The sequence below is a fragment of the Aythya fuligula genome, chromosome 9 (genome assembly GCF_009819795.1).
Source record: "Aythya fuligula isolate bAytFul2 chromosome 9, bAytFul2.pri, whole genome shotgun sequence".
Lineage (NCBI taxonomy): Eukaryota > Metazoa > Chordata > Aves > Anseriformes > Anatidae > Aythya > Aythya fuligula.
This window is the reverse complement of record NC_045567.1, coordinates 24,078,552-24,650,506: the sequence shown is the minus strand read 5'-3', so window position 1 is coordinate 24,650,506 and position 571,955 is coordinate 24,078,552. Positions and strand designations below refer to the sequence as shown.

Sequence of the window (571,955 nt, the reverse complement as noted above, 5' to 3'; positions counted from 1 at the left end):
GCCTCTGCATTTTCAGTGTCTATTTCTCCATATAGATGTACTTGTGTGAGACCTTAACAGTCTTAAGAGGCTAAACATTCAGTTCTCTTTGATCCCTTCAAATACATATTAATTAAAAGTCAAATAAACTACTTACAAGACAGAAGTGCAAGTTCTGTTACTGCAGAATACTGGAAAGATAAACGTATAAATTGTTCCCCTTCTGAACTTAATTTTGAGACTATTTTGTGGTGCTTAACATGCCAAGTGTGTGAAATCCTTACAGAACTTCCTTTCTCTTTCCTCCTCACCTTTCCAGTATAATAGTGCAAAGTCTGCAAAAGTCATGTGTGTCTCAGCCAAAGTACTTCCCCCACCCCTGCTCAAATTTAAATTTGGCTGTCATCAATGGTAATTAAACAAGGCTGCTCTACACCTGTTGCTGTCCTATGGTCTGTGATTGGGACAAAAGACTGAAGATCTTGCATCCTTTATTGGGGATATTAAGGAGACTTCGACTTGCCTTGTATATATGTGTCATAAGGGTGATTATACTCCTTTTGTAATTCGAGTTTGTCATAGGAGACATCAAGAGGATATGGTTAATCCTTTTGGAAGACTTATGTTCCAGACAGATTCTGGCTTCCCACTGCTTGTGCCCTGCTCCAGAGCATACAGAAATCAGGCTATTTCTCTGAAAGCTTGACAGCGCTAGATTTTTAATAAATGTTTGCCTAAAATCTCCTTGGGGAGACTACAGTTCCAAAACAAGTTGCTGCATGGTATATATCCTGCTTCCCTGTCCCTGGTGCTAAGAAGCTGTGTTTCTAAATTGTTTTGTAGACCTTTATTTTATCTAGGACAGAAAAATACACCTCCACCCCCCCCCCCCCAAGATAGTTTTCACTGCAAGTATATCAGATCCTTGTAGGAAGGTGAATGGCCAACAGAAGTTGCCAGAGACATTAAAAGAAGGCAAAAAGAAAATGTCACAAGGTACCAAGCACTGCTTTGTCTGGTGACACACGTTGCTACATGTTGTGCACAATAAATCCAAACAACTTTTCTTACCTAAATTAAACCTGTTGAATTGTATTTTACTTCAGTGTTGTGATAACTTAATTGTGGGTGCCCTCCTTCTGAACTGGAAGGGAATAGGGAGAAATCTTCTAAGTTATAGATGGAATGCAGTTCATATTTAGTTTGTCTTAATAACTGCACCGGTCTGAAGTTTGTGGTGTTGAAAGAGACTGGAGGCATGCACATGCTGCGCTGGTGTGTTCATGCTTCCCTCATCTTGGCTCACGCAGTGACTCTTTGCATCTGTTCTTCATCCTGTGAAAACCAAGCTGGCTGTATGCAAGCTGCTTATCGCGCTGGATTGAAGCTAAAGCCGGCAGTCATGTGAGTGGGGAGATTAGGGCCTGCTTATGGCAGTGGAAAAACTACTCCTGGGCTGTAACGGCCTGTCTGCACCACAGTGCATGTGTGTCGCTTAAGGGGGTACTGGTGGGTTAAGCGTCCTGTTTGGAAACTAATCTAGCTTTACGTTTCTAATCTAATTTCTGTTAGTGCATTTCTCTCTTTTACTTAAAAGGAAAAATTAAATTATATGCAACTTTCTCATCAAAAGAGACAGCAAAGAGATCAGAGTGGCCGCGTGGTGTGGAAACTGGTACTTGTGGGTCTGGAGGAGAGGGGTGGGGAACAGAAAGCCTGCGCAGGAGACTTGCAAGGGATGAGTGGGTACCAAAGAGGTCAGAGGAACAGCCAGGAGCTTTCCTTCTTAGGGACAGGGGATGTTGTGGGAAAGGTTATGGTGCCCTGGAGAGAAGGAGGGTGAGAGCCGTGTGGGAGTGCCAGGAAATTGCTAGGAAGAAGATGAGGTGCTGCAAAGCCTAGGTAACATACCTGGGAAGTGACAGAAGTGACTGGTAGTGCTAAGAAAGCAGCTTGCAGGGGGAAAACTAGGCTGGAGATGGAGGGAGGAAATGAAACATGGTTCTTGTATGAAGTAATCACTTCTAGCATTTGGACCACAGGCAACGGTGTTATTCATATAATGTCAAATTGTCTTTCTTCTTCTTCTGGCCTCAGTTTGAACTCCCTAGTTCTTGGCCAAATTAAAGAATGCAAAGAATTAAGTAAATTGCAACACTAGCAATATTTTACCTTCAAGGCAAGCTTTGGATTACTTATGGGGTTCTGTGGGATTTTGGAGATAGATATTGAGTGTTTAGAAATGGGACAGAAAACTTATCTCTTCTTTGAGTTTGTTCTTCCTGAGTGGAGGAAAGGGCTGCGAGAACATGACTTGTGAAGGCAGGGGAAAGGGAAGGCAAAGGTACAGTGGTGGGGGATTAAAACAGCGGGGATGGAGTTGGCATGAACTTGAGAATGGTATTACAATATCAGGGGTTAGAGGTAAAAGAAGTAATAAATAAAATATAGGTCAGTCTGTAGTTCCTGGCAGATTGAAAGTCCAGGATAGAGTAAAATAGGTCTGCAGAGGATGGGTTATTTTAGAAGAGATAATGCAGTGTGGCCACCTGAGAACACAGGAGAGCAAGGAAGGCATCTGAGAAGACAAAAACTAAAACAGCCACCCACCCTGGGAGATGGGAAGAACTGTGGGACAAGTGGCAGCTCATGAGGAGCAGGAGGGTAAAAATGACTGCCCTGTTGGGTCCTATTAAATAAAAAATATGGACAGAGTGCCGTATGGAATGATAAGAAAAACTGAATTTTAGAAATTTCAGCTATTTTACATTGTTTGGAATTAAAAAGACTTTCTATGTGCAATGTCTTTTCCAGTGATCCTTTTGCTGCACACCATGAATACATGCGGCAGATGATGAGAAGCTTTTCTGATCCCTTTGGACGAGATCCATTTTTCAGTATAACAGATGGCGAGGAGAGAACAGTAGATCGAAGAGTGCGCCAGGATTCTCAGGTTGCTCTGAGAGGAAATCGCAGAGTAAGTCTTTTCTTAATCTCTAAGGATTGCTACACGGAATTTACATTTACTGGTAATAGAGCTGGCTTCACATTTCCATACCTACTAAACTTGGCCCAGTGGAAACGGAGCCTCAACTGTTACACCCTTGGTCAGATTGTCTTATCACTGAGTAAAATGTGAATATATTTTTAATTAGTTAATGGCTTCTTGTTTAAGCATTTATTACTGAACACTGACAGACTTGTTAAAATTTTAATTTTGACAGAAACAAAACTGTCTATTATTGAACACTGTTCATTTAATTGTCTTCAATAAGTATTTATCAAACACTTGTTTTAATGAATATGAAGTATTAAATGTTTCTATTGTAGAAAGGCATTAAAAAATCCAAAGCCAGAGCCTTCTCTGAACATGATTTCCTTTTTATGCTAACTTCTCTCTACGAGGTACATCGATATGTTGGTGCCTGTACTCTGCACTTGAGAATCTTGTGTCTAGTTACTTATGTTGAAATTGGATTTGAGTGAAATCATAGTTCCAGCCACCTAAATAGTATCTATACAGATATGTTAAGCCCTGATTCAATCCCTTTGTTGTAACTAAAGGCTTCACATTCTCTATTTGGTCTGATTCTCTTTGGTCTCCTTGTGTACATAGCAGGTAAGTATTAAAGATCTGGGGGATTTGTGTGGAACCTGGTATTTCTGTAAACTACCAGCTGCAGTTAATAAGTGGGTAACAATGTTTTACATGAAGTAACTTTTCAACTGCCTGGGCATTCAGGACAATTATAGCTTATGCTTCTGTAACTAAGTCTTATCTCTTTTCTGTGTTTAGAAAGAATGTACATTCAGTGTTGGTTCCTTTCCTTCCACCAAGCTAAATACCTTGCTTTTGAATGATCTCTTCATTTAATGAACAATGCTTGGTTTTTAAAAAACAATTGGAAGGCAAAACATATTGCTGTTGTTATTCAAACCTAGATGTTAAGAGCCTAATAAGCACAGTTGAAACTCAGACTGTCACCTACTTGTCAAAAGGGTAACTGTCAGATTCCTTCCTCCATGCTCATACCTCACCAGTTAGTTTCAAATATAGATGTCGCTGGATCTAATTGGGGCATGGTCTTTTTCTCTGCTGAAGCAGGTTCTTATGCCTTGGTTCAGTAGATGCCAAAAAACAGATTGGACTTCTTTTTTCCTTGATACCTTAAGAGATTTCTATCCCTTATTCTTAGCAACAAGTTAAAGCATGCCATGCTTTATCTGTGGTTACGGAAGGGAACTGAAGGTGCAAGAGCACTGTTATTTTGATAAGCACAAAGGAATTCCATATGTGCTAAAATCTTTCCAGTATCTTTCAGTGTTCCTCATCTTTCACCTGAGAGGTGTAAGATGTCACAAAACTATACTGATTATTTGAGCCTCATAGTTGTCACAGACTCCTTTTATTGGCAGTTGCCTAATCTACAGCTTTTAGTATGTATTATAGAATAAGGACTCCATAAACTTTGTGACTTAATTTCTGGTGATATCCTTTGATACCTGATACTATCATGCTCTTTTCTGTCACTAATATATTAGTCTGTAAGAGTTCATGAAGTTATTCAGGAATTATATAATTCCTTCTGTTCTTACTATGAAGTGTTTAGTATTCTGCCCAACCGGCCTTTCTTTAGATAGGCTTTTATGTAACTCTCCAATCTTAGTTTCCTGGAAACACCAATTTGTTTCCTAGCATTTCATTGCTGTGTTGTGTAGGGTTATTCAATATCAGTTGGTTAAACAGGAACTGTTCTTGCTGGTGTTTTTAGCTACATCTATTTATACAGCTTCAGAAGCATGTAACTTGCTCGTGGGGGATATGTCTTCAGGTGGTTCTATATATGATGATAGACTTACTTAGACCTTCTTTGCAATGACCTTTGAAACTGCTGACAAATTAGACTTCATTTGGTTTATTGCAGGAGATGATGGTTATTTTAGAGAAATCTTTTATAAACACATGAGTCTGTAATACATAGTGCTTGTGAATGGGTCAGCTGCATTGCTTTGAATTTTAGCACTTAAACATGCTGGTCTTCTGAAATCACATAAACTTCCATTAAATGGGGCTATTGATTTGTTGTTTTTAATCAACTTTGGATTTCTATGGCATGAATAGAACAAAGTGTTTTCAGAGCAGTAGGTGATATCTGAATGACTGTGTCTTATCGTAAATAATTTTAGTACACAGATTACGTTATACAAGTGTTTTTCAACTGTTAAGGGTTTCTAGTACCTACATATGAATAAGCTTAAAAACAATAGCTGTCACAACACTTAAAACATAACTAGCGTTAAATATTTTTACTTCTCTATACCCAGAGACTGCTTCATATTACATTGTCAAGGCACTCTGAATTACCAAGGTCCTCTTGAATGTTTGTCTTTAGATGATCAGAAATGTTTAATGTCACTTGCTGTATGTGAAAATGCAAAAGGTATTTCTGCTGTGTCCCCTACTAGGTACAACAGCTAAAAGACACTGGTCCTTTTTCTTCCAGGCAACAAGCTACTCCCTCATGCCCTTTGCAGGCTTTGGTAGCATGGTCAGTATCCCAGGAGAAACAATCTTTGTGCCTCTTGCTAATACGTGCGTACTGTCAGCATAACTAAAGCATGGACAAGGGCTGGTGTTGGTGTGCTTGCAACCTGCTCTTACTGGTGCTGGGGTATGAGACACTACATAATTAAAGATTGTTTCGGATTCAGTGAAAATGCTGGGTGTAGGCTAAATATGCTGGTGTGGAGGCTGGAAAAGTTACTATTTAGCAGCTTGCTTTTCTGCTCCGTGGTGTCTGTTAGGGCTTGTTCTTGAGTGGAGTTGAATGAAATAATACCTGGAGCGGGACTCCTGCCCGAGTGCTGCCTGCGGATGACCACTAATGGCTTGCAGCATGCTTGTGGCCATGGTGCTCACCGAGACCTGTAGTGCTCGTGGCTAAGACCAGTCAGCTTCAGGAGACAATTTCTGCAGGGACTGGGCTTGGGATGGTTTAGAGCTGCAGGGTTTGGGGCCCTGAATATCCTGTAAGAGATCTGTAACACCTACCTGAGGGAAAGCAGATCTATTATTTGCATCAGAGGTTTTTGCTTCCTTTGGAGAGCTTTAAAGAGTCCTTAAGTTCAAAACCAGGAGCTTAATTAGTGGCTTTTAATTGGAGATCAGGTAAAAATAAGCATGAATATTTTTGAATGTTCAAAACTAAAAATTACTTGTTTAACTACCTCTTACAGAGGCACAGAATGATAACTTGCCCTGTGCAGGAAGTGCTTTAGCTAATCGAAGTCCTTTTGCTATTACACAGACCAGTTTTATTCCCCAGTCTGTAGTGTGAGTCTGTAGCTACAGCTGATTGCTATGTAATGTTCTTGGTTCAGTGTCCAGACTTATAACTGTAGAGAGCAGTTTTCTGGAGTTACTGATGTTTAAAGCTAGTTTAAGGCATCAAATTATTATTAATTTATAATTATAATTATTGCATAGAGCTTTTGATAGCCCTAAAGGATCCAAATTTCTTGCTGCTTGGGAGAAGACTTTCTGAACCTGAATTTTACTGAGCTTTGTGCTTATACTTCAGATTTTTGATTTTATAATACATAGTTACTTAAGTATATTTAAATCTAATTGCATATATTTCCAGTAGTTGGAAGAATGTGGGGCTTGTTTACTGTCAGTAGCACCTGGGTGATGCCGAGGGCCTGCTACGTGCAGCCCTGCACCTGCCTTCCCCTCCCTGCTCTGCAGCCTCCTGCTGAAGCTGAGCCTCCACCCAGTGCTGTGCCCGCAGCTGAGCAGTGTGCTCCAGCCTGAGCCCCTGGTGTCAGTGGCCAGGCACCATGGTGGGGACTTAGAGCAGCTCCTGAGTAAAAGTTCATGGTACAAGGGGAAAGGCATGGTGAAAATCATCTCTACCATCCCCACCTGCTGCACTGGAGAGGAGCCCAGAGGAGCATGCTCATTTGGGAGTGAATTGCGAGCTTCCCAGGTGGCTGCTTAGGATAGCCTACCCTTTTCCCTACTTTGTCTCTTTAGTATTTTTTTTATTTTTATTTTTTACCAAAGATAGCTTTCATCTGTGGAGGCAGTATATGCCATCAGCTACAGACCCTACTAATAATACAGTGTGTGTAAACCTGTCTTAACGCCCCTTGTGCAACACTGGATCTTTTGCTTTCATCTCAAAATAATGAATGTTTTGTTGGATACTTCCATAGCATCAGGTAATTAAGTTGCCATTAGGATCCTGAGTTAGGGTTCTCTGATCTTTCCTTGTTGCCAGTTTTAGCTGAGTAACCACTTTCTTCTGAAAAGGAACTGTCATCTGGGATGCGTTTTCAGTGTGATTCCATATGTATTAAGGGATTTGCATAACAAAGATAATTTGATCTTCAAGTACGTAAGGTATGGAGTTAGGTTAGAGTGCATATGGCAATAGCTCTAGCACACTAGCCACAATATGAGCTTACTCATACTTACATTCTAGCATCAGAAGTCTTCCAGTTTTGTCTTTCCAGCATCTCCAGCTTAGCAATCAAGTTCTTTGTGCTAGCTTTCATTTTTTCACTTGAGAAAATGCAGTTTGCCTTGCTTGTTTATTAATTGCGGGCTACAAAATACCCTGTTGGTCTTCTTTGCAGGAAAAAAAAAGCATGTCAAAAACAGCCTCAAATTGAAGAATCACCACACTTTGTTTTAATTTTAACTGTTGTGTTGTCTTTCAGCATGATGCAGATTTTGGGGACCCTTTTTTTGCAATGGACAGAATGATGTCAAATATGAGAAACAGCATGCTGGAGATGCAAAGAAAATTTGTAAGTTTTTTACACTTGTTTTAAAACTCTTTGTAGTAAAGAATGACAGTTACTTAAAATGTTACTCCAAAATTCCTGCTAAGAAAAAGGTTACTGCTTGGAAGCAGATAGTAAGAAAACACTGCTTCCCACGCCCACCCACAATATATAGCGGTGTTATTTCAGTGTTGTCACTGATTATTTGCCAACAACACTGCTCTAAATGTATACTTGGTTCTCTAGAGCTTCAAACTTCTCAGAGTTATCTGGTTTCTGGCTGTTGCCAGAGCTGACACCTTAAGTGAAGGAGCTGTCTGAAGTGTTACTGAATACTTAAACAACAAAACACCAAACACCTAAATGCCACCCTGCGTCTAGATCTTCCAGTGTGTTTTATTTTCAGTGCGGCTTCTTTCTTCAGTCTTTGAAGATAACACTGATATCTCTTAAGTGTTACTGAGTATATTGACTGTGTTACTCTGATCTTGTAAAATGGCTTGTTACCATCATTGCTCAAGCCCTGTTTCACCTGAACTCTTTGTTTCTTACTGTGTATTGTATGGGGTAAGACTGGCCTTACAGGTTATCTTCAGTACTAAATTAAGCCATGCCAGAACAAACTTCTGAGCGGTTGCTTGTTACTGCCCATGCTCTTCATTTGTTGACATGCTTCCTGGCATGGGGAGGCTGGTGCCCAGACAACACTAGGACAACAGTAGGAGCGTATCTAATGCCTGGGTCTGTTCTTGACAGCCTATAACTGTGGTGCCAGGACTCGAGGATTAATTTATCAGGGCTATTCCTCTTATTCGTAGTCTTAGAATGTGAGAAGTGTCTTACCCACAACATCATCTCTTCTTAATAAGAAGACTGTATTGCTTGTAGGATGAACTGTCTCTCCATCCAGATGCACACACCTTCAGCTCCTCCTCTGTGATGACATATTCCAAAATCGGGGATGAACCGCCAAAAATTTTCCAAGCCTCAGCTCAGACGCGCACAGCTCCAGGAGGTGTAAGTAGTCTTGAGCAAAAGTGTGGTGTGTAATTATCAAGTTCATCCATACCAAACCTCAGTTTTCTTCCAGTTCTGTCTGCTGGAGACAGTTACTCTTATAATTTAGAAAAATGTCTTTGTAAATGTAGTCTTTAATAAAGAATACTTATACTAATGTGCCGTTTTCTTCCTTGTTATTTGTGTATTTCTAAGTATATATCTAAATTTTATACCTGCCAAAGACTGGAAAACTTGAGTGCCAGAACAGCTAATTTCTCAAGGAGGTCTTCAGGTGTCTTGCTCTTTGCTATAAATCACTTTCTGTGCATTTAAAACTAAAACTGTCTACAGTAGAAGATAGCAAAAGGCAGTCTACTTATGCAAAACATCATTCTCTTTACTTGACTACTTTTAAATGCTTATGTAAGGCTTCATATGAAGATGCCCTTTCATTGACTTCGTCGCAGCTGTTGCATCTAATTCTGCTAAGAAATTTGAATTTGAATTTGAACCCTGAAGCAAGGTTCATGAAAGACTATATGTGAGCAGTAAAGGCCGTTCAGCATGATTGGCTGTGGGATATGTTCAAGCTCAAGCAGACACTCAGTTATCAAAAAGGTTCTAATAATATACTTATGAACACAGTGATAAGTGGTTGCCTGGGTTTCAAGCCAGTCAACATGACAACCTAGTAATTAGTTGTCCCTTCATGCTGAGAATATTGGCATCAGCTATTACTCATTCTGTTGTCACGGAGAATGTTGAAGACTTGTCTGCATGTAGTATATTTAGACTAGGCTTTTTTCCCAACAATTAATATCCAGCATGTGCGTTAGTTATGGAGCTTTAGATGTTCTTGTTTAATCTTTCTGTCTGTTGGCAGAAGGAAAATAGACTTGATCTGTGTTGTGGTATATTTCCTGCCAACATAAGAAATAAGGCAACTGGAAAAGCATGTAAAACCTAACTTTTGAAAAAGTCAGATATTAAAAAAAAAAAAAATTGAGGAAGAAAATTGATAGATTTGTTTTTAATCTTTTTGTTGTTGGAAGGACACTTACTTCCCTTTTTTTGTACAGGTTAAGGAGACAAGAAAAGCACTTAAGGATTCCGAAAGTGGACTGGAAAAAATGGCTATTGGTCATCACATTCACGATCGTGCCCATGTCATAAAAAAATCAAAGAACAGGAAGACTGGTGATGAAGAAATAAACCAAGAATTCATCAACTTGGATGAAAGTATGTCCTTTTTATGCAGTTTTCTATTGTTATACACTGATACCAATTTTGGAGTACTAGTTATAGTTCTTGACATTGCAAAAGGGGCAGTCTTGCAGAAAGTGCTAAGTCTGCAAATCAGTTCTTATACTCAATAAAAATTCAAACATTTGAGGCTAAGGTAACCAGTTAAGCATTCTGCTACAATATACAAGCAAATAGTGCCAATTATAATAGCTGTTTGTATTTGAAGGTACTTCAAACACATTTTTAACGGAATATTGCTATCTGTTGTGCATTAGTTTAAATGGCTATACTGCTCATGTTGGTAATAGAAAAGATGTATTTCAGAGATGCATGATTAAAGTGTGCAGATACTTTTTACAACAATGACTTTTCTTTTATCTTTGAAACTTAAGCCCAACAATGATTTTAGTTGTCTCAAACAGCCTAGAAAAAGTTTGCAGGTTGTGTACAAAATCATGAACAATGCTGTACAAAAACCTGCTTGTGATTAAATGTTTTTTCTATCTTGCTTGCATTGATTTAAAGATAATATTAAACTGTTTTTCAGCTGAGGCCCAGACTTTTGATGAGGAGTGGCAGAAAGAGATAACTAAGTTCAAGCCGACTAGAACCAGATACAATTTAGAAGCTCCAAAATACAGGAGTATTCAGCACATACCTAAGGAAGATGGATTAAAAAGGTAAAAATAGTTTGTTACTAGATAAAGGAAATATCAGCAAAAGTGAAAATTCAATTCTGAAGTAATCTGTTTATGAACAAACAATCCTCACTGGCAATCTGAGAGCACTCTTTTTGCTCCAGCTTTTCTGATGATGTTGCAATTAATACAAGGCAGTATTTTTATAAGTAAATCTTGAAGTTAATATTTTGACTGTGCAAATTGCTTTGATTTAACAGGCTAAAATGTTACAGCATTTTTTTCTAGAGCTGCATGCCAGTGCTCTTAGCTCAACTCTATATAGGTGTTAACATTCCCTCCCCCAGTTGTTAAACTGGGCTAGTTGCATTAAGATAAAATCCTCACTGAGGACTAGGTTAATCTGTTCTCCTGGGTAAAAGGAAAGACACCTTCTCTACAGTTGAAGAGAGAAAAACTCCTCTCTCCTGGGTTAGATTTCAAATGAGACCTCTTATAATCCTAAAATGAAGAAGTTTGTGTAGGGAGGAGTGCTTCATCTGTAAACCCAGGAACCTCTCCTGCTATCCACCAAGCTTCAGTTTTTCCTCCTACTGATGTAGTTTCAGTGGAAGGTGTAATGCCTTTATCAGTTTCATGTTTGGTAGAGAAGAAGGCTGCAGAAGGGGAATATTCCTGTTCTGTAAGCTACACAGCACTTCTGGTACCTCTTCAGTCCTAGAAGCTTACTATAAAGGCTACTTTCATTTCTTTACTTCATTTTTCAAACAAAGCTGTTTCATTCTTCCCATCAAGTGTGCGAGAGGAGGAAGCAGTTCAACCCTGTGGTAGTAACAGCACAGGTTTGGAGGGAATCTGTTCTACAAACAATGACTACACCTTTACATCAGTAATGAAAAAAATGTATTTCCCCACCCCTGTACTGTATGGTGGTTGTGATTTCTGTTGTGCTTCTCTGTTTCAGGGAGAAACCACTTGCATCTGTGGGTTCCAGGGGACCCAGAGTTTCTATGGAGAACCTCAGTGTGAAAGGAACACATGTCCCCATCAAAAGCAGCAAAAAATAAAATGTTTCCATTGTCCATTTGGATGGAGATTCTTCAAAGAAGATAATGGTGCTGCACTGCTTATGTTCATATAAGTATACACATGTATGACCAATCTGTCTTCTGTTTTAGTGTGTCTCGCTACTGTACTCTATTGACTTTTGAATGTCGTTTAAAACTTCAGATCCTAGGTTGTCATCTAGTGTCAGTAAATATGAAAAAGACACAAAACAAACCTTTCTACTAAAAAGCACTTTAATAGTTTATCAGTAATTCTGTTTAAAAATGGATGCTTTGGTTAGCAGAGTCTCCTCCACTTACAACTGCACCAGTCTCAAACTTCTTATTAAGCCTGATAATTTTGTCCCATATGGTGCAACTTACACAGAAAGTAAATTCCATTCTTACTTTGTGTGGCCGAAATAACTTGTTCTGGTGACACAGCAATCAACAGCCATTTCGGTATGCTGTAGCCACTGTATATGTAGCTTTAAATTCATACTTTAAATTGGTATAGGATCCCCAGATTTATCTTTTTTTTTAAATGAAGAGAAGTGAGAGGAGTACTAAAATAAGAAATTGTGTTTATCAGCATTCTTTCGTTCATAAGCTGCACTTAACATCTCTCATCTCCATCCCTAGCCTGTTAATCTCATATTTCTGATCCTTTGTATGTTTCCTTTGGAGGTAGCCCATTATTCTTCAGTCTTGAAGGTTCTCCATAGAAGTTTTTCACTACTCTAGAATAATATCAGTGTCCTAAGAAGCTCAGATGTAACTATCAGCTCTTAATTTGGAAGAACATGGGAGAAATGATTCAGTAATGTGCAACCATTCATTATCATTTCTTGTCCTAAAAAAATAAAATATCCCTACATGCAGGAAACCATTTCCCCCCTCAGCTGAGATGAGATCTTATTTCATGCACTGATTTAATGGATGTAAAAGGATCCTATATCTAACACTTGATCTCCCTTGACACTTTTTTCATCATCATTTGGTGAAAGGGTCTGGTTCTATAGGAAAGCAAACTGACTGAGAACAGGAAGTGTCTCTGTATTAGAAGTGTTAAGTTTGTGTGCTGTCTTGTTACTCTGAATTGATCTCATGTTGTAGAATAAATTTCTGTAGGTACAACATTCTAGCATTGGCACTAAAGTGTATATTTCAAGGCTAAAGCATAGTGTAGCCTTCAAAAAAAGTCAGTGTTAAAATTGTTTAATATTCATATGACTAAAAGAAGTAGTCTAGGTTGTATCTTTCTGCGGGTTCCTCAGATTATTTAATGTTGTGTAAAAAAAAAAAAAGTACTTTTATTGAACTGACAAAGACAATAGTTTCTCTGCTTGTTTAACAGTGGCCTTCTTTCTAGTATTAGAGCAAATACTAGTAGCAATAACTTTTTTTGCTGTTGCACTGTTCCACCAGCAGTCAAGGTAAGAGGATTTACTGTAGTAGGCAGCGTGTGTTGTAGCTCAGACGTGCACACATCCCTTCTGCTGCCAATGCTGTGGGAGCAGAAACCTCTGACAGGGAAATGGGCAGAAAGCCATGTGTAATATCACAGTAATAATACCTGTGGAGGATGTCTGCCAGAATCCTTAATCTAAGGACGCTTTTATTCTCTTCAGAAGGTAAGAGTACAGCTTAGGGCCTGATCCTTCATTCACTGAAAACAACATCAAACTTGCAATTAATGTAATTGAGAATATCAGGCCATAGAGGCATTTTTCAGGTGTCACTTAAATTTCCTAGTGATAAACAGCAGGAAACATGTTGTAACTTCAAGAGAAAACAACTGAATTTTGAGAGATGTTGCCTTTTAACAGAAGACAATTCATCTGACTGCTTATATTTTTGCCTGTGCTTTACTGGGATGGATGAACGTACGCAATTGAGAAAATGGGAACATCACGGGTTAGAAAAAAAATCTTGGTAGAAAGGGGCTAATAGTTGTCATAGACTACTTTGTTATGCAAAACAATGTTAATGTTATGCAAGAGAAATTGTTCTACATAGGAACATCTGAAACTATAGTTCTTTAATAAAGAGTTATTTATTACTTATGCTTATTGTGTGGCTTACTTTACACCACAATGATATGTGCATCAGTTTGGGCTGCTTTAAAATATTCTTCCATATGACATCAGTGGCAACACAGCAAGGGGTCTGTTTCCAGAAGAAAAACATGCATATACCACAACACAAAACAACTTTGCAGCAAGGAAACACTTGGTGTTAGGCCAAGTGTTTCTTGTATGAAAGACTAAGTTTCCCTCGTATAATCATAGTATCTCTATTCTCAAATACTTGAATAAATTTGCTATATATATATTACTTTATTGAGCTATGACTTGAGTATTAGTATGTCATCACTTCCAACTGCTAGCATATGCGTGCTCTTACCCCATGCTCAATGCGATGTAATTGCTTCTCTTTCAGGGTGGGGCTGAGGGAAGCCATGCAGGGTAACTGCATCAGCTTCACATGCTGCCTTAAGCAGGGATATTTTGTTTGTATCTGTAATGCTGACTTCATTGGAGACTTCATTGGAGCTTGCTGTTCTAATAAAGCATTAAAAAGCAGTGAATGGGCACTTGTGCTCCAAGCATCTTCCGTGTGTGTTATAAACTTGTATTGTTGTTCTTCTGCCACTGAGCCCAGCTCTTTACTTTCTAATTAGTAAACCCTATTAGTGAATATACCTGTTAATAGTAATGCTGTATTTGATACTTCAACCTGTTGCATTGTTTTTGTAAAATCTGCTAATCCTCCACTACACTTACAGTATTGCTGATACATGTTCAGACAGTGTCATTAATAAACTTCAGTAGCATAATCCTTACCATGAAGGTCACTAATTAAAATACTAAATAAGATCAAGAAGCCCTTAAAGTCCAACCCAGCAGGCCATGTCCCCTGTCCCTCAGTGGCCGTGAGGAGAGGTGCTGCTTATCACGGTCCCCTATGTGCACACATGACATGACCCCGGCCATGCTTCCCTAGTACCAGCAGCCCTTATTTTCATCTAATACGAGCCAATATCGTGTTTTGAGGGCGAGATGAATTAGATTTATTTATTTTTTTTGAGGATCTCGCCTTTACATCTCAAACCTCGGCGGCGCCCGACCCCGCATGCGCCGCGCTCCGGAAGCGCCGCGCTGAGGCGCTGAGGCGGCGGGCGGCAGCCATGCTGCGGGCACTGCGGGCCGGGGCGGCGCGGGGCCGGCGGCAGCCGCAGGTAGCGGGGAGCGGGAGGGGGGCGGCCGCCATCGCGGCGGGGACCGGGGAGAGCCCTGACAGGGCCCGGCTGAGGGGAGCGGGCCCTGCGCCGCGCCGTGACGGGGTGGGAGGGGCATTGGGGAAAAGAGGGAAAAAGTGGCAATTCTGGGAAAAAAGGGTGTCTGGCCGGGGCTGTGCTCGACCTGGAGAAGTCCCTCGTTAGGCTGAAGGCGCCCGTCTGCGGGAGGGAGGCTGGAGTCCGGCGAGGGGACAGGGATAAAGGACAACGCAGCGGCCCTGGCCTGGGGGCTGCCTGAGGGCTCTGCAGGGCTTCAGGGTGCTCAGAAAGGCCCCTGGGGGCAACTGAGAGCAGCAGGGTGACCATTTGATCCGCATTTGATCTGTGCTTCCCTAAACCAGCCACAATCCCTTTTCCAGCTTCTCCTGAACGCCTGCAGGCACTGCTCCTCAGGCATCCTCCCCAATGAGCGGATCCGCAACATCGGCATCTCGGCCCACATCGACTCGGGGAAGACCACCTTGACGGAGCGAGTCCTCTTCTACACTGGCAGGATAGCACAAATGCACGAGGTCGGTTTTTGGGGGATGCCAGGGCAGAGTGGCTCTCCGTGGGCTGTGTGTTGGGTGCCAGCGCAGCGCTGCTGGGGCTCGTTCATCTGCAGCCTACTGCATGGGGTCAGGGAGCTGTGCCTGATGCACCCGGTGGCAGGCCAAGCTAGGAGAGGAAACCTAAATTTAAATTTAAAAATAAATGGAGAAGAAGAGGATCAAATGATCCCTCATTTGCTGCAGTGTTCTCTCTCTTCCACAACACTTCAAATCATATTTTGAAACTTATTTCTGGTAAATGCACCATGGGAGATGCACGTTTCTTTTAATACTGACAGGGATGGCTGTGAGAAACTGAGAGAACATAAGGATATAGTTTTTAGATTCAGATATATTAGCTTATTAAATTAATAAAAAAAATATAAATTTATAAATAAATAATTTATAAATTAATAAAAAAGCTTATTAAATTAATAAAAAGTGAAGCCTAATTTGTGGCAGGTTTTTGATAAGCTCTTTCAGGGTGATGATCAGGAGAGTAAAACACATTAGCTTAGTAGATGAAGCTGCAAAAAAATCAAGCTTCTTTGCACTTCAGGAATTATAAATGGTTCTCTCATGTCTCCTTCTCATTGCTGTGTGAAGGATGATGCTCACTGTATGAAAGATTGCTCCTGCTCCTGTAGAATTCCCAGTAAGCTCTCTTGGACTAATTTTTTTAAATTTATTTACTGATAAGGTGAAAGGTAAGGATGGAGTTGGAGCTGTCATGGATTCAATGGAGCTAGAGCGACAACGTGGAATCACGATTCAGTCTGCAGCAACGTACACCATGTGGAAGGACACCAACATCAATATCATAGACACGCCAGGTAATGGCGGTTCCGAACGCTGTAAGGTTGCTCTTCCTTTATATATAAAAAAAACGGTGCTGTCTTTGTGCTCGTTTAGCGATTGACCTTGAGATCCTGTATGTCTGGAGACTGATTTCGTTGGATGTTGCTGTTTTTTGCAGCTGTGAGAAAACCATTACTATTTTTTATCATCTATGACTAACTTTTTGTTGGCTTTTTTTTATTGTTACTTAGGACACGTAGACTTCACAATTGAAGTAGAGAGATCTCTGAGAGTTCTTGATGGAGCTATTCTGGTTCTCTGTGCTGTTGGAGGAGTTCAGTGCCAGACAATAACTGTGAACAGGCAAATGAAACGTTACGGCGTGCCGTTTGTAACATTCATCAATAAGCTGGACAGACAGGGCTCTAGTCCAGCCAGAGCAGTCCAGCAGTTGAGGTATCTATCGCTTTAACTTACCTGTGGAATAATTCTGAACTATTCACAGAGCAGATTAATACTAAGAATATTGAAAAACATTCTCTTGTGGAGTCTGTAATCGCATTTTGGGAGATAATGCATGGCTTGAGGTTAAATGGGGAACTAGATTCAGAGCCACTTTAAAAACAGCCTTTTTAATTTTTCTTAGATACTGGTGGGAAATGTCCTGTAGCTCGCAGCAGGGCAATGACACAAGGTTGGGCAGTTTCTGCTTCAAATACCAGAAGTTCCGCGTGCCTCTTACCTGCCACCTTTCTGTGCCAAACTTTTATCTGTGAGATGCACATGTTAATGTGCAGCAAGGGAGAAGGAACTCCCATAATCAAGTAATCAATCTGAAAGCTGTCTTTTGTGCTGCCTTTTTTCCCATGGAAGTTGCTCACTCTATCTGTTGGGATATAGAAGTCAGGCAGTTACTCATGGTAAAATGCAACTAGGCATTTTTCATCAGTATTGGTAGATTTTGGCACTGTTAAAAGAACGGAATATGGTGATACAGTGTAGGAATGAGATGTTGTTTAAAGACCATCTGGAGCACATGAATGGAAGTGACTTTTTTCTTCAGCTAATCGATGTTTCCTCACTTTTTCAGATCCAAGTTAAAACACAACGCAGCTTTTGTTCAGATTCCAATCGGTCTGGAGGGAAACTTTAAAGGAGTTATAGATCTAATTGAACAAAGAGCTATATATTTTGATGGTGCATTTGGGTAAGGTTTGAAACTTGCATATTTCTTGTACTGAAGTGATTCTTTAGATGTGTAATACCTATAGTTTTTCTTCAGATATGAAGCCTGCTGTTTGGAGAGTTAGGGATGCAGCTTGTGTTAGGGCTGAGGTATCAGCTTTCAGCCCACCAGGTTACAGCAAAACGATTCTGCAGAGTCAGATTTAATGACTGGTAGCTTCAGCATGAATCTCTGGCTAACTGCGGCGGTGTGCAGGGGTGGTAGCAGTGCTTGCCACCCAGAGAGATGGGAGACTTGCTTCATAACGGAGCAGATAGTGGAGATTTGGCAGGAGCTTACTGGGATGAAGATAAGATGTGGGTGAGCTTGTTGATCAGGTTGTCCTGCATCCCTGCAAACTCCTACCGTGAGTGGGAAGAACGCTTTCCTGCTAAAGCATCAAAGCATCAAAGATAGCAAGTTAATAACCCAATTTTTTATTTATTTATTTTTTAATATCCATGCCAACAGTAAATTTTTCTTGGTCAGGCTGGTCGTCATAATGACTAGCGATTGAAAGGCTGCTTCGTGTGGTATCCCTCAGAGTGGCTGTATTATTTGTGTGTTTTTAGCCAGACTGTTCGATACGATGAAATCCCAGCGGAGTTTAGAGCAGAGGCTGCAGATCGGCGTGGGGAGTTGATCGAGTGTGTTGCTAATTCGGATGATCAACTCGGGGAGCTGTTCTTGGAAGAAAAGATTCCAACAGCTGCTGACTTAAAGGTAACTTCATGGTGTTTCTTCTTAACATCGTGTTCTTTCTGACTTATTCCCTTCTCCCTAAAACGTTTCTTGAAGTCTTGAAGAAATCCTTTGCCTGAGCTCTGTAGGGCGTCACCTCCTGCGGGTGGACTCCCAGTCCAATCCCTATTGAGGGCCCATTCCAAATTTACTTTCTGATCAGAAAGTCTGAGCTTGTGGATGCCCCTTTGAGCCATTTGCTCGGCTCTAAGGTACATCTGCTTGTTTTTGCCATTCTGTTACCTACCTGCAGTGCAGCTATTGATGTCTGTGACTTACCTTGTATTCTGTAGTGAATCAGTTGTGAGTTGCTCTAAGTCTTCCTGTGCCTAGGAAATCCTGCCTCAGTTTGTTTTTGTGTTGATGGCATCCATCGCGTAAAAGGAGCAGTACACTAGAAGGAAATCGGAATGACTTGACTTGGAGATTCCAGAGGAAACAAATCTAGGACCAAAAAAAAGAATTTAAAAGAGAAGAAAAATGAATTTCTTGAAAGATGCGGAATGCTTGTACATGATTTATTTTATGAAATACTTTAAATACCAAGTGTCAAACATGCCAACACAGAGGGAAGCACACAGAAGTAATGAAGAACACCGTTTTTCCTACATCAGCTGGTCATAGACTGAAAATTGTTTGTTCCCAGGACAGTTTGGTATCAGTTTTTTCAAGTGCATGTCCACATAACAAAACGTGGTGGGGAAGCCCAGCTGCTGCAGCTCTCCATTGTTTTGCAAGTCCTGCAGCAGTTTGTTCCTGGATGAGATCAGCTTACACTGTTCAGTGGTGGCTGAAGAGTAGACACAAACATGTTCTTGGCGATCTGCACGTCCTGTAGTGGATTGTTATGTGGATCGCAGTCCCTTCCCTAAGCACTGCAGGTGAGCAGTGACTGTGGTGTTGGCTTTAGTCAGGACAGGTATAAATGCTTGGCTACCCCAGTCAGCAAAAAACAGCCTGTACCACACACACATGGACTTAATTTTTCTGTGCTGTGAGCGTGAGGTGGCCTGAGGACACCTTAGGGCACTGCTCACCAAGTTGGCATTCACCATGCAGCCCCGCGAGTGGGTGTGTAACTGAGGGCAGCAACGCACAGCTGTTGGCACACAGCGAGTTGTTGGGTGTTGTGTCGTGACAGCCGGTAGCGTAAGGCAGCCATACCGAGGGCTGTATTGCAGGCATGAGTCCAACGTGGTTGCTTTTTACCCTTTTAGCTGTGTTATGGCCATATAGATTGAGTTAATTTGTGCTTGGTGCAGGCATTTGTGAGTATTTGCCACCACGTCTTGCTACCCTCAGAAGTTAACCTGAAAAATAATCTTCTAGTGGCTGCTGTTAACAGTTATTAATCAAAGATTGAAGCTGCCACAGGGGATAAGTTGCTTAATGTGATAAATTAATTAAAAAAAAAAAAAAAAAAGTGCTGTGTGAAGAGCCTGTAGCCATGGCAGAAGTGTTGCATGCAGACTGCTTTTCCAAGGGAGCTGCTGGTGAAGTTCAAATCGGTTTGCTTTAGAGTGGCAGCGTGTTGCACAGAGCCTCACTGGGGGCCGAAGTCTGCCTGACGTGACACTCCTCATCTCCTTTTGCTTCTCCCCGCTGGGTGCTCAGCTGTGGCTGCAGGAGCCGAGCCGAGCTGAGACGCGGTAGGAGCAGGAGCTATTTCGGTGAGTGGAGCCCGCCAGGCCAGCTGGGCTCAGGTCAGGAGTGATCAGAGTGTTACTTTAAACAGAGCCATGACATTGAAGTCCTCTTCTGAGCATTTGTCTCCTTGGCAGTGCCTGCTTGCCTTTGTGCAGTAGTCTTTTTTTCCTGGTAAGATTTGCCCTGCTCGCTTTCCTGGAAGTTGCCCACTTTATCTGGTGGGATCGGGAGGGCTGGCAGCTGCTCAGAGCTGGTGGGCACGCCAGGTCCCCCAGGGGTTATTCATTTGAATCTTCATGGCCGCTAAACTTTGATCATTTTTAACTTTGTAACAGACCTTGGGCTTGAGTTTAAAAAAAAAAAAAACAAAACACAGCCCACACACCTTGTTTTGGCTGTCTGGGTGATTACTGGTGGTGAGGAGTAGGCAGGAATCTGTATATCCCCACTCGGCTCGAGGCGTAAAAGCAAAAGGCTTTTTTTCAGAAGTACCCAAAAAATGTAGCTCTTAGTGATACAACCATCCATTTAGCTAGTCCAGTAATCAAATATTATTTTATGAAGCCTGAGCCGGTCATGTTTCAGGGCAGCCCGTCTCTCTTAGGTAAAGATAGAAATAGAACAGCAATTCTGGAGACCTGCAGGGATCAGCCCTCCACCTAGAGGAGGGACGGTACAGATGTGAATGTACCAGCACCGTGAGAGGTGACAGGCTTTGTGCAGCAAGCTATTTTTGATAGCTCCTGCTGGGATGAAAATCTGTTGCAAAACTGAATTTGCCTATTCAGCATGCATCTGCTTCCCACTTCTGAAAGCCAATTAATTACAGCTATAATGGCTCCAGCACTGCAGATGCAGGTTAATTCGTCCTAATACGTCCCCGAAGATGGATTTTCTTTCAGTGGCCAGCAGCCAAGTCTCTGCTGAAAATAATCTTTTGGTAGGAATGATGCTAAGTATCGCTCCTGGATGGCACAGTCCTAGCACACCGTGGTTGCTGCAGATCAGCTGGCTCGACATCACCCAGTTTGCTGCCGTCTGTAACGCTGCACTCAGGGAGCTGACGTGCCCCAGCTGCTCAGTAGGGCACCGGGGTACCAACAATCTCTGTAAGGAAATAAAAGGGTGCCTCCCCACCCCTAAAGAGGGTAAATTGCAGTCACGTTGCTTTATTTGAAAACACGTGGCCAAATAGAAGCACCGGGCATCAGCTCGGGGGTATTTGCAGCATTGCAGTGTGTGAGAGCAGACGTGGGCTAAAGGAGCAGAAGTGCTGATGTAGGAACTTTTTCCTTGTATTATTTTTGTGAAATCATTAAATCAACAAATCGAAGGGAACACATCTCATTCTCAGAACAATTTAAAGGAAGGATTTTCTATTTGCTCTGTCAAAGGTTTTTGTTTTTTTCCATTGTCACTTTTGGCTCGGGTAGTCCACATCGCGCTCTGGGTTAATGATAAAGATAGTTCAGCCTTCTCTCTTCAGGTTCTCTAAATAACTCCCAGCTTAGGTGATGTGATGTATCTTAGTCTGTTAAGGGGAATCCATTTCTTTCCGTTTATCAGACAGCAGGCGCTGCTTGAGTTGGAGTGAGGCCACCGTCTCCGCGGGGAGGTGGCATCCTCTAGTGGCAGGGAGGGGTGAGGCCGAGGACGCAGTCCTGGCTTCGGTAACTGGCTGGGGTTAGTTCCTTTCTGCTCACCTTTCCAAACCTTTACAGACAGCGATGGAAGCCATTCTGGAAGCTGTTGGTTCTCAATTAAGCATCGCATGACATTGCAAGGCGTGGGTGGAAACCACTGAGCAAGCAGGAGGCTGGTGTGCAGTTAGGTTTTCGTTCTCAGCCGCTTAGGAGATCCTGCAAGGATTCCACAACTTCAGCAACTGCAGATGGATGTGAATAGGTTCTTCTGCTGTGATGTCAAAGCACTCCTCATCAAAAAATGATGATTCCTTGGGCATGACACTTAACCAAATATCTCTGCACTACCAAAATTTCTCTTTCAGCAGAATTTTCCATACTTTAGAGAAGCTGAAGCGTCTCATCTTGCTTTCACAAATATCTGTGTATTGTTTCCCAGCGAACTTAAATATGGGGAATGAGAGGCCTAAGACAGACTTGAAGAATCCCAACTTTATCAATGTAGAATCAAGGAACTTTTTCTGAATATTCTGGGGTTATCATTGTAGTTCTTAAGCATTATCAATTCTAAGTTAAACTTAAGTTGTTGGAGGGTGAGGGGGGCAACTCTCTTGCTTCTCTAGAGTATCAGTGAGCAAGGTGTAGTGGGAGGCTTTTGTTGTGGGCTCCAGCAGGTAGTCAGCGTGGATGGAGGCGATGTCTGGAATGCTTCACATTTGTGCTGCATCAGACTCCCGGAGCTGTTGCAGAAGGCCAGTAATGCACTGATAATTTTTCCAGCTTGCAATCAGAAGAGCAACACTGAAAAAGTCCTTTACCCCCGTACTTGTGGGAAGCGCTTTGAAGAACAAAGGAGTACAGCCACTGCTGGATGCTGTCTTAGAATACCTCCCAAATCCTTCGGAAGTGGAGAACTATGCTATTCTTAACCAGGGGTAAGTCCATTCGTTAACCTATGCTGAGGTCTTAGAATAAGGTTTGAAAGCAGTGCAATATGTGGTGGGAAACTTCAGTGACAAAACACGCGGTCATTTACCATTTGCATTAATTAATGCAATTATCATTCTGCGCCACATTCCAAAAGTAGGAGAGCTCACCTGTCATTTCAGGGTTGCTGTTTATACTTGTACCTCTAATGCGCACTAACTGTTTTTCAAACGTAACATTTATATGCTGAGACAGCTCTTATAAATTAATGATAACCCTTGAAATCATGCCTACATTAGAGGGGAGAGCACATCTGAAATACGTTAACTGATGTTTTATTCATTCGGACGTGGCTGTTGAAGTAGATGTGCCATCACAATTAAGAAATATGAAACCTGACATCAGAGGCAGCAAGCAGCCCTTCACATTCCAGTCGTGGCTTGGGGGTGGTCATCAGGCCTTCTGAATGCCTTAGAGTTGTTCAGACACAATAAGAGCTAAGCAGAAATGATGCCAATAAATACAGTTTATGGCTTTTTCCCAGCGGTCACCTGAATTTTTGAGTCCTGGCTGCTGCTGGGCCATTTCCTACATGTTAACATCTGCCTGCTAGGGTGGGCTGAAATGCCTAATGTGGCTTGTGGGCATTGGCAGAGGAGTTCTGCAGCATCCCTTCCCTGTGCTTCTGCATCCACATTGCAGTCTTACTACAAAGCTGCGGTTGCAAAGCCTTTAAGATTGGCGTGTTCAGCTGCTTTTAGGTCAACCACTGGTACACCCATTTCCTTTTATATGCCTTCTGTACCTGCCAGTACAGAGAAGTTAACCTGTGGCATGCAAGCTGCAACTCAGTGTATATAACATGCTCTTGTTTTGTGTTTTGGTGGATAATCCCCTTGCTGGCATTTACCAAAACCTTCCTGTCTTGTATGTGCAAGAGTAGAACAACCCAGCATGTAAGGCTCTGCTATAAACCTGTGAAACCAAGGGCCCTTGGGACTTTCCAAGACTGGACTTGTGTTAGAGGAGATTGCTGTGTTTTCTTCATAACATAAACTGCATTTCAATTCTGTTTTTTTTTTTTTTAAGGGATTCTGAGGACAAAGCCAAGTTCCTGCTGAAATCCACTCGAGACAATTCCCAGCCTTTTGTAGGCCTCGCTTTTAAACTAGAGGTAAGCTGTTTAATGTTCTTATCTAATATAAAAAAAATATTAGAGAACAGTAGAAAACACAAACCCAGCTTCCAGCCATAATATACACAAATGTATCAGACATTGCCAAATTTGGAAGTCTTTAAATAGATTCTGGGCCTCAAATACTTCACAGTTTTAAAACCTGAAAGTGTTTTTTTGTTGTTGTTTGTTTGTTTGTTTGGAGGGGGAAGGTTGGCTTATTACAAATACTTTCCGAGAAAAATTCAGGGTTTTTTTAAGTTGAAAATAATGGAGCAGGAGAGAGACAAAAAGGAAAAAATACAGTTTTAACCAAATGGGTTGCTTGCTGCCCAGAGAGTAGCAGTTCACATGAAAATCTGGAGTGTGGCTGACCAAATTATTAGCTAATGTGTGCCTCTGTTGGGAAGGCTCAGCACTGGCAAAAATGGTGAAGTAAAGGAAATAGCCAGTAAATGTCAAGTTCCTTTTCAGAGTCAAGTGAAAGCTGAGACTATGCTAAACAAAGTTTTGTTTACGTATCTAGTGTGTAAACTCAAAACAGAATAATTTGTTCAGTCAGAGCAGACCATACTTCACACAGTAGTTGTCTTGACTCCCGGAAGGATTATATTTCATTTTTAATGAATTTTGATTTCAGGCCGGCCGTTTCGGGCAGTTAACTTACCTTCGAGTTTATCAGGGGATGCTGAAGAAGTCTGATTATATTTATAACACTAGGACTGGGAAGAGAGTGCGTGTCCAAAGACTTGTCCGAATGCACTCAGACAACATGGAGGTGAGTGAGGGGCAGTCCAGGCACATGGGCTGCTTTTTGAGATACTCTCACTAAACACACTTCTCGCTTTTCAGGTATCTCTGAATGATGTGATAATGTCAAATTTCTGCTTTTGTTGTTAATTCATGTTAGCCTGTAGCGTTTAATAGATGTCTACAAGAAACTGAATGATCTTCAGTGTATTATGCCCACTGAAGTGGAAGAATCTTTGCCTGGGAAGCATTATAAGATGGCTTTGAGATGACAGCTAAAGAAAGCTAGCTGTGGTATTACCCCATGTTCCATGCTTGTGGGAGAAGGGAAATAGGATTGGCAAAACATCCAGCAAAGTTTTCTTTCATGTGATTATCAAACACTATTCTTAAACTGAAAATTGATTCTCAAACTGCTGCAAATGCAACCCTTTCCTGTTTAAAATTCCTTAACTCCATAGCTGGATCATGACCGCCTGTAAAAATGTTTTGTTGCTTGCTTTGCATCCTTACATTAAAGTAAGGTAGCAACCAATCTGGGATACACTTTTTGGACATTTGTTTTGAAGAAATGGATGGGGGAAAAAAAGGAGCTTAATGTTAGGCTTTTAAACATGGTATTTATATCTCTGCTTAAAACCAAATGTAGTTTGTAATGTTAATATCTTTTTCAGTGTCCTCTAAACAGTAACTTTTTTTCTTTCTTAAGGATGTAAACGAAGTTTATGCAGGAGACATATGTGCGTTGTTTGGAATTGATTGTGCTAGTGGGGATACGTTCACTGATAAAACAAGTACTGACATCTCCATGGTGAGTATGCCTCCTCATGTACAGTAATTTACTAGGATTTTGTTGTAAAAAGTTATAATCATCTGTCATGTTTAAATATTTTTTGATGTATTCACAACTGCAAATATTTTTGTGATGATTATACCTCAGGAAGGCTGTATATGTAGAAGTGTGGTGCATTCAAGAGCTGCACATTCGTTTACAACACTTGACATCAAATCCACTATTGCAGTGTTATCAAACCGTTCAGGGCTGTCGGAAGCATTACCACATCATTTGCTGTCCATGGGTAACTGAATACTGAGAGGATGCTATTATCCCCAAACTACTGAGCTATGTATTTGTATACAGATGTAAAATATCACTTTTATTTATATGTACATTTACAAAATATGATGGGAAGCAGAGTCTTCGAAGTAGTGTGAATCCATACAGAGAACAGCTTGCCTCTAGGTAAGTCTTGGAAATGCTGTGGTTGGCAGTATGGCATTTATTAAGTCATAGCCTTGTAGCAGTCCTGAGGAGAGTTACATAATTTTGTTGCATTTACACGATGACATTAGACGCAGGTTGATACGTAAAGCAGTCATCTGTTTGTGACCCAGAGTTCTTGTGATCCACATTTTCTGGAGAAGTTGCATCACTAGGTGTAGCAACACCTGATTGCGTGATCTCTTCCTTTATCACTTGCAGGAGTCCATACACATCCCTGATCCTGTTATTTCGGTAGCTATGAAGCCTTCCAACAAGGTAAGAACCTGTGAATCAACCTTTTTCTGACCGAGTGGCCTTCCTTCTGCCGCTTTTATTGCTTTGTGCTGGTTAGCAGTCAAATATGAAATCGTGTAGACTAAGGTGAGCGTTGTTGTGAAATATTCTTTTGAAAGTACTTAAGAACATAATCACGTTATCTGAATGATGTGTTAGATAATATTACTTAACCCTAAAGAACGTGTGTTTTGAGCTAGGTAAACATAGACTTCAAATAACTGGAGAAATAAATGCAGCTCTAAGTGGGTGGCTGTTTCAGAAAATAACTTCATGAGAGTAGAAGTGCTAAGCAGTTGACAAGAAAATTTCAGGTTTCTTCGTGTGACTTCTGGACATTCAGTTAATGTTTCCTTTCAATGTGTAATTGTTTTTTAGAACGACCTTGATAAATTTTCAAAAGGCTTGAGCCGCTTTTCAAGGGAAGATCCCACCTTTAGAATCCATTTTGATGATGAGAGCAAAGAGACCATTGTCTCTGGAATGGGAGAACTGCACTTGGAAATCTATGCCCAGGTAATTTGGAAAGCAGAATCCATGGAGTCTACTTTTGACTATTTTGCCAACCAAGAATTCTCCTTCCTTTCTGGCAGAGACATGGCATTGCTATACAAAAGTTTATCTGCAGGTAGGATAATCAATGCCAGTCTTTAGGCCTGATTTTGGAATTGAGTACTTTAGGTCTCTTCATATTTGCAGGATTCTCTGCAGGTGCACAACTAAACTTAAAACCACGGTTCTCACGTGACAGCTATTTTGAGGTTTTCCTAGCAGAAAGTGACCACTAGTAGCTGCTTAGGGAAGTACTCAACTTCTTAGTCAACTTTTGAAGACTCTTCCTCTCTAGTGGTTCCACTTTGAAGGCTTATTATCTATTTAAATGAAACTTCTGTCTAGAATATTTTCACTTTTTTTTTGCTTCAAAGACATAAAAATTTTGTATTAAGCACTATACTTTGCTTTAGCAGCCTTTGCTTATAATGAATTTTCCTGTTAATTATTTCCTACAAGGAGAGAGAAATATTCTGCTTCCATTCTTTTAAAGGTATCATTCCATAATTAGAGATGATGCAGGCAGGAGGGAACAGTTACTTGCAATGATTTATTTGTTTCTTTCAAGTTGATATCTGTTCTGGATTTTAGTTTAAATACAGCAGATGTATCTGAAATGTTGAAAGGTTGAAGAAAAGCTGGCTTTTGTTTCGGAAAATTTAAACTTGAATAAATAATCACATGGTTGCTTTTCCCTGTATTGCCATGGTGTAGGTACAACTCTATTTCATTCTTTTTTTTTTTTTTTTCCTGCAGAGAATGGAAAGAGAATATGGTTGCCCTTGCACCATGGGAAAGCCAAAAGTTGCCTTTAGAGAGAACATATCTGCACCTGTGGCGTAAGTATTCTTTTAGCAACAATGGAGGGTTTTTTTGTTTGTTTTGACATAGACTTTGACTGCACAGTAGAGAAAGTGCCAGATCAAAACACAACAAAGAGGGGGAAAATGTTTGAACAAAGGTTCTTTCTTCGTACCTTGATTGTTTGTCCACCCCACCAATTTATATTCCCCCCCTTGAAATGCCCGTGGTAGCATCTGAGCTTCTCCCATTGCTGTATCAGATGCTGCAGTCGTCCTATACATGTTTTGGCTGACGGCTGTTCTGTGTTACTTCAATGCCATGCTGCGGATGCCAAAGAACTGTCATTTGCCAGGGAATAATCTCCTGTGGGTAGAAAGTAAAAATGTGAGAAGTGAGAAGGTGTTTTCTTTGAACAATACTGAACTGGCACCGACTGCTCTAACAGCCATACCTGGGCTGGCTTTAACTAGGCTGATCCTGCACCAACAGTTCAGGATAAGCAGCACAACACACACTCCTGTTGAATTGTTCAAGTTTTTAAGTTCTCCTACAGGAGCAGTGTTCACAGCTCCAGCTAGGATGCAGTTAAGCAGTCCAGGATGCTGGCAGCTTCTTCTTCCCTTTATCCCTGGCCAGTTTGCCCATAGTATTTCCCAAGAGGAGAGAGCTGTGAATGACCACTGTATTGAACCTCTGCCATTTGCGAGAAACACTGGGAAATCAGTTTAAAATTAGTCTCCCAACACAAATTAGAGAGCTGTTGTCTCCTGCCTGCATGGGGACAGATGCAGATAATGCTGAGACAGATGGGTGGTCATTGCCCTAACCTCACCCATTTCACCAGCTGGCCTGCCGGCACCAAATCTGTGAGAACCTCACCATCTGCATGTCTAAGCTGGACATCATACAGCTGGCAGTCTTCAAAACAGAAAAGCTTTTTAGAAATAAGACTTTACCTGGGACACGTTTTCATGAAGTAGGATCATGTAGTCGAATTCAAGATACTCATCACTTCTTTTCTGGAAAAATAAGATGAAAAGGGCTGAACTTAAGACTTCCCTCTTCCTTAAAAGTAGTGAATCAGTTCGCTTTGGTTATAATAAGTCTCTGATACACTTCCGATGAAACTGGCCGCTCATGTTAATGAATAAAGCAGATGTAGCTTAGTCATTATAACAAAACAATAATGTTTTGTTTGTGAACTCTAAAAATCTCATTTGAGACTGTAGATAACATTTAAAACCATGCTAATTCCTCCTTTAAAGAAGCTAGACACATCATAACTTTAGGAACTTATTTGGAAAGGGAATAGCTGATTCTACAAGGTGTCAGTTTAGCTTGAAAATTTGTGAATAAAATTGTCAATAGAGTAAGATTTCCAAGCTACTCCAAATGCTTTATAATGGGTAGGAAGTTATCAGTGTGTGAACAACAGAATACCTACTGACCTTTGGAACATTCTCTTTACATAACTACTCATCAGGCAGGAGGAACAAAATTACTAGAGAAAGATTACAGCAGGTTTAATAGTCTTCCGTCTTCCTTATCCTTAAATTCACCTGGTTTGTTAAAGAGGGCTTTAAAACCTTGCATGTGGTTAGCCCTGCTCCATCTGTGAAATACTTTAAGGTAGCCATCAGAGGGAGCAAATTGTTAACAAATCCTGCTCCCAAAATGAGTTTCTGCATTGCCTTCACACCTAAAACCTCATGAGAATTCACTGGCTGTACTGGGTGGCCAAATATTTGAGCTCTGAAAGTCTTTCTTTTCAGAAGAAAACCCAATCTAAAAATCTAAACAGGATTTCAATCTGAACATTCAATCTAAACATTTTCAATCTGAAAATCTAAACAGGAAGTCCTCTTTTTCAGATCTAGCGTACATACTAAATTTAAAGTTGACCATCACTTCGGGAATTATTCTTAACTCACAGTATATTTTCTCCAATTTGAATAGAGAAGAACTGGAAGAATCTACAGAATTCTATTCAGTTAAAACATTTTTGCTCTGATCGTAACTTTTCTGAAAATAGGTTGCCTTTCCAGGTAAAATGCCTTCAAGGCCTGTTGATGATGGCAGCTGTTGACTCAATTTGAGTAGCTGTATTAAGATTTGACAGTTGTATTTATTTCTGAGCTTAGGGTAGATTTCTGAGCTTAGCTGCTCAGGATTAACACAGTACTTGCAATCACTCAAAAAATAGTGAAAATATAAAACATTTAATCCTGAGTATTCTGTTCCCTCGCTGTCTTATGACATGTTTTCCTGAATGCAGTTTCCATATCATAAACTTAGTTGATGCATATCATGCTGATACAAGTCTAGGAGCAATGCTTCAATTGAACTGAACTATAAACATTGGGTAGAAAGCTAACCTTGAGGTAAGTGTTACAGAAATTGTTAAATGGGTCATTTAACTCTTTTTTTAAAAAAAAAAAAAAAAGCTTTTCTGCAATATGAATGTCTCAACAAAAAATTAATTTATTCTACTTCTCCCAAGTAAAAACCAGCATTACTAAGAAGTTTGGGGAAAAAAATAAAGTTGCGTGGACTTAAATCAGTATTTTCTTTCTTGATTAGCATTTGAACGAGCAAATGGATAGAGACTGGAACAGTATAAACAAAAAGCGATGTAGATTGTATTTTATTGAAGTTGAGATGCAGCCCATTGCTGCTTGTCTAGATCTTGGTACTGCAGAGATGTCAAGCAGTGTTACAGTGACTGATTGCTAGATCATGATGTAAATCAAGAATATTCCAATGCCTGTTATGCAGGTGCAGGATTACTGGCAGATCAGCCTACACTACAGATGAAAGGCAGGAAAGTAATATAAAACTGTAATCAAAGGGATGACCCCTAAGTGGAAAGGAAATTTTTATTTTAACTAAATAACCATAGAATACTGCTCTCACAGGAAAGCTGCTTCTAAAAGCAAAATTCAGGAAGAGAAGAAGTAGACTGAATAAACAGGCAGCTAAAACATAAAGCTTAAACACTGGCTTAAAAATGAACCAGACCAAGAAGTTGAAACACAGTTGAGGTTTCTTGCTTAAGAACTTTGCCTCAGCTGTACTTCAGTACATGCCACAATTGTTCAGCTCCTGAATATTTTATTTCTTGCAGGGCATTGATGGTAACTTACCACTTGCTTCACGTGCTTTATTTGGGCAAGTTGGTACTTAGTATTTTCATTTGAGTTCCTCCATATCACATAGCCAGAGGCAGCCCAGGCTAGTGCTCTGATGGGCTCCATTTCTGGGGGCACATTGCCGTAGCTGTCTGGGAAACAAAGCAAAAAATACACATTAAGTAAAATTCATGGAGTCGCAGTCATTAATGGGATGATACAGCTTAGTAGACAGGGTCTGGTGCTAAAACTCAGGGGACCTGGCTGATGTTTCTTGCTGTTACAGACCTATATGATCTTGGAATACCTGCTATACCACCCCTCTGCCCCACTTCTTCCTCTTAACACACATTCTGTAAGGCCTTCAAGGCAGGGGTTGCTCTGCAGTAAGCACAGACCAGAGTAGTGCAGTTGGGGCACCTGGTGTGCTACCAGGAACAGATAAAGAAGAGGTTAAGAGGTAGCAGAGGGTTTTCAAGGAGCAGTCACATGCAAATCACAATTCAGCAAGGAAAGTGCAGAAGCGTGTATTCAGAGAAGGGCCAACAGCCCGATCCCCCTGGTCCCAGCTCCTATGGTAGGGGCTCCCACATGGATCACGGACCACCACTGCGTTAGCTCAGGTTTGCTTCTGGCCATGGAACATGTTCTCTCACTTCTCTCTCACCCAGGTCCCTTCTTTGTACCTGGTATGTTCTCTGCCACAAGCTCGTTTTTCAGGCTCTTGATTCGATTGTAGAACAGGCTATCTGCTTCATCTGTGTTCTTAAGTTCGCCTTCAATTGAAAATTGCACATCTGGAGCAGCGTTTTTGTTGCCCAGATGATAAAGAACCTCAGCAGTGCAGTTAACAGTACTGTCCTGTTACAGAGTTAATTAAGGTATTAATACTTGATTAAATGCATGTATAATATTGGTAATTTGCACTTTAAAAATTATTTTTTTATTTTCTTAGGGTATGACCCACAGAGATTTGTGATTATTTAAGACAAGGTTACATTTGTAACAAGGTTCCATTTGTAGCATTTCTGTGAATATACTTTAAAGGCACTTTTCCTTCTGTAGAGATCTCAAATGCAGTGTCTGTGGTGCAGAATGTCACTCCTGTTACTTAGTTGGAGTCATGGGTTTGTATAACTTCCGTTTGAAATTGAATGACATTGTAATGTCTTTGTCATTTCCCTCAATTTGGTGTCACAGCAGTAAGCATCAGATACTCAGGGCTTGTATGGTGTAGGAAGTGGTGATTTCCTTTTAGTAAAAAAGGGAATCACCCTTTTCAGATTTAAAATTTGAAACACAATCCCCAGCTGTTACGGTCGGCTAGGATCAGCAGCATGAAGTTTTGGCTGTTCAGTACACATCACTAGTGCCAAATTCTGCCCAAAAGGTGTTAACGAAGTAAATCCAAACTCACTTTCTCAAAGATGTCTTCTAACACGAATTCCAGGTGGTATTTATGCCCGACACCATCAATATCCTAAATAAGGAGAAGATTAAGAATATTTATTTTGTATAATGCTGAATTTCTTTGGATTCTGGAGAAGTTTCTCCAGAAGTTACAGAAGTTACTCTGTAATATGAATACAGAGCTGGACTATTCTTTTTTTTTTTTTTTTTTCTTCCAGCTGTTGAGATTGCTCGTTCAACACGCAGGTGGCACAGAGCCTGATCAGTGCCACCTGTTCCCTTCCCAGTCTTGCATGCTGGCATCCCAGCATGGTTCTGCCCTATACCACATACTGCCTGGTTAAACTTGACACACCAATCTTACTTGGTTCCTTATACTGCACACATTTTGCACTTTGTTAGCAATTGCATTAAGTCTTTTTACAAAACCAGCTCTCCGCAGTTAATCAAGCAGGTTAGCTTTGCTACAACCCGGGTCCTAGCAGGCTTAGGGGCACATCACCCCCTCTGTGGTGAATTTTGCCTCCCTCACAGCATCAAAGAGCATCCTCCCCCTGAGTGCGTGTGCTGTGGGGGTCCTTAATTAAACACCATCTGCCTGCAGAAGGGCAGACACAGCATTAGCACCGTCAAACCAGCGTCTATTCCTCAGCCCCAGGCAGCGCTGCCTCAGGGTGCCCGCAGCCCCCTCAGGCCCCGCGGCCGGGCCTCACCTGGCGGCGGGCGCGGTTCAGGGCCCTCAGCGCCGGGCCGCGCCCGGGGGTCCCGCGGCGCCAGGCGATGAAGGCCGCGGCCAGCGCCGCCGCCCGGCCGGAGAGGCTGTGGCTGGGAGGCAGCTCCAACGCCGGGCTCGGACCCTGAGACATGGGACTGGGGGGGTTTGGGGGGCGAGGAGGGCGGCCCGGCTCGGCAGGGCTGTCCCCGGCGGCAGCAGGAAGCGGCGGTGTGGGGAGGAGCCGTCACGGAGCCCTCCTCCTCCTCCTCCTCCTTTCCCTCCCCTAACGTCCTGAAACCACACAGCCAGGTGTGATAGAGGGTTGAATGTCTCAAAAAAACGAAATCCTTCTAGTTCCCTTAAAAAAATAAAAGTATCCAACAGTTGTTTGGTGTTTTTTCCCCCCAGTCACCCTTTCCCACTACCATCAAAGTACTTGGTGGGAGGGTCCTGCGGGTTCGTGTGGAAATAAGAGCTTGTGATTCAGGCAGGCGATGAGCCTGAAGGTAATCAGCCTTTATTAGCGTTGCTTGCCATATACAGAAGTGTTTTGAGTTGTTAAATCATTGCAGGCTTGTAGGTTCCAGCTTGCAAGATGAAGAAACGCGTTGCTCCTCCTTTGAGCACTGGAATATTCTCAGCTGTTGTTTTCAGCCACACAGGTTCTAGTCTTCTTGATTAACTAAACAGAGTGAAGCAAAATGCACAACAGGAACTTCTTCCTTATGAAACCGTAGTTAGAGCACAATTTCTGTAATGAATAACATAGTGTTCTGTGGGGTTTTTGCTTGGTTTTAGGTTTGAATATACACACAAGAAACAGACTGGTGGAGCAGGCCAGTACGGCAAAGTTATAGGAGTCCTTGAGCCCCTGGATCCTGAAGACTACACGAAATTAGAATTTGAAGACAGAACTATTGGCACAAATATTCCAAAACAATTTGTGCCCGCTGTTGAAAAGGTACAAAGCGATTTGTGTATGTCTGTGGTATAAGAAATACTGATTCTTGTGGTGTTGTTTTTTTGCAGTATTCTGTTAACATTTACTATGACTGTCTTGCCCCAGGCAAGGAGACTTTTCCCATTATTTCAGTGGAAGCAGAATCAAATTTATATGTTTTTGCTTAATATCTTACATTCCTAACTTTTCCACTTAATTTAGAAGCTGCTGTTTGTTTTCTTTGGTAGTGTGTGCTTGCTCTATTTCTATAGCAGTGCCTTAGTATGAAAGCTAGGCTTGCTTTTCTGACAGTAAAACAAGCCTCCTTCTGATGATCCTGCTTTTTAATTTCCATGTTCTGCTTCCGATTGTGGCCACATAATTCTTATCCTTGATTCTGAAACATGCAACTTTTTTGTGATTTCTCTGAGACCAAATATATAGGTAACTGTAGTTAAGTTAATTTAATGCGTGAGTTACCAAGTATTTCTTTTTTTTTTTTTTTTTTCTCACCACTTCTGTGGGCTTCTTCTGTTTGTGTAACTGTATAATTTATCATATACAACTTTAATACTTCTCTGTCTTCTCATGATCTTTGAAATCATTAATCAAACTAAAAGAATTCTTTCGTTATTCCATGATGTGACACTTCAAGATTTTTTCCAAGTCCTGGAAAAAAAACACACAGTCTCAAAAGAACCTTGTTTTTCAATCCAATAGTTGAAGTATTATTTTCCACATAAAGCATTCTTTCACTCTTTGATCATACAGCCCCTTAACAAAACAAAGTCCTGAGTACGTTCCTTTTCCTTGTCTTCTATTGTATTGCATTATTTCTGTTTTTAAGGTGACCAAATTTAGTGTCTTTTATAGGCCATTGTTAATAGCAATCTTTTTAAAGCTTAATCTCAGTCTGAAAACTAACTTTAAGATGTTACTTGACAGGGATTCCGAGACGCATGTGAAAAAGGTTTAACATCTGGGCACAAGATATCTGGAGTCCGATTTGTCTTAGAAGATGGTGCACATCACATGGTGGACTCCAATGAGTTCTCTTTCATCAGAGCAGGAGAAGGAGCCCTAAAGCAAGGTATAAAACTAGTAGTCTGAATGTGTAGTCCTGCTGGCTTGTTTATTGTTGGAGCAAATTTTAATGACATCATTTCTTTAGGTTGGTTTGTTGCCTGGTATATCCATACGTATATTCAAAGTTTGGCTGGTTGTGTAGAGCAGAATATGTGCAAAAATTCATAGAAATTTTGAGGAAGGCAGACTAATCTTATAATTGTATGAAAGAGGTCCTTTTTCCTAGATTAGATTAAAGAAACACCAAAAACTTCATATTTATTGGGGTAAAAAAACGAAAACATTCTACCAAACTATCAAACGCATCAAAATGTGCTATCAAACTATGTGCCTGAGAGCACAGAGTGTATTTCATGTTCTTTTCACTCCAGCTATGGAAAATGCCACTGTGCGTATACTTGAGCCCATTATGGCAGTGGAGGTGATGGCACCCACGGAGTTCCAGGGAACAGTGATAGCTGGAATTAATCGCCGGCATGGAGTCATCACGGGGCAAGACGGCTTGGAGGGTTACTTTACTCTCTATGCTGAGGTATGTGCTGGTAGTTGCTTCCTGACCCTTTTTTCTCCTCTGTTGCCTTTTGACTCTGTTACTGGTTTTCTTACTGGCTAGAATTTTAAACATTTTGGTCAAGTTACTTAGCGGATAAGCTTATCATGAATTTTCCATTTGTGGAAGCGTATTGTGCAGTATTAGTGAACCTATTGTAAACCCATCCCGCTTCAGAGAAGCGTATTTATTACCCTAAAATCATGTGGTGTCAGAGAAAGGAATAGAACTTGATTTTGTCAAGACCGGCTGGCTGTGCTACCTTGGAGTGAAACAAATCTTTGCAGCAGTACTGATGCAGAGTTAAGGGGGATGTTTCTGGCAGCTGTCTTCCTTCAGCTGATAACTGCATTAACTGTAATAATTGCAGATAAGAGCAAAGGATTTTTCTTCACACCTTTCATATCCCTTATAAAATGTATTTGTTCTCATGTTAGAACATACAAAATGTACATCTAACAGTGGTGGTAGGTTAAATCCTCAGCAAAGCTTTAAGTAATGAGAAACCATACTGTGCATTGCTCCTGCTGCATAAACTGTATCTAGAGCTGCAGCCTTCAATGTTTCAAGTGTTGTGATCTCTTGCTAGGTGATGCAGGTTACTGAATTTGGCATACTCCAGTATCTGGTGCATTCAAACAGAGATTTGGGGGATTTTCTGCTGAATATACATTGTGAATATACATTAGTTGAAATAAGAGGTGTTTACGAAAGCAGGTAATAAAATCAGTACTGTTTACAAAGCACGCCAGATTTTTTGTATCATAATTGAGATTAGTTGGATGATAACCAAAAGTAGAAGGAAAAATACTGTGTTCCTACAAGAATAATATGCTTGGATTTTAGGTGCCGCTGAATGATATGTTTGGATACGCCACTGAGCTGCGGTCTTGCACAGAGGTAAGTACTCTACGATTTTTTTGCTAAAAGACTCTTATTTCTATGAATCAAGTGTGCTAATTTGCATCGGCATTTGCATAATACATGCTGCAGTAAAAGTGATAAAAATGGAAACAAATAAAGAATAGGAAAATAACATTGGAGCTGTTACTGTTACTTTAACTGTTTCTTAATGAACATAGCTATCACTAGCTGTGTCATATTCAGACAAAAAAATCCCTGCATACTTTGGGGAGGGAAGACATTCAGTGTTGTAAATAATACAAAGCAACAATGTCACAGAAACAATGTTCAGATACTGTTTACTTTTGTATCTTATACCTACATGCCTCAGCACATAGTGCTCCTATACTTCGCTAAGTTTTTGCTGCATGTTATTTCACAGATTTGGGTGAGGCCTACAGTTACGTAAGGCTACTTGTTTAGCATCCTAACTTTGACTATTTTCTTTCCAACTCTTCAGGGAAAGGGTGAATATACAATGGAATACAGTAAATACCAACCATGTTTGCCCAGTACTCAAGAAGAAATAATTAACAAATACCTCGAAGCAACGGGACGACTTCCTGCAAAAAAGGGCAAAGCGAAGAGCTGACTTTTTTTCCTCTTGAATACATTGAACAGTTTTTCACAATCTTCTCAAAAAGCTCGGTTGCCCAAGCCATACAAGCAGTCAATCCTGGCTGGATAAGTGCAGGCTTCAGTGGGACTTGGACTTGTAATTTCATCATAATATCCTTCCTTTGTGGTATGCTCAGAAGTCTCATCAGGAGATTACAGCTGTATTGTTCAGATGTAAATGCTGCTCGTTAACAAAATACACAAATATTATAACATTGATAATAATTTGTCTTGAAATTTGTCTCAATCCATTTTATTAAAATAATTTTATTTTTTTAATTGATAAACCATTGTTTTGTAAGTGGGTGAGTTACTATTTCTCTGTCTTTGAAAGTTTAAAATTTTTAGGTTATCAGGCTAAATATTAACTCTGGATAGATGTGGAGGATGAATTGTCATCCAATACCGTGTATTTTTCATGTAAGTGCCCCAAGCACAGATCCTTTGCTCCTGCAGTCCACTTACAGCATACAGTCCAGAGGAATGCCAGTATTTCTTCCTTATTCTCCAGAAACAATGCAAAGAGTCCCCAAAGTCGTGGCAAATTGACCAAGGTCATCTGTCAGTGCTGCTTGCTTATCACCAGATCTGCTTATCACTTACGGTACGTGGCATTTGGAAAGAGTTGACAAGAATGTACATACAAGTTAACTCTTTCCAAAACTATGAGCAATATGGTTTTATTTTATATGCTTGTTTTCTTGGCTCCTTCTCAGAAAGCCAAACAAGAGATTCCTTTTTTTAGAATCTTTCAGTCAGGAGAGCATGACGCTGATGATGCTTAGCTTGGTAATCGGTTGATGAGATCTTGCTTACTCGTAAAGAAGAGATAAAACACGCACGTTAGAAATAGGTGAGAAAAAGAAGATGCCATTTTCATTTAATTATTACCAGAAGATCCACTCTGGATTTTGTTTGCGTGCTCCTTCTTCCTGACCTACTCAGCTTAACAGCATTTTTGCAGATTTCCAGTAAACAGAGGAGGAAGTTCCAGTTCAAAACCAACTACATTCCTGGCGCAGGATCGTGGTTGATGTTTACCAGACACAGAACTGCAATGGCTGGGCTTCTTTTCCTCAGCATTCACAGAAAGACGGTGAAAATTACTAATTTTAAACTTGGAATGCGTACAGTGTCAGAGATTTGTCGGTGGCATGTAAATGCTAACTCAGTGCAGGCATGCTGTTGTATGTAAGTATGGTGTTGCTTTGGGCCAAATCCTTCTTGATTCCCTTACATCCGTAGCTTTTATTTTTGTGAAAACGTTCAGCTGGAACGAGTTTCAAGAAAAGCCCTGCAGGTTCTCTGACATTTGGAGATTTCCTTAAATAAGCAAATGTTATAGCACATTTGCCAAAGTTCAAGGATGCCTTATGCAGTGTGAATGCGATGTAAAGAAAGAAATGGGGGCTAGTTATTATTTTTGGTTATATTTATGACTTTCATGTTACGCTTTTTAGAGGCCAGTCATGATGTGAATTCTTGGCTGACAGATTCTGCCAGATGTGTGCTGGTTCTCCACAGATCTAACACAGATGCTTAGACCACAGCCTCAGGTCGCAGGCACGGTGTAGGGACAGCTGAGGCACGGTGAGGTCTGTTGAACTTAAATATGAGGGAGAAAAATCTACAGGTGGAGAGGGAAGGCTACTGGATGTGGCGGACGGTGGATGAAGGAACGGGAAGAAGCACTACCAAGAGCTTCATTTTGGAGATTTTACTTCTTCATGTGTGTTTTTGTTGTTGTTGCTTTTTGTTTGTTTTTAACTTCAATCAAATCTTAGGTAGCACTTGTAGCAACCTGATGTAGTTGAGCTCTTTGAGATATGCTGTGCTTTTTGTATGTGCGTGTGAAGAATTCAATGTGAACCAGCCTGAGCCTCAATATACGTAACGGTTGCATTGTCTTAACCAAGACTTTTGCTTCAGTACAACCTGTGTCATGTCAGGTTCTGGGCCACTGAGTGAAATCTTGGCCCTACAGAAGTTGGTAGAAATTCTGCCTTTGTATTCCAGCAGGGTTGCTACTTGCCCAGAAGTTACTACGTGCAGTTGCTTAACTGCCCTAAGTTGCATTATTTATATGGAATCAAAGTAATCCTGGTATGGCGAGTTGAATGTATGTGATCCTCTGTCTTTGCCACTGCTCTCCATACTTTGAACACAGTAAGGAAATTAAACTTGTGGTTAAGTGCATTGCTGAAGTAGAGCCCCAAAGTGCAAAACCTATGCTATTTTCATGTTTTAATTCTAAAATGTTTTTATCAGTGTTAGTTCCTTTTTAACTAAAGAAATGTTGCCATTAAAAGCTCTGATTTCATGCTTTTGAGGAGAAATGTTTTGTCAGCACAAAAGAAAACTTGAAGGATCTGTAAAATGCTGCTTCACTGAATTTATTGTAATGGCTGCTGTGTGCTGATACAAAAAGCTTGTCAGCAGAAGTATATCAGGCACTGATACACCTGTGTAAAACACCTGAATCTGGGAGGTTATCAGATCTCCCAGCCTACATCTCCCCCGGGTAGAGCCTTCACATTAACTACTGAAGGTAAGAGCAAGAATTGCATCTGTACTGCAAATACACTAAGACAACATTCTCAGTTTCCATCTGATAAACTCTGCCTTGCAGTGTTCTGGTCTGGTGACAGATGTGGCAAGACAACAAAGCGTTTTTCTTATATCAATATTTTTTGAGTTGACTTCACAAATATGAGAGAAGAAACTTTCTTTTTATGTAAGTTTACACAGCAGGGCAGAGCTGTGCATCAGCAGGACTAGGACACGGGAGGTGCTGGTTACTGGCTTCTGGGTGGCTTTGTGGGGAGAGGTTTTGCTGCCTTTACTCATCCACATCCTTTCAAAGGCCTTGCACTGGGAGGAGGTGGAAAATTGGGGTCAGCAGCATCATGAAAGAAAACCCAGCTTCCACCATGTGTAATGGCATTTGTTTTATTGGAGATAAATTAAAAATCAGCATGTATCTACCTCAAAAAAAAGTCAGCAGATATTTCTTAGTGACAGATTAACACTTTTCCTCAAGATTTTTATCCAAATATATTACTTTTGTTCACAAACCATGTTACTATAAGTAACAGTAAGTTAGTGACATAAAATCAACTTGTGTATGTTTATCTGTATACATAGTAGCAAAGTTTTAGGTAGATCTCTAGAACATGAATTTAGAGAAATTACAGAGATTCATTTTGGAACAAACAGGCTAGTGGAAGCATTCAAGCTTCCTGTAGTGAAATTCACTGTAGTGAGACTTGTATAGAAAAATTACCACAACTTCAGGCCTATTAACACAAAGGTTTTCTATTTAATATGTGCATAAAGCTGACAATCTCTTTAAAAGTTTTCTTCCCTTTCATGTGTTATTCCAGCAGCTGACCCAGATTCCATTCCAGATCCATCTTCAAGCCGATGACTGTCTGACTCACAGGTGTATTTCACTTTCAGATGGCGACCAGGAAGCCAAATGAGGCGCATGTGACACAAAATCATTTCCTGGAGAATGGATTTAAAAATATTTGTCTTTTAGTGTCTTCATACTGTTTTTCTGCTGGTGAAGGTGGGTATTATATGAATCTGCTTTCTTACCTGTGTCGGCATTTCATGGAGCAGGATGGTGTAGTCAAACTCAAGGGAATCATCTTTCCTCATCTGGACATGTATCAAAAGAAAAGAAGAACACAAGTTATATTGGTGAAGTTCAGGATCTACCCTGATTTACGTGACTGCAGCTAGCTTGCTTAGGGAGTGAGATGAACAGGGCTCACTTACGGTAGCTGGCTGGAGGAAGACAGGTTTTTGTATATGGACAGAGGGGGAATTAGGAGCACTCACCGCCTAAGAACTTTGAAGGCACTAACTGTGGTGTAGCTGTAGTCTGACATGAAACTAGGCTTACACAGATGGAAAAGAAGTGAGTTAACTGTCAAATAAATTGGAGAGTTTGGGCTGACTACTAAAGTCTCCTTTGGGAAGATGCTGTTCTATGTAACTTGGGAGTAATAATGGAACACACTGTATGTTGATCATGGATGTGTGAGAGAAACAAAGCTTGGGCAACTGCTATCTCGTGTGCTGTAGGTGTAAGGTACGTTCAGCAGAGAGCATGAATTGGACTGATGCTCCACTTAAGCTTGGCTAGAAGGGCAGATAGCACTAGGAGTGACTTAGTGTGGAGCTGATGAACTGCAGGACTAGATGTTCAAATTATCTCCTGATTAAACCTGCAGAAAGCCAACAGATCCACTCGTGCAAACAAGAAAAACCAGACTTTATCCAAATGAGTAAGTTTTTTCTGCCAAAACCTGGATTGGCAAAGTAATTTATTCTGATGGAGACACTTGTATGGGAAGCCACTGGGATTTGGGAAGAATCATCCCCCCCTGCAGTGCGTGAGGCTGCTGACAGCCGTTTTATTCTCTGCTGCTCAACAGCCTGTCAGCCTCTGCAAGGCAGACGAAGTGGAAATTCCACTTCACTTACCCACTGCTTCACAGACTTGACTTGTGACATGAAGTAACCCACTTTCTCTGTTGACTTCTCCCACATCATGTAACTGCTGCCAGCAACAGCCAAAGCCCACACTGGCTCAAAGGCAGGTTCCATATTTCCAAAGATGTCTGAAAGGCAGTAATATAAAAATGATTAATTCTGGCTGTTCCTCAGAAAAACAAACAACCACAGAGCACTTTTGCCTGGCATAGCACTCTGCCTGGGAATTGGTTCTTTTTTTCAGATGTGTTACAATCTTGGAACGGGAGGAGAATGAACTTGTGCTAAACTTACTGCAACCACAGAACTATGAGAGCATGATGGAAGTGAAAGTTTCCAAGAGACATTACTCACAGGTTCCCCCAGGGAAGTGAGGAACCCAGTGTCCACAGTAACAGGGGTCATTGCCACCTGAAGGAAAGGAGAGCAGTGCCCTCGGTTTCCAGGATGGAGAAATTGTTGGTCATTCCTTGTGAATTTCTATCCACAGCTGGGGAAGGTGTGTGCGTTGAGGCAGTTGATACTGCTTAAGGGCATTTTGCATTCACTTTGAGGTAAAATTGCATGGTCTTGTTTTTAAATCCAGAACACCCTCACAACATTGTGAGGACTCCCACTGTTGGGAAACAGTGGAGGTCTTTTTCTCCCCAGGAACTGCTGGCAAGGCAGTTGTTTTGGTAGTTAGCTCTATACTTTTAGGGTTTCACTGTGTGTTTCTGCTTTTTAAAACACACATTTGTTTGTATCCTTTAGCGTCCAAACTCTTTAATATGAAATGAAACAGTTGATTGGAGGAGCATACCTGGAATATTGCTTCCAATTATTGGTTTGGTTTGGCGCTTAAGTTTTTGATATAATCTGTTGTCCTCTTCTTGGATTTGCTTCTGGTCTTTGGTGTTTATGCACTTGATATTGACAGCAGGTGGAGACTTTTTCTTCGGATACAAGACTGTAGCAAGGCAGCTCCCAGCATTTTCCTATAAAAGTAGGAATTTAAAACTTTAACATTTTATTTACCAGCAACACATTTTTAATGAAAATCTTGGCATTAATATGTGAAGTATATACATGTATATGGACTAAGTACACACTTACAGAGGTCATAGAAAGCCTTTAGAAGGTTATCTTTTTTTCTTACAGAAAGCTAAAGAAGTTAAAACAAGGCTAAGCTGTTTTGTTTTTTTTTAATATAATAATTACAATGTAGCAGAAATGTATCAAGTCATCTTGGAAATACACTTGCAAATTCTCAAGAAATAATATCAATTGATAATGGGGACTTTAATTGTATGACACTTCTGCCTTGAAACAAAAATAATGCTTCATGTTATGTGGTACCCAGGGACATGGGTTAGTGGGTAATATTGGTGGTACAGGGACAGTTGGACAAGATGATCTTGGAGGTCTTTTCTGATCTTAATGATTCTATGATTAAATTCTAAAAATAATTTGAATTGTATAAGTGTGTAATAGAAGAAGATGCTCATAGTTAAATCACTAGCGACAACTGTGCCAGAATGAATGGAAAGAGGGTTATAATTAAAAATTATAATTAAAAACAAAGCAACAGTATTTATTCTTTGGTGTGTAGACACAACAGGAGCTACAACTGGATAACGAGGACCATACTGTGACACTGGGTTTGGATCACCACAAGGTCTGACTCAGAAGCTTGATGTGACTTAACCAAGACAGCCTTTGCAGGCAGTGCGCAAAGCAGGTGGCTGCAGTGCCTGCAAACCATGGCCCATGCTGGAAAGGTATAACCATGAAAGTAATGCCTCAGATCCATTTACAGAAGCACTTAAAGATACCTTGTTTTGAAGGAGTTGGAGTTTATGCACGCAGTAAGAGGAAACGTGGGGGACTGTAAACTTACCCTGCTTCTGTAGTCTTCGGTAGTGAACTGCAGGTAATACTTCTGACCCATTCCTGGAATGCTCTGAAAGAGAGAAGGAGAGGAGGAGTCAGCCTGCAGTGTAGTTGCAGTCCTACGCTCTGTAACTCACTGAGGTGTGCCACAAGCACAGAGGAGGGAACCTGCGGGTGCCTTGACTACCTCACGGCCTTGTAATGCCACGAAGTTGGCCAGGGGAGGGCCATGGAGCTGATCCGAACAGCAAACGCAAAGGATCTTAATAAATAACCTTTATAAAAGGATCTTAAAAACAACAATAAATAGAGCAACACCTCTGTTTGGTAGTCTGGTTTCTTTTCTAAACACAATACTCTTCAGGTAAACAGGAGGGGCATTCTGGCTGTTTGCACAATGCTGGCAGTTAGAATCCAGAGGAAATGTGCACATTTTATTTATCTAAACTTGGCCCTTTGTGTTCCATCATACTTTCTTCCACGAAGCCGTTAATAGCGTACTGTTAGCAGAGTTTCATTTACAGGGCAAGGCCATCAGCCCAGCACCTGCCTTTAGTACATACACGTTAGGCGCTGCAGATAAGAGGAAAAATTGGTTTAGCCATTTGCTCTACCTTCGTGAAATCTCCTCTTTAAAGGGAGCCAAGTTTGGAGTTGGGCCACATAATACCGTGAAGGGAATGAAAGAAACAGTGGGTAAGTTCAGACCTTTATAACTTTTTCTCTGCCCTTCTCTCCCTCCCTCACTTTGTGCGCTGGTTAAAACGTTGGCCTGATCTACTTAGTCTTAAGTCAAAATGACAGGTTTTTACATGTTAATACAGTACATTTTAATCTTACCGTAGCAAAATGGTAAAAACTAGCTGTCTGAACTGCAGGTTTATGAGAAGGATCTAATCTCATAGTTGCTGCCGTCAAGCCTAAGCCTCTAATTATTGGAAAGGTACCCTAAAGATACTATTACTGCAGATATATTTTTTCTAGCATTTTTCATTTGATGAAGTATTGGTATTTTTAAGCACAGTGACCTAGGCTTACTCCTTTTCTTATCATCAGTACTACAGATGAGAAAACCTGAAACAGAGTCAGATGGACTACAACACTCCTGAGGCAGAAGTTTAGTTCTGGATTAACAAATAATGGAGGGGGTTTCCTGCTGAACCTCTTCCTCAAGCAGCACAATACAGCAGCCAGGCTGCACGCTGGTCCTTAACAGCAGCTCTTCTATAGCTAGGTCAGATCTTTGCAGTCCAGCATATTCAGTCATTAAAAAAAAAGTGTTCAACTTTTCTTCCAAAATTACTTTACTTGCACTGCTTTCACCTGTCTTGTCTCCTAAAGAAAAAAATAATTTTTATAGCTCTGATAACTTTGAGAACAGTTACCATATTCTGACAGAATATCTCAGGAGTTTCATTTCACTTGTTTGGTATCACGTGCTAATAAAGAAAAGATACAGTGGAACTTCTTATCCAGTCTGATTCTTCTCAGCAGAAGAGAAGAAAAACTCTTCATGATTAACGGCTTGTTAAACACTTACTTTAGAAAAGAACACACCATTCTGTGCTCATGTGGTTTTGGAGCTGGTATTCTGTCTGTCTTCAACACCACCACCACAGCAGCACTGCTCACCTAGAAAGCTTTCAAGTGGCACTACACAGATAAAATACAAAGGATGTGCATAGCAGAGGACTTCTGATCTCTCACCGGGGAGATCTTACCTTTGGCATGAAATAGTTTTATTTTTTACAAATGTATTTCTAGTATCTAAGAAAAGAAAGCACTTCCACAATTACTTTCACTATTACCCTACAGTGCATTGCTATAAACCGTTGCATACTGTGAATTAAATAAGTGCTGAGGGATATTGTACATGACACAATGATGGCAGGCTGAAAGTAACCAAAGATAAAAGTGTCCAAAAGAAAAGGAAAACAAGTGAGTAATTCATTTTTCCACTGAACAGCTGGGTCACGGGATTGTTTTATTACCAGGCTCAAAATTAATGCAACTTTCATCACAGATTTCTAGTGCTGTGAAGGCCAGAGCAGCTATTTAACAGCAGTTTCATTCCAGGTCCTGACAGAAGCAGTTTGACAACGAGTTTACGCTGCTCTAACCCTCTGCTGGCACTGGAAGGGGCGATCCCTCTCACCCCTTGCAGCAATTTCCCATCTCCTCTGTGTTCCCTCACGGGGTCAGAGGGCTGACCCGACCCCACACGCTGCCACAGGGTCCTGGGGGGTCCCCACCTTGCAGCCTTCCACTGCCCCTATAAGCCAGCTCAGGTGGCTTCTCTCCTGGCTAGTGGGGTGGGAAAAGCCAACAAGGATTGCCACTTTCTCTGCCCCTCAGTATCTAGCTTTTCCTAGACAACCTACCTACCCTGCCACTGATCTCACCTTCCCCACCCTAACCTGGGGTCCTGACAGATGGAAATTCAAAGAAACCTTTTAATTGACTTTAATACCAGGACCAGAGTCCTGACATTATACTCTTTTGTGTCAAGATGAGCTTGTGAAGACAAATTTCTGTCCATAGATTAGTATTTGTATCCCAATTGAAGCAGTTGCAGTTTAGTCAAGGGGTCACCTGGCATTACCTCTGCACCTGACCTGCTGATTCACCGACCTAACTGCACAGTTACACTTTCCAGAGGCATAGAAGATTGTTTTGGGGAGCCAGTTTCTGAAAGTTTCTCTTCAGTTCTAGGATCTTCAGCTGGCACACGCTAAGGCTTCTCTTCTCAAATAATGTATTTTAAAGCATAACTGTCAACAATTCCTTGAGATGCATGCTGCTGTTTTCTGAAAGATACCCGTTTAATTAAAAAACCCTCACATTGATGAGAAGGGACAGAAAGAAAAATGCAGCCAATGGAAAGGTAGGAACCATCATATGTTTGGCACATGCCTGCTGCTTTTTGCCAGAAGAGGAAAGCACTGAAGTTTCCTTTTACCTGAACTTGAAAAATCCTTCACATCTAGCAGAGTTACCATACTGGGGACTGTCTCCACTCTTGTTTCCAATTAACACGGTTTCACTGGTCAGTGGGCTAACAATGTTTGTTTTTAAATGCAATGCTCATGATTACACTTAATAATAAAATTATCCTATTTCTGCTAGACCCAATAATACATTAGCAAATAGGTAACTAGCCTTCTTAAAAACAAACAATATCTCTGTCTCTTATATGCACATTAGATAGCACATTCCTTCCAGGAAATTCTTTTCATTTTTTACAGTGGAGGACAGGAAACAGGGAAGTGACCATGTCTGCAATGTTTCTTCTCTTGTTTTTACAGCGTATGAAGAGAAAAAAGGGAAGTAAGCTGCTTAAATTGGTTACAGCAAGCTCCTACAGCATCAAGTGCTGTGAGGAAATAATGAGGCATTTCATTTCTCCATAACGAACCAATTTCTTCTTTCCTGTATTAAAAGGCAGGTGGGCAATACTGGATGGAGAAACTCCTTTTCCCTCATTCCAGCTGAAAGTACCTCGCAAATACCCAGTTACACTGGGGTTGGAAAGAGGATCTGCACCAACCACCTCCTGATACCTGTCGGTTTAGGAGAGAAGTGCAGTGCTCCAGCAGCACACACTGCTCCCAGAGGCAGTGCTGTCGTGCTTAAAAGAGGCACAAGCACCTGTAAATGTAAATATGTATGCATGCATGCATGCACGGTACCTTGTAAAGTGCCCAGTAAATACAAAAGGGCCACCGGTACATTTCAAGAGAAGTGTCAAATATTGTAGTCAAGTCCTGTCACTGATTTCTGCAGCAAGCTCAGAGGGAGAATGAGATGTCACACCAGCACATCCATCTTCAGCATCTGCTAAGCTGTCTGTTTACCAAAGCATTTGGGAATGATGATAAGCGCAGTAAGCTCCTTACAGGCTACAGTCTCAGGTAAATCTATACCAGGACACCTCGCTGGTGTTCCCAGCCAGATAAGACGACTAATGCTATCATTCAGCCTTATCTTACACAAGGCAATACACAAAATCTGAACCGTTATGCAGTAGTTCATATTTTGTCATATTTGTGCTGAAAACCATGAAGGATAAAAAAGGTGGAAACGTTGACTTCACTGTCTCTGCCTCGGGCACAAACCCCATGCCTCAGTTTCCCCTCTCCCATCTGCGCTGTGATGCTTTGGGTCCCAGCTTGGGCCACTCAGACCTATCACGACTAGCATTTAGGGGACAGTTAAATCATTAGGCTGCTAATTAATGACCTTTGGGGCAGCTCCTCCCTCCCTGCTGGGGGAACCAGGTGCCCTGAGGGCAGCAGCAGCGCCTGAGGGGACGCGGCCGCGCCGAGCCCCCTGAGGGGAAGGGGCGGCGGGAGAGCGCCTCGGCTGCTGCCCACCGCCCCGTTCTATTATAATTATTAACATTATTTAATTTTTCGTTTCCCAGCGCCGCTTTCTGCCCTCGCAGCCCTCCAAGCGCCCCGCTGCAGGGCGCCTCCCGCCCCGCTCTCCTCAGGAGCCGCAGCCACCTCTCTTCCCCCCCCCATTCGCCGCCCCGCGGGGTGCCGGTACCTTCACGGTGGCCTTTCGGACCTGCCCCAGAGCCCGCAGCCCGCTGGGGGACGCCGCCTGGAAGTTGTATTTGTGCAGCGCCACCCGAGCCGCCCCCACGGCCAGGCGGCTGCTGGGGTCCAGCGACCGCTCCGCGCCCAGCGCCCGGGGCGGCTGGTCCCCCACAGCCGGCGGCGGGAGCTGGGCGCTGAGGAGAAGAAGGAGGAGGAGGAGGACGGGCAGAGAGGCGCCGAGCCCCTGCATGGTGCCGGCAGGCGGCGGCTGAGCACTGAGGCGGGCTCCCGGAGGGGCCGGTACTAATAGCGGGGCCCGGGCCGCCGCCTCCCGCCCTCCATTCCCCGCCCGGGAAACGCTGGGGAAGGTCCGGGCTCGGCGGCGACTCCCCTTCGCCTCAGCCCTCCCACCTGCTGCAGGGCTGAGGGGGCTGAGGGCAGCCGGGGGGGCGTAGGGCTCCCCTCAGCCCCCCCGGGTTCCCCTCAGCCCCCCGGGGCTCCCCTCAGGCTCCCCCAGCCCGAATGTCCCCTCAAGGGGTGAAGCGGCCCCCTTCTCAAGTACCATGCGTGAAACACTTCTGGTGACAGATAGCAGAGCCAATACAGGCCATTGCGCTACAAGCAGCTGTTGTCTCCTCACCGTTTTTACCCTACAACCCCCCCAAAACTAAACCTGCTCTCTCAGAGACACCCTGAAGGCGTCTCGCCAAGGCACAGCTGAAAAGTTTTGGGAATGACACACAAGAAACAGTTCCACACATCGCCATCCTGGCAGGCTCAGCCCAGGAGTTCACCCAGCCCAGTATCCTTTGGCAGTGACTACCCAGAGAAGGAAGGAAAATGAGGTGACACTTGCCAGGAATACTGTCCCAGCTTCCCACCGCTAACAACTCTGGGGTTTCCTGAGGTGCAAGAGGTATTTTGTGTGCTTGGTGTCCTGCAGAAGATTTCTCATCCACACCGGAATTGTATCCCACATCGAAAGGTTGACTTTTGGCTAACTTGCCACCTCTCCTGGTTTCACAATGCACTGCTTGACTTAATGTCATATCTGGAGTGATATGGCCGCTTTTCAGAGAGAAGTGGCATTTTTCATACGTTTTGGGTGGGGAAATGTTTATAGAAATTTGCAGAGGGAACAGGCAAATTATTTCCTTACGCGGACACTTGCCATGTTTGTCTCCAATATTCTCTGTTTAGCTAGAGGAAACCACCACATTCCAGCCTTTCCTCATTTATCTTCACTGCGATGACAACTCAGATGTTACTTTTAAAATGAAATACAAAGCATCCTTCTCCTTAGCTGACACTGGGAGCCTGAGCAGTGCCAATTGCTTCCTGATGCTGCCAGCTCGCTTCACGCACTTCGTTCCTCACAGCAGCGCTCCCGAGGTAGGACGAGCAGCAGAGAAGTCACTTGGGCAAAGGGACTGCAGGCTGCTGGCAGGCCTTGGCGAGCCACGGTGTGAAGCAGGGGTATCTGGTGAGAAATGCTGTGGTGCAAGAGGCATAACAGGGTGGGCAGGGAGGAGGTTAGGACTGCTAGGTGCCTGCTTTTCCAGCACACAGCATTAATATGCTCATGTGCCACAGCTGTTCCCATTCAAGGAAAGAAGTTAGAACCACCCTGTGCAGAGGCTTCACATTCACAGTGGGATTTTGTGGAAGTTCAGAGTCCCAAAGAAGAGGTAAAAGTTTAAAATACCTTTTGTAAATCTGGCCCTTTGTCACTAACTCTGGAAAACCTGCAAATCCCTGATGTCTCAGTGCTGAGCCTTGAGGCTTTGACCCCATCCTTAACTTTCTATGTGCTTCCTTTTCCCTCATATGTTCTCCTCCTTTTCCTGCTCTCTCTGTCAGCATCCCTGTCAGTGATACGGTTGTTTCCTTCCTCCAGAGCACAACAAAGACTGTGAGTAACTGAGATCTGGGGTCAATATGGGCAGAAAACCTGTATCACAGAGCAGGGACAAAAAGGAATTTCCATGGCAATTTCCTAAATTGTTGTAGAGATTATGTTGCTATAATTCGCTGTTGATCTAACATGACTCCACATTTAAAAACATTTTTACTTGGAAAAATAAAAGCTCAGATGCTGAGTAGGTCTAGGTCAGGGTTAGGGACATGCTCCTAAATATGTATAAACACAGGCATTTGCTGCTTTCACAAAATTTTGGAAGTGTATTTATTTAAGTCCTTACTGTAAGGGAAATTCTGGGGTCCTTAAAGGCAGAAAGTGCATCCTGTAAGAGCCAGGTCTCAAGCCCTGCTCTGCTCGTTTGCTTCAGGCTTTTTGGTTACAGTAAAAACGGAGTGTGCAATATCTGAACAGAGAGAACAGAAGCTAGTGATCCAGCTCGAAGGGGTACACGTACTCGAGTTAGCTGGAATGTGGCACAGGCAGTTGTTACTCAATAATATCTTCATACCTCTCATCCCGGTTCACTTGGTCCAGGTTAGAGAGGAGGGTGGTGGTGTAAGTTACATGTTAATAACCCCCCTCTCGCTCTCTCTTCTGTAACGAATGGTACATTATGGCAGGTTTCCCAGCATCAACGCTGTGCAGCAGTTTACATCACTCTTATGTCACGTCTGATTTGGGCCCTTCAGAAATGGAAGCGAGGGTTGTTTTGGGCAGCTGGTCTAAAAAGCATTCTGAGGTTTTCGTTTTCTTACCATCTTTTTCATACATCAAATACTTGTTTAGAGGCCAGTTATTCCTAATTTGTTTCATATTTGAAGACTATTTCTATATCCTTTGTAAGCATTTTACAACAGACCTCACTGGCTCATAATCACTAACAGATGACTGTAATGTAATACACTGAATTTGGACAAAATTCAGTTTATTTTGTTTTGCAACTTTTCTAGTTCTAACTTCAGTGTCTTGCTGTAGTTAAAAACAAGCTCTTTATGGCCCTATGGCCCTCTTATTTAATTTTAAGGGAATTATGCATAGCATTTTTTTTTATGCCACCAATAACTACATCTTGATTTTTACTCTCAATAATTAATCACAAGAGGTTATTTTCTGTGTAATGTCTTTTTTTTTTTTTTTTTTTTTTTTTTATCTTCTCCCCTGGATAAAGCTTTTAACAGTTGATCATTTAATGCATTTCTGGGCTGACTTTGCCTATGGTTAAGCTCAGACTTAAAAATATGTATGTCATTTTTAGTGTGGCTCATTTTTATCAGGGAAATTTGGTTTTAAAGGCTTCTAACTATTTGTAGGTCTCTCTGATCATAGATAAGATTTTTTTAAAAAGATGAACATATATATTGTGTCCCAAACAACAGTTTCCATTTTTGCACATCCAGGTAGCAGACTTTTCGCAATGGTTTGTGTATTTGTGACTCAGCTCAGACTGTGTTTTCCTGCAGATGTTAGTGCTTAACATTCTTGATATGTGTGTTGTATTTTTCCAAAAAGGGAGGCAATGTTAAAGCGAAGTGACACTTTCTATACTTTGAGTGAGCATATAGTAAAAAAGTCTTCTAAAAACCTGTGTCGATTGGACTAGGAGGAGGTTTGCAGTGTAACTGTAATAGTTCCATAGGGAACTAAAAAAAAAAAAAAACAAACAAGATGAGAGACGGCGGTTGAAGGTAATTCATGTCACAGCAAATATTTATTGGCTTCAAGGACTCTGACTTGTTCTCCCATTAAATTTATGGGATTGTTTTTGACCAGAACTGTTGGAGCTGGGATATGAAGGAAAGTGTAAGAACTTGAAAGCTGCTCATTACTTCAATGCAAGTTGTTTGGGTCAGTACAGGGGAATAACGCTTGAAGTGTAAGGGGTTTTGATATCTGTGTCAGTCAAGAAGGTCTAATAATCCATAATTCCTCCTAGCCAAAATATGCAAATGGATTGATGCCATCTGCTTGCATTGTTTTGTGTATTTTGTGTATTGCCTTTAAAATGTGTGCCAATACCCTCTAAAATTCAGAGTCACGAGTAAGCTCCAGAGTTTTACTTTTAACTGCTCCTGTGCTGCTGGCAAACTTCTCCGGTGAATTATCCATCAGGACTTGTGGTCTTGTTGCTCAGAGGCTCCTCTAGTTCAGAGGCTATGTCTGGTGGTGTAAATCACCTTTAATCTCCCACTGCACTCTCTTCTCCCCAGATGTTTGAAGCCATGTGGCATTTCTTGCAATCTGCTGTAGCTTCAGTGTATCAGATCAATACCTCTGACAGCCCATCAAACATTTAAATATGGAAAAACTTTGTGAGCCTAGTGAAAGAGAAGAACACAGAAATTCCCAAGCCCACTATAGGATCTTACTGTGCCAGTGGATTTTACCCACTATTTGTTTTTCCTTCCCTCAGGTTAGCAACATTTCTTCCCAAAATACGAACAGTGGTAGCAGTATAAATGTGCTAGCATCAATTCTAGCAACTGAAAGTGCATACAATTTGGATCCATTTTCCTCTTCATTTAATGGTGGTATCTCGTGTATCTGGGGAATGCAGCATAAAATTGCTTATCGTTGGGCTGCATCCTTAACTATTGCAACTGGCTATGGCAATACCATCACTGATTCTTTGGGATTTTCTTGAGGGTGTATCTCATAACAGGGCCATACCTAAACTCATCTGCGCTGGGGAATAGTCCCAAAGCTACAATGTACCACTTCTACAGTTACTATTAATTTCTTAACCTTTATAAAGGATCAAGTGTGCAGACCAATGCCACACGCCTTGCACTGCCAGCATCTGCAGAGGCTGCTCTGGGAGAGGGGTAAGCTGCCCAGCCTGTCAGCAGGAAAGGTTTGCGGGGTGTTTCCTGGCACAGACATTGCCTAGGGGTTGCTGGGCTTGAGAGAGAGGAGCTTACAGCAGATGGCTTAATCTAAGACACAAATAATGGAATCAGAAATGATCTTGTGCTAGAAAATGGGAATAAATATGAAATGACCTAAACCCAAGAAAAGTGAAAGGCTGTGTGTTACAACAAGGGAGAGTAAATGATTGCAGCTTATTACTACTATTATTCTAACATTAAAAGGGTGTATAAAACATTTTGCTAATCTGTTTAGATTTTCTTTTGATTCTGTATGGCATTAACACCCTTCAGAGAAATCTCGGTTTATAGACTGGCCCCAGCAAACACATGCCCCATGAGATACAGTCACTACAGAGACGAGCGTGAGCATAAACAATGAACAATGCTTCTTAATCACAGTTCTAAAAATGAAACGGATCTTGGGCACATGTTCAGGCCTGTTCAAAAATACATGGAAATTAAAGCAGCCATTTAAAGCCTGAAGTGTTGCTGATAGAAAAACAAACGTGACTGAGAACTCTGTGCTCCTGGTGGTCACCACAGGAGGAACTCAGCCGAAAGGCTGGGCAGAGCTGGGATGCTTGGTGGCTCTTTCTGTCCTCTCTGTGGTTCTTGCAGCCTTCCTGCCTCTCCAGATCTCCAAAAGATGGAGTCTAAAACGAAGCTTCTAAAAGCACTGCTCGTATGTAATTCCTCCTGGCAGATCTGGATGGATGCTAAGTCATGACCCCTCGCCTTACACACAGGGTTTTATTTTGTTTGAGGTTAACGTTTACCTCATAGCTGACAGCAATAAAAATCACCTCGAAACACAGGCATTTCTGACACTGTTTTATTAAAGAATCAGTGTATGTCACTGTTAAATAAGCATTGCAACAGAACAATCATTTTTGAATTGTTTAGTTGCTCAATGTTTAAACAAGGCATTAAATGTTTGCACAATAAGGGAACAACGGCTCAGTTAGTGTTTTAAGTAAGGTGGGGACAAATGAGTGAATTCTTACCCCGGATTCCTTACCACTGCATCACAAACTGTCTTCTTGCAGGTGACGTATTCAAAAAGATCCAGCAGAGGTAGGAGCTGAGAGGAAACGCATTTTTCATAGTCTTGCTCACTCTATCCTCCCTTTTCTCCTCAGGTTTGTGGCCGCTGTTCTCTGGGCACGGAGCATTTCCAGGTGTCCTCTCACCAGGAGCAGGGGGTGCCTATGTGGAAGGTCCAGCACCTGTACGGTCAGAAGGCAAAATGAGCAAAGCACTGGTGGAGGCACAGCCCGACAGTCGTCCTGAACAGACGGTGCTGAGCAGACAAAAATCCTGCCCTCATTCTTTTTTTCTTTTCCAAAGTTTCTGAAATCTCTCAGAACAAAGATGAAGCTCCCAACTAAACATTCCTCATTGAAAGGCTCCCCAGATCAGCTGGTGATTTTCACTTGAAAAGAAGTAAACTTTATCCTTAATTCTCTGGTAAGAAGAAAGATACAGTTTTGTTGCAGGGAGACATTTCAAAGATCGTTTGATTTATATGTGGAAACTTATATTCATATACTGAATTTTGAACTTATTTTTTTTTAAGATATACTCAAAGGAAAACACTCTAATTTATACTTACGTTAGTAAGTTTACTACCCATTTTTCAGCTCACGCCTATGAAATGGTGTGGTGACAATTGACACGTCCCTGGTTTTACTGTTCTTACAGTGTTCCCTGTAACACCAGGTGATTCAGTCCTGATGCAGACCCCGAATAAAAGCAGGTTTCTCATCAGGACCTTCTAAACCCATCTCACACTTGTGATTTTTGACCGGGAGGCACGTGTAGTTATCACAGATACTATTTATGCAGTGTAAAAAATAAACTGGAGCTACATTTTTACTCTGAGCGTTAGATAAATATGGAATAAAACCATAATTTTCTTTGAGAAATTCAGATATACATCACTCTATGTGCTAACGAACAGTTTGTTCTCTCAGCACTTCTCCGACTGGTCCATGGCAGTTTCCTTCCCATTGCTCCATCTAACAATAATCTCATTTCTTGGTTCTGATTAGGAATAATTCCTTCTTTGTTCCTTTCTGCATCACTGCGTTCCCAGAACTTCTACGAAAATGAACTTTTTACTCGATTAGTCATTCTGTTTTGACAAATGTGTGCTCATTTCCTCGCGTATACGTATAAAAACTGTTTGTGTTTATTTCTGCACATCATGCCGCTGGGTTTAACCAGCAGGATGATAGTGGAGTTGAAATGGAAATCTCTCTGTTAGGTTTGAGGATTAAAGAAAATATGGAGAAACAACATCGCTTACAGAGCACAGACTTCAGAGTGGCCAATGTGGTACTGCTCATGAGCATTATAGTCACTTAAACACTGTTTATACTGAAAAAAATCCAAGTCACATTTGAAAGCTATGATCTCAGCAGTGGCTTTGATCCCATAATAAGACTGAATAAAAGGCTCAACAAAAACACAGTGTGTGGAGAACAGTAGAGGAGCACTACCCAGTAATTTTCAGAGACATTAATGCCAGTTGGAGAGACTACAAGGAGAAAGCCCTCCAACTTTCAGTGCCATTAAATTTAGGAGAATGTGTGTAACCTGGCAAATCTCCAGTGATATGAGTTGAGTGCTGCAGACCTGCATCCTATCACAACAGACAGCGAACTGACCATCTGTATCCTCGGCTCTCACCACATGCCATTGTAAAAAATGTTCTTGTGCATTCAGTCAAAAATGCTCAAATCGGTATTAACGTTTGGTATTTTTCCTTTATATTAAGAGCTTCTATGAGAAACAGAGCAAATTAAAGTGAGAAATGTTTAACGTCAAGTATAGTCTAAACAGTTGTTGGAAAACTGAGCCTTTGATATATTCAAATGTTCCATATTTTATCAGATTGCTTTGGAATTCCACACCCCGGTCTCTAATTTTACACACCAGCAGATTGGCAAGTCAAGCTCTAACAATTTTATGGATCTTTACTGATACTTTACTGATGGGGAATGAGACATTAAATCAGTTTATCTGGTAACGATCAGGAGGTTAACATAGCTCAGGGGATGTTAATGCCCAGCCCCAGGACAAACCACAGAGCTGCAGTCACTCTGGCATCTCGCATAAAGGTGAAGTCACTGGGCAGCTCGTTGCACTTCTTGCATGCCCGGAGCTGAGCCGTAAAGGCACGGAGCAGTCACCAGGTTTCTCCTGCAGTTTGCTGAACACATTATTTGTCACCTGATGAAGTGTGCTTCTAGCCCCGTGTTTGTTACCATTGACTAAAAGCCACTAATTCATTAGCTAAGCTCCTTCCAGCAGGGGTTATAACGTGATCGGGGAAATTATTCTGCTGTTTCACTAAATCAAAGTGAAACGTCAGGGCTTTTGGTTTGATACCCTCCCAAGGCTTTAAGAAAACGCAATTTATGGCTGAAACCAGATTAATATTTTATATTTCACAGATGCAAATTTGACATTTTCTGTTGGAAGAGCTCTGGTTCTCCTGCTGACACGAAAGCATTAGCAATGAAAGCCTGGGATGAGGGAAGTTCTGATCAGCGTGCGATGCATAAAACAAAGCCCTCTGCCGTTTGGTTTTGGCGGGGGGCAGGGGGTTAATGCTGGTGTCTGTACTGAATCAATGTCAGCACGAGATCTGCGATGAGGGTTACAAGGTAAAGCCATCTTCAGGATGCTCTGCTACCATTTTTTTAAGAAAAGGTGCATCCACAGCTGGGGGATTTTGCTCTGCCTGGTATGACTAACCAGGTGTTTTTATAATGTGCTGAGGAATTTCTATCAACATCTCAGAGGAAAGGGCCTGCTGCCAATTTAATAGCCCGATGCAATTCCACTGGAAATGGGCAGCAGGTGTGCTGCCAGGTGGGAACGGGGCTGGGCTGCAGAGCTGTAAGGTGGTCATGGGCACAGCACCCCACCAGATGGACATGGCACAAACAGAGCTGTACTGGCAGAGCTGTAACATGCAGCTGAAGCACTGCTGTGAATCCTGTGTTTAAGATTTCCTTCCTGAATCCCTTATCCCACCCACCTGCCCCAATAATTTTTAACCAAGACTGGTAGTCTGTGCTTGGTCTGGTCCCCAAAAAACTCGAAATGATTTGAAGAAAATTAATGAGTAAACAAAGAGAGGGAGAACTTTTTCTTTCTTCTGTGTAAGATACAACTACAATTGCAGTGTTTTCCATGCAGATAGCTCAAGCACATTCTGAAATTTTCTTTTGCCTTTGTTTTAAACAGTTCTGACTGACCCTGCTTCCAAAGGTGAACGCGAAGAACAATGGCAAGAGAGCGAGTGCTGAGCGTATTTAAAGCACAATAATGGGAAGTGCTGATGACCTCCGATTTCCATTGAGTCCTTTTCCTTCCCCTGGCAAAAATTATGGCGTGTCACTGTCACTGCACGACTGGATCCTGGTGCTGTGAGCCCCTTCAGTAAGGTAATTGATATCAATATTGGAAACATTTACATTTGAGTGGTGACATCTTAAGGGCACAATGGTATCTCATCACAACAGGACTAAAATAAACCTTTTACACGTGTGCATAAGTTGCTGTTTATGAGAGACACAGTCCAGTCTTAAACAGCAGATTTCTCTCAGTAACATCTTCCAGCTAAATTTCTAACAAACACTTGGTGAGGTACTAATAATGCTCACTTCGAATAAAAACATCGCTGATTGTATACTTCCTGGATTTCTCCTCCACATTTTTGAGAAGCAGGATATTAGGTTTTAAGAAGTCTGTATGCTTTTGGCTTCTATGCAATGATAAATCTTAATTTTAATAACTGGACCTTTGTACTGACCGTGTTAAAGTATTTTCCAAAGTAATTTGATGTAACACAGCCGTGGTTTACGCTGGGTAGCTGGCTGCCAGGTCCTTCATTGCTCCTGTTTCTGTGTATTCTGCTATGCCATTTTCTGCAGGCTGTCTTTGGAAGGCTAAACATGTATTTTTAACTGTTCTAGCTTTGCCATAATGCATGAGCTGCAGACAGAGATGGGGAAAAATAAAGTGGTCCCACAGCAGCCGGGTGCTTTCAGCAGTCAGTGCTCAGCCCTGTGCAGATTGCAATTGCAAATTTGCACAGATAAAATGCAGGCAAGGCACAATGCGTTAATGGACAGAGTGGAGAATGCAAAGGATTTTATAAAGCACTTGTGAGAGCAATTTAGTTTTGCCTAGTAATTCATCACTGGAGACAGCAAAACGGGGAGGATGGTACTTTTTAGCCATGTTCCCCCATGGGCATACGTGCAATCCCCACTTTGTATTCTGACCATTTGTCAGTGCAGAAGACTTCAGATTTAGCCTCGTGTAACTCGTGCAGGGCTTCCATGCAGCCTTCTAAGTGGAGCCCAATGCCATTATGTGGTTTTGTAATATTAAATCCACGAAGTGTGACCTTGTTTAAATAAAGCTTCGGTTGTGCAAGCGCCTCATTGTGGCACTGGCGCTGCTCAGGGGACCTGACTGTAGTGACACAGTGAATTCTCAAATCTGCACGTGTTTAATTGTAGCTGAGGAATTAGGGGAAAAAAAAAAAAGACTCAGAGGAACATAGTGCATGCAAAGGTAGGAGGAAATGCCTCCCATTTGCTTTCACAAGTGAGGTTGCAAACCAGACACGCTTACTAACTTCTGTTGAAGACAAATAAAAATATTTTTCTGTATGAAACCTTGAAACTATAAAAAAATCTTTTCCTACTGGAAAAAAATTACTTTATGCTGAGATTATGCAGCTGTTATGATTTAGGTATTTCTTTTTAATGATTTATTTTCTGGCCTTCAGGATCCTAACAAACAACCTTGCGTGTTTGCAGTGAAGGCAGCAGTTTAGAAGGAGCAGAGAAAATTTGCCATTGGCTTGAAAACTTGCTACTTAGGCCTGAAGCAATTAATTGCAATAATTAGGCCACCTGAAATGGAGGGGACTTCAATAGAAATATTTCACTTATGAAAGCAGACTATTGATCTGGAGAGGACCCATTTAGAAGACCACATCAGGAAGGGAGGTCACTGAAATTAAATTAATTTGAAATGAGGTAGAGAAGGGAACAGAAATCTGCTGTTCTGAACAACAAGATACGAGGCGATGGAAGATCAGCACCAAAAGTCACAGACAGTGGGATGGGAACGGACCCGGGGAGGTCATGCAGCCCGTCCCTGGGTGAGTGACCTCCTGAGAACAAAGGCGATTGTTTACCTCAGGAAAAGCCATGGCTTTGTCAGGGCAAACATCGTAAAACTGGGACCTGTGATTTAGCACCCGATCTTAAAGCTGAGTGATTTACTTTTCACCTGTGCACTTGTCAGGGATGCCAGCGTGTCTTGGTGCTGTCAGCTGCCGGGTTGGGGCCTGCAGTAATTGTGTATTAAAAGCATTGAATCACGGAATCACAGAATTTCTAGGTTGGAAGAGACCTCCAAGATCACCTAGTCCAACCTCTGACCTAACACTAACCAGTCCTCCACTAAACCATATCACTGAGCTCTACATCTAAATGTCTTCTAAAAACCTCCAGGGATGGTGACTCCACCACTTCCCTGGGCAGCCCATCCCAATGCCTCACAACCCTTTCGGTAAAGAAATTCTTCCTAACATCCAACCTCAACCTCCCCTGATGCAACTTTAGCCCATTCCCCCTCGTCCTGTCACCAGGCATGTAGGAGAACAGACCAACCCCCACCTCGCTACAGCCTGCTTTAAGGTATCTATAGATTCCTCAGGTGTCGTGGCAGATTATTAATAGTGAGTATAAAAAATCAGTCCTGAAGGAGGAGTGTTTCCTAGTTTAACAATGCCTTCTTGCTAAATCCGTATTTGCTGAGTATTCAGTGCAGACGCAAGTGAGGAAAGCATTGCAACAGCACCAAGATTTTCTTACAGAATCAACAAATCGGCTGCGGCAGCAGGTCATTTACATCTGGATGCTGTTTGTTTTCCTACAGACCCCCTGCCCAAACTCTCACTGCAGCACTTGCTGCATCCAGCTGGGGTGGGGAGGGAGCTGAAACCTGCTGTAGGCTGCAGCTCAGGGTGCCCCCGGCCCCGGGGAGCCAATTTTGAGTCCATTTGTTGCCCCGTTTATTTTCCTGTTGGCTTCCTTGAAGCCACGTGCTGTGAGCAGTGAGTCAGCCATCAGTTCTCCCCAGGACCTCTGGGAGGCTGGTTTTGATCGCGGGGCTGCTCTCCCACATCCTGGAAGCCCTCACTCAGTGTTTGGGGCAGGTTGCTGGGCTGCACGCCGCTGCTGGACGCCTTCCACGGCCGGAGCTGGCTATCAGGACCTTATCTCCCGGGCGTAACGCTTGTGACGTTATCTGCCCGAGAAGCCCGGCGCTTCGGCTTTGTAGCAGAATGACAGTGGGCGTGAGGCTGCCGGTGGGAAATATTTCAGGGGAATAATGGCCGGAAACGTGCTGAGAGGAGCTCTGCTCTTTCGGGTTTTATAAGAAACTTTGGCCTTGCTTGTGAGGCAGAAAGTGCAGTAAGGTGGGAGCCAGGGCTAGGAGAAGGGAGAGCAGAAGCTGAAATGATGCTGTGATGGTTAGGGATGGAGACAGGACGGTCCTTTTTGGCAAATCTGTACAAGGAGTCACACTTTGGAGCAAGCTTATATCGAGGTGTTCTGTTCTGCTGTTGTTTGCATTCATGAAAAAGCAAAGTGTGGAAGCCTACACCTGGAAGTGTGTTAAATAAAGTGTGTTTCTGCTCTGCTGTATGCTCAGAGCCTCCTCTGCAGGCTCGCAGGGGTTATCGTTGTCATGAGTTTGGGATTCCTAGCTCTGCTTTACATTTCCGTGGCACAAAGTAACTCGCAGGGGCAAGTAACCAAGGCTCCCTTTGCTGCACCCAGGCTGTAGGCAGGAGCAGTTCCATGCATCTCTCCTCTGTCTCACCGCTCACCCCGGGCATTTTGATGCCACGGCTCTGCCTGGGCTGATCCACACATTCCTCGTCATGGTGGTTGCTTTGGTAATTAGCTAATTAGCAGGCTGGCAGTGGTAATAACCACCAATGTCGTTTTATTTTGAGCCTGTTCTTCACAAGGCTTGCAGCAGACAGGGATCTGTGGATGCTGTAAATGTTTTTCACGTTCTCATTCAAAATATTTTGGCATATGTAATATTTTTAATACCCATGACGGGGCTGCTCGAGCGTGCTAATACACCGAGAACAATCTGATCAGTGCTCACCAAGGAAACTAGCATAAGGCACAGGAACAGGAAACCTTTAAAGGGAAAAGAAAACTTGAAAATACAGATTCCAGGCAAAAATGAGGAATTCTGAGTAGTTTGCAGTGTGACTTTGGTGCCTGTGAACTCTGGAAAAGTTTGTCTCCTACATGGTGCAGATTTTGGACACCTTACTATTAAAGCTAGACTTTTGCTCAATGTGAATACTCACTCATTATTTGTTGTTGTTGTTCAGTAGATATTTGTTCACAAATATCTGTGTATTTGTTCGCTGTTTTAGCTAAATCTTACCCAGACGTGCAGGTCTACACCCTCAGTCCCACTGAGGTGCCTGTCAGGATCCAGCACTAAATTACTGGAGAAAATGTGACCCTGGGCAGTACAGGCTGCTCCTGGCTGCGGAGGCAATGAGGACAACACCACTTTCTATGAAACTTTATGGCACAAAAAATGCCATGGCAAAATGTTCCTTTCTTTCTTTAAAAAAGGATCCTGGCTGCTTTGTGAGATTAGCCCTGTGTCTGTTGGCAGCTTGGCTGCAAGAGGGGGAGAAGGAAGCATGAACGCCTTGGGTTTGCTGGTCCCAGCCCTCCACAGCACGTACCAGAGCACGGCTGGGATGTGAGAGCATTTGTTTGACCCCTCTCACCTCTGATGAATCTACTGGCCATCTTATTCCCTAGAAAAATCAGGTTTTAAGAAGTTATAAAACCACTAGTTGTTTCTTTTCTTCTTGTAGCGATGTAAACACTCCCATGCAGTGCGGGAAAGCCATCCAAAATAACACAGTGGTTACCGGTGCCTGGAAAGACTCCAAGGGACACATGCCCCAAATAAATTAGGAGTCAGCTCATTCACCAGCGGGTTGTGTGTAAATTGGTTGTCAGGGCAGTTGACTGGAGCTCTCAGAGACGAAGTCTGTCCCAAGGCACTTATTGTTAAGAGTGTAACTATAAGCTGGACGAAGTGTGATTTCGCACAGTTTGCCAAGGGAAGCAAACTCGCCAGGTCTTGTAGAGGGGCCAGGATGGGATGTTATGACTTGGCATCATTCTTGAAAGCAAGACTTTTATCTGTTCCCTTTCCTGAGTTCAGTTTTCTCTTTCCATGTTACTTCCCTATAATTTTATAAAGCAGTATGCTTGGCATTTGTTGGTAGATGGTAGATACTTGAAATAAGTGTCACATCACTTCACCGTGTTGTATTTTATTTGAATACGTTGTGGTTGTCGATCACATTGTAGATATGGCACATGAACTCACTGCTCAAGTTTCCAGAAAAGAAAAAAAAAAAAAAAAAAAAAAAAAAAGCCTTTGCTTTCCAGATAAGGGAAAAGAAGAAAATTTCATATTTTTTTCCTCTGCAATTTCTTCTACATTATGACTTCATCTGGTGGTTACAGTGCAGACCCTTGGCTTTTAACTGAGATCATAATAAAAGGTTGCATCTCTTGGTGTTGCGTTTGCAGGATTCGGTTCATAACTGCTATTTGTAAGACTCTCACCCAGTGCTGCGGGATGTCCTGTTATCACCACCAGCCTTTTGCAGTGGAGCTCAATATTAAAAAATCCTCCCGTGTGTTGCTGCAACAGAATTTATCCAAGAAGTTTCCCTTCTGTGAGGAACTTGAGAACTTTATTTCCTGGGGGTGTATAAGAGTATTTATGAGCCTGTAAACCTATTTTAAACTTGCAGTGCTTCAGAGATGTTCGGGTTGGATGAATTAGCAAGGCAGCACTATCAAACCCTGAGGCTCCTGGAGTAGATCTGTGGGAAATGCAAGCAGTTAGAGGCACAGAAACAGGTGGGGAAGAGGAACTAGAAGAAGCAGTGGATGTGCAGGGGAATCCCTAAGAGTGAGCTGGGTTTTGCCCAGCCTCTGTGCCAGGTGTGGTTTGCCCAGGCGGGGCAGGAAAGGAGCTGCAGCTGGTTCTGGGGAGCCTGCAGTTGTTGGGGCACCTGAGCAGGAAGGACTTTTGGCAGCCTGGGGTCAGAGAAGCCAGCACAAGCCCTGGGCTGGGAACATTCAAGAGACGAAGCAGAGTTTCCAGTACAGGTGTCTGTGCGGTGTGAGCTCTTCCTCAAGATCAGCTTCCCCTTCAGAGACTTTGGTTCTGTTAAAATAAAGCAAATGACTCATTATAGATCCGAAAGGTATCTGCATGTGTGAAGGCCAAAGAAATGTCCCAAAGCAGCTCAGCGTAGTGCGATTTGCCTCCCTCACCCCAGTGAAGTCATGGCTTACATGTATATGCCCAGTTATGGTAATTTAGGCACTGACATTGCTGGGAATTCTGTTCCTGACAATGGGGGGAGCGGTAAGGTCACAGCCCTCCCACGTCACCGTGATTCGTTTTGCGTTGTGTTGCCCTTCTGCACAGTGCTAAGAGGATGCCATAATTTAGGGTTCACCTAAACAGATGTCTATACATAAATAAAACAAGTCATAAGTGCAAGATGATACAAGCAACGCATAGTTTCTGGTGATAACCCTCTCAGAACTTTTGCTTCCGCCACGCACTTATGCTCACACACAGTCATTTCCAAAAAACCCTTTGCTCCTTTTCCCCTTCAAACGGAAGCACCCACTCTGGTGCTCGGGTTCCCACTCTGGGTCTGGGCCGGGGCCTCGGCTTTCTCCAGGCACACAGACACACACACACATCTCCAGTGTAGGTCAACAGCATGTAAGAACTGCAGGCAGAAGTATTTGTGATATATACATATTACCCATCATGGGTATATGTATATATATAACTATATATATGGATATCTTAAAGTAAAAATTAAAAAAAATTAAAGCTAGAATGTCTCTTCATTGAAACTTCGGCCTTTGGCCATTGAGGCTTTGGGACCATGTTAACTTTACCCTACATTTGCTGGTGTTGATTACCTCTGCGTGCGGCACTGCTGGTATTTCCATAGTGCCAGGAAAAGGGGTTGTTGATATATTTCAGTTAGTCACCCATACAACTTGTATTTATTCACTTGTCATTTATGTGGAAGGACGTGAATCTACCCGATTTTTTTTCCCCCTAATGCTCTGAGTAATATTTATGAAGTTGTTTGTACTTCGAAACCACAAGGTGGTGAACTCAGAGATATAAAAATGCAAAGAACGGTAATCTCTAAGGAATGAAAATGTGAAATCAAGTGTTGAGCAAGATGCTTTTAAAGGAAACAATATATTTTCTGAATTATATTGCATGTGATTTTCTTGCTGTGCAGAATAATTCCTCATTCACTCTTTGAAGGAAAGTAAAAAAGAAAGCTGTGTATTTCATCCCCTTCTCCAGCCCCTCACTTTAACAAATGCTTAGGCAGAATATCATGCCCTCATTTTATTTTTGATTATCTGTTTGTGAAATTTTCTCCTTCCCTCTCCAGGTAGATAAACTGCTGGCTTCCAGTTCTTTGCCAACGAGGAAGGAATTATGCTTTTTCTTTTTATTTGTGTAAGTGTCCTGAGTGCTTTTTGTGATTTTTCTCATGGTATCGCTTTCCTGGGGTGACGAAAGAGAGCAAAGCCTCATGCCCTCAGGGATAAAGGGGACAGGACTCAGAATTATTGGCATGGTACTGATTCTGCATTTCTTGTTTTTATTTTGAAAAGCCTCAATCCAGTAAGAATAATTAATATATGCTTGTCAAATACACGTATAGAATATTTCTTTTTTTTTTTTTTTTTTTTTTTTTTTTTTTTTAAATAAACTGCTAGGTGAAGTTATACCACACTTGGTTTTGTTGGTCTCTGCAAACAATTGTTCAGGATCACCAAATTTTGAGAACACCTGGAGTGGATAAAATATCTATGTACACTATGCTGCCTGCTAGAAGCGTTGCAGCTGGAAGAAGAACTCATCTAAGTGCTGGGGCACTGGAGCAAAGGGAAGCGTCCACCAGTCAGGAAACTGAAAATTGCTAGCAGGGAGTCTCCTGGGATAACAACAGCTGGATAAGCTCATGCATAAAGCTGGGCACTGCTTATCAGGGTGTTGTCAGGAAAGAGCCCTCGCTGTGAAGCAGGCTGTACCTAGATAAATAGATCCCAAGTGGGAGGTTGCACAGGGGAAGAGACGTTCCAAACAAACAGCCTCACAGCTCCAACATGGAACGCAGCTCCTTGGGCCTGGGGCCTAGTGGAGATGGTGAGAAGCAAATTGCATAAAGGCGAGAGGATTCGGTTCAGTGCAATGTGCGAGGAAGCAAGCCGCAGGGTCAGACATACCAACAAGGAACGAATCCCAAAGTTCAGAAGGTGATGGAGCCACGGGGTAAAGCTGTTTGCTTGGGAAGCTCTGCTTGGTGCTGGGCTGCTGTCTGGAGAGAGGAGGAGGAAAAAAACACCTTGCCCTTGGCTTGGAAACTCTCCAGAAAAGTTCAATCACTGGAGGGCAGAGGAAATGCCTGATGAGGAACGGCTTGATGTGCATAAAATACTCAGCATAGGTGGGGGGCAGGGGATGGGGGACAAGGCGGGGGGCTGAAAGGAGATCTGTATTTGGAGTACAAGTAACTAAGGGAGGCTGATAACTGAAGGCCTTGGTTTGGAAACCATGAGGATTTATGCTGCAGTTAGAACGAGGAGGTTCTCGCTGGGTACTTTGCCTGTGTTGTAGCCTGGTACCCAAGTTACCGGGCGGTGGTACTGATACACATCCACTGAAGAATGCTGTCTGTGGGGTGAGCTCTGCACATTGCACATCTACAGGGCTACGAAGGGCAGACGGGAAGGCCTGCAACAGAGTCAGCGGGAACCAGCTCCTTCCTCCTACCACTTCTGTTACCCTAAATGCTTTTGTTTCCAAAAAACGAGTGGTCAAGCCCCGGCGACAGAGAGCCTTTACGCTGCTTTCTGCTGCTCTGTGGCCAGCGGCAGTGACCGCTGTCCCTGGCAGGGGTGCGGACTTCCTCCAGCCCCGGGCGGCTGGGCAGAGCGTGGTGGCGGTGTGTTGCACTAACCTTTGAGTGCTTCAGTCAACACCAGAGCTTCCTTCCTAAGCTGCTGGGCTTAGTTATAAAGCATTTAGTGTCCATCCTGTTAGAAGAAACAGTACGCTTCTCAAAAAAAGTTAAAATGTTATGCGAATGCCTCGTTTCACTGACGGAGCATCCAATAAATGCTGTGGCTCGGTGTTTGTGTTAGAGCTTCACAGGCATCTCTGCTCGTTCAGCATTTCAACCAACTAACCAGGAGATTTTTAAGGGTTAGCACTGTTAATATATGTTGAGCAAAGTAGAAGTGTTATCTAGTAATTCAAGCATAGTCCCCCAAACCAAAATTCATATTTCCCTCCCCAGCTCTGGACACTATTTGGCTCTAGGTGCATATGGGTGTGCTAAGCAGCCTCTGATGCACTGTTTGTTGGTTTTTTTTGGCTTTGTTTCTTGTCATCCACCTTGGTTAAAGTATCCAGAGAGTAATACTAAAAGAAAGCCTACTGCAAGTGCTGAAGAAGCTGCACCTTGTGGATGACTGCTCTTACGCTCTCACTGCAGGCATTTTGCTTATGCATTATCTGAACAGGTTTTGCTCTTGGAGGTATGGCCTGATACCCACTTCCCTTAGGGAATATCCAGGGGCTTTAAATAATTTTGGGAAATCTGAAGAGCAGTTTTTCTTGATGAGCTTAGAAAAAAGAGCAATAAACCGATGACATTCGGTTCTGTGGTCTGTTGTCTGACTCAGCTGAGCCTCTTCGGCTGAGAGGGGAGGAGGTGTTTGCTTTGGCAGCATCGCTTTCTGAACTTCAGGAGGTTTCCTAGGCCAAGATCTTTGGTCTCACATGGATTGATGGTGCAAAAATGCTTCCTCAGCCTTTTTTTCCAGCTTTCTCTGATGTAAAATAGTTTACAGAAATTAGACACGTCTTAAGGAGTTTGTATGTAAGTCCAATAGCACTTGAGTGAGACAGGAAGAGCACAGGATGCAGCGAGCTTTATAATAACACATTCCTTACCACATGAGGTGATTAAAAAATGTTTGTGTGCCTGTGTATGACAGATCTTTCATAATAGGTTGCTAATGCAAAATGGAGGCAAAGCACAAGATTTTTGGTTCAAAGAATGGCTAATAGGCTAATGATGGTGAGGTAAATTTTATCATGCTAAATACACTTCCTATGTCTTTGCAATTTTGTCGTATTCTGAAGCATTTTTGCTGAGGACAGTAATAACTTAGGAGAACTAAACTGTGAAAGCTAATCATTGCTTCACGTGGGTATTTACTATCCAGGGTGTTCAGTGAACTTGATTGATCTGGGCAATGCAAAAAGGTGAGGCCACAAGCACAAGGATTTTATAGCATCTATAAAGTACTGTACACAGTTTTTGCTCAATTTTATGCTGTTAAACTAAGCATTTGGTATCATATGGCACTTTAAGTACTTTGATTTATGGTAAGACAGAAATTGCATCTGTAATAAACATTCTGAAGTATGAGGTTAAGAGTAATCTACTGTATTTATTTGTGGCATAAAGTCTCACCAGCAATGCCTTTAAGAATCATCTTAGGCTTAACTCACACTGCACATTGCAGCCACACCGTGCTCCAGCAAGGTCACATCCAAGGTGAAGACTGAAGTGAATGGGGAGAAAGGGGTGGCATGGCAAATGTTTTGTAATAGCTAATGGAAAAACACCCTTTTTCTCCTATTAAATATCCCAGATACATTAATGTAATTTCTTACTCTACTGTAAAGGGCTCTATGTTATACCTAACAAGACAAAGTACAAATCCAGTCTTGTTTAATATGAAAACATTTAAGCACACAGACATGAAAATAACCTGAGAAACCCACTGACATCTTTGAAATTAAATACCATAAAATTAAATGTATTTCAGGTTTGCAAAAATTCCCTCGAGGATGAATGAAAGCACAGAAACCCATTGTTGTACTAGAGCCTGCCATGGCCGTGTTCCATGGGAAGAATCTTCCCACCATTAAATTTACTATTTTGGTATTAAATCAATTATACTCGGTGGATCCTGTTTAAGAATAACAAATTAAGTAATACTTTTAAATGATTTAGGTAGCTTTTGAAGTATCTTATCTTAAACCTTCCATCTTTGCATATTTTTGTATGCTAGTAATAGCATGGGAGAGTGGCAATATTGCAATTGATATTGTAAGGGATGAATGACAAAGGCTTCATTGGCTTTAACTCTCCTGCACCTTTTTCATAGGAAACCATAGAATAATTCAATTCAGATAGATCCCTTGTGTCCAAAAGCAGGCAGAACAGAGGACAAGAAGAAGCAAGCCACGTTATGAAATCATGAAGTTTTCAGGATAACACAGCTTAAATAAAAAAGACAAATCCAGGATGCCTTTGTATAAATAATAAAATTAGAGAAAGATTTGACCTTTGACGTGATACGTTCTGAAATAGCCTTCTGTCTCACTGTTTTAACAGGAAAAGGAGGGATATGTTGCTGTCATTTCGTGTTTCTGTTACGTATTGGATCAGCAGTGGCATACTGAATTTCTTACGATAAGGAAAACAGACTGTAATATTACGGAGAGCTGCATAAACTAAAATGGGACAAGAACACGGGAAACCAGTAAAATCCTACCGCTCAGTTAGCAGAAAGTCACGATGATGTTCTTCGCTGCGTACTCATTTTTCCAGGAATACTTTGTCATCATACTTGGCAGAGGCAATTGCCACGGCTGTCAGAAGCTCTTAAAAACACTTTTGCAGAGTGTATTTTTTGGTCTGTAGCATACAAAACACTGCAACAAAGAACCCAGGAAGAAATCCTGACCCACACTCAGCTTTAAAGATTGCAGGATTTTTGTGTGCTTGTTGATTGATTAATCAAAGTCAAATAAACAAGAGCTGTGGTGAGGATATCTGCAGAGCCTCTGAAAGCTTTTCATTTCAGTTCTTCACATTGACGTACACAGCTGAATCCAGGCCGTAATATCATCATCCTAAATCACAAATTGCACTTTAATATGTTTACTTGCTTTGTGTTTTTGCCTGTTGCTTTGGTTATGGGGCTGGAGAGCCTTTTTGAGACTTAGGAGATACAGCCTGTTTTTCTAGATCTTCCTCTGGATATCCTTGGTGATAAAACTGATCAATAGTTACAGGAGAGTTTCTGTTGGATCCTTTAGTGAGAGTGCTGGTATCATGTCACTGCCTGTGAGTTATAGAATCACAGAATGGCTTGGGTTGGAAGGGATCTTAGAGATCACTGAACTCCAACCCCCTGATGCAGGCAGGGAGACCTTCCACTATGGATTATACATTGGGTTGATTTGAAATTAAGAGTATTATAGCTTAAACAACAAAATCACACAACAATGATAAAACATTGAAATGGCTCTTTTGTGTGTGTTGGTTGCCTCTTTCATCTTTAATCATCACTTCTATTTACTTGTGCCTTCCGAACCAACATTTAAAAATAGTTACAGGGGAAATGGCAATATATTTTTGATGATAATATTCTGGCACTTTATTTATTTATTTATTTTAAGTTTAACTTTGTAGGGTACATTGGCTTTGAACTGGCAACCATCATTTTGTGGAATAGACTGTGCAGTTCGTTTAATATTTCTGAGGGTTTTCTTCCTTGACCAACACTATAATGCTTCAGAAATTCCTGTGGTTCAGATTAAGCTCTAAATGGGGCAGAAGTTCTCAGGGAAGCAGCCACGAGCCATAAAGAAGTTGGTTCTGTTGATTCTGGCTCTGTACTTCACAATCAGCATGGCTGGGGCTCCTTTGCTCGTCTCTGGCAATGGGTCCAGCTGTCTCCTGAGGTTTCTCGGCATTTTCTTTCTGAGAATCGTGGTGGGAGGGCAGTTTGGGAATTTCAGACTTTTGCAACCATGTTTGTGTTCTGGAGGGAAAATAGAGTGTGAGAATGACCAAAAAAATATTTTCTGTGGATCAGAGAGAGCAAGAAAAGTACTGGGTGACATGACACCGGACTCCTGGAATAATGCGGATAGTTAGATAGGAAATAATTTTTTTTTCTTCCATACACAGACTTTCACTAGATATAACTTTGCTGCTCGAAGTTATCCTTTTTATGCTTGTATAGGACCTACGTACAGCTAACTATGCCCCCTGTATGGCCGCACGTTGCCCTCCAGCTCCCTCCAGCGGCCCTGAAATTGGGTTTGTTGGACGATGCTTTTGCAACGAGGCCGTGCAGTTTAAGACCAGGTTTTTAAGAGAAAACTCAAAGAACTGCACTAATTTTGAGTACTCTAGACTAGTTTAGGGTGGCTGAAAATGTGACCCAGTAATTTCTCTTTTCTAGGAAGACAGGCATTCGATAACATACTTGTCTTTTGGCAGATGTGTAGCTTTTGGAAGGCACGTACTGAGTGAAATGTAAGCAATTTATTCCCAATAGTAGTCTGCAGTAGAGCCACTACAAGCACGCTATACCAATGTGTTTTGAAAACTTACTGCTGAATGGTTACTGCTCAAATTTTTGACAGAGCAGATGGAAAGTGGGCCTCGGCTCACTGCATGTCAGGCAAAATGCAACAAATGTGAGTGCTGTTGATGTGCTCACTGTAGGCCTGCCATTAAAACCCTTTTAAATAGAAGGTAGACTATGCATGTGCCAAAAAAAAAAAAAAAATAATAATGACAAGTCCTTCCAAGAGTGTGCCTAAGACACAGTTTTATCATTGCTGAGATATCAGGGACTTTTATACAGCTGACATCCTGCTATGTTTTGCGCAGGTGACTTTTCTGATGTTCTCACACAAACCTTTATGATACAGGCTCACATGGCCCTGTCCAGTGGCGTGAGTGACCCAGGACAGAACACCCAGCAGAGAGGTAACACACGCTGTGAGGAAACACGCCAGAAAAGGTGGAAAAATAAAGAGAAGATGTGAGTTTAATGAATTTAACGGTCTCTTAGCCCAAGTAACACGCAATAGGACAAGAAGAAATGGCCTCAAGTTGTGCCAGGGGAGGCTTAGGTTGGATATTAGGAAAACATTCTTTACTGAAAGGTTTGTGAAGGGTTGTAAGTGGCTGCCCAGGACGAAGTGGGTGGTGTTTAACCCTGGGGGTGTTTAAGAGAGCTGTAGACGTGGTGCTTAGGGGCACGGTTTAGTGGTAGCCACGGCTGCTCGGTTAACACTTGGACTTGATGGCCTTAGGGGCTGTGTGAGCTCATGGTTGCAGCGCTGCCCGGGGGTCGCCATCCCCATCCCTGCGCCCCGCCTGAGGCTTCCCCATGCAGGCCGCCCGCTGCAGGCCCTGCCCGTCGCCATGGCAACCGCGGAGGAGCCCGCGCTCCGTTACCACGGCAACCGCCGCGCGGCGCCTTATGGGGGCCGCTCACGTGACGGCGCGGTCACATGACGGCGGCGCGATGGCGGAGGAGGAGCGGGCGCTGCTGGGCTCCGATGGCGGCGGCGGCGCCGCGGGGCCCGCCCGCCGCCTGTCCCCCTGCCACCCGCAGCGCCTGGCGCACCGCCTGCTCGTCCTGGCGCTCATGTGCTTCCTGGGCTTCGGTGCGGGGCTGGGCGGGTGGGGGGGAAGCCCCCGGGCAGGGCCGGTGCGGGTCGGGGCCTCCTCTCCTCTCCCCTGAGGCGTTCTCCCCCCCCTCTGAGGCCTCCCTCCCCTTCTCCCCACAGGCAGCTACTTCTGCTACGACAACCCGGCCGCCCTGCAGACGCAGGTCCAGGCGGTGAGTCCCTTGGGGGCTGTGCGGGCCCCGGGTGGTGCTCCGTGGGGTGCTGCTGGTGGGGTGCCCGGCCTGGTGCGTGGGGTGCGGGGTTAAAATAGCAGCGCTGAGCCCCTCAGAGGTGCTGGTGGCATTCATTTGCTGCGTTCTGGTTGAAAAGAGGTGGGTGATTTTCTTTTAGGAGCCCCCGAGAACGTCTTAATCTCTATGCGTTAAAACAGCGTGCATCAGTTCATTCTAAAATAGCCATTTCCAGCAGAAATCACCACCAAACATCCCCTTGTACTTTCTGATCAGAAAGTGTGCTTATTTCTAAGTACTCTTACATAGATGCATATTCTGTGACTTTGTAGTTACCTGAGGAGCAAGTTATTTACTTACCTATTTTCAAATTTTCCTCCTGTTCCTGTAGGATATGAAGGTGAACACGGCACAGTTCATGGCGCTCTATGCCTGGTATTCCTGGCCCAATGTGGTGCTTTGCTTCTTTGGAGGCTTTCTGATAGACAGAGTATTTGGAATACGGTAGGTGTGATCCCGCTGTCATTCGCGTTTAGCGGATGGGAGAGGTAAAGTGCATGAAGAACTTAACGCAGCAGAGTTCTTTCTTTTTCTTTCACACTTTCACACCACCTAGGAACTTCTGCTGGTACAACCAGTTTCTGTTCCTTTTATGTCTTCGGTAAAATAGCTTCAAAAATGCCAGTCTGCATCTCTTTCTTTTTAATGAAATTGTCAAGCTATCACATGTATTACACAGAACTTTCATTGTGCATCTGCCTTCCCTTTTTCCTTACTGTATGTCTAATACTGTGTTTTACAGGGGAGAAAAGGAATCGATCTATTCATTAAATTGTTCTATTTTTCTTACAGGTTGGGCACTATAATATTTAGTATCTTTGTTTGTGTTGGGCAGGTAAGTGCAAGTGAGAGGGCGAAGGATGATACCAGAAGCATCTCTGCTGGGAGTGGGATGGAGAAAAAAGCTTGGATGGCTTCACTGATAGTAGTGTGTACTCAGGGTGGGTCAGGATGGATTTTGTGTAGCCAGCAGGTTAATGCATAAGGCAGAGGAGTAAAATAAAAAGGAAAGAGCAGGAAGTGGATGTGGAATAGTTCTCTGGGCCCAGAAAGGGAAAATCATCTTGCTTTGAGATGGTTCTAGTTCGATTCGCGCTCCAAATTTGAAATGATAATTCTTCTTAAATGTTTATTTGACAGGTGATCTTTGCCTTGGGAGCACTGTTTAATGCTTTTTGGCTGATGGAAGCAGGCAGATTGGTATTTGGGTAAGTCTAGAGGAGCGTGCTGTGTGCCCTATCATGTAGGATCAGCTTTCTGCATCCTAGAAAGCTGCGGCTGTGTTTGCGCTCCAACAAAATCATTGGCTGTTAAGGCATCTTTGAAGTTGAGATGTGCAAAAAGCTTCAGTCTTGTTCCCATTCTAATGCAAAATTAGAAAATAAGTACGGCTTCTCAGTTGTTCTTCGTTTGGAACATCCACCTACTGATTTCAGAAATTACAAAAGTCCCCAAATAAAGACTTGGCACTCAGTAGTCTGACAAAACTGGGTTAGTCTTTCTCTAATTTTTACTTTCTCGAATAAAGGGAATTCTTAGCAACAACAAATACAAAAGGGCTGCGGTAGTGGTAAAAACGAGAGCAAATGTCATATTTGCTCCTAGTTTGGAATGTTCCACAGAACGAAAATGCTAGAAAGTCTGACTAACTCTACTGGGGGGTGGACAGTTCTTTGGGGTCTGATAAGATGCTGCTTTTGGTGTCGTTGGGGTCAGCAGCTGTGCCACGAGAAACTCCTCTGAAATACTCTCATATTGGTATTGATAGCAAGCGTTGGGCTGTTTCTTGTTATTTCCCATGTTAACGTGTTTTGTTTTATGCCTCCCTTTTTCAGAATAGGTGGAGAGTCCTTAGCGGTGGCACAGAACACGTATGCAGTCAGTTGGTTTAAAGGCAAAGAGCTAAATCTCGTGTTTGGATTACAACTCAGCATGGCCAGAATTGTAAGTTTAAAGCTGTGTAGCTCTGATTCATGGACTGTAACGGGTGTGGCTTGTCTGTGTTGCTGGTGGCTGATGTTCCAGGTGTTGTTTTATCTGTCTTTAACAGATATTTATAAATAAAGACTGTTTATCTGTCCTTACGTGTTCAGTAAGCAGTTTGACTAATGTTCCTTTTGAATTCATGTAATTGTGGCAGGCATTATTCATTACATAAGTCTGTTCTGCCTAGGGGAGCACAGTGAACATGAATATCATGGGATGGATTTACTCCAGAGTTCAACATCTTCTGGGGCACAGTGGTCACAGTACTCTTGGCATAACTCTCATGATAGGTTAGTAATAATTTTGAATTGATATCACTTGATATTTTGGGTTTCTGAATTTGAATGGTATGTGTATACGTTACTGATTTCCTACTAACTATGAAGTTAGTAAAATGCTGCGTGATTTTTCTGGCTGCAGAACTCAATTTTGTGTCTTACAGCAGTGAAATATCAAAAAAAAAAAAAATCTGAAGGGCATCAAGTCACAGATTGTGTGTAGCTGCCTGATGTGTAAAAGCAGAATTACATCTCCCTTTGGATCAGCATTCCTTTTCTTCAGAGCCACGAGTGTTAGTGTTAACGCCTTGGTGGTGTTAACAAGGCCTTGGCTTTGGTTCTGTTATTGCAAGGCGCAGATAAGGACTGACTGAGTGGGAGTGGTGGTAATATTTGTGGAATAAATACAGTTGGTGTTTGTACTGCAGTTCCAAACAGGTGCCTCCTCTGGTAGACTTCAATATTTACACCTTATTCTGAGCTGCACAGCTTGTTGAGTCTTGTACATAAACTGGTGTTAACCTAACTGAGCTTGCATTAGATATGTGAAGATATGTTACCCTGTGTGTCTAAAAGCCCAATTACTGCTTTGTTCAACAGCTAACTGTGTTGTCTTACCTTCTTGCAGGTGGCATAACGTGTCTCTTCTCACTGGGTTGTGCGCTAATCCTCGCTTATCTGGACAAGAGAGCAGAGAAACTCCTTTGCAAAGAGCAAGGGAAAACGGGTGAGTGCTGTGGGCAAACGTGCCTTGGACTTGATTCTTTTATTCTAGAGCAGATCTCTGTGGTTGTTCAATGTTTTATTTGTGGAGCTTGTGGAAAACCTTCCAGTTCACACCAGTTTGGACCAGTACTCTGTTTTGTTGAAATCGGTCTTCTTTCCTTCAGTGGGTGTGCAGAAACATGCCGCTCTCTTCCACCAGTATGGTGTTTTGAGTTCTCTGCGTGGAAGAACTTAGCCCAATTGAAAATACACTTGGTTCTCAAGTTCTGTTTGAGTATATAGCGTGACGTTTCAGGCACTAATTTCACAAGCTGATCAAGCTGTTCTTTCAAGGAAGTGTTTATATTTAATTCTACTGCACAAGACAGCTTTAAAAAAAACTTTGGAGAACTTGTACATCCGGCTTAATGGAGGAGATAGAGTTCTCCACTTTGGTGCTGTTGATCTAGAACCTGTATTCTTAGCTTCTACTCACTGTGTGAACTTCATACAAGAATGTGGATAGTGGCAGGATCATAATACTTCAGTAGTGACTCTCGGTCACCTGAATGTCTATTCAGTGTGTATGAATTTCAGATATGTTTGTGCTGACTGAAACAATATTGTCTTTTGCCTCCGTTCCAGGTGAAGTGATTAAGCTGACTGATGTGAAGGACTTCTCTTTGTCACTGTGGCTTATATTTTTAATCTGTGTCTGTTATTACGGAGCGGTCTTTCCTTTCATCGGTCTTGGGAAGTAAGCACCTTGCATAGTGCAGCTCTTTTTCCCCTTGAGTTTGGCCAGGGTTTCACTAGTTGTAATGTGGTTTATAAGGTAGGAGGTGCGGCTGATGATTAAAAAATGCAGATGGCTACGGGACCGCTGGTCTCCTAGTAAGTCTGTGCTGCACACAACTCTTACACTTTCCTTATCTGCTGGGCTTTGTGGGAAATACCATTCGTTTGTGTAGGTGAGTTGTCAGAACTCAAAAGCATAACATGTGTTCCATTGCCAAATTAAAACTCTATTTAGATTGAACCATGACACAAGATTTGGTGCAGAAAGTTGTGGACAGTTGTTGTATAGGATTCCTCCAATGCTCATACACCATCGAATTTGAGTTGGGGGCTTAAACATAGTTACAGCTTTGGACTAAAGCTCTTTTGCTGCTAATTTTAATTTATCAAGCTGAAGCTTGAAGCATTTGTGTGTAGACTTTTTTCTCTGAACCGTGTGACTTGATGCAAGAACTCAATTGGAATTTGAATATAATTAGAAGCAGACCTTGTGAGCTTCATGCGTATTTTATGTTGTAAAGTGGAAAGTCTGAGATTACTTGGAGGTGTTTTAATGGCCAGCAATGTAGGTGCCTATTTTTCATTTGTGCATTTATTCCAAAACCTCTTACTGCTAATGTCTCATTACTGTGTTATGTATTGGTTATGTATTTTGAATGTTTTCTGCAAAATGCAATGTAAATAGTCCTTTGACAAAAATCTTGAGACTCTGAGTCATCTAAATGAGATCTCTTTTGGAGTGTTTGATAATTATTCTTGTATGCATCGTTCTAAGTTTGTACTTCTTTACTTCTAGGGTTTTCTTTATTGAGAAATTCCGATTTTCATCTCAAGAAGCAAGTGCAATTGACAGGTATATTTTGGTTAGTTTAATGAGTAGATGCCCTACTACCGTGCTTTAGGAGTGTATGTGTATCTGTATTTTGCTTCAGTGGATAGATAGAGTTGGCATGGGCTGAGAAATAATTGGGAGACATTTGCTTAAGTAAAGATGTCTTAGATATGCTGGTTGAGGGATCTGAAAGAAAAAGTTCTATCTGAAGTGTATTACTGTGGAATTTAGTGATTTCCTTCAGAGTAGATGGAAACAGTTTAATAGCACTGATAAGTAAATTTTCCTTGTTTTGAAGAAGTATTTGGGATCTGGCAAAACACTTGATGGTGTGTGATTCCAAAAGTTCTAAGTATGTTGCTGTTTCCTTCATGGATGATGAATGTCTTCGTGGCCTGAGACGTTTGGGGAGTTTTGAGTTCTGGAATCTATTTTTCTTTGTGTGTGTGGATTTTATGGTTTGAAGTTACAACGGAATTTTTTTTTCTTTTTTTTACTCTTTTATAGCATTGTGTATATTATATCGGCACCCATGTCCCCTGTCTTTGGATTCCTGGTGGATAAAATTGGGAAGAATATCATCTGGGTTCTATGTGCTGTAGTAACTACGCTTGCTGCTCATATTATGTTGGCGTTCACCTTCTGGAACCCCTGGATAGCAATGGTAACCAGTGTCTCAAAGAGACTTTGATAGCTAAATCTGGCAAAATAAGAATTTTTGCTGCTGATTAATTATTCTGTATGTTTTGTGTCTTCTGACTGCATAGATAGTGTTAAAACCTATTTAAATATTCCCTTGTTATGTTGGTGTAGTTTTGAAGCTATTAATGTCATAAGTAGGCCACTTCTAATGGTTTTAAACTGTCTCTAGCATGCTATATTTGATAACTGTAAACTTGAATAAAAGCTTTTGTTGTGAGCTTCCTCTTCCTGGGGCCTGAGAAATAGATTATGAAATTAGGTTTACAAAGTTGAATGCAGTGCCCACCAGTGTTTCCACTTCTGGAAAGAGTTCTCTCTTCTTCTAAATATGCATATTTATTTAGAAGAACATAGCAAAAACAAGTTACTTTTGCTCTTCCTTTCTGTTTTTGGAGAAGGGGAAAACTAATACATGCATTTATTAGAACCGTACAGCAAAAACACATTTCATCCAGCATCTTGTCATTTATTTATTTCACCAGTGTTTACTAGGAGTGGCCTACTCCTTGCTTGCCTGTGCCCTGTGGCCCATGGTGGCCTTTGTTGTTCCAGAACATCAGCTGGGAACTGCTTATGGCTTGTAAGTACTGAGATCTGTTATGTTGCTCTACAGTGATGACATCCCTGTACTGTGGAACCACTTAATACCAAGTAGTTGTAACAAGTTAAAGGTTGCTGGTTCTGTTCAAGTTCAGTCTGGGAAGAGTTCTTCTGTAGTTTCAGTGGGTGGTTGCAGCAGATGCACAGTAACTTCTGCGAAAACAGAGTTGTGGCTCTGCCTAACATATGGAGAGAAGTTAATCTTGCTGTTCGATAAAAATAAAATATTGATTGTTCTTTAAAAGGCTTTTACACAGTGGTAATCCTTTGTTTTTGTTAGCATGCAGTCTATCCAGAATCTCGGTCTGGCAATTATTTCTATAGCAGCTGGGGTGATTCTGGACACAAGAGGATACTTGTTTCTTGAGGTCTTCTTCAGCGCTTGTGTTTGCTGTAAGTAGTGAAAACACTGAAAATAGATTCTGTGCGTTGAGGAGACTTTGGCTTCTCTACATATTTTCTGTAACATGCTAAGTAACTCCTTTGTGTCTGTGCAGTTGGATAGACATTTTCAGCTGAAGCAATGTTGAAAGAGACTTGTACCTAGTGAAGTATTTTGTGTTTTATTCTGAAGTGACTTTGTGAATAGCGTGGATGTTTGGAAAAAATGCAGAGTGAGTGAAAGGGTAGGTGAATGATGCTCTTAAAGCCTGTGTTTGTATCAGGGTTCTCTATTAATATGAAGAAAAAAACTTTCTCTGAGTTACCATGCTGCTTGTGAGCATAGCAGAATTTTCAAAAGTGATAAAAATGCTGCTGCAAAAAGCTCCCTTTCATTACAATTGTCATGAAAAAAAATCTTAATTGTTGCTCGGTCGGATGTTAAAGCTGCTTTTATGTTATTGCAGTAAACTTTCTGTCAGCTAAAACTTCTTTATTTTATTTTTTAGTGTCACTGATAGCTGTAGTCATGCTGTATTTTGTGAATCATCTCACAGGTAAGTTAAGTGCTTTTAGTGTCTCTTGATGCTTGTTTTTCATAGGAATTCATGAAGTTACTAAGATGAAGCGTTTACAGTTGGCGGTGTACAGCTGGGTGTCAAATGCTATAGCACATGGATTTGATGCTATCCCTTGGATAAGGCTTGTCCTCATCAAATGTGTTTCCTTGGTGCTGTAGTGTGAACCTTGCTGATTAGCAGGGTGAAGTACCTACCCCTCCAGCTAACTTGAACAAATGTGTAGGATATCATGCAGATAAGCAGTTTAGAAAAAGCTATTTTTGTGTGTAAACTGCTTGATTGTATGTATCTGCAAAACTTGGTAGACTTTCCTTCAAGTAGTGGTCTTTCTCAGCTACTTCTTGAAGCTGTAACCACTGGAAGATCTAGAGGGGTTACCTTAGTTTGTTTCTTTCCAAGTTGCTTTTGCTTTCTCTAATTTTATGGGGAAGTGTGATGAGTTGTAGAGAAACTTCGTTGTTACTCAGCAAAAACCTGAGTCAGGCTTGAGAGCTTAGTGTAGTTCCTGATTTTTGCTTGCTTATTTGATTATGAGGAAGTTGCTTTCTTCTATTTACATCATTTTTTGTGAAAATGACTTATCTCTTCTGTCAAATGCTCTGAGAATTTCTGTAATGAGGTATAATATCAAAGATACAGAATTAATAAAATAAATAAATTGATTTTTAAAGCTTCAAAGTAGTTACGTCATCTGTTGCAGGTGGTGATCTTAACTGGTCTGCAAGGAAAAGGCAAAAACTGCAAAAAGTAGCTGCAACTGAGTAAGTATAAAGAACAGCGTCCTTACAAAATGTTGAACCTCAAGTAATTAAGTAGATTACTGGCAGACCTACAAGAGACTTAAGTTCAGACATTTGTATTGAAAATCACTTTCTTTCCTTCAAGGTAGTAGGATTTCATACTCTTACCTCTTGTGAATAATTAAAGGAAGTAACAATTAACCAGGTCTCCCTTCCTGGCACTCTTGCTTACAATTTCTCCTCATTAATTTCAGTAACCGTCCAACTGAGCAGAATAGAGGTGTAGTTTTTAAAAGTTTGTATCATTTATTTTAAAACTTGCCATTTTACATGGTGTGTTCTTGACGGAGTCAGCAAGAAACATTACTTGGGTTTAATGTCAAGTGATGCATGGACTAATTTTTTAAGTCACATTAAAAACTAGATCCCTCTTCAGGAGAAACCCTACTCTGGTCCCTTCCTGTTCAGCTTGCTTCTTTTGCTGTCTTATGTAGAAGTCTTAACCCAACATGTCTCTGAAAACTGTAGTGTCAAGCTCAGTTTGTGGTCACATCTGTGCCATAAATGCTGGCTGCGGTGAAAAGCTTTTCCGTGACAAATGTTAATATGGAACCCAGCCACAGCTTTCAGGATAACTTCTGTGGAATTTGAGCTGCTTGCATATGAGCAACGTGGAATTTCTTTGACATATGTCCTGTTCTGACCTAATTCAGCTCAGTGAGTCCCTTCAGATCCTGAAGTTTGTTTGCATGTAATGTTGTTGAAATGCTTTACCTCTTTTAATAGGTAACTACACTTTACCTGCAGATACTGTGCTTCTCACAGCTTGTATCTAAGTTCTTTCCAGATAAATACCTTGATACTAAAGACACTTTACATATGTACGTCATGGACTTTTATAAAATTTTGCATATGATGATACTTAATATATATTAAAAAACAACAACAACAACAAAAAACACAACAGCCTGTCAACAAAGTCTTGCCTGGTGACTTGTGGTGGCATGTAACACTTTCTTGATTGTTGTTCTGGTTTGTTATATATCAGTCATGAGGAACACTGAAGGAAACAAAAGCTTTCCAGAGCTGGTGAGCAGGCAGACTTAATTGTGATGAGTATCATCCTTGAGGCAAAACATCACAGCCATTTTTTTAAAACAAATGAAAGAACAAAAGAACCTACATTGTGCTCGGGAACAAAGGAGACCTGTGTCCAAATAGAGCCGCTTCTCAATCTGCCCTGACCATGTGCATAACACTGCCAGAATTTACTGTGAAAGATGTCTTAGAGTATGCTGTGGGATATAGTGCCTTAGAGTAATATTTTCAGTAATTTTTATTACAATGTTTTTTGCAGAAAAGAAAGTTGATTAGCAAATATCATCCAGAAGTGGGGAGCATTTGATCAGCATCATGTCAACTTGAAGAATTTGTGTTGCTTAGTTTGGTGGTCAGCACTGGACAATAGTTCTCTTTCAAAAGATTAACACTGAGAATTTTACAGAAAATGGTTAAGTTTTATGCTTTGTAACTAATTTTAACTAATGCCAACTCATCTCTTAACACTTGAACAAAATCGGTTTACAGTGTTTTACACTGTTTCAGCTGTGTCATTGGAGAGGGCACTCTGCAGCCCAGGACAAACACATTCATCTTTAAAATAAAGACTAGCATAAAGCGTCTATGTACAGCACTGTACCATGTTGGTGTGGGTGGAGACTTCTTAACAGCATTTTATGTACTGGAATAAGGTTCACTGCCTTCCTTAGAAGTGGGTCACTGTTACTGCCTTTGTCACTGTCTTAATGCAAACCGCTGTCTTAAGCTAAACATGTTCAGAGCTTTGTTCAGTCCTGTTTCCCTTTCAGGTTGTGTAGGAAATGACTGACCGACGATGGTCTGGTCAAATATCGACTCTTTTGTAGGTGACTGCTGTCAATTCTGAAGACTGCTGAGCGGTCTTTTACTTGCCTTTTTGACAATTGATTCTTTTTGTATTGTAATCTTATATTTTAAGGAGTGAAGAAGACCTGTTTAATAAAGGGATATTCAATTGTTTTTACAAAAGCTCATTGAGCATGTTGTAATCTGTGGAAATCAAAAGATTTATCTTTCTACTGAAGTCTTGCAATCTAAATAAAAGGAAACTGCAGAAAATAGCCTCTCTCTTTCTTTACACTTAGTGTAATTCATTCACAGCTTTCTTCTAATTTAATATCCAAAATTCATCTACAAGCATTAGAAGCGTTTTTATTTATAGGAAATAAAACCACTGTACGCAAGATAGTTGCTGGGTTTGCACTCTTCAGTGCAAGTCTCTTAAATGAATTTTCTTTTCCAGAGCTGAAGAACAAGAGAGACTCAGACGTCAAAATGAAGATGACTTGGCTAAATTACGGCCAAAAGCTGATGACTTTAGTTTCAGGAATAAATACCTCTCCAAACTAGGCGCTCAGGTATTAGTAACAAAGTAGGGTTTTTAATAGTAATGAGTAGAAGTCTAAAATGGCTGTTTCAAAACCTTGGTTTGTTGTTTCAAATAGCCAGCACATTAACCTCTGAGTAGAATGCTTAATGTATGCTTGTTCACAGAAACAGTCTCACTAATGGTAGTTAAAAATGTAATGAGGAAAATGGAATTGAATCAGACCAAATAAGCTGAGGAGCATGCCTCTCATGATGCATGTTTTTAATCTTATTTTTTACAGCTACCAGACAATTATTCTTCCTATTTATCGACAATGGCACACAGAAGCGTGTTGAAATAACATCTTGCCCTACTTGCAAAAGCAGAAACACATTGAAGTTCCTGTACACACAACTTTGTTTCCAGTACTGAGAACTAACGCTGCAGAAGCAGAATCATGCACCACATTTTTCTGCAAGCATAGACCCTATTTTTAAAGTATTTGGCTTAAGCTCCCCTCTGCACCTTGAGGTAAATAACACAGATACTGAGGAAGAATCACCTGGCTGTTTATTTGAACCCGTGAGCATGTGCTACACCACCCTAAAATACTCAGTGAGTAGCTCAACTCAACAGCTAAGACTTGATCTCCTCTCAGTATACAACCATGGCTGAAGTGTGGAAGCTTTGCTGCGGTAACCAAGTTGCTGTGAAATGAGTCGATGCAGTCATGGAATATTTAACTTCTCAAGTTGGACAACTTTATTGCCATATTGAAAGCAATCTGTTTCATTTTTATTGTAGAAAATGTGAGGGAAGACTACCTCTTATTTTTGGACTAAGCAACTATTTCTGAAGAGACTGAACTATACAATTCTAATGCTTCTATTCAAAAAGTACGAGCCATGGAATTTAATATTAGATCACAGACTTAGCAATAACCTCATGTAAGTCGTCATTAACATGAAAATTGATGTGTTTAAGAGCTTGCCACTGAAAACTGTGGAAAGAGTTCTGGCACTCTGCAAAAATGTTCTTACATTTCATCATGAAAATTACGCTTTTTCCGTAATTTCTGTGGAAGGCTTGTTCCTGAACAGAGCTAGTTTCTAGTAACTCCTGCGGAGTGCTTTATCAGATTCTTTTGTTTTTGTTAACCATAAAGCCTCACTTATGTAATTGGACATAAGTTCTTACACTAAACTAATCGTACTCTAAAAGGGAAGAGCATCTGGCTTTCTTGAGCACTGGCTGCACTGAGCGAAGAGCTGCTGTATGAGTAGATGATGAGGTGCACAGAGGTGAGCGAGCTTTTCTTGGCTGACTTCAGGCAGTTCTTGTGTGCCCCAGTGCTTAAGAAATTTATATAAGTTGCTTGACTGGAGAGAAAATATTTTGTTAGAATAAAAAATTATATTTATATTACTTTGCCTGCAGTAACTTAACCCTTCTGCAACTCATTGTTTTGATTTTATTTTATTTTTTAAAGATATGACGAAGTGGAGATTTCTTTCATGTTCTGAAAAGGCTAACAGGTTTGTGAAAGACTAAGCAAGGACTATTTTGATTACTATTAATGTATTCTGAAGAGCAATCTAGGAAAACAAAGTGGCAGATTGAGCTTACTTCTGAACTGGAGCAGTACGCTGACCTGTGAGAACTCTTATTGGTGCTTTCTGTGCTCCCTTAGAGAACCAAACACTATCTTGGTTGATTTTTGTTTGTAGACTTGTGAATTATGGGTCTCTTTTAATAAAAGCTTCAAATGGATGTTGGCTCTTGTATTGTTCTTACTGTTTTGTGATGTGTTGTTGACCTTGGAGGTAGTTGAGATTTACTTTTTTTTTTTTTAAACAAGTACAATTTCTGCTTTCCCCTGAGAAATACTTAGATGAAGCGTCTCTTTGAGGATCCAAGGGAAAAATTTCCCCCCGGTTCCTTTGCTGTTGGGTGGATGCATTTGTCCTTCTCGGGAAGGGAAGAAATTAGATATTGTTCTACTGCTCTTCCTCACTTCCTTCAGCTAGCTGCTTCTGCTAGTCAGATCTCTGCTCCCGGTCTAGCACTAACACGTTATGATTACAGACAACTTCTGCTGTTCCCCATGGATCAGCATTTCATGCAGGACAGCAATGAGGAACTTAATGTCTTGTTGAGACTTTCAGTTCCTAAATTCTCTGTACTCTTGAGCATCTTGCTGAAGTACTGCGGTGCACTTCTATATGTGGTGTTACACCCATGTCAGCTCAGCTCCAAACACCCCAGCCTTTCCTTCCTGAGGATCTTTCATCTCACTAATTTTTTATTATTTTTTTTACCTTGTTTTTCCATTTGTGGCTGTGGAGCATGGGAGCTGTCTGGCTTTTGTTCCTTTGTCACCCATTCCCCTAATAAATGGAGCCTTCTTCTCACTGCTGTGTTGGTGCTTCAAATTTCTGATGCATAATTTTGGATTCAGGTTGACCATCAAACAGAAAAGGGGAAAATGGATTTTTGAAATCAGAAGTGAAGTTTCTTTTTTTTGTCTTCTGTACAGTTCTAGTGCTGGGTGACTTTTCCAAGCCTCGCACCCAGTCAAGCAGATGGCATCTGCAGCTGGGATGTGCTTCTTCAGTAAGGGGTGAGTCTTATTGGGGTGCCTGTCCCCTTTGTGTTCATGGCAGGCCTGGCAAGGGGGCCAGCCTGATGCAGCCTCAGCTCCAAGATGAGCCTGGCTTGGTTAGTTTGACCAGAAAGAAAGTAGAGGAGGGAGTTCAGACAAATTTTGGGGCTCACCAGTGGCCTCCAGATTTTGTAAAATAAACTCTCAGCAGCATCCTGCTGCACGTAGCTGATGATGAGCAAGGGCAAAGAGAAGAGGCAGAGCAGGTCTGCCACGGGCAGGTTCACCAGGTAGATGGTGGAGCAGGCTGTGGATGGGGTTTGCTCATCCTCTGAGTATAGGGGAGATGGAGCTGGACCAGGAGAAGGGAGGGAAGATGTGAGCAGTGTAGTCTATCCAACAAACTCTCCCCTCTTCTGGGGTACTTGTCACTAGAGGTCACTGCTGCAACATCAACATACAAGGAAGGTTTTCTGCACTTCCTAGTGCAGAAAAAAAAAAAAAAAAAAAAAAAAAAAGTCTTACTTCAAGGCTGCAATTGCTGCTTTTCTGTGACTGACTTACCTGATTCTGGAGGCTGCTTTCAAAAGGCAGATGCTAATACCAATAGTCCTCAGCAGGAAGAGGTCACTCATTTCTTCTCATGCAAGTAAAATAGGGTAGGGTAGTAAAGTGACCAAACTATACACACATGCATGCACACACATATGCATATATATTTAAGCTGAATTGCAGAATGACTGAGGTTGGGAGGCACCTCTGGAGATCATCTAGTCCAATCCCTGCATTTATAACTGTGTATGCTTAATTTCCTAAAATACTCGCATGTTTAAGGCCCCCGCCTCAGACTGTTGCAGTTTGCTGCCCTGACTCCATTACAACTGTCTTTGGTTGAGCTTCTGCCCAGGATGTAAATGACTGAAGCTGCTGCCATTCCTCCAGACATGAATGCAGTGAGTGTGGTGGCTGTTGTGTTTTCTGTTTGGTGGATGGGCCAAACCATGGTCTTCATCCAAAAACTGGAGCTCTTGACTGGCAACGTTAGCATCCTCAGCAAAAATCCTTTTGACCCCAACCTGATGTGTTTTGTGTAACCTGAATGTTGCATAAAACAATATAGATTTAAGTCTCTAGCTGAAGTGATCCCTGCCTTGTTGTCTGCTATATATATAAACTTATTTAAAACAACTATATCCAAAAAGCCCCCAAAAGGAAGGAGTGATCAAAAAAAGTCCCTGTATTCTACAGGTTAAGACCTAAATCGTGTCCTCCATAGAGAACAGTGCTGCAAACTTGGTGATTTCCTATATGGGTGTATATTTGAGCAGGGTGAGCACTTCTAATCCCTTTTCCAATCAGGACATGGTATACCCATCACAAAGATCTCTTGACTTCTCTAATTTCCCATTATTAAGAGCTCATTTTGGTGGCACAGCCTTGTTGGATTGCAGCAGTTTAGGGGTTTCTGAGTGGTTCTGGGATGCGTATTGTCACATTGGGCTGGAGGAGTGCTGCTGGAGAGGTTCCAGTTGGGCTGTGAAAGCAGACCTGACCTGCAATGGAAAGCCTGCTTACCCATCCGAGGTCATCCGTGCATTTAGGATTGAGTCTTTTTGTTCTGCACGCAGAAGGTGGGGCCTTGCAGCAAACGGAAGAAAATAGTTCCTGTTCTGTTTCCTCCAAACAAGCAAATTTTACTCTTTCTGGTATCTTTAATTTTTATATAGTGTCTGCAGATCTGAAAATATCAGGATGTTCCTCAAATTATTAAAATCAATTTTACTATAGTATCATAATTAATTGACTTGTTTACATGTTTGCAAAGCTCTGTCTGTAGATATGAAACAGCTGTTAATGTCAATAATTCAGAGAGAGTGGAGTTGGCATCCTGCATTTCTCTTGTCAGCTGGAATGATGATTGAACATAACTGGCCACTTCAAATTAAGGTAAGTGAAGTAACTGCCTTATGGCATCCTGGGTGAAATGGGTCACATATGGCCATTGCAAATTGCTGAAAAAATCTCAGATGTCACTTATGGGAAATTGGTTAACCTACTTAATACTGAAGACTTACGGCCATTTTTATATTCTACTTTAGTCACAGAGCTAGTCAACGTCTTACAGATTGTCTTTACAATTTTGGGGGATATTTTATATTTTTAGATACATTTTTTTTAACAGAGTAGCAATGAAAACATATCAGCTTATGTCTGTTGCTCAAGATGAAGTCTGTTGGGGAAATCTCTCTTAAAACGCTTACATGGTGCCTCTTCTATACTGGACTGGTTTGTATGGTTACTGCGCGATCTCTTCTGGCCACTATTTTAGGGTGAAACAACCTGCTAGCCAGATATGGAAACCAGCTTGTTCATCTCTGCTGATGCTTCAGTGCAGCCTGGCTGACTTGGGGTGCCCCTCATTTACCAGTGTGCTGGCCTGCAATTCAGACTTACCTTGAATGAGGTCGAGAATAAAACTTGAGTTATCAAAAACTGTATTGCTTATAAAAAGAGCCCCCAAAAGCAGATTTTCCAGTCTCTGTATATAAAATTCACTTAAAATAGTTTTTAGTGAGACTAGAGGTGATATCCCAGTGTATGAAATCTGTCAGAAATGATTGATACACACATAAGAAGCTGAGTGAAAATTGAAGTAAAGATACGGCATTGCCAGGCTTCATTTAAATACAAAAGCTATGCATTTAGATTGATTTATTTTTATGCCAATAGGTTCTGACATAAATATAGTGATATATAATGTATTGACTATAATGTCAACATTATTCTAAAGCTGACTCAAGGAAAAATATCTCATTGTTAGTGCTGTAATATAATGCTTTGTTCTGCTGAAGGGGAAGGCCTATAGAAGTATGATCAAAACAGCCTCTTTCTTAAGACCCTTTGTAATGCCTCTTAAAATGACCTCAGGTTTTGCTAGTCCTTGCGTCCGCACTTCACGGCATGTTGGCCGTTAGGTTGGTCATTAGTATTTAATGCTCGTCCCGGCTTTGTAATGAGCACTGTGCACTTTGTACTGGTTAAACTAATGGGTTACAAGCCTGTGAGCTGTGTGCTCTTGCCCTAAGCCCATACTAAGATGTCAAATGATCTTATTTGAAATTTGAATTGAGGCCTGTATGCTCTTTTTTTTTTTTAAAAAAAAAAAAAAAAAACAAAAAAAAAAAAAAACAACTTGTTTTTGAACTAACCTTGCTAAGGATGGAGCAATTACTGGATGTTTTGGGGTGAAAAGACTGAGTGAACAGTCTAACGGAAATGGGATTCACCCTTTTTCTTCAGTGCTTCTGTCCTTCACCTTCTGTTATGAATTCTGTATGTCAAATCTCTGGATATTTAGTGAAGCAATGTGACCTTTGGGACCAGGGCAATTGATGTTGGCTGTGGCCATTGGAAATCAGTGGACACTGCAGCCTTGCAGCAGGGCTGCCATTCCCTCTCTGTCAGCCCCAGCGTGAACTTTCCTGCTCACTTCAGACTTAGATCCAGTGCTTCCACGTCCTTTATCCGCTCTGAAGGTGTTCCTCATGTTGAGTATCCTCTGTTTCTTAGCTTACATTAGTCTGCAGAAGTTATGCCGAACCGCACCATGTTAACTCAAGTCCCCCTTTGCAATTTTTACAAGCTTTCACCCCTTTTCACACCACTAAGCATCTCTCTTGTAACAAACGAACATGTGTAATGTCTGAAGTGTCCGTGGCTCCTTGCTCAGCAGTGAGCAAGAGGCAGGGCCTGTCCCCACAGCTCTGTTTGTTGTCCCCATGGCCTGGTGACACTGGGCTTGTCTGAGGTGGCCTCCAGGCCCCGACGCACACCAGCGGCTCCAGGAGCGGCCAGTGAAGGCCCCACTTGACCAACAAACACTTCTGTGGGTCGCCATGAGGCAAATTCACCTCAGTGTGTGCCTAAGGGGGCTTTGGGGTGGCCGCAGGACTGCTCCCCACTGCTGCCCCAGGCCCTGGCTGTGCAGGGAGCCCTCGTGGTGGGACAGGTCTGCATCAACCTTTGAACAACGCATTGGTAGTAGCACATATACGACCACCACCATGAGTACAACAACATCAGTGTCACTCCCATAACGCTGTACATTTTGGTACACCAGGTCCAGTGACGTTTCTGTTCATGTATGAAATGTTTTTGAAGTGTGAGATGGAGGGTGCTATAGATAGATTTAAGTTTTTCCGTTTGTATGATTTTTTTTTTTTACTTTCTCATTTTCTCCTGCATTTTTCTACTTTCGTTTTGTACAGGCTGCTGATATAAAGAGTTTATTCATGAGGTTAACCTAATTACTGTCTTCAGAAACAAAGCCTGTTTCTACAGTGAATATCCTTTTGAAATCCATCATCTGAATATTGCCTAATAAAGTTAGCAAATGGCCTCCAAATGAACCAAAATGACTCAGTATCTCGTCTAGCAAAGAATGTATTATGGTTTTTCTGATACTGACAGAAATGTTTAAAATTCTCATTGCATTGCTTTGCTGCTGGATTAATATGCATTTCTCTGTCTTGAGATGAAAAACACTGTCTAGATTTAATGCAACACTTACGAAATTGCTGATGTGAGTCTCAGTTAAAGCTATTTTATATACACACTGGAGAGCGTACGGGAGACAACTGGAAAGTTCACTTTGAGGAGCTCCAACATTTGTAATCAGTAACTAAAATACATTCGTGGAGTTGCAAGACTAAAAGGCACGAATTTAAGTGCCTTCATCTATTTTCTGTGCTCGGCACAAAGGTGATACATTTTTCATGTAAGCAAAGCTCCTTGGAGCACAGGGTGCTCTGGGGAGGTGATTAAGGAGGATGGAGATGTGCTGGCTGATGGAGCTGGGGCCCGAGCACACACTGTCAGCATGTCGCGACATATAAAAGCTCGTTTTAGCCTCTCCTGTTGCTTGTCTCAAGACAAATATTCCTTACTTTATTCTTTGTGTTCTTTTGGGGGAGAAACAATTTTTTATTTTTATTTTTATTTTTCTCAAAAGGCCATCATGTCTACTAAGTGCATTCTGGGACAGCGGCATTTAAATGTAACTTTCCTCCTCTGGAGCAAAACCCCAGGTAATCCTGCTAAAAAGAGAGTAACTGGCAGCCTTTGATGTTCTCACTGCTGACTGCCTGCTTGACTCCTGCAGGCATTCATGGGAAAGACTGGGGTGGCCTTTATGCTGTTCTTAATTTTCCATTTATACCTGGACTGGAACTTTTATAAATAATTTAACTTAATTATTACATATCTTTCTATCTTGGAAAATATCAGTTTACAGGAAAACATGACAGAAAGCATACTGAAGAGCTGCCTTGTTCCACTGACTACGAGAATCCAGCATGAAGCAGTGATGGACGTTTGGTGTGCCCAAAAGAAAATCATTATTTCAGTTACTTCTTAAATAGCTCTCTGGTTGGGAAAGAGTATCTGAATTAATGGTAGCTTGGACATCATTATATATTAATGGGCTCCAACTGATTTATTTTTTCTGGCAGTTATCCATTTGCACAATGTATTATGCCTGACTGATCCATTTCCCCTGCTATTGAGTGGTAGATTGTGGATTAGTACCTCGAGCCAACGCCAGTCTGCATGGGAACGTAATAGGATCTTGCATCGTTTTTAATGGTGAGTTATGGGCTGTCACACAGAATATCTGGACACACTTAATAACTTTCTGACGACAACTGTAACAGACGTAATGGTAAGTATGTGTTGTCACTGAGCTGCTGGAGAGGCAGGCTCCTGCTTGCCAGGTGCTATTACACTGGACTGAATTGCCTTTGTAGATACTTCTGTAGTTACAAACTTTTTCCCAGCTCCAGTAGTGCTTAAATAAAAAATTGATCCCATGGAATTATATTGCTGAATATTAAAGTCGGTATTTATTTGCAAGAGTCACTTTGGGGTGCCTAATTTGTCCGCGAGAGCAAGGTTTTTTGCTCAGGCTGCAAAATGGTGCAATAAAAATCAGTGATTGATGTTTATTATCAGATTAAATGGTTTAGCTGTGGGGATCAAAGTTATAAATTACAGCACTCCCCAAGCTGTGATTGGCCACTAGAGATCTTTCTAAGCGCCAGCGTTTTTTAATGAGATCGTATATTTTCAAGCCTCTAACAGTATCAACTTTTGTAGTTTATTGAAACTGTGTTTAAAATAACAGCTTACGGGGTGTCAAAAATATTGGATGTGTTTTGTATTTGCTTGGTCCAACATCCTGGGGGGAAAAGCCATTGCTTTGAAAATGGTGGTTTTGATTCCCCAGCGAACATTGCAGTTCAGTCTGGGGACCTAAAGGAGCATGAGGGCTGTAGCATTTATTTAGTTTGGGTTTTGGTCATTTCGTTTAGAACTTGGGGCTGAATCTGCTCTGGGTCTTTGGTTGGATTGAAGTTTAATGGCCAGCTTTTTCCCTCTTGGGAGTTTGGCCACAGTGAGAGAGGGATTTTCCTCCACTGTTCATCAGTGTAGAGGAAACTGGAGGCTGCTCCACATGGGAGAAGAAGGCAAACACCCCAATATTGTTTGCTTATTGCTGATGGGACATGACCCTGAATGTCAAAAGCCTAATATTCAAGTTAGAGGCATTCCAGGAAGGGCACACTGAAATAATTGTGTGAATGCTCTTAAATTCTCTGCCTGAAAACTACCAGTCAAAGCATAGCTCAAATTTAGTCTGCCATTACATAAGACTAAATTATATTTTGTTACTTGCTAAGGAGATTTATAATTGGGGTAAAATCTTAACTGTGCAACCATTAATCTCACGAACAGCACTGCAGCATCAAAAGCAAGACATTGTCTTCCTGTCCCCAGGACGTTCTTTGTCAGAAAATCATTTGTTTAACTCAAAGGAGGCCTTTTTCTCTTTTATGTTAAAAAGTTGGTCTTTTTTTCTTTTTCCTGCTGGCTGCATTTACTCCTGGGAGACTCTGATTAAGCAGCTGGCTTCAGAAGAGTGTGCGCTGCGTGGCCCTTTTGGGGGAGAAGTCACGGGGGTGCTGGTGGCACCACAAAGCAGCTCTCATCTGTCTGTCCTCCTGTGCCGGCATGCTGAGTGCTCTCAGGGAAAACTCATGGCTTTCCAAAGGTGAGAAGATGTTTTTTATGGTGATGTACAAGCATGAACCGACTGGTTAGCAGCCAGTTGTGTCTCGAGATTCCCCTCATTTTATCGATGTGGCAAGGGCTCGCCCCAAACCCCTCTCAGGAGCAGGGGGTTCCCATTTCTGCACCCTGCTGGGTGCGCACCGTCTTCAGCTCTGCTGGGAGGACACTGCTGAACGAAGCAATGCTTGCTGTAATTATGGCAGCTTCATATGTCCTTTATTGAGTCACGTTGGTCTGCCTTATTTTTAATTCACTTTTAAAGGCCAAAATGAGTGGAGGGGACCTGCAATAGCTGCAGCAGATGATGGTGCAGCCTGGATCTGTGCTTAGCGGTGGCGGCACTGCCGTGGGGCTTTCATGGCAGCCATCCCTCCCTCCATGCGAGCAGCGGCCTTTTCTGCTGTAATTGCACCTTTACCTTGCAAGCCTTAGTGGAAAATAATTAAATTTCATGAAAGCTTCGAGCCCCTGAGGGCATCAATTAAATGTAATAATGGTTTCTGCAGCTTTTAAGCAAATATGTAGTTTTTTTTTTTTAAAGAAAGAAAAAAGAAATGAGATGAAGTCTTTTGCACAGCGTGGAGCTGAAGACTTGATTTCCACGTTCTTAACCCCTTGCTCTGAGCACCACTTCAGCAAAAGGTCAGGCGTAGCTGTTTACACCCAGGAAGCAGAGGCAGGACGGATCCTCAGGGTTTCCTGGAGCTACCAAGCGATGCCCGTTGCTTTACAGTGTTCGGCTGGGATAAGCCTTGAGCTACTGCTGCTGGAAGGGAACTGCTTGGTTATCAGCAGCATGGGTTGCTTTACGGAGCAGTCGAGGAGCAGCACGCACCTTCTGCAAGGTTGTCTCAGACGGAAATAAAGCACCGAAATTATCCTAATAAATTATAATAATTGTGCCTGGCAGCATGCAGTAATTTAAAATAGATTAATCTAACAAGCCTTAAATATGAATAAATAATAAACATCTTCATGCATTGGGAATCTTATTCGGCTTAATCCTGAATGAATATTAATTACGCCTGTAAACCCAATGCGAAAATCGATCCGTGCGGAGGAGGCACAAGGTGCTCAGTGCACCGAATTGGCCGGAGCCCAGCTCAACCTTCTCACCATCCATTAAACCAGATTACAGCGCTGCGAGGCTCCGTCACCGGCTGCCTTGTGATGAGCAGCAGGCTTCAGAGCGGGGGCTGCAGCCTCGCGTTTTATGTCCAGTTTGGCATTTGGGTTCCTGGCGGGGATGAGAGGTGCTGCATCTGACATCCCCCTGGCGTGGGGACCTGCTGGAGGTGGCTGGCTGTCACACTCCTTGCCTGGTCTGCATCAGATCACGTTTTCCTTTCCTCCCAGGCCTTTGGGTTGAGCCTCCCATCACATCTCTGCACGGACAGGTGCCCCAGGAGGATTCCTTGCCTGGCAAGACGAACCCTGGGGCTGTGGTGATGGGTGGGGAGGAGACGTGATGTGTGCCGTGTGTTTGTGCCTCTCGCGTGGCACCTGGTGCACCCGTAGAGCACCGTTTCCACCAGAGTAAAGCTGCAGAGCTGTTGGGTTTTGTCTGAACATATGGAGGATGGATGAAGAGGAACATCTGCACCATCTGCTGCAGGGAGAGCTGCCTTTCAGCCCCTCGCCTCGCCGCCTAGCTGTTGTTTTGGATGACGTCCTTCCTTCCCTCCCATCATCGCCGGGCTCCCAGGGCCAAGCCCACCTTCTGCAAAACGCTTTGCTTCCTGCTGGGGCTTCCTCGTTTGGGGTTTCCTCTGCCTCCTTTTCTCTGCTGGGTTTGGGGCTCTCTGCTCATTTGGGGTTTCCTCTGCACCATACTCTGCTGGTACAGGTGCTCCCGCAGAAAGGGGAGCTGTGGAGGAGAGGGATGAGCCCCAGGTGGTGGGCCTGGCCTCCATCCACAAACCTCACACCATTGAGTCCCTTGCTGTAAGGTGCTGGGGTGTTTTAAGGCCTACCATAAAATAAGCTGTAGCCTAGCAAAAGCTTGCGATGGGATCAGCTGTGGTCTGCAGCCTTTAAATCTGCCTTGATCTTTGCACATGGAAGCAATTCGCCGCCGTCGTAACGCGCCTGAGCTGCGCAGATACGGTGCCTGCAAGAGGCTGCTGGTATCTGCAGGGCTCAGGGAGGGGAGGGGAGGGAGGGAGGAGGAAAGAGAACCCTGAGCGCCATGGCAGCCATCACCAGGCAGGGATTTAGTCTGAAAATAAGGCTAAAAATGCTGAATAACAGTTTGAAGAACCTGAGAATGTCGTAAAGTGGGAAGCTGCAAAAATAACCAGTGATCAGTAGCTCCCTAGGTGTTATAGAGCATCCTGAACTCACCTGGACGGTGCCTTGGTGAACCCAAGTATGCCTGGAAAGCCAGAACCCCATTGAGAGCATTGAGTCAGTGGCAAAAAGCCAAAAAACTTGGGCAGCTCATGCAGGTGCCACAGTATTTGCATGGCTTGGGGATGTGGGGCAAACAGGTCACAGCATGTGTGGAACACGGGACATCTTAAACACTAATAGTGCAGCTCGTCTTCACCCAGGTATTTCTGCAAATACCTAAAATCTGACAGTTCCCATAAAAGAAAATTCATGATCTCTATACTACCCTGAAGCCCACCAGCTGTTTTTTGGGGTGTACAGCTCGCTGCTGGGGGGACATGGCTGAGCCCAGAGCTGGCTTTCACCCTGGCATCATGCACACTGCCTGCATGAGGGCTCGGCAGGAATAAACAGCAGCAACATGACCTCACTGGGTTTTTTAAGGGCGTTTTTATATAGATCCATGTGCGAGGACCTTGCAGAGGCTGCACTCGGCTGGGTGCCTCAGAGGGAACACAGTGTTATGAGTTCGACCTGTCTGGAGCAGCAGTTTCAGCGCCTTGCTGCGAGGCAGGATTTAAATCTGCTGCCGTACTGCATCGATCCCAGGTAATTGCTTTAATAGTGGCCCCAGTGTAGGCAGTGAATGGGTTGCTGTCACTCAACTAATGAAATTACACGTGCTGCTGAAGGAATTTACCCTGCTGCCCGGCGTTGGCTCCCCGGCCCGAGGATGCTGCGTGCATCTCCCGGGAGAAGAGGATTGAGGGGAGATGGGGGCAGAGGCTGGGCAAACAAATGATTTAAGACAGCAGGGCAGCTGCTTCTGTTGGGCAGGATGATGGCAAACTCTTGCTTGTACTGTAGGCTATAATTCCAGCAAGTCTCGGCCATCTGTTGCCTTTTTGCTGCCTGCCTCCTGCTGTTGCTCCTCTTTGGTGTCCCCCTTACAGAGCCCTGCCTGTACAAGCACATTGCTCCTGGTGGGAAACAGGTTTGGGAATCCTGCAAACTCTTCTGGGAGCCTTGCAGATAGCTTTACCCCTCAGCAGAAAGCAAACAAGGAAGACCTCAGCACAAAAAGACTGTCACACCACCCCAGCATCTCTCAGCATCACCAACGCCTTGTAATGAAGGAGTGATTTCCAGTACAGCACTAACTGTCAAAATGTGTACTTTTGGGTCCTAAATACTCAGTAATCTGGGTCCCTGAACAGTTAGCAAAATTCACCATGTCTCTATCAAGTATGGAAAGTATATTTAAAGTGTATATACATATTTTTCTACAGCATGGTAGCTTCATACAGTTTGATCTCCTGCATGCAGCCTGTTTGCACGTGATTTAGTACAATATTTATGGCATTTCTCGTTGGTGTAAGTAGCTGAAGTAGTGCTGGCGATCCTTGTCATTATTATTAACGCCAGAAGTAATGATTCTGTCCACCAAGCTGCGGGTTTCCAGCGGGCAGATACCTAGTTAATATAATGTATTTGACCTTCACGCTCGGTGGGGTGAGCTCCGATGGTCTGTGTGTGGTGTAATTGCTTTTTGATTATTACTCACAAACCCTGGTATTGTTTAATGGACAGATGAGTATCTTGCTTGGGAGCTGGGGCTCACGGCCACATCGTGGGGTTTTGTCCGTCGCGAAATCACCATAGTAACATCGCAGGGGAAGCCGTGTGCCTGATAGCTCCGTCCTGTGCTGAAATATCCGGGCTGGCTGATATTTGTCTTCTTTTTCCCCCCATATCATCTCCAAGACCCCTGGAGGCCCCAGCAGGTCGTGCCCCTGGTTTGGCACAGCTGTGGTTTTTCCATGGGTGTGGGTGCAGCAAGAAGCAGTTGTCCATCTAGATGGTGTCTTTGAAGGCAACCTTGTTTTCCTCCCATTTCTTTCAAGGAGATGGAGGAATTGAGTTCCCCAGCAAATCCGCGTGTTCTGGGTGGGATTTGGGTGTTTGGGGCGCTGCGGGGTGGCACCACCCATTAAAGCACCCATTATGGGAAACGAGAGCGAGCTTCTGTTCAATAACTCACAGATATGTTAAACTCTGCGAGCCTGAAAACAGTAATTGGGTTGCCAGTGTGTGTTTAAACAAGGGATAAATTACATGTGATTTTGGCAAGCAATTTCACCCCTGCTGGTGCAGGAGCTCATTACAAAGGGAGGCAGGATCACCAGCCAAGATTTCTGGCTTCCTTTCTCTTTCCAGCACGACTTTATGCCGTTGTGTTATCGTCTTGGGCTGCTATCAGCACGTATCGTGCCCTGACTGCCACAGGCGATAAAACATTTGACAGTTTTCCGCTTCCCTGTTAAATAAAGCTGCAGAATGGTAAATTCCGTGGGGTAGCGGGGTGCTCTGCCCAAATCTCTTGGTGATGGGCAGGGGAGAGGCGAGAAGAAACCAGGGGCAGTTCTCTGGGCTGCGTTGGACTTGAAACTTCCCTGTCCTATGCAGAAAAAGCTACTGGCAGCCGTGAGCCCTGAACTGTTAGGAGCCCGTCTGCAGAGCTGACGTTGGCACAGCTGGTGGTTTTGCTTCGGCTCCTGATTAATCAGCGGCAGATCTGATCCTGCCCTGCTCCTCGTGGGGAGCAGCTGTGAAAATCCTCTCCTCCTGCAGCAGCTGGCGCCGATTCCTGCTGGGTGCTGAGACCAGGCCAGGGCTGCCCGAGGGGGCAGAGCCAGCCCCTGCCACAGCAAGCCCCTGGGCCAGGTAGGAATGACTCGACACCAGCCCAAAAATCACAGAAAAACATCCTACTTCTCTTCCTTTTTTTTTTTTTCTTCTTTTTTTTCTTTTCTTTTTTTTTCCTTTTTCTTTATTTTATTCTTTATTTTTTCGTCCCAGTGCTCTGGGTTTCTTGCGTTAGTGAGTTCTGCCTCAGAAACACACTGAAAGAAATGGACTTAGCATAAGGTGTTCAAAGCGGGGTTTAAGGATCCTGCAGGAAAGTGAACTGCGTGTGATTTCATTCCCAGGTCACATTAAGTGCAATTACATTTATGTGGCTCAGAATCAGTTTCCTTAAATATCTCGGCTATATATTTAACTTCCCAATGAAGTGGCTTATGCTGTAAATATTGAGGCCATCCGGTGTGATTAAATATTAAAAATGACATTTAAAGAAAGCCCCAGCTGCAGTGCGAGCTGAGCTCGCCTGGCTTTTGGCAAAGTGCAAGCTGAGAGCTGAGCTCTGTGTCTGGTTGCTGGTGCTTGTTTTGGGGGAAAAAGTGAGAAATCCCCCGGAAAATCCCACCCAGGGACTGGGGTGGGCAGCAGAGGATGAGGGCAACAGGTCCTGATCTTGGATGGCTTCTCAGTTCTGCCTGGCTCAGCCAGCACCTGGCCAAACATGCCCAGCATCACAGAGCAGACCCTGAGAGCAGTCCCGGGGAGGGAAGGGGCTGCGGGGCTGTGTCAGGGCTTCCACGGGGAGAGAAGCTTCCGAGCAGGAATTTGGGGAGAATGTACCTTACCCCAACACCAAGTCCTTCTGTAGGCAATGGGAACCCTGTGCAGATCAGAATTAAATCTCCTGACAGATACAGCTCGGGTTTCGAAATTCCAGTTGTGCCATCCCATTAAACTCCACTCCTGGGAGAAATGCAGACAGAAGGAGCTGGAGGAGAGCCAGGGGGAGGTCCACGGGAGTTCCTGTGCGTCTGTGCATCGTGTGTGCAGGACACTGCCCAAACGGGGGGTCTCGAGCAGGGGCAGGAGGGAGGTGGGGTGGCTCCAGACATCATTGTCTGCTGCGCCCTAAATCCAGCCGGGGCCTCCCTGGGGAGCAAGAGGCGAGCAGAGGCACCAGGAGAGCACTGCTCAGCACCGTCCGGTGACACCGAGCATAACTTCCTTAATTATCCCCCCTGACAGGGCTTGCCGCTCGTCAGTCGTGAAATAAAGTAGTATTAAAAGTCAGAGATTTATGGGATCTGCGCGCCCATGGGAAGGCTGTAATTTCAGGGCATTGATTTAAAGGGGGATAAATCCCGAGGGAAAAATAAATAGAGTGGATGTCAGGTTTAAGATTGCAGGTGACATGCATTTTATTTGCTTGGGATTTTTTTTCCCTGACGAGCACACAGCCATCATTTGCCTTAAGTGGAAGCCGTCCCCGTAGGCTGCCTGCTGGGGGCCAGCCGCTGACTGCCTCTGCTCCTGGCGACCCGAAGAGACCCAAAGCAGCTGCCACCATCACACAAACCAGGTACTGAAGGTCCAAATACCCAACACAGATAAAATGCTGAAATAAAATTGTCTAATTGGTTCTATATTTACAAACCACGGGAGAGAATAAGGACGTTGCTTCCCCTCCGTGTGGGTGGTGGCATTCAGTAGAGCTGTGCATTATCCAGATGTGCTCCTCCTCTGATGGATTCCCATCATGAACAGTCATGAAGAATGACTTCAGCTGATCAGCAGGTGACTTGGGTGCCGCTTGGGTGTCTCCATCAGAGGTCTTGGGAGAGACTTGGGTGAGAACTCAAGCATTTGAGGTCAGCGGGAGCTTTTGGGTAAGTTCCCACCGGTGCCCGACTGCTCTCCAGCTGAGAGCAAGCACGTGCTAAAATATGCCTGCCCACAGCTCCTGGTGTTTCTTCAGTCTTTTATTTCCAGTCTCTTTTAAAAATTCATCTTGCCATACATGAATATAGTGAGTGCTTTTTAAAAAAAAAATATGTATAATTTTTATTGTATTCCAAATGATCTTTAGATCTGCAGGCTTTTTATGGTCTTGTCCCCCTCTCCCACGCCCTGCGTTGGGGCTGTGTAGGTGCTGGAGTCACACTGAGCCCTCCTGCCTGAACCAGAGTGACAGCAGTGATGCTCCCTGAGGCTCCCGCAGCTCCTGAGACCCACTGAGGTGCCAGCCCCGTCCTTTCAGGGCTCTGCCAGGTCTGCTCACAGCCCCCAGGCCCACATAAAGGGGATTCAAGACCCCCACACTAGGGGCTTGCTGGTGAGTTGTCCCTGGTGGCAAACGAGCTGAGCGTATAGGTGTGCAAACCCCCTTCTGCAGGGGATTCCCCACACAGAAGAGGTGGCTCCAGCCACACCGCTGCTCTTGGCACTGTTTTGGGTCAAATTCCTTCCGTTTGCACACATTGGTTTGAAAACTTGGTAGAAAGTTGTGTTAACAAGGTTCAGTTTTCTAGGACTGTGGTGTGAGGACAGATGTTTGTGGCCAATTTCTGAGCTTCCCAGGGAGGAGACATCACGAAGGTGTGTGGGCACTCCCGGGGAAATGCCAGGAGGCAGAGATTTTCCACACATTTCCTTCTGTGGAGCAAAATAGGGTTTCCTTGCTTCTGATCTGCGTGGTCTGCAGAAGGAAATCTGGTCACCAGCTTTAGCAGGGACTTTCTCCTGCCCTGCTCCCCGCTTCCACTCCTTGGGACCACCGAGGGTGGCAGTTCCTTGTGCCTGCCTCCCTCCCTGCCACCTGCTGAGCATGAGCAAGGTGGGAAGTGTCAGATTTATTTTAACAAACACAGTTCAGTAAATGTTTCTGGTAATGCTGTGTGGTTTTTCTTTCTTCTTCTTTTTTTTTTTTTTCTTTCTTTTTTTTTTTTTTTTTTTTTTTCTTGTAAGGGTCTATAATACTGCAGAATCTCCTGGGGTTTTTAATGCAGTTTAAAAACAAAACTGAGCGGGATAATAGCATTTAAAATAATCCCAACACTGCTATTTAACGTGTGAAGTTGCCTCTGGCTTTGTTCCAGTATAAATCTACCTGGCTATTAAATCTGCCGTGACTGATGCCGTCCTCATTTTTCAAGGATGCATTAAGGGAGCTGTGATTGAAAGATGACACACAAATTACGTGGTGTTGCTGCTGAGATGGCTCTGATTACAGCTGCCTTGTACATCTCCTGTAAATTCCTGCGCTCGCCGTGTTATTTCCCTGCAAGGGTTTGTAAGTATTAAATTAATTCGGCAGTGTGGGGCTGTAAGGAAGAAGATGTTCGCGTGCCACGAGAAGCTGCAAGCGCCACCGCATTGGAGCTTCATCTGCCCCTTGGAAACCTGGGTCCTGTGCTGGGAAATCCACAGCCTGTCAGAGGCTGAAGGAAAGGACCTCATTCAGGGCCCAGCTGGGGGGCTGTTGACCGAACCCAAGGGAATGTGCTAGGGCAGAAATGGATCTGATTTAGTTTAAGTTCATTTTTCCGTCTGTGGTTTCCCTGAAAATTTAGGGTTTATCCAGAGCACTCTGCAGAGGCTGAATATTTTCATGTACGTGCACTCGTGCCTCATTTGTTGGCTTCTTCTTTGGAGCTTCTTCCCTTTGATATCTAGGACATGGGGTGGCACCAGGGTGTTTTTAAAATAAGATGCACATGACGCTGGTCACTCTGATATTAATGAACAGTTTTCCAGCAAACACTGGGATCGTCGCGGCTTTTTCAGGAGGCTGACATCAAGTAACAGGTGAAGGTCAGAGCCGCGTAATTGAAAACTAGAACGTGAGCACAGCATCTGGTTTGCTCTCTGCTGCAGTGCGAGACTTCACCTCTACCTCGCTAAATAGCTCTTAAGAGAGATTATCATTAAAATCTGGCAGCAACTCAACTGGAGTACATCTGTGCGCTGTAAAATAAAATTGTATTTAATGGCAGAACAGTTGGACCAGCTGACGGCCCCGCACACGGGTTAAAACCGGAGGAAACCTGTAGAAGCAGTATTAAATAAAGGCAATTTTGGGTACAAAGCATAAATAAGAGGGGAAAGAGCCCCTTCAGGTGGTTCCCACCCGTTTCCCACCTCTGCCTCCACCCAAGGAGCAGGACCTGCCCTACATTGTGAGAACCTGAGCAGGGGGAAGGAGGAGGCTTTTTCTGGGTGGATTCAAAGCTTTTCCTGTAGTACCCAAATAGAACCACAGGATTGATGTGACCGCTGAGAAAGGGACTGTCCGGCTGCATCCACACCTGAGGCAAAACTGCTTTTGTCACACCCAGGACTGGCTGGCTTGTCCTAAGCTACATGGTTTTATGTGGTGTGAAAAATGGAATGCTTTTAATGAGATAGCAGCATGGGTTATTAACTGGCCTACATGCGAGTAACACGCGTGCCACTGCCTCTGCACATCTTATTTAGCTGAAATTCTTCTTACAATTAGAAAATTCGCAGTAGCAATAATTTCTGTAATTGCTGGGCCCGGAGTCCGTAATTAAATTGATTCAATGAATTATTATTGTGCGAGCAGAATTACTGTGTGATTAAGAACATAAATTAATTTTTGTGTTGGTGATAATGCCAAAACTTGTGTGTTTGGAGTCAACAACATTTGGGTTTAAAATTTCAGAGCTGTTGGCTTCTGAACTGTGTGCGTAGAGGAAAGGGAAAGCACTTGACATGGGCTCTCCTTGTAGTCTATGCCATATTGCTGTCTTTCCCCTATTCTTCATCTTCCATTTTTCATAAATGGAATAAAAAGGGAACAAGCAGTAAACGTTTGAACAGAAAACAGCAGAAGACAGTTGTTCAGTCTACATTTTCACTAAATAAAGATTTTTTTTTGTCTTTTTAGATAATGCAGATTTTTTTTTCTGTAAGTAATATTTTTCCAGTCATCTCAAGTGTATTAAATACATTCCAAGTAGTTACCTAAATAATGGCAATCTGCAGAAGCTAACATGCTTGCGACTATTTTTTCCAGCAGAAATAACCCCAAATTTTGTGGATGCTGAAAGTTATGAACCTGATGTGTGCAATGAGGCAGCATGCTGTATTTTAGGTACGCGCTCATTTAGTAGCTGAGAAGAAGAAATGAGGGATGAAGAGTGCTGCTTTTGAATAAATATTATTCCATTTCCCTCACTGACTCCTGACCTACTGCAAAATTTCTCTTTATGACGATTGGGTCATTAATTATGTGTAAAAATAAGATCCCGTTACACGTCCCATCTTTAGCGAAGAAACCCGGGACTGCATGAGTTTTACCCTATTAAAAATGCATGCTTTTTAGCTTCTTGCTTCGGCACCTTGTCAGCTGCTGTTGAGCTGCCGTGGGAAGGGGAGGGACGGCTCTGTCGGGTGTCGGGCTGGAAACGCCTCGGCTTCGCGGGGGTTCTCTGAAGGGAGGCTCTGCAGCGCTAATCGCTTTGGAAGGAAAGATTGAACGCTCCTCAGCTGGGAGGAAAAAATATAAATACAGCTATCGGAGCAACCACATTTCTGATGAGAGAGGCTTTAAGGCCCCTTGGAGGCGAGAGATCCGAGTCACGATAGGGCACACCTCGCCTCTGAAATTAATTGATGGGCAAACGAGAGGGAACGCTAATGGCGGTGGAGTCCTTGGTGTGACATATGGTTGCTGAATTCCTGGGAAACGTGCAGCACTGTCTTGGCAGAGAGCTGCCGAAAAGCCGAAAGGATTAGATTCGGAGAGAAAGACGAGATAAGAGCGATTAGGTGGCTGAGGAGCCTGGCGGAGGGGGTAATTGCTCACTGTAATTGAGGGGGAAGATCAAAAGAACTTGACACGAATGCTTGACTTAAAACAGTGGGTAGAATTATGAGACTTGAGGAAAAGTATTAATTAGGGGGAAGATTCTGTCTGTTTTGTCGCTGGAATAAGTCATTTAGACATTTAGCTAGTCCAAAAACCTTCTGTGCTTTATCCTATAGACAGGTAACACAGCATCCCTCCAGTCAGACGTGGGGGCACGGTGCCAGGCACCCCCTGCCCCACGATAGTTCGTGTAGATGCAGCTTGGGAAAGACCAGGTCCAACCGCATTATTCTTTGAAATGGCACTTCCTCAGTGCCACCAGGTTTTCCCTCAGATACAGCCCCAAATGCAGAGCTTCCAGTGCTTATCGTCTTTTTGTGTGAAGATCCTGTTTGAAGGTAGATCTCTTTAGACATTTTGCCTCTGCAGTTTAAGAACTTGATGTAAAAAGTTGCTGCCTTGGAGCATGTCCTTGTGCCCGACAGCACATCTCCTCCTCCATAGGTTTGGGCCACAACTGAATGTGCTCCTGTGACTCAGTGCAGAGGGAAGGAGATGGCACCAGGGCACCCAACCTTCAGACGTCCTCCCAGCTCTGAGCCGAAGCTTTCCTAAGAAGAAGGAGTGAGAAACTTGGTGAGATGCACCTGCATCCTATACACGTGTACATGTGCATGTATGTACACACACGCCTAGAAACCAAGACAAAGACTGTGTACATATGTATATGCGTGATTATAGATAAATATAAAATAAAGTAATTCTTGAAAATGACTTTGACAGTCTTGTGTTCCTTCTTCTCCCCTCCTGCCCCATTCCTCCGCTCAGCCCTTCCCCTGCTGTGGCGCTGTGCTTGGGGCTGGGTGATCAGCAGCTGCACAGGACTCCTTCTGCAGGTGAAAATCAAGGGAAAACGCAGCTTTTTGTATCCCCGGGGAGAATTAATGCCCATTGTTCAGAAGACAAAGGCGGATCAGTAGATTTGCTATGATGAGGGCATTAGAGACCATAGCTTGACTTTGGGTGCTGATTACAAAGGGGGCCTCCCCCCCTCCCCTTCTGCAGAGCACAAGGCACAGCTAGGCTCACGAGAGAAGCAGGAGATGGCCACGGAGGTGTTTTTAACAAGTGGGTTTGGGAAGTCTCTGCATCTTCACCGCTGGCTTAAGAATCGTGAATTTAAACAAATTTGATTCTAGCTCAGTCTACTGCTGATACATGCTGCAGTTCAGGTCTTTTGCATTTCAGTTTATAAAGCCCTATTTAGCACACTACAGTCAAGCTGTCGTCAGTCAGCCACAGATTTATTGTTCAAACCACAGTTCATCACACGTCTTACTTCCTTCCAGACACTTCCAGGTTTGTGCATGAATCTTTATCGGTCCCCGTAACGAGGGCTGCGAGGGTTTGCAGAAATGAGGACTGGTTCACCTTGGCATTGATGAAATGTCAGTAGCAATAAATGCCTCGCTTGCTTCACGGTGGAGGAGAGCTCGTTTCCCTAATGAGCTAAGATACAAATGTAATAAAGAAGCTATCACAATTTTCTTTGATACATGAATTAACGTGTTATTTAACATTGCTTCTGTACATTATCACCCACGGTGATTTATGCTCTGAAGCATCCACAAGCACATTTATTCAAGCCCTTCCCAGTCCCCAGCTATCTTCTCCTACAAGAGGCTATTTTTTAAATACTGAGTCTTCCATTTAACTTCTGTCAATATCTGGTGTAACTATAAATTGCCCCTTATTTGGCTGATAACATTCTATTCTATATGGTACTTGAATCATGCAGCAAATTATGAAAACAAGTAAGTATTGCCATAGCTGTTGGGTGGTGTTGTTCTTCTGAGTTTGACTTTGGACTGTTTCATATATAATTTTGTGAGGGGTTGTTCGATAATACAGGCACAGGAGGCAAGTCTGATGGAGAGATGATAAAACAGTGAAAATTACAAAAATAAAATAAAACCCAGAGCTCTGTAAAGAACAAGTGGTTGTGTAGAGAAAGGGCAGATTCTTCACAGGAGCTGGTAGAAAAACAAGAACCCAGTGGCATACAGTTAGCATTTTAAAATAAACATGGAAACCTATAGGTTACATTTTAGGGACAGGTTTTATTCAAACTGCTGCTGAGTGGAGAATTTGTTCAATAAAGTGGCCCAAATCCTGACAAGGGTGAGGCTGAAGAAGGCACAGCTGCAGATCCCCATCCACGTCAACAGCACTGGCATCACCTTCAGCTCACTGCGATGTTTCCTCGGGGTCTGCAAGTGCAGCCTGGCTGCACGGCCCCGCACCCTGCCCACACGATGTGCAACGGCACGCTTGTGCTTTGGACTACCAGCTTTAACTACTACTGATGGGGGTTATTACCATCTAAAATAGCAATAGGATTAATTAGGGGCTTCTCTGGGGGCCTATTGCTATATGCTGCTGTGGTTGAAGTGTCCTGCTGGGAGCTCCTGTTCCCCACTGTGTCATTTTCCCTGGTGTGCCCAGGAGCAGGTGCTGAGTGCGGCTTGCTGCAGATGGTGGTGGAGGTGGTGGCTCTTCCCCAAACACGGCATTGAAATTGAATCAGAAAAGATGTTATCATGGCTCAAAAAAACATCAGTATTTTTCTAAATTAGAACTGGTATGGTGAGCTTTCCCCAGGTGACATTTAATTCACACAAACTATAATGAATCCAAAGTTTGCTCACCTGTTACTCCAAAACACAAGGTGTCATGCATTAGGTTTGGCTTCACTCTGATTTTATTAACGAATTCGTTAGTAAATAGTAAGCACAGTGGTGAGCCTCACCTGTACCTTGTGAGGCTGTAGCCCTGGGCTTTGATGGAGGGGAACCAGGACGAGACCTTCATGAACACCTCAGTGGAGGTGCTCTGAGTTCTGCTGGTTTTTGACTTAACACCTCTGGACTTGCACTGCTCAGGGTATGGGGTTACAGGGGGGAAGGACGGGGAAGGGGCTGGTGCCATGGTCCATGCTCTGCTGTATGCTGCAGGACCCCAACCTCATGGGGCTAGAGGAGGACAGCAAAATACCTGCATCCTGAGGCAGGTGCAGAGCAGAATACCTGCACGCTGAAATGAAGATTTATTTTTTAGCCCGTCACGTAGCGTGTAGTAACAGACTGCCTCTAGGAAAAACCATCGGTGCTGTGATGTGAAAGCCGTCTCTCGCGCTAATCCAGGCTGATCCATATGGATTAACATATTGATTCCAGCCTTAGATAAAGGAGAGCCTCTTGCAGGGGTGAGGGGTGTGAAGAGGCGCGCAGAAACGGGTGGTGCAGAGGTCTTTGTTCGGTTTGCTGAAACTCATCTTGGGCTTTCTTGCATAATCCGGCATTATGCGATTTCATTAAAAAGAAAAGTTGAGTATCTCTGAGGGTGGTTCCTATAATTACCAAATTTCTTTGAAAACTCAGTTAAGAAGCCATCTGGCCTAGGGATTTTATTGACCTGTCACTAGCTAACTATGTTGAAAACTTAATCTTTTATGATTATCATTAATAACTGCATGGTGTTTTGACAAAAACTTTTTTGTCTTCAAGTGTTGCCGTCTTTAAATTTCAAGAAGTAATGAGAGGAATGTTTTTACAAAATTAGAAATGTCCTCTTAAGAGTGAAATCCAATAGGTTTCACGTATAATTGAGATGCGCAGCAGTGAGGAAATGTGGAGGTCTGGTTTTAGAGCCTAGCACGGCTGCCACGTGAAGGGCTTGGATCTGCTGCGCTTTCCCATAAAAATATGGGGGCAGCGGGAGCGGGGTGGGTGTTTTCTGTGCCTGGGAGAGGTCCTGCTTTCAGCTTCAGCTCCTGGATAAGGGAAGCTGCCTAGCCAGGCTGGTGGGCTCTGTCCTCAGCCTCCAGGACCCTTCCAGGGTCACCTTGGGACAGCTCCACTTCCCTGCTCGCTCCACTGGCGCTGATGGTTTGACATCCCATGGAGAGTTCCTCCTTACGCTTGCCATTAATTAAAGGATATTGTGCCAGCATTCTCGAGCGTAAGCCAATTAAAATAATTATATTCAGGTGGGCATTAGGGCATATCACTTTTGTTGTGAGGGCTGCCTGCTGCTGGCTGTGCTTCCTGAAGCATCTCTGAGCATCTCATGGTGCCAGGACCAGCTCCTTCTCCCCTGAGACCCCCTCTGGGTGGCTCACAGGGGACTTCCCATGGCAGTGTTGTGGATCAGACAGTCTCACCACTGGTTGCTCCTCACACACTGATCATTTTTGCGGCACTAGGGGTATGCAGTTGCAGATAACAATCCCTGTAGGCCCAAGGGCTGCTCAACAGGGAAGACTTTCAGGTCGGGTGCTTCACAAACAGGTGGAGCATGGCGAATTATTATCTTTGGTAAGGATTCTGAGAAAAAAGGTTTCCATCCCACCTAGCCTTAACAAGTATTGAGCAAGGCTGGACTGCACACAGCAGCCCTTTTCCCTGCTCTCCCATTTACCTTGCTCACCAAGTAGTGAACGCCTTGCCAAAATCTGACAGACACCTCTATGGAACCGACAATTCATCACAAGAAAGCATTGCGCCCATTGCCCATCATTTGGTAACCCTGTGCTGCCTCATATCCCATTGTCTAGGCATTCTTCCCCCTTCCCAATCCTCTCTGGGGAAGTCTCACGAGTGTTTGAGGCCAACCGGGGCCCAAGCTCTTTCCCTTCATGTCTAAATACACGCGATGCACTCAGAATTCCTCACTGAAATATGGGAAATCCTCAGTTTGCCAGATGCAGAATCAGGTGCTGAGTTCTGGGCTTGTTTTAGGATACACTGGGTTAAAAAAATGTTTACCAATTAATGATCTGTTATCCACTGAAGTCCTTTAATGTGGATTGCTATTATCAAAGAAGTGCTATTTTATCTGGGTTTACAGTTAGCCTTCCTCCACTGGCTCCTTAGTGCAGCTAATTTAGCAAAATTGCATTTAAATGAGTCCCTGATGAGAGACCCGGAGTTCACATTTTTCTTTTAATAGACATGTTAGTCTTCCTGCGTGCTGAAATCCCACAAATGGCCCTTCACTCCTCACCAGCGAGGCAGCTATTGTGTGTCAGCCGGCACGCTGTGTGCCTGGCCTCACCCCGGGGAATTGCCCAGCAGTCGTGGCATTTCTTTGAGCTGAAAGACAGCGTTTAAAATTGGGTAATTTATATTTATATAGTGGTTGGTGTCCTTTATCAGAGAAGCTTTTCTTTCAGCAAAGTTCGTTTCAAAAAGAAATAAAAAATAATAATTCAATACAAATAAGACTATCTCTCTTCAGGCCAAGGGCTCTGAAAGTTAAATTGTTTAAATCTGGGGGCTTGCTGGGACATCACACAGTCCTGTGAAGTCCCATGAATTCTGTGTGAAATGTTTCTTGCTGCTAAATGCAGTGGAGCTCCCTGCTGCAGGGTTGCAGCATCCCGGAGCTGCTCCAGGCAGGGCAATTAGTGGCGAGCTAAGGTTTTATGTTGTTTAGACCGATGCAATATTTTAAATTTTATAAATCAGGAGAGACCGCTTATCTTATTCCCCAGGCACTGCTAACAACTAATTAAAAACCATAATTAACAGGAGTGAAGCCACCAGAAGATGTGAGGCAGAGGGAGGGCTGCTCCCAGCCACAGGGAAGGGCACCTGGGGGCTCTTCGAGGAGGGGCTAATAAATAAAGTCAGCACGGTGACCTCTGTTGGCTGTTTGCTCTCCAGCATGAAGTTTTAGTATCAAAGTTAGACAATTATTTTTTTCCAGATCGATTTTGGCTCAAAATTCAGCAAGGATGGTGGGCTTAGTTCAGAGTGCTAAAGCAATAGAGCTGATGGGCTGGTGTTCCTCATGCAGGATAGTTACAGAAGTGTACAGCGATGTCTACTCTCAGTTATTTAAGGGTTTTGTCTCCCAGCAGCAGCCAGAAGCCCTCCAGTAGTGCTCCAGTGGCTGCTGCCTATGGGCTTGAGTCTTCAGGTACCCTTGCAAGGGTCTGGTGCAGGCATTTTAGAGAATTTAACCGGTGTCGGTAGGAACCAGGAGGGCATTTTGGAGTCTTCCATTCTTTCTTGGGACTGACAAATGCAGTGTCTGGATTTGATGTAAGCTCTGTGGGAATCAGCGGGGATGGCACTTAAAACGAGCAAGGGCATCTCGCTGAGCGGCCGGCGGGAAGACAAATGCTTGCAGAGCGCTTCCACTTGTTTCCTTGTGCAGTGCAAGGACTTTCAAAATAAATATTTTTGAGATAAATGAGCTTGTAAAACGCATCGTTCACTCAATGTAGCGTTCCACGCTGCTTTGAGAAGCCTCTCAAATGAAAGAGCACTGTAAAGCTTTACATAGAGCAGGATTCACAAGCAAATCGGAGGGATGGAAGCATTGCTGAAATGGGTCTTCGGCAGGTGACTTAATTACAAATGGCCACTAATAAAAGGGGATGGGAATGACAGTGCTGACTTTAAAGAGAAATTACTGTGACTATTATTTCTGCTGCTTTTCCTAGCCAGGCTGGGCTTTGCACCATACTGCCCTGAGGCTGTAAGGGGCTTTTGTGCTACAAATGTGTTGGTTTTGCAATGGAGGTGTTGAAAAAGTACCATTATTTCAAAAACTGGTTAAACTGTGGTTGAACCAACAAATACATAGCAAACCAAACCAGCAATAGTGCCATGGGAAATGACTTCTAAATTAGTTGTGGTGTTAGAAGAATAATTAAGCAGTATTTACTTACAATTATATCCAATAACTTTTTAATGCTGTGATTAATTAAATTCTAAGATTTCCTCATAGTCTCTGCATATATTACAGATGGAAATTAATTTTCTCCAGCAACTCATTAAGGTCCTGAAATGCTGTGGATTCCTTTTAATCAGTAATTCTTTGCTTTGCATTGTAAATCTTTACGTGTGCATCAATCAGCCCGAGCTCCCAAACCGAGCCACGGGGAGCTGCAAATTAGGGCTGGAGCCACTTACCTTTGCTTTTAGAAACTAAATTCTAGCTCTGTGTTACCAGCTGTGGTTCTTCAGAAAATAATGCCCCTTCCTGCTTTAGGCAATAGAATCTTTTAGAACATTGGGGTTTAGTAAGCTGAAGGGAGGATGGAGGGGGATTTCATGCCACCAAAATGCAGGCACTGAAGGTAGCTGCTGATGGAGATGGGAGCACGCAAAGTCCAGGTACTCCCCTCTCCAAAAACCAGCATTTGCCAGGTGTTTCTATGTGAATTTGTTTCATTTCAAATTAACCATTTAATCATAAAAGCTTATTCAAATACACAATACTTCTATTTCATGCATTCATACATGACACAGGAGAAATCTTTTTTCATCCAGGCAAGGCAACCTGAGGCAAAACCTAGGGTTTGAAAGCAGCGAGTAGGAGAGCTAGGGCTCTGCATACCAGAAGAGGAGTTTCACTGCATGTGCCCCAGGACAAGGGGTGATCCCCACGGCTGCCAGAGCAGCGCCTTCCTCAAACATCCTCCTCCCATCTGCTGAAATGAATGCCTGACACCGGGGATGTCTCCAAGAAGCAAAGCTGGATGGTGCGGTAACAGAAGAGAGCATGGAAACCCATGCAGTAACACCAGAAAATGATGACATGCCACGATGACACCGGTGTCTTCTGCAGGTCCCTGTGCACTCTAGGAATCTGCGTTCTCCAGGCTTAAAATGAAACTTGCAGTTCTGAAAGGAATTGCAGATTCAGACTGATACCCTGGTGTGGTGCTGCCAAAGCAAGCCAGATACAAGGCCCTTTTTGTTGGATAAATATGTCTGGAAGCGACTGAGCGCGGGCGGGATGAGAGAACTTCTGCTTAGCAAAATATTTGAATTAGAGAGGCAGTTCAGTAATTGCATTTTTAACTATATTAAAGCCTGTTCCTTGAAACCTGATGAAGGCTGTTGGAGCCGTCCAGTAGCTTTTGTTTGGCTGTGTTATCCAGGAGTTGAAATCACAAACAGATACGGTAATAAGAGATTGCTGAAAATTTTCAGCAAGTGCTTCCTGGCTAATTAGCTCCCCAGAGGGATGGGATTGGAGCGGACAGAGCCAGCTTTGCTCTTCTTTTCCATTGGCATTCTAGGAGTGTGTAGCTGAAAATCTCCAGCCATAGCTGATCTCCATAAAAGATTAATATGCTATTTATAGGATACGTTTTCTTTAGTACACAATAAGCACATTTTAGCCAGCCTTTCAAGGCTTTTAAAACCAGATTACATTGAAAGTCTGCTTGTTAGGTCCTGTGCTGGCTAAAACCATGGAGTAATTCCCCACGTAGCCTTACAGCCTTGGGAAGATGCATCAACAGAGCATACAGGACACGAGTCCACTCTCCTCCTGCTTCCTGGTGGCAGGAACAGACCCCACAGGTCCCCATTCACCAGCAGGGAACCAGGGGCCCAGGAGGAGCTGCAAATCCCGTGGGTGGCCCAGCAAAGCAGGGTGAGATGTGTCCAGCTCCTGCCCGAGACCTAGAGACTGCGGGCACACGGTGGTCCCTTGGGATCCACAGGGGACAGGGATGCCAGGAAGAGGGTAGGGAGCAGGTTCTGCCTCTGATGGACCTGGTATCTTCATAGAAAGAGGTCCTCCTTCCCTCATCGTACCTAGCCTTCTTTAACCTATATGAACTGGCAGTTAACTTTAATATCTGATAAAAATTGGATAATAAAAATCAGATCTTTTTCTATTGAGGTATTATTATCTTACAGATAGAGCAATTCAGCTTATTAATTATTTGAAGGAACCCAAAGCTTCTTTCCTTTGAGAAGAAGAAAGTCCTCTTGTCCTTTCCTCTGCAACTGTGTCTGGGAAAGATTTTGTACAATTTGCCACCATAGGTGCTGTGTAGCTGTGTTTTGCCCAGTTCAGGTCTCACGGGTGGAAGGAGAAGCAACAGGCGACATCAGGTGCCTACAGATGTTTGGGGCTGGGGCCCAGGGACAAGCTTGCTTCCACGTGGAGCCCCAGCTGCCCAGGTTTGTCACGGCAGGGCCATGAGGAAGTCACTTGCCTTCTCTGTCCACATACTGGCACGTGAGGGGGCTCAGCCGGGGTGCAGCATCGCTATCTACTTTGTTCTTTCTTTCTTCTTCTGAATTGTTTTTATTTTTGTTTCTGTTCCAAAACGCAAAAAGGTGATTATGAACAAAAGCTCAGAAAACCAGTGAAATGCAAATCCTTGTGACAGAGTGCATAATGCTAGGCAAAGCTGTCTTGCCCAGTTTTTGACAGCATGGGAGAAGTGCAAAAGACATTTTCCTTGTTTCTCTCAGTGATATTGCTCTCTGCTTTAGTCATTAGTGAGACTGCTCGGACTGGGGAGGTGGAGGCTGTCAGTCGGCTGTGAGGGAAGGAAGGGCACTTCATGAAGGGTCTGGGGGCAGAAATCCAAAGCCCAGGGAAGAAATCTCACATAAAGAATGTGTAACACAGACCTTAACGCAGTTTCAGGCCAAGGTGCTTTGAGTTCTGTCTTTGCTGTGAGGAAAATAATTGTGTGTCCAGCTAAATGACATGCTGGAGCTGTGAGCTGGGGTGGTGTGGTTGTGGGGGGACACCGGCAAAGATAAGCAATGTGCACAGTGCACTGCCAGGCAGCAAATACAACAACAACAACAAATAATACTCACATGGCATTAGTTTGGAGCAAAACATGCTTCATCAGCCTGGCAACTTTCATTATCTATTGGTAATGATCTCTCTTTGGTCCCATGGAGACAAAGGAGAAATTAATACATATATATACTGAACACGTTATACATTTCAGACTTTCAGTGCTATATGTAATTCAGACAGACTCCAGATCATGAAAATCCCTTGTGTAGCTAATGCACCCACACCTCTCTGCTGGCACAGCACCACGGAGCGTGCAGCCCTGATGGGTTGTGACAGCTTCAGCATCCTCCCCGTCGGAAAAGTCCGTGTTTCCTTTCACACGCCAAAATAGTTGTCAGAACTAGGCGTGCTAATGCACAAACACTGCAACAGGGAGCAGTGCTGGGGACAGGATATTTGCAAAATATTTCTTCCTCCTGCTCGTCGCGAGGTGGTGCTGGGTTAGCAGGGCTGGGGGTCAGTGCGCATCAGGCACTGCGTGTGGAAAGGCCTCGTGGGGCCTCGCTGTGCCACGGCAGCACAAGGCATCTGCAGAGGCAGGGAGCCGGCAAAATAAGATGTATGATCCTTCCCTTCCTGGGTCTCCCAGGCATCGCTTCCTCTGTGCAATCGGAGCTTTCATCCATCTTTGCAGCCCTGATGCTTTGTCTTAGTTTTGGCTGAGGTTACTTGCAGATGGTGGCGCTGGCTCCTCGGTTGTCGTGTTGGTCGTTAGAGTGGTGCAAATCAATCAGGGCTGAAGGTCCTGCTTTACTCCCAGCATCTGCAAGGTACCCACATGCCTGTGCCCAGGGGAGCAGACAGCCCAGCTACCCTCTCTGAACTCTGCCCTGTGCTCTGATGGAGGTGCAACGTTTCCCAGGTTTCAGCCATCCCTTCCTCCCATCGACGCTCCGTACCCATTTCCTGCACTGTGTAGAAAAACCCACGAGACCCATCTTCAAAGTGGAATTTGCCAATGGTTTTAGACAGAGCACCCAGCACCAAACTGGCCGTGGTGGTATGTGGACTGTCCAAATCACTGCTTTGGCCATGTGGCTGGACCAAGTGCTTCATGTTCTGAAATGCTTGATCATTCCTACCTTGTTAGGCTAATGATGCTATTAGCACCAGCCTATCCACCCACAGAAACGCCCTTATTCCCTGGGGAAAAGTGCCCATGGGCAACGCAAGCCAGACAGCAAGCTTTCGGGGAGCTTATCTAGCAGAGATGAGCCCAACACAGCACCACACTGACATGAAGGATGTCACTGCTTCTGTGTATCCAAAAATAGGAGGCAAATACTTTGCTCTTTGTCTTTGAGATCTTCTGTTTTCCTCGCTACTGCCTTCTGTGTCACTAATGAATTCATGTTTGTTTGTTACTGTTTGATTTTCTTCCCACAGAGGACTGATTTATTAATAGGAAGAAAACAAGCAATAGAGAATCCCTCCAGTTATTTAGCCTAGCTTGACTTCTTACTCTTCTTTGTTAGCTAAATTAAAGGCAATCCAAATCTACAGGAACCTTACTTCTAATTTTGAGAGCTGTAATTATTAGTAGCTATATTTACCAAGACACTGTCTGAACTTGTAACCAGATTTTAAATTAGTGCATTATCAGTGCAAGGAATAAAAGAAGCTGAATTTGGCTCTGCAGTTTAACCCACACTGCGTGGCGCCTCTTTTCCCTTTTCATGCCAAGGAACTGTTTATTTACAATTTTTTTATGAGTTGACATTCATTTTGCATACATGCCTGCAAAATATCTAAACACAGCAGGCTGTGCATTCCTGAGACGTTTGGAGGCTGGGGTTCAGAGAGAAACACCAAACTTACCCATTTTCATGAATAATACAGTTTTTTACATTTTCTGCAGGTCCAGGTGTACACATCAGGTGATCTTGGTTACCTCTGTCTTATGGAGTCTTCTGACTTGTGTATGAAAAACTTGTGACTAGCAGTATTTCTTGTTATTGCAGCTATGGACTTGGGTGTTCTGGTTTTATTGGCTTAAAAAGCATAAATATTTGGACAAGCTCAGTTTCAATGTGCTGACACTTTTGCCATGTGCTTGAAAACATGTGAATTATCTTTATAAAATGGATTTTAGCTTCCTGGTACTACTGAAAACCCTGAAAACAAATTTGCTTCAGTTCCTAAACAGCGCTATGAAACACTGTGAATCCACCTGGAGACAGAAAAGGAATTTGAGTTACCTCTGTGCCAGACGTAATAACCTTCACAGCAAATAGCTGACGGAATTGCCTGTTTGAAGTTTGTGCTGGCATCCTGGCTTGTAGATATATAATATGTATATATTATATATATTTGTGTGTGTGCGTGCACCTAGCATGCTGGTTAATTCCTGATCCAGCATTGTTCCTGGATGAGCACTATAAAACGAGCTGAGCTGCAACCTGCACATCTTTGCAGAACGATTACAGCAGGATCCAGACCCATCTGTAAATCCGAGTTTCCCTTCATTTCCATGGCTATACGTCTCTGAATGACAGCGAATTCATTCCTGCGCTGGAGAGTTGCCAGAAGTTTCTCATCTCGCTGTCTGTGGGCTGCTCGCTTGCTCGCGCTCTGGCTCTTTTTTTTTTTTTTTTCTTTGAGGTTTTCTGATGCCTATAGAGTGAGCTCAACTCCAAGGTTTGCAGCTTCGCTCTCGTCTGCTATTCTGTACAAGCCAGCCTGGGCGCTGCTACAGTCGGGAGTACTGCGTGAACGTCAGATTTCTCTCTCATTTCCCTGCAGGTGACTCAGAAACTTCACAATGCGTCTGGTAATGTATTTCATTTTCTAAATAAATACCGAAGCATTTCTCTTGTGCAGCTTTGTGAGCTTTCGGATAGACGAGTTTCCTTAGAACTAATTAAATGAAGCGATGTCGGGGGGTGGAGGATGCCTACTGGGACATGGATGCTGTTTGTTTTACTTGCCAGCCAGAGATGTACAGACAGATTTCCTCGAGGAATCTTAAATCAAGCAGCACTTTTTCCTTTAGATAAGGTGGCTTGAACAAATACAGATTAGCAGATGCAGTTCATAACGTGCACGGAGCTGCAGTAAGTTTATGAGGGAAACTGAAATTTAAGACTGTATTATGTTGCAAGCTCAGAAATGAGAGCATCATCTTCATGTGATAACGATTTATAACGGTGCTCGGAAAAATGCCTGGGGTTTTGGAGGGCAGTGGTCATGCTGCTGTTGCAGAATTCCTCTAGGTTTAACTGCCCTTTTATTTTTGCTCTGCAATTATTGGAAAAAAATGTGGCTATGGTTCATGGGGTAACCCTACAGGGCTTTTAAGCCTCGGTATTCAGCAGGCATTTCAGCTATTCTAACTACGAGCCTTGGAATAGTAAGCAGATCAATGTAGGGCTCCTGTAGCCCAGAGTTCAGCTTCAGCTGTTTGTCAACATGTAAAACCTCACGGATTTTGCCGTGTGCAGTACAGACAGACTGCTAGATTCGTATGAAGTCATCCAGGAAACGCTGTGCGGACCAATCCTGGCTATGACAGTGGTCAAAGAAATGAAGTAATTAATCTTTGATTGATTTTTTTTTTTTTTGGCATTCCTAAGACAGTAGTCGTAACAGGCAAAGATTTATTTCAAGAGGGCTACTTTATGCATTTAACATCAGAGCTCTTTTTAGATCAGATTCTGGTTTTCTTCCTTTAGCAATACTTCCCCCAAGACCGGCTTACACCTGGTGCAAAACTATACATCATTTCACTACAACGCAGAAATAGCCCATGAGGCTTTTTCATTTTCTTCTCTCTACAAGCAGACCACTTAAATGTTGTATGCATCATTAAAAAGCTATCCATCAGAATGCAATGCATGGAAACGAATACATGTAAACACCACAGGGTAACAAATAAAACAAGGTGCTATTAACTCTGCAGAGAGATAGTAGATGGAGAGATTTCTGAGACAACCCATCGGAGTTAAAGCCGCCTGTGGATAGTAGCACAGGCATTTCATCACGGGGCCTGGAGGCAGCAGGTGAGGCTGCATCCTGCCCGGGGGACACCTCCCCGCGTGGCATCCTCTGCTCCTCGTAATTCAGTGGAAGAGGAGGAGGAGGAGGAGGTTTAGCATGTTGGTATTGATGTATCTGACATGGCACAGAAGATATGGCTCTTAGCTCTAGTGTGGGTGGATGTAAATAAGCAAATATTGAATTATAATCCCTACAAAGCTAAAATTAATCTGAGCTTTTATGTTTTCCAGGTCAACTTGTCAGACAATGTAAACTAATTTGCCAAATTGCACAGGAAAAAAAGAATGCATTAGGAATATCTAATTTACCTGAAGCTGAATATATTTTGATTCCCTTTATTGCCTGCTTCAAGTTTTTCAGCCTTTTGATAGGCTTGATGAGTTCTATAGGCAGTCTTACAAATGACAAAAGTACATAAATAATTTACCTTAGTAGCAAGATGCTGGAATTCACTCGATGTTCACAAAGCAGCACTGTAAAGCCTCAAATATGGTGCCAAATACTTTTTTTGCCTGCTTGCACTATGCATTTAAAAGTACAGATGTTAAATGTGACCCTCACTTGCTTTAAAGCCCTGCCCTCCTAAAACTCCAGGTTTGTGTCACTTAAGGGTCCTGCAGGTTCTTACTCCTGTGGTTCATGGATTCATGTAACCTTAGTAAGTCCCAGGGGACAATCTGTAAACCCATGGGTTAGATGCTCTCTTTGTGTTTAAAAGTTTGTGTGGACCTGAAACACAGACATGTGACCAAATTCAAGGAAAATGTGTGTGTACTTGCAGCAATTTTCCTCAATGCCAAGGAAAACAAAAGGCATTCTTTGTTGGTGTGCTCTTTGAAGGTGACGTTGTATTGTTTCAAAATGCCTGTAGCTGTCACACAGACCTGCAGCAGAGCCTACACTTCCCTGTAAAAGCGGCATTCAACATGTGGAGAGCCTGGGCTGCAGCTGGCAGCGGTGTGTGTGGCAGTGGAGCAGAGCAGTGCATCCCCAGGGCCCTGCCTGATGCTGCCCACCATCACCATGCTGTGCAGCAGCACCACATCTCGTCATCTCCTGGCCTTGTCTGAGAGCCCCTAAGGGCTCAGTGCCCACCTGAAGGCAGCTTCATACATACTTTTATCCAAGTTCAAATATGCTCCTGTGCAACAGGTTTGCATGGCCAGACATAACGTTCACATTTCTCACAGAACAATGCTGTCAGGATTTTAACCAGGCTTTGGTTGGGGGACAGATGAGGTGGGCCCTGATGCCTCTGAATCTGGCAGAGGTTAAATGTGGGGATGTTTTCTCTTGGTACGGTTGGGTTCTTCAAAGAGTACATGGTGGGGTGTTTTTTTGAGGAAAAGCAGTGTTAGGGGAGAGACCTGCTGGGCATCTCTGTAAGAAAGACAGAGTCAATTGGACTTAGAGGATACTTCATTTAGAGGTATGTCAATTAAGTGAAGACAGATGTAACCTAAACCAGTCCTCAGGAAAGCTGTGAGCAGTGATAAAATGGTGTTGGTGGAACCAGGCTAATGTGATTTGGTTTGTACAGAGGAGCCGAAACGGGCCATTAAATCAGACTGGCCCATCTAGACGGAGCTGTTGGGAGGCAAAAGGGAAAGAAGCTCCCAGCCACGGGCCCGGGCGGTTTGTGCCCTGTGTGTACAGACACCCTGAAGCAGCAGGCCTCAAGGTGGTGTGGCTGCCTTTGGAGACGGTGTTTCTCTTTCAGCATCCACCTCAGCTTCAGGCAGTCCTCCTGCCAGCAACCATAGCTCAGAGGAGCTGTTTTTGGGAAGAAACAGAGTGAAATACATACAGCTTAGCTAAACAGGGAAGGGCAGGGAACAAAAACCACTCAGCAGTCTGAAACTGTTCAGTTTTTGAGGAAGGGAGAGGAATTATTTATCATATTATGAAGAGACATAATGAAAAAGATGATAAAGGCATAGTTATGCTGAACAGAGGAAAACTTTCCTGCTGTAGGGTCTTTTTTTATGGTATGCAAAATACCCTCTGCAGGGAGGCAAATGAAACTTTACTGCCTTAGCACTGAAAAAGAGCTGTGACAAGCTCTGTCCCCGAATGAATGTGGCACATATTGGATCAGGCAACTCAACTCATTTTTAAAATCTCTATTACCATTCCATGGCAAAAGAAATTTGTAGTAAAACCTGAAGTTATTTTCAGAATTCAATGAGGTGTTTAAATAGGGCTATTAAATTATAAGTGTTTAAAACACCTATAAAATGTAGGCGTTCAACAGAACTGTTAAATGCAAAGCGTAGTTGAGGTGCATTTCAACACCAGCAATGCCATCCAACCTTCCGGATAAGAAATCAGACTGATAAAATCAGGAGTACATGGCAAAGTTCTCCCATAATTCTCTCACAGGTCAGCAAATACTGTATTTGGATGTGGAAATCGGTGCAATCAGCCCTCCATGCCCAACTTTAACTGACAGATCTGAACACAGCTGAGTTATTTAAATGTGGAGGTGTTCCCAGGAAAGTGCTCCCAAGCCTTCTGCCTGTCCAAGGGGTGGCCACATGGTTGCCAGTCACTTTAGGGAGTTACCAGAATGTATTTGTGCAAACACTTTGTATGACCAGCACAAGTCACAGCAGTGTGAGCCCACCACTCCCCCCAGGAAGAGATTATGCTGAACTTTCTCCTAGACAAACAGCACAGGAGCAAGAGGAAGCCAAACCCATCCAGTGTATTGAAGCAAGGTTTAGTTTTGCAGCAATCCTGACTTCACCTCCCGAGGGTTTATGAAATACCCTCCCCTACCTCAGTGCATAGAGCCAGAACTAAGCGAGATTTCTGTTGTAATCACTGCTGCTGTACCTGCCCTGGCTGTAACGAGCCCCAACTGGGCTGCAGGAACCTGGCAGTGGGGTGGGACCTGCTGCTGCTTCCTTCCCTGCCTGGCCCCTGGTGAGAGCTGGTGGCTCCAGGAGCTGGGCTGGGCAGCTTTCTCCTGCTGCTGCTGGATGCTGAGGGTGTCCTTTGTCTTCTGTGTTGTTGTTGCAGCACCAGAGTGGAGGTGGGGGGAAAAAGAGGTAAGAACCCCCTCTTGGTGGGGCTGGGGGAGCTGCACACAATTGCTGGGGAGGGGGTCTCCTGTTTTTTCCAGTTTGCGCCTTAAAATGTGTCTGGGCAAAGGAGAGGAGATGAGTGCTTTTTTTCCAGCACTCCCTGCCTCTGTGGGTCCAAGGACTTGGTGTGCTGCTGCATTTACCCCATGGCTCTCTGGCGAGCAGCCTTCCTCCCCAGGCTGCGGTGGCAATGGGAAAGGTGCTGAGGCTGGGCAGGACCTGCCCAGGCAAACCGGAGAGCTGAAGCAGGGGATTTGGTTCCCTCTGTAGCTCCAGGGCAAGCTGTTTTTCAGTTCTTGCACCAAAGATATGCTGGGTAGTGCTGTGCCTTGTGGAAAGCTGCAGGGGTTACCTGCAGTCAACTTAATTGCAGATAAACTAATACTTTTTGTAAGCTGCTCTGCAGTAACGTTTGAGGGAGATATGATATGGTGTAGCGCTGTAAAGCCTGATATTAATTTTTAATAATCTTTGGATATGCTTTTGATGGATGCCCTCTGTAGAATATTAGTCCTTGTCCTTCAAAGCCCCAGCTTTCTTGCTGGATAAGCTGTACCGAAGCATACGTCCTGTTCCAGGTGCTTGCAATCAGCTCATACTTGTTAGGAAGTAAATGGCAAGGGCTGTGCGGCTCATGTGCAGAGGCATCTGTGGTTACAGCTGGTCAGGATGGAGGCTTCTGGTTATTGAAAACAGAAGTTGTTCCTACTCTGATAGGAGCGTTTTGATAAGCTCCTAAGGAAAAGTAAAATCAGTTCATAAGAGACTGAAAGATACTTTTTTCTTTTAAGGATATTTTTTCCCCTTTGTAGCCTTTTCTGTACTTGTTTTGCTAGCTAGACCACAAACACCTTTATACAATGATAAATGATAAAATATGTCCAAAAATGCAGATTCATCCAACTATTAGCTCTCAGAATGACCAGAGATGAAGAAAATCTTTTTGGAATGACTGTTCCCTCCTCCCTTCCCCCAACAAGTTCTGCTGTGCGCTCACCCACATTAGTGAGCCCTAAGTCTGGTATGTTAATTTAGTGCATCTTGCTTATTCTTGATGAGCATGAAACAAATTAGGGCATGTTAACATCTACTGCAGCGCTGCCTCAGGTTGCCTCTTGGCAGATATCCCTGCATCAATTTCTGCCGCACCGAAGGTAGCTGAGATTGATCTTTCTCTTGCCATCCTGGGCATAATCCCAGAAACATTAGGCTTGGAAATCTTTCAGCAGAAATGACTGGTGATTACGCTCGCTGCCTGCCAATGCAGCCCTCACCAGGAAGTGGCGAGGGTGACGGTCACACCTCGACAAATGGCCTGGTGGTCTGAATTCGTGTCGGTTGGGAAACAGGCTATTTGTGTGCGTGCAGCAAGCCCAGCAGCTCCTGTGGTTTCCGTTCCTCATCAGTGCACTGTTCTCTGGGTTGATCACTTCTGAAATAACCAACATTGACCACTGCTGAACAACCAACAGCTGCTGCGGTGGCACCTGAGCACCAGTCAGGCCCTCCTGTGGAGGGGCTCGAGGGCTGACCACTTGGCTTTTTGCTGGTTGCACAACCTAGGATATTGCAGGCTTTACTATTTAACCCAGGAAAGAAATTACTGTCATAAAATATCAAGGAAAAAAAAAATCTTGGATGTTAGCTCAGTGGTAATACACGGTGGTGGTGCATCATAAGCTGTAAAGCAGTGAAAGAGAATCAAGGCAATTTTCTTTGTGGGCTGTTCCCATTACCAACCTGTTGGTACCCACTGTGAGTATGAGGGTGTCCCTGTGTCGCCAGCTGTAGGGCTTCTCTTCCCCTTTTTGTTCTCATGTCCTTCTCCAGGACGAAGCTGCAGCTGCAAAGGTCACCAGCCGTCAGATGCTACGAGTCAGCGTTGTTATCCTTGGAAGAAAATTGCATCACTTAAGCTAATTACCAAATGGCATTTCTCCTCTGAAAAATTGCATACCTGGGCTCTCTAGGAACACAGAGTGCAAAGCTTTGAAAGCGAAGTCATTCCGAAGGCTTTTTGAGCAATGAGATTTTGTTAACCCGCTTCCCAAGGCACGATCGAGTGTAGCTGAATAATGGCCCTACAGGCGCGACCTTCCCTCACGAACGCCAGCCCTCGTGCATTTAGTATTTCATTAAGCAGGTTTGTGCAGCAGCTAATGTAAAGTCATTGCTCAAGGAAGCGCTGAAGTTGCTGCCTGGGAGGGTGAGCTAATCTCTGCTCCCACTTTCAGGCTGGGGGGGCCTGTGGGAGCTGACGGGCAAAGAAGCCCTTTACATTTCTCAGCCTCGTGGAAAGAACTAAATAAAAATGTTTGGGTTTCAGGGGAAGTTTTACAGGTTGTTGGGAGTGCTGGATGCTCTGCAGGTGCCTGTCAGAGGTGCCAGGAGGAGCAGTTTTTGGTGCTTGTGTGTTAGCGTTGTTTTATGATTATTTTTTTTCCTTTCTTTGAGAGGGTGGGTGAAAGGACTGCTCACCTTTTCACATGTCCCAGCATTCATATCTCACATAAATTCTTGCATAAGCCTGGCTGCTAACAGCAGTGGTATAACCCAGTAAAGTTTGGTTCCGTTTCTGAGGACTTCCAGGATATTTTAAAGCCAGATCCAAAATTCATAATTCGTCCAATTCTTTCATGTGACACTTCCAATTAGTACATCATTAATAAAATAAATCTCCCCTTATCAGTTCAAATAAACGAATTCTGAATGCAGCAGTAAGTAAGTAAAATAAATAATGTAACCACAGCTCTTATTGTGCAAGCCAGGAGGTTGTCCCCAGGTCTCTGGTGTGAATCTCAAAGGCAGGTTTCAGAGTAGCTTTATGCCATCTCAAAACAAACAAACAAAAAATTGCAGCAAATGATGGAGAGGGAAGCTTGGCTAAAATCACACACTGCAGATCTGCAGGGCTTTGTGCTTCAGACTTGCTCACAGGGTTGGATTAGATATTGTTGATGTGACTTCTTGCTTCACACTTTTAATGAAAAATATATTTCTGTCCTTCTTTGTTTGCAGAGGATAGCTTATAAACATGAAGTCCAAAGGCTCAAAAGCCCACAGTCAAATAAAACACCAATATTTACTGCTGGTTAGAATCTTTTTTTTTAATTGAGTTTCATGACATTTGGTGTTTTGCTTTATAGGTTTTAAATGATAATATATTATATTTGAAATATCTTGCAAATTACTAAAACTGTATAAGATTGTATAAGTTAATCATAAATTTATAAACTGCCTTTTGAAAAACATTGATTTTCTTTTTCTAATATAAAACTATATCTTCTGTTTTGAGAGATTTCTTCCCATCTCAAATTACTTGAAGGTTAAGGAACGAAGAAATAGAAAGTAAAATTGGAATCTTTTGATGTCAGTTTTCCTCTATTTTTATCTTTCTCCTTGCTCTTTTCTCTCCTTACCATTCCAAGATTTTCATGCAATTACTGAGGATGGCATTTCTCATCCTTAGTTAAAAACGAGCTCACCATCTATTACATTTTATACAACTGCTATATCGTCTAACCATCTAGATTTACCAGATATTAGGTACATTTTACTGGCAGTGTGCAGTCTTCAGGAGGAAATTAAAAACACACACACAAAAAAAAAAAAAAACACTGTTCCTCTTATTTTCCTTTTGTTGCATCCCAGGAGTCTGGCTCTTGCTGGAGCTGCAGGCTCGGGGTGCTGCGTGGCCATTGTGCAGCCTGTGCCCACTGCTGAGCCCTGCCTCCTCCCAACGAGGAGCTCCAGGCCCACTGGGTGGGAGTGTGCCTTCTGCTTGCACTTGAACTTGCTGCTTGTGCTGCAGTGAATGCCAGTGTCCTGCCCTGACCGTCACTTACCTACAGTCCCTGCGATGCCCCTTCTGATGGGGGCAGCTCCAGCGCTTCCTCTTGGCAGGAGCAGCTTTCTCCAGAGCTTGGCCATTGTGGTGATTGCCAGGGTGCTGGATCTCTGTGAGCCATTCTGGATCCAATATTCCTGCTGCAGGAGTGTTGCCTTCAGATGCAACAGTGATGTGAGGGATCTGGGCTGGTGTCCTCCTCCTTCCCTCCCCACCTGGCAGGGCCCTGGCTGCGGCGCTGTGTAGGACAGAGGTGCTCTCAGGTTTAGTTCTGATTTTATTTTTTTGTATCCCTCAGGTCACAATGCAAGTAACTAAGAATCAAACAAGGTTTGCAAATAAATCTGATTATATCCTCCAGTTTCTTTTGTGTTTCATTTGTTAACAGTGAGTTTAATCTGGCCTTAAGTTCACTCAATTTCAGTGTTCTTTATGGTCTCCATTAGGTTTGACTGATTGCTGTTACCATCTGCAGATCTTGCCCCGTTGCTCATCTGCTTTCTCTGTATCAATAATAGAAGTAGTATCATGTGAGCCCAAGCTGTGAAAGTTTTGCTCATTTTATTCCTGAATGCTCCACATGTAAGTCCTGATATTCAAGCAGGGAATTTGTTTTCACGCTATCAGCTCAACTACCCCTTAACTACCTCCATTATATCCCTTTATCAGAATGTTATTTACATGTATTAAAACCCTATTGGACTGTTTTTCTAAGCTAGTTTCTTTAAAAAAAAAAAAAAGAGAAAAACATTAACCAGCTACTTTCAGACGTATATAGGCACTTTGGAAAAACTTTCCATTAATACTTTAAACCATTCGTATTTAACCTATTTTAAAGTGTTTTACTTGCTCATATCTGAATAAATGAACAGTTCTTTAAGCAAGCTTTTGTTTAAGATCAAATCTGCAATTTGGGCTTCTATGGAAATACATTTTTGCAGGATGAGAGTTATTCCAGGTGATTCTGCTTTTTCTCTCTGTGGCAAATAGTCTTGATTCTGGTAAAAGGCTACTGGATTTTAGGCATATCTTCTCTCAAAGAATTTATTTTCCTTGAGCAAAAGCTTGTTGCGGGAGGGTAATTTGGTACCAGCAGCGCTCCTGGAAGGACAAGTTTTGATTTATATGGAAATAAAAGTGGCAGAGCAATGTTATTTCCCGCCTTAGGAAGCATCTCCCCTGCCGTTCTGTCCTCGTGCTGAATGAGGCTGCTCCTGCTGGTTCTTGCTGCAGACACCGAAATGCTCAGAACCCCGATATCCTGGCCCTTCTGTACCAAATCAAATGCTCGAGTTGCTGTGGAGTTGTGCTTCATGTCGAAAACACGTTATTGTTGCTGTCTGGTCTATACAATGCTCATCTGGATTTTAGGTGTGTAAATGTGATGCACAAAATATGTGGGATCTCACTGTGTAAGAAAGCTTTTTTAAAAAAAAAAAAAAAAAAAAAGTCAAGTGATGAACAGAAACCCAAAAGCTTCTCATTCTCTCTGTTCTCGTTGAGTTTAATGCTGATTTTTCTGTTAACCTTCCCAGTAACAGGCTAAGGCAAATACTGAGAGCATTGGAAATTCCCATCAGAGTACTTAATATAATACTAAGGAAGATGTCAGTGTCACAGGAAAAATTAAGTATATCTTTTTTGGGGCTTAATTCCTGTGGTAAATCTGACATCCTGTTGTAAATCTCACAGTGGCTGAGTGATTCCCTGGCTTTCGTAGATCCATATGTGACCATCAGGTCTGTCTGGCATGCCCTACCTGTCTTTGTGAGGCTGAAGGCAGGCCGTGTGGGTCGGCTCCTCTCCCAGAGATGGAAGTCAGCCTTGCTGCCTGTGTAGACAGTGGGATTTTGCTGCTTAAGTTCTGCTGGTGATTTTCAAATGTAACCCAAATAGCTGAAGCCAACCATCCTCTTGTGTTGCTGTGTCTGGCTCAGAAAAGCTTTTGGATGGCCCATGGTGCCTTTGTTACTGCTTGTTTACCACCTTCACTCCTTGAGGGGGATGCATGTGCCCCCAGAGCCAGACTGGAGACTTGCTAATGGGGGTGCCCATGGGTGCTGGGGCAGCGTGGTGGTGGGTGGGTGGGTGGCAGAAGCCCTAGCTGGCATTGGGATCATGAGGGGAGCAACACTGAGGCCTCAAATTCTGCTTCTGCTCAGGAGAAGACAGTACGATGTTGCTCTGACCACTTTTTGGTTTGTGTTTCAGCAAACTTTTAGTTTGGTGTCAAACTCCTCATCCCTCTGATCCCAGGAAAATGGGGTCTGCCTGTGCATGTAAACAAAAAGCTGCACTGGGTAATGTTAAACTGGGATGTCCAAATTGAAATGTCTGTCTCAGGCATAACAATCGGTCTTAAATTATCCATTTAAAAACATGCAGCCATAACTTTGCCTGCTGCTAATTGAAAACGATTCTCTGTGGAGGCCTTAGTTAAATGCAGCATCGCAGGAAGCATGTGGATATGAGATACGACTAATTGTAAAGTGATTGTGACTTTGGGCAAACTTATCCTCTTGTGAAGCCCGAAAGAAAGGTAACATCATCTCTTGCTTAGTACGAAGAGCACCAGCAAATTGATGTCACTGAAGCAGGGAATTTAATGGCTGTTCTGCAAATTAAAGGCTACATTCTCCTTACGTTTATGATGTGAAGTAGCGTTCCTGAGTGGAGCGGTGTAATTAAAAGTAAAACAGAGGCCTGAGGATGATGGATGTGACCCGCGGCGCTTGCACGCTGAGAAGTCTGTGTGATTTTTTTCCCAGCAGAAGGTAAATGGGAGATTCATCATCAGGACAGCAAACATATCCAGGCGGGGGTGGGGGATGCAATCACGTATCGACCTGTCACTCTAAGAAGCCTATGAATATTCTTACACACATTTTAATTTAAAATATTGGTTTTATTGTCAGTCGTGAAACTTCAGGTTCACTTCATAAGCAAAGCAGTGAGTTCAGTGATAGATGTGCCCTGTCAGGCTGGGAGGTGTTCTCTGCGGGAAGATGAAGTGGCCTAAGACACTGAGTGCTAGTGGAGCCTGTCACAACCCCAAAAATAACAGCATTAAGTAATTTAGCGTCTTACATTTATAATTGAGTATGACTTAGCCAGTGATCTCTGACAGTGTAAATGGTATTGTACTACAGGAGCTCAAACCAGTGGACAAGATTAATGGTCATATAATGGGAAGAGACGTCTGAAAACACTTCCTTCCTACAGGAATTAAGAAGCATTAATTTAGACATAAAAAGTATAAATGTTTGAAGACATTGGCTTCCTAGGAGTGATAACATGTATAATAACAGCACTTTTCAAGTTTATTACTGTTTTCAGTATCACAGATGGCTGCAAATTGTAGGGCTCTCTCCTATTGTGTCTTTCCCCTCTGCCAAATTAACAAAAGAATGTTAAATCTTGGCTACCCTTAGTATAGTGCATATGTTAACTATGGAAATTGCTTCATTGTGCTGCTAAATTGAAGGAAGCAAGACAAGATGTGGGGAAATGTGTGTGTTTCAGTTGGTACTGGGTATTATTTTGGGATTCAGACTTATGTTCTGCACATAGTGGGGCTCTTTGGCAATGAGTACATTTGCATTTCATGTTTGCCAGCACATTTCTGTTTTGAGTGCTTTCATGTTTCAGTTGCTACTGGGTATATTTCGGGACAGAAACTTATGTTCTCTATAAACTGGAGCTCTCTAGAAGGTGAATAACTTCATATTTGGCAGTAAGTTCCTGTTTTGAGTGATTTCATCCCAACTGGCCATGCAGACACACATTTTTCTGATCAATGTGTTGCTTTGAATTATAAAGAGGAGATTGCCCTGATCTCAGTCTGGCTTCTGCTGATGGGGGAAGCAGAGTACGAACAAGTCCTGCAGATAAAGCAGGGCTATAATATGCTGGAGGTTACGGCTGGCACGGCCCTATTGCACTTGTTGCAGATCTTGGAAAGTGTGTAGGCGAGACAAGGGTCTGCAGACAGATGAAGAGCAATATCCTAGCTAATGGGCCTGAATGCTACAGGGGAATCTTGCCTTCTGAGCTTGTCTCAATGATAGCACTTGTGTGAAGGTCACTCCAGTCATGTTCTGGAAATCCTAGTGTAATGTGTGTTTTTCTGGATGCTCAGTTTATGACCCTGGGGTCTGAGGACTCCCAGTTGCATCTCAAGTCTGAAATCCACAGGTACACCTGAATGTTCTCCAGTTCTCTCTCCTTCCCTCCCCAACACAGACGGCTTACCATAAATGAAGGGAAAACTTTGCTCTTGCTCTCACCTTTTGAATGACTCTGAGAAAAGGCAATTTCTTCCCTAGAATGGGTAATGAAATGCACTGATGATATTGTGATGAGCATATAGGAAAGATCAGAAAGAGGAGAAATGATTCAGAGCGAGGTTTGAACTGTGTGTTCAAAGATGTTGGTTCCCTCACCAAATAATAAGGTGAAAACAAGCTGTGGAATAGTTTTGTCTGTAATGGAACAAAACAACTTCTTTTTTTTTTGGTGGAATAGTTCCTATTTTCAATGACTCCATCCTATGAAATAGGGTGGGGAGGAAGAACTGGGTTCTGTTGTGTAGTTTTGTGGGTTTTTTTGTTTTGTTTTGTTTTTTAAATCAGAAATGTGTGAGGGGGCTGAGCATTTGGGTTAGGCTACTTTGATTCAGGCATTTAATTTCAATAACTTTTAGTTCTGACATTTAGCCTGACATCAGTTTTGTGCTATATGTATAAGGTCTGAGAACTTTCAACTTATCCCAGTTTTCCAGGGAGGTGTGCAAGTCACATCTCTGCTAGTTAATTAAAAATATCTCTGGATATTTGTAATTTCTTCCAAGTAGACCTGCCTCTGCTATGGGGAAGTGGTTCCTACTTCTCCCTGCCCCTGGGCTCAGAAAAGGAGACCCATGCGAGAGTGTCGCCACTTTGCTCTACACTGCTTTAATGTCACTTTTGTGCAGCTTAAGTTGTCCTACTAAAAGTCTGGAATCATGTGTTTAGCACTTCCTTTTTGCTCATTTTAGGCTCAGTGGGAATAATTGCAATAACTTTGTCCAATTTCTTGCAGAGTGAGCAATTGGGCTTTCTTGCAGCCAGTCGCCTTTAGTGTTCAACAAAACGTAACTCTATTTTTACTTATTTTGCACCTAAACCATTGTGAGTTTTGACTTGTCAATCGCAGGGACATTTTCATACCTGTGCCCATGGGTGCATTGCACAAGTCTGAGCAAATACATTGGTCCTGACACAGATCTCCTTTCAAACCCCATCTGCAATGGGAGTCTGACCTCCTGAAGATCCTAATGGCTCTCTGAGATTTTTCTTAGTTTATTTGGAGCTGCAGGAGCATGATTTTCCAAATAAAGACTGAAGTGCTATTCAAAACCTTAGACAAACAGGTTTCAATGACAACATATTTGCAGGGAGGTATATTGCATTTTCTTGAAAGCCAATAAACAGAGCTCTAAATGGTAAAGCTGTTTAAATAATAAAGAATTAATTACATTTTGTGTTGGGATAGAAGGGAAGAAAATAACCAGTGTTAAATTGTATTCTTTTCAGCCTGCTTGGAACATTATCTAGTTTGTATTTTTGCTTGGGAGGAAATCCAACTGTGTAACCAGAGGATTTCCTTGACCTTCTTGCACCCAAGCAGCCGTGCAGCTATGTCTGCTAATGGAGTTCACTTTAACACTTAACGTTGCTGCTTGGAGCACATTTGGATATGAATTATGGCCACCAAGAGATCTCCTTCTGACTCAGCTCCTCCGCCTGCAGAGCTGCCCCGTGTGCTCCCTGAGGCCACCTGCGATCCATCCCCATGCCTGGGCACCGCCGAGACCTCGGGGAGAGCAGCATGGGGAGCTGGAAGGAAAACCTGTGGTGTGTTGTCATGTAATTTATGCTAGTAAGCAGATTTAAATTATGTAAATTACTGTCTGCACTGAATCTGCCATCTGGAAAAAGTTATGCATACAAAAATCTGTCGGGGCAACGCAAGGGACAGAGTATCATTGGAAAGGGAGAGGGTTTGATGGAACAAAACCAACCTGCTCCGGGAAAATTTATTCACCTGCTACAGTCCAGTGGTAAAGCTATTCTTCTGTAATAGCCTGTTTAATTTAGTGGGACTGAAACAATTGTTTGAACCTACTTTGCAGTTTGAAGACCTCCTTGTTATCAGGACCAGAGCGATGATGGTTAGCATGCAAAAGAGCAGCAGGGGCCGAGCTGGTGTAGCTGGAGCTGGGGGTGCACGGGGCTGGTCAGCACCAGGAGGGCTGATAGCAGAGCTGGGGCAATGAGGGCTGGCTTAAAAATTTGGGGGGAGGGCATGAGGCTGAGGGTGGGTTCTGTGGCCATTCTGTGCATAACAATTCCCTAAAATAAAATAAAATAAAATAGAATTACAGGGATAGAAGGCTGCAGCATTTGTTTTCTCCAGGTACATCAGCCATCCTGGTATCTGGAAAGTGAGAGCAGATGCTTTGGGTCAGAAGAATCCAGTCACAAGAGCTCCAATGAGCTGGAGGAGCATGCATCATGGGCTTGCATCACCCAGTGGCATATGTAATACGTTTTCTGGGCAATACATCCCTTTATGAGCAGTTATTGCCTTATCTTTGCTCCCAGCAGGTCCCAGGGTAAGAGCGTGGTCCCAGGTATGAGAGCATGTCATAGAAATCAGTGCTAGTGGGGGAATAAGGACTTGTAAGGCCGCCTGCTGAGGGAGAGTTTTTGTTCTTAACATAGGCACAAATAGCAATGCCTCTTGTTTTTTTTTCAGCAAACCCACTAATATGTTTCAACTGGGCTACTTTTGTGTGACTTCAGTGTGAGGCAGCAGCAGGCTCTCGGTGATGTGTCATTCATTACAAGAGCAGCACAGCACGTGTATTAGTAATATTCCGTAAAGCAGAGCAGTAATTACAGGATGCTTTGTCAAATTTTATTATCTTCTACTACAAAGTGCGGTGTGCACGGTTACAGGAACTTAGAGAGGCTCCTCGGTGGCTGCACGCCTGTTAGCTCGGTAGGCACGGCGTTTAATTTAAAAAAATAACAGTTGGAGGCTGTCAGCGATGCGCCCATAAAAAGTGCGCCAGCTTCTGCTGCAATGCAGAAGGGAAACAAATGGTTCCCATTTAGACTTGGCATACCGTAACCCTACAGAGCTGGCTTTACCATGATAAACTATTGTCATTGGGTTGTATTCCCACAAGCCATTACCACAGCCTATTTAAAAAGCATAACGCGATCTCATGTATTTCTAATTATTTGGAAGATGAAGGGATAAATGCTTCCTAGCGCTATTTTTTGCTTACCGTTCTCAAGCTTGCGGAGCAGCACTGAGGGCTTTGCTTCATCCCATTGCCGTTTATTAAACTGCTTTTTAATGAAATGGGTCAGCAATATTTGTGAGACACCGAGCTTTTACCTTGGGCTGCCAAGTCTGTGTTGATAGCTGTGGATGGCCGAGCAGCAGCAGCACTTTTCAGGCAGTGATGCTGGTTAAATTGAGGGCTTCAAAGCTCGGAGGAGGGCCGTGGCAGCTCGGTGCTTTAGCAGGCTCGCTCTTCACAGCGTACGCTCGCTTCTTTGAGGATTAGCTTGTATGTTGCTGAGCTAATGGACTGGCAAAGTTGGGTCTGTCTTCTGAGGCCAGCACTGTGAGGAGGGCTTTGAAGAGCGTGTCGGCAGAGCGGCAGTGGCAGGGATAAGAAGGGAGGGCATGCGTCGCCCCGTGCCGCACGCTGAGAGTCACTCCCAGCTCCTCCAGATCCTGGGCATGACGTAGCTGGACAGGGAAGGACTGGAGGGATAAATCAGTCTTGTGGGGAGGTGGCCTGGCTGATAATGCAGGCTTGGATTCCCTGGTTCGTCTCTGATCCTTTGAAGAGACCAGCAGCAGCACACTCTGCTGCTAATTACTCTCCACTGTGCATTTTGTGCTTACAATGGGGCATTTCCTACTGGATCCCATCCCAACATCTCCATGCAGGGAGGTCTGTAGTCCTTGCAGGCAGCCCTAGAAGGAGGCTGGCTGTGCCTGTACCCGAGCTCCCATGGGAGAGCCTGGCTGGGAGGGGTGCTGCAGCGCATCCCCCTTGCAGGGCACACCACCCCGCTCATAGCTCTGCTCTCCCCATTGGGGTGGCTCACCCTGACACCCCTATCGCAGCTGTTGGAGGTCAATGAAATAGAAAATGAGGTCAAAATAATGAGAGCTGTAAGGATAACCAGCGTCCAGAGCCAGATGGATGGATGCGGTGGGTCCTCTCTGTCTTGGAGCCACCTCGTTAAGCTTTGGTACCTTCCTACCAGTGTCTTCTTCAAGGGGTTGTGTTCTCCACTGCCGACTTGGAGATGTCATTTCTGTATGTTCTGCCAAATAGGAGATGAAAATAAACAATCAGCGCTGCTTTGTGCCCTTACAAATCCACTTTACAGAACTGCTATGAACAGTTTACTTGGTGATTTGGTGTAAGACCCAGCAGCCTGTTCTTCCAGCTGGGTCAGTGTCTGGATCCTAGCCAGGCGAGGGTCTTAGAGGTGCTTTGCTGGATTTATGAATGCATTTTCCAACCTTATCCCACCAGGTCCTTCTATTTAAATATAAGGGTAGAAAAGCTTGTTCTACCAGTGGGAAGAATCAGGGCCAGCAGAAAGCTCCTCCATCTGCACCGTGGGCAGGGCTGTCACTCCAGGGTGTCGCACAGTGCCTGTGCTACAAACGTTCAGGTTCTGAAAATGTGCAACAGCCGAATTATGATGGCAAGGAAAGTGATGGCTCTACCATAGATACAATAAGTATTGATTAAATATATCACGCTGCTTCTCTGTCTGGTGAAATTAGAAAGGGAAACCATACGATTTAAATAGAAATCCATTTACTTTCTCAATAGGTTTTACTGCCTCTGTGCTAAATTTAGTGATAATTAAGTTCTCTGTGCTTGTAACAACGCACTTCCTTCTCCTGGTAGCTCTTTCCCAGTGGTCAGTTCTTCTGCTGAAGCACAAGTGTTTCTCAGCACCGCGTAGCACTGTAACAGGCAATAGTTCATGTTATTCTGCAGTATGGGGACTAGAGTCTGGAACATATGATCCAAGCGAAACCTCTTCTTTTTATTTTTTTAAGCATTAGATTTCTCAAGTAGGCGAGAAAAGCTTCATTTTCTTCATTTTCTTCTAAGTACCCAACATTATTTTGGATGTAATATTTATAATGCAAATTCAAATATTTGTATAGCTCTTTGTATTCTGCCCTGAAAGCAGAATTCCTTAAATTATAAGGGATCCATGCTGATTTGGACAGGAACCTTGACTGATGGCAGCCAGGTTTCCTTTTGGTATTTCACACTTAAAATGTAATTTCACCAAGTAAATCTCCTCTTCTCCATTGCGGTTGGCCCTTTTGGGGCAGAAAAGGGCTTGTCTCTGCTCATAGATGAGCACAGCAGTTTTTATTTAGCCCTTAGGAGTCCACGAGCCCCCTTGTAAGGGAGCATCAGAGCATTGGGCTGGCTCAGGGGCTGTTCCTGGCTCCTCAGGAGGGGTTGGGGTGGGAGCATCTCCCTGTTACCTCCCCAGCCCCAAAGGGTGCTGGTGAGGCTTGGCTGAATTTGTTTGGGTTGCGTTTGTGCAGCTTTGGGGTCACAGTTGTATTTTGGATGTTGCCTTCCTCTGCTTATAAAGATGGATTGCCTACCAAGGGAATGCTCTAAGATCCAGCAAACCTTACCTCTGAGAGCCATTTGATACAGCTCTCCTTAAGTCCTAGGCTTAGGTTTTCTGGCTTGTGGTTGCCTGTAATGCTTTACCAAAAAGCCTGATGGAGAACTACATGTTTAAAATTCACCTGGTGTTTATCCCTTTCACACCAAGAGCTCAGCAGGGGAGGCATCCTTTGCGCAGCCGGTCCCCTTGTATGTGCAGAACTGCCCCAGCACCGAAGCAATGTTTGCAGCCTTTCAGATGGTGAGCATTGGCTGGCTCTGAGAGATTACATGGCATTATTGATCTGACCTTTCTTTTCCATCGCAAAAGTTTATCTACTTGTAAGGAGTTTTCTGCAGAAGTAGTGATTTGACCTTTACCGCTTTCCACAATCCACGATAAATGGAGCAGATGAACACCCAGTGCCAACATTTGCTTTTTTTAAAACCTGAATCTCCCAGTTTTGACAGATATATCCTGTTAATACCGCAGTTTCCAGAGAGATAACCGTAGCATTAAGGCAGCATCTTCAACTTAACATTTATATAACATTTCACTATAGGTTCCACCCTCACCCCACCATACACACACATGCACAGGCTGAATCTGGAGGGATGCGACTCCTCCTGACCGTTTGAACTTTTCTGCAGCTTTTGAGTCAATAAAGTTCACTTCTGTGACCTTATTGTAGCTTGGCAGTGGTTCTTTGTTATGATAGTGGTATTTCTTACATCCTCGTAGCATTAAACTTGGCGCAAATGGGACATTTCACTTGTAGGTTCAGCTGTGAAAGATCTTTGGTGTAATAGGCTAACTTCAAAAATTGGAGGCAGTATAAAAGCACCTTGAAAAGAAGATATATAATCAGGCGGGTTCTTTCATGTGTGAACTGAAGGGCTCTATCTTGCTTTCTGATGACAGGAAATTTCAAACTTCTGGTGAATTGATTTTTTGTCCTTTCTGTCACTTAGCTGGGGGAAAGGTGCAGGCATTTAAAAGCAAAGTTTCTTGCTGTGCTCTGCCTGGCTGAAGTTCAGTCATGCAGTTCTGCTACTGGGAACCCAAAGCAGAGGCTACCATGTCCTACCTGGCAGAGACCTGTGCAGCGATGCTGGAAAGTGGGCAAACAGATTTCCGTGTTGTCAGTAAGTATTTGGCTTTTCTTTCACCTGGAAGAATTATTGTAGCACGAGAAAGGGTGGCTCTGGAGCAAGGCGACACTGGTATTTTCCAATATAGCTAAGAGCTAGCACTGGTGATGCTGTCCCTGGGGGTTTTCAGTGAGAGAAGAGAGGTGAGGAGGTATTTTTGGAGGTTTGTAGAGTTGTTTTTGTTGGCTTTTTTTTTTTTTTTTTTTTTTTTGAAGCCATCCAAAACCTGAAATTACCGTTATCGCAGTGTGCAAGCTGCAGCTGTATTGCGTCTTTCACAGCAGAGTGAAATGGCAGTCCCAGCTGCACAGAGTGTCTCAAAGCAAACCCTTATGAATGTCCCCTGGACTATCTGGCTTTGCACACTGCATCAAAGACTCCAGTCTTTCTTCTTCTCATTGACCACCTAGGCTTCTTTTAGAGTACAAATTTATAGGCTCATTAGTGGAAATGGAGACTACGTGTCCTGCCTGCCTGACTGACATGCTAATGATGCTCAGGTGTCTTTCTGCTGATGCTCATCACTTAGTGAAAGAGATGGAAAGTATTTACAAGGATGTTAAATTGGGGCGTGTTTCTTTTTGTCTTTGCACTTTCTCAGAAAGCATGTTCACTGTGGTCTTCTGCTTGCCATGAGGGAAGTGTTGCTTGGAGCAGTGGTGGGGCCTGGGGAAGGATGAGGAAGGCCTGGATGCCCTCCAGCAGGTGCTTGAGAGTTACCCAGGGCAGTTTTAGTCTCAGAACAGCTCCCGTGCCTCTAACTTGGGGACTTAACAGACCTATGGCTTAGGTGCCAATTCTCTTCCCTGAAATAGTGATAGACTTCAATGTTAAAATGGATGAGCTGTTCTTACCTTTCCTAGCTGACGCCCTCTGGGGCTGTTTAATATGTGAAGTTTTTTGTTTGTTAACACTGTGATTTGATTTCCCCCCCCCCCTTTTTTTTTTTTTCTCCTTCTTTTAATCTGATTTAGTGATGTTTGAGAGATGGCTTATTAATTTCCTGTCCTGTTTAATCTGCATTCCAAAGCTTCCTGGGAATGTACGTTTGCAGAAAACTGAAAGAATGAGAAGGGCCCTTATGTACATTCCAGCTGCAAAAATGCAGCCACAAGTCTCAAATAAGGAGTGCAGAATCAACTAATTAAATCAGGATAATATTGTATAATGGGGTCAGCATAGACTGACCATGTTTTCCTGAATTAGCTGAAGATTCTGCAGGTCATGAGGTCACCTTTGCATTCCCCAGTAAATAAATTCAGTGGACCGAGATGGGATACTGAGGCAGCAGGCCTGAAGGACAGGCTTTTTGCTCTGCGACTGCAGAACTGAAATTCCCTGGTATGTCTCAGCTGGGATTATTTGCTATTAGGTTCTTGGCCAAGCAGCAGCAAGGGCAGTTTTATCTCTCAGGGAAAGCTTTCACCTGCTTAAAAACTTGAAGCAGTTATAAACTCGTCGTGCTTGGGGCTCCCACAAAGGCAGGCTTTTGTAGCTCTGCTGGCATTGCAACTTCTGGCTAGGCAGGGGCACAAGAGAGCCCCAGACAGGTTTCATTGATGCACTTGTACAGAAATACAACATTGAGGCTCTGAGCTCTGTGCTTGTCAGGGTAGAAAGACCTTGAGGAAGAGCTTTTCCTAGGGATGGAGCAGCTACAGAAATTTAATGAGATGCTGGAGGAGCGTTCCTGCCAGCTCTGGGTCAGCCCAAGTGAAGATAGATAAAACTCCTGCAAGCTGAGGAGCAGGGTTAGGGGGCCTAGAGACTTTTGAAGAGAAGACTATTTTAGTCTGCCTCCAGTGATCGTGACCTGTTTAACCTCACTCTTGTTCTTCAGAGTGATAAGCCTGCAAAGTCAAAACAAAATTGCTATGAAGACAATCGTATTTCAACATCCCATTAAACATCAGTACATGTTTTTGTATTACTTGAAAACACATGAACAATTAAGGGTTGGTATGAATTCTTAACACGTGTGGCCAAGGCTTAGGGATCTGTACACTTAAAGGAACTTGCTTTGTGCTAATACCAGGACTGGTGTGATATTAGACAAGTTGTTCTGGAGTTTTCTTAAATCCAGACAACTCACAGTGCCTCTGGCCCTGTCATTTCAAAATCTTAGTGAATCCTACCTCAAAAAAAAAAAAAAATAATTGACAGAAAAGTCCAAAAGGAGCTGCGCTGCTGCAGGAAGCCCTGCACCAGCCCTGGGTGCTGGGGAATGGGTTGGGTGGTTGGAGCCCCATGGTGAATCAGGGCTTTGGAGAAAGGATTCAGTGTCTTGCTGTTGTGAGTTTTTCTTCCTTTTTATTTATTTATTTATTTATTTTTGACTGGAAACTCTGAGCTGAAGTGGAAAAAAATCTTTGTACAACGTGTAAAAAAGCCAAGTGATTTTTTTTCTTTTTAATCAAGCGGAGCAAAACGAACAAAACCCCTGTGGCTCTATCAGATTGACATTGTCTAAAGCCATAAATATCTACAGCTCCATCACCTGCTGCTTTTCAGTAGGTGCTTTTCAGGCCCCAAGCTGCATTTCAGCACTGCAGGGGTGCTAAGCCTTACGCCAGCCAAATGATGGCCTAAAGACTTGCTTTGTGCCGGAGGGTTTATTTCCACCCCCCTCCTCTCCCTGCTGCTCTCACCTAAAATGAGGTCTGGATGGGTGGATTTATTTCAAGAAGGCCACAGAAGAGTTGATTTTTTATTATTGCTTACACACACGCACACACACTTGGTGCTGGCTAATCTGCTAAGCATGCTGATTTATACAAGATGTGTTAAAAGATTCGCTGGAATCTTCTTAGTACTGTACACCTACATAGCTAGGAAAATAATTGCAGCACAAATAGCAGTCCTTCTCGAGCCACTGCTCTATTTTGATATTGTTTCCAAATGTGTGATGACAAATGGTGCATTATAGTGTGTTGCAGTTTGATATGGCATAAACTGCATGCCACGACCCTGACTTAGCAGTGCAGGGTCTTAGATTATTAAAACCCCAATACTCTTGTCCGGGGTGATGTGTAGGAATGTACAAAAGGAAGACATCTCCAGGGAAAAAGAAAGTCTGTATGCTTCCTCATGGCCTGTGGATTTTTCCTCTGAGCCCAGAGGCTGACAAGATCTGCAGCCCCTTTTGGGTGTAATTTATCCTCCAACATGACCGAGCAGTTGAGCCGGTTCATGTCTAGACTCAGCCTCTCCCCGTTGTGCCCTGAGGTTTTTCTCTCTGTGCCTCCCTCAGCCCCAGGGCCTCCTGCAGACCCACGGTGCTTCTTGCTGCTTCCCTCTGCAGCTGCTTGTCCCTCAGAGCTTGGGCTCCTTTTCTCTGGGGACAGGCAAAATATTGCAATATTATCAGTACACGTTTCTCAGTAAGCACTGAAGCAAAACAGGATATTAGAAGTCAAAACAAAAAAATCGTTTTTGCTCTAAGTCAGGATAAAATATCAACACCAAAATGAAGAATTGCGTTGCAAGATATCAACAACTTCCAAGTGCACTTCAACTCCTGCCTCAAGCAAGCTGCAAGATTAAGCTCAAACTTGTTTTTAAATATTGGTTTTTAGTTTCTTTGGGGGCTGTTCTGTAGGTACAAGGCTGTTTCCTGATGTTAGAACTATAGGAAAAGTACAAATCCTTAGACAACATTATAAGTTTCTAGAACAGTTTATTGCAATATGAAGAATAATAATTTGGGGAGGGTGAGGGGGGAGGAGAGGGGATTCAGACCAGAACAAGAGCTTTTCAGTAAGAATTTTGGCTTGCACTTACAGGTCTAGGTGCAGGTCTGGATGTATGTACAGTACAAACACATGCACAGATGTGGTACAAATGTGTGTTATGTTTGGGCATAAAATCCAGAAACTGAAAGACATTTCTTACCAGGCTCTTTCCCTCTCTGAGGGGGGAAAAATAACCCTGCAATACGATGTGATGACACTAGTAAAAAGTTATTGTGATAGTGGATCAACCAGGTTGGTATTGATTTGGTGATAAGTGACAGGATGTGTTTTCCTATCATGCTTAGCCTGGTCTTGAATCTTGAGTTATGATACTGGGATCTCAAGTGTAGCTTTCCTTTCTGTTTGCTGTGCATACCTCTCATCTTCTGACTGCATAGAATTTCCATTTTCATAGGCAAAATCCAATTCATTCTCCTTTTAAAAATGGAGAGTTGTGGGGTTTGTGATGTTTTTTACCCAGGTTTGAAGTGTAATATGTAAAACTGGAATATGCTTACTATTTAAGGTCCAAATGATTAAGAAATACTTTTACCCAGGTGTTTGAAGTCTACATTTCTGTTATTCTTCAAACATTTCTCTTAAATGCTGAGTGGAACAGATACTCAGATCAATGAATGATGAATAATGAAGCAAGATAGCCTATCTCCCTTTGGAGTTCTGAATTAAAATAAGCATGATTATCTAGTTGTAAACCTGCAATTAGGAAGTATCAGCGTATTAAATGGTACTAGGTGACAAACTAGATATTCTTCTTTCCTTTGAACCTCTTTCATAAAAATGTACATGTCTAATTAGAATCTAATTTCTCTGCAAGTCTGTCCTGAGAAATGGGCTTTTACTTCAAGATTAGGTCAATAAGTAGGCCTAATTATCACTTTGAAGTTTCAGCATTGGGTGATAAAGTGACACTAAGCTTTGAAAAATAAGTTGCTGTTATCTGAAAATTTATTTACTGCCTTATCACCTGTCAATGCACTACCTATTTTACCTGAACTTTTAACATCTTTCCATGACTTCCTGGAAAAAAAGAGGTGACAAAGGTTCCCAAGGGTGCTGTGTTATTCAGGTTAGTAAATGTGTTTGATTGTGAGGAGTGGCCAAATGAGTCTGTGAACCTGTCTGGGCATTAAATTTGCAGACAAAGTCTGTTATGGAGAATGTAGATAGATGCATGCCTTGGGGGAAAATCTACTTCACATATGAAATGTTTAGCACTAAGATTAGTGTATAAAATGATTAGTGAAATGACACTATAGCTGTAGTAGATAGCTCTCTGAAATGTTAACTCAATACTTGGTAGAAGCAAGAAAGGCAAAGCTAATACTAGTAATTATTAGGAAAAAGAGGAGAAAACATGATGTCGTGATGTTGATGTATGCAGTGGAGCCCGTGTCCCAGTAGGACAGGGCAGAACCAGAAACACTTTAGAAGAAGGCAGCAAACACGATCCCATTGTGAATACATTCATCTTCCTCCAAATTAATAAAGAATAACTTTTGACCAAAGATAACCATGTGTGTGCTGGTCACACTTTCCCCAGAAATCCCCAGAAGGAGGCAGTCAGCTCCATAGCTCAGAGCCTGCCTCTTTCTGGGCAGCAATGAAGGTTCAGATTTTTGGAGGTGAGACATTCTGGGCCCATGTGAAGGTGTTACTTTATTTAAATGAAATCAGTCAATAAAACATTCAGAGAATGAGTTTTTCCTGTTAGCAATTATAACTGTAAATATGAAGAATGAAATTGTTTGGATGATTTGTGCGGTGTCAGTTTGCTCAGTATTAAGACTTATTAATAGGGAAGTGGAGATAAGGCAGCTCTGGTAATCCAAATGATAAATTATTAAAATTCCCATTTGAAAACAAGGATCAGTATTTGGAGTTACACTAGTGTGCTAGGGAAACTCCCCTTGCAAAACATCCTTCAGTGCAGTATAGCTGTCTCAGGCATGTGTAGAAGCAAAGGCAAGTCAACCAAACTCTTGAAGCCAAGGATCTTCAAGTTCACAAGCCATGGCACAAGCAACCATCACCTCTGTGGTACTCATCCCAGTTTGTGAATTTAACTGTTGGGAAGTATTGTTTGGTTTAGTGGAGTCCTAATGTGGCCTGGCCATTGAGCTGCCCCCATTGTGTTAGCCAGCTTAGCAGCAGTAGAGGCTACCTATGGCCCCCCTCCTCTGCCCTCCTGAAGATCCGACCTCTAAGATAGGCAGCAAGTCCCAGAAAATAATACCTTAAACCACTGCAAATTGTTTTTGTGGGCACACAGAGGATGTAGAGCTGTGCGGGAACTGATGGGCTATGGAAACCTTCCTTTTTAACAGACCCTTTTGTACGAAAAATCAGAAATTCCTATTGCGCATCATACGCATCTGAATGAGAACACATCCCATAAGGTGGTTCAGATTTATCAACCTCATAAATATTCACCATGACAACCCAGTTTCTAGAGTTACAAGAAACTGTGAATTCATTTTGGGAATTAGTGTTGGTTATTATAATTTCAGTTTGGGGCCCAAGTATGTAAATAACTTCTACAGAATTCTGATGCTGGTTATTTGTGTCTTGTCCTTACACAGTACCAGTTATGCCAGCCAAAAGAAGCGAAGGGTTTCTGCTAACACTGACCGAGTGCCACTTTTAACAGGGGTAAATTGTTACTGAAATTAATATATATTTTATTATTTATTTTTTTTTTCCCAAAGATCTGATCTGAGAAACACAAAGTGAGTAAATTGGAATCCTTCTTTTTCCATAGTGTTAGAGAGCAGACCTTGATAACTGGTCTTTCTAAAGGTGAAATTCTATTTAAAAGTTACCTGCATTTGGGATTCTTGTTTATGAGCACACTCTGTCCACATTAAATTTCTTTAAGGTACTGTATTCACACAAGTCCAAAGGGAAAGCAGTCCATGTGATGCCAGAACAATGCTTGAAACTATTTAAATCCGTATTTTTTCACTTTGCAATGAAGGCTGCTAGAGTTCATAAATTACTTCTGTCTTCTGAATGCATCTGCTTCCTGGTGGCAAAGTCTAAATTAACACAAAACTTAATTTGTATAAAGATATTTCTAGTTAGATGGAAGCTCTCCTTCCTCATTATGTTGCAAAAGAAGAGGGGGGAGGAAAAATTCTTTTTCCAATCTGCGTTTACAACCTTTACCATGTGCTGGCCTTAAATGTTCTTGGGTCTATTTTTTCCATATGAGAGAAATCCTCTTTTCCATTAGAAGCGCTTTGGACCTTGATTAGTTTCATTATTTAAAAGTGGACAGAGATGGGCTGGGTTTCCAGCCAGAAGGACATTTGTGGGCTCTTCAGCTCATGGCCAAAGTGGCCAGAGTGCTTGATATCCAAGTCCATCATTTGGTGTTTGGCCAAGAGGTTCAGGAGTTATAGGGCTGTGGACTGGACTGATGCACAGGTGCATGAACACAGACAGTGTAGTCATTATATCAGGGATACTCCCTTTAAAAAAAAAATAAATAAGCAGCAACAAAAGTTATTGTTCAACAGTTGTTTTTCATATGTTTTTTCAATACACAGATTTTCTACATATACAAGTGCACACGCCCTGTCTACAAAACTGTGCTTGAAAATACGTGGGTATAATCTTTTCCTTTCCTCTCGTTTCGTTTTATTAAGGTTCAGAGGAGGACATGCAATTTGTCACAATAGACATAATGTGAAGTTCAGGATTTACTTGTGAGCAGCCCTGTTTTTTTTTCTACCCAACCAGAAGGGCCCTGGGGGTCCCACGGAGAGGCATAGCATTGTGCCTCTCTGTGTAACGTGGAGCATGAATCATTGGTTTAAGCTCACACTTGGGTGTTATTTCTGATGATGATTTTAATCTGCTGTATTTGCGTAAAGCACAGGTCAAGGGAGGAAACGTGCTTTTAATGAACTGCTTAATAAAAAAGGGCTTCTGCTTTCTGCCATGAACTAAATTTTAATTCAGAATTGCAGTGTATTTTGGAGGGCTATTTATATTAATACTTATTATGCGGCAAAATGAACGCAGATAAATGGATGAAATTAGTCTGCCTTGCTGTCCTGTAAGTACTCTTAATGCAAGGGCCAATTCTGCTGCCAGCTCCAGCAAACCTCCCTGGCTGCTCAGCACCCTTGTGCCTGCAGCATGGTGCCATCTCCTCCCGGGCACCCACGTGTTTGGGTGGTACCAGCTGCTGGAAGGACTCAGGTAGCCCTTGCTACTCTTTATTTCTCCAAACCCAGCCTAACTAGTGCACCTAGAGGAAGGAACATGTGGCATTTCTTTTGAAAAGCAGTAGTGGTGTTGTTTACTTTGAGGATCAACCCACTGTACCTGGATTAATGTGGTGCTGGTACCAATGTCAGAGTTAGAGACTCAGGAAAAAGACAAACAAACAATATCATTATGTGTCACATTCAAATTAAATGCCAGAAATTCTTTTTGATGTAACTTTCTCTGTGGTGTGTTGGGTTTTGGGGTTTTCTTTGTTTGTTCTCATCCTAACACCTTAGGAGACGCTATCTTGCAAACAGCTTTAAATATTTGGGAAAAGAGGGACTGGCATTACAAATGTGGTTATGGTTTCCATGTATTAATTTTCTTCTTAATTTGCTGATATAATTAATTATCTGCAGCCCTCTGTAGCTGTCATGTAGTCCATAACACTGATTTTTACATCCAAAGTAATTAGGAATGTGGGGGGGGGGAATGTTGTGGATTTATTTTTCTAACCTAAGATGACCTTTTAGGTACTGGAATTGCACTACATTCATGGTTACTTGCTTTCCTATCAAGGGCAGCCTATCTAGCTCATTTTTGTTTGATTATCATCTCTTATTGTGTTTAAAAATTGGCTGCATAGCTGAAGACTGACCATGAAGGGCATGTCCCTCAGTTTCCAACATGTGGTGATGTGACACGCGACCTCAGCACCCACAGAATGGGCTGTCACTGGTTGATGTCTACCCAAACCCCCTAGAACCAGGTGAATATTGGTTTTATTGCAAGTAAATGATGTATCGTGGAAAAATTACTTGATGAGTGCATTTGGTTCTCCTTCCCAGGATCTGGGGCTGGCAGCAAGTGCAGCAGGGAGCTGGGTAGTGCTGGGCCCACAGCTAGCTGCAAAGCCTCGGTCCTGCTGTGCTGGTGTGGAGGGTGAGGCACAGGTCTTGTTCCCCAAAGAGAGAGAGCTTGCAGAAAAATGTAACAAACATTTAAAAGTCATAATGGATAAAGGGTCCCGAATATGTGAATACCGCTCATGAGCATTGCCTAGGAAACCCACAGTGGTTCTTGCTGTGCAGTGTGGGTTCTTGCTCTGGGTAACGTGGTGACACTTAGTGCTTAGGTTTTTCTCTATGTGGCTAAATCCAACAACAGATATTAAAATGGAGGAGATGTGCTGTCTCTGAAACCTAGCATCAAAGAGGAACGACTGTCTTAATTTGGAGGTAAAAGTCCCACAGGCTGGAAGTTCCTTGGGAGGTAAAGGGCAGCAGCCTGGGCACAGCAGCACTGGGGAGCAGCAGCTGAATTCTAGAAGGGGTATGGAAATGATCCTTGACTTCATCTGTAAATAAAGACCCAACAGCCTCTTTTCCAAAGCATAGCTGAAAAATATCCAAAGGCATATCTGCAATTTAGAAACCCAGCATATGCCACAATGTCTCGGCAACGGATCTGGGCAGTAGAATCCTATTTCTATAGACATTACATAAAAGTAGCCATAGCAATGCTAATTTGTGGGTTGTCTAGGGAGCAAACACAGATCGTCAGAACAAGACTAATCTCACTTTGTGTTTTTTTTCTAATAAAAAGGAAGAACACTAAATAATTAACATAAACAAATGAAAACTAATTTGCCAATTTTTAATTTTTACCCAATTGCATGATCCATGTTAATGAATAATTTACAAATCAGAAATGAATATAAAATTAAACTATTTCTCTGGGGTCTGCTGTATATGTTATCTGAACATCCTATCTGACTGTTCGTTTATACAAAAAAAGAGTGAAAAATAACCCCAGAGAAAACAGTATTCAGCATGAACCAGGCTGTAATAAAAAGAGCTGCAGACTCCAGAGGTTTTACTATTTCCTCATAGACCTGGGATCATTTGTCTGAGGCTGTTTTTGAATTATTCATATAAACTGTGGCTCTTTGCTTTCAGAGATTGAATGTGACTGGCTTCTATCATATGGTTTCACATGCTGCTTTTTTGTTTGCATTTAAGTTTTTTATAGGGTGCCCTTTATACAAAGGCTCTGCTGGATGCTGCAGGATTCTATCAGCCACGCATTAAACATTAAGAGCCTGCATTGTGGTTAATACTGAGGGTTTCACACAGCAAATAAGGCATCTGGTGGGAGGGTGAGCCAAGGAAACAAGGGAATGTAATAACTGAAGAGCTAATAAACCTTGGAAATAATGGATAATAATAATAACCAATGGAAATTATTATAATGGAAATAATAATAACCGATGCCATAGTTCTGCTTTGACTTTGGACTACTACCACCAAGAAAAAAGTATTTATTATTTTTGTTCCAAATGCTGTGTTGACTTTACAAATCTTCTGCATCTCGATGCCATAGACCTACATAGGGCTAAACGGGCATTAGATTGACACTACAGAGATGCAGTGCTTTAACTTTCCTACCCCTGCACGCAGCTAATCAAGTCTGAGGGTTTCAAAGAGGGAAAGGAATGTCTTTCTGGACCTATCAGAGCTCCTTAGATCCTGAAATACAGGAGCTGATTGCTCTCTTCGTAATTAGAATGGCGTACTTTGGAGGTAGCTGTCTGGTCTAGATGACTATACAAAGCTGTACATTTTTCTTCCCGCATCTTAGGTGGAAGGCTTTCTTCTCCTTGTTCTAATAAAACTGAAAATTTCAGTGTCCAAATATCTTGCTGGTCAGGTCAAAAACAAGGCTGATCTATGGGGTGTTATTTTTTAGAAGGGAAAGAATTTCCTTTGAATCTCTTTTATCATCAATAGTTCAAAAAAAAGTTTTCCAAATGCTTCTTTAACTTCCCATTAACCATCAAATAGCATCCTGTGTGAAGCATTATGGCCTTATTGTCATGAGACGAGAAGTATTCAAAACTGGCAGCAAGCTTAAGCTACTCATCTGCACTTCACTTGCCTGGTGTCAGGCACACAGAAATCTGTCCTGTCTTTCAATTTTCAACTGTCTACAAACTCTGTCAGTTGTTGAGATGAGAATGGAAAAATAAACCAAGGAATAATAACAAAGCATAGGGTGTTACCATCTCTAAGAGATCTCAGAAGAGTAAATGACAAAAAGAAAACTCTTGCCTATAGTTCGATTCATGTGGTGTACAGTCACAATTCACCCTGCAGGTGAAGACTGCATCTTGGACAAAATCTCTGTGTTCCAGGCTGACAGGTACATGTTACAGCAGCATCCTCTAGAAGGTGGACCTCAGCAAACAGCTCAAACTGCTGCTGAGCTGGTAGGGATGTCCTGGGCTTGCTACTTTGGAGTGCTATTATAAGTGACATTCTCGTTGTGGCTGGGACACGTACCTGACTTGTAGTGGATGGGGAAAAAGCACATGAATCCTTTTCTGAACCTGAGAGGATTAATTGGTCACCGTGCACTGGACCCCGATATAGCAAATCACTGAACACAGCTGAAGCAAGATAAAATGTTGACATTTATCCTAACATCATGATGCAAAGATGTTGGAAGTGAACTATCCAAGGGCTTAATATCCTTTGTTAGAAACACAGCAGTAGTACAACAACCAGCTCTTAAACAGCTTGTAAATGCGAGTATAGTGATGTCTTTAAACAGTAATGTCCGGTTACAAAAGTTATGAGGAAATCTTCTTCTCTCGGTTCTAGGAAATGTCCTTTTTTGATGCTTTTCAAAGAATCATAGGCCTGTTGAGAAAAACATCTGTGCATGATTGCAACTACTCAAGTATTTTATCATTGCGTGTAACTGCAATAAAATCTTTGGAGTGAGAAAAATCCTGCCGATGCTATCTCCCTCTCGATAAGCTCCAGTTGTGAGAAGCAGAGGGAAGCATTTTGCTGGGCGGGAGGAGAAGGGGGCTCCTCTAACCTGAGAATGAGTTTCATTGGCTTCTCCCTGTTGATGGGTATCAGGATAGAAGCATAACTTCTGCAAAAGCACTTGCAGTTTATGGTAGCCAGCTATTTCATTGCCACTAATCAGATTTGTAAAGTGCCATCCTGATGTTTATCTGCTCCAGGTGAAAGGCATTGCTGCAGCACACGGGATGCAGTTGCTAAGCAACTGCCTTCAATTAAAACATCTTCGTAGATATCTGCAGTATACAAGAAATTAGATTTAACTCCTCAGGAGCTCAGGCAGGAACAACCCTTGAACCTAGAAGGAACTGTCATGGATCCCTCCTCCTTTACTCTGGCAGTTGCTGTTATATCACCAATAATGCAGAGCTTGGGAGTGTTTTATTTATCCCCAGGCTAACAGTGTGGCTCCTGCACATACTTATCATTAAGTATTTTCAGAATTGCAGGCACCTGTCTAAAATCAGGTGGCTCTGAAGAGGGAGTGGTGCTGGAGCCAACCTCTGACTTTAGGACTTGTTTTGTCCTGGGAAGCACGGCTATCAGCAGGCTCACCCCCAACCTCAAAACAGAGCTCAAATCCAAGAGTGCTCATTTTAAATCGGCTCTGAATAGATGAACTTTTAAAAACAGATTCAAGCCTGGATTTTGACAGGTGTTTGTGCGAGCTGCTCCCACGTGGAGCCCATTGCTGTGGGTCAGGGCTTGAGCTGCCAGGCTCCCTGACACCTCCTGTGCTGCAGTGGGAATGTGATGTATTGTCACAGCCAAACGATGACAAACTCACACAGACAGGCTGCTTTGGTGCTCCAGCATTCGCTGATACACCCCTTCACCTAAAATCTTGGAATCACAGCATCCTGCAGGCCACAGACTCCTGGGGCTTCCTCCTAAAAGCAGCACAAGGCCATTTGTTGGGAAGCCCTGGCAGTTTTAGTGTGCCTCCCAAAGCTGGAGCAGAAATACGAGAGGGTTTCTGTTACAAGCTAGGGACAGTTGCTGCCTGCTTTTGTGGTGGCTGAAATTCCCCAGCTGGTTTCTTGTTTGTGGAAGACAAAACAATGGAAAGCACTTGGGAAGGTGACGTGCTGCTGCAGGGTGAGGAGGGGTGGAAACACAAGGGTGAGAGACCTTTTACATGGGGAAACTCAACATTTTTAAGCTCTGGAAGTCCAGTTTTCTGATCTCCAAAATGCTCAGATACCTAAATTGTTTTGAAAACTAACAGGATCTGAGTGTTTTTTCTTGTAGCCCATGAAAATCTTACCTGAGCTGCCTGAAGATCCCAGGCAGGACCGTGGGACTGTTGTGGGAAACGTTTCATGGTGTTTGTGTGATACCTGGGTTAAAGCAGTCTCCAAAAAGGAGCTGATGTTTCATACTTCTGCATGCTGGATTTTAGAGACTGATACTAGGAAGCCTAAGTACAGAAACAGGCAAACATTTGTTTCATTATATGTTCACAAGGTCTAGTGCTTTCACCTTTTCCATTATTTTGAAGCGCCAAATGCTTGCAATCATCCTGCACCATGACAGAATATAATTTGAATGCTTCATAGCAGAAGAAATTTAGCATAAGCAGTGAAGTAACTAAATCCTAGCTTTTTAAATGAATGAAGTTTATACGCCTTTTGCCTGCTCTTGGTACTTGTTCTGTGTTGCTATTCAGAGAAGAAAAAGGGCCCTGTGGTTTTCTCAGCTGCTGACCAGAGTACCCCACAATTTGCAACTATATTTAACATAATAAAAATTAAATGTAAATATAAATTAAACATAATTGCAGGAAATCAGGCTGATTTTGATGGGTATCCTTGCTCTGAAACCTGCTATGTTCAGTGATTTTTTTCAGGATTCATTTAGCTATAGCCAGCGTGCTGAAAACACAGCTGAGGAGTTCTGTAATTTGCCTCTGAGACTTCTCTGTGGCTATCTTTTTAATGGGATTGTAAATTATATGCACTTTATAAGGGGACTACAGTAGACTGAACAATTGTGTTAATGACTCTTATCAAGTGATTAACTGGGAAGGCAGGGTGTAGAAGATTAGATTATTTCACCTGTGAGACTGCCAGGGGAGCATCTTTATTACTTGTCTAATTAGCTTGGTACCATTTTACAGTGGCTCCCAGTAGTGCTGCAAAAGTTAGAGGGATTTCTGCTGCCATCCCTTTCTGAAATCGCAGTGCGGCCATTTCAGGCACGCTGGGGTGAAATGCTGGGGCATAAAAAATAAAAAAATCTTTTGGAGGAGCTTAAAAGAATCACTTAGCAAGGTGCTCTGTGTATGTGAAGCCTCATACAGGTGGTGACCGTTTTATCAGAGTGGGGCTCCTACCTTGATGAATTTGCCACCCAGAGCAAAATGTACGGCATACAGCAAGCTGGATGCAGGAGGGGAGAAATATAATCTCTGCTAAATCAACCTGATCAGTTTGAGAAGTTGGTTTTAACTCAACTCTAAAATGCTGTTAGTGCTGGGATCCAAGAAGGACCACGGGGTTCGTGTTAGCCCAGACAGCCCTTTTGCTAATCTTCTTCCTGATTTAATTGACCTGTGCATCTCTCTTAGCATAATTACGCCCATCCTTAAAAATGAATATGGTGCAGATTTACTTCTTGAGAGTGTTGAGAAAGCTTTAAGGAACTTGCAGTTAGATCTGCTCAGAAAAATGTGGATCTTTGTTACCGCCTGTCTGCTGGGATGTAAGGTCTGGGGGATGGTTGGGCTGATGTGGGTGCTGTCCTGCTGGAGATATTTGCCTTTGGAGGACTTCTCTCCTGTTGAAGTTGTAATGATCTTTATGGCTGAGCAGTTGCTGGATATTAAATATAAAACACTTTCTACTTGTGTTAGAAAATACTGTCTTGTATGATCAAGAGGTGCGGGGAATGGACAGGAAGGTAGTGCAGGGATGGAGGCTGACATAACTTGTGTCTGCTGCCTCTAGCGAGCACAGCTCAGCTGGCAAATTAATACGTGCATTGCTGCCTTCTTAGCACGTTTGCAGAGTTATAAGCATCAGAATGAGTGAGTAGTTTCATTATTATCAGCGTGGAAAAGCTATTTCTCATGTTGAAGACAAACAGGAGTGTGTGTAGTGGAAATTACAATACACATAAAGATTAAGACCCTCATCAAAACTGCTCGCTCTGTAGCTCGTTGTGGGGGAGGAAATGTGTTTCTGTGGGTGCACAGGGTCCTCCATGAACCTAAAATCTGTAGCTCCAGCTGCTCTTCTCTGGGTCCTCAATTAGAGGCTTCAAGTGGCCTCCTCCTGTCCAGGATTGTGTCCCTATGTGTGCCATGTCACAGGGCAAAGCTTCCTGGCATTAAACCCCATACGTGAAACCCCATAGGCATGTCCTACAAGCACAGGCTGTGAGGGTGGTGGTGTGGGGGCCGTTGGTAGGTGCTGCCACAGCGCAGCGTCACAGGTATCGGTGCACCCTTTCCTAAAAGCATCGCCTTTGGTTATGGACCAAATGCATCCTGCTTGGCCTAAATGAGACTTTCAGAGCTGTGAGAAGTAAAAAGGCATTTCTGCAATAGACGTGTGGTTTTTGCACAGCAACCTCCTGATTGCTAACCTAGTTCATCAGTCTTCACTTTTGTGGAAATTAGTAGACAGAACCACATGCTGAAAAGCTGAAAATTGGATTAATATCTTTCTCTTCGGTTTTAAAACAGTCATCTGTTGTTGTCATTAGAAGTAATAGGCTCACGAGCTATAAAAAGAGCTGCTTGCTTTTTCTGGGGGAAACGAAACCTCCGCTGGGAGTTCGGGAGATGGATTTGTCATGTCAGATTTTCCCCCTGCCTTCCCCTTCCTGGCATGCTCAAATCCACCCCGCCCTGGTTGTAGTCTCATCACACATCTCTCAAAATTAAGCTGGACCAGCTGTAACTTGTGATGAAACCCTTCACAGGTGACGGGGTGCTGGATGGTGGGGAGTTCTTCCAGGGGGTTGGCTGCAGATTGGTGTTCTTCATTTGTAAAGTAACTCACTTTGAAAAATCCCCTTCCTACAGCACACCAGTTGCTGTCTTGGCCAGCTCCAGCTCCGTGGAGGTTGTCACGGTAGCAAAGGCAAAGAGTAGTGGACAACATATGCACAGGTTATTTGCTTAAGAATAACTGCAGCTGATGAGGCTTTGCACTGCCACATCAGGTCTCCTAAAATGGGGTTAAAATCCTAGAAGGGGTTATAGCATCTCCTCCTTCCATAAATGAACGATGCAGTGCATGCTGCTGCTGGCAAGGCAGCTGCCATTTCTGAGTCCAAAGCTTTCTGGACTTCAGCGAGAAATCAGCTTTCTCGCCATGCAACTGGAATCCCAGTGTGTATATTTGTGTGCATGTATATAATATATACACATACTTATATTTTTGGCTTAACACATGGCCTCTCAGATGCCTTCCTTGCAGGGTCTCCTGTAGCAGTCGTGTTGTTCCCGACGTTTCCCTCGCTGTTCAGCCTGGCTGCAGTTTCAGAAGCGCTGCAGCTGCAGAAAAGCCAGGATGTCAAGAGGCTTCCTTCTCGTTAGGTGGTTCTGCCTGCAAAAGTTAAAAGCTTGTGTATTTTGAGGCAGAAGTGGTGCCGTTGAAAGCCTTGACCACAGTGACTGCATCAGAAAGAAGAGGCTTTTTTAAAAGGAATCTAACCTGGCTTCTTAATGGTGTTCATCCTTGTGCAAGGTTTTCAGAGCTGCTGCAACTATGAAATAATGCTCTGTAGCCATGATTCAATAGATTACTCTTCCTGAGGGCAGATCTGAAGGAAGGAAAAAAAAAATAATAATAAAAAACACACACAGCAATTTATTGATATCACAGAAAGTGGAGAAGAGCTCCACAGGTCATCCTGTGAGTGCTCCTGTCCCCTGGGACATATCACCAGCTTCACTTCATTTCCCTTCTGGCCTTTTACCATCAGAGGAATTAATTTATCAGCTGGCCTGGGCATCCTTGTATAGCCAGGATCATAGCAAAAGGACTAGGCACCAGCTTAGTTCAAATGTCTGAAGGCCAAGACTTTCAGCAGTTTGTTCTCTGTGCTGAGTTTACATTTAGTTGATGCAGTTTCCTTTTGAGCCCTATCTTGATTAGATGACAGTGAGGAGACAGCATCATGACTTACAAGATAGGGAAGAGAAACAATCAGGTAGCATGCCCATGGGGTATAAAAGGGAAGAAGGGGGGTTGCATGAAGAAAGTGAAAATATCACCAATTCGTGTATTATGTGATGGAAGTGTCCTGTGGAATATGAGGCAATCACATCCCATGGGAACTCTAAACAGAAACGAGTAAAACTGACAAATGGTGCAGCGTGGAGCTTACTAGAGCAGCCAGGTTACCGTTCTGCCAAAGGTAAAACTTTTCCAACTCTGCCTCGTTGGGTTTTCAGTGAAATCCTGTAAAGAGCAGTCTGGGAATAATCAGAAATGGTGGGGAATTCTGGTTGTGATTTTATTTTATTTTTTCTCTGTGGGACAGTCTTACAAGAATTTCTAATTGAAAGGATCCCAGACTTGCACCCCTAGCTCCATCCTGAAGCCCTGTGGGTAACCTCAGAAGCCAGTCCGGGAGCAGTTCAGATCAGCATGGTGCTTGCAGAGTCCTTGGACAAGAAGTCCCTGAGGCAGAAGGTTTCTTGGTGCTGGCATTGTAGGCAATGCCCCACTGCTGTATGTGTGGAGACGTCATATATATGATGGCAAGGGTATGGGATCCGACCTGGTCGCCCACGCTGCGGCTCTCTGTACCAGCTAACCCACTTCAGCAAGGCTAATTCATATTTTGTTTCAAAATCTGAATGCACAACTTGTTTAAGTGGGTTTAGGTAACTCTGTTAATGGCATGATTTTTTTTAATGGGGTCTGGTAAATTGCTCTGACAGCTGTGGATCGCAGGGCCCCTGTAGCTATGTTAATCTCGTGCAGTTAATGTACTTTTCTTGCATATTCATAGCTAAAATATTCAAGGTCCCTATTAGGTTGCCTAGTAGGGTTTCCCCCTCCCAGCCCCAACATACAAAAGCCCCTATCATCTGATGTGTCTTTTGTTCTGAGATATGGAGCTGTTGCCACCATCTGACATTTAATTACTGACTTCACCAGATGCTCAGCGTACTCAGGGCATTGCATTAGCTTTTATGCTCCAGCCTCTAGATGGGATGCAGAAGGCTCCACATGTCCCTGAAACGTGGGCATTAACGCAAATCTGTGATGTGTGCCCAAACGGGGGCTCTTTGTGCCTCTGATATAGCCCCACTCTGGCACACGGGTGTCACCAGAGATGCTGCCCTGGGGACAAGCACCCCGATGCGTACTGAGAGGCAGCAGCAGCTTTAGGTGGCTGCTCATGAAATCCAGCACATCTCCCATGGGAGCAGCTCCTCCACACCAGCCCAGAGAAAAGTTGAGTAAAAGCCTTCACCACAAATGATCCTGATCTTCCTGTCCTCTTTACACTTGTATCACGCTTAGAGGCTTAATTAAGATGCTGTTTGACAGACCCTGTCAGACTGAAACACGGACTCCGCATCATTTAAAGCAGGGGTCATCATCTTCCATGGGAAAAGTGAGCAAAACATATTTCCGGATTTTTTCTGGGGTGTTAGAGAAGCAGCTGAGGCTGCTGCTTCTGTGCTGGACTGGGCTGTGAACAGCAAAGGGATTGGAGCTGGTGCTGAGCACAGCTTTGGTGAGGTTGTATGGAGATTCTGCAGTAAGGAAGCAAATAACATGTTTTTTGTTTGTTTGTTTGTTTTTTGTTTTTTTTTTGTTTGTTTGTTTGTTTGTTTGTTTGTTTTTGGCTATTAGCTCAGGTCTAATCCAGCTTCTCTCCTCCCAGCCTGAGCGTGGGGAGCAGCACAGATGAGCAGCACATGGGTATTTCATGGAGAGAAAGGAGCAGAGAGCCGGGGATGCTCCTGGAGCAGGTAGAGCGGCTGCCTTGGTTCCCAGCTCCCCATGCCAGGGCGAGGGGCAGCAGCAGAGGGGATTTCTTTGTTCTGTGCCTGCCTCTGATGACCACGGGAGAGGCAAATGGCAGGAGGTGACAGTATTTACGCCTATAAACTGGCTTCCTGATAGGTGAGGGGAAGGGGCACCAGGTGGCCTTGCTCGGGGGACAGATGCTGCCCAGCTTCTGGTGCTGGCACCTGCCAGCATTTAGCTCTCTCCTACCAGCCGTGTCATGCTGGGAGAGGAACTACCAGTGGGTGAGTGCTGTGGGGAAGTCACAGATGTGCTTTAAAATGCTGTGGAGCGATGGGATGGGGTGCTGAGCTCACTGGCAGGAGCAGCTGTGAGAGCACTGATGCTCCTCGCTGGTATTTGTGAATTAAGGTCTCTGCGTAGCGAGGCAGGCTGGTTACATGTTCTCCTTCGTGGTCCTGGTTGGGCTGTGCCTGGTGGGTACTGTGCCTCCTGGGGGAGGAAGGAATGTGTCTGAATAACCTCAGTCTAAAATAACCATTGGATGAAATTTCAATTAAAATTTGGAAGCACATCAGTGAAATAGAGAGCTACCCAAAGCTGACATGTTTGAATAATTGCTGTACTTGCCCTTAATTATAAAAAGGAAAAACAAACCTTTTCTGCTGCTATTTTTGGGCTGTGGTTCTACTAAAATGGGAGCTTTCTGCTCCAATCTCCATCTCTCTGACCTCTCGGGAAGCACCACTGTACCTTGGCTCGGCAACGATGGACAGACCTCTTAGGCAGAGATGCTCAAACAATAGCACGCGTGTCCAAAAAGGATTTTGAAAATTAATTTTTAATATGTGGCCTCTGCCCTGATTTCTCTGCGCTAGTATAAACCCGCGAGTATAAATAGCTCCACTGATCTGAACGGATATTTTGGGGGCACAGCAACAACAAAGCCTCGTTGCCTGCTGTTCGAGGTAAATATGTATCCAGGCGTGATTTAATGTCTGCACATTTCTTTTCTTAGACGTTACGCTAACATAACAGCTTTTGTGAAGCATACTTCTCCAAAAGGAATTTAGGGACTGGTGCATTTAGATTGTTTGAATATTTATTTCCCAAAGGAGCCCATGGCCTAGAAACATCCAGGAAACGCGTTCCTTCCTTGGCGGCCTTGCGCACCAGTCACCGCTCTTTGCCTTGGCCGAGCGGGAAAGGGGAGCCCGGAGCACGGCAGCAGCAGGATTTGCAAACTGCCAGCACCAGGGGGCCTCCGTGGTACTTGTTGTCCATGGGCTCCTGGGCTTTATGGGTTCAGCACCTCCCAAACCCACTTTTGTGCTCCTTGGCATCTGGTCTGGCCCCAAGCACCCCGCATCTGCTGTCTCCATGGCTAGTCAAACGTGAGATGACTTCAACGTGTGAGGATCGACAAGGAGCAAAGTGTGGCAGAACCATTTTGCTCTACCTGTAAGCTCTAGCAGCAAAGCCCAGGCAGGTTTTTATAGCATGAAGATGGTGCTGGGGTAGCTCGGTGCTGCTCAGGACGGCTCCTCTGTGCCAGGTACTCCCTGGTGCGAGACTGCAGATCGAGCACCGTGGGCTCTTTTGCCCCATAGGGTTACGGGCTTCACCATCACAATGTCATTGAGAGAGCCTGGGTTCCTAAAATTGCACATCTACAGGCTGAAAAATAATTAATGCATAAACAGAAATACATATTAAAGGCTAGAAAAGCCATTTTAGTTTGCTCTCCAAACCAGCTTTGCACTTCGGGCTTTCACTGCTTTCTCCTCCTGAGGTGCCCACGTCTGTCTGCAGCTCCCCGAGTGCCACTAATGTCTGCATCCAACTGGAGTGGGAAAACGAAAGCCGCAGTAAATTTTACAGTATGTTTACATTTTAACAAGTTTTATAGAGGCAGTGTAATTCATGGCGTGCTCCAACAGCAGTATGGATCTCTTCCAGTTCAATTTTCCGAAGTCCGAGCTTGCAGCTGGGTCGCTCCTGGCGAAACGTGTGCGGTGCCGATTTGGGGCCGTGAGCCCCCAGCAGCAGCCGCCGTCCCCACAGCCACCGGGTGCCACACCGGGCCCCAGGGCACGGCATTGGCCCAGCTTTGTGCGGACTGGCTTCGTAAACTTGGCTGCGAGGAGCAACAATCAATACTTCGTGTTTAATGACGCAAAACTGAAATTAGTATGGATTTTATGTCTCCTTCTCTTCCCAATTATGCAAACGCTACCGTGCCTCTTTTGTCGCTGCCTTATGCTACGGCTTTTATACAGACTGTCTGGTGATGTTTAATTGAAAGGCTGAATAGTCAAAAATGTCACAACCAATTTTAGTTTTTACTTTTTTTGTTCAGTCTTCACCCTTAGGTTAATAGAAAATGATGTCAAACACAAGAAATGATTTATGTAAGTCGTGCAGGTTTCGTCACCCAGGGCTATATATAAAGTCAATTGCAAATTGTTTTCACATTCTAAATTACCTTCCATAGCTCTGGGATACACTGAAAAAAATGACCAGTGGAATAATAAGGGAGAGTAAAAGGTTATCTTCTGAACTGAACTCTGCTTCAAAGAAAATAATTTTGGAAGTTGTTTATTTTTAATATGTCAGAAGAGGAAGTTCCTCAGAGCAGGCAAAAAATAAATAAATATATATATTTTAAAAAAGGAAGGCAAAAATGAAAAGTTTCACATCTGGATCATTTCCAGTGGTGGATTATCGGGAAGCAGCCAGGCCCCCTGAACCACGCGTGGTGCTTTATCAGCTTCAGCGTGTCAACAGGACGGCGCTGCAATTAGAGGCCCAGAGGGCCAAAGACTGAGGCAAAGACGGAGGAGAAATCTGACTTGTCAGCTTGACAAATCTAGGTTATGCATAAAACATATTTTGCAGTAATAGCCCGTCCAAGGCTGAGGGAATGAAAGTTGCATTAGGAGTAAATCAGCTACCAACTGTGATCTCGTTTCATGTCGAATGGCGCAGAACCTTGTACAAGATTAAAAAGCACCAGGTAAAATTTCTCTGTTTCACAAAATCAGCTGTATTTGAGAAAGCAGGCAGTAGTGCTGGCTGATCTGCTGGGCCCCTAGAGACAGCAATGGTCTCATTGGAAGCAAAAATGTTGGATTCATCCCCGGGTCAGATGAGCTATACAAGGTGAAAATACGCTCATTTTTTCCTTTTCATATGCCCAGCCTCCCTAAGAATCCCACTTCTGCCTGCAAGCTGTTGGTCTCCTGGCATCATTTTAACACAGCTAAAAAGCCGCAGTGCTGTTCCTTGGAAATTCTTGAGTGATACATTTCTTTTATGTATTATGACCAGGGCAGAGATGCACCTTTATGAGTAAATTGGGTGGGAATGGAGCAGGCAGCCCCCTCCACCCGTGGCTTTGGGAGCAAGCCAAGCCAGCGCTGCAGAAAGCAGCTCTGCCACGTGGCCTGGCGTTCCCCGTCCTGCTGTGAGCCACTTTGGTGGCCCACAGGTGTGTTTCAGTAACAGGAAAACAATTTAATATGGAATAGAGTCTGCTTTTAGAATTCTGCGTTTGTGCCTGCTTTCTTTAAAAACCATGGTTATTTATTTGTAATTATTTTTATTGCATTTCATCAGTAATTACCACATTTTTTCAATTTTAGGTCAATTACAGATCTCCCCCACCCCTCAATTCCTACCCCTTCTGAACAGCAAAGCCCTGCCAGACAGACACAACTTAGTTTTTTAAGCCCTAAGTCTGTGCTGAAATTCATGGGGGGATTTGTGCTGGCCCCATAGCCTGGACGCAGGGAACCCCAGCTATGCAGCTCAGTCAGTGGCAGCTCTTCTGTTGAAACAGGATCTGATGCAAATAGCCTGGTAAAGATATCAGGCTGTAAATCTCAGCTGGTGACACTCTTAATTATGCAATTGAATACAGTTTGATTGCAGAACAAAGAGAAGTGCCTGTCAGTAAGCTGGTGCTTGCTTGCCTCTTACCAAGACCATCTCCTCCCAAATCAGAGCAGCCACACACCTAACACGTGGAAGAACACTTTCCTCTTTCTCCCTGCCTGTTGTCTTTGTAGGTCTGATATTTTCTTTCAAAGTTAGTGCTGGATGTACTGATAAATGCCTTGGTTTCTGCGTAGCTGGTTTGGATTCGTGGCTTGGGAAGCTCGCCCTGCAGACATCACCTGAGGGAACACGGCGGTGGGAGCTCGAGGGAGAATCTCTGGTGTCAGCCAAGGGCACCCCACAGGCACATTGAAACATTTTTTTCTCTTCTTGTAGGAAGAACTCAAAAGGCTCCAGAACACCCTGGAACAGGTCAACGATGGCAAATACTTGCTTCAAAGGTAACTGTGTGATTTCTGCCATATCTTGCACGTGGTAAAGTGAAATGATTTCCATAAGGCAACACGCCCTCTCTGAGGTCTGTTTGCTGTAATTATTTTTCACTAGGTAATATACTGAATATTCAAGATTTTGCATCTATTCCATAAACAATTCTTATTTTTAGTTACAGGAGGATAATTTCTGAAAACTGTTGCTGATTGAGTGATGTAATTAAGTGTCCAGTAAAGTCTCAAAAAAACTCCACAGGTTGGGGTCTAATCTTACAAATTTCCATGCAAAGGCCTTTCATTCATGTTGCCAGTCCCATCCAAAGCAGCGCCCCAAGGTGTTTGATTTTTATCTCCTAGCATTTTAAAATTGCTTTCTCAAAACAGTTTGCAGCACTGATTCCTTGGTCATCATTTATTACAAAGAATTTTTTCTTCATATTCTTGTATGGCTTTTGCTGATGTAATTCATTTGCTACCAGCATTACCATTGTTACCTTCCATTTTACTCTCCAGCTTTCTGAATGTAGCCCAAGGGATACAAGTTAATTTAGCAAGAATATCCACTATATTTGCCAGTGTTTTTATTTGCAGCAGCAGCTTCTTTGCTGGGTGTGCCTGTCTCTGGAGCTGGCATCTGGAGGGTTTAGTGCAGAAATCTGCAAGGACTCAGGGAGGCTTCAATCTGGAAAGTGGGTCCAAATTCCTACTTTTTGTTAACAGCCAAGTGGAGCTGGACACGGGGACCCAGATGCCTTTCCCCAAAGACAGCAACACTTTAAAATAAGCAGCTCTTGTATGGGCTTGTCAAATTTTCTGAATTAATTCACAGTGATTGCAAAAGCGTCATGCTGAGATGCATTAAACCCATTTTCTTTTCTTTTTCATAGCCATCAGCTTGCCATGGATGAAGAAAATAATATTGAAAAGTATCACATCAACTTACAGCCCTTGGAATCAAAAGTGAAAATGTAAGTGACCAAGAATGGGGTTTCTGCATTTAAATGCAGCCGGGTTTGTCAGATTCCTAAACCTCAGAACCCAGATTGTGTCCATCCCAGATTTCTGTGTAACTCTAAGTATATAAAAGCATCAGTTCAGGAAGGTGGTTAAGCTCCTGGCTGTAAAGCAAGGCAGCAGCTAGCACTCAGCCACGGCGCACACCTGACAGTAAGAAACTCCTCCAGCTTCCCAAGTGCCATCATTTTATCCTTTGTAAAACATTCCCTGTGGTTTTGATAGTTTATCATAGGGTCAGTTATTCTAAAAGGCTTGTCTGTGCTGGGTCAGGACAGGTGGCAATACCAGGGATATAAATTAGCACATACCCAGGTGTCCATCAAAGCTCTCTGCTTCTGCTGCTGGTCTTCCCAGCAGAAAGCTGGAAACAAGGCTGCACTTGCCTCAACAAAATGAATGCCTTTATGCTGAAGCCCCAGAGTATTCAGTGGCAAAATTTGGAGACATCAGGCCCAGGTGTAGTGCTGCACAGAGCTGCATGCCTTGCTGCAGCGCATGCTGAAGTTCACTTCCAGTTGAAAACTACAGCTAACTTGCTGTAAAGGTGGTTAAAATATTAATGCTGTGTTAAAATATTTAAAGGACAAGAAGTTTCAAATTAAGATCCAGCCAGTGTCTTTTAGTCATGCCAATTTAAGGCTGATGAAAGAACAGATTTTCAGAGAGCTTTTGGGAGGGGTAGCTACACCTTATTCTCATGCTTTAAAATGGAAAGTGCGTGTAAATACTGCTTGATTATATTTTGCAGTGGAACATGGAGCTGAGACAATGCAAAGTATAAATGCTTGAGGTGTGAAGATGTGGTTTCTTTAAAAAGCTTTGGCTGGTTGCCCAGGGAGGTGGTAGAGTCACAGTCCTTTGGGGTGTTCAAGAAAAGGCTGGACGTGGTGCTTGGGGACAGGGTTTAGTGGGAGACATTGGTGGTAGGGGGACGGTTGGACCAGATGATCTTGGAGGGCTTTTCCAACCCTAATGACTGACTGTGATTCTGTGATCCCGCACTGCCACCTGCTGAGCCTGGCCGCGGCTCCCTGCTGGCCCAGGCACTCGGGAGGTGGCCAGAGCAGTGAACGGGGCAGGTTTGGGGTCCCCAGCTACTGCAGGAGGGAGCCGGTTGTGAAAGATGCTGAAGTTCCAACCAGGGCTGTGTTGCAGTGCTGAAAGCTGGTGTAAATAAAAGATTTTGAAAGCTGTTCACTCTTTTAAGCAAGTCGTTTCCTTTTTCTTTGTTTGCAAGGTGTAAGAGAATTGCTGAGCTAAGCATAGACTCAGATTTAAATCACTTCTGTGAGTTTAAGGATTTGAAATAAAGACTTGCTTCCACTTAACAAGTATCTCAAGATCTGCTAGTAGTGGCTAACAAAGGGTAGCTGTGTGTCATAATTTCCCAAATATGAAAACAAAGTGCACAAAAATAAAACCACCAAAACCACCTCTTGGGTTGAGAATATGTATTTTAAATTGATCTCGCTGCTGCGTTCCCCCCTAATGCTGTGCTTGGTGCTCGCCCCAGCATCCAGCGAGCATGGCGTGAATACCTGCAGCGCCAGGACCTGCACCACGAGCAGCTGGACAAGCGCAGCCCCTCGCCGCCCTCCCTGTCCTCGGACAAGATGAGCAGGTCCATCAGCATGAACACCTTTTCCGACAGCAGCACACCGGTGAGTGCTGCGTCTGGGCGCGTCTTCCTATTTGCTCCTTTTTCCTGGGCTCCTGGGCTTTGGGTAAATGAAAGCTGAATTGTTGGCTAAGCATTCAGAAGGGACTTTTACAGCAATAGTAGTGTCTCAAATGAACGTGGAAGTGATGTGACTCTTTCAGGCACAGTTGAATGTGTGACCATGCTTTGGGCTTGTGTAACTGGGAGATAGATCTCAGCAATATGTGGCAAGTTGTTTTTCCAGCAAATCAACATAGTTTCTGACATTGTTTTGTTTTTACTAAAAGAGATATAGAGAAGTTGCTCTAGGGGTTAAAAATTAAACTTGTTTTTGGAAGAAATACACCACCTAGCACATTGGGTGGCAACTGGCTGCAGGCTGTAGTTCTCTTAATACAGTGACTCTAAACTGGAAATCCAAATATAAAGCCAATTTTTGAACATATTATGTGGCTTTGTGACTGTCCCAGGAGGGGGATTTTCAAGTCAATAAATCAGCAGAGAGATATAGACTCTATAAATGTTGCTTTCAGCTTTGAGACAGAATACATCAGTTTTGAGGAAGCTGTGGACCAGAGTGCAGAAAATAATTCAATAATTTCATAAAAACACAAGAGATAAAATTTGCCACGGTGTGTGTTAGACAAATAAATAAAAGAAGATAGATGGCACCATTTGGATGGGCTGTGCAGGATGGATGTGAGCGGGGGTGCTTTGGGTCCTTGCTACGAGTGCATGGTGGTCAGTTACGTGAAGCTTTGTTGGCAGTCACAGGGCAGTGCTTGATGGCTTCCAAATTCACAAAAAGTCTCGAAACCATTGCTAGCGGGGTTCTGAGAGAAGCTGAAGCCTCTGCACAAGGAGGTGGTCATTGGTAGTTTAACTCTGCCTCCACTTTCTGAGTTACCCAGTTTAAAACTGAAGCTAGGCGAACTGTTTCCAGCTGCCATTGTTTTTGTGATTTCGCAGTTAGGTGGGCTGCACTGGATTTGAAAACATTTGCTGAAATATTACTGAGCATTGCTTTATTTTTAGATGCCTCGTGTTCATAGCTGGAGGCGGGGATGATAAACTATGTCTCAATATTGGGCTATGCGCTGATGTCTCTTGTATTAAACGGGCTGAGCTGCTGTAATGAGAGAAATAGATGTGGGTTTTGCTTTTCTCTGCCGCTGGAGCGGCTCGGCCACCACAAGAGGTCCCTCAAACCCAGCGCAGGAGCCTCGTGGAAGCTTTCAGGGCTTCTCCATCCGCAGCCGCCTTTGGCGAACTGTGTTTTCGATGCTTTCAGGTCTTTCAGGAAAATGAGTACATCAGGAAGGTACATATTTGTCTGAAAAACGCAGCTGGAACACTAGCGTTGCTGCTTAGTTGGCACTAACACAGTTATCCTCTCACTTCTGCATCACACCCATTTAATGCAAAGGCAGACGGCGATATTGTTTTACACTTTTCCAGCACTGAGTGCCAATAACCTTTGAAAAATCAGGGACCATTGCTGAAGGCCAAGGAAACCCAGTCCATTTAGCGTGTCCTTGACTATTGTAATTCCTGAGGCTTTTTGTCAGCCCAGGTATTGACACTGTCAGGTTTCGGGCAGGGCAGGCATAAGGCCAGAACAAAGCAGGGACAACTAACCTTGAGCTGTTGAAATGTGGATGGGAGAGTAATTGATTGTCTTACCCAAATAAAAAGACTTGGCCTGAATTAAATGCTCCATTTGGACAGTGAGTTATGTTTTTTGCTCTAGCATAAGGTAAACTGAGGAAGGAGAAAGAAACTTCTGAGCAGAAAAACAACTGCTGGACCTGTCTGTAATTCTGCACTCTCTTGAAGTTTCATGTTTAGAAAATCTGAGCTGGAAGCAGGTGAGCAGAGTGAGGAAATTACCAATCCATTTGCCAAGTCCTCAATTTGGCCTACATTCCCGAACAAGGACTTTGAGAAACGGGGCAAACTCATTACAGCTCCATTTCTTTTGCATAAGCAGTGTTGCTGATGCACTAAGAAATATTCTTATGGTTAGGTTTTTTTTTGTGTAAAAGTGCGCTGTGCTGAGCGGTATGGAGCCTCCTAAGCAAATATTGGGAGGAGGGAGAAAGTCAAAATGAAACCTGGACCCTCTGGGGAGGTTTTCCTTCTCTTTTCTAGAAAGGCAAAAAGCAACTATGCCAAAACTAACATGCCAAAATATGTTAGCAATAAGCAGTTATACAGATGGGAGAGAGAAATTTATGAAGTATTTTGAGAAACCACTGTCACAACAGAGCCACTTAATTCAGCTGAAATCTAATCCTGGTTTTCCATTTCCATTCTCACCACAAGCCTCCCAGTGCTCTGTTTGCTGGGTCCTCAGCTGTATTTTCAGTGGCAAAAAAAGTAGTCATCTACTTGAATAATGAAAACCAGGAAGGATCTCGTGTCCATAAAATAAGAAATTGTTATCCTATGGGCTAACAAATGCAAATTACTGCAGCAGGGTGGGTATTGAAGCTGTGCACACCAAATGTCTGTTTGTATCAGAACGTGGGACCAGAAGTTGTGGCGAGGTAAAATTTGCAACGCTGGCCTGAGCCTTGGCAGATGCAGTGCGGGCGCGCTGGGCATTGCTGATATGCTGACATTAATTCATTCGTAATCATAAAAACTCTGTGAGATACCACAACTTCCATGTTAGCAGTTTTCATATGATGGGAGATAGCTGGCAAGTGGGCTTTGTGTCTTGCCACTGTGAGTTGCCAGCCCTGTAATCAATCCATTATGTATGGACTGATTCATCAATCTCTAATGTATGTGGCTTCAAAAAGTTGTAGTTTAGCGCTGCTGGCTGTGGTTACCACATTTCAGCCCAGGCAGACAACCTAATTGTGTGTGTCTAAGATTCAGAAGCTTGATAAATCATTAATTATGATATCATTGAATTGATGTGCTTGAACTTGTTTTGGTTCAGCTAGCTGCCTCCACAGTTGCAGTAAACGTATTTACAGATGAAATAGTTTAAGAAACAGGAAGATTAGTACTACTTTTCTGGGATGTAGTGACTGAAAGAGCAAAATTAATGATTACTATTATGAAAAATTACTTTGGGAGTATATATATGTCATTTTTTTAGCTTAAGTACACTAGATATGATCTAATAATTTGTCACTAAAATAATTTTTCTTTGAGACTCAAATCCAGTCTACACATATGTCTGTTAAAACTTAACATGCGTTCATCTGCCGTGACTCAGGGATGTAATGCAAGACATAATAAAACAGGGCACAATGAAAGGCAGTAACAATCCCCTATCGGATATGTAGGAAAAAGAATAAAACAGTGTACTTAGTGATCAAACCTACAACCGGGTAAAATGATTCTAACCCAAAAGTATCAGTACTTACATGTGGCTGAGACTGGGCAGGAAATGGTGAACTTAAATATCAAAGGCATAGACAATTTTCTACTATTTGGTCATGCAAGCTACCATAAACCACTGAAAGACAAACGGATGCCTTCTGTGTCATTGCTTATAACTGCCACTACAACATTTTTATAGCCATTGTAGAGTTTATGAAGTCTAGAATTTCACTTTTTAGTATTTTGGAGATAAACCTAAGAGGATAAAGATCTGTGAGCATTCACTGTGTGATTTCATCTCATGTTTCAAATAAATTGATTCTCTTTTTAAATGTCAGGCCAAATTACCTAAGTGTCTGCTAACCTGCTCTTATGTGGCTTTGACTCTGCTGATTTCACCCATAATTTATACCAATTATATATTAGTAAAGTCCTACCTGATACATGAACAGATCTCTCTCTCTCTCTTTTTTTTTTTTTTTTTCTTTCCATTTGGCTTGCTCCTTTGTCATAAACTACGTTGGCCAGCCACAGCAGGACTATTGCAAAGGCCGTCACTGTCTTAAAACATGTTCGCATGTTCATGTGCTCAGTGAAAGCACTGTTAGCTCCCTAGACTCCTGCCAGAATGCTTACTAACCTCTTAATACAAGAACCTTTCAGGTAGATCAAATTATCAGGTAATGGGTCATGCTTTCTGTGTACAAATGGATAAATCATTCTTGACATTGGCGAAAAAAAGTGATGAGGCCAACTCAGAGTGTTTGTGCTGTGGTACACAGTGTTCCCTTGGGCTTGCCACCCAGCAGAGAACAGATATAATGGGCAGAATGACAGAGAAAGGACACGGCTTGAGTGGTGAGAAGGGAAACACTTTTCCTCTTAGGCTACTGCTTTGTAGGCCACAAAGAAGGGATTTGCCGATGATGTGTATGTAGTACACAGTGCAGGCAGTTTTCTTACTGTTGGAAAAGATCTGTTGTCAATCGCTTGTTAGATTATTGTATCAGGAGTACAAAAGAAGTAACTGTACAATCTTCAGTTGCTTCTGTTCCCCTTTTGCATTTTATTTTTAATAAAATAAATAGAAGCATCAAAACTAATAGATTTGAAAATAATGTTCTTTATTTCTTTATTTCTTATTACTGTGTAGAAAGGAAGCAAAACTTACCCTCCTGTGTGGTGTGTGGCTACGTTTCTGCTTTTTTCCCCACAAAAATAAACTGTATATATAGTTACTAAGAAAAAATGATGAAAATGATGGTGCCAGATATGTCTCCATGAGCATGTGGCTGTGGTTATGATCTGTTTTTGTGATATCATCGTGTCTCTTCAAACGTTACAGTCTCAAAGACATAATCTGTGAAAGCCACAGAAAACCTGATAATCCTCAACAGATAAGCGAAAGCTGGTGTGAGACATGCCTGCATCCAGACTTCTTAGGGAGTTGCTGTGAGATTAAGATTTTTTTCTTAATTCTTCGCTCAGCACCACGGACAGCGGCCCCGTCCCTTCCATCCTGGAGCTCGCCCTCCCATGTCACATTCCTAAAGACATTCCTGAGGATGGAAATTATAGATTCTGTAGTATAGTCATTTCTTACCAGAGCACAGTGCTTTTGTAGGCTGCTGTGTATTACAAAATTGTCTTAGAGGTATAAGCACGTGAAACTTGCTTTTCCAAATGTGACCATATGGTTATTTTTCTAGGCTTTTTCCACAGGTTGAAGTCACAGATAGTAATTTCCAAGGTTTTTCTCCCTCTCCCCAAGCTAGAGTAGCTGCAAATGCAACATAAAACAAATCCACATGTCTTATATATTCATATCTTATAGATATTCAAACACCATCTGACATGGTCCTGGGCTACCTGCCCCACATAGCCCTGCTTGAGCGTGGGGTGGGACCAGGTGACTTACAGAGGTGCCTTCCAACCTCAGCCTTTCTGAGCCAGTAAGATAATGGGAATGAAATAGACTTGGAGCATAATATTGAATCAAAGATAATACAGACGACTGCAAACAAATGTTTGCAACTCATTTTATTCATAATTAAGTTTCTTATCTGTCTGAATTTCTTATCTTGTAGCTTTGGGAATTTGGGCTGTAATAAAAAAAAAAACATTTCCACTTAGTAAGAATTAGCAGCTAATTTATTAAGCCTATTGTTGGAGGAGTAAGGGATCATTTGTAAAATAAAAAGACACAGGTGTTTGATTTCTGTATAAAAGTTTGTTAATATTATTTTAATACTCGTGCACGTGCAGATTTGCTAGGTTCTACCACTTATCTTGTGCGTACATCATTTTATATACTACAGACTTGGAATAGTAAACTTTTTGTGCAGATTTACTAGTAAAATCTGTAACTACTTACTGTGGGCAGAATTTAAGTGACTATTTTTCATTAAATCATAAAATTTACAATGTGCAAGTACTCACAATGTGTGGGCGGGTATCTCTCCAGAAATTCAGCAGTTCAGAACATTTTCTTCATAACTTCCAAACTTCTGTAGATGGAACAAAGAAAAAAAAAAAAAACAGCTAGACTGTTACCACATGCTGATCACTGAAAATTATTTAACTCTTTTATAGCAGTTAGCTTCCCTTTTAGCTATTTTATCAGCCTATTATTTTAGCTATTTTATCATGCCACATTTAAAACCTGAGTCTCACTTGGACTATATATATTCCCTTGTTTTAGTACTGGTTACCTTTGGTGATCTGGGATTGCAGCGTAGCCTGAGAGTTCAGAAATATGAAGTTTTGTAGAAAGAAAAAAAAAAAAAGTCTTGCACAGTGCCATGCATTTTCAAATTTAATTTGCTCTATTAGAAGTTGTCGCCCTTGTGGCTTAGGAAAAAAGTGTCCTGAACAATTTATAACATCATATATTTATAAATCGTGTCACCTTTATCTAAAGTGATCTTGGCTTTGTATACTGCAATGCAGTGCTATTTAGAAGCAAGAAAAAGGTCTAAAGTAAAACCTAGCCTCCACTCCCAGCAGCCTTAAAACTCCTCTTGACTTAACGTAGCCAGAGTCCAGCCCCCAGGGCCTGTATCTGGAAGATGGATGTAGGGATCTTTTTACTTTAAAATTGCATATATATTTAAACCAAAATCCTTCTGGAATTTAACATACAAGATTGAAGAGATTATTTCAGTTCATGAATTCATGCTTTTTTCTCACACTGATGGAAAATCGTACATCATCCTGTCTGACATAATTTTAAACAAGGCATTTTCGAAAGAAAGCTGCCTTCGATCAAAATAGTGCTTTTGAGATTTAAAAGAAAGGACTTGCAGTAGTGATATTTCTACCCTGAACTTTCTGATGTGGTTTGGACCCTCTGGCCTGTAGACAGATTGTCTCATTGCTCCCATTTATAGTGTGGATTGCTTGAGTGTTCATTTCACTCATTTTGGAGGCTAAAAATATTTTTGTGTGTTGCAGACTTTCATGTGTCCTGCTATATCCCGTCTGAAAGGAATTTGCAACATACTGTAGTTAAAACAGTAGCTTAAAAGGGGGAAGTGGCAAACCCAGATGCCACCGTGTTCTTGCTTGCACAAAAGCCATAACAGATGTTACACAAACTGAATGGTCCTCTCAGCTCTGTTGCTGACTCCCCTAGTTGTCCAGCACAGCTGTGGCTGTGCTATCCTGCTCCTTAGTGTCTTCCTGAATTTTAATTACTGCTCCAATGCAGGACTTGTACCCTGACATGACGACACAAATCATGGAGCTTTGTAGTTTTTACTAGATAGATCAGTACAGGCTCCTGAGCTTAGGGTCCCTTGGATGCTTTGAAGCTCTGCTCTAATAACTGACTGAAGATGGTGCAACAAGGAAGAGGCCAGGTTAATCAAATCTGGTCTTTGGGACTTTCTTCCACGTTTACAGAAATTAACTGCTTTTTCTTAGCCACACCTCATTCCTCCACCTCCCATTTTTCCTCCCTTTCTGTTATTCCCTACCTCAGTCTCTGCTTTCTACAGCTGTGCAGTAACCCCATGCTACATCCACCCTCTGTGTGAAACTCAATGTTTTCTATCTTAATTTAACTATAGCACAGGAACTAAATAGTCCTTTCACCACAAGTTCTCCCTCTTGATTGAAATGGTGACCCTCAGCTGATGCTTTCCCCCTAATTGTTTTTACTGTGGAGTCTTTTCTGTTCTGTTCCTTCCATCTGCTTAAGCAATACATACCGATCCTGCCCTTGTATCCTGCTCAAAAATAAATAAGAGGGTACGCTGTAATGCATTAATAAATACACGGACATAATTAGAGTTCCACATTAGTAACCAAAAATCATTCTGAATTTCCTCGTCTAACTGAAGTCAGTGACTTTCCTCAGGCGTATGCTGAAACTGGTTACAGAAGCACATTTTACACATGTAGAAGTGATGAGAAGACAGCAGAGGTGAAGGGGAATATCAAGTTATTTAAGCAAGTGCAATCCTAACAAGCAATGCCTTGTGTTTACAAAGATAGGCATAAAAGGAAAGGGAGCATTATTATGGAGAGCAGTGTCTCGTGTCTATAAGGCTGGCGTTGTGAATCTGAGAGCAGCAAGAGAGAAAAGGAGCTGTCTTTGATAAACATTTACAAAGTGATTTCTGTAGAATGTAAGAATGCAAATCTTTGCATTTGCTGTTGAATAACATAGATGGAAATGTAATTAAAGATCAGGAAGACAAATCCAGCACTGAAAAGAAAAGGGATTAATTAGAAATCAAATATTTGATGATTTTGTGAGAATCATTAGTGCTGGTGTGGGCTATAAGATAACATTTGAAATTAAGTGAACATGGAAACCAATGTTATTTTCAATTCCTTTAATTTGCTTCAGATAATTTTAGCCCTGAATGCAAGAGAGTCTACACGATGCTTCTGGCCTAACATGACATTTATCTTTTGAACGGGCATTTTATGGAGAAATAGCTCCTGCCACGTGTTGGTTTATATATGTGTACACACAAAGTCATTCCAGATTGTTATATGTACATCTAATGCTCTTACAAGTAATTTCCCCTGGGGCTTTTTAATGCTCTGATACAAAAGGACCGTCTCAATCTGTTTCTGCTGGTGGTAGCAGAATGCCAATAGATTTCTTTTTCTTTGTGTGTGTATATTGAATGTTGACTATTGATGTGGTTAGTCAATTTGATACATTTCAGTTTAGTAGCAGCAAAATCAATTCAAAAATGATCTCAGCTGATGACAAAATGTCTAACAAGACATTTCTGTACTACGCTTCTTCAGGAATATTCAGCAGGGGCGTGCTGCTTGAGAGAATTAAAACCTGTCCCAGTGTACTGGCTGGCTTTGGTGTGACATCTAACAACAAGTTTACCATGTTTGGTATTGGTGCGTTTTAAAAATAGCAAGTTTATTTTAGAACTTGGCACTTCAGAAAGTAAGGCTGAATGCTTCATGTATGTTTTCTATGCCAAAGAATTAGAGAAAAATGCTAACTACAGTATCTGATTTATCTCCACTTATAATACTTATTATAAACTTTCTGAGAGCTGGGTACCCTGGGTGTCAGTGGCAGTTCAGGAGCCAGGCAAGGACGAGGAGGGAATACAACAGAACATGCTAACCCCAGCTCTGAGGATGTGCTGGGGCAGAAGAGGCCCTGCCAAACCCCAGCCAGAGTGCCCTGGCCCTTCCCACACCTTGCAGCACAGGAGATAGACCAGCCAGATCAATTCCCACAGACAAAACTTTAAGTAACAGGCAATGCTGTCATGATTAGCAGGACCAGAAGGAATTAAATATATAAAATACATGTAATACAAACTTATTAATATGTAGGGAGAAGCCTGTTGGAATAGTCAGAGACAGATCTACATTATATTAGTGGCTATATCAACACTGAAATGTGGCAGCATCACTTTAATGGTGTCTATTAAAAAAGAAGAGCGTATCTTTCCAAGTGAATTCAGCTTATAACCTCCCAAAGTAGAGAGTAGTTATTTCTGCTCATAAAATAAATCTTAGATGAAATATACTGGGCAGGTGTATTTTTACCTGAATAAATACCAACGATGTTAGCTGTTTCTATCACTGTCACAAAATTAAGCAACCAAATAGCAAACACTGTCCTGGTCTTCAGGAGATTCTAAATCTATCTCAGTAACTGCATTTTTTGAGCCAGCTTTACTGCTTACGCATACGAAATAACTTCTTAGGGTCAGCTAAAGTTCATTAGTAAGACGTATATGACATTTTGGGAGGAGGAATGTGCTGAACGGTTCTGCCAAAGGAATATATTTAAGGAAAAAGCCCTTATTTTCTTAGGTAATTTCTCTGCAAGCAGTGAATTATTTCCCACTGGAAGGAAAGCCATTGTAATGTTAGCAGGGACAAACTCAGCGCAGCGGAGAAGTGCCTCATTGCCGGTGATTCATTTCCCATCTGCTCCGCGCACTGCAGAGGTAAGCCCAGGCCAGAAGGGTGCTGATTTCGGGGAGATGTGGCAGCTCTGCCAACTGCTGAGCAGCTCAGCATGCCTCCAGCTTCACGGCCCAAATGTGGCTGTGCTACATTCATGACAAGTGGCACAGAGAGCAGCAGAGGTGATCGGCTGGCCCCAGCCCAGCCTAACTGAGCACAGATTGACTTTGTAGGAACAACGTTTTAGGAGCTCTCAGTGCTTTTGAAAAGGTCTTAATTTTAACATTAAGATGATGCATAAACTTTCCATGCAGGAATTACCCAATCTTAGTCATAACTTGAATTCGTTAAGTGTAAATTGCTATTTGGTTGGTTGACCTCTTAATGTTATCTATCCATTTTTCCGTTGGTCAAATTCCAAGAACAAATTACTTTATAAAATCAGCTTGATCCAGACTGTCTGTCAGTTTTTCTATTAAAAATGATCATACATTATTCCTCTGTGCCACTAATGTGCAGCAGAGAATCATTTCAAAAATGAGTTCTTGCACAACTGGGTGCCAATAGTAATAGGCTTGTGAGCAGAGCCTTTCTGAGGTAATAACTTTTTACTTAAATGGATTAAGGTACAATTTTCTGATGTATTTGGTCATTGTTTTGTTTGAGAAGTGATATTGTGGATATAGGATATGAAATTATCACCTAATTTCCTTGGTTCGCTAACACTTGTCATGGATATGCTGTCACAGATGACGTGGCTTTCAATAGGATAAATTTTGGCTCCATCCCCTCCACCCCATACATACAGCCACTATGCCATGTACACCATGCAGTTCCCCAGCGTGGAAAGCAGCAGCATGTAGGGGTAATGGGGGCACAGGGGGCTGTGACATTTTGTTGATGATGGCCAAGTGACCTAAAACCATACTCAGGCTGATGGCACAAGCTCTTGGTTTCCTCCAAAAGGCAGGAAACTTTAGGGGTGTCTTCTGATATTTTAGATTTCATTCTGCCCTTTTGGGGTGGTTTTATCTTTTTTAGCATCTTACCCTTTCGCTTGGATCCCATCCTGCACATTGCTGTTCGCAGAGGCCTATGTTGCCTGCTGGGTTAGCCATGCCAGCTCTCAGCCCACCTGCCTGTCAGACAGCTCTTACACAGGGCAGGCCTGGATCTCTCTAATTGTCCCTTGTTAGGGACATTTAATTAAACAACGTTCCTCCTGTTGGACCAGGGCATTTGCAGGGGCAGCAAAACTGAGCAGTTAACATCAGGAGATACATGGGTACAAGGTATGTAAAGAGACATAGCTAAACTCTAGAATATTGCTATATATATTATATTTGACATTTTACTGCTCTGTCTAATAATGCATTCCTCACATCTTGTGCAGCAGTCATGTTACTTCATTATTTCAGAATTTAGAAGCTTTTGTTTTTCAAACGAAGACCCATGTTTCCAGTTCCTCATTATGGTGCTGGTTTAATTGCATTATTCCTCTCATTGTGAGATTGAATATGGCCATTCAGCTCAAAAAATGCTGCTACAATAATGTAAATGGTTGAGCTTTGGTCTTTCCAAGGTATTTAAAATTCTATTGCTGTTCCCATAAGCCACAGACAGTGGGTTATTTTTCATGGACAGACAGTACATCCTTCTCTTGGGGCTTTTACAGACAGACTGTATAAAATGATAACGCAATGAATGGGGCACCTGCCATATTCTATCAGCTGCCTAAATCAGATGTTTCAGACAGAAATTCAATACAGTAGAATACGTTTCAAATAGATTTTCAGGTATAAGGTATAACAAGGAATTTCAGGAGTGTTCTTGATACATTTGCACCAAGATAACTCTAAAGACATTTATGTTGTTTCAATAAAGATGTAGTTAAGATGCTTTCAAACCATCTTCAAAATAATAAAATGACTTTGGTCATAAAATGACTCTGAGGAGCTAAGAAGAATATCATATTATTGTATTTGACTATGATAGTGTCCAGAAGTCTTAGATATTGTGCTGCCTGTTGGATAAAATATTACCATTTTAGTGAGGAGTAAAAGGAGTATATTGTTCTAAAGAGCACTTTGGGGATGGAAAGGAAATTAAGGTTTTGCATGCAGGAATAAAACCCTTCTTTGTAATTTTATTTTTAAGTAAAATAAGTGCAATGGTGAACTATAAGTAGATCAACATGTGGTAATACTTTACATGCTAACTTCATGGTATATTTCTACAATGCAGAGATGTTTGTTCTAACTTGTAAGAAGTTGCTGCCCACGTTTCTGGTAATTCAGCAGCCCAGAGTGCTCATTATTTACATTGTCTGCTGTAAACTAATTTCCAAACTTGGAGTGAAAATCCAAAGACTGAATCTTGAAGCCAAATTTCAGAAACAGCTTTCCTACCTGTAAGGAAAGTGAAGTGCAGCATGGAGATGCTATGGAGAAGTTAGAGGTTTTCCTCTGGAACTGTATTTGGCATCATGCAGAGTGGTGCAAATGATGACCATGACTTCTCTACCAAAGACAGGCAAAATGCTGTAGACAGCATCAGTGGAAATCCTGGTGTGGCTTCTTGCCCTCTTGGTGCCCATTGTGTTGTTTCTCTTCCTGATGGTAAGATATTTTCTATACTTTGTTCTGAGATCATTTTAATTTTTGAGTGAGTACTTCATGAGGTTGAGTTACCTTGGTTGTTAGGAGACTCTTGATTTCTGTCTGTCCTTTTCCACTTCATAACATTCTTGAGTTTGACAAAAAACACCACCACCAACAACAAACAGACCTTCATTGAGACATAAATCTTCTTTAAGACAGCATGATAGGAACCAGTGAGGCTCAGAAAAACTTAGATTTTGCACATACAAACCACTCACAGTTCATGTTTTCCTTTTCCATCCAATATTTTTAATCCAAATGTACTTAGTTGCTAATTATATCTGCAGTAACTTCTTTAGTCTCTTCTAATGAAGCAGATCCTTTTGTGATCCTTAACCTTAATGAGAGGAAACTTTGCAGCTGGTACTTTGAGCGCTACTGGTGATCTTTCCTTCAGGAGAAACTCTTGATCCCTTCTAGGAAAAGCTTTTGAGGGCACAAATCACCTGCAAATGCAAGCTTGAATCATCATGTTATTAGACATCCCCAAACCAAACTTGAAGCAGTAAAAAAATCCCAAAGTTTCTTAACTGACTTCCCAGAAGGAGGATTAATGATCCAGAAAATTAAGAATATTCACATTTTGTCAATGAAGAGATACTTTAATTTTAAATGTTCATACTTCATTTCCCTCGCAGCCTTTGGCATAACCACAGAGCTTTGTTGCTGAGTACTGTCTGTGGTATCGCTGTCCTTTCAGCCGTCCTTGTCTTTGGGAGTGTATTTCTGCCATGCCTCCCCATGCCATGGGCCTGGCTCTCACTTGGACAGAAAGGCATTGTTTCATGTGTTAGGAGGCACACACAGCACAAGAGTTGAGTTTCTGTGTAGTCATCCCAAAGCAATCGGAGGCTGTTACTGCATCACTCTCACTGAAAAGTAAATATATAAATAAATAAATAAAAATGCCAGCCTCACTGGCTTTCAATGCATTCATTTTCTAGTATCACTGAAGGGCATTGTTTGGGTCTTCTACAGCATCACTGTCTTTTGTCTTAAGCATTTGCTGTACAGTGAAACTCTTGGGTGATCAAATAGTTGACGTCAGCCACGTGAAATGTGCTGGGAATTGGTGGGATCTCTTTCTGGATGCTTGAGCTTCACTGCACGTAACGTGTTATTGCATCAGCACGAGCAGAGCGCTGTACTGAGAGAGGTGGGTTGGCAGGGAGTGCTCACTCAGGACATGCCAGAATTAATCACGTCTGGGCAGGCTTGTTTCGGCCTGGATGTCTTGGTTTATTCTCAACTATGGCTCTTCAAAGAGGGATTTCTATAAATATTCTTACCATTATCCTTTTGTGCAAGGCTAGACTCAATAGGTGGTGGGGTTAAAATTAATTTGTATCATAATCTCATGTTTTTCTTCTGTTTCCCTCCTTGATTGGGACTAAAAAGGAACTTGAATGTAAGTCTGACACCACATCTGTTGTTTTATTCTGTATAGGGTGTAGTTTAGCGTGTGCCCTCGTCACTGAGCAGCAAAGTCAGCAGGGATACACGATATTTCCAACTCTCTCAGTGCTTTTACTGCAGTGCTGTTGACTGGGTATTATGGATTGATTGCTCTCTGAAAGTGAACTCTTACTGTGCTGGCTCTGTGGCTCCTCCTGTGTGTTTTAAACATGCTGTCAGCTGTCCCCTCGGGCCCCAAACCACCACACTCATCTGAGTTCAGGCGTTTGTATTAACCAGGGCATCCCTAAGGAGCTGGGAGGGTGTCTCTGCGTGTTTATCTCCTTTGGTAAATAACAACTTGTGCCCGAGATAAGTCTAATTTCTGTGGAACTTCATTTAAAGCATGAAAATGCATGAGTTTTTGAGAATTAACCTTGATGTAACGAGTTGGAAAATGTAGCTGTATTTTAATAGAATTATTTATAGCTGAAAAGTAATTTGTGATTGCATGAGCAAGATGTTTTCCTATTCCATATAACCTGCATGGAGATGTGCAAAACACAAACAAACTTTATTTTTTGCATTTTCTTCCTCCTTTTCTTAGGAAGTTGGCACATAATCATATAACCATAGAAAGGATTAGGTAAATGTGCATATTAGAAGAAAGAAAATAAGCTTTGCATTAAGATTCCTAGTTTCTGTGACAGAAACAAACACGACCTTTTTGTCAGAGTAAGCTCTGAACAGAACCAGTGTGAATGACGTTCCCAGGCAGCGCTGCAACGCCTCTGTTATTTACCTTGCTGCCTTGTGGCCTTTTCACCACTGTTACAATCATCGTACTCATATCACTGTTGGCTAAAAAGGTGTGATAGCAAGCTTCTGCCCGAGCTAAGCTTCACTCCTCCCCAAAATGGGACCAGGCCTGGTCACCTGCCTCAATACGAGTGGGGTACACGTGCTGGAGTGGCACAGGGGTCCCCTGGAAATACAGTATTTAGAGTCTACTGCTGTGACTTAGGGTAATAACAGATTAAATGTTAGCTTGCAAAGATGTGTCTGTGAAAATTTAGGGTTAATTCAATAGATTAACTACCAGGGGAAAAAATGACACTGTGCACTGACTTGCCCCACTAATTTGGCAAGCCTAAATTGCAAATAATCAGCGCTGGAGGTAGGACTGAGCATACAAATAGCAGTGAACAGTGGCACATCAGTACATTTTTCAGCCTCTCTTCATTGATTTCTTATAGGTTTAAAACCCCAAAATCTTATAGATATAGAATATCTAGCCAGACATTTCAGTGCAAGACAGAGAAGGGAGTGTTTTTTCTGAAAGAGTTCTGAAATAGTCAGAAAAGAGCGAAGTCATTTGTTTGCAGCAGTAGGGTTCCTCAGCTTATACAATTGCGAGGAAGTTATCTATTTGGAAATAATGTAAAGAGTTTACATTTCATAGTTTTTCTTTATTGCAGAAATATTTTATGCAAATATTCAGGGTAGAAAGATGTTGCCAGATGGAAATGCAATAGTTGTGGAACTCTTCCTGGCGCTTTTGACAGAATATATAATGCCGAATGGCTTTATGCTAATGCCTTGCTCTGGAATTCATATTTTATAGCTACTTTGAAATGCAAATTTAAAAAGTTTTGAAACTGAAAACCTTGCCCTCTAAGAAATACAGTAGTACGCAAAGCAGTACTGAGCTGTGCTGGCTCCCAAGTATTGTCACGGCAGTGTGTAAGGGGATGATCTTCATGGTAAGAAATGGGAGCTGGAAATCCTAAATGCCACCTGCCCTGCAGGGATTTTCTGCTTTGCTGGGTGAGTGCCACAGGAAGCTATCAAGCTTTGGAAAAGCATCACTTCTTTCCAAGGGGGCTGCTGAATATTAAGGATCCAAGAGATATGTAAATACCACTAAATTAATGGGTCAGGTAATTAGCGATGCCCTGATCATAAAACTGCCAAGATGGGCACGTGGTGTATGCTTGCAGTGATCAGGCTTATAGGATCGAGGTCTCAGGTATCAACTAACCTTAGATATAGTATTGCAGTGGCAAGTATCAAGATATTGAAGATCTGTTTTCCTACCTGTTATATCTTATGTGAATTACTGCTAAGGTGAAGTTTTGGGCAGAGTCATAGGAAGAAATAACAGCTGCAGGAAAGCTAAAAGGCAACAGCATTTTACCCACTCACAGCCCAGTTCCATTCCCACATCTTAGCAATCTCCTGCTCACTTATAAAACACTAATTCCTCGATGCATGTGGTCAGATCTGTTTAAGAATTATTTACGCCCTAACATAAAAACTTCTCAAGCTAGCTTGAGTTTATGTGGTGACTGCAGCGAGTTTCCCTGTAACCTAATGGTACTTAATCCTGGCCAATTCTCAAGCCTGTATTTACCAGAGCAGCAAAGGGATTTGTAGCCTCTCCAGCATTTATTGCATCCTGGCCCCTTGCTGCAGCACTGGCACCAGTTCTGGCAAGGTAATAAGCTTCAATTCCCGGTGTTTAAAAAAAAAAAAAATTATTATAATCCAAAAAGTGGAAATCTACACATGCCATCCCGCTGAGCAAAGTAGAGTCTGAAGTATGCTGAGGGTGATCCAAAACTTGAGAGTTTTTGGACTGGCTTTCAGCCACAGCAATAAATTGCAATTCATAATCTGCTAATATAGTGCCAAATCATGGCTGGGTTCTCAGTTTAATTTATAAAGCAACTATTTCAGTGATGTGTAAGGGGTATTTTACATGCTGGAAGCATTAATGCTCATTGTGTGCATGATTTGCTGTTTCAGTATGGTGCAGTCAATTCATTCCCCTTCAATGAGCATGTAGAATTAAGAGCTGACAGAAATGAAAGTGTGTAAAAGTGGGAGGAGCCTTCTAATATTCACCCATATTGCTGCACAGATTTTCCAATTACTTCTTTAAAACTGTTTTGCTGGAGTTGAAGTTGTGAACTCCATGGGCCAGAAGTAGAAATTGTACAAATTACTTCAAAGCAGAAACACGATATATGAGGAAATATGTTCTGTATTTATATTTTATTGAAGTCTTAAAAGCTGAAGTCACATTTAAGTTGGTTCATTGCAATTTTTTTAAATGGAATATAACTAATGTATTATCTGCCAATCTGCAGATGAGGAGAGGAAAGGACTCACAGCATCCTTAGCTGCTGAACCAGTTATTCGTCACACCAAAAGTCTTAGGACAAAGTCAAAATTCCCATTAATTCTTAAACAGCTCAGAAAGCAATGGAAGAAAAGCCCCACCTGGTCATTTCACGGGGAAGTGGTGATTTTTCAAATTATTTTTCATAGCAGAACCATAATTTTACACATCTGACCAACCTCAGCTAATCAGGAACGAATCGTGATGCATTCGACACATTTGAGGTAAATTAGGGATCACCATCTGGCAGACAGATTCCCTTAAAATTGTTCTCCTTTTTTAATTAAAATATGCTTTAATTAAAAGCAGACATGTCAAGAAGTGCTGTGCGTCAATTACTTTAGTGACAACAGTTTCCATTTCTGGAGGGGCACATGCACTAGGAAAGGATTTTTTGGGGGTAATATTGTATGAGATCAGGACAAGCATGGGAATAGCCTACTTCCCCTAATCTTATGGCACATTAGCATAATACGTAATATAATCAGTGATCGTTTACCAGAACCCAAACTAAACAGGACATTAGGGATATTACCAATCAGAAATTGTAACTCTGTGTTTTGCTATCTTGATCTCAAGTGCATGAGACTAAAAGTGAGGGGGATGGATTCCCAGAGCTCCAAATGGCTTTAAAGGGTGTAGTGTGTGTGGAAATGTGCTTTGGACACAAACTATGACCAAAATTATTAAGACTGTGTGACATTCCTAGCAACCAAATGTGATTTTTTTACACATTCCATTAATCATCCACATGCACAGTGGCTGCCCACGCAAATAAGAGCTGTACATGGAGATGAGGCAGGGATGTATGTACGTTCTGACATGCATCGTTTTCAGAAAATTTTCTGTTAGGTCTGAAGCTCTGCAGCAACATCCCCATTTCAGGCTGGCACGGGATGCTCCGTACCAACTGCAGGGAGGGTGCATAAATGTGTGAATGTGTTTCTACAAACATCAGGATTATGCTATTTTTTTTAAATAGTGTATAAATTATTCTTCAACAAACCACAGAAGAGTGACCTCATCTCATCGAAACATTAATGTTTGTGCTCTCCTGCTGTGTTTTATGGCTGACTGCAGTAGGCTCTAGGACACAGTGGGGCTCGTGTAATGCCATCCTCCCAGCTTTGGTCACTGTGGTGATGCCCAAGCAGCTAAGCTCAATGCACTTTCAGATGTGCCATTGTCATCTTTATCTCAGCCCACCAGCTGTGAGTTTCCCACGTTTTCTGTGCTGTGGTCATCACAGTGTTAATTAACCCTTCATCTCTCAGAGCAGGGAGAAGATAACGCAAAGGGCAACCTGAGGCTGTTGGGAAGGGAGGCTGCCCACTTGCTGATGTGTTTAAGGCAAGTGCTGTATGCCTTGAGCAATTAGCAGTTTATTTCAGCAGTTCCTTTTGAGAAAGAAAGCTTAAAATATCCTTAGTTGAATTAACAACCTTATTTATTGTTGGTGGCACCAGAGTCCCGAAATAAGATGACCTAGATATCATAGCCTGGATGCAAATTTTTGAGAGCTGGCAATAGGATTTATTCATTCACCAAATGCCGATTTATAGCCTTTGGAAAAAACATAACAGAAAATATTAAAATCCAATTTGTTCATCAAGTATCCTGGTGCAAACAACTGATCTACTGGTGAGAGAGGGGGGGGATTAGGGATGTTAAAAGCGGAGCTATTACAGTTTAATCTTCCTCACTAGCTGAAAAGGTTTGAACGTGGAGTTATATTTATTTAAATGTCCCTCAGAGCTCAGATACCTTCCCTGTTCCTCCTTGTGCAAATAGTATTCCATCTTCTCATTTTAGGAGAGTGAAGCTAATAAAAAGAAATAATTTTAGAAATATTCTCTGTTTTAAAATATTTTCTTACTTAATTACTTGGGGTCTTCAGAGTAACAAGGTATTTAAATACTCATGAGAAACTTTACGTATTCAATTTACTTCATACCTGTTGTTCTGAAAGCATTTTACGTATAGATACAGAAAGGGTTTGTGGAGCTCTCTTTTCTTTAACACACTTGCATTTCTCTCCCTGATGCATTAATGTATGAGGGTGTCTGCCTTGTTTCTTGTTTGTCAGGCAGATCTGCAGTACTGTTGTAGTAGGTCCTCCGCCTGCATGGCAGTGGCATCTTTTCACTTGCGGATGATTCTTCTTGTACCTTTCATAATTCTCCAACATTTCTGCATGGATCAGAGGTAAGGAGGTGGCATTTCTAAACTCTGAGGAGTTTAAGAAAATCAATGATTTATCACCAGTGGTTCTTTGATGTTGGCATGCTCAGAGTTCTTTGCATTTTCTCTTAAAAGACAAAAAGGGCAAAGGTATTTTCACAAAAGTATCAGACCCTTTTTTCCTTTCTTTCATAAAGTTCTGAAATATAGGGCATGAATCAGTGGCATTGGAAACCAATGAAGATATCTGTCTTGTTGAGCAGGCTGACGAGATGACTCAGACAGCAAGAAATAGTTATATCAGAACAGAGTGAACAAAAGGCATCCATCTTGTCATTATTACTCAAGAAAGTGATATTATGTGTCATCAGATTATGCTTTCTGAAGAGCTCTGAAATTCATTTAGCAGACGCAGGCCTTGGAAACTTGGAAACCACCTTTGGAGCCCATTTCTCATCCCTCTTTCCTCACTCCGTTAGGGCTCGCCTCGTCCTCTACCTCTGCACAAATTTCTTCCCTCCCTGCACCCCTCGTGCACAAGTGAATTGTCAGGGGGAAAAGAGCCACTGCATCCCTTGAGAGAGGTACAGGAAAGAGTCTGAGTCTGCCCCACTAGTGGATTTTCGCTTAATACCTGAATGCAGCCCACAGTGTGACAGGTAAAACCGCATGGAAATTGTTAAAAAACATGAGGAGAAAAATACTGTTTTCAGAGCTGACAGCACAATGCTACTACTCAGTTACCAGAAAGTCAGTTTGATAGCCAAAATTGAAGTGTGCAGGAGAAGCAGAAATTGATGGGCGTCAGGGAGGCTGGGGTTTTAACCTGCTAGAATACCTTCATTGCATGAAGATTTTTTATGTTTTCTTTGGATCATGTCCAAAAATATTCCACTTTTTTCATTGTGATTGGTGATTTTACAGTTGAAAAGTTTTGGTTTTAGTATATAAATACTAAAGATATAACACATTTAAAAAAAAAAAAAAATATGGCTCTGTTGTCCTTTCAGTAACCCAAAATGTCTTCTGCAAGCGCAAAGAAAAAAAAAACAAAAAACTGCAAATCAAGAAAACCTGTATGAAATTGAGATTAATAGGAACAACACATGAGCAGAAGAGGTTTAAGTGATTCAGGTGAGAAAATCCCCTCGTTACAGGCTGGAGAAACTAGCCGGGGTGGTCAGCATGGAGCTTTCCCAGTGCCTGGCAGTGGGATGGTGTTGGACCAGGGCTTGGGATGAGTTCTGGGATGTGCTCCCCTCCAGCATCCTCCTGCCTCTGTAACACGGAGATCTTTCAGAGCAAGCTGACCTTGCCTGGTGGCTGGCAGGCAGCTAGACGTCCCACATTTAAGTAGCTAAATTAAATGATGTCAAAGCCCTTCTGTGTGCAGCTTGGTAACTGGGACAAAGAAACCAGAATTGGAAATTGTAGCTCCTGCAGCTTTTAAAATGTTTGCTACGCTCAGCAAACTGAAAAAGCTGAATTAAACTAATAAATAAATAAAAAACAGCTGGTTTCAGTGATCAGCAAACTGGACAAGGGTATGGCCATGGTGTGGAGGTGGGGAAGGTGCAGTGAACCTCTCTGATCCTAGACATGAAACCTAGAAAAATGTTTCCACAATGATACTAAAATCTTAATAACCTGTCAAACGTGCTGTTCAGAAGACATTTGGAATGAAAAATAGCTCAAAGATTTCCAGCTGAACAATGCACAGTTCATTATACATCCATCAAAAGCCAAACTGAAAGTTAATTTAGCTCAAGTCGCTCTGCTGATGAAAGCCAGAGCCTACCTTTTAATGTCAGAGGCGAAAACTGGTGGCTTCAGCTGCGACTTCCTCCTCGCTGCCCTGTGTACAAGGAGTGTAGCAGTGATTATGCTAAGTTCAGGGAGAGAGAAGTCTGGCTGGGAGTGACGAAGTGCTGGAAGGTGCTGCTGTTTCTAGAAATAACTGCTACCTAAATGCACAGATGATGGAGGGGGAGAAACAAGAAAGGAGAGAAAAGCTCTGTGAACTGCTCTGTTAACTGCTTCATGGACCTGACAGGTTTAGCTTCAGAATCACACTCCTCAGGCACCCCTCAGGCAATCCTTTTGGACAACCTCATTAGCAAAAATTGATCCTCTAAAATATAGAACTGACACTAAACAGAAGAGAAATGCGGGAAGAAGTCGGCAGCCATCGGGAATGGCATTGATACAGTGGTTCTGCTGCATGCCCATGATGCTGGCTCAACCTTCCCAGCAGCACAAGCCCCATGAGCAGGGCAGCCAAAATTTGTGCTGTGTGTGACCAGGGGGGTTGGTCCCAGGTGTTTCAGGCTGGGCATCCTTCTTGTGGGTGCTTTTGGAGGTGCTTCCAACTATCAGGCGAACGGGGTTGCCTCTGAGGATGGAAAATCCATGCCCTTCCCTCTTGTTACATTTGCAAAGTCTCTCGAGCTTTGCATTTCTGCCTGGTGTCATGGTGTTTTACTTGCAAGTCGTTCCTTTGGTTTGGGAAAGCTGGTGTGGTCATGGAAATATTCTTGCTTTTCCTTAGAAGTGGCGTGTTTGTTTATAACAGGGACTTCTTAGCAGACCTGCTATTAAAGGAAACAGAAATTTTAGATCCAATTCAAAGACGGTTTTAGTGAGAAAACTAAGAAGAGAAGCAGACACACTCCTTGGTTATCCCATTAAGGGCAGCGGCAGATCTCTGAATGCTTCAGTGCCGTAAGCCCCAAAGATAACTTCTGCAAAGGGAATCTTTAGCAAGGCGGCACGGACAAACCGGTGACTTACCTTTTTGTGTAATTAAAAGCTGCTATCTCTAAAGTCTTTGGCAGAGAATAAATTAGGTGGGGACCTAGGAGAGGAAAGAGCCATTACACTTTAAACAGGAGGCTACATTTCTGAAGTGCACAAGTAGTTAATTAGGATGTGGAAGCTAATCTAACAAAACAGGGGAAGATTAAATGAAGGTGCTTCAGCTGCGGATGAAGCCAGGAAATTTGAACTCCTGAAAAAGTACAAATAAAATATTAACGCTGAGGTTGCATTCGCCACCCGCAGCCTCACCGTGCCCAGGGGGAAAATATCCAGAGCAGGGCTTCCTCCTTCCTTCCTGCTTTTCCCTCGCCAGCTTCCAATTTTCTTTTCCCCAGATTGTTGCTCTTTGTTTGTACACATGGGACACGGAGATAGCTAAACTTACGATGAAATCTCCTATTAGAGTGCTTGTAGATATGGTGCAAATTAAGGGTTTGTGCTACGCGTTGCGTGTGAATGATCCTGCCTTCTGAATAGAGCCTGCCTTGGGCTCTTGCTTTATAATAAAGATATTGGAGTAAGAAGCTGATTTAGTTCCAGCGCACAGTATTAGGTACAGTACACGCTATATTTCAAGAGATAAACTACAGCTAGTGATGACTCATCCCCACTGCAGCAGTAATTATAGTTCAGCCAGAAAAGATGTAACAGAATTAATTCAGGAATGTTTAGCCTGAAGGCATCTGACAGCATTTAGAAAACGTGTGAAATGTATTTTCTTTGGGCAGCGTTTTTAGCATGAAGGCTTTTTGCAGATTGGCTAATCTGTGTGGAATGACCTAAAAAAAAAAAAATAAAAAAGGTTTCCCACCTACCCAGCCCCAAACCAACTCTTTTTTTCTGCTTTTAATGGCATTTGCCATCCTCTGACCACGAGCATGAGCAGCAGCCCAGGGCGGGTTGTCTGCAGCCCCTGATACAACTAAGTGTTTTATGGGCACAATTAAGTGTCTAATATCTACAGAAGCCTTACCTCTGTGCTATGTATTTTTGTGCTAGATACTTCCCTGTTTCCTACATAAATTAGTTGGTGACTGTCTTAGCTTTGCTTTTCAGTAGGATCTTAATTACACAATAGACGGAGCACAAAGCCTTGTCTCGGTGGCCTCCCGACAATGGAAATCGGTGATAAAATGCATTAAAGCCTTCACTGGTATTGTTTACACATTTACAGCAGCGGTTGTGGTCTCCAGTGATAGAAAAGGCAATAAATAAAAGCTGTTAGGATTGTTCTTTTCATTATCATATGATTTTATAGCCGTTGGTGCCTTAACCATCCATGCATAAAATTGACTGATATCACTCGTAATTACTGGAAATAACTACTCTTAATTCTCCCGACCGGTAGTTAAAGCTTTATCTGACTCAGGGAGCCCACCAAGATGGGAAAAAAGAAGCCAGAAGGAGCCTGCAAGTGTGCAGGTGACGGCAGCAGGCAGGCGGGTGGGTGTGAGCCCAGGCACACTGCAGAGGGAAGCGGGGGCACGGGCAGAGCCCCCTGCATCACACACAGTCTGACGCTCAGGGCTTGGGGCTTGCTAGGTCTGCCTGGAAAAGCAGTGGAGGATTTGGTTTTTAATGAAAAAAAAATAGTTTTCTAGGAAGAAAGCTATTTTCTATGCATAGTTTCCATTTTCTGTTGAAAAAAATCAGGAATTGCATTTTTTTTTCCTAGGCTTTTTAAAGAAAATTTAGGAGTACAAATAAACCCCATCATCATCAGCTTTTCACCAGCCTTCCCAAAGAAGTCTCCTTGCCTTGTACTTGGAGTAATTGCATTTGCGGTTCTTTCTGAAGTAAAACGTTGAGATGTTTTCACCCTGACACCATCCCAGTTCAAGTCAGGACCATACGCTGAAATGAGGGTGAAGCTTCCATCAATTCCCTGGCAGACCATAACTCTTTGTCATTGCAGATTCATCCTTGGATCTGTTTTATGGCTGATGAAGAAGGTCTGATCATTCTAATTCATTGATTTGTTTCTACCTTATCTGTGACTTTGATATAATCATCGTAGCTTTCCATCCTGATAAAACTGCAATGAATTAGCCAGATAATAAAATTGCTTAAATGCAGATTTATTTATTTAATCTATTTAACCATGCTCCCTGCTGCCTTATTCCTCCCTGCAGAAGTATATTCCCAAGGAACATTGCATATGTATAAGATACACCAGAAAGGAGACTTAAATCTGCAAAGCTATGTAAAGTGTATTTTAGTTTTACCTTTCACACAGTCAATCACGCCTGAAAGTGCAGAAATTGTTATAGACCAGCCAGAGATAGACAGTGTCTTTTTTTTTTTTCTTTGCTGCTTTAAAGTCCTCTCAGTTATACAGTATTTTATGAAAAAGTGATGTCTCGCTAGTCAACATAAGGAATGTGGAGACATACTTTAAAGAGTTTACTTTAACAGTTATGCATTTAAATTGTTCCATTAGAGTGGACGTGCTTTCCCCTCCGCCGATAAAAATCAGTCTTAAGAGAGCAATGTAGGCTCTTCAAGGAATTATTTTTGCTATTTCAAAGCGTAATCTGATACCCATTTTATGAAAACAATGATTTTATACAAATGAAGCAGTCTTCAGTTTAACCTTTCTGGCCACATATTTGTTTTCTGTGATTGCCATGTGATGTTATCATCTATTATTACAGATTTACTGAATAAATGAGTTAGCAGCAACTTGATCAGGCCCTGAAGGCACCGTATGGATCCAGACTTCTCGATTACCCGCCCCTCGTTGCTCTCTACCAGCCAGCAGCAGTCACCAGGGTGCAAATAGTTATTCTGAGCATTGAAAAATAGAGGTGGGATATACAACATTCTCCTGCAATGGCTTTTGTCCATATAAGAAAATAACAGGAGCTGAAATAGGAGAAGGCAGCTATTTAATACGTGTAGTATTCAGTTCTGCTTCCATTTCTAACGAATTTAAGAGAAATTTAAAGTTGGGATATTAAAAACCTCTCACAATAATTCATATGATCATAAAGATATCGATACCTCAGAAATACCTCTACAGAAGTCTGAAGCAAGACTCATTACAGGGAAAGGTGATATTTGCAGGACTCTGAAGTAAATCTCTGATGCCAGATACAGACTCTATTCACTGTGTCCTCCATAGGACCCAAAATCTTCTGGGCTGCTTGGTGGGTAGCAGCTGGAAGACAGCTCTAGAACTCTTATTTCTGTAAAAAAGAACAGGGGAGAAAAACAGTTGATATTTCTAATTACCACTTATAAATATATTAAAATAGATTAAAACAGTTACAGACAGGATCCAGTATTTAAAAGGAAATAAATCAAACCTGCATACTTTGTATTTGCTCAGTGACAGCTAGAGCCTGCCACGGCATTTCAAGTCAGCTAGCTCAGTCATGCACAGTCCTGAATCCAGACTTTGATGGTCCCACTTCTTTGCCTTGATGTTATTCACAGCAATCAGTGTGAAAGCGATGTGCAAAGCCAGCTAGACCTTCAAAAAATTGTTAGTGTAAAACTCCATAGAGAAACCTGTAAATTAAGGAGGAGATCAAAGTAAGATATGGCAAAATAAGGAGAAGCACATATTTTTGATCGTGTTTTTCACCGGGTTTTAATTTGAGTCAGTGGTCGGGACCTCATGTGCCCAGCCAGCATCAGGGGCAGTAGCATTGGGGCATTCCAGGCACACACAGGACACAGCCTGCATGCATGGAGACGTGTGCTCACATCCCTGCAATCTTCCCAACAATTCCCCTTATCCCCCAGTTCTCAGAGGAATTTGTAAACCATTTAAAACCGTCAGTGCGTGCGAAGGAGTTCATGCAGCATCAGCCAGCACATGTTTTAAGAAATAGGTGTCTGAGCTTGTTCATGCCCTGGAGAAGCATATTTCTGCAGAGCTAAGGAAACAGTACCTGATTCTTCAGACTTTGGGGCTCCAGCAACCTGAAGAATGCTAATTATGTCTCTAACTGCTGCTGATCCAGAAAGTGATCTAATTGAAGGTCCCTTTTTGAACCTCGTGCTCCCTGTGTGCCTGGCAGTGCCAGCTTTCAGACAGCATCCTGGTAGGCACCTCTTGTCTTAAATCAAATGAAGGCAAACCTGTAAGCTGCCACTTTACAAAGCTTCCCAGGAGGTTTGCTCCAGATTCGGCAGCCTTTTTTTGGAAAGCTGCTGTTTGTGGAGGTGGAAAGCAAAGCAACCTTTCCCAGGGAAGCCGCTGCAGTGCTCAGGCCCCAGATACCCTCTGCTGCCTCTTGGGGCTGGCTGGCCCTGGCTGGTGCGATGGGTGGCCTGCTGTCTTCTGGCTGTCCCCATCGGTGTTCAACATGGCATGTGGCTTTCCTGCATTCATCTACGTAGCCTGTTGGCATTGTTACTCTTTGATTTATCTTCATTTTCTCTTTCTACCTAAGAAGCTATTTGGAAAATAGATTTATTTTTAAGTATCTATGTCTTTTGATTTGTAGTTCTAATTACAAATAACAGCTTGATGTGTCACATTAAAATGATCATCCTGACAAGTAAATCACAAGGTTCAAATACCAAAGATCTTTCTCTCCAAGAACAGCATTTTCTGGGAAAGAAAGTGTAGAATTACATTGAATGATCATTTTCATTGCTGTGAGAAGTACGGCAGCATCTTCTGTGCTCTCCCAGTAATGTAGTCACGCGGCAAATAGCACTGACTTCACTGCTGGCACTCTCTCCATGATTTAACATCATTCAACATCAGCCCAAGCATTGAATGTTTTGGATTTCTATTTTATTTTATTTTATCTTATTTTAGAAGAAGAACTCTCTCTCTTTTGAGATGAGGTACCAGGAAATGTGCTGACCTTCAATTAAGAAGGTTTAAGACAGGGCAGCGTTGATAACTTTTGTTGGCCAGCTAAGCTGAAAAATAAAACACAGTCTTGTCTGACAGGGATGACATAGTTAAGAAGCTGCAAGTCAGAGCACATGGCCATGCTTTAACATGACTTGAAAACAAAAAATTCATAATCAAAAACCAACTAGTTTTGAAAAATTTGCTCTTGTTCTGTGCCAGCATGGACCTTTCAGGGTTTTCCATGCATGGGAAGAAAAGAGGGGGAGAGTCTGAGACCCTCAGGGGCTGAGAGTAGGAGCCAGTCGGGACTGGGGACACACGTGTGGGGTCTACGACTCAAAGACATCGTTGTGCTACTCACCGTGGTGGCTGCTGTGACTCTGTGATATTTCCTCTTTACACAGCCTCTGCAAGAGCAACCTCCTACATTTTGGCCTTGGAGTTTATTTTAGCTGAACAGGTCTCCTTCCCCACTTGAACAGTAAGCTCCCTGAGTTTATCTTTTAATTATACTCGCCGAATGGTGGTGGTTTTCTTCGCAGAAATATGAACCCCAATGCAGACAATGTGTTACCCGGCGTAAAGGCCTGCCTCAGAAGCAAGGCACACTTTGCTGGCTTTTAAAGCACTTAATTTGAATCTTTTGAGATACCGGCCAGAGGAGAAATAATTTCCTATAATCTGACTCAATTTCCATAAGAGCCAGGTTTACTGAAGCATCCCATGCTGGGGGGAGGCATGCAGCCAGCCCAGCCAAGCAGAGGAAAGGCAAATTCCTCCTCCTGCATGATAAGGGCCTCCTAAGGGTGCTCCCCAAGGGACAGCATCTGCCAGCGGGGGAAAATGAAGAAACTAAATGCCACACGCTTTTAAATAAACTGGGTAGTATTTCTGAGGAGGTTAGCTGGTGTTAGCACTGCGATACTGGCACTGCGTTAAGTAGTGGATGTCTCAGGACGTGTCCCAAAAGACCTTCCCTCTCTGCAGTGGGGACCTAGGCATTCCCAGCAGCTCGGTGCTATCCAGTTTTATCACCTCAGCCTTTGGAGCAATGAATGCTTGCCTAATTCAGCAAATAACTCTGGGCAGAGCCACTAAACAGGAGGCTATAATTTAGGCAGTGCTGTTTATACAGCATTTTGCCAAGGATCGACCCAAACCTGGTTATACAGCAGCCATTACCAATTGCAGCTTGCAGATGAATGAGAAGGCAAAATTTAAAGGCTTCAGTGGGGCTGTTGTGCATGGTGCCTTCTCACTGCCAAATACCAGGTCTCAGCAATCTCCCCCCAGCAGCAGCAGCAAGCCAACAACTCAGAGGCAAGCCCCCAGCCTGCCCTGTGCTCAGCCAAGGAGTGTCGTAGTGAGTGTTTTGATTGTGAAAAAGAAAAGGGAAAAAAAAAAAAAAAGGGAGAGAGAAAAAAAGCATGTATGAAGAGTTATGACTTTTTGGTTGCCATCTACCTTTGATTTCCAGACTAATTTGTTTCTGGGGGTTATGAGTTTCACTTAGATGGAGGATATGCTCTAAATCAATCTGATGGTTTTGCCAAGATCTTTATTTAAAACCTTACCCCTTAAATTACACAGCAGTTACCTGACAGAAAGATGATTGAATTAATGAGGGATTATTACAATATTCTTGATTTGAAAAATTAGAAAACAACACCTCCCTCTGTCCTCGGGAGAGCTGGCTGTTTCATTAACAATTAATAGAAAAAATTGACACCGTGAGAGCTGCAGATCATGCTTACTGTGAGCAATATAAAATAGAGAGTGTTAGTCTCAAATATATTTAAAGTAGTTTCCCCTGAACCTGCCAGCTCTCATTTGAAAAGGTTCTGTGTCTGCCTGCTATTTTGTCAGGCAGTGTATGGAGAAATGGAAACCAGCAAAGTAAATTGCTCTTTTTTTCCCCCCCTGGTGATAAAAAAGTCATTACCGTGAAGATCATTTATCTCTCTGAACAGATATTGTATTGTTTGTAGAGTTTCTTTCCACATAACTTTCCCGGGTAGGGCTGTGGCACTTAGGGTAATCCCAGATACTCCACTCTCAGCTGTTATTTATCGTTTCAATGATAGCCATCATTTTACTGAAGCCAACTTGAAACTGGCTTCCTCCATGGGAAGCTCGAGCGATGTGAGCATCAGGCTCCCAGCCCACTTCAACCCAGGAGAGCTGGGCTGTGCATTCACTGCTCCATCACCCCTGCGTATCCACCACCCACTCAGCTGGCCCTGTGCCTCCAGGGTCAAATCCATGGGGGGAAGTGGGACCAGGGGGTCTCACCGGCGCCAGATGATGTCTGTGGAAGATGCTCTTGCCTCTACCACCCATCAGAGCTACAAATTCTGTAGAGTCTGGCTTAGGGAAGAAAGCAATATACTCCAGATTTTAATATTTTTCACTATATTTAGTGTGTGTATGTATATATATATATATGTGAGCCTTTTTTATTAAAAAGAAAGAAATAGATATTACGTGTTGTTTGGTGCCTTGCATTTTGTGTTTGCCCCTGAGGATGTGATAACTCCATGACGGTGAATCCTGACTCAGGAATGGAGGCTTGTTGGAGGACTGCTATTTTCGGTCAGGCACTAAGGCTTGTTATTGATAGCATAAGAAAAAAGAAAAAAAAAAGTAAAAAAAAAAAAAAAAAGAGAGAGAGAGAAAAAGAGAAAAAGGAGACAAAAGGGAGAAAAGTCCTGTGGCTGTGAAAAAGATGAGAAGTCACTGATCAGCTGCGTCACTATTTTGGAGGTGTTATCTGATGTCTCTGGGCTCCATGCTGTGATCAGACGTCTGCGAGCAGACAGGGACAACTCGCCTCATATCTCCTGGACATCATGTCCATGCCTGAGCACAGGCAGGTGATAGGTGCTATCATGAATCGCTTTGTGCTTTCTTTTTTTAACATTTTATCTATTCTGCTATGCAGATAAATTCTAGTATCTGTCAGAGGAGTATTTATTGGCACAGATGTGCTGCCCACAGGCAGCTGCACTATGCACCCAGGCAAGGGCCGTGGCTGCAGTTCTTCATAAAGAAAAATCCCTTGATCTGAAGCCCTTGATCTGTGTGAAAGCTGGACTGGTAGAAGGTTTTGATGCAGGATAGCTATCCTGGGAAATTTGTAAAGGTGCTGGCCCGTATTTGCATTATTCCTTTTTAATAACAAGCACAGTAGAATATATTTTGACTCAACCTTGCCATCATAACCACCACAAATTGTAACGATGGTGTATGTGCCTTGTCCTTGCTGCAAGCACATTTGCACTGCCTGTTCCAGCAGCAGAAGGAAGCAGTTCCATCAGGTCTCCAGATCCACCTGCTTTTTAACAGGGAAGGCACAAAAATGCCTGGAATTGATTTTTCTCTTCATTACTGCAAAGAGAAAGGGCTCAGCAGAGTTTCTGTGGAGAAGGGAAGGAAATTTCTTTCAGAAGTATCTCCAAATCTGTGAATAAAATGTTCTGTCATATCAGCAAATAGTGCTACCTGTTTATGGGAAAGACTTCTGCTTCGGCTCTGAAGGATTTAAAAATATTTTCAAGCCACAGCTTTTACACTTGCTGCAAATTATTAAATTTCCATGGCCTGTGACAGTGCATTTGATCAGCGTGTTTGATGTCTGACCATAAAAGTGGCAGTCAAGGATTTTTCCAAGGGAATTTCTCATGTTGGTGCACGGGTGCAGCAGTACCTGGGCACAGCGTATCGGTACCCACCTGGTCCACCTGAGATGTTTCCTTCAATCTGAACAAGAATAGGAATCGCTCAGTCAGCACGTCCTGCACATGTGCACGCTGTTAATGAGCAAAGGACCCTGCCTGGAATAAAAAAGGCTCACGATTAAAATAAAAGATTTGTCAGACCCTTGGGGACACCGTGCCAGAGGAACAGGTCCTGGGGGTCACCAGTCTCTGAGGGGTGGGAGGACACTGGGAGGAGGTGGGAGCTGCTCTGCTCTGGCTAGGAGGGCTTTGGGAGAAGTGGGGGGCAAGGGGAGAAATGGGGGATGAGGGGAGAAGTGAGGGGCAAGGGGAAAAACTGGGGGTGAGGGGAGAATTTGGGGGCAAGGGGCTTGTGCTTCAGCCCAGGAGCACTGCTCCTCTGCAGCAGCTGTCCCTCTGCCTGAGCTCACTTTGCATTCAAGCCAGCAGATCAATTAAAAAGTCACAGGCTGCTTTTCTGCTATTCACATTCATTAAAATTAGGCTACTCCGTTCCTATCGTATTAATCTTTAAGGGAGTAAATCGATGCTGTATTTTCACTTGGGCGTGATGTCTGGTAGGCTGAGCATTCGTGCTGCGTGCCCTGCACCGGCTGTGCTCACCTCTCCGGGAGGTACCTTATATCTGAGGGCCGGGGGCTGTAAGTGCCTCCCCATGTTATTCATTTCTTTTTAATACACGTATAAACACACAAACAGAGTTGTTAACATGTGAAATGCAGAGCAGATGAAATCACGTTTCAATTTCATCTGCCTCAAAAAAAACAAACTCAAACCCGCCGCCCTCGCGTGCTCTGTTGCTGCGTTTTCCCTCGGAAGCTGCCGCCAGCCCAACGCGCATTTTTCAGAGCTTCCCTTCCCACCGGCCTCCCTCCGGGAGCAGAAGCACCACGTCCCAGCATCGCTGCCTTTCTGCTGAACATGTCAGCAGGCAGACGGAGCCCCCGTGTGCATCCCTGGTGGGCTCACAGGGACGGCAGCAGTGGGAGCCCCCAGTGCTCCCAGTGCTCCCCATGAGGCAGCCGCTGGCTTCCCAGGCTGCTGCACCGCTGAGCTGTGGACCCAGAGACCCTGCCTCAGAGCTGCCAGCTGCCGGGATTTGTACTTTACTGGCTGCAATGCCTTCGGAAATTTTCCTTTGGAGTATATATTTACCCGGAATTCTCTTCTGTCTCTGAAAAAAGATTAACTCGTTAAGGGTTTGCAGCGAATGCCACTAGATGCCCAGCTCTGAGAAGCAGATGAGGTGGGTGACAATGCTGGCTGGACTTTTGGGGTGGAGGGTGGGGGGAGCTCTGCTGTGCCTGGTTACAGTATCGTGGTTGCTGGTTTCTCCTAAAATGCTGCAGAAAGGCTGTTTGCCTTCATGTCCTTGTACCAGCGAGAGCATCCCTGCCCTGGTGCACTGTGCAGGGCCTGGAGGGAGGGCAGGCCCAGCCCCCGGGGCTGCGGTCCCTTCTGCCACACCTGCAGCTTGTAATCACACACCTAATTGCCTTTAATTAATCCCACCACCTTCAGTAATAGCATGGAAATAGTAAATAGGGAAGCGGAGTGCGGGTTGAACCCAAAGCTGTGACGGGGTGCAATGGGTCTGTGCCACATGGGCTGGTGCAGGAGCCCGCTGGCTTTAGGGGGCCAGCTGAGGGGTGAAGGAGGTGGTCATCAGCTGGGGCAAAAGCGATGGGATGATGGGGATGGGACCAGCTTCTCTCTGGGGTGTGCTGGAGGATGGATTGCCCTGGGGGAGCTGGATGGCAGAGGAAGGCTGCAGGATTCACCTGTCAGCATACCTGCAGGCATCTGGAGATGCGAGGCAGGGCTTGGTGTTTGTATTTAAATCACCCTCCCTGCTGGGCTTGTGTTCCAAGCCTCAGTTCCCGTTTCTCCTCTTGTTTTAAAGAAGCATCTCCTATGAGGCTTTCAGATCCTGAGTGTGGCAGTGCAGGTCCTCACCTCGTGCTACCTAGGGGTTAAGGGAGGAGCAGTAAGGCACCAGAGCTGGGCCTGAAAAGCAGAGGCCTGAGGGATGAGGCTGTACTGGGGAAACTGGTTTCATGACACAGGGTTGTATTTGCACATCCAAAAGGCATAAAGCAGCTGTTCTACCAAAATCTGTTTGTTTATGCTCTGAAAATGCCTTTTTCACAATGACAGCTGGAGACTAAAGCAGCATGGGCTTCAGTATTTCAGGGGTTTGGGGCACTGTGAGCCTGCACGTTGCTTTGCCGAGTCACTTGCCTTTCTCACAGTTGTAACGAAGACAACTAAGTCTGTTTTCCCTTTTTGTTGTTGCTCACAGTATGACGGGAGCATTTTAACCATCCCTGCAAACTAGCTCTTCAATCACATTTATTGTTCCCCGATGTTCCCGACAGCATCCCAAGGCTCGCAGCTGCCCCGCACGTTCAGTCCCTGGCGTGCAGCGGGGCTGGGCAATGCCTGCATTAGAGCTTGGTGGTTTAATTACTGCTGTTACAGGTTATGGCCCAGGAACTGCTCATCAAAAAATGGTAATGAAATGCGTGTTTTTTTTCCTGCTTTTACTATTTTTCACTCCGTATTATGCAACTCTTCATTATTTCCAGGTTTTTTTGGAATGACACAGGGTTTGACGACAAACAATTGTTGCAAACTTAAGAGGTGCAGGAGCTAGGATGAGGAAATCCGACCTGGATTATCCCTCAGGCTCTTAAGAAGGGATGTTTTCAGAACAGAAGGGTGTGACTCAGCACTAGTTGAATATACAAGTTTTATTGTTATTACTTTATTTTAGAAGCAAGCCAGGAATGAACTTTATAAGTGCACAAATTCTTGGAGCTTTTGCTGTGTACACAGTGAAAATATACTCTAACAGGTACTGTAAATCTCCAGAGCAGATCAATATTATTTTGAAATCCAGTGTCTTTGATGCATTGCCATGTGATCGCGTGAATGTTCCCCACAATACTGATGCGCAGGCATATCTAGGTCGGGCGTTGCTCCTACTGGAGTTGATGAAAAATGAACCATTGACTTTGGAGGTGTAGAGATAGTCTCACACAGACCACAGCAGATGTTATTTAAGATGCTTTGCAGTGACGAGCATATGTAGAGTTGACGGTGCAATGCTGCAGAAAATGTCTGCTCTGTAGTAAAAAGCCCCAGTAATATATCTAGTGAGGGAAATAATGTAAGAACTTTTCTGGGAAATTACTATAAGAATTTATAGGCCCAAATATAGTTTGTACATCAGTGTTTAAACAATGGGAGTTACAATACGGGCTGAACAAGATGCGCAGCTTCACATGGTAAAGAGATAAAATAAGCAATGCTAAACAGGCTGCTGCTGTTAAAAGATCTTTGCTGTTCATTAAATTATCTGATGCTCCCATCTACTGTTTTAGGATCAATGGTATTTCTGGACTGCATTTGTGCAGCCATTAGATCTTTGTTGCTGCATTTCCTGTGAATGAAATTCATACGTGTGCCACGTCAACACCATTCTGCAGGCTGCTGCTCCTGCCGCCCAGCAGCTTGGATGAACCCAGCAGCAGAAGCCTTTGCTAACTCCTGGGTTTTTGTTTCGCTAAGCCCATCTGTTCAGCTGGTGTGCAGATACAGGACCAGTGCTTGGGCATGGTGTGTCCATGTGTGTTTACTTTCGTTGCTTTCATTTTATATACATAAATGAAAGTAACACTAGGGTCATCCCAAGAGTTTGTGCGTTCAGGTTGGAGCTCTTGCTACTGAGAGTTTGGCCATCCTGCTGGCACCAAATCTGTGTGCTCTGCAGCCCTGCTCTCCAACTTGCTCCTCGCTGCAAATGCAGACAGCACGTTGAGATCAGAGCTGCCCCTCTGTCGTAGACCAAAGCAATTTTTGGGGTGATGCTGATCTTGCCTCTGGGATGCCCTTTGGGAAATGTAGGGCAGCTTCCCCAACACAAAACTTCCATCACTTTGGGGATGATGATCATGGCAATACCAGCCCCAGGAGCTGGCATTGTCATGATTATCTGATTCAACTTTTTTGTTTGTTTTTGTGTTTGTGTGTGTGTTTTGTGTTTTTTTTTCCTCTTTCTCTCTTTTTTTTTTTTTTTTTTTTTTCCTGAATATAAAGGAATTTGGTAAATAGCTTTTTGTCTGTAATCGCTGAAAAGCAAGCGGTGCGCATCTCTGGTCATAACCTTTACTCGGTGTAAGCCTCCTGCACCCCTGCAAGGCAGGAAATGGCACACCATTAAAACAGGTCCTCGTGGAAGTGGGGGGAGCGCGGTGCCCTCCAGCCCCAAAGCATTTAAGTGAGGTGATAAAACACCAGATCGAGCCGTGGCCTCCTGACATCGTGTAACCGCTCGGCATTTACTTGCAGTATCTGTTCCATTACTGCCTGTTGCTAATGTTGGGTTTATTAGGTTAGGGACCTTAAAGGGAAACCAGATTATGTTAGTCTGTCTGGGGGAGCTGAAGGTTTGTAGGGTTTTCTTTTTTTTTTTCTTTGTTCTTTTTTTCTTAATGCACTCCTCTGTCTCTTCCTCCTAAGCATTGAATTTCATTTGACTTTCAGGGGCACCAGCCTGGCTTTCCTAGGTCTGTGTAATTCCACAAAATGGGAGCAGTGCTGGAGCTCTGCCTTGCTGGCTGTGACCAGACCCTGGTGTGCCAGTGGGAAAATCCAGGAGAGCAGCAGGCAGCGAGGTTCCCCTGGTGTCACCCCGTGAATCTGGAGGAAGGTGCCCAAGTGCATTGTGCCTAAAATACCCACTGAGGAGGCAAAGGTGGGTGCAGGAGAGGCAGCTTGAAAAGGACCTTGGCTAAAGCTACCTAATAAATGGTTAAATTTCAACTATTTAACCAAAAAAAAATGCCATGTAATGGCATCCTAATGGCTGTAGGATTCCAGTTCCTTAATTCTGGCTGCACAGTGTTTGTTTAATGTGGAAATGATTCACACATAGAATATATTCCCAGGTTTTATAGCAGATAGCCAAATATCAATCAGAAAATAACTGAAATTACTGATTGACCTGTTCCATGATTTATTTTTTTTTCCCATATATCAGGAAAAAGTTTCACGTAGCCAATTTTTGTATTCAGTATTAGCCCACCCAGCCTTTTTGGCCCCAGAATGTGGCAATGTTTAGTATAAAGGGAATAAAGCTTTCTCAGTGCACTTCTTCAAAACCTTTGGTGTCCAGGTATATGGACTAGAAAGCGTTGAGTGCTGTGAGTACCTGTGCAGCCCACAGGTGACAATTCGAGCCAGAGCTGGCACGGCTCCGTATCTGCCCAGTCCCATCAATGGCACACACACGGTTTGTTTTTGTTGTTTTTCCTCCAGAGCTGTTAGTAATAAAGAACGATCACAGCAATTTTTGTTACTACCGAGTCGTGCTGGGCTTTTATTAGGGACTTTTATTAGGGATAAATCACTGGTGCGGTGGCAGTGCTTCCCATAGCGGCTGGCGTTTTGGTGGAGGGCTCCAGGGAGCTGGGGCTGGGGCTGCAGAGCAGCCTGGGCACATCCCTGGTATCTGTTATCACCTGTACCCTCCCTGGGGTCCCCTCATGTACAGCAGTCCCTGGGCAGAGGCTGCCAGGTGAGGGCTGAGCATTGCGACATTGCCACAAGGTCTGATCTCAGCACCTGCTTTTTTTTTTTTTTAATTTATTTTTAGATACAGCAGGTCTTGATAAAGTAATTAGCAGCAGAGCTGTCACAGGCAGGCTGTTCTTGGTGCTGCTAGGGCTCTTCTTGAATTAAAAAAAAAAAAAAAAAGGCAATTTGGGGCCCAACCACATATCTCAAGGGTCCTTTTTTTGTACACATTTATTGCAGTAGCTCGGCAATTATGAATTTGGGCAACATTTTAATTGCATTCCCTTCTCTGTAAGCAGCGGTGTAGAATAAGCCATAACACTGATTAATTTTACAGTTTGATTAAACTGTGAAAAAGCAACGTTTTATTTTAATCAGGCTACACGTGCACTTACATATGTTCCCATGGACCCTCAACAACCCAAATGGGGGGAGCACGCACTGCAGGTCCACCTGTGAGCATCCTTCACTTAGGCGAGGCTGATTGCAGGCTCTGCGGTGTGCCCACAGGCACGTGCTCACCCCTGCAACAGAATTACGCCTCCAGAGAGAAGGAACAACATCTCCTGCACGTTGAAATCCCTCACGCCACACCGGCGGATGGATGTGCCCCCGAGGAAATAAGCAGCGGTTCCAGCAGTTCAACGCCTGTTTTAAATTAGATCTACGTAAGCAGATCAAGCAATTAGCTTAGCCTGCAGCTTCTCTGATGTTGGCATTTTCTCACTTGCCTCTTAAAAATTTGTGCAGATAATGATACCAAAAGCATGGGGGAAGCAAACCGGAGGCAATTAGTTTGTGTCGGCGTATGGTGGGGGTGGCACGCGAGGGCCTGGTGCTGTTGTGGGGCTGAGCCTCGGGGAGCAATGGCTCAGGTCAGCCAAAAGGACTGAAGTCTTAATGGGCTGTTTAACGTTTGTCCTAAAAATAAACTGCAAACCCCACCCTGCCCGGCTAATAAGGGTGAGATGCTGCAGGACTGGGTACGGTCGAATTTCCACCGGCTTTGCCAGAGCTGGCTGGTTCGGGCTATTAAAGCCATCTGTTTGCAGCTACGCCTTTATCAGGGTCTCTTCTCATGGGTTCCCTGTTAAAAAGGTTCTCGCTGAGCTTCTGGCCCTCCACCACCCCACTCCTGTGTGCCAGAGCAGCCCCAGGGGAGCACATCACACCCCATGGGGATGGCATCGCTTTGACCCGAGCCATTAATGCGGCCCCAGCACTCGTGAACAGAAAGCCTAGCTTTGCTTTGTCAGTGCTGCTGAGTGATGCTGCCTAAAAAATGCAAATTAACATATTTGCTGACTTACTTTTTATAGCTGAATTGAGCTCGCTGATTACCTGAGCTCACTGGCAAATTAAATATGAATATTTATTTGACTGAGCTAAGAATAGGCTGTTGTAACATTAGGGCAGGAGGGAATATGCATTTACGGTAAGTATTCTTTTGTCTCCTGTGTCTTACAACATGATTATCATTTAGTAAAATAGAATTATCCCATTGATTAGATTTGCATCATCTAAAACCAGGTGGCTTTTTTTTTTTTTTTCTGGCTAAGTAACCTGATAAATATAAACTAGGTTTTAGAATAAAATAGCTTCAGGATCAGAACTGTATTGCCTTTAAATATTCAGCACTCCTCCAGGCTCAAGCAGAACATAATCTCACCTGCACAAAGTCTTTAATGCCGTGCATTCAAATATTATTTTGTCATTCACTGGATATTGTGAAGTAGAGTAGGGTTTTGGTGTTGTTTTATGTTTTAAGTTGCTCTGTTTTGATCACTGAACAGAAAAATGGTGTGAAAAAGGGGTTTAATGACAAGCTGGGCATCAGTGGCCAGGATCTGTGCAAAAGCAGTCATTTGTTTGCACCAAACTGAAAATGAAGTTAACCTTTTATGCCACCTGATTTCTTTTCATTTGCAAAAGGAAGCCTAACGAGCCGACCTGGGCTTGCCCCGCTTTCTAAAAATTAGCAGACACAGTCGTGTTTCTCAGTGCTATGAATTCTGTAGAAATTAAAATCTCTCTCCCTCATACAAAGCAAAACAACAAGGAGTTCATCAGAAACAGGAATGGCGAGCTTAGATACCTCTATGCAAGCGGTTGCTGAACTTTTCCCTCTTTCCATTAAAACTTATGCAAGCGTTGATACAAATCCTCCAAATACTTTTCCAATGAAGTGTTTGTAAAATGGCCTTTGTCACTTTATTTATTTATTTATTTTTTGTGCAGTGATAAAGAAATTTTTAAATAACAAAAAAAATCAGAAGTTTTTGTGGTGGTCATAGTTTGGTGGTTTTTCTTTTTTTTTTTTTTTTTTTTCAAATTCTATTTGATTTTTAGTGGTTTTGGCTAACAACCTAGAGTAAAAATCTCTGCTTTCTGCCCTTTCCCCTCACAACTACCACGTGCACGTGCACTGGTACAGTTCTGTAGGAAAGCAGCCCTGCTGGGTGCCACAGGGAAGGTTATGGGCAGCTGCTGTTGGAATGCCACAGCAGTTGAATTTAGATGGATTTTCTTTACCTAAACTTGTAAGAAAAATCAACCAGGTGGAAAATAAGTCTTTCATAAGCAGGGCATTTGCTATTACAAACATAAGACAGCAACGTTGTGTTGGCGTCTTTTAAAAATTGGCTAAAGAGCTGAATTAAAATGGTAATTATGGTAAGAAGTGATACCTGAAGCAGGGTAGATAATTTTCTGAAGGTTTTGGTGTAATCGTACCGCTCTGAATCGGCTCAGGGCAGCCTTGGCTCAACCACTGGGAGCATCAAGGCAACACCGGCTGCCAGGCAGGTGAACGAGTGCTTAAAAACAAGATGGGAAATAGATCTTGTGTAAACATTTACGTTTTAATTTTCTTTTAATTCCGTGAGGCCTGTTACATGTTTATCAAGGCATGTAACAGCTTTGTGTTAACAGCGCAACAATGCATCGTTAGGCGTACGCCAGCTGCTCGCGCTCTGGTTCCTCTTCCTGATGGCCCTCACCCGTTCCTGTCGAGGGAAACAAATGTGTGTTTCCCTTCAATAACCAGCACCAGTGCTGCAACACAGGCAGCAACAACAGGAAGGCCTGGACACGTTTCTTGACAAAGCACAGCTCGTTAGGTGAGCGCACTGAGGGCTGGGCAGAGGGAACGAGGTCCCCAGCCAGCAGTGCTGCTGTGTCTGATGGTGAGGTTGTGGTCTTGCACATCCCAGCGCCACAGTAAGTACTTTAAATTTGGGTGAATGCTCTGAGGAGCACAAAACCATATTTTTATGTTAACGTCCCTCTTTGAGACTTTGCCCATACAAATACTGTTCCTGTGGGCAGGTGCAGAGAGGCAAACAGGGCCTGAGGTCTTGCCAGGAGCTAACGTGGGAGGTTTCGTTGGAGGGTTTCTGAGGGAGTCCTCACTCTGTTTGGTGCCCTACTCTGCCTGTTGAAAGGAGGGACCAAACCCACCAATTTAAGGCACCATTGAGTGCTGATGCTAAACTAACAGGAGGGAAAAATTACCTCGATGTCATGGTGTTCGTCTCACTTGGATTTAGCTGAGACACCGGGTGTCAGGCAATGTTTCAGGCCATGGGCAGGGCAGACACTGCTCCAGAGGGCTTTGTTCCCCTCAAGTGGGCACCAGTGGGGTGGGATGGGTCACCTCCTCCTGCTGAGCACAAAAGGAACTGTGTGACTGGCTTAAATTGGTCATTAATGCTTATATTAATGATGATAGCAAGAACATCATCATTACTCACTGATCAGCTAAGGCTAGTTCAGCAGGAGCTTCGTGTCGTGTTGTATTTCTCTATTGTTTTCCTTTATTTTGGTGGATGGATGAAGTTTGTTATCATTGTCTCACCAGGTCGCCTCGAGCCCTCAAACCTTCCAGCAGGGGCTCCTGGCTCCGTGCAGCCGATGACGTGACACATTTTTTCCAATTCTTGTGTCGTGCGGGAGCTGTGGGAAGGGCGGAGAGAGAAATGAAAACTCAGAAGGGATGGCAGATGGGGAGAACTGTGGCGCAGCAATAAAACTGTGTATTTGTTCAGCTGGAGGCACATGCACATCAGCCCTTGCTGTTGGATTTCTCTGCTTTGTTTTAGTGTAACCCAACGTGGGGTTATTCACAGGAGTGGCGTTTGGGCCAGATACTTCACTGCTCATACCAAGCGTGCAATTCAGCAGTTGGTATTTGTTTGCCACGGAGTAAATAACGATCCGCAAAACCGTATAATGTTATCTATAAAAGCATTTTAATTAAGCTTAACCTCCCTATAAAACAGACGTAGCATTAAACACAGGTGGACAGGGTGAAAGTCTGCATTGCTGGCAGTAATCGTGCAGCGCTCCTGGGCTTGTGCAGCACTCGCTCTGAAACTTCAGTCACCTTTCCCTTAAACTTGCCATTGATTTAAAGAACTCCTGTTATTACCTGACAAGCTTCCTCATTCTCTGCATTTATTTTGATTTTGTACAGCTTTCAGCCATGCCTTTATTGCTGCTGAGGGGTAAAATATCTGTTATAGCCAGAACCATAAATCTGCCTCTACCCGAGGACTGTATCCCTGTGACCATAGATCACTTCGGTTATTGCCAAAAAGTGCCATCATATCACATTGCAAATTAGGGGATGGGAAGACAGGGCTTTGCTGATTATGCCTATTATGTGTGTCTGAGGGAAATACTTTACTCCCCCAACTAAGAGGAGACAGTTATAAAAAGTTCAGGGAAAAAAACAGGAATTAATGGGCAGTGGTGGCTCTCTCCACAGTTGTATCTGAAGAAGAGAACAAAAAAGCCGATTTTGGCAGCCCTTGGAGATCTTTAGTGAGCCAAAAGGGTAATTGATGGGGTGCTGGGACCTTCCTGTCCTCTACATTGCATCCCCTGGCCAAAAATAGCTGTGTGATGCTCAGCTGGGCTGGGGCACTGGCCCAATGCGGGTCTCAAACGCTAACAAACAAACAAAAACCAGCCCCAAAAGTGCAATGGCAAAAGAGCTGAGTGTCGGAGGAGGCTGAGCTCCTCAGGGTGCCCTTGGGCTGCCCAACGTGTGCCTGGCAGGGTGGTGGCAGACAGGGAGGGACCCCTCAGCATCCCCGTCTGTGCAAGGGACGGGGCCATTACTGACGGCTGCGAACCCACCCCATCCTTGGGGTCCTGCTTCTCTCCCTGGAACATTAGCAAAGTAAAGAAATATGAATAAATTAAACATAACATCAATTATTTACCGATCCGAAGCGTTTCTTCCTGCTTTTTCAGAGCCCAGCATCCCTCTCAACACCCTGTGCAGCACGGCTCTGTTTTATTTTTTAAATTATCTAACGTTTCTTTCAATTTTTAATTCTCCCACCATTTAATAATTAATGATCTTACTTTTGCTTTAATATTTTTTCAAGCAGCACTGCAGGCCCTGGAGAGACCTCAGACAGGTCCCTTTATTTTCATTCTTATTTTATTTGGGGATTTCTCTCCCAGTCTTTACCTTCTTTACCACCACCATCCCACATCTATTCTGACTTTTACTTCTTTCTTTTTAACGTTTTTAAGATCCTTTCACCCCATTTTTTTCCTGTTGGCTCCTTGAGCGTGGCTCTCACTCTTGCTTTGCTTGGTGGGGCTTCCCACTAGCTGTCTGTGCTGGAGACACTTTGTAGCCAGACTATTTTCATGATATTTGCATATTTTCAACAGCAGATGGACCTAGAATGCCAAATTATGTGTTGGTGGTTTTAATTTTTTTTAGTGTAGCTTATTTCTCTTTGATTGGGATACATTTTGATCCTTGAAAATGAAAAATTCTCTCCTGGATGGCTTTATCCCCACCCTTTCTTAAAACCTTCGAGGAATCTTGGCTTGGTTTGGTTTGGGATTTCTTTTCTTGCTCGGCCAGGTTGTTACACGTAGGGCAGGGTCTGGGTGCCAGCGCTGTGTGAGCACCAATAACTCAAACCACGTGCATCTGAGGGAAAGGAGACACCCACCGTCCTGCACAGCAAATGCTCTCTAGAAATCTTCAGGCAGGGAATAGAGCATGGCAATTTGGCTTTTGGAAAGCAGTTTTCTTGTTCATTTTTAACACTGCTGGACCAGGACCAGAAAACCCGACCATGGGCCAGGAGAAATCCTAAGCAGATGAGCCCGGGCACTTCACAGTGTGAGGTACCACCACTCAACCACGGTAGGAGTGGACTTGATTCATAAATTCAAATTACAGCAGTTTACATACCAGCTAGCATGGAATTGCCCTTTAATACTTTTACATCCTAATGCTGTTACAAAGGACAAAGAATTATTGGGATCTTCCTCAAACGTCTCCTTTGATGAAGGAAATGTGAGCTGGGAGTGCTCGGCGTTAATTCGGGAGGGCTGATAGAGGTGGCTTACTGTAAGCTCGGCTTCTGCTGGCAAAGAAGATATTTCAAAGCCCCAAGCAACACAAAGACATGAAAATGAAGTGACACGGACATTCTGAAAACAGCTGGAGAACAGCTCAGAGAAAGAAGACATGGCTTTACACGTTAAATCTTCCTGGGCCTGGAAACGCTTAACCCCAGCGCATCTGTGTTCAGCATCCCGGGTGCCCTCAGCACTTCTCCTGCTGTCAGACAGGTGGGGTTGCTAGCAGAGGGTTGCATTTTTTGGGGACAGCCCCTGGTCAGAGCCTTAGCAGGATGCCTGACTTCGTCTGCCCAGAGGGATGCATGTGGGGGCTTGGCGGTGCCACAGAGCAGGGATGGAGTGGGCTGGAAACCCCTGGCTCTGCCCAGTGCCTCTGAGCAGCCTCCAGAGCTTGTCCCTGCATCTTTCTTCCTTTCTTTTTCTCCTTTTTAACCCCCAGCCAGCACTGTGCATGATGTAGGCAGGCTCGTCACCCCCATGGTGGAGGAGGTGGCCGTAGCCTATCCCTCACAGCCACCCTTACGGTGCGTTGGGGGCAGCAGCATGGCACCGAGCACCCCCAAAGCACCGGGTCACTGTCTATTGGTGACCCGAAAACCTTTCAGCTCCTGCAGGTGGCCAGGCAGCGTGGGAACACATCGGAAGGCTTCGTATCCCGGATGTAGGCTGCACTTTTGGGCTCTGTGCAGCTGGAGGTGAGGTTGCATATTCACACGCACACCTTCACTGGGCAAATTTGAAAGACTCCACAGCCAGCCTGCCCCTGGGTGGTGAGTTACAGCAAGCCCGGAATAAATGGAAGCAGGCAAACGGAGACTGCAATAAATGCTAATGCATTTTAACCTGCTCTGCTACCTACCTGCCAATTAAATGTCATGATGCGCTTGTAACAAGGAAATAAAACACGGAGGCACGAGAAAGGTCGGACACAGACAAGCACTGACCTAAGCATTATGAGTAAATTGTGCATCTTTCATTATAAAATTATTATGACTGGATTCTGAAAGCCTGGAGTGGATGAGGAAGCCTGCTAACATCAAAAACTCCGGGGAGAGGCGTAATGACTGGTCCTAATTACACAGCTAGGCGTGAGCTGGGAGAGCAGACTGAAATGGCAACATTTTCGGTAAATAAAAATGTCAGTGGGATTTAATTAAAACAGAAGGAACTGCATGAAACCTGTGAACTTTGGGTAGCCGGTGGCTGCCGCCTGGGCCACGTGTGACGGGGAGGCTGGGGAGGCAGCAAGAGCAGAAATTTTGTCTTTTGGGCCGTGCCGGCACTGCCACCTCAGCACTTTTAAAGGTGACTGGATGAAATATGCATGCGGATTCCTTCAGGGCAAGCCGGCCACGCTATCAATTTATGCCAGGTCAATTTAGCGGAGCCTTTGGATTAAAGGAACCTGAAATATGATGCAGGTTTCCTTCGGCGATCAGCCCCTGAGCGATGGCATGGGGTCTGGGCTTGCATTTCCCAAAGTGGGTGGACGGGGGCACCCAGGGGTGCGGGCAGCACCCAGTGCCCCAGCAGGGCAGCCCCCGGGCTTTGCCCTGTGTGTTTAATGCTCCGTGTCCCCTGTGGTGTTGGGGACGTGCCATGCTCAGCTAAGGAGCTGCTGGCTGTTCTGGTGCGAGGCTCATCCATTTTGGGTCCGTTTTTGATGAGGTCCCACCACGGGGGGCTGTGTTTCGAGGCCTGGAAATGAGCTTCCTCGGAGGCACCTCTGACATGTGGAGCCCTGCAAGGCTTTGTCACTTCTCGGGCTCAAATACAGCAGGTCAGGCACCAAAACGCTGCGTGTTTTATCCTGTTTGTGTGCTGAACTTGTGGCACATTATGAGCCATTCATTAATTTTCCCTCAGAGCACCAAGTGAGTCAGGCACAAACTGTTCCTTCCCAGCCAGGGGGACGGGAGGTCAGGAGCAGGAGAAACATTTTCCAAAGTGCACGTGGCCGGCGGGCAGGGCCCGGCTCCTCCGTGCATCCCCTTCCATCGCCGGATGGAAATCAGGAGCAGCTCCCAGCCCTGCGGTTGGAAATTGCCTCCTGGTTCACAACCAGTGATTGCTGAGAGCCCACTGAAATCTGAGCAACGTTTTCCCAGAGCTTTAGATCAGGGCTTTGGTTGCTGCTCGAGGCTGCCTCAAAGTGTGCGCTTGCACTTTCAGCTGCTCTGGACATTTTTGTAAATATTTACAGTATTTGAATCTTCTTTTTAAAAAAATAAAAACCTGCAGCACACCAAGACCTGTCCCGCTGACTTCTGCGTGTTGCTCAGGCTCCCCAGGATAGGCTGATTTTTGAGATTTGTTCTGAGACAACTGCATTTCTTCTTCCTCTCTTCTGAAATGAACTGAATGAAAAGCCCTCATCCCAGCTGGCAGAAATGAATGATTAACCTCAGACCCACCTTAGGGGCAGCAAGCTGAATAGCTCAGGTTCCCAGTGCATTTCTCTTACGAAGCCAGGTGTGGCTGCTGTGTAAAATGGATAAAGCAGGGAATGAGAGCGGAAGGGGTGAGTGCATCCATCCCCATCTCTCCTCACCCGGAGCTGCAGCAGCCAGCACGGGGCACTGGGGGCCAGGCAGAGCCCAGCCTCCTCCCGTACACCCAGCCCAGGCTCCTTGCTAAGCACAGAAAATAATTTAAGGAAGAATGAAAGCAGGGATGCCAGGCTGTGCTTTTATTGGCAGGAGCTCCCTGCAGCTGAGATGCCTTTTAGCTCTTCAGAGAACGGGACAGGCGATCCCGATCTGCCTGCCCAGACCCGATCACTGGGAGCTGCGGGAAGCAGCAGCCCCCCGTTGGCACGCTAATTGCTGGATCTGGCTTTAATTTAATTAGTGGGGACAGCCAAGCCTCCTGACTGAGGGGACAGCACTCAGCTGCTCCTGCAAGCCTGGCCTGGGACCCACATTGGAGCGGTGAGCATCTTCAGGGCTGTTCTGCTCATCCCAAAACAAAATCTCCTCCCGGGATAGGAGTAAATCACTGGGGAAAACCTTGTGGGCAGCTCCTGGTGTGAGCAGCAGGGACACCCCTGTGGAGCACAGCCAGCCCTGCCACCCCTCTTTTTCATGCCTTTGAACGTTGGGTCTGTGATTTGCCACCAGCTCTGCTTAAAAGGAGGCAACCAAGCTGCTCTGCAGCACCCGGCACAGCTACCTTGTCCTCCCTTTATTCTCCTGGAAGCCTACCCTGCTTTCCATCACCAGAGCGGCTTGCAGGCTCGGGAAGTGCTGCCAAAAGAGTGAAATCCAAACATGTTTTGCACTGCTTTAGATAGAACCAGCCAGCACAGTCCCTGCTCGCGGAGCTGTTAAAGTGGTATTTCCCACAAGGAAGGACGTGCATCGGGACGGGGACGGGTTTTCTATTAGGTGCATCAGATTAATGCTAATTAATATACCCACGGCTGCGTTATTTTTAAAGAAGGGGGTCGTGGAGGAGAGAAGATAAAAGACGAGAAGATGAAAAGTCATGACATATTAATGATTCAAACCGTATGCCGGGGCTGGCAGAACAGAAAGTATTATGAATAATTCAGACGAGACAGGATTTTCCTTGCAAGGTCGGTGAACGTAACAGGGCTGGATTTGGGAGGCTCGGCTCGTGCTCTCCGGCACTGCCCAGCGAGCTCCCTCCGTCCACAGGCTGCCGAGGAGCAAAGCCCCCACAGGGGCTCACCGTGGAGTCCCCCCACAGCTGCTGGGAAGAGTTAAGGCTGCGTCTCGGTGCCAAATGCATTAAGGGCTGCTTTGGAGCCCAGGTCCCGCGGGAACGGGCAGGACGAGGAGGCAGCGATGCCGTAGGCAGCCGGCGAGAGACCGGGATTTCTCTGAAAATGGCTTGAAGGAGGAGGGCTGCTTTGGAAGATGCACGTGAGTACCCTGCCTGGCAGATGCCTCTGCATTCCTGCTGCTCCTTCTCTTCTCCTAGAAATGTAGTTGGGGAGACAAATCCTGTAAATAACGTGCAAATGGTCTGAATGCCTGGGTCCAAATAGTGCTGTAAGCCGGGAGGGGTCAGCAAAGTCGGGACAGGAGCCCATTTGTTATACAGAGGGTGTGGGTGCAAAAACCTTTGCCCCATGTGAAGGCACTTCTCCAACAGAGATGTACTCAGGCAAACCTGCCAGGGCCTCGAGGGAGAGCCGAACTCAGCCTAAGGTGATATGATCTTGAGGTCTCTTCCAACCTAGAAATTCTGTGATTCTGTGATTCTGTGATTTTTAACCTCATCTGGTCTACTGATAAATTTTACATGGGCTTTATTTCATAACGGGTCCATCAAGGACACGCGGCCTGCAACCAGCCCCTGTGTCTGGCAGCCGAGGCTGCGTGCAGCAAATTAACTCCAGCTCAGCTTTTGAGTTGTGGTCATCTGTGAGTGTGAGGGAGACCCTTGGGGCATCTCACTGCCTCGCAGGAGCCTTTTGGTGCTTGGGTACCTCATTGTGATGGATTCTGCGTGTGCCCAGCACGTCAGTGGAAGCAGGGAGAAGTGAGGGCAGAGGAGAAACCAGGGGGTGAGGGGTTGAGCAACGAGTCCTGCCCAGGAAAGGGGGCTCCCAGGCAAGCACTGGGGGTGCTGGGCACCCCACCTGGGTCTGCTTCCAACAGGTTTTGACTTCAAGGTGTGATTCATCTCCTTTCAGCGGGGTATCAATGCTAAGGGCTCTTAAATGTAAAATGAAGTTTTGCCTTTGGTGTCCCGGAGGGGCTGCAGGTCCCAGCCGTGCGGTGAGGTCTGTCTGGGGGCAGAGTTGTGCTTCCTTGGCTGTTTGTGGCTTCTTCTCTCCCAAGCTGCTTTAAAACAGAAAAAGGGAGGCGCACAAAGAGGCGGCCTGCAGTTCCCAGTGACCTTCCCATTTATTCTAAGCACTGTGTCCCTTTGGAGACGTGCACAATTTTGTCTGGCAGCACAGCAGAAAGTGGCGTTTGTGCCTACCAAAGCGATTCCCTGCTTAACCTCACCGCTCGCTGCCTTTTATCCTGAGTATGCTCTCAGTATTTATGGGCTTTCTCTGTTAAATGGGAGAGCTGTGAAGTGTGCTAAAACTTCTTAATGAGTTTCCTAAGGATGGCAAATGCTCACGCTGCCCGGGCCAGGGGTGGGATGGGAGCTGCCCTGGCTGGAGCTGGGGTGTGGGTGCTGCAGGGCTGCGATCGGGGCAGGAGGACAGACCCCACAGCTCCTCCCTGCTCCTCCTGTGCACGCCCGGGGGAAGCTTCTCGCCTTTCCACGGTGTGAAAACCGTTGAGAAATACCAAGCTGGAGACGTGAAAAATGCCACTTCCAATTTAGATGTCCTGATGGAGCAGAAGCAGCGCTTGGGGGGTACTTTGTGGAGCGTGGTACACGATGACCAGGGAAGGGACTCAGATTTGGGGGCAGAAGGAGAGCGGGGCAGTGCGAGCAGTGGTGCTGGGAGCTGTGCTGACTCAGTTCTGCTGCCAAGGCGTTTTCTCCTCTGGGTTATTTGAGGGCCCTGGGTTATTTTAGGACCCTTCCTTTCTCCCAGCCCCAGCAGCCATGCGCTAAGCTCCCTCAATCCCCGTTTCTTCCCGTAATTAATAAACCCCCAGCGAGGCTGAGCTGCCGGCGCTAATTGGAGCGCAGCGCGGGCAGCGTGGGGCTGCTAAGAGGATTACTCACTTTCTGTGCTGCTGGGTTCCCGTGTCAGTGGGAAAACCTCAAGCACTGGGTCAGCAGCGGGGCAGAGCACAGCACAGCAGCCCCGTCCCCCCTGCTTCCTCCTTTCTTTGGCTCATTCAGTGCCTTCCCCGCTCCTGAGGCTCTATTTTACCTCCTCAGTACCCATTTTGTGTAGGCCATGCCAGTCAGCTCCAGGATTTTCTTCCAGAGACGGTAGGACCAGGCTTTATAGCACTGCGAGGGACCTCGTGCCCTAGCTGCACTAACCACGGAGCAGTGCGGGTGTTGATACCCCGCTTTCTTGCAGCACAGTCAAAAATACCCAAGCCGCCTACCTTGCCGCTCGGGAACAGCTGAGGATGGAGTTTGTGCCTCGCTAGGCTTCTGCAAAACAAACAGAGCTCTCAGGAGCTGGCTCCCATCTATCACTCCTGTAACGGAGCTGCCACACTGGGTGTGTTGATGATTAAGGCATTTAAACAGGCACACTTGGTTTATTCAAGATGTTGTCTTGGAGCACCCGCAGGAGCACGAAGCCGCACCCTGTCTGCTGCTCGTCTCGGACGTGGTGTCACCCCAATGGCACCACCTGAAATTTTGGGGCACGGGCCACCAAGAGCTGCCCACCACTTCTGATATTTCTCCAGGCGTTTGCTGCACACACGCGTGCCGCTCTGCACTGCTGCCTTGCCGAGCCCAAATCCTCCGCCTCGTTTTTCAGTCTGCGGCTTGAAGCCTTGCTGGGAATTGGATCAGGGAGCGGCGCCGCCAGCGGTGACATCTCTCTCCATCACTCTGCGAGCTTTTCTCCTCCACCATGTCGCAGGCTCAGGGCTGGGAACACCAGGAGCTTATGCTGATGGTTATCCTCTTTGCAGCCAGGCTCTCCAGGTGCCGGTGGTCCTGCCTGCTCGCCACGAGGGGTTTGGGGGCTCGCATCCCTGCCAGCCCCTCCTGAACACTGCTTGTCCTCCCTGCACCTCAACAGGCTTTGTCTCAGGCTTTACCTAGAGCTGGAGGGGATCTGCTCGCCCACCCTGCTGCCTGCCAGGTCTGCAGCCCGAAATCCTGGATATTATCCGTGCCCACCGGTAACTCAGCCGTGAAATATTTGCCGTGCTGTTGCTCCGTGACAGCCCGGGTGGGCGCCGCTCCGTCCTGCTGCTGCTGAGGAGCAGTCGGCAGCTGGCAGTGATGCTGCTTTTGCACGAAGCTTTGCCTAAGTGGGTTACTGTCGGAGATTAGCTGGAAATACCTCTGTTGAAATAGCGCATGGATTAGAAATAGACCTTTTCTCTGCGGTAATAGGTCATGGCAATTTGCTTTCTATTTTTTGCTGTCCTGCTCTGGCATTTGTGCGCTGATTTGAGCGCACGCCTGACCCGCAGCTTGGGCAACAAGAGAGCTCAGACACGGCTCTGCAGGTCTTTTCAACGCCCGATTTGCCATGTGGAAAAAAAAAAAAACACACCACCACCACTAATAAAAGCATATTTTTCAGTCCCTGAAAGCCACGGAAGTTCAGGCTGTGGGGACAGAGGTGGCAGCTGGCTCTGCCCGCAGCACCCGGCCTCTGTGCGGGGCCCCTGGAGAGCACAGGGGGTGTCCCAGAGAGCAGCGCAGCCAGGAGGGCTTTCCTCCCAGGGTATGGCTTTAGGATGAGTCTGCTCCCGTTAACGAGGTGCTGCAGTAATTGTTTGCTTGCTTCGTCACTTCAATTTGGAGCACGCGGATGTTAAGTAAGGCTTCTTGAGGAGAGGAAAATGATTCTCCCTGAGAGTTACAATCCTACAGAGAAAAACAAATTCATCAGGATGCATTTTGTAAAAACAATTAACAATAATTTCACTTGACCCCAATAGCACTAAATGAGATTATGGAAAGCTGAAAAAAATGTGCTCACTGTTCAATAATGTAATTATATTCAGTACCTGCACTTTTCCCTTTTCCAGGAGGCTGCAGAGAAAATCCGGCCCCCGCCACGCTCCTGCTGCTACCTCCCTTGTGGCACGGGCACCCAGCGGGGAGGGCTGCTGCAGCCCCTCCAGCTGCCCTGCACCGACAGGGATGCTCCTGGGCACTGTGTCTTTGGGCACTGCTTGCCCTGGGCCAGAAAGCAGGCGGAGGATCCCCAGCAGTGTCCCCGTGTCCCTGCAGCCTCACGCTGAGCGTTTCTGGGTGAGGGTTTTGGGGCTGGAATGGGGACGTTCACCCTGTGTTTCTCCATGGCCACCTGCAACAGGCTCGGGGATGCAGCAGGAGTTTCCAAGGGCTACAAATTATTAAACAACGGTGATAAATAATAAATAGCAAGTAAAGGACATCGCAGAAGCAGACCTTGGCCATTCCCACACCTGCACAGCAGGGAGGCAGCTCCGGGCACACAGAGCTCAGCATGGGGCACACCATGGCATGGCACAGCCCCTGCAGAAGCACCAGGCATTTTTGGTGCTGGAAAAGCTCCAAAGCAGGACCATTTTCAGGAGCAAAGCTGCACTTGGAGGCCCCAGCCCAGCACTCGAAGGCAATCAGCTAAAAAGAGCAGTGACTGATGTAACCAAGGCAAGACAAAGCACATACAGTTGCTTTCAGGCTAATATGTAGATTTATGCAGAAAACAAATATAAAGAGCTGCATCTGTTGCAAGCGAAGGATAATTCATCATCAGGGAAGAGGTTTTGTTTCCTCGCAGCTACATGTGCTGTAGTTACATATTTTATTTTCCTTGTTGTTTTTTTTTTTTTGTACCATGATGGTTTTTTTTTTTTTTGGCTTTTTTGAAGTTTTGTTCCTTATTTGGAATACAGATTGGTAACAAAATACTTCCCGGAGAGGGCTGAGCGGATTCCTAATGTGGTAAATCAGCCGTCCCTGGCCCTTGACTCTCCGGTACGCTCTGCAGTCCCCGGCAGGTCCAAGGCTGGCAGGCAGCCTGCGGGCAGCTGCACGCCGATGGTAGATAAAGCTGGCGTGGCCCTGCTGCATTTGCAGGGTGGTTATTAGTCCCTTGGGACCCCCAGGATGAAGGAGGGAGAGGTTTTGAGCTGTCCCACAGATTTTGGAAAGCAATTTGGGGGCAATGGGCACCGGGCAGGCGCTGCAAGGAACAGCTCGGGCTGCCCGTGGAGCTGCCGTGCCCACGCGCTGCTCCAGCAGGCTGCACGGAGCACATCATAAATCATCAGAGGAAAGCAAAGCAGCAGGCTGTGCCCCTGTGAGCCTGAACTGCATCGAAATGTACGCCGGTGCGTAAAGACGCGGAGGCAAAGGAGTAACAAAAGGTAACTGCCCTTGGCCACACGCTGGGAATCAGCAGCGGTGGTAGGTTCAGAGCATGAGGTGCTCCCTGGGCTGAGCTCACCAGCAGTGCCTGACAGCCTCGGGAATATCCTAAACTTTTTTTTCCTCGAACTGTGGCCTGCATCCATCAGTGGGCGAGTTCTCCAAGCATCTCGCCTCGTTCTGCCCGAGGAGTGCAACCTCCCGTCAGCCAGAAGGACACCTCCCAAGAAATTCCCAGGTGCTGGCTCCTGCTCCCAACGTTGTGTCCTTGAGCTTAGCCAGCTGGGCTGGAGGCAGCTGAGGGACCCGAGCACTGTCCTCCCTCTCCTCCGCAACGCCACCAGCCCCCAGCTTTGTGACCTCTGTGACCAGCAGAGCTGATGGAGGCAGCAGCCTCAGCTCCTCGCCCACACATCATTAAGGGGCCGGTTCCTCCCCATTCCCCTGCCCTCTGCTCCCCATGCGCAGAGAGGAGCAGGGCAGGGTGGGTTTTGTCACAGCGCTGACCTTCGGCACTAAGTAACCTCCTCCGCGCATGCTGGGATTCGTGAGTTAATAGGTTTAGGGCGACTCCAGAAATATCAAGATGTGGCGGTGCTGCTGTGGAGTCATGCAGAACTATTTCAGCTATTTCCTCAGCTGCATTCCTTACCAACGTGCCTGCGAAACCAGTTTAGGAAATGGCATTTTTTTTCTATGGCCTTGGTGATTACACCGAATTCCAGAGGTCCTTGCGGAGATAAGGGGGATCCCTCCTGACCTCGCTTTGTGCTTACCGAGTGCATTTGCTCTGAGTGCTCTGCTGGCTCCTTGTGACTGCCCAGACGGGGGGAAACAGCCCCAGCAGGAGGAAAAACAGAGGAAAGGGGAATTCACAACCTCGCCGAGTTTCCATTAACCCTGGCAATGTGTCCTTGCTGGAAAAATATGTGACAGCAGGCACAGTCCTGGCTCCGTTGCATGAGGAGGAAGAAGAGGAGGAAGAGGAGAGATCATGTTTTCCAAGGTACCAGGCACATCTGCATCACCCATCCCGGTTCCCCAGGCCACTAGGTGCTGTGTGCCAGGCCTGGGGACAGTGGAGGTGTCACCTCCAGGCGATGGGCAGGGCTGGAGTGGGCAGTGGGAGGTGGGCATCACACCAAAGGATGAAGGGAAAGGGGGCAGCAGAGCCACGCTCCTCGCCTGCAGAGGAGAGGGCACAAGCAGAGCACTCTGGAGGCAGCACTGCTACTGGGCTGCTAATAAGGTAATTGCAGCCCATTTAGTCCTTGAAGGGTATTTTTTTTGGTAATTGCCTTTAATGCTGTATTTGCTTTCTACTGATTTCAGCATAATTTCACTTTGACTGTATTCAGGTGGTAATCCCTGCCTTGCCGAAGCGGTGATAAAACCTCTGGTGTGTGTATCAGCACATTTCCCACTGGCTGGGAATAAAATTAGTCATCGTGACTGGCTGCTTTGGCGTCCTGAATGACAAGTCTCAGGGGTTTCAGCAGTTTTCTCTTCTGCCCTATTAAAATGGCCAAGAAGTAATTTTAATTGAAGGGGATTTGTTCCTCCCTCCTTTCCTCCTTCATAAGCCACCAGGAGCTGGAAGGTGCGGTAGGTGCTTCTGAAAGCAGAGGTGTGCCTTTTTATTTCCTTCCCCACCGTTATCTTTTTGAGAATTCCCCAAAGGGGAGAAGGGGAATTTGCCACTGGGCTTGGCCAGGGATGCATAAGAAAGGAGTCAAATAAGAAACTTAAGAGAGGCTCTTTCAAAATCTTCCTGGTCAATCTACAGTTGGCCTTTGGCTCACCCTCCTGCCTGCAGCTCATTATTTAGAGGGAAACCACTTGGGCACCATTTTTTACACTCTCTGTGGGCCTGTTGTGTGGCCGTACCACCAGCCTGGTGGTGCCTGCAGAGCCAGCTCCGTGCTCTCCCTCCCCTCCACCTCTCCTCCTGCCGGCAGAGGAGCCGTAATAAGACCACAGTCACTTAGGCTCTAGCTGCCGGGTGTGATTTCCTCCTCTTCGTTACCCCTCCCTCCTTATCTCTGCTCTAAATTAAGCAAAGGATTAATTTGCTAAATTTAAATGTTTAAACCTGCCAACCTGGATGGAAACATCCCCAGGTGCTTCCTGCAGCCACTGGAGCGAGGTGCCCCACGCACTGCCTCTGTCCTCTGCCTGGCATGTGCCATGCCACACGCTGTTCATTTTTAAGTGGGAACAGCATTATTTTGTGCTTTGGTGTTGCAGGCAGGTGGGTGGGTGATTACCGGAGCTGCAGGAAGGCATGGGGCTGCCCAGGAAATATGAAGTAATGCAGCAACCCTGTGCTCCTCGACGAGCAAAATCGTCGGGGCTGTGGCACGTGGTAGGGCTCACCCGACTGCAGCATGTTATTGGTGGTTTCTAGAGGAGATGGCCTTTGGTGATTGAATAAGCAGTAGTAAAACAGGAAAAAAAAAAAAAAGTCTGAAATACCAAATGCAATGTAACCTTATACCAGGTGAGGTGAATCAGCAGCACACAAGGGCATTTGGCTGCTCGAGCTCCTGAAAGTTCATGAAGGTGTGAGGGGTCATGAGCAGCTGACAGAGGGCAGGGCACCTCTCTCCTGGATGTACCCGGAGATGTGTTGCAGCTATCACTTCAGTGTGAACGATATGTTCCTTTCCCAGCAGCATTCAGCCTTAAATTTGACCTTTTCCATTCCTGTGCCTACTCTGGTGTCTGTGGAAATCATCTGGAGCTGCTAGCTCGGTCATAGCTGGGACTGAGCACCCCCTGCACAAACAGGACAGCGCCCGACACCACCAGGCATGGGGCTGGGAGCCCTGCAGCACACGGGATGAAGCCCCAAATCCCAGATCCTGTTAGCTGGTGGTGGGACCTCAGGAGGTCCTGAAGGGCTGGCCTGTGCAGGAGTTTGCTGAATCCCTCAAAGAGAGCCCGAGCGGTACCTCCCTGTGCTGGGCGGGCTGCGGGGGATTAATCAAGCAAACGACACTAATAGGAAACAGCAGCAGATGTCAAGCATGTGCTGCTCCTATATATAATTTGGCCTTAAAACACAGATTTCTGAGTTCCTGTTTGATTTCGCAGTACTGGAAGGTGTCTGTCACCATGGTATCTGCCTGCTCCTCCCGGCGCACCAAGCATGGTGCTTTTCCCTCAAAAACGGTGCAAACAAGCCGTGGGAAGGGGCCGGAGGGGTGGGACAGTGCCACTTGGCTTTCCATCGGAGCTGGAAGTTGGATGGGTTTTAAGGAACGACCAGGACTGCTCTCTGGACAGTCCTTTTCCTTTTTCTTGAAAGGAAATACAAAAATTGCTGGTGCTCAGAGGAAGCGGGGCGTTCCTGTCAGGGCAGGGCAGCGCCATTTCCCTGGCAAGGCCCCACCTGCATGGTAACAAGGGGCAACTCTGCCCCTGCCCAAATTTAAGGCAATCACAATCCAAAAGCATTGGGTTAAGATGTCGGGTGAATGTTTGGGAGCTTTGGGAGGGGATGGGATTGCTGAGGTGAAAGAAAGAGCTGCTGCAGAGCCATTCCTGCCTCTGGGTCTGGGCGTACAGGCCCCAAGGGGCTGCCTGGGCCTTCACTGTCCCTGCCTCCCTCCTTCCCCTCCCTAACAGCTTCTGCAGGTTAGCGTGAGAAAGAATAGTGCCAAAACGGTAAAATGAAGTAAATTTAATAGCTTATGATAATAAGCAAGCTGCCTTTTAAATTGGCCCTGCATTCATTCAGGGGAAGTAGTAAGGACTCTATTTTTGTGATATATTTCTGTTTCAGAATCAACCCAACCAGCCTTGTTTGTATTAAAACCTCCTTTGCACTGAATAAAATAACTGTAAAGCACATTCTTTCATCTAGAAGGGCTTGTGTTCACACCCTCCACCCCTTAAAATTCATAGGAATTTCAAGCCGTTCATCGCTTTGGAGAAGCAACTTATTTGATGTAGGCTTGTAAAGGAGAAGAAATTACATGTGTGTTGTGAATAACAATAACCAGCTTCTTCTGAAGGGTCAAGTGGAAATATAGCCCCCATCTGTAATTAGGAATGCAGAGGGCCTACTTTACAAGGGTAAAACAACTGCATCTGTCTGCAGAGAAAGTGGAAGAAAAAATTAAAAAAAAAAGAGAAACTTAGACAATCATCAAGCACATGTGTTCTGATTAACCTAAAGAGGGAATGCCCATGCTTGAAGGAAGACCTGGGTGTGGGTTGGCAGGGACAGGGGACAAGGAACTGTTCCCCACAAGCCAAAGGGTGAGACCCCATTTTGTCAGGGGCTGCTTTTCTTCAGGTACTGGACACGTTTTCCTCTCATGTTTGTCTTTTTTTTTTTTTTTTTTTTTTTTTCTCCTTTCACCCACACTTAGCTGGTTTCATTTAGAATGAGACACCTGGGGTTCTACCAAGGGCTTGGTGTCCCTGGGACACTCCAGCGGCTGCTGGAGGTGTTCACCTTACACTGCTGTGCCCGTGGCGACTTTTTGGCATGAAACCTGAATTCACTGGAAGTGCAAAGGGAACTCAGGTGACCACAGAAAGGACTGTGAGCATCCACAGAGTCCTGCCTGGACAGGCAGTGCCCCGAAAAGTCAGTGTGCCTTGCGGCAGGGGAGCTCCCTCCTCTTCCACGCGATGTTAGCCTTACACTTGTCGCAGGAAAGAAAAGAAATCTTCCTAATCAATCACGCGCGCCGTGAGATCCTATAAATAAAGCTTTCCGCAGCCTGTGACTACCAGACTGGAACCGATCAGGCTGCTCCCCCGCCTTGCAATACAGAAATACGCTCAAATACAGAAATACGCCCCACAAAATATGTCAAACACAACCCCCCCAGCCACAGAGCTGTGCAACTGGGACAGATTTTTGCACTGCGATCCATTTCCAGGATGGAGGCTTAACTCTTGCTCCCTCCTGCCATTCACTGGGATTATTTTTACTAGTGCACTTTGCACAGTCACTGATTTTATGGGTCCCATGGCAGGTGCCAGCAGCCAGGGCAGGGAGGCAGGACGGGGTGGGATGGGGGAAGCAGCCCTGGCCACGGCTGCTCTCGGTTAGCTGGAGTGTGCCAGGATTTACTCCATGCTGGAGCCTGGATAGCACCTGGTGATGTCCAGAGAGATCCTGTCTTTGTGACCAAGCTTTCACTGGTCACTGAGCTGTGTCTGGGACCCAGGGTCTCCCACACCACCAGGTGCAGGTGTTTCCGTCTGCCCAGGAGAGCTCACAGGGTAGGTTTGTCACAGCCAGTATCTATTTCTGGGACCTCTGCCTCACTTGTCCCCTGTCACCAGAGGGATGGGAGAACAACAGGACCCCAAAATCGGCCGAGCCCATACAATCCCCTAAGCACGGCCACCTCCTTGTGTTGCAGATCATTGCCGCTAATAAAGGGGAGGTGGTGGCTGTGTCTGAGCTGTGGAGACATGGATCTGAGATCTCTATGCTGACACTGTTCGCCCACTGATAGTGTGTCCTGACCTCAGCAAGCTCCCCCCAGCATTTGTCATCTAAATCTAAATCCCATCATCTAAAACCGAGTATGTCAGTGCAAGCTCTGGGACCAGCCTGTGGGCGATGCTCCTGGGACCTCCGCATTGGCCCCGCTTTGTGCAAGGCAATCGCCCAACGCCTCCCCCGGCTGCTCCGGGAGAGGTTTGTCATCTGCTGGGGATGAGTAGCTGCACAGCAACAAGTTCAAAAGTCAAAGGACTTAAGCAGCTGCAGATGTTCTCCTGCTTCCCCTCTTCCCTTTATGCTGCTCGGAAGAACCAGCAGGGCTGTGCCAGGCCCCCCGTGTGCGAGCAGGGCACGTGGAGCTGGCACAAGGAGCTGCGGGCACTGCCACCAGCTCTGCCAAGCCAGACATCCACCCTGGCCCTGTTTGTCTGTCCCATGTCACACGCATCGGTGTCAGGCACTACCTTCCCAATCCCACGCAGGGTGGCATTTTAAAACCCCATGCAGTCACAGGGATGTGTGTCTCACTTAGATCCCCATCCTTCTGTCAAAAAACAAACTCCAAATGCAATTGAATGACCGAATTTTAGAACTGAAACCGCGATTAAGGCGGGCTGCCGGCTCTCCCTGCACCAGCCCCTGTGGCTGTGAGAAGTTTGGTGTCCCTGTCACCCAGCACCCGGCAGGACGCAGCTCCCCGGAGCCGATTTCGGGATGGGGATGGGGGCACCTGCGGGTGGGACACCCCTTCAGCCCCCCCGAACGTACACGGGGAGGATCCTGCTTTCGGAGCAGGGCTGTTCAGAGGTCCCTCGAGCTGTTTTTTTAAAAGGGGAGGGGGAAGAAAGCTCCTGTCCTCCTCCCTCACCCCCTCCCCGGCCGCCCTCGGGGCCCGGCAGCCGCCGGGGGCGCTGCGATCGCGGGGCCGGCGCCGCCTCCCGGCCGCCCCGCGGCGGCGTTGGGGCGGCTCGGCGGAGGCTCCGGTGCTCGGGGGCAGCCTCCCCCCACCCCCCCCCCAAAAAAAAAAAACAAAAACAAATCCCGGCTTCTTTCCTTCTCCCCCCACCCCACCCCGGTGGCCTCGGGTCGGGGCCGGGCATCCCTGACGCGGAGCCTCTCGCTTCTCCCCGGCAGGACCCCCGCGAGGATGGCATGGATTTAGGGAGCGACGCCGGCAGCAGCCGCTCCAGCTCCGAGTCCAACTCGAGCAAAGTGACGCCGTGCTCCGACTGCAAGTCCTCGCCGTCCCCCAGCAGCCTGGACCTGGCGGCGCTGGGCGACTCGGAGGAGGAGGAAGAGGAGGAGGAGGAGGAAGAAGAGGAAGAAGAAGAGGAGGAGGAGGAGGAGGACGGGGGCTCCCTGCCCTCCCCGCCGCCTCCCTGCCGCTCCGCCGATGCCCTCCGCCGCTCCTCGCCCGCTCCCCGCAGCGGCTCCCCCGGCTCCTTGAAGCGCCCCCCCCCCGGCGCCCCCCAGCCCGGAGCCCCCCGGCCGCGGCCGCACCAGCGCCCCCCGCCGCTGCCCCCCCCCCAGCAGCAACGGGGGGGAGCCGGGGGGGGAGCGGCGGGGCCGGGAGGGGGGCGCCGGGGGGCTCGGAAAGGCTCCGGGGGGCTCCGGGGGAACGGGGCGCAACCCCCCCGGGACCCGCAGCCCCCGGCCATGGACTGGGCGGCCCTGGAAAGGCACCTGGCGGGGCTGCAGTGCCGGGAGCAGGAGAGGGGGCAGCGGGCGAGCCCCGCTTCGGTGAGTGGGGCTCGGGGGTCTGGGGGAGGGTTTGGGGGGGTTTGGGGGAGCCGGCGAGAAGCCCCCCCCCCGCGGCCGCGGTGGCAGCGGGGAGCTGGGAGCGAGCCCCGGCGCCCACGCCCCGCAGCCCGGGCTCGGTTCCGCCGGGGTTGCCTCGGTCCCCGGGCATCCTGTGCAGTCATCTGGCCCCCGAGAGCTGGGGGGGGTTTTCCCCTGGCCACTAATTTCAGAAAAATCCGGGCGGGTGCTGGCAGGGATGAAGGATCTCCCGAAGCAGAAGGAGAGCTGCCGTGCGGGGCTCTCCTTCCAAGGCTGAATGGGGTGGCCTCGGTGCTCAGAGGAGCCTAGACAGGTAACCTCCTTCATTCCTGCCATTCATGCAGCTTTCTTTTTTCTTTAAAAAAAAAAAAAGTGCTTTTCTTGTGGCTCCGAGGCTTTCCTCTGCAGCGCTATCAGATAAACTCCTGCTGCCCCGGCTGCCGGAAGCAGCAGCGCTGCTGGAAACTCTTTGCCTCCGGTTACGCTTTGCGAGGTGAGGTCTCACCTAAGGAATCTCGCCCCTAAAGCTTTGCCTGGGCTCACCCCGCCGAGCCGGGGTGTGTGGCCGTGCCGTGGGGCCCAGCACTCGGTGCTGTGCCCACAGAAGGTCTCCTTCCCTGCTGTCAGCCCAGGTGGAAACCCCCCTGTCCTCGGTCTTCCACCCAAACCCCAAACAGAGTTCTTGGAGCTCCAGGAACAACAGCTCGTGTGGGTTGTGGTGCTGGGGTGCTCTTGCTCCCCTCTGTCCAGGCACGCTCCTGTCCCACAGGAGCCCGGGATGCTCCTGGAGGCTTTGGGACTGGGATCCAGCCTCACCCAGGATGGGAGGAGGAGGAATCCGAGCTCTGCTGCTCTGATTTCCCCATGGGAGAGGTGCATTTTGTCTCCACCAAAGTCCTCTGGGGAGGAACACGTGGCCGGGTGGCACCTCCTAGTCCCACAGACCTCCCATGGCACGGGTTTGGAGTGATAGCAGATGTCAGAGGTGACACTGGGACGGAGGGATGCGATGCCTTAAAGGCTCGCTGCAATCAGCTTGAAGAGAAAATCTTTCTGATAGTTTGTTTTTATTCGTGACCCTGACATTTTCCTAAGGTTCGGCGTCTCGCTATTTATAACAAAACGCTGTCTGGCCTGCTGGAAACCCCAGCGTTTGTCAGCATGGAAACCGCGAGGTGAACCTAGGCAGTAAGACGATGGGCTGGTTGGCTCCAACTGCGAGACAAATATGTTTGAAAAAGGGAAAAAAGAGAAATTTCAGTGCTAAGGCCTTGCTCGGTGTATTATGGAACAAGCTTGTCAACAGGGACGAGGTGGGGAACTGCTGCTGCTGGGAGTGGAAGCGTGTCTTCGGCTGGTAATGTTAACAGGAGTCCAGCGTGGATGTTTTATTGAGAAAAACAAAATCCTGAGCAACTGTGAAACTGGAGAGGAGTTGTTTCTCTGCGGGTGGTTACCTCTCGTTGGGTTTCATGGTGCTCTGTGGGGAGGCTGTGCCCTGCTGCAGCCTGGTCCCACCGTGCCACCGTCGGACGTGCGGTTGTTGCGGGGTGCTGGGGAGGGTGCCAGGCTGCACTTCGCGGCTTCACGGCTCTGCCGTGTCTCCTTTGTGATGTTTTTGAGAATGAGACTTTAAAAAAAAGCACTTGAAAGCTGCCGGTTCTGTTACAAGGGGCGAGCGTTTCCCGTCCCTAGCTGGGTGAGGTGGAAGGGAAGGAAGGCCGGGTGGAGCTCGCGGCGCCGTGCTGCAGCGGGGCCGGGTGGATGTGCATCCTTCCCGGCGTCCCAGGGGATGGTTTCTTTTGGGATGGGCCCCGCAGCCGTGTTCAGGCCACCTGCAAGCCTGGTCTGATGTGCCGGGTCACGCTGCGTTAGACGGCTGGACCTTGGTGTGCTGGAGGAGAAATCCCCTCAGTTCTCAAAGGGGGTTGAAGGTTGGTGACACGCTCAGACCGACCTCATCAGGCATCTGCAGGAAGCCCACTGCCGGGGTTTCTCTCCCTGCCCACCTCCTGCCTGTATCAGAAGCAGTCACAAAGGTGCCGTGCCAAGATTTATGGCTCTTCGGGGCCGCGGAGGTGCGCAGGAAGCAATGCCTCGTGCTCGCAGTTCCACTGCTGCTTCTAATGAAGTCAAAATGAGCATTAATGGCTTTCATTTTCTTCCCATTGCATCTCCGAGGATGGTAATTACAATCAATGGCATGTGTTTTCTGAAAAAATAATATCTGCACGTTCCGTAGTCAATTAAAAAAACCCTCGCAAGGCAGGAGGTGGTTCAGCCAGCTTGTCTCCCTAACGGGGCTTTAGCACTGAGATGACCCGGAGCTGCATGGCCCTGCCGAGCGAATGGTGCTGCCCACAGACAGGTTCCTTGCAGGCAGTGGGGATAAAAGCTTGTCCCTGCAGCCTCCAGGACTTGTGCACGGGTGGGAGTGTGTCAGAGTCTGTATTTTCCCTTCTCATCGCTGGCATGTTCCTACGTACGCTGCCGAGACAGACAGATGCCAGATACCCGGTACCTTTGGCAGTATATATAACACGTCGTGCCTCAGCACGGTCTGCCCAGGCTTGTACCTCGCCCTCGGGCGTGTGGGCTCCTGCTTTCTGCAGAACATGCTCGCTGTGTTGGGAAGTTAAATTTGTTTCCTTCTGAATCACTTGGCTCTCCAGGCTGGCGTGATTTAGAGGAGATGGGCGCAGTGCTTCTGCTCTGCTCCAAGGAGCGGTTAACCGTGGCCTGCTGCCCATGGAGACGAATTCAAAGTATATATCATGGTCCAGGATTAAATCTTGAAATGATTTAATAGTTGGCCAGGGCAGGGTCTGGCTCTGGTGGAGTGTCTGGCTGTCGGTCACGGGCTGGGGTCAAACGGGAGCTGCGGTGCTGCTCGCTGCAGAGCTCTGCTGCCTGCGTGCTTCATCGCCGGCATTTAGGGAGCAAATGTTTGCTTGGCAAGATTGGCAGTGGTTTCTTCTCACTTAAAATAAGTAAGAGCTGCTTGATGGAGCTCACTTAAAGTGTTAGGCTCTCCGTCCCTCGGTGACGTGCGATGCTGGCTGAGAGCAGGGAGCAACCGGCAGGGCTGCGATGCCCGGCAGGCATCTTCCCCCGACGAGAACTGTCAGCGCCTTAACTTCTGACACACTCATTTTCCAAATCAAACTTGTGGCTTGCAAGAAATTGCATTTCTGTCATTCCTGCGCTGTAGGAGCGCTGCCAGACCTCCTGTCCCCACCTGACAGCAGTCGTATCGGGGCTCTTCCATTTACCGGCTTTGACCATTTAACTCCTACGGCGACTGGAGAGAGGAACATGACTGTTTGGGTGAGAGAGGTGCTCCGAGGTCAGGACATTTGTTTCGGGGCCCAGCTGACGAGGCAGGCACACCCTTCAGACAGAGGTGTAGCTCGGCCAGGCAGCAGGCTGGCCGTGTGCGGTGTCCCCGCGGGGTGACGTGCCGCAGCGAGGCTGCGCGTGGCGGCCGCCTCCGCATCCAACCGGCAGCGTACTTTGGCCGCCTTCCACCCAGCTCAAAGGTTAGGTGAGGCTGGCAAGATATTAATGGTTCTGCCAAAGCGTGCCATGTCATTAAGCTAAGGAAACAGCTGCAGGTACTCTGAAGGGCTTGTTTCGTGAGCAGCGTCGGTAATTACATGGACGGGGGAGATGTGTATGTGCTGCTCATGAGACCCGTCCGGGCAAAATGACCACAATTAATAATCCTGGGCAAAAACTCCATCTCCGTCACTGCCGCAAAGCCTTTCATTAGAGAAAGTGCTAAATACATGGGGTGACAGCATGCGGATTTCTTTTTGATGAATGATTCTCCTTTATCTGAGTATTAATATTATGGTAACTACTGTGTTATGGACACCAGCAAGCTGGCGTTGCTCCCTGGCCGTTTGGTAAGTGACTGCTTTATACGTTATGCAGAAATCATCAAAATGAGCTGAGGAGCGGGGTGATTGAAATGCTGACAGCAGCGAAGGCAGCAGCAAACCCTCTGCCATGTGCTTGTGTGCGATGCTGAAGAGCGCCCTTCGTGATGCTGCCTGTTGTAAGGTTGATGAGTATGTTTTAAGCATATTTGGGGTATTTGGTATAAGCAGCAAACTCTGAAGGTTTCTAAACAGAGAATTAAGCTTTTATGCAAGTCAAAATCTGGATTGCCTTAGGGGGTTTTGCCAGTGTAACCCCGAGACAGAGCCATTCTGCCGCAGGAGCCATGTCCCCTGCCCTCCAGCACCTCCACCACTGCCCTGGATTTCCACTTACACAGAAGTGGCACCTGGGGTTGAAACAGCAGCAGGCAGTAGGAACACTTGATAGGATAATAATTATGTACTTAGGCATCTTTTTTCTTGCATATTGGGTGTGCTAAGGGAACAGGTTAGCGGCTTTCAGCTCTCAGAGTTGGCCTGTGCTGTGTAAAACCCGTTATTTTACTGCTGAAGGACGAAGTTACTGCAGGGCCGGTGCTTACCCGGGGCTGGTGCGTGTGTAATCATGGTGTATGGGAAGAGAGAATTATAGGCGGAGTGTATTAACAGGCATATAAAGACCAAGTATTTATTCAGTGCAACTCAAAACACGTTTCGGATCTGCGGAGGAGTGCTCCAAAGCCAGGCGAGCTGCAGGCTGGGCCTCATTGCCAGGGCCACTGCTGACAAAGCATTGAGCCCAAGGCTCAGGAGTACAAATACAGAGCCCACCAGCCCCTCAGACTTGTGTGGAAATGTGGCAAAAGGGAATTAAATAACCATGGTGAGCGGGAGGGCCGATGTCTGAGCCGGCAGAGGCTGTGGGAGCTGCATGGGTAGGGCACAGGGCGGCCTCTGCCCTTCTTGTGTTCCAGCACCCATCCCACAGCAGCCTCCTCGCTTGTTTTCCAAAGTTTGTGCCCAAACTGGAAGGAGGGCGAGGGCTGGGGGCTGCCAGCAGAAGGCCAGGCCTGGTGCAGGGCAGGGAGCCCGGCGCCTGTCCCCTGCTGAGGCGGGCAGCTTCATGGCGCTTCCACCACAACCTGGTCTGATGAACGGTGTCTGGGAGAGGTTAGCACTGCTCTGTCTCTCCCAGTAGCAAAAAGGGCCCTTCTACTTTCCACATAACCTACTGCCAGTGAGGGAGAGGCTTTGGTGGCTGTGCCATTGAGCACCCAGCCAGGAGCAAGGGGCGAGTGTGCTGCCTGCAGTGCAGGCCGGAGGATGGACGGCAGAGCAAAGCACCACACTGTTCAGAGAAGTGTCCCGTCACAGCCGTCCCACATGATTTATTCTCTGTGTGGGCACACATGCACGCAGCTCTTGCCCTTATCTGCACACAAGCACACGCTGTTTTCTCCCTCTTGGCAATGAACTTTTCTCCTCTGTCCTCGCTGCGATGAGGAAGGCGGCCCAGCGCCGGCTGCCTTATGAAGGACGCTTGGGGTTTGCCTCTCGTCCTAAGAAAGCAAAGGATAAACAGAAAGCAAGGATGGGCTCCCCTGCGCTGTGTGATCTGTTTTGTAAACACTAATATGTGAAACAAATCATTTTCCAGTATTTTGGCTAAGCACATAAAATAAGCTTTCAGAGCGCCCAAGCGCTTTGTGTTCAGAAGGCTGTGCAACTCCCCCTGCTGAAGCAAAAGGATTTCTTTCTTGCCTTAAGAAACTTGTGTTTGGCAACTAGTTTAACAAACAAACAAGGAGGTTTTGCCATGCAAATCGCCCTTCCTCAGGGCCTGCAGTTGGAAATTGCTGCTCAGCCACACATGGTGTCTGCACCCAGGTCTTTTAGGCTGTGCAGAGCCAGCCATCGATGCCCACTGCCAACGCAGAGGGGCAGGGGCTGCTTTGAGTATTAAATTTAAATGAAATTGTCATTTTTTCAGACAGCACGATATGTTTTAGAGGTTACTTTTAAATACGACGTGCTTCTAGGAATGCTGCTTTCACAGTACCCAGTGCTCCACGTCCTGCGAACCTAGCAGTGCTAAAGAGTTCTGCTGAAAACGTATTTGATCAGGAAAAAAAAAAAAAAAAAACAGACTTTATTTCTTCTTTTCAAAAAGAAAGGCTTTTGTTAGGGTATATGTGCTTCCACGGTGCGGTTATGGAAGTCAGCTACAGCTGGCTCTGGAAGGAAGTCTGCTATCCCAGTTTCTCCCCGTGCCTCTGTATAGATATTTATTTCCTACAGCAAGCAGCTGCTCGGGATAATCACATAATCTGGTCAGTTCAGTGATTTCCAGCATGTGCCAGTGTGGACAGTGGGTTTCTATGGCTGCAGGCTGTTACAGTAAGGTCACCCAAGCCAGGCGGAGCAGCCACAAGTAGCACAGAGGAATAATGCTTCTGAGCAGCGGCTCCAATTTCTCCAGCAGTGGAGCTTGGTACATTTTGGCTGTTAATTGTCGGATAATTCCACTTTTGCATGAGAAGCGTCCTGAGATATAACTGAAATAAACCAGGGCCAGCTTTGGAAATACTTCTTCCAGCTAACCTTTATCCCAAATCAATCCTAATTCTGTAAGCAAAGCGTTAATGGCTTTGGTGGAAATGAGCTCCCATGTTGCGTTACCTGAGCTGCAGTTGTTGCCTGAGATGGAAACACTCCGTAATAGCTGCTGTCTTCAAGGGTTTCCAGCTTTTTCAAGTACTTGTATCATTTTTGTCCACTTTGTCTTTCCCTGTCACGCCTGTGGAGTCATTTGCGTCACAGCAGTAGTAGATCTTATTTATATCACCAATTTTGGTTTCCTGCTCAGTGATCTATAGATCTCCTTCAAATGAGAAAATTGCACTAAAGCCATTTATTCCAACCTGTCCGTGCTTTGTTAAAATGAAATCCAAGCGTTCACTTGAGCTGGAGGAAATAACTGCAATTCAAATAGGATGGGGAAGGGGAAGTGTGGGGATGAGATGTAATTCTCTCGGTTAGTAGGTGGCAATGCAAAACAGAGAGAGAGAGAGGGAGAACTATATTAAAGTGCTTAATTCTCTCTGCATACAAGAGCTGGTAGTATGTACAGTCCGTAGAGGATTGAAATGCTTTTAGTGAGTTATTAAAAATTTAATCTAAACTTTTTATTTAATGTAACTCCTGTATCGGATTTATTAAAGAGGGACTTGGGGAAATACCAGGATTCTGTACCTGGGTCATGTGTGGCCATCGTGTTTCCTGTTTTCCGTGCCTGATAGGAATTTGATGATAAACTGATCTTCGTGGTTTAAAAACAAGTAATCTGTGAATCATGTTTCCTTGCTGAGTGCTCTACGCCTTGCATAGAGACGTTAATAGTCAATGCCTAATAGCTTGGCGTGCAGGCTGACACAAGCTGGCTGGCCTGTTCTTTCTTCTGCTGCTTCCTCATCTTTTATTTCTCAGGCTGAAAACTGCAAAACCAACTTCTAGCTGTGACTTGCAAAGATGAAAGAGGCCTTTTTTATGGGGAAGACCTTTTATGGGGAGGATTGGGTGTTTTTTTTTTTCTGGATTAGGAAAATGAGGAGCTGCTCGAGCCCATTTAGTTACAGGGCTGCACAGCTGGGTGTGGGAGCTGTGTGGCAGTGACACTGCAGAGGGGTGAGCACGAGTGACTGGCAGAGGACTGGTGGAAGTTTTCACCTGGACCTTGTGAAATAGGATTTTCTGTAGGGTGAAGGCTTTGTGCTCCAGTCTTAAGTGCTGTTTGACACCAACCTTCCCCTGGGCAGACAGCTCTAACAAAAAGATTGATGTCATGCTGCAGCAAAGCAGAGAAAAGAGGAATGTTAAAGTGCTCGAGAAAAGACAGATGCAAATGTGCGCCCTTCTCCTGCAGGGCAGCCGGCAGCTCGGCCAACTGAGCACAGAGGTGCGAGCCCTGGTGCTTGCACGGTGGTGCTGGGCTCCTAACTTCAGTATCTCCCAGCTCGTCACTTATGGAGGCTGACCTGGAGCTATTTAAGGACAAGATGCTGTCCCTGCAGAGCTACCCTGCAGCTCCAGGGTCGCTCCCAGCTCCCATCTTCTCCATCAGTTTGTTCGCAGTCCCTCCTACCTTGTTAGCTGCACATTTGAATACTAATGAAATGGGTTTGGACGTAGAATTAGCTGAAGGTTCATAACACTGAAATTACTGATATTAATAATAGATGCTGGAGAGCCTCTGCGGCACCAGAAGGAGAGCTTCAAGGAGGTGGCCACTGGGTTTGTGGCCGTGGTGGCATGCGTGGAGGTCTCCTAGGAGCTGGGACAGCTGGGTGGCCATGTCCCTGCCATGGGCACCCCTCCGTGGCTTGCAGAGCTCTCGTTGCACATCCTGGTCCCGATGCAGAGCCTTCTGGAGCGGAGGATTTATAATATAAACTTAGTGCTGATGTTGTCTGTAGGACATGACATACTGCTTACGGTATGCCTGCTAATTACTCTTATGTTTGCATTTCTCACCAAACAAAACTGGATCCGAGCCTGGAGCTGTCCGAAATCTGGATCAGCCCCTGCCCTCCCGCAGTGCCGGAGGGACAGGATTTCAGCTGTGAGACAGGGGCAGCTGGCTTGAACTAGTAACTAGCTTCATGGGAAGTTTTTTCCTTGATGAAGTAATGTGTCTGGATGAAACCTAGTGAATGAAAATATCCAAGAGCACATGTTTTGTGGGGAGCTAACACCCGCTGGTAAAGTGAACTTGCCCGAGTGCAGGCAACCAGAAACACCCAGCACTTTGGCCATGCTGCTGCCGCTACCCACTTTGCAGCAGAGCTGCTCTCCCTGAGCACTGGGGACTGATGCTTGCCTGCCCCCAGGGCCATTTATTTTGTAACTTCAGGTTGTCCTTACTTTGCCGTAGCAGCCAGCATTATCATTGCCTTCTCTTTTTCCTCCCACAGCTCAGGTACTTGCCCAAGAGCATTGTCAGCCGTCCCCCCTCTCCCCCATCAAAATGAAAACCAAGCTGTGCCACCAGCTTCAGGCCAGGCCTGGCGCCTGCTCTGTGCCCGAGCTGGTGACACGCTCTGGGGACAGGTCCCTGCTGCCCTGGGGACATTTTGCTGGACGATCCCAAAAACCCACGCCTGCAGAGGGGCTGCCCCGTAGCCGGGGGTGGTTTGCAGAGCCCCCAGCCTGGTGCAAGCTGCGATGGGCGATGTAGCTCCTGCCTGGTTGGTGCACATGAAAATGCCATTGCTTGGCCTTCTGCTCATGGCCCGTGGCTCCTGTCAGGAGTGATAGGAAGGAAGCTACATGGCACGATGACAACCTCCTGCCCTGACGTTTTCTTCCCGTGAACAGCTTTTTCCCCCATTCCTTTGACACAGGTAGCTTGGTGAAACACAGAAATGCAGCCTGTCATTTCTCCGTAGAGGGAGTCTGAGCCATAGGAACAGCTTCTGATAAAGGCATATCAATAGTCGTGCTGCTGGCTGATTGCTGCGGGGCTCCAAAGGCTTTGGAAAAACACGGGTTTGTTTGCAAAAGGTGTGCACATGGGTTCCTCTGGAAAAGGGGGCTGGGGAAAGGAACGCTGCCTGCGGCTCCTCTCCTGCTTGGGGCAGCCCCCAGACAGGCAGCAGCCGGCCCCTGCCCGGAGCAGAACAGCAATTTTCTGGGTTTTGGCCCAGGAACAAGGAGCTGCTGCCTGCCAGCGCCAGGCACGTTTCCTTCCCTCCAGCTGAGCGTCACCAGGGGAGGCCGCAGGGACGGGGCTGTCACCTGTGTCCCCTGCGGGCACGGCCCTGCTGGCTTTGGGCCTGGTCAGGTGGAGCCGGGCAGGCCGGGACTGCTTCTGGGCCTGCAATTAGTGCCCTAATTGCACTAATGGGGGGAGGAGAAAGGGGCCAGGTGGCTCGCATGGCTTGAAGGGGTTAACCCAGATCACTGGTGTGAGGTTATCGATCCACCCCTCGGCTTCAGGAGGGAGGAAATGCCACACGGAGGAAATACCTCGTGTCACACCTGGCCCTAAAAACCCGCAGGCAGTGATGCTGTGTGCTTTGTCAGAGCTGCGGGCTCCCAGAGCTCAGCCTCCTGGCAGGAGAAGCCCACGGCCAAGCGGGGGAGTGAAAACTGGGAGCTGGGAGGCGAGGAGCATCCTTCTCTTGCTCTTATATGGAGCTGCCTCGCCGCCGGCTGTGACTCCCTCTCTCCATGACTAACGAGGCTCAGCTGGGATCCACCCTTGCTTATCCTGTTATTTTTAGAGCTTTCCGTCCTCACGCTTGGCGTGCCGGCCCTGTCGGCAGCTCTCACGGCAGGGCACGCTGCGCTTTCGGCCCTCTTGTGCCTGCCTGCAAGTCCTGCATGGGGAGCTGGGGTGCCAGGCCGGGCAGGGTGCTGCTGGTGGAGCTGCTGCTAACGGTGGCATTTCAGGACGTGCCCCTCTCCTAAATGGGATCCCGAGATTTAGTTTGCTTTCTCAAGCCTTTGCAGCCGTTTTCTGAAGGATTGCAAATGTGAAACAGACGGCAAGAGCCAGGCTCCGAGGGCTGAGATCTGGGTTTGCTCCCACACAGCAATTACAGACTTCCAGAAATCCTTGATCTCAACAGTTCAGGGGGGGTGAAGCTCTGTGAGGGCTAATTAATTTTTGCAGAGGTGTGTGCATAGCATAAATAGACCCTCAAAAATAAAAATAAAAATAGATTTCCGCCAGGCTTTGTCAGCAGGAGCTGAGTTACAGACACTGAACTTCAAAACGGGGCGAGAAATCCCCGCCTGTTTATTGGTGTCGTGCCCGTGACTCAGACGAGGGCCGTCCTGGCACGCTCCTGCTTGTGTTCAGGAAGCAGTCAGAGGGCACTGCTCTTATCTGCTTGTCCTCGTGCCCCGTGTTTATAGGATCTGGCTGGGTTTGAAAAAGAAACTTTTAATTTCCGAGTGACTTGGTAGCATGGTCTGTGTACTTCTTCAGCCTCTAAGTCCCCGTTCTGGGTTTTTGCCACCTGCTTGGCAATTCGAGTGAGTTCCCATATAAAGCCAGCCCCTACCCGAGCCTCCCAGACGCTCCCTGCTGGAAAGCAGGAGGGGAATGGAATGGGACAGGCAGGCTCAAGGCAATTGATACCGGAATGATCCCAGAATAATCCCAGAACAGTGCTGGTGCCACCCACACATGCTGCCCTCATGGTCCCCTGGGCTCAGGGCCTTCACTGATAATTGATTTTTGTTATCAGACGAACACAGCTACACCCTGCAGCATGCAGCACGTCGCAGACAAATTAATTGCCTGTGGGTGTAAACGCAGGTTATACGTGTGTCTGTGCTCCTGCATGGCCACACTGGAGTTTCAGGGACGTTGTCACAATTTAAAGGCTTTAATCCCGAATTTGCTCATGGCTGCCCTGGTGCCCGCATCCCCAGGCCGCTGAAGGGCTGCTGGGCGCAGAGCTCGGGGTGTGGGGTTTGGTTTTCTGCACCTGACTCATGAACATCTCCACGTAACTCCTCGTGTCCCCATTTGGGGAAGCTGTTCTTCATCATCTCAGAGGAAATCTCTCTTCCTCTTCCCCTTCCTCTCACACCATTATTTTTTTTTTGCTCTTTTCTCATCATCTTTGGAAAATGCTCCAACTCCTCTCCCAGCATTGCATTAAAATGCACATTTTAGTGCAGAAAATGGGCTTTGCTGAGCAAAAACCTGTGTGAGAGCTGTAAATGCCCCCCATTTTCCCCTACTCCTTCTTGCCATCCACCTGGAGATTAGGAAAGCCCATTTATTTTGCCTCCCTACCACTCCCCACCTATGGGCAGGACTAATTTAGCCTTGTTTTGTTGGAAATGGAGCAGCAGGGCACGAAAGGGGCAAACTATGATCTTTGGTCAGTGAAGTCATGTAATTGTCTGCAGAGGGTGCAGAGAGTGCCTTGTGCTTGGTGCTGCCCTGCATTTGTGCTGCGGGCGAGGTTTAATTTTGGTTTGGGTGAGATGAAGTAGAAATGAGGTGCCAGGACTGGGGCTTGTGGCAGCTGGTCCCGAAAAGCAGCTTTCCAATGTGCATCAGGTCTACATCGTGTGCCTCTGCGGGTACCAGGCCAAAAGCACTGAAAGTTATTTGTAGCTGATGAAATTCATCACAGATCCTCTCTCAAAGAAATAGCGCTGTGAAGCAAGGTGGATTGTAGGATTTTAAATTATTTATATTAATACAAAACCTTACAGCTTTATATCGTTCTGTTGGAAAGCTCGTGCTCGCCTTAGCATTTTGCATAATGTGAGTATTGCATTTCCGAAGGAACAGCTTATTCTTAAGAACATAAATAAAATTGCAGGGAGGCAGCAATAGCTTTTCTGTTGCTATCTCACCGCACTCATTAGCAATGAGAATGGAGAAATGGTTCTCCATTCATTAGCAGTAAATAACTGGTGGGATATCATACCTACTAATCATCGGGCCATTTGTAAATTCTCTATTAAGCACGTGCGAGCCAGCTTATGAATTGCACAATTGAAATCTAAGCTCATGCAGCTGTATCAGCGCATCTTCCCAGATCAGCTCCATGGCAAAGTCTGATTGTTTGCGGCACAGTTCCTCACTTTTGGAGCACCAGAAAGTTGTAGACACTTGGGTGGCTGAAATTAATTGCTGTAATTCACCGTAAAGCATTCACCATCCTGTGCGCCGGGGGGATCATAATGGGAGAGTGAAGTTGCTGCAGCCTTCTGCTCTGTGCTTTGTGGGAACAGAAAGTTGTGGTTGGGTCGTGTAAAGCCACAGGTGCTGTCTGGGGGGACACGTAGAAAGTTTTCCGCGTAAATCTCTTACCTCTGAAAATGTCCCACAAGAAAGTTATGATTGCAAGACGTGCATCATAACTTCTACATCAAAATAAGAACACAACAGAGGTTTTTGTGAAGCACCACAACACAACAGCACCTTTCCTGGTGCTGTTAATTCCCCACTCGTACAAATTCCAAAAGAATAGAAATTCACTGAAGAATTTGTTTTTTTTTTTTCCCTGTAATTTCCCGATAAAGTCATATTGGGTCTTCTAAGAGGAAGAAGAAGAGTTTTGTTCTGATATTTTATTCCACAAGTTTTTATCCAAAATATTTATCTTGGGCACCCCTGTGCTTTGGGAGGATTTGTAAAGCTTCTTGCTGTAAAAGACTGCAGAAACGTCAGTGGAAATGAAAAGTCCATGGAAGAGGGACAGGCATTGTCTGGATTTTTAAATCACCTGAGGATTACCTCCCCATAAGGAGGAGTAACATGTCCAAAATGATGGAAAACAGCTCAGCATCATCTTCCCTGAATAAAGAAGCAGTGGTCTAAAGCATTACACATGAATGTAATCCAAACCAATATTCCCTTTTCCAAGGAGATTTCTAGTATTAACCGATTAAAAAAAATAATCTTTTTTTTTTTTTTTCCTTCTTCTTGCTAGATTTAAACCCTGGAGAAGCTTTAGCTTGGCTTAAAGAGGAGCTAAATCCATAACTCCCAGTAAATCATCAGCAAATGGAGATGAAATCCCGTGATGCCATATGGGATTCCCAGTTGTGTGAAGGCTGGGCCGAGCCCATCCTATAGGAGCTCTATGGGGTTTTCATTGGGGCAAAGCAACCCCGGCGCTGGCCCTGGCTCGGTGCAGGAGCGGTGCTCACGGGGTCTCAGCATGTGGTGTGGGGCAGGCATAAAAATAGCTGCGTGGGGCAGTGGGAAATTCTGAATACAGAAGGAAAGGGCTGGCTGCGGCTTCCTGTGAGGTACCCACATTTCTTCACTTCCTTCCCATGGTGGTGAGAACACACAGTCAGGAGTGCTCGGCTTTCCTGTGCGGGTGTAGTCATATTGCAGGGTCTGCTCCCCGTGGGGGAATGGCTTTGGGAGCACTGGGAGCCTGTGTGCGCTGCCCGGCTCTGTTACTGATGGCCTAGGGCTGACCATGGGCAGCTCCAGGCCCGTGCGTGCCCCAAGGGACCAGGGCATGGTGATTAAGTGATGCCTTACTGTAAGGTTAAGTGTAAGAAAAATCCTAAAAGATGTGCGCAGAGTCAGAAATTACACATTTTCCCCCAGAACTGGGGACACCGGGTGTTTTCTCCTTCTGTAGGGGGGATAGGCAATGAAGCCCTAACGTTTAACCATGGGGAGCTGTCCCCTCTAAGCACAGGCATCTCCCCACACCCCAAACCCTCTGCAGAAGAAGCCTTGGTAGGAAACCCAAAAGCAGATGGCGTAAAATGCCCCCAAGCTTCTCTCCCCAGCTTGTAGGGCCACTGGGGGTCTTGGGGTATTTGGGGTCTTCCCACTGGGTTGTGCGTCTGCAGAGGGCAGTGGTGCTCAGTGCTCCCAGGGACATCGTGCCACACTGACCCGCCTGGACGGCCGCCAGGAAGCTTTCCCTCCGTTTAATCAGGCCTTGCATTAATTATTACCTACCCGCCTGACTCGTTGGCAATGACAAACCCCTGGGCTAAGGCCGAGGTCTGGCCCTGTCCGTGTGCTCCCCGTGAGGGCGTTGTGGGCCTGGAGGAAAAGCAAACCGGGCTCTCTTCAAAACTTACTCACAGTATGGTTTTTTTCTTTCGGATTTGTTGAAGCAAGGCCCCAAGAACGAGAGCTGCCGACGCTGTGGCTCGCCTGTGTCCTGGCCATTTGGGGTACTCGTCTTTCATTTTTAAACCTATCCCAAGAGACAGAGCTTCCGTAGCTCTTTTCTTTTATTAGCACCTTCCACACGTGGTGAAGTTGCTGATGGGGTGCGTGTGCTCCTGTGCTGACTTTTCCCAGAGGATTTGGGGCTCGTGACTGGGTTGAACCCTGCTGTAGTGGGTGGGAGCAGAGGAGTTGGGGTCTCCTCTCCATCCACATCGCCAAAATGCACAGGGACCAGGGCACTCCATCCACCCACCCCTGCTCCAGCATCTCCGGCCTGGCTGCAAGGAGAGCCAGGGCAGGGCCCTTTCCCTACAAAGGCCGATTTTTCTGGAGGCCCATCTGCTACGGGGAGTCAAACCCCAGACGCGCTGTGAGCAAGTGCAGCGTTTCTGCAGTCATTTCCATTTCTAACTTGGCTGCGGGACGGCCGGGCGATGGCTGGCACCACAGCACGAGGACGAGGACGAGGGGAGGCCCTGGGGTGCCCCCAGCTGCCGGCCACAGCAGCTCAGGGCCTGGGTCGTGGTGCCCTGTGGGTTCTGGCGGCATTTTGGGATGGGCACGGGGTGGGCTCGGGACCTGCTGTGCCCTAGGCCTTGTGCTGGGGCTCTCAGGGTACCCAGCACCCCGGGAAGCAAGCGGCGAAGCCAAACTGTGATAATACCCATGGGTGATCCCGCTGCAGGTGCAGGGATGGGAGAACACCCTTTTGCTTCCCCATTTTCCCCCCTTTTCTCCTGTCAGAGCAGAAAACCAAGCGGCTCGGATCCCTCCACCTGGGCAGCGTGGCCAAGCCCCCGGCCCTATTTTATTTGGGGTGGTGATGGGTGGGGGGGGGGGGATCTGAGGAGGGCAGCGCCTTGAGGACACCGGGGGTGCCCTGGGGACCCCCTCACAGCCACTTCTGCCTAAGGGGGGGACACAGGAGGCGAGAAATGCCCGGTCCCCCCCCGTGCCCCCCATCGCCAAGAGGCGGGGGCAGCGCCAGCGGGGGCGTAGCTTTGCGCAGGGCCCCCCCCCATCCACCCGGCGCTCCCGGTGGGGAGCTTTAATTCCTTTTTTTTCCCCCATTTTCGCCTCCCCCCATCCCCCCCCCATCTCCCGGCGGGCTCGCTCTTTGTGTGGGAGGGAAGGAGCCGGCGGCTGGCGCTGGGCCCGGCGGTCCCCCCCCCCCCTCTTTTTATTCCCCTCCTATCCATCCCCCCCCACAACCCCTCCCCGAGCCCGGCAGAGCCGCGGCCGGCGCTGCGCAGGCGGGGCCGGGCGGCAGCGTCCATCTTCCCCGCGGGATGCTCCGAGATGGTCCTGCAGGAGAACGGCCCCTACCAGGTCGGGGAGGGGGTCCCGAGCCTCGAGGGGGGGGATTTGGGGGGGTCCCGAGGGGAACAGGGGCCTAGCTTGGCGGGGGGACACGGGGAGGTGCGGGGGAGAACAGCCGGAGGGATGGGGAAGGGGATAGGGAGGGGGGGGCTGCGCCTTCCTGCAGGTTTTTTGGGGTGTGTTTGGGGCGCAGAGGTGCGGGGGGGGGTCCGGGATGGGCGCTGCGGCCCCGCTGCGCTCCCCCCCCACCTCCCTGCAGCGCAGCGCCCCCGGCCAAATACAGCCCCTTTCTCCCCAAATGCAGGTGCCCCCTCCCCAAATGCAGGTGCCCCCCCCTCCCCAAATACAGGACACTCCCCCCCCATGCCAAACGCAGGTGCTGCGGGTTAGGGCCCTCCGCAGGGAGCTGCCCCCCCCCCAGCTCTGTGCCCACCCCGGGGTGGTGCTGGGGACCCGGCCTGGTGGTGCCCAGCACCAGCAGCAGCCCCCAGAAAAATGGGGGTGGCCCGGGGGGGGGCAAGGATCCCTGCCCTGACCCCCAAAAAGGCCCATCCCGGTCCCGGGGGGGGTTTAACAGCAGAGGTGGGGGCGCAGCAGCAGTGGTGGTGCGTGCCGAGCATCCTTTGGGTGGGGAGAGGGGCCCTGGGTGCTGCTGCAGCTCCGCAGCCCCTGGAATAGAGGGTGGGTGCTGCGGGGGGTGCACCTGCCCGGGGAATGGCATTTTGGGGGCTCGATCGCCTGGGGAGGTTGTTGCCCCCCCCCAAATATCCGTGTGCTGCGGTGCTGGGAGAGGAACGCGTGCGGACGTGCGGTGGGGTGCGTGCTGCAGGGCGCCCTGCGGGCACTGCCGGCCACCAGAGATGGGCCCCGAGGGACGAGGCTCTGGCCAGGGCAGCAGCACAGCCTCGGGTTCCCCTCAGCTGCATTTAACCCGATTTCAGCCCATTTCTCATGTAAAATGCCAAATCCATCACGAAGGGGAAAGATATCTCTGCGAGTGTGTGTATACATTGGGAGAAAAGGGTTCAGAAGCTGTTGCAGTGCGTGTTTTCACCGTAACAAACGCCGCTGGGAATGGATTTCCCTTTTTAGCTCCTTTGGAAAAAAAAAAAATATAATAATAATAATAATCCCGTTGATTCATTCCCCGCTCGAGGGGCTCTGGTTTTGCTGCAGCTCCGAGCCTGTTGCTCTCGTACCTCGGTCAATGGTGCCATTGTTTCTGCACGGCGGATGTTTGCCCAGCACGCTGAGATTCCCGGCTGCATCGCCGGTCCCGGGGGAGCCGGTGCCTGGTGCCCGGTGCTCAGTGCCTGGCATCCAGAGGCCCGGTGCCGGCCTGTTCGGCTTCCCTGCGTGCTGCTGCCCCGGTTTTGTGCCGCGGCAGCAGGGCTGCGTTGGATCTGTTTTAATCTCCGCTTGTTTACGAGCCGCTTTCTCTCCTCCGGAACGATAAATCCGAGAGTGGAAGCAGGCAGAAAGAATGCAGAGCTCGCGGAAACGGTCCTTTGAACGTAATCTGTCCCCAAACACTGCAAAGAGACAGAGAAACCCTGCCCCCCCCCGAGGCCCGTTAACCTACAGGCCAAGTTTTAATCCCGCTGCGGCTGATGATCCCGGGTTTGGGCTCGAAGCGGGGGCAGAAACGATGGGATTTTGGCGGCCGCCCTGGGCGCTGCGGGGGGAGGAGGGTGGCGGTGTGTAGCTGCGCTCCCCGCATCCCTGCCCACACGCCTTTCCGGAGCTGCTTGGGATTTCTGGGAGCTGCAAAACAAATAGAGGAACGAGCCGGCGCGCTGGGAGAAGCCGAGGACATGTTTGGATTAGAGGAATTCAGCTGAAAAGCTCCGACCTGAGCACGGCCGGGAGTAGAGCCCGCACCAGGAGGGTGCTGGGCTGGTTGGGGTTAGGGACCTGCTTTCTTCGAGCTCAGCCTGGTTGCCCCATGGCCAGGAGGCCCCAGGAGGCCCCAGCACCTTTCCTGGGCCACTGCCCGGTGCCAGCAGGTGGCCGCTGCCTTTCCATCCCTGGGGGCCGTGGCTGGCAGTGCCAGCCCCCATCCAGCTGCACGCTCAGGTCCTGGTGTGCCCACAGGGCCACCACCGCCTCAACCAACAGGGATTTTCTAAAATCTGATGTAAAAAACACCCCGTACAGACCTCTGCGGGGTGGCTAAATGAGGACACGCAGCCTGAAGGCCACAAATAAACTGAGTATTAGAAAAAAAAAAAAAAAAAAGGATAAAAGTAATTTCCTCTTAGCTATTTCTTTCCCTGTTGTACTCTTTAATTTTCCCCTGCCAAAGATTTTGTAATTTTGTTCAGGGCTCCATTTCTCCTACAATTTGACAAGGATGGTGCCAGCTCCTGCATGTTAGGTGAGGTTCAGTGAGGTCCTGAGCTCGCACAGAAGGAAAGCACAGCGTGCAGATCCAGATGCTAACACCGAAATGAAGGTGAAGTCGTTTGCTGTTGTCCTAATGTGTGCTTGAGCAGCGCTGCGCTGGCTTGCAGCCTTAGCTGGCGTTTCAGCTTGCCTTGTGAGCGCATATTTTCAGCATTGCCCAAGGGGTGCAGCGTTGCAGGCCACAAAACCTGGCTCCCCAGGCTGTTGCTGGCCTCATCCCTGCTTCTTCGCCTTTTGGCAAAATGCTGGGTGTGCTAACACTCAGGTGGGCGTCCCTCCGCTCGCAGAGCTGTGTTTTAACAAATCCCTGCAGTGCAGGGGCACGGCAGGTTGAGGGGACGCCTCCTAGGAGATTTATTCAGACCTCTACGACAAGATAAATGTTCCGTGACGTGGTGCTGGTGAGGTTTCTGTGAATGATCCACCACAAAAATATCTCTGGGGAGGGTGCACAAGCGGCCGGTGCTGTCCGTGTGCAGACCGCCAGGTGGAGGCCGGCTTCAGATCCCAGCACGGCCTTTCTGGGGAGAGCTTTGAGTGTTTTTCATTGAAATTCACTGGGAATTGGGGGTTTGTATCCAGTAACTCGGTAACCGGCGCTGTTTGGAGGCTGATGGTGAGCAGCGAGGGGCTGGAGGCGTTTCTCCGAGCCTCCCCCAGCAGAGGAGGCTGACGCGTGCCAGCAGTGTTTAGGAGCTTTTTATTGACCCAAACAAACGTTCCGTGTGCGTGGCCTGGTTAAATTTAGATCCTCGCGTGCTCGTGAGCAATCGGCATGTTTAAACCACGAAGCAGCCCGTTTCCTTCCCTCGCCTGAGCCGACTGGAAGGCTGCCTACCCCGGATGGGCTCATCCTCACCACGGGGGCACCAGCAGCACCCAGAATCACCCAGAATCACCCAGAATCACCCAAAAACACCCAGCACCGTGGCACTGGCCGGGGCTTCATGCTCCTTTTTGTCGCAGCCCCGAGCCGACCCGCTCCGTCCGTGCCCTCTGTAAGTTTTCCTTTTGTGCTATAAAAAGCCAAGCGGCCTCAGGTGGTTCTGGCAGCTTCTCCCCAGCGCTCCCATCGCGCGGCGCTGAGTGGAGGAGCGGCCGCTGTAACCATGGAGCTGCCTCGCAGCTGATGCAATCTGACGTCTGCTTCCCCGTACCCAGGAGGGCTCGGCAGCAACAAGATGCCCAAGCCGTGCCCACCTTGCAGCACGGCCCCGTGCCGCTGCTGCTTGTGTTCCTGTGAGCCCACGGGTGCTGTGGGTGCCTCTCAAAAGGACGCTGGTTGCCAAAGGGATGGTTGTGGGGCCGGTGCTGCGCATCCCTGCTGGCCTTCGGCATCACCTGGGCTGGCTCCCCGTGCTGGGACACCCAGCAAATGTCCCCATTTTGGGGCTGAGCTCTCTCCGGAGCTCAGGGTGACTTTATCTCTGGTCGTGGGCACCCCAACGGCACCACAGGCTGTGGGATCCCAGCCGCAAGCCCTTCCCCTCCCTTGCACGCTGCCTCCCCTCTCTGGGAGCTCCCAGGCCGATGGTGTCTGCAGAACCCCCAAAAAAAACCCTTTTCTTGAAAAAAACAAGGGCCGGGGCGTACCGGCGCGGTGCCGTAGGCCTCATTGTGCTCCGAACAAAGGTGCTCGGAGAAACCAAGGCGTTATCAGAGCGGACGTCAGTCAGGGTCCCCATTGTCGGGAGGGGAAGTTAATTTTAGGAGCAGCGGGAAATGGCACCGTGAGTCAGCGGCGGGGGGGCAAAAATAATGAAATGCCCGGATGGCAGCAGCTCCCAGCCGAGGCAAGGAGCTAGAAATCACCATCCTGGGAAAATAACTGGATTAAACAATCCTGCCTGTTTATTATCTTTTTCCTGCCACTCTCAGGGCAGAGTTAAGGCACAATCCGTGTGTCACCGCGGAGGTGAACTCCGCACCGTGTGCGTTTGGGGTGGGATGAAGTCAGTCGGGCTTGGCTCCACCATTTCGGCCGCGGGGCTGTTGCAGCTCTGGGTCCGACAGCCCCACAGCTGGGTCCCAGCAGAAACCAGCACCTCTACGCCACGTTTTAGGGCTCGCTGGGCAAACAGGACGTGAGGTCCATCCTCCGAAGGCTCCCCTATATTAACCGCGTGTCCGGAGCTGCGCTCGCACGTCCCGCTTCCGTCCAGCTCCCGCGGGGCGGGTGGCGAGCCCAGGCTGCTGGGGCTCCGCTCGCTAACCCCTAGAAACCTTTTTTTTCCACCCAAAAGAACCGCTTTGGGCCGGGAACACACTGCTGGGATCTCCCTGCTGCTGTCGAGGGACCCACGCAGCACCGGCCCGGCTCTGACATAAGACACCGGGATTTTTCCTGCCCTTGCGCAGCCGGCGAGGGCTCGGGGCTATTTTTACCCGGCGCTGCCAGTGGCTGGAGCGAGCCCTCGGCTTTCTTTCCTCCGCCGGCTCCCGCTAATCAGCCCCGGCCGCTGCCTTTGACTTTATTAGGGCAAGCTGCAGGCAGGGAGGCGGCGAGGCCCCGGCGAGCGAGGCCCCGTTGCCGGTGAGCGGGGTGCCCGGGGCCACGCTGCCATGTCCCCGCGGCACGGCGGGGAGCGGCGGGGAGCGCCCGGCAGCCGGGGCCATGAGCGGGGCCGGTGATGGAATGGCTGACATCATCGGGCAGGCATCCGCGCGGGACGTGGAGGGGAATTATAAAAAGGTAGGGGACAGAAAGGAGCCTTTTGTCCGCGCGCTGCGAGCGGCCCCCTGCTGCCAAGCGCCCTGCGCTGGGCACGGGGCTGCGGGCACAGGGATTGGGAATGGGGCTTGGGCACAAAGCTGTGGGCATGGGGTTTGGGAATGGGGCTTGGGAATGGGGCTTGGGAATAGGGCTTGGGAATGGGGTTTGGGCACGGGGTTGCAGGCACAGGGTTTGGGCATGGGTTTGGGCGTGAGACTGTGGGCATGGGGTTTGGGGATGGAGCTGTGGGCATGGGGTTTGGGCATGAAGTTGTAAGCCTGGGGCTTGAATATGGAGCTCCAGGCATGGGGTTTGGGCACAGAGCTGTCGTGCACAGGGCTATGGGACACGGGGCTGCAGGCACAGAGCTTCACAGTGCAAGGAGCGCAGAGCTGGGCTGCGTGTGACATGCTGATTTCATGTGCTCGCTGATGCCCTGTCCCCGGTTTGATGTGCTGCTTGGCAAAACTCCCCCTCCTCTGCGTGTCCTCGTCACGGCTTCTCCCTAAAAGACATTTCCAAACCCCTCCTCATGCCACGAGACCTGTAATTTTTAAGGCACCGTGCCACGTGGCTTGAGAGAATACGAAGGGTTGACCTTATTTTGTATTTTACGGCACATGCATCCATCAAAACAAGTGTTGTGCAATTATAATTTCTGTTGGTAAATCCAATCATAGCCTTTGTACTTCACGGAGATAAAAAAAGGCTGCGTACGGGCCTGGGACTTTAAATATAGTAATTGTCCATGTCTGGTAATGACAGACCCTGGCAAAAAATAGCGTCCGTGGCGTGGCTGTGCCTGGTGCTCCCGTGGGGACCAGGCAGCCCCGGGCTGGTGGGGCCATGTCCTCTGATGTCCCCTGATGTCCCCCAGCTTCACAAACCCCATAGGTTTTAACCCCTCGCTCGGACAGGGCTGGCACTGCCCTGCAGGCTCTTGGTCCTGCCTGAATATTTACAGCATTCATCAGCCTGGTATTTGCTGCGTGGCTCTTTCCTTCCAAACATTTTGGGCAGGGTATTAACAAGCCGTGCCTCTGCTCGTCCCTGGCTCATACCGATCAGCCCAGCCCCAGAAACGTCCCTGCTGAAGGTGGATGGTCCCGAAGTGCGGTGGTGGAGCCCGGCAAAGTGCTGCTACACCTGAATCGGGGATAAATATTTCATGTGCACTCTCGGCTTGCTATTTTGGGCGACGGCTGCAAGGAGTGAAGGCCGCTAAGTAAGCCAGCCAAGCGGGGTGGACGAACAGAGCGGCCCCTCAAGGGACATAAATAATACAGCGTGGGGATATGGGGCGGGCTGCTCTTCCCAGAAAACACAGAAATCCTGTTAGGATCGCCTCGATGCGCCCCAAAGGACTGGGCTTGTGTGGGAAGCAGGCACATGTTGGACAAGATTCGGGGTCTTGGCCAAAGATGGGATTTTCATGGTGCCTCCACGCTTAAATCAAGATGGGCGTACACGGGGAGGTAGGGATGAATGGCTCTGCGAGCTGAGAGTTGGAAATTCCCGTGCTCACCGATTGCTGTGTATGTGCAGGAGAAAATACATTCAAAAATGGGTCAGGAAGAGATAAAATGGGTCAGGCAGCCATAGCGGTGTAACGCTAATGAACGGGGCAGCACTCGGCACTCGCCACCTTTGTGCCCATCCCGTGCACCGGAGGAGCTGCAGGAGGCAGCAGGGTGCTGGGACAGAAACGGGCACGGGCAGAAAGCAGCAGAAAACATCAACCCAACAACTTTTTTTAAAAAAAATGATGTTTTATTATTATTATTTTTTCCCCACTGGCTGTCCTGAGGACGGGAGGTGTTTGCTGCTGGTGCCGACGAGCTCTCTCCAAGGAACGGGGACGGCCTCGCCGCGATGTGTCGGGGCAGGCGCACGTGGAGCAGAGCGGAGCGGTGATTAAGAGCACAAATTGCTCTGCACAATCAGCAAACAGCGGAGAGAAAATTGCAGTAGGCGTGCAAACAGCAATAATTGCAGCGTGCGGGGTGGAGGAGCAGCGTCTGGCAGCCTCAGCTCCTCCCGGCGAGATGCCTTCCTCTCGTGGGGGCTGCACCTTTCTTGGAAACGCTCCCACCTGGTTTGGGGACCTCCTCCACCAGCATGGGGAAGCAGGAATCCCACCTTGTCCTGTAAAAATCACAGGCTAACAGAGCAGCCTTCAGCAATACGACTGAACCCCCTTTTGGAAATGCGTGTGGTTTTCATTTCCGTGTCAAAATGCGTATTTAAATAACACGGTTTTATATTTTCCTTGCTAGTACCTTTACATTTTACTCAATACATTATTTTTTATATACAAAGTGTGTTTGATAGTCAAAAAAAAAAAAAAAAAACACCTGCAATTTTCCTTCTCAATTTCCAGTTTTCAGTGCTCAGCTCAGGATGTATAATGCAGCTGGTGGGTAATTTATCTAAAGCATAAAGTTCAGCTCCCTCAGGCATATTATATTTCTTAGTAACTGTTCCCTATTTTATAATAACAAATAGGGCTCTCGATTTCTTTATGGTCATTATCCTGTGTCTGTTTTATAAAATGGGAGACGCCGAGTTCGGTACTGGGAATACTGTTATTTAGGATCCTCAATAACGGCCTGGCGGAGAAAACAAATTGCACATTGATTAAATGTACAGATGTCAAACGGGGAGCAGCTGCAGCCTCGTCGGGACACGGGGCGAAATTATGAAAGGTCTGGAGAGAGAGAGCACCGTCTGAAGGGGGAAAATGCGTGAGAGTGGTCCGCAGCTCTGTGTGTTTTAAGGCAAAACAGCGAGTTTGGGGATGGGATGGGATGGGATGGGATGGGATGGGATGGGATGGGATGGGATGGGATGGGATGGGATGGGATGGGATGGGATGGGATGGGATGGGGTCCTCTATCCAGCAGCAGCCCGTGGAGGTGCCTCTGGCTCCCGGTGTCTGGGCGAGATGGGAAAGCCTGGGCATGGAAAAGAGGCAGATGGGAGGGTAAGGGCGAGGATTGCCTCAGTGGCAGAAGGGAGGAGGAGTATCCGTGCTTTCATGAAATATTAACGTGCCTTGGGGACGTACCCGGGGATACATCTGGCACTCGGAAGCAGCTGAGCTCAGAGCCGGGTCGCCAGTAACCTCTTTTTGAAGGAGGAGGCTGCCCAGTCTACATTTATTTACCAGTATTGCTTTCAGCCCTGCTCGCGCGTGGCCGGGGGCCGCGATGGGCAGCACGAGGGACACACATGGGCAGCCCCCACCCTGCCCTTACCCCACGGAAAGGTCTGGTTTCCCTGCGGTACGTCTTGTTGCTTCGTCTCTCCTTGGTTGCTCCTCCAAATAGCGGCCTCTCTCCCCAGATCCCCAAGGGGTGGAAGGCTGCCAGGCCGGGAGCATCTTCACTAAACAGTGGCTTGCATGGGAAAAAAAAGAAAAAAAAATAATCATTTGAGGGTGTTTGCCTTATGTTTTTCAAGTGTTGTCTCTGATCTATTTTTACTTTAATCTCTGTGCTGCTACCACCAGCAGGGCTGGCTGTGTTTCCTCGAAATGCAGATCAAGGCCTTGCCTACTGAAAGTTTAAAAAACAGAATAAAAAAAATAATATCTAGGCGGTCTAGGTTGTGACTTCTATGAACAGGAGCTGAACTTGGAAAATTCAGTACCCCTTGATGCCAGGAGGGTTACTTTTAATATTTTTGAGTTATTTGTAGTGGTGAAAAAGGAGTTAGGTTACAAATGAAGCGTGTGTTTTGGTAAGGGATTGGCAATGTAACGGCAGCAGTCAGCACCAGAGTTACATTAAAGGATTAGCTATTTGTAGCTAATGATATACATTTCGTTATATGTCACTCCCTTCTGTCAGATATAGATACTTTATTTTAGTTAGGTGAAATATGGGAGGTACGTCTATATGGGCAGCATGGATTGAAGTCTGTGTTGGGTATCCAGGGAAGTTGTTCTGTGTTACTCTGAAATGCAATGTTTCAGGGCTTCCAAATGTTCCTTCTGCCAATTATTTGCCTTCTTTTAAGAAGTTGTAGCCAGCATGGGCGCATAATCCATTACCAACAGCCAGCGGTGTGGTAGTGCTGTTAATTTGGGTCTGGATCTGTGATTCTCACTTATTGCACGCCGATTACTTCCACATTCATCGATGGGTGATTCCTTGTAAATCATTTTGTAGCCTGACTTTATCCCAAATACACACACATATGAATGCATTTTTAAAGCCATGGATAATTTGATGGCAACGGTTAAAAACCCACCTGCAGGTCGGTTGCCCAGAGGGCTGTGTAAGGTGCCTCTGGGGGAAGTGGAGGCACTGCTGGTGCCAACACGGCCTCGGTGGCTGTGTGTACCCCTAGATCTCAGCAGATATATGTGCAGACGTGCATCAGGAAGGCTCCTTGGGTGCTGAGCCCCCTTGTGCACGGGCCTGGCCACGGTGCCGGGGACTTCACCGCCTGCCTGACACCTCCCTGCGCTCCTTCCCTCGCAGGCGCAGAAGAATGAGCGCGAGTCCATCAGGCAGAAGTTGGCACTGGGCAGCTTCTTCGACGATGGCCCGGGACTGTACACCAGCTGCAGCAAGAGCGGCAAGCCCAGCCTCTCCTCCCGGTACGTGGGGTGATGGTGATGGTGGGGGGCAGCTGGGGTTGGGGTGGGAGAAGGGCTGGGTAGCGGGGTTTGCCATGGGAATCTCTGTGTTGAGCTGCAAAATCCGCAGAATTTGAATGTTGTCATGGAAGATGTGCATGCCCGAAGCAGGATGGGCTTGATAAGTTATTCCTGGGTTAGCTTGGTGAGAGCTTGTGAAAAAAAAAAAAACACACTAGGTTGTGAAAGTGCATCCTTCTTCAGGGGTTTGGGAGGCAGAGGTGTGCTGGAAGTGGATCTTTCTCTGATAATTACCTTGGTGGTAGCGTATCAGTGGAGCTCCTTCTCCTTTGCTGAATTTACCTTCTACTGCCTCCTGAAATACCTGCAGTATTGCCTGGGGATACAGCAAGGTCTCCAGCTTTCTGGACAAGAAATTTGGGGAAACGAGCGTGCAGGGAGCAGAGCCGCAGCGTGGTCCTGGCCTGGGCAGCAACCTGGGGGCTTGTGAGATGTGGTGTGATGGGGACGGGCCCCAGGTGTGCTGGGGAGGGCCTGGATGTGTTCAGCTGCCGGGGGGGGCCCACAGCACTTGGAAAGCCTCCCACACCTGGGTACCGACAGGCTACTGCCATGGCATGGCCACAAAAAAACTGGGAGAGTATAAAAGCAGGAGGAATGCTGCTAGCACAGCAGAGAGGTGCAGTTGCAAAATTCGACTGAGCTGCAAGGCATCTGAAAGGGAAAGCTGTTGTGCGCTGTGTAGTTACAGCTAAACCAGTAACCACTACCTCGTAATTACGGTGCAGGGCTAATTAACGCTGCGCAGCAGGGTTTGGCAGCTGTGCCATGAGAAAATACCAGGTGTACCTGAATGCTTTGGCTTTTTGTTAGTATTTATAGCCCGGGCAAAGCACTGGTACACGCTGCATGTGTCAGGACACCCACAGGCTCTCAGAACCAGCAGAGGCCGACCCGCTCCTGGAGAAGGGACTGGCACTGTGCTTGGCTTCCCTTAGCCATGTTTCAGGTGCCACATGGACACAGGCTGGATGTGAGGGGGGTGACAGTCCCTGTCCCTCCACGTGGTGCTCCCAGTCCTTGTCCCAGTACCATGAGGCAAGCACAGGGCGCAACCACGCACTGTAGCATCCTCTTCCAGGCCGGTCTCTGCCTCTCAGCTGCTCACTGCTTTAATCCAGGCTTTTTACAACACGGCCAGCATCCTGTTTCTACCAATCCAGTGCTCCCAGAGGTGCCTCTGCTAGCAGACGTGTGGTTTGGGCATTTAGGTCACGCTCTTGACACGCAGGCATCCCGCAGGCCCCATTTTGCACTTGCTCTTCCCTTTCTGCATGAAGCAGTTTTAAGCCAAGCCGAAGGCAGCATCCTGCTCCCCGTCCTGGGTATCCACGTTTATTTAGCCTGGCTTAAAAGCCTGTGTGTAATTATTAATGCTAACGTAGAGTAATGAATAAACAAAACCACGAAACCTAATGTAAAATTAGAGTTTGCTGCCTGTAAGTACAGATATAAACCCCCTTGTTGCAGAGCTTGTGCGTGGGCCTGCCCCATCTTAGGCACGTGGTGGTGGGGCCTGGTAGTGCTGGCACAGGAAACCTCTGCTTCCTGGGGATATTTTTTAAAAATGAATTTGGAATATGAGCAAAGACTGAGCAGGATCTGTAGGAGGCAAATGGGCCCGGCCCTGACGTCAGGTGCCTGGGACACGCAGCGGGAAGGCTGATAACTGCAGTCATCGGCTGCTGTGCCCGATGAACGCCACTGTGGGGTTTCATAAATATGGTTTTGTAAAAGGAGTCACTTCCTGGTGTGCTATGAGATGTTTATCTGACCAGAGGCACCAGATGAAGTGGTTTCACCCAGTTCTCGGTGCACCACATGTGCTGCTCCAAGCCTGCCCTGGCCAGTCAGCGGCACGGGGCTGACTGGGATGTGGGAATGGCTGAACTGGGAGCAGACTGCCTGCATTCGGCAGGGCCAGTGCTGGTTCTGGAGGGGTCAGTGCTTGGCCTGAAGCTACCAAATGTGGTCATCGATGAGCTGGAAATATGTGCGATATCACGGCTCATAACTCAAGTGGTAGCGGGAGTGAAATCACCTGGGATTTGGGAGACTGCGCTGGGTGACAGGGGTGCCTCCTCACCTCCGTCCTGCTCTTGCCTTGCTCAGCAGTGGGGTTTGGGGCTGTGCTGCTTCCCTTCTCCCTCTCACTTGGGAGCTGATTGCTAACTGTAGTTATTTATAAAGCCGGGAAGGTTTCAGCTGTAGAAGCAGCCTCTTCGCCGCAGACAGCCTTACTACCCTCCTAAATAAATCATTTTGGTCATCCCACGTTATTTGGTATTAAAGGCCACCCGCGATGACGAAGCTCTGCGGTATCTCAGCAGTTCTGAAGTTCATCCATAGATGGTGGTAGAGGCTTTATATCGGGTAGAGGCCTTAGCGTTGCGGAGCCGGGCGCTTTCAGTCCCTTGGGGATGCCTCTTAGAAACCTGGCCTGGCGCAGAGGAGGCAGCCTGCCTGGGACTTGTCACCATCAGCACCAGCATTTGGCCCTGCTCTGCTGCTGGTGGGGCTTTGGGGCTGCTCAGGGCCGAGCAGGGCATCGCTGTTGCAGGTCCACCACAGGGCACGGCCACGGAGGAGAGGCAGCTGCATGGGGCCACAGCCTGGCACCGAGGCAGTTCCTCTCAGCACGTGAGAGTGGAGGTGTTTTGGGTGTGTTTCCACATCAAATAACAGCTCTGGGACCATCTTCTCAGGGAAAAAAGTGGTTCTGTTTTTCTTAGGTCAGTGCAAAATCAGGCAAGCAGGGCCTGCTGCTGCCGGTGCTGCAGCACCTCGCCTGCAGGCCCTGTTGACGTGATGGGGGGAAGCGCAGGATCCCAGCACGGTGTCCAGCCCCATTCCCGTCCCCATCCCCGTCCCATCCCCGTGTTGTCACCTCTCCTTCCCCCGCAGGCTCCAAAGCGGGATGAACCTGCAGATCTGCTTCGTGAATGACAGCGGCAGCGACAAGGACAGCGACGCCGATGACAGCAAGACAGAGACCAGCCTGGACACGCCTTTGTCGCCCATGGTAGGTCTGGGGGCGCCTCTTGCAGGGGTGCGGGGCACAAAAACCTTAACACTGTCCCTAATGGGAACCCGTGGAGAGCCGAGCCTATTAAAACAGCAGCGCTAAACCCCAGAGCAGCATCTTCAGTCGTCAATAAAAGAAATGCAGGGTGCTGAGAGGCAGATTGCACATTGCCCCTGGGTAGCAGAGACCTGCTGCTGACACCAGCCACCTCCATGGTCAATGTCCCTTCTCCGCCCTCCTTTCTCCATGGGTCTGGTAATTGCCCAGGCAGTAATGGATTCGAAGCCGTATCAGCTCCCACCAGCTTTCCTCTCCTCTTTTCCTCTGTGAATATAACACAGAGGCCCCAGACATGTGCTAGGCTTTCCTCCAGCTTAACCAGCCCGTCCTCTAAACACCCATTGATCTGCCTGGCTCCCCTTTGAATTGCATGTGCTCAAGCTGCCATTGGTACTCAAAGGAGGCAAAATCACTGCTTGGTTTTTACAAATAATCTTGCAGACTTAATTTTTAAAAAATAATTAAAAAAAAAAAAAAAAACTTGTTTCACCTTGCCTGTAGAAATCATGCCATTTGTGAGTGCACAAAAAGGCGATAAGGTGCAAGCCAACTGCTTTGCTCTGTCCCCGCTGGCGGCGGCGGTGGCAGTGCCGGGCTGTAACGGCTGCGTGTCTGCTTCCCTAGAGCAAGCAGAGCTCTTCCTACTCCGACAGAGACACGACCGAGGAGGAGTCCGAGTCCCTCGATGACATGGATTTTCTCACCAGGCAAAAGAAACTCCAAGCCGAAGCCAAAATGGCCTTGGCTATGGCAAAGCCCATGGCCAAAATGCAGGTGGAGGTGGAAAAGCAGAACAGGAAGAAATCTCCGGTAGCTGATCTTGTAAGTGTGGGGCTGGGACCTCTGCCCATTGCTCCTCTGGCTTTATCATAAATAATTACAAGTGAAAACAATTACAGATAATTCAGGGAAATAATTAAAGAGTGGAAACTTTATTTCCAGCTGCCACATATGCCTCATATAAGCGAATGCCTGATGAAGAGAAGCTTAAAACCCACTGATTTGAGAGACATGACTATCGGGCAGCTACAAGTGATAGTCAATGATCTCCACTCACAGATAGAAAGTAAGTGATATTTGTTTAATTCTTCTTTGGCATGTCCCATCTACTTCAGGGTATACATAAAAATGTTGGTAAATGTACAATAACACAAATACAAGTGGCACTGCAGAAGCTGGAGGTGGATTTTTTGCCAGATTCTTCTCCTTTTTGCCTTCTTTTTTTTCCCCAAAGCACTCGGAGTGCTCTGTAACATAGGGATGGTGGTGGCAGCATTGCTCCAGCACCTGCCGCATCGTTTGTAACTCAAAACCTTGTCGGGTAAAAATACTCTCAGGACATCTGGAAGCTGCTGCCAGTTTTATGCCTTTATGCAGCTTTATGGCTGCGTTTTCCTGTGATGCTGTGCTGTGGCATCAGGAACATCCACAAGTGGAGAAACTCCAGACTAGCAGGCAGCCTGGGCACATAGATTCTGGTGAATGTGCTGCTCTGGCAGCTTGCAGTGAGTTAACGTGTTTCATGGGTCCTTGCATTTGCCTCCTTGTCTGTCTTTGCTCTCTCCAAAGGATCCAGGGTTTTTCCCCCAGGCATCTCCACCTTCCAGTGCCAACAATTAATTAATCTTGGAGGAAACTTCTCCGGTGGCTGTAGGTCAAAAAAATGAAAAAAATGTTTATTGGGCTCCCTTGCTGCTCTGTAATTGCTCGCGTTTGTTAATTAGCAACCCTCCTGGCAGCCCCAGAGCCCTCTGCTAGGGATGTTTTGCTGCTTGGAGACTGCCCCTGGTTTCTGCCCGCAGGCGGGCAGCAGCAGCCGCTCCTCTTCTTGTGTTCACATGACAGGCAGGGATGCTGCTCAGGGGGCAAGTGGTGCCTAAATACCCCCAGGCTGGATGCTTGCTGCAGTTTTTATTGCCCAGGACTCCTCAAAAGCTGTAGCACTGAGGCTTGAGTCCCAGAAGCACTAGGAAATTTATTCAATTACAATATTACAAACTCACCCCTGGGCACAGCACCAACTCCCCGCCTTTCTCTCCGGCCCTAGGCTTGAACGAGGAGCTGGTGCAGCTGCTGCTCATCCGGGACGAGCTGCACACGGAGCAGGACGCGATGCTGGTGGACATCGAGGACCTGACCAGGTGAGGGGGGTCCATGTGCGCTTCCCTTCGCTCGGGACCTGGCTCCGTGGTGGCAACGTGGACGGGGCTTCTTTTAGCAGAGTTTCAGTCCTAGACGATTTGGGTTGGCGGTAACAAAGCACTCAGGGTTTGGGGGCCAAAATCCCACAAAAGCAGGAGCTGCGGGGAGACAAGCACCAGAAAAGCAGGCTCGACCCTGCACAGGTGTGTCCTGTGCTTTGGAAAACGCTTCGCTTCCAAAATGCAGTGAGCAGGGGTTCAGTAAGCAGAGGGATTTGGCAGCCCGGGCAGCGCCGCGGTGGCGGTGCCGCATCCTGGCATTGTTCGTGGCCGAGGAAGCCTCAGTTCCCTGCGGAAGAGGAGGAAGTGCCTGAAGCTGAAGCAGACCCCGTGGGGAAGGTGTTTCCTGGCCGGGGAAGCGTTCCCTTCCTGACCTGGAGCAGCTGAGCCAGCCCACCCCTGGCCTCGCTCGGGGCTGCATTTCCTCGGGAAGCGCTGCAGGAGCAGCACGGCTCTGGCCATGGCTCCATCGGTGTGGGTTTGCCTCCCTCCCACTGATTACCAGTAACAGGGCTGCTTCTTTCCCTCCTCCCAGACATGCTGAGAGCCAGCAGAAGCACATGGCAGAGAAGATGCCGGCAAAGTAAACCGAGACGCCGTCAGAGCAGAGATGGAGCTCGCCTGTCCTTCGCTTCTGTGTCTGTACAAATGCTGATGTCCACGGTGGCGCACCAGAAAATCAGTGTTAGTCATTGGTCGTGTCCGAAGCTTTATGTCCGGTGATTGGCCTCTGCTTCTTAATTTATTTTAATTTTTTTACTCGTGCCACTAAATATCAGGCATTTTAATAATATTATTACAGAAAATGTACAGTACTTATAACATTATAAATCATGGATGAGAAGAGAGGGTAGTTTAACTTTATTTTTGGTTGCTTAGAGATTTTAAGTTGAACAATATTTTACCATTGACTACTTTTTTATCCTTCACTGTAGTTTTAAATAAAGAGACTGTACTTGACGGTGCTATACAAGTCAAAAAATACATGCCTGCCTCGTAGTGAAGTTGTAGCTTTCAGTAATATGTACATTTTAATCAGTTTTCAACATTTTGTGAATGTTGACTACCTGACATTCATTTTTAGATGTGCTATTAACATTCAGTTGGATTCAAAGAGTTACCTTGGAAGTTTTATGTATAAAGATGTAAAATAAAAATTTAAAAAATTGTTTCATATGATATGTCTTTTTGTTGACTAGTGGTTGACTTGGTGATGCACCAGTAATGTACTCGTCTAACTAAATGTGCAATTCCTAATTTGCCATCACCAGAAAGAGCCTTTTTTGCCGATCACATAAAACTATGGAGAGAAGACAGGATTTTTGTAGAGTTATTTATTTGTAAGTTCATAATGTATGTATGACATGGACTTAAGATATTCTTCTATAATAACATTCACCGGGCCCTAATATTGTGACTATTGTTAGAATCAGCAGGCACATACAGTAGATGTTTTTATATTTTATTGTCTGGGCTAAATATTTAAATGACTCACCAGTGTCAGAAATAATAATAATAATAATAAAAGAAAGAAATCTATGTTAAAAATCTAAGCGGCATATTAAATGTATTATATATGGTTGTTGCTCACCTCTGCCTTTGGGCTGGCCTCACGTCTGCTATCCGTCCCCATCACCGTGCTGTCTGTTGTGCCCCCCTCTGCTGCCCCCCATGTTTTTAGGAGGACGGGCACTGGGCGAGCTGGGAGCTCTGTCTCCAGCCTTAATTTCTCTGTCCCAGGGCCGGAGCAGGGCCCCAGCTCCCACCCCAGGGCTGGCCACGGCCGGGAGCAGAGAGCTCCGCTGCCTGCATTTGGATTTTTTTCCTTGGTGACAAATTCCTCTTAGCCAAGTGTTGGGCTGACTTGTTCAGAGTGTTTGCAGCAAGGCGAGAGCTGCATTAGATTTCCATCCCCTGCCATAAATGTGATTTACAGAAACAATTTATTTTTTTTTCCCCTTCTTTCTCAGAAGCGGCGCAGGCCGGGTTGTGAGTGCCAGACCTGCAGGGCTGGGGTTTGGGCCCTTTGGGGCTGCCTTGCCTTGCTGAGGTGCTTTCCGAGCCCTCTCTGACAGCAAGATGCTCGCCTGCAGGCTGGCAGCGTAAACTCCGCTCATTTCACTTGCGTTTTTGGAATCTATGCAGAAAAAAAAAAAAAAAAAGATGCCTGTGTTCGGGGGGTGTTTGCTTCCCTGCATCTCCTGGTTGTCTTGCTGCTGTTAGCTGCACGTGGCGATAGCTGGCTGCTGGTTTTGTATTTCTGCTCTGTAAAACGTCCGTGTTTTCACCTCTGAGGCCAAAATCCCCCCCGTGGGGTGCAGAAAAGCTTGGGCTCAGCTTTAAAATTGAAAAGCCTGGAGGTGTGCCGGTGGGGTGCAGTGAGCAGGGATGGTGTAGGGTCCCCACTGCCCTCTCTGCTGTCACCCCTGACCCTCCTGGCTCATGCTTCAGATTTTTGGGCACTTGGGTCAGGAAGCCTGGTCAGCCCGGGGTTGTGCTCACCCGATAAGTGCCTTTAACTTGCTGGAGAGAAGTGAACCTCGCACGTTCCGCTAACCTGCTGTCGAGGACTGCCAGCGGTGTTCCCATCTTTAAGGGTTTGGTTTTTAACAAAGAAAAAGTTAAAAAAAAATAAAAATAAAAAGGAGTATTGCTGGGTAACTGCATCTTCTTGGATCTCTGTCCAGTGTACTACGGTATCGTGCTGGTGTGTATGATGGCAATGCTGTGGAATTAATGGATTAAATTACGTTTTTTGAAAGAAAAATGTGTTGTGTGGTTTCTGAGCTGCTGCCCCAGCCCCAGGATTTGCCTCCAGCTCCTGAGCATGGCCAGGGTCACCCCTGCGCCTGCTGCACGAGCGGCACCGAACCGGAGTGTGGCCGAGCAAATGCTGTTGGAGCACAAACCGTATGGCACAGCCCGGTGCAGTGACACCATTTTGCTGTTTATTCAACACTAAAGTAATGAAAAAGTTCGGATGATTTGCCCATGCCTTTGGGAAGCCAGGGGGAACTGAAGTCCTTGCCTAAGTTTGCATGTCAGGGTACCTATTAATTAACATAAACCTAAAAATAGACTTCCCCAGAACATGTACTCCGTCAGCCATTCCTTTCCCAATTTTTCAGTCTCCCGCGTGTTTTCAGTTCCCCTGCACTCCCTCCCTTGGGCTGTTTCTCAGCCGGGAAAGTTTATTTCTGTCCCTAGCAGCTCATTGATGCTGAGGCTGTACTGGGCTGTCCAGTGCCAGAGCCTTGGCTGCTGTGATGCCCATACGCCCACGGGGAGCTGCTGCTTCCTGCACTGGGGGAATTTGGGGTGTCTGGGGGCTCCAGAGATGTGGGTATTATTTTGTTTTCTTTTTATTTATTTTTTTTTCTGCCATAGCTTTTTTTGCTGCTTTCCTTCTATGAATGGGGCATTTACTCGGTTCCACTTAGGACTCCCATTATCAGTACTCTGACCATGGAGCCAAATTCCCCAAAAGCGATTGAAAGAGCCCTCGGTCAGACGGTTTCTTTCTATGGGGTGACATCAGCATGGATGGTAGGAGGTGGTTTCTGTTCTGACAGCAGCAATGGTGCCCACCAGAGCTACAAGCACTCAGCATCCCACCCAGAACAACCCCATTGTCCCCCTGCCCACAGGGACATCATCGGGGGATCTTGATTTTCAGGCAGGAACCCCTAAATGGCACAAGTGCCAGCAGCTGGCACCCAGCAAGTTAGGTGCAGGAGATGTTTGGGCCAAGTTTTGTGCAGATAAGTGCAACCCTCAGCTTGGATGTGGCCAGCGCCAGCCCTTGGCACCATTGTCCCATCCTGCCTCATCTTGAACGAGCAGGAGAAAACATCCCTGGTGCTGGCTGTTGAAGGAAAAGAGGGGTTTGATGATAGGCCATCATTTATTTACTACAAATGGTTTAATTCCATGTGGATAAAAGCAATCCACACACTGCAAAGATACCTTCCATTGCCTTGGGACACAGCACCCTACAAGCCCATCACTGCTGCGGGACTCGCGTGGCCCCACTGGGCCCCGCTGCTGCAGGGGCAGCAACACCACAGAGTGGGAAACAACCGGAGACAATTCCAGAGCTTGCTTTTTAGTTATTGGAATACATATTATCTATATTTTTTACATATATTTGTAGGTTTTTTTGTAGGCTAGTAAAAAATCCGATGACATCTCATATAGCCATAGAATGGTTTGGGTTGGAAGGGACCTTAAAGCCCACCTAATTCAAGCCTCCTGCCATGGCAGGGATACCTCCCACCAGCCCAGGTTGCTCAAAGCCCCAACCTGGCCATAAACACTTCCAGGGATGGGGCATCCACAGCTTCTCTGGGCAGCCTGTGCCAGTGCCTCACCACCCTCAGGGTGAAGAATTTCTTCCTTATATCCAATCCAATCCCTCCCTCTTCCAGTTTAAAGCCAGCACCCTTTGTCCTCTCACTACACACCCTGACAAAAAGCCCTTGCCTGCTTCCATCTGGTCTCACAACAGAACGTTTCTTTTCAATTTCTTTGTGTTTTAATTCCATCTCTTGGTCCCAAACCAATCTGTGCTTGAAAAGCATTAAATGGTACACTCAGTAAGTATATATATATATATTTAATTTTGGAGGGAAGTTACCCATTCAGTTGTCTCAAATATAAAGCAGCCCCTCGGACTAGAGATGTGATTTATAAACCAGCTACTTCCTGTCAAGCAAATATTGCCATTTGGGTTCCCCTTTTTTTCCCTTTTTTAAATTTTTTTCATCCACAAGCATCACCGTGACGTGCACGCAGGCCGGGGAGGCCCGGCCCTTTCTGCACATCATCTCCCTGGGCGCTGAGGTGATGTGCAGGGAGTGAGGCGAGCATGGAGAACCACAGCAGAACACGTGCGTGTGACCTTTTGCTGCTGCTGGTTTATTGCTCGAAGGGAGAGGAGCGATGGGTGTGGAACTAATCGCTGTGCAGCCCCTGAGGAGGAGCACCCCTGCCACAGGGCTTGCGGAGGGCACCCCCAAGGAAAAGCCGTCAGGGAGCGCTTACGGTCCGAGCTCGCTTCCCTGCAGGAGCCCACGCCCAGTGCTGGGGAGTTTCTCTTCCTTCTTATTGTAAAGTAAAGTGAAAGCCGTGTGTGCGGGACCCTGAGGCCTTTGCCTGCTGCCAGCATGGGATGCCGGGCCAACTCCTCATGGCTAACCCCGAACAGCACAAAGGCGGCAGGGAGGCACCAGCTGCAGGCCCTGTGGCTTGGCACAATGGGCTCTTCATCTTCTTCGGGCCTGCTCAGGCTGCCACCATGCTGTCAGCACCTCTCCTTGGTCCCAAAGCTCAGCATCTGGTGAAAAACCTGGACTCTGGGGTCTGTGCCATTAGCACCAGGCTCCCCTCAGCCTCCAGCGCCTGCGGTCGCTGGCTGGAGCCACGGACAGCAGAGACCGGCCACAGTGCCACTCACCGCCGTACCCACCTAACCCTTGGCTTCCTAACGGCAGCATTTCGGGGGAAGAAACATGCTTTCAAAAGAAAAGTGAAATACGTAGCATTTTATGAAAAAGGGAATTGCAGAGTTTCGCTTGGATCGGCCGGGCCGGTGGCCCGCGGCAGCAGGCGTTTCCAGTCAGCCTGCTCAGCACTTCTCCGGCGGCCCGGCCGTGAAACTGCCTGCAGACGTGGAGCTGTGGGTGTAGGAATTTTCCCAGGTGTCGGCTCCTGGAGGTGAGAATGTCACAGGGACCGTGCGGGGAAAACTCCCAGCTCCCTTGTCGTTTTGGGCTAGCAGCACTGAGGGCGGGTTGTGTGCCGCCTGCAGGTACACACGGCGATGTTTGAGCTTGGCATCACCCCGGCTGCCTGCCCTCATCTCATCCCACTCCTGAATGACCTGGCTCTTTGGCAAAGCAGGCCCAGCAGCTGGATGTAAGCATGAGGAAAAGCAAAGCCTCTGTGCTCTTGGTGCCTTCACAAAGGGAAAGACATCACCTGGAAGTGCCACTGGCCCCCTCCACGTTGCAAGGTTTCTTAGGAGGTTTCTTATTCCCTAGGGTTGAATTTGCTCCTCGTGGTCACTGGTTTTGTGCCCTGAGACCCCCAGGACCTCCCATTCTGTCCATCATTTTCTCCTGCCACACCATTTACCTGGACCGTGCCACCATTTACCACTGTCCCCAGCAGGGTGTCTCCCCCTGGCACCACCCCAGGGGTGCCACGCAGGACCCCCAAGGGACACAGACCTGCCCTACACCGACCGCGCTCACCGAGCCTCCTTACCGTCAGCAGCTTCCTTTTCCAAACCACTCTGCTCAGGAAGGCTCAAAAAGCAGCAAGGAAGGAAAAAATCCTTCCCACCACACGCACAGCTCTCCAAGAGCTCCTGGTTTCAGGACCACGGCCACGCAGCAAGTGGCAAAGGGCTCCTGGCCACCAGTGTCCCGGTGCCAGCCGTCACCTCCCCGCCACTGCCTCCCACCGCCGCTTCCCCCGAAACAGCCGCCGGCCGCAGCCAGAGCTGCCGGGAGCTCCGCAGCGCAGTCGGGCTCCAGCTGCACCCAGATGCTCCATGGCAGAGCCGTGGTGACGACATGGAGTGAGCTCTGTTTGAAGTGCAGCTGCAGAGAGGTTAAACAAAGCAAATCCGGACATTTCTGTTGCTTTGATTACCTTAAAGAAGTGAAACAAAACTTGGTGTGCCTACATTAAAAATAATTTGAAAATCATGTCTGTTACCTCTCTGGTCTGTGAATGCTTTTGCCCATTTTTGCAGCCATCGCTGTCCATTCCCCCAGCACAATCCTGGCAGACAAATCGTGTTCTGTAGTTTGCAAGTGTCTAAATTGTTTATCTGAACTTATTTTTAAGCTGGAATATAAATAAGAGTAAAATGCAAAGCACTCTGCTGCCATGTGCTGCCAGAAGTGTTGGGTTTCTCCTATGGGCAGACATTGCTTTCTTTCAGGGTAAAGGCCTGAATTTGTCACTGACATGATTCAAGCAATCCTGTTGCTTTTGGGAAATGCAAGAAGTGCTGCACCTGTGCATCACCTGGCCAACAAACCTCAGTGCCCCTTCTTACGGTTTGCTTAGCAAACCACAAAGCTGAATGCCTGATTTACCAAAATCCCTTTATTCATTTCTAAATTTACCTCCAAAGGGCAGAATTCCTCTTGAAGGACAAAACCATGGTGAGCATGAGAATTGCTCTCAAGAGCAGGTGTGTCTGTGTTGGACACGTGCAGGGCTTTTTGTGAAAAGCCCTTTTTTTGTGAAAAAAAAAGCTGAGCTGACAAACACGGGCCCCGCAAGAAGGAAGCCGGGCTGCGCTCGCCCTCTCCGCAGTTACAGCCATCCTGTGTGGCTGACAGCTCAGAGCCACAGAGCTGAAACTGCGTGAGCTTTTGCACCCGGGGCCAAAAGATAAAAGGGACAGATGAATGGAAAGAAAAAAGCACCCGGAGGGCAGAAACGCGGCAGAGAGTGGAAACAGAAAGCGAGATGCGCGGAGGAAGTGAAAGCCGTGCAAAGGCAAGCACCCAGCGCCGCGCGCTTTCTTCTTGCACCAGCTCACCGGACGCAGCCCCTTTTATTTCTGTTCGTGTAGCCAGACTTTAAGCCAAAAGCCCCAGGGCTGGAGTGGTTTCTCCCACACCACCAGCCCCGTTTCTGTGGGGAGGGCTCCTGGTGCTGCCCGTGCCGCGTGGAGCCTGCAGAGCACCGCACAGGTAGGGCAGGTGCTGCGGATGGCACCAGGCTCACGGCCACGGGGAGGGGCAGGGGAAACCAAAAAGATTTTGGGATAGCAAACCCAAACTGGGATGTCACTCTGTATCTCAGCACCTCCGTGCTTGGCCTGTGTTTGTTTTCCAGCAGAGACCACTCCCATTCAGCTTAATACAGATTTTTCTTCTCAACAGAGACTAAAAGAATCCAAGACCATTCATAGCAGCAACTTAGAAAATTCTTAATTTTTTTTTTCCATTTTCTAGAGCACTCCTAGAACGATCCTGCCGTCTGCATATGAGAAGTTACTCATCCCAAATGTGACTGGTGGTGTACCCGTGTATCTGCACGGTGCTCAGCATCAGCTCTGTGCACCACCCCAGCCAGCTGCCCTGGGGGCACAAAGCTGCCAAAAAGGCAGCAATCTGTCAGTGAAGCCACTTTGATAAGCCACTTGAATATTAATCTTTCCCCAAAAAATACACAGAAGCAGAAAAACATTGCCCACGACCAATGCCCCGCATGTTCCGAGAGCTGCAAAAAGTACAAAAATTAGCTTTATTTATTAAAGCAGCCAGAAGGCTGGTCTCACATGAGTAGTCTCTGCCTTGGCGTTTTGCAGTTCTTTTTATGCAGCAGCGATCTACAATTAACAGCCAGCCTGCCTGTGATTTATTTTTATTGCAGCTTTACTTTATATATATATAATTATTGCATAATTATATACAGGCACATAATTATTACATAATTATATTTAATTATAATTACGGGAACTAGGACTTTCCTACAAACAACCCATCTCTTCCAGCTGAAGACAAGGTACAAGTCCACGTGCAACACGACCTTCACGAAGGGCTCAGGATTTGGCCTTCTAATGAAGAAAATTCACATAAGACAGAAGAAGACATCTGGAAAGCCCTGCTGGGGCAGCTCAAAATCTTGCCAAAACACTTCGAAGCCTATGAGGTCTCTAGGAACAGGTGGGAATTAGGCAGTAAAATGGAAGATCAACCAACAGCCGGGACTCGCCTTCTGCCCAGAGCTGTGGAAAAAAGGTGATTTTTGTTTAGTTAGCACTTGGAGAGCAACGGGGAGGCAAAGAGGAGAGTCCTGGTTGTAAGGGGAGAGAGAGCAAGCCAGGACTGACACAGAAGGTTAGTATCACAACCACTTATGTCATCGCACATTTACAGGAACTTCCTAGTTTTTTAGAACAGTGCGGCTGGAGAAGATCCTATTTCTCATCACTCGCATAGGCAGCCCTCAAAACTAAACTGAGCAAAGATTCTCGGGGTTTTGGTTTTTTCTAATTGGGTTTCTTTATCATTATTATTTTTCCTTTCTTTTTCAAATAGGATGGTAAAGTATTGTTTTGATTGCATGCAGCGTGGTGAAGAACACCATGTGGCCCAGTTCTGACTACAGGAGCATCCTGAAAGGCTCCTGTTTTTCTCTGGAAGTTAATTTCAGCATGAGCAATTTATGATTGAAATGAAGGCAGGGAAATTACAGTTTCTCATGTAAAATCATAGATATTTTAACAGGTTTTTTGGCACACAATCATTGCACTGTATTACAAGTGCATACGTGATGTATCCCTGCATTTGTTGCTTTAATAACAAAAGTATTGCTCGACCTTTATGACCCTTCTTTCACCTGACAAAATGGGTATCTGTGAGCAAGACAAAATATGCAATACATGGATTCATGGATTTTTCAGTTTTAAAATAACTTAGAGGTTGGACTCAATGGTCCTCGTGGCTCCCTTCCAACTCGGGATATTCTGTGAGGCTATGAGGCTACAAACTTACTTTTCTTTTTTGGATACTGGTTCCTTGCAGAAGAGCACTCTGCATACAGTCAGCTGATGCTGGGCAGGGAGCACAAAAATGGCACAAATCTGGCAAAAGGAGCAGAAACTGGACAGACACAACCCACAGCTGACCCCAACCAGCAGAAGGAGCGCTGCTGCATCGTTGTCCCTGGGTCCCACAGCAATACCTGTGGGATTGCTGCTCCAGAGAGGTTTGGGTCGGCACAGCATCATCCCCCGTGCTGGAGCTGCTCTGGATTTAACGCTTCTGACCTGCAGCAGGTGTACAGGTGTCACACCCACGTGGGGAGAGCTTCAGCTTCAGGTGAAAAACTTCACTTGAATTTATTGTTCTCATAGGAAAATAAATGAGTGCTGACAACCACATCGTTTGGGAAAGGTTCCTTACCCATACTCGAGAAACAGCTGTAAAACATCCCATGCAGCAACACCTGCAGTTAGTCCTTAATCTACCAAGGGAAAAATAAATCTCTGAGCAATGCTACGGCATCCCTGTGATTAAGATATTTCCCATTTTAGCAGCAACTGTTGAAGCACACCAAAGAGGCGGGCTTCCTGTGCTGGTGCAGCAAAACCAGGAGCTGCTCACCCCGCAGTGGGATGAGACACCTTGAGGCAGTCGTGGCACGCTCGATACCATTCAGTGGTTGCATGCAGAGCCCCCTGCCTGTCTTTGAGCTCAGCATCACTCCTCTCACCAATTTCCCCGTGCTGTGGAGCACTGCAAGGTTAAATGCAGCCACCAACAAGAAGGTGTTGGCCAAGCCCTGTGCCAGCACCTCGGGAGAAACTTCCCCATCTGCTGAAGGCAAGGCTGTGGCGGAGTGCTGGGCAAGGAAACCTGGAAAGCCAAACTGGTGCCTTTTCAAGAACGTGCCTGCCTATTCCCAAAGTCTGTTTCACTTCGTGGTGAGAAAAACAAGTCTCCTACACAAGATTAAAACCACAGCCCACAGCTTAATGACTAGCCCAGAAATGGAAAACACACAGTAAAACTGGAAAATCATACGGCACTGCTATGCTAGCGGGCTGGGGCTCTAGACACACCACAGCCTTCTTAGGGGAAATAAGATGTCAATTAAAATAAAGAGAATCTGAGAATTCATTAAAAAATTCTTGATTCATCCTGCTCCTTTCTAAGCTAACAGCAAAACTCCCGTGGACTTCATGGCAGTCCTGGTGGAAAGAGAAGTTTTCTGCAGCCGTGTGGCCATGCACAGCACGCACTTACCTTAAAACATCTGGTGGTTGTGCCAAGCAGGTCAGTGAAAAGCAAGTTCCAGGCAGGTTTGCATAAATCTTCATCAAAGCCATGTCATCGTTAGAGCTGCTAATAATAAATGTTAATAATAAAATAATAAATGTTAATAATAAAAAATTGAAATGCTTATCTACGTGTCATATGAATGAATACTTGAATTAAATCTGGTTTTCCTGAAAAACATTTTTTTTAATGTAAATTTCAGTTAGCAACCCGGGGTGGGCTGGTGGAAAGAAGCAGAACAGCAGCGGCTTGGCAGCTGTGATGTCCTAGCAGAAGCAGTGAGGGCTCCCTTCTCGCTGCCCCCTTCACACACCTCACTTTTTGTGTTGTGGGAAGGGAGAAAAAGACCGGCGTGGGACAGTGGGGAGCTCAGCGCCTGCACTTTGGGTGCTCTGCAGGAATGTGCACAGCAGGAGCGTGCTGCCAGGAACAAATCCCCAAATCCCAGAATGGCTGAGGCTGGAAGGGACTTCCAGAGATGATCTGCTCCAACCCGCTGCCCAGCAGGGTCACCTGGGGCACCTTACACAGGACACCCATGCAGGGTCTGCATATCTCCAAGAAAGTGACCCCGCAACCCCTCTGGGCAGCGAAGGACTGTGCAGAAATCATTGCCAATCCACACGCCAGCCTCAGAAATTCACTTTAAAGCGGTGACACCGGAGCTGCTGCCCCTCTGAGCGTGGCTTTTGGGGGCTCCTGCACACCTCACCCCACCTGCTCCCGGCGCAGGGATGCAGCGGGCGCGCTGCTACCCCCGGGCACCCCCGGGTCCCCCTCATACCCCCGGGTCCCCCGCACATCCCCGGCTCCCCGCACACCCCCGGCCGCCCACGGGGGCTCTCTGGGTGCCCTGCGGGATTCCCGGGCGGCCCCGCGGCTTTCGGCTCCCCTCCTGGAAAGGAACAGCGCCCCGGGGAAGTCCTGCTCCGCCGCCCCTATAAAAGCGGAGCGGCCCCGCAGAGCAGCCGGAGAGCCCGGGGCACAGCCATGGAGAAGCGAAGCACCTCCAGGGGCAGGGGCAGCGCCACCAGCATCGCCGGGGGCACCGGGATCGGTACCGGCACCGGCACCGGCAGGGGCTCGGGGCGCTGGGCGCTGCTGGCCGCGCTCTGCCTGGCGCTGCCCCTGCCCGTCCCGGCGCTGCCGCCGCCCGTTCGCAGCCTGGTCCCGGAGCTCCGCCGCTCCCGGGCGCTGCTGGAGGCTGCCAGAGCCTCGCTGCTCAGCCTCAAGGTGGGAGACGGGCAGGGAACAGGGTGGTGCCCGGGATGGGGCGGTTGGGTGGTACTTGGGATGGACGGGTGCTAGGTGGTGGGACCAGGGGTGGAGGGATGCTCGGTGGTGGGAGCGGGGTGTGGAGGATGCTAGGGGGTGGTACTGGGATGGAGGGATGCTCAGTGGTGGTACTGGGATGCTCAGTGGTGGTACTGGGATGGAGGGATGCTCAGTGGTGGTACTGGGATGGAGGGATGCTCAGTGGTGGTACTGGGATGCTCAGTGGTGGTTCCCAGCCGGGAGGATGCTCTTTCTCAGCTCCCTGCCAGCCTCTCTAACTGCTCCAACTTTAGCACCTGGGTTTGTGCAGGTGCCTTTCTCAGCTCCACTTTTCTCAGCTCAGTGGCAGCCAATTGCACTGCTCCCACTTTGGAACACGCTTTTTCTCTCATGCTGCTACACAGCTGGCTCTGGGGATCCTGCTCCCATTGGCGTTGCGTTTGCATGCTGTCACCTTGCTGCCCCAGCACCTTCCTGCACCAAAGCCCCTGGCAGAAGCACCAAGGGGATTTTTTTTTCTTTTTTTTTGGCTAAAATTCCCTGCTACTTTTGCAAGCTTCACCTCAGAGAAGCACAAAAGAAAGCCACCAAATAGGTGCATGGTTCCAATGCTTGTGGTGTGTCGGTGAGCACTAAGTGTCCCTGCAGATGGCATTTGCTAATTTTGACTTCCCAGGAGATAATTTTACATCTGAAATTACAGTGACACAAAGTTCTCCGTAGATTCAATGGCTGAGAGAACAATTTGTGTTGCTAAAGGTATGGAGACACTCATCCAGCAACAACACATAGACCAAAACCTGAGCGTGTTCCTGTTTGGCACAGCCGCCACGTTTTCCCCGATTTCAGACACTTGCTCCATTTGCCACCTTCTGGGGCTGAATCAGTGACCCTCTGATTTCTATTTTTAATGCAGGAACGTGGGACGCTGGGATTTGAATGTACCCTGGAAGAGGTTGATCTCGAAGACATCACTAAGGATCGAATCAACACGCTAAAAGCTTGCACGTCCGAGGACCCAAGGGTAAAAACAAACGCTCAGGATTCAGCATCCCAGTGTCACGGAACAGCCATATAACTCACGTTTCCACATTTTAATGCACTTTATCATTTCTTCCTTCATTTGCAGACTGGAAACTGTCCAGTGTTGGAAAGTCCTACTTTTGATAAGGTAAATTGGAGGTTTCTCCAAAGAACCACTTATTTTGTTTGGTTTGCATTTAAAGCTTTTAGCAACAAATTCCAGCGTTTCTTAACAATTCTGACTTTTGCAGCATAAATGCCTGCAGGGGATCTATGAAGATCTGAAAACCTACAGGGCAGAGCTCAGTGATCAGAAAGTGCTGACGTCCATTGACGAGATGATGAAAGTAAGCGTTTCTGCCTCGTTCCTTTCTATTATTTCTGCCTTAAACCAGCGCTTTAACCCAGAGTGTTCTGCCCTGCAGTTAGTCGTAGAGTGAATGAACATTTCTGACAATTTAGAAAATTGCTAGTGTTTTTTTTTCTGGAAGGTAAAGGAGGCAGATATAAAGGGCTTGTTGGGTTTGCTGGCTCAACAAAAGCTGATAAAAAGGAAAAAAATCATTGCCTGTGCGTCTCCAAAGAGCTTGGAGATGTCACCACTGCAGGGCTGACTGCAGAGCGCTTGTTATGGCTGGTGGGAAGAGCCTTGGTGCCCCGATGGACACCTTGGTCTGGAGGAAATAGAATTAATCCTTAATCCTTAATGCAGGCCATGCAGCCGGGCAGCCCGGGCGCGCTGCAGCCGCCGCCCAGCGCAGCGCTGACCTCCTTCAAGGACCGCATGAGGCTCTGCGGTGTCCTGCACGCCTTCCGCATCCGCGCCGTCACCATCGACAGGATGATGAACTACCTGAGCGCCCTGTGAGCCCCCGGGCAGCGCCTCGAAGCACTGCAGCAACAAAACACAGCGGGGTGGGCGTCCTGCGACGTGGCTGGCTTCGTAGGAAGCGAGCACGTCCCATTTTACAGAGTTTCTTATAAGGAGCTATTGCCAAGTGCCTTTTTAAGCTATCTTGTTAAATTTCTACACTTCTAGACAATAAGCTATATCGTACAGTAATGTTCTCAGATCACCGAACACTCAGCTGTAACCTGTCTTAAATGTTTTATTTATTCAAGTTTCAGAAATTGAAATGTATTTATAATATTCCTAAACGTATTTATGATATTTCTAAACGTATTTATAATATTGCTGATTTATTTATTATGAAGTTCCTTATTTATTCTATTTATTGCCTAATAAAATTACAGTTTGCATAAAATACCATGGTGACCTTTACTTCCTTGAGCTATGACACAAATCAATCATATTGATCAGCCTCCTAAGGTGCTTGGCTACTGCCCCCATCTAAGCGGTGTACCACGATACCACTGAGCCCTGGGGGCAAATTCAAGAGTCCAATTTCCTCTTGTTCCTTCCACCAGCTGCGTTTCCTGTGGATTGTCTCTGGGACTGAGCCATTCTTGTTCACAGCCATTTCCAGCCCCTTGCAGTTTCCTCGGTGAAAGCCCGGCCCCAGGGAAAACAATAGCTGCACTGTTCAATTCAATGGAGCGAGAATTTGGGGCAGAGCTCTTAAGGGCAGAAAGGATGACTGGGTGATTATTGTCCAAATTCTCCCCTCCAGTGCTAAAGCTGGCCTAAAAAGAGGGGAGTGGGAGGAGGCCTGCTCTTCTCAGCTTGTCCAAGCTGATCCCAGGGATGTCTCTGCTGCTTTTTGTCCCACCAGCGTTAGTGTCACCTGTGTACCACACCAGCCCTTACAATGCCATCCTATAACATCCCCCAGTTTGATAACTGAACTAGAGCCGTGGTCTTTATCCCTACAACATGCCCATAATGGAGATGTAAGGCAAGGCCCTCGCACCAGAGGGCCGTGTTGGTTGTGTTGCTTCCATCCCTCCTTCCTGCAGGAACGGCGGGCACACAAAGCCAGAGCTGAAGAGCACAGAAGTACATGTGTTTGTTTTTTTTTTCCAAAAGTTTCTTGATTTTGATTCAAAGAACCACGGTGTTGAAGACGTGAATGTATCTTTGGACCATCTGCTGCACTGCCCCTGTTCCTACAAGCAAGCATCCTACTTCCAGCTGTGTTTTACCTGTTTCTACTTTTGACTAGGGAGTCCTAACACAGCATTGTTTGTATCGGGTACCTTAAAGTTCCCAGGTGCTGTGTAACATACAGATTGGGAGAACAAAATGTTATAGTTTGGAAGCAAAATCAGCTAGCTTTAAAAGAAGAGCCCGTTTGGAACTTTTCCTTTTTTCCCCTTGAGCCACATCAAAATTACAAGCTGAAGTTGGTTTTGTAGACAACGAAGCTTCTTGCCAAAGAAGAGTCACAACAACTTACCTTTTCTTTCTAAAGCCCACATCTCATCCCCTCTGCATGCCCTGGCAGCTCTTGCAGCAGCTGGGGCACACAGAAGCAGCCTTCCCCTTTCTCCTTCCCCATTACAGGCAAAGTCTTGCTCAGTTTTTGCAAACCCCTTGATTTTGCATGTTCAGAAAGATTCGTTTTCGAGAATTTAGCTAAACTTGCAACAAATCAGCACCAAGCACATGCAAATGGCTATGATCTCAGCGCAGCCTGCCTGAGAGTTCACCGCTATGAGGGGCCTGCACGTTCACACAAAATATACAGCGTGGGTATGCCTTACCTTTCTAAACTCACTAATATTTCCCAACAAAAGCATTTTGTGCTGTAATTTAGCATCTGCACTCAATAGAACCATTAGCTGGCAGTGAAACTAGTATTGACATTCGGGGAAATTATCCCTTTAATGCTCCCTTTTCTGGGATAAATTGCTTTATTCATTAGTGGGGAAAAAACAGATAATGACATCTGTATTTTTATTATTAGTGGCTAAACATTGCACATGTGGAACAGCATGTGTTTAATCACCACATAGCAAAAAAATAAAACCCTCTTGTCATTTTGAAACAAAACCTGAGGCTTAAATTGAAAACCCAGAGATGGACACCGGGACAAAAACGCTTCCGTTCCCTCTTCCAAGCTCATCACTGCTCCACTTACTGACAAGGGGTCTCCCATCACAAAACCATAAAGAAATAAGCAGTTTTTTCTGCTAAAGAAGTGAAAACTGGCAGCTACGGTGTGTGGAACTGCAGCCAGCAGGAGACTGTCCTTGAAGACACCCAGCTGCCTGATGGTGGAAGGTGAGAAGTGTCCACCAAGGCACCACGTGTCCCCAGCAGCAATTCCTGTTTGCGTGGCAGAGGAAGAGCTAAGGGCAACTCTGCATCCACACGGGGAGGCGTACAACACACCTGGCCTGGCTTTCCCTAAACATCAGAAGAGCCCCCGAGGCTTGGGGCACTGCCACAGCCTCTCCCTTGGCCAGTGGAAACCCCTCGGGACTCTCCGTGGAGAAAGCCCTCCTGGAGAGGGATGGAGAGAGAAGGCTACTGCTGTGTGATGGCTCACGAGGGCTGGCAGATGTGAGGGACGTGCAACCCTTCCTCCAACACCGCTGCCTCAAACCCTACTGCTCACCCCAAAACAGAAACACGCCCTGACCTGACAGCGTCTGGCAAAGCAGCACTAAGGGTGGAAGAGATTGCCCATGGTAGGCAACCAGCAGGTAACCTCTAAAAGAGTCGTATTTCATCAAACAGTTCAAATAAAAACATGAAACGCATGCAGTGTGAATGTTTCCTTTTTAATCCTGATTTTTAAAAGTATGCTTTTTCTTTCATAAACATACACAGGGGAAGATGATCCATAGAATTGCGTGTCTTTAAAAATAAGACAATCAAGTAGCTGCTCTCTTCTGCAAATGACATTATTTTCAGATCTCTTACTACTGTACTACTTACAGTACTACAGGTATTGCCACAGAGTAACACTCTTCTTGGAAAATTTGAGTTTTCCAAGCTGAGTTTTCTAAAACTCAAAATATGAGGTGTTTTTTTTTTAATTCTTTTTTTTTTTTTTCTATTTCAGCTTAAGCACCTCATTCTGTTCAAGTTAAAATCGCTCATGTAAAAAAAAAGTATAAAAAGTTCATAATACAAAAAAACATTCAACATAAAAATATAAAAATTGAGACAGACTATACAAGACAAGAGTGAACAAGAAAATCCCACAGAAAATTCAAAGCTGCCTGCGGTTAGTAGTGGTGCTACTCTGAAGTTGGTCTTCAGTTTTTCTTTTTTAGAAAACAGAACCACAGCCCAACAAAGGCTGAGCACGCACGAATATATACAGTGGCTACATATACACAGCAATTATGCAAACAACCTTATCTGCAAATTTAAGAGTATTCTTCCCTGATCGTAGGCATCTGTACGAAATGTGACTTACCTCATGATTTTGACAGTTCCATTATTTTTTAGGGGGATGAAAGTTGCTGCACAACTTTTCTCCCTGTCTTTCCCTGATGTAAATAAAATGTTTCAAGATAATAGTCATATACCCAATAAAGGTAAACCGATTTCTCCTAGTGTTCATTGTCTTTTAGGACTGGCTCAAACAAGACAAAATTCTGTTGCAAATCTGGGGCACGTGAAGCCTGGCACTTCCATCCTGATTCGACGGCGGCGATGACCGGCATCCAAGCGCATGAGTAATTACTCCTGAAAAACCCACATGAGTAATTACTCCTGAAAACACTTCTTGCACTTACATCAGTGCAAAATTTCATTCACATTTCTTTCATAGACTCTGTCTAAACTTTCCACTGACTGATTATGACTTCCATCTTCATTACTGAATCACAATGAAATGCCAGGGAAACAGCTTGAAAAGTTTAACCATTTGGATGGGGAAAGTTCCCGAGCTTTTTGTCAGCTTCTTCTTGAACTCATCACTGAGCCATAAAGCCTGGGGAAACGAACACACACAAGCACGTTAGCATTTTAATAACTTCTAGAGATCAAATAGTATATATGTTGAAGAATATGTGTATAAAAAGGTACAACAGTGCAAGGTATGGCAATATACATGTTTGCAAGGACCAGATGAGTGAGGAAACAGCAGCAGTTGTCTTCCTGTTGGAGCCAGGTTGCTTTTATGGATAGCAAAGCAAGAATGAAGTTTTGCCTGTTCCAAAACCATTATTTTTTGGACTTCTTTGGGCTTCCTGATACAAACCAACAACTTGCCTAGGTATGTAATGCCAATTAGTCTGGTCACGGTCAAGTATTCTGAACAGTCAATACAAAAAGGTTACTCGTTTTATATCAGTTTCTGAAGGGAAATATACAAATTCCACAAGAAAGTAAATCATTAATAATGTTAGAAGGGAGACAATTTTGACCCACACAATAAAATGTGTACTAGGTATTTAGTATGTGAACTCTTAAAATACATCTGAGACACGGTGATATAATTACACAAATACGAGAAGTGGATACCTTCTAGTAGTTGTACTATATCATATGATACTTTTTCGCTGAGTCTGCTGTACAAATTTTGTGCGGTTCCGTTGCTTTGCTCCCTTTCTCTCCACTTGCTTAACAGCAGAAATTTTTGTATATTGACTTCCTGTTCCTTCGCCTGAATCTGCTGAATGTCTTTCATTTCCATCTGGAGGCATTCAATAGCGACTTCTTTCCACTCTGCACCAAACAGCTTTGCGATCGCCATCAGCTGTTGATCGGTTAGTAAGTTCATTGTTTTAATTCCATCTGGAAACACACAGAACAAAAATCAGATCTATTATTACTCTTCTGATCAGCTTTCTAACTAAATGACACTGTTGGCTTTGTGCAGGGCCAGGGGACATATAATGAAGGGGACCTTATTAGTCATGCAGACAAAACTGGATTATAGAATCACCTAGAACCACTTAGGTTGGGAAGAAAATCCAGCCCTCTAAGACCATCAAGTCAAGCACTGTAGAAAATCACCTGAAGAATTAAGAAGCCTGGCTCATAAAGATGCTAAGTTCTGATTTTGTGCCGTATGCCCTAAAGGCTTTTTATTTCCCCTCCACTTATAAGCAGCTATTCCTCTCATAGAACTGTACGAACACAAACTTCCTTCGGTATGTCACGTTATGTTACCAAGCACCCAGAGATTTTGTGATGTCTAACAACAAGGCTTAGCATTAACATGTTAAGCGTTCGCCATCACCTGACTAATTCAGATGACTGCTTTTCCTCAAAACCAAACAGTGCTCCAGGAGGTTGAGGTTTGTTTTTCTTTTAATTACAGTAGCTAAGAGGTCTCAGCCTACATGGTTATATGGACTAAGCCATTTTCCTTTTCTTTATCACCATTTAAAAATGAAGTTTTGAATGATGAAAGCTCTCCCTCTGGTGGCTACATGCACCCATAAATAAATACCTACATGCATGATTATTTTTGCTGACACATGAAGCCTGATGCCAGCTATATTATTTGATTCAGAAAATGACCCGTGTTTTCTTTTTTCAAAATAACTATTAGTAAATTAGTAGTTTCTATCTGGCAGCTCCCAGACACCAAACATTTCCGAACATCAAGGCATTATATGCCAACAGGAAATGGGAGCTGATTTTTTTCAGCCTTTTATGGCTAAGGACATATTCTGAGTACAAAATCTGAGACATGTAGTGGAAACCCCTTTTAAAAGCATCCCTTATTTCCCAGACTAAGACGACAACACCATTTTAGCTGACCCCTATCAGTCAAGTTTCCTAGCTGTTTCTCCACATTTACCTGTTGAATGAATGGCAGTGTACAGGGGTATATAAGTGAGGCACACAAATTCTGTAGCTACAAAAGCAGCAATTTCTCCTCCTGTATTTCACGGTCAAGTTTGTGGAAGTGTACAAAAAACTCGGCTTCACTTCAAATCATAGGATTAAAAATAAAAAATAAAAATAAAAAAAACAACACGCAACCCAAACTCAGTATTTTAAATGATATAGAAATGCTTGCCTGTAGTACTGTTAGACCTTTGCTTTTTGCCACAGTGTGTCTCTTCTTCGGAAAAGCTGTTGGTTGATTTCCGTCTTTTGATGCCTAAGAAGCAAGGAAGAATCGATGTTATTTCATTCTTTTCACACACACATCACTTGAGCAATAACAGCAACTGAGGCACACAGAAAACAAGCAACTCGGAAATATCTTCAAATGGACTTACTGCCTGCATTTCTTTTTAGCTCATTTTTGTTCTGATCATAATGTATCCAGTCACCTGGAAAACAGTTTTCAAAGAAAACAATAGGTCAGGTGGGAATTTCTATTGCTGTGCCCTAAGTCCAACCATTGTCACACATGAAAACAAACTATTAAGTGGATTCGTGTTGCTGAGCTAAGATTTAAAAGAACGAGATTATTTCTCCCATTTTCCCACGCCACTTATATAATGTATATTGCTCCTGGTACATACAGCAGAGCACCCTCCTGTCCCACCCCACAACACTGACACCTTTGCCTGCAAGCTGAAGGCACCTGCTCCAGCACAGGCTTCAAAGACACTACTTTGTCCGTCGTCTTGACGTCTGTGCTGCGCAGGGGCTTGTGCAGGTTACTCCAAAATTCGGTATGCAACCTCTTGGATCTCTTCTCTTCTTATCACTTCCAGTTCCAAACCTTGCAATTTTAACAGCAGTAATTGAAGTTATTTAAAGAATTTAATCTACAGGCTGAATTGCATCCCAAACCATGCTTTCTTTCAGCGGGAACAAACTGCTACTCAGAACACAAAATACCTACTTTCTCTTAGCTTTGCTTTCCATACAACTGCTTCAGACTCCAGTTCAATCAAAGACAAGGTGAAGTCTTCATGTTTCTCCAAATAGACTTCAATGTAACTTTTTAGTTTCAAAAGAGATCCATCAACAAATTCAATTTCCTGTAAAATGTTATGTTCAAAATAAACATTTATCCAAACATTAAATTAAACAGAAGACATTTGGCCGGTGGCACATATCTGATCCAAACTCCAGACTGCCCAGAGTTTTGCCATCAACTTCAGCAATGTGAGGATTTAATCCCAAAGATTTAGGTCTTTAAGAGGCAAATGCTTTCTGTAGCAATTGCAAATGGAAAATGGAAACTGCTCTTAAAGCCAAAGCAAGCCCCACACTCAGGAGGAGTGGGAAGGAAAAGTTATTTTCTATCATGTTTCAAATCAAGCTGTGATGCACAACATGACAGTTCCGTGAGGAACTTACCTCCGGAGTTACTTCAGCTTCTGGCTCGCAGAGTAATCTGTATCTCTTTCCTTTCTGTAGTAATTTTTGGCACACAGGGGGCTTGTCGATTTTAATGAACTTCTTTTTTGAATGTTTCACTGCTTTTGCTATATCCTGAAATTTTAAAAAGACAGCGTGTTACACCCCTCGGTGAAAGGAGTCACATTTACAATCCACACTACTTGGGGCTCTGTGTTTTTTTAGCACCACAACTCTAGCAAAACAGCCACAGCCTGTGCCACACAGCAAACTCTACTAGATGCTGTGTACCAAATGCAATGCTTGTGAGGGCAGATGGCTCCATTCCTCAAAATAAATAAATAAAAATAAAAAATGAATTGTGCTACATCAGCGAAATTCAAAGGGCTTTGCAAGCCAAATGAAAGCAAGCATTGTTAGCTGCTACCCCCCTCTCCTGCTGGCCAAGGGGGGATTGGTGAGAGGGGACAAGTGGTGCAGATCTGAGCCCTGCTCATTTGGTGGCAAACACGTTTCTGATGTATTGTCATTTCTTGTACTTTCCACGGCAGCATGTGAACGAGCAGGTGGGCCAATACAACTGCTTACATATCAAACCCTACTGTGCCAGGGCCTTTTTCCATGTGGAAATGCCACCAGAGCTTCGCGTGCACAGACTGCAGGGAGAGAAGGCCACCTCTTGGCCGAAGCACCGAGGTGGCAAACCCCACCTTGATAAAGGATTCGTTGTTCGTGGCCACGTAGACCCGGAACAGCAAGGAGGGGTCGCCGTCGACGGCCTTGTACAGGACGACGGCGCCATGGTAGAGCAGGGGCTCCTCGCTGCGGATGAGAGGCCCGACGGGCGACAGCGAGCTGACCAGCCACCGCACGTGCGAGGCCGAGTAGTCCATGGACGGCTCGATGGCTGCACCCGCGTCCTTGATGTGCAGCACCTTGAAGGCTGGATGGGAGTCACCATCTGTGGGGACACACGGCGTCAGTGTCAGCACCCACGGCCTGGCCTGGCCCCGTTGCCCGCACTCGAGGCCGGTACTCACCGCCGAGGCAGAGGGAGTGGGGGAAGGCGATGGAGGTGAGGGCGGAGGCCGCCTTGCAATGCACGTCGAAGAGGGGGCCGCCCACCACCCATGGTGGCTTCACCAGCCCGGCGTACTTGCTCCAGGACAGCAGGGAGTAGCTGATGGTGACGGCCTCGGTCACCTCAAAAATCAGGCCCGTGACGCTGCACTGGTACGTGCCGTCCGCGTCCAGCTTCAGCCTGCCAGGACAGACCCGCCGAGTTAGCATGGTGCCTGCTGCAGAGCAGGTGCTAATTATTATTATTAAATAAACAATGAATTCTTTGTATTGTAATAATTCATAATTATTAATTAACTATTGCAACAAAACAAAACACATGAGAAGACACCCTGAGGGCTGTCTTGGACAAGGATCTACCGTCAGCACCGGCAGCTGGTGCAAGGTGTTTGTTTTCAGGGACTTGGGGGCATCTTTCATTATAGCTACAAATGCATTTGTGTAGGAATTTTTTTCCCTGCTTAATCTGAAAAAGTATCTTGATGGGAACAACATAAATGTATACCCATTATATTAAAAACAAAACATACAAATATTGTCCTCCAGCAAGTCTCCTAGGGGTCACCTGCTCCCTCTGGGCCTATATAAATAGATAAAATAAAAATACATATTTTAAAAGCTCGAGAGAAAACCTGCAAATTGTAATTCTATCTCATGAAAAATAGACATTTTTCTTTTTCTAAACATACATTTTCATTTCTGCAGTGCTCACAGTGGGGCAGACAGTTCACTCCTAGTGAGAAAACAGGCAAATCAGCTCATTAAAATCAAAGTAATTAAATACTCAGAAATAAAAAAGGGAGGGAGGGGGAAGAACTCCAGAACTCTCTTACCACCAGATTCATTGCGGTCTGGCTGTGATTCTTTCTTTTCTTGTTCTTCATCTACATAAAGAAGTTTTAAAGGCACATATTAATACACGTAGTGAAAGAGCTCCCTGGGAAGGGCCATCTGTGGCTTTTACATAACAAAAGGACAGTGGGGACAGACCTCTCTGTTCCTGTTTCTGCCCACCCCAGCTTCCTGGGATTTCTAGTATTTGCACCCCTGTCAGTGGGGGCTGCAGTGATGCCTGGCCTAGCAAACACATCCATCGGCCTCCAGGCAGGTCTCTGCTCACATATTCAGTAAGGACAACCCAACAATTTCATCTGTTTACTTTAAGAAAAAACACAAAGGAAAATATTCTTAGGCCTACTGTGCCTCCACACAGCTTGGGAATGAGGCTGGGCACCAGGATAGAAGATTTGTCAAAAGCTCAAAGCCTGCCCAAAGGCCTGGAAATGTTCATGGCGAGGGGGAAACTTCTCCCCAGGACCACTCATCCTGCCAAGTACAAACGCCAACCACCTGCAGGGAAGCCAGGCACCACGTTCCCCAGCGAGAAGGGAGCCACGCTAGAGCAGCACACTTGGCCCTAAATGGGTTTTGAAACGCCTGAATCCGCCTCACCAAACTCCAACACAAAAGCAAGCAAGCGGAGCTGACACATGAGGCAAAATTTTGTGGCCCGGAGGGGTCAAATTGTGCAAACGTGACTGGCAGAGCTCACGCCACAAGGTGTGACGAAATGCAACCGCCGTGCTGCCAGCCCAGCAACGCCGGCCTGCGGGCAGGCCCTCCCCGTCATCCCGTCGTGTCAACACCTCCCAGGTAGGCATATGTGGGAGAGGAAGAAAATCTATTATTATCCGACGCCGTGCTGAGCTGCCTGGAAGCCATCACAGAAACACCCAGGCCATGACAGCGAGCTGGACCCCGTCCTGGAGCGCTATTTTGGGCACGGAGCGGCCGCTGGCATCGCTCCGAGCCCCGGGCAGGAGAGGAAGGCTGGCTGAGCTCCGGCAGTGCCGCTCAATAGTTAGCAGCGCTGCCATGTTCACACACACCACGCAAGCACTCAGCCCTCCAGCAAGTGTCTGTGCCAAAAGAAAGGCCCTGGCTGGCAGCGGTTGTGCCAGCGCTCGGTTGCTGTCTGCCTGCCCTCGTGCATCCCAGAAAAAAGCCACGTCGGCTTCCTAACGCCTCCAAAGGCAGACACAGGAAAGGAACAAAGCAGCACACTCACCCGACCGTCTTGTATCAGACTCCTCAGTATCTAATGGAAAAAAAAAAAAAACAACAACAAAAAGCTTTCTAATTCTTCAGTAAAGACTCTCAGTCTTGCATGAAAAGAGAATAAACTGTTCGTGGTGTAACCCGTGCAAGTGGAAACCCACACGCTTTTCATCAACAGCAAACACTTCCTTTAATTCTTTTCCTGTCCATCCTGTTTTGCCACTTGTGCTGCCAATTTTTATGCAGATTTATAGCCTCTCGGTCTTTGGACGGCTACTGTGGCGTACAAACATCTGCAGGCATTGTGTGAGCGAGGCCAGTGCCCCACGAGCTGCCGCTCCTCTGTTATTGCAGGGCTCAGAAGTGAGTGACTAGGAAATAATGTGCTTGCAGAAATATCATTCTGCTTTTCAGCATTCAATCATTGAATTACCAGCGCTGTACAATAACTTTGAGACTCTTCCCACAAAAAAAGCAGCACAGTTTAACTGAAGTTACGTTTTCCAAAGAGGGAAATTAAATAAACTGGAACACAACGCTCACCTGAGTCATCTTCTGAGCTGCTGCTGGAGCTGCTTTCGGAACTGCTCTCACCTGAACAAAATCACACCCCGTTAGTGACAGGAAGGAGTAAATAAAGCTATGCCACAGGCAGGTAAGGGATACATTGAGAAGTTTCAATACATTTGTTTGGTGGGCAAGTTGGGTAACACCACAGGGTAAGAAAATACTGAGCTATGCTTAGGCATAGACTCAAGTCAGAGGAGAGTTGTGGAGAGGAGACTTCAGAGGTCATAGAGGCTTCTCCTGAAGGGTACACATGATGTTCGTTGCTTAATTTTGATCTATAATGTCCTAAACAAACTGGGGCTGTTCTGGGCCCTCCCTTTGCCCCGGCACATCCCACTTCCCCAGCTGAATCACGATTTCCCACGGCACGCACGAGAGGTGAGTGAAGCATCGGCGGGGACGGGCGCGTGCCACCAGGGAGTGCCTCGGGCTGGGGCTGTGCCACACACGGCTCTCATAAACCCCTCGTACAAACGTGAGTTGGAGAGAAATCAATATTGGAAAAGAAATGACCCGGTTTCCAGCCCCACAAAGCTGGACTGGCTCCTGGTCCCAGCTCTGCTCACCTGCCGGGAGCTCCTCGGCACTGCCCTCGGCACAGCCGGCGGCACAGCCCGCTCCTTCCTCGCAGGAGGCCTCCAAGTCTGGAAGAGGATTTTTGGGTTTTACGCGCATGTTTTGCATGAAAAAAGGAACTGCTGAACACCTAGAATCAAAGTCTCTGGGGTCGTCAGTGTCACGCGCTTCACACATCCTCAGCACAGGAAAGCGACGGGGCCACCGCTTCCTGTGCTGATAAAACCCCGAGCAGGTTTTCTTGCTTTGAGTTTAATCGGCGTCTGCATCGCCCTGCAGGGGCACCCAGAGGTGCACGGGGGCACGGAGGGAGCAGCACACGATGTGCTGCAGGGCAGAGGGGCTGCAAGGACGGCCACGGACCCCCCCTCCCACCGCAGCAGGCAGAGCAAAGCGCCAGCCCACGGCTGCCGACTCCCAGCAGACACAAAAAAATGTGCCCAACACCAGGCTGTCATCAGCAGCCAAAGAGGAACCCACAGAGACGCGGCGAGGACCAGTGTCCCACGGCCTCCACCCCACAGCAGATGTCCCAGCCAGACCGCCGCGACACGCACGCCTCCGTGCTCCGAGCGGGGGTGTTAGAGATCTCACAGAACCGTTTAGCAGAATAAAAGCTCTCTCCTCATGATCATGCACTGATTTTTATTTTGCACGAGGTCTCTGGCAGGTCCAGCTCTGCCCATGGTGCTCACCGAGTGCTCCGGCTTGGATGCACGGAGATTCGGCAGCCATCTACTGAATTTTCAGTGCAAGACTAGCTCTTCTCCTGGCATTTTTGCACTACGCAGATAAAAGGAAAAGAATAAATAACAAAATAACATGAATTTTATAAACAAGCATAAAATCTCAAAAGTGAAACCCATGAAACTAAAGCATTACACATTTATTTTTCTATAGCCAGTAGTTATCAAATTGTGATTTTCTTTCAGAAGGATGGGAATTTCTAACAAGAAACCCACTGAAGCCACGCACTTCACAAAGTTACTGTACCTTGCTCGTCTGCAGAGAGGGATTCGATTCCGCTGGAAGACAAAACGGGAAATGCATGAGAAGACCTGACAATCTTCTGCAACCTTTCCACACAGGCCAGGGAATTTGAGGAAACCGAGCAGGTTTTAAGGCAAATTAAGCAGTAACGATGGGAGGATGGTGTTTAAAAAATTAATTTTCTCAATGCAACCCCAGACCCTGGCTCTTGCCCTTGCTGCAGGGATGCTGGGGACGCCTGGTTTACCCCAGGGGCTCCCACGAGGGCAAGCCCTTGGTTCCCAGCCTCTTTTGCAAAGCCAGGCTCTCCAGGACACAAATATCTGCTCTGACAAGCAGGCAGGAAGGTTATCAGCGCTCCTAGTGCAGGGAAGCATCAGGGTGAGTACAGCACAGCAAAGGCTGCTGAGACAACAAAGGGAAATAAGAGAAGAGAGCAGGAGCCTGTCCACAGCCCCCGATGTTTCCGAGACCTTTGTTCAGTCTTCAGGCTGGGTGGAGCAGCAGGACGCTGACATTATTTATCTTCTTCAGCAACACATGGAGCTCAGACAGGCTTGATGACCCCTAAGTGGCAAATTACTCCAATCTGATCACCTGTTGGCGACCCACAGCAAATCCAGACCCAACTTTGTCATCCTTTCTCTCTTGGAAAGGGGAGATTTGCTGGTTTTATCTTTCATGGATCTTCATCAGATCTGGAAACCTTTCCAGGGAGCTCCACAAAGCTCTCAAGCGCCGTCCCCGCTGGAGCACTCCACAAAAGCATCCGATTAGGAAGGGAACCGCTCCGGGTGCAGTTACCACAAAGCAGCAGGTGACACCCAGCTCTGCTTCGCTTTGGAATCAGAAGCCAACCCCATCCAGCATCCCTGCTTCCCCAGCAGCCCGCCCAAAGCACGGCACTGTGCAGGCAACGGCAGCAGCAGGAAAACAACCCTTAAATCCGGGTCTGAGCAGCAAGGAAGCGACGAGGAGAGGTCCGGGCAGCGGGACAGGGACACTCCCACGCAGCCCGAAGCGGGAAGATTTCTCCATCAAGGCCAGGGAAAATGGAGTTAGACACGGAGAGGGATCTGGGTGAGAGTCTCAGTGCGGGCAGGAGTGGGAATCGTACCCGAACTGCCTTGAAAAAAATAGACTGAAGCGCTGGGAAAAAGCCTGGATGGAGCTCAGCGCGCGCCCGAGCCAGTGGCTGTGTGTAAACGCAGTTTGCCTATAGATGGCTTCCAGCCCCGCGCTTTGCTCCTCCTCAGCTAAAAAACACGCGGCGAGGAAGAGAACCAGGCCTACTCGGGCTGACAAATTATTGCCCACAACCAGCTAATTGCTCGCGGGAAGCAATGCGTGCCCAGCCTTATCTCCTGCCGCGCCGGAGCCGCGCGCCTCTGTTGTTCGGCCCCTGCTGAACCAAAACCAAAACAGTTGAACCACGCTGCTGCCCGCAGCCTTGCAGGCGGGAGATAAACACGCTCGCCTCCAGACCGCCCCAGCTGCCACCCATTTTGGGATGGGTGCAACTGGGTGCAGGGACATGGAGCTTGGTGGGCTCGCCGAGCGCTTTTGTTCGCTTTAGGGGACGATGGCGAGCGGGGCTGGGGATGGCGGGCGGCTGCACGGCCAGGCCCTGGCCTCGAGTGGGGGGCACGGGGAGCCCCCGCTGCAGGTGCCAGGCCAGGATCCTGCACCCCACGGCCCCACAGATGTCCTGGGGGTGTAGGATGGGTGCCCAGGGGCTGGGCCGTGCATGGGATGGGGTCCCTTTGCTGGGATCCAGGCAATGGGGGGGGGGGCGTTTGGGGACAAGGGGGGATAATGGGATGGGGGGGACAATGGAGAAGGGGCGATGGGGAGGTGGAGGCAATGGAGGGGGTAGTGGGGAGGGGGGGGCAATGGGGAGGGGATGGTGGTGGGGGGCTGTAGGGGGGTGAAGGAGGATGCTGGGGGGGGCTGGGGGATGCGGATGGGGACCAGGCTGGGAGGAGGGGGGGGATGCTGGGGGAATAGGGGAGGGTTAGGAAGGGTCTCGGGGTGCGGGGGGCTCGGGGGAGGGTGGAGGGTGATGCCGAGGGGTGGGGGGCTCCGGGGGGGTCCCGTCCCCGCTCACCTGTCGGGCTCCTGCAGGCGGCGGGACATCGCGGCGGGGAGAGCGGGCGGGAAGCGAGCGGGGGGGGGGGGGGAAGAGGGAGGGGAGAGGGGGAGAGAGGGAGGAGGAAGAGGGGAGAGAGGGAGGAGGGAGAGAGAAGGGACCGCCCCCGGCCCCCCCTGCCCCTCCCCGCAGTGTAGGGGGGGAGTTTGGGGGGGTTCAGGGGGGTTTTGGGCTCCCCCCCCCCCAACCCCGGAACCGGGCTGCCCTGCAGGTGGACGTGCCCGTGCAGGAGGTGCTGGCACAGCTGCTACTGCACCAAAAAAATAAAAGGAATAAAGAATAAAGCCGGCCCAAACTTGCAGCAGCACACCAGGGACGTATTAATTAAAGCAGAGGGCGATGGGTGGAAGCTTTGGTGGCAGGGTGCTCCTGGAGCCCAGCGAACACCCCCAGCCTCCTGCCCTGGGGGAGGTTTTTTTTCCCCCCCAGAAAAAAAGCCCCCTGGGGTCCAGTTTGTGCCCAGGGCCTCTGCCCCTGGTGCTGGGCACCCCTGAGCTCTGCTCTGTACTCGGGGGAGCTCCCCAGGTGCCACCTCATCTTCAGGCCGAGCAGCCCCGGTTCCCGCAGCCTCTTCCCATATAGCCCATATAGCTCCAGGCCCTGCTTGGTGGCCCTGTGCTGGGCTCCAGCAGCACCTGGGAGCCCAGGACAGGCGACAGTGCTGCAGGTGCAGCCTTGCTGGTGCTGAGCAGAAGGGCAGGGGCTCCCCGCGGCCTGCCGGCCATAGGAGGCCTCGTGGCACCAGGCACCACCAGCCTTCTTCGCCCGAGGGACACACGGGTGTCCAGCAGGCCCCTGGGGCCGTGGCTGAGCCCTTTGGGAAGGGGACATTTCAGGAGCAGTGTTTCAGTGTCCATTTTGAGCTGTCCCATTTGCCAGAAGCCCCTCTGGCCCTGATCACACAGCCGTCCTCCTTCCCTTGCATTGCCCCAAGCACGACAGCCCCTGGCCCTCTCCTCTCCTGACAGCAGCAGGGCACAAAGTCCTCCATGGGGCACAAAGTCCTCCACGGGGCACAAAGTCCTCCACGGGGCTCTGAGCTGGTGTGTGCGAGCGGGTGGCACCGTCTGGTGTCACCATCCCCCCTCACAGGCGGCCCCTGGGCACAGGTGGGTACCGCCATGCACACCCCACTGCTCGCGCGTCTGCCCCAAGCAAAGGACAGAAAAAATCGATTAGCTGTATAAATAAGCACAAGTACTTCAGTAAACACAGTCTCAGAGGTTGCTCTGGCGCCTTTGAAGTGCTCAGCTCCCATGCCCTCCCATCCAGGGGTCAAATGGGTTGGAGCTGGCTTCGGGAGCCCCCCCAGCACTGCCCCTATGCCCCCACACCCTGCCAGCCTGGCTGCTGGGTGCGGCCGTGCACGCTGCCAGTATTGTTACCCCAAGGGTCTAAATAGCTCTGGAAAATCCAAAATGCTCGTGCAGACATTGCAGGAACAAGGTGCGAGGCCTGGGCTGCAAAGAGCGTTCATAAAAGTGGGATGGAAACCTGATGAAATGAAAAGCCACTTCACATGAAACACCAGAAAAGCGACACACGGGGGTCAGTTTGGGAAGAAGGAAAAGGATGGCTCTGCTGCCATAGGAAATCCCCTGGCAATCAGCACCGGGAAGTCGAGCCTGTAACAGAGTAAAAGAGGCAGAAAAAGTTCAGTTCCTGAGTGCAGGAGGAGGAACAATGACACGGGTGTGTAAGTGACAAAAAGTGCTCACAAAATCAAATACAACGAGGAGTTAATAAGAAAGAAAAGCAAGACAGAACAAGAGAAATAAGGAACCAAAGGCAGCCATATAATGCACAGTGTTTGGGCTTGTGGCTTTGCCTTTCCCAGAAGGGCTGTAGGCTACAATCAGCCGTGGAAGAAGAGCAGAGTGTTTATTTTACAGCAAAACGGCAGGATCCTGCTGGCATGCCCTGCAGGGGACACTCAGGGGTGGGAGAGCTGGAGGTGGTGCATGGGGCATCGGTGGTGTGAGGCTGGCGTGTTCCTGGGCATCATCAGGGAACCCAACCAGTGCTGCTGGGGGGCTGCAAAGTGCTGCAAAGTTGCACAAACAGGGGCAGAAGCCCTGTTCCTGGCATCGTCCCTGGCTGCCGAGCAGCTTGCTGAGGGTAGCTGTGTGGAACTGTCATTTTCCTGACTTTTTCCAGGCATCCTCACATAGAGGTGAAGAAATACAGCCACGCACCAAGCACCCTGGTAACTACGCCAACACAAAGTATTCTGAAATTATCCCGGGGCAGGCCCAGCCCCGCACACATTGTTTGTAGAGTCACAGAGCAGCTAGAGCGCCTTTCAAAGTGCCAGTGCCCGGTCCAAAACACTCACATTAAGCCTTTTCCACAGCGGGCCTGATTCCCCAGCAGTGGACACGATTCCAGTGTTGCATCAGCAACCCTTCACCAGTTTAAACTGGAGCCACGCAGCGGTGGAGCAAGGCCTGCAGTCATTTCTGGAGGCAATCATCTTTTTTTTTCCAGGCCAGCAGACAATTAGTGGTGATTTATGGGCAGCTGTAACGGCACTTGCTCTTTCCAAGCAGCTGGGGCTGGGAACACGTGCCCGGCCGGCCGGCACTGCTTGCAGGATGATTTTCATCCTGGGAGAGGCTTGGGGTACCCAAACCTGGGAGCTGCCATTCCCTCCCCGCTGGGCCAGAGCCCCAAGCTGCTACCTGCACCATGGCACCTTGTGGCAGGGATCTCCTCGCTGGGAATAAATATAAAATAAATAAATACATACTATATATATTATATATATATATATTATACTAAAATAAATTCTATATATATATATATATATACACTATATATAATACTATATATATATACACTATATATATATTATACTAAAATAAATAAATACATTATATACTGATATATAATTATTATAATCAGTCTACACATTTTCTTTCTGAGCACTATTTGAGCAACTAATATATTTGCCAAAATATTATTTAAAAAAAAAAAAAGAGGGAGATGGGGAGAGGGAAACACAAAGAAACTGCTGCAAACGCTCCCGACTAGGGAACTTGGTGGTCCCAGAGATGTTCCTGCCCAAGCCAGCCCCAGAACACCAAGTCACAGCACTGCAGGATTTTCAGTGCTCCAGTTCACTGCCTACCTCCTCAGCGGCCTCATATTTTTTTAAGAAAAGCTAAGTCAGCATTTGATTCTGCTGCTGCTTTGGGCACGCTGTGCACCAGCACAAGGGTGCGTGTGTTCCAGAGATGTATGGGGATCATTAAAATGTATGCAAAGTGGGAGAATTTGCCTGAATGTACTCAAAGAATAGTGGCTCACATATTCATTCATACAGGCGGCTGTGAAAGCGTCCCGTGCCAACTCGAGATGTGGGCTTTATTGTTCGCCCAGGACAGTACGCTGTACTGTGCTGCTGAGTGCCTTCTGTCAGAAAATCACCATCTTTTCACCCAAACGACAAGAGGGGCAGGCAACTTCCACGGGAGCCCTTCACTGCTGGCTTCGTCTCGGAACGGGCTGCCTTCAGCTCAGGAGGCAGCGGCCAGGCGGCCTGCTGGGGCCTGGTGCTTCTGGATATAGGTATAGGGATGGGTATAGGCGTAGGAATAGGTACAGGTATATAGGTATGTAGGTATAGGGATATAGGGATATAGGGATATAGGGATATAGGGATGTAGGGATGTAGGGATGTAGGGATGTAGGGATGTAGGGATACAGGGATATAGGGATAGGGATAAGAAGCCTGACAGCTGGCGTTACCAACTCGCCCCTCAGCTCTGCAGCCCGTGCAAGGTCTCGAAGACCCCCACGAGCCCCCCCGGCCGCCCGGGACCGCGGCAGGGGGCACAGCCCCGGCCCCCCCCGGTCCTCGTCCCCGAACCGCCCGCGGGCACGGGCTGCAGCCGGCAGGGGGCGACGGCTCCTCGCCTGCAGCACGGCTCGGCTCGGCTCGGCTCGGCACTGCACGGCTCGGCTCGGCACGGTTTGGCACGGATCGGATCGGCACAGCACGGCTTGGCTCAGCATGGCATGGCTCCACGGCTCGGCATGGCACGGCAAGGCACGGCTCGGCACGGTTTGTCACGGCTTGGCACAGTATGGCACGGCATGACTGCACAGCACGGCACAGCTCAGTTCAGCATGGATCGGCTTGGCACAGTTTGGCATGGTTCAGCACGGCACAGCTCGGCTCTGCATGGCTCCGCATGGCACAGTTTGGCACGGCTCAGCACGGCACTGCTTGGCACAGTTTGGCATGGTTCAGCACAGCACGGCCCGGCTCTGCATGGCTCCACATGGCACAGCACAGTTTGGCACAGCTTGGCTTGGCACAGCACGGCTTGGCATGGCATGGCACGGCACACGTGGCAGCAGGGATCCGCAGGTTATGGCCAGCCACCAGCAGACACGGGCCTATACCTAAGCCTAACCCCAGGCAGTGCTGAGCCCAAACCTCCCTGGTGGGCAGGTGGCACCCCGTGTGCCCCGCAGGCACTGCCCGTTTGATAACCAGTCCCACGCTTCTCTTTTTGGGACAGCTGGAGAGCTGTTTATTTATTAATTCAATAATAACAATAATTTTTATTTCAATGAAGCACCAAGGTGCTGCAGGCGTGGCTCTCCAGGTGGAAGTAACAGCAGTGAGCTGAGACCTTTCTGCTGCTTTTGGTGCTTTTAAAATTTATTTTCCTTAAATAAAAGGCAGGGACTGGCAGGGAGTGGGAGAGCCCGGAGGGGACAGGGTGCACGGCGAGGGGAAAGGGGGCCGGGAAGGGAGCGGGGAGCGGCAGGAAGGACGGACAGGGCCCGGCCGTGGCCCGTGGCAAACAGGAAGCCGGGCCGCAAGCCAGGCCGCCTGCACACGAGGGGGAAATGAAAATGAAAAGAGGAGAAGCGGAGCTCCAGCCTCAGGCACATCGGTTTGATAAAACGTATAGAGAGGGGCGGCGCTGGGTTTGGGGCGGCCGTGGTCAGGGAGCCAGCGTTCCCCCTCCAAATGTCATCCAGAGACCCCCAGGAGAGGTGGCAGCGGGATGAGCAAGGCCACAGCAAATACCCCAAGATTTTAGCTCAAAAAATACCACTGATCACAACGAGTTCATCTGCCCGCTGCTTTATTTTGGATCCCCTGGTTGTGTACAGCCATTTGGACAAGCTACAGGCACTAGGTTTGAGTTTCCACCTTCTCCTCCGAAGACAGGCGTTTGTCTGGCAGGCTGCAGCCGAGAACATCGCACACACATCGCACCCACACCACCGGCCGTGGTGATGTGTGCCTGCTTGGAGAAGAAATCACCACTGGCTGTCTGCTTCTTTGGGGTGAAAAGGCCAGAATTAGGTTACTCCACTTCCCGGTACACAGAACGGGATTACGAAGTTAGCAACGCACTGGTCGGGTGGCAAATCAATAGGAGAAACGTTTAATAATGGCTTTTAAAAGGCAGTGTGACAAGCAATGTAAGTAATTCAGACAGGCCACGGAAGGGATGCATCCATCCTCCCAGGATCCACACACTCAGCCCCAGGAGGGGACACCCACCGTGTCCCTGTGCAGACCCAGCAGCTTTCCAGGGCTCCAGGCCCTTGTTTGCAGCTCCTCCATGCACGTGGTTTATCACTGTAGCTGCAAACATCCCATTTCTACACCCCAAGCCCTGCTCCTGCCCCTATAGCCCCTGTGCCCACGCACGGTGCCGGGTGAGGACAGGACTGAGCTTCACAGCAGAACCCTTTACACAGCATCCTGCAGTTTCCCTCTCTCAGCACCAAAACTGTGATGCACTTTGCATATTTTTGTCCTGACTTCCAGCACATAAATGTCAGCTGCCCCAGATGTGACTGAATTAATAAATCCAGTGTGTGCAGAAGCCCAGGGCCGGTTCGGAGGTGGAGGGAAGATGGCAAATCAGCAATTCCGCCTGCACGGGACCCACGCGCCTCATTTCCCAACCCTGAACGTTTGCCCTTTCACATCAGGGCCCAGCACCCCGTGGGCTGCCGAAAACAGCCCCGCTGGAGCCCTGCTGGGTGGTCACCGGCAGGAGCCCACGAGGACAGAGGGGCCGGGGGCCACGCCGGGGCCTTTCCTGTTTTTTTGCGAGCCGATCGCATCCCCGCTGCACCGCCTCCGTGCCGGCACGGTTAGTTACGGCGAATAAACGCCGCGGTAAAAATAGCAGGGTCAAAACGCCCCCGCCCCGCCGTCCTCCCCCGCGGAGGCCGAGCCTCCGCGCTGCCCCCGTCACCGTCACCGCAGGCTGCCCGGCCTCGCTGCTGAGCTTTCCGTGGTTTTTATCCAGCGGCATCGCACGAGGATGCTCTCCGTGGGAGCGAGGTGGGATGCCCGCCAGCCCGTGCCGGGGCTGAGCACATTCCTCACCTCCCGCTGAAATCACCGGCAATTTTTCTCTTTTTTTCTGATTTTTTCATATCCTGCTGCTACTCAGGTGATGCCCTGAGCTGCCTCATTTTGGGTAGATGTTGGATTTATCCCCAGCAAAAATCCCCTCTGGCTGCCGCATCCCAAAGGGGCTCCGGGGATGGGGCGCTGCTGGCAGCACTGGGGTGGGAAATGCTCTGCTCAATGAAAGCATCTTGATGCAGAAGGGAAGGGCAAGAAGGGAAAAGGAGAGGTTTTCCAGCTTGCCTGGGGCATTGCCTAGCTCCTGGTGACCCTCTCCTTGTAAGGGATAAAAACTGGGGCACCTGAAACCCCTGCATGGGGATGCAGGACAGCAGATGGGATGCAGCAGGGGATGTGGAGTCGGAGGAAGGCAGGACCCTCCCCGTGCCCCTGGGCTCGTGGCACCCCAGCTAACCCCTGGTTGCGAGCAGACAGACATTATTTCACCTCCCGATGCTCGGGGTGACCTCGGGATGTGCGAACGCAGCCAGCGAGGGCCCGGCCAGATGGGAACGGCTCCTTCGTGTGCCTTCTGACTCATGCGATTCGTGTGGGTGGCAGAGAAACCGCTCTGAGAGAAAAAGGAATGGGAAAGAATCCGCTGCTATATTTAACCACAAATAATAGGAAGAGGCTGAGCTTTTGGGCTAAGTTGTAAATAACAGTGAGATGAAATCATCTCAGAAATTCATGACTGTATCGCTGCCGCCCCTTGAGAACCGGCGTGACTAATGAGGACCGTGGCTTGGAAAAATGTTGCCCCCTGTTTAAAAAAAAAAAAAAAGATATTTCATTATTCCAGGCCACGGCAGCGATCCTTCCAACTGTGACAAATTGCTCTTTATTGCCTTTTGGTTGTTACCGTGGTTTAATATCTTTCAGCGTTGGTGTGTTGAAGTGGAGAACGGCGGCCGGCAGCGCGCCCGCCCCCATGGGCTGCCAGCAGGGGCCTCGAAACGAAACCTCTGCTCCTGGACAGTGCTGAGCCCCGGCCATAATCCTGGAGCATCTGCAGAAATTAATACCTTTGGCTCAGAAGGAAAAGAGCCATGGGAGCAAATCGTGCCTATCACACGAGCGACTTCATTGTGTGTGTTGTACGAGGAGCCGCTCGCTAGTTGTAGCGCTGGAAGCCTCGGCCAAAGGCAGTGAATGAACGGGAGCCGTCCCACAGATCGAAGGGTTCGAGTCCCAAATTGCAGTGAGGTATTGCAGGGGGAGAACGGGCATGAGCCAACTTTGCTGATGCTTATTTTGAATAGAGGGAATAAAAGAGTAAGTTAACTGCAACATGGAAACTGGGATGCCTGACAGCACACTTGATATCGATACAAGCTTGCTGCGATATTTCCACATTTTATTTATTTGAAGAAAACACATTTTGCTTCTGGAGAACATCCAGAATTGTTAAGCAGAATAAATGACCTAGTCTGGGAAGGAATCGCAGTCATGCATGAGTGTTTGAGCCTCTCTCTCTCACTTTCCCTTTTTTTAATAGTCTAAAAGAAAATATTTGCTGGCAGTAGAGATTTCTGGGCTGTGAGGTAATGGCTTTTTTTTTTTTTTTCATACATATGCAGAGTCATCTTCTTGTTTCCTAAGCCTTATTGCAGTTACAGATGTGCTCAGAAAATATGAAGTAATAGAGCCCAGCTATGTGTTTTTAATTCAAGCAATTCAGAGCTCGCCCAAACTGAGCAGCGCTTGAAAGCAAGCTGTGGCTGGGCATTTTTATGAGCTTCTGTTTTTACAGAAATTTTTAAAACTACTCGTTCTTTACTTCGGCAAAATGCTTTGAACGTTGTGAAGGCCATCTAGGGTTGAGCTCGTTTCTGTCGCAAACCTGGGTTGTCATCCACGAGCCGCAGGATTACTTCTGCTCACAGTGCTGCTCCCTGCGCTGAGGCTTCCAGGGTCTTGCCAAAATGAGAAGCCCCTGCTTCGGCGTGCTTTCTCCCAATTAGTTTTCCCATATTTGGAGGAAACATAAAAGAAAGGGAAAGGCAGATGTGAAGCATCGCTCTACAAAGAGCAATTTATGTAGCGGGCTCCCATGAAGACAGGTTTGGAGTTACACAAGTGCCAATGGTCGCTGGGAAAATTAAGCCCGCTATAAAATAATTATTATGCCCAGTCAGCTCTTTAGCACCATTTGAAAGATCTGGGAGTCAAGTATTTAACAATCTGCTGCTCCAAAGGGATTGATGCATTTCTGCAGGGGTCATTTGCAGGACTGATAACTGTGCATCCCCCAAAAACTGGAGGAAATTGACTTCAGCATCTCCTTCCCAGAAACCGCTCAGCAGCCCAGGTGTTTGCTGGAGCCCCGTGCACCTGCAGCTCTGGGGGGAGGCCCAGTGATGTGGCAGCTGGTAATAAGTTACTCGAGCTCAGCGTGTTGTTCCTTGCAGCCTCTGCCCAGGGCTGTTCTGTAGGGAACCTTTTCTCGCCGTCCTTGAGCCTGAGCCCTGCAAAATCTGCAGCAGGTACGGTCGGTGTGAGACTACCCAAACATGAGGATGACAGCAGGAGTATTGCTTACGGGTATCAGCACTGAAATCACCGCAGGTCAAGTAAACAGGACAAAGGAAGCTGACCCGGCACACGTGACAGCACGTAGGTGGCGTAGCTGCTGCCTATCAGATCTGGCCTGATCGCCTAAAAGGAAGCCAAGCAGAGAAGTGCTGGTCATTTTTTGCCATGTTTCACGTTAGTAAGTTTTTCCACGGCTGGAACAGAGCTCTCGCTCCTCTCCTGGTTGCCTGAGGAGTTCTGCAGTTGAGCTGATGGGAATCAGCAAAAAACACAACCGAGGTCTGGGGTTAGTGCAGAACACGTGGACGGATACAGGGGTGGAGCGGGCCCCCAGCAGCACGGGCACTCAGGGCTCAGGCACTGCTCGTCCCCATGCCCTCGGGTACCACTTGTCCCCACGTCCCCAAGTACTGCTCATCCCAGCACCTCGGGTACCATTTATTTCCATGCCCTTGGGTACCTCAGCAGCTCCCATCCCTGCCCCAGCCCTGTATTTAATGCCTTGAGTCAATCCTGGAATATTAATACATAAATAAATGATTTTTTAAATCATTTTTCCTTCTATTTCTAAATAACACCAACATTTACCAAGAGATCCGTTTCAAACAGCTGCCAGCTCTCCCATGATTTGCTATTTATAGCTTTGACTATTCTGAAGTGAAATAAGGCAACTGAAAACAATGCGGCTTTAACGAGCCAAATTGGCCTCCCAGCGCACCACGCTGTAATGTCATTGAAATTTGTCCCCTTTTCAAGCAGCAGAACACGGTCGGGTGCTGCTGGGGCTGCCGTGCTCACCTCGCACAACTTCACCTCTGCTTCTGCAGCGGTTCGCCTCGTGGCCCTGGCTCAGCCTCAGCTGTGGGACCAATTCTGGTCCCAATTTGTGGGCTCAGTTCTGGCCTCACCCAGCTGCGCTGAGACACCCGCGTCTTGCCAGAGCGCTGCCTTCTGCTCTTACGTGGTGAAAATTCCCAACTTTTTTTTTCTTTTCCGTAGAGATAAATGGTAAAGGAGGTTGCCATTTCAGTCGAGTGGCCCAAAACAAACACCGTAGGGGCTTACATTACTTTTCAGGCAGATTTGCTAGATATCCCCCCAAAATCACGTAACGGCTGGCACCAGGCCGGTAGGATATGGCTCTCAAATTACTTCACTGCTTGAAGGAGCGGAGTTCACAGCTTTGAGGCATTTGCCATTCCTAGGACCCACTTTGTCAGTGTAACAGCAGCTTTTCGTTTCCTATTTTGCTTCTTTTGGAACCCGGAGTACCGACACGTCATAATTCTATGGAAGGCTCTTTTCTATCCCCATTTACCATCAGCGTTTCCATTCACTGTTAAATAGAAGCTACGTGCTTTCTGAAGAAATAGCTAGACCAAGTCCCACAGGATTTCAGGACATTTTTTGCTATCTACAAGAGCGAATTTTATCTTTTACCAGAGTGCAGGCTGATAGGTTTGGATGACATCCCAGCGCAGCTTAAGGCAGAGCCGGGGAGGCTCCCCGCACAGCTGTGCTAACTGCATGCATCTCACCGAAACCCCTCGCCTCTGAATCCCAGGTCAGCTCCTTTCTGGGCAGTTTCTGTTAAATTCGGTGAGAGCTTCACAGATGCATCTCTACTCTGCTTTGCCAACCAATTCCTTGTCAATGGTCCTCACCAACTCCGCCAGTTTCCAGCGGGGACGATGCTCTCCTTCCAGCTCTCTTGGGTAGGGCCAAGCTCAGCAGGCATAGGGAGCCTGGTCCAGGATGAGCATCTGGTTGGATGAGCACGGGTGAGTGACTTCATCTGTCCATAAGGGAATAACAGCCCTTCAAAGTGCCGTGCCATTGATTAAGATTTCTTGGTTTGGGGTTTGAAATCCTTTACAGTTATAATTTGCCAGCCTTTCTTCTGTCCAAGCACATGACACATTAACTTCTGGGAATCCCCCAACCCATGCTTGCCATTTGCAGCACCTGGAATAAGCGCAGCCAAGATGGTAATGAAAGCTAAACGTGATGCAAAGCAATGTTAAAGCAGTAGTCCCTTTTATATTTTTATTTATTTTGGTAATCCACGAGGATGTGCTAAAACCTCTTGTCACTTCTCTTTGTTGCATTTTAAGAAGCTGAGTGAATTTGCTGCTTCTATTGCGCTTCCAGCTGGCCCAGGAATAGAAGATTGAGTTGAGATACTGAATATTTTTTTTTATCACTGCTAGCTTGGTTTTCACAAATTGCTTACGTTGCATTACAAATACAAGCCAGGTTTTATAAATCTAACATTAAACATTTGTCATTAGTGACATTTGGGGCTCAATTCTGGAACTAGTAAGTGCTTTCTGCAAGTCAATGGAAGATGAAGAAGGTGTTCACTGTCACGTGTACTTGATGTACTTGGGAGCTTCAAAGGAGCTACACCAAAATTGTTGTTTTATTTAGCAACAAGGCAAATCAATTGGGAGATTCATCTAATAATTCATCTGTTGGCTACATTAAAAAAAAAAATAAAATGCTTCATTTGATTATTTTTATTATGAAATTGATAAACTGTGCAAAAAAGTGTCATATAGTCATTTACAACACACAAGAAGTTCACCTGATACATAGATATTTAACATTTTGATGGTAACATTTGAAGGATTACTCTAAAACATGAATAACCTGCTCACATCCTTATATTGGTTCACATCCTTATAAGGGCTTCTATAAAGAACATCTAACATATGCAGTCACTTTCTCATGTAGAACACAAAAAAGTATGTATTGATGAAATAACACACATGTAAAAACAGTATTTTAAAATCAAATGCTTTGGGCTGAGAAAATACGTGTAAAGCTCTTGCATATTTTAAGTGAATATGACATTTTAACCTTTAGGAAGCGCTGAATATCATTGTCAATTAAATGTGCTAGATGCTACAAAACCAACCCATAATGCTGTTTGTTATTTCAAACAACAGTCAAAGCAACTTCCATAGTATATTGAACAATTTACACAACCTTAGAAAATACTTTTTATTATGAAAGTGTTTGCTAAGAGACAAACCTGAGATGCTGAAGCAATCTGAAAAATCTGAAATCATCGATTGAAGAACTTGCTAATAGACAGATATTAGCAGAACTGTGTACAACCAGACAACTGCAATTGAAATATTCTTCTGTAACTGACAGGCTCACCCTCTTTTTATTTATTTTTTTTAAGTTTTCAATGCTTACAGGTTCCGAAATTCATTTCAAGGCAATTTAAACATGTCTTCTCAGAGACCCCTGAGGTTGCAGAAATAACCAGATTACTGAACTGGTTGCTTAAACAGGGAAATCGGTACTCAGCTAGGGGCAACAAATGTTAAACAATTTTTATGGCAATGAAAATTTAAAAGCTAATAATGGAAAGACAAAAATTAACTTCCCCTTTCTTCTTGTATGTACTTATTATGGATTACGGTGTAACTATTCACTGGAGTTAGGGCATCAGAATGTAAATCCAGCCTGAAGTGAGACTGTAGTAAATAATTCTGCCTGTCATCCAACAATTAACAAGAACTACATCAACTCGAACTCCTGTTCCCTGCAAAATGTTCATTGATTTTTACTAGTTTGCCAAAATATGACAGTACAAAATACTCACGAAGCACTTACTAATATTGCCAAAAGGACAGTTATTGCTGCACAGTTACACTAGCTCTCACTGTGGCACTGGCTGCTGCTCGTTCTCTTTCTTTAGCAATTTCCATCTCTATTTTGGCTTTGATTTTATTCCAGTCAACTTCCAGCTGCAAGAAAAGAAAAGTGAGTACAACAAGGTCAAATAATATTGTGTAGATAGGTCAGACAGATAGGTTCACTGGCAGGAGAATCTGAAGTTATAAAGTGACCTTACTGATCTTTATATAGCTCTTCATGGATGTCAACTTACACTAACGGAATGTACCAAGGCACAGATGAGTTCTAGCAAACTGAGCTTTCCACCTTTAAAATTAAAAGAAAACTTGACATATTTTTAAAAATATTACATCTTACTGTGTAAAAAACCCAACAACATTAAAACTGGAGAATAATTTGGATCAGCTTACATCTAACTGTAATGAAATCTGTGTCCTATTACTCAGATTATACCTTTATCAATAATACATACAGTAGCATCTTTTGACTGTACCTGAAGTCCACCAAGTAAACTGTTGGCATATCACACTAGTTATTTGATATAACAGAAATCAGATTTCTGCCTGAAATTTGCCTTCTATATCAAGAAATGTTTTAGCTTTATTTAGGCCTTTCTCCAGCTGCAGAGAATTGTTGTCTTCTGGTTGTATTCTACTTCAGTGAAACTTCAGACAATAGATACAGTACAATATCCGTGGTACAGTTGGGTACAATAGTTGTCTTTGTATCCAAAAATACCTAACAAGAAAGCATGGATCACGGTGCATTTGATGACTACAAAAACATGTCCAAAAACTGGACAAAAAAGTAATTGCAAAGGTCAGCTTCCCTGCTGGAGAATGAAGACTGTCAAAGATAGGATGGGGAAAAAATCTCAACTGCTGCACAGGGAATTTCCAGAGTAGCTGTTATCCTGTTAACTAAGTCATGAAATAAGGAAGATTCTCTGCCAGGGAAGATGTAACTGCAATACCCACATTCTCATGTGAAAAGGTTAATCCCTCAATTCAGGATGCATTTGCTGGGTCCAGGTGCTTTGGATCTGATGACTGAAATCTTTATGGAGCTCTAAGAAAGAATGTGTTTGCTTTAACAGATGTCACGCAGATGCTAAACATACCACGGAAAGGGCTAATTCTACCATCCAGCCCAGAGAGCTACTTGCCAGTGAAGCCAACAAGCCTTGCCAGTGACACCTAGTAACTGCCAAGATATGGATTCTCAGTATACATATTAGGTACATAATACCTTATATATAAAGACGTGAGATATAACAACTAAGCACATTGTTTAGATTCCCTATCTGATCGCAGATCAGTGGTCTCAGCTGCAGTATAGAAAAGACCTTGGTTCTTAGGCCTGGAGGAGTTTTTGGTGGTGAGAAAAAAAAAGCGAGATCTTTCTTTTCCCAGGGATGGAACAGCAACACAAGAACTTGATTTTCTCTTTGACGTCCTCATCATTTTCTTCTAAATTTGCTGCTTGAGTTTGGCAGGCTGCATTAGGAATTTAGTTAGCACAGTAGCCAACAGCATCAAACTGACTTCATTAAGTAGGTCCCCTCCTAGCTTCAGATCCAGCAGACAAGACCTCCAGGACATGGATATGGAACACAGCTCAAGGACTTGTTGACTCCAGGAACTTCCCACACTCTAACACCCAATCTTCAAGACTGAGTGTAAGGTGAAACCCCTACACAGGCTCTACTCACATCACTCTGCTCACACCCTGTCACTGACAAGATGTTATTGCTTAGGAACCCTTCCAGCTCTCTTGATGATTTAAAGACAAGACAGTATTATCTAAAAAGTGTCCGTCAGAAGCATCAGGGGATTAATATGATTTTTGCTCAGTAATGGATCTAAAGTACATAGAAGACATACTTTTAGCTCAGCAGCTGAAAATGCTGCACAATAAGAGTGGCTGGAATTTGTTCTGTTATTTTTCTGCATTTTCTAGGTAAAATAATGTAGAGCAGTTCATCAGGCAGCTAGATATTGTGCAGATTTTTATTCTTGCTTATGAAATGAAACATCCTCAGAAGTGCTAAAAGTTAATGACTTACATTAGAAATCAAGCCTTGTTGGAAGTAATGGGCACTGTCCAATTAAAGGATCCGAGCTAACAGCTCAGACACAGCTCCTGATCCATCAGCTACTGTGGCTGAAAGAATCTGCTGAAGTATGTCTGTTCACAGCTGCACCCTCAAAATGCTTAGGAACAGCAAGGGGAAGGGCAGGAGGGACAAAAGGGCTGCTCAGTGAAATTGCTGTCTAAGGTACACGTGGTACCTCTCATAAAGGTAACACACTGAAGATACTCCAGTGGAACCTGAGATACTTTTAGCTTATGAACAGTAAGATCTCTCCTCAATCTTCAAGATCTGTGAAATGCTAGTACATTGAAATAACCTAATGATTATGGAGAGGCTTTCCAGAGATTTGAAGAAATATTATATATGGCTATTTATCATATTTGGCAGAACAATTCATAGTCCACTCTTAATATATATATGGTTTCCTTCAAAGTTTATTATTGTTGCTATCCATAAAAGTATGTAAAAATGCTGAAGACGTTTAAGAAGTCTGCATTCCACCATACTAAGTTCTAGCTCCCTGTTTATAGAAAACAACTGTGCCTTCATTTGTACAATCTTTGCCAGATACTAAATATGTACATTCCATATCTGTGCCTTCAAATAAAACACACGCACAATGATGACTAGGCAAGTAGCCACACATCAAGCTATGAATTTGCACTCAATCAGATGTAAAAGCTTGAGATTTGTGTCCGCCTCTGAACCAAAGAAGGAAAAATGCAAAAATAACTCTGCCCTCAAAATGGCTACAAAGAACAGGCTGACCTAAAGCTGTAGGGATAATCCCAAGGAATACTTACACCTTCTGCATACTGCAAAAATCTTTTGTTTGTTTCTTTTTTACCAAAGTCCTCTAGGAACTTTTGTCGATAAGCCAGGACTGTGTCAACATGGGTCTTGTGCTTTACTGCTAGCTCTAGCGCCCTGGAATAAAACAGAAATGGACTTGTCAGGCTATATAAATGTTCTGGCACAACTACAATCACCACGGTTTTGCAAAACAATACACTGAACAGCATTTGGGCTGCAGGCAAAGATTCTTAATCTGTAGTGCCAAGCGGTTTCACATTAGTATCCATCACAGGTTGATAGGTTAAAAGTAGCCAGTGAATGTGACTGTCTGCTTTATGATGCACGCTATGAAAAATAGCCAACAATTTATTTCTGTTGACAAGCTCATCACATCATTGGAGCTTGACAATAAGAGTCTTTATTTCAAAGAAAGAGAAAAAGAATGCCTAGAGTTCAGCACTCTCAATAAAAGGAGAAAAATTAATCATTTTTAATAACTTTATAATAGGAACGAACATATGCATTTACAGCATAGGCTACACAGAATCTAAGAATATTATATAGGTGGGAAAGATTAGCCATTGGACTAGGATAATTGATTGCCCTCATGTCTGCTTTTATCTGAATTGTATAAGGAACACTTAACACTTGAAAAGTTTACTTTTTACATGATGCATATTAAGCAACATGATCAAAAATACAGATATGAGGGGGAAAAAATGTTTTGCCCACAGTGAAATGCACATAATAGCAGGGCAATTAGTAATAAATAGCCTCAGAAGATTCCTTTAGAAAACGTGGGTTCTTGTTTAAAGGAGAAATTCCTACTTTGTTTTCTCATTCCTAATTCATATTTCATCCACCTACACAGTGCTGGGAGTCCGAACAGCCACATACCTATTTTTAGCAACAAGACATTTCAAAACAGCTTCAGTTCTTTGAGGGTCACATACAATTTGAGGTATTGCTAGGGACTTTTCTGTGTTAACAACATAAAAAAGTAAAATGATACTTAAACATGCTTGTTTCAGACTTTTTATCACAGAATAATTTTATCTTCTAAATCTGATAGAAAACAATTAATTTTACTTGTTTAGTTATTGTGATTATCTTTTTACAGCTTGGAATAATTACAGACAGAAAATTAATGAGGAAAGCATCTGCAATAACACAGTTGAACTAAAAAAGTTTACAGGTTACCTTAGTACGACTGATTATAAATATATTGTGTTTAAAGAAATATTACCTATCCCAGTTGTAAAGATTAATGTTGACTTGAATAGCTTGATAAATAAGGCCTGTTTGAAGAAGCAGGGTTTCAGCTTCTTGTGTGTTTCCACTGAAGAGGAGAATATGAGCCATCCTTGACTCTTTCGATGGAAGATCTTTGATGGAATTGATATACTGAACTTTGTCAATCTGTCAACAAGATGTACGATAGTTTAATAAGGGAAATCAAATAATTAAGTAAATTTTGCAGCTATTTAACTCAGAAATGGTTAAATCCATTTTCTTACCTCACCAATTGATGCATACGCAATTTCTGCTGTAGCCATATCTTTATTGGCAACTGCCATAGCTGCTAAACATGCCCACATAGTTTGATCCTAAAATTAAAAAAAAAATAAAAAAGCAATCCCTCAAACTTTAAATATTTAGCATTATACCATGAATGACTTCTCAGAGGAAGTATGTAAGTCCTGAAAATAATGTAGAAAAATACAACATTCCTCAGTATGCCATTCACTGCACTGTGGTCTAAGCCTCTTGTTAGAAATCCACTATTTAATCATTTCTCAGATATTCCTCACTGAAATCTTTGATGTTGTGATTGGCTGAGACTGGCAGTGTGGCTGAATGAATCATTAGTTTTCACCCTCTCAGCCAGTAATGAATTCTTGCCATAGTATTATTTTACAACCTCATCACTGGTGTCCCCATTACTACTTGTGGAACTACACTGGACGCCAGAGCACTGAGGAAGGTTAAAATAATTATTCTAACCTGGTTCATACCAACCTGGCTTCACAAATAACTACCAGAACCATAATGCTGACAATAGCAATAATTGTTCATTTGTAGTATAGGAACAAATTCTTGATAGTGGAACAGATTATGACTCTGCTGAAAAGTAAATAAGAGCTTCAAAATTTCCATCTTTCCATCTCCTTTGTGATATTTTCAGTTAATTTTATGTTTAGAATTAAGAATTAGAAAAGCTTGGTGGTAATGATAATAATATTACACCCTGTTCTCTATTTTCATGCTTTTTGCTTTTTTTTGGTGCATTCTTAAAGAAACCCCATAAACTCAGAAAAACATCTAGGAAAATCCTAACATTTTCGTATCCTCCTTTTTCACATTTAAATACACTACAACAAAAGACCTACTACTTAAGCATCTTAGAGTATCTTAAGATACAATATCTGAAACCAGCAGGTGGTTATGTATTCAAAAATATAATTTTGAATGCACTTGTCAGCCCATATGCACTCTCAGAATTGTTTTTAAATGTTTTTGTTAAGTATGTTTGATAGTAAATTTGAAAATAAACTTTTTTTGTAATGTAAATAGGTTTTTAAATGCTGCAGAGAGAACTGCTGATATAAGAATAAACAGCCACATTGAGTATGTTCTAAACATATTCCCATATCCTGACTTGTAATCAGTTTTGTATGAAAAAAATAATGGTAAGACCTGTAAAGTCAATGAAATACAGAAAGTTTACCTACAGCTACAGCTTCACTATCAACAGAAAGAAAAATACTATGAATATTAATTACGACTTATACAGATGTTTTGTTTTCTATTTTTACAGATGCTGCAATTAGATTATTCAAAAAGTTAACACTACACTATGTTGGAAATCCCAGTTCCCACTAATGAATACTGGAATAGAAGCCTACTATTAGAAAGGCAAGACAAAAAAAATAATTATACTTCTCAATTATTTGGATACGTATTGATTTATAAAGCAAATACACATTTAAGGTCATGATAATCATACAGAAGTGCTCAGTTCTTTTCTAGGAGTAGCAAGCAGAGGAGTTAGAATAGCTAGAGCTACTCTGCTCTCGTGAGCCCCCACCTGCACTACTGCGGCCAGCTCTGGGGCTCACAGGCAAGAAAGACACGGACCTGTTTGACTGTGTCCAGAGGAGGCCATGAGGATGACCAGAGCCTCTCTGCTGCGAAGAGAGGCTGAGGGAGCTGGGGTTGTTCAGCCTAGAGAAGAGGGGACTCCGGGGAGACCTTATGGTGGCCTTCCAGTACCTAAAGGGGGCTGCAGGAAAGCTGGGGAGGGACTGCCAGGGAGTGCAGTGACAGGGCAAGGGGTAATGGGTTCAAACTAAATGAGGGTAGGTTAAAATTAGATATTTAGAAGAAAATCTTCACTATGAGGGAGTGAGGCATGGGAGCAGGCTGCTCTGAGAAGCTGGGGCTGCCCCATCCCTGGCAGTGCCCAAGGCCACACTGGATGGGATTTGGGCAGCCTGGGCTGGTGGGAAGGGTCCCTGTCCACAGCAGGGGCTTTGAGGTTCCTTCCAACCCAAACCAGTTTGTGATTCTATGATTTCTATGAAACAGGGGGTAGGAGGCATGGTTTAGTGGGATTTTTCTGTTTAAAGACTGCCAGACTCACCTCATCTGTTGCTGTTGCCTAAATACATACAAAAGAAAGCGAAGGAAAAAAAAAGTGAAATAGAATATGAAAAAATACTAGACAACTGTATGTGGAGATACAGAATATTTTTAATCAGTTATATTAAGGCCTATAACTTAAGCTTATTACTAGCTTCTGTGAGTACCAGTGCTTAATCCATTGGAGGTGAGAATAAACATCTGTATAAAAGATCTGTATAATTTTTCACCACCGGCCCCTAATCATCAATAACAAAGCAACACGGAAATAAGATCTAACATCTGACATGTAATCAGCATTATTAAAGTAATATTCGAAAACAAACAAAACACATCAGTGAAATTGTATCTGAATGTTGCTGATTATTAAAATTTACCTTGACGAAGCGACATAATCTGACAGCATCTTCCCACTTAGAACTACTAACATACTCATGAAGAATCACAGGGTAAGGCGAAATATTAAGGTGAATAAGTGAACCATCTGCTCTTCTAATTGTTATTTGATTTCCTACAAAATGTACAATCTGGGGATTTTTGCTAAACTCACTGTGCAGAGAAAGAAAAGTCAGTTAATATTCACTTCTTTTGTGCTGAAAAGAACATTAGCTACTTAAAGGAATCTTTGTTTTCAGAATTACAGTATGATTATACTTTATTTTCAAAGCATATACAAATATAAGTAACTAGTTATTCAACAGTTATACCTATTGTAGTTCTATTGTTCTCTAAAAATAAAATGATAGTTATGCACATCCACTGGCTGTTAGGCAAATGCAAACCGTGTATTTGTGCAAAAAATACCTTATATATATTTTTCAGTAGAAATATATTTAGGTTCCAATAACTCTTAGAATGAAATCATGCATTCAGGCATTCTTTATGAAATATTTCCTATCACATATACATGCTGAATATAACATGGGAAGTAAACACCATGAGCTAGAAATAACATTATGTACAACCAGATGTCTTGAAACCATTGATTTAGAAGATACTTTAAACAGATCAATTATCTTTTTTTTAATAACTATGACAATATTTTGAGATATCTGATTAAAATTTTGCTTCTGCATCAAGATGTTATTCTACTTTTAAACTGCGCATCAATATTTCAACTCCAAACTTTATGGTATACTTCATAAAACACTGTTTCTTCACTTCCTAATCAAATAATGTTAATGATAAAGTAATTTTGAAAGATGCAACCTGGCTTCTCATCCTTCAACTGCCAAAACTGATATAATTCTTTAAGGAATGAGTGAACTAGTTAAAAAATGTACTATACTTTATATATAAGGACATATTACCTTGCATCTTTTTCATATAGGGTTTTTGTCAAAAGATCTTTATCGACATAAACTGTGTTGGGGTAGTACCAGACTGTAAAACGGGTATCCTGAATCCCACAAAGTATGTTAGATGTGTCGTTCCAAGCCAACGTTTGAACCATTGTTCCTTAATTTAAAGATAACAGAATAAGATTCAGTTGCACAAGAACCTTCAAAATAAATGTATACTTCTTTAAACTCTACTGGAGGAGTATGTACTTTGTACTTATTGGATCATCTGTCTACAGAACTTAGACTTTTAATTAAAAATATGAATATATATAAAGTGTTTGCTTTTACAAGAAAACATCTGAAATATTCTGTATTCAAACAGCTTGAATTATTCTCAAGAACACCTCCGTCTGCTATATCCTCTTAGTTGCTTACCCTATTATGCAGTAACGAGCAATTAAATGTTAACAACTCCTTTATATGTAACATATGAAAGAGTTATCAGAATTTAGATAGAATGTATTAAAATTGTTTCTATCACTGTATCGTATGAAACCCAATCTTTTTTTCAAGTCCAATCTCACTAATAATTACAAAGCAAAAGTTTGTCTCTTATACTAGATAAAAATCTGTTTCCCTGGTAGCATGCTGATTAATGTTATTTAGATTTTTTTCTCACCTATTTTGACAATCTTCTGTTCTTTCCCAAACCTTTTAACTGAAGTGATATAAAGGTCTCTGTTCTTATCAATAAAAGCTATTTTTCTTTCACTTGTAAGTCCTTTCTGGTCCAAAGCAATTTCCACAATTTCTGTCTAAAAAGAAATATAAAAATATCTAAATTTTATTTTGGAATTTCATATCATGGAAAACGTGATATTCAAACAAATGATTTACTAAAAACAAGACAAAACTCCTGAAAAACTGGATTGTGCAGACTCTTTGTTATGTGTCATCTCTGTTGAATGAAGCATTATATAAATTGAATTTCATGCAGAGTAGGACAGAACTGCAGCAGAGAAGAGTTCAGAGTTTAATAATTTACTACAGAAGACTACAGAAATAGAAAGGGCAGTCCAAAAGTAAAAGCAACATAACTGTTGATCCCCCCTGTAGTTTCAGCCACTCATGTGCAAGTGAAAAACTCTCCTATACCTGAATATAACCTAGAGTAAATCCCTTGGTACATGAACACTGCATAGAGAATCTGACTTTTTATTTTATAAGAGTCAGCTAGAGTTATCAAGTTGCTCTGTATTAAGATCATAAACTTTAATAGGTTATTAAATGTATTAGTATCTGGCAAAGCATTATTGATTATTAATTTCAAAATATAACAGAAAAGAGACTTTCTAGGTTTCGTCTTACCTTATGTGTTAGAGGCTTTCCATCACCCAGTGGTTTTCCAGACAAAGCATCAAATATGTAGATAACTGAAGGACAAAAACATGGTTTATTAGTTAAAATCAACAGCTCTTTACAGGCTTTTCAATCAGTTCCATTTGTTTTCAGAGTATAATAAAAATGTAAGTGGATACATATTACTGGGTGCTTAGTTTACCAAAAAATTTCACGCTCTGGTCACACAAGAATCTTAGTTTGGAAAATGCAGTCATTGTAGTCTGCTGAGCACAGGGAGGAATATTCTCATTTTGCAGTCAGAGTGTTCTATGAAAATTCCCAGATGTTATTTTCAGGGCACTGATAGCCACTGTAATATATAATGAGAAAATTAGCACTTTACTCCCTATTTAAACTCTAATTTAAACATTTGATTCAGCATCAGTTCATGGAAAACACAAATGTAACAGCATTTCAGATGCTTTCAGATAACATGTCCCACCTGAGGATTTGACATGCTACCTGTTAGCACACACTATAAAATGAACATGCATGCTCACTCCAAAGGATGGCGATGTTAACATGTTAATCCTGCTGCGCCTTTCTCTCACTAGGACACAGGATGTTGCTTTGAGGTCAGTGGTTATTTAGGCAGGAAAAAAAAGAAACTGTAAGAGCAGGTGTTCAGAAAACATCGGTCGAGTTTGCAGAGGAGGAAAAGAAAGGGTTTTGCACAAGCATTGCTCTTGGCAGCTGGTTAAATATACAAAAGAAAACGAGTTGTTCCTGAGAAGTGGTATTTTTCTCACTTTTATGCATGGCTCCCTGCACGATGTTTATTTTGATCTCGCTGTACAAACCAATTCTGCTGCTACTATAATAGCTATTGGAAGTGAGATTAAGGGGGGGTAAGAGAAATCTACTGTACCTAGCTGGCAAGTGAAATTGATTAACTTTGTAATCGATAATGCTTATTACAGTATTTCAGATGTGTGATTTTTTGTATGTGTGTGGGTGGGTTTTTTTGTTTGTTTGTTTTTAATCTGGAAAACCTCAACATCACTTAGAAGCTAAATGATCTCTTTTTTTATACCTATAATTTTAACATATGAACAAAAGGTGTTCTCTCTCTTTGACCATTCAGAGAAAGAACAGGTCTTGTGTGCCTTCAACACACACGTATTTTCATGGAATAGCTGGTCACAGCTAGGGCCAGGAGCTCCTTTTTGAGAACAAGCTCTCCTCCCTCTTCCGGCTTCCCTAGAGAATGAGGAAAGACACTAAATGCACAGATACACGACTTTTTTTTTTTTTTTTTTTTTTTTTTTTCTGGATTACTGGAAGAGGGAGAGTATCCACATAACGACACTGAAGTTATGCCTGTCTGTGTTTGGGAGTAAATGGGCTTGTAAAGAGCTCCTGGCTCTGATGTGCAAACTGCTTCCTGCAGCACGCTCAGCTCTTAGATATTTCTATAATGCACTGCATTATGAAAAACAGACCTGCCCTCAAAATAGGGCAAAGAAAAAAATGCTTCTGCTAGGGTGAGTTGAGAAGAATAAACAGGCCTAGATAAGCCACAGCTTCCTGTGCCAAGAATCTGTTTTCCCATGTGCTGGCATATTATAAGGCTTTTTACCACTACTGGTGGGATTCGTAGCAAGAATAGGGAAAAATAAAAATACAAATCCCTGCTTATTAGCAGAACAGAAGTTGCTATCAATAGTTTCATTTGGTGAGCTTATTTTGAAAACATAGCCAGAAACCCAAGCTCTGTAAATTACAATTTTGATGAAGATTAGCCTGTTTGCAGAACTGGTTGACAAGATTTTTAGGACACTAATAGCAATGATTTGGATCTGGAGATGCTCTTGGGTTTCATTCAGGATGATGGCCAAAGGAACAGGGTCAGAGAGTGGATTTACCATCAAAATCTGAAGTTTGTGTAGATACAGATACAGACAGCACTCAGTATTCTTTTATGAATTTTCCATGTTTTCTTCATTTATCCATAATACTTCTGTTTTTATCCTAATTGCATCAAAGGTGTCAATATGGCAATAAAGGCTGTGTTATACATACTAATATATACAAAAACATACATACACTTGTGCAATATAAATACACAGAGTAAAAAAGGCTACAAAAAAAATCCAACTTTTCACTTATTTGTTTATAATTGTTCTGAAAACCACTTATTTCTTCTGAATAATTTGCACTAAGATATATAGTTACTTATAATAGTCCATTTTATTATTATAGAAGAGCCACTGTGCAATATTTACTGCAAATATTCCATGGTTTTCCAATGCATTACATGCAGCTGGAAGTTCAGAAACATACATATATTCTCGTTCATTTTTTTTAATCAAAGGTAGACAAGACCCATCATTTTTAAGTCATTTTTATTATATTATTATCTTTAATTTATACCATCAATAAATTCTTTATGCTGTATGCTTATGTTTTATAATAATTATGCTAAGTATGGAAAACTAAGTTTAATGCACAGATGCTGAAAACTTCATAATAAATTATTAGCAAGCATGGAACTATCAGAACTGAGAACTTACCCTTTTCATCAGCCTTGTCTTTTACTGCCAGGGTATCATTACTCAGCGATACTGTCTGGGCATTTAAGATGTCTGTTCTCATTCCTGGAAATTTTGGAGAGGAAATTAATCTTCCTTCATAGGAATATAAATAAAGTCCTCCACCATCTACCAGAAGAAAATGCCTAAAAAAAAAAAAAAAAAAGCGAATTGTTTAATAATATAGAAAAGAAGGATGACCATTTCAACCATTTGAAGACAATTGTCTAATATCCTGCTAATGTTTTCAGTTAAATGACAATTTCTAGGCCTTACATAGCTGACACTCTGAAAGCTCTGAGCAGATGACTTCAGTTCTAATGTGAATGCTATCTTTTTCCATAAGAAATATTTATTATCTGGAATTACTATGATTTTATCAGTTATAGATATTTTAAGATTTGATCTTATGATGCCTGATGACACCACATATAACTACACACAGTATTCCCTGCACATCACCACACATGAGAACCCTGACCATTGGTTTGTGTACTTTGTGCATATATTTGAGTAAAAGCCCTAATATTTACAGCTAGCTTTGAAATAGTATTATCTGTATCATTTCTTTCACTATGACTGGATTATAACATAAAGAAAATAGAAGACACTGTTAGCAAACTGCTTGCCATCTACTTAGATGTAGACCTTCAGTGAAATAACTTATTTGCCAGAACACGTTGCGATCTTTTATATAGAATATAAATACTTCTGCATAACAATAATTGTTAGGTACAGTATCTATAGTTCATAGACACAAAACACATCCATAAAACAAACAAACAAAAAAAAAAAACAGTTGGTAGACTCCTAACTATTGTAAATATCATTGCCATTGGCACCAAATGAACCACCATCTGTTTGCACACAGATCTGCCAACGTAGACATATTTTACTAAAATCTTGGGTTCAGTTCTGTGGAGTAGGGATCACCTTCACTGCCGCAGAACCTGTATCATGTTTGCAAACTATACTTTTAATTAGCAGCACAAAACTTCATATCTAGAATTCGATCTTCAGAATCCTGGCTACTTGTTTCCCCTTCCTGTGCTGCAGTCTCTCTGCAGTCCAAGACATACGTGTTTAATCTGGGGCACTCAAAAACGCAGGGAGTATTACACTGCATTATGCTGGAAAAGTTGTCCAAGAATACTTGCCCATGAGAATTAAGACTAAAATTGAAACTGAAGATTTTTGAATTCTGCTCCTATTCATAGTCCTTTAGAAGACTCTCCTACAAAAGCACATGAAAGGATCTCTGACAAATGAATTTCAGGAAATACAGATTAAAACATTTGTAAACTCAGAAAAAAATATTGCAATTTATTGTAACTATAGTACATATATGTAGGAAAAACTATCATTTTTTAAAAAATCGTCATTTTTAAAAATTCATCATTTATTTTTTATTTTGCATACCTGGCAATGTTTCTAATAAAACTTGGAGGCCAAAAATAAATTCTATAAAATATATTCCACTTCAGAAAAGCAATATAGAACATAAAAAAGAGATGTTACTGTAACATAGGAAGATTTACTTTCTTCCATAAACGAGTATAACCATACACATGTAATATATGATAAAATTCATTACCACCATCACAGATATATGTCAAATACACTGGCTAAGCCTTCAGAAGCTACTTACCAATACTGTATATTTTTATATATATCTAAAATTTCCTGTGTGTTATTTTGTTTTGTTTCCTAAGAACTTAGTGGCAAAGTTTTTCAGAAACACATCTTAAGAAGTATCTAATGAACATAAGCTACCTTTCTGCTTGTAGAATCAAAGTAACTGTTCCTTCCTTCAGGTCAAAGATAAGTGGTGTATTCCAGTTCTTTGTACTACAAGAAAAAGAAATTCATCATTTGTTAAAACCATTATCATAACATACCATTGTAAATACAAAGTTGAATTCACTAAGTAAAGCACATACATTTTAATCATTGTTATAAAGGGAGTTTTCCAACAAGGAAAATGGCATATAAGAAGCCAAGTAACACTGGTAACTGTGCAGTATGATCCAGTAATATTTCTGCTTTCTTTTTTGCATCCCTTCACACTACCTGTAGCTGACCTAGGAGTCTGAGTGAACAGCAAAATCATGTTTGTATGAAGCAAGTACATTTTTAAAGTACTTCTAAATTGCAGCTCAGCTCTTACAGTGATCTAGAGTCAGGATGCACGCCCTGTTACAGGCTGGATTATTGTTCAACGTCAGTCGTCTCGCTGAGCTGATTAGTTGCTTCAGCAGTAAACTTTAGATCTCAGCATATGAAACAGAGTATCATGTTCTTAAAAAATGATGTAGGATTGAATCATTCTGATTTTATTCCAAAACAACTGGCATGCCAGAAGCAGTATTCAAATAAAGTCACTGGATGGAGTCACCTAATGGGGACAAATACATTTGCATCCAGCCATCATTACTGCTGCCTCTATTTGAAAAGAGCAGAAATATTTGTAGCCACGTGTTGGTGCATTGACTGGCTGTACAAAAAGCCAGAAGAGGCTGGAAGAAAGGAGGACAGAAGGAAGGCAACTGTACTGAAATATATTTTGTTGTATATGATGCTAGACAGAATATTTCAATTAGTTTCAAAAACAAATTGGTCGTGAACTACTGTACTTCAAATAAAGTTTCTGCTGCTTTCTTACAACAGTTAAATAAATTCAAAAAAGCTTCATGAATACGTATTACTTACGAAAATACATAACACTGAAGAGAAGTTGAGACAACCAAATGCCCATAGTTCAGAGAGGCCTTGATAACCCTGTCACGGAATTCCAGCAAATCAACGGCATCATCAATAACGTTGTGCACCTAATCGAGAAAAATCTTTGGTTGAATAAAATGTCAATAAATTAAATGAAAATTATTGAATATTATATACTTTCTTATTGTAAGCACATGCTGATACTGTTATGCCATTAGTAGAAGAACATAATTATATTGGAATAGGCACTTTCACAGTACTGGTGGGAAACTTAAAACACAAAGGTTCTATAAATTCTGAATAAACAAGGAATATGCTTTTGAAACAAATTTTGGGGAAAAAAAAAAAAAGTAAATTTGCTTTAAATGTAATTTTTATCTGTTAATTTGCTGTCTTTGTGAATGGATGTTCTATTCAAAAATCAAAAGCATAATCACTGTTGGGTACTCCAAGATTCAATTGTTAAAAACATAAAAAGTACAACAGCAGGAATGCTTAAGGAATAAAAGTTACTCAGGATGGACTTCCTTAAAAGAAAGAAACAAACAATTAATGCTTAATTGGAACACAGAAGGTATAAGCAAAATATAATACATGGAGCTGATAAAAGCATCAGTGATCAAGGATGTCTGAAAGTTCCCATTTTAACACTCACTGTTCAGCCGGTTAAACAATTTGAAATGTAATAAATACTTCAGTGATCCCATCATGATCCCATCTGAACACTTAGCAATAACCAAGGTTTTGATAAAGATATACTGCCTAGTTACTAAACAGTTCTGGCTATTTAACATACTAAAGAGAAATTTAGGATATGACCTTGCTAAGTAGGCTGTGTCGTTTCTGTGAAAATTTGCTCAGATGACAATGTTACAAGAAAATCACAGTTTGCCTGTAATCAACACAGACTTTTGAGCTCAAAGACGTCTTTAGACTGTAGCTGCATGAAATCTACTAGGGTGGTAATTTCTCCTTGATTTCTTCCATTCTTCAACCAATTGCAAAATGAGGATTGAACTCAATTATTATGGAAGTCTAGAACAATTTCCAAAGGCATATTAATTTTTGTGTTTACTGCAGTGATGTGTCCCTAATTAACTTTGCCATTGTAATAATAAGGACAAAAGAATGCATCTAGAGAGTTTTTGTAAATAAATGTACATTGTAAATAAATACAATGTACATAAATATATAGAAATAATAAAATAAAATAAATAAAATAAAATAAAATAAAATAAAATAAAATAAAATAAAATAAAATAAAATAAAATAAAATAAAATAAAATCTTGGATCAGGGTTAGCTATCCTTCCTCGGTTGTTTGCATATTCAAACTCCCTGGAGTTATTAACAGAGCCCATCTGTTACGAGTCGATGTCTGGGAATGAAAGAAGAAATATGAATTTTTACCTGCTAATTTGTCTTCTGTGTTCCCAGACACTGACTCATATTATCCCACCCACTAGACACAATTGTTATACAGCATTCCTGTTGTTACAACTTTTCCCAATTACATAGTCAACATGAAAGAATCGAGACCAAAAAACATTTAAGGGCCTAATTAGGAATTTAGGAACTTGAATTTGATATTGAAAATATTGGCCTGGTGTCTAATATCAAATGTGTAATTTGGAAAATTTGTAAGATGGAAATCTTATATTACCCCGCTGTCCACAGAGCAAATGTTGTGAGTCAGTGTCTGGGAACACAGAAGACAAGTTAGAAGGTAAAATTCATATTTTTGTATTAATTCCCAGATATTTGGTAACCTAAATGTGGATCCAGGCCAACATTTTTCAAAGGAAGGATCCTGAGCTTAAGCTCCAGAAACCACATGTAGGGCCTGCTGGCTTCCAGCAGCGCTGAGACTTGGCAGCTCCCCCGGAGCTCGGTGCCTATGGCTCAGCACTCAGGGGCTGGAAGCACCCAGCGGGTACCTGATGTGTGTTATATGATACATGACAGAGTTCTGTACCTTTGGAAGATCTGGATCTAGGCTGTAACACAGCATCTGGAGCAGATAAGCAGCTACAGCCAGCAAGCAAATGGATCTGGAAACCCGCTGAGACAGCAACATTCATCATAGCTTCACTAACGACACGGGCACAGCACACCTACCTAAAGGATCAGCTGTTACGAGGTGCATCAGTCCCTCCAGCAACCCATGAATGCAGGTAAGGCAAAGAAAGTTCCTCTGTATTGTCTACACTTGGTCATGCAGCTTCATCTTTGCTGACAGTTACTGTAACACTATTGAAATAATACCATGCTTTGGTTTTGGCCCATGTATTTGTATTGTTTTCTGCATAAATATTTTCATTACACTTGAAATTATCTCTCATAAGCTGCCTCCCACAGCTAATTTCACACGTTCTTCAAATGGGCTTTATTTTATTCTGGAGGATAAAGTACTTCTGGCTCATCTGGCAATATGGTTTAGCTTACAGAGATCTGATCTGCTGTACAAGAGATAATTATTTATGTTATTTGCTAACTCTGGCCATTTGATGATCTTAACATTTTCAGTGATGTGTTTGTGGAAAAAATGGATAATCAATAATATTTGTTGTTCAACAATTAAAAATTCAAATCTTGTATTGAGAAAAGCCTTAGAAAGCTAGGACTCGGGATGTACAGTTCTGCATTGCTAGGATTACCTGCATGGTTCTCCTCTTAATCAATGTTATTTCAAAGTTCTTCCACTCCCAGCGCTGCTCCACAACGTGGGCAAAGATGACGTGTCCATTGCCACATGCTCCAGCTAGCTGAGTGCCGTCAACAGACCAAGCAATATTAAATATGCTGCCAGTGTTGGGCTTCTCTAAAGCATAGGACCACTTGCAGAAAAAGAGAAAACAATTCTTAACCTTTTTTGCACTTTTTTGGGGAAATAATTGATTGTAATAAATAGAGTTACATTTTTTTTAAAGAAATGTATCGATGTCATAAGTTTTTATCACAACTTTAACAAGCAAACCAAAGAGATTAGATTCTTAAATTGGATTACTGGAAAAGCGGGGACACAAAAAAGAAAACCATCAGGTATGGCAGGAATGAAGAATATCACAGCGCCTGATGTACATTAGGTAAAAGTTAACCAGACACAGTATATTTAAAGCGTACCCAGCCATCCATAAACCTAGATGATGGCTACATAAAAATCAAGGAAGCACACTTAGGAACAAGTACGCTGGTACAGTAGGCTACAGTCCTAAGTGTGTGCATTCAGTTTATGCTGCAGTGGCGGCCACTCCTGCTAAGCTTAATTTTATTCCTTTCCCATATTTACATTTTCTCCAATGAAAACCTTTCCTCTTAAATTCCCTCAGCTTGCTGTGCAAGACTCCTCTAAATTTAGGTGGATCCTTAGCAATCCATTCTTGTCAAAAACTAGAAGAATTATCGGACCAAGACACCCATCTTCTCCTTCTTGCTTCTCAGAAACGCAGTCCGAACAAGTCAGCCCAAACCTGAGAACAAGCATTTCCCTGAAAGTGGGTGACAAAAATGAAACAGCCTTTTTATGGGCTTCGAGGAAGAATTTAAACCAGAGTTTAAAAGGAGAAGCAAATCTCAACTATAGCCCTTTCAGAACTGTACAATAGAATATTTTTAATAGCATTTAGCTCTTGAAGAACTACCTGAATATTCAAACACATTTGAAAACTTAAGAATCAAATCATTAAGAACAAACATGTGATCGAAGTTAAATGTAGACACTGGATTCTCGTGACTTTCAGATACATGATATTACACCAAAGGGGAGACAGCTGGAAGAAAATACTCACCTAATGTCTCTAACACATTTCATGCTCTGATTTCTTTTGCAGTACCCATAAGACCAAAGAAATATGAAGTCCTTCACACAAAGTCTTTGTATGATTTATACAAAATGAAATCACAAAAATCGCACTAAAATAAAGGTGTCAGAGCAACTTTCAATAGCAAGGAAACACAACGGGATGGAATTCAAGCTCCCAGTTGTGCTAACGATGTGCAGTGTACCCTCTGAGATGACTTACTGAGTTACAGCTCTTTTAGCGCCGAGGCACACGAGGGTGAGTGAAAGACAATGTCAGCACTGACTGACTTTCCAATTTCAAGCACTCAATTTTAAGGTTTCAGCTTCCATGCCTCTTGGCTCAGACACACCATTCACTGCCTGTATAATCTACAGTTGGGGAAGGTAATTACTTTCTTCTTCTTTTTTCTGCTTTCTCCTTTTTTTTTTTTTTTTTTTTTTTGAGAAAAGTCTGTAACTTACTCTCCTGTCTCAACAGGATGAGTGCTGTATGAGACACTCCATAGTAATTAAAAGCATATCTTTAATTTTTGTCTGACATCCTCACATGGGAAATGAGCAAGCTCTTGAGTTGCAGGGCCAATGATTGCAACAAGCACGCTCAGATTGCTCTACATGTCCTCCTACATCTGAGACATTTTTCACAGCTGGCCAGATGTGGTCTGAAAAGAGCGTGAAAAAGTGCTATTTCAAAGCTGGTTATTAGGATCTTCTCAAGCAGACAGGATTTTTTTCTAAGGCCTTTTACGTCAGGTGAAGGCTTCAAGCCATCAGCTAAGAACCGCACCATGGAGCTTGAAGCATCTGGCTTTAGGGCTACTTTTTTATGCAGAGCAGATAGACTGCACCTCTGAAAGAGAATACAGTCCTCAAATTACTTTTTTTTTAAAAACAAAAGTCTGCTTTTCTTTCAGGTATTTCAAACACTTAGTAACATGTTTCCAGATTACAACCTAAAATATATACATTTAGAAAATACATAAAACAGTTAGAAAATTTTATTTCCTATTCCTTTCAGAAAGCACCTGATATAATTCAGAGCACTGCTGTGATTCATCCTCCCTGAAAATGTCTGATACATCACGCACACAAAAAGCTATAATAAATAAAGATAAATTATCTCTGCTTTTGCAATATTGACACAATTTCTACAAACTGTTATGCATCTCCTCCAAACACTGGGTTAAAAAAAAATCAGGGTATGGCTATGACTGTATGAATGACTGTACAAATGTTCTTCCAACATTGTCCGAAATGCTGCAATATTATCCTGTGGTATTACTCTTTGGCTTATACTTCTCCTGTGTCATAATTAATTCTTTATTGAATTCAATGAACTACCTCAAGAACAAAACCAGTAGTTATAGAAGTTTCATTATATTAAATGAATACCTAAAAGCAGTAACTTATGCTTCCCTCTTCTGATTACACAATGTAGTAAAAGTAGACGAAGCACTGCAGCCATTGAACATTGTCTGACTTCCAGAAATGGAAACGGAGTAGCCTCTTGAGACGGGGGTCAATTTTAATGAGCAAATTCAGAGGAACAAGGACAGCCTTTCAAACGCATAATATTGATAGATCAAGACTCAATATAAAGGATCGAGTTCATTATTATTTCTGGACTGAGTGCAGTAAGTTAAGAACGGTTATCCACATAATATCGCAGCTTAAACACATTGAAAAGAAACGTAATGAAGAAAGAGCATTTTGTTATATTTTAAATGATAAAAACAATACTAATGTCAAGCATGGATGGTTTGTTGTTCCTGGCTGGTCTCTGTTCAGGGTCTCTTTACAAGTGTGCAGAGCTTGGTGCAGGGAGCGCTGACACAGGCTGAGCTAAAGCTGATACTGCCGAGCCTCCCCATCAAGTCACCCTGCACAACATACCTCATCAGCTGGCTTCATCTTTGCTAATTTCGCCTTTGTTTACAAAAAGAAAACACGCGAGCTCCCTTGCAGACCATTCCGGGATTCATAGAGCAGAAGAGACCAAGAGGAACCGCACGCTCTTGGCCCCGCGCAGCCCGACCAGGCTGACACTTGCACAAGAGCTCAGCTCCTGCTAAATGAGAACTTTTATTTGCTTGTTTTAAAGTGAAGGACCAGTCTGGCTTGTGCCTTGCTGGGGAATTCACATTAGTGCATTGGTAGCTGATATCTCAAAACTAATTGTAGTCTGCATGCCTGTTAAGGCTGGCAATTGATGTTTTGGAAGCTTCACTTCAGAAAATGCCTATTAATTTTCTCATCTAACAGAAGACACGTAAAATATTACAAGATTATAAAATCAATTATCCAGAGCAAATCCATACTTGGATGCTTTAGAAGCACCTGAATATTCATACACATACAGACCTAGCTTGTAGGATGCGTAAGTCTCTATACGACTCCACCCTTATTTTACTGAGTATAAAACAAGGCTTATTGCATAAAAAACCACCCTTATCAGCCTTCCAACTCCCACCACACCAGCATCCACAGAAGATGCTACAGGCCACAGACATTATGCATTGCTGGTGGTAAGGAATCCAGAGCTACGGGTGAATATAGAGCAACTTACTACCTGGGAAGGAGAAACTTTCCTCAATGCGTGGACTAAGAAGGGTTCCTGTTGCCTTCTCAAACATTTGTTGAACTTAGCTCCGGTAATTAAAGTTAATTATCAAAAAAAACAACTAAGCCAGTACCTCTGGGGGAGGTATTATGCTGCTTTCCAAAAATTCTCCTGAAATCCAAGCACGCTCTCGTAATTATTGGACCCCAGAAGAACTAAAAATAGGATGACAAACTGTCCCATATAAATTCTTAACCTTAGAAAATGAAACATTGATGTAATTCTTTATATAGATTATTACTTCCATAGATGATCCACATGTTTTCATTTTCTTCCAGAAGTCACATTAGCCAATTCTAATAAATTAAAATATGTCAGCTTGGAAAGAATTGGTCAGCAACATAACTCCATGGGAAACCCATCTGCAATTTTTTATTTTATTTTATTGAGCTACAAAGAATTCAGAATCTTGATTGTTAATAAAGGTAGTTGAAATGGAGACAGCACAGAAGAAAAAAATACACAAAAACCTTATTTTGCTACAACGCCAAATGCATATCTGTGTGAAGCAAGACTAGATGTAATGGGATCAAAGCTCATTGTAACTCTATAGGAAACAGATTTGCTGTGATTTCCATAGTGCTGTAGTTTAGGACAATTCTGAATAGCATGAAAACATGCATCGTATACAGCCACTTTCAAAATCTTGCCATCTTTTTTATATTAGTCTAATATATAATGGTAATATAAAGGACATATTATAATGTTAATTTTACACTAGTCACACATCACACTGTCCTGAATGGAAATCACGGTTTTAAAGAGAAAAACTTAAATTATTTTTAAGGCTTCTCTGTAGATATCTGCTACACTGTAGTGTTTAAATCCTTAGATTTTTTTTTTCCTCCTCATTTATCGATAGTTTAAAAAATAAGGAAAAAAGAACACCGCTAACTAACATATAACCAGCCCTGGATATCAAATAACGCAATCAACTCTCATTATATTTGTCTTCTTCAGAGAAAACTGAAAAGAACCATGTAACAACAGAGCCTAATACTTTGAGCCCTAGCACCGTACTTCCACTTGCTTTAAATGGGGTGGGGAATAGCTGTTACACTTGCAGATCTTTTTCCTTTATTTTCTACAGATATTAGGCAACGTTCCCTAAATTTTATTACTGTGGTTTTTATATTGTTCTTCTACTCTCCAAAGCACTCACGACACAACCTGTCTTAGGAGCAGATGGGTAGGGTCCATTTTCTAAGGCACTTATGTGGGAGTGGAGTGGAGAAGGAGGAAATCAGTGAATTTCAGTCATTCTTACCATCTCTTGCTGTGTAAATATTTTGACCTGATCAGTAATGTCAAGGGAAGCACGCAGAGCCACAGGAAATAGCTTACATAAATGAACTTTTTAAGCATTACCCTTCATCCAAGTGATTAGATTTGGAAAAGCTGTGAACACCAGGAGGGTTCAAGTCTATCTATCAACACATCCAGCATTACATTTCAATATTTATGCCTTAAAATTAATCTTAGTAGAGGCAAAATTAATCTTAGTAGCCTCTACAGGATTAATGATCACAGACACCAGGGCAGAAAACACATTCCAACAGTAAATATACTTTGTTTGTTATTCTGTACGGTAGCCATAATAATTTATTTTAGATAAATAAAGCTATCAAGAGCAAAGGTGATTTTTAAATGAAGAAATAAAACTTTTCTAAGAGTTACTGTTACATTTTTACTTTTCTTTCTTAACATACAGCTGCCAGAACAAAGTATCCAGGAAGAAAAAGAGAAGAAGGAGAAAAGAACATACGCTAACAGAATTTAATTTAATTATGTCCCAAAACTGAACACATATGCTACAGAAGAGTTAATGATATATATATCGCCTGATGGCTCCCTAAGGAGCAATTTGCCAATATAGCTCCATTACATCAGACATAATAAAAATGTCTATGTTGACCAGTAAAAGCCAGGTCTGGTTCTCTTCAAACTCCATCACTCTGGTGGTATGTGAATCATTCTTCCTTTTCCCTCAATACTAGCAAAGCTAGTTCTTCAGTAACTATTTACATTTAATGTCAGGAAAGAAACTTTCATTAAAAATCACGACTTTTGAAGATAATAATTTATCATTGCTAGCTGCTAAATAGAGAAAAACATCTGGCACTAGCTACTGTACATGCCTTTATTTCTTTGAGAGTTGAGTAATAAACCAGGTAAAGAGCCCTTAATTTTAAGAAAAAATAAACTTACCTACATTTTTTTTTAAAAAAAGAAGTCCACAAGCAGACTTATTACTATATACTGCTTAGAAAATTGCTCATTTTCAGTTAGCAGGAGTTTCAACTGTACTTACAATAAATTAGATTATATAATGGCTAGCAAGAAAAACAGTAATGCCCTGGGGATCAGAAACAAAAGCTATACAAAACAGCCTACAAGATGGCAGAAAAAAATATCTAGTATTTGTCTTCCTTTTCCAGAACATCAGTCTTTGCCACATTAAACTGAAATCTATACTGAGTGCAAAATGTTATTTAAATTGTTGGCATCACTCACACAAGAGCATATTTATTTCAGTTTAGCGTTTGCTAATATAGCTCCGTAATCCCAGTACTCAGAAGGGAGGCAGAAAGCGGTTGTGGAAGAAGCGAGCATGGTTTAGATTGCTCTTGGAGGAAGAATACTGGTGGTAATGGCTAGTCTGGTTGTTGAAAGCACTGTATTACATAACGTAGTCCAACACAGATGTAATTATACTAGTATTAATACAACTTATTTGGCTGTAAAATATGCTAGATGTGTATAAACACTTCTACAATGACATATTTATATAGGGAGATGGAAAGGCAACAGAGCAGGTTACTGCTTTAATTACATTTTAAATGGAGTTACATGGAGGAAATGTAACTAAATGGAGGAAAATCCTCTTATCCACTTTGCCTAGGAAAAAAAGTTTGGGGGCAATCAAAAAGACAATGACACACTCTCCACGCCTAACATTAACCCAACCAGAAGGATGCCAGGGAGAAGAAATGATGTCCCCACTGGCGATATAGACTGTGAGCAGCTATCTGAATGTCCCTCCATCTGAGAACTGAGTGGTGACCACACAATCATTGTGATTGCACGCACAGACTATTTATCCATTTTATTCAGAGAGATGCAGTATTTAATTCTGAACAAAACAAAGGCAGAGAAATCTAACAGTAAGATATATCTGCTTTTAAAATAATAGTTTCAATGATGAAACAAATTACAAGATGGAAATTGTAATCTGTTGTAACAAATAATGTTTGCATTGGTTAATGTGCATTTTCTCTTTGTATAATCCACATGAAATGCGAGGTGATAAAAGGAAACTTCTCACAGTATATTTGTTCTCAAAACACATAACAAAAAGAGACAGGAAATATCTTTTTTACTTCTATATCTTTTACTTCAGTATTTTTTTTTTAAACCTATGTGAAAGGTACCTGTTCTCATTTGCACAAGTCAATAAAGCTCCAACTCAACTTTACTCTTCTGAACTTTCTACTGTATTTGAGGGTAATAAAAAAATCTCCTTAACACACATATCTGAAAAATTAACTTATCTAAATAAAGCAGACTATAAAAAAAATATCTGCAGAGTAATGCTTTCCAAAAGAAAATTGCATGTGAGGTGTTTTCTTTTCCTTCAAGACAACTACACACAGATTTTACTTATACAGATTAAGTAGCATGAGGAATTTCTCACAGCAAGAGGGAAAGGCACAGAAAATTGAAGCAATCCCCACTTCAAATTTAAAGGCCTCAATTACATTTATTTTTTTCAGGGAAGATTACCAAAATCAGAATCAGTACAGAAAGTGAAATATGAAGACTCAGAGATCGTGCCCTGCATGCCTCTCCTCACACAATTTTTATAGGCTATTCTTCTGAATGTAAAGCTACCTGAAACGTGCCGTCCCAGTTCACAGTAGGGAAAAACCCAAGGTACTGAGGATGCCCCCAGACACCACAGCAAACGCTGCTTTCCTAACCTGAGCAAAACGGCAATGAATGCAACAAGAAAAGAGGTAGAGAATGGGTCAATGAAAGTCCCAAACCGGCAAGGTTTGATGCAATTCGAGCCTGAACAAAAAGATGCAGAACCACAGGAAATCCACAGAGACAATCAGGTCAATCTGTGCTTTGGGCTAACTTTTTTAGAATACCAGCGAAGGCAGATGAAACCACATTAATTTTAATTGGAGACCAAGTTGGAAGAAAAAAAAATACTAGGTCAGCAACAGCAAACTTGGAGTAAAGCTACAAGTCAAAAAATAAAAGCAAACGACGACGACAAAATGAGAGGTATCTCCTTTAGGTGCGTCTTTCTTCTGCTAGAATTATTCTACACTTAGGGAGTAATAGAGAAGCTCAGATGAGAGGATTAAACCATGTCTTAGCTAGAATAATTATGCCCCGTCCCTACATCAGAAACAAAAGCATGAATGTTCTCTTAGCTCTTCTTTTACTATGGCCTTAGCCTTATTATTTCTAATGTCTGACAATTGCATTTTGTGATCTTACAAAATGTGCCCGTCAACTCTTGGAATATTTTAAGGAAAAATAAGCTAAATAATATATGCATAGGAAATTTTACTCTTGCATTTTTTCTGCATGGACATTGTTCTTTTATCTCCTTTTTTAAGATAGTTTATTGTCATACACTACTTGCTTTTTTTCAGTTAAGAGCATTTCATTATAGTCTTACAGGATATGCTTATAAATTTGTACAGTTTTAAAGGATTTTTTTTTTAAGCAAGCAAACAAAGAAACAAGCAAACAAAAACGAAAAAAGTGTAATGCCCTGAAAGATTTATTTAAATCTTTCTTTAAATCTTTCTTTAAATCTTTAAATTATTTAAAGAATTTTTACCTACCAGAACATATTTAGATGTGCAGCTAGGCAGATCGAGAAGTATATCCCAAGGAATATTTACAGTATTATCAATAAATTTGCACAGTTCTACATTTGCCGTTTCTCGGCATTATTACTTACCCCAGTTTTATCACATAGACGTAAAGTATGAAAAGACCCCACAGCAAATAATTCTCCATCCCCAGACCAGGCAATGGATGTTATAGGATATTCATGGGGCTGTGAGCTGTACAGTAGATGTCCATAACTGTCCCATACCTTAAAAAAAAAAAAAATGTATATGAGCACACTTTGAGTGCACCTTTACTTATTCTAGAGCTCTCATTTCCCCTCATGATTACAAAAGTTACAGAAATACAGTCTCCAAGTTACTTTAGCGTATTTTTGTGTAACTGGAAAAAAAATCACACATCATATTATAGTTCACCTTTCACTAAAGGCTGTTCTTAATCAATACAGGTTAGTTTAATGCAATGGACTTGACTTTGCTGCTATACTACATTGTTCTCTATATAAAATATTTTGAAATAATTTTGTTTCCTGTACTTTACTGTAAGTCTGTAACATAATAACAAGGTTTATTTTATTTGCACTTGCTTCCAAAAATGCAAGGTACTCCTCAAATTTGTAGACCAAACAGATTTTCTCACTGAATGTAACCACTAGAACACCAGGAAGTCAATTAGTAGTATCAAGTCATTTGCAGTGGGTTTATCTCCTCTAATTTTGTCATTACCCCTTTCAGATATGTCAAATACGTCATAAGTTACATTATTCCAATTACTCATTTTTATAGTTCTACATATTTGCCTGTAGGAGTTTGTTTCAATTGCATTTTACTAATTTTTTTTCTAGTATACCTTTTCAGACACACTTCTAATTTTATGCTACTAGACAGAGTGAGACTTAAAATAATGTAAATAGAGTAACAAGTTTTTCTTGAAAACTGAAAGGCTTCTCATTTAATTTTAAGGTTCTCAGTGTTATTAAAGTTAGAAAACTTCAGAATGCCTAAAAATATGATTTTGATAATTTAGTTTCCCCTAAAAAGTTAACCAGTACACACCTTGTATTTACAATCTTCACCTGCAGAAAGAATAAGTTCATTGACTGAGTTCCAGTCAGTTTTTAAAATAAGGCCATCGTGAGCTTTCCACTGAAACAGAAAAACAAAACAAAATAATAATTGCAGCAAGTCTGAGATTTTCTGTGTTTAATACTTATAATTAATCATCATTTAGTAGCATTCACACACTCCAGTGTAGATCAAGGTTTTCAACAATACAAATGCACGGGCTTATTCTCTTCTGCAGAAGAATAAATTAAAGACAGCCTGGAACAAGGCCGAATGAAAGCCTAACAATCTGCACGAAGAGAACGTTCCAGAGGACTGCTGCTGTATCTTTCAGCTTTTTTTTCTAACAAATGGAAAGGCTTCTGCATCTCTCTGCTTCCTCTTTGTTCATTTCTGTAAACTAAAAAATATTTGACAATATCTATTGTGGATATTCTTCAGGCACGTGATCAAGCATTTCCCTTTTTGTAAATAATCTCCTTTCTCTCAAAAAAGGAAGTTTTAGTTGAAATAGGAGGTGGAGAGAAAAAAAGAGCCACGTGCATGCTGCCTGGAAAATTTTAGCACAAACTTTTAATGTTTGGCAAAGCTATAGATAACTGAAAAGAGTTTTCACATGGGAAGTGAGACCTTAATGTATTAATGATACCTGTAAAACTTTAACATTTGGTTGGAGAGGTTTAATAATCAGCTGCTTTCCTGAAGTATAGAGAACCTTTTCAGAATCAGGTCCCCAGGCTACTGAGTACACCGGTGTTCCTGTAGACACAAAGAAAACATTTCTTATGACTTAACTGATCAAATTATGCAGAAACTGCAACAGCCACTTCAAACTGGTTACTTCAAATCACACATCAAAGATTCAGGAGTAGGAGAGCCAGCCTACAGGCAACCATTTGTCCTCCACATGTGTCTGTCTGCACTCACAGCCACATTTACTGGTTCACTTCATGTTTTAGAGCAGCAGTAACATAGACACAACCCAGAAAACCAGCTCTGAAGACCTTCAGCTCACACTGCACAACCTTCCCACACTCCTCAAGGAAACAAAAATACATGGAGTGAAGTCCTGGCAAATCCAATCAAGAGAATGAACTCCTACCACGTTCAGTGGGACCACTCTAAACTGACCTCTGAACAAATCACCTACACTTACAAAAATATATAAACAATTGATGACTTTTCCAACGCTACATCTGGGTTACAGAAAAATGTATACAGAATTATTACTGCTATAGGTAGTTCTGTATTGCACCAAAAATATTTTTTAAGATGCCCGGGATCCATAAAGAATCCTCTAACGTAACACTTTATTTTTTTTTGGTTTGCTGCACTTAAAAAACAAACAAGCATTGCACATACAAGCAGTTTACAAAATCAAATGACAAAAGACAAAACTAGAAAGAGTGGCCTGCACACTTCACAGATTTTTCCCAAATAATTTTTATTATTATTTTTTTTTTTTCAGATGGAAAGCTCCACAATGGCAAATCTGGAATCAAACTGACTGTTCTGTTTTACAGACATGTTATGTTACAGTTTTTAAATGACCTGTTTTGAAAATAGAAGAAAGTGAAAAATTGCACTGAAAAAGCATCCAGGAAAAAAAAAAAAAAGACTTGCCAACTATGCAAATATTTTCCGTAGTACTTGACAGGATTAGTCTCCCCTCAAGAAGAATCAAAGTATTACCCTACTTGATTCCTTGCAAATAGAAGTAAAATATTGAGTAGAGCATGTCCAAACATTTGTTTCTATCACAGAAAAAACCCTGTAGCAATGAGCAGCAAGTTTCAGCACAGCCTCAACAGTACAAGACATGGAAACTGCATATAAAAGTGCAAGGAGAGGGACTAGGTAGTAGGTCCCTGTCGGATCATTGTTCTTTTTTGTAAGACTTGCTTCAGTATCTTCTGAAATGGCAAAGAGAAGCCTTATTTCATGCCTATTTTTCACCTACCAAGTGAACATCCTAACTGGCAGAAATGAGGCCGTTGATGACAGGTTCGATTGCCTGAATTTCTACCTGAGAAATAAGAAACCTCAGAAAGAGCAGTTGTTACAAGCTAAATATTTGTATTTGATGACTTCATAATTTTAGAAGAGGAAAACAGAAAGCAATTCTCCTAAATTCTCAGAAATCTGCACTTCGTGGGGATTTATGCATACTTTAGCTAATAACTAATTATCAAATTGATCAAATGAATTAATATTGAGTAAATAAACCATTTTAGTATAGCTGTTATTTATGGTAATAAAAAAAAAAACAAATGCCTGAGAAATGCTCTTAGGCAGTAAACTTTTCAAATATACTTCTGTCAATTATGCTCCATCTCCAAAAAAAAAAAAAAAAAGGAAAAAAAAAAAGACGGGTATTACCTCTTAATGTGAATATTTTGAGATTTAGATAGCTAAGTAATTGAACTGACATATTGACTTCCTTAAAATCATCTAATACCTTACCATTTCAGCCTTCAGATGTTTTCTATGAAGAGAAAAAGGTTTTATTATGGCAACGTCAATTCAACACACTAAACTTGATTCGAGCTTCCACATGCTCAAAACCCTAAACTGAAAGTGATGTCATTGTTCCTGAATATTTCTGTACCTTGTGCATTTGCTTTTATGAAGTCATTTATTCTATGTTACTTAGAAATATAGGATGATGTAATTTCTGTTGTCAACCATGATAGGCGTCAACTCAGAAACATACAGCATGCATTAAGCAAATCTGGCACTAGCTATTTTCCTACTGGCAGCAATCTATGCTTAAAATGACAAATTCTGTCACCAGCTGCACAGAAATTCTAAATAAACTAATTTTTGTCCTGCTCTGATGCTGATTTAACAATCAGAAGACTTTTAGATTTAAACCAAATGTTTAACTTTTTTATGATGGCTGACTACTTAACCACAATTTCCAGGGCTTAACAGCAGGAGCTAAGTTAACTCATTTCCTTCTGCACTTAACAAGAACTTGGTTGGGAAAAGACTGCCAACACATTGCACTGCTGTGCAAAGAAAAGTTCAGCAGGACAGAAACTGCAGTGAATTGTACTGGTGATAAATAGCTTGAGGACAAAGTACTGTGACATAAGATGTGATAAAAGCAGAAAAGGTGGACAGAGAGATGATCCGAAGAAGGAATATCAGCATGAAGCACACAGGGTGGGCTTCTTCACATCTCAGTGCTCTTCTTGCAGAAGTTAATCCCCAGTGAATCATCCCAGTGGCCAATGTGTGTAGCAGAGAAGGAGCTAAGGTTGAGTGCCAGAGTGATGGAGCAGCCGCTCAGACACTTTCAGCCACCGCAGATACTTTGGTATTTACAGCAGCAAGTCTGTGTGAGACTTCTCCCTTTCACAGGAGTAGAAATATTAATTCATACAATGTATGTCTCTCTATTGCAGCACTATATGTCATTTTGAGTCATTTTTTGTGTCACTTTGAGTACATTTTGAGTGTGTCCCCTACAAAGTAAGCTCCACTTCACACCACCTTGTATTTAGACTGTTTCTATACCAGATGTTGTGGATTTGCTTCCAGTAACCAGAAAGGTAAAGGAAGAAGAACATACTCTACAGGTGAAAAAGTGAGCTCATGCTCAAAGAGCAACACAGCCACGAGAGCAGCACACGATGGCCAAAGGCCGTGGGCTCACACAAACTTGACTCCGTGCATTGGCACAACGGAAGGACACGTGGCCACAGCACTCCGTATAAGTTCCAAAAAAGCTAAAAAAAGGGGAAAATATATGTTCATGTTTTTCTAGTGAATGGAAATCCAAAGATAGAACAGGCACGTAGACCATCAACCAAAGATAAGAGCCTGAAAATTTATTTCTAATACAAAGAGTGGAATGACCAGAATGTTAGCAACGGTAATCCTTGCATTTCTCAAGATTATCGATAATGAAGTGAAAAATTAGCTCAAACTCAATGTAACGCTCTTAAACAACATACACATTTCTGCAGAATCCTATTCTGACCTTAGGTATGTCAGCAGTTTACAGAATGGTCTGTGGGAATCTGATCCTATCATGTTTAAAGGGCTTTGGAGCTTCATAGGTCCTTATCTTAAAACACGAATACATAGATAATTATTTCAAGCAGACCCAATTCTTACAGTGTACCAAAAATCCTAACAAATCAATGGAAATTCAACTTGCATATTTCAAACGAGAAGTTTAGAAACTACATGAAACCTCAAATAAGCATATAAATACATAAAAAACTTGAAACATACCAACTGAAAAATAAAGATGAGTTTGTGAGTTTGTGCTTCAAGTTTTTTTTCCAAAAGTCACAGTTCAGTTAGCTTTCCTTTTTACATTGTAAGCATGAAAAGAAATATTACATCTGAATATGAACTTCCTCAACAAAATTGAAATACATTTTACATTCACTCCTGTGGTTAAGATGCCTTCGACAGGTTGAAAGAATTTAGATAATTTGTTTCAGAAAGAGATAAGGGTCTGACATTTAACCCAAACCCAGGTGCATGTGGTTTCTTAAAAAATGTCAAAAGGTCACATGATCTCAATGTATGAAGTCTGAAAAACAAAAATCTAGCTCAGTATCTGCACTGAAATAGTACAGAAATGTTAGAAATTGTAATTATAAAAAATAGCATTTCAAAAATACCAAACTTAATTTGTATAAATACGTATTTTCAGCTTGCACTGTTGTATTTTTACAATAATGTAATTTTAAATTGATTTACTAAAAATAACTGAAATGTTCTACTATGCATAGAACTGTAGTTGCAAAGCCAAGATCAAGGTTAGGTCTCCACAGCCCCATTTCAACAAAGAAATGAAGTACAGGAATGGTTTCACTTCTGTAGGACTGTTTGCATATATTAAATTAGTTACTGGCTTAAATAGGGCTGTTAACACTTTTAAAGGGCAGAGAAACTAACCTATATACATTTTGCATCTTTCAAGCATCTTTGCAATGCTCTTAGTAACTTTTTCTTCCTCAGTTTTGCTGTAAGAGTCTGTGGCTTAATATTTAAAAATGAGGTTTTTTAATTCTTTAGTCTCTCCAGAATCCTTAGCATGGAACTGAAACCGTTGTCTGAAAATATTGCAATAATACATTTAATTTGACCTTTTTTTTCTTGAAAATTATCATCTTTTTGAAAGTTCAAGCTGCACAGTTTTTCCTTAAAATTTATCATATAAAAACAACTGTTTGGAGGGAGGGATCGAATATAAACCATTTCAGCTGAAAAGCAAATGTTAAAAAAACAGGAAAACTGGAATCTATAACAAACTATTTCATACTCATAACATGACTGCTAATCACAGTTCAGTAATAAAAATGAAATACATATTTTTGCCATTTTCATTATATCTTAGCAATTTATCCAGCCCAAGACAAAACAAAAGGCAAATGCCCACTGAGAAACTTCTACAGGTTGTAGTTAGCATGTCAGTAGGACAAGGTGATTGTGCTCTATCCCGAAAAAAACAAAAATCACTTGAAAAAAGTTCACAGTAGACATGATATTCAAAAAAAGACAAAAAAAAAAAAAAAAGCTATTCTCCATTACAGAGAAACTCCTGCTTTGAAAATATTTGCTGAAAAATGCCACGATTTACCTTTAATTTCAGTGAAGATTATCTGGGCCTAAAGATCATTAACCAAACCAGGTTTTGGGTCTGTTATTTAAATATTTTTTAGATGCCTCAAATTCGAAGTTCTAACTGAACTTTAAGAAATTTAACTTACCTTGCTGAGCTAACGTGGATCTCAGCATTCCACTTTTAGACCAGATTTTCACTTGGCCATCTTCACCAACTGAAAAGTTATCAGAGAAATCAACTTCAAAGCAGTAATAAGTTAACAATCATGGCAGTTACAAACTTATGGCATTTATTGGGAAGTACTGAAGTTAAAATAAGCCTGGATCTTTACACAATATATTTTTACATAGTCTTCCTAACATGCACGTAGATAGTATTTTAAAGAAAAAATATTTCAGTCCTTTTCTACTGTTATCAACAAGCCTCTTCCTCTCCTGAAACTCCTTATGGTCTTCCTATCTGAAGCTGCTCCTGGCTAGAGAAAGTCCATCCCTATTCAAGTACTCTAAGTTATGTATTTTCTATTTAGCATCACTAGTAGTCTACATCTATTTACAGTTCAATGTCCCAGAGGCTGATTAAGTGAGTCTCTTAAGAGTCCAAAGAGAGACGGCGCAGATTTTAAGTATTAAACTGGAGGCTTCACACTTGATAAATGGTGAAACCGAAGATAACTGGGGGCTCAATTTGGAAGGCTTAAATTTTATAACATAACTACATGCTACCAAGAAACTTAATTTACTTATTAAAGCACTTATGTGCTATACAGCAAATTCAGTTATGTATGTATAAAAAAGCAGAGATTTCCTAAGGTGTTATCACATTTGAAATGTACACCTCTTTGCCTTTATTTAAATCCCCCAGATTCAACTGGTTGGGAAAAAAGTGCACCTGGGCCCTTGATGCCATTCTTCCTTTTGAAGGTAATTTACTTCCAGACTTCAGGTTTTTATATATGGCAGTTTTACCTCTTAAATAGTTTAAAAAGGGTAGCAAAAACAATAAAAAAAAAAAAATCCTGTGCCCATTAGATGCTGTATAAATAGAGCCATACAGAATATTTTAACTGATACAGTATCTCCAATGATTCTCTACTCAACTCTCTTGTTGCAGGAGAAGAGTGGTTGACCTCAGAGTACGCTATTTGGATATGGAGGTGAAATCACCTATGCCTCATAAACGTCACGCAATCTTTCAAAAATAAATAAATAGATAAATAAATTGAAAGGCAAGTTTGACTTTTTCTTTGGAGAACTTCCTGAGGCAAATTTGCCTTTAAAAAGAACAATATTTCTATCCCTTTGGGATTTAAGAGGAACACGCCAGACGGAGTCCCTTAAAGCACCATTTTAGAGACAGACTGAGTCTGGAAACAAGCAGATCCAAAATTATCTTCAGTACTTCTGGACTGAGTTGGATTTTGTCCAAAGAAATCAGCTGTGCTAGATCAACAGGAGGCTGCAGAAAATTCTGACACCAGCAGAAATCAAAAAGTCTATCACAGGAAACATAATTAGCTTCCCCTTAACATCAAGATAAGTTTTCTTGAGGAAAGTGACAAAAGCAATTAATTACCAAAAGATTTAGGGGAAAAAAAGACATGTAGAGATACAGACACCAGGAGATCACTCTTCCAGCCCTGATAGAGAAAATGATTAGACAGCTGCTAGACTGTGCCACTCCAAAGAGTCAAAGAAGAGCTGCACAAGAACATTGAAGATGCTCATAATGCCTCAGTAAACTTTGCTGACCAAAAAACTCCAATGACATGTGCAGGTCTTAGCAACTTTTTTTTTTTTTTATGTAACAGACAAGAAAAAAACACACAAGTATCCTCCTATCCAATAGCATATAAGCATTGATATTAAAAACATTTACTTTGAAATAAATAGGATAACTTGTAATAAACAGCATCACAATAAAACAGGAATGTTTTTTACTCACTTTTGTATTAAAGTAGCAAATCATCTTCTAAAACATCATTGATCAAACAGCACAAAATTAATTTATATAAGTTATGATACCTCGAGTGATAACAAAGACTTAAAAAAATTGCAACTTATTTTGGCACACTTTATTTGTTACTAATTTTCTGTTTCTATTCCCCCCATTTCTCACAAGGGAGAGAATTTCAAGCTAGAACAGTATGGGAACACTTTAATAGACTCCATTTTACTCATTCAAATTCAATATAACAAGAATATCTGCTAGGAAATCTGGGACTACACCTTTTAAATATATGTCAGGGATTAAGTTATGTTTCCAAAACATTTTGTTGGGTTTATCCTATAGCATAAAGCTCTCATGCTCTACACATTTCATTACGCACTAATGTTTCATAAATTTTAATATTACACTTTTGTTCACTTCCACTTCTTCATGGCATATCATCTATGTATATGAAAAAAAAAAAACACAAACAAAAACACACACACAAAAGGCTTTATTTTGAGAGCTCTCTTCTGTTATTTCAGTTTTCAAACCGCTTCATTTCCTTAAGAGCGCTTACCTGTGGCCAGCGCTGTTCCCTCGGAATTCCACCTTCCCGCAAGCACGGCTCCGCAGTGGGCTTCCACGCTTTTCTCTACTCTTCCCGATTTGGAAATTAAGTGGAACTTCCCTAAACAAAAGTTCAATACAGAAATCGAGTAGCTATTATTGTGAATCGGTATTTACTTTGTTCTCTTAACAATGCACGTGCAAAACGAGATGAAGAAACCAACAGAAATGAGAACAGAAAGCGCAATTACATTGTTCACAACCATGATTAGCCCAAACAAATGAACTCTTGCAGAAGAAACATTTGTAAACTAGCTAAAATCTGTTTGTTTTTTTTTCTCCTTTTGGTATATGCAACCTTTGCTTTGCCTATTCATTTTGCTTGTGCCCCTCCAAAGTGCGCGCGTTTCTCTGGGGACACAGCCGCCTGCTGTTATTTCATTGTCCGAAAGCTGACAAACAGAGGTACGCACGCTGCAGCCCAGCAGAGTCCTTGGGTTTTCTTTTTTTTTTTTTTTTTAAGATCTGAAAAATCACTCAACACCAAAAGGATAATGGAAAAGCTCGTACAATCTGACCATCAGCGAGCGCGTTTCTCTGAGGAAGTCTTACTGCTTGCATTATGGGGCTGTTATGGAAATTCACAGAAGCCAAAAAACAAAGCTATTAATGATTTCAACAGAAGCATGAGGAAGTCTTTCTTTCCAAATGAGGGATGTTGCTTAAATCCAGGAAGATCAAATTTAAACTGGACCAAAGAGCAGACAAAGGAGGGCTTGGAAACATGTGGCAGAACAAATGTGTGGCTCAGAATAGTTCAGCAACTCAAATTAACTACTTTAAAACCAAAACTCTTTTAAAATTATTTTATCTAATATCTGCCAGTAAGTCACCAGAAGCTATTTCCAACGTGAGCAGAATTTTTTGAAATGAACACTACACGGCTACCTCACACCAAGTGCACATGAATGCTCCGTCACTTCAGATGGGCTCAGTTTTCCATTAATAACACACACATACAACCCTCCTGCTTGGGAGCATGAATTATAGGACAGGCCACACCTGGTCTGGTTACACAGCAGGATCCCAGAATGTATTGAGAAAACACGGAGAGAAAGGGAGGTATATCTGGAGTTAAGAACGGTGTGGAAATAAGCACCTGAAGGTGTTTTCGTTGGTCATTGCCCTTATGACAGGCTTGAGGGAGAGGAACGGGGAAAAAGAAGGCAGTTTGACCTCTCAAAATGAGGTATCTCCTATGCAGAAGAACTTGAAACCTAGTTGGAGCTACAATGTTGTCATCAGCACAAAGACCCTTCAGCAGTCACCGGCTGATGGGAAAGCTTCCAGAGCACCGCGGGGCTCGGCGCTGCTTAAGGAAAAGTGCAGAAGTTGGCTGCCTCTTGCAGGGGTGGAAGACGACTCTCTGACCTCATGGAGGCTGGTACCATAAGCTGTGCCCCCTGAAGTAACTGGATGATGGAAGCCATCAGCAGAGGTGCCGGGAGCATCTCGAGAAAACCCAGCAGCAGTGACAGGGTCTGAGTACAGGCAGAGGCGGCTGCTCCACCAGCACGGGCCCGGCCTGGCACAAAGAGCTGGGGGCAGAAAAAGAGACTAAAAACCAATCCATCTTAGTAAAGAAACACGTTATCAAGGCAAGTGTGTGCGTGCAGGTGAGAGTGGAGTTAGCTATGAACCAGACAGAAAGTAAAACCTAAGACACCACCACACTAAACACACATTAAAAACAAAAAAACTTCACCCATCTTGGCTACTGTGCAAGTGGCCTGCGCTTCCAGAAGCCTGAAGTGACTTTTATTGTGTTTTATTTTGCACTTCAATTTAAGAAACAAAACAAAAACAAAACTTGAAAACAAAAGCAGACTAAAAGCAAACACAAAGCATTCTGGTAGATCTGTCAGTAAATAAACATCAGGCGGACATCAGTGCTCTTCCTAGTATTATTCAAATGAGTACAATTACGCTTTGTCTTCATTTGGAGCATATAAACAAAAAGGCACAAGCATCCAGCCAACTCTCTGACAATGCAGGATTTCCAAGCTAAAGACTTAATACTGAAGAAAAAGAATGGTTTGTATAAATCAGTTTATTCGAGCAGACCATTTAAATATCACACACTGAACGATACATTTTTGCTTTTCACTACCACTCAGTAAAGGCCCCGGTACTCCTCTAAGAAGCCCCTGCAACCTGACACATACCAGGAAACAAACAACCAAAAAAAAAAAAAAAAAGAACAACAACAAAAAAATGACAGTTGGCAAGCAACTGAGTATTTTGGTTTAAGTCACATTATCGGGAAAACAATGGGCTGTGTCAGTGTACAGGATAAAACCCTGTGACATTGGGAAGCATTCAACTTGCTGATCCATCTTCTGCATCCCTTCCCGGTCTGCCAGCTCCTACTTTTTCACAAGGCATCTTCCAAATAATAAACCGTAGCAATCTGTGGCCTACTAGGAAAGAATACAATTTCAAATAAAAACAGGTCCATCTTTGGCACTAAGAATTCATCTGGAAAGAGGATCGTGTGTTTAAGAACTGTACAGTAACAGTTCAGCACAAATCAAAATTTTCATGGATATCATCTTTATTTCTGTAATTTCTTTACTTTTCCAACATGAATTTACAACTTATGATAGTCATATCAATGCGACTCATTAAACACATTTTTTTCATTGCGTTCTCACATAGAAGTTGCTCTGAAAGCCAAATTTCAATTGTTTTCTCTGCCTTCTTCTTTCTTCCGTTCTTCAATTTAACATTCGAGTAATAGAGGATTTCAAATAGAATTTATTGCCTTCTTATACACAATTAAGAAAGGGAAAATTTTAGCTATATGCTTGGAATAGATAGAAGTGATTCAACTTAACCTTACTTTAAATCTGAGATTTGTAAAATACTGTTCCCTGCTTTTTATGAAGTACTGAAGCCAGAAGCTGTCCTCAAGCTTAAAGTGACTCTCCAGTTCTGGAGGAATTTCAAGTGGGAGATTAGCAGCCTATTTAAATACAGAATAAAAAAGATGTATGTTTTGTTCATTACTTTTCACAGACTCTTAAATGCTGACCTAATGCAAAATTATCAATAAAATAAGGGTTGAAAAAAAAAATAGGTCTATTCCCTCATGATTTGTGCTTAATGTGCAATTTAAAGCTGAACATTTTCTTTATTTTTGTAAATAAAGTAGTAGCATAATCAATGTAAGTAGGAAGTAAAAGAACAATATCCCACAAGAGATGAAACTCAGAAGAACACCCAAGAGGATTAAATTTACATTTGCTCTAATTTCACAAACATCTGGAGTTGAACCAGGAATTAAATGCAACCCTGTAAAGACATTATACTCAATTTCCATCAGATTCAGCAAATTTCCAGGAATCCTTATCACAGAGACGAATTAGCTGCTGCAGGAAAATTGCAGGCTTGACACGTAAGGCATGATATATATGTAGTAGCTAAACAAAATTTTAAATTTTACTATTAAAAAAAATAATTCAGAAACAAAACTTGATTATACACTTACAATGCAGTAATTCACTCACACATACACACACAAAAACCCAAACCTTTGCAAGGTAAGTTATATCCATTAAAAGTGCTAGGTTACACTAGGAGGAAAACTGAATTTTCTGCATCAAGATTTATCTCCATTTATTCGTTTCCAAATTAGGTTAGCGCTGGTTTTTTATTTCTATTTCATTGGGTAAAATTGAACAAAACTATGATTTTTTTTTTGACTAATACATTTCAGGAACAGTTCTCCAAAAATCAGCTTTGCAGGCTGAATTTACCACTATTTGCTACGAGCTTACCCCTTAGTCTGAACAACAGCTACTAGGTTAAAAAGTCTGTGAGAAAGCAGATAAAGTGCTAACTTATATAAGACAAAAAAAAAAAAAAGTGAATTATAGTAAAAATAATTAATTCCATGAGTAAGAGCAAAGCTAATCAAATGTTACTGCCTAAGAAGGGAATTCAGCTGAATCTTCCCATCAGTGGGGTCATGATGACAACTCTTCCACATGGACTGTCACCAGCCCATGCCACAGCTGCCCCCTTGTTACAGTGTTCACTAATTCAGTGTTTTTTCATCACATTTCTGCCCCTTTCCATAAAAATTGTAGGGATGGAGGGCACTCTGTCTCTCTGGAGCTAGTTCCAAAGTTATTGATTACCTGGCAGAAAGCCCCTTACAAGTCTGACCATGGAGTCCCACTTTCTTTCTTTTCTTAGGGAGCAGGAAAAAAGTTTCTAGGTCAGTGTTTTCATTCAGTTTTGTTTGTATTTAGACTCAAAGCTTATATACAAATTGGGATTTACTCTAATCAGTTAAATAAAAATTACATCCTATCTTCCTCATGCAATACCCTACGTTACCCTCCTACCTCAGGGTATCTGCTGCTCTGTACAACCTTCTGTTGCCCAAGAAACAGGCCAGGCCAGGGGACTGCAGACTTTGAGTGGCCAGTACCTATTCCAGCTGTAACACTGTTAAGGTGATAAGCCTTAGGAATGTGCCGAAAACGTGCAATCCAAAGGGCCTACGTGTTTGTAAAAAGAAAAATAAATAAAATAAAAATAAAAAATCCCACTGCACAATAAAAAAAATCCCTCTGCAAGTTGGCAGAGGCAGCCAAATCAGTTTATACTGCATGCAAGCAAGAAACAGCTGCATTAAAAGAAAGTGAAAGTTAATCAAGCTGATCTCCAGAAGTTGGACAATGACAGTTTACAGACTCTCAAGTGCATATGGATTCTGAGACAGAGTTACATGATTGTTTACGTTTTATAAAAAAAAATCTCTCTCTCTTTTTTTTTTTTTAATATGGAAGAGACAGCATTCTTCCCGGCCCTTTTGTCTCTAATTCCTTGTAGCTGAAATCTTTATAAAATACTCCAACATTAACTAGAATCCTAAAATGACAACTTTAGGCTAGACAGAATATGCTTGGTAAAAGTTACAAATGAACAAAAAAAGTCTTATCAAGGAAAATGCAGATCAAGATTAAGGGACTAGTTTAGAATTTGTTGGTCAGACAAATAAAATCTCGTGCAGCAACAAGAATCATCTGCTAGGCTGTAAGAACCCCTCACTATAAACCCCTGCGATTGATTTAAGTCACTTAGAGTAATCCCAACCTCTAAGAATTAAATGACAGCCTTAAAAAGTCCTAAGAAATCCCGGATAAGATTCCAGGCCCTACCTATACATGATGTTATTCACGACTCTTTATTCCTGAAGGGTAGCTCTGCTGCAGTTCAATTAATCCACTTGCCCGAGAAGGTCACCCATACCTACTAGACACTGCGTTTAAGAACTGCTACCTTACCTAAGGGGTATAGACTAAAGCATATCAGAAAGCCTGCTACCAGAACATGCTTCTTTTTTTTAACACTTCTGAAAAAATAAAACCTGATTTTCAACCTTTCAATTAATCTATGAATATAATTTAATTTTCCTCGTGTATCTCAGTGATATAAAACCCAGAGGAAAATGAGAGAAAAAAAAATGCATACCAGACTGAAGTCGTCTGTTTCATGGAGGTATTTGGAGCCCTTATATATACACCGAATACCTCAAAGAGATCCTTGCCTCCAGTCTGTGAACTGAACTCTCGGCCTTCCTAATTGTTAAGTGCAACCATTGCTAGAAGGCAGAGACATTGCCAAAATTTCATGCAATGAATGAATTTTCCCTGCCTTCTTCAAGCACATATTATCTCTCCCTGTCCATACAGAAAGCCATGCTGGACACACCAGCTCCGGCCTGCTAATGCCCAGTAACAAACCCTCTGTTCCCTACCAGGCTCGCTGGGAAGCTAGCCACACAAGCAGCCCTCACAAAGGAAACACACTACACCCACAAATCCGAGGTTCTGGCCACAACATGGGCAGAAGTTAACTGGAAATCATCCATCAGTCCCATTGAAACCATCAACAGGTCCCCGTGAAAGCGGTCAATAAGGTCACGGACTGATGGCCATTATGATTCTGATGGGAACTCCCTACAATTGAGCACGATCTGTTCTGCATGAAAGAGCTGGCGGGGATTTAGAGCAGAGAAGTGCTTTGAGCTCACTGCTGAGAAACTCCCATCGCTGCTGTTTGTGTCGAAACACAGCTTTACCACCAAGACCTCTGACCGCTGACAGAAGAATATAAACTCAGTTTAGTAGATTCATGTGATCTGCTTCTTTGCGCACATAATTACCGCTATCAGCAGAACAGTTTAATTGACTTATTCTGAAACCTTTCACTGTGTTTTCAGTGGAATAAAACAAAGGTATGAGATGTTAGGATCCACATAAGGACTGCCCAACTTCTGCAAGTGAGTCATAGAGCTTTTCCAGGTCTCCCATTTGCCACGTTCTTGGATGCGCCACATGGAAGTGTTAGAAACCCTTCCCAAACCAACATCCCATCAGCAGGCTCATGGTCAATAACAACGTCAATGTAAGATAAAATAAAAGCAAATTTCATAAAGAATCAAACACCTTGCAGTCTTGGTTTTAAAATTGACAGGTTCAGGAAGAAACACTCCTGCCTGAATTACAGGGTATCCACACTGTAGGTTCTTTATAGCAAAAATGAAAAGAGGGTGGATGAAAATTTCTCTTTACTGTTATTTTTTGTATTTTCTTTTAAAAAATGGAGAAAAAAGTCCAAGTGTTTTACTTAATGAAGAAAAGGGATAAGAGAAGAAAAGAAAGAGAAAATATACACAGAAAACTGTCGATGGCATGGATCATAATCCCAACTGCAACACCAGGAAGAAAGGAGGCAAGTCTAACCTGACTTTTAAGGGCTGCTTCACAATAAATGTAAAATTATAATGAAACTAATTACCTGAGATTTCTTCACTGAAATGGGGATATGAAAAATTTGCCATCATACAGGAAAAAAAAATTGACTGTGCTTAAGCTAGACACAAATTAATGTCTCTTTGGGGAGGAAGTAAAAAAAACAAGCAAAGATCAAACCTCCTGGCTCCTGCTTCCCTTCCACAAAACACAATCTGCGCACTGGAATACCATCACTACCATCACTACTGTCATAAAGTCCAGTCCAGTGCACGACTACACTGGAGACACAGCAGATATATGTGTATATATGTCTGCCACCACAGCAAACACACAGACTAGTCTTACAGATCTGCTGACAGCCAGAACTAGATGCTTCAGAGGGATATTCAAGACTCCAGAGAAAGCAGACACAAGACATGTTCTTGTAGTATGTCCAAGATACAGACTACATTGATATTAAACATAACAATTAAGCAACTTCAGTATCTTCCGTTTTGATAGCTATAAGCAACATGGTATCTATGTTGGTAGGTAGTCCAGACATATTTAAAACTACTGGATAATGAAATAGACAAACGGGAAATGAGCTGTGAAATATAACAGAATTTGACTTTACATATAAAATTATGTATCTGCTGACGGAAGTATGTCTAGTAATGATGTATCAGTGGAAACTATACTAATACAATGTATTAATTTTGCAACATCTGTTTTGTGCAACTGTGTATTTTGTGCAACTGGGAAACATCTATCAGTGCAACTCCTATATAGGTATTTGAAGTTGGTTTATAGCAGACTATTTAAATGCAGATAATTCTTTAAGTATTTGTGATGTAAGCACAAAGTGGTATAACATTGTAAGCATTTTTAATCGACTTACCATCAGAACTTGTAAGAACAAAGCTCTCAGCATGGGATTGCTTCTTCCCACCTACACTTCTGGGAAGCCAGTGAAGATCTATGGGATAAGTATCATCTGGGAGTTTCACTACTCGAGTAGTCTCACTAGTTAAAAGGTTCCATTTCATAATTTGGTGGTCATCACTGCAGGAGTATAGCTCATCAGCTGTAGTCCATCCCACACAGCTAACTAATTCCTTATGTTTAATTAAATTAAGGAAATCTGAAAATTCTAATAATCAAAAATGGACATAAAATATCTCAGTACAGTAACATTATTTTCATAAGATTGCATAAAATGTTTTGTATACAGGAAATATGATTCTTCATTTTTTCTTTGCTCCTTTGTGTCAAGGAAAGAGATGGTAGAAATTCACCAGGAAACAAAGCAGACAAGCCATATCATGTAAGAACAAAATTACTGTGATATAGATTTATTTATTGAAACTTTGTAGAACTGATGGGTTACACCTGTAAAGCATCTTAGTGAACAATGCAAGTGCAAATCACCCTATTACTGTTCACTTCAACACACGTGGTGTTGGTTTATTAACACCACAACGTATATAAACTATTGACATATTCATTAAGAAATGGAAAATCACACTTTTGTTTATATCTGCTATGTGTGCATCCTCTTGCAAGAAAGTATATAATATCACTACTCCTATTTACTGTCTTGGAAAGATTTAACATCACTACAAAAAGGAAAGGAAAGGAAAGGAAAGAAAAACTTAAAACTTAGTAGCTAAACACTGACAGCTCCACATCTCTTAAAATACTGCCCTTAAAAATGTACTAGATGGTAAAGTTAAAAAAAGCCACCTGTAATTTACAAATATTTTACTACAAGGTTTGAGGTAAATAAAATCATTTCTAGGAAAGAAACTAAATGACAACATGCTTTTCTGTGGTTTATTCTGAGACAAAGGATATGCTTTGGTTCCTTTAAAAGCGAAGTCTTCAGTCTCATTGCAGTTGTTCAGATGTATCATTAAAAGAGGTATGGAGGTATAACTGTAATAAAACAAAGCAAACATATGTAAGTAGCCAAAACTAAAAAGGAAGATACCAACAGCAAGACAAAGTTCTGAATGACCAGTATTGCATTAGCACTGTGCCAAAATAAGCACCAAATGAACCTGAGTTTGAAGGGAATTTTGTTTGTCCAGTACCCAACTGCATACTGAACACGATTGCTGAGTATAAACACAGTGGGCAATTTAAAGAACAGCTCATGGCAGGAGCATTTTGCTGGAATGTTGTAAGCTGAAATACTGACGTTGCCTTGTGCAGACATATAGCTGTGACAGTAGCAAGGGAAAACCTGGAATCACAAATTTTTCAAGAAGCTTCATGCTTAGTGACAGCACTGTAAGAAAAACTATGATATGAAAATAATCCTGCTGTGACCAAATTATACAATATCTCACTCTGTCATCCACCGTACTGTTTGGGACAAACAGTATGCTCCCAGGAGAGCACAATGATACACAACGAGACCTTCTGAACTTCTGGATTTTTTTCCATCATAAAAATGATGATGTGTCAAACAGGTACTATGCAGAACTTAAGAAACATTAAAAGGATGCCCAAAGGATAAAATAAATTAATTTTCCACCCTACCTAACTATTGCGTGTGTTAACCAATGTAATTTTTAAATAATTCTCTCTCTCATATTTGGATGTCTAATCTCATTCTCATACCTTAACCAAAAGCTGCATGGCAAACCTCACCACCCTTGTGTTTAGAAGGGGCCTAAGTTTGTGCTCAACTTCCAACTTTTAATCAAGTCCCTGACTTCTACATAGTGGCAATACCTTTGCTCAGCAGGGCCACATACCTGTTCGGCCTCTGCTGCAATGATTTCCACACTTAAACCCACCCTTTCAGCTGCTTCTTGATAGTTTTTAACTTCTTATTCCTCACTTAAGAGTTTCAGGAGACACGCTGGTATGGCCAGCTTCCACTGCAGGGACACCCCAAACAAATTGTCATGTAAATTTTTTAAAAAAATCACATTAATTCTGTAAATTTACTTTCAAGGCATGAAGTAAATACTGTAATTTTTGAAAAGGCCACTTCAAAACACTCCTTATGTGCACCTAAATGGTACGAACTTGCTCGAGATTGTAGCTGGGCACCCCACAGCTGCACCTGTTAGGGCCAGGTGAGGTGTTCGGGGCACAGGACAGCTCAGACAGTGGCGACTCCTCTCATCCTGCACCCTTCGTGCATTTATTCTTGTCAGATCTCAGCAGCCTAACTGCTGGCACATCAGCTGAAAGCATTTCCCTGAAGCTTTTCAAAACGATACGGCAAGAAGGAGGCGGCTGGGCACCAAGGGCAGGCAGCAAGCTGCTCTACATGAGCTCGGCTCAGCTTCTCCCGGCCTCAAACTAAAAAACACCTCAGCCCTGTGCCTCCTCACCGCAATTCCCACCCTGCGCTCTACCCCCTTCAGCTGCTCCCCCTCCGGAGCTGCTGGCCGAGAAGTGAGGGCTCAGAGACGGCCCAGGAGGGGAAGGAGAGGGCCCAAGAGCTTGAGCAAGGCTGTGCGAGGCGGAGAGGAGGAGGCAGAGGGACGCGGCTCCCCCTTTTCCCTCAGGGACAGCACCGAGGCCGGTGCCCAGCTCCCCGGGCGGCCGCTCCCTCCCGCCACGCACCCCCATGGAGCCGGTCCCCAGCCTGCCCGCGGCTCTCCCCGCACCCCCGCGGGTCCCAGCTCGCAGATCCCGGCTCGCAGCCCCCTCACCCGCCGCCCCCTGCTTTTACCTGCGCCGGGACTTGGGGAGCGGAGCGGATCGGAGCCAGCCACCGCCGCCGCTCCCTCAGCGGCCAGCCTGAGGCGGCCCCCGGCGGCTCCCGCCTTCCTCCCGGCACAGGCGGCGTCTCCGCGGCCCCCCCGTCTCTATAGCGACTTCCCGCGAGACTTCGCCTTCCTCCTCCTCCTCCTCCTCCTTTTTCCTCCTCCTCCTCCTCCTCTTTCCTTCTTCTTCCTCCCTCCTCCTCCTCCTCCTCCTCCCCCCCCCGCCACCTCACGGTCCCGGGCGGGCGGTGACAGCCCAGGTGACGCGGCCCCCGCGCCGCCCGTTAGTTAGCGCCGCCCGAAAACCGCACCGCAGTTTTACGATCCTCACTTTTATTTTTATTACCGTTATCGTTATATTTTAGTCTTAAAAGCCCCGTCCGCACGCCCAGGCGCCGCCCCCTGACCTACTTCCCAAACCCAAACGACCCCCACACCCCCCCACACACCCCCCCGACCCTCCGCGCGGGGAGCGGCTGAGGCGCCTCAAACAGCGCTGACTGCGCCTCAGCCACCCCCGTTAAAAAGAAAAATAATAAAAAATATATAAAAAAATAAAATTAAATAAAAAAAAATCCACCCCCAAACGGCCCGCAGCGCGGTGAGGCGCCAAGATGGCGCCCGGCGGGGCTTTTTTTTTTTTTTTGCCTTTTTTTTTTTTTTTTTTTAGCTTTTTTTTTTTTTTTTTTTTCCCTCCTTTCAAACGCGCGGCGGGCCGGCCCCCGCCCCTCCCAGCGTGCCCCGCGCCTTTCTAACGAATTTCGGTTCGAGTTCGCCGTTTGGGCGCCATTTTCGAGTGTGGCAGCCGCCGAGCCGCCGCGGCCAGCCCGGTCCCCAGCCCCGCTGCCGCTCCGAGCCGCCCCGGCCGGGGAACCGGCGGCCGCTCCCCGGGGCAGGGGGCCGAGGGGAGCTCCCCCGACGAGGAGGAGGAGGCGGCGGGGGTCGCTGAGGCGGTGAGGAGAGCGGCCGGGAGCGGGGGCGGCGGGCGCTGCCCCTCAGAGCGCTGAGGGGGGGGGGTGCGGCGGAGCCCCCCAGGCTGTGAGGGGCTCGGCGCCCGGTTCCGTCGTGTGAGGGGTTTTGGGGGGAGAGGCGGCAGGGGGCTGCCCCTGCGCCCTCAGGGACCGGCGGGGGGAGCGGGGAGCTGAGCCCCGGGGTGCTGAAGCCCCGTTTGGATCCCCTGAAAAAGCGGGGATCCCTCCACGGCTCCTCCGAGCCCCGAGCCCGAGGGCTGAGCCGCTTGGAAAGGCGGCGGCGGGGCTGCAGCCGCGTCCCTCAGGGCGAGGGGGCGGCTCGGGAGGCTCCCAGCCCCTCGCTGACACCGGCTCTCGGCCCCGGAGCCGTCAGGGAGCCGCTGTGCCCGGCTCCTTCTCGCCCTGCCCGGGGCAGGAGGTGGCCGAGAGATGCTTTGAGCCCGCACCTCGGGGCTGGCTTTGGAGGGGGGGGGCTGGGGAGCTGCTGAGGGAGCCGGCGGCCGCCGCTTCCCCGCCGTTTGAAGGCTGAGGTGAGGGGCCGGCTGGGAGGGGGCCGCTGAGGTGGATGGGTCCGCGTTGCGCCCTTCCCTTGGAGTGGAAAGGTTTTTTGGGGAAAAAATTAAATAAATCTGAAGCTCCGAGAGCTGTAATTGTCTGAGACAGCCATTGCGGAACACTTCTGAACCGGGGCACTGACTCAAATTGCCTTAAAATGAGATCTCTCGCTCGTTTCCCCCCCTCCCCCATTGTCCCAAACGAAGGGCTCTCATGAGAGTGTGGGCTGGGGGTAGGTCTGAAAACGTCAAATGATTGGCACCAATTGTAAGATGACTTTCTAACCACGTCAGTTTTTTATCTTGTGAGAAGTAAACTTTCTCATGTCTGTTTTTCTGCAAACTAACTCCGCCACTTGCTGCAATTTAAACTCTTTGGGGAGAGTTTCGCTCCCGCGGCCGTCTTTTCTTCGCATCGGTTGTTTTCTGTTTCTACTTTTTTTTTCTGGGAGCTGGGCTTAAGTGCCAGCTGATGGACTCCTGTACCGCTTCCTTCTTGATCAGATAACTTTAACATCAGAACTAGATGAAGGTATTTCGTCTTGCTTTCCTCTGTTAAACGTTGAATGCTAGCAGTATAGAGGCTGTTATATCTCGTGAAACGAGCGTATTGATTTAAACTGCTTAAGAGCCAAGCCTTTGCTATAATTACACAGCTCTTTTTGTTTGTGTACACGCACGTAGCCAGCATGGAGTGTTGAAAGTAAAACGGGTGTCAGGTCTGAGAGGTGTATGTAAAGGGCGCTTCCAGGAGAGGGGAGACATATGGCTTTTCAGTTTGTTTTTGCGAATGCGTCTTTAACTCTGGCCCCCAGCATCACGGTTGCTTTCTCTGAGCATGCTAACTCCACTGAACATGGCCGTGTGAGTTTTCAGTAGGTAGATTCGTGCTGTTTCTGCAGATTAGGGTGGGTCCGTTGTTTTTTGGGGTGATGGGTGATATGTTTGCGAGGCTCAGCTTTTGTTTTCGTTTCGAATTTGGATTTTTGCCTTCAAAATACATCTAGTCTTTAGTTTCCACGATAGTCAAACATGTGGATTAGCACATAGGTATATTCCTTAGGGGATTGTAGTTCAAATCATAGATCACGGGGTTTTCTTGTTTATGTCAGAAAAGGAGGTAGATCCCTTCAGTAGTTTGATTGCTTGGAATTGAAGGGGAACAGCCAACAGATAACCATGGCAAGCAAGAGCACCAAAACATCCACAGCAGCCCATCAGAAGGGCAGGGAGCCTTTAGAGGATTCCACCAGTGACATGGAAGTGGAAAAACAAGGAGACAGACAGCTTGGTGAAGTACAACCACAAGGTAGGTCTGAATTTTGTGGTTCCGATGGCATGTAAACTAGACGATAGTGCATGTTTAGCAACAATGCTCAGTTGAATTTACTGATTGTGCCAGATGGGGATTCACTCTTTTCTCGTCTAGAAAGGAATACTGAAAGCCTTGACTCCTGGCAAGTTTAAGCTGCTTTTAAAGTGGTGAAGAGGGTTTGAAAAGAGTTAAAGTGTTTGGACCAGTGACACAGTACAAGTGCAAAAGCAATTTTGTAGATTTTCTCCTAATAAAACCTATTTCGTATTCCTGTTCTATAACATTGTGCTTAAGATTATGATACAACAGCAGGATTTTTCAAATTTATATGCAGCCAATGGTATGGGTTTTCTTGGAATGGAATAAATGTCAAGTTTATTTACTTAACTCTTAAAATGATTTGACTTTCTTTTTCATGAACCAGTGTGTTTTCTTGTGTTCCTTGAGGTTTTTGTTGAAAACGTCTGGAAAAACAGCAGCGTGTGCCTGTTTCGGTAGCCAGATAGGCAATTATTAAAGCAAAGGTGTTTGACAAATGGATTGATATGTTGAAATTGGTGGCAAAAACGGCTGTCTATTTGAAGAAAGAGTTGCTAGTAACTGTTGAAAAGCTGCTTTGCTTACAACTAGCAGATATCCAGGGGGCCAGTTTGTTTTCGTAACAAACTTCCTGTCTTTGCAGAGTAGTTGTGCTGTCATTACAGCTTTCAGAGCATTGTGCAGCGATCCCCAAATCTTGCAGAGTGACTTGCGAGCACACTTGAAATGTGGCTTTGCACTTATTAATTAGAAAGACTTTGCCTGTTTCGGATTTGTAGGCTTATTGTGACGGTTGTAGCAACTGTAATTGCAGAGTGCCTATTAAAGTGTGTTAGAATAAGAATTACATAATGAAAGAACAAGCCCACTAGTGAATCGATGGGACATCTTAAGTATCTCTTTTTAAAGATTCAGTTCATTGGAAGGAGGATTTTAATACCACTTAGCTGATTTTAACACTTGCACGCAAATGTATAGGTCTGGTTAATATAGAAACGATGTTTGCTTATCGAATTGAACACTTTACAAGGTGTCTAGTCATGGAGAGCTTATAGTCTTAATTTTCTTTCTGCTTATTTTGGATGGTTTTTAGCAGTCTCAGATGAGGTGCCTGACAATCGAAGTTTAGAAGAGATTTTGGGTAGCATCCCTCCTCCCCCACCTCCAGCAATGACCAATGAACCTGGTGCTCCTCGTCTCATGATAACTCATATTGTAAACCAGAACTTCAAATCCTATGCAGGGGAGCAAATTTTGGGACCTTTTCATAAGGTATCTTTCTTTTACTTTAATCATTTTCTAAATGAAGGTAAGACTTCACTGTGCTGGTATTCCTTCCTGTATTTTCACATAACCTTACCTCAGAAAAACTGAAGAATATTTAGGTTTTAGAATTGCTTCTAGGGTGATATTCTGTATTTTAGCTGTTGGGCAGAAGAGAAAACAGTTAAGTGCAACTTTCTGATACTGTACAAATTTAATTTGTCAGTAAACCTTAAAAAAGCACACTTTTCTCTTTATTTCGTTTACTGGGGAATTTTTAGGGGTAAGTTTGAAGAATGAGAATATTTTTTAGTGCCCACAAGAGACTTACGTGGCTAATCATGAAACTTTCCTTGCGAACATGCTTGCTAAGTGCAGTATCGTTTTGAGTTAACAAGTTAAAATTTAGAAAGCTGAGCTGAGTTGAGGTGTTTTTTTCTTAAATAAGTTGTACTGCACTACCTTTGGCAGTGAAGATTAAGCTATCAAATAATCTGCAGTTTTCTTCAGTAGAAATAATTGTGTTTTAAACTATTCACAAATGAAGTAGATGATGTTACACTGGCCAGGATCTATTTCCCTTTGACTGTCACTTTTTTTTCTTCCTTCTACTATGTAGCGTTTTTCATGTATTATTGGGCCAAATGGCAGTGGAAAATCCAATATCATTGATGCAATGCTTTTTGTGTTTGGGTATCGAGCACAAAAAATCAGATCCAAAAAACTCTCTGTGCTGATCCATAATTCTGATGAACATACGGACATCCAGAGTTGTTCTGTGGAAATCCACTTCCAAAAGATCATTGACAAGGTATGTATTCTTCTATTCAGAACAGGGGAGACTTATTTTCTTCCAGGATTTGATGGCTTCAATAATTAATTAGTCTGAGCTGGGAAAAACTTCATAGCATAATTAGTTTACCACTGGGATGTAAAACATCAATTCAAAGTTTAGAATTAGCTTAAAAAATCCTCTATCGAGTAGTGCAGTACTTAAAATATTAATAAGAGCTCCTCTTTTTTTTTTTTTCTGCAACACTAATATCTGGAACATGTTCATTTTAAAGCTACTTAAAAAAAATAAGTCATTTTAAGGAATCGTTTTAGAGTTGTCTTTTCTTTTACCTCAAGTAAATAAAGCCTTTTTCTGAAATTAATAACACCTCTAAAAATTTTTAAATCTACATTTGGATATGTTGCATATTCTTAAGCTTATATTACAAGCATATAGATTAAGAGATAAAACCCTTTTAAGCAAAACTTTTCAAACCAATTGAAACTATTTTAAAAAATTTAGAAAATGTAAAATTAATCTGAAACTCTTATTTACACTTCATGTAATGTAAACGTGCCTGCAATTTTAAAGTAGATTTTTTGTGAAAAATTCTACACTTCACACTCTGTGACTAAACACTTCTGAACCTGATATTTTGTTTGAATGAAATAGAAAGTGTTGACAATTTAAAAAACATTTATTTTGCTTGCCACTGCACAAATTGGTTAAAAACTTCTGTACAATTTTGTTGACAATTGTTTGCACTGTAATTGCAACAGACAATTTATTTTACTTGATTTTAATTTAATTTTTGTGGACACTTAGTCTGGCTGAAGTATCATCTTGAACATGAGGTTAGTCAATATAGTGGGAAATGTACACTGAAGTTTCAAAACTTGTGGCAATAAGATGAAAATATATACGGTCTTTAAAGGAACTGTTTTAAAACAGAATTTTTCTTTGACTTGATCTACATTCACACATCTTCTGCTTCTGGCTGTAAGAGCCAGATTCAATAATTATTTATTCTTATTTTTGACTTGACTTCGTTAACATCTAGAATCTAAATTTATGATGTTAAAAACTTCTGAATACATTAAATACAAATTTCATTATGCTCTTGGGGGTTGATGTGGGAAAGTGGTAGGGCAATTTTAGTCTTTACAAGAAGCATGCAACAATTTTAACTTTTTTAAAGTATAGTACCAGCTTTACTGTAGTTGCTGCTTTTTAGGTAAGTTCTTTTGAAGCTGATGATATCATATTTATCACATCTCTAATGTTTTGCTTTTTTGTCTTCTACAGTTTCTCTTTAGAACTCCTCAGCTAAGAGAAACTTCTTTTCCTAGCACTATAAAAGAGCTTAAATGTAGACGGTGGCAAGTCATTCAAGACTTCCTAAAGTAAAATTAAAAGGGTAGAATATCAAAGGCACTTTAGTATTGAAGTAGGCTGTTTCTTTTGTGATGTGAAGCAGTGGTAAAGAGAATAAATTACACATTTTCAAAGCAATAGTTTCTGTTGGAGATGGGAAATGCATAATATGAGGGCCATGCTGTTTAAACAATTTGGGGTATTTTTATCCAGTTAAGATATTTTTTTGAGGTATATATTCTTTAAGATAGTTCCCACTTCTATTGGACTCCAGAGTGCAGTAAGCCTAAGCCTTAACATGATAAAATTTCTGTGCTTAATTGTGAAATATGAGGTAAATCTGTGATATACTAATTGTTCTTCTGGCATTGTTTTTCCTCAAAACAGGAAGGAGATGATTATGAAGTCATTCCTAAAAGCAATTTTTGTGTATCTAGAACTGCCTATAGAGATAATTCTTCTGTCTATCACATTAATGGAAAGAAGTCAACATTCAAAGATGTTGGTATTCTTCTTCGAAGTCATGGAATTGATCTGGACCATAACAGATTCTTGATTTTACAGGTTGGTGTATGAATAAAAACAAATTTAAGCAAAACTATATTTCCAGTTACAGTTACCAAAATACTGTTTAGGTTTTGAGTCTTATATTGGAGGCCTTAAAGTACTCTAGCAGCACATCATGGTTTGCATGCTCTAATAAAGATGCGAATCATTATTTGCTGCTTTAGAAATTTAAGGAAGAGAAACAGTTGAAGATGCTAACATAAATTTTTCTGTTAATGAATTTGTGTTCCTGACATGTGGATGAATAGAAGAGTTGTCATACTTGTTCCGCCCTAGCAGCACGTAAATATTGGTGTAGTAAAATAAACCTTAAACCCCAATATTATTGTGCTGCTTAAGCGTGGCAGAGATTCAGCAACTTGTCTATACTTTAGATAAAAGTGCATCAATATTAACTTAAATCTTAATGATTCTACTGTTAAGTTACGTACAGTTCTCATATATAGGCATGGTTTTACTGCAGAAGCATGTATATAAAAATTAATTGCGTAAAAATCGATGGCAAGAAAAAGCACATGAAGTGTACTTTCTGTTTACATTTGTTTACCAACTCCAGGGGACTCAAAGAAGAGCAGCTTTATAGCCAATTCAAGATGTGTTGTAAAATGTAGTTTTAAAAACATATACTGTAAAAATAATGGAATTTATCAACATAATTTATATTTGCATTTGGGTTTAACGTTATAGGGCTCGCTGGCATATGTTTGCTTTTTAAAAGGCTGAAGAGAAACACGCTAATTTTTCTTGTGCTTAAATAATCTAGAATTTTGCTAGTGCCAAAGAACTACTTAAACTTGGGTTATAGTACTTCATGGAAATTTTTAAATGGTCAACTGAATAAATATATGTGCAATTACATGTAATTATTTCCCTAATAAGTCCCAAATCTACTCTGAAGGGTCATGGGCCTAGAAAATTAATGAACAGTGAAAGCCTCCCAAGATCTGAAGTTTTCAATAGAGATTATTTTAGGCCTGTTTTTGTCAAAGGAGCTTCCAGTTCCCCTCTATCAAAAAAAAAAAAAGTTCTACTCTTTGCTTCACTTCCTCAAGTCTTCTTGTGCTGTCCTTTTTTACAGTTACACCCACAAAAAGAGGATATGTCTTTGTGAAGTCTCCATGCCAATTATTCCATCCAACACCTTACTCCTATTTTCTGTTTTAAGTTGGAGTGAGAAGTACCTCCAAACAAACAACTGGTGCTATGCGCTTTTTTCTTTCTAAAGTTGTTCTTCAGAAGTATCATTGTAGGAAAACTTCTAAAAAGGGGAGACTGCAGTGAAAGACTAAGCTTTAGTAGAAATTATGGTGCAGAAGTATCTAAAGCTTGTTGGAGAGCATACTCTTCCTCTATTGGGAGGGGAAGGAAACATTTTAGAGGGAGTTTTGCTAAGCTGCTTTTCTTTTTTAACATTTTTTTTTCCCCCAAAATTCGATTTTCTTCTCCCACAATTGTTTCCCAGGAATTTATCAATGGGAGGAACATACCTGGTCCTAACAGCCTGAGTTTCAAGTTTTTCATGTGTATAATGGAAAATCAGGGGAAGTATAATCAATATTAAGCCATCAAGAGATGGTTCCAACTATTTTTTTCATTCCACTGAACTTTGTGGATAATGTGTTACAATGAAGTGCACAGGAATCCCCATAGATATATTTTTGTTGTTTCTTAGTATCACTGAGGCAAGGGCCTTTTTTCTTTTCATGTAACTTTGTGCCATTTTTGTTTTTAAATGAAGTCTGTACTGGGAGATGCAGAGTTGAGGACTTCCCATCTGGGAAATGTGGCAGTGTTTGCCACATAATGACAGCAGGACTTCAAAACCCAAATACTGAAAATTATAATTAGAAGTAAATGAGCCCGTGTCAGAAAGCTAAGGCTACATACTACTGTCACAAGCATTGCCCATTTTTCCCTAATGTTTTTCAAATTAAGTTTGAAGAATAAGTGACAGTTCTATTATGCTTTTGCTCCTCTCATGTTATAGTTCAGTTAGAGTGGCCTGTTTTAGTTCAATATCAAGTCAGAATAATTTCCCATTTAAAATAAATCACATCTCTTTGATTTCTGACTGTGTCAATAGGGTGTTATTAAAATATTTCACTTCTTAATAGAGGTTTTGGGAGAAAATACTGGTTTTGTTAAATGCTATTTTCAATCTGTTACAGAGTATTCAGTAATACTAAAGGAAAAGTTGTTAGAGAACATGTTATACAAATGGTAACAAACACTTCTAGTTACTTTAGTAGTGTCCTGCTAGCATTTTAGCATTACTCAATAGCATATATGTGTTTTAGAAGACTTTTTTTTTTTCCTCATTTCTTTTCCCTCCCCCATTTTGCAGTCTTTCTCTGACAGAGCAGATTTTGGTGCTTTTTAGGATAAAGTTTGAAAGCATATGCCAGATCATTTTTTTATTCTTTTAAATGTTGGGTAAGGCAGGATATGGGTACTTCTAATGCTGTACTGAAAATATTAAAATCAAACTGATGACTTCCGAGTAACATTACAAAAAACACCTGTGAAAAAACAGAATATATAACGTTAATTGAGCAGTTCTATCAATATTATAAGTGCCTCAAATAGCTAATTGGAAAAATCTTATTTTAAAAATATATTTTTGGTTACAATGAGATATTGCCAGTGTTTAACAGAAGTTTGTCACTTGTGATCTTTAAGTTCCAATGCTTGCATATTTTATATTAATAAACTGCTGTATGCTGTTTAGCACTTTGGGAACAGAAAACAATTCAGTGCACCATTAATGAGCTTGCCACAGTCTGAAACTGCAACAGAAAAGAAATGCTACTTGTCACTTTTTTTTTGAAAGTATGCTGAGCACTGCAGTAATATCTATCATTTGCTGCTATTTTTTCTGTCTTCCACACTTAATACCCCAGCTTCAGTAACTTGTATATCTCTAAAGAACAACAAATAAAATTATAAGTCTTTTAGCTTTTCTTGAATACTTGGAACATCAGTGTGCAGAAAACTGGGTTCTGTGCACTAACCAGGTTGGGCAAAGCTCAGCAGGTAAGTGTGTTTGCTGTTGCTCAATAGTGACTCCTCCAGCAGGTTAACCTTGAGGCCAGACAGAAGTCTCAGCCTCTTTGAGGCTGGCTTGTCTCTTCAGAATTATGAAATAAATAGGGAGAACTTGAAGGAATGTCAGTTAGGGACATCCGTGGGGTAGGCATGTCTGGGGAGTAAAACAAGCTGTGGACAGTAACTGTTAACACCTGCTGAAATGGGCTTTTGATGTATTTCAAGGTAAGAAAAGTATAGTTGATATAAACTTTTTAAAAAGAAAGTGGATTTTCAGAACCAGTGCCTGCGGAGCGGCTTTGCAGGTTGCTGTTGTGGGAATGGTAGCAAATATTGCAAGAGTTTGAATTGCTTTTGTGCTAAATAAAAGAAGACTTCTAAGAGTTGAAATAAATTTACTTTAGACCTTTATCTCTTTCAAACTGAAATGTTTTAAGTAATTCTTTACTAATTAGTGTCACTTAAATATTTTTGATATACAATTAAAATACTCACATATAATCTTAAGCAAGTATAAACAGCTACAGTGATTTTTAAATGCTTTTTTTTTTTTTTTTTAACTGGTTGGAACAGCGTTTTGTAATGTACTAATAAGTCTTATCCTATGGCAAGTGTGTGTTGCCAGAAAGGAAGTTCAGTCAAGTTTTTCACCTGCTGCTTTGTGGAAATAACGTAGGAGTCGCTCTTCCAGTGTATGTGAGAGGAAATGGGGGGGGAGCAGATTTTCTTTTTGCTTTGAGATAAGCCAGAAGTTCCCAATTGTTGAGGTCTGCTTTCCTAATGAGGCGCACCAACATTGAGCTAAAGCATCTAAGGCGAGCACAAGCTGAAAAGCTCTACTGGGATCATAAATGGACATCTGTGCTGCTGAAGTTGGTGGTGAAGAGAGGTTTGTTTTGGAAAGGTCAAGGATAGTTGAGTTGAAGTGGAAGGGAGAATTAAAACAAGTGTGATAATCAAATGAAAACAGATATTTTTGAATAAAACATTATGTAAAAATAAAAGCTTCACACTTGATTCATTGAGTACAGAAGTAATTTCACTCCTTAAATATTAAGCTTTGTCCTGAAGTGAATACAGAGCAGTATACGACACCCTGATACATGTACAGAAGTAATTTAAAAATTAATTCTCTTGTTATCAGAGAATCTGTTGCTAATTTATGACTTTTATTTTGCAAATTCCAAATGAACATTGTAACCAATGTTTATTAAACAATTTTATTGGAAAAATAGGGAGATGGAAAGAGGATGCAAAAACATGCTTTCCTGGTATTATTGAGTGGTTGATTAAGTAGTTTAGTTAGAACGTACCAATAATCTTAAAACAGTCAAACATTGTACACTGAATTTGCAATAGCTGACTTAGATTCCAAACTGACTGTAGACTTGCACTCAATTTGTATTCTTGTATTGAATACAAGAATGTCCTTAAGAAAGCTTCTAAAATTAGACAGACGTGCAAACAGCTTGACAAAGGCTACTTTTAAATTATTTCCAGAATGCAGAATAGTACTTTCGTGCAGACAACTGAATGCTGTACAACGGGCTAATTCTAAGTTTTTCCTCTATCTTTGGACAGTAGTGGCATTGTAGATCTGTGTACTTCATTACTTCTTTCCCTTCCTTGATTTCCCACCTAGTTCATAACGCTTTCCTTGGACAGCAGAAAGCGAAGTTGAATATTTGATACTTAGTCTTCTGCTTATTTGTCATCTGGTAAAATTGAAGGACAGTAATGAGATGACTGCAAGCATTAACTAACAGCAGCAATAACACGGAATTGGAAGAAAGTGCTGTGGCTTAGAAGAGGAACTGTACTACAGTCAAATTTCCAGGAGAAGAATAAGCTTGCATAAATTAGTTATCTGTGTACGTAATTTCAAAGGCCCAGTGTTGTGTAAGACTCAAATTCATAGTCAAAACTTTACATGAAGAGTGGAGCACGGGCACACTGTCAAAGTTGAGTCAAATTGAAATGACTTCTGTGGAAGACTTGAGGTAGACAAATTTAGCGCTTGGTTTTTGCCACTTTGTACCGTATGCTTGCTTAAAAAGTGAGATACTTCATTTAGATAAAGTAAAAAATAAAGTTGTGTGAGCACTGTCATGTGAGTAAAACATAAGAAAAACATAAGAAAAAAAAAAAAACGGGAGAGAGGTTGAAAACGGTGCAAGTAGCCTACATGGAAATGGGAAGACATCTCACATTGCTATTTAATGGGTTATAATACATAAGATAGAAGTGCAGTCAGGGTACATTTGTGTTATCAAGAAGCTGTAAAATACACTGGAAAGCACTTTGAGACTGCCAGCATCAGAGAAACTAAGAATTAATCAACTTCCAAACTAGCACTTACCAAGTGCTACAAGGTGATATTCATTACTGCTTTTCATCTTATTTTATTCCTGACTGCAGCAGTTCTGAGCTGTCAATTAAACACGTAGAACTGGAGCTGCAGAACAGAAGAGCCTGCACCCTAGTAGCAGCAGTTTGTATTAGTCCTACTTCTGATGTCACTGTTAAGTGTGTTAGAATAGGAGACAAAGGATGGAAAAACATTAACTGGAATATACTGTAAGTAGTCTTTGTAGGAATATTGCTTTTATAGTAAACGTTCTAGATGTTCTAATGTGGTTTCTCCTTCAAGCAAATCTGTGATGTTACTGGTTTCATTCCACTGGCTGCATAAGCCATTGCTGTTCCTTATGCTGGTGATGCTAAGAAGTTGCACATGTTGTATTTTCAAATCTTGTAGTAGCTGACTGATGAAATACTTGGAAAATCTCTTGTCCGCATTTCCCTTGGCTGGGAGAAATGCTTTAAAAGGGAGAAACCAAAATAATCTGTGTTCTGTAAAGTAAGGTTCAAAATTCTAAACTTTAATATTATTTTAAGAGAACTTTGTCTTTTGCCGGATTGCTTCTGTCTGGTGTTTCATGTTAAAAAGTTAAGAATGGAAATCAAGCTATGCCTTAGATCACGTGTTTTTCTTCAGTAGGAAAAACAATGACAGATTCAGAGTACTGCTGCTATAATCCACGACAAAACTTTGAATGAGAGTTGGTTGTAACTGCAAGTACTATTTTCACAGCATTCTGGATATGCAGGCTACAAGTCCACTATTTGCTTCAGTTGGGTGCTTAAGGGACAAGTTCTGTTGATTACCTGTTGCATAATAAAGACAATCCTATTGTTTCGAAGCTTAATGTGGTATGAATTGTCCTACTAACTTGAATAGCCCTTTTTGTGGGGGGAACAAATGTTCTTGTTTAAACCCTTTTCCTCTAAAATTCAAAGTGCTTACCTTAAATCTTATGCATGCATATATAATACACTGTCACAAGCATCACAGGACCATTGATCTTTTGTTGGTTGACAAAGTTAAATGCAATAATGGTCTTGACTACTGTCTAGACTTCTGCATCACTTATGTCAGTGGGACAAATGAAGCAGAATTGGTTATTACCATAAAGTTGGGAACTGTAAATCACTTAGTTAATTTAGTAACCAAATTAAATATACCTACTGATAGTATTGAAAAAGTTGCAAGATTAATATAATTGTGATCTAACAGGTGTTAGACTCTGGATTACGGTGTAGATACAGATCAGTCCAAGATTTTGGGCTCACTAACAAGACTTAATTTTTGTGGGTCTTTAAGAAGCCTGAAAAGCCAATATGTTATCAAGGATGTGCCACTATTGCAGTGAAACAAATACAATGTAGTTCTAATGTCAAAAAAGTAATTGCCTTAAAATTACCACTGGCTATAGCCACAGCTGTCATATTTAAAATTTTGTGAAACAAAATTACTTGTTTTGAACATAAAGACAAATCTATTAACTAGTGTTAAATATTTTAGTACTTCAGTCACAAGGCAGGACAGACCATGGTAGCTAAGTTTACTTTTATTTTTCTTTACTCCAAACAGTGATAGCAAAATAATTCTGAAACAGCCGTCCTGTTTATTGATGCAGAACCACAGCTAGGTAGATTGGACACCCAGGTTTAGGGGGTTAAATCCGACTGCTGAAACTTCAGGGAATTTAGTATGGGAGGAAAATACCCAGGCTGTTACAGGAGGTGCTCCCTATTTGCAGTGGTCATCCTTTGTACAGTTTGAAGAAGGTGGCTTTGCTGCTGGCCAATGCCTCAAAGTTGGGGAAAATATAAACAAAAAGAAAAGTTGTGTAAAGAATTTATTTAACTTACTTGTATCATTGAAATGTGTGATTTTTTTCTTTGTTAAGCCTGGATTCAATTGTCACAGCATGTTGAAGTTCCAGAAAGGATTCAAGAGCCTCCTTTAGTGTTCTACTTGAACAGTTCAAGTGTGAAAATGAGGCAAATACGATGTCCTGCTCTCTAATATAGTGCCTCACTTCGTCTCAGTGATGTATCAAAACAGAGAGGTTTTTCCAACATAGACTATTGCGTCCTGTAGGTAGAACTTTCTCTATAACTGTTAATAATGAGCATGACAATATACATTTCAATTCAGTTAAGTGTTACACTAATCCACTTCTGAATTTGACTAATGTAAAGCAAACAAACAAACAAGATGACCCTGCCCCAGAAAATTCTCAAAAGAAAACAAGCACAGAACTACCCAGTACTCAACCCAGAATTGTTCATGCATGTCTACTACATTGCAAACTACAAAATATTCCAAAATAGGTTTTACTTTGTCCATGCCTTACTGTGCTTCTGAAGTGTTCCTCACGTGTGGGTTTTAACACCCAAACGTTAGTCTAATTTGTTAGATCGTATAGGACTATGTTAATTTATCTTAAGTTATTCAGCACTTTGCTTCACAACTTCAGACTAGGGCATGAGAAAATGACAACCCCAGATTGTTGTCATCAAACCCCAGATTGTGGAAAAAATATTTTTACCTATTTCCTGCTATAATTCTTCAGTGGACATCTTAGCAAAGTAGATGTCATGCGTGCTGTATTAACGGTTTAGTTGACAAAACCTTGTGTTGCAAGACACTGCCTTTAAAAGTTATTTTTCACAACTTTTCATGGATGAGGAGGCAGTAATTGGTAAGCAGGCATCTTTCTTTGTAGGCTCTCCAGAAACCACTAGTCATAACGCAGATAAATTTTCACAACAAAGAAAGGTATTGTTTCATCCTTCTTGAGAAGTTTTAAGACTGCTTTCAGAAATCTTTCAAATTAAAAGACTTACTCATTTCATACCACAGTTTCAAAGGGGAATCTGAGAGCTGTATTCTGAACCTCCTTAATCCCAGCATTATGACAGATGGAACTGCTGCTGTCCGTACACAGTACAAATTAACAACCTCTTCAATTTATCACCAGGTGGAGCTGGATAATGTCAGCATTAGGATGAGTACGTTACACCCACTGATCAGACTTACTAGCTTTAGAATTGGTGTTTCAATTCACAGACCCTACTCTCAGTCTAAAGGGAGGTTGCAGGAACATGATGCTACTGGCTGCCAAAACCAACAAGCTGGGGGTTATCTGCAAAAGTGAAAAGTAACCTCAGATTTCAAGGCTAGTGGTAAGGGTTGCAGAAAGGCAGCTTAATGAGTGGGTTGGAGCGGTTCGACTTTGCTTAAAATTCAAATCTTTATGTGGATAAACACTGGGTAAACTGATTTAAAATTTTCTGCTCTTGTTTTAAGAACTGAATGTACGATTTTAGAGAAAACAGAGGTAGTAGTTCTAAGAAATTAGGCAATGGAGAGTTTAGGCATGTTATTGTCCCACCTTTTGAGGGCTATGTGGCAGGTGAAATTCTTGCCCTGCACAAATTGGTTTTAGAAAGGTGCATACAGCAGTGGAGTGGCGTTTTCGGTAGGCTTCCTGTGCTATCTGAGATGTGCTTACTCTAATGAGAATTTTAGTCTAACATGCATAAAGAGTGCATGCAACGTGAAAACTGCAACTTAATGGATTCAGCCTATATTAGATATGTCACACTGAATGTATAGCATTCCCCAAATACTCAAAGGATGCAAGCTTAACTCCTACTGAAAGGCACAGAACTCAAAACAGACAGGCCTCTGACTTGGCAGCCTGATAACTCCAGTGATAGCTCACGGTGATTTTGGCACCTCTTCTGGTTCATCAGAGATCCCTATGGGTACCCACCCACCGTGTCCTCATGGGCTTGAACTCGACAGGCAGAGCAGGTCTAGGCTCTCCTGTCTAGGGTATTACTGGTGTTTTTCCACCCTGTGCTGACCCCCTCAGTGTCCTTACTGGAGGCGTTGGTTTCAAATGGTTAATTTGAAACTCTTACGTTGGTTTTTGAAGGCTTTAACAATTTACTTGCCTTGAAGTTTTTTCTCTGTAATGTTACAGTAGAAATCTACGTTTAGAAAGTACCTTAAATATCGTAGCAGGGTAATAATTCATCTCATTGAGTGTGCAGCTGTGCAAAGGAAGGCAGAATCTTCTGTTTCAAAATTCCTTGAAGTTATTCCTTGTGATTTGGACTAGAAGAAATGGCTTTCAAGTGAGAAAGGTTCTTGGTTTTTACATATATATATACACGTGTGTATATACATATATATATACATATATGTATATACATATATATATATGTATATATGTGTATATACATACGTGTGTATATATATACATATATACATACGTGTATATGTATGTAAAAATTTGGTAGCCATCTGTCACATGAGCTTTCTGATTATTTGCCACAGCTGTCAGAAATTTCTACACTGATTGACTTGTTTTCTCCATCAAAATGCACCGCTATTGTTTTCTGGTAACTAATCTGAGACATTCTGTGGAAACTGTTCTTTATGTTTATTAGGCGGTGTCTGAGTTCACCACTTCTGTTACTGGTGATGTGCCAGCATCCCAATAATTTCAGTCTGTCACAGTGCAAAAACTGAGAAATTTAGTTTGTATTTCCATTTAGAAATTTTGCACTGAGTGTGCAGCCTTCTCAAAATGTTAATTGGATATTTGGTGGGTTTTCATACTTCTCATATATATTTCTACATATGTATTTCATGTGTATATATGTTTTGTTATATATTCCATGTATATACACATACAAAAGGGATGTTTTGTCCTCTGTTAGCTGTTTGTCAGCGTCACCAATTTCTCAATGTTAACATCCATTTTGATTGTCTTCTCAAATAGAGGAATCTCCTTTTTTGCACTTTGCTCCCTCTCCCCTCATGAATTCATGCCTGCAAGTGAGAGGAAGGTAGCTGAGGCAAATAGGTAATGGGATTTCCTGGTGGTCAGTTTTGAGACTTCTCAAGCGTAGGTGTGACAGCTACATTATGAAAACACGCTTGGGCGTGCTTCTTTTCAACAAATGTCTGCCTGCTGTCTTCTTAGTTTCACTTTCAGAAATGCTGTCCGTGTTTTGAAAGATCTTCTACTAGATAAATGAACGAGGATATATTTTTGATACAGTGCAGATAATAGTGGATCAAGTGTTTAAAAAATCAGAGAACAGTTAAATTGACTGTATCAAGTTTTAACAGGATGCAAAGCTGCAAAACAGTTTCTTCTGTTCCTCATTGTCATGACCACTTGCAAGTAGAGCAGGTACAACTTTTTCAGTCTCCTTTATCAGTGCTAATAACTGAATACCTTTTGATTTCTTAGCTTGCTAACTATAGGGGTAGCCTAAACTGATTTCTGAACATAAAACTTGGTGAGTAATTTAATTATTAAATAATACTTCATAGTCTTAGGGCTCAGTTATCATATAAGTAGTCTAAATGTTTTCACTTTTACCTTTCATAAGAAAAGAATTAAAAGCTGTAAGTACCTAGTACTATCTGCATCTCTTTACATAAGATCTGAAAAATATGTAATTCTAAACTTGTTGCCTTTTTTAAGGCAAAGGAGTTGCATATAGAATTGGCACTACTCGGCCCAACAAGTTCAGTTTGTGTTTATCATCTCCTCACCAGTACCCAATTCGCTTCAACTTCTCAAAATTTTGTTGTATGGATTGCCTAAACTTTACTCACAGGTAAGGCTGTATTCCTTGTTATGTGGTGATGTATTTATTCACCATGTAGACCACCAAACCTCTGATTTCTTAATTTATGAGATTATAGACTCAGATACGGTAGGGTTAAGCTTCATTACTAATGTGCTGTATCATTAAATATATTGTACTGTATTCAGTGATATATTCAACCCTCGCAACTATGTTATCTTTCTTAGATAGCCATGATTTAAAGAGGGTTAATTATACTTAATAAAAACCATGTTATGAAAAAATGTTGCTTTACATTCCTTGCTTGTCCACTTAGAGTAAATTACAACTGCTCTGCTTGTGTTAAATCCAGAATAGTTTTGTGGTTTGTGCCCAGTTTAAAAAAAAGAGGGAGGAGGAATAGAAGAGGAAAGCAAGTGCAAAGTCAAACTGCAGCACCTACCTTGAGGGTGTACAACATAGAAGATGGATGTTCAGTGACAGTTTTTTCTTGGATGTAAACAGAGGAATCATTTACAATGCAAGAAGAAATAAAATGGAGATTTATGTGGCGATTCTGCAGGAATTTAGGTTACAGTGAGTGCCCTACCCACAAGTAGCATGGCACTGACAGGTGGTTTTGGTAGAGAAATCATACTTATGTTGCAAGGAAACAAACGAAGTTGGAGTTGTACATAATGCAGCTGCAATTACCAGGAAACTAATTGTTTGCCTTTTTAATACTTCTTTTAATAAGAAGTAAAATTTGAGATTTTTATGTCTTGACAAACCTATTCACACTTCTTATGAATAGTAAGTATCAAAAAATCATAGCTTAGGTGCATTTAAATTCTAGAATTTTAACATAGCAATAATTTTAATTTATTAATTTTAAATTTTAAAATAGTAATAAAAAACACCTTGGCTTCTGTGGTTTAGCTTAACATGGGAATTTCTTATGTGTAAGGAATTGCTAGTTGCCATTTTGCTAAATTTGCAAAACTTCACTTTTTCCCCTGTGCTCAGCCAAATGGTATTTACTGGTTGGAAGAAAAACAGGGCCACTAGGTGTCATTGTGTACTGAGTAAGTGGAACAAAGTTACTCTGGGAAAAAAATCGAGTGCATTCGTTAGTCAACGTCCAGGAGTAGCCTGTCCTCAGCTCTTAGCTGCTTACAGGGCTGGTTCACGATGCTGGCCTAGAAATCCTAGTGACTGTCAACTTCTGTCAAAGCAGTCCCTTCTGGTTTGCCAGCAGCCTTGTTAATCACTCCGTCTTCTGTGTGTTCTTGAGAATTTTGTCCTTATCCATACTTTGCAGAGACTTGGCTTCAGCTCAAGCAGCAAACAGTGACAACTAAATTCTTGAGTGCGTTTTCAGTCTGTGGATGTTGACTTACAGGCTTTTTTATGTACCTAGATTGGATGCTAGGATATAAATCTTGTTTTTAAATCTAAATGGTTCTAAAACCAAACTAAAATCATATTAGAACTTGTTATTTCACGGGTTTAATTACGTGTCACAAAGGCCAAAACTCCTGCAATATTGTGTATCTGTTTAACAAAGAAGTTGTCTCTTGTATGCTTAGCTCTCCAAGTTTTTGAGGAGTGAGTAGTTTGTACTTGGTCTTTTCTTTATTTAACTTTTGCAGCTTCTGTCACATTTATTCTTGCTGTAGACATAACTTTAATATACGTATATTCAATTTCATGTCTTTACCTTCTGATATATGACAGGCAATTTACAAAATACAATCTGTACTTTGAAGATTTCATGCTGCTCTGTCCTAGGCATAAAATGCTTCTAGCAGATTTTTTTTTTTAATTAGCTAATGCTAACATCAGTAAAATAAATCATCATTGTCTCAGTTTAATCTTTGTTAAATCTTATTTTGTAAAAATCAAATTACTGTTACTGTTCAGCTTAATAATGTAAAGCTAATGCTGTACATACAGGAAAATGAAATAAATGAAGTCTAATACCTAAAGTGTTTTTTTTTTTCTAACCATCAGGTCTCAGTTATATGAATTACAGGTCCAGTTCATCCATGAGACATGATTTTGTGGAGCTTCTGTTTTCTAAAGGAAACTTTTGGGGACTTCAATCCTGATTAACGACTATTGGGTGCCACATGACCTAGCGGGCATGCTTTATTCTCTTCTTCTTTTTTTAGGTTGGGGGAACACATTTTGAATATTTAGAGCAACGAAGCAAAATTTAGACCTGACTGTGGGCTTCAAAAGGGATGCTGTTTTTCATGCACATCATCATGTACTGCTTGGAGGAAATCTGTTCATTTTGATCTTTCCCACATGTGTTGTGACTGTGATCAGTCGGCTCTGACTACTGCACTGTTTTGTTCTTTCATAATGTCAGGATGCGGCCGTACAAACGCGTTCCAAAGGCGTTTGTGTGTTTTCAGAATGCCAACTCTTTCTCTCAGGAAAAAGAGTTAAGAAAATATTAAACTTTTCTTTTCCAAGGGGGAAGTTGAACAGATTGCAATGATGAAACCGAAAGGCCAGACCGAACATGATGAAGGCATGCTCGAATACTTGGAAGACTTGATAGGGTCTGCACGACTGATAGAACCTATCCAAACTCTGTGTCGCAGAGTAGAGATTTTAAATGAACAGAGAGGAGAAAAGGTGAGTCTCATAAAGTTTGGTTTGAATTATAAATTGAAGATGTAAACCTGCAGTGTTTCATTATTAGATCTTTTAGAGAAGAAGTTAACATAAAGAATTATTGGTTAAAGATCTGGCACCCTTTACAGCAGTAGAAGTACTGTGAAACTTAACTCTTTATTGCACTTGATATCTCTGTTGCTAATAAAAGTGGGCAGTCAATGTCGGTTGCCCTTCTTTAAACACTTACAAAGCTGTTGGCTTCTGATTCCCAAAGGTTTGCATGAGTTGGAACACAAGATTTTACCCGCTGAACATCTCTGATCACATCTGCAGGTGTTAAATGCTTCTGCTCAGTGACTGAATAGCCAAACAGATTGGCATTAGCTGAGTACATACAGACATAGCCCTGCCTTAGTCCTGTTATGAAATAACAAATAGGAGAAGTAGGAGGGAAACATAGCACTGCTGCCGTGATGCACACCCAGCTGCATGAGGAAACTTACAGAAAATTGTGACTTGAGCTGGGCAGATCTGTTGCAGAAATTGCTTTCATAGTGTCCTACTTATGCATTTAGTTCTAGAAGTAGTAAAATATCAAAGTTCGTTTTTATTTCACTTGATTTATCCTTGGTAAATCCTAATACGTTGTAGACTTTTTTATTTTAAGCTGTAAAATAAAACAGAAGACATAGTCACAGGATTTAACGTGAAAGGGGGTACTGAACATAGGTACAGACTGTCTGTAACTCCTGTGTAACTCCTTTTTATTCCTTACCTACTCTTCCTTGGTTTGCCTGAACTGTTCCTAGCATCTGCAGGATCCCTTTGTAGTTTTAAATTACTGTTTGAAGTACCCTAAAAATACAGTCTCTGCTCAGGATGTAGTGATTTCTTATTTCAGAAGGTTTGCAGTAATAAATAGACTTGCAGAGTTACTTGTGGGACGGCATCACTCCAGAGGTGTTATCTGTGTGTTATAAAGGGTCTAGAGTTTATTTTTCTCACGGTTTCTTCTTCTGTCTCCTAGCATTAAAATCAGCTTTAACTGTCTGTTTTCTCTAGTTAAATAGAATTAAAATGGTGGAAAAAGAAAAGGATGCTTTAGAAGGAGACAAGAATAAAGCCATTGAATTTCTTTCTTTGGAAAATAAGATGTTTAAAGAAAAGAATCATATCTGTCAATACTACATGTAAGTACTTTGCTGAAGTTTAGATCTGGCTTTAATGTGGTAGTGGTGGTGTTAAACTCTGCGTCCATATCTATAATTAGAAATGTTTCATTTTTCTTGACAGACATATTAGCTATTCAAAGTTAGTTGAGTGGTATGTGGCTAGTGATTTTAGCCTCAAGTGACAAAGTTAATTCTCAAATAATGATAGATCACTCCCATTAAAAACTTAAAAACAAAAGAAAACCTGCTTGCCAGCTTCTTACAAACAAAGCTAGTTTGGCAGATTAATCTTTTACAGCTTTATACTTAAAATGAGAAAGATCATTTAAAGATTATTTTTATCTGAAATGTCAAAATTGTTTGGAAATAAATTGGCAAAGTTAATGGATATTAGGATATAATATTTGACAATCATTTTATTATCCATCAGATTGTTGGAAATACATATTCATTAAGAATGTTGATTTTATTGAAAAATGATGGTTTTGTAATACTTTTTTTTTTTCTAGCTATGACCTACAGAAACGAATAAATGATTTGGAAATGCAGAAAGAAAAAACACAGGAAGAAACAAAAGATATTAATGAGAAGAGCAGCAAACTTGCAGATGTAATGAAAGCCAAGGATAAAGCTTTAAAAGAACTTGAAAAGTAAGTATTTTAGGTATGGATTCATAAGCTAGGAGTACTGTGTTTTATATGTTCTGCATATATGTGGTGTTAGAATTACCAGGATTTTCAGAAAAAAAATCAGATTTTCCCAGGTGTTGGACTCAATGATCCTTGTGGGTCCATCGAGTCACTTATAGTATACATAAAGATCTTCTGGCATGTATCAAGTGGTATTTTACACAGAAATAAACTTTAATGTTTTAATTGGATTGATTTGGTCCTACAGGTTGCCTCTCTTAGAGAAATCTGTGTAATATCCACAGCTAACAATAGGAAAATGTCTGATCTTTATGGACATAGAAGTACATACTTCTTTTTTCATGCTAACTGTACAGAAAAATAATTGGAATTTTGTTTCAGGTTTTTATATACATACCTATAATGCTTAGGTACAAGAATGGTAGGTATTTTTCTCTGATTTCCATATGAAACTCTTATATTTGAATTGAATTTCTGTACGATTGATTTATCTGGGTACTTTTCTTCAGTCTGACTACAGTATGGACCTTCCCATCCTCTGAGACCATTGTAATCTGAGAGAGATGTGAATCACAAACATTATTGTAGAAAAAGATAAAGTTTCTGAAAAAGTGTTTAGTATGGCTTTTACTAGTTGATCTTTGCTGATTAATCAAAATTTACCTGGGGAAAACACTGTGAACACAGTAAACATTAGATACTGTTTTTTGCAAAACCTGACTAGTATTGTTTTAAATCCTGCGTGTTCACCAAGCCAAGCTCTACTGAAATTATATTTTTTTAAAATACAGAGTAGATAATTCTTCTTTCCCTTCTAGGAAACTGAAAAAAATTACAACGTTTCTGGAGGAAAATAAAACAAAATTTACTGAATTGGACTTGCAGGATGTTAAAGTAAGGGAAAAATTAAAACATGCTAAAAGCAAGACTAAAAAATTGGAAAAGCAACTTCAAAAGGACAAAGAAAAGGTAGTGTGAGCTACAACTTGTTTTATTTAAAGAAATGTAATTGGTTGCTGTAGATAAGAACATCTTTGTGAAGCTGGGTAAAGGTAAACAAAGGACACCAATTCTACTTCATGCAGCAAAGAAAACCTAAAAATGTTTAAAATTTTTCAGCCAGATATTTTCTGTCATTTGGCAGCTGGGGTTTTTGTTTGCAAAACAAAACATTTTTTTCTTCTCTTTCCATAGTTAATTACATGAACTTAATGGATATATTTTATCACGTTGGCTGCTACTATCTGATTTAGATCTTGAATCACTAACTGAATCAAAAAAAAGCCTTTTGAAAATAAGTATACAAGAATTAAGCTGTACTGATGTTCAAATACTTTTGTTCTTATGCATGAGGCTACAGCTTGGCTCTAGAAGTGAACAAACCTTGCAAGTAAAATCCAGGCCTCTCGCTAGAACCAAGATGCATCTAATCTTAAAAAAAAATAATGTGATCTTCATTAATGTGGTACTGCCACACCATGCAGGTTGATTAAATTCAAAAGTCTTTGGGTTCTCTTAACCATATTCTTGCCCAGCGTGCCTCTGAAATGTTGAGAGAAGCTTGTCAGTACCTTTAAGGAATCTTCTTTTGAACCTACTCAGCTGTCCAAAAGAAGATAAGAAGCCTTGTAACTAGACGGAGAATATAGAAGCCTCAAGCATGCTGAAGATGAAGTAATAACTGCAAGATGCATGCTGATTACTGGAGCAATCCACAGGATATGCATTTCATATATATATGGGGTTCTTCATCATGTCCTGATGCCATTTTCCCTTTTCATTCAGCAGTTAGAAATACCAGGCAGAGTCAGCCTATTGGGCCTCACGCTTCCTTTGGCTTCCACATAGAAATTGAAAGGGGAGATTTAAAGATAAGGCAAAAGTGTTTTGTTTCAGTGGGAGAGAAAGTTAAAAATCTTTTCCTTCTTTAGGTAGAAGAACTGAAAAATACATCCTCTAGTAGTGAAAAAAGTATCAGCGATGCAACATCCAAGAAAGAGCTTCTTGAAAAGGCAAAAATCGAAGAAGAAGAAAAACTCAAGCAGGTTATGAATAGCCTTAAGAAAGAAACAAAAGGAATTCAGGAAGAAAAAGAGGTTTGAACTGTTTTGACGTCATATACTTACTGTATTACACAAGTTTGTAATTAAATTCAGGTAGACTTGTTCTTCTATTTAACTAACAGTTTCCATATCTATTTTTTGCTACTAAAAAGAACATGCCTGTTTTCTCATCTTTTTTTTTTTCATAATAGTGTAATTGGCATAATAAATTCCACAGTTGTCTCTTTTGACTTGTACCGTTCATTTTTGCAGGCCAAAGAGAAGGAGCTTATGGAGTTTAATAAAACGGTGAATGAAGCACGATCAAAGATGGACGTAGCACAGTCAGAGCTTGATATCTATCTCAGCCGTCACAACACTGCTGTGTCTCAATTAAATAAGGCAAAGGAGACTCTGACATCTGTCTGTGAAACTCTTAAAGAAAGGAAAGCTGCTATCAAAGACATATCTGCAAAATTACCCAAAGCTGAACAGGAATTAAAGGAGGTGAGACCTAACTTTCTCATAGGTCGTTTCTTTGAGTTATAATTCAGTGCTGTGATACACAAACCGAAGTCCTACTGTTTATTTTAGCAGTTATCATGGTGAAAATACATTTAAAACTTCCTCCAATAAAATAGCATTAAAAAATACGTTTGGATACTTAGTTAACAACTGAAGTTAAATCTCTGCTTTCAAGTCTATTTTGCATTAAGAAAATGTTAACAGTAAGTACAGGAAATTAAATTCTGTGCATCTCAGCAAGGAAATTGGTTTAAATATAATAATTAGACATGGTGAGGTAAATAAATGGCTATGCTTCGGAGCCATTTGAATTTTACTTCTTACTCCACTCCCATTCCCCACAGAAAAAAATCCTGATACCTTGTTCTAAGCCCAATTAATTCATAAGCTGTTGTACCATATCAAAATATATCAAATCCCAGCCATTAGCCATTCTTCTGGTTTTGCTACCTCTCCTTGTCAATAGCTGCTTTCATTGCTTACACAATCATGAATCTAAGTGTCCTTGAATACAGTAGGTTTTCTGATGCTAAGATAATGTCTTTCTTTTAACTGATAGAAACAGAACAGGCTTGAGAAGCTGGGAAAAGATGAAACAGAAGTGAAGGATGTTGTTCTAAATCTGCGTCAAAAAGTAGAAGAAGCCAAAAGTTCTTTAGCACAAAGTCGCAATCGAGGAAAAGTGCTCGAGGCTCTGCTTCAGCAGAAGAAGTCTGGAAACATTCGTGGAATACACGGAAGACTGGTAATTTTTAAAAGGCCGTTATAAATTTTAGTCGTAAAATTTATGACGACAGAGTATTTTTTGTGTAAATAAGGAAAAGGTTGAATTCCTTAATTCTCTTATTAATTTGGACAGAGTTGCAAATCCTGTGGGCTTGGTATAAATTAAAATTTTGGTCCCGCTTGTGCTTCTGTGTTGGGCTGTGATCGACAGCTGGGGTGAATCCGATTCCTTTGCTAATTAGGATCACCTGTACCAGAGAAGTGGAGTGGTGTTTTTATCTTCTGGTACCACGGAAGGTAGAATTAGTTGGTAACCATCCATTTGGTAAATGTCACGTCCGACCTAGCTGACCAATGGTAGAACCATGCACAGAATATATGAAATGATTTTGTTAGGCCAGACTGCCTTGCTAAAATACTGGCATATAAAATTTACCTTTTTCTACAGACCAAAAATACGTGCTACCACATTGCTTTGCCAGACCTACCGCTTCTGAAGCTCTAAATATATGAATTTATCTTCTGTCATGGAAACAAGTACAGGAGAAATATAAAAGTAGCAGTGTGGAGGAGAGGTCAGGTGTGATATTAATTTGCAAATTTTAACTAAGGTTTAAGTTCTTTGACAAAGAAAAAAAAAGTTTTATAATTTGTTTTCATCTCATTTCATTTTATGTAAAGTTTTGGTCTTATCTCTCAATACCAAGACAAAACTTTGATGCCAAGCTAATCAGAGTACTTCTGCTTCTCCCCTACCACCTCTCAATTATTAGGGAGACTTGGGAGCTATCGATGAGAAGTATGATGTTGCTATTTCGTCATCTTGTAGTGCCTTAGACTACATCGTTGTCGATACAATCGATGTTGCAGAGGAATGTGTGAAATTCTTAAAGAGAACAGGAATTGGAGTTGCCACATTTATAGCCTTGGACAAAGTAAGTATTGGCACTCTGGCAAAAGAAATTATGTTGCTGATTTACCCTAAGGTGCACAGTGTTAATACTGTATATTGTAGATATATTATGTATTAATATGTATATGTATAAATATGACTTATATTGATATATTACACTGCATATGTATTAATACACATAAAGGTAGAATATAAAAAAGGATGTTGGTACCTTAGAACATTGTACTAGCAAACAATAAAGTTTAATTGCAGAGAATTACCAAGCTTTTTTGATACCTGCACGCATACAACAAATATTTGGTGTGTCCTTCTAGTCTATTTATTTATGTATTTTATATATATATGTAATTTTTATATTCATTTTTTCTTAAATTAGCAAACTTAATGATCCTAGTAATATGGTAACTGTAAACTATGAAACTTAAGCAACAAGTATGGCTAGCAAAGGGACAAATTATCAGTGAGTTTTTAATTATGCTGCAAGTAAGTAGAGATCCCTAAGGAAGGAAGCTTTACAGTTAATTACCATTCTGAGCAGTATTGTTACACTTAACTAGAGAATGATTACATTTGCTTTAAAGCCTTAACGTACCTTACAATAATGAAATGACTTTGTGATTTATCCTCTCACTCATTCGCTTACTTTTTTTGATGTAGATGGCTGTGTGGGAAAAAAATCTTAAAAAAATCCCAACCCCTGAAAATGCTCCTCGGTTGTTTGATCTGGTGAAAATAGAAGACGAGATCTTTCGCGTGGCTTTTTACTTCGCGTTACGTGATACCCTAGTAGTTAATACCTTGGGAGAAGCTTCCAGAATAGCCTTCCAAAAAGATAAAAGGTGGAGGGTTGTAACGTTGAAAGGGGAAGTCATTGAGCAATCAGGTATTTAAGTGCAAACTTACACTAAGATATTCGGTGCTTCATAGGTGATATCTATGCAAAATTAGTACGCTAACTTCTTTTCCTCTTTATTACTTTAGGAACAATGACTGGTGGTGGAAATAAAGTAATAAAGGGCAGAATGGGCTCCGCGGTTATAACTGATGTTTCAGAAGAAGAGGTTAGTGCATAATCTTAATTAAAAGTGGAATATCTTCAAAGTTCCTTATGTTTTGGCAGTTTGTACGCATATGCTCTTTGTCCTTTTAAATCTGTTTGAGATATTATAGACTGTCTAGCACACGAATGAGAACATGCTGTGTTTTGTGGTGGTGACACAAGGCAAGTGATCACATCTCATTTTTGTGTAGATCAGCAGAATGGAAGCTCAACTGCAGAAGGATTCCAAAAGAGCAGAACAGTGTGAAAAAGAGAAATTGCAGCTCGAAGAAGATGTACCAAAACTACGCTGGAATGTTCGGGAAATGAAAAATACTTTAGAAAAGTATACAGCGAGTATCCAGGTGAACAAGCTTCTTATTGAGGCACGATCTGGCTTCTCCATGCATGTGCAGGAGAACAGTTTCTCAGCCTCAAGTTAATACAGGCCTTGTCAGTATCAAAGATCTTTTTTAAAGCATGGAGTTCTAACAGCTGTGTTTTCTGTAGAATTATTCTGAACAAGAGGTTCTTCTAAAAGGCCAAGTTAAGGAACTTGAAGCAAACGTAATTGCTACTGCTCCGGACAAAAACAAACAGAAGGAATTGGAAAAAATCCTTGATGATTACAAAAAAGGTACTTGTTGTGGAGAGAGGGATTATAAATAAAAAATGTACTTATGATCCATTTAAAGGAGCAAATAATAAATAGCTAATAGAGGAGCAAACGCTACGGCTTTGTTTGAGGTTATAAATATCTTCTTGAATATTTCTGCCATATGATGGAAAGTCACAAACCTGTGCAGTCCTCTGGAGAGGTCACCGCCCTCTGCCTTTGAAGGCTCTCTGCTTTTCTTCTTCTGTCTCCAAAGAAAATTATAAATCTGTAGCAAACTTACAGGGAGACTTTTATTTTATTTAGTTTTCCCCTTAAAATACCACAGTGCCAGGTATCTTAATTTTTGAAAGCTGTTCAACTCACCAGGATAGTTTTGTTGAGTTGTAAGCAAAAGCTTGAAGGTGGAGTAGGCTATTGTACTATTCAGCATGAAGTGGTCATAGCAGTACTGAACAGTAGTGACTAGTTCTTACAGTTTTGCCCCTTTGAGCATTTTAAAACAAAGAATGCAAAGAATGAGCTTGGGACATATTGCTGCTTCTGTATTATACATGTATTTAAGTAGTGTATGAACGTTATAGTGATGCTTTACACCAAAATGCTTTGGTCGTGTAACAGTTGTCAGAAGGATGGGTGCAGTATGTTTTGTTGCCCCATTAAAAAGTATATATATTTTTTTGCAGTACAAAGAAACACATACGTTTCCGAAAGTATTAACACAGCAGAGCTTTGTGTCGCATGAACATTGATGTATTGCAATAGCCTGGTGAGACAGCATAAAGACATTAACCCCGTTTTGTTTGTGACAGATTATGAGCGTGTTGCTGAAAAAGCTGGTAAAATGGAAAGTGAAGTTAAAAGATTACATAAGCTCATAATTGATACCAGTAATCAAAAACTTAAAGTACACCAAGACAAACTTGATAAGATCAACAAAGAAATAGATGAACATACTTCAGCCATTACTAAAGCCCAAGTGGCAATCAAGAGCGCACAAAGGTATGGTAGACATCAATGTGTTCAATTTTAAAGCCTAGCAATTTTGTATAGCCACAAGTCATGTCTGGTTACCGTTAAATCTTTATCTTCATGGGGGCGATTTGTCAGGCCTCGGGAGAGGTGTGTTCACTTCTTTATGGCTAGAGGAAAACTGAGGGGAGGAGGTCATAAACTCTTTCTCTAAACTGACTGACCTCAAACAGACTATTTGTAACACGTTGGGTTATGAACAGCTAGCGAACAAGCTTTCTATGATTGTGTTTCTGGATTACGTTATGCCATATTTGCACTCCTGTAAAGTATACAAACATCTTGGTATCCATTCAGAAACATGAAAAAATCTGAAGAGGCTGTTCTTCGCACTGAGAAGGAAATTGGAGATAACGAGAAAGAAATTAAAGACTTAACAGAGGAGCTGACTGTGCTAGAAGACAAAGCCACTGAGGTTATGAATGAGCGCAAGCAAGCTGAAGTAAGCATACTGTTTATTTGGTGTGTTTCTTCATAGAGAATGCACTCTGAAATAAATTGTAGATAGTATTTGTTGTGCCAAAGGTGTCCTAATTGCTGATGTCTGTTACACTTCATCCTGAGACATCCCAGGCAGCCCCTAGCAATATGGAAATGGGTTTGGTTGCATTAGCTAATAGCTTCATTTAAAAAGCAATTTGAGCTTCAGACTTGATGACGCTGTCCTAATGCCTTTTTTCTAAGTTACTCTATTACTCATTCTCCAAAAATTCATATGGGATTTAAACAGCAGAGAATATTTTCTCTGTCCAACAATATATTGTGTGCATTCTTACAAAATGAATCGTTACTGAAAAATAATCATTAATGAAAGGTGATCTTTAAATAAAAAATAAAACAGTCCGAGTAAATGGTCTGATCTTCAGGTAAGGATTTGTTTAATCCAGATCTAGATTAAGAGCGTAATCTGTGGCATATTTTTACAAGTGGTGTTCCAGAATTCAGTGATCAGGTCAACCTAATTACAAGAGTGTATTTGGTTACATCAGTACTTAAGACTGTGGAGAGTAGGCTCTGTGAGTAACAACACAGTGAAACCAAACCTGAGAAACTGGTAACGCTTCACAGGCAGCTGATTAATGCCTTTCTTTTGTCATTTCTGTAGGAAGCACTGCCAGCAGTTCAGGAGGAGCATCGCGGTTTACTCCAGGAGATAGGTGCTATTCAAGAGGATGAATATGCACTTCAGAAGGAAGCTCTCAGTATAAAACTTAAAATCGAACAAATTCATGGTCATATTTCTACACACCAATCAAAGATTAAATACTGGCAAAAAGAGGTAAGGAAATTGTTAGTTCAGAGAACTTGATCTATGAGATCCCAAAAGACTAATGTTACCATGAAGAAGAAAACAGATAATTTAGGAAAAAAAAAACAAAACAACTCATGATTTATCGGTGTTAGTTGGAATTTTGGAGATCATAAAGATACATTGTTATTGTATTGTGTCTGCTTCCTACTCCAAATTTAAATTTGAAAGAGAAGGATCTAGACCAGCAGATGATCTTTCAGTGCCCTTTGTAGCCTTGTACATTTGAGGGTAGCTAGGGCAGCTATCACAGCAAGTAGAGGCAATTGAGGAAACTTCAATCTTGTACACACCAGGTATTAAATACACAGTTGTTAAAGTTCTGTGGAGTTAGGAGAGATGATCTTGTTATCTGCTACTGGTGCAATTACAGAGAAACATCACATTTCTAAGAATGATGTATATGATTTTCAGGAACACAACAACGGGGTGAAAGGATATTTGTTGTCTTTCTTGCAACTTAAAGAGAATTAAGTGAAGAAACGTGGAATGTCTCGAAGGTTCACTATATACTAATATAGCAAATGTTATTGAAACGTGTTCATGTGATAACTGATGTGATCTTTAAAGTTTTCTTGAAACTGTTTTTGAATTTTAGATATCAAAATTATCACTGCACGCCATAGAAGATAAGCCACCTGAAGAACTTCCAGTGCTCAGTCAAGAAGAGCTTGAGGCTATCAAGGATCCAGATGTTATCACTAACCAGATAGCTCTGCTGGAAGCCCAGTGTCATGAAATGAAACCAAACCTCAGTGCTATTGCAGAATACAAGAAGAAGGTAAGCTGAATTACTGTCATGTAGTGGTAGGATTCACCTTTTTGATACTTGTCTATTTTTTTGTTTCAAAGCTGTTAGTCCTTCAGGGGAAAATGAGTTTTCAAATTATATTAAAAAGAAAAAAAAAACTTAAAATCTAAAATAGAGACAGTTTCTTTAACTACACTTTTTTTTTTTTTTTTTTTTTTTTTTTACAGGAAGAGTTATACTTGAACCGTGTGGCTGAATTGGATGAAATAACCAACAAGAGAGACAAATTTAGACAAGCTTATGAAGATCTTCGGAAACAAAGGCTAAATGAATTTATGGCAGGATTTAACGTAATAACAAATAAACTGAAGGAAAACTACCAGATGCTTACGTTGGGAGGAGATGCTGAATTGGAACTTGTAGACAGTCTGGATCCCTTCTCTGAGGGAATCATGTTTAGGTTTGTCAAAATACTTGATAGTGCTGTAATTCTTTTGCTGTATTGCTTTTTTGACTTTCTTTAAAGTAAATTTTCTGTGGTCATCAGCAAACCAAGGTAGCCTTACTTCTTAGCAAGTACTGGAAGATGCTGACAGAAGCCAAAACTTTTTAGCATTGAAAAATGAAGAGATTTGTTTTGCTTGGAGAAATAAGTAACTAGCAGCAGTTAGAAAGCTTTGACTTTGAAGTAATTTCCCAGATTTGTTAATTCCCAAGTCATTTAACTCTGCCTGGGGAATCATGTCAGTCATACGGGTAAGTGGGGATTGTTCTGTCATAAATGGTCCTAAGAGTACGTTCATTACATAATAGAATAGCACTTTTTAAAGATAATTAAAAAGCAATTTTTAAGTGTTAGGCCTCCCCCAGAGAATAGCTGAGTGCTACAACAGCTCTAGTTCAGACACCAGCTGACCACCCAGCTGTGTGAGCACCCCAAGCTACCTGTGGTGAACAGCTCACTGCCTCCCGGTTGTGGAGGACTGACCATCAAGCAGCTCATCCACGGTTTGTCTGGCTTCTTCAGCTGTCTGTGTCTTCCACGAACTCCCTCCTCTCTTGACTTGCTTTTCATACAGCGCGTTTATTTTGATTGTGAACAGAAATAATGTCCAAACTCTAACTTTCTTTCAGTGTTCGGCCTCCAAAGAAAAGTTGGAAGAAAATATTTAACTTATCAGGAGGAGAGAAGACTCTAAGTTCACTGGCGCTAGTTTTTGCACTTCATCATTACAAGCCAACACCGCTTTATTTTATGGATGAGATTGATGCAGCACTTGACTTCAAAAACGTGTCTATTGTAGCATTTTACATCTATGTAAGTATTTAACTACTGTAGTCTATTTTTTCCCAAGATTTTTTCTTCTCTGCTTGTAAATACAAAGTGGTATCACAATTACAAAGCAGACTGGTTTTGGGGACAGCCTAGAAGTGTCAAAGATTATGATGTAAGTATCGCTGAAGTGCTTCCCTGATTTTAAGTAGCTATCTGCAACTGTTAAACTTTGCTTCAACACTGCCTAATTGTCACACTTGTGATTTCACACTGCTACTCCTGGGTTCCTAAAGAAAAATGGTGGTTTTATTTTTAAAGCGCTACCAACCAAATCTAGGTATTTTACCTGTTTGTGCCTTCGTGTCCCAGAACTACAGGCCTTCAAGGCTTGTCCTCTATCAAAGGGTGGGTGGAGATAGGTTTGTTTTCCTTTGCGTCCCTAAAACAGCCCTTGTTCGAGCTGTTCAGGTAAGTTAGTAACGCCCACCTTCAGTAAGCTTGGTGGGATTCACGTTAAAACTGTGGTGAACATCTGAAAAACTTTATGAATGTTTATATTTAATTGACCTCACTTGAACAGGTCATGTTAAAGGGGAAAACAGGGGAAGCTCATGCTTAAGTCAGAAAGCCAAGCAAGCTAAGAGAGTGTTGTGTGGTTCTGAGCAGTCATCAGCTGTAGATCTGTTAACGATCCCGTGACTGATCAGCGTAGTTATCACCAAGTAATTCCACAGCTCCTAAAACCTGCATACAGACACCATACAAGAACGTGTAGCTTTCTGAAGTCCTATGAGCTAATGCAAATAACTTATTTTTCAGGAGCAAACAAAAAATGCACAATTTATCATCATCTCCCTGCGAAACAACATGTTTGAGATTGCAGACAGACTGATTGGAATATACAAGACTAACAATACCACAAAAAGTGTGGCAACCAACCCAAAAGTCATTGCATATAAAGGACTGGCTGAACCTCCGCAGTGTTGTACATAATATAGCTCAAATGTAGCACGAACAAAAAACTTCCCAGTGTCTATTTACATTCTTGTTGCTGCTCACTGTGTCTTTTCTAATAAACTTTTGTATATTGAGATTTTTTTCCTCTAGTTTTAAGGCTTCTATTTGAGCTTGTTAATAAAACCAGTCTCTAAATAAATTCCTTTATCATTATTATACAGTCTATGGGGGTCTTAATTATATGAACTGATTAGAAAGAACAGACCTTTCTCTAATTACATACCTAGCTGCATTCTAATATTCCACGGACAAGCTTTATGTCAATGCTTGGGTCACGCATGAAGTTATAAAGGCCTGGTTTTGTTTTTTTGTTTTTACTCTAAGTAAATTATTTTTAAATGCCATCAAAGTAAGAGCATACTTATGCAATATCATACATTATATTATACTTATATATATATTGAATATCATATTCTATTAATATAAAAAAAAGCTTTGATTTTAGATTGTTTCAGTAAGTGAAGTCCATATATAAAATCACATTTATAGTATAAAGATGCACAAGGGAAAGGACTTGGATTTCTAGCTGCTGTTGTAAAGCTGTGCGGTCTGGGAATTAGCCACTTGTAACTGTTTAGCAGTGAATTGACTCAGCTTCAAAGGCTCTTTAGTTATTTTCATCTCCCTGCAGTTACACAGGACAATTCTTCCTGCTTTCCCTTGGCCCAACAAACCGGCTGCAGCCATGCTGGCACTGTCAGTTACTAATCCCGCAGTAACTCACCTGTTGCTCTTACCATCATTTCACAAAGGGCTGAACGATTCCCAGTGCGGAGGCAAGGCTGTGTAAATCCTCACCCTCCTGCTGTTGCTCGCCCAGCTGTTACAGGAAGTTTTCCACACTCTGTCAGAGCTTCAGTTTATGCTGTGCTTTGAGTCAGAGCTGTTTTGTACTTCAAGTACTGGAGCTCTGTGTTTCACTCCACAAGTCAGGCCAGTACCTGGCATCTTTTCACTAATAACTGATCCCTGAACTAGACGTGGCTCATGCGTTGGGATGAGATTCTTCACTGCTGTGTGTCAGCAACTCCTTTGGTCAGAAAACAATTGTACATTACGTGCTACTTGAAGTCACTTCAGTTAGTCAGCAGGGCTTAGCCAACTATTTGCTATTGCCTTAATAATTAACCACTGATGTGCTTATAAAATGTCTGTCAGTAGAAAAGCTCGCTAAGCACAGTTCTAGAACGATGGTTTGTTATTTCTGTGCTTAGTCCTCGATTACATTTCCATCTCTCTGCCGTTTTCATACTAAGCAAGCTTAACAAGCCTGAGTTAGGTTATCCCGGGTTTTGTTGTCCCGGGCCTGACCAGGGGAGTGGCGCACCCAGTGAAATACTGCGTGAAATCACCGAGCAGCAACAGTGAAGTGCACAACAGCAGAAGACAAAAACACAAGGCATTTCCTACCCATACTAACACCAGCCATGCACGCTGTGCAGTTCTGAGGTTTTTCTCCCCATCTCAAGCTGACTCTAGAACACCTTGAAGTACAGCTCGAGGCTCAATTTACGGTTTCAGTTTGCTTTCAGTTCTCACTATCTACTCCTGCACTAAGTAGCAGTCACTTAACCTTCCCCAGGGTGAATTGGCGTTGGCCGCAGCAGTAATTGCTGTGTGATGCCCCTGCCCTTACCCCAGCCCGCGAGCTCCTCTGCCAAATTTTGGCCCCGTCCTTTAGAGAAGGGGTGGGCAGCTGGCACCCAGCCGCAGTGACCCCACCACCCCATCGGGCAGAACTGAAAGGGGCCAATGCTGGACAAGGCAAAACAACACCAAATCTGCATCAAGCAACTAAAGGGCCTGCTGCTTCAGGGACACTTCACCACGTCCAAACTACAAAAACTGGGGCAAGTGGAAGAAAACGAAACAGACCCAGCACAACTGCGTACCCTCGTTCTTGCTCCAACAACAGCTGCTGCTCCTGTCGCGTGGCTCCAGCTCAGCCCCATGCTCCAGCTCTGTTTAGGATTAGAGGGAGACTCTGTACAGCAAAGAAATCAAGGTGTTAACCATCCCTAGTATAAGAATACATTTTATTTTATGTAAATTTATTAAAATATATGGTACATAAGTACAAGTACTAAATGTTTCAATCAGTGATAAAAGCATCTTATAAATTCGTGTTGTCTGGAAAAATAAAATTTCATTATAAACTTTCCATAAGGTTTTTAAAAGTTAGGAAAATAAAGGACAGGAAGGTAAGTCAAAAAAGAAGCCTCGTGGTAGGCATACAGTTAGCACCAGGATTTCAGACTTACATGCCAGATGACAGCCTTCTAGCAGGACTTCAGAGAAAAACAAACAGCCTGAGTCCAAAGTGTCACCGGGAAATTAACGTGCCACTTCATCCAGTCCCAGATACACCTACGCACTATTTCAAACTCTGACCAGTGGTATCACTGGGATTTGACTTTGTAACGCTATAAATCCAGATTACAGAAGCAGAAATTATAGAACCAGGCAGAGGCCCACTCCTCTGGAGCACTGCTTGGTCACACCTTTCAGTCAGATCCACGCAACAGAAACCCCAAGCTGCAGAGAAGGGTGCTGCACAATAGCCCTTCGGATACGCTTCATGCTTTAGCAATGCAGCAACAGGAGGACATCAATATCCTTCAGACTTCATTTAGGCTTAAGGAACGCACCAGCACCACGTCTGGCTCCCACCTCGCTGCAGGCAGTGGCAGCAGCTGCTATTTCGCAGGAGCCCCCACCAGTGTCTGCTGGATGCAACGCGCAAGTCTGGGTTTGCGCACGGGTTTTAACGTGTCACGTAGCAAGAGGCCACCCCCAGAACTAATCACTATTTAAACAACTCGTATGTTTTTAAATAATAATCAATACAGCACCCAAGGAATGCTGCTATGCTAAAATATACTATTATGTTTATAAGTCAAAATTAGGCATATAAAGAGCCCATTTTTGGGTTTTATAAAATCATTAGTTCATTATAAACTTCTGTGTTCTGCTGTTCTAACGGCAGTGCTTAAAGGCTGCTTGATCACAGCTGACTCAGTAATAACCGAAGGTCAAGGGCTGCTGCCATTGTGAATTTGTCTGCTGAGCACAGCTTCGTACCTCTTCAAACGAAGAAAAGCGTGGTAGTGATTATTTGACTGCAGAACAAAATGCTGTCATTTTTTCTTCTAGGTCAAGGTAAAGACCTCCATTATTTGTGCTGAAAGCCTGAAAATTTACTCATTTTCAAGTTGTTTAAGGGCTCTTGACATTTGAAATCCTTGTACCGCCAATTTCAAAGGGAGTTTTGCTACTTACTGCAATATGTATCTATTTTCACTGCATATTCTTTCAGCAACAACCCAAGGCTCATTCTAGGAAACGGTGCAAATTCCCCGTTAAGACTAAATAAATTCCTGATTTGTGCGTAGCTGGCACTAAACTCTGCATGCAATACGTTACCACGAGTACTGCAGCTACTGCTCCGTAAACTGGAGATAACAATTTAAAAGAGATTAAAAAAACAACAGATTATAAAAAAGGATGAAATCATGTCACTAGTAACCAGCAACATCCAAAATGAGGTCCATTACTGTATGATTTAGAGAGTCAGGTATGTCAGTTAAATTACCGTTAGAAAGAGGTCAGTAAAACACTAAATGCAAGCTTTATGTACACCAGAGCTAGTAACCGACTGACCTGTCTAGGACCAGCCACTTTGCAGCCTGAGGTGCTTTTTTTAAACTTTCAATGTTGCAGTGTATTTATTAAAAACATAATTAGATTATGTTACCACTAAAAAATGTAGAGGTTTGAGTTTTTACAATCAGGAAGCTGCCTATAGCTTTCTTACGCAGACATTGCTTCTGCCTAGCTTCCAGTTTTACCAACCACCTACCTACTTGCTGTGTGAGCAGATTAACTCTTAGTTAAATGAGAAGATTTATAACCAAAAAGACATGTTCAATGAAAAACCTATAAAGAAAAAGGAAGAACATGGAAAAGAAAGAAAAAGCGTGGAGTTTTAACAACCCGGCTATTAAGTAGAAACTTCAATTAAAAATAAATCTTGGGGATTCCTGCAGTAAGTTCTAATTCAATCATTGAAATAGCCAAAGAGGAACAATCATCCCTAAAAACCTCACCGTAAGATTAAATCTATGGCACAGTGCATCCACTATAGTCTGCAAATGAGCACAAAAACCTCGATAAATAGAGAGCAAGAATTCTGAAATGTAAGTGGAAACAGTTTCAATTCCAAATGATGACACCAGTTTGGAAAATGCAAACAGAGCTATCGCTGCTATTACAAAAAGAAGAATGACTGCTAGAAAATTTACAGCCGGGGGGAGTTCTTCAGATTTTACTCTTTCTTTTTCCCTGCTTTTGATCTGTAATTTCCTTTTTGGAATCAGTTTTATCTTTGGAGTAAGGATCTTGTTGATCTGACCAATTTCGGTGTTGGACCACACATCCTTCAACAGGTGCCCAACCCTGGGGTAGATCTCGACAGGTTTAACATCCGGTAGCTGCTTCTCTTTCAAAGCTTTTAGCCGTTGGTACACCCCATCCACCTTCTCAAGAAAAACAAGTGGGGACTCTTCTTTCTGAATAGATGTGTTCAGTGACATTAATTCAAGCTGTTCTTCCCTCATTTTTTTTAAATTCTCAATGAGAGGATCATATTCTTCCAAAACCTGCCTGTTGATTTCATCCAGTGCAGAGAGCAGAGCTTGTTTTTTATGCTCTAATGTCTCGCTAAGTTTCTTAAAGTATAGAACCACTACTTTTTTATCATCTTGAATGACGCTTTCACACTGGGATTTCTGTTCTTTCAGCTTTTCAATAAGCAAATATACATCAGCCCAGTGTTTATCAGTCAGCTGCTCGAGAATTTTTCCAGAAGACTGCTTCTCTTTTAGGTAGGCACTGTAAAGGTCGTCTATGGGATGCCCGTTGTGTTTTCCTATTGTAAGGCAATGCCCACACACCATTTTTTTATCCAAAAGGCAGTAAACGTTCAGCGGCTGCCTATAATGCTCACTGCAAGTTGCAACATCAGAGTGATCTTCCTGACGGTATTTCTCAATAATAGCTTTCAGTGCAAAGTTGATCGGCAGCGATTCAGTGCCAGAGTCAGGAATCTCAACAACGCTCCTACAGTTTGGGCACTTCAGAAGAATTCTCAGGGGTCTCCAAATGGAAAAGTTGCCTGACAGATCAAGAACACCCTCCAGACAATTTCTACAGAATGTATGGGAACAAGGCAGAACACGGGGATCTGAAAACAGGCTGTAGCAGATGGAGCACGTTAACTCTTCCTCAAAGTGATGCATGTCCTACAGAAGAAAAAGAGAAAACCATTTAAACTCTTTTTACAATCCTTTAAAATTGTCTTATTAACCTAAAGGCCTCAATGTGAAATTTAATAACCAGTAGCCTAACCTACACTGGCATTTTCATTGCCAAGGGGAAAAAGGACAAAAAAAACTAAGTGATTGATTGTTTAAAGAGCTAAGCTAATGATCTTCACATAGGTGAACACTGTCTACTCACATATTTCCAACTTCTGCCTTAAAAAGCCAGAAAAAGCAACTAATCTAATATACTGGCTACATAAGCTTTTTTTAATTATTATTAATAATTACAGTAGGAAATATATTTAAATGTATATATTGATAGAGTCATTGTGAATCTTAGGACAGTTACTTCAACTTAACTAACTTTTTAGGTTTTGCTCATGGTTAGAAAAAAAAAAAAGAATCCTTAGCAAGTACCCTCATTCCTTAGTTTCTTCCATAGATGTGTAATTAACACAACTTAAAAAAACCCTCTATGTCTAATGCCACTTCTTCCCCCACCCCCCCCACTTAAATCTAGGGCTGTAAGTTCCCTTCAAACAAACTGTTACAGGAGGGAAATTTTCTTTACAAACGTAACGTCTACATTATTTGATCTACATAAAGGGCAAGATAAAATTAATCTTCAAAAAATGGTTTTAATTACAAAGTACCTGCCTGCTACCAGAGAAGCGAAGGAGCCAATTTCAGGCTTTCCTTAGCACCCTCACAAACCACCTCCAGGCTCTGAAAAGCAAGCAGCTGCTGGCGGGGCAGCACGGCCCTAACGGAGTCACGCATCGCAGCACGGCTTCTGGAGCCGAGCAGGAACAAGTCCAAGTCAGGCCAGCCCCGAGGCCTGCGCGGCTCCACTGCCCTTCAGGCCCCCTTCCTCCCCTTCCAGGCCACCCAGGCGGGAGCTGCCGCGCTGTGCAGTGCTGCTGTCCCCAACCCCTGTGGCCCGGCTTCTCCTGCCCGGTTATTCAGAAGTTTAAAACCATTACCCTGATTGCCAGCAGTGATCCTCGCTGTGGGTGCCCTGTATTGTTTCCGTTTGTTCCAGATGATTACTCGGCAGCTGTACTGGGGAGGCAGAAGGTAGAAGTGCCTAAATCACTGGCAGCAGGGTGGAGAAAACAGCCTGCACATGAACAATGGGGAAATGAGTTAGTAGATGGTTATCGGATACAGAGCTGCTGGGAAATAAGGATGACCTAACACCATAGTTAAGCAAAGAATGAGGAAAAAAAGTTTCCCAGTGAAAGAAAGAAAAGGCAGGAAGCTCATAAACACTTTCCTGTACCAAGCAGGTATTTTCCTTAAACACTCCAAACAACTCTGGTAGCAAATACACACGTGTACATAGGCATTTATACTAGGAGAGTCATTCAGTGTAAGCAAATCACAAACTGGAAGACGTTACAAAAACTCAAAGAGTAATTGTGCCAGTAACACGCCAGGTTTCAGAAATCTCCTAACCGAAGGCCTGCTTTGTGGCATTTTATCTTCTTCTAATGAATGATACTATAGATGAGATGAAAGCACGTAATGCAGCAGCATACCTGCTACAACTACGTTTCAAAAATTAACTAGTCTGATGTTTTTTGAACAGACTTCACGGGTATTTTTTTTCCCAGCACAGCTTTCATTTAAGCAGGCCAAAGTAACAGAGCGTGTCCACTGACAGCACCGCATTCCTGACCTAGAGAGCCAGACACCCTTCATCTCGTTAATTATGCAAACCATTGTTTAGGAACAGTTCTATCTGGAATCCAGCCTCTCCAGCGGTTAGGTGGACAAACAAGCAATCCCTTTACAATAAAAGGCAGCTGTAACAAGCTGACAGACCCCGTTTGGCTCCACAGGGTTTTAAAAGCTGAGTTTGGCAGCAGGTTACAGCCCAGCCAAGCCATGGAGGCGTTACACGAGAACCTGAGGCAGAGCTGGGTGCTGCTGGGCTCCCTGCGCTCTGCCAGAGAGAAGAAGGGACCAGGAAGGGACCTGGAGCCTCACAGTTCAGCCAAACCAGCCCCATAAACCCCCGAGCTGTAGGGCACCGTTAAGTCCTGTACCACCAGCACCAGAACCCAAGTAAGAAGTGAAGCGACACACGGCCAGCGTCCCCCACTTCCAGGCTGCTGTCACAGTGAAGGCTGACAGAACTCACCCCGGGACACAGAGGCCGGGTCGCAGCTCCAACACCTGCAGGCCAGGCGGCGCCCCCCGGCACCTCCCTCCCGTCCCTCACGCCACAAGCACCCCGCGCCCCGTCACAGCCCCGTCCCCACACAGGGGCTCCAGCCCGCCCTTCTCCGCCTTTCTCCTCGCTGGGGGGCGAAGCGAGGAGGGGTCGCACCCGCCGAGCCCCCTCCTTTACGTGACCCCCCTCGGTTACCACACGAAGCCCTGCCCGGCTCCTCCGCCCCCCTCAGAGCCCCCCCGGTCCCCTCAGGGTCCCCTCAGAGCCCCCCCGGTGCCCTCCGCTCACCGCCGCCTGCCCGGCCCCGCCGCTCCCCTCAGCGCCCCGAGCCGCGCATGCGCCCGGGCGGCGGCGCCCAACGGCTCCGGGCTGCGCCGTTCGAACGGCAACGGGCGGGAACGGCCCCTAACGGCCGCTAACGGTCCCCAACGGTCCCCTCGCCCCGTGTGGGGGGCTCTGGGCAGAGCGGGAGAGGGACCCGGGGCGGCTGACGGGGACTCGGCTCCTCTGCCGGCTGGGACGGCGCCTCAGAGGGTTTGGGGCTGGGTGCAAGGTGCAAACCGTAGGTAATTTGTGATTAAGAAGTCATCTAAAAATGGTAATTTGTGATTAAGAAGTCATCTGGAGTTAAAATATATACATACACTGTATACGTGACTGAATTTTCAAGGTTGAGGGAAAGAAACACAAGTGTATGGCAAGAAGCAGGAGGGCTAATGAGGCACAACACACCTGAGGTCGTCATCAGCAGTGATGAAACAAAACACGAGGCATTACTGAAAAGGGAAACAGCTCGGCATACAGCCCTGCTTTCCTTGTCCACACCTTTGTGTCAGTGTTGCAATCGGTGCTTACCACACCCCCTTTGTCTTCACAGTACGGGATAAATTCACCCTGAAGCTGGAAAAAGAGAGAGAAGTCCTCTGACATCTGCTTCAGGGAGGTCAGGAACAGACCTTTGGCAAGTACTAATCAGAGAAATACAAAATAAACAAATAATAATAAAAAAGGAGGTAAGTATTACGGTTCAGCTTAATGTTAGGTTTGTTTACCTACCTTGGCTCTTAAAGGCAGTGAAGGTAGTTTAAGTGAAGCAAAACTGCCACTGCCATACTTTAAAAATGGGCAGTCATAATGAAGACTGTACTTTGTCTTCTCCTTGAGCAAAACCAGAGATTGCAGTAGAAAGTGAAAGGACTAGGATTACTGGTACTGACAGTGTTTTACTGCCTGCCATCTGTTACACTGGTAAATCAATTAAAGTGCCCAATGTGTAGGCTTCTCATACTCCAGAATATTCCATGCTTATTCACAATCCATTGAGACTACACTAAACCAAAACTGTAAAGGTGTTCTCAGGTGTGACTTCTAAGGAGCATCTGAAAAAGAAATCCCTTTAACGTTGTAATGTAAATCATGCCATGTCGTTATTCAAAAGTTACCCAAACATCTGTCTTAAAACTGGCATTTAGAGTTAACCTTACATAAATATCTGGGAAACATCTGGAATTGTGTTTGGAATAATAGAAATATCATACTATAATGAATTAACCATCACACTTTAGCAGATAGGCATGCAGTTTATAATCCTACATTTAACTGTAATTAGTCTTTGTGGAGGGAAATTCATTATGATAATACGAGCCTTAAATTCATTCTGATGTTAGTTACACCACTTCAGTATCCAATATCCAACAGTTAGCTTCTTTGTATCCTACTATGTAGAATTATTCACTATTTTCACCTTGAGTAGTGCTTTCTGTCACTGTAGCACTTTCTATCACTATCTACTTGTGGAAGTATAAAGGCTGTCATCCACGTGCAACCAGCTCGAAAGGAAAAAGGCTCTAAGGAAGTATACATTTTCAAGTTCTCATATTGCTTCATGGGGTTTATTACAAAAACTCTTGGCTGGTGATTATTTCTGCTACCTGAATCTAATTAGTGTCTAATACATGTTCCTTGTGGTCATGCCTTTGCCTACTCTGGCTTTCCACGCAGTCCCCACAGAAGGTAGGTTGCTCTTATTTTCGCATTCCAACAGCAAATGTGGAAGGATTAAAAATATACCACTTTTATTCTCCTCTCGGTGACAGAGGGGAACAAAATATACAAGTATTTTAGTGACACTCAGCTAATCTGGATGACTTAATACGAATATCATGTGAGATTTGACGTGTTACCTGGCAGCTCCAGTTGCTTCTGAGTATGCCTGATACAGGGCCTGGGCTTACACCATCCCTGGGCATACATCACGAGGGTTTTCTCACAAGGCACAGCACTTGCTCTCAGCAGGACTAACTGCTTTTCTCTCTTTTTCAGCACCGTGCTTTTCCTGGAGTTCTTGCCTGCTCTACCACCCAGACCAGCTGAGGCAGGGCCGCCCACGGGCCCAGTGCTGGGGGCCAAGACACGGCCATGCTCCCCCCTTCCGAGCCGCTGCCCTGCTCCACGGAAGTGGCGATGTGTCCCCTCTACCTGCACGCCAAGAAAGGCAGAAGGCGAAGGGGCAGCTTGGAGGCAGCTGTAATCCAGAGCTTAGTCCTGGGGATTATATGCACAACTACAGCCTACCCCAGCTGGGTTGTGGTCAGAATGGACTCGCTCCATTTCGTGCTGGGCATTATCTGTGTCCTTAATCAAATAGAACCCTCTTCCAACTGCCACTTCGTGGGCCGTGCAGGACTCGCCTTTATGAGCTTGACAGCTCTCTGCTGCCTGCTGGCCCTCCTCAGCAGCTGCGGGGCCATGCTGCTCGACATCCTGGGGCTGAAGCCGGGCAGGGTGACTGCCCCTTTCCTGCACGGCCTCGTCGTCCTGTTCACTGCCATTGCAGTGGTCTCATCCTGTGGTCTCTGGATATTGACGAGGGACAACCTCAGCACCGCTCAGCACCCACAGCTCTTAGGCCACTCCTCGGTCTTCGGCTCCAGCTTCTACTTCTGTATCCTTGCTTGTGCCCTAGCAGTCGTCGCGACTGGCTGCAGCTACACCGCCTGGGCACACGCTGATCTTTCCGTGACCGTCTGCCACGCCAGCACCGGTCGGCAGCGGACACACCTGGTCCCTGTGAACGAGCACAGCAGCGCTACCAACATACAATGCTTTGAGACCGGCCTACCCCTGGCCGCATGCGTTGCCTTCCTCCAGAAGGAAACCGAGTCCCAAGCAGAACAAGGTCTGCCCTACGAGCTAGAAGGTGCTGAACCCCCAGCAGAGGAAGGTGCCCACCTCACCCACGAGGAAAGCAGCATCCAGCTAGAGGAAGGTCTGACCCCCGAACAAGGCAATACGTGCCCAGATGTCACCGAGGATCCCCATCCTACAAAAGAAAACTGATTCCAGAATGGAAGAGGTAATTCCTCCCAAACAGGAAAGACAACATGGGAGAAAGAAATTTCCATTTAATAGAGGAAAAGGCTGAATGACACAGGCAAGAGCTCCTCTCTTCACAGAGGTACTGACTACATTGCCTTCTGAGACCTACCCACTCAACTATCCAGACACTACGCAGTAATATATTTATCCAAACCTTATGCATCAGATTTTTTCCATAAAATTCTTGCTTTGCCATGAGAGGGACTTAAGATGCTGTAAAACAAAGCCGTCCTTTAAAAAAAAAAAATGGTTTGGAGAAGCATTAGGTCATTCCTTACTTGAAAACAGAAGTAAAATGTCTTGAAATCTTCCAAAAGAAGACATCCTTCCCAGAAGAGATGCAGTACTGCAAAGTGAGATGAAGAAAAAAAAAAAAGTCAAAATGCTTAATTCTAAAATAAGAAATAATTTAATTATAAAATTTCCAAAATATGAGATATGGTTCTTCAAATAATTAGTTCAGTTTAGGTTTGTTTGCCTTAGATTTGTAGAACTGAAATAGCGAAGATTAAAGCAGCAGGATTTTGTTATGCTGGCTTTATTTCCATATGGGGGCAATTTTGCATATTGGTCTTGTTACAGTAGGATTGTATTTTATATGTTTGTTTTGCAAATAAATGTTTTTCTTATTGTTCAAACATGGTATATTTTTTCCTCAAACTGTGTTGCTTCATTTCATATTCCATTTGACTATTCCGTACATCCCAAAGTAGAATTGTTGCTAACAGCATTCCTTTGGTTCCTTCACATGCCCAGACCATTCCCAGGAACAGACCAAGAGGATGCTACAAGACTGCAGGTGCACATTTTTTCTTATCATGCTTGGCATGAGATAAAATATGATCAATCCAGTGCTGGTGCTAGTTGTTGCTTTCCTACTTTGCCATGTAAATAACCAGTACATCTGACAGCATTAGTTTCATAAGGATCTGGGGGTAAACTGCCAGAACTGCTGCCCACAGGTCCCCTTTACTTTTTACCACCTTACAGTCTCATCCTTTTAAGGCAGAAAACTGTCTTTGTTGAAATCACCAGGTGCCCCTAGCAGTTTCAGAAGGTAGGCCAGTCTGCAGGATCACTCAGGTGACCTCCTACAATTCCATTGTGCTCACACAGCTCTGTGGGCTTCCTAAGGACCCAGCTGAAAACTACACCAGAAAACTTTCTCAGAGGACTGATGTACCGGCAGGAGGATCACACCACATCGTCATGCCAGATGGGTCATTACTGAACCACCTGACATGGGTTTGTTGAGATAACGATAGCTCATTTCATAGAAAGTCAGAGATGAACCTCCACACAGAACGTGAGCACTCACTAACTGGTCACTGAGAAGTCGGTAATCTACTTCCTATTACAGAAATATCTTAATTACTTTATTTACTATTTGAACAAGAAAAATATTAAGCCAAATAGACAAATCTTTACATCCAAAAGTTTCTTCTGCCCTTCTCTCTGATGTACAGAGGAGGCTGCAACCACGTGGATGTTCTGTCGCTAGCACTGCATTAACTACACCACAGTGCAAATCTTTGCAAATTAAATTTAGGGAACAAGTTGTATCTTTGAGCAGAACTCTGCATCTGACAAATTGGTATGAAGACAATGGGCCACTGCTCTATCTGCACAGCTGGCAGTCTGTAACATGCTAGTGCCAGAGCCACTTTGGAAACATTAACCTGAGACAGCCCCCTTCTAACCGTGTTAGTAGCATCTGCTGCAGTAACAACCTGCTAGAGAACGTTTCTGAGACCTAAATTGGATGAAATATGAAAATTTAACAAAGTTTTGAAGATGAATAGCTAGGAAAAAATAGGTATCCCACAAGTCCACAACCATAAAACAGGCATAGCAACACGGGCAGCATTTGTCTCAGCACAAATCAAGTCATCTGAAACATACTTTTTTAGGGGGCAAACCACTGAAGTCCGTATTTCTGTATTTACACAATTCTAAAAGGTGTTCATGGGGCAGAATGCACACAAACAGCAGCTGAAAAATGAAAATGATAAGAACAAGTGATATAGTTGGAGAAAACGCAACACTCACCAAGGAAACGCTTCTTCAGGCCTAGAATACAGCCAAGCTGCACCCTGAGGCTTTGGTTCCACCACAGATGTCTAATTTTGCTGGTTACCATGCTTCTGGTTCGTTACAAGTCAGTACTGTCAAAGGCAGCAGAACACCAGGTATCAGCTGCATGGTCTGAGTGAAGGGGTCCAAAGCTGTCAGAGTGACAGTTTAAATGAGAAAGAAGCAAACTGGGCATGTAGCTACGGGAAAAAAATAAATAATAAAGGACGTTTGTAAGTAGGGGAGTAACCTCACATAACAGATGGAGCAGAAGTTTACTGTCACAGCATTGCTCGGGCAAGGGTTTTAAAGCTTTGTGCCATGACAGCCATGCACAGAACTTGATTGGTAACAGACAGTCACTGCAAAAAAAAAAAAACAAACAACCCTTGCAGCTCACGAAGCCCTCAGACTTTGGTCTTGATTTCAATGCCAAACCAACTACCAGAGTTACATGGGCTCCTCTTTCCATGCACAGAAGATAACCACGGTTCCTGGGTTAGCAAAGTCTGTAGCTGTCCATGGTATTGGAGTGTTCCCCCACTCCCCTGCCCCAAGCTCATGAAGGTCTACGTTTCAATGTCATGTTTGTTGAAAGAAGATTCTCCGTCTCAATACTCCAATTTCTGTGGTGATGGATGAGAACATGTTGCTACTTTACTACGGGACCTATGCGTAGTCCACTTCAACAGCAGGAAAGACCTCCTCGTAATCCACAGTGCCCGAGACTCCAAATGGCATGGACACTCAACCTGGAAGTCATTTTGTTTCTGGGGTACAGGCACTACATAATATTGAATAAAAAAATTACCCTTCTACTACTTCCCACCCTGAAAGTCTTAAGGAACAAGTTACAGCAGCAGCAGCCCAACCAAGGGAGCTTTTAACAATAATTTACAAAATAACTGATGATCAGAATAGAATGTATATTAGTTTATAGCCAGCTTATTCTTATGTATTTAAAAGAAATAAAAATGCTCAAGATGGGACAACATTTAACGTTAAAAACTACCAAAGAATTACATTCTTTCTACAGTGATCTAGTATTGCCAATACAAAATCTGACTCCAGACCATATGCTTTTCCATCAAACTGCACAGTTTCTGTAATGGATTTACCAACAGACTGCATTTAGAGTTTCCCACATCTCTCATTTTTGAGTAATAGTAATTACCATTGTTTTATAGACACTTAGAAGTCTATCAAAGGTATTTTCTTCAAGCTGTTAAAACTGTCATACACAGAGTTCTCCCTACCTTTGGAGCACACCAAAGAAGGAGAATAAATACAGGAACCCAATTTTGCAGGATTTACAAGTAAGAATGGAATTGCTTTATGGAAATTAAGTTTCCAGTCACTATTCTGTAGGTACTGAAGCAATGTTAACTCTTTGAATGAAGCGTGTGCCTTCCAAGTTTCACGCTGGCAGTAGCTAAAACTTGCTACTACTAGGAGTTTGTAAACTTTACACATTTTCTGCTACTAAGTTTCCTTTCATAAAGTCTATTTGATCCAGATGCATGACTTCTGTAATTGTTTCCAGCATTGTGACCAGCGTTCCTGCCAGTAATTTGGTGACATGCAGAGTTGAGGAAACATTTATAGTTAAAAGTGGCAAAGAGTCTGCAAGTATTAACATGAAGACATTCTTAATTTTAAAACAGCTGAAGCAATTCAGTAAGTTATGCAATAAACTGTATGATAGTTGTTGTTAACAAACACATACAGATTTCTTCACTGTCAGTTAGAAAAAGGCACCCCCCTCTTTCTTCCTGGCACATTCGCAGTTTTTAGGCGGGTTTTGAAATTGTGTGAAAGCAGATCTTGTTAGAGAGAAGCAGTCAGGGTCTCTTGCTCAGGACCAAGTTACCTTAGCTGCCATTTAATTTTGCTTGACATCCTTTTACGTTGCTTGGTAGCTTAACGCACAACCCACAAGTTATTTTAAAATAGCGAGACCAGCCCATTCCACTACAAAAACAGCAGAAATAGACAACTTACTGGGAACACTTGTGATCCACCCGATGATACAGCTGTAGGAAGGAAAGATGAAAGGTATCTCTCTGCTCAAGCTTCATGCATCCAGCAAGCGGTTCCTCCTATGCTGAAACTCCTCACACAATCAGGGGCTATTCCACATCCAGTAGTGGGAGAGAAAGAAACAGGGTCAACTTCTCTCGAGCTATTTGTTCAGATTAAATGTAATGCTCTTCCCTCCACAGAACTGCTCTCCTGGCTTAAGTCAGCTAAACCCAGTCCTAAAACCCCAGGACAGCTATTTGGTCTTTGGAGTAAATATTCCACCTGGAATCATTTATACTAGGGATTAACTTTTGACCTATTAACATTTCAGGGTCTTTTTTTTTTTTTTTTTCCCCTCCCTCCTCTCCAGCTCTCCACTGGCTTAAGTTCAATTTAGAAGTCAGTTTTCTGCTTCAAAATACTGACAAGGCAGATTAGTGTACAACCTCACCTCTGCGTGCCTGGTTATTTATATTAGAATTGAACAGTGACCAAGAAGTTATCAACTGCATGATTAGAGTCTAACTATCACAGAGCAGCATTCTGCTAATGGACAGCTTGAGAAACATACCCCAAAAAGAAAAAGTTCCTTGAGTTCCTTCTGCAGATGAAGCATTTCCACCACTCAGTAAAGTCAGAAGCTAAAACCTATCCAACATCGCAGGTAAGCAGAAAATTGGTCTGGGACTCGTATCACAGCAATGCCAAGTTGTACTCTTAAGTAACTCTGCCTTACTTGCTATTTTAATCTCTTTGTCATCCTGACCAGGCTCCTAATAGTGAGCTTTGAGGTGAAGTTATTCCTTGTTTGTATCCCTAACATCCCATGCAACTCTCCCTTTCCCCAGGAATTTAATTACCTTACACAGAAGCTTTTGGGGAAGTAAAAACATTATGATTTCGTTTCAGTTTGGCTGCTGAAGAACTCTGTACACTGCCCCCTTGTGGATGCGGGAACTTTGAAACTTCCAGTAATTTGGTGTACTAACAAGGCCAGGATCTGCTGTGAACCAGGTGATGAGAATTTCCTGCTTTTTAAAACAAAAGCAAAGCACTGTGACAGCACTAGGTTTAAATTTAATTTAAAGTAAACCTATTTAAGTAGGTAGCATCCGAGGAAGTGCCAGAAGGAAGCATTTACTGTTGGCAGCAGGGGTACCCTGTAACATTCCCACAGCATTGGTTGATTTTTTTCCCGTTTCAAACATACAAATCACTACAGACATGTGTTTTTCTCTTACCCCAAGAAAAGGGTCTCTAACAATGCAGCAATTTTCTCCAGTACATCCTTCATAGACAGTTTAGCGTGAAGTTGATAAAGAGTAATTGTACTTACAGTGCATCAGCTTCTTTAAGAAAAAGAAGCCACTATACCAAGTTAACCCTTAGAGGAGGTAAAATGATTATTTTGGTTTTACATGGAAACAACTTATTTAGTGAATACTTACTATGTAATTAGGCAAAGTAGTAATCTATACCAAAAAAATTGTCAAACCTATGTAACACACTGCACTACACTATAGTTGGCATGTAAAAAGATTTGGAAACTGTAATGGCAACCCAACATTCTTCACATAATCTTCAGCACCTTTTCACGAAAACTGGAGAGTATATACAAAAAGACACCGCACACAACGCTGTTGCAAGTTTTAATGTTTATTTCCCCAAGACAGCCTAGCCTGCACTCTACTTGGATAAATTTCACAAGCTAGTTTCCGCTGCTTCTAGTTTTAAACTTTAACCATGTTTCTGATGACAAGGAATGCTGCAAAAATACTCTAGTCCAACAAAGAGTTATGATCACAAAATAATCTTTATCCATTCTACAGTGTTTCAGAATTACCAGTTGATTTTAAAACACAAGGTAGATATAGATGCTAATGGTGGCTAATCTGGTATGTTTTATTATAGCAAACTGTTGTTCATGCAACACTTGTGCTCAAAGGGGAAGGCACAGCATTTCCTACAATGAGCCACCTTATAAAGAGTTCATTTTGTACAAATTTGTAATGTCACCTTTAATTTAGTGTGCAGAACCTCAAAACTGAGGCATTACTCCAATTATAAAAACACTTGCATCCCTTTTGTGCAAGTTTTAAAAATACAAAGTTCTCTCTAAAGTGGCTCAAAATAGATTGTTCATGGCTGCCTACATCTAAGATAAAAAGAGTCTAAAACAATTGGATTAGGCATATTAAAGGTGTTCAAACCATGACTTGATTTGTACATCTATTCACACCTCTTTTCGGTCTTTATTCGGCAGTACATATGCACCAAATTCCATTTTTAGAAGTTTCCATATCATTTTCATAGAAAACAAAGTTTGAAAACAAGTAACATTGAAACACAGCACGGTATTCTACCACAACGGAAACATTTGGTTACAGGACTCAACAAAATCTAAAAATGAACTATGCTGTAGATTACCACATGCAAAGGTCTTCATGTTATCTTTGAAAATGAAAAGGATGAGATTTTATTACCACATTTTACTGCTTTCTACTATTATGGTAACTTGTGTACTGCAACACAGTCTATTTGAAGGGAAATGTATGATTTTTTTCATGCAAAAATCTACAAATTAGTTTTGATGATATGGAAAGCTTTTCATAACATCAAACATTCATCTGGTGCAAATGCACAGGGAAGCCTTCCTGAAATTCTGACTTTACAAGTAACTAATAAGCCATACAGGAAAGAACTTAAAAATAACTAAAAGAAAAATAAGAGGGGAAAAAAAAAAAAAAAACAACAAAAAAAAGAAACACAGGCTGCAGGAGTAAACCAGAGTCTGCTGCTAAACCGGTCTTTGTTTTTGTGTCCAGTGTAAGTTAACACTTATGAACTCATTTTGATGATTTACTAGGTTTATTATCAGCCCCCTGAAGGCGAATCAAGCTTGCATGCGTTCACATACAGCATCACAACCATACTCTCGTACACACGCCACTCCAGGACTAGGAGTCTGCTTCATGACTGAAGAGCCCCAGATTTGAAACATGAGCCTGGCTCCACAGCATCGAGTCCAGACATTCATTCAATGTTGTCCATTCACACGGTGCTTCATAGCAAGGCCTGGGCTCATTCTCCTTGGACTTATATGGGCATCCTATTCTCTTATGCTTACAAGGCTTGATGATGATAGTACTGCATTTCCCCCCAATTGCTCTAGTAAGTCATTGTTCCTTCTCAGGCACTGAAGATCTTTGACCTGTAGCCCTTTTTCTTTGAACAATCTAAATAAGCATTCAGTGTGAAGTTTTTCATTACATTTTGCCACTCATTCTCACTCGCACCCACTCGCCATCTTGACTTCATTTGGGCTTTTCTGTGATTCCAAATGAAATCTTCACATTTTCTTTCCCGATTTAATGCAGCAGCGGATCCCATGAGCCAAGATTGATGGATCAAACCTTTTTTTTTTTATTCAGTGCTGCATTGTACCTAACTTCCAAAATACCACTCTAAAACTGGAACCCTTCTGCTGGTACATTGGCAGATGAATTGAAACCAAATGTTCCGCCTTGTATTGCTTCTGGTACAAGGCTAGGATCTTCATCAATCTGTTGAAAGAACAAGAACACTGTAAGAATTAACAGAAACACAGAAGTCACACTAAAAAGAGATAATCTTAAAGAACTTTTCTCCTTTCAATTGATCTCCTTCATTGCATAAATTCCTGTTGATCTTTCTCAACTTAGTAAGAGTACTACTATGACAAAGTAAGTTAGCCTGAAATGGTTTAGATTTTATTTAGTAGGTAGGCTGCGTAGCACCCAGTAGTCTTACTTATGAAGTTCTCACTTCTGGCAAGCATCCTGTCAGCCAAACATCATACTTATTGCCAGTTTATAAAGTGTCACTGTTCTTAGAAGCAACCAGTACCACTAAATCATGTAAGGAATAAGCTGAAACTGCAGTTTCAATTTAAATAGGTAGTGTACAGGTTACCGAATTGGCGCTACATTAAATTCCAAGGCCTGTGGTATACACAAAATCTGAGTTCCTAAAGGAGACCTTTGTATTACTGTTCGTATAAAAATGGGACTCTAGAAAAAAACTCCACTTGCAAACATGCCCTACCAAGTTTTACCATTTCTGTAGTAATCTGTTCAGCCAACAAGAAAACCCTCGTTTCACGATGCAGACTGACATTATTGTATTCCCTTTCTACGCAGTTAGCTTATTTTATGATTTAAAGTGCATATAAATCAAAAGAGGGTTTTAGATTTTTTTAGATTTGTATTACACTTTTAAGCTGAAATAAACATTCTTAATCAGCCCATCTTAATTTTCACTTCATGCACCCTGATTTTCACTTGACACCTACCTCTGCAATTACTATTCAGAATCTTTTTTTCTTAAGCAGCAGAATCTCAGACTTGGTACTCAAGTCAGCAGGGAGCTTATCAGATGTTAAAACCAAGCTTAGTCAGAAGCTGGCAGTTCCGAGAACTATTTGAAGGCTAGTATTTTGTTACCTCAGGTGCAGCTTAAATTGCCTATCAGAACTTCAGATGACCATCATCATGAAGAATGGAAGACATGCAACTGGTTTACGCAAGGGGATCATCCGTCACTAACTCTGATGAAGTTTTAAACAACTAGTTTATGCTGCTGACACCAAATAAGCCAATGCTATGACACTTTAGGATGCCAGTGGACAACTCAATGCTTTTCTCATCCAGGCTAAAAACAAGCAAGTTTTTCAGAATCCATGGCTATAAGCACAAGATCTACGCAAGTAACCCTAACAGTGAGGGCAAACTTTCAGCATAATAAAGTTGTCCCACTTAAGGCCAGAGAAATTCATATTCAGTTATGGTGGTAACATCCAGCAGGCTGTTTACATGAAAGCTCATCCTATTTCTGCTATCTATGCAACTGCACCACTCAGGAATACAGATTAGGACAAGGCTTTTTATTTATTTAAACAGATGTCCTTCAAAATCCTAGAAGCCTCTCGTCATTGCCTATAATCAACTATTCAGAAAGGCTGTGGCATCAAGTTAAAAATTCCATGAGCTTAATAGCCCATTTTAGATTTTTATTTAATCATATTTAGAATTAATTTTCTATTCTGTCAGTACTGGTCTGATGGAATTTTAATAAAGAACGCTAGCTACAGTTTCAATGAACGCCCTGAAATAAGTCTGTAATTTTGCATACATATGTGCAGCAGTATTGTAAGTGCTCATCAGTGAATTGGGTAGAAAAAAAATGAATAAGTGCTTCTCTATAAAGCAGTCTTTAGAGCTGTTGTCGCCCTTTTGAACCACATCTATGAAAACAACCAAGTGATTACAAAACCAGATTTCAGAGCTATAACACACTTACATCATCTGAAGAGAAGAACTGATCAATGATCTCATAAGCCAGTTTGTAGATGTCTTCATTTTCATGATTTTGTAGCTGTTCGATTTTCTCCAGGCCTACGGAAAACAAAAAGAGACACAGTCAAGTTAGAATACTAAGTTCAGACAAAAAAAAAATTCTCTCCATAAGGCCTCATCATACAAAATCATTAAAAACAAAACCAGGCATAATAAAGTGAATCTCAATAAGATGCTCTTAAAACCCACTTGACATGCTTAAGAATAAAAGACTTCGCTGAATCTTTAAGAAGCTATCAGAGGTTGAGGAATACACACTACAACAACAAAGTACATCCAGTCATACCACAAAAAAAAAAAAAAAAGTCGTAAGGTCTATGCCAGCAACGATTGTGTTCTCTTCTCTTCTCTGAGTGGTTGGGGGAATCTTTGGAGATAAGGGGGAGGACCAGGGAGGGCAGTAAGTACTACATCATCCTCCCTTTTCCTAAAAACATCTTTTCAGCGCCTGGTGTGGTTGCCATGAAGTGTGACATTCCAAATCCATGCACTTTTGGATGTAGTAACATGCCAGTTACTGATCTGTAGCTCGATTATACAGCAAGTAGCTCCAGTATGATAAAAGTTACTAGCAGACAGGTGCAGACCACACATGAATGATTTGCTTAAAACACCTGTGCCAATACACACAAGGGCATGTGGTAGGAGATCAAACAACTTCTGCAAAACAGTATAAAAACAATTCAGCACCATACCTCCACACTCTTCTATAAGATTGGCTATGGTTTCTGCTTCATCTTCAGCCATTTTTAATATATTACTTAGTCCATCCAGAACCACTTGCACTACTTGTGCATCTTTCACTGTTAGCAAATTGCAAAAGGGAGGAATTACATTTTGTTGAATTAAGTATGCCACCTAGGGGGAAAAAAAAAACAACAAGTAGTAATCTCATGAGTGTGACAAACAAAGCACCAGAAGCACACAAGCAGACAAGTTTAATGAAATCAAAGCACTCAAAATTACCAAACAGGATAAGAATAGTTTGTAGCAGTCACTTTCATACTTTTTTTTTATAGCATGAAAAGGTAACGTCTATGATTTATGTTATCTGGGTATATTATGTATTATTGTAGCAATATATACGTATATTATTGTAGCAATATATGGGTTGCTTAAACAAATACTAGATACTGTAAATTTTTCAGTATTAGAGAAGTTTCAACCTTATCTTTGAATGACACATGCCCCTGATTCAATATTCTGGGTTGACAAGGAACTAGTATATTTCTACTCAGTGACTGCTATCATTATAATTATCACATTCTTATCCAAACAGGGAAAAAAAAGTGGAAAAAAGATACTACTGCCGAATGACCAAGATTCTTATCAGAGCCTGAACGCAATTATCCATACCTACTCAGCCCCAACCCAATAGAAGTGCCTCCACCCAAATCCCCACTGACATGCCTGGTCTCAGTTCATTCCAAAAACAGAAACTAAATTCACTCCTTAATCCATTGTGGAAGAAAGGAAAAAAAAAAACAAAACTGAACTGGAGAGTAGTCTACACATTCATAATCCTGGCACAGAAGTCTAAGGACCTTTTCTTAAAGTTTGACTCACTTGGTCTTTTCTTCCGCTGATTGTTAAGTTGCTTATTGCCCAAGCAGCTTCTTTCTGGGTACCAAAGTCACCCTAAAATTACAACAGTAAATAGAAGTAAACGTTCCAGTTCTTATGTGCAGTATTTTACTAAAAGCTTCAGCTCCCCACAGTAACACCATATCAGTTTTCATTAAGGAGGGAGGTTAACTAACAGATCCTACAAATGTTTGAGTCTACTTGCAGTGCGTTCATCCCATCCCTGCAACCATGTTTTTATTGATCTTCCACAGAAAGTTTGTTTGTAGCACAGCGAAAAAAAAAAACACAGCGCTCTCCTCTCTCACATTCTTTATCAACGGCTGTCACATATTACAGGGAGCGATAAGTGGCGAGTGTCCATTTTGATAAACATACCCTACATACTATATTAGTACATACTATAACTGTCTGCTTCTGAAGTTAGTCAAGTTTTTTTTTTTTTTTTTTTTTTTTTAAAGGAGTGTCTCATTTGCTTTTCTCTGTGACCAATAAGTTAGCATTTATATGTGTTACTTAAGGAAAAAGACAAATATTTCTTCAGTCTTAACCCCAGCCTTTATTCAGGTGAAAGATATTCTATCTTTGTCTTGGCTGAAATCATAAGATTGGTATTTCTAGCTTCCTTACACGCTTCAGGAAAGAAAAATCAAGTCTTGGTAAAGCAAATAGTGGGAAACTTTTGAAAGATCGTAACGTGGTACTGTTCCCATTAGAAAGCATCCTTTTAGCTCCCTTCTCTCTCATAAGGCAGATCCTTGGAAACACAATGCAGTTTGGATACTAGTGTTTTAAAAGACACCAAGGTTCTACGTTTGAAATCCAAAACAGGTATTTGAAGCCCAGAAAGATGACTGATTAGCATTCAAGCCTGGTACTCAACAAGCAGTGAGAAACTGAAAAAGCATGAGAAAAGCATTCAGAAATGTTTGACAGCAACTATGTGAATTCACTATTTAATAAAAAGGGCAATAAAAGCTTTATCTCCGCAACCTTATGTATCACTGAGAAGTAGTGTACATCTACACAGGCATACAGCACGTTGCCATATCTGCAAATAAACAACTGAACACCATCTACAGTTATCTTCTACACCCATCTATTTTTTGTTGATAGGTTTACTTGTTAAAAAAAAGATAGGACATTGCCATTCCGTGATCTAGTATTGCAGTATCATTACTTGGATACTCTCAGACTTGATAAATGTCACAAATGATCAGGTTAATCAATGCAACTGTTGAGCGTGTCTTGAGGTTTCCAGATAAGGCAGGGGAAACAAAAAGGAGAATAAAGTCCTTAAACTCTGGCAAAACGTTGGGAACTACCTCACTGTTCCCCATCCATACCTCTTTGTGTTATATTTGGGCACATAATTCTGCTCCCAGTCTTTACAAAGAAAAAAATAAACAAGACTAAGGAGGAACCAAGAAGGATCGACCTGCTTCTTTCCCCTAATACGTTCAACATGCCCCTCCTCACAGCTCTTTGTGAAAGATCATACAAAACAGTAATGCACTTCTTGCCATGTATGAAAATGCTCAAGGGTAGACATTATCATTATGCCCCCCCACACACCCCATTTCACAGTACTACGTAAAACAAAGCAATGAATTCAGTGTCATTTTCCCCACTTCAGGAAACAAACGGTTAAATTTTTCTTGTTATCTAACCTTATCTAGAAGATGTATTATCATTGGAACAAGGTTTGCATCTATTACTGCCTGAACTTGCTGCTGATTCCCTGCAGTGATGTTAGATAGGAACCACACCGCTTCCTGCAAAATAAAAAGATTTGAGAAATCGTTAATTCGGATACTATTGCATACCGTACTTTATTTCCACCAGCAAGTTTTAACATTCATGTTTTTGGGTCTGCAATTCATGCAATTCTCAAACATAATTAAGAAATGATAGTACATACGTGAATTCCTAATGCAAACTAGACCTACAGGAAACAGAGACGAAAGCCTCGCCTTGGGAAATACTGCAAGGCTCTTCAGTCTTTCACTGTAACCAAGTTACAACCCCAAAACCACAGATTAAGTAGAAAAAGTATTTAACAAGGCTACATATGAGCATTTCTAATTGATTCTGTTACTGAGGACGGTACAGCAGTTTTCAGCTGATGGTCAGAAAAGCTCCGAAATACAAACCAGCACATTTTCCAAACAAGTAATAGAAGATCTATTCTACCTGCTCCACAACATTTCTCATTTGTGTCAGTCATCAAGAAAATGCACTACCTATCATTTAAATTCTTGCTTTTTCAGGAATATTGTAAAGTTATAGGACCCTTCTATTAGCCCAAGACACCCCTTCAACAAGGGAAATGGAGGTGTCTAGGAAAATGTTTAAGGGAACAGTTTTTCCCTCTCTTGGGAGTATGCCCTCCCAGTCCTCACATTTAAATGGTGAAATGAGCCAAAGACTGTGTATGAATTCCTACGTTAAACAACGAACAAGAGTCCTTCCCTGCACACCCACCTCCTAATGCTAAGCCTATAAATTTAGTCAAAAAATAATGAGCATATACTGAATATACTGACAAATTTTATGTGAAATTATCTCCTTGTTCTAATCTTACAGTTGATACACTTCTTTATCACAAGCTTCCCACCACTCTCTTGGTTCCCCTCTCCTCTCAACTTAACCAGGATGAGAACTTTTTGGATAAATATTTCCATCAAAATGAGATTCAGAATTCACACATTTCTGTACTTGAAAATTCAACTGAGTCTCTTGGATCAGATCACAGGATCACTTCTATTAATGAACCTGTTAGAGATTTAAGATGCCTAGGCCTGTCTTGGTGAGCTTGTTTTGGGCTTTAATCATCGGCAATGTCGGAAAACAGGACCCCAGATTTTAACAACATGCCTCAGATGCACTCCGGAATCAGCACTTCATTATCAGTGCCCCCAGTTAAAGCCTCTTCTATGCACGCATGCACACACACACGCACCCCCGCCCACCCACCCCATTTAAATGCTATTTATCACACACACTCCATTCAAAGAGACATCCAATTATCTCTATTTCATCACTTCCAAGAGAGCCAGTTTAATTAAAATGTTTCACATAGCAAGATTCTAACTTTTAAGTCAACAGCCAGAATTACAAGATTTAATTACAAATTAAAGCTTGAATTTTTATGAAATTAAACCAGAAGAATCAGAAAACAACCTTTCTTGTCAAGTACAACTTCACAGCTCCTCAGAGATTTTCCTACAGATCTCAAATTCAAAAAAAAAAATATCACCACCCTATCTGATCTTGACATAAGCTGGTATTTTGTAATTAGTTACTCATATCTCTACCCCACTACGTTATGTAGGTTCCAAGAGAGCTAAGCTGAATATAAAGGAGTTACCAATTGGGTCCAAATTGTGCAGTGACATACCTTATTAATTTTTTCTTTGGGATGTGTCAGAAGTGCTGGAAAATGTGAAAGAGCTTCACAATTCAGAACTACTTGTGTCTGTTCATCGGTACCAGTGACAATGTTTCCTACAGCTCTCAGTGCAGCAGTCTGAAACAAAACACATTCACTTCATTCAAACAAAAATCTTTTAAATGGAAACAACGAAGATTTTTCTAACTGAGCACATTCTATACCTTCAAATGGCTAAAAAAAATACAAATGCCACATCACACAGGAAAAGGTACTTTTTACACCTTGACAGAGTCTATAAATAGAAACCAGCTACTTTCTCCAGTATTGCATTTTGAGAAATGCTCCCTTCAAGTTATCTGAACTTACTTGCACTTTAACTTCTTGATGACTGAGAAGAGGAACCAAATGAGGGACTATTCCAGAGTCTATCACCATCTGGATCTGTTCGTTGCCAGCATCCGTTAGATACGAAAGCGCCCAGACTGTATCTACCAATATCTAACATAAAAAAACATTTGTCATTAGCACATGAGCATTGGTCTTAAAAAAAAAAATTAAACCAGAACTAATGAAATACAGCAGATTCATATCCGTAACCTACTTTGCTCTACAAACTTCATACCTTTCACTCTAAATAATTCTGATCTAGACCTGCTATTTGACCTGTTCTAGCTCCTAAGAATAGAGACTAAAAACAACTGAACAACAGCTAAATTGTAGATTACAGCTAAAAATCTAAAGTATCTAAGCACCATCTAAACATGAAATCAAATATATCTGCCCTTTTCATGAAGTACTATTGGACAATGTGAGATATGAAAGATGGTCCCCTAGAAATAAGAGAAAGCCCTAGGAAATAAATTAGGGGTATTCAACATTCTAAAGGAAATGGTCCACACATCATGTAAGATCAAGTTATTTTTCTTAGCATCATGCCAAAGCATTTAAGAAAAAAAAAAAAAGCGCTAAAAAGTTGTTTGAAGTCCGGTGCAGCAGCAACTTAGAAGTTCTTCTGCTTAAGTATTCCCACAGAGAAGCAAATTTCAGCAACAGTAAATCTGGTTATTTCAAGTGACAGCTCACAAAAAAAATGACAGCTAGCAACTTTTAACTGATCCACAAATATAATGATTTCAAGATATTTGTATAAGCTTCATTGTCACCTGTTTATATACAGGGAATTAGCATATAGTACATTAACTAAAGTATGCATTATAATTTAAACATTTTGGTAAAGCACTGCTGCCATAATTTAAACTGAACTGTAACTTCACTATAGCAAAGATTAAATCTTAAGTAGTTCTGACTTAGGTCAGCTTCTTGCCTAAACAAATCTCATAATTTTAGTGAAGTCATTTACTTCAATATTAAAATAACCTAATGACCATACTTAATGTCTCAGGTGTGTTAACAAAACCTAATACTAGCTAACATTTCTAATATTTTATATATGCAGATACCCATTTTTTCTTGTTCATACAGATTTTTCATTACAGCCACAAGCTTAAGTGCTAGTCAAAAATCTACGTAGATCTATTAATAAATGCTTGCAGAAAAACAAGTGAAATTGTAATCTGATTTTATATCAGGATGAACTTAGAAACACAGAGAAAAGCTGGGAAAAATGTAGGGAAAGCACATTCAAGTAAGTACTTGTAAAAATATATAGAGAAATAGGGCAAAATTGTAACTGTTACTTAAAAACAAAGATATCAAAATAAATTTAACATAAATAGATAAATCTGTTCTTTCACATTATTTTAAAGAAAGTTACTCGAGTACGGCAAACTTTATGATTCACATAGAAAACTACACCAGAACACAAAACTGTCTCAAAGTGGTGTTACTTACATTTACATCTGTGTGGTGAATTAAAACACAGAGAGCTGGAAGGATCTGAGGAGGAAAAGAACCATTTGACAGTTATTTTTAAGGCATTCAGACACGCAGCTTCACTTTAGTTACACTGACTGAGCAGCGAGTAATTCAGTCACCTCCTGAATGGTTTCCATCGGCGGAGGAGGATCTTTGTGACGGCACAAGTTGACCATGACCCAAGTAACATTTCTTAAGAAAGTTATGGGAATAGATGGGCTGATAAAGGACAGCAGTGGTTTCACTACTCCAAGACTAATAACGTAATCTCTACACTGGGGTCCATCACCTGTTGAAGATACCAAAGAAGTATGAAGACAAAGATCATCACATTCCATTCACAAAAAGAACCACCTCAAAATTATCCTCTTAAATTAAAAACAGACTACAAATCCCTAAAGATAACCTGAGGACACTGAGCGGTAAAGCATAATGTATGCACAAGCCCAACACCTTGTTGTTTGGGAGACTAAACTGCCTCATCTGGTTCTGCATACATGCAACAAAATAATAGCTAAAGAATTATTAATAATGGCTACTTAGTAAATAATATTGGATCCATTCTTCAGCATCCATGCTTATGAAGGAGTCAGTCTACTGCAGCTTCTGTATATGCCTCCAGCCCAGTTGCTTCATTTTGAACTACTCATTAAAAACAACTAAATTCTTAAGAGGAAGGTGTTAAAGTGTGCACAAAAAAAAATTAAACAGAAAACCAAGTGATCACAACTCATCTAGAATTCTATGCAATGCATGTGAGCTGAGGCCAGATTTCAGAACCCAAAGCAAAAGTTTTCATTCTAACTATCTGCATGCCTGCTTGCCAATAATTTGTTTTCCTGCACCTGCAATGAAACCGTGGAGCCATGTTTTTGTGTGTATACTTCAGCACACGATAGAGAAAACAGGAAGAAGTTCAGAACAGGGTGACTGCCAGCAACAACTGCTTTTTATCTTACAGTTGTACACCTCCAAGTTCTAACACAAAATCTTACTTATTTTATTCATTCAATTTCAAAAGGAACTTAAGTTTTTAGTGGCAGGAATAACACAAACCTATGATATTTCCTAAAGCCCACACAGCTTGTTCGCAAACATTTTGATGAGGCGAATGCAGCAGTCTCAGAAAAAGTGGCACAGCATCTGAAAAATACAAACAGAAGTCCATGCAATTGTTAAGAAATCTCTCTCTCAAGAGACAGAATAGTTGACATACTTTATCCTTAAATAAAATTTCAGACTGCATGAGAAATTTCTCCCTTTGTTGAGTACTGGTCAGAACTTTAACTTCCCAGACAATACTGAAATAAGTCACTGTGTATTTTTCCTCTCATATTTCCAGGCTCCATTCAGCATCTTTTGACAATCCTTATGAAAGTACACATACTGCAACAGCAGCTGTTTCTGTGAAGGCAGTCATCTTGGTTGAATATGGATATACCATCCTTAACTTTAAGTCTCATTTTAGACCACTAAGTTTTGGCTGTACTCAATTTGAGAACCATAATCCAACATACTGGGACAACCTAGCTCATCACTGCAGAACAGGTTTCAAATGCTGCCATTACATGACAAAAAAGGGAGTCAGTTGATTGAGCAGCAACAAGTTTCCAAATGGTAACACACAAACTCCCCAAACTCATCAAGTGAGCTACATTTCTAACTCAGACAGAAGAATCATCCTAATGTTTAAAACTAAAGCTGAACCACTATTTAAAGCTCATTCTGTGTGCACCACACCACACTTAATTAACTAATCTCTTTTCTTTAACCTTAGCACTAAAGGTGTTTGCTTACATTAATGACAAAGTTCAGTCTGAAATAAGCACTCCTTTACTTTAGATCACAGGAAATTTTAAGAGATGCTGGTATTTTGTAGTACAACATTCAAGGAAAGACTTTTTTGAAAAATAAGAAAACACATCACAAGGAAATTCATATTTTCTACTAGAGGTATTTTACAATGCCTATAAGCAAGAGAAAAAGAGTTGTCCCCAACAACTACTGTGTGCTTTCAGAAAAATGACCGACCTTTTTTAAATTAAAACAATCGTTAGAAGAAATAAAACATACTGTCATACATTTTAAATATTAGGTCAGCTAATATAGAGCACACACGCAAACCTAGCTAAAAATCAAAGACCATCACAAAGATAATTACTGTAATTGGCACCCATCTTCAATCCATCAACAAGCTAGGTTTAAAAAAGTGTTCTAGGTCATCAAGAGGTGTGGAGCAATATACACTAGTTAGGTTTCCTGAAGAAAATTCTAGATGCAACTGCAAATTTTAAGTATTAGCAATGATACATACTTTGATAAAGCTTGGATTTGACCCTTGGAGTTAACTTCTAAGCCTGTTAACAGTTTGTAAAAGCAAGGGAAAACAATCTTGCAAACTATGCAGTCTTAAAGCATACGTTCATTTAAAAGAAGTCCTTAGACTGAAGTCACCTGCCTTAAATTTCTTTGAATTTCCTATTGATAATTAACCTATTTTCTAATTAAGAATTGATGAAACCCAACCAGCCATCTAACAGACGGGATGGTGCTGGTGCTAAGAACATTCTTATGAGAGATGAATATACCTATTATTTGAAAAAAATATAAAGCCAGACAACACATAGGTTGAGAGAAGCCTGTAACTGCTTAGCACTAACAAATGAAAAAGAGATAATCTACCTCAATCACTCAAGTTAAACAGTCAGTCATGGAAGATATAGAAGAAACTGGTATTTCTTCACTTAAACCACAACATACATTTTAGAATTACTTAACAAAAGAAACACTGGTATTTCATCACTTAAACCACAATACACATTTTAGAGTTGAATAAAAGTTCCAAGTAGTCAATACATAACGGTGGTGTTGGGAAAAACAAACAGGTATAACTCTGGGTATTTTCATTGTTGGAAGCATAGCATGTGTAACAGTATCAGCAGCACAAACTGCAACACAACACTAATTCCAACTATTAAAGATAATGGTACCTCAGGTAGTGCAATTTTTGTGGATTTCTTCCAAGGATTTTAGAAAAAGTTTTGTTTAAATGCATGTTTGATTCTTCCATGGGTCTCACGGAAGAACCTCTTATGACACTTCTGTTTTGCCTTTTTTTTTTTTTTTTTTTTAAATCACTTAGGCCATGTTAAAAGTACAGAAGATAGCTTGCAGTACTTGGCAATTCAGATTTCAAGTACAATTCCTCCCGAAACTTCAGATTCCTCAAAACATAAAGGCCAGTGTGGTGGTTTTGCTTCAATTTGATTTTGGAAGACAGCGGGATGAGATTTTTTTTTTTTTTTTTTTTTTTGACTTTTTAATATTTCAAAACTGAAAACCAGCAGATATAACTCTGCTACAAGTGTGAGTTCCCAGAAGAGATTACTCACCATCATGAAACCCAACTGAATTTAAAAATCTGAGAAAATGAAGAACAAAAGCAGGTGTGCACTTCAATTGATGCTGCTTGCCAGAGAAGAAGTAGAACTTCTGGCAGGAGACTTCATGGGCAGGTCCTTCAGCGACGGGCCTGTGATTGACAACTCAATTTCAACCATCCTAGCTATCTCATGAAAGGACCAACCCTAACACATGGATTGGTGAACATGCTTGAGATACAGAGAAACAGGAGTGTGGATGCTCTTTACAGTATCATTCAGATCTTCTGATTTTTGTGGAAGCTACAGTGCATGCTTTATCAATGATCAAATACTGTTGGACTTACTAGATTGAACTACGGCCTGTGTTTGTTCAGAGGTTCCAGATGCGATGTTTGTCAAAGCCCATGCAGCTTCAAACTGCAAAGAGGGACTACAAAATAAGAAAAAAAAATATTGCAACATGAGTTTTCAACCAGAACTCATAAGCACGTTACGTAAATTCTGAGAATTCTCACAATGTAATATTCCAAGTTGTAGAAATACTCACTTGTCATCTCTTTCAAGACAGTGCACTAAAATAGGTAATATTCCGGATTTTATTAGATCATCAATTGGTGGATTGCGATCACTGGAAAGCAGCTTTCTGTTTAGGAAAAGAAAACAGAAACTTAAATCACAGAACGAGAAGCAGCTTTCTGTTTAGGAAAAGAAAACGGAAACTTAAATCACAGAACGAGAAGCGAGGACTAGGAAGGATCTCAGGAGGTTGTTTAGTCCAACCTCCTGTTCAAAGTGCAGCTATTGCTATCGCTTTATCGGGTCAGTCATGGCTTCATGTAGTTCAGTTTTGGAAACCTCCATGCAGAGAGATTCAACAACATCCCTGGACAGACCATTCCAGTGTTGCACTATCTTCTGGCAGAGAATTTTCTTACCTAGTGTCTATCTCAAAGATGAAACAGACTTGTTTTCAATAATAAGGGAAAATAACTAAGCCCCAAAACTGAGATTACTGAAAAAAAAAATTACATTCGTTGCCTGTTTCAGTGACCACGTTTCCTCTGGCAATAAACTTCAAAATTAGTCAGTCAGGAAAATAGAGATCACCACAGTTACACCCTCCTGCAGCTTCTCCCTCCCCCACCCACGAAGGGAGATAAGACAACCCTGGCTGCTTTGACAGGAACAGCAGAAGCTCATTTCTTCTTCTTGCTCAGTGACAAGACAGTCATAGTGCAGACTACTCATAAACCACCTGCTCAAACAGGTAGAGAACTCTTACTACAAGAGCCAATTAATGCTTCAGGTTTTGGGACAGTAGTTTTTAAAAAATTATTGAAAGAAGCATTTCTAATCAGTTTTCTGTTCCTGTTATTCCAGCTGTTTTGGGGGTTAGACACGTGCAAGATTGCTCCTTCCTGCTCCAGCCTCAGACTAAAGGGTAGTACAGATTAAGTATTTTTAGAGGAAAACAAATGCTTTTCAGCTTTAATTAAAGCCATTCCAGCAACCGCACTGACTTATCTTCAAATTAGTTTTCAATTTTAAAAAATTAAAGTGTTAAGACACTCAAGTGGATGTTCCCATCTCCTTTTAAAACAGGCTTAAGCAACTATATTTCAGTCTAACTTGCCTTAGAACAAACAGCTCTATTTACTACAACGTTGTTCTACACGATACTACCCTAAGCTTTTTGAAGAAGGCAAGTTGCCTAATGGAAACAGGCACAGAAACTGCTCTTTCCCTTATCTGTTTTAAATACATTAACTCCCAAACATCAAACTGACTTCCAGATATAAGAGAAGTCAGCTGAAATGGAAGTCTTCCCTTGCACATCCCCCAGACACTCTGGGTAAAAATGCAAGGCTGTAGCTCTGCTACAATGACAAAGCAGTAGGTTCATGAAACAGCAGTCACATACTGAATTTATGCAAGCAAAGTTTATAGAAGCATTTTAGAATACTTCAACACATGCAACTACAGAGAATTCCTTCTAAAACAAGAGGTGCTTTTAGTGGCCTAATCCATGACAGAACTAGCAAAAAGGATTTTGACAGTTCTTTCTGTATTTAAAATGTAAACACTTCGTAGCCCTGCTAGCTATATTTTATTGTACTATGTAGTACTGAACTAAAGTGAATCTTAGAATTTACTTGTACATAACAAAAATTCTGACTGCTTCAAAGAACCACATATTTTATTTGAAGTTCTGTTTATCAATGATTTTAATCATTAGATGACATACTTTTTCCAATTAAGCTGGAATACGTTGTTTGAATTCAAGCACATGGTAAAGAATGAAAATGGTATATTTGAGAAGCGTCTTACCTTGCAGCCTGCACAGCACTTAACTGTATACCCTGGTTGTCACTTGAAGCATTCTGAAAGAAGATAGAATTTAAACCTTTCAGAATTTATCACCATGATATGTATGATGTTCAGAAAATACTTTTTCCTTTTTTTTTTTTTTTACCTGTACTATTGCTTCCAAAGAAGTGTTTTGCTAGAAAATAAATAAAACAACAGTTAGAAAACAGAAATCTCTAAAATAAAAATAAAGATACAGTTTAAAATTAAGTTAATTCTTACCACTCTAAAGTCACCATCTATATCAGAATCTTCACAGATATCCTCATGAGGTACATTTCTCCTCTTCAGAAGATGCTCATCTCTTTTGTTCTTAAAGAGAAGGGGAGGGTTGTTAAGAATGCAAGAGAAGTTTTTCTTTTAAACCAGCATCATAAGCATTCTTTCACTGCTACTGCTCCAACGTTCAAGAAGTTGGAAAAAGCAATAGAGTGAAGCGTTATTTTGGAAATCACTTTTGCTTAGAAAAATTCTCCAACTTTATCTACAGCATTAACTGTACTTTTGTTGCAAGTTTCATATTCACATATCCATCACTGACACTACAACTTGTTTGTTAGTATTTATAACAAGACAAGTCCATCCGCAGAAGATACTTCTCTGTTCATCCCATAAGTAAATCAAGTTATGACTACATTTCTCAGGAATTATATTTCCAATGACTCTAAACAGTGCTGAACTACAGTTCTGGGAAATAAAACAGCTTTATGTCTCCAGACATAACACCTGGTTTTGAAAGGAAAAAAGGTAAGCCTTTTAAAATCTTTAAATTACAATCCTTAGAAATAAAATCCTTGCTGTAAAAGCAAGAATTATTCTCCTCAGTAGATTACAAATACAATTCTGTTTTTCTGGACAGAAACAGTGAAATACAAAATACCATTTTGTCAAAACAAATACTAGTTCATCTCACCTTTCTCAACTCCACAACAACTTCATTCCTTTGTCTTCTCATAGTCTGAAAAGAATCAAAACCAAAAGTACGTTATGTTCTGAATCTATTTCAAGTGATTAAGATTTTGCACAACTATTTCCAAGAGATGCACTTTGAATAGTGCTTGTACACAAGATTTCATTTTCATTATAGAAGTAGCAATCAAACAGGAAGTTGAAATAATTATTCTTGTCTGTATTATTGCACAATAAAACAGTCTCTCCTAGGTCTCTGTTGAAAAAAGAAAGGATACTGAATGGGAGAATAAACAACTGTCTTAAAGGGCAATGTTGAAAGGAGTTGTAATACTTCTGGTGCTGCTCTGTTTTATACACAAGCACCATGGCAAAGTAACAAAGCACACTAAGTTTGCCTGGTACTCATGACCCTTTCTTCAGTCAAGAAACTATAAACTATACTGAAAAAGCAGGCTGAAGTTCAGATTGTGCAGGTAATCCTCCATATAAACAAAGTACAGCTGCTAAAGCAACAACTGACACTAATTAATTCTTCAGAATAAGCAGATCCAGACAACAGCACACCCTTTTCCACACGATGCCACCAGGCTCCTCGTAGCAGGGTATCAGTGAGGTCCTCTGCCACATGAAACATGCCTGGTTGTACCAGAGCTGTGCCTCACCCCAAAGCCAGGCTCTGCACCACCACTCATTTCTCCCAGATACTGCAGTAAATTCACAGATTTCAGCTGTGCACATTCACTACTGCCTGAAACAGAACTAGCTCTGTGCATTGGGGAATTGGTTCCTAAACAAGTTCAAATAAAGAGACCTAATAAGCACAGTTGAACTATGAAAATATTATTTAGGAATGAAAGCCACATAAAACCCTTGGTACTGTAAGAACAAATCTGTTTGCTTTCCTACAGTCTCCCATTTACAGTATCCAGAAGATGGAACTGTACATACACAGAAATTGGTTTACTAGTGCCTGTGTTAGCACAGTGGAACCAGGAAGAAAAATCACTTGATCTAGTCTATAGTGATTTTATTCCATACTTCAACTCTACAGTGAACGAGCAGAATTAAAACAACCACGTTTTTACTGAGCCCCTGGCAATTCCAGAGCATACGGGACTGCATTAACGCAGGACGTGAGGAAGAGGAGCAGCTAGGAGAGCTTCTGGGTGGCAGCAAGAACCAGCTCTGAAGGGAAGGTTTATGGCTCGACTTTCAGGATCAGAATTACTTTTACTGAAAGGAATGTACATTTTATCAGAATCCAAACTTGGACTCTGAGCAAGATACTTTAACTTCTCAAAGGATGGAGTTAAAGGAAAAGGGGGGCAAGAAAGGATGAGAGTGGAAAAGCAGGCACGGCTCCCCACTGCTTTGCTTTGGAGGTAGAACCCTTCATCGTTTGAGGCCCAAAATGCAGTTCATCATGAGAAAAACAGGCTAAAAACAGCGGTGAGGAACACCCACACCCCAACAGCTTCCCGTGATATAAAAGGCAAGGCACGTGCCTGCCCAATGCAGCTGCAGCACCTGGAACCACCGGGGCAGAGGCACAACAACCAAGTACACGCTGACTGCCCCACACTAAAAAGCACCAAAGCAAGTAGCCAGAAAATGTGTACATCTTCAAGGAATGTTAACAGATCAAACAAAACCAGAATTAATAGTGGAGCCCAGTGCTGCTGAGATTCACTGCCATAACTTGTTCTCCACAGCAGATAAGCTTTTCAAATGTTTCTTACAATTCTTCAGATAACGGTGAGAATCTCAGAAGTGCAGTCTCTAAAGAGGGAAAAAGTGTACTTGATAATAAATCTTTATGAATCCAGCTCCAGACCAACGGATGTTCTCTGCGCTGCTGTAATACTTCTCTTACACGTACAGAAACGAAGCTTTAACATTTTGTAACAGCTCCAACTCACGTCCACACTGACACAACACGAAGAAAAAGTTCCTAGGAGAAAAGTTCCTTCAGCACCTTCCTCCCTGAACGTGCACTTGTTAAACACAAGCTGCAGGCTGCTGGCATGGCCACAGGGCAGCCCACGGCCCTGCGCTGTGCAGCACAGCACAACACGGAGCACACATCACTTGGGCACGGGGAAAGCCCTGCCTGCAGCTGCAGGCGCCGCAGGATGCTGTGCCCAAGGGAGCCACGTGCAGCTCGAGCCCAGCAAAGCATAACCCTGGGATCCTGGTGAAGGCGAGTGGTGGCTCCAAAGAACAGAGCTGAAGGCGAGAAGCACTCGGTCATTTATCCATGCACAAAGCGCTGCTGCCCTTCCAGAGAACCTGATGGTGGTCAGACCTGGCACGCTCAAGTAGAAAATAAAATGAGGAAAACTTCTCTCAAAGAGACTGCAGAATTGTACCAAGCCTCCATGGATCTCACACAGGTGCGAATGAACAAACACCTTTATGCCCATAACAGTTATGGCAAGCAAACAAATCAGCATACATAAAGGGCAGATGGATCACAAGAAAAGATTCTTCTTGCCAGACTTCAATAGCTGTATTAATAGCTATGGTTCAAGCCCTTCAGCTGATCACCCAAATCCCACGTTAGCTGCAGGATCCTGACACATTCCAGTGTTTTTCACAGCAGCACCTGATTCAGAAGTACTCCTCCCTCAGGAACAGCTCAGACCTACCAGTCCTTTCTCAGGATGCTGGCATATACCTGGAGTTTGTTCTCAGCTAACGTGCCCTGACTCCTCTTCTACCTCTCTCTGCATCCCTGCTCTCAAAAACCCAACCCTACCGTGCACACAGTTTGTCTCCATCTTTTTTGGGGGACGCTACTATAAAGCATTTCACCTGAGCAGCTGTTTGTGCACCTTCAACAGGAAAAAGGTCTGGCAGCATACACACCAGGAAGGGTAGAACTTCACCTACTTCTCCCATTCCAGCAAACGCTTTGCCAAATGCACTGCTCCTACAGTGGGACTGCACAGGCACTCCAGAAAAGGGATTTAGGCTCTCCTCTATGTATTATTTTCCTCCTATATTGTTTCACTTGCAGACCACAGCAATGAAGTCTGCTCTGAAGATCACAGATTAAAATCCCATAGAATTTTAATGCCCACAGTCTCTACAAGGTGCCACCTGAAAAACACATCTCAGCAACTCCGCCTGCTCTGGAGTTATAGCAGGGACTCTCGGTTACAAAATAAATAAAATAATAAAGAAAAATCAATGACATTGTGCATGCTGTCACTCCCGTTTTTCCTGGAGAAGTATGACTTTTTAAACAAAGTGTGTAAGCGTCATCACAGAAGTGCAAGTCAGCATGATGGAACCTATTTTTAACTAGCTCAGAGTGAAATTCCTGCTCTCCATCAGTTCCTTCCTATTGGAATTGCAACCAAAGTATTCTGTGTGGGACACAGGAAAGGGTGAAAAGCTTCTAACCACCTGGGAGCCAGTATCTCTCATGACATTACCTTTCTTTCAACCCTCTAGAGCTTCCTTGGTGTTTCCAAGTACATGGCCACTATTACAAACCCAGTGAATTCCAGGGGCAACTCTTGTCCTAACGTAGCTAATCTTAAAGCATCCAGACTCAAAACCAGGGTTGGAGCAGCTGTTGAAGTACCCTGCATCACAACGTAGCCTCATTTTGCATCACTCATCTCTCAGTTGCAGAGCAGAAAGCTGTTTGACACTTCTCCTGTGCTGGCACTATTAAAGCAACTCTCAATATCTCACCCAACCACACAGGCAAGCGAGGGAAGAAAAGGGCAGCATAAAGTCACCAATTTCTTCCAGTCTTTCCAAAGGAATAATACTTAAAAATACAGCTTTGATTTCATTTCAGAAAACCTAAACGTCAATCAAACTTGAACGCTGCAGTAAGCAACAATCACCCCAAAAAAATATAAAATGTTTAATCAAATAAAAACAGCAAAAATTCTTTTCCACCCTTCCCAGGAGCAAGGCTGTACTTGAGACCCTGGAATGCAGCAGCACCAAAGGGAACTACTCAGAAACAGCTCATTCACAGAACTCCGTCTACTGCAGATGCAAGGAGCAGCTTGCACTTTTTGCTTGTAGAGAAGAGGAAGATCTAGTATTTGATTCCAAGGTCTATGGTACCACAACAACAAAAAAAAGTTAGAAAATAAGGTTTCTTATCACAAAAACAGAGAAAACAGCTCAACTGTTCTTATTCAAGGGAAAAAAACAACACAAGGCCAAGTAAAACCTGTTTCTCATGGAAGAGGAAAGATGAAAAAAGTACAAGTCACCTTAACTAGCTCTCCTAGTAAATAAGCATTTGCATAATTTATTATAAGACAACAAATAAGCACTCTTTTCAGTATGATTTTTTTTACTTTTTAAGTTAACAAGTGACTATTCCTGCAGTTCTGTAAGGCCAGCTCAATCTCACCATGAAAGTGCAATTTTTTTCCCCCTCACAGCTCTGACTCTTAAATCTTGGAAGAGCTTGGAGCATCCAGCACCTCCTAACTGGGACTCGTAAGCTCTACACAGAGATACAGATACTGCCCTGGAGTTAGCTACAAACTACTGTTCTCCTGCCACAAACTCCTCAAATACTGAGCATAAACTTCTTAATGTTTCCTTAATCAGTGCCATAAATAAGAAAAAAAGAACAAGCAAACGGTTTGTGTTCCTCTATTCCCCATGTTGTCACCAATCTGTCATCCCAAAACACATGGCAGCAATATCTCACAAGGTGACATGTCCGTGCATGCATGTTTACCCAACGCTTAATTGTATGAAGGAATTGTGTTAAACTGTGTAAAACACGTGTTTTTGTTCCTTTTTCAAGGCCAGACTTTGTATTTTTAGAAGCATGTTGATATGGACTAGAAAACAAAAATCCACCTTTAACTCAGTAAGTATTCAAAAAGCTAAATAAATGCTCGGCATTTCTGAAGCTAAAACACTGAAAATCCCCTTTCTGCCTTTTCTAAGATACACAATAACCTTTTTGGGAAGGGATAAGACCTGGAAGCTAAGCACAACGTGACAGCAACTGCTATGCAATTAACCATAAATGGGCTGCTTTGAGCAATATGTAAGCATATATATGTTATTTTATAAGTTTGTAATTTGCAATATGTCAAATCTCACAGCCTCTAGAATTACCTGTGAATTTGGCATTCCCAAACCTAAGACTGGGATAATTCAGTTTTTCTGATATGCCAAATGGAGGCAAACTGACACAGAAAAGAAGGATCACCAGTGCTGAACTGAACTAACTAATGTTTAAAAGCACAACTTCAGCAGAGGTTAAACAGGGGAAGAGTGAAGGAGGCAAGATGAAGGGAAGAGATAAAGATCAAACGCTGGCTTCCTATGCGAAGTAAATAAGCCATCCTCCTGCTAGAAGCAGCGCAGGATCCCCGGCGCTGGGAGCCAGCTGAATATACTCATTAGCAACTGTTGCTGCCATAGGATACTTGGCTGGGAGCAGACATCACCCACACCTCACCCTCTAACGACACATGTGGCGCGTAAGCAGTTAACGAGCGATAGCCATAAGCCTGAGCCATTGTATGAAAAATAACCATCCCGGCTAGTTATTTTAAGTAGCAAGCGTATGCTCCAAGAGTTGTTGGGTAGATGTCAGCATCTAAAATTTAACACAGCCTCCCAGGGCTTCTGTCGCGGTGCTGAAGGCCGCTTACATGCTTCAGCAAATCCAGAACAATACTGAAGAGGCTACCTGCTTCCTGAGGCACAAGTGCCCAACTGATTTTTTTATTTTTTTGTGTGTGTCCATCCTGAACATTTTCACTTCAGCCAATTTACGTCAACCCTAGGTACGTAGGCACCACAGGATAAAAAACACGGATGAACTGCAGCCTGTATTTTCCCTTTGCTTTCAGTTTTAATGTGCTAGCACGTGCTTCACTGTGCACCCTTCTAAACTCTCCCTGCTTTTAGGGTTATCTACTCGCTGATAACAAAACGATTTATACAAAAACAGGCGAACATCTTAGCAAAGAGTTGCTAACAAAGCTAACAACCCTATCAGTAAACACTGCAGCAATTGTTCTCACTTCCAACTTCTTTGGGCGTTGTATATAACTGAAGAGTAAGTTGTTTGATTGAAGTTATAGGCTGAGGTACTCCCGATGCCTGGATTACCCAAGCGGGAAACGTGGCAGATGTTTTCATAAATGACAGCAACTCAAACGCTGCCTTTATTTAAGCAAACACGTCGTGCGGAGCGCGGTGTTTAAGGCGAGGATCCGGCGTCACGCCAACCACGGGGACACGCAGCGAGGCCAGAGGAAAGCAGAAACGGGAAGGCCAAGGCCCGCTGCTGCCTCACCACGCGCAAGTCTCCCCACAGAGGGCTGCTGGGCGAGGCGTGGAGCCCGGCTTCCCCCGGTGACCGTCCCCTAGGGCACCCCCAACCCCCTGCTCCCCTCCTGCTTCCCGGCCGAGCCTCGGGGCCGCTTCCTCCAACGCGTGCGCAGCGGCCCCGAAGTTGCCAGGCCGGGCAGCCGCCTCCTTGCTTCGAGGGCGATAAAGCGGGCCGGGGGGGGGGTTATTTTTGCGTTAGAGGGGACAGCAGGGAATCTGTAGCAGCTCCGGGGGTTGGCCCTGCGGGGGCTGAGGCGCTGTGTGGCGGCGGGGCCGGCCGGGGCCTCCCGCTGCCCCCTCACGGCGGGGCCCAACGGCCGCGGCCGGCCCCGGAGCGCGGCCTCCGCCTTCCTCCCCCCCACCCCCCATACCCCGCCTCACCCCCCCTTCATCTCCTCCTCCTCCTCCTCTTCCTCCTGCTGCTGCTGCCAGGCGGATGCGGGCCCTACCTCCAGGTCGCGGCCTTTGTTCTTGAAGTTCTTGAGGCGCTGGTTGTCCAGCTTCTCCTGCTCCGCCATGGCGGCGGCGGCAGGGGGGGGGGGGGGAGCGCGGCTCCTCCGCCTCCTCCTCCGCCTCCTCCGCCGCCTGCCGGGCCCGAAGCCGCCGGGCTGGGTCCCGCTCCGCTTCCCCTTTCCTTTTCGGGTCCTTTTTTTGGCCCCTCAGCCGCTCTTTTCCCGCTGAGGCGAGGACGACGCCGCCGCCGGGCCTGCTCCGGGCGCCGCTGCCGCCGGGGCCGGGCGGAACGGGCCGGGAGGGCGCTGAGGGGAGGAGAAGGGGGGGGGGGGGGAGGGAGGGGGAGGGGCAGCCTCGCTCTAGGCCGCCCGGCCGCGCCCGCCCATTGGCTGCGCAGCGCGCGCCCGGCGGCCAATGGGAGGAGGGGGAGGAGGAGGGGAGGGGGAGCGGCGCCGCCGCCACCGCCCCGCGCGGGGCCGTGACGCGAGCGGTGACGGGGAGCGGGGGGGGGGGGAGGGGGCGCTGTGAGGCGCTGAGAGGCGCTGAGGGCCCGGCCCGCCGCCATCTTGGGAGGTGGCTGAGGCGGGACGGGCAGTGCGCGGCTGTGCCGTACCCGGGTTATACCCGGCCCTACCCGGTCTTACCGGGCTGTATCGGGCCGTACCGGGCCATATCGAGTAGTACCGGGCCGTGCTGCCCTCCCCGGCCGCTGTCCCCCTCCGAGAGCCCCCCGCCGGCTCTGCGCCCGCCGCCCCCAGCGGGTGCTCCCTGATGCGAGCGCACCCCGCGCTCCGCGCCGCTGTTCGAGCGCCAGTTAAAACGAGACAAACACAGTCCCAAAAACCCCACGTTTTTCATCAAAAGCTTCCACTCGGGGCCTGGCGGTGCGGGGCGACCTCTGGAGACGTGGGTAAGCGCCCCTGCAGAGCCAACATCCTCCACACGCATTCAGGGCTTGGCAATGTTCTCACCTACACCACACAGCAGCTGTGCTCCTGCTCCCCAACATTTAGGGGGAATGTTCCTGATGGGGATGATCAACATCGAAAACAAAATTATTTTACCCTAAGATCAGATTTCACGGCACTTCCTAGCCTCATAACATGATAAAAAGAGGCCCAAAGGGTGTATTTATGCCCCAAATAGGTAGCTGTCAGCTGATGGATGCCTACCTCAGAATTTTTTTACAGGCCCACATCTTAGCATCTGATGATGACAGTCAGGTTTTGTGGCTGTGGGTTTTGGCCAGTAGTAACTGCCATAACTCACTGTCAGGTGATGTAGGTGGACACTCTTTTAATACTAATTATGAGCTCTCAGGACATAGGTTTCTGGGGTTTGAGTATAGTCATCAGCGTTACATGTTTGTTAACTCTCTGCTTCCTTCCAGGATGCTTTGTAACAAGAAATGTTACTTACGTGTTACTCAAACTGCCATGAGTTGCAAAAAGCCCTTCCTGAATTTGTATTGAACACATCAGCAAAGGGAATGATACCAGGAAAATTCTGTAGAGGTGCGTTGTTTGTACACAGCCTGAGACATTTTGTTTACACCAAACAATGTGGTTTACAGACTATGTCCCTGTCTTCATTTTGATAAATCCTAAAACATATATATATATATTTATCAGGAACTCATTGCTGATAAACTATGGCCTCTTCTTCCAGAAAGAAGAACCTCCAAGTTCCATAGCTTTTCTGTGATGCAGGTGATTAGGCTACACAAAATATCTAAAAGGCAGAAATCAGTGATGTTCAGGAAAAAAAAAAAAAAAAAAAAGTATATATAAAAAAGTATTTTCTTCACAAAACATCTAGTGTTTTTTCTTCTCAAGGCTCACTTGGTAATACATGTGACATCTGAACTCAATTTTAACTTGAGAGGAAAATATGCTCAGAGCAGGACCTGTTACCTCCAGTCTCCCAGAACATTAGAAAAAAAGCTGCTAGCCAAACTGTTTAAGCTAACCTGGTTCATTTTGTTTCAAGGGAGGTAAAAAGTACTGAAACAAAGAAATACACTTGTAGACCAGAGGATATGGTAAATTATTTTCTCCTAACATAACTTAATTCTATACATAAGTAGAAACACTCTCTGGAATTTGCAGTCCCGATCATGCTTGCATGTAGTTTGTACTCCTAATGACCAGAAAAGTAAGTCAGGGGTTGTGGGGACTCTTCTCTTACGGGACTGCTAAGTCCTGTATGTTGATAAACCTTATGTCATCAGTGGCCTTGATAGTCAGAGAGAAAAGTCAAAGCTATGATGGGAGATGCAGTCTCTCAAGCATGTAAACTCAGTCACTCAGAGATATATGAATATCAGAAGGGAGAACTTGATTTATGTTTTATGTTCAAGAAGTCACAAAGATGGTGACCACTTGGACTATGGGCTACCAGGGAGTGTTTTATCTCTGGGAGATTTTTCAGTGGATGAGGCTCTACTCATAGGCAGAGAGAGTTCTAATCAAGGCTGAAAGTGACAGAAGTCCGAGTCACCACAGCCACTTAAATATAGTAACAATGTCACAGCAATATGTGTAGGGTAAATTAGGCTTAATTAGACCTGATGTCATTCCACATAGGCATAACTAGTTGTCTCCCAATACAGAAACCATCTTGTTCAAAGCTGGCTTTGGTACAGCAACCCCAACGTGTTGCAGTCTGGATAGACAAGAAAGACATTTTCTTGACGCAGCTATTTCCATTTTTAAAATTAATGCTGTTTATCCATTTGATACTGATTCAGGAGACTACTTAGAGAAAAAGAAAAAAACCTTCTTAGATAGTTCTCATTCATTTTTGTTGATAGCACAGCTGACTTAAGGAAACAGGATGTTTTAATGGTATAACCATGCCAATACCATACCTCATTGTTTCCAAATTAATGTATTTCCAGTTGATGCTGTCATTTCAGAAGGAAGTCTTTACTAAAGAGACAAGAAAAATATCAACATAGGTAAAAAGTAGAAATGCGTGAAGTCTGGGAAACAAGAAATTCCGTCAGTCTCTTCAATTTTATAACGGTTGAACAGAACTGACAGAGTGTCTCATTGGTTTTAGGTTCTGCATTTACTGTTTTAAGGCAATGATTAGCAGGTAAAATATTTTGCGTTACCAAATTGGAAATCTCTTTTATTTGCTATGGCTTTTGTTACACCAAGTTACTTTGTATTTACATCTGAGTGGTTTGAATTAGCTGAAGTGAAACTCCCTAGATTTAATTTTCAGGCATATCTTAAAACAGCTGCCTCCTTTTGTGATGAAAGGTTGTGCCGTATGTTTCACAGGGACATGCAAAATCCTGCATCTTCTTCATTCTCTGTCATCTCTGGAATTGCCCTTTCTGAACATACCTGTTGTAGTCACACAGTTGGTGTGATGGAAATAGTATTACACTGGCAACCATGCTCTAATACTTTTTGCTGAACCACAGCTTTTTTACATAATAAAGGTATCTTGAAAGGAATACCTAAAAATAACAAAGTTTTAACTAATAAGTATTACAAATACTGTGAAAATTCAGGGTGGAACACTGTGAATCTCTTATTCTGACTGGCTGATCTGTTCATACAGCTAAAGTTCAGCACCTCCCGAGGAAATTATGCACAGATAGAAGGAAATACAAGACTTTAAAAAAGTGTAATATCCTTAGAGCTTTATCTGAAAGTATCAATTAAAGTATTGAAAAGTTCATGTTAGAGAACAGCATGAAGTCATTGTCTCAAAATTAAAAGAGGGACACACCTCTCAATAATATACTGGTTAGTTGTAGCATCACTTCTTTTGAGAAACAATTTTAGTGTCCCTGAGACAGATTTTTGCAGAGCGGTTTTTAAATTTTTGTGGTCCAAAAAAGTTTTCTTTGAGAACCAATGTTTTAAGGCAAAACAGATTCCTGACCATGCCTTAAGATCACAAGTAGTGAAGGTGGGAAATACACTGTGTCTAAGTAGTTTGTGGAAGGGCAAGAAAAAATGTTTTGCCTGTCGCTGCACCTGTCATTGTTACCTTTTCCTTGTCTTCGCTAACCCAAACAGAGTGAGTTATTGCTCATCACACCTCTGCCACCTCCCTCTGTCACCACGCTTAGCAATAGCTGATGATGTAGCATGAGGTTTGGAAAAGATGGAAGTGGAAAGCCAGCACATTCTCTAGCGACCAAAACTGACTCAATGCCCTAACTAGTAACAATGACCTTTTAGTGAAGTCATCTCTCTCTTAACCTTCCCCCGTGTTCTTGGAAAAAGATTGACAGAGACAAGGACTGAGCAATAGTCATGTCCTTTCATGAGTAACCATTCGAAAATAACTGAGAACCACCAAGCTGGTGTTCCTTCTAGGATCTTCCTTCAAATTGACACCTGTCATAAAATCCCCTTGCTGCATCACCAGATCTAACATACCCTTCTGGCGCGAGGAGCTCTCTTACTGCGCATCCTCTCATGTAATGTAAGAACAGGCTCCGCTCTTATGAAATTATGTTTGTTTGGAGGAAGACTGTCCTTCATCAGCCTTTGATCTGCACTTCTGATCTGGTATCATCTAAAGAATAATTTACGGTCTGACTTAAGTGAAGACATAATCAGAGATTAATCAAGTGCATTTTGTTTAACTGCAGTCTAATTAATCTGTTTAGCTCTCGGAGGAACAATTACCAAGTTATTTTTTATTGGTTTGATTTTACCTCAGATCTGCAGTGCAAATCTCCCAGCACATGGAGGAATAGTTCTGAAGACCAGTACCCTTCTGCGTTCTTGATCTTGTGGCACTGGTCTATCTTCTAACAAAACAAAACAACAAAAAACCACAGTTATTTCCATTCTCAATGAGTTTCTCTACAAGGATATGGTTTAGTTTAATGTAGATACCTACAACATAATAAATTATACATATAATGCAAATTCTCTTGGCATGCTAATGTTAAAACATCACATGATAGTACAACCCAAAGCTGTACATCTTTTTCATGTTTTTGCATATTCCTCAGATTGGAAAATAACACTAATGCAAATATAGAGTTGTGAATTAGGTTTTTCTCCTCTTCCAGTCCTTCAAGCATTAACAGGAAAGATGCTGAGAGCTGGCTTAACCTCTTATTAAATGAGCGGCTCCTGCAACCTGAGCATAAAGTTAGGGTAGCTTGAGATATAAGTGCAGGATTTGAGCTCTCTGGGGATGTATAGGTAGTAGAAAGGAGATTCCACTTGACAAGGAAGAATTTTTCTCCAATAGGAATTTCTTGTTGCTGTGAGCAGCCAATTTTGTCACTTTTCGGAGTTCCTGACACAGAGGGTTTGCTGCTTGCGCATGGTATGAAAATTCTGTCCTGCCAAGCAGCTACAACACGGAGAGGCCATGCTGGTTTATAGCAGCGATCCTCGGACCTTTTGGGGAGGCAGAACATGTGTGCTGGAGGTGGCTTTCAGCCACAGCTGTCCCTTACCCCTGGTTGTCACTTCTGTGCTGTTTCTTGTACTGGGTGTAAAGCAGAATCAGTTCTTCAGCGTTCCAGGTCATGCTGCGAGCCTCCCCTGCCCTCAGATGCTCACAAAACTAGCTAACATTGCTGAGCCAGGCCTGCTTTGGGTCTCCGAAATGGTGTTTCTGAAATGGTGTTTCACTCGCTGGGTGGCACAGAGGGCAGCTGGGCCCCCCTGCACATTCCCACTTCCAACATCCTTTCCTTGGACTGGGAGCATGAGCAAGTGCAAGCTTCCCAGCATCATCTGGGAGCTCCCTTCCACAGGAAATACAAGGTGGGGTACTCACTGTTTTAAAGCCCCTTTATCCTCAGTCTGGTGTAGTAATCTTACTTTAGAAAACTAGTCTCCCTTTGATTTTTTTTTTAATACTTTATTTCTTCAGCTAATAAACTTTGTTATGGAGGTTACTGAGCTTTCTACATGCATACATAGATGCATCAGGAATAATTTAGATTTACAGACTTGCAATGTTTATAATTTTGGACTTTGCACTTGATTATACAATTAGAAAATATGTGATTATCAGGTTATTATCTTGAAAATCTCTTTCAAGTAATAATAGAGATTGATCTGAAATCTTTTACTAACGTGTTTTGCCCTAAACCTTCATTAAAGTAACATGAATTACTGAAAATGGCATCTCATAGCCGGCAAACCTATCTCCCTGTGATGAGAAACAAAGTATTATGTGAAGCTGGGAAGATTTGTTTCACAAATAAAAATGTTTATTAATCCTGGGGTTTATCTGCCTTTTCAGACTCGAAATGGAATAGCTAGTATTAACAAAAAAGTGGATCACTGGACTGCTGGTGGGATATTTTCTGACAATCTTTCATCTGGTATGCAAACGCAGCTAGTGGTTTTCATTTTACACACATCATCCCCAAGCCTGGATTCCAACTGCACTTGCTGGACGTCGGAACAGCCATATCAAATAATGCCTAAACTTAGCCTGGGATCAGCTGTGAGTATTGCACCAGATGAAAAAGGCTTAAAAAAGCTGTCACGCAGAAATAGTAAGTACACAGAATTGAGCATCATAGAACAGGGACGTTGTTATAAAAGGGACATTATTACAAAAAAGCAGCTACCTAAGACTGAACGGGACCAATTCAAGTAAGGCACCATGTTTTTTTTAGGCTCCATGAAGCAGCTCAAGTTCTTTTGCTGCTTTTTTTCTATTTCACCTTTCCCCAAAGCAGCTCTGTAGCTCCTTAGCATCAAAAGCCTTTTCTAGAAAGAACCTGAGGTGCTGACAGACATTTTCTGCTGAATGAGAGGGCAACTGGAGGCACAACGATCCCAGAAGCAAGTCAGCACAGAGCCCTTAGCATCAGCTCTTGCAAACCCCGCACCACGCAGCAATGGGCTGTGAGCAGCACTGCTGTGCTTGCATTTCAGACCTCCCTGCTGAAGGAACAGTAACCACAGGCTGATTTCAGGGGAAATAATTCAAAGTCACACTTTTGCAAAAGACAACACAATTTTTATGGTTAAATCTAGGAAAAAGAGATGATTTCTACTCCCTGAATGCAACTTTTGCATTTAGTCTTCTTTTATGTCGTTGCGTTAGAATCATGCCATTATGCAGCAACTGTGTCTCGGATCACACCTTTTAGTAGTGTTTGATTTTATTTGAGCCTCTATATTCACCTCTGCTGTTTTCTTATTTTACCCATTTGAACTGTTTGAGCCAGACTGTATTTTTTCTCTCTTAGAAAACATTCACACAAACTTGAGGTTCTTTTCCAGACTATTGCTTTGTTAGCTGACTCTTTATTAGTTGCTCGAATTTGCTTTGCTCCAGTTGTAAGCCATTTTGCAGTGAAAGGCCGTACATCAAATACCTGCAGCATCTACAGCAAATCCACGAGAGTTCCTGCTGTCACTGCTGATGCTGCTATCCTTGCTTTACTCTTGCTGTTGTCTAGAGGCATGCGAAAACAGCAGTGTGATGGACTGTGCACTGAAGACACATCTGGGTGGATGCGTGTCATCCCTTTTGAGCTGCTTCTTGGATAGATTATTAACCCTAAAATTAAACACAGCATCCTCCCCTACTTCTCACTTGAAAAAAAAAGAATTGATATGCAATCATTTCAGCTTATTTTTCTACTTACTTTTCAAATTGTTACCCTTACAATTAACAGTTTTTGATGGAAGTTGTCTTAAGCGCTTTGCGTGACAGTAGAAAAAGCTGTGGACCACAAACTCTTGACTACACATAATACCTAGCACAGTAGTCTAATGTTTTGAAATTTAAATACCACTGACAAGTGTCTCTGTTCCTTACAGGCCTAGAAAGATATCACAGTGCTGCTCCGTGCCCAGGGCTGGGAGATAAATGACTTACCCTGCTTTGAAAGGTAATACAGCCCATGTAACCAATGACAGGTGCTACTCTAGAGCATGAACAGAAAGAACTTTTAGGTAGTTTTCTGCAAGTAGTTGCAGCTCTCATATCTTTGGGCTAAATTCATTCTCATGCAGGGGTCAGTCTCCTGCACAGTGGGACACTTCTGTTGTGTTCAAAAGCTGCAGAGTTCCCACGCATGTGTCTCCTTTATTTTTCTGTCTATTTTACAGCCAGGATTTAGAATTATTTCCTATATTGTATTTTAGCTTTGCTGTATTTTGAAAAAAAAGTTATGTATTTTCACATATATAAACTACCCTTTAGCTGGAGTGGTACTTGGAAACCTACTTCTAGAGCACAATTACTCAGAGTAATGAACTGCACAGAACTGAAAAAGAAAATCAACCTAAAATATTCTAATATGCCCCAAACTCAGTAGGATTCAACACCTTTCCACTTATAACACTTTAACCATGTTGTACAACACACTAAAATTACTAAGAGATGTTCTTGAATTTGGTTTCAGTAACAGCCCATATCAGATGTTCATGAGGCCAGAGGCCTGCTGATATCACTGTGCCAAATTAGTTTTAGTGCTCTCGCTCATTTGACACTGTCCTTCACCAGGCTTTCTTTTCTGTGCTTACTTCGGACCTGAGCACTATAGATGTCTTGAGGATGTCCTCCCACACGGCCTGTTTGAATTCGAACCACATTAATGAGCACTTTTTTCTAGTTAAAGAGCTCTAGGTATTTTCCTTTTTCATTTTTTTGGAAGCTACTGCACGATTCGTTATAAGATAATGCACAATATTATTTTCCCTCCAAAAGAGAGCCTGCGAAACAGATCCCCAGATGGTACAAATTAAAGGTAGTTCCTCTGGCTTCAGTGGCAGTTTGCTGATTCACATCAGCTGAACATCTGCTCTTGCGATTAGAAAATAAACTTAGGGCTCCCACATGACTGCAAACACTAAGCAGCAGGCAGTCGTGTTAAAATTTATGTCCAGAGTTTCAGAGCTGTCTCTGAAATAGTACACGAACCTGTGTCTGATTTTATTTATTCTGACCTAATTTAACTTTGTATTTAATATAACCTTTTATTTGAGGATTACTTTTGATTTACCTCGGTGATTTTTTTTCTACATTTCTGCCTGTATACATTCAGCTTTTAATGCATTAGATCAGATTATTTGGAGACAAAATTACAGATTATAAATTGACCCTTGCTAACGAAGTTTCTTGGTGCTGGAGCTGGAGTTGATCACAAAATTCATCAGCTGCAAGCAGCCAAAAAAGAACAGGAATCAAGCATGAATCAGCAGATTGCAGGGCAGCATTTCCTGTCTTTGTCTTAGCAGCTCTACCTTTCAAACAGAACAATTTCCTAATGAGTGCAAAGGAAGAAAATTTCATTTGGAATAAAAACTGAGGAAACGGTTGGCTAAAGGAGGTGTTTCAGTGTCCCTAATACCAGCTCACGGGACCGGGACCCTCAGCATTCTGAATTCTGTTCCCCTTGAAGGCTGACTGCCTGCAGCAAGAGTAGGTCACTTGCCCTCATATCCTTAGTTTCTTGGCCTTTCAGATGGAAGAGTGATACTCAGATCTGTATTTTAAGAAAATAATATATACAGTATGGTTAGCTAATTAAATACCAGTATGAACTATTAGGTAATATGAGTTTCACGTTGTACGTGAAGCACTCGGGCACTGGACCAGGCTCCCCAGGGCAGTGGTCCCAGCACTAAGCCTGCTGGAGTTTGGGAAGCATTTGGATAATGCTCTCAGACACAGGGTTTGGGTTTTGGCTGGTCTGTGTGGAGCCAGGAGTTAGAGTCAATGATCATTGTGGGTCCCTTCCAACTCGGGATATTCTATGATTCTGTGACTAAAAGGATCACAGAGAGAGAGACGCTTATGGGAGCATCTAAATTGTAAGCTGCCTTACTTCTGGCTGTTAACAGTGCCAGTGAGCAGAATTTAGCATATAAAATTGCATCGGATCCAAGATGCCTCTTTTATGCAGCAAAAATGTAAATGTCCAGATGCAGATTGCTATTTTCAATGCTGTGTGTCAGGCTAATTTTGCAAGGAAGCTAGAATACATAACTGACTTAGGAATTTCGGAAGGCTGAAGGATTGATGTTGAGTAGAGATGTGAAAATACACTAACTATGCATCTCTCTTTGTTAAACTCTAATGAAGAAAATGAGTACTTCTGAGCAGCAGCACTAATGAGGCCCATTCTCATAAGGACTTGAGACTGATCTCTCCTTGATTTTCGGATGTCTGATAAGGGGTAATATTTCTGTTTCAGCTTTTCTTTTGGAGGGGGGATAATGGCCACCTAATTTTCCTGAAATATGTAGAGTTTTAGTGCCTATAAGAACTGTACACCTGTCAGATCACCTAGATCAACTCTTTTCTTTTAATGTTCATTACTTCTTTTTATATTAAAATTTCCTTTTAGGTACGAACTGTAACCCAAGGCTCTTATAAATCACTACCTCCTTCATGCGAAAATTCGTTTTAAGGTTAATGGCAATTCCAATTTAGCAGCACATCATTATAATCTAATAAGCTGAGGAGTCACTATTGTCCTTTCTCCACCACCGTATTCAGAGTCCGTGAGACAGATAGGGTGGAATATTGTTGAGTTCCTGCAGGAGAATAATGCTGCTGGCACAGAGAAGGAAGCAGAGGAAGTGAAACTGCTGAGGAGTGACAAGGGACTGGGAGAATGGCAGTCTGGCAGTCCCAGATTCTGTAGTGGCCAACAGAGTATTTTTTTTTTTCAGTATTTGCAGTATTTTAGTAGACTATGAGTAATACTTGCCCACAACCTAGGAGACAGAAAACTGATGTAAAGCTGGTTGCACTCCCATCTGTTGCACAGAAGATTTTGAGGCAGACTTACCTGCCTGAGGATTTGAGTACAGAGCTGCCAGTGTACATTTTACTCTAATGGTGAAAATTGCTTAAAAAAAAAAAAAAAAAAAACAAAAAACAAGAGAGGCAAAGAAGAAGGGAAAAGGAAAACCTCACAGTAGCCAGTTAGGACGAGAAGCAAGGGTGTCTGCAGACAAATTACCTCCCGTGGGCTCCTCTACAGTGCAGCGCGTGTTCCCCCATAATACCTTTCCCCTAGAAATGAGAGAGTTTTCATTCAGATCCACTCAACCCCCTATTGATTGTTCCTGCCTTTGATGCTCTTGTTGCGGACAGGAGCACACTTTAATGAGGAGCATGTGTTGCACACTAATGGGTTGTTAAGCTTTGGCATCTATATTACCGGGTAATGCATATCGAATATTAAATGAATATTGTCTATTTCTCTCCCCCTTAGTGTAAACCAAAGACTACAACTGAGAAATGGAAAAAGGATGGGAAGACTGCGTGATTCCCACCCTGGTGACACTGCCTCCCCTGGAACCCACCCCAACAGCCGTTCAGGGCTTGTAGGTGCACAGCCGTGAGCATGATGGGACAAGATTTCTTTCTGGGGAGGTAAGTTTGGTACAGTCGGAGGGGGTAGTGGGTTGGGATGAGTGCTCTTGAAGTTACTAACATGCAGTGCCACATACCGACAGCTTAGGAGTCAAATAGTAAATGGAGTTTCTTCCAGAGTTACCTTCAATGCTCCGTAACTTTGAAAGATGTTTCAAATAAATGTCAGGCTTGTTGTTTTGTTAGCCTTAGCTCATTACATTGTAAGCTATCCATGGTTTGAAATCACTATTTCTTCTATGGAACAGATTGCAGAAGGGATTCCCATGAGATATAAACACTGTTTTTAATCCTCTCAGCATTTATATGCTGTAAATAAATCAGAACCCAGTGAAGCAAGTATGAAAAACTTAATACAATTTGCTGTATATATGAATTATATTGCTAACATGTTTAATGGACTTTTAATTACAGGAAAATATACAACATCTTTGTGCCCGCTGGGTTAGTGAGGTTGGTAATAACAAGCCCCCCAAAGCAAATGAAAAAGTATATAAAGGAAGGTCCTGTGTTACTGCTGCAAATCATCACATTCAGAGGGTCTCCCTTTCTCCAAGGGTGTTCTTTTGGCAGCTGGGTGCTAGCCTTTCCCTCGCTGGTGGTACTGTTAACTGGAGGTACTGTGGGTTGAAAATACTCCAAAATGAAGAGATGATCCAAAAAACTAAAAAGTTAAGGTCAGAGGCTATACTGCTGCGGTACCTTTCTCACATTGAGGTATTCTTTCAGTGTGTGATACTATTTGCATTTATTGGCTAAACAAGTTTATGGGAAAAGCTACAAATACTGATTTAACTATAGTTAAACTTTTGGCTTTTTTTTTTTTTTTTTTTTTAAATGAAAGATTGAAGTAGAAAAGAACAGAATAATAAGACTTGTTCATGAGATAATTGTCAAAAATAATTTCCTCAAATTAATTTATCTTTAGAGAAATCTTTTGACAAAAGTTTTTGAACATTTGAGTCTATAGAGTTTCAAGTTTAATTGGAATACTTACATATTAAGGGACAAACTGGCATTTTTTTGCATCAGATAAATATTAAAGTAAATGCATTTCTCTGTTTTGACACACTTCTTTGAGAAAACAGTAGTTTGGACATCACTCGCTGTTGTGAAGTTTCTGTTCCCCAAAGTGCTGTAGCTTTGAAACATTCATCTTAGTGTGGAAGGAAATGTGGGTATTTCCTAGAGTGCAGAAATTAGAATTTAAGAAATTGTCACCATTGGGTTGTAAATATGTCATGCCTGAAAATGTCTGATCAATGTTGTAATCGGGCACTTTGGGTTGAAAAAGTGATGTACAGATCTGTGACTTGAACATCTCAAAACAGAGAGATCTCAAGATCATGTTGTTGCCATTAGAATTTGCAATCAGTTTCATTTTTATTAACTGCAGTATGTCTTATGTGCCACAAGATGTCTCAGTGCAGAAATACTAAACTTTATACAAGTACTTTTACAATATTACTCAGTTTAGATAAGAATTTCCAGTATTTGGCTTGGGTTTCACCTAATACTCAACAGGGACTTTTTAGTAGCACATGAGAAAGAGAAGTGGATACCTATTTACCTATTAGCAGAGACAATAAATTATTATTTTAAATGGTTAATGAACAAAATGACTCATTGGAAAATCTTAATTTTAAAAAAGGAAGGGCTGAGAGTATAGCCCTGAGTGAGCAGGTGATAGCTGAGAAACATGAATGTTTTCTTACGTAGGTTATATGGAAAAACAAATTTTAACTACTATATTTCATTTCCACATTTGTTTTTAATAAGATGTTACATATTTTAATTATTCATATTCAGGATTAATATTGTTTGCAGTTGCTATAGGGAATCGACTATTTGTATAACGTTTTCTCTAAGGTGACATTATCTTTGGGGCCTAATGTTACTAAAGTCTATGAAAAAAATGTCTTTTGCATGTAATATATGTTCAGAGAGAATACTCGTGTAGTTACATGTATGAACAAAAGTAGGAATGCTTGCCTCCATTAAATGTTTATTTTAAAATAAGAAAATAAGAAAAAAATAAGAAAAAAAAATAAGAAAAGGCTTCTTAACATACTTGTTACAAGAGCAGAATGGGAAGTTTTCTCACCAATTTTTCTTTTCTCTATCCTTTTCCATTGTGTTCTTCAGCTTATCTTTTTTCACTTCCTCTCCTACTCAACTTTTTGTATACTTTCTCTGTAGAAAATTATTTCTTATTTTATTTCACCTTCTTAGATTAGGAGATAAAATAGAATAATTCAAGCTGTATTTGTATGCGCTCATGACGGTGTGCAGTGTGTATAAATAACTGATGAATACATAAGCATTTGTATTGTGAACAGCTGTATACATTTTAGGTACGTTGAACCTTTCATTGTAAAGCCTTAACAAAGGAAAAAACACATGAATTCAGTGAAAAGCCATTGCATTGTGCTGCGGATACGTGCAATGATAGTAGCCAGCGGTGGAGCCCCGGGCATGAGACCCAGCCGATAAGGAGAGTTAACATTCATTTCTCAGAGAGCCGTTTCGCTGTTTACACAATGCCTTTCCATTTCGCTTTGTATCAAAATGAAAAGAGAGATTTGAGCGTGAATCTATGACGGTCCTAAACAAAACTAGACCATTTCAGAATTATGAATCAGTCAAGAGAAGGCTGCAAGACTGGCTTTCTTTAATGATTAACGTGTATGCCTTAGATAAAGTAACTGAAAACGATTGATTAAGGCACAGTTACCCTTTAACAGCCAAGTGCAGTTGTTAGGGAGATTAGCTTTTCTTTGGATCAATGAAGTTGTTGCTGCATTCTCCAACTATATTTGCTAAAAAGGAAAGGCTCAGGTTTTAGAGCTAGATGATTTATTTAAACTCACAAAATTACGTATTTTAGCCAATGTTCCACAAGATTTGGGCTACTTGTAGCAGTAGTATATGGTCCAAAAACTCTTCTCATCAGTCAGGCACAACAAAAAGATGATCTTTGGACCAAAGAAAGCATATTCTAAGGCTAAAAGGGAATGAATGAATAAAATAAGGAGTACAAGGAAATAATAAAAAGAACAACCTCCAAAAAATATGGGCTACAGCCTTATCATAAAAGTGTAAGAGCTATTGTCAGGGTTTTTGCATACATCATGGGAAAGGAGTGCTTTAAGGAAGGACCTGGAAGAAAACAATGAAGCAATTTTGTAAACGTGCTTGGTTTATTGTTTCTAAGTACAAGGAGCAGCATGAGAGCAAGCACAAAAACGCTCGATGAAAATCTAATAAAAAGACCACAAAAACTGTCATCACCATTCTGATAGCTGCTGAAGAACAGGGAAAGTGAGAAAATATCAGCTGTGCAAAGACCTGCAAGTGTCACTGGCAAGGGGACACAGAGGAGACAGGTGAGGGGAGGTGCCTTGATGGCAGCCCAACTTAGCTCCAGATGTGGTACAATTGCATTGCAAACTGGGAACCAGTACGAGTGGTTCAAGAACATCATCACAGTTTGAATACTGTAGAAACTGAAACACAAGATAAAGCACGATTTGTTAAAATCGTATGCATTCAAAATAAGGTGTGTGTGTAATTGCTACTGGTTCATGAATTTATCATTGCAAATTTTACCTGCAGCTTGGTATGTGCTGTTTAAGTAGGGTCTCCACCCTCAAGAATTTACATCCTGAATTACAGAGACTTAAATAATCTATTGTGTGATCTGAGGAGATACATGTCCAGAATCCTTATGCCTGGAATACTTGAGCTAATTATAATTGCAAGAAGTCTAATTGTAGCAGCACAGAACTCTGCATGGGACATGCACTTTGGCAAGAAAGCCTACTTCAAGCAGTTGACTATGCATATGGTGCTTTTAAATATTGTCTTTCTACACACTAGGCTTAGAACTAATATTTGATATTTGAAAGTCTTTCCTTCGGTTGTTTCAGTTAACTTCTTAGAAACGAGGAGGAGATAGAAACAGAGGTGTTTGGAGTAACTCGGCCAGCTCTAGAAGCTTGCATTACCTGACACTGAAAAAGCCTTGTCCTGCGTTCCTTCTACATGACACTCCCCTTGGATTCTGCAGAGTATTCAGTTACTGGGAGAGTGGTCTCCCAGGCAAAGGAGGAGGGCATGTTACTATCCAAATTTGTGGTGGTTTCTTATGCTGTTCCCTGCCTTCCCTTAAAACAGCATTTAATCCTATTGGAAATATGTTCAATCATCTCCGTGACAGCTGTTCCAAAACTCAGAAAGCCCGTTGTAGTTTTATACCTCGGTCATCTTATCAATGAGTGGTCAAAAGGGCGATTCCCCATACTCTGGATTTGTTATCTTTGAAATTGTCACACCCAAACATGGCCCAGTGGATAAACTTCTCGAGAGGGGCAGGATACAACATGCCTCAGGATTCACAGCCCCTGCCCGTTGTGTTTCACAATCCATTTATTTATTCAGGGATGGTTGTTCTGTCAACAGAAACAAACAGTTACAGCCAACTTTGTGTAAGAAATAACAGCTTCAGACACGATATCCCCTTTCCAGTCCTGTTCCATTACAGGGAACATTTTATTTTTCAGCTAAGCAGTCAAAGGATCTAAAGCTCTCCATAGCAGGATGAAGCAGCGAAATGCCTTGATAACTTCCTTGCTATTGATTGCACCATGTAATGTGGGATGGGATCAGATATCAAACAATTTCCAGGCTTCCAGCAGGGACAAAACAGTGCCCTGGCGTGAGTATATGCACAAGGGCAGCAGGCACAGATGCTGCGTTCAGTGGCACGGGGGGGTCCTGCTCCCTGCCTCTGACAACTGACCTTCATTCAGCAGGAGCCCGCCTGGTCGTGGGCCAGGGCAACGTGCCACACTGGCTGCCAAGCGCACACAGCTGTGCTCTGCTCTGTATTCCTGCACAGCTCAGACAGGAGTTGCACTTCCTCTGCACCTCCCTATCCATGTCATAAAACTTTCCAAGGACCTTTACACCAAATGTGCTGGATATTCAGGGAGGTGCTTTGCTCCAGGTGCAGGAAGGAAATTTGAAACAGTGGAGTAACTATCCACTAACTCCTCATCCTAAAGAAGCCCCCAGGTACGCTCTTTACTCACACAGTAAAGGAAAAGACCAGCTAGCTCCAGGAGCAGACGAACTAATTAAGTCTGGGCTCTGTGGATTTATGTGCTCTTGTTGGCTCTCCTGCGGCTAAAATGGAACATTTATCCCACAGAGATTAGTCTCTTGTACCTTATCAGCCTTGCCTTCACCGAGGGCACCAGTGTGGTCACTTTTCTCTATCTCACTGATTTTTTAAATTAAACTCTCAGTCATGTAGTCCTTTGAGAATCCTTCTCTCTGTCCGAGCTGATTGATATTTAAGGCTTAAAAATTATTCAGAAAGGTAGGGGACTCCATGGGCAGATAAAATGGCCACGGTTTCTCTTCTTTAGCAAAGCTCATAGAAAAAAAAAAAAAACAAATTTTAAATTCTTGATATTCTGTAGAGTGAATGGAATAGAGTCCATTTCCTTCAGGGTGTAATGTATAAGATTTTCTTCAAATCAATGCGAGCATTGTTTCATCTATTTTGATAACCTGAAGAAGCAACTGTTTGCCTGAAAGCTTATTCTCTATTCTTGCTCTATCAGCTGGTCTATGTGTTGTTTCTCCATTCAGAACTTGCTTCTTGTCTAATTAGAGACCCCGGTGCACTCATTAAGTCTCTCAAGGAGTATTTCTCCCTGAGGAAGTCCTGAGGCCAGTGAACTAGACTCAGATTTATAATAGACACATGATTAGATTAAACTAGTGGGAGAATTAAATGTACCACACACATGCAAATGTTCCTAAATTTCTTGTTCTGAAACAACACATTTTTTATCACTGAACTGACGGATTTGGAAAAAGAACATTACCATTGTTGCGGACTTTTTCAAAACCTTTTTCGGGTAAGAAGATGATATTTTATATTGACCATAAATCTTCAGACCAAGCAATGACAAGTCTAAATACTTGCTCCCCTTTTAGAAACGTAGGCTCAACATGACTCAGGATTTAGCCCACAGTAATTACTGTCAGTATTAATAACAGCTTCTGTTGGGAAAGCTTCCTTTGTTCACTGTTACAGCAAATTCACCTGATGACTTCTTGGCTTTGAATAATGTATGCATGAGACAATAGGGTATGTCTGGTGCTTTTCTTGCTGCTTCACCCTTCTGTAACTTGAAATTCCTGCTTGTTTGTCAGTAAGGACTAAATGTAAACTTCTCACGTGAATTGCTCGACATGGTCATTTTGTCGCAGGAGAGAGGCACACAAGCTGACCTTTGCCACAACCTTTTTGAAGAGCCTAACTGGGAAGTTCATTCTGCCAAGGCACAGGGGGACTGAATGACTTGCTCATGGTCAAGGATGACGACAGATGTAGGGGAAAAGAGATCCAACCATCTAAGCAAACATCCTAACCAGTGGAGCATGCTACCTCTGCAGACATTGCTCACGAAGGCGAAAATAAAAGAGCTGGATTTTCTGGGACCGTATAACCAGTAATTAGATGGCCTTTTTCTCTTGCTTTTAGAAGAACAAGGTCTATTAACTTCTCTGCCTTAGCATTTAAACTTCTCATAGTTGATACCGTTCAATTAATCTTCTAGTTAACAATCCATTGTTGCTTTAATGGCATTCAGAATACTAATTCACTCCGCCGTGAACCAGTAAATCTCAACGGAAATTGCATTTAAAATTTTTCTCTCCAAACTGGAGTAGTAGAAATTGTAGTTTTGTGCCACTTCCTGTGTCAGATTTAAACAAAACTAAATTTATCAGTAACAAAATTTAAAGTGGCTTCAGTACAGGCAGGACAGGATGCACCAAGATCTGTAAAAACTGACCAAGCAGCCTGTCCCTCCATTCCTCCCCACCACCACGATCCCTGCGAGCAGTGGGACATAAATAAGCGGCGCTTTGCAGCGCTGATGCTGTGCTGACTTCCATAGCTCCGCTGCTGGCTACGGGCAGCAAAGCAGCAGTGCAGGAACAAATCCAAACATGGAAACTGGTAGCGGTGACATCAGACCCACACCTTACACACGGCAGGGATCTCACTTGTCTGTGGCCTGATGAGGAGCAGATCCTGTTCGTTAAAATCTGTTCATAGTAATTGGTTCCGGAATGGAATAATATCCAAACAAATACTTCAGTTTCTTAGGTTCTTTTATACATAACTAAGAGTTTAAACTCTAACCCAACTATATTTTTACATGAGAAACATGTCCACAGGGCACTTATTACAAAATGACATTTTATGTCATGCTTTTCTTGCTGAATGAACCACTTGGCTATTTTACTTTTTGACAAAATATTTGATGTAGATATTTCAAGAGCTGCTCATCTATTTTGTTTCCAATTGCAAAAATTCAGATGGTCAACTCTGCCTTTTTTATCATTCAACACACACTTCTAAGCTGAATAACCCCGAGTATACTACCACTAATAAAATAATACACAGTCGTATCTCAGAAATATCTGCAGGTAAAACAGTATAATTTAAACTTGTCAAAGTTCTTTATAAATACATAGTTACTTATAACAGTTCTCCAGAAAAAATACTTTAGTCTGTCCCACAAAATACTTTGAGTAATGTTCATCAAAATCTGACGACAGAAATTCTTACAGTTTTTCATTTTCCTTAAAACTTGTAGAAAACTCCTTTGATTTGATGTAGTTTTTTGCAAACACGGTTAGTCTTTGGAGAGCTTCTGACAAACCTTCTCCTGTGATTGCACAACAGGGTTGTACGTACCAATTTCTGTCACAGCAGTGCTTCTTCACGTGGAATCTCCTGGTTATTTCCTCAGCATTTAAAGCTCCAGGCAAATCCTGCTTGTTTGCTAGCACGACAACTGGTACATTTTTTATAGATTCGTTCTTTAAAATGAGTTCAAATTCTTTCTTTGATTCTTCTAGACGTTGCTTATCAGAGCTGTCCACGACATACAGGATTCCTTCTGTGTTTTCCAGGAAGTTGCACCAAAGCTGTCTCATTTTTTGTTGTCCTCCAACATCCCAAATTGTCAACGTAAAATCTCTGCCGGTTTCAATCATATCAACATTAAAGCCAATTGTTGGAATTGTTAGAAAATCTTCATTATACTTGAACTTGTACAACAGCGTAGATTTCCCAGCAGAATCAAGTCCTAACATCAGTATATTAGCTTGTTTGACTTTGCAGTGTTTGGTGCTCTGGAGGCCCATCTGCGCCGCGTTATCCTGTCTGAAGCCTTTACAGGTGGTATTTGCTGTCTTCTGGGCAGCCAAGTTTTTCAGTAAGACTTTCCCTCCTCCGCGAGATGAAGCGCGAAGAGTAAGGAAGAGGAAGTGGAAGCAGCAGCTTTGCGCTATGAAAAATAAGTAAAAGCTCTGTACAAATACACTCTGGCTTTTACCAACTTGATAATATGCAAACAGTGTTTATGATGGTGTAATATTCAGTGCCAAGCCTGTGGGTGGAACACTGAGTAATGCACCCATTGGTCACGGAGCCCAAAGGTTACAGTCTGTGAACAAGTTTGAACACTGACCCACACTTAGATGACCATCCTGCTCTAGAATTCAAGAACGCTTTTTACGTTGTAAAATTGTCTGGGGGTCCGGGGAACCACCCCCTGTCTGCCGCTGTTTCCGTGTGTGCTCAGAGAAAACTGCGTTTTTATTGCATCCATTTTGGAGAAGAAACCTGATATCAGCACAGCCAGCGAGGAGTGGAAATCTTATAGGTTTGTCAGGACTTATCGATCTGCAAAATGACGAGGTACCTGATTCATCAGTGTATCTCATCTCCCAGCAATATGCTAATCTCAAGTGGCTTCTAATGTAAGTCTACGTAGGAACATGGACTCAACCAAATCATAATAGCGTAGGAGCCTAAAATGCTGAGCACTTAAAAATGTGCTCTGCTCTGAAACTGTCTCCCTTTGACTTAGTAAGTTCCCTTCCTGCTCGTTCCTGTGTGAATTTGTCTGCTTTGATTGCGCTGCTGTAAACTCGGTGAGTTATGTTTTTATGAACACGTCTCACTGCGCCCTGCATGATGGAGACAGATAAATACAGGTCTTATGATCTGCTCATGGGTGAGATTCAGCTACCTGAAATCAGGAGTTTCTGTTAGCTTCATTGTAATCTATTCTGTTGTTTCTCGCTGATCCTACAATGAAGATTTCCTTTGAGAAAGGAATAAGAAAGGTGGAAGTAACTGAGTCTCAATCAACAGATGATTTTTTAATTTTTATTTTTATACTAACATTCTAAATAGTAGACTAAAAAAAGAAAAAATTGAAAATTTAGTCTAATATTATTTAATTCATGTTAGGTCTCCATTTTTTGACAGCTCCTAGATTTATATTGAGCTAGTCCAACGCATACCAAGTCCTTCAATATTTGTTTGCCCTTATAGCCAGATAACTAGTATTTATTAGTATCATTTGTCTTAGCTTCAGAAAGTACATAATCAGCAAATAGATGTAAAGGTCTTCTGGCCAAATGAGCTGCTGACTGATAGGGTAATCATTTTGGTAATTATGACATCGGTTGCCCCGGATATTACACATTATGTAAAAAAAAAAAAAAGTCAGTCTTGACAGACAAGTTATAAGCTGGTTTCTCTTGAAGCTAAAAGGGTTATACCAGAACTAATTGGGGGCAACAAAAGATGACAGTGACAGACTCACTCTTGTACATTTTTCATGTTTAATAACATACATAGATTATATATAGGATTTCTTTCAGGAAAAAGTATTAAACCGTGGAAGAAAGTATTGCTGTTTCTTTATAAATAATGTATATGAATTGAAAGATGGGGAGAGAGGCGACTATGCAAAACACACTGTTAGCACAGTCAAATGAATCATAATTCCCTGCAAAATAGCATGTCATTTCCATGAAAAATGGTTATCTTGATAAAGGGCAAAACCTCCCTCCTGCGTGAGCTGTGACAGCGTGGATGGATGTGTCCCTGGGTAGAGCTGTGATTTAAAGATTACTTACAGTTCTCTGCCCTGTGCGTTTCCTTCAACTGTATTCGATATTTATGGTCTCAACTGTTATTTTACTAAATCTCACCATCACTTTAAAGAAGTGATTAAACAACATCTGACTTTTTACAAGCAAACTAAATTTATTTCCAGGAGAGAACAGCTACTTCCCGAGGACTGAGCGCTTCTGCAGGTGTCAACCGTACCTCATGTCAAGCACTGCTTTGCTTCAGAGAATGGTTTGGTAACTCAGAGCCACGTCCCATGACTTGCTGTGCTCCTTAGCAGCTCGTGGGATGTGGTATGTGATGCCAGCAGGGCCACGGCCACCTGCATGTGGAGCACCGTGGCGAGGCCTCCCCGTCGGCTAGCAGGAGGGCAGCTGAGTGGCACTGCAGGTTTCATCCAGCATCCTTCATCCAGCATCCTTCATCCAGCATCCTTCATCCAGCATCCTTCATCCATCATCCGTCACCCAGCACCCAGCGCCCAGCAGGCTGCATCTGGAAGGTTCTGCGGGCAGGGCCGCGGGCTCGATCCTAATTCACTTACAGAACGAGCAGGGCTGCAAAGCGCTGCCACGCAGCCGAGTGCTGCCTCCTGGGAGGGCACAGCGCGACTCCAAAGGGCCACGGGCAGCGTCCCCACGGGCTGTGGATGCGGAGTGGCACCCGATGCGCTAATCCGGAGCGAGCCACCTCAGGACGGCGCGGTAAGCAGCGCTCTGCGTTCACCCAGGCAAACACACATCTGGGACACTGTGACAACCACCTCTGCGTTGTCCAAAGGTGTATTTGCTCTGCCGGGGCGAGGCTGTCGAGCCGCTGGGGCACGCTCGGCTGAACACCCCGGGGTCATAAAACACAGAGAGGGGGGCGGCGGGGCCGCCGGGGGGACCCCCGGCCATGGAGCCGCTGAGGCGCGGGGGCTGAGGCGGGAACGGCCGTTGGGCTGAGGCGGGAACGGCCGTTAGCCTGAGGCGGCCGCCCGGCACCGGGCTGCTCGGCTCCCTTCCCTCCCTTCCTTTTTCTTCCTTCCCTTCCCTTCCTTTCCCGTCCCTCTCCTCCATTCCACTCCCCTCCTCTCCCCGCCCCGCCCCGGCCCGGAGCTCTCCGCGGCGGCCTTGCCGTGAGGCGGCGGCCCCCTGCCCGCGGGCCCCGCCGGTGCCGCTGCTGTGCCCGCCTCAGGTCCCGCAGCTCCCCCGCAGCTGGGCGCTGAGCCCCGGACGGCTCGCAAGGTAAACGGCTCCGAGCCCCGGCTCGCAATGCAAAATACCGCATCGCTATCTGTATGACTATGAAAATGAACGTAACCGAGCGCTTTCTGCACAGCAGATTTGCTCTTAAAGGTTTCTGCCTTCGGGCCGCTACCTCCGCAAGCTCTTCACTCACTGCAAGCTGTCCTAGAACGGAAAATTAAGATTGCCCGGACAACTTGAAGCAATAGGAAGTCATTAAAAAAAATATTGAAAGTTTTTTTCACAGTACTGCTGTTTTGGATAGCCTGGTATCTTGCACAGATACCTCTATCGGTAGTAAGAACTTGAGAAGCCAAAAACTTAAAATGCATTTGCAAATGATTTCTGCAAGTTGATTAAAAAAAATATTTTGCTATATTTCTGGCATTATAACTAATAGCAGGTATTTTTAACCTTTAAATCGGTCTATTCATTGATTACTGTTATTATTAGAATTTAATTATTACAATAATTTGCTACTTTTTTTTCCTGTCAAAAATGCCCACGCTAACTAATAACCCAGCTATAACAGAGTATGAGTATCTAAAATTCCTAAGAGCATGCTCAGACTGTTTTCTGAAATTTGTTTTAAAGCAATTGGTTTCATCTGGCAGCGTAACCTCAGACATTATCGAATCTTGCCAGGAAGCTGCAAATTCACAAATGAAACCATTTCCTTGGAAGGACCAATCCTGGACATTCATTTAAGCATCTGAGCTAGGAATAGAAGTGGATTTTTCTGTCCACTGAGGGTTTTCTCTTTAATTTGCCCTTTTTTCTGCATGAGTTTGAAGCAGAGTTCTGTGCCAAACACGTTTGGAGGATGACTGGCCTGCATTGCGGATGCTCAGCACTACAGAAATGGCTGCCTGATGCTTTGGGGTGCGTGGCTTCTATCCCTGCCCATCACGAGAGCCTTGTGCGGTGCACCTGTGCTAGCTTGCAAAGAGGTCAGCGTGTCACTGGAGGAACGCGACCTTGGACGTCCAGAAGTGCTCTCTGCCATCAGCAGTGCTCCTGGCACCTGCTGGCTGCTGCCCTCTCCTTGCCATGGATTGCTGCCTGCCCGCGGGAGCCAGCAGCTCGCCTCTGGCTGCCCGTCCTCTTTTCTCCCTTGTGCAGCTGTGTGATCCGCCTGGGTGGTAGGTTGGTGTACAAAGAGAAAAGAAGTCAGCACCTTTCTTTTTTTCTTCCTGTAAAGCTGGGAAGGTAATAACCAGCTTGGAGTGCGTACAGGAAAGGGAAATGAGAGTGGTTTGGGGTTCTGATCAACTTCCCTAAGTTACTGGTAGCTTGAACAGTCCTGATGATACTTTCCTCTGCACTTACCAGACTTCAATTTTGTGTTATTTGCGTGTGTTTAATCCGTGTGGAGAAACAGGAGTGAATCAACACAAAACTTCTGAGGTTCTGTGTCTGTGTAAGGTAGGGAGAGACCATCGTCATGTTAGGAAGTCCTTAATAAAAGCCACCTCGTCACCTGCAGCTCTGTGAGGTACCCTCAGGGAAGGATCAGCTCCTGTAGCACGTAGTGGTTTGGAGGTAATACATCCCTGAGAGGTATCAGTCTCCTGTTTAAACAGCTTTTTGTATAAAATTGCTTTAGTACATTCTAAGTGGTGCATTATGCATCGTTGATGAAATGGAGTCTGGACACTTCCTGTAGGGAAGGTTTATTTCAAGTCAATTCACACAGAAATAGAAGGCAGGTGGGCTCTGGCAAATCAAATCAACCCAAATTCTAGCATTGTTTTTTTGGTAAATGCTTTGTATCAAGAAAACTCCAAGCTCTGCAGTGATCTTCGCAAAGATAAGTTAACGTATTTAATTGTGCTGAGAGGTTCAACCTTCCACTATCCGTATGGTGTCCTTGTATTTCACAGTATGGGGTAGAAATCATTTGGAAGCCTCTCGGTATGACATAGTAATTATTTTCATTTAAAGATACCTAATCCATGTTCACAGTGTATGTAATTTTAAAGAAATATGGTAAAGGTAAGCACTGCTGAATGGAGGGCACAAGAAAATTGGATTTTATTTTTAAATGTAGCTGTAGAAAGCTGTAGTGGTCTGAGCTTACAAGCTGTAGTACCTTGTCCTGGTACTGCACTTATATCTTCAGCATGGACTCCAGGCACAGCCCTGAGGTGATGGATGAATTATTTGCCCGTACTTCTTTATTCATCTGCTGTCTTGGCTGATTTGCTCCATCTCATGAAAACTAGCAGAGCCTCCCTTCTCTGAAATAAACTACACGTTTCTGAAGGCTCTGAACATCCATTTGACAAATGCTTTGTAGCCATTAGATTTTGTGGTCTGTATTCCTTCCTCCAGATTGAAATGAGTCGAAGACATTGTGCTGAGAGCTTTCGGCTTTCTTTGGGATCAAAATGTTTGATGAGTGATCTCTTGCTGAGATGTGGTTTATGTAAGGGAAATTTCCAGGGTGAAAGCTTAAGAGGCCTCAATCCATAGTGTACTCAGCAGCAGCTCAGTGTTCTGCTCATGCTCGTTTCTGGGATGCCGCGTTGATTCAGGGTGTGTGGGATGCTGCACGCGACAGCCGGACCAGTGAATCTTGGATGTGTCTTCATTATTTTATAGCACACTTTTAGCTGACAAGCTAAGAAAAAGATCCTGTTTGAGCAATAGCCTTCTGAATACAACTTTTTCATTTCTTTTTCAGTAAGAAATGTGCCTCAGAACTTGTGGTACAGATTTGGAAGGCCACTGATGTACTTCTACAAATTAGCTATTGCCTAGTTCCAGAAAGTGTCATGTACGTGGGACTGTTACAATGGGTTTTCTTGCTGCTTCTCATATTTTCAATCGTAACAATGTGGTACATCACCTTTTCTTCAAACACTGTGATTGAACATGCAAACACCATGTATTTCTATGAATATGAACCGGTTTACAAGCAACCCTACCTCTTCACGTCACGAGAACACTTGAAATGCAAAGACATAAATCCGTTTCTAGTCATCTTGGTGTCTTCAAGACCTAATGATGTGGAGTCAAGGCAGGCCATAAGGATAACATGGGGATCTCACAGCTTCTGGTGGGGACATCGGATTCTAACCCTGTTCTTACTGGGTCAGGAAACGGAAAGAGAAGACAAGTCTGCAGCACTGTCAGTAGAAGATGAAAGCATCCTGTACGGTGACATAATTAGCCAAGATTTTATGGACACTTATGACAATCTGACCTTGAAAACAATTATGGCATTCCGATGGGTGACTGAGTTCTGTCCGAATGCTAGATTCGTCATGAAGACTGATTCTGATGTCTTCATCAACACGGGTAACTTAGTAAAATTTCTTCTGAAGCTCAACTCCTCAGAAACTATTTTCACTGGTTACCCTTTTATAGGTAGCTTCGCCTACAGAGGCTTCTACAAGAAAACGTACATCTCGTACGATGAATATCCTTTCAGTTTTTATCCGCCGTACTGCAGTGGCATGGGTTATATATTGGACGGAAACCTGGCGCTGAGGGTTTATGAAATGATGAATCATATCAGACCTATTAAATTTGAGGATGTTTATGTTGGAATTTGCTTAAATATACTCAAGGTGAACATCTTCATTCCAGAAGAAGAACGGTTCTTTCTTTATAAAATTAATTTTGATATCTGTAAGTATAGGCATTTGATTGCAGTACATGGCATTAAGCCTAGTGAAATGATCCAGTTTTGGCAGGATTTGTCATCCAACACTTCAGTTACTTGCCTTTGATTCTGTATAAATGTACATGAGCTTAAACCTGTACCATCTTAAACTTTGAATTGTACTGCAGAAGTGTTCAACTAACGCACAGGGCCACATGAAACAAAAGCACGGTTGTTGAGCTGACTTTGGCTGAAGGACAACTGTGCTGCTGGGGGAAAGCTGCGATGGCAGCATTTCCTGGGATGTTCTCATATTCTTAAGTGAAAATATCAGGAATTCGCAAAGCACTTTTCCATGTATACATGTATATCCTATGCATGCAGGATACTTTGGAGTATGCCGTCCTGTCCTGGAGTATGCTTCTGCACGCTGTATGCTGTAACCATGGGATTTCTGCCTGAATCTCCTGGAGATTATAAAATGTTACAGGAGTTATGTTTATGCCAAGAAACTAGCTTGGAAGATGCTTCTCAGGGTACTGCCTAACTTGATTTCTTTTGTTGTTTTTGTGACTGCATCATCCTTTGCTGCCTTCAGGTACTTGTTCTCTGCCCAGCACGAAACTCGGAGCTACCTTCGTACTGACACAGAAACCCCTCTGTAATCGTTCCGAGTGTCCCAGGGCTCTGGATTTGTGGGGTGTGCAGAAGCCAAGGGGAAGTTCTGAAAAGGGGATGCACTCTGTGTGCACGTGTATGTGTATTTATATACATGTAAACCAGAACTGGTTTGGTGCCTTACAAGGAGCATTAGTAACGTTCACAGACCAGTAGAGGGCTGGCCCCAGAATACTCCATGTGCAGTGTGGGCCCGAGGCATCCCTCACGCAGTGATATCATCAGGTACCGCATGTATCCATACACGTCTGTGTGTGCTGATGCATCCCGAGGGTTCCTGGCACCACACTTCACATCCATTCAAAACTTTATATCCATTTCAGAAATAGTCTTCGTGCTTCAAGTATTAAAGTGAAAGAAGTACGAGGTTCTGGGCTTCTAACGTAAAGAAGACAAAGCGTACTGTGTCTGTAAAGATGGGTATTCTAATCACTTTATTCATAGCGGCAAGACCAAGGTTTCAGTAGTTTACACTTCTAATAGACAACGATACAGAATTTGCAATTACATTAACATAATTATTCTAGACACATCTACTACACAGCGGAGACTATAGTTACATCCTGTACATCTAGAATGACAGAGCACTGCCACTTTATTTGTACTATAGCTAACGTGTTATGATATATTTACATTTGGCTGTCTTTCAGATAGTCTCTTAGAGACAAATTAGAAGAGGTACAGAAGCCTCTGGTACCAAGACTGAGGTTTCACCAATGTTTTTGTTATGCTGTGGTTACGGTCAGTATTGAATTCTGCTGTCTTCTCCATAACTACATAGTTTTATGACGGAAGTATAGGACTTTTTTAATATATATAAAAATGATGTATTGGGGAAAATACTGCCTAGACAAGTATTTCAGATTTCAGTGTTCTAAGAACGTATGGGTCAAAGCTTTTCAAAAATACATTTTTTTTTTGTTAAACCAAATAGCTAAAGATACTGCATTGCATAACCGAGGAAAGAATGCTGTTGTAGCTCCCGAAACAGAGATAAAACTACAGCTATTCCTGTTGTTTTAGGATCTGTTATTTGATTGTTGTAGAACTGTGGTCAGATCCTGAGAGCTCTGTGAGAAATGGTTAACTTGCTCTTTGATTGTTTATACCTCTAAATAAAACAAAGCCATTGGTTTTTTAAGCCTGCCATGTAAAATGTTTAGAAATAAATTATTTGTCACAAGAACACTGATACTACAGCATAGTTTGTATTGCTTTTTCAAAAAAATGTGGTTATGAAAGACTATGAAATCTTTAGCAACTGGGTAGATAAAGCAGACAGTGCTCCTGGTGAGAGAATAAAAAGGAGTACCCGGGGTAAATGGCTGTGCAGTGCTGCAGTAAAAATGTGACCGTCACCAAGCAAGGTAGTTTCATATTTGCACCCCAGAATGATAATGCTGATTATAGATTACAAGGCTTTTGCTTTCACAAATGCAGCTTTATATACACCGTGAGCTGTTTATGCCACCTGAAATTGTCATTTAAAGGGAACATCAGTTCTGCACTGCAAAGTATTCCTGATTCTTTTTTTTTTCTTTTTTTTTTCTGAAATTCTTTCCCAAATCTAGTTTGTATTTGAGTCTGACCTTATTATTGCTTAAAAGGCTGGAAAAACACACAACTACGCTAATGGTTCTGCTTAAAGCAAATATCGGGAGAGTTTCTGGTGTGAGCAGCCATGCAACAGGTAAAAGAGCTTAAGACGGGGGACTAATACAAGCATTTAAATCAGTGCTGGGCCCAAATTTTATAGCATCTGCTTACTGAAATTATGCATAAACCACAGGCTAAGATTTTTCCAAATCCTAAGATTCTTTTTACTGTGCACGCAGGTGGCTCAGAAAGCCATATTAACATAAAATGCCAAGCAGTTATGATAGTGATATGTTTCTGTTTTGAAAAAGTTGATAATCCATTGGTCAAAGATGTCTGGAAACTACTTCAGGGTGAACAGCAAAAGGTTTACAGCCTGACATTTCAAGCCTGTCTTGCCTGTACATTGTTTCACAGAGTTCCTAAGTCAAAATACTTCTGTGTGTTGTGGATGTTTGAAAATAACCAAGTTCAGTATAAGCCACTACGCGTGTGCTGCAAATCCGGAGGTGTTATTCTCTACAACCAGCTCAGCGTGAGAGCACGCAGACCGGTGGGCACATCTTCCTAAGTTTTATGGTGCGCTCTCTAGTTAGTACTAAAAGATCTCAGAGCAAGTGGTAAGTACCTCATGAATGGCTGTACAGTAAATGATGTAATTTCACCATATTTAAAAAAAAAATTAAACTAGAAGCTGACTGGAGGTTAACCAACCAAAGTGACACCGAGTTGCTGATGTGCCTACCAGGTACGTTAGCGGTGGTGAAGGCGGTGGGGAGGCAGAGCTCTACTCCCAATTTTTTGTCTCTATTTTTGTCTGACCAATGTGTACCACATTGGTCATTTATTAAGTTTCCTGTGATTTGCTTACAGTCGAGGAGTGGGGGAAAGAGATGGAAAGCTTTCTGCAGTCTGACGGTTAAGTTGAGCTTGTCAAGCTGTAACGCAGTTACTGGGTATTGCTGCAAGCCATAGCCGAATGAAAGGACTCCATGTAGGAAGGAAAGCAAACAGTTAAAAAGGAACACGGCAGATGGTTTATTAGTCCTCATTTTAGAGAAACCCCAACTTGTGAAAAACAGAAACATAGACTGGGTTTGTGAAAATCATAAAGATGCTTTCTTTCACAGGCTGTAAGAAAGCACAGTCTGACCGAGACACTGCTGTTCCGTGAGTCTTAGCTACAGGCCCTGTCCACCTGCCCCTGGTACGAGGAGACATTCTATCTTCTGTAGGACAGTTTGTCTCACCTGCACTTACGGGACTGCACTTGATTTTCTTGTTATGAAATAAGCATTTAAAAACACAGCGTTCACCCCAGGTGACCTCTCCTGAGCACTGTTTACCTCAGGCCTTCCCACAGTTGCTACGCAGCACGTTCATTTTCCAGGCCACATTAATCCAAATCCGAATGAGGTTTTTTATAGTGTGAGTGACGATGGTGCGTAGATGTCATAAGCATCCCGGTCTGCTCTCTGCCCTGGGGTGACACAGCCCGTGTCCTCGCTGCTCCTCTCAGTAGTGCTGCGTGGTGGGCCTGGAAGTAAGAGGAAAGCGTAGCCTCCCCTGAGCTTGCAGTAAAGATGCAATCTCAGAAACACGTGTTTTTGAGAGAAAAAATGTTAAGACAGAAGCCTGAAGAGGCTCTTATCTAAGAGAATGCAGCGACGTTGTACTAAATGGAAGCTGTCTTTCACCAGGACGAATTGCTTAAGCGTGGTGGTTTTATCTTGTGTGTTGTATAGGCTGTTCTCCAATAAACATCCGCGCTACCCGTACAGAACCCTCACTGTGCACTTCATTTTCATAATGAGTTCTTCTTGGTCATTTTTTTTTTGAGAGCACTTCCAAATGCCATGTGTAGAAGTGGTTTTGCAGGCACTCAGTGTAATACTCGTGCGATACAGCTTTAAAGTTGTTTTTGCAGCCCCGGCCCCTGTTAGCTTTGTCCTTAATGCTAGCATGGTTGGTATAGTTTGACATGTTAAAGGCAGGCGGATTTGAAATGTACAAAAGTGAACTTCATTTGTAAATCCAGGACTTGCTAACCACTGCAAGAAACAGTTTATCACGGAGCAGTGTAATGGTTCGGTACAGAGTGGAACTAACTCCACAGAACTTTTTTCCAAAGGCAACTCTTTAACATTACTCATTGTTTTCTTACTCAAAAGACAAAGTTGAAAAATCACATGGGGACTTTGCTAGTTCTGGCGTGAAAGTCTGATTTCATTGGCAGATGAGGCCAAGTGAGCGCATGAGCAGAGGCACAGGAGCAAACTCGTGCTGCTTTTGGCCAACTGAATGTCATGGGGTCCTGGAAGCGTGGTGGCACTGGCACAGCCCTGCTTCCTGGGGGCACTGAGCAGGTATTTGTCACACAGCTTGATTGTGGCTGTTCTCCTAATTACCAGGATTAAAGCACACGCAGTTAAAGTACACTTTTGTCTACATTACCCTCACGCCCCTGAACACAGTGTAGGAGTGTTGGAAAAAGGCTTCTCAGCCCCATATTTTCATTTCTAAAGTGCTACCATTGATTATTCATTTAGCTTTGCTGCGTACAGGCTGAAAAAGATTTCTGAGCGCCTGTGTCCCAAGAGGTACTAACGGGTCTGCACAGGCTTCAAAGAACACACGGCTGGTGCTTTAAATGCAGGGTGAAAGCTTTATTTCCCTATTGCTCAACCACCTCCGTTTGTCCTTAATGCCAGATGTAGGAGCTGACGCACTCATAAAAGTGGATTTCAAAACTTTAGTCCAGAATTGCTCTTGATGTCAGCCTCTCTATTTATGGCTTTAGACAGGCGTCAGCTGCTCTGACTGCACACTTTGCTTAACGGAGCACAGTAAGTCTGCAATGGTTCGTGTAACTGGTGATAAACTGAAACCTGGAACCTCTGGCTACCTGGGGGAAACCAGTATTTAAAACAGCTGCTTACCTGAGCCTGTCACTACTACGCAAATACAAGTAATTCAAAATGCAAATCAATATTAGCTTAACTGTGTATGTCTTACTAGATATGAGCCCTCAGATTTAGAACGCTAAGTTATAGCAGATTGGTAACGCGGAGGGGCAGCAGCTCTGGTCTTACAGCTGTCACACTGCAGCACGTTGTAAGTCCCTTAATCGTGCAGTTGTGTGCGGCCAGATCTCCGGATGGAGGCCGAACAAACTACTTTAGAAAAGGCTGATGAGTTGTGGCTTTTTCCTTTGATATAATCATTTACTAAATGGTTCTCTGCATACATTTGCAATATATCAAGACTGTATAAAGCCAGAATGCCATCTATTCTGAGAAGCAGCTGAACAAACTTTATTTTCAAGATTCAGCATTAGTGGTGACATAGCAAACAGTTAGTTCAAGCTGATGCAGTGTTCTAGTACTAATTTCTGTATCCCAAAATCTTCACAACTTTTTAAATTTTACCATGTGTAAGTGGTATAATACTCTGATAACAGTAACAGTAGTTTTGATGCCGACCTTATGTTTGCAAGTCAGCAGACAATTCTTCGTTATGTTAGATGGCATTTACTTTATTTGTATTTATCTAAATACCGATCAATAAAATGGACTCATTCCTTTCAGATTTAGTGCTTGTAGAAATGTTAGGCCTCCAGAGCTGCTGCAGCCTCCAGAACGTTACCTGTCCGCAGAGACAGCACAGCCCTGCCCTGCCACCAGCACCGGGTGCCCACCAAAAGCAGTGGCACGCGTTTCGCACGGGACCAGCGATGAGTTCTGGAGCATTCCCAGCGTGTTGCTGTGGTCTGAGCGAGCTGCGCTCAGGCAGATGTTTGGAGCCCGCAGACAAACACCGGAGTGCAGCCACCGGAGTCGTGCGGTGCTGCAAAATTCAGCCTGAGAGCAGGGGCCTGCGCCAGCCTCTCGGGGAGCGTGCACAAGGGGCAATGGAGCCTCAAATCTCCTCGTCCCGTGCCTGTGTGCCCGCAGCGCGGCTCTGAGCTCGGCACTGCCCGGGCCGTGCCTGGGGCCGACCACGAGGCGGAGCTGTGAGACCGCCCCGCAACCGTGGAGCTCCCTCGGGGCACCGGGAGCAGCAAACGGCGAGGTGCAGCCCTGGGCAGGATGACCGGGTACAGGCACAGTTTTCACATTGGGCCGTACAAAAGATGCTCTTTGGCAGCAACTTCATGCATCAGCTTTCTGCCGGTAGATGCGCTTGCCTGATGAGCAGATGTCGCTGATGGAGCTTAACTGACAAAAAACTTCCACCAACACCTAAGGCAAGGAGGGGGCTCTGCCACGTCTGCTCTAAGCAGCCGGGGTGGCGGGTGGGGATCCTGCCACCCTGATGCTGAGCCACGTCGTGCTGCATGGCTGGGAGCTCCTTCCAGATACAGGCTGCATGAGTAAGGCAGGAGAATCAGGCCCTAGGTCTTTTAGGCTGGATAAGCAATATGGACGTTACTTAACCTGGTCACGGGGCAGCTAGCTGCATGGATCAGAGCAGAATTTGGCACAAATCGGCACAGCCAGAAAGCTGCAGAGCTAAAACTGGGTTAGCAAACAGACATCTGGCAGGGAACATGGGCAGGCACCGTGCCTGGACAAGGAAGACTGCACGAAGCCTCCATCTCCGCTACTCCTTCATCTCTATACCTAGAGCAGCTGTTACCAGTTCTTTAAAAGTAAACCAAAGCAAGACAAGACAACAAACGCCAGCAGCATCACCAGAGATCACTGCCTGAACACCCGTGGCCAGGAAGGGAGCTGCTACCAGGGCGGGAGTGTTACAGAGACAGCTGAAGGGGCTGGAGCAACCACTGCTGTAACTGCAAACACTGAAAGGCTGAGACAGAGCCGAGTCAGTAGCTGACGGGGCAGCCACGGGCGTGAGGGAATCCTGGCATAAATATCCAAGCAGGCCTGCAGGACACTTCTGCATTGTGCTGTGAGTTTTCTTAAATTCTTCAAGCAGGCCATGTGAGAGCTCGCTTTACTCCCTCCCTCAGCTTCCTATGGCAGCTACAGGGCTCTGAAGGCACGCGTTTCCCACTACCTCACTTCCCAGCTATCTCAAGTGCTAGAGCACCCAGAAAGGCAGCCGTGCTCAGGAGGTCTGGAATTCCTCAGCAATGCTTGCCAGCCTCAGGAACGTGCGCTGCGGAGAGGTTTACTGCAGGCATAAGCTTCTCACTGAAGTGGGGTTAGGCTACAAATATTTTTTGGAGCTGCCCATTGTTCTGCTTCCAAGTTCTCAAATGCCCATGACGGACTGGTGGTTCTGTCACTGCTGCACAAGCCTCTCTGCTTCAGTCTTCTGTGGACTGCTAGGTCTAATTCTTCTCTCTGGGCAGTTGTTTTGATAAACATCCAATCTCTGCTCTACACAGGAAAGCCAGCACAACAGAACCACCACCTGTGAAGGAGAAAGGAAAGGCAAATGCTCCATGCACCATGAGCTCTGCCTAGAGCCCGGTTTCGATCCTGCTGCTGTAGCATTATGATGTGATTTAGCACTCCCTTGAAAATAGCACACGAGGTTTTCATTGCACAGCATTTGACCTCAAATACTTCTTCAAAATAAAACAACGGAGGAACCCTGCAATTATCAGCATTTCTGGGTACCCACTCGATTTAAATGCAAATCTGCATTCCAAATTCCCTGAAAGCTGTTCTTCCTGTTCAAGGGATTAAAAACGCCTGAAACCTTCCATCCTCTGGGGAAGGGCCACTCAGGCTGGCTTCAGAGCACGCTGGACACTTCTGTACTTCTGTGTCTTTGTCCTCCACTCGGAGCCAAGGGGCTCTACTCGCAGCTTTGACCGAGAAGAGGCAGCTGAAGGCCACGTGTACATGTTGGAGAGCACTGGCAATAGCAACATCTCCAGCTAAAAATTGGGATTATCTCCAAACAAACTCAAGAAGGGAAGTTTGGTAGGACAGAACTAACCTAGAAATAAAAATGAAAAGACTGAGCTGGGAACTCCCTGCACAGAAAGCAGAATTTGCACTCTCGTCTTGAGAGACATCCTACCTGCTAACACAGCCACAACAGAGCTTGCAGAGACCTGCAAGCCACTTTCCCAGCAAATGCTTTATGTGGGCGATAGCTTTTTGTCTAATTACTTTGTATCCTCACCCAAGAAGCAGTGTTAGTTACTCTCTAACTACAGCCGATGGCCCTGGTTCAGCCCAGGGACCAATTCCGGAGAACTTCCACTACCTCCACGACAAGAGACGGCAGCAGATCATCCAGGAGCACGTTCTGAAGGGGGGAGGAGTCCCAGGGGACACGACCCAGGTAGGCAAGCCACCCAAAACACCAACATCCGACTCGGGCCCTGACTCTGTTCCCCTGACACGTGCAGTCCTGTCATGCCGCCGCTGCTGCCCCTTGTTCATGAAGCAGCCGACTACGTTATCAGATGGCACACTCAGAACGCCATTGCTTAAACTTACAACAGTCACAGGTTCCAAAATACAGTTACATATTGAAAGTTAGATCTAAAAATATTTTCATCTAGATTTATCACAAGCTTTCATCTCAACAGTGCGGTGACACTGTTTGGCATTAATCCATTAAACCAAAAAAAACGTTCTAAGGAGGCCTTCCCCCGAATTAAAACCACAAATTAACCTGCGGTGCTACAAAGAAGTCTTTAAGAGGCGTGACTTCCACCTAAGTAGCTCTAAGGAACTTCTGCTTTGATTAGTTTTCCAAACAGTCACCAAGGAAATGAATTTTATCTTGCATTGTTCTCTTACATGCCTATGAAAAGTCCATGCGAAAAAAATAACAGAAAGGTGAGTCTCAGGCAATGACAGGCATTCTGCTAGCGCAACACAGCTTGGTTTTGTTTGTTGGTTTGATAGAGGAGGTGACAGAGCTCAGACCGCCAGTATCCTGCTGGAGTTTAATGCTGTGGCGTAGAAGAAATGCTGGTAAAGCAGTGCACGGACTGGACAAGTGTGTGTCTTCGGGTAGCTCAGTACCTACACCTAACCACGTGCTCGGCAGGGGTTATTTAATGCGGGGTGGGAGGGGAAGCAAAGCGCGAGCCAGCTGTGTGACAGCGGGCAAACAGCTGGCTCCTCCTCGTACCAGTAACAGCCCGACACAGACCTCCTCCAACACAACCTCATCACTGCAGATTAAAAAGAAAAGAGATGAGAAACATTAGAGCATCGTCCTGAAAAGTCACACCTACAAGTGAGAAGCACCATCACTACCACCTGCTATCGGCAGCAGCGCTGCCCTGCCCTGCTGCGCATCAAACCTCTGTTAGAAATGAGAGGTAAAAAATCAAGTGAAAAGCATACGCAGGATTTTGAAAGAAAATTCTGAAATGGAAGATTACAGTTAGCTTCTAAGGAGCAGCAAGGTCACAGGAGACAGATAGGTGTGAACAAACTTAATTCTGATAATCACTCAAAACGTGTTGGTTGTATTGCTCCTTCTGTTAAGCGAAGAACAAAGACCAGAGGGATCTGTTCTTTTCGTGGAGAATCTTAATGGTATTTACTAGAGCCTTCCACTATGTTTAAAATGTAAGAGTTTGTTTTAAGTTCAGCGTGAGGCAGAGAACCACTGGTAATTATTGTTCTTCTGTTTTGCTGCTATTCCTGAACTTCACCACCATCACTGTTATATTATCAGGGCAGCCTCTGTAAAAGGACTGTAGAACTATACTCTTTGCACCAAAGTGTGGCTCATCCAAGCGTTCCTTGATGAACCGGACAGCCTCCTCGTTGCTGAAAGCATCCCACAGGCCGTCGGATGCCAGGATCATGAACTCTGGCTGCAGTTTGTCCAGGTCAAAGGTGAGGATGTCGGGGTCGGGAATGACAACATTCAGGTTCTTCAGAGGGTAATCCCCCAGCGAGCGGGACATGGCCAGGATCCCCTGAACACGCCAGGAGCCATTAAAGCTGATGAATCCACCTGGAGGGAAACACAAACGCTGTTAAAACCTCCCCCGACTCGCTGTCAGATCCACCCAAAAATTCCTGATGCGGTGTCCTGAGCTACATCAACATTACAGATCTCAAAAAATAGGGGATGTCATCAGTCAGTGCCACAGTGCTGCAACGAAGAGCGGGACCGTGCCCGCCTGCTCGTGCTGCTGGAGCAGCTGGAGCACACGAGTGGCTGCGCTTTTGAATGAAGCAGCTTTGTAGTCCCCAGTGAGACTGCACCGTACCGAACGCACAGACAGGTGTTGCTGTGCTGCACAAGTTACAAGTTATTGGCAAGCCTCGTGGCGATATTGAAATGAAAATACTGAAAATGAGTCTTTACATCTTGTGTCAGTGAACCCTCCTTTTTCAGTGAAGTTCATGTTTCCCCACCTCAGATCTCTGAAGGAAACGTAACAGCGACAACACCAGGAGCAGGGCCCAGATCTCACTTAAGGCGTTAGGAAAGCAGCAAGTGCAAAAACATTCGTAGGCTCTTCTAGCAAACTGCCCCGAATGAGGTCTGTCAAACACACCCAGAAAAACACTGTCAACAAACCAATCACAAAATTTTAAGCTAGAAAAATGCAGGGTGGGATCTGACTGACTGACTGACTGACCATCACCACGATTAAGGCTACTGCCAGTTGAAAATGTGTTACAGCATTTAGAGGTTGCTCGTACTAAGACAGGTTTTGCTCTGATACCAGTGACTGATTCAGCCAGCGCCTGGCCAGTACACGGCCCGACTGCCTTAGGAAGGGAATGACACAGGGCCTCGAGGTCACAGCAGAATGGCAGCAGCTTCAATTTCACATGTGTGCGTTTGCGTGCCACTGTCTGCACTGATGCACAGCAGGATTTCCTCCAGCTTAACAGGAATCAAAAGTCAGAGTCCCTTGAGGACAACTGACTTGCGAAATGCCCAACACAGAGCATTAGAACACAACCAGGTTACACGAACTGGTTGGTGTCTGTATCTGCAGCCTGTCCCCTTTGGTGCTCTTCGAGATGTGGCTGTTCTTTGGAGTTATCAGAGTGTTTTCAGCTCCTCTTTTACCCTTCTGCAACTCCACTTCAGCCAGGCAGCTGAACGAGCCCTGTCCAGCTGCTGCTGCGTGTTTGGAGGGCACCTGAGCTGCCCGTGGCACAGCCACCTCCTCACCAGCACAGGGATTTTCTTCAGAAGTGGTGAGAGCCGTAGTAACTCGGCGTGTAATGGTACGTACGTATTGGAATGACGGGGGAAGCAAAACGCAATTAGGCAGAGGCAGTTTAAGCACACATCACACACAATTAGAGGAGAGCACTGCTGCCATCCGTTACTGTGCTCACAGGGAGCGAGCTGATGCTGACTCGCTGCAGCGCGCTTACGCCAGCCTCTGGATGCAGTGCTGTATGCAGTACAAAGTGACTCTTCAGTAGGCACCAGGTGAGTAAATCCATTACATTATTATGCTAGCTGGAGTATTTCTTGTTCAGCTGCAGGTATTTATAATGTTTGCCTGTCTATGAAATTAGCTTCTTCCAAAGTTGGAAATTCCTGCAGAAATCCAGGTTCATTTTACATGTTGCTGTGTTTTAAAGCCTCATTTCAACATAAACAATAAACAACCATTAAGTGGAGGCCTTCTCTAATGAACAATTGTGCAGAGCACCTGGCTGATGTTGTTAAAGGAGGCCTTGGGAAGTTGAACTGCTAAATGGAAAACTCTCCGATTTTTATGAATACATCTCCCAGGTACGCAGCTGAAGCAAAGCGAGACCAAGATTTTCCTACTCCTTCTCCTTAGGATCTGTAAACTTTTTATGTCCCCTTGGGGAACTTACACGACCTTGGGTCTCTGTGTAGCAGCAGAAGAATCGCACTGCTCTCACGCTTCCTTGGTGATAAAAGCAAACCGAGCAGGCAGGCGTTTGACACGTACAGGCATTTATACTGGTGTGGGCACACTGATAACCTGAAACTTTTAAAAATGCTTTATGCTCAGGGAAAAATGTGTTATTTCCACTTTACAGATGAAGAATTTGAGGCAGAGAAACAATGCATCTCTAGAGGCAACGCTCATCAGTAGGTTTAGCACTTTTTTCTTTACCAAATAATTCCCTGCTGCAGGCTGCTGTGGGAGCCACACCAGAAATGGGTTCAAAAGAGGCTCTGACAAACTCGTGGAGAATTGGCTGTTAAACTCGATGCTCCAAATGTAACTGCTAGCCCAGGGGGTCGCTGAAGTGACAGGGTAAGCAAGCTAGGAAGATTCATTGTGGAAAGATTACTGTTTCTGGATTGCTGCAACATACGTTTGTGCTTATTAACAGCGATTATATGGGGATGAAAAATAGTTGTAAAGAATTAGATTCCTGCTCTGCTTAGTTTAGCAACTAAACCTCGCTGAGGTTCAGACCCAGCCTCTTAGATGAGGGCTGCTGCCACGATGTGGCTGTGAGGGGGCTGTGTCAGGGGGCTGCTGCTGGTTGTTTACGTGCTCCCCGCAGGGGAACTGGCCAGGACAGCACACTGGCTGTTGCAGACGAAGGCCGCTCTTCTTACTTTGACACCACCTCATCAAGGCAGAGGCCAGTTGCTTCCATTTGTCTGCACCGTGAGCCCCTCCCAGCAGAGCCGTGTTAATAATGGAAGGGGTTTTCTGCTGATTCCTCGCTCTGGTGCTCTCAGTGTCCCACAGGGGAGAAGGCTGCATTACTGACAGAGGAGAGAAAATAAAGATGAACCCTCAATCCGGAGCACAAACGCTGTAACTCACCAGCTCTTTTAATCCTCTTCCTCTCCTTCAGCTGGTAGGGCTTGTGGTCGTGGGACAGGGGGATGGCGTTCCCGTCCTTGTCACACAGCACTCCCCGCGAGTCGCCGACGTTGGCCACTGTGAGCTCTTTATCCGACAGCAGCGCGATCAGACAAGTCGTACCTGGGGAACAGCAGAAGGCAACGGGAAGCAGAAACCATTACAGAGGATACAAATACCTGCAGTTACGCTGCAAGTTTTCTGCAATATATATCTGCAAATTTGCTTCAGATATCAGTGCCGGGGAGCAGGCTGTCATCACAGTGGCAGCTTTCTTCTAACGCTACTTACGTCTGTTAGATTTTCTCTCTTATCAGCTGGTTTTACCGAATCATTCCCTGCTCACACTATCTCACACCGTTGCTGTTTGGCCAGACGTTACCCTGCGTCCTGCTGCGGTGGGCACTTAGCTTGGCATTCACTGCCTGCTTCTGCAGGTAGGCAACTGGGGGCGAGGCTGAAAATAAACTCAGGGGTTTCATGCTCAGGTAGGAAAAATGACTAGCAGGAAAGCGTTCTTCAGATCTGTGATTTTGGGGAGGGGCTCAGTGGGAAGATAGGTTTCCAGTCTCTGAGCGCCGCCTTTTCCTGATGGCCAAGAAGAGCAGCAGGGGACAGCAGACCTGCTAAAACTGCTGCTGGGAGGAAGGCTACAATCTGAAGGATGTTTTATTGAAAAAAAGAAAATGATTTGACATTGTTAATTACTTTAACCTTTAAACACACAGAGCATTTAGTCAGTCATTGACCACAGGCACGGTACCGTCAGCTAAGTGGCAGGGAAACACTGGAGAAAATGGGCTGTTCCCAAGGTACTGACACCAGGGGTTTGTTTTTCCTCATTCAACTGATGGGGAGCAGAGCGGATGCCATTAAGAACGTGCCTTTTGTACGCTCTGCCCTTGTAGCCAGTGTGGTATGAGCTGCCTTAATGAAAACTCCAGCTAATAGAAATACTCCTGCACCAGCTTTGGTGTCGCAATTTCATTCGTATGTTAGAGCAGAAAGATGACAAGTGACTGAGGTTTGATACATACACCCATAAACATTAAAAGGGAACGTTGCTGACACGCAGGTTTCATTACAACGCACTCCTGAAGTTATGGCTCTCTTCTTACAACAGGCACTCCAGCATCCTTCACCAGTAAATGAAATTCATTTCGTGGCTGCTTTCTTTTCCTTTTACACGATCGAGGGAAGCACGTGGCTGAGTTTTCACCTCTGTTGTTCATTTCCATCTAATTATTCATTAACACGAGGCACCCACCCTTGCTGCATAGCACAGACTGACGGGGAAAGTGGCACCAGCTGGGCAAGAGATGGAGACGGGCAGGATGCGAAACACTGCTCCAACACGGGCTTCTTTGATGTCTGCGTGGCTCTGCCAGGAGGGAGGCAGAGAGGAATCCCTGCGGGGGCACAGAGGGCATGAGCAGGGCCCTCGGGCAGCAGCGTGCTGCAGAGCAGTGCGTCTGTGTGTGTGGTTTAACCCGACCAAGAAGCAGCTCTAAGGAGAACGCCGACAGCTGGGAGTGCCAGCACAGCCCTGGGCAGCTGCCTGAGCTCTGGTTTTGCCCACAGGGAGCTCTGCTCGGGCCCAAGCCCACGCTGTTCCCCTCAGCCTGAACTCCCACGGCTGCAGCTTGTTGCGGTGCTGCCCAAAACGAGAATGAAGAGCTGAGTCTTGCCGTTCCCGTGTCAGTGGTGGAATATCCCACGGCTGGGATAAATGTAACAGCCAGCAATAAACAATTTGTTTTTAGACGCGCTGCGTGCTGGGGAATTTATTTTTTAACTTAACGGTCTGTCTCGCACAGCTTTAAACCAAAAATCCCTTTTCAGAACGCAGGCACACACAGCGATTATTTTGTGCAGTTGGCTGATGCTTCGCAGACCCAAAGGGGCACAGTTTGGTGCCAACCCCTGCCCGCTGCACAGCCTAACGGCCTGGAAACAGCAGGACCCAGAGGAACCCGGCCCCAGGCTCCCCCCAGGCACCCCAAATGCAGGGCTCCTGCTGCCGGGACACCCTCAGCACAGGGGAGAGCAAAATGACGAGCCCCCTCCTGCCCTGCAGAGCGCCAGCAGCACGGGGCTCGCTGCTCGTACAGGCAGGAGAGGAACTCCCACGTGTCCTGCTCAGGGAAACAGCGCCAGGAGCACAGCACGGCCCCATGCTCGGGCAGCACACAGCTCCACAAGCAGTCATTATAAACAAAGGTGACTTTGCAGGCAGTCTCCGTGGATCTACGACCTGCGTGTACGGAAGAGGGTGAGAAGCTGAGCCAGGAGCCAGCCTGCGATGTGATTGATGAAGGATGAAGCCCGCACCGCTCGGCCTGCGCCATGCTCTGCCTGGTGGCTGGGCCAGCGCCAGGCCCTGACCCCCCGGTGCCAGCTGATTTCACTGTTTTCTTTTCCAGCTATTTTTATTTCAGCCGTTTAACCTTGTGCAGAGTTAGGAATTGCTGTGCTCTTGTCACTCGCCTCAGATGTAACGCGAGTGCACAAGGGAAAATTCCCAGCAGAAAGGGCCCAGAACTGAGCGCGTGGTGGGCCGCTCCCTCGAAGCAGCTGCCTGAATAACGCCCCGCTGGGCCATTTAAAAGGAAAACCACCAGAAAATGTAAAACCTGGACGCTGCCTGCACAGATGGGGTGGGGCAGGAGGGCAGGCTGGGGGCAAGGCAGCAGCGCTCCAACACGGCCTCGAGCCAACGGTTTCTTGAATGAGCCTTGTACAGGGAAATAAAAGCAATGAGAAACAGAGATACAGAAGGAGCTGGAGGGGCCTGGTGAACAGAAATGTTAGCCAGGGGGGGTTTGGTGCCCCCACATGAGGGGGGTGGTTGGGCTCACGGCCGTGATGAGGCAGCAAGGAGGGCAGGGCAGGCTCCTGCCTCCCACTAGGGTTAGAAGGAGGCAGGAGCAGCGAGGTTACAGCACCAGGACCCTGTAACGCCGCCTTCGTGTGCCCTGGGGATGAGCCACCAGCTGCAACCTGAAGCCATAAAAATAAATTCATTCTCCGCTGCTTACCTACCAGGTAAGCAAAGATCAATCAGGCAGCAGACATCCCTGTGTCATCCGCACCAGGGCCGCGAGGAGACCTCACAACATCCATGCAGGATGAAAATCCTTCATCAAGGGTGTTGCGGCAGGCCGAGCTAATTGTGCTCATTAGCGCTCCTTCGCCCACTGCTCCTTTAGAGGTCATTCAAGTGTTGAAATCGTTTACAATTGCTCTCAGCAAAAGCCACACGGATTAGAGAAAGCGTTACTGCAATCTCCAACCCAGCGCCCGGTTCTGCCCCACCACCGGGATGGCACAGCCTGCCACCCTCACGGCACCCTTCCAAACCAAACCTGCATTTTTAAGGTGCCCGACTGCCTTCCTCCAAACTTCTTGCACGGTGGCGGGGGCCGAGCAGAGCACCCAGCACGCAGACGTTTGTCCTTGAGTCCCCTTGGCGCTGGTGTTTCCTCCGAGCGAGCGGTGCCTGCCTCTTCCCATGGTTAAATAAATCCTGCAAACATCTGCGCTGCAAAGCACAGGCCTGAAAATAACCTTTCTGAAAAATGCGAGGTCTCAGAGTTTCTTAATCATCTCAGCATCACGTTTTTTCCCTACGATTAGAAGAATGACGTATTTTAAAACAGATGAAAAGAAACCCCGTGCTTACAGACCCGCAGAAATCAGGTTTAACCTCTACAATCACAGCTCAGCTCCCACCCTGAGACGATCCCTACCTGCCTGTGCGACACCGCTTCAAGATCTGGTGTCTGAAACAACAGAGAACTGCTTTGTGCTCCTGTTCAGCCCTGTCTTGTTCTCTCCATTAAGCTGTAAGTCGGTACCAGCACCCGGTGCTGCTCACCCCGACCACACCAGGCTCAGCTACAGCGTCCTGGGATGTGCCCACAGACTGAGAGACTCAGATGCTGTCTCTCCACCACAGCACGATGAATCCCTCGTCCTTGTGAACAATTACCCGAAAGCAGGAGGAATGAATCTCCAGTTCCGTTCTGAAGTCCATTTCTTGGCACTGCTGTGATATTCAGTTTCACCTCGGCACCACGCCCAGCGGTTGAATACATCAGAAGCAGAAATACCCACCAAGGGGATGCAAGGAGCCTTCCAACCCCCGAGACCTGGCGTCAGCAGCAGCAAAAATTATGAATGTGAATCTGGACGAAGCTGTGAGGTTTTCACTGGGCAAGACAAAGGCATTGCCTGGAGAGGACAGCACCGAACTGTTCCAAGGAAGAGCAGGATCTAACATTTTAAACAAACCAAAGCCACATGGCTTTACAGCAGGATTTGGGCGCAGCCTGCTTAGCTAAAATTTGTCTCTAATTCCATCACATCGTCTGGAGCCACTACCAGGGCTTCCCAAAGGTTCATGCAGGAAGGTGGCTGCGTTTCAGGTCTGACTTTTATCAGTAACACCAACTGCAACAAAGGCCTGGGGCTGCCCTGGGGAGTCCACGCCACGCACGTCCTTCAGGTGCCAGCCTGCCCGCTGTGTGTCAGCTCCCAGGTCATTCAGAAGCCGTCCCTCTGGTGGCTGCCACAGAATATTTCACGAAGACTCGTGCAGAGATGGGATGAGGTCAGTGGTGATTGTCAGGCTCTCGGGGTAACAATTCTTACTGAGCTCCTCTGACTCTGCCAGTGCTGGGCTCCTGCTCAGGCCGGGATTTAAGCCCTGGGGAGTCACCGCTGCTGAAATTGTGCTCAGCTCTGTCCCCACAGACCAGCCCCGTGTGTCAAGGAGCAGCCAAACACGTACCAAAAGCAGGCTCCCAGAATTTTAAGACCTTTTTTTTTTTTTTTAAATAACGTGGCTGCAGCAAACCCAACAGATTTCTTCCTGCATTTGTAACGTGCACGAGCTATCGTGTGATAGATACCACGGTGAAGATAACTTACTGTAGCTTGGCTGCGATGTAGAACAATGGCTTTACCTGATCAAACTTCTTGCAGTGGAAAAAAATGATGTTTCCCCAGCAAGGTGTTCATTCTCCCAAATTGCAGCACGTATTCCCAGAGCGCCCACACTAACCTGGACATTTGTGGGAGAGAAATGGATTCACCAGCCTACTGGAGTGAAGTTGAACCTTGGATATTCTTGTTTTTCTGTCCAGCTGCCAGAAGCAGCCAAAGCTCCTGGGCCGGGACCTGGGCAGACCGGTGCCAGGCTGCGTCTTCTTGCAGATCCTGAAGCCAGAACGAATCCTGAGTCCTGGATTTACGCTCAGGGCCGTTTGTCCCAGAGCCCAGGAGGCACAGAAACCCAGCCTGGGCTTCTGCAAGGCACGGGAACAGAGGCTGAGCAGGAGAATCGATTTAATTCATCACCCACCCATCGTGTGCTAACTCCTGCAGGGTGGCAAACACCTCACGTGCCGGGCACGTTGGGTGCAGGCGGAGCACAGAGCACAGACCCCACCTCACTCAGACGGGCTGCAGCACGCCGTAGTGCTAACGGGCGCGTTTTCTCTCAGCAGAAAATAAATTCTGTCACTAAGACAGGAGCATTCAGGCACTTTGGGACGTGAGCTGCTAGCGTAAAACCACTCCTTACGGAAACAAACTGCTGACACGAGCAGTTTCACTCATTCAGTGGCACTGAAAGATGGGCTGGAGGAGGAAAAGGTGAGCAAAGGGCTGAAAATGGAGGCATCCACAACAAGGACAGCGGGGACAGCTGCCTGTGCTCCTGGCTGCCGAGCTGGATTCCCTGGCTCCCTTTGGACACGAGCGCTTCGTGGTGAGGCAAAATGAAATTTGTCTTTTTTTTCTTTGTCACCCGGGGAGAGCGGCCGCCCGTCACAGCACGAACTATCAGCAGATCTCCCAGCAGGCTGGAGCCAACTGGCACGCAAGAGCTCAGTGCCAAAATACCTTCAAATATCCCAAAATTTCATTTGTCCAGCAGTCGCTGACCACCCCAGAGAGGGGAGATGCCGTAGGTAGGCGGAGCAGGATTTACATCCAACAGCGCTTCTGAGGGAGGAAAAGATCCTGGCCCAAAACTACCCCAGCCGTAGCGAGCCAAGAGCGGCACTTTTTAAACGAAGGGATTTAGAGATTAGGAGAGGATTTGTACCCATCTGTCACGCTGGGCCTGCTTTCATCTTACCAAGCTTTCTTAGTCAAACTTCACTAAAAACCTTGTCAACATTTGACTATTTTTAGATGAACGCCCTGCGTTTGGTAGCTCTGGGACCCCGAGCTCCTGACAGGGAAGATTTAGAGGAAGGCGTTAGGGCGTCCAGCCCTCCGAAGCTGCACGTTGTTACTAACATCACAGCCGTGCTCTAACGGCTCAATTAACAGGCACAATCGTACCAGAAGCCCAGGCTGGTTTAGCACAGCTCTGTTTTCACCTGGGAAATGGATGCAGAGGAATCCTACACGCAGAAAAGGCGTTTGTGACCTCTGAAATGATGGAGCGAGGACAAGGAACAGGAGAAATGAGTTCAGACCCATTTGAGAAGTGCTTTTCCCTCCAGCACACCACTGACTACGGCACCTAAGTGCAACACCCAGCAGCGTGCCTCCGAGCAATCAGCCAGCTCAAATTGAGGATTTTAGTTTACAACAAGGCACACTCGCTGTCTGGGACGTGTGTGTACGTCAAGACCTTTCTAAACTCGGTATTTACGTAGCTCCTAATTTCTACACCATTGTTTTATTGTAAGATATAAATCCCCAGCGTGTGTTTGGAGCAGCTTACTCTTTATTTGCTCTGCACAAACACGCAGTTTTCCATAAAGAAAAATGCTTTCTCCTTATCCTGACAGGAGCTGGTAATTCTCTCCCCTGTACCCTTCCCTTCCTAACAAACTCCTATCAATCAAACTGACTACAGAAATAAAGGGACCGAACCAGCGTGACCGAGACAGATCTGCAGGAGCCACCGGGCTGATAAATTTTCTGTTCAAAATATAAACAGAAGCGACGGAAAGGAACAACTTCCAAAGCTTGTTTTTTATGCATCATTAAAAGCAGGAGGTACCTGATGAAGAAGACAACCCGTGCCCATCTGTTAACCGTGCTGTCCTTCAACAACTCACACGACTCCGAGCTCCTTCAGCACAGGAGCACACGAGTGGGCTGCAAACGGCACCGCGAGCTGCCTGAGAGCTCCTGAGATCAAAGGAGTTCAAGAGAATCAGGCTTATTTACTGGGGGAGAGCATGAATGTGGTTGATAAAGGACGAGAGCACTGTAATTACTTCAAGTTCCTAAAGCTCACAGTCCTCTAAGCACCCAGAGCACGCAGTCGGCAAATGGCACTTTAAGTTGCTGGAGCGCTTGAGATCAAAGTAGCTTAAGAGAACGATATCGATAGTGCGGGGGAGGCTGAGCAGGAGGCTGAACACAGCTGGGAAGTGGTTGCAGCATTTTAAGCAGTTCAGGCCACTACAGCCTAAGTCCAAAGTAACAGGAGAAAACGCCACAGGCTGGCTGCTGCTTGGCTCTCCAGAGCTGGGCTAAGGGAGATGAACTCAGAGGATGGGGATTTTAGCAGGGCCATCTAGCAAGGGCCAAACAACACGGTGATCCCCTTGGAAGGGTATCTAGCAAACGTGAGCTAAAGGGGATGAAAAACCTGGTTACGAGTTTTAGGCTTCTGGCTAAAACAGCTGGAAGAAAAACCTTGAGTTATGCTCAGAACGGTTCCCAAAGGGCACCGCAGTGCCAGCTACGGCCAAAGGGAAAACAAAACAAGAAAGTACCAGGGACTAAGAAAATCCAGTCACTACCATGAATATTAATCAAGCAGTAACACTTCTAACTGTACTTTTTGTAGTAAAAAAAACAAAACACGTTTTTTCCTAGTAGAAAGTGTTAGCTGCACCTAAGAAAGCCACCACATACCTAGACTGTCAAGGCACAAATACCAGAAGCGAAGAACCCCGTAACTGCACTACTTAAATGCCTCCAGCACTCCACCAGTTGTCTATTTTTGACTACCCACACCCATCACGTCACAGTTAGAATTCAGATGCCGTGACTCCCCAGTACACTCTTGGCTAGGCAAGTCCAAAACTAAGTCGTGAAGAACCCAGTGACGTGCAGGACGTGCATCTAACAAGAACATTGTAACAGGCTGCAAAATCCTTCCAAACTGCATTGTGTGGCTCGGTCACACAGCTCGCAGAGACAATGCAAAACACATGGCTCCAGCACCAACATCTGTAGGTTACAAAGAGCCAAGTGTTGGTACAAAAACTGTCCTTTCACCTATTTAGGATGCAAATCACCAAAGTGGATTTTTTTTCTCCTAAATTAACCTGATTTTAGGAGAAAAATGTTTCACTGAAGCACCCCAAACCTTTAAGGACAGAGTTCAATTTGCCAACACGAGCCCTAGGAGTCTGAAGAACATCTGGAAGTGGGCAACTTGTTTTCAGTAAAGCCTCACTTAGGAAGAAATAAAACCATACCTGCTTCATCATAGGATACGGTCAGTTTTTCCAGCATTTCTCGATCAATTGATAAAATCTGCTGTTCCAGGATGGTCTGGTAAGACAGCACGCTGTTCTCCTTGTCCTTCTCATAGTCTTGCAGGTGTTGCTTTAGGACTTCAGGCAGCCGGGACTTCACGTATTCTGCTGCTGACTGTAGAAAAGAAGCAAAGGTTTAACCAGGACCTTTTCTTTTTGAAAAGCTTCGTGCATATCCAGAGCACTTTTTTTAATTATTATTTATTTTACAGCATTTTCAAATGTGACTCCTCACAATAAATACTCGAGTACTACCAACTCCAGTATCAGATGGTCAAGAGGAGTCTCTTCAGCTGCTATGGATACATAACCGGGTTAGGACAGGAAGCCCCACATAAATCTTTAATAGCATTAAAAACCAACCTACAGATACACATCCAAAGACAGAAAATTATTCCTTTTTTTTTTTTTTCAGTGACTGCTCAAAGCCATAAGAAAACAGAAATTAACACAAGGTGGCATGGTTGTACCAACCTTAGGGAATCTTACGCAGAAAATGCAGAGGGCGGTGAGCACCAAGGGCTCCTGCCCCTGGGCAGTGGCTCCTTGCTGCCTTTCCAGCAGCGATACAAACCCAGCTGGGCAGGAGGGATGCGGCGAAGGCTGCTGCCCCGTGCTCTGCCCTTCCTGCCAACTCCCAGGCAGGAGAGAAAAATGAATGGCGAAAAGGTTAGATTCATCCAGGGAGCGGCCACAAGTTGCCCTGCTCAGCAGCACGCTCTCCTGGGTTTATATTTAGTTTTCCAAAGTCAATTGCTGATTAAATTTCAACCTTAAAATATCACTGAAGTTGTGGTCAATTTATCTGCAGGCTAAGCCACGGGAGACGAATGAAATTATTGTAGGGAAAGCAGAGGAGCTCTCCCCAGGAGCACCACACAGCCCCCGTTACAGTTAAACCAGTTTCCTTCCCAGGGAAGGCCCAAAGAGGCGCTGGGTGCAGGCCTGGGTATTTCGTGTTCCTCCAAGAAGAGGTTTTGCTCTGCACAGGGGCATTTGGGGCTCTCCCACTGCCTTTCCACAAAGTCATTTCAGGATTAAATCACAATTTTGGGAGAATGTACCAAAAACGTGGTCTTGTTCACGTAGGGGGCTCTGCGCTCTGTGCCCGCAGCAGTCGGGGCAGCTCATGCTGAATAAAAGCCACGTGAAACAGAGTAAAATGTCCCTGGTTCCTTTATAAAACTGCGTGTCTGTTTTCCCCCTGAAGCTCCCTTCTCCAGCTGAACAGAAGGCTGACTTTAATAGCTCCATTGATTTTCAGGTATTTCATTCGGCCACAGAAAGCTACTGCTTTATGCTGTGTACCTGCGAGGTAATACACTTGCAGAGCTGATTCACCAAAAATCACATTTTTCTCGAGTTACGGGGAAAAAAAAAGCCTGCACAAGACTAAAACCACATCAGGAGATGCTGAAACCCCTCCCTGTGCAGGAACCCAGGCCTCACAAGCCCCCACGTCCTCATGTAACTGCCCCACTTGCCCGCGTTTCTCAGCACTCACTGCTTTACCTCGCTGCATGCAAGTGGCGATTTATACCAAAGGCAAAGAACTGAATCTCACAACAGCACAGGGGAAGAACGCGTTAGGAGGTGGTTATCAAGATCAGGTAGTTTCCAGCTGGCTGGGCCAGGCGGCATTAATTCAGCTCCAGGTGGCTGGCTGGGACCTTCCCAGCCTCTATCTTCAAAATGCAGAGGGGGGTAAGACGCTGTTTGGAAAGGGTACGTGTAGGGGCTCCTTTTAAAATAGCATAAAGGAGGAGAAAGAGAATTACAGAGCAGTTTGTTTGCGCCTAAATAACGGAACAAAAGATCAATTGATTTCTAGGGATGAGAGAGCAGCAAGATTTGGAAGCCACAGAGAGCGAGGTGCTTCTCCCGGGGTTTATGGAGATGTTCATGTGGTTTGTAGCAGCTCTGTTCTGGGGAGCAAACCTTCCTTTCAGCATGCCTGTGCTCAAAAGCCTCAGCACTGCTGATACATCGTCAGCCCCAACACTGCTTTGGGAACCCAGAGCCTTTCGTGTAAATGGGGCTGCAGAATCCCATGCAGATTGAACGTTTCAGAGATGTCCACGACCACCACACACGGCCAGCATCCCTTCTGACCCGCCAGGTGAGATGGTTGCTGCCAGGGCAGCCCCAGCTGCTGTGCCACTGCCACTGCCTCGTTTGCTCCTCTCCAAGCTCCATCGTTTCATGGTCATGGAAACGATTTCCACCAGAGGAATGTGAAATATGTACTGAGCCCCCTTGGGATTCCACATTCTGCGTACTCTTACACACATGCTTCGGGACTTACATCAACCACCCCAAACCCGACCCAACCCCACACTCGCTTCTCACAGCAGCGTGCCCTCACCTTACACCTCACCCCGCCTCCAGGCCGGCTCCATGACAGATTCCTGCTTTAAGCAGAGCCCAGCACCTTCACTCCCACTTCACTTTCTTTCCACACCGAGCAACCCAGCCACAAAGCTTCAGGGGGTGTTGGTGACACCTCGGTCCCCTGCTGGGCACTCAGGACAGGAAAGCAGCAGTCAGGGGATATTTTTTGCAATCCCATTGATGGGAGCTGCACTCACACAGGCAAACCGCCTCCTCACCCTGTTCGTGAGGAGGGGTTGGTGGGGGCTGAAGGAGATCCAAAAACTCTGCCCCGGACCCTGGTGTGTCCCTTACCGGAGTGCAGGAGGCCCAAATCTGGCATCTCACGGGGCTGATGCTCTCCTCCATCAGCACGAGCCACAAATAACTCCTCTGAAGTCAGGGGAATTTTGCTAAGGCAAACCCCTTGGAAAAAGGACACGAAGCTATTAATAGCCATTGAAAAGGAAAACATGAGAGCAAAACATAATCTACTCTCGAGAGGATAATGCAGGATCTACCAACGGTGCTAGGACGAACGTTTTGCCCTCTAAAGCCAGGAGCTATTTAAAGAACAAACAGGTCGAAAGAGACTCCGGAATAACATTTTCCCATAGCCTAACTTTTGGTACAAGCAGCCTACCAGTTCTCTTTCAAAGTGTTTTTTCCTCCGAAGGAACTATTCGAGCAAATAATTTGCTATTGATCAGCCTGGATCCCAGGAAAGCCGAGCTCACCATGTGAAGCAAAAGCACGCCTTCAGCAGCGATGCAGGACTCAGGAATCGCTCCCAGGAGGCTCAACGAGACCCGACCCGACACCCACCACTATTATTTTGCAATCCACGCACCGCGTATCGCCGTAGCAGGAAAAACATCGGCCTCACAAACATCTTTAGCTCATCAGCAGCTCCAGCATCACGAGAAAATTAACCTGATTCCGAGGAGATGCATAAAGTTCAAATTAGTATTCGCCCCGGATTGCCAGAGAGAGATGAAATCCATAATTACAGTAATCCACAGCTGCTTCCACTGTAGAAAATAACAAATTGCCCAGTGAGAAGCGGTGTCCGTGAAACGGAAAGAAAAGGCCATCTGTTGTGGAGCTTCGCCCTGACTTCATGCCTCCAGCACGGAGAGCTGCATCCCCTCGGACACGGGATTTATGGCTCCGAGCAACGCAAACAGCACCAAGCAAAGAGTGACAATAAAAACGAGGAGCGATGATGATTTACGGCTTTAAATTATGCATTTGAGCTTCTTCCCTGAGACAGCGCTTGTCACTCACTTCTTAAATAGAGGTATTTAAACGTCCTCGACCGAGCAGCAAGGAAGGCAACGCGCTGTGCAATGCAGAAATCAGCCCCCTGCTCTGCCGCCCACCGCCCCTGCTAGGCACGGGGAGGCACACGCGGTGCTGGACGGGGCTCCTCGATCCAGGACCTGGATCGGAAGAGGTGAGGATAACTGCAAAAGAATCATTTTCCATCTTCCGATGGGAGAAGGGACAGCAAAATACGTGCTCATGTTTTTTTAAGAAAGAATTTTAATTAATTCGAATTAGCAAGAAGCGCCCTGTGCTATGGGCAAGCGGTCACTCTGCAGCTAAGGACCAGGACTCAGGGCAGGGAGGGGTTTGTTGGAGACGACACCGTTGTTGGCAGAGCCACGAGGAGGGCTTCCGAACCGGGCCGTCTAATTAAAAGATGAATTTTATCAAAGCAGGGAGAACATTACGATTATCTCGTCTGACATCTCAAACCAGGAGGAGCACAGGACCGCTCTGTCTCATTGCTTGAAGAAGTCATTTAGAGAAATATCCAGCTCTATTTGGGAGGCAGAGGATCTTCCACTGCCCTTGAAGTTAATTACCCTTCCTGTTAGCGGGCGATTTCACACAGCGCAGAAACCTTCACATCATTTCCAGTCTGAATCTGCCATTAGCTCTGACTTCCAGCCACTGAATCGAGTGAAATGTCTGCTCACCTGCACTGCTCTTTCTCATGCAAATGCATGCAAATTGATCCCACCTCCCCATTATCCTCCCATTGATAAACCAAATAAATGGAGCTCCTGAAGGCACTTTATTTTACGTCAAGTTAGCGTGAGCGTTTTCTGATCTTGTGGTCGATCCTACAGTGGATGTGCTGCCACTTAGAGAGGGTGAAAATGTTCCCAGGTAACCCATCAGGATGACCATCAGGATGACACGCCGCCAGAAGAAATCCAAGCAAGAGTGGATTAATTTTATTTGGTTGGCATCAAACCCAGGATTTATTCTGGTTCTTTAGGCAACTGCATCCATGCACCAAAAAGCAATGTTTAGTAAATATATTAAGAGCAATAAGAGGAGCTGTTACCCTGATATAAGGAAATGCATTTGGACCGAAACTGCATATGAGCAGACACAAATTCTGAATCCTAATTGTGCTAGGAAGGCAATTATTATTCACGTCCTTTTTAGGAGAAAAATTAAAATGAGCAGGGAAATTAAACTGAAAATTAGCCCCAGACAAAGCTGCGATTTTAATGCTCCTGCTAGGCTTAACAAAGAAGCTGAAGCTTATTGTGAAGGGCTTGTGCTTTGCTCACCCTGGAAGACGCACACGGAGAGACACAAGGGACAAACAACGACAACTTCCACGTCCACTTGGCCGTATCTGAAGGGCATTACCAGTTGGCGTATCAATAGCATCTGCACTTGCCAAAAGGCGTGACTGAGCTGGTGGAACACTGCAAGAAGTGTTTGAATGAATTATTAAAAAAAGGAGGAGGAATGTCAAGGCTTTGCCTGAATTTTCTGATAATTGGTTGCCACTACAAACATAGAAGCAACCAAATATTAAAGCAAGAAACAATTAAAAAAAAAAAGGTTTTAAAATGCATGCAAATGCTCGGCTCCTACCAGTTAACGCTGCAGAAAAATCTGGGTCCCAAATTGCAATTTATGGTCAGAAGAGATTACTAAATATAGCCGCCCATACAGCTCCAGCAGCAGGGACTGCGCTTGCTGAAGACCTGCCAGGAAGGATTTCATCCAACCCAGAAGAACTGAAACATTTGCTTGTATTGCTATAATCAAACCTAAGCGATGGTGGATCAATTTTTTTTTTATTTTTATTTTTTTTTATGTTGGCATAAAACCCAGAAGCAACAGAAGCAGAGATAACGCTGAAAATAATGGCTGAAATATCATTAAAACAACTAACTTTACGAGGGCATCGAACTGCTCATTTTGCAAGCTCGGCATCAAGTGCTTCTTTGATACCGAAAGCGCCGGCGTTTTGTGTTTTACTGAGCTCATCAAGTTCCACACAGAAGGAGAAAAAAAAAAAAAAAAAAGTTGTGCAAAATGAAAATGAGGCTGTTGTGTGCAAGCCCTGAGAAAATGGTGTTTAAAACTTGGTGGCTGTAACCCCGCATCGGTACAGACGCTGCAACGAGTGCCTTCATCAGCTATTAAAGTGCCTTAAAACCACTCCAGAGGGTTTCTCCAGGTATTTCTGTGCAGATGCTTTTGCAAATAGCGGCAGGTTGTAAGATGCTTTATGGAGAATCACTTTTACCCAACGCCTTTCATTCTGCTGCTTTAGTTTAGCGAGAAATGTATTTATAGCCTATTAGACACAACTAAATAGCAAGAGGCTTTCTTCTTTCTCTGACATTGTTCTCTTTCTCCCGGCAAAGGAAGAGTGAGCAGAGGAATATTTCAGTCTAAATGCTCTCTCCTGACTTAAAGCTATCACTCTCTGCCAAGCAGGAGTCAGCACAAGAATTAGAAAGATTCAGCCTGGGCTGAGACACTCTACGAATTAGCTCCTTACGCAGCAGACCAAGCAGATTCTTGCTTATAATTTTGCCCAAATTCCACCATCTGGCCAGAAATTTATGATCTATTTTAGATTCCTACTCTGTAAGAAAGAAAAAAAATAGTCAAGGCAATCCAGTTCACCTAGAGAACATGAAGGCCACATTTTCCCCCAAGAACTGGAGTACCTGCAGGGCTCCCACCGCTCCTGCCCACAGCGCCCAGTCCTGTGCTCCCGAAACACCTCTGCCAACTATTCCAGTCCAGTTTCAAAGCTGCAAAAAAGCTGAATGAGCACAAAATGGACAGGAATTCTCCAGTAACATCAAGTACTGCTTTACCTTGCATGGTCCCAAAGCACCTTAGAGATGCCACAACCACGAAGAGCTGCAGTGGCAGGCAGCAAGTCAGGGATTTGTGCGTGGCAGAAGAGCCCTGGCCGGGAGCTGCCCCGTGACAGCCACCAGCCAAGCCCTGCCCCGCTGAGGCTCCTACCAACCTGGATCTGCCTGCTGCTGGAAGCAATCCTTCAGCTCTCACTCTGTGTTAAGAAATCGCATTAATAATTAGCCCCAGGATACATCCGATACTGCGATGAGAAAGAGATAAGAATGACGATAAAGGATTTCGCTGTGAAAAAAACAAAAAAAAAAGCATCAGCAGGCGCAGAGCCTAAAGGTCAACCCAAGGCCCGGGGATGTGCTCTGCTGTGCCGCTCGCTCAGGGGCTCGGGGGATTACTGAAGAGCTGACAGCACCGCAATTTGTTCCAGCCCTATTTACGGGAGCCCCCACTGCCTCTTCAGCAGCTGCACCAAGCGGTGCTCACGCACAGCGAACAAGGAAAACGTGGCCACGGAGTCCTGTAAACGATTCACCACGGGCCCGCTGCCATTCTCCTTTAGCCGCGTATATGGAAATTAAAATTTGTGGAGATAACGACTTGGAGATTCGATGAGCTCTGTTTAAATGCAATTACAGACCTTTCGCTTGTTCTCTCCTCGCCTCAGCTCTGTAGGGACCCACGCTGCACAGAACGAGTACGGGGCGAGCAAGGGGAGTGCTGCATTCACCCTTCGTGTAAAGCTGATCCAACGCTGCTCGAGAAGAGTGAACTTTTGTCTCCTCCCCATGTGTCCCAGCGTAGCACCAGCCCGCCAGGAATAAAGATTTCTTCTGCCCTGTTCCTGAAGGTCTTCTCCAACCTAGGTGATTCTGTGACTGCAACGGGCTACAGAGAGACCAGAAATCTGACAACTTTTTGGTAGATCAGGAGCTGAGGAGGAAAAGACTGGCTTCAGGCACCCCACTCAGCCCCCACGGCTACGGAAAGCCTCCTTGACTCGGGATCCCTCGCTTTGTTTGCTCTCTCATCTCTCAGGCTCGGTACTTACAGGCACTGCTACATCTGCAAAATCCATCGGAATCACAACACCCTCTCAGCAAGCACACGCAAACCTTCCCGGGTGCAAAGAACTGGCAGCGAGCAGTCGTACAGAAGGCTTAATTAAACGGCACAGACTCCGAGACGGGGACTTCATTAAGGAGAAAGGCAGCTAATTGCCACTCATCAGCAAGGGTCCCGGTGCACGTTCATCCTCCAGAGCCACTTCTCTACGTGGATGCTGAGAGCAGGGCCCCCGAGAGAGGGGAAGGCAGAAATCAGGCCTGCAGCGAGGGGAAACAAGAGCCTGGATGCTGCAATTTCTTCCCTCTAAAAATGGATGTGCTTTTACCAAAAAGGGAATTACTGAAAGCTCTCTTCATCGTGTGGTCAGCTCCTGGCTCACCGAGTCCAGGGAAGAGCAAGTACCGGGCCATGAGGTTAGGAAAGGGACAGATAAAACCCATGGCAGGGAGCAGTGAGTTAGAGTTTAAATGACGGGCTCTCGAAACGCAATTTAATGAAATATCTTCCCACACAGTGAGTTTGTTTCCCTAGCTCATTAGGACAAGGGGTTGTTAATGGCACTTATTACCAAGGCAGCAGGTCAAGCAGATTTCGGGCTGTTTTCATCCCTGGACAAAGGGAGGAACGAGGGCCCAGCAGGTGAAATCCTTCAGCCGAATGATTTGGTGCTGAAGCCCTGGGGTCACCACTTAGTGGGTTTTGTACCCCCACGCGTTCTCACACCGTGCTACACCCAAACCAAGGCATTTCTGCAGCATCAGGCAGAGCTACAGCCCTGAGCAGGTTTCCTTCCACCCCAGAGCAAACCAGCTTACGCCGTGAATTGGGACTGATTAAATGTCCAAGCAGCCCCTCCGTGTCACTGCTTCGCTTTGCAGTTCCTGCCTGTTTTTAAGAGCAGCCGCAGCACGGATTAAACGTCCGCGATACCACACTACACAGCTTCAGAGACGCAACTGGAAGTTATGCTGCTCTTGCATCAGAGCCTCCTTGAAAAAGCTCCTGGGCTGGAGAGATAACAGAGCGCAACTTTGATTCTCAGCCTTTTGTATCGCTCAGCGTGTTTGCGTATTAAAGGCACCCGGCCTGAAGGTTCCAGATTTCACGGTGAGCCTCGGGACGGCAGAAAGCACAGAACAGCAGGAGCACGGGAGCACAGACCTTGGGGCAGGAGCACACGCAGCAAGGGAACTGAGACAGCGGCGGCTCGTGGTTTGGAAAGTTCCCAGAAACATTCAGCCTTTAACTTCCACGAGGTTAACCAGCAATTTAACTAAGCCTAAACCAACGTTTCTGAAGAAAAACAGTTTTCAGATGTCTTGTGACTGGCCCTGGTTTGGTTTCACCAGCAGTGGGGCCGTGCAGGCAGTGCCCCAGCATCCTGAGTGAAGGCAGACCTCGCTGCCTGGCTGCTGCGGGAGGGCTGGGAGCATTCCCCGGGGCTTTCTGCACGCTTCTCATGTCCTGAGCCGAAATCCAGGTGCGTTCCTCATCTTCTGGATCCCCTCCTTTCAGTCAGGATGCATCTCGTGAGGAGAAGAACCTTGCTCAGATTTTTATCAAAAGCAAGAGCAAAGGCTGACGTGGTGGTTCCCTCTGAGCCACGGTACCCAGGCTGACGAGGAGCTCCCCTCCCGGCTGCTCTCTCCGAAGCCCACGCAGTGCCTGCCTCTGGTGAACCTCTCGTGTTCCTCCGATTCAGTCAGCTGCCAGCCTCTGAGGCACGGAGCTGGAAGTTGGCAGATCAAGATTATTTTCTCAGCACAAAGGGCTGCTAGGAAATCTTTCTTCTGCTGACGCTCAGCTTTTGATTTCTATTTTTCTGTATTTTTTCTCCCAAACTCCTAGGCACTTGATGTCTGCTCCAGGCCTAGCCAGACCCTGTGCTCTGATCCCAAAACTGGCGCCGTGCCCCAGCTCCAGTTTTTCCTTCCCGTGCCATAGACGGGCTCTGCTAGCAGCGTCCTTCCCCGCAGCTCCTGGTGACCCCAAGCCCTCCCTGCGGGGCGCTGGCCCCATCCTGACCCGCTCGCTGTCCCCACACCCCCTGCACCCGCTCGGGGCCAGCTGGAGGCAGCCGCAGCTGGCGGAGCAGCAGCAGGTTTGCCGAGAGGCGTGAAGGAGCAGATGCATTTTGAGGTGCCATTTCCAAACACGCGGGTGCTGTGAGAGAAAACAGAGGTGTTGGGCCCGTGTGCGCCCCGACACCTCCCAGCTTCTCTGCCAGGAGCTTCCCACCGCTGCCAGCGCTGCTTCCTTGAAACCGTGCCCGCTCTCATGGCACTCCCTTTCCCTCCTGCTGCTGATTATTCCATCTGGATCCTTTCCGCAGAATCACTCCCATCCCACCTGTTATTTTCGGAGAGTTTCACAACGCTCGTCCAAGGGGAGGATCGGGACTGCGGCTCGCTTCCATCAGCTGCAATCTTTATGCCGATCACTTGCCAATCTCCCGCGACTCTCTGGAGCTTTCCGAACTGAAACCCAAGTCTGACAGCTTCAGCGTTTACTTGTGGGTATCACACAGGATTGTGAGATAAAGTGGTGCATCCCCTTACCCCAGAGGCCAGCAGAACCCCGCTGCTCCCTGCCAAAGACCCATGGGAGGCGCTGGCTCAGGCTCGGCTCCATGCGCTGTCCTCGACACCCGAACCATGCCCAAACCTTCTCGATGCCCCCAGCTCAGCCCCAAAGGCCGTGCTGTACGCTACAACCGCCCCAAAAGAGAAGAACCCAGTGGAAAAATCCCCTCCTTGAAGCATCTCAACAGATGAGGATGAGAAATGGGAGCAAATCATTTGGAGCAGGGAGCTGCTGGAGCCGAGGCTCTGTGCACGTGGGCTGCTGCTTGGCGGCTGCCGCTGAGCCAGACACAAACAGAGAAGGGAAAACAAAATGGGAAAGAGTCCCGGCGCGCTGGGGACGGCTGGAGGAGACGGTGCCAACACCGAGCAAAAAAGGATCAAGCCGGATTTGGGAATGTTGTGGGTGTGACAGAAACCAACCTAAATAGAGACAAATCAGATACCAACAGGAAGCGGTGGGGAAAAGCCTGGCAGCCACACAGGGCGTAGAAGACAGAAAGCGATCGGGGAGCCAACATCCTGGTACGGCGCCGCAGCCAAAGGAAAATTGAGATCGCTTCGGGAAGATGATAAAGGTGGGCACCCAAGGCTGTGTGGCTGAGCCACAGCCACGGCTTGCACAGAAGTTTCCTGGTTAAAAACGGCAGTGGGTGGGCAAAACGAGAGGCATCGTGCGGCTGGAGGAACAGGGAGCGTGCCTGGCTCCGGAGACATGAGCTAAAGAGCAAAATATTTGACGTATTCCTAACCCTCGGCAACAAAACCTCCTCATTGTGCTGCAGATAACACAACAAGCCGCTAAAAACACATCTGGGGGAGTAATTTATACGCATTTTTCTAAATAAAGCATTTGAAGAATCGCATTCCTGGTGGGACGACATTTAAGGGAACGGCGCATTAATTACGGGCAGCAAAAGTTCATTAATTCTTTCTTAACTGCACGCGTGCAGGCGGCAGCAGCCAGGCGGAGAAGCGAAGCAGCAAGGTGCTCTACCTGCAGGATCCTTCATAAATCAACACAAAACCCTCTGCGTTTACACTGGTGAGCATAAAACGCGTTATAAATAGATTTGTAAAAAAACAAACCCTGAGGTTACGGGTTCTCTGTCAACAAGGAAGCACCACAAAGCCCTCCTCACGCCAACATCCTATCCAGGGCTTTGTTCGCAGGTTTATTTTAGATGGAGGGGGAAAAATCTTCACAAGGTTCCCCTTTGATGTGTCCCTTTTAGAATTATCTTAAGAGGCTTGCCTTGGACACGGTGCTCATCCCAGCCGCGGACAGGATGTTTGTCTGCTCTGTATTTGGAGATGGAATTGGTGTGTCCCGGAACAAACAGCAGCGCCTGATGTTCAAAACACTCCTTTCAGGGGAGCTGCCAGAAGAGAAATTGGACGAGCTCTCAGCTGATGACCAGGGAAAAAAAAAAAAAACAAAAAACCAAAAAGCATTCCTGGCCCCAAACCCACCCTCTGGTGGATTTTCAGCCCCGCTGACACCCGTGCCCCACAGGCACGCAGAGGCATGGCCATGGCCTCGGGAAGCTGTTCGTGGAACAGGCACAATGAAGGCTAAAATCGGCACTGCTGAGACAGGAGGGGAAAAGAACAACCCCCAGCTGCCTGCTTTGGGTGTTCTTCAAAACTCTCCCACCCCACTTATTCTTCTCGGAAAGCATTTTAAATGTTCCACGTTTTCTTTAAGACAGACATTGCAAACATCAATTCTGTGCTAATTCCATGCTGCATTAATAAGTTCTTCATTATCTTTCCTGATGACGGACGTGCTGAGAGCTGTGCTAATACAGCCCGCGTTATCGCTGCTGCTCCTCACGGCACAACGGCTCCGCGAGCACCACGCAGGCTGCTCGGCTCCATTTCCCCTGACGCTGAACCCGAACATCCCTTAATGAAGACTTCTCTCTGATGATAACTCCACGCAGCAGGGAGGGACCAGCACGTTCACAGCACTTCGAGCTTCCCAGCACTGCTGCCAGTGCTCGTCTTGACCAAGGAGGGCCCCAAAAAGCCCTGCCCGGAGCGTACGTACCCACACGGCGCCTTCACAGAGCTGGTGTCCTCCAAGCACTGCCTCCTGCAAGCAGGACAGGAACAGCAGAGGATATCGTAAAGCAGGTGCTCAGCGGGCCTGGGCTAACGCAAGAGCTGTTGCATTTCTCCTAAATACAGGACCAGAGACTTGGGGGCTGAAATGGGGTCTGCACGCACACGTACATATATATAGGAGGAGATCAGGAGGTGTTACGAAGCAGTTATCTCGCTAGCAGGAAGGATTGAAGGGGCAGTGACATCGGCACACTTCAGACAGCTGACACCTGAAAAATAAGGGTCTGCACCGAGAGAAAAAGAGCAAAGGAAAATCTGATAAAAGAATAGGAAATGATTCATGAAAGAGTGAAGAAGAAGTCATCTGATACGGTTCTGAAGGTCGCTAAGCAGAAGAGCAGACAAAGGCACAGCCGGGCACCTCGCTGGGTTTGGGGAACCAGCACGGCCAAGCGGGAGGAGAAGCGAGCGCACCCGGCTCAGCAGCAGGACCGGGAGATCACAAGCAGCAGCCAGGCTCCGCAGAGCTGGCCCGCAAAAAGGACCAGCAAAAGGAGGCTGGAACTGGAGAGGAGAGAACCCACTGTGAGCACGAAGCCTTCCTGGTGTTTGCTACCAAGCAGGCTCTTTATTTATGTAGAGCTCCCTGCGCCGGGAGGGCGGCCGCTCTTCTTTCAGCTGCAGCGCACACGATGGGGAGGGAGCTGGCTGGGAGCTCAGGTTAGCAGCTTCAATCGCCTCCTTGTTACTTTAACGCGTTTCAGCTAATTCAGGCTAATTGAAAGAAATTGCTCTCAAAGAGCTGCTGCCTGCAGAGCTCGCGCAGACGAAGGCGACGTTTTGGGAAGAGCTGTGACGTTATGGATAATAAAGGACCAAAATAAGGATAAAGAAAGTTCTATTTAGAAATAAATGAAGGCGAGGAACCATCTCCGCACGCCTGAATTGCCATTCCCCTCGTGACCAGCTCTCCCGGCTGATTGAAATGCACGTACTGTCCCCGGGGTAGATGGGGCGATGGAAAAATAATTACAGAAGATGATAAATGAAGTAAATTACACCCAAACCGTAGCTATAAAGCAACAACAACAAAGTCTGCTTCGTGTCTGATGTTTTGAGGTATTTTTAAGACTAGAAAGTTTAGAGGTTAACCCAAGAAATAGAAAACTGCGTGCTGGTTTTAGAACCCGTGCAACATCGCTCTTAAACACACCACAACCCGCAGCAGCTGCAGAGAAAGCCGATTTCTCCTGGTAAAGGGGAGACTCCTCGGAGCCGCGTGGCTCCAGCAGTGCCCGACCTGGGCTGAGGCCAGCACCGATAAAAAAAAAAAATGGGCTAAAAAGCAATCACACCTTCTGCTTCCAGCAGCCAGACCTAGGAGCAGTTGGTATTTATTGCCTGCTCTCCACTTCATTAAATCTGGGCTGTTATAAAAAGGAAACAAGGGCGCTGTGACCGTTGTTCACATCCAACCAAGAGCTGCTTTTATGTCCCAGAGGGTGCAGCAGGTGGGATTTAATTTCCCCAATTCCAGCGATTCAAACAGCTTGGCACAAGACACTCCTCGCTCCAGGCTACGGGTAGGATCACAAAGTGCTTGCTTTACCTACAAACCTAAAGGCTGAACCACGATCAGCACGGGGAAATGAATTTTGACTCGTGCAGCGACAGCATCTCCACTTTGTGATTTGCTGATTCTCGTCCTCTGTGGTGGGAAACAGCAGCTGGGAGAGGGACCTGCCCGGTCCCCGAGCTGCCCTCGGGTGAGCTCCAGGTGGGAGCTCAGGAATGGAACAAGCACAGCAGGCCGGGGAGCTCAGCCCCGTGTCCTGCAACTGGACCAAAGGTGCTGCTGAGATCCCTCCTGCTGGCTGCAGAGCTCCCACACGCACTGCTCTGGTGCCTCGAGTCAACTATCGCATTTTCAGAGCACTTACATACAAGGGACACAGTAAATTGAGCTGAATGTAACGTTTAGAATGAGATTGGCCCGAGCAGCTTTTCCCTGAACAGCTCAGAAACTTGAAGTGCTGCCTTCAGAAGCGCGGGGCTGCAGATGAAATCACAGCTCTGCATTTTAATTTAATCAGATGAAATTATTTTTTTTTTCAGCTGTTAACACCGAATTAGCATCACATTGTCCATTAAAGCACCACTAGAGAAGAAAAAAGATGCAAATTAAACCTAAAGCTGCAGCTGATGCAGGGAATAGCACAGAAACTAAACATGGGGGGGGGGGGAATGTGGTACAGGGGACGGGGATTAGGAACTTAACTCCAGGATGTTGAACTTTTAAGATTAAAACCTGAACAATGTTATTTTAACGCTGCTGGAGTGAGTGCCTCATGAACCTTAGGACACAGAGATCCTCATGGGGCCCTGCCTGCCCAGGACACCCTAGGGATCTGCGCAAACCCCACAGCAGAGGAGCAGGAGCTCCCCTACACCTGCCAGGTCTGTGGGTGCACGCACGGCTTCGCTGTGTATGGCTCCCAAAAGACGTGCTGTACAATACCTGAAATCACTGATCTCCAGGTTTTTTCCTTCCAGAAGTTGAAGTGGCCAAATTGCTGCTGGCACACGGCTCACGTGTCAAGTTTTTCTCCCTAAATTCACCAGTGTAAACATTTAATGAATACAGTTCAGAAACAAAATAAAAGCCTCAGCTCGGAATTAAAGGATGCCATGATAGAGTCAAGATTTGAATTTCAGATGTAATTTTTGCTGCTGGTGTTAATGGAAATCACTCATGAATACAGCATCAAGCACCTTGTTGGCAGGTACCCTGCGAGATGACTGAAGGCGAAGCTCAGTGCACGGCACCGCCTCCTTCCACTACTTCGAAGAAAAGGTTTACAAACCCAAGTTCATAAGGCAAGTTAGAAAACCTGTTTTTACCAAAAGCCCCCTGAATTCGCAATCGTGGCTCAGCAGCACCAAGCTGGGGAGTAGGGGCTGAGCAGGGCCATCCCTGCTGGACAACAGCCCCCAGGTTTTGGGGGATGTGCTGTGTGTGAAGAACAATTTGCATCCCGTGTGTAAGAGTCAGAGCTGGGTTTGTGCTGCTGAATTGGAGCTCCGATGACTGGATGTCTGAGCAGTATTTTTAAATGTTAGCAAGCAGAGAGCACGCAAAGCAAAGGATCAGCAGCATGACTGTTATTCCAGCTGCTGCCGCCCTACAGGATTATTTAAGGAAGTGGATTCGGTTCCACTTCTGAAATCCTTCGTGCTGCTGAAATTCCAGCTGCCTCCCAGTCACCACCGAGACCTCCCCTGTGGGCTGAAAAAGGCGAGACAGGAGCAGGGACGAGAAGGGGAAAGCTCAGGAAAGCCGAGGGGGCTCTGGCCAGCTGGAAGAGCCGCCCCGCAGACACCTACTGCACCCAGAGCCCAGGAGCAGGCGTGACACAAGCAAAGAAAGCACGAGGTAAAGTTGCAGTTCCAGAGGAACGTCTGGAAGTGCACTACCAGGAACAGTCAGATTTTGAAAGGGGAAGGGAAAACCCAAGGGATTCACGCTCAGTGGTTTACACCAAGCCATTAAGATCTCCCCAAAGCAAGGGGAGACACCAGCACCAAGCACGTTAAATAGAAACGGGATTTGGGGCTTCTGGCAGAGATCGTTCAGCACAGCCACAGCTCGTGTTGCCTGGCAATCTGCAGTGGCCAGGAATTCACCCAGAGCTGCCAATCCAAGGCAATCCTGGAGTATTTCAGACAGCAACACATCCATATAAATACACACACACACGTTTTTATGCTTCCAGCACCATGTATAATATATAAACCATAGCTAAGGACTACAAAGTTCTTGCTTTATACACAATGCAACAGAATTTTCCTTCCAAAGGCTGTTTCTTAAAAAAAGTCAAATCAGAGAAAACTTGTTTAAAGATAAATAATGCAGAGCCGTTCCCAGAAAAGCTGGAGGAGGAAATCCAAGAACGCGCTCGCCCTGCTTTTTTTCTTACAGGAAACCTGAAGGGTTGTCTTTGTTGCTCCTGACACCACAGGAGCACTGAAAAGGAGAAGATTTGTTTGGGGAAGCGAGGGGTGGGCGCTGCTGTGCTCTGAAGAGACTTGGTGTTCCGCCGTCATCGCGGGCTGATGCAAATCTGAGGGCTGGAAGTGGCACAGAGCTGGTTTGTTGTCCCAGGAACAGCATCCAGCCTTCAACACGGCCAGCATCACTTGCAGAAGGACAGTTTCCTCCGCTGCATTTGTCCAGCAAACAAGATGTGATTTAATGAACTCCTGATCAGTGCACATCTGGCATTGGGCTCTATCACCTCAGCGTTCAGGATATGCACGTAAATGAAATCAGTCCCATCACTGCAGTCCTTACCTTCCCACTAAGCACTGACACGAGCTCACCACCCAGCTTTGGGATAGGAAACCTTGCCAACTGGGCAAAACACAATCCTCTCCCCATGGATACAGGCACTCCGTGCAGAGACGCTTTCTTTCACCCCCACCAGCTTTTACAAGCCAATTCCTAACAGGAGCTGAAGGATGTTGCACAACTTACTCTGTGCCAAGGTGTGCCGCTTTGATCCACACCCTCTTATTCCTGTGTTAGAGAAAGCGACATTTGTAAGTGCCCACCAACAATGGAAGCCTACCAAAGCTAACACAGCGCTGCACAAACAAGGTCTCACCTGGAAAGGCGATACAAAGGAGAAGGAGTTGTTATGGACCCGAACACAATGCAGCTGCAGTTCAACCAGGACAAGCAGTACAGGAACTTGTACGGCATGAAATGTGTGCACAGGGGCTGGGCAACCACAAAAGCACACTTTGAGAGGCCTGAGCACCGACAGAGTGCCAAGAACATGACAGGTCTGTGAGCCGTGGCTCTGGGATGCAAGGTGCTGCGAGGCAGAAGCCGCGTGCCCCTGCACAGCTCCAGGCTCCTGCACAACTCCCAGCACCCTGCCGGATCTCACAGCCTGGACACTTGCTGCTGGAAAGCTTTTTGGGACCCAGAAACAGCTGCAGGGACCTGTTTCAAACAGATATCGCCTGGTCACTGCTGTGCGGACAAGCAGCAGGAATTTTGGGGGACAGCTGCCGCTGGGATTGCTGCCAGCGCCGAGCTGACAATTTGCCAACAGCAGAAAAAAAAAAAAAATAATTCACTTCTTTAAGCCCCTTTTTATAAACTTTAAATCTTGCTAATTTACTCCTATCACTGCATATGAAGTGTGACGATCTGCAGCAGCTCCCATTCCAGGGGGAAGCCGTCCTTCCAAGAGGAAGCTGTCAGGCTGATTAATCCCAACATCAAGTCACGTTATTAACATTACTGAAGGGCAGATTTTTGCTGAGCGTGAGCTGTCAGAGCTGCTGCAATGAATTTCAGCCTGCAAACTGCCACAGACCTTCCCGATACAGGAAGGTTGCCCCTTTCACTCCCAGGAGCAACGCTGAGGCAGGCAGGGGATGAGAGGACAAGAAGAGGAAAGGAGAGCCCCAGGAGAGATAACAGCCCGGAGCAGCTCTGCTGCTTCCCTCGCTGGGGAAAGGAGCAGAATAAGCTCTGGGCTCTCTCGCTGTGCCAGTAAGACTGAAGAGGGGTGTCGGAAGGGAAGAAGCCTTGAGCTGGGGAGCATAAGAAGCTTAAAGAGCCAAAAAGCCTCTTCCTTGGAAAGAGAACAGATGAAAGCAAGTGGTAAAAGGAGATGTGAGACTGGGAGAGCACGCAGGTGTGGTTCTCCAGCTGCCCCCCCTCAGAAACTTGCTTATAGAGATCCCATAGATCAGAGCTCTCAGCAGAGCACAATAAAAGCCCATCCATCAGAGTCAACTTGACATTTTCCTGCAAAACGTGCAGGAAAGATAAAGGGTGCTTATTCAGAAACTTGTTTTATGGGCACACCTCCTGAAAGCACCTTAATAAGGTACTATATTTGGATCGCCACCAAAGCCTCACGCCTCAGTAGTGAACACGAGCCACATTTTATATTTATGACAGGCAAGAAAGAGTGCGACAGACCTCCCCTGGAGACAGCAACTGGGAATAATTCCCCAGCAGAAGAGGAAGGAGGGCACCCGCTTGGTTACAGATAACCAAGGGATGCTGCTCAATGCTGTTAGCAGGATGTGGGAGCTGGAGAGGAGGAATTTCTGCTTTAATCCAGCACTCAGCTCTGGTCAGCACACACCAGAGGAGTTTACTCCCTGTATATCCCCACCGACAGCCTTCAAGGAAGCAGCTCTGGCTGCAGGACGGACCATGATGTTCATCACCGGCAGTCAGCACCAGCAGCAACCCCCCCCAGGCTACCTCAGGAGCCAAATTCTCCACGTTCATCAAAGGGGGAGCCTCAGACAGAAATCTGGCCTCGCACACGGTGCTTCAGTGCAGGTCGCAGGACGCTTTCTTCCTCCCAAACCCCAGGTGTGAATGCTCACGAGACCGAAGAGAAGCCAGGCCACAGCTTTACTGCAGTGAAGGCCATTAACACAAATGCTTCCCTGAAGAGCAGAAGGAGAATGATATTTCTGGTATTGAAAAGGACGTTTTGCATCATCAGCAAACGCTCTGATGCGTTCTTCTGCCTCACCTCCACGCTAATGGCCCAACACCAACAGGCCTTGCTGCCTTCTCAGCTGCTCCGAGATAAATATTAATGACAAAGTACGGGGTAAGCACTCAAGTGGTTCCTCTGAAGCTACTTTACACTAAATAGGTACTTTAAAATATGTTTTTGCAGCAAATCCTTTCCTCTATTTGCTGGCTTTGGCTTGGGTTTCTCCTCAGTCACACTTAAAGCTCACATAAAATAAACCTGATGGCTGTGAGGAGCCGGCAGGCAGAGGACAGGAGCTCTGCACCCAGCAGCGAGGGCAGTGAGGAAGCAAAGTGCGATTTGACACAAACCTCCCTGGACAAACCTTGTCCCCGAGGGGTGGCCTTGCAGGGCGGGCTGCTCCTCCCAGCGCTGTCTGGCAGATTCCTGCTTCCCAAACGGATCAGGGCCGGAGCCTGTTCTGAATGAAAGTTTAATGCAGCTTCATTCATAAAACAAACATGAGTGAAATGAGCGTTGCACTGGGTAAAGGATCCTCCTCGTGCCTCTGAAAGGCACTGATGGTGTCTGTGTGTCCCGAGTGCTCGTGCAGGGGAAATCACCGGTCATTTCTTCAAGGCAGGGCTCTGCTGCCTGCCTGCTCGCAAGGATGTTTGTGCTCTAACAGGCGATGTATGGCTTGCAAACAGCAGCCAGGCACAGCACTTTCTGCTTTCCTCCTCCTCCGAGCAGACATTTTCACAGAAGTCATCCATGCCACACGTTACAGCAGCCCGAATCCCCAAGTAAATGTAAGATGAATGGTCTCTCGTTGGCACTTCCTAAAAATAGCTCAGATGTACATTGTGCTATGAATAATTCCTCAGTTTAGGAATATTGAAGTGCCTTTTAAGTTCTAGGCTGCAGCCTGCAATTTGGACAAATGGCGCTGCCAGGGGCCCTTCATTCAGGCAGGGTAAGCCGCTGCCGTTTGCTCGTAGCAGCGTTGTCGCCAGCGCTCCTGTCTCCAGCTCCTCAGGCTGATTTGCTTTCCCGACGCCATCCTTCACACATCCATATTCATTCAGGCTACCACGGGGGTGTTTTCCATTCCTAACTCACAGATATCTTCACACCTGCCAATTACTACACCCAAAGGCAACAGAGCCCGGGATAATCCCAGCTCATCAGGCTTGTCCCCAAGGGACAGGGGATGGAGCTGCCAAGGCCAGCTGAGACCGGCATAATAGAGGAGGAGGAGCTGCGAGAGGAGGCAGCAGCAGCTGCTTCCACCAGCCAGGGTCACCCTTCATTGTCCCCGTGTCCCCTCAGCCATCTCCCCCATCTCAGAAATCCCGCTGGGACCCCTGGAGCTGCCCCCTGCCCTGCCCCAGCAGCACCCCTCTGCCTCCCAGCCGTGCCCAAGGCTCATGGTACAGCCAGGAGGCACAAACCTCATCTCACTTCTAGGTTTCACCAGCCCCTGGGGCTTGTCAGGTGTGAGCTGAGCCTCAACTTTTCGAGCTGAGCCGTGAGGGTTTTTTGGTAGCTACACTTTGCAGATCAGCTTGAGACAGTGCAGCTTTGTCTGTGAAGACAGAAAGCATTCACAACTGCATTGAAATCATAACGAAAAGCAGCTGGGAAACCTGCAGTCACCAACTTCTGGACTTCAGATGCCTCACCCAAAACTATTTTGTATTTCAATCTGCTCACAAAGTAGCATGGGCAAACTAAAAAATGGATGCTTCTCAATGAAGAGGAGCTAGGTAAACACATGCACCAAATCCAGAGCGTATCATTTTGCAGAAGCATAAACACAACGTAGATGTTTTACTGCATCATAGAAAAAAGCCTTGGAAAAACCTCATCCGATTTAGAAGGGGCAGGAGTAAGCCTGGACACGGATTTGATTCACCAAGTTAATTAGGAACCCGTTTTACTTGCATTAACCGCATATTGATCACAGCAATTACCGCTGATGAAGCTGGAGAGCTGCTTCAAGCACGTGCCAGGCGCAGCGAGCGACACGGCTCTCCTCTCGCTGACCACCGTGGAAACAAGAGCCCTCTGATGCACCCCTGGTGTCGCTTGCTGATTTTCTCATCTCGATGAACTTAACTCCCAGTTACTTAGAGGCAATTTAGGAAGAGTCACGCTTTAATTGACGGTTAATTGCCCAAGGGCTTAATTGCTTCCTTACATGTGAAGTTGGACAGGAAAAAACTATCATTAGGGCCTGTAATTTAGCACAGAACTTTCTGGCTGCCAGCAGCCCGGCCTCAGCAGGGCCTATAAATAGCAGGGACGGGAGCTGTGCAGCGCCGTGCCGCACGCAGGAGCTCAGGGCCAAGGCCCTGGAGCTGGTGGCAGCAGCAGGACAGCCACCGGTGTCATCCCTGGAGCTCGGTACTCACCAGGGTGCTGCCAGCAGGAGCATCGCGCCGGGTGCTGCTCACCAAACCCACCTGAGTGCCTGCTTTTGGTCAGGACAGGAACCAGTTGCAGGGTTGCAAGTGGTGACCTGGCTCCTGGCCGGCACACCACGAAGTGTTCGAGCTCGCGGTGAGCATCAGCACATCAAATTGTTCCACGCACAGCAAACTGAAGAATCCCAAGCATTTACGTAACGGAGGCACCAAGGACGATCACAGCAGCGTTGCTTCCCCCAGTCTTTGCAGAACGGCCGCCTTAAAGAGCTCTTCTCCTTCATTCCCTTCTCCTGAACGCCCCAATTATTCCAACAGCTCCAGGCACTATGTCCCAGCACCTTGTAAACCAGAAGCTGAGATCCCGTTTGCCAGGACAGGCAAACTAACACAGCCTGTATTTACCGTGCTGCCTCTACAAGTGTTCCAGGGCGGTTTCTGTCAAACAAAGTTTTAAAGCTTTTTTCTATTGAGATTAAATGGATAAAACAGACTTTAAGGAGGTGAGACAGAGCACACGGTGCTGGGGAGAACATCTGGGGTTTGGGGCTCTTCAGGGAAACAGCTCTAAAAACAGAACCTGCAATCCTCTGCCTGCACAGCTCTGCTAATTCATTCCTGGTGGTGATGGTCAAGGAGAAGTAACTTTGTTCCGTTCTGCTGCTGATTTCCCTTTCTCTCGCCCTATAATCGTACTTCGATATCACTTTGGAGTGCCTAATAAAAATACACATGAATTCAGAGGGACAGATTACAGACGGATCAAATACTGTTAAACCTCCGTCTCTTCTCCTGCTGCACAACCAGGAGCAGAACTCACCCTGCTTTTCTGTTACAGCAAAACCCGCGGTGCCTCCATCTCGTTTGAGATGTTAGGTGATTATTTAACATTACCCATACAGTTCTTTGTAAAAACCTGAGAGAAAAAGCGACTGGAAGCACCCGTGGCTGTGTAAATACCCAAGGTATTTTGTCATTCGGTTCCCTGCTCCTCCACCTAGCATGGTGCCTACCACACCTCCCGTGGGATGGATTTCCATCGCGTTACTCTATAAATTTAAGCGTATTTCCGAACAGAACCCCAGGCTGTTCGAGCCACCCGGCCACACGGCTATCGATGTGTGAAGCCACCAAGCCCAGGAGCCAGAGCCAAAGCTTCAGCTCCCTCCAGCACCACGCACCTGGCAGGCGGTAAGAGCAGAGCTGCGTCTCCAACAGCTCTCATGGAGAAATGAATCCAGTTTCCGTCCAGCAGCCCAAAACCAAGCGTCCCCAAAGGGAACCAGTTCCAAGTTGATACCGAACTATATTTCACTAGGCCTAAAGAGGTCTCTCCGAAGCCATCCAACTACGGTTACACGTGGGTTTTTTTGGCCTTAAGAGCCAAGAAATTAAAAACCAAGCGCGTTGTGCTCACAGCACAGTTGTTGTTAAGAAGGGGAAGCCTAAATTGATCCGACTGGGGAATCATATGAAAGAGCAAGACACGGGCCTGTGATCATTTATTTCAGATTCCTAGCAGCTCCTGGGGAACCGTTTGTGTGCCTGCATCACAGGCAGACGATTTTATCTTCTGTGAGTAAAGAGGACCCGCATCCGAGTGGCGAGCTCTGAGAGGATTCATTCCCAGGCTGGGAATAAAGCCTGGCACTTGTTATGGAGCTTTATTACACCACATAAACCCCAAAGTGTTTGCTCTTCGCATCCCAAAGCCACTCAGGCTACCATTAAACGTCACTAGGTAGCTTTCTAATCCTCGTTTTTTACTGCCTGTGGGAGAGCTGGATTTTAATACTTGGTATCATTAAACATTTAGCTGGATGCTTACACGCTCCTCAGCCCTCTGATATCCAATTTGGGCCCATCTGTTAGGGAATGACTAGGGCCCAATTCACCGGGCTCGTGTCAGACTTTCTGAATTATAAAGACCAAATCCCCACAGAAACAGGGGGAGGTGCCAGCAGTAGCTGGGAGGGGTGCTGGTCCCCGTGACACCGACCTGAGCAGAGGAGCAGCAGGGCTGGGCCAGGCACAAGATGCTCACTGAAGTTACCTGGCACTGCCTGGACATTTCCAGGTTTTTCTGAGACGCTGCAAATCCACGGCTGCACGGTTCCCTCTGCTCACAGCTCAGCAGATGGCATCAGGCAATTTGGGGATGCAGCTGAACGACGCCACCGGACCGAGCTTCTAAACAAGGTTTTATCTGACACCCAGAGCCCCTTTCTGAACACCGGCACTAAACAGAAAGCTTTTGTCACAGCAGCCGAGCCTCCTCCAGAGTGGGCTGACATTCCTGCCAAAGAATAAGGCGCCTGAGAGAGCCAAAGCCTCGCGAGGAACAATCGCCTCCTATCAGCACCGACGCAAAGCAGGCGGGCTGGGGCTCTCAGCAGTTTTGGTTTCACACACAGGACGCATTGTTCTGCTTCGCTTTCTCTCCCTGTCCTCACGGCGCCCAAGCACAGGCGCTGCCTGCTGGGGAAGCACCTGCGGTTTCTGCAAAGAGAGAGAGATTTGTTGGACCAAGGGTGGGCCCCGAACTCCATCGCATTAACAGAAGGCTACCTGCAGCGGACGACTTCTCCAGGAGATGAGTTAGGACCCCACAAAGTGCCCGAGCACCGCAGGGCAACTCCTCGCTCTACCCACACGAGCTGTTGGCCATCAAAGAGCTGGATGCATGGCACGGGCAGATCCCCCGTCATCCAGAGGGCTTCAGAAATAGCTTCAAAACCAGGAATGTGTTCATTTGGCATTACAAACAAATTTAACTACAGCTCCCCCGCCCCCTGCTGTGTTTCACATTCGTATTGCAGAAGTGATAAACGGGCAGGGGAAGGCAAGCCAGGCACTAACAGCTCTGCTGGCAAAGGGATAAATCAGAACTCAATAAGCAGTCGGATGTTGCCACGCAGTTCATGTGCAAAGCTAACCAAAGAGTAAAACATTGGACTATGTTTTGCAGTGGCTTTTTATTTCATTACTGTTAGCACCTCTTTCTGTGCCTGGCCTTGTTCTGTACATTGCATTCAGCACCTCTGAAAAGCTACGTGCTCATGGTATATAAGCCCAGACCACAATTTGTGTGAATAAAACCTGAAAATTTCCTCCCAAACCCATGATTTGTGTAAAACACTGCTGCTCCTCCAGCAGGGGAAGCCAGGGCAGGGGGAATGTGGGACCTAACAGGGAAAGCAGGCCAGGACGTGAGCTCGGAGCCGAGCGTAGGCCCAGGGCCGGCAGCCTCACACGCAGTCACTGCTCGGAAACAGCAGCCAGAAAGAGGAGACGACCGGCATGAGGAGATGGATGAGCACGTCGTGGTGCTGCAAAATTTAGCCCTGGGGTGTACAGCCTGCCAGTCAAGGAAATGATAAGAGGAAGGGTGATAGATGATGGGGGCCTGGCCACTGAGAGCTTAGCTCAGGGAGAACGAAGGGTGAAAACTGCACATCTTAACCTGAGGCTTGGAGGGAGAAACAAAGGGCAGAGAGGACAGCTTTCACTGACTCCAGAACATGGACAGGGAGAAAGATGGGACAAAAAGGTGCTGACAAATTAGTATGAAGGAGATGAGGAAGATAAACTAGTGCCCAGGAAAGGCTGGGACGAAAAACCACTGGGAAGTCTGAGTTGATCGCGATCACAGGATGAGAGAGAGCTACAAAGAACGCCAGAGAGCCCCAGGTTTTAGGGAGAAAGATGCTTTCAAGGATGTGATAAACTGCAAATCCTGCATAAAAACACAAGTGAGAATACTGGAAGTGAATAAAAGATTTTGCCAGAAAAACAACTGCATCAAGATGGGGCTACAGAATGGATCACAAGGGCAAAGAAAAGCTAAATGCAAATAAATCTGATTTGTTTTCCCTCTCCTGTTGGGGACTGCAGCTCTGTCAGCATCCCCCCATTTAAAGGGCAGAGAGTTTGTGGGTACAGCTGGAAGGCAGCTCGAACAAGTATCAGATCAGGGGGGATGGCTAGGCAGGAAGTGCAGAGTTACCTTTGAAACCTTAGGAACAGCACCCCGAAGGAGCATCGTGGAGCAAGTGTGACAGACTGGTGCCAAAATACAGGCGGAGAAAGACACTTGGCAAAAAAAGGAACCAAGCAGGGCTGGTGCCAAGGGACAGCTCGTCAGGTGCTCCAAAGGTATCGGCATTCACCTACCTGGCATCGCATCCTGCCTAAGAGAGAGACGGGTCCCAAAATTATTCCAGGCAATGCTGGGATGGGACAGGATAACTTGCAAGGGGGAGCACCCAGGTTTGGCTGTCCGAGCTACGCCAGGACCAACTCGTGCTTATCGGGTCAGGGGGCTGCTTTATGCCATTTCCCAGCACAGCAAAGCTACAGCTCCAAGGAGACCTGAAAAAGCAAACAGGCTTCTGAAAGAAAATCAGCATTTCAATTCTACGCATCAGGATTCCCACTCCTTCCAGAGGACAGCGCGCTCCGCCCAAACTAACAAGTCAATGGATGACAAATACGTGAATCTAAATGCAGCGCTGGGAACAGGCTCTTCTCTGCTGAAGTTTTCAGACCCATTTATAGCATCCACGAGTTTTTTCAGAACTAATTTAAAACAGTTCTCGTAAGGTTAATTCAGTTCCTCTCTCTACTGTCTCAGTTTCATTGCTGGTTCTCCAGCAAGGCAGCTTAATCCCTCGCTCTCCAAATTCTTTATAAAATTATATGCTTACCACACGGATAATCCTTATTGACAAGCAACCCATTAAAAGCAAGGCGAGATTCCTAGAAGGCTTATATGAGAAAAATAAAGCAGAATAGCTTCTTTAGGCTCTGGAAACAAAACTTATAAAGCAACAATAACCAAACCATGTTATTATTTCTAGAATAGCGTACTTTGAAGTATAATTGATTTTGCACAGAATCAATTTTAAAATTACAGGCTCACTGTTTCTTGTCTTAACCCCTTCAAAATGTTGCCTTCAGAGCAGGCTGAAAGGAATTTGAAGAAAATTGCTACTCTAAAATGTCCCTGAGCCTTTCTAACTGCAACATCTTCAGAGCTTTCAGCCCTCACATTTGTCACGTGAAGCTGTTTTCAGTGCATGCAAGAAACTCATCAATTTGTTTATCTATTTCCCTCTACCAGCTTGAATGCCTTCTGCCATACAATACGGACTGAACACCCAGACACCTCTTCTGTGGCTAACTCAGCAGACGGAGGCACAAAGGCACTTCTCCCGTGTTCCCTGCTACTTCCACAGCTCTCCTACAGATCAGCTGGTGATGAAGTGCTACCCCTAGGTACGTGCATCACAGCTCTGCCTTCACCTTTTTTAAAACAAAGCCAGAGGAGACACCCACCTTCATCTTTATGAACACGACAAGCAATCTTTTTTCCTTTCAAAGTTACATTAATACAAATAAAAGCTCACCAAGCCCCAGGCCAAGCATCCAAAGGGCAGAGGCAGAGCTGGCTGCTGCCCCCAGCCCACTCCCTTGGCGCAGAGGAGGAGGCCAATTACCCCACCTGCCGTGCTGCGAGGCAACGCCGTGTCTGGGGCCTTATTCCTAAAAGCTGCAGCTATTATTAGACAATCTCTGCCTTCTCTCTCAAGTTTTGCTAAGCCGAAGAGGAGACACGAAACACGCATCAAACGGAACGCCTGCTTTTGCATTAGAGGAATTAGGAATTCCTAAATGCAGCCGAGAGGATGCCAGACAGGTCAAGCTGCGCGGAAGCCAATCTGGAAGCGCTCACGTTCCCAACTGCAAAGCGAAAATAAATCACAACAGCGAGAAGCTGTGAGACGCCGTCAGCGAGGCCAGGACAACAGGAGCTACCTCACCCAGCAAATACAGCACCGCGTCACCGCGCTGGGATGGAAGCTGGCTGCCGTGGGGAGTGCTGGCTCAGGGGAAGGCAGCGCCTCACCTCTTGCTTCAGCTGCTGAGTTTATCACAGTACCACATCCAGGAAAGCAAACCAAGCAACATCAAGCCAACACCACCAACTTCTAACTCCTATTCCAGCCCCAGGTGGGCAGGCAGTCCCTTTTCCCTTCTACCCTCACCGTTTTCCTAGGAGCAGGTCGCTCCCTTCTAGCCGCCTCCTGTCTGGAAGACGCCACTGCTCTCTCTGGAGGAGCGCTGCTAAGAATAAGCCTTAGCAGAGCGACAGCTTCGTTACACGAGGTTTAGCTCACTACAGGTGAGGCACACACACACCAAGGGAGGCGTTTCACCCCAAAGCCATCCTGTACGCCAGCTCGGGGACACCCCGGAGGTGCCAGGCTGTGGCACAGCACCAGTTTCTGTGGCCTCCGTGACAGGATGCCCGGAGCTGGTGCCAAGAGAGCCACGCATCTCCTCCAGCTGGATTTACGGAGCTCCCAATGCAAAGGCTCCACAAAGCTCTGCTTTACTTCTCTTAATGGCTGGCAGGAGAGGAGCCGTGCTGTTGCTCCCGCTGCCAACACACGTTAGCTCCCAAAGTGCAGCAGCTACTTTTAGCTCCGAGCCCTCGGATGCAGCCCCCACAAAGTTTCTCCTCTCTGCTCTGTCTGCTTCGGAGCGCTGCGATGCCGGTGGCTCTGCAGTGAACATTAACAGCGCCTCCGAGGAGATTGGTTCTGCCTCTGCTACCCCAGCACGTTATGGAGCACTCGTCAACCTGCAGTAACAGTTTATTACACCAGAGACAAGGAATTCACTGTACCCATACAACGGGAGCACACAAACCGTGCACAATGTTAGTTACTGATCCTACCTTCTCCCCAGGAAGCTGCTTCTTTCACAAGGCACAAACTACGGCCAGCTTATGCTGCTGTAGCTGAAAATTGTGCAGGGAAGTACCACTGCTTGTCTCCCACACCTCTGCAATGTTTCTAACAAAACGATTACTTCTCCTATAGCTCCACAGACTGACTCAAAACCACAAGCAGGTTAACACCCAAAGGCAGGCACAGAAAGGAGCACAGGAACACAGTAAGGAAGCAGCACCAAATTGGTGGGACACCAAGGCCAGAGGAGCTCAGCTTACTCTTAGAGCCAGTGAAGGGGTTGGAAAGGGAGCTTTTGAAAAGAAAGAATGCTACCAACAAGGCACAGGTGTAAAAAATACAATGGCAGACCGGGTGGGGTAGAAAGCAGGTGCTGAAACGCAGAGCATGAGTCACAGAAATACTCTTATCACAAGGATCTTAACCTGAGGCACTGCCCTCAGAAGGCAAGGCAGGTTCTTTCTTTGGGAATTTCCCTTTTTTTTTGGTTATTTTAGCAGTGAAACCGTGGAGGAAACAAAGTCCACAGAGAGTTCGTCTAACAGCGAGGCAGAAAACTTCCACCTGCGGTGTTTTGAGTGTCCAGAAATAAAAGAAAACAAGCAGGGCAGGCAGAAGGTAGTGATGCCTGGTAAAAGGTAGGTGGAGTAACAGGATCTGCTGAATCACAGCAGCTGGGACAGAACGAAAGGAGTTGATCCTTTGGGGACTGGGCATCTCTGGCGTCAGGCAGAAGAGCAGGGCCGGGGGACATTTAGGAGCCTGTGGTTGTACGGCCCCACGACCACAAAAAGCACCTGGGGAAGAGGGAGGAGAAGCGCAGGGAACGGGAGCTCCCCTGCTGCTGGCAGCTTGCCCCTGCGCTGGGTTGGGTGAAACAGGAAACCCTACAGGATTTGAAATCCTGTATGTTGGTGGAAAGTAATTCAGTGCAAACAAATTAAATGTCAATCCGCCAGCACCTCTGGATACCGTTGAACGCTACGGAAATACAGACCACAGCCTGGGGAAGCCTGCTCCGAGCTGGGTTTGATGAACTGGAAAAGAAAAAGCAGGAGACTACACAGGGCAAATCTGATCACACCGGCTCTAACTCCACACAGCATCACTCTCTATATATTGATCACACTGGAGGTTTTCTAAGAGATTTTCAACAAACATTCAGACATTTCAGCCCCATTAGGGCATTTTTCTTTTTCCTAGTATGACCGTATTCCTGCTGCAGATGTTTCTCAGAGGCAGCGAACACCAGGACGAGCACCTGCCAAGCAAACGCCTCCCGAGCTCTCTCTGCTCCTTGGTGCCGGCGGTTTCCACACCGGCCTTTCTTCCACAGAGGCGTCTGACAGCCTGAGAGCCTCCTGCAGGCTTTTTTATCAGCTGGAAACACGTACCTCAGGAACCATTCGCTCAATTATTTTCTTAAATCCCCCAGTCCCTAGGACTGATCACAACCTGGTAAAATTTTAACACCTGCTTCACAAAGTTTTAATCCACGGAGTTTGTTTCTGTTTCCCAGTAACCTGATGGGGGCACAGGAGAAGAATTCCCACTGTGCCTCTAGGACCTTCCTGGCGTGCTCCAGCCCTGACAGCAATCACAGCTTGCTCTATTTCCTAGATTTCCTTCTTGCCAAAATGGCATCCGAATTCAGCGTGACATCTCCACGAACTACTGCCACTTGCTGAAGCCTCACGCAAACATTTAGTGCCCACCATCACACTGAGGATTTTTATTTCTGCATTTAAAGACCAGGACTTGACAATACTGAGCCTGTGTGCAAATACAAATACCTGACCCACACTGCTCCCGTTACTGCCAGCAGGCTAAACCAAAAGGCACATGTCCCAAGAAAGCTGCCTGGTAAATGAATTTCTTCTAGTGCCACAGACATTTAAGCAGTGCCTCTAGCTGGGATGCTCCTTGTCTCCCAGCACACCTCTGACTTGGTGGCAGAAAGGCTGGCTGCAGGCGTGCAGGGCTCCTCACAGAGGAAGAATTAGCTGGCATTTACTTGTACCCTTTGTGTATAACAGCTGGGGCCTTTCTGGTAAGGTAAAGGAGAACCACTTCTTGGAAAACATGTGTAAAAATGTATAAAATCCTGCCTTGGAAGAAATGTATGTTTAATTTCATGTGTAATTAAGAATACCAACTGGAGCTCCATGCATCACAAAGGAAGCAAATCCATCCTCCTCGCAGGGTAGTCCAAGGGCACGATTGCTTGGGCCGATCCCTCGAGCGTGTAGCCCCCAGTCGAGCCCCTCTGTGCAGTTTTGTCCCCAGAAAACACTAACACATTTTCTCCTGATTCTAAGGAGAAGCTGAGTGCAAAGTAGGTTTTTGTTTGCTTGGTTGATGCAGGAGAAAAAGCAGAGATTAACACCACGTTACGTCAGGCAGCAAGAGGTTTGCAGCAGCCCACCCTGAGAGCTGTCCTGTCGCAGTCACCTCACCCCACTAGAGGCAGTCCTGGAGGGGAAGAAGTTCAAACAAAAAAGCATGCATGAAAAAATGTGCCCAGGTTACGGCTATTTGGAACTCAGGGTTGTACAGTTATTGTGCTGTGCTTATTGGTTCTTCTTCTTCATTGTTGTAGCTAAGGAAAATATTTTGAGATCTCCTGGAACACGACTACTATTTTTTTCCTCTTTATTTAACCGTAGAGCACTGAAGAAAACTGCCCGTGTCCAGTCAAAACATCCTCAAGTTACAGATGAGTTCCGTTTCAAATGCTTTTTTCACTTCTAGAGCAACAACATGAATTCAAACTTTAATTTCTTCTCCCAGACAGACTTGCTCTGCTAGCAAAGCACCCTGCAGCTTGCAATGCAGCTGTAGCAGGCATTCCCCTAACGTGTTTTCTTGTCCCTCACAGCCTCAGGAGACACCGTGCTTTCTTGCCATACAGCTGCTCAGGTGGTAAAATAAAGAAATGCTCTCACCTCCAGCGTACAAAGCCCAGCACGGCCCTGGTGCCTGATTTCTGCCAGGTGGTTCAGAAATTAAAACACTACACGTTTTGGTGCAATAAGCAGCCTCAGACTGAGATGTTGTAGCTGTTAGGGGTGAAGAGCCCTCAGCCTGGGGCAAAAGTTTCTCTGCTGGCTTCCATAATACGTAAGCCAAATTTTCAACCTGAACTGTTGCAAACACTGAGTTCTCTGACCTCGGGAGGCCACGAATGCCATCAGGGGTTGCCATGGGCTGGTCGTTACCCCAACACCAGACTGAAGCATCCCGGTGGAGAACAGTCATCTGTTGGGACTGGGGAAGAAGAAACAACCACAGAGCACACACGTAACTAGATCCAGATTTTAAAACCACGTTATTTGCTCTAAAGAGAAGTGATTTGCTTAAGATGGGATTAACTTTAAATGGGACTAATAAATCCAGTAATAACACAAACATCCTTTTAAAAGGCACATCTACAAAAGATGCTCAAAATGTTTTGTAAGCAAAATGCAGTTTCCACAATGCAGGAATTACCAAAACAAGTACCACCACAATATCACCACTCCATTTCTGTGGCTGAGTTTACACAACAGATGCTTCAGCTCTGACACACTTTCTAGCACAGGACAGAGATACGCTAAAAGTTTCCTATTTTAATCTAACCTAACAAATCCTCAGGAGCCTCTTGTCTAATAAAGGCCCAAAGGCCAGTAATGCTCTCAGACTCTTCTTCATCCTCTAGACATTTTTTCTTGACCGCTCCATTCCTGACACTCAGCTGGGACAAATCCTGTAGACGAGCAGCTGCAGCCTTCCAGCTGCAGATTTGCGGTGAGATGTCCTTGTTCAGATTGTGAAATGTCACGATGTTTCCTTCAAGTATTGTCATCTTTCTGCTAAAGAAATCTCCATCTTTTCTTTGAGTCAGGATAAAACTTTTATAACTGGGTTCTATCTCCTACTTTATGTGGGTTTCACGGGCTGTTTTCCTGTATTAGTGCACACGAGCTCAACAGCCTTTGAGCCTGCCGTCCACTGAGGCGTTCCCAGCCCCAACAAATCGCTGTCATTCCTCTCGTCTTCTGTCAGCGGAGCGAGGGCTGAAAACACCAGCTGGGAGAATGAGGACAGGACAGCCCACTAGCCCTCGACATCCTGGCCAAAAGGAGCTTGATACAGCTGCATGACACCACAATTCCCACCCTCTTTTTGTTCTTCCTCATCTCGTTCTTCATAGGCTCGTACCCCGCAAGTCTTCTCTCTCTTTGGTCTCAAAGTTCAGCTTCCATTTCGTCTAGATGAAGGCGACTAAAGAACCCTTGAGAACTTTAATCTGCAGCTGGCAAGGCAGCAGGCACACCAGGATTACAACCAGGGAGCGATGAATTATTCAGCCAACATAAATCTGCAATTTTTACTGGATGGGCAATTTAAAAAATTTATGAACTTCTCTTTTAGGGCAGCTTGAAGCACCCTCTCTAAAGCGGGAGTAAAGAGTTACTCCAACAAACTCTCCAACCTCCTCCTGCATTAAATCCCATTTACACTGACACTGAGGCTTCCAGCTCAATCAACAAGCTGCACACCCAACCCATAAGCAATGCCAGCAGAATGTCACTGCTCTTAAACATATACACACGTAACGAGAGCTTTTGTTTCAAAGATGACCTCTTTTAGTTCTTAAAAAAACCTCCACACACTTCGGGTGTATGAAACATTTATGGTTATTAGCTGCTTTCAACTCAGAAGGAGCAGCAGCATTTTGCAGCCTGACCTCACGCTGTTTACGTGCGCGCTGCGGCCAGCCACGCCGTGCACTCCTGCCCACGCCTGATTTATTCAGCAAGTACGGATGCAGATCTCTTGTCCAGAAAAACAGCAGGAATTAGGAGCACTGACGAAATCCAGACACAGCGCTAGCTACTGCTTTGCAAGCTTCTGGCTTCCAAAAGCGCCTAAATCCAGATTGGCAAATTCAGACTGAAATTCAGTTTCAAGGCAGGCCGTCAGGATAGAAGTCTGTACTTTAACAGCTGTATGTAAAGGAACAAACCTAATGCCCACAGAATAAATAACCAGCACTAAATTCTCTCGTACAGCAGAACACAAACCAGCACTTTTATCGTCTCTTATTAGCTGGAAATCTCCCTTTCATCCTAACGAGCTGGGATCTGGTTTCACGCACAGACATCAAGTATAAAGCCCTGGAACAGCCATCAAATATTTTATTTAGGCAGTTAAACATTTCAACTTTGGGGCTGAGTAAAATGAGGAGGAATTAAGTAGGTCTGGAGGAGACAAAAGATGTGTTATACAGCAGATAACCTATACCACTGCACCCAAGTGCCAATTTTAAGGCGCTTCTTTGCATATTGCTAGCGTGTGCCTGCTGCAGCAGCTGCAGGAGTCACGGTACCTAAAGTAGCTCAAAGCAGCTAACACACGTCACAGCCACAGCAGTGCCTGTGGTCCCCAAAGCACCACAACCTGATAGAAACTCATATTCCATCGTTGTATTCCTCCTGCTCCTCTTAGGAATGATTTCAGATCAGTGCTGGATCTGCTGCTGCCTCCGGCTTCTGTGCAAGATGCCCTTTCTCCCGATGAAGAACTCGCAGGGCACAGCAGGAGCTGGCTCTGAGCAGCCCCTTCAATGTGCTGTGGCAGCGCTCTGCGATGAGATGAGCGATACCGAAACCTCTGCAACTGCATTTTTACATCTCCTTCCTGTATCACCTCTCTCAGCACAACCTGCAAATACCCAGTAGCGCACAGGACGATATTCAAAGTCAATGCCTCTTGCTCGCAGGGCAGCCGTCCTCCCTTCTTCACTTCTGTCCCGAACAGCTCGACATCGAGAGCTTTGGAAATGACACAAGGGCAACAAGCAGGACTGATGACACCCGAAGCTCAGAGCTTTCTTTTTGTGGCGCCTTGCTGCAGGAGGTGCAGGGCCAGGAGCAGCGGTCGGTGCCCACGGTGATTCTGCACACAAACGAGCGCACAACAAAGCCAGCATTCATATCCTGGCTCAGCACCAGGGTCCTCTCCTGCCTCTTGCTCCAACCTTTGCTTCAAAGCTGGAGCACATGCTCTCAGCCTCACTGGATGAATCAAGGAAGCAGCCAACGGGCTGTTTTTCTCTAGGACGGAAAGGAAAAACCTTGCCTTGTTTCCCTGACGTTTAAACACTCCCTCTACTCTCACTTTGGACCGTTGCGATCTTCAGTTCCCGTTCTTTGATATACTGAGGTTTTTAAGCTATGAATAGTGTCCCACAGCGCTGTAAATTCTCCTCATGAAAGAGGAAGATGTCGGTAAGAAAGGCTGTGTTTATGTCTCCCCTTTCAGGTCCACCAGCCGTGACTCCCACGTAGCTGACAGCTGTGTGAGCCGCGCACCACACAGTCAAGCCCATCACTGCTTTGGTCCCTTTGTAATTCAGCTGTCATTTAATTACTTCCCTTTTCTTTTTTTTTTCCAAGCTCATGCAAGTAAGAGATCATTAACACGTTTACTAATTGCAACTGGCTCAAGTTGTCTCCAATATTGGAAATTCTTGCACGTGCAAGAGCAATGTCCCAGAACAGGGACCAGCAAAGGGCTGTTGGGCAGCAAGGAGGCGAGCTGCCCCCGTGGATCCCAGGGCTCTGAGCGCCCTCCTGAAGCGCAGGGAGCTCCAGCAGCTCCCAAGGCAGCCCGTGCACATCCCTAGTTTGTCAACCTGTGTGCCACAGCTAGAGGAAAAAATGCAAAGCACTTATGGAGCACTGCCAGTGCTACCAGACTTCTTCATTTCTTTTCCCTCCTCATGTGGCTATATGGAGGCACGGTAAGAACACAGACCCTCATCCCCAGCTGTAATTTGTTTAATTCCCTTTTACTGTTCTCAGCCCATCCTTCTTCCTCGAGACTCTCCTCTCTGCTTAGAGCGATCTTCTTGTGATAAAGAACTTGAATTCAGTAAACACCAGGTCAGCCTTGAGTGTTTTATCAACACGACTAAAAGCCAAAACCAAACAGCTCACCCCAACCATCCTCCTTCCAGCCTCCACATTGCTGCTGTGGTCACAACCCAGCCTCTTCAAAGCTGGTCTCCCAGATCCAAAAGCAGCAGCTTCCAGAAGATGTCAGTCCCGCAGGGCATTTATTTCACCCTCCTTTCAGCAGCAGAACATTGGAGGGAAGGAGGAGAACTGCCTCGGGAGCCCAGGCTGCAGCACCTGCAGTCGTTACACTGCAAGCAGTGACTCCTTTATGTTGCTCAAGAGGCAGCAAACGATGCCAAGTTCTCCAGCCCTGCAAGACTCGTGTTGGCAAGGAACGAGAACACCGCGTCCCCCTTCCAGAGCAGCAGGTGAGCACCGCGACAAAGTTCAGCCTCTCCCCCTGGGCAGCACCACAGGGAAAGCCTGGGAGCTCTGGGAGCTACCCCAGGTAGGTAGCAGGGATTAAATGAGCGACATCCCAACTCCTGACGCTGCCAGGCAGAACCTCTAGAGCTCCAGAAGTGACTGATAAAGCACCAGCCTCGCAGCTCCTGCATGGGATGAGTTCATGGGATCCGCTCTGGGCTCTGAAGTCAGGCAGCGGGCTGGGAGCTCACTTGCAGAGGACCAGCTGCACTCTTCACCCTCGTCTAATAGGGCCGGGCAGCTTCCCACATCCGTGCCTTGTTATTTCCATTACTTTTTAAGCCAAAAAATCTGTTTCAAAACAAAATGCTGAAAGAATTCATTTAAAAATACGGCAAAATTAAATGTTCTGGCATTTCACAAACGTTGCTTTTTTATTTGAAGTATTTTCCTCTTGTTTGTCTAGACAGAACAATTCAGGAAATCCAATCCAACGCCATTAGTGGTAGCGTACAGGCCCAGGAGAGGATCTCCTACTTATCCACACCGTTCTCTACTGCTCATTTTGGGTTTTAAAATCAACCCGTGGCTACAAGAGTTCGGTGCTAAGGCACTGAGCAGTGCTGGGAGAGAAGCCCCATCCCACTCAGGTTTACATCAAAGCTGCTCACAGGGCAGGGACACAGCAGCACCGTGCCCTGGTGTGAAAGGTGACCCTTACGATCCATGGTGCTGACGTGGAGAAAGCACTGATGCTCCCGGATCTCAGGCCCCATTATTTTCTTGACAACCATTAAGAGAAAAAAACCTGAATATTGCAAACAGCAGCAGGCAGGTGATGACATTAAAAAGAAAAATCAACCTGGAAGCTACACAGTTAATGATGCTGGTGCCCGACAGAGAGCAAAAAGGCTCAGTGGCACCTGGGAGAGAAAAGCAGGGGGACTACAAAGTTCTATTTTCAGTTGTATTGCTGACTTGCAGCACATCAGCCAAGGGACGTAAACAGAAATCCAAGCCTGTAAAGTGATCTGAAAACACCTGCTCACAGAGGTATAATGTTTTCTCCCGATATACTTCTGAAATACTTTGGATCAGAAGCTCAGCCAGGTAAACTTAAAGCCCCCGGGACAGACAAACCACTACGTTTGCAACTTGTGTATAAAAACAATCCCAATTAATGTTAAACAGCGTTTGTCACTCAGATTGTATTCTGCTCTGACAATCAATTGGGAGTGCTGGGAAGCTCAGTAACAAAACATTCCAGTAAAAATCCCTCTGCACTGTAATAGGCTTGAGGTTGTGTCCTTTCCTATTATTCATCAACATGATTCTCATCTTCCTTCACAGTCAGGTTTTCCCTTAATAAGAGACACACAACCCACATGCCAAAAAAGCTTTTAAAACTTAGGTTTGAAGCAACTAATTCCAATATGCAGCTGGATACGCTCTCCTTTGGCTCTTCTGCCTTGGCACCACAGCCTTGTTTAGTTTATTAGAAACAGCTATGTCAATTGCCAGTCCTGAAAGTTTACATGAACACTTCAGAGTATACAAACTCCAGCTCGGGGAACTTAAAGCGAGGAGAGCAAAACCCAACACATCCCAAGAGCGACGCTGAGCTACTCAAACATCCGTCCAGCAAAGTGACACGCAGACTCGGGCCAGGACGCCGCTGCCATCCTGCCCGGCTGGGCACCGCAAGCAGGCACACGAGTGCTGCTCTTTTTGGTTTGAGAGCATGTTTGAGAATAGAATCTCTCACCTCATAGGACAGCTAGCTGAAACTACAGGCTCTGAACTGTACCTGTTTGCCTCTGAAGGTTAGAGAGAAGCGCAGTTACTGAGGTCGTAGTATCAAGGTGCCACCTTCGAGCAGACTGACACCACTGCTCCAGCAAAGACCACCTTACGGGATGGCAGGCTCTCCAAACAGGGAAACGTTTGGGGTTTTGGAAATGACTGGCTGGCTTACGGTCATTCTCTCTGCAGGTGACCTCATAACCAACAGTGTGGCCACAACGTCCAGGTTTCAGGGAGAGACGCTTGGTAAGAACACCTCCAACACAAAATCAGCCTTTAAAGTCCCAAAAGCATGTCTCAAATCAATTCACACTCCACGGCATTAAAACATCTAACACACTTAGTTCTATTAGCAATCGTTCTGTAACTCCCACCAAACGCAGGTACATTATTTAGTGTCTTGTTTGTCTTCTGCTTCTATTTACAGTTATGATATCCACACAAAAACAGGGGAAAAAATAAAAATAAAAAAATCAAAGAAGAAACTGATAGCATGTACCATTCCCCTTTTCTCAAACAATACAAGATGCAGATAATGCGAAGAAATATATCAGGAGATGTAATTGCTAAAATAAATACTAAAGCAAAAAAAGAATTCAAGTTGATGATTTAAATGCTTGTCAATTTAAACCCTCACAGAAAGTGCTCATTTAAGGCACTGATTGAAATAATTCCATCCCGGAGGCAGGAGATTGCTCCTGCCCTCAATGTTAAAAATAATATCGTCATTAACCTCAGCAACAATTTTCTAATTGCCAAAGATTACAAATCTTTTATGTAACATTCATCCACTGAGAATTCAATCGCTCTGCTTTGCCTTTCAAAACCACCGCTGGGAGAGCAGTCGTGAGACGAGCCCCCTTTAAAAAAAAGAGCCAAACTCGTGTGATGCATTCTGCATGCAAGCATAAAACATTTCTCTTTTGCAAAATGGAAAGTTTGTCCCCTCCGTCTCCCTGCGAATTAACGCAGCACCTCACACTCTATTTCTGCGTGAAACACAAGCAAAAGGAGGGGCAGCCTGGAGCTCTTCTCCGACGTTTCCGTGCCAATTGGCACTCCGAAACCGGCAGCTGGTCCCGCGTTTTGTTCTCTACGTCCTGAGCAATAAGGGCTCTCACTGCGTGCCAGCAAAGCAATGACCAGCAGTAGAAACAAAGAGGGCAAAGTTTAGTTTTCAGAGCCGCCAGAGTTATAAAACTGTTAGTGCTCTTTCAAGAGCCCTAAAGAAACGCAGCCAAAACGCACACTCATGTGCTCTGTTCCTCTCAGACAGGCACAGAAAGAGAGAGAGAAAACAGGATTCATCCTAACCCCCCGAAATCACTCTCACACACATCTCCCAGGTCTGGGAACTCGGGCAGCATATAAATAGTGGTACCCTGAGAGTAATTTTCCTGTGGCTGCCTGACAGCCGTGCTAGGAGGGTTATTAAACGTCCCCAGCCCTACAGCAAGCTGCAGCTGGGGCAGACCGATGCACACACACACACACACACAGCTCTCCCCTTTTCAATACCTCTGTTTCAGCACGTGTTTGGGGGAAACACACATTTCAGGGAAAGTTTAGGCAATCCCGCAGTCCACACGTAGACTACCTGCAAATGAACCACGTTCCCACTTAAAATGCAAGTTTAAAGGAGTGCGAGCGAGCCGTGGCACACCAGAGAACTGTATTAGGGACCGCGCGCTTCCACTGAGCGGAAGAAATGTTTCGTGCCCTCCAGCAGTTTGCTGTCTGGTAGAGAATGAAAAAGTAAAGAGATTTATTACATTAAAAAGTGTATTGATTGAAAACACTACGGTATGACAGTTTCAGCTATTATAGCAGAACTTAATAAAATCAAGTGTTTACCCCTGAAGGGGATTTGGGGGAAAAAAAAAAGAAAAGAAAGAAAGAAAAAAAAAAAAAAAAGAAAGCTTTTGTACCATTTATGACAATGAGAAAATTTGCAAGGGATAACATTTTAACACCGAAAGTAAATGCAAATAAATGTTCATTTCTCCAGGGGAGCTTTGAGGTTTGCCGACACAACGTGCTGCGGGTAATTGCGCGGCGGTTTAGCAGTTAAGACACGTCCTTTGATTGTCTGGCTGGAGATGTCAGCTGCTCACACAGCTGGGAATCAGACAAGGTCGGAGATGATGCGAGCCAGCAATGTTTCAGCATCATAATCAATTTGTATCAGCAGCAGCGGGACTGCAACTTGGTGCTGCCACGCTGCGCCCCCAGGTTCGCCCCGGCACTCGCCGGGCACTGCGATGCTTCCTCTTCCTCCTCCTCCTCCTCCTCCTCAGCGCTCAGCTGCAGCCACACATCAGCCCCCTTCCTGCAATGCTCACGATAGTTCACCTGCAGCAGCTCAGGCCCAGCTCTGTGATTTAGGTACCAGGTAACGCTGGCACAGCAGGGCAGTTATCGCAGCCGCCCTTTACACCCTCGCTAGCGTCACCTACTCACCCTGCCTCAAGTATTTGTTGCTATTCTGGCATCTTCAAAGGTTTTTTTTCCCTCCAAGTTGTAACAAAAGTGACACGCTTTTTAAGCTGAATTGCCTTCAAACAAATCTCTCCGTTTAGCAGTAAGTTTTGAGCTGCTTTAACAGAACCACCAGCCGGAGTGTTTAACACCAGCTCAACGACTGGAGCGAAGGCACACGAGTGCCCAGCCCAAGCACTGCCCGGCTCGCAGCAGCTGCTGACCCTGCCCACACCTCCTGGCAGCCCGGGGTCACGAGCTGTCCGTGGACACGTCTTTGGCAGCACGGAAACTTCCTTCTGGGCTTGTCTTACGTCTTCTTTGTTGTCACGGTACGTCCAGGGTGAGCTGAAACTCCGCGGGGCTAAGAAGAAATAAATCTTCATGATGATCTTTTCCAGCGAAGATCCCTTGGGCGAGGAGCTGGCCAGCAGCCAGGGAAGCTGCTCTGTCCTGCTGGGCTGCCAGCGAGGGAACATCCATCACGCCCAGAACAGGAGCAGGGGGCAGCAGCCGAGGGGATGGCAGCCTCCGAGGCCGGCTGGGAGCAAGGAGAGCCCGGCTGGCACCTGCTGCCTGGCTGCAGAGGCACACGGGGAGCGCGTTCCCCAGCTCGGTACGGGTTTTGCACGTGGAGGCGCTTCTAGGAACACAGGGATCACGTTCAGCAGCACAGCCGTGCCACATGGCGTGAGCAGCAGCAGCTCGCCTCACCTTGGCACAACGCCCCAGGGGCAGGCCAGCACCCCGGCAGAGGCAGGGCACGCATGGGGTCTGCCCCTGCACGGCCCCGAATTGCTGCCAGGGGCAGAGTACAGACACAGCATCCCCTAAAGGGGTGAAGGTGTAAGCTTCACGGGATGCGAGGGACAAAGGTAGGGCCCCAAGGTTATCTGGAGAGCAGGGAACGGGAGCCAGGACGCTTCCCTCGAGCAGGGGGGCGGCAGTGGGGTCGGAAAGGCAGAATTTGGGTTGGGGAGTTCGCTGCAACCTTAAGGTTTTAATGAATTTTGGAGAGAAGCGGAGCCAGAGGCATATGACTTTCAGTGCATAATTATAGCAGCCGCTGCCCTTAAACTAGTTCTGGGAGCTCTCATTTGGAGGCCGTGGATTCAGATCAGAGCTCACAGAATATCAGCACTTTGTTCCTTTTTCTGGATCCACCGGTGCCTGTGATGTGCTTAAAATGAAGAGCGAGCCCTGAACATCGAGGTTCAAGGACCAAAATCGTTAGTGCCAGACCCCTTTTTAATGCCTTTTGGGTCACAAAACACGACTGGTCTCATCCAGCACCATTCCCAAGATGTGATTCAGAGGCTCCTGGTGCCAGGGCAAGGCACCTCACGACACGAGGGTGAGAAGTTACTGCCTGCAGCTTCCCTGCTCCGAAGGCACAATGTGCTTTGTGCATGTGCTTTTAAAACATCCAACCCCCTGACCTGCAGACCTGCTTCCACCAAGCTCCCCGTGCCCCAGAGCCATTTGTTTGGGCTGGACACTGTTAGCACAGGGGCTCAAGTTGAAAAGCACCAGGCCCGCTCCCATGGGCGTTCGAACATTCCCGTCCCGCAGCTGTGGCGATGGCCGAGCAGCCGAGCACTCAGCCCGGGGCAGGAGCACGCACACCACCACTCCCCATGGACCCGTCCCCCTTATTCCAGCTCACCGAGAAACTTCAACGACTGCTCATAACCTAGAAGCACCTGTGGATCAGAACTGATGTAATTAAATCAGTGGCAATCAGCTGGCCCCGACGTGGAAGCAGCGGTTCGAGCGAGGCTGGCAGACCACGTTTAGAAGTAATTGACTTTTTGATGTTTATAAAAATGGAAAAAGATTCAATTCCACGCCCAGTAATACAGCTGTGAACGACAGCGGCGAGACTCCCTGCTTCCAATTACACGTTTTTACACCATTTTAATCAATTTTAAGTCACATTTTTGCAGAGTCAATGAGAGCGTAGAGCAGATCGAAACATTACACAACCGTGGTCTTGTTGGGTGAAAATCCTAACCCTTCAGGGCGACATCCAAGAATCAAAATTTGGGTGAAGTAAGCAAAATGGCAGAAGTGTTGCTCTGTGCCGTTTTGGTTCACGTTGTAGGCCACTTCTGTGGAATTTACACGCAGATCTGAAACCCGTGGATCATCGCGGCCTCACCCATGTAAATATTCATTCAAACTCAGGCGCTTTGCAGGGCATTCTTCTGACACTGAAAGAAATGGCTATAAAAGGAAAACCAGCAGTAACCCCAGCAGCTGCTTTTTTAAAGCTGCAAAGCTTCAAAGACTTCACCTTTATAACGAGGCTACAACATCCGCAGAACCTCAAAGCTGTTGTTTCATTTATTCTTACGTTTCTTTTTTTTTAAATATCAAGCCATTAATCCTCAATGGCCTCTGCTCAGAAGTACAACAGACACGTTTTCATTGCTAAGTTTGCTTAAGTAGTTCTGTATCAGAGGAACGGGGTGTGAGTTAGTCAACAGATCCCGAATTAAACAAAAAAAAAAAAAAAGGAAAGAAAAGAAAAGAAAACTAACACAACCTTCAGCTTTCTCTTCCCAGCATAAACACCTTTTGCTATTAGGATCAGAAACAAACCAAATGAAAGCAAACAAAGAAACGAAACCAAAGATGAACTCATTCACTTGTTATTAACCCATATTTGGTAGGAGGCGAGCATTTCCTTCCAACTGGCAACTACCGTCTCCGGTTAAGCAGAAGAAATTTCCCCCCATCTATGCTGAGAAGATGACACTCATCACAGCGTGGCCTGTGCACACGCGAGCTCAGGTCATCAATCCGTGCACTGCCAGGAGCACAAGCACCAACTCGCAGGTGTGCAGAGCCCAGAGGAGCTGCCGTGCTCTGTGAGGACGACTCGGGGCTGCTCAGCTCTCCCCACACCTCACCCCCCGGCACGCACGCGGCGGGCTCGCTGCAACACGGCTGGAGCGGTGCCGTCTGCTCCGGGCTGCACCTCAGCGCTCTCGTTTCCATAGCCTCGGACAACATTAGGAAGGGCTCCCACCATTATCTTCAGACCTTTTTTTCTTTTCTCTCTTTTGGTAAGTTAATCAGTAACCAGAGCCTTCTGCCAGCGGTTTGTGCTACTGATTTCAAGGCCCCGCGGCACAGAAGGCTTTGCAAGGTTTGTGGAGTTCGAAACTTGAGCTATTGATACAGCAAATCCTCTCCTTTCGCATTTAGGCTTCCCTACACCGTGAGTAAAGAGGTGCATTTCCCATACTGCAACACCCTATCCGCAACTCTGAAACCAGCTGTATCAGGCAAAATGCCCTAATCCACATGCACGGGTTCCCAAGGAGCAAGCCTTGCCACGTCCCTTTTTATGAGCCAGTTACTCAGCTTTGATTTCTCACCGTGATGATCCACGTCCGTTTACAGCTGCAACAAGCGCAGGCAGCACAGAAGGCACCGTCAGCAGCGTTATTTTAGGAGTCCTCACCCGGTGGGACCGATAAAACGACCTGCAGGGTAGCCACAGCCACAAAACTGCAGCTGGCAGCTGAGCTGCTTCGTCCAGCACTGAGATCTCAGTTCAGCCCGGTGCCTGAGCCTTGAGGATCTCCAAAGAGGACCCTGTGGTAACTGCTAGTTAACGTGGTTAAATCACTCTGATTAAGCATCCTTTCCCGTTGGCTGCTCTGCTTTCAAGCTCATTGGGTTTTATTTTATCATTTATCTAGTTCGCTACTTCTCCAAGCCTCCACAGCCCCAAGACTTCTACATAGAGAAAGACAAAAAGCGTGCAAGACATCTTTAGGCTTCCCAAAGAGGCCGATGAGATAACAACCCAATGCTTTATTTGGTTCTGATTTGATTCCAAGTCACGGCACCTTACCTCCTCTGACCAGAATCATCCAGGGAGACACCAGGCAGAAACTTTTCTTCGTTCCCCCTAAGCCTGCTTCTTTGCCCTCTACCCGTGCCACACCAGTGCTGCTCGACCTTCAAGGAAAAGACAAGCTGACTTTGTAAGAAAGGAAGCCTGCACTACACACCACGCATCACATTTCACCCCTAAAATATGATTCCCTGTAAGAGGTAATTGCAGCAGCTCATTGGATTCTTAGCTGAACACAGAGCATTCACAATTCCTTTTGTCTATCAGTTTATTAAGGCAGCCACAAACTGAAGTAAATGGCTGCCAACCTATTCAGGATGAAATTGTAAGACGGGAGAGCAAATGAGAAGGGTAAGAGAAGGGTAAGAGAAGGGTAGAATTTACCCAAAAAGTTGGCAGTACTTGAGCAAAGCCCAGAAATCTTCATAAATTAGCACGATGCAGTAATTCCTGTTACTTGAATTGCATTTTGCTCCCCTTCCGCTTCACCCCGATAGGGCAGGAACCAATTAACGAGGACACGTTCCCCTGCACATCGCTCTAAGTACTCAGTTCGCATCTCACGCGTGGTGTTGTCCACTTGGAAAACATTTTTCCACATCTAGAACAATTTGTTTCACACGCAGCTCCGCAGATGAGCCGGCCTTTGTTCTTTATCTACACACACAGACATTTAACGGGAGCGCGCAGTGAAAATTTAATCGTTACAAAGGCTTTGCTACACATGAAAGCAAAGCCTTCCACAGAGTCATTTGTCTCTTTTACAGAGATAAAAATAAAATAAGACATCCAGAAAACCAGTTCAAATGGAGGCTTCAGGTTCAGTATTATGTACTGCCGATTAAATAAGACTCTTCAGTCCCGGTCTTTCTTTTCTCCCCCCTCGTTTCTACTGAAAACTCTAAAACCTGCGTAGATAAAACCCAATTTTCCAAAATATGTTTCGGCTGTATGGAAAGCACACGGTTCACGCTTTCCTGATCAGTTTTGCATAAAACCTAAAAGTAGAAACTCCTTGTGCCCCAGTGACCAGACACCTCTCTCTCAGTGGCTCTAGATGCCACTGAGAACATCTGGAGATTTTCTGAGAAACATAAACGAGAGAAAGGACAACTTACATTTAAAAATATTAACTTGAGTAGGATTTGGAGAAAGATCTGCAATGCCCTTCAAATGACGGGCCTCTTCTAAAAGCTTCACGCTTTGCCACTGAATCAATTAGAACAAGTTCTCTGAGGATTCGGAATACCAAAGATAATCGAGCTTCCCACAGGTCCAGTACTAACACTGTAACAGCTTTACTGGATGTGATTCCAAGCTCCATAACAAAATATTTCTGCCTATATACAGATATATGGACAGACGTATAGAGGGAGCATGTTCTTGTCATCTTGCTGTTCCCTGTGTTAGTTTGGGGTTATTTCAGATACTGAGCATGTGGGTACGGCGCAGAAACACAGAAGATACAAAACAAACTGAAGAGGATCGCTCCTCCACAGTGCCCAGATCTGAGTGTTTACATCGTACTTCTATCTGCAACCACCTCACAATATCGTTTAAAAACACGACAGGGATACTCCTGCAAACTTGTTTTGGCCGATCAGTTCAGACAAGGAAAGCTGACAAGTGAAACATCCGGGAAGGCGGCACAAGACACAACACGAGCACCTTCCCTCCCAAAGCCTCCGAAAACAAAAAGCCAGATGTACCAAATCCGGGCAGCAGAGGTTGTATTCCCTGAAGAGAAGAGACGCAGCAGTTTGAGATCCATACACACGTTGCTACTGCTATTCCTCAAAGGCCAAGGCACAGTGATCTGGCGTGAGTGTGCCACTAAGGGCTGCCACAACTGTGTCCCAACCAAAAAGGAGCCCAGGGTTCAAACACAAGCAGGATGTTTAGGAAGTTGCCTATTTTCAGCATCCAGCGTGTTTGCTTTATTTTAAAGGGGACAAAATGCTAGCCACTGCAGGGCAGCAGCATCACAGATGACCCCCTTCCCAACTGTGCAGGCAACAGAAGAGAAGCTTTTCTATTTTCTATCTAAGGCCTGGATCCTTCCGGCAGCACTCGGAGGTTCAGAGGGCCAGCAGCTTCCCTCCTGGTGCTCCATTAGCGTCTGGTCACTGCCAGGGCTGTTTCGGGAAGGACTTTATCTGCGTGATCCATGAGAGCAGCTGGAGGAACAGCCAGGCTCTCGTGCTGTGCAGCACACGCAGCCTCCCCCCTCTCCTCAGCAGGAGCACTTTCGTGTAAAACTTCCCCATTCCTCTCCATCTCCCGTCATCCTAGCAAAACCCCGAAGGTAATTTCCTACCTTGCGTAAGGGATGCTGGAGCTGGCGTGTCTGACAGGAGCCGCCTCCTCGGCATTTCTTTGCCACAGTTATGAGGGACGTGCTCTGTGCTACACAAGGAGCTGAGTGGCACGCTGCTAAATGAGGAGGAAGCTGGACTTTCAACATTTGTCACCTGAAAGGACTGAGGGACCCCCTCACGCTCTAACCCCTGTTACACAGCTCAACCTCCAGGAAACCACTGCCCGAGAAGTTGGAGGTTACACACCCGAAGTTTCCCAACCAGCAAGGGCAGCAGCACGCCAGCACAGCTGGAATTACGTTCAAACCACATGCAATTCATAAACACAGCGCTCGTCCTCAGTGACTTGCTGGTCTTCGAGGGAAGGTGAATTGCACAGAAGCCACGCACGCAGACCAGCTTTGGGGCTGCACACATGCCTCGCTCGGAGAGGACGCTCCTTCCGAACGCGGCGGATGAGCACAGCTCCTGACAGGAGGGGGAGACGAGACCAGCCCTTTGCCAAAATCAGATCACACCACACTTCGCTGTAACAAAAGATGCCTCCGGGGAGTTTGTGCTCATCATCGTTATTCCACGCACGTAAGAGCCACCTTCAACGGCTTTCGCTTCAATTAAACCTTTACTACTGCAAAGGGCAGAGGGGGTGCAAACGTATTCACACCGTGCTGATCGTGGAAGTGGTAATGAAAGAGAAAGCAAATGGAGTATCTCCCTCTGTATTCAGAGCATCTTCCCCCACACACCACCATTGAAGGAAAAAGGCACAACCCCCCAAACAATGTCTTGAGATAAACCCCGAAACCTCACAGGCAAGGACATGCCCATGTCCCTTGCCCTGTAGCCCTCCTCCCCCCACATCCCTTTTTTTTTTCCAGCCGAGCACTTGCCTCTCCTCCGTGCCCATCAAATATCCCGAAGATGGAGGGGTGAGTCTTGTTCACCAGGTCGGTGATCACTTCGAACCTGTCCTCCATGTGATCCCTCCGGCCTTGGATGGAGTAGACGGCCACGTTGTGGCTCTTGAACTCCCAGGTCTTGGAGAACTCCGCATCCAGCACGTCTAGCCCCCCGAGCCGGTCATTCTGCATGATCTCGGCCACCTTGCCCTTCACCATCTTCACCGCATCCCTGCTGGACTTCACGATGGTCTTCACCTCATCCGTGTGGAAGAAATAACTCCACAGGGCCAGGCTGATGCACAGCAAGAACAAGGTCTCCGGTCTGAGCAAGAAGTAACGCATGATCCGACCCAGCAGAGACAGCAAAGTCATTGTATCCTCTATCATTTATTATCGGCACCGGGTATCCCCGCACCATGCGACGAGCGCCCGGGCGGCCGGGCTGGGGCTGGGGGCGGCGGCTCGGGGCTGGGGGCTGCGGGCTGGGGGCTGGGGGCTGGGGGCTCACCGCATGCTCGGCCGGGGCGCAGCCGGCGTGCGGCCAGCCCGAGCCCCGCTGCCCACCGCTGCCTCCTCCCGCTGCCGGCCTCGTCCCGGCCCAGTCCCAGTTCCAATCCCGGTCCCGGTCCCGGTGCGGCCCGGCCCGGCTCGGTGCGGTTGCTCCCGGCTCGGTGCGATGCGGTCGCTGCCCGCCCGGCCCCGCTGTCCCCTCGGCGCCCGATCCCGCCCCTAGGCCGCTGCTCGGCTCCGCTCCGCCCCGGGCCGGGCTGGAGGCAGGGAGGGAGGGCAGGAGGGAGGCCGGCGCTCCGGGAGCTCGCCGCGGGCAGGCAGCGGCCGCACCTGGCCCCGCGCCCCCCCCTCCCGGCCCCCCGCAGCCCCCCGGCCCTCCCCCGGGGCGGGGCGCCGCCGCCTCCGCCGCGCCCGGCCCCGCCGCCCGCCTACAAGTCCCGGCGGCCCCCGCGCGGGGAGGCAGCGGGTGCGGGGTGGGAGTGCGGGGCGCGGGGGATTGTGGGGGGTGTAGTTCCGCGGGGCTGGGCTCTGCTATGATCATCATTATTATTATTATTATTTCTATCTAAATTATGTCAGTGTGGCTGGGACACTTGTGGTACAACACAGATGCCTCTGCGGTCAGATCCAGAGCGAGCAAAGGAGCTCAGCGGAGGGTTTCGTGATGGCCAACTCCTACGCGGTTTGCTCCAGCAAATCCCCCGGTGGAAGAACAGAAATTCAAGATCCAAGCACGTTCTTTTAAACACTGGAAATCAGAAAATTTCCTGAGTATTCAGCATATCGGATGGTACTGAAAGATTTCGTTTGTGTTGGGGGGAGAACTGCGGCATTTGTTCACTTGTGGAAGCAAAGCAAAGCAACCCCAGAGTCAGCTTCACAAACCAACTCAGGGTGCCCGCTGTACAACGCGCCGGGCATGCAGGAACAACCATCCCTTGCTCAACAGCTCCTCCTGCTGCTGCCGTGTGTCGTGAAGCTGGGAAGGCACCATTCGATCTCGAGCATGAGCTACAGAAACAAATCTTCGGCTAATATAAGCACGCATTGATCGTGTCTTTAGTGGTGTAATACACGGGTGTTGGTTTTGTGTTGCCTGGCTGGGAATAAAATGGGAAATTCTTTCGGGTCCAGAGCAAAGCAGCAACATCCAACTTTGACTCATGGCAATTTCCACGGTACCCAGAATCAAAATGCAGAGATATTAGAAAAGGCACTTGCTTGTACAACACCAATACTCAGCATTGCCACTCCTTGCTTGTGATAGGAACACGAGGGTTTTAGTTGTAAGAAGCCTCACAGAAAGATACTTGCAACGACAACTTAAAAAATAATAATAATTTACTCTTAATGCAAACTGATTTTAGGGACATTATTGGTGTAGCTCAGAAGAGCGCAGTGGTGTAACCGGTGGCAGGTCTGTCCTTTCGTTGCAGCTGGGAACAAGGACACGTACCAGAATATTCCACAAAGCCCACAGTCAGCTCCTGTTTCTTCTGCTAATATATAAAATCCTGATAGAAGAACTAGGAGGAATGATGACTACAAAACTGTCTTTTTCACATGTGAGGAACAAAATGGCAATGCAGCAAAGTATCTCTCTCTTTTCTTCTCAGATGTTTAAAGGAAGGGATTTTAGAACACTCAGGATGTTCTTTGGCCACGACAAACACAGCTCTGCAGAGGATGAGCAGTATAAAAATATCATAAACTGTTTCCTGCAGTAGTTTTGATAACAGGTAAATAAAGATCCAGTTTGTCAGGAGAAGTTTTTTATCCCTTCTTTCAGTTGCTATAAACAACACTTTACAACATTGTTCCAGAGCTTGATGTTGCAGCAAATGCCAAGCATTGCAGGTAAATTCTCCCTTCCCTCTGGTAAACCCAGGAGAAATCCTATTATAGAAACGTTGCTCATCTCGTGTCTCCCTTGAAGAGGAACATTTGCAGATGCGGAGTGAAAATAGCAATTTTCCACATAAGTTGTTCTCTTCTATTTTCCATGACTCTCATTCCCTCTCCCCACTACCGCCCATCTTCCCGCGCACATCTTCCTGCTCTGTGTTTATTTCCCGGCCACGTCGTGTCGGTGAGAATGGGGGCCACAGGACGTGGGGAGGTTCCTGGAAAACGGCCTCGTGTTTTAGCAACATCTTTTAGTTAAGTGTTAAGGCTGGGCTGGAAGGGAGCGCACCGAGGCACAGCCGTGAAGCAGAGCATTGCTGTGCGGCTGGAGCCCATCTCAGGGGTGTCGGGAAGGTTGGATGTATGCAGAGAGAACCTGGGAACTGAAAGCCCCGAGTTTAACTGATACTGAAATCTGGTTTTGGTAATTTCCCAGACACCGGATGATCCAGGTATGGAAAAGGTACCCACAAAGAAGCTGTAATACTGACGGCAGCAGTGAAATACGGACCAAAAGATGAAACTGTTCCCACCGAAGTCAGCGAGCGTTTGCCTTGGACCTTGGTGGGCGCACGGCCCCAGAATATTGATGCTGAGTCCAGCTCCCAGGGACGTGCCATGCTCTTGGAAATTCTCCTTGATTTACTCCGAGGTTTCCCTGCTTAGCTCCTCTGTATCATAATTATTCAAACCACATTTTTTCCCTGTCAGTTTCCAGAGATTAATTCACTGAGAATTGGAGCATGACTGAAACATCGCCAGAAAAGCCCAGCAGATAAAGCTGAAGATGATCCCGACTGCCAAAGCTGCTAGCTGAAGTGTGCCTTCATTTAAACAGCAGCGTAACTTTGCATCGCTGCTCGGTGAGGATATATCTGGAAATGTTTGTAAAGTATTTGCCGGTAGATTAATGCCTCACGAACATACCACTTTCATGAAGAACTCCAAGGTATGCAAGCAAAATAAAAATAGCAACTGAGCAATTTAGAATCACTTTGAATTAGCGATGAACTGGCAGCCTTCTTGTGAAATCTTTCTGAGATTTGAACGCAAATTGATAAAAATCAGTAACAAAGGAATCTTAATTTTCTTCTTCATTAATTTTTACTCAGTTTAGCAGCTGTTTCTTGTCTTATGTTGTAGACCATTTAATTTGCATTAAGCAAGAGACTACAAATTTGATTTATACATTTTAATTCCAGGTTTGCATTTTCACTTCTTCCGGATACATTTGTATGCAGAACATTACGGGCTGCAGCCTGGAGCAGATCCCTGGGTCAGCCAAGCTAGGCTGGTCCCAGTACTGAGATGAGAGGGGAACTGAGGTTACGGGTGCCTTTTGTGTCTATTCTGAAGTGAAAATTATCTGTGGACTCAGCTGATTTTTAATTGGGGTACAGAGAGTGTAAGACTTTCATGATTTTTAAAATGACATTTTTTTAAAATCTGTGCCCAGTGCTTGGAATTTGCTTGAGGTGGGTTCGGTACATCCAGCTGAAGCACTCGTACCTCTGGGGCTCAAATGGGATGTGGATTCTGGAAGTGGAAGGGGAAGGAAGAGACTCAGACGTCCTCTAAAGAGCCACCACAGCAAACTGAAGGAGCCTTGCTGACGTCCATGGGACACAGCCAAAATCCTCCTCCACGAGAGATCCAAAAGCTCAAGAAATACAGAAGTGATAGGGGAAAACACCACCACCAAAAACAACAACAACAACAATGAAATTAATTGTGAGTGATACTCACAAAGAAGACTTTAAAATCCAGTTAGGCGTTAGTGCTAAGACACTCCGAGGTGTTTAGATCTCCACGCGCCACTGAATCCTACAGGAAAGTTTGGGCTCAGAAGAGCTGGGTGCAGGCAGAAAAGCAATAATCCTAAACACAACTCCTACTCCAGGATGTTTTACGTGTCATCTATTCCGTGTGTGTGTCTGCAGTGAAAACCATTTCTTTCTGTTTGTTCTCCATCTTCTCCTGGGCAATATGTCTGGTAAGCTCCGAGCTGCACGGCTTGTGCTAGAATAGCTGCACGGCTTGGTACCTTCAGCTGTCAGAACTGTCTCTCCTCTTTCCCAGTTTGTGCAATACACACACCACGGCACCATCTGCTTCACCCTGATGCAGATTTGCCGCATAGGAGCCGTAATTTAATGGGGAAAATCATTTGCCTAGAAGAGAATTTTATGACTTTGTTTTAATTTTCTTTTATAGCTACTTTTTTTTTTTTTTTCCCCCTGCTAATTCCCACATCAATCCTAAGTCTCCTGAGGCACCAGACTGTGAAGCTGACACCAGATGGGAAAATGAGTTTCAGACAGCTGCGGGCTTCCCTACTGCTGCTTCCAGCCATCGAGGACTCATTGCTGCACGTGCGTATGGGAAACGCTGGTGGTAGCAAGGCAGCACTAAATGCAGGCTCCGTGGTTTCAGCATGCTCACAGCTCACAAAATTTGCCACAATCACAGTGTCTGTTTAGAGAGCATGCAGTGACTGGCAGCTGCCTTCAGTCGAGGAGAAAGAAGCAAACAAAGGATGAGGGAGCACGCAGAAGGACTGGAATGTATTTTCATGCATCCCTTTGCAGGAGGCCGTTTATCAGATGTTACGAACTGCTTTATTTATAGTTAATGACATCTCCGAAAACATTGTTCTCTGCTGACCTTTACTTTTAAGTTGACAGTCAGGAAACCTGCTCTGCCAAGGAACTGAAATAATTTTTAACCAGAATTAAAAAACAAAACAACAACAACAAAAAACCACAGCGGAATCCATTGTTAAACCATGAACCCATTATAAAGTTCTGTATCTCCTGCTTTTCTTAACCTCACTGTCATTACTGGTTGCTGTTGCTAGTGTTATCCAGGATGACCAGCAAATCTTGTGCATGCAAAGAAAATAAGCACAACTTTATTTAATGTGGGAGTTGGAGACACTTAGCTGGTAATCTGATCAGTTGCTGGTACTGTCAGCTCCTTATTCAGGGGCTCTGTCTCTCAGTTGCCTGTGCAGTGCCTTATCCATGAGTAATGCTACCCAAATAAAGAAAAGGGATTTGTGTCTTTCCAGGCTGAAACAATTAGTCACTGCTTCCTACAGAACCCAGAAGGCAATAACCAGGCCGTTTCAGCCCAGCAGATCCCACCTCTTCCAGCTGGCAGACCCACTCCCACCGGCAGGTCTGAGCTCAGCTCACAGAGAGGATCGTGCCCGTGCTTTGATCAGCATCTCTGCGCTCCCAAACAGCTTCCAGCTGCAAAGCAAAGCAAAGGGGCAGCAGGAGGGAAAATGCCAGCACGCTGGGGCCGGCTGTGCACCACAGAGGCAGCTAAGTCACCTCACGCTGCTGTCGAGCCCAGTGCTGGGGGCTGAGATGTGTGTTTGGCAATTGCCTCATCACGGTCAGCAGTGCCTGTCACCGCTTCCAAAGCACGGTGCTTCAGGAGTCAGCGTGCCCTGCCACTTTTTCTTCTTGCAACACCAATTAGCCTGCTCACTCTGCGATGCCTGGCAGAGGCACAGTGGATGTTTAGGAATCTTGCTTGTTGTTGCTCATGGGAGTTACGAAGGAGAGCCACGAAGTAAAGGGAAGGTGCCTCCGATGTCCTGGAGTGGTGCTGGGGTGGCGTGGGAGGGGCAGGGCTACTGCGTTTTGTCTTGACCTGCTGCAGAAGAAGGGCACAGACCACACTCAGCTCCGACACCACAAAGGAAAGGCAGCCCTTTGTCTGCGGGCTCGTAACATTTCTCGTTGAACTTTTAAGCATTAGCAATGTACCTCGGGATAAGCGGATCAACTGAGCAGAAACATCTCCATGTTAGAATTAATCCTCCACTTTAGAACAAAAACCAGATAGCTGTGCAGATAAAACTGCTTCCTCTTTCTGCTCCTTGCCGTAATGGAAAAAGTCAAGTATTTGAGAAATAATTTCAGAGCTTGGCTAAACATTAGCAGCGCTTTCTGTGTAACAAATACGTGGTGCTATGGTTTTGGAAATGGAACTGGAGACGGCTGATGCACTTATATGAGAGGAACTGGGCTACCAGCCAAAATCTGAGTTCTGCTAGTTATGTTCCCAAGCAGGAATTAATTCCTGAATTGATGTATCTGAGGATAGAAACACAAAATATAGCATAATGTGCAGAATCTGTGGGCTGTGTGCACATTTATCTCCTTATATTGCCTTCCTTTATCTGGCCTCTCTAGATCTGAAAATTCACAGGAGTCTTGAATCACAGTGCTCTTTGGAAGTGAAGCAATCTGTACTTACAACCTGTCCTGAGTAAAAGATGGAAGCCCTCACTCTTCCTGTGCCTCTGATCCTTGTGCTCTTTAAAGAGTTTCCTTTCTCAAGGGCTGGGTCAATCAGCACGCATGAAACCGCAGACCCACAGTGAAAAATACTGAACACTCTCATACTTCTTTCCTCCAATGATTAAGACATGAAACATATTACTTGTAAGTCTTTGAGATTATTATTTTTTAAATCTTCATACGTATTCTACCTGAAACTATGAGTAACAAGTTCTCTTAGGTAAGTTTTAATTCAGAAGTTGAGAGGATGTAAGAAATTAAAGTACTTTTGGGGCAGACTCAATTGTAGGTAATAAAAACCTATAAGCCCAATCAAATGGGTTCTCAAGGGCTTGATATGCCTCATGCTGGCAAATACCAAGACAGGAATGACAGTACGAGACAGCACGTCAGTCAGAACCTCTCTGCAGAGGAGAAAAAGTCTCATTTTAAATGGACATATATGCTTTAAACTTTGGCTAAGCTATGCTGGAGTGAAGTAATATGTATCTGAAACCGCAGATGCCATTTTCTAAACCTGCTCCATTACTTCCTGAAGTTTATTAAGCTCACTTAGCCTTTATGCCTCTCTAATACCAAGAGACGTTTAATTAAGTCTTGTCTTGAAATCTGTTTCTCCAAATAGCTGAGTTCTGCTGAAGAATCTAAAATTAAAGTTTTTTTTAACTGTGCCCTTGCACTGGAAAGGCAGTTAAGCACATAAATAGTCTCGCTGACCTTCGGTGTGTGCTTTGCTATATATGGCTGTCCTGCATTTATCTCAGGAACTGAAATACTACTGAAATCCATGGGACTAGCTCTGAGGGTAATGATATACCTGTAGCTGTTTGTGGTATTTGTTTCAAAGCTGGGGACCTCCTGGTTTTCTGTCATTGTACCTCAATAAATAAATAAGAAAATGTCAAAACCACAGAGGGAGAATAAGCACAATGTGCTGCACTGTTAAGGCAAGCATTGATAAACTAGTGAAAGACTTGAGGAAGGGTTTATAATTCTTTCCATACCTCCTGTATTGTTGGTGAATACAAGTTCTTCTTACAGAACTTAGTTTCACGGTGATTTTCTTCAGTATTTAATAATGTGAATAGCTGTGCATTTAAAAGCAAATATAGCATAATTGCGCTGTTGTGCTGTTAAGCTGGATTTTTTTTCCATGTAACTCTGTACACATATTAAAGGCTGTAGAAAGAACAGTGGGCAAAGGCATAGCTACGTTGTACTTTTTGTCAGTGTCAAAAGCAGTTCAGGAGGCTGCCCCTGTCGTGCTGAAATCCTCTGCTTTCTCACCGTGCCCACACAGTTCCTTAACACCGCTCTGTTTCCCAACAGCCTGAGGATCTAGTTTTAAAAACGGCCTGAGAGTCTTCTTTGTATTGGCCGTTCAGAAATATTTAAAAGGATATTTTACGTATCGCAGTTGCTATAAATATCCGTTCAAGGAATCCCTGACATTTGTTTTATAGTTTTCATGCAATATATATATTTTTAAATCAAAGCATTTGAAAATTCTAACACTGTTTTGTGGAAAACTGCTTCCCTGGCCATCCTTTAAAAACGAATCATGTGAAAGAACACCAGGTAGTCCTGCATTACGTGTACTTGGCTGAAATGTCACATGTGGACATATCTGACAACCAGAAGCCGAACACAATCCCTTCCATGAGATGCAAATTTCTGAATGACTCACAGAGACACGCTGGTATCATTTAACCACATCTGAATCTCTGCCTGATACATCGCTCTGCTATTAGAATCAGTGACAGGATTACAGTTAAGATGACTGCTTTGTGCCCAGAGCTCTCCCTCTCTCCAGCCATTGCAAGCTAAGGGTGTATCGACAAACGTCCCTTACTAGAAGCCTTCCTACTGCCTGACCTCTGCGTCTGTAGAGGCAGGAAAGCAACAGCTACTACACTGATATTAGCAACACCGAAGAGGATTCCAATAACTAACAATAAGACAAACTGGATAATTTTGCCCTTTGTTTTCAAAATGGGCTTTGTTTTCTCTCCCTGTCAAACGATATTTTACAGAGATTCTCCAGGGCTACATCTGGAATGAGGGAAATATGGCTGAAAGGATTTAATTTATCTTCAGAATAGGATCCAGTATGTCATCCAGATAGGAAAGCAAGCCAGGGATGAACGTTTGATATAAAAATTTATGAAACATGAAATGGGCTTTAATAGTTAGTCTGTGAAGTCTGGAAACAAAAAGTCTCTCTGGAGTGGCAGAGTCCTATTTTTATGGTGCTTTGATAGGTGGGAAGGTGATAAAGTGCTGTGTATGAGGGAAGAATTAAAAACATAATTGAACATGGTTCATAAATCCATGAAGATCCAAAAGCTACCCTCCGAGTACTAATTCCTGCTGAGAAACGTTTCTGTTTACTTACACTGTAAAAGTTAATAGTAAATACCACCTTGCATCTGTAAATCCTTTGGTTTAGTTTCCTTCTAAGATACGACTTCCCACTGACCTTATCTGTCATTTGATGATCATGTCTGCAATTTTCAAGCAGGAGCCGTTCTTCCCTTTTTGGATTAAATTAGACTGTGAGCTCAGATTTTCGTTTATGTGGAGTAGCAATGCCTCATTCTTTCAGAATGGAAAATGTCCTCATTTAACACCAGATCAGAAGGCGGGATGAAATCCTTTTATGATTTTGAATGGAATCATTCTTTTTAGGCCTGTCACTACATTTTTGTTATTAATCATAAAGACGGATACATATAAAAGAAGATGTTTTTACATCTATACTAAAATTCTGAAAATTCTACATTGACAAATGGCTATTAATAAGAGAAGGATACAAAGAGAAACACAGAGAGAAATGTTCAAAATGAGACCACCTGGCTCAAAGACCCAGTGCTTTGGCAGATCACTCCGAGGTAAAAAGTTGCTGAACATAACTGAAAGGAGGATTAAATTACAGAGAACCAGAGCTGAATGAAAATGTTCCAGAGGGCATTTAACTGGTTCTACTTCGTGTTCATTGCTCTCACTTATTTATTTCTCTTCCCATGGAAGCGAGGCCATTTGCTGTCGTGTTCAATGACGCCAGTATGCTGTTGCTTGTGAAGCCACCTTTTAGGTATGTGTATAAAAGACAGTATCCCACTGGTAGTGCTTAATTACACTGAAAATAAAGCTACCCTGGCTGGTCCGTTTTCAGAAGGCAACAATAAAACCCAAGAAATTTCACACACAAAAAAAGAGTGTTTTACAGGAATACTGTTAAAGCTGACAAAATAACATGGTGTTATTGTACACTAGAATAATACACACTGTTCTGCCACACGTGCATACGTACGAACCCAGTGCGTAATAGTAGGAAGTCAGATTGTTTTGATATTGCTGTAAATGACAAGCTGTGGGTATGTTTATATTCCTTTTATTTTTCCTGCAGTTTTCTAGAACAGTTCTAATAATCCTTCACATTTTTTGTCAGGGGTGATTTGGGAATTACGTTGAAAATACATCCCTGTTCCTTATGCCATAGTCCTAGAGAAACTGGGACACGTAAAAATATCTAAATAAAGAGAATTCAGATATGGGAAAATGCCTGAACCTCTGTCAAAAAAATATGAATAAAGAGGCAGCATCACTGATTATCTTGACAGTGCAGAAATGCAGGACTTGTTTTCTGATAGAAAAGTCATAAAGATTAAGAAAAAAAATGGCTCAAATTCTCATTCATCATTAATCAACTTCATTATCTGGACCTTATAGGAATAAAATACGAGATGGATCCACTTCTCTGTTAGGTGCTACTGCAAAGCATAGATGGAGCTAACATAAAAAAGCTGTATGAGAGTTTCAAATCCATGGATCCTGGAGAACAGTGAACTGCAGCATTGTTAAGCAAAATATGAGGATGCAATCTTTTAAAATAATAAACGTTTAGTTCTCTGGCTCGGTAAATTAATTCTGAACATAAACTGAAGCATTCTGTGCTTCAACTGTCTGACACTCTCAAACTTACAAGTGTCTTCCGTATTGGACGTTATCCTTCAATGCCAAAATTTGTTCATTAGACCTGAAAACAAGCCTTTTCTGCTCTATGTGCCACAGGAAGATGTTTGAGAAAAAATTCTTGGCAAAAGAGAAGCGTATCTTCTTGGGGCACATAGATAGTGTTAAGGAGCTAGTATGAATGTCCTAATTCAGAAACTGCTTTATCTGCTAATTTAGCTAATTAATTCTACCATTTCTGCTCAATCTGCCTGTCCTGAGATGCATTTTTTTATGGCTACAGGGCAACGATAAGATTCATAAACACCCTTTGTGCCTGTTACAGAGTGTGGAGTCTAATTAATTAGTGTTGCAAGAGGAAAAGGTGACACTGACTCCTGAAGCACCGTGCTTTGGAAGCGGTGACAGGCACTGCTGACCGTGATGAGGCAATTGCCAAACACATCTCAGACCTGCCGGTGGGAGTGGGTCTGCCAGCTGGAAGAGGTGGGATCTGCTGGGCTGAAATGGCCTGGTTATTGCCTTCTGGGTTCTGTAGGAAGCAGTGACTAATTGTTTCAGCCTGGAAAGACACAAATCCCTGTTCTTTATTTGGGTAGCATTGCTGATACACTTTTCTTTTTGCCAAGTAGCCAACATTCCCGGATACTGAAGTTGCGGGGTTTGGTGTTTTCTTCCAGCCTTTCCTTGACTGCAGTGTATTTACTAGGCTCTTAATTTCATTATCCCTGTTCCCACTTTCACACTAGTGTTAGGATGTTCAATTCTCTAGTTCCTAGGAGTCAGCAATTCACAAAACAATTGATTTCCTTAGTCTTCAATTGTCTTCTCTGCTCCTCCTATTGCAGATTAAATTTCACTGAGACCTATCTTCTGTCCTATAAAAGGCACCCAAGAGGCAGCAGCCTGGTATAGTCTCTTAGCAGAAGATAAACTTATAGCAATTTGTCTATTGTTATATGTCATTTATACAACATTTTTCCTTTCGGCAGTACATAGATTATCCTTTTTCCTCATATAGCAGCATAGATTAAAAAATAATTTTTATAGTATAGGGGAAAAGAAGATTTAGTGCATACAAAGTTACAAATACTTTTAATTTGATGACATTGATGAAGGTTAAAACTTGAAATAGACTTTAGATAAAACTCATATACGCTGACTGATGTGTCCTACTTGAAAGAATATGTATGATTTAGATTAATTATACTGTTTCCTAGTGCATTCCCCTTGCACTGTTTTCATTTTTTACATTATTTATTCCACATAGGATTCAATCCATTCAGGATTTCACTGAAAGAGAGTAACTAACCAAGTGAACATGCCATTTCTACTCGAATATTTATAGCTCAAAGCTATTTAAAACTAAAACCTCTTAAAGACAAATGTGAGTAATGCATTAAATATCTTTGTAAATCTTATTTAGGTTCCTCAACCTGACAAATTATTCATGTCCACAGTTGTGGTCGTATGCCCGGTTCCTCTGGAGGGGCCATTCAGCTGGGCATAGCTCTGCACACCGAGGAGAACCTACACCCAGTGTTGGAAGAGGCAAGGATGGATCCATGCTAGAATGGCAACAATCTCCTTCAAAATTAAAGGAAAAAATGCAGAAAAGAAAAAAAAAAAGACACCAACAAATTTTATTCCAGTGAAAATCCCTGTGTCTAGACAGAAAGAAAAAAAAAAAAAAAAGAGCAAATGTGTTTGCTAACACATTTGAATATGACTTTTTAAAGCAATTACAGAAAAGTGTGTAATAGTTTGTGGTGCTGAACTCCTCCAGAGACCTCCGTGCCACACTGACTGCACATTTGCCTTTCCAATGGATCGCTTAGGGAAGGCAGGAGTAATTTTGTTCCTCATAAAACTCTAAATAAACTATCTCATAGTTGTAAAAAACATATGCCTGATTAGATTTTACCTGGGATTTCCTCTTCTTATAGCTAATTTGGATTCTATTCAGCAAGTACATGGCTATGGTGCAAAGCAACGTACCAAAGCTATGGGCACGGCCTACCTGCAGGGCTCCGCGCGACGGCAGCAGCTGGCCTTCTGGGTTTGTCACTCCACCTGAGGTGAAAAACACAGGCTCACGTAAGTAAACCACACTCTTTGGAAAGTGTTGCTGCCTGAGTTGGAGGAAAATGTAATCTTAAAAAAAGCAGAAGTGAAATTAACTTGAAACTCACATGGAACCTGGCTGCTGGCTGTGGGCTGGAGGGATTGTGAGGTGAGGGGATGCAGTGACAACAGTAAAAACCCTACAACAAGAAATTTCTGTGCTCTGTTCGATTGTTCCTACTCTGTCACCGACGCTGACACAATTTTTTCCCTCCCGCTATGCCCACGCTGGATTTTTCCTCTCACGGTGTGCCCGCAGCCCGCGCTGCGCCTTGCTGTGGGAGCCCGTTCTCCCGCCCTTTTCCCGGAACTACAACTCCCAGCAGCCCTTGCGGTGCACCGCCCACTCCATGAGCGGCTCTCTGGCGAGGGGGCTGCTGGGAGTTGTAGGCAGCTGCCGCAGTGGGGCTTTTGACGCCGCGAGGGGCCGGCAGGGCTGTGGGGCTTGGCTGTGGAGAGCGGGGCGTGTTGAGGAGATTTTTTTCACGTCGGCTCCTCTCCCTGCTTTGTAGCAGAGAGCTGAGACCTGAACGAGGTTTTTATGTGGTTATTTTCCCCCTTGAGTTTGATTTATGACTCACCGTCCCCTTGTGAGGAGAGGACCAAGGGCTCCTGCCTCACAGGGACACCGTGCCCACTCCTCAGAGCGAGACCGAGTCCAGCTGCGGCTGGATGTGGCACTGGGCTGGGCTGAAACACCCAGCTCGGCCCTGAAATCTTCCCTTAACGTGGTAAAACCTTCAAGCAGGCTTTATATGTCCCAACCGAGGCATGAATGAGAATCGTTATTCTTCCCTGTGAAGGGACGTGGGTTTGGGGATTTTAAGGCACACCTTAGTGACAGCAAGACATCACCACCGAGCTCATCCTTCCATCCTTCATATTCTCTTAAAAAAACAGATCTCGAGTCACTTGTCTTTCCTCTCAAAAACACAGTCCTTAGACCTGCTGATGGCCAGCTGGTTCTTGCTGCAGGGATGTTGGTGCTCCTGGGCGCAAACACCATGCAAACAGCACCCGGAGTCCTTTCAGTGCTCCCAAACCGATGTTCTTTTGCATACTCCAAGCTCCTGTGGTTTCAGCATTAGACAAGGGATCTATGACGAATTTTACATGCTATGATGATTTAAAATTAATCCTTGCCCACTGTTTTGTTTTGTTTTGCTTCTGGGCTAGGTCACGAAGGCTTTGGGCTTCCCTCGCTGCCTCTGACAGAAGGAGGCAGCTGAGCGCCTTCCTGGAAATGTGATGAAAATGCTAACGGAGCACATGGGGACCGCAGCTGTTGCCACCCGGAGCCTATGTATAGCAGCGCTCTGCTCCACACACATGTGGCAGACAATTGTATTTGCCAGCAGCACAGCTGAAGTTTGCGTTACCTTTCTGTCATTTCTCCAGGCTCAGGTTTGCTGCAGGAGGACACCTGAGTCAGCTTCAGAGTTCTTAATTAAAGGTGGAGTTTCGCTGAAGCGTATCGCTGAAATGTGTGCTCAGACTGTTCACCACAGGTGCACACACTGCTGATGTGAATGAGGAGTGGAGAAGCAACAAGAAGAGAAGGCAGCGCAGGACAATACGATGTCCCTGACCAGTGCTAATGCAAAGCCTCTGATTCCCATCCTGTGCCACTGTGCCTAAATTTCATAGGGCACACTATTTCTCACAAATATGACTGTTACTGTGCATCTTGTTTGCTGTTTTTTCTATTAAAAGCTGAATGAAATTTCTTCTCCTCAGCAGGAACAGTGAGAGATCTCCTTAGTACTTCAGTCTGTTTTCATACATCCTGTGCTCAAGGTCTGCAAGATAGTGTTGTATCAGCCCTATTTTAAATTAAAACTCTAAATTAAAATTTAATTTAATTTAATTTAAAATTTAATTTTAATTTTAAATTAAATTAAAAATGATTCTAGGAATTACAGAACAGGAAAATATTGGTCATAGGAGAGCTCCCCACTCAGCCCCATGTTGTGCACTCAGCTGTGGCTTTGTATTTGTACGGTTCAACACTTTAAGCTCTTTTTAGGCAGTTTTTCCATTTCTGTTATAATTGCTTTGCACCTGAAACAACATCAGTTACATGTTGAGTGACACCACAGCATCAGCAATACCAGCGAAAAGATCTGTAACTGGTGAACATTGCCCAGAGAAGCATCAAGAGAGAAAGCACAGAGCTTAGCTGCTCGATCCAAGATCACGGAGGCTTCCTTAGCTTTTCTATCCCTAAATGCACCATGCTCAGCTGAGCAGACTGCCCTACAGGAGAGTGATTGATATACTGGTGGGACGCTGGTGGGCTGAAGCCCACAAGCACTCATCCTACATCATACCAAAATAGTGTGTCCCTGATCCTTCTGGGCCTGCTATGCATATTCCTTATGCTTTTGGAGATCATTAGCGTCCATGGTTTCACTAACTTAAACGTATGTCTTGATGCAGACTTAAAACAGTTCTGGAACTGGTCTAACCAGGTGTGAAGCACCATGCTGGGAAATTGGATGATTCAGGCAGACAACAATGTAATAATGAAAACACGTTATTTGCATTACAAATGGCCTATGAGCTGGAGCCAAGGCACATTCCTTATCAAGATACAGCCCTCGTCAAGATACAATCCCCATCAAGATACAGTCCCCATCAAGTCCCCGTCCTCATCTTGTGCTGCTGTGGGTGTCTGACAGCCTGATTCCAGGGGCGATACCACGGCAGCTAAACCTGCGTGCCCGGGTGTGTGGATCCACATGCCAGATATTTTACATCATGCAGAGCAGAGCCTTTCGAAGAACTGGCTTGTTCTTCACGACAGGGCATTTTTGCTCCTTTCCAAGAACAGCGGCGTGGGTTCTGGCTCTCTGCTGCAGCGTGATGTGGTTGGCAGCTCAGGCTGACATCGCACTGTAGGAGCCCCTCCTTATCCCTGGCTTTCTTCGTGCTCTGAAGCCGGTGCTCAGGTGTCCTGAGGACGCAGGATAAGCATCAGAAGCTGCAGATGTTCATGGGAGGAGGTTGGCGCCACCGTTTGCGAGCAAATTATCCGGTGGTGTGACTCCACAGCCGGTGAAGCTCATCTTAGCCTCGGCTGCCTTGGCCTGCCCAGCCTCCCAGCATCTCCTGCCCCCTGGGGGGTGTTTCCATCCCCTCCTTCCTCCAGCACCTGCGGCTGGGTGAGAAGAGCACGGCTGTGTCCTGCCAGGCCTGGCCACGTTCCCGATTTCAAGGGAGAGGGCAGGAGGAGGTTGGTGCGGAACAGAACCGTGCTAGGGACTCAGAGCTGCAGCTGCAAGAGCTCAAACCAAGGGAGCCTTGTTTCTGGAGCCTGTGATAGGAGTGACACCAGGAACAAGCCCAGAGCTGGCCTTCCAAATGGTGCTGGGGCCAAAAGGGATCAAAGGAACTCAAGGGTGCTTTAATGACAAACCCAGCTTGTCTGGGTCCTGCTTTGTGTGGGACAGACACAGGGCAGATCAGAGAGAAAACTGCCCTGATCGCCTTAAGTTTCTGCTTCAATTATTTTCCACTGTCTTAGTTTTAAATGGGCAGATAAATCATTTCCTGCAGCCTTCAGGTGTGAGGCAGAGCCACGGCAGGCATTTTCAGCTTGGTTTTCTACAAGTTTTTTCACTCAGTGTGGGTTTACTCCTCCTTAGACCTCAGAGAATCCCATTGTAAGGCACAAAATAATGGGAAACAAAACAAATTTCTGCTTATGGAGCTAATCTGCTAAATGCTGCATAAACCAAAAGTCTCTGCTTTATCGTACGGGGAGCCTCACTGAGCTGAAAAAGAGGGGGCTGGTGATTTCTTTTGAATGTTTCTGGTCTGATCTTTTAATTCACGTTTCCCATGCTAAAAGGAATGAGCGATGTGTCACTGCACAACCTTTTATGTGCCTGGGTTCAACTTTGTTTGCCTGCAAACAGGAGCGAGCAGCAGTAAAAAGGCGTTTTGGTCTTTAATTACCTGCCTGCCTCGGTGGAAACCTGGGCAACAGCATGAAAAAGCCTGAAAACCACCAGAATCCGTCATTTCTGGCGGCTGCAGGATCAGCTTGTGCAGAGGCTCACGTCCCTAAATCCTTGCCTTGCAGGTGCTCACGCCGTCGGAGGGAGAAGGGGGCCTGAGAAGGGGACAGCTCAGCAGGACGCCGTGGGATGGAGGTGTGGGGTTCAGGGAGGCCGAGCCCAGCAGCCTGCTTTGTGCATTCCCATCCCCAGTTTCTGTTCCACCAGCAGCGGCAGCGACCGGTTTGTTAATGAAATAACCCCAGAGCTGGACACTGCTAGTTAAGGAGGAGGAAGGGTGGCTGTGGATGGCTCTCAGGAATTTGCAATAAAGCTCTCATGACATTACCCTGCCCTCCTCACGTTCCCCTTTGCCAGATTAATGCAAATTTGTGTTGATGCAACGCTGTGAGTCAGGGGCAGGTTTCCTGGAGCACAGATAAGTTGGCTCCAGATCCGCATCTGTGTCGGAGAGCTGCAGCCAAGGCTCCGCACGGCTCCGGAAAGGTTCAAGAGGGGATGGGGTCAGCCCCTCCGGGCAGGGGGCTCCTTGGGGAGGTCTCTGCTGCTCCTTGGGGCTGCAGCAAACCCACTCTGCAATAAAAAGGCTTTATCCTTGCATCTCCAGTCACCCATCTGTGTATCACCAAGTACAGCGTGGGTTTTTGTTTGTTTGTTTTTAGTCTTGAAGGCTATTTCTAGTTATTCTCTGTGAGATAAAAGGACCTTTAAGCGTGTAGGCTAATGCTGGCACAAAAGGTAGGCATTCCAGGCACATTTTGTACTTTGAATGAAGCCATACGCGTGATTATGAGCTGTGGAAGGTATTCACCAGTTCCTGTTCCCCCCCGGGGTAGAAGCTGGGAGAAGCAGCAGGAGTGGCTGCGCAGAAAGCACGGAGGAGAGCGCGCCTGGGGCTCTGCACCGCCGTGCTTCCAGCATCACGTCACGGCTGGATTCTGCTGAGCCGAACATTTCATTGCTGTGAGCAGGCCTCTGCTCCTGCACCGCCACCGACCCCTTCCACGGCTTCTGGCTTCGGGGGAAAACTTTGATGGTCGTGGAGCTGTGAGAGGCAAAGCGAAGCCAGCCAGGGCTCCGCTCGCTGCGTTGTTTCGGAGGGTGAGCGAAATGGAGCAGGACGCTGGCCTGACAAAATGCGGACGCTGCGGGGAGCCAGCCAGTGCTGCTCCAGGGTTGTGTTTGGGAAAATCCTAAAAATGCCTCCTGCCACCCCCAGTGCTCTGCTGCAACACCCAGCTGAGGAGGTCTGGGGGGAAAATAGCTGCCGGGATGGGGCATCGGAACCGCTGCCGGAGGCGCTGGTTTACCACTGCTGAAACTTCTGTGCGAACCGGGCAGGTTTTGAATAAAAAAGCCTGATTTTGTTGGAAAGCATGGAAATAAAAAGGCTGTGGGAGCAGGTCGGCATTTCCTAACAGATCAGCCCAGGCTGTTTGCTAAGGGAAGAAAGAAGGTGCGGCAAGGATGCCCGAACCTTGCTTGTGGCATATTCTTCCCCAATGAAGCTGATTCATATTTGGAGATGATTTGACTGCAGGCAGATAGTTTGGAACATAATGTATTATGCAGATCTCTACCTAATTTACTTGTCAAATTAGATCATTAAAATGCTTCGAGCACTCACGGCTTGGTTTAATTCTGCAGCGTTTTTAAGGCAAACTTAGAGCCTTTCCTCACCCAAATCTCGGCCCCGTCTTCTGCCACCCTGCTGCTCCCGGAGCAGGCCTGGAGGAGGGACACCGACACGGCGAGGGCTGGGGGCTCTCGGAAAGGGGTTTCAAGCCGAGGCTGCAGGAGGTGGTGGCTTCACCCGAGGCTTTCCTGTGACATGGTAATTGAGCTGCATTTTTGTGGCTCCGTGACTCTGACACCACAGCTCTGCACAGACATCAAATTGCACCTTGTAGGAACCGGGGCAGCTGCCTCGGGAGGTCCCACAAGGAGCAGAGGTGGAGTTTTTGAGATTCGTAACGAGGGAAAACACTAATTGTGAACATTTTGGGCTGATTCTCCTAAAAAGTGTCTTCCAGCCTGGCGTGTCCCTACCTCCCCGCAGATCTTCAGCGTTGACTCCGTCCAAATTGTCAGACGAACGCTGCCTGGAGCGCGGTGCCGAGCCAGGCGATGGGTGTCCTTGTTGCATAAGGCAGAGCTTTGGCCAGAGGAGATTTCAGCAAGAGTGGAGAGGGGCGGGGTGTGGAGGCCACACTCTGTAATTGAGGATCAAAGGTAATTGTCTCTGCTGCTCCATGTGTGGGGCAGCCGCTCAGCTGCAGGAGGCAGGAGCGTCGGGAAGCAGCTCGCATCCAAACGTTTTGGCAGCAGGGAGAGGTGAAGGGGTAAGTCCTAATTTTGCAGAATCTGCGCCCTTTTTTTGTAAGAAAAGCCTTTCCTTAAGGTAGGTTGGTGATGCATTTCTTTGGTAAGAGGCTTAAGTGTAATTTGGTGGAGCAAAAACTGCCTGTAATGCGTAAAAGTGTGGCTGACAGAATAAGGATATTACTAAAAGTAGTTAATAACAATTCTTAACTACTGAAGCATTACCTAGTTTATCTCACCTGTGGGGAAGAAATGCAGAGACTATGGGAGTAAAATGGAAAAAAAAAAGGCAAAGCTTCTCTAAAAACTTTAGAAGTGGCTTATGTTGGGATAAAATCTCTATCTGGATCTATGAAATTTGATCTAATTTCTGTGGGATGAGATTTTTTCCGCTCTCATGACACCACCAGAAGTTCTAACTTCCCAATTTAAAAGTGGGGAATTGCAGCTTTTGTTTTGTCTCCTCTTATTGAGTGAGGTGAAGCACCAGTAACCGACCTAGTCCCGATTTCCTTTCACTTCCCCAGGTCTGTATTCCTCTCATAGCTACTGGATGTATCACTGAATAACGATTAGCATCAGTCTGAACACAAAGCTTTACAATAAACGTCTATGTTCTTATTCTTGTACCAGCCTCTGCTGCAGCAGGAGCTGCACGGTCCGTGCCCAGCTTGGTGCTGTAGTCCTGTAGGTGCAGCACTCTGCACACTTCCAGTTTGTCCTCTGGTGACAGCCGCAGAGTTAGACCTAAAATTCCAGCTGCAGTGGCAGAAACCAGACCTCCACCAAGCTCCCCCTCAGAATCCATGACTGGTGAAGAGAAAGGGATGAGCGTTTTGTGAATTAAGCTGCTTCAACAGTCTGAAATAATCCAGCTCAAGGCAAAGTTATGAAAGTAGCTTGGTTTGGAGAACGAACCCGTAGCAATTATTGGGTAACCAGTTTCTGGGAAGCTGTCTGCGGAGTCTCCTTGGTGCAGCTCCCATTGTGCAGTGGTCTGCATGGGACTTAGAAGTGAAGGCAGAAAGGGCAAAAGAAATGCAAAGGGAGCTTTTTATGGGACAGGGTAAAAGAATGGCTCACTGCAGGCTGTCTCTATCTGGTGTCATCTTTTGTGCTTTAAGGTGCTTTGTGGTCTTGGGATTTCAGCTCTCTTGGGTTTTAAATTATCATTTACCAAACCTGGTCAGTCTGAACAAACCGAATAGGATGGAGGTGCAGCCTATAGGACAGACTTTTTTTCTTCATTTTAAAGATATATAAAAATATATTATATACATATACATTTTTGACATATTTTATTCATATATAAATATATACAAAGTTTTTTTTTTCTTCTTTTTTTTTCCCCCCTTTTTAAAGGTTTTTATTCTACTAACTCTCCTTTATTGCCATAGAGAAGCCTTCCAGCAGCTGCGCAAAGGCGAAGATGGATTTTAAGAGCATGAAGTACTATCTGTACTGGCTGTACTGCCAGTTCGAGCTCATCACCTGCAGCTACCTCATGGAGCCCTGGGAAAAGCTGCTCTTCTACACTTTTAACATCACCATGCTGGTGATGATCTCGTACACTGCTTACCTCTTTATCCCCGTCCACGTTAGCACGGCTTTCCAATTCTTCTTGCACTTGCTTGGAAACCAACACGAGAACGCTGTTTCTATCGTGAAGTAACACTGCCAACCTGACGCTTGCTTCTGGATCCAAGAAGTGTTTTTTTTTTTTTTAACACTCTGTTTCTGTTTAGAAAGACAGGTTCAGGGCGTGTGCAAACACTGTTTTACTCCGCAGTATTTCTTAGTTTTCTTCTGTGTTCTGGGACTCTGTGACAACAAGTTATTTTGCCAAGACTGTTTCAACCAGTCCTTGATTTTATGATTTGACTGACTGCTTTTTAAAGAGCTTTCAGTTTTAAAGACTGTCTGCAGTTATGGAGCTGGGTTTGGTACAGAAACGGCTGTGCTGCATATATTGTTATTCCAGGGAGAGCTGCTTGGATATGGAGTTTTCACCTTCAGAAATCACACGACATGTATTTGGTCTGGTCCACCACAGCTTTCCTGATAGGAAAGATGTATACATGAAAGATTCTGTATGACATTTTACAACCATAAGCTGCTTCCATGTAACTAGTCTTGGTATGTATATATACATGTGATGATCTTAGTATTTATTCCGTTTGCCTCAATTATTTAGCGGTGAATTATTTGACTGGTTCGTTACCATTATGTAAACAACACAGCTGGTTTATTGAAAATGAAGGGGGTTAATTCCATACAAATTTAAAATAAAATTTTGATCTTCTTGGACTTAAAAAATTGTTTTACTTTTAGAAGTCTGATAAAGCACGTGTTTCATATGCGAAATACTAAACTACACGGTCAGTTGCGGTGGGGATGTTTTACACTCTTCCTGTTGAATAGTGCCTGGAACACGAGCTCCTGAGAGTTCAGGTTTTGTAAGTAAAATACCGGGCATCCTACAGTCGGCCCCTTTCAAGTCCATGCCTTCGTCTTTGAAGCACGATGTGCCTGTGCTGCCAGCTTGTTAGGGGGGACATAGGAGCTGGTTGGGGTGGGGCACCACCGCAATGAAATCGGGAACCAGATCAGTGCTCTGCATCAGCCCCACAGAACAGGCAGAGCACACACAGGGTGACAAAAATCCAGCTCTGCTCCCACCCGCACTGAAGTGAGTTCCCCTCCAACTTCTGAGCTCAGCGCTGCTCCTTGAATATCCTCTCCTTCAGGAGAGCAGGATGCTCCCAGGAAGTGGCAATCAAATTACTCAGGAACCGAGATTTGGTCACAGACTGTGACAAAACAAACTAAAACACTCATCACATTACTTGTCATTTCAACACCAGGTACAGTTACTTTCCCAATTTATAATTAGGGGAAAATGAGGGAGGATATGAAAACAGCTTATTTGTGAAAGCAAAGGAGTTTAAACTTACAACACTTTTGACAGGACGTAGGCAATCCCAGCTACGTTTGTTTAAACAACAAGCCTATTTAACGCTTCCTGCTGATAATCCCATTTTAAGTTTTATTAAAGTAATAGAATGGCTAAAGTGATAGATTTCTTGCATTTTCTCCTAAGAGCTCTCATGCACAGGACGTGTAGTGCCTTTAGCGAGGTTCAGGAACAGAAGGGAACGCAGTGTTTCAGTCGCATCAATTATCAAACCATTTGTCAAGACGACCCTTTGGTTTCAAAACGGTCAGCCCCTAACGTAAGCACGTAAATGCCTAAATTACAGCACAACTACACACACAGCCGAAGTATTTGTTGACATGAAGGAACCTGGCATCAGGCTGAAGAGCCAGGAGTTGTGCTGGGCGTGTTTGTGAGTTTTGTTTATTGCCGCCCTTTCCCTGTCCTCCCAGCGCAAACCCACTGGCTGTTTGCTGTGGCTGCCGAACCTCCCGCTGCCTCTTTTGCAACAGCTGGCACAGGACGGGCTGTGGAGCTGCCCTGGTTGCAGGCTGCAACCCTACCTCGGGGCTGGCTCCTGGCTGGCTGCGAGTGACAGCTCAGCTGTTTGCTCCGTCCAGTGACAGCAACAACCCCGAGGGCTCGGATGTGTGAGCTGGAGAGGGCAGAAGGCCCCCAAAACCAGAAAAGGAAACAAAGAAAAGAATACTCAATAATTTCACTCATTCAGATCTTTTCCTGGCATGTCACTATGGCTCCTAACTACAGGATAGGATTTAAATATTATTTTCAAACTCTGCTTTGCAATCTGTTTCAAAACAGCACGAACACAAATGCCAACCTGCTGGGGCACGCTGCCCCTGGGAGCCGTGCTCTGAGCAGCAGCCCGAGGTGCTGCACTGACAGCGTAAGGCCACGGCTCCACATTTGCTAGTGCCAAAGCCAGGCACGCTTAGCTGGCCGTGCAGATTTGATCCGGACCAGGCACTGGCATCTTTGGGTGTGTTAGAACAGCCACAGCACCCCATACATCATTTATCCTGGCTCTGCACACGCACAAGCTGCATGAGTGGGAGGTTGTTGTTGAGGCGCGGGGCTGGCTGGTTAATCTCCTACACATCAATGTCACAGCAGTTGCGTGCTTAACGAGAAAATATCCAATCCTTCACGTCACTGCGTGCCACGCGAGAGAGAGGCACTCATTTCACACGCCTTTTTCCCAGTGTCACTGGGGGTTGAGCTGTTGGGTGTGTGCACACGGGAGAAGATCGGGGTGTTTGCAGATGCTGCTTGCAGGTTTTTATTAAGCAGCAGATGCAAGAGTGAGAGGCGCTCGTTGCTTTCTCCCAGGGCTGCTAACCACAGCGTGCACTTGTATGTACTACGTGTACTTGCTGAGTGACTTTCTGACAAAAAAAGGAATTAATTTTTGTATTCGCAAATGTGGGCTTCAAACAAACAAGCAGCATTAATTTAAGTTCATTTACCCAATACGGTGTTCTAATGTCCTTTCCATTCCCATCTTTGTGAATAGTTCAGACCTAGAAAGAAACATGGGCACGACATGAAGCACTGTTCACGTCAGTGCTTAACCAACTTTTTAAAAGGACTCTTACATTTAAATCATACAACTTAACAACACTGGTTCAGCAAGAGTTGAAGCTAAAGAACGAAATAATAAATAACTGCTAAAGTAAAACAGCTCAGGCTGTTCACTGTGAACTGTTTGGTCGTTACAACTAGGATGTTATAGTAGATGCGCAGCTTCCTCATTATGAAGGTTTATTACTGTAGGACTTTTACAACTCATCTCATAAAGCTGTAATCCCTATTTTATAGACACAAATAGTTTAAAATTCCTACAGGCAATGAAGATAATGATTTTGTTTTGCACAGAACATTATCTCCTCTGCTACTGATTGCTTCTAACAATTTTTGAGGCCTGAGATAAGTTGGGGACCCTTGTTAACTTTTATTGGTTTTGCTACTCTGACATCCACATTTTATCTATGCTGCTACTCACATCTGGCTGCAATTTGAGTTATCTTCGCTGCCTGCTATCTGACTTGAAAATCCTGTTTCCAAGATGAACTTGTCAGCGCTTCCTGGCCTCTGCATCCCGCAGAACATATTCCATCTTGCACGTGTGTGTTTAGAACAACATTGGGTTTACAGACAACCTGCTTCCTTTTCCAAAGCCGACCTGAAATTGGTCACTCCTGCCTGGCTGAAGCCTTCTGCCTAATTTTTCTGCTCAGCTCAAAGTACTTTGTGCAACAGCCTCATAGTAGTCGTCCTGGATGAGGTCTCCGATATACGAGTATCTACACAGAGACTTTTCCAGGTATTTCCCTAAGTGACACACAACTTGAAATTGGGAAAGTTGTCCTGATATTGTGTCTCCAAGGAGGCCAGGGCTCTGCCTCCATTCCTCTCTGTGTCTAGTGCTGTCTAAACCAAAGTGTTTGAACATCTCTGCTCCTTGGTGGATTCAAGACTCCTAAAGGACCTAATTCTGGATTGTTTTGAATACAATATTCATATTATAAGAAAAAAAAATCTAAAACAAACCTAGTGCTTCAAACAATGTCTTTGAGGGCTTTCTCTTCTGCTGCATTCATGCTGGCTTAAATATGACAAGCTGCCTTACATGAGCACAACTTATTTTCAGGAGAGGTATGGGTTAAAAGTTGCAGCCCTTTATATCTCAGGTCCACCCAATAAAAAGGTATGAATTAACATTAATAATGAAGGTGTTAACCACCATCATTACAGCCTATGTAACATGAAGGCACATCATGCTAAGCGGTATACAAACAACCTGCCAAATAATTTACAGCTTAACTAGTTTCCTTCTCTTATAAAATTTGTCACTAAACACTGGTTAGTTTTGGTCTTTCACGTCCTTCCAATCCTTAGCACAGCTAAAGCATCTTAGTCAACATAAGAAGTTGTCACACGTAATTGTTTCATCTTATAAAGCTGAATATTCAAATTATGCAGACACCTTTCTTGATTAAGCTGTGTTTTTCACCATGGAACTGAGATCCTGCCAAGTTTTAAACCTCATCTCTTCTTCCTGCTTTAACCAGGTTCCCATCCTAAGCTTATGATGAAGGTGAAATACAGAAAACTTAAAAACAGGTAAATTCTGAAAGTAATAATATTCTTTGCTACATAATTATGTTTTGGAATGAGCTACAGCAAACACTGCCAAAAGAGCTCTGAAAGCAACACGAACCTCACCCATGTTGAGAGCTATTCTGGCAGCACGCAGCTCAAGTCAGCAGCTGTGGTGAAGTGCAGGGAGGGGAATCTGCCAGCAGGAGAGGTTACCAGCAGCAAGTCCTTAACATCAAGACCAAAGCCTTGTCTTATTTTCCCTGAAGGTACAACATTTGCATTTAAAACAACCTAACAGAAACTACATCAGCATTGACAAGAACGGAACCCAGTTTTCCTGACTTTATAGCCACCTTTTCCTTCCAGCAGCTGAAACTACTGCCCTTCAGGCCATTAACGTGAAGGAACAGTGACATCAGGTGGACTGTCACATTAATCACAAGAACATCGCAGCTTTTCTACAACTTCTACAGAAATGTGTGAACCTTCTGTGACGCGCTGACAGGCGTGAGCTCAGTAACTTGTGAGATACCTCAGCTTTTCTGTAGACTGTCCATGCAGCGCTTCAGCTCTCTCAGGGCTGGATTAGTGCCAGACTTCCTGGAAAAAGGTAAATTTCACCTTAAAGCCAGAAATAGAGACAGCTTTCATTCCGCCCCTTAAGCAGGTGCACTATTATTGCATGCGTGTTGATAGGATCTGCATGCCTGGAACAACAGCCTCTGGTAGCTCCTCATTACAAAATTCTGAGCAACAGCTCTCATGACAATGGATTTGTTTTTTGGTAGAACTTGACATTTCATTTAAATGATCTAGAATTGTAGTTAATACATCAGGTACTCACAGAAACATGTTCACTAAGGGAACTGAACCCCCCCAAAGTAATTTACTGTTAAACAAAATTAAGATTCAGCTCTAAAACCCCCAGGTTTAGGTGTAGTTTTTCATTTTCCCTGTCTCCCTCCCTCCCATCGTTAATTCAGCAGGGGGAGGAAACATGAAACTCCCTTAGCGTAAGGAACTATTCCTTCCCACCATTTCTAAGCAGGGGAAGTTAGGGCTAAGGGCCTGTATGGAGCCTTATTTGGTTTCTCACTGAGAAATAATTAATTCTGAAACAACACATTCGCTGTTTTGAAGGACAAAACTCTTCTGTGCTGAAACAGAACCTATTCAGCTGGCTAGGCTTTTTTTTTTTTTTTTAAATACAACTTTAGAAAGTACTTGCTCTTCGGATTACTACTAGCTTACCACAAGTAGCAAGTGTTTTGAAGTGTGACAAGCGTACTTCAGACTTCACCACCATATAATTATTTCAGCTCTAAACAACCCTTTTATACCTGCATTGCTATGCATAAATCTGTACTGTATTAAACAAGGTGCTTTCCCTTTAAACCCTGGCTTAATCCACAGGTAGGGATTTTTAGGAGATGCATGGTAACTTCACAACAGAGAAAAGGCTGCTGTTAAGTACCTTTTGTCAAATTACTTATCCGGTGTCACTGAGAAGATCTTGGCACACGTTTCATTTGCTGGTGCACCACCCGAGCCTCTTCTGGCTCCCAACTGTTGAAATGTTAAAGGGACGCTGTAAACTTGAGAACCTAAAATTAGAATTAACTTGGGTTTCAAGTACACACACAGCTTACCCGCTCACTGGGAGCTGTTACTACGCGTCACTAGCTAGCAAACAAACGCACAAAAGCCAAGCAATAGACTGAGATTTATGACTTGTTTGTTTTGCATCCCCAGTACGGCATCTTACCATACAAGTCTCTTGCTGAAAGATGCCTGAAAACCGAGACTGGTAACAGATCATGGGGGTAAAAAGAAGAGGGACATCTCCAGCAACAAACAGGCTGACAGACAAGACAGCGTTACATCTGAAATTACTGAGGGCTACTATGAAGGAAAACACTAGAGAGGAAGGAGAAGGGTTGATCAAAACAGCGCAGTTTAAAACAAACTTTTATTACAACTCCCTCTCCATCTGCCAAGAAGAGGAAGCTTCCTACCACAGCATGTGAGAGAAAGGATTGATCGTTTTTATCTGTCAGAAAAATCACAACCTCTCATCCAGACACCGAACACACTGACTACAAGCTGCAAATTGAAGTTCTTCCATTTCCACATATTTGGCCCAGGGGTCACTGGAATTGCGATTATCTACATTTCCCCAGCAACGCTGCTGGCAGGTGTAGCTACAAGCACCATCTGTATAATAAAACATTGTTATTGTAGTGATAATTCAGGTTAGCGATGCAGCTGCATTCTCATTTTTAAAGGAAAAAAAAACCAAACATGTCATGCCTTTCCTTATACTGAACTGAATTACTGTCATGAGATAAACTGTACCTTTGCTTTTCAGCGACTGAATGGATTTTTCTCAATTGCTTTTCTATGTAGTAGAAAACAAAACAAAACAGACAGTTCCTGGGAGAGAAAGCAGGAGATCTTAGTTACACAAACGCACAGTAAAAGATGGCAATTCTAAGGAATGCCTGAGCTGCTAACAATGCCTACATCAAAACTGTCTTTCCAAATTTCCATTTTCCCCTTTACAAATGGATGATTACAAGATTGTGAAACATAATCAAAAAAAAAGTATGAAGAACTGATGACTAAACATACCTCCACCTTTTACAAAAAAAAAAATACCTTTGCCTTCTCTGGCACGCTGCTCCTGCAGAAAACTAAAACCAGAACAATCGGCATGTCATGTCCTAGTACCCTGCTTGTGCTCTCTTTGGGTTTACAGTAGAGATAAACTTAACAGTTATATAAATAATGATAGAACAAAGAAGTCTGTATAGTCTTTTAATAGTTGTTAATGGGTGTTACTAATTAAAAACTGCTTTTAATCCACTGATACAGGCATGGAATACAGTACAATAAAATATTCATTACCATTTAACAGAAGACACATTTTTTTCTGATTCTGGGCTGCAACTTCAAACAATTTAAAAGAACTGTTTTTGTGTACACAACGTGTGTATTTGGAGCCTTCTTATCAAAGGATCCAAAGACACATTCTTGAACTTTCCCCAAATATTACATGGAATAATCTAGCATTGTCATAAAAGGCTTCAACCCATTGTGCCAAAAAGATTAAGACATGACAAAATCCTTTTCAGGTGAAGAAAAGGAAGCAATTTATAAAGGATAAAAGTCTAGCAAACTAGAATAAAATCTCTCCCTCTGGATATTCTTCCTTGATAAGTGTCTTCCACTTAAGACAAGGGCTATTTCCAGTGGATAAACCTGCAGTTAGTGAACTGGTCTTTATCCTGCAGAAGCTGCAGGAGAAAGTGCTCAAGAGGTGCAAAGAACTTGTGGAGCTGATGCTGCAATGCTTGCACAGGAACTTAACTGCAACTGCTGATCCTCAAGAGAATTTATATATAAAGTGTTCGTTCAGCAACATGATTTAGGGGTTCGCTGATAGAGATCACGTTACTTTTCACACCCACGTGATCACAGTTCATAATGTTTGCTTATTTACTTTCTCCTCTCCAAGGGAGTATTAATTGCATTGATTAATGCATCGTTCTTATTCTGTCATCATATTCGCTCCCTCCCCACCAGTGGCATCCTGGGAGATATGCAGATCCTCCAGCATTTCAGCCAGGCTGATCCGTGGAGCACCATCGTCATCTGTGTCGCTCTCCACTGGAATGTCTGCATCTACAAGAGCAATTAAAAAGACAACAACACAAGAACAGCTAAGCAATAAAAAACACCACCACCAACAAAAAAATACAAACAAACCAAAAGCAACTAAACAACCCCAAAGAAGTAAAAACAAACAAACAAGCAAACAACTCCCTCCTAAAACCCAGGAACTCCAAAGGCTAATAATGCTTGCCTTCTTGGAAGATGCCAAGTTATTTATCAAATCTTTCATCCTGCACAGGTTTTGGGTGTGGAAGAAAACAGGCTTTTACCTCCATATGAAGGGCAAGAAAACACTGTATGCATCACGCAGTGCATGGGAAATACCACACGCTATCACCACATTACTGCATTTCTCTAAGAATGAGCAGTTCAAAGATCCAAAGGCAAAACTTCAACAAAAATCTCTTCGCTCAAATGGTAATGATGAAGTTACATGCAATTAAACAGTTAAAAAAGCCTTACTTCTGTAAATGTTGACATTTTTCCTTATGGTTTCATCTTCTTCAAGATCTTCAAGGAAGTCTTGGTATTGTCTGTAAAAGATGCTTCATATATTTACTAAACTTTTCCTTTGCGTTTACACAAGTTTATAAAACAATCAAAGAAACAAAGCCTCAAGGAATGACTGCAGCCTGCAGTTCTTTAGACATGCCTTCTGATTGCATTCCAACATTTCCAACTCATTATTTCTGCTTTTTCTCCAAATTTTTAACTCTTATCAACACCTAATTACCTCATTTTTTCTACTCGGTTGGACATTATTTAATAACTCCTTTTGCTCTTTCAGCTATGCCATGGAACAAACCAGCCACAAAGATGTTTTCATAGCCAAACAGACAGCAGCCATAACGCTTCACAGTGCTTCATAAAGCAGACACAATGCTTCTAATCGTTTGTCTCATGGTTTTTCTTGAAATAACATAGTTTTTTAATATTTTGCAACAGTAAACCTGAAAGACTTGCAGGGTTATCTTTAAGATTCAGGATTTAGTTTGTGCCTTGCCCCCTACCACTGGCCTCAGTATCCATCTTCCCTGAAAACATAGAAATCACAACAGAACACTTTAAAAGCATAAGGTGCATATGCTTGAAGCACTTCCTGCTCTAGGAAAAGGGGAAAAATGCAGAGATACTCCTCAAAGAACACTGAGATCAACCTGTGCTGTGAGCCATCATCGTGCTCATCTAGAACCAGCAGCATTTGCTTGTGCCCCCCTAGCAGTCAGTACGGCATTACATTGCAGGGGGTTATCTTCAGCAGGAAGTGGTAACTGTTACTTCTAGACTTGGCACAGTATCCTAGGTAGAAAGGACTGAAAAGCTTCATGGCAGACAACAAACCTTTCATCATCTGTATCCATGCCTTCTTTGTCCCTTTCCAGCTCTTTCAGTTTCCAGTTTCTGCGATGCTGGCGTTTGGCGCGGTCATAGCTCTTCTTTATTAATACCTACACAGAAAACCAACAAATATTTACACACATGCACCTTAAACAGAACTGACGGCCCACTTTAACAAACCAAAACACCACCTGAGTCTACATTTGAGCAACCGTAAAATCAGCTGAATGAATGTTAGACTCGTTCTTACCAACAAACACAAGGCAGCATAAGAGATCTGTACTTTTGCCCTGAACACCCCACAACAGCCAGTCTGGCACTCTAAAACTTTGTATAGAATTTGTATAGTATTTTTCAATTCAATCCAAAGTATTTGGAAACCTTTGTGTCCGAAGAGGCACAGATTGGAGATATAATACAGTTTTCACCACACAGTGCATGGTAATTTGAACAGCAACAAGTAAGGTAAGTTAAACTACATTATTTAAACACCACTTAAAAAAGCATGTACTCAAAATCAAACTTTTTTCTAATTTCAATGTTAACATCTCCTTCCTTCAACACCAGGGAACGTGTGTGTTCATTACAAAACTATTATATGTGCCTTAATACCCCTAAGTAACGCAAAGAACTTTATACAGAGAAAGAAGATGTTCTTACCACGTCGGGAATACTGTGTGGGTTCATCTTATTCACAAACTCATCATTCAAGTTACAGTTGGCCAAGTCGAATCTAAAATTAGAACAGGTAGTTAGTTCATCCTTTAATGTGAATGTACAAGATTGTACTCAAGGTATCATATGCTTGTATTAACAAGCTAATTTAAGGCTTGTGTTAAACACCATAGAGCCTAAGTTATACAAGTTACAGCTCTGAAGAAAGATAAATGTTGCCAAATTAGAGAGCAAGGAAAAAATCCACATCAATATACAGCTGATGAAACTGAGTAACTCTTACAAGCTGCTGTTCCCCAATTCAGTAGCACATTGCACTCAGCAGCCTCCTGAACCAGCGTAACAATATCCCTGAGCTTCTGCTGGCTTCAGTCATGTTTAAGCATCCCTGTCCAGGCCTAATCTTACAAACATCTCCCATTTGTCACTGCTGTACACAATACTCACTATCAAGCAAAAAGGCCATACGCCTTCCCTTCCTTGGGCCTTGCCCAGCATTTTGAATATCCCTCTCATCTGTGTCTGAACAGTTCTTATCTGCACTTTAGAAGTCAACGCTGTAGCTCTCATACTACTAACACTCCTTTTCCTGGCATTATTTCTGCTAGAAAAGTTTTATTGTATTAGAATCATCTCTTCATGGCCACAATGAAAGATTCTACCCCTTTTGCTGATTTCACCTAGAAAACCAACAACTTTCTTGATAATATATAAGCAAGAATCCAGGCCAGCAGTATGAACCGAAACAACCATTCCTGCTTCCCAGCAACCAAATAAGAGTTAGGTCATCAGGCGCCAGTATTTTTTCCTGTGCTTGCTCTTGAGAGATTCAAAACTTCCCTTCCACAACAGCAGACAAAAGTCTTTAAAGCCTTTCATACTTCCTATGTAAATTCATCATCAGAATTCCTACTGCAAGGCTCAAATGCTAACTCCTATGGCACAGCTCATTCAAATAAAACCAAGAAACAGAACAGACCCCAAGACAAGGTCTCCAGGATTTAGAATGTGTCCCAAGTGAGTAGAGCAGAAATACTGATGATCTGTATCCAACTCCGAGGTTTTCTGTACCCAGGCTTCAGCCAGCGTGTGCTTGAGGAATGAAAAATAAACTCTTGTAATAAATGCAGCTTAGCTTTCGGTACCGTTGAAATATTTGTACTGCTACATTGCTGGTTTAAATTACAATTGTAATTAAGCTTGTACTTCTACAACAGGCATCCAACAAATTGCTCCCTACTCTTAATTTCTCATCTTTACAAAGCTTAGGAAATGGGCATGGCAATCACTTTTTGCGGGAACTCAATTATTTCTTTTTTTTTTTAAAACACACTTACTAACTTTCTATTACATATAGCTTTTGCCTGAGGAAAAAAAAAACAAAAAAAAACACAAAACACAAACATTTGGCACCAGTCCATTGATTCTGATTAAAAAGCAATGCTTCTACACTTCAACAACCAAAGAAATCAGTAATTGAAGAGCTGAAAAGCTGACAATACTTTCAATGATGATAACAGAATGTAGAGTTTAAACTGTTTGATACAAAATTCTAAAAGTGGGACTCAAGGAACATCCAACTCATCACAATTTCCAAAACAAAACACTGTCCACAACTGCCTGAGAGGAGCTTTTGCAAGTGGCAAGACAGAAGGACATACATCTGGCTTTTTAACATAGAATGATGCAAAACTGATGTTCAGTGAAGGAGGGGATGGAGAGGAGAGGAAGGCCTAACACATGAAATTAAACACAGAGGAACGAACTCTTACTTTGTTTGATCTTGCCCCTGCACCTGCACCTTTCTTCCTTTCTTGAACTCTATTGATATCCATAACAATAAATTCCTCTAGCTGTTTTGGGTGGAACAAGCTATTGAAAGGGTAGCGCCAGTAGGTATTTCCATCAATTTCAGCAACTGGAAAACAAACCAAAAAACAGGATGGCAATCACAAGGGAGAGAGAGCTCGCATCGGAGAAATTAAAAGAAAGCATTCACCAAAATGTAGGCAACTGCAATGCATTCTGTTCAAGTTTTTTTTTTTTTTTTTTTTTTTTTTAAATGGTAACAAACTATTTGGGACAAGACACAGACTGCAAACTCTCACTATGAGAGCAGTTGATGATCTGTGACAGCCAAATCACGTATCACCTGCCTGAAACACAGATGATTTTTATTCACAAAAATAATTTCTCTAGTAAGGGACGTAGCCTTATTAGAGGTATTTTTCTTTATATAGGATACATGCACACACTACTACAAGCATGTATACTCAGACTCATGCACCCCTACTATATAAAGCATCCAAATACACATGCACACAGTGCAGTCTGTATAACTAGCTGGACAGTCCAGCTCAGCAGCAAAATCTAATCACAGCATCTGCTTCTGTGGCACCCAGACAGCTAGAACTGAAATTACAGTGGGGGAAAAAAGAAAAAAAGGAGGTCTTCTAATTTTAGAAGCACACCTCTCACAAATCTAAGTGCTTAGAGCACCAGAGCACCCATGAACCTAGTACTGACCCTCCACATTTTGCCTAGAATACTTGGGAAATGAAGCTTAGGGAAGAGCTATGTGTCAGTTTGCTGTTAAATTTCCAATTCTGTGAGTGCACAGATGCATTTACAACACGAAGGTGTAAAAATACAAGATTTCATGAAACCAAAAATAGATTGTGCCAACAACAGAAAAAAATCACACGCTGCATAGCACAGAAAAAAAAAAAGAGAACTTACTCTGCAGAGTGCTCGGATCAATGAGGTGGACAGTACTCGTTACTCTAATGCACACGCAGATCTGGCTCATATTACCGAGACTCTGTGCCAGTTTTGGTGACAGACATACAACATTGTCCTGCACACAAACAGAAAATAGTTTACACTCACATTTCCTTAATTTTTAAGCAAGTCTTTGGAGAAGGCCGAAACAGAGATTTTTAAACTTGAGATTTTCAATTCTCCACCCAACATCCCCCAACAACTTCAAGATACCTGCTACCTGTGCTTGATGCTTGGTGTGTGTAGACCCTCCCCATTCCCCTACACACACAATAAATCTTGCCTCCCTTAGCAAAACCAAACTCTACCCACTTCATACAATACCCTCTGGAGATGAAGCAGAAAGAAGCTACCTTGCATATTGGAACAATTTCCACAGAGAAAGTGCTTTTGTAATTGTAGACATTACTATGAACATCATGTGAGGTCAAACGTTGGGATGACTTAGATCTACAAAACACAAAAACAGAGCTTTCATGCGGCAAGAACGACATTACTTGAGACATAAAATAATCACTACAACGGACAGCAACAAAAGCATATGCTATCAACAACCAATACACTAAGACAGTGGAAAGATGCACAAAGGTTAGCTTCACAATGGCTAAATGGAAGACACAGGACTTCTGTAGAAAGGGTTTTGCCTGTTTTAGCCAGAATACAGCTTCATTACACTTCCATGATTCTTTAAAAATAAAGGAAACAGACAATTCTAAGAAGCTTCTGGGTACTCAATGCAATAAATGTAAGCGATGTACCTAGATGGAACTGTACACTGAAGGAAGTCTACCATCTTCTGGGCCTGTTGCTTTGAAGAATAATAAAAATCCAGGCCATCTGAAAGGAAAAGAAAACCTTGATGAGCACACCTACTTCACGTATTACATTTACCCTGAAGATTAACAAGCCACCCCGCTTACCATGGATTTCTTTGATGCGAAGTGTATTTTGATGAAGCTTGTGTTTTAAAATCAGCTGCTCCAAATAGAAGAAAGTCTTTTTGTGCAGAGTCTAAAACAAGGACAAGACAAATCTATCAAAGTTGTTTAAGAACCACCTAGTGCAAATGCAGTATCTCTGGAGAATAAACATTTATGTGAAAAGAAAAGGAAGAGTCCAAAGGCTACCCTAAATAATCAAAATGACTTCAGAGATGTGCTCTATTTATAAAAAATTCTTTAAAGCTTCTGTTTCTTATTTTTGTATAACTGATTGCTAAAGATAACGTTTTCTTTAAAGATTTAAATATTTATAAACAATCTGTCCCATTGTTTCTAACACTGCCTTAAAATACAGAAGGATATTTAAAAATTCACATAGGATCTGCCTGCAAGCCATCACATAAAAGCGAATATGCAAATAATACTAGAAAACAGAAAAGGCTTTTTTAAACTAAGACCAGTAGGGGAAAAAAACACCAATCACTAAATCTATTACTGTGGCAGCGGGCAAGTGTAAGCACATCTTTTCCTGAGAAAATCATCCAAAGATTTCTCCATGTTACTGTTTTGCCATCAACAAATGAAAATTAGTTTGCCTCTACCTTTTGCCTCACTTGAACTACAGCTTTCCAGAAATCCTTAGCTTCAATTCGATGACAGTCTTCACACATTTGGGGCTGAACCGTATATTCCACCACAAATACTTGTTGAAGAACCGCTCCATTTATCACCTGCAAAACAAAAGTGTAGATTTTCTCGTCGGTCCTGTCAAGAGACTAGAGTACTAGTTTACCACAACATTCTGAAGCAACTTTCATATTATACTAGAACTGCATGACCAACAGCTATACTTATGTAAGAAATGTCAGCAATGTTTTCTCAACTTTACAGGGACAGCAGGTATCTTCTTCAAATTGTGATGAACAGCACTTTAATGACAAATTTTAGGCATAACAAAGTCAACATTTTTTCAACAGAAGGCATTAAACACATGTTAGATTTTACCAGCGAACAGATAAACTAAAAAGCAGTACCATCAATAAAAACTATACTGTTTGCCATTCAAGCTTTAAAAAAGCTACATGCAGATTGCTCTACTTTTGTTACCTCTTTCTGAACAGTCACTTTCAGCTTCAGTCTCTTAGAATGTGGTTCAGTCCAAATAAAGCCTGCATCAATCAGCCGGACCTGCCAGTGGGAATGAACAAGGACTCAGTGTTAAAAACAAGCAGCTCTAACTACCAAAATACACAGGCTTATGGTATAATTTGTTGTTCCTTAGTTAACTGAGAAAATGAATAACCTTATTATAAAAAGCATACGCTGGCATACCAAACCCAATTAATAATGCTAAATAAATAATTAATGATGTAAAATTAAAGTACACTAAAATACACTAGTTTCTTTCAGTTAATTATGTTTAATTCAGTTAACGCTCATCTCTCATCTATATGACAGCAACAGTGCAGGTCACTGCATGCTGTTAGGCCACAGAACTGTACTGCAGTAGCCTCCTCAGTTTGCTTCGAAGTTCTTTCTTACAGCCTGTCCTTACATTCCAGAATTCCAGTACCGAGTTCTGAGATCAGATCGTCGTTACTTGTGCTCACTATAAAGCAGTTAATAAACTCTACACAAATACTAATGACTGCTCTGGGGGAATTGACACTTGTATGAGTCAGCTAGACTTCACTTCACATAGTGCTAACAGACATGCTGTGAAATACTCACACAGTTGGCTGCCCACCTTGTTAAGTGAAGCTTTGATTTTTTTAAGACACAGGGCAAGAAGCTCTCTTGATTCTAAGGCACACTGAATCCAAGTTCCTGGAGGCTGAAGATATCTATAATAAAGAAAACATGCTACAATATATAATGTTACTTCAAACAATTAAATCACTCAAAAGATGCGCAATTATTTACCAAGCTCTCAATTGCAGTATCAGCTATGCAACTACAGCTTTTGCTTACACAAAAGAGTAAGATTTATGCATTCCACAAGCATGCAAACTTTTACTGCCATCATTATTAATTTGTATACTTTTTGCTCTGAGCCCCTAACTTCATACGATTATTCTTAAATCACATATTAAAGACTTCCATGAAGACGATTTAACCAGCCTAGAAAAGAAAGCTAACCCTGCAGCTGCACTACCATCTCCAAACCGGTGCAACCGACCCACAGATCCCCTCCAAGCTGTACCAGAGTTGATGAAAACACACCACAGAGGGTGACAGCCCCCGGAGCAGGGAGACCACTGCTCCCCTGCTGGTTTGCTTTGCCCCTGAGGCAGGTCCCCGGGGGTGCCACCTCCGGAGGTCGGGGTGCAGGTGCCCACCTTTCGCACTGCTTGCAGAAGCTGAGGGTGAGCTGCTTGGGGATGCCCTCGGTGATGTCCACGCGTGCTCGCAGGCAGCCCACGCACATGTTGGCCGGGTTGGGCGGGATGGGCACACCGCAATGGCAGCACAAGCTTCGACATGAGAAGGAAAAAAGTCAGCCACACACTGAACCCCAACGCACACCGAAGGTACGCGCAGGTATTTTTTTTGTTTTCCCCTCAAATAAAAACGTTGTCCCAGGAGCCCGCCCATGCCCCTCCCGCCCCCCGCTTACATGTTGCCCTGGCTGTGGGCCGCCGGCCCCACCATGTACTCCATGGCGCCGCCTCAGCGCCCAGCACACGCGGCCCGGAGCCGGCTCGGAGCGGAGGAGGCGGGGACGGCTTCCGGGGGATGGCGGAAGGGGAGGAGAGCGGCGAGAGGGCGGCCGGCGGGGCCGCCACCACGAGATGGCGGCAGCGTCCTCCTGCCCGCCCCGGAGCCCCCACCACAAGATGGCGGCAGCGCCCTCCTGCCCCGCGGCCCCCACCGCAAGATGGCGGCAGCGCCCCCTGCCCCGGGCTGCTCCCCTCATAGAAGTCGGGGCACCGGGCCTGGGGCACGGTCCGGCCCCTAACGCATTGTGCTTTGTAAATAAATAAATAAAGAAAGAAGTCAGAGAAATAGCCACTGCTGTGTTTTTGAGAGGGAAGCTTAAGAAGAAGATTGCATTTACGCTGTTTACACTATATTTTATGGTCCAAGAAAATTAAAGATTTTGGCGTTTCCCATTGATTATTGTTTTTTTTTTTCTTGGCTCAAGTTTGGAAATTGGGTGAGGTGTGAGCAAGGGCAGCAGCAGTCACTGCCAGGGTCAGAGGGGACCCTGGGCAGAGGGCACCGAAGCCCCTTCATGGGCCTGGGGTTCCTTCAAGCATCCCATGTCTCGGTTTAGGACTAGTGCAGCCACATAAAACGCTGCTATAGGTTTTGTTCTGAAAAAAACCCACACCACCACCAACTTGAGTTATCAAAACAGTAAATGTTGGAATACAGAGAAGGGAGATATACTGGCACGGCTTCATTGGAAAGACATTAGCTGAGAGTGAGGAGCCTTCCCTGATGGGGATTTCCACACACGTCTCCATTGCTCCCTCGTGTGGGATGCAGGGGAGCTCTCTGGAGGCCTTTCTACTTCACTCAGCTCAGAAAGACGAAAATAGAGAGCTGCTACTCTCTGGTTTTCAGATAAATGCATTTTATACTTGCTGGCATATGTATGCCACTTGCAAATAACAGTTTAATTAAGTGATTTTTTTTCGAGCAGACAAATTGTTTTTGTCTAGTCAGAACGGAAAATTCCACCTTCAGGAGTGGCACAAAAATAACATTGTGGTTTCTCCTGGCTAAACTATTGAATCAACATTTCGTTTCCTACTTTTTGTCTTTTGCTGTTTTGTGTCAGTGGTACATTTTAATCATTTCTAAAGGAAAAAGTTAATAAATAAATAATTCTGAAATATATTGTGCAGCAACTCTTCATTTTGCCTTTATTTTTGGGTAGTAGTACATCAGCTTGCCTTTGGCATACATTTAAGCTTCCTTTTTCTGTATCTTTTCTGCCTTCAACACTGGCAACTGTTATTGTAAATGCTAGACATTCTGATATTTCTATTTTACTCTTCAAAATTCAAAGTAAAAAACTTCTGGATGCTACCAGTTAGATTTTGGAAAGCAAATCAAACTCCCTGAAATACATGATCAAAGCAGTTTGTACAGACTGTTTGGGTTAGATTCCATTCATGGTTTGCAATAAACAACTATTCCTGTTGGATAGGAGTTCCTTACTGAATTATCAAAATGTTAACGCATGTTTGCAGGTTGGCATTTATTTTCTGTATATTTTCACTCACAATGGAGAAAAGTAGAGCAGAATTGCATGAACACATTGTGTGAAGTCTATTTAATACAGCAATATCCTCATGGAAAGGAAGAGTTGCTTTGGTTGTTTTAAAGTTGCTTTGGGGACTAAAAATCACAGGCTGTCAAGCTGTCTGACTTTTTTTTTTTTTCTTTTTTTTTCCTATACTTTTGCACATCTTCCGTTGATGGGCTTGTTGTGTTCTACAGACTGTTACTTTTGCTTTTCTGAAGCTAAGTTTCTTTGCAGGCCTCTCTGGAGACTTACTACAAACCAGTTTATATTAAAAAAAAAAAAAAAAAAAAGTGTTTCACTGAACTGAAGTTTTATTTCTATGCCCTTCAGAACCCCTGCTGTACAGGGGGTGTTGTATAGTTTTTCCTTTCAACCCCTGATGGATCTCTTGATCTGTGATTTCTTTGATTTATGAAAAAACACATCTGTAGTAAATTACAGGCTTTCACTTGGCGAGTCTCATGTTGCGAGAGGGGTAGGACAAAGCCTGTCCTTTATGGGAACTGCATCTTCTGTGAAGTCACCAGGAAGAGAATTTGATCCAAACAATGCTCCAACTATTTTCATTGCAGATTTATTTTCAGCTGTGGTTTTCTCCACTTTATTTCAGCCCTGATATATTAAACTCTGCCTAAGCCTAATGCACAGCCACCACCTACTGTCAGTTGAAATCAGAACTGTGTTCTTTGTAGTCACTAAGGTATTGCCTCTGTAATCTCATGCTGCTCTATGGCTACCACACATTCAAGTAAAATTCATATGTTTTAAACTGTCAAAGTGTTGTTGTAGTCTTCTGAAAGATTTTACATCTTTATATGCAATAAACAAGATAAAAAGAAGACTTTAAAATTCCCTGAGAATTTTGACTATGTAGGGCTGGGGCTTAGATCTTATTATATGAGCAGAAAGCTGCCTAAATCAGCGGCAATGCAATGTAGACTGAAAGATTTCACCATCTCTTTGTAATGAGGATTCAGTATTCAAAGAAATGCCAGCATTACTGTAGCTGGGGAGTTGAATGATGTTTCATTTAAATCAGTGCATTTTTAGGAATGGGTCTATGTAGGCTGCCAATAGCTTTCCATCTCAGGAAAATCCTTTGTAGTTCAAATCCTTCAGAAGAAGGGCAGATTTGCGTAGGTGTGAGTGTTAATTCTGTAGTCTCTCGTGTGCTGATGACCAGCAGAGGTCATCAGTTTCTGAGCATGTGATCACCAGCCATCTGTGGTAATGTCTGTGGCAAAAATAATGGATGTGGATTTGTTCTTTCAGCCTTGTCAAGCCACACCAGCTTGGTGATAGTGGTTGGCTTTTCAGTCAAGATCAGTCATTTAAATTAATTTGCTATGGTTAGGAAGACTGCAGTATATTCTTATCATTGTATGTTGGTTACTGTCTTACTGAAATCTGGACTCTCAGGAACAGGGCAGGAAATCTGCTTTAAAACCAGGCACCCGTCTCCTCGCTGCCATACCTCCTGTAATGGGACTGTGTGTAGGACAAAATCGAAGATTCTGGGCTGGGAGAACACACTGCACGAGTACAGGTCCGATACTTCACTGTTCTGTACATGTGTTGGGCAGTCACGCTTGCAGCAGTTCATAAAACTCTAGCAGGGAAACAGAACAATTGCACTCAGGGGTGTTCAGCTGTGACCTGGATGCGCTGCAGCGTGTGTGCTCTTGGCTTCTTTCTTGTTCTTTCTCAGTGAAACATAGCCATGCGCTGCTTAATGACATATATAAGCCAGAACTAAGAAACTGGAAGTAACTGCTTATCTTCCTAGGGAAAGAAAAAAAAAAAAGAAAAAGAAAAAGAAAAAACACCACAAGAATTATATTTCTAATGTGGGCCGAGGCTTGGAGTGGCTTTTTCTTTCCCTGCGAATGTCTCTGGAGCTGTTGTCTGAAGTGCAAGATGGTAACTCATCAGGACATTTCAGTTTTCACAGCTCCATTTAATTTCCCTTTTCACCCAGGAGCTGCAGGAGTTATAAGACTCCGTACAGGCCCTGCCGTGAATTTAAAGAAGGCTTTGTAAATTCTGGCAGCTTGGGTGATAAAGCTGTCAGGTCTCCACTACCAGCTACTCCAGTAGTAATGATTGAGAGTGGTAAGGGTGAGAAATGTTCCTCCTTCCGTGACTGCTGCTGTCCAAACCTGACGTGGCATTTCAATGTATGACTGGTGGCACGGAGTTGTTAATTACTCCTTAGGATTCCCTAAGGCCTGAAGCATGGCAAGTGGTGTGCGTAAGTTTTTATTGTGCACTTCTAGTTTGCAGTGTTTGGGGATGAGGTAGAGTGATTTACAATGTTTTGTCACCTTTTTCCCAATATGGATTTAGAGGCTAGCATGTGAGTGACTTGGAAATGAATATTCAGTGTAGCACAGTGTGTACCCGCTGATCCTTCACATCTGTGTCTGCGTGGAGCTCCACTTGGTCAAACGGGGAAGGCACCACTGCATGCTCCTGTTAGGTGTAGGGACCTTTTGGGGGATATCATTTAGTCACTAATATGTCTTGAAAAATGCTGTTTTCATCATGGCTCAGAAAGAACACAATGAAATTCTTATCCTTTTTCTTTTCTTCAATGAATATTAAATATTTATGCCATATACTAGTTTTCTGCTGTTACTGTCATACTCTTTAGGAGCTATTTGTTACCACAAGCACACTACTTCATCTCGTGCTGTATTGTGCTTCATTGCTAATCATTAGGCTATCCAAATATTTAACCAGTGTGCACATTGGCAGCTGAATTATACATATATGAATGATACTGAACTCATATGCAACTCAAGATGAGTTTATCCTATGATTTGCAATAGATTTTGTATCTGATCTTTAAAAGTACTGCTCAGTCTCTGAGCTACCAAGCAATACCGAAGTCATGGCATTAGAAAGGATCAGTGCAATATGCAGGGAAAGCAAGCACAGCATTCAAAAGCACTTTTAATAAAGGTTTGCTCTCATTCTTGTAGGCAGATGACTGGGTCCTTGAGTAAATAGCTGTGCATAGTTTGCTCGAAAGCTCAAGTGCCAGAAGCCCAAAGCCAGAACAGTGCTGGTGGAGATGTGCCAGCCACAACAGCTGGCTCACAGCGGCTTAATTTTCATAGACGCTTCAATAAATAGAAGGAGCAGAGAATGGAAATTCAGGGGGAAGATATCCCTGTGGTTAATTTAACAGACCACCTGAGGTCACTATTCCCTCACATAAACTGGATCCAGGAAAGGAGCCCATGAAGCTTCCTGAGAAGCTCTTGGACTCCTTGCCCAGCGGGAGCTGCTCCGACCTGCCTACAGGGAGGAATCTGTCCCAGAGGTGTTGTCCTGCTCTGGCCTGCTCTCTTCATTAACCGCGTTAACATACATGTAAAGCTCCAGAGGATCTAAAAACAAAAGAGAACACAGTAGTTTACGCATGAGGTTTTGTTTGAATATTTACTGTGAAGTGAATTTGGGATACAGAGCACCATGTACAGCTCCTAGGACATTTGGCACTGCCAAGAGACAAATTAATAAAAATTCCATGATGTAACTCTAGAAGTATATTAAAAACCTTAAGCTGGGTACATGGGGAGCATTGGGCAATGGGAATTACAGACCTCTGTGGTCCCTACCAGTGTCCAATTTAGTTTTTATTAGGACCATGGTTATAATTACTCTGCATTTTTCACTATCAAGGTCCTAAACAAGCATATGTTCCTAGCAATTTCACTCATCTTACTATTGCATCAAGTAATAATTTGGAAGAATGAAATAGTTTCCATTCAGAGGAACATAACAAAGCATACTCAGTACTCAGAGTGAGGAAATCAAGGTGGGGCTGTGCTCAAGTGAGCTGCTTAAAGGTTCAAGGCAGACGCAGCAGCTGGCTGTGCCTGCAGTGCTTGAAGCTGTAGGAGGTCTTCTTCTACAGGAACAGTTTGCACCTTGCCTGCGTGCCGGGCGATAACTCAGCTTCCACATTTAGTATTCCCCTGGCCCAAAATACAGCAGTAGCTCCTGTCTGCCTCTGCAGGTGCTGCTGCGGCTGCTGGGTCGCGGGCCCCAGGAGGGACATCCTCACTTCTCCTCCATGGATTGCTGCTCCTCTCTGCTGCTTTTTCATTTTGTTTTATTATTATTATTATTTATTTTTGCAGGCAGTTTCTCCTGTACAGCACCGTTTCTGCATTTGCAGTCTGGGACTCATTCACCCCCCCAGTTACAGCCTGTTCCTTCAGGAGAGGAGGGCTCTCGTTGCCTTTTACTGGTTGCAGCTGTGAAGTTGCACACTGATAATTTTAGCAATGCAGCAATACGGAGCTGTGCTTGGGAAGAGGTACTGCTGCTTCAGCTCGGCTTCCGTGGCCTCAAGGAGCGCTGCAAACGGGAGGAATAACATCACCTAATTCCTTTGGGACGTGACACTTCCAGGCACTGCTTCCTGTGAGATAATCTGCACTAAATTTACAGGGATAGTGCTCCAATTATTTCCCAGTTTTTGCCTATTTCTTCAGTTCCTTGTAAGGAATCCAATTAGCAATCCAATTTATAGTATGAGCCACAAACATTATTACTGCTGAACTTCAGAGGCAAGAACAAAGAGATCCGAGAAGAAACTTCTTTAAAATAGCTTTCGACAGAAATCTGCATATTGTGACACTCCAGCTTTAGCTGATCCGTAGATAAAACCTGTGCATTACATCATCGAGCTTTATTGCAGCACAGGTATCTGTGGTTTAGTTTCCTCTAATCAGGTAATATGTTGCATAAATCCGTCATATAGCACATATTTGGTCTGGTGCCGTTCAGAATCGCAGGGTTTACTAGAATAATGTTTAAGAGAGCAGCACAAAAATGGGTCATTGCTGCTGTTTGTCAGCAGAGGGGGATAATTCTCAGTCTTGCTCTATGTCGAAGCTGTGTGGAGCTGTTCCTCGGTGTGGAGATGCTCCAAAGGTCTTGGTTTTCTGCAAACCCTGTCCTGCTGCTGCAGCCAGAGACCCAGTGGATGCCTATGGCAATTTCATGGTGAAAGGGACCCAATTCTCTCTAAATTCCTGGGCCTTTTATGAGTCGCTGCTACCCCTGTTAGGGGGTTAGCACCAGATGCTATTTTCCAGTAGCCTTTAATATACAAAATAACCCAAATCATGATGCCACTTGAATCAGGCTGAACGAGGAGACATCCTTGATTCATGAAGTAGGATCCTCTTCTGGGTATTACGAGGGAATGTGCTCCTCATGCTAACTTCTGTTCGTTAACGGCTCCCGTTTCATGTTTATCAAACATCACAGGTTATTGTTGCTTGATAACCACAGAAACCAAAGCTTTTTCCTTATCGTCAGGACAACCTCAGTAGCTCAGCCTCTACACGGTCTCACAAATGTGCTGTACTGTCAGAGAAACCCTCTTTGCTGATTAAATCTCCGTTGCTCTGTGATGCTTGGCTTTTCTGCACCTCTTTTAAAGAGGGGTGGCAGACTTTGTGGGGTACCGGTGGGGTACCAGCACCTGCCTGTCTATCCCTGAGAGCCTGTGCAGGAAGAACAGCCAAGTCCTACAAGTCCATCCAACTTATCAGTCTCTTGTACTACAGATTTTCAAATTTCCTTTTATTTTTATTTCTTTATTTTTGCGTGTGTGTGTAAAAGATCATGTCTGGTCATGCTGCTCAGTTCAGCCTTGTTTACGAGGGCTGGGGAACAGCCATGCCCAAGATTTCCCTTGAAGCCAAAGCATGGCCAGGAACCAGGAAGCCTTGCTTTACTTCTGGTATGTTTGTTACCTGTACCAGGATGCACTGAAGTTCAGACTCAGAAATAATTGTTTTATAAAGGTAAATATTTGTTTGTCGGGTCATGATAGGAATCTTAGAGGTTATTGTACAGTAGCTGTTTGCTTTCCCTTAGTTTTGTAATTTGTCCCGTCTCATTAAAAAACCTCTGGTTCCATTAGTTGGCTAAAGGAGACACGGTGAAAGGTGCTGCCAGCAGAGGAGCCACGGTGGTGTAAACTCTGGGCACTGGCATCAGCAAAATAAATATATTGTAGAATTTATGTTTTCACGTATTAGCACTTTGAGTTCTCCTCTGAGAGAATATGAAGATAGCAATATGCAGGTACAAATGGTTTGCACACCGAGTCTGTTAAAAAGCTGTACATAAAAATTGGTGTTGACATTTCCTAGGCTTTCCTCACTCTAGCTGGCTGGAAACAAAACCAATCAGAGAAAAAGCCAGAAACAGTTCAGTGACCTTGCTCCAGAAGCAAACTTGAATTCCTTGTCCTTCAGTTGGGATGTGCACTGCTCCCCCTCCCTCCATCACTGCTTTTGTGGCTGGAAGCAGAGAGCAGGAGTGCATTGGAGGCACGTTAGGTATTTCAAAGTGGATGGAGGAGACAGAGATTAATAGTTCATAGAGAGAAGGAAATTCAGGAATGGAAGAGATGGAAGGAGGATGGCAGGAATGCTCCGGCCTCCCAGGGCTCTGCCAGACCACTTAAGTATTTTACCAATAGGTCTCACACCAGTGGTAACATAGGACATTACTGAAGTAGCAGGTTTGGCAAATGCAATGGCACTTAGCCATTTATATATTTTTTTAATTTTTTTTTTCTTTTTGCTTGTGCCAGTCCTCTCTGATAATATATGCATTTTATAATTATTCATCAAGACAGATTCTCAGGAAGAGGTGTTGCAATTTCAGTGGGTTGAATTTTTCTTCCCACCGCTCCCATCACGCTGGCACAAGCATGACAGGGAGATCTGACACATCCCTATTAAAAGATGTCTGTACAGGTATTGCTCTGCTATAAAATTGCAAAACTGGAGCTTATCATACGTATGATAGACTTTTGATGTAAAGGCACAGACTGTAGACTGCTCTTTGTGCGTGGAAACTTCCACGGCTGCTATGAATGCTTGCAGCTCATGATTTATTTAAGAGTGCATGCATTTATATAAAAGAAAACCTCAATGATGCTGGTTTTGTTATTGAAGATTTCTTGGGAAAAACAGGTCAAATAATTGTTGCAAAAAGATGCTTACGGCAGTGCTTGAGTCCTGTTTTCTTGTATTGATGTTTGAATTGAGTGGCTTTTAGAAGGTACAATAATTCCGGATAGAAAGCTGATGTAGAACTGAACTCTGAAGTATTTTGGCGCCACCAAAATATGTTAAGCTTTTGGATACTAAGATACCTGAACTAATGGAGTGTGAATTAGCCACATCTATCCAGGTGTGAACGTTTTAATGCAAGGAGGACTTGGTGTTTCTCGATGTGTCCCCACAGTACGTGTGCCGCAACACTACAGCTGACCAGAGTGCTGACTGTAGGCACGCTTGCCATGATAGTGAACTAATTATGCTTGATTTCATCATGTTGTGATTTTTGTTATATGAGAAGAGATACAGGAAAGGGAAGCAAGAAGTATTCATCTGTGATTTGGAGAGGTTTTGTCAGGATCTGAGTATTATCTAACTGCAGTGAAATATATGCCCTGTACATGATATCTACGTGATATGTACTGCCTCTGGCAAGCCACCAGGATCCATGGAGTTGGATGTGTTTCCTTGCTTTGCACCTTCATTTTTCCAGCTGTTACTTCATAAATCAGTCAATTGTTGCGCAGGTGGCAGATAATTAATGTATATGGGCTAGCAGGCTTCTGTTGTGCAATTCGTGGCTGTGGGGAATGCAAAGAACTGATACAAGCTCTTTCCTCTGCCAGCCAGAAGATGGGTGAGGCCATGTGCTGTGCCTTGTCACCCTGTCCTTTAATTACATTGCTGCAATCCCATTACAGCCCTCTTCAGTGTTAGGAGGCTTTATTCTGAGCTTGGCCTCAGTTGTTTTGTGTCAAATACTCCTTGATGTACATTTTACTGGCAATTTATCTTCCTGTTCATTTTTTTCCCTTTAACATCTAAACCTCATCAAGATTCATGGCATGTAACTCATCCTTGAATATGACCTTGAAATAATGAGCTATATCTGATCTACTCCCTGATTATGAAGCAAAGATAGGAGCTGTCTGAAAAAATAACTGAACCATCACCCTGGCTGACAATGTCTATTCCTGACACTGCCACTGTTTGACATCCTTTCCTCCCCTCCTCCCTCTTTGCTCAGTCCTTGTAAAAAAGCAGACTGATTTTTCTTACAGATTTTCCAGATTTACCCTGTTTCTATCTCATAGATATTTCTGCTCTCCTTTCAGTCCTGCTGCTTAGTTTTTCTCTCCTGCCTGCCTGTTTATCAGCAGCAGGCTGGACATGCTTCTGATGCAAAAGGTACACATGCATCCTTTTCATTTCACTTGGCAAATGGCTCTTGGTAGCTGAGGAAGTAGAGCTTATATTAGGCCACATGAAGTGATTTCTACAGCCTATTTCTAGCTCAGAACTTCTTTGTCCAATCTAAGGTGGCCTTCATTATCCCAGGCTCCAGGACTGCTTCACTTTGGGCTCTCTGGTGGAACACCAGACTCAGCACAGTTTATCAGCTATAAACTCCAGTGACATAGCAACTACTGCCGGCAGCTTCTGAAATAAGGGTGGAGCAGACACCAACGATGACAGGAGTCTCGGAGTTAATTCTTACCTCTGCCTGTGAATCACAGCCTGAGAGCCAGGGAGTTCCCATAAAATTGCCAAAAGGTATTTTCATAACCCGGGCTCTACGAATTCAGTGGCAAAGTATTGCTTTCTCTGAGGAATAAATAACAAAACTGGTCATGCCTTGAACTGAGCTATCTTCCTTTAGCCCAGGCCAAGATTTCCTCAGTGTGTGTTGGGAACAGGAGTGAAGAGGAGGCTGCTTTGTTTTGGTTCTTGCTGCTGGCTGGAGCCATGGGACGAGGCCTGTACCTCTGCCATGTGCTCACACCCAGCCCTTCCTGCCTTTGGGGACCCTGCAGGTGTCCCACGTTCCTTGTCAGCTGGCAAACACTGCCATTACACTGAATTTTAGCCTCCTGAGATATCGACCTAACAGGTCAGTAACTTTGACTCCTGATTCCTTGGCTGCCACAGGCCTGAGGCAGGCTGCTCACTGCGTGAGGCTCTGTGTGGGTGGAGCAGCTGAGGTGGCGTACTTCAAGAGAAGTCTGGCTTTCCTACTGAATCCCCAGTTTTTCACTTTCTGATCAGGCTTTGGTCAGAGGGAAAGGCTGATACGGTCTCTATGAGGCACTGACCATGCTGCCAGCAGGGCCACGGGCACCGGGTGTGCTGTGTCCTGCAGTCCTGCTGCCACATGCTCTTGTCCCTATGGGTGGCCTTGGCACTACGGGTGGCCTGTACTCTAGAAAGGAGAGGAGTGGCTCTGCTTGTCACATTTTATCACTGAATTCTGCTGCTGTCAATACCTAGATGCACACAGAGAGCCCAGATTAATAAATTACCTTATCTTGGCTAGGAAGATATCTGGGGTTGCCAAACAGAGGGAAGTAGATTCCATGCAGAAAGCAGTTTGTGGTAGGATAAGAACGGTGGCTTGCTGATATAGTGTGGGTTTGGTATTTTAGGAGTAAATAATGAAGATAGCTCAGGTAGGAGCTGACACGCGAGGGGCAGCACTGCTTTCAGTACAGCATTGGGTATTGATCCTTTTGTGTGAACGTGACAAAGTCCTCACAAGGTCAGTAGTGTTTAATTTGAAAATTAGCCTTTTCTGCTTCAATTTCCAAATGGTCAGCCTGGCATGCTGCCACTTGTCCACATCTCTGCCCTGGGGAGTAGTAATCCAGCGGTGAGATTTGGCCACATTTTGGCAACCACATCCTGATGCTGTGTGAGTGTAATTTGGTTCTTATGGCTCTATTGCCTGCCAGCACACCTGGCTGCTCTTCTTGTGCTTAGAGAGCCACTTTCACAATGGCTTAAATATTTCTTTTCCTAGCTTCCAAGTAGGTAGGGAAATTAAACTCTAGAAGTGGGGCATTGCCTTGGTAAGAAGTGAAGGGAGACAAACACAAAATGTCGTGTTCAGGGTCCTCCTCAGCAGGCACTGTGTGATTAGATGATTTACCTTTTTTGTGACAGTTTTGCGTGATAAAACTTCAGGGAAAAAAATTTACTTGAATATCCTTAGAATTTCAGAACTTCAGAATCATGGGGTCTTATTTTTCAGGGAATTCCATGTAGATAAAATCAGATTCCCACATGATGATGATGGTGATCTGTCTCCACAGGTGACTGCTCTGAGCCCAGATGCTCTGAGGATGTGTCGGACAGTAAGCACTTCCTCACCTGCTCCTTTGGGCTATTTTGCATCTTCTGTAGAAAAATCAAGAGGAAGGATGGGAACATTGCATTCACCACTGAGTTCAGGGATTTCTCTTTCATTTGTTAGGTTATTAATGAGACAGGAACCACTGACGACTCTCTAGGGGTGTGAAAAGAACTGGGAATATCACACTTAATATACATTAATGCTACATGTTACTGCTGCTCACGTTAGCTGAGTTTGCTGGCAGCTGGTTATCAACGACATCTACATCCCATGACCACCTTCTGAGCCAGAATCTGCTGCTACCCTATTTCAGGCCCTGCATTTTAATTCACATGATAGAAGATACACAACAAAATAATGTAGAAGAAAACCCAGCAAAATATGCAGTGGTAATGATGCTGATCCCTATGTGTCTTGTGTAAGGCCACAGCTAAGCAAGAGGTCCAGGGAAGCTTTCCTTACTAGTCTTAATAGCAAAGGCTGCCTGGAATGGCTTCAGGAAGCTGCTTCTTGGGGTTCGTTGTCTGGACACGTGCACGTGTAGTCACCCTCTGCAATGGATTTGGGAGGTGAGCCATGAAATTGGCTGGGAAACTTTTACAGCAGGATAAATGCTAGCTTTGATTAAACGAATTTAAGAAAATGAATTTTAAACAAGGGAGGTATGGTGCTGGCCAGCTGAGCTCAAAAATTTCTTGGTGCTTAATTTAATGATGCATTTGTACTTTCAGGGTGAGTGCAGCTGGAATGGGTTCATTTTCCTTTCTGCTTTTGTTTCATTTATTGCTGTTGGTTCTGTCTGCTCTCAACGTATTGCCTTTTTTTTTGTGTAAAAACTTCCAGCTGCTGTGATCAGCCTGAACTACAGCTAGCATAAGGTAATAATGGAGCAATTAACTACAATTAGTGTGGAGAAATAATGAAGCAGGAGAAATGAGTGTCCTGCCAAGGTGTTTTCTATGGAGCCCGTCACTCTTCACAGCACAGTAGTTGCCTGTGTGCCACACGTACCGAGCTGTGTGCTGGTGTTACTGGCAGAGCTCTGAAATGTGCACCCTCCTGCCATGGCTTCTTGCTCTTACAGGAAGAGGTGCTTCCATGCTAATGCTCAGATGCAATCTGATGAAAAACACTCTTCATCATGTATGAACGGCTTCACCTGTGGGGAAAACGATTTCAAAACTGGAGCAGCATTTCCTAAGGTGTGGTGTGGTCTCAAGCTGTGGACAGCAGTGTCCTGCCTTCTTCTCTCTTTCAGTTGGGGAAAAAATGGTTCTGTGCTCTGCTGTGGCCAAAAATGCTTTGGGAATCTCCTTCTGGAACCCACTAATTTCGGATAATAAGTAGGTGTATATATATATATATATATATTTTTTTTTTTTTTTTTTCTAGTAGAAAGGAGTGAAAAGGGTTGGAAAAATCTCAACAGGCTTTTCAGCAAGGAGAGGTTATTTTCAGCCATCTCTCTACATCCTTGACTACCTCCTGCCCAAAAACTCCTTTGAAATCTAGTAAACAAGCTGAAAAACACACACAAAAGAAGTGTTTTCAGTTAAGTCATCCCAAAGAGAAGCAGCTGCTGCTTTCCTCTTTCTTCCCAGTACCTCCTGCAAAGCTAAACACAGATAACAGGAATAATAAGGAAGAGAAGTGCTTTACAGGACTCCCACCATGAGAGGTCAGTGGAAATTCCCCCTTCTTGCCTGTTTGCTTGTTCTGTTTGCTTTAAGTGTTTAAACTGCAACATTACATCGGGGTGTGTGCTCCTTAAGATATGAGACCCAACCTTTGCATACCTATAAGAAAGTGTTTTTCCTTGTACTGCTGAAAGCAGGCCAGTTGGGTTTGATGCCGTTGGGAACAAACAGCCTTTCTGGGAAATGAGAAAAAAAGAAGAAGGAGGCAGTGGAGGCCGTCTGGGCTGCAGTTACCACGCCCAGGATGAATTTGTGATCTCGAGGAATATGGGCCTGGCAAAGAGCACAGTCAGGACCTTGAACTTCTGAAGAGCGAACTTCCAGCTATTTAAAGACCTGGGGGATGAGATCCCCTGGAACTGAGCTTGGCAAGGGATACAAAACACAACAAGAAGGAATTCTAGACATACATCGCTCAGAAAAGAAAGGCCAAGGAGACTGTACCCCCTCTGATGGATAAGAAGGGGGAACTGGTAACAACAGACACGGAGAAGGCTGAGGTACTCAGCAACTTCTTTGCCTCAGGCTGGAGCACTAATGAGGGTGACCATTGCAGTCCACACACAGATATATTTAAGGAGCTCTGAAACCTCACCCCAAAACACCTGCAACAAAATGATCTGTTTGCTATAATACCAACCTGGATTTGCATCACGGTGCCTACGAGTAAAGAGAAAACAAGAGATAAAAGTCATGCACTGAAGTATTGTTTCCAAAGAATAAAATTTTATTGTTTTCGGAAAAACTGCATATACATGTTCAGATCTGTTCAACCTTCAAAACATGTCTTCGTTTCCAAACAAATGTAGGAAGGCATCGTTCTTTTAAGCACTGCAGCTTGAAAAATATATATATATTTTAATCCTGTAAGTGTGCAAACATCATTTGAAAGCTATTTACATTTTACACCTCTCATTTTAATAACAGCAGCATCAGCTGTTAGATACATGCACTGTGTAATTCATGTGATTTGGCATTGGTATTTGATTTGGATGTAGAGTGAAAAAGCAACAAACCTTCCATTGTTTGAGAAACTTCCCACAGGCAATTAAAATACATCTCATTTCTTCTTTATAAAGGGGATGTCTTTAAGCACTCAGACTTCCCTGCAGTTGTTAAAATGTTACTTCCACTCTATTTACTGGATCATCTTCCCCTGGTGCAGCATGCACTTTGCTTGCCTTAGTGAATGGGAGCAGAAAGAAAAGATGTCTCAGATTTTCTCGAAGGTGACAGGAGTGCAGTGACACAGACACAATTCCGTTTCTTTCTGTCCTTTTCAGTAAACTGCAAGATTACCTATAACCTGTTTTTCTTTTTACTATCTTAGACCATCTAAACAGATGCAGCAACCTGCACACAAAAAGTTGGATTCAAGTTACTCTCTTCTAATTTCCTCTCCCACCCATTAAAAAACAGAAGTCAAAAACCAGATATTAGCACTCAGATCACGCTCTGTTTTACTCATCTTACATCCTCTCAGCACAACTTATTTTGCCCCAGCACTCTGTTGGCAGAACTTCTTTCTGTAAAAGCAGCACAATGCTCTTCCTCACAGCCATCACAAGCAGCCTTTGCTGCTCCCTGGATGCCAGCACGAGTCAGTTGGGGTGCTGGAGGTGTATAAAGCCATACAGGTGAAAACCGTGCAGTCCTGCCTGCCTGCCTTCTGTTACAACAGAGAAAGTCCTGGAGATGTTAGAGACTAGAAGATGGTCTTGAAAGCAGGGGACTCCTCATTGTACATGAATATTTTGCTTAGAGTGAGCTGGTTTAATACTAGGTAAGTGTTGCATTCCAGATGACGTGTTCCAGTATCGCACAACAAAAGCAGGCCTGTGTTTAATTCAGCTGGGACCGTGCAGCCAGCAGTCAGTGCATTATTCTGGTTGTCAGCTATGGTAATTAAGCAAGCCATATTGTGTAAGACTGAGTAGGATTTTCACAACTGCAAAACTTCTTCAGAATAAATACACAGAATCATAGAAGCCATCGCATTTCACACGCTGCTAATCACTACTCAGACAAGTTCAGTTCACGATGTTCACTGTGCTGTCGGGCTGGCCTCCGAATATCTGGGAGAAGAACTCAAAAGCCAGGCGGACGTGGATGGGGACGAAGACATAGGCAGTGTACACCACCATAGCGAAAACAGTCACGGTGATGGTGTGGAACATGGACTGCTCCCAGGGCTCCAGCACGTAGCTGCAGGTGATCAGCAGGTACTGGTAGTACAGCCAGTAGATATAGTCCTTCACGTGCTTAATATCCATCTTCAGCTTCCAGTGACCCTGAGAAGATGACCTGTAACGACAGGGAAGTCTAGATTGCACCCGCAGTGGAAACAAGGACCTGGAAATAAAAACTGGTGGTGTGGCCATATTTCAAGTCCAATTCCACGTTTAATTGTTACATAAAATAAAGTTTGAAAGGAAACAAGGCATCGGTACCACCAACAGCTTCTACTGCTCTGGAGGCAACCAACCTTTAGCTCTGGAACTGCTGCCTGCAGTTATTAAAGTTGTATCAGTTGGGCTCTGGCTTCTGGCATTCCACTTAGGAGTATGTTTGGCTATTCATTCTGCGTAAGAATTAAAACCCCATTAGCTTGTAAAGGCGCAGGGTTCACGTGGAAGTCAGGGTAATATGCATTTAAAAAGGGAAGGCTTTGGGCCAGCTTGCATCCCTGTGGATGGCACTCTCATGCTCCGGACGAAGGATGAAATGAAAAGGGCAGCCCTGTAAAATCTGCTTACTTCTGATAACCATTTGGTAGTGCTCTGCAGTTATTGTGGATGAAGACAAGCTAGGAAGGAGGGGAAAAAGTAATCTCAAAGAGCATAAGAAGTTTTTTCAGCTCTTTCCAAGGCAGTAAGATATATTACAGATTAGAAGAGTGTTTAGTGGAATTTACACATCTAGGAAGGAATTTCCTCTCAGGTAACAGCTCTATGCTTTCGTTGTTCCCATCTCCACACACAAAGGAGAACGGCTGAGCAAGTATTAACTAGGAAATGGGTTTTGCCTTCCACTCTTAGAGAGCTTGAGGCAATGGGAGGTTTCTGTCCCTCAGGGCCATAAATACTAAGCTAGCACTGGGAAATTTGCTGCCTGTGATTGCAGTAATGATGGACCACTGGCATAGGCCAAATAAATTACGGTGTTCAGCCATTTGCTGCTGGTAGGGGCTGTCTGGTGTATTCTCTCCGCAGTAAGGCACTATGTGGGTATTTACCAAAGGGAAGACAAATCACAAAAACCCCCAAACCACGTTTGTTTTGCAGCAGCTTCCCTCTGGTCACCTCTGGGCACCACCTGTCCCAGCAGATGCACTGCTGCGTGCAGCACCTTGACTGCTCAGCTTCATCCTGGCACTCAGCTCACCTCGCGGAGAGGCTGTACGACAGATTTTTTTTGCCCCCTTTCTCTGGGAGGGCAGCAAGCACAGGCTCACCTGAGCTGGCAGCCTTTCGGCTTGCTCTGGCTCCCCACTTGCCTTCCCAACGGTGCCGACTGGGGAGCTTCCTGCCTTGGCTGCCTCCTTCCCCCATCCGCTGGCTCCTCTCCCGGCGTTTCTCTCCCCCCTTGGCTTCCTATCCAGCCCTCCTCCATCTGCTCCCCGCTTGCTCCTCAGCTCTCGACACCCCCACGAGCACGACCTCTCTGCTGGCAACAAGTGCAGGAACGCAGCAAACGCTGTGCCCGGAGAGGGGGGAGGCTGGTTTGCCTTAGCAGATTTCCACACGGAGAAGTTTCTGCCCTTGCCCTGTCCAGCCTTTACTTTCCACCCACCCCTCTTCTTCGGTGTCCTCCAGCCCTAACCAATCTTTTTCCCCTCCTTCTCCCAAAGCAGTCCGTTTCCTTCCTTTCCCTTCCTTCTTCCCCTTTTCTCCCAGACTACATCTCCCCAACTGAGATCCCGCAATCCTTCAGGAGGGCACGGCCCTTCCTTTTTAACTCCCACAAATATCTGTGCTGTGAAAAGCCTCAGCTGCGAGGGCGCAGGCTGGGGAGAAAGGTCTGCCACGGGCTTCTGGCCTGGCCTGAATGGAAGACGATTCCCTGCAGATAAATGGTTTTAAGGCAGAACTCGGGAGAGGCCTTAAAGCCTTGTAAATATTGCAAAGCCTGTAATAAAAATGACACAGCTGGCAAACTGTGACTCACCGGGAGCCAAAAGTGTCTCTATTTATACCGCCTGCGAAAAGAGCAGCGTTTTTCAATGAAGAGGTTAAGCCCTTGCCTATAGAACCGGGAGCAGACCGATAAGAGCCCTCTTGTGCTATCTAGGATCGCGGTGTTTGCACTGGGGTTATACCCATGCTGCTCAAACTCATTCCTTGCTTGGGTAAATAGCTGGGGAGCCTGGCCAAGGAGGAGCCGCGGGGCAGGAGCGCCTGCCGTGCCCGCTTCGCCCCGCCAGGTTAGCGGGGGGCTACAGGGGGTTTGGGGGCAGAGAAGAGGGGCTCGAGCAGCTTTCTGCCTTCACCGGCAGAAGGGAAAGCCCAGGATAACACCAAAAAGTCTCCAGGCTGATTGCGCCGACCCCAGAGCAGCCCGGGCTGCAGGTGCGGTGCTGTCTCTTGCTAGACGCTGCCCTTTTGGAGGGATACATGAAGAGGGACGAAGTAAATAAGGAGCAGGCTTCCTGAGTTATTCTGGAGGCATCTTTATGGTTTCTCCAGCCCGGGGACAGCGTTTCAGCCTGGCTCTGTCACCGAACCCCAGCGACAACACCCAGCCCGAGGTCGGGCTCTTCCAGCATCCCGCAGCAGCAAGCACCAGGGGTGTCTCAGGACGATGCAGTTCTCCATGCATAATTTATAGAAGGAAAACATAGATGAGAAGGAAAAAAAAGCCCTCCTTAAGCAGCTGCTTAGGCAATGAGACACAGGAACCCTGTGTTACAGCTGCCTTTCCTGACCCTATTCCCTCCGCATCAGCTCGGGGCCGCACCTCCCGGCTCACCAGGAGTGGCTCGGCAAACTTCTGAGGCTAAAAATTCTGCATTAAGAGGGCTTCTGCTTACATTTTTTAAGCGTTAGTGGATTTTCTCACATCAACGCTGCAGTCAGCTGGAGTTCCAAGCGGCCGGGGTGCTGTGCTACTTGTCTCTCAGTTTGCTCTACGCCATAACGTAACGGGAGGAGATAACTCCCTGTTAGGCAACTCCAAATTAGCAATCATTTGTCTACAAATTTGAATTTAAGCATCCAGTTGTGCTGTGGAAATGCCTTCCTGTTTAGAGGGCACAGGGCTGTTACAGCCAGCTCTGGATGAAATGAATAGAATTCGGCTCCTGAGCCATTGAGCAAGAATCCAGTTATTTTCAGCAATTTCACCTCCAAGGAAAAAAGCAAGAAGAGAAACCTGTAAAGCAGCTTTTATTGGCTTAAGCGGCAACCTGATTTTCTTGCTTGTTGACACATGTCTCTGATTAGAGTGCTCGGAAAGATAAATCATCACCCCCCAAAAAATTCCAGGTTTCCTTTAGAAGCATGCCTAATCTCAACAAAGAAAAAAATAAAAGGGAAAAAAAAAAACAACTCCAGCTGTAGTTCACAGTGCTACAGGTGGTGTTTGGGGGTATGACCTAAAGATGCCAGCAATAAGGATTTTGCTGTAGCATTTCTGCTCTGGATGACAACATTTTGGGCCCTCCGCTCACACCAGTCCCCAGCTGGTGGCCGAAGGGCACCTGCCCAGGTGCACACACTGGGAAATTCCTGTGGAAGGAAACAAACATTCTTGCAGGGGAACTGGGACAGACTGGTTTCCAAAGAATGCTTGACAAATGCCTTCACCCTCACCGGGAGAGTCTGGCTGGCTACACACACAGAGAAAAAGGGTTTCCAACATATAGTCTGCTCTAGACAGCTTTGGAGTTGGGGAAAGCAAAAGGCTGGAGCTGTGGGTAGCCCCACCATCACTGTAAAACACAGCCAAGTGTTATGAACTAAGTAGGAAGGAAAACCGACCAAACAAAAAAATCAATCCCAAATATTGCAAATATTTAGCTGGCTGAACATTGATTTACACTAAATAATTGCTGTGACAGCACAGGAGCAAGACGTGGTCAGTTTTGCAGACTCCTGAGGGACTGCATCCGTGATGAAGCTTCAGAAAAATCCTGCCATGGGCCCTGAGGCTTGTATTTGGCCTCATGTGCAGGACACCCACAGCACGCATGCTTCAGGGGGCAAATCCGACAAGGCAAACTGCAATAATTAGGTACGTTGTCTAATTTCTGCTATTAGAAGGATGGATAGCCATGCCCCATGGAAACTGAAATCAATATCCAGCCTGCAAATTATTTGTCTGTAACTGGTGCCATCTGTAAGCCCACTGTGGCAGTTCTTTCTTGCCCTGCTGGTACTCAGACTGCCCCTCCTGGCTTTTCCAAGGCCCCCCTCATGCTGACATGGCTCTGGGATGACCCCATTGATTTTATGTGGGCTGAAATTCCTGAAAAGGCAAGTAGAAGGAGAAAGGGATGCGCAGTCCCAGTCCGACGTGCATCTGCTTTGATGCGTTTTATCTGGCGAGCACCACGCAGTGCATAATGAATGAAACACGGGTCCAGTGGACCAGTAATCAGGAAGAAGTCGGGAGGAAATTTAGATGAGGCAGCAGTTAAAAGTGCGTGGAAAAGCCAAATGCCAGCATTGCCTGGGGACACCGTCTCGTCTGTGCGTCCCTATTGCATCTGTGCTGCTCTGGTTCCCTGTATGCAGCCTGGCCTGGAAAGCTGCCTGCTCCCTGTGGGCAAGCCGAACCCTGGAGTACTTACACGTGGGTGTTTAAATGCACCCTAAAGCTTGTTTTTCCCAGGGAGGTAATGCCAGGTGGAGAATGTCAGTGAAAGGAACAGCACTAACCCCTGCACAGCTCCCGTTATGCACAGTTATGCACCATTAATAGCACCTTTACGTGTAGACCTTAATCAATACCCTCCCCTCCTCAAGTTCTGGAGAGAAAACACAGCAGCTTTGAGGCTATTTCTGGGATCTCTTCCTCAGCACTCGTCCTCCTGCATCAGCACCTCGGCGCACGCTTGGCCACGCGCTGCTGCCAGCTGCTGTGCTGCAGGAGCAGCGCTGGCAGACCCCACGCAGGTCCCTTTCTGGCCACCACTCAGGCAGAATGAATGAAGCCGAGGCCGGGCAACGTTTTCCTGCTGCCCGTGACTCAGCTGTGTGCATGCTGGTGGACGTGCTCCAACGGCACCTCGGGCCTTTCTTGGAAAAAAATCATCTTCCAGGAATGGGAAAATACTGCAGGAGTGGAAACAGTGGCAATGGCGCTTTCAGCCCCATTTCTGCTTCAGCACCTGCAACGTGCACAAGACCTAGGAACCCACCATCCATCCCTTGGCAGAGAAGGCTTTGTTTTACCTTTGGCAGCTTCCAACAAGGCAGCGAAGCAGTAGCCACTTGGCACCCAGCTGTGGCCATGCCTACCGGTGCACAGACACACCTGCAGCTGGAAGCTGTGGATTCCCACCAGCATCTCTCTGTACCCGGTGGCAGTACACCTTGGTAATTTCCAAAATGTAGCTTTGCAGGCCGATCTCTGCAGTCGGGCAGGGAGGAGGAAGATGCAGCCCCTCTCTGCGACAAAAGCAGACTCGGGACAGCTCCATCCTGGCTCCTGCCACTACCTATCTCCAGGCCAGGTTAAGTTCTCAAAGACTCAATTCTCAAAGAATTTTCTGTTCTTCCCCCTTCTGAAGCTCCTGCAGACGCCCTCCTGCACAGCTAGCTCGTACTTACGATTTACAAGCCCCTTCCTTTCCAGCTTTCTCTGGGCTGAGCATGCTCCAGGCTCTCGTCCTCCCGCGGTGCCAGGACCCGCGCCTCGGAGCCGAGCTGGTCTCTGGCGATGGGCACTGCTGGGAGGGAAACACATCGGCAAGCTGAAACCTCAGCACAACTCCTCCCTGAGTTTTCTGTGTACGTTTATTCACATTAACACAGTTTATTAACATGGTTTTGAACAGAGCTGATTCCCAACTAGCCCCCAAAATCTGTGACAAGAGGCCAGCACCGGGTCTAAATTGCAAATACTTCAAAATGTAGAGCTCTAAAGAACTAACTTGTGTATGAGGTATCTTATAGGGGTTTTGGCCTTGCTCTAGAGGGCAGACCGAAGCTCCCACAAGATTTTTAACATCTGGGCCATTGGCTAGAGATCCTTCAAGGGAGCTTAAAAGGCTTGGGAGCTCAGAAGGCAGTGAACACGCATTATGTGCTTCGCAGAACAGCCAAGATGCTTTGGATTCTGCAAACTTTTACTTTCGAATGCATTTCTTATTTTATTCAGACTTCTTTGGTTCTCTGAGTCATTCCAGAAGCAGCTGGAAATAATAGCTGCTCTTGTGCTATAGGTAATACGAGCAGGTGAACACTGTCATGCTCATGGCAGGGACTAGGGGAAAACAGGCACCGAACTCTTGTGCAAGCACATATCCCTTGAGCACTAAGGAGGGAAAGGAAGCAGTGTTGCACCACGCTGGTTATCAGCCTGGAAGGTGAAAAGAAAAACGAAGTGAGACACTGAGACAGATATGAAATGAAAAGGGAGATCTGCATTTCTCAGAAACCTATTTAATCCCACAGATCTGATAAGGAACAACTCCCTTGGCAGGCCACTTCATCCCAAGGAGGAGACGGGTTTGAAGGCAGCTAACTACTGATACAGCAGAAAAGCCCTTAAATGTGGGACACAGCAAGACCACCGTGGATTTTTGGAGCGGAGGGGACAAGCAGTGCTCCTGCTCGGTCAGGCAGCAGGGCACGACAAGGCTCTTCATCATTGCAACACGCCGCTGTGCTGACTGTCCCCAAAAGCTGGGTTGAATCACATTTAACCAGATGGCCCAGGTGAGCAGAGAGAAGGAGGTCTCCTTGAGATCTTACTCGAAGGCACGTGCCGGGTACCCACGCCTGAGCGGAGAAGCGAGCGGGGCTTCTCCTGCTGGGTGCCTGTTTGGGGAACGCTCCCGCACTCAGCTCCACACCTGGAGTGTGGCGGGGCTCAGGGAGCACAACTGCTACCCACACACGTGGGAAAGCTTGGTACAAGCGGGCCTGGCAGAACGCAGCACGGGGCCATGGATGGCTTTTCCTACAGCATGGCTACAGCACCCAAGTCTCGGGGTGCCGTTCACCGGGTTGTGTGTGGTCGTGTGTCCTGGCCACGCTACTGGCACTGGGTGACCACGCACGTATTCTGCAGGCACCCTTTCACCCTGTTGCTGCCCACCAAGCAGCACCTGAGCTCTGTGCAGGACTCACTCCAGGGACTCGCAGAGCCTCTCTCGTAGCACGGCCACGCTCACAATACCCAAGCGCCAAAGAACGAAACACCCAAATCCCTCAAGCACCTGTAAATACACAGCCCACAGAGTGCCGGCCGTGCTGATGAAGCAAAGCAGGGGCTCTTAACGCCTGGCACCCTCCTGCCCTCTGGCACCGCTGCATCCCACCGGGGGGGCCGGCAGCGCGCAGCAGCTCCTGGAGAGCCACGGGGTGGAAAGCGGCGCGCAACGAGCGCTGCACCGCAGCTCGGCAGCACCTCCACCTCCAGACCCCTCCAACGTCCTCCTCTGGGACCCCCTGACTCGTTTTCCCCAAGCTGGCTGCAGCAGCAGCAGCTGCAAAATCGCTCCCTGCAACAAGTCCGGGGGCCGGCAGCCGCCCTTCAGCTGCCCGCTGCCCTGCGCGCATCCCGGCGCTCATCCTGCGCGCTCCGCTCCGCCAAGGTCACCGCTCCCGGTGCGGGGACACCTCCAGCCTTCCGGGGGGGTCCCTTCCCCTTCCCTTTTCCCCTTCCCCTTCCCCTTCCCCTTCTCCTTCCTTTTCCCTTTTTCATTCCCCTTCAAGGCTCTTCTCCCCCCAGCCCGGGGACCCCGTGCGCACCGCGCCGCCCTCACCTCCGCTCCTCTCCGCTCCGCTCCCCGGCGCCCTCCGCCCTTAAATCCCGGCCGCCCCGCTCCGCACCGCTCCGCTCCGCACCTCTCCGCCCCGCTCCGCACCTCTCCGCACCGCCCCGCCCCGCCGGGCCCGGAGCCGGGGCGGGGGCCGCGGGTCAACGCGCCCCCCCCGGCGGCCCGGCTCCGGGTGGCATCGGCTGGCGAACCCCGAGGGAGCCCCCCTGCGGCCACCCGCGGGCCCGGCGAGCTGCTGCGGGGCTGTGCGGGGCCGTGCGGGGCCGTGCGGGGCCGGGGGATGCAGAGGGATGCGGTGCGGTGCAGTGGGATGGGGTGGGATGGGATGCAGGGGGATGCGGTGCGGTGGGATGCAGCGGTACGGGATGCTGTGGGGTGCTGTGGGATGCTGTGGGGTGCTGTGGGGTGATGTGGGGTGCTGTGGGGTGCTGTGGGGTGCTGTGGGGTGCGGTGCAGCCAGGCGGGAGCGCAGCTCGCACTGCGGCTGGGGGGGAGCCGCGCTGCGGGGAGCCCGCCGCAAGGAGGGGACTGGTGGCGGAGGATCAGGGGAGGTGTTGGCAGCACAGGAAGAGAGGTGCGGGTGGGCAAAGCAGAGCCCTGTGCTGCGCAGAGCCTCTCGACAAGCAGCTTGGGTTTTCTGTGCAGCTTGGGTTTTCTGTGCTTGTTCCCTGCTCGGTACCAAGAGTGCTGCAGCGGGCTGCTCGCTGCCGAAGAGCTCCATGAGCTTCCCGGCGTGCTCACGCTGCCTGCTTCCCCGCAGCAGGATGCAGGTGCAGCCTCTCTCGCTGAGCAGAGCGATGGCAGCGCTCCTCTGGCCGGGCTGATTCTGTCATTTAGGGTTTTGGGGTTTCCTGCAGGGATGTGGCACCTCTGGGTGGCTCCTGGTGTACCCCCGCTGCTGTGCGTGTTGTTCTGCCTTCCAAGGCAAAAATCCTTCACTTGCTTTGACCAGAGGGTGCTGAGAACACCCCCTGAGCACCGGTGGGGCCAGGGCTGTCTGTGGTGCTGGGTCTTTGCCCTGAGCAGGTCCTGATCCCTGTCCATGAGCAGGCAGCTCCCACAGCTGGAGGTGGGCTGAAATCACCCCAGTGCCACCGGAGGCACCATCACCTCTGGGTGCTGCACCCAGCCCGAAGGAGTGTGGGCACCCATGGGTGCATCCTCAGCCCCAGCACTGAGCCACCCACCTCCCTGCCCCACATCCCACATCCCCCCCAATCCCATCTGCCAAAAAAGAAGTTTCTTTTGCCAGTGACTGCAGCACAAGGTGAGCACAACTGCCTGGGGGCAGTGCAGGGATGTAGCTGCCCCAGCAGCAGCACCCCGAGGTGTGGCTGGCTCCTGTCACCCCGGCACTGCCACTGTGGTGTCTGCTGAAGGCCATAAAGGAGCTCAGACTGTTTCAAAGGCCAGAGGTAACGACAGCTGCTGAAGCTGCTTTTGTATAGGAGCACATTTTAATGATGCTTTAAAAATGCTCTTTCCTTGTTTGATGTCTTTAAAGGCGCTTACACAAACAAAGTAGCACCAGCAGCAAAGGGGCAATCAGGATGTGGTGCTTGGTGCTTTCGTTCCCGGCTCGTACCCTAAGAACCTTCTTCCTTCTGCTGCTATTTTTATGGATGTTGTCTGCAGAACTGATGCTGGCTTAGTCTTTGATCCTAAAAATACTTACACAGAGGCTTTGTTTTAAACTACCAAGTAGTCATACCCCACTCTAGCTCCCTGGATGCTGGTCGGATGGGGCTCGATATGAGATTTTTGCCAGGGATGTAGTAGCAGGTGTGTATCCCTCACACTGATTCCTTAAAAATACTTGCAAAAGCACTCTTGGTTGTCAAAACTGAGGCTGTGGTTTGTTTTATCATGCACTGGTGCTGGGAAATGGAAGGTTTGTTCCCTCCACCTGCTCTTTTTCCTTGAGCTGCCTGCTTCTGTTGGTCTCCTCCATTCACTGAGCCAGGAGAAGCCTGTACCAAGCTGGGCTGCCCCTTGTCCCTGGGCTCAAATCCCCCAAAGCTCCCAATGCCTTAAAAACAGACCTAGAACATAAAAGATAAGTGATATGGGTAACCTAGATCTAGCCGTCACCTTCCTTGGGGTTGCCATCCCTTGCTCCAAACCTGTTTGAACCCCGAAAGAGTCATGCTCTTGGTGTGGCCAGAGTCATAGCAAAGTCATTATTTTTTATGAAGTATATAAAAAAAAAGTCAGTTTATTTCCTTGTCTAGCTGGGGTTTGGTGCTCTGCAAGATCTGCTCCCTTCCTTGTTTCACCACTGGGGATTTGTGTTAATTATTGCTGGGGATCCGAGCGTTGGCCTTCTCTGCTGCAGGACACATGCAGATTACCCCCTTGAGACAGGAATAACGCAGTGTACCTGCCATGAAGGCTGGCTCAACAGTTATAAAGTCAAAACTGCACTCTTTGAATATTCCATGAGTCTGGAGGCTCTGTCACACCCTGCTGGGAAATATCACTGGGCAAGGTAGCTTTTTGGCTCCACGGCTGCGTTGCACACCACGGCAGGCTTTGGTGTCCAGGTGTGCGTTGATCCCATTTCCTTCTGCCAGCTCCTGCAGTTTGGCTCCTGCCAGAGGAAGCAGGGATTTATGCAGTGCCCGGACCCATTGCTTTCTGCCACTTATTTCACTCATATATACCAAGCTTCATCCGTCCCAGAAGGTAAAGCACCAGGCTGTGAGGCTGCTCGCTAGGGATTAAGGCAACCCTTTGAGAGCACGGAAACGCGGAGGTTCTAAAAATAAAGATCTGCACTGGTTAGCTGTCTGCGTTCCTGTCATAATCTATGAGAACGTTTGGTATTTGCAAACTTCGAATGGCAAATATTTACCGAGTCATACCGAAGTACCGTGGTGATGCTTTTATTAACTCCACGACAGGCTCTGCCCTCTGCAGACGGGAACTTGTGCCGACACGGGGCAGGCCCAGAGATTCCCCTTACTCGTCTGAATAGGTACAATTTACCAGAAGTGCAGGAGCAAAATACCTGCAGGGTCCTCTGCGTGCTGGAAGTGCACAGAACCACAGCACCACAGTGGGGCTGAGGCTGGAGGCACCTCCGGGTCCCTCTGCCCCAGAGCAGGGCCCAGGGGCAGCTCCTGGTAGCTCCTGGAGGTCCTCAGGGAGATCCCAGCACCCTGTGGCACCCAGGCCAGGCCCCAGCATCTGCACAGTAAATCCGAAATGAGGTTGCACTGCAAACAGTAGCATCCTATCACTTGTCACCATAAATACCAACACTAATGGGTGCCGTGGGCAGACTCCAGCTGGGCGATGCTGCCTGTACCCAGGCCAGCGCAGAGGGGCTGGGTGGCATGGGAGATCTGATGCCACGCGTAATTAGAGGATGAACGATTAATCAACTTGAGTACCAGGGCTGGGCGGGATCTATACTCCTGCGTGATTCACCTTGTCTCATCACTCCCTGCTCCCAACGAGTCCTTCTGAAAACATTAAATTGCTACAGCCGGTCTAATAGTCTGTATAAGCGAGTGCGTGATCTCCCGTCACAATCTGAATCTCATAAATGACCTACGGAAGGTCTGAACACGACCATACCCAACCCTCCCTCAGATATCAGGTGTGAATATTTGTCTTTGAGGATTAAAAATACCTTAAGGGACCTTAAATATCAGACCCTAAAGCTGCCCCAAGCTGGGACCTCGTAGCTGAGGGCACCAGAAGTTGGGGCAGCGGGTGGGCAGCAGCTGATGGCACCTGCTCCTGGCACGGCGTCCTCGGGGCTTTGGAGGAAACCTCTTATTTGGGGACTGAATGCTTCCCTTGAGAGCACAGGGCGGTGTTTGGTGGGGTTGGAAGCCCTCACCTGCTGGCTGGTGGCTCCAGGCAGTGGTGTGGCTCCTCTGGGTCACAGCCAGTGGCTGGAGAAGGCTTTCACCGCCGTGTACACACACGCAATTCCCTCCTCTATCTGCTTCATCTCCTTGTGCTTTCACAATGCTGTACGGGTATAACCAGCCTTGTGAGTAATCCTGCTTATTCTGATACCAGTTTTCCACGGGAAATTTCTGAAACCTCTGGTGTTTTCCTCACCCCTCCCGCAAACCCCACTTTGTCTTTCAGCTCTGCCCAGAGAAACATGCTCTTTTTAAAGGCTGCTAGGAGAGGTGGAAAGGAAATCCCTCTGCTCCTACGCCATTAAAAGATCTAATAAATACAATATATTTAATAATTTATTTATAATATTAATTTAGTACTACTGGGCATTCACCTTCATTATCCTGTCGGAGATTCTTTTGCTGCCTCTGCTGCTGCTGGGAGAGGTGCAGGGAAGGAGGGGAGAGCTGCAGGCAGGGGCTCCTCTTGGGGCACCCCCAGGGGAAATTAGGAAAAATATGCATGGGAAAAGGTGGTTCAGTGGGTAGGAGATAACCCTGCTGGGCACAGGGTGCTCTCTCTTAAGGAAGTCCTCTGGCAGCACGGGCATGCTCGTGGTTTTGGGATGCAGACACCACGTGCAGTGCACCTCACTGCCTCTCAGAGCACGCTGAAGTGTGAGATGGGCCTGAGCCCATGACGCTGTCCTCCTGCCGCCTCTCGCCTGTTAAATGCAGAGTTGTGTTTTTAGGATGGTTAATTTTCACCCTGCATGGGCACAAGGAGCCTGCTCCAAAGAAACCAGTGGGAATCTTTCCTCTGAATTTAATTTTAATCCAGAGTCCCTCACATCTAGCTTGTCTATCAGAGGAAACAATGCTCTCCCTCCCCTGTGACTCTTTAATACTGTAAATACCCCAAACTCCCAGCAAGTTCTGAGGCCTCCACACCGGGCAGGCAGCTTTGTTCCCACCTGCTCGCAGGATTACAAGCTCGCAGCACGCGCCTCTTCTAAAACACCGCCACTCCAAGTGGTGCAACCTCACTTTGTTACAAAACAGAAGCTTGCCAGGACAAAGCATCTGGGCTAAAGCAAAGTAAGGGTTTCCAATTCTTTATTTCCAGGGGGCGTTGCAACACCACAGCCCATCGGTGTTGTGCCACGGGAGCTCTGCTGGACGGAGCTGGCTGCTGCGGAGATCTGCAGGCACATCGCCCCGTCGGGGTTATTCACCTGGCAAGTTTCAGGCTGACTTGTTTCACAGAGCCATCCACCTCAGGAATCAGAAACACGGCTTGTTGCTTCTTCATGTGCCGCTGGCTGTGCTTTCCATGTGATATCCCTGAAATATCCCAAGCCAGGACTCATTTCCTCTCGAATGATGATACTGGAAAAGGTTAAATGCAATTGCATTTGGGGTTATTGTTATTTCCTTCCTCGAGCCGGAGTCTTTTTAGCACAAGGCTCAGAGCTGACTTTTTAAAATGAAATCTGCAATTTTCTGCAATCACAGGGTTTTAAGAGATTAGGCTTTAAGAATACTAAATATTATAAGTCTTACAGCAGAGCTGTGTGGGTCAGCAGTAGTGGTACCTGCCCTGCTTCTTGATACCACATCTCCCTTTAAAAAAAAAAAAAAGGTGCATAGGCATAAACCCCTGTTTTTAATTAAATTCTGCCTTTCATAAGGGAACATGGAGGTGGATGGAGATACAGAGACCTTCTGTGATTGGTGAAATAATTAGATTAAAAATGAAAATATTGGGCTTTCTCAACAGGGCAGGCATAAACTCTCTTAAAAAACACCACCTGCCCTCTGCTGATTAATAGGCAGCCCCTGTGCTGGTGATCCCTGTGTCCACCTCTGGTAAGTGTTGCCTGTTGTAATTGGGAAAAGCTGTCTTAAAGCTTAGCAGCCAGCCAAGTCGGATTTATTTGTCAGTGCAAACTTAGGGGAACTTTCTGTCTAAGAAGTGCACCTGGTCCAGGCTCAACTGCTGTGAGCAGTTTTCTGGATGTATTCCTGTTTTAATGGGCCCGATTAAAACACATTGCCTTAACATGAAGCGACATGCTGTTTGCTAGAGAGTTTTTTTGCTGGTGTTTCTTGACGGGGCAAACGTGAGGTGAGTGAGGTGCTGTGGGGGCACACAAGGCCTGCTGGCAAAGCAGAAGGTGGAGGCGAGCCCTTTTCCCGTCTTGGAGAGAGATTTCTTTTGGCCACGCAGGGAAAAGACAGGCTGATGTTGCTCTCTAGTGGAACAGCCTGTGTCTGCACCATGAAACCGGCGGTGCCAAGGGATGCTGCTGAAGGCACCGGGAGGCCCCCCACTGCTGCAGGCCTTCTGCTGGGTCTCCCCTGCCCTCCTGCATGAGGAGAGGGCTGTTTTTCCCCGGGGATGCTCCATTTGCAGCACAGCTCTGCTGGGGCAAAGCCTCAGTCACCACCAGCTGCTGCCAACACCTTGCAGCTGGGAGCCAGGCCCCAGCCTGGCCATGTGGGCACCTGGGCCATGCTGTGTTGCAGGCAGGGTGGTGATGGCACACCTTCATCCTTACCCTGCCTCCAGCTCTGTTTCCTCTCCACCATCCCAAACTTCTTGCTCCCAAAGCCGTGTCCCAGTGGTAGCGGCTCGGAGCAGGAGATGGCACCCTCAGAAACCGGCAGGGCCCTCGCCTCTCAGTGCTTAGAAAGTGCAATTAATGTTGTCCCTTCATATAAAACTGCTCTGACAGTTCCTCTCCTTGCCGTGATATTATCCAAAATCCAATTTTATAGTCCACAGTGTGAGCAGTTTTAAAAAGCAAATTACGGGTCATGACTGTTTATAGAAGTCAATGTGATTTTTATCAGGCTATTCACAAGCAAATGTTTAGCCCGAGAGAAATAAATATTTCCAATCAGTCGGGTGTCTGTTTAAACACGATCAGTTATGTATTTGGGTAAATAACCCTGCTAGTTTGCAGCATGCTGAATGCAGGACGCACTTCCTTTGGGTTTATTTTGTCCTCCAGCCATTCTGGCACTTTCCCCCCCACCAGCAAATATCATCTTCCCTGAAGATGGCACTGGAGAAAGGCAGGGAAGCAATCCCACCACTTGCTGTTAGCAAAGGCCCAGCTATTGAGGATGGTTTTGTCTCTTTCTCCTGAGGCACACTGAAGGAGAGCAGCAGTACACCGGAGGAGCAGGGTTTCTGTGACACCCCCACCCCGAAG

General features: G+C 44.4%; 18 protein-coding genes and 1 non-coding gene across 40 annotated transcripts in view; 8 read left to right on the top strand and 11 right to left on the bottom strand.

Annotated features, from left to right (window-relative positions):
• MLF1 (myeloid leukemia factor 1) overlaps positions 1-13,765 on the top strand; it is a 15,292-nt gene extending 1,527 nt beyond the window's left edge. For 2 of the 3 annotated variants that reach the window (XM_032193202.1, XM_032193204.1), the window contains exons 2-8: positions 2,794-2,956; positions 5,484-5,528; positions 7,705-7,794; positions 8,659-8,787; positions 9,849-10,008; positions 10,562-10,694; positions 11,617-13,765. In XM_032193202.1, the coding sequence (XP_032049093.1) occupies positions 2,794-2,956; positions 5,484-5,528; positions 7,705-7,794; positions 8,659-8,787; positions 9,849-10,008; positions 10,562-10,694; positions 11,617-11,719 (823 nt within the window). In that variant the 3' untranslated portion in view covers positions 11,720-13,765. The remainder of the gene's footprint in view (positions 1-2,793; positions 2,957-5,483; positions 5,529-7,704; positions 7,795-8,658; positions 8,788-9,848; positions 10,009-10,561; positions 10,695-11,616) is intronic. The other variant, XM_032193203.1, reaches the window with a different exon arrangement.
• A 1,577-nt stretch (positions 13,766-15,342) lies between these two features.
• Positions 15,343-36,988, top strand: GFM1 (G elongation factor mitochondrial 1). Its single transcript, XM_032193301.1, has 17 exons — positions 15,343-15,511; positions 16,230-16,362; positions 16,579-16,783; positions 17,418-17,534; positions 18,125-18,275; positions 22,364-22,518; positions 23,600-23,684; positions 24,325-24,462; positions 25,144-25,245; positions 25,918-25,974; positions 26,371-26,508; positions 27,301-27,383; positions 33,400-33,562; positions 34,487-34,631; positions 34,999-35,159; positions 36,024-36,077; positions 36,541-36,988. The coding sequence occupies exons 1-17, from the start codon at positions 15,503-15,505 to the stop codon at positions 36,670-36,672; spliced, it is 2,028 nt and encodes a 675-aa protein (XP_032049192.1). The 5' UTR covers positions 15,343-15,502; the 3' UTR covers positions 36,673-36,988.
• Positions 25,565-32,790, bottom strand: LXN (latexin). The gene is made up of 6 exons (XM_032193302.1): positions 32,600-32,790; positions 31,894-31,956; positions 31,163-31,337; positions 30,492-30,628; positions 28,305-28,367; positions 25,565-27,711 (listed from the first exon to the last, which is right to left on the bottom strand). Exons 1-6 carry the CDS (start codon positions 32,750-32,752, stop codon positions 27,622-27,624), a joined length of 681 nt encoding a protein of 226 aa, XP_032049193.1. The 5' UTR covers positions 32,753-32,790; the 3' UTR covers positions 25,565-27,621.
• Positions 36,989-39,631: 2,643 nt separating the features above from the next.
• RARRES1 (retinoic acid receptor responder 1) lies at positions 39,632-47,880 on the bottom strand. Its single transcript, XM_032193581.1, has 6 exons — positions 47,622-47,880; positions 43,081-43,143; positions 42,004-42,178; positions 41,193-41,329; positions 40,299-40,361; positions 39,632-40,205 (listed from the first exon to the last, which is right to left on the bottom strand). The coding sequence occupies exons 1-6, from the start codon at positions 47,862-47,864 to the stop codon at positions 40,047-40,049; spliced, it is 840 nt and encodes a 279-aa protein (XP_032049472.1). The 5' UTR covers positions 47,865-47,880; the 3' UTR covers positions 39,632-40,046.
• Positions 47,881-70,977: 23,097 nt separating this feature from the next.
• On the top strand, positions 70,978-83,153 carry MFSD1 (major facilitator superfamily domain containing 1). 3 transcript variants are annotated; one of them, XM_032193459.1, is made up of 17 exons: positions 70,978-71,119; positions 71,243-71,295; positions 71,705-71,817; positions 72,166-72,208; positions 72,514-72,581; positions 73,209-73,317; positions 73,547-73,649; positions 74,266-74,364; positions 74,988-75,099; positions 75,937-75,993; positions 76,480-76,636; positions 77,157-77,254; positions 77,555-77,667; positions 78,165-78,212; positions 78,937-78,997; positions 81,318-81,432; positions 81,685-83,153. In XM_032193459.1, the coding sequence occupies exons 1-17, from the start codon at positions 70,978-70,980 to the stop codon at positions 81,742-81,744; spliced, it is 1,551 nt and encodes a 516-aa protein (XP_032049350.1). In that variant the 3' UTR covers positions 81,745-83,153. The 3 variants fall into 3 exon arrangements, with proteins under 3 accessions (XP_032049350.1, XP_032049351.1, XP_032049352.1); XM_032193460.1 differs by lacking the exons at positions 81,318-81,432; positions 81,685-83,153 and adding an exon at positions 80,334-81,150; XM_032193461.1 differs by lacking the exons at positions 81,318-81,432; positions 81,685-83,153 and having other exon boundaries at positions 78,937-79,001.
• Positions 83,154-114,193: 31,040 nt separating this feature from the next.
• On the top strand, positions 114,194-251,583 carry LOC116492351 (schwannomin-interacting protein 1). Of its 4 annotated transcripts, XM_032192982.1 has the most exons (11): positions 114,194-114,320; positions 156,420-156,484; positions 157,363-157,443; positions 159,006-159,153; positions 217,222-217,827; positions 243,358-243,476; positions 246,441-246,558; positions 247,246-247,443; positions 247,564-247,687; positions 248,669-248,762; positions 249,358-251,583. In XM_032192982.1, exons 1-11 carry the CDS (start codon positions 114,312-114,314, stop codon positions 249,407-249,409), a joined length of 1,614 nt encoding a protein of 537 aa, XP_032048873.1. In that variant the 5' UTR covers positions 114,194-114,311; the 3' UTR covers positions 249,410-251,583. The 4 variants fall into 4 exon arrangements, with proteins under 4 accessions (XP_032048873.1, XP_032048874.1, XP_032048876.1 ...); XM_032192983.1 differs by lacking the exon at positions 217,222-217,827 and having other exon boundaries at positions 114,203-114,320; XM_032192985.1 differs by lacking the exons at positions 114,194-114,320; positions 156,420-156,484; positions 157,363-157,443; positions 159,006-159,153; positions 217,222-217,827 and adding an exon at positions 233,679-233,760.
• Positions 251,584-260,623: 9,040 nt separating this feature from the next.
• Positions 260,624-262,799, top strand: IL12A (interleukin 12A). The gene is made up of 5 exons (XM_032193300.1): positions 260,624-260,866; positions 261,825-261,932; positions 262,038-262,079; positions 262,183-262,278; positions 262,644-262,799. Exons 1-5 carry the CDS (start codon positions 260,624-260,626, stop codon positions 262,797-262,799), a joined length of 645 nt encoding a protein of 214 aa, XP_032049191.1.
• A 2,810-nt stretch (positions 262,800-265,609) lies between these two features.
• Positions 265,610-277,488, bottom strand: CARD8 (caspase recruitment domain family member 8). 6 transcript variants are annotated; one of them, XM_032193512.1, is made up of 17 exons: positions 277,447-277,478; positions 275,343-275,374; positions 275,045-275,132; positions 274,340-274,417; positions 273,747-273,797; positions 273,214-273,243; positions 271,979-272,029; positions 271,835-271,878; positions 271,676-271,725; positions 271,106-271,326; positions 270,776-271,026; positions 270,066-270,200; positions 269,605-269,743; positions 269,030-269,083; positions 268,825-268,908; positions 267,315-267,587; positions 265,610-266,781 (listed from the first exon to the last, which is right to left on the bottom strand). In XM_032193512.1, the coding sequence occupies exons 3-17, from the start codon at positions 275,082-275,084 to the stop codon at positions 266,765-266,767; spliced, it is 1,518 nt and encodes a 505-aa protein (XP_032049403.1). In that variant the 5' UTR covers positions 275,085-275,132; positions 275,343-275,374; positions 277,447-277,478; the 3' UTR covers positions 265,610-266,764. The 6 variants fall into 6 exon arrangements, with proteins under 6 accessions (XP_032049403.1, XP_032049405.1, XP_032049401.1 ...); XM_032193514.1 differs by lacking the exon at positions 277,447-277,478 and adding an exon at positions 275,813-276,175; XM_032193510.1 differs by lacking the exon at positions 275,045-275,132 and having other exon boundaries at positions 277,447-277,488.
• A 7,955-nt stretch (positions 277,489-285,443) lies between these two features.
• IFT80 (intraflagellar transport 80) lies at positions 285,444-335,637 on the bottom strand. 2 transcript variants are annotated; one of them, XM_032193167.1, is made up of 21 exons: positions 335,495-335,637; positions 333,655-333,735; positions 332,699-332,920; positions 324,999-325,109; positions 322,635-322,703; positions 317,549-317,658; positions 316,891-316,980; positions 315,945-316,082; positions 307,196-307,375; positions 304,528-304,646; positions 303,592-303,666; positions 301,801-301,964; positions 299,255-299,319; positions 298,566-298,701; positions 297,914-298,061; positions 296,981-297,152; positions 294,479-294,568; positions 294,208-294,380; positions 292,970-293,093; positions 290,048-290,181; positions 285,444-286,540 (listed from the first exon to the last, which is right to left on the bottom strand). In XM_032193167.1, the coding sequence occupies exons 2-20, from the start codon at positions 333,689-333,691 to the stop codon at positions 290,068-290,070; spliced, it is 2,337 nt and encodes a 778-aa protein (XP_032049058.1). In that variant the 5' UTR covers positions 333,692-333,735; positions 335,495-335,637; the 3' UTR covers positions 285,444-286,540; positions 290,048-290,067. The 2 variants fall into 2 exon arrangements, with proteins under 2 accessions (XP_032049058.1, XP_032049057.1); XM_032193166.1 differs by lacking the exon at positions 285,444-286,540 and having other exon boundaries at positions 289,611-290,181.
• A 721-nt stretch (positions 335,638-336,358) lies between these two features.
• Positions 336,359-369,230, top strand: SMC4 (structural maintenance of chromosomes 4). Of its 5 annotated transcripts, none has more exons than XM_032193113.1 (24): positions 336,359-336,481; positions 338,171-338,362; positions 339,501-339,679; positions 340,290-340,481; positions 342,207-342,383; positions 355,860-356,024; positions 357,069-357,196; positions 357,688-357,828; positions 358,647-358,797; positions 359,760-359,924; positions 360,144-360,377; positions 360,955-361,140; positions 361,895-362,056; positions 362,692-362,917; positions 363,016-363,095; positions 363,286-363,438; positions 363,584-363,710; positions 364,502-364,691; positions 365,019-365,163; positions 365,827-366,000; positions 366,629-366,811; positions 367,009-367,241; positions 367,916-368,099; positions 368,877-369,230. In XM_032193113.1, exons 2-24 carry the CDS (start codon positions 338,233-338,235, stop codon positions 369,048-369,050), a joined length of 3,879 nt encoding a protein of 1,292 aa, XP_032049004.1. In that variant the 5' UTR covers positions 336,359-336,481; positions 338,171-338,232; the 3' UTR covers positions 369,051-369,230. The 5 variants fall into 5 exon arrangements, with proteins under 5 accessions (XP_032049004.1, XP_032049002.1, XP_032049005.1 ...); XM_032193111.1 differs by having other exon boundaries at positions 338,166-338,362; XM_032193114.1 differs by lacking the exon at positions 336,359-336,481 and adding an exon at positions 337,013-337,029 and having other exon boundaries at positions 338,166-338,362.
• Positions 369,231-371,170: 1,940 nt separating this feature from the next.
• TRIM59 (tripartite motif containing 59) lies at positions 371,171-376,892 on the bottom strand. Its single transcript, XM_032192836.1, has 3 exons — positions 376,863-376,892; positions 375,379-375,515; positions 371,171-374,374 (listed from the first exon to the last, which is right to left on the bottom strand). The coding sequence occupies exon 3, from the start codon at positions 374,369-374,371 to the stop codon at positions 373,136-373,138; it is 1,236 nt and encodes a 411-aa protein (XP_032048727.1). The 5' UTR covers positions 374,372-374,374; positions 375,379-375,515; positions 376,863-376,892; the 3' UTR covers positions 371,171-373,135.
• Positions 376,893-386,896: 10,004 nt separating this feature from the next.
• On the bottom strand, positions 386,897-410,033 carry KPNA4 (karyopherin subunit alpha 4). The gene is made up of 17 exons (XM_032193079.1): positions 409,744-410,033; positions 402,957-403,001; positions 402,266-402,355; positions 402,150-402,179; positions 402,005-402,057; positions 400,224-400,319; positions 400,021-400,106; positions 397,350-397,436; positions 396,413-396,582; positions 396,270-396,314; positions 394,785-394,916; positions 394,425-394,553; positions 392,695-392,799; positions 391,007-391,078; positions 390,136-390,298; positions 389,385-389,479; positions 386,897-387,610 (listed from the first exon to the last, which is right to left on the bottom strand). The coding sequence occupies exons 1-17, from the start codon at positions 409,810-409,812 to the stop codon at positions 387,512-387,514; spliced, it is 1,566 nt and encodes a 521-aa protein (XP_032048970.1). The 5' UTR covers positions 409,813-410,033; the 3' UTR covers positions 386,897-387,511.
• Positions 393,764-394,073, bottom strand: LOC116492802. Its single transcript, XR_004253633.1, has one exon.
• Positions 410,034-420,944: 10,911 nt separating the features above from the next.
• Positions 420,945-437,820, top strand: B3GALNT1 (beta-1,3-N-acetylgalactosaminyltransferase 1 (globoside blood group)). 4 transcript variants are annotated; one of them, XR_004253594.1, is made up of 3 exons: positions 420,945-421,099; positions 429,047-430,126; positions 431,263-431,552. XR_004253594.1 is itself a non-coding variant. In XM_032192926.1 (2 exons), exons 1-2 carry the CDS (start codon positions 421,071-421,073, stop codon positions 436,081-436,083), a joined length of 1,080 nt encoding a protein of 359 aa, XP_032048817.1. In that variant the 5' UTR covers positions 420,945-421,070; the 3' UTR covers positions 436,084-437,820. The 4 variants fall into 4 exon arrangements, 3 of the variants coding, with proteins under 3 accessions (XP_032048817.1, XP_032048818.1, XP_032048819.1); XM_032192926.1 differs by lacking the exons at positions 429,047-430,126; positions 431,263-431,552 and adding an exon at positions 435,033-437,820; XM_032192927.1 differs by lacking the exons at positions 420,945-421,099; positions 429,047-430,126; positions 431,263-431,552 and adding exons at positions 431,567-431,821; positions 435,033-437,820.
• ARL14 (ADP ribosylation factor like GTPase 14) lies at positions 428,339-429,335 on the bottom strand. The gene has a single exon (XM_032192930.1). The coding sequence runs from the start codon at positions 429,332-429,334 to the stop codon at positions 428,750-428,752; it is 585 nt and encodes a 194-aa protein (XP_032048821.1). The 5' UTR covers position 429,335; the 3' UTR covers positions 428,339-428,749.
• Positions 437,821-438,171: 351 nt separating the features above from the next.
• Positions 438,172-504,890, bottom strand: PPM1L (protein phosphatase, Mg2+/Mn2+ dependent 1L). The gene is made up of 4 exons (XM_032192925.1): positions 504,087-504,890; positions 457,416-457,590; positions 448,918-449,079; positions 438,172-446,138 (listed from the first exon to the last, which is right to left on the bottom strand). The coding sequence occupies exons 1-4, from the start codon at positions 504,483-504,485 to the stop codon at positions 445,792-445,794; spliced, it is 1,083 nt and encodes a 360-aa protein (XP_032048816.1). The 5' UTR covers positions 504,486-504,890; the 3' UTR covers positions 438,172-445,791.
• Positions 504,891-524,701: 19,811 nt separating this feature from the next.
• LOC116492307 (serine palmitoyltransferase small subunit B-like) lies at positions 524,702-524,944 on the top strand. The gene has a single exon (XM_032192875.1). The coding sequence runs from the start codon at positions 524,702-524,704 to the stop codon at positions 524,942-524,944; it is 243 nt and encodes an 80-aa protein (XP_032048766.1).
• A 7,190-nt stretch (positions 524,945-532,134) lies between these two features.
• On the bottom strand, positions 532,135-541,442 carry NMD3 (NMD3 ribosome export adaptor). The gene is made up of 15 exons (XM_032193586.1): positions 541,358-541,442; positions 541,080-541,214; positions 540,488-540,584; positions 539,848-539,928; positions 539,343-539,471; positions 538,720-538,810; positions 538,558-538,636; positions 538,153-538,249; positions 537,758-537,875; positions 536,791-536,936; positions 535,998-536,110; positions 535,004-535,076; positions 534,347-534,453; positions 533,468-533,538; positions 532,135-533,014 (listed from the first exon to the last, which is right to left on the bottom strand). Exons 1-15 carry the CDS (start codon positions 541,399-541,401, stop codon positions 532,881-532,883), a joined length of 1,515 nt encoding a protein of 504 aa, XP_032049477.1. The 5' UTR covers positions 541,402-541,442; the 3' UTR covers positions 532,135-532,880.
• Positions 541,443-555,634: 14,192 nt separating this feature from the next.
• Positions 555,635-564,904, bottom strand: SPTSSB (serine palmitoyltransferase small subunit B). 2 transcript variants are annotated; one of them, XM_032193710.1, is made up of 3 exons: positions 564,860-564,904; positions 562,698-562,813; positions 555,635-557,229 (listed from the first exon to the last, which is right to left on the bottom strand). In XM_032193710.1, exons 2-3 carry the CDS (start codon positions 562,739-562,741, stop codon positions 556,956-556,958), a joined length of 318 nt encoding a protein of 105 aa, XP_032049601.1. In that variant the 5' UTR covers positions 562,742-562,813; positions 564,860-564,904; the 3' UTR covers positions 555,635-556,955. The 2 variants fall into 2 exon arrangements, with proteins under 2 accessions (XP_032049601.1, XP_032049600.1); XM_032193709.1 differs by having other exon boundaries at positions 562,698-562,816; positions 564,860-564,880.
• Between the last annotated feature and the right edge of the window lie 7,051 nt (positions 564,905-571,955).

Coding starts and splice junctions, on each gene's coding strand:
- GFM1 (XM_032193301.1), top strand. Junction 25,246..25,917: donor CAAGTACTGACATCTCCATG/GTGAGTATGCCT, acceptor TATCACTTGCAG/GAGTCCATACACATCCCTGA. Junction 26,509..27,300: donor ACTTGGAAATCTATGCCCAG/GTAATTTGGAAA, acceptor TTTTTCCTGCAG/AGAATGGAAAGAGAATATGG.
- IL12A (XM_032193300.1), top strand. CDS start 260,624: ATGGAGAAGCGAAGCACCTCCAGGGGCAGGGGCAGCGCCACCAGCATC. Junction 261,933..262,037: donor GCACGTCCGAGGACCCAAGG/GTAAAAACAAAC, acceptor CTTCATTTGCAG/ACTGGAAACTGTCCAGTGTT. Junction 262,279..262,643: donor CCATTGACGAGATGATGAAA/GTAAGCGTTTCT, acceptor TCCTTAATGCAG/GCCATGCAGCCGGGCAGCCC.
- B3GALNT1 (XM_032192926.1), top strand. CDS start 421,071: ATGATGGGACAAGATTTCTTTCTGGGGAG. Junction 421,100..435,032: donor CAAGATTTCTTTCTGGGGAG/GTAAGTTTGGTA, acceptor TTTCTTTTTCAG/TAAGAAATGTGCCTCAGAAC.
- SPTSSB (XM_032193710.1), bottom strand. CDS start 562,741: ATGCTCAGCCCAGAGAAAGCTGGAAAGGAAGGGGCTTGTAAATC. Junction 557,230..562,697: donor AAGGAAGGGGCTTGTAAATC/GTAAGTACGAGC, acceptor CTGTCGTTACAG/GTCATCTTCTCAGGGTCACT.
- CARD8 (XM_032193509.1), bottom strand. CDS start 274,526: ATGTGTGAAGCGCGTGACACTGACGACCCCAGAGACTTTGATTCTAGG. Junction 273,244..273,746: donor CAGCTCAGAAGATGACTCAG/GTGAGCGTTGTG, acceptor TTTTTCCATTAG/ATACTGAGGAGTCTGATACA. Junction 268,909..269,029: donor GCTAAAAAGAAATGCAGGCA/GTAAGTCCATTT, acceptor CTTGCTTCTTAG/GCATCAAAAGACGGAAATCA.
- RARRES1 (XM_032193581.1), bottom strand. CDS start 47,864: ATGCAGGGGCTCGGCGCCTCTCTGCCCGTCCTCCTCCTCCTCCTTCTT. Junction 41,330..42,003: donor AATTGGAAGCAATATTCCAG/GTATGCTCCTCC, acceptor ACTGCCTTTCAG/ACATCTTTGGAAATATGGAA. Junction 40,206..40,298: donor TCCATGAAATGCCGACACAG/GTAAGAAAGCAG, acceptor TCCATTCTCCAG/GAAATGATTTTGTGTCACAT.
- KPNA4 (XM_032193079.1), bottom strand. CDS start 409,812: ATGGCGGAGCAGGAGAAGCTGGACAACCAGCGCCTCAAGAACTTCAAG. Junction 402,356..402,956: donor TTGTTGTGGAGTTGAGAAAG/GTGAGATGAACT, acceptor CTTCTCTTTAAG/AACAAAAGAGATGAGCATCT. Junction 402,058..402,149: donor CTTTGGAAGCAATAGTACAG/GTAAAAAAAAAA, acceptor ATCTTCTTTCAG/AATGCTTCAAGTGACAACCA.
- NMD3 (XM_032193586.1), bottom strand. CDS start 541,401: ATGGAGTACATGGTGGGGCCGGCGGCCCACAGCCAGGGCAACAT. Junction 539,472..539,847: donor AAGTGACTGTTCAGAAAGAG/GTAACAAAAGTA, acceptor TTTGTTTTGCAG/GTGATAAATGGAGCGGTTCT. Junction 536,111..536,790: donor CAGGGGCAAGATCAAACAAA/GTAAGAGTTCGT, acceptor TCATTCCTCAAG/CACACGCTGGCTGAAGCCTG.
- PPM1L (XM_032192925.1), bottom strand. CDS start 504,485: ATGATAGAGGATACAATGACTTTGCTGTCTCTGCTGGGTCGGATCATG. Junction 457,591..504,086: donor TTGATGGGCACGGAGGAGAG/GCAAGTGCTCGG, acceptor TCTTTTCTACAG/TCAGCAGCAGAATACGTGAA. Junction 446,139..448,917: donor GAAGAGGATTAAAAGAGCTG/GTGAGTTACAGC, acceptor GTTTCCCTCCAG/GTGGATTCATCAGCTTTAAT.
- LOC116492307 (XM_032192875.1), top strand. CDS start 524,702: ATGGATTTTAAGAGCATGAAGTACTATCTGTACTGGCTGTACTGCCAG.
- LOC116492351 (XM_032192982.1), top strand. Junction 247,444..247,563: donor AATCTCCGGTAGCTGATCTT/GTAAGTGTGGGG, acceptor CTTTATTTCCAG/CTGCCACATATGCCTCATAT. Junction 248,763..249,357: donor GACATCGAGGACCTGACCAG/GTGAGGGGGGTC, acceptor CCCTCCTCCCAG/ACATGCTGAGAGCCAGCAGA.
- IFT80 (XM_032193167.1), bottom strand. CDS start 333,691: ATGAGACTGAAGACTTCGCTTTTAAAGGAACCAAAGC. Junction 298,062..298,565: donor ACAGAAGATTGTCAAAATAG/GTGAGAAAAAAA, acceptor CTTTAAATTAAG/GAACAATGGTTCAAACGTTG. Junction 294,569..296,980: donor GATTATGTCGCTTCGTCAAG/GTAAATTTTAAT, acceptor TTTTAATTTTAG/GATCAAACTATGTGGGCATG.
- TRIM59 (XM_032192836.1), bottom strand. CDS start 374,371: ATGCATCACTTTGAGGAAGAGTTAACGTGCTCCATCTGCTACAGCCTG.
- LXN (XM_032193302.1), bottom strand. CDS start 32,752: ATGTCTCAGGGTCCGAGCCCGGCGTTGGAGCTGCCTCCCAGCCACAGC. Junction 31,957..32,599: donor TGAACCGCGCCCGCCGCCAG/GTGAGGCCCGGC, acceptor CTCCTTATTTAG/GATATTGATGGTGTCGGGCA. Junction 31,338..31,893: donor TAGAAGACATCTTTGAGAAA/GTGAGTTTGGAT, acceptor ACTCTGTAACAG/GACAGTACTGTTAACTGCAC.
- MFSD1 (XM_032193459.1), top strand. CDS start 70,978: ATGGCGGAGGAGGAGCGGGCGCTGCTGGGCTCCGATGGCGGCGGCGGC. Junction 73,650..74,265: donor TGGCATAACTCTCATGATAG/GTTAGTAATAAT, acceptor ACCTTCTTGCAG/GTGGCATAACGTGTCTCTTC. Junction 78,213..78,936: donor TTTTGTGAATCATCTCACAG/GTAAGTTAAGTG, acceptor CATCTGTTGCAG/GTGGTGATCTTAACTGGTCT.
- ARL14 (XM_032192930.1), bottom strand. CDS start 429,334: ATGGGCCTCCAGAGCACCAAACACTGCAAAGTCAAACAAGCTAATATA.
- SMC4 (XM_032193113.1), top strand. CDS start 338,233: ATGGCAAGCAAGAGCACCAAAACATCCACAGCAGCCCATCAGAAGGGC. Junction 360,378..360,954: donor CTGAACAGGAATTAAAGGAG/GTGAGACCTAAC, acceptor TTTAACTGATAG/AAACAGAACAGGCTTGAGAA. Junction 368,100..368,876: donor TTGTAGCATTTTACATCTAT/GTAAGTATTTAA, acceptor CTTATTTTTCAG/GAGCAAACAAAAAATGCACA.